This window comes from Pleurodeles waltl, chromosome 4_1 (assembly GCF_031143425.1).
Source record: "Pleurodeles waltl isolate 20211129_DDA chromosome 4_1, aPleWal1.hap1.20221129, whole genome shotgun sequence".
In the NCBI taxonomy this organism is placed as follows: domain Eukaryota; kingdom Metazoa; phylum Chordata; class Amphibia; order Caudata; family Salamandridae; genus Pleurodeles; species Pleurodeles waltl.
In genome coordinates this window covers 57,846,491-58,423,206 of record NC_090442.1, presented here as the reverse complement: position 1 = coordinate 58,423,206, position 576,716 = coordinate 57,846,491, and the positions used below count along the sequence as shown (strand labels likewise).

The following is a 576,716-nucleotide window of genomic DNA, read 5'->3' as shown; positions in this document are numbered from 1 at the left end:
CCAGCCATGCTCTGCACACTCCCAGTGTAACCTGCACACCTCCAGCTGCGCTCTGCACACTCCCAGTGTAACCTGCACACCTTCAGCCGTGCTCTGCACACTCCCAGATGTGCTGTGCACAACTTCACACTCCCAGATGTAATCTGCACACCTCCAGCCGTGCTCTGCACACTCCCAGTGTAAGCTACACACCTCCAGCCGCGCTCTGCACACTCCCAGTGTAACCTGCACACCTCCAGCCGTGCTCTGCACACTCCCAGTGTAATGTGCACACCTCCAGCGGTGCTCCGCACACTCCCAGTGTAAGTCGCACACTCCCAGTGTAAGCCGCACACCTCCAGCCACGCTCTGCACACTCCCAGTGTAAGCTGCACACCTCCAGCCGCGCTCAGCACACTCCCAGTGTAACCTGCACACCTCCAGCCGCGCTCTGCACACTCCCAGTGTAACCTGCACACCTCCAGCCGTGCTCTGCACACTCCCAGTGTAACGTGCACACCTCCAGCTGCGCTCTGCACACTCCCAGTGTAACGTGGACACCTCCAGCCACGCTCTGCACACTCCCAGTGTAATGTGCACACCTCCAGCCATGCTCTGCACACTCCCAGATGTGATGTGCACACCTTCACACTCCCAGATGTAATCTGCACACCTCCAGCCATGCTCTGCACACTCCCAGTGTAACCTGCACACCTCCAGCTGCGCTCTGCACACTCCCAGTGTAACCTGCACACCTTCAGCCGTGCTCTGCACACTCCCAGATGTGCTGTGCACAACTTCACACTCCCAGATGTAATCTGCACACCTCCAGCCGTGCTCTGCACACTCCCAGTGTAAGCTACACACCTCCAGCCGCGCTCTGCACACTCCCAGTGTAACCTGCACACCTTCAGCCACGCTCTGCACACTTCCAGTGTAACGTGCACACCTCCAGACGTGCTCTGCACCCTCCCAGTGTAACGTGGACACCTCCAGCTGCGCTCTGCACACTCCCAGTGTAATGTGCACACCTCCAGCCATGCTCTGCACACTCCCAGATGTGATGTGCACACCTTCACACTCCCAGTGTAACCTGCACACCTTCCGACGCACTCTACACACTCTCCTTGCAACCTGCCCACCTTCAGCCGCGCTCTGCACACTCCCAGTGTAACATACACACCTCCAGCCGCGCTCTGAACACTCCCAGTGTAAACTGCACACTTCCAGCCGCGCTCTGCGCACTCCCGGTTGAACCTGCACACCTCCAGCCGCGCTCTGCGTACTCCCTGTGTAACCTGCACACCTTCAGCCGCGCTCTGCACACTCCCGGTGTAACCTGCACACCTTCAGTCGCGCTCTGCACACTCCTGGTGTAACCTGCACACCTCCAGCCGTGCTCTGTACACTCCCAGTCTAACCTGCACACCTCCAGCCACGCTATGCACACTCCCAGTGTAACCTGCACACCTTCAGCCGCGCTCTGCACACTCCCAGTGTAACCTGCACACCTCCAGCTGCGCTCTGCACACTCCCAGTGTAACCTGCACACCTTCAGCCGCGCTCTTCACACTCCCAGTGTAACAAGCATACCTCCAGCCGCACTCTGCACACTCCCAGTGTAACCTGCACACCTCCAGCCATGCTCTGCACACTCCCAGTGTAACCTACACACCTCCAGCCGTGCTCTGCACACACTCAGCCGTGATCTGCACACTTCCAGTGTAACGTGCACACCTCCAGTCGTGCTCTGCACACTCCCAGTGTAACGTGCACACCTCCAGCCGTGCTCTGCACACTCCCAGATGTAACTTGCACACCTTCAGCCTTGCTCTGCACACTCCCAGATGCAACCTGCACACCTTCAGCCTTGCTCTGCACACTCCCATTGTAACGTGCACATCTCCAGCCACGCTCTGCACACTCCCAGTGTAATGTGCACACCTCCAGCTGTGCTCTGCACACTCCCAGTGTAACCTGCACACTTCCAGCCCCGCTCTGCACACTCCCAGTGTAACCTGCACACCTCCAGCCGTGCTCTGCACACTCCCAGTGTAATGTGCACACCTCCAGCGGTGCTCCGCACACTCCCAGTGTAAGTCGCACACTCCCAGTGTAAGCCGCACACCTCCAGCCACGCTCTGCACACTCCCAGTGTAAGCTGCACACCTCCAGCCGCGCTCAGCACACTCCCAGTGTAACCTGCACACCTCCAGCCGCGCTCTGCACACTCCCAGTGTAACCTGCACACCTCCAGCCGTGCTCTGCACACTCCCAGTGTAACGTGAACACCTCCAGCTGCGCTCTGCACACTCCCAGTGTAACGTGGACACCTCCAGCCACGCTCTGCACACTCCCAGTGTAATGTGCACACCTCCAGCCATGCTCTGCACACTCCCAGATGTGATGTGCACACCTTCACACTCCCAGATGTAATCTGCACACCTCCAGCCATGCTCTGCACACTCCCAGTGTAACCTGCACACCTCCAGCTGCGCTCTGCACACTCCCAGTGTAACCTGCACACCTTCAGCCGTGCTCTGCACACTCCCAGATGTGATGTGCACAACTTCACACTCCCAGATGTAATCTGCACACCTCCAGCCGTGCTCTGCACACTCCCAGTGTAAGCTACACACCTCCAGCCGCGCTCTGCACACTCCCAGTGTAACCTGCACACCTTCAGCCACGCTCTGCACACTTCCAGTGTAACGTGCACACCTCCAGACGTGCTCTGCACCCTCCCAGTGTAACGTGGACACCTCCAGCTGCGCTCTGCACACTCCCAGTGTAATGTGCACACCTCCAGCCATGCTCTGCACACTCCCAGATGTGATGTGCACACCTTCACACTCCCAGTGTAACCTGCACACCTTCCGACGCACTCTGCACACTCTCCTTGCAACCTGCCCACCTTCAGCCGTGCTCTGCACACTCCCAGTGTAACATACACACCTCCAGCCGCGCTCTGAACACTCCCAGTGTAAACTGCACACTTCCAGCCGCGCTCTGCGCACTCCCGGTTGAACCTGCACACCTCCAGCCGCGCTCTGCGTACTCCCTGTGTAACCTGCACACCTTCAGCCGCGCTCTGCACACTCCCGGTGTAACCTGCACACCTTCAGTCGCGCTCTGCACACTCCTGGTGTAACCTGCACACCTCCAGCCGTGCTCTGTACACTCCCGGTGTAACCTGCACACCTCTAGCTGCGCTCTGCACACTCCCAGTACAACCTACACACCCCCAGCCGCGCTCTGCACACTCCCAGTGCAACCTACACACCCGCAGCCGCGCTCTGCACACTCCCAGTGCAACCTGCACACCCCCAGCCGGTGCTCTGCCCACTCCCGGTGTAACCTGCACACCTCCAGCCGTGCTCTGCACGCTCCTGGTGCAACCTACACACCCCCAGCCGCGCTCTGCACACTCCCAGTGTAACTTGCACACCTCCAGCTGCGCTCTGCACCCTCCCAGTGTAACCTGCACACCTCCAGCCGCGCTCTGCACGCTCCCAGTGTAACCTGCACACCTTCAGCCGTGCTCTGCACACTCCCAGATGTGATGTGCACAACTTCACACTCCCAGATGTAATCTGCACACCTCCAGCCGTGCTCTGCACACTCCCAGTGTAAGCTACACACCTCCAGCCGCGCTCTGCACACTCCCAGTGTAACCTGCACACCTTCAGCCACGCTCTGCACACTTCCAGTGTAACGTGCACACCTTCAGACGTGCTCTGCACCCTCCCAGTGTAACCTGCACACCTCCAGCTGCGCTCTGCACACTCCCAGTGCAACCTACACACCCCCAGCCACGCTCTGCACACTCCCAGTGCAACCTGCACACCCCCAGCCGGTGCTCTGCCCACTCCCGGTGTAACCTGCACACCTCCAGCCGTGCTCTGCACGCTCCCGGTGTAGCCTGCACACCTCCAGCCGCGCTCTGCACACTCCCGGTGTAACCTGCACACCTCCAGCCGTGCTCTGCACACTCCCAGATGTAATCTGCACACCTTCACACTCCCAGATGTAACCTGCACACCTCCAGCCGTGCTCTGCTCACTCCCAGTGTAATCTGCACACCTCCAGCCGTGCTCTGCCACACCTCCAGCCGCGCTCTGCACACTCCCAGTGTAACCTGCACACCTCCAGCAGGGCTCTGCACACTCCCAGTGTAACCTGCACACCTCCAGCAGCGCTCTGCACAATCCCAGTGTAACCTGCACACCTCCAGCCGCACTCTGTACACTCCCAGTGTAATCTGCACACCTTCAGCCACGCTCTGCACTTTCCCAGTGTAACATGCACGCCTCCAGCCGCGTTCTGCACACTCCCAGTGTAACGTGCACACCTCCAGCCGCGTTCTGCACGCTCCCAGTGTAACCTGCACACCTTCAGCGGCGCTCTGCACATTGTAACCTGCACACCTCCAGCCGCGCTCTGCACTCTCCCAGTGTAACGTGCACACCTCCAGCCGCGCTCTGTACATTCCCAGTGTAACCTGCACACCTTCATCTGCGCTCCGCACAGTGTATCCTGCACACCTCCAGCCGCGCTCTGCACTCTGCCAGTGTAACGTGCACACCTCCAGCCGTGCTCTGCACGCTCCCAGTGTAACCTGCACACCTCCAGCCGTGCTCTGCACACTCCCAGATGTAACCTGCACACCTCCAGCCGCGCTCTGCACAGTGTAACCTGCACACCTCCAGCCGCGCTCTGCACTCTCCCAGTGTAACGTGCACACCTAAAGCCGCGATCTGCACACTCCCAGTGTAACGTGCACACCTCCAGCCGCGCTCTGTACACTCCCAGTGTAACCTGTACACCTTCAGCCACATTTTCTGCACAGTGTATCCTGCATACCTCCAGCCGCGCTCTGCATTCTTCCAGTGTAGCGTGCACACTTCCAGCCGCGCTCTGCACACTCCCAGATGTAACCTGCACACCTACAGCCGCGCTCTGCACCCTCCCAGTGTAGCCTGCACACCTCCAGCCGCGCTCTGCACGCTCCCAGTGTAACCTGCACACCTCCAGCTGCGCTCTGCACACTCCCAGTGTAACGTGGACACCTCCAGCCACGCTCTGCACACTCCCAGTGTAATGTGCACACCTCCAGCCACGCTCTGCACACTCCCAGATGTGATGTGCACACCTTCACACTCCCAGATGTAATCTGCACACCTCCAGCCACGCTCTGCACTCTCCCAGTGTAACGTGCGCACCTCCAGCCGCGCTCTGCACTCTCCCAGTGTAACGTGCACACCTCCAGCCGCGCTCTGCACACTCCCAGTGTAACGTGCACACCTTCAGCCGCGCTCTGTACACTCCCAGTGTAACCTGTACACCTTCAGCCACGCTCTGCACAGTGTATCCTGCATACCTCCAGCCGCGCTCTGCATTCTCCCAGTGTAGCGTGCACACTTCCAGCCGCGCTCTGCACACTCCCAGATGTAACCTGCACACCTACAGCCGCGCTCTGCACCCTCCCAGTGTAACCTGCACACCTACAGCCGCGCTCTGCACGCTCCCAGTGTAACCTGCACACCTCCAGCTGGGCTCTGCACACTCCCAGTGTAACGTGGACACCTCCAGCCACGCTCTGCACACTCCCAGTGTAATGTGCACACCTCCAGCCTTGCTCTGCACACTCCCAGATGTGATGTGCACACCTTCACACTCCCAGATGTAATCTGCACACCTCCAGCCATGCTCTGCACACTCCCATTGTAACCTGCACACCTCCAGCCGCGCTCTGCACACTCCCAGTGTAACCTGCACACCTTCAGCCGTGCTCTGCACACTCCCAGATGTGATGTGCACACCTTCACACTCCCAGATGTAATCTGCACACCTCCAGCCGTGCTCTGCACACTCCCAGTGTAAGCTGCACACCTCCAGCCGCGCTCTGCACACTCCCAGTGTAACCTGCACACCTCCAGCCACGCTCTGCACACTCCCAGTGGAACGTGGACACCTCCAGCCACGCTCTGCACTCTCCCAGTGTAATGTGCACACCTCCAGCCGTGCTCTGCACATTCCCAGATGTGATGTGCACACCTTCACACTCCCAGATGTAATCTGCACACCTCCAGCCGTGCTCTGCACACTCCCAGTGTAACCTGCACACCTCCAGCCGCGCTCTGCACACTCCCAGTGTAACCTGCACACCTTCAGCCGCGCTCTGCACACTCCCCTTGCAACCTGCCCACCTTCAGCCGCACTCTGCACACTCCCAGTGTAACGTGCACACCTCCAGCCGCGCTCTGTACATTCCCAGTGTAACCTGCACACCTTCATCCGCGCTCTGCACACTCCCCTTGCAACCTGCACACCTCCAGCCGCGCTCTAAACACTCCCAGTGTAGCCTGCACACCTCCAGCCGCGCTCTGCACACTCCCAGTGTAACCTGCACACCTCCAGCTGTGCTCTGCACACTCCCAGATGTAATCTGCACACCTTCACACTCCCAGATGTAACCTGCACACCTCCAGCCGTGCTCTGCTCACTCCCAGTGTAACCTGCACACCTCCAGCCGTGCTCTGCTCACTCCCGGATGTAATCTGCACACCTTCACACTCCCAGATGTAACCTGCACACCTCCAGCCACGCTCTGCACACTCCCAGTGTAACCTGCACACCTCCAGCCGCGCTCTGCACACTCCCAGTGTAACCTGCACACCTCCAGCCGCGCTCTGTACACTCCCAGTGTAATCTGCACACCTTCAACCGCGCTCTGCACTTTCCCAGTGTAACGTGCACACCTCCAGCCGCGCTCTGCACCCTCCCAGTGTAACGTGCACACCTCCAGCCGCGTTCTGCACACTCCCAGTGTAACCTGTACACCTCCAGCCGCGCTCTGCACGCTCCCAGTGTAACCTACACACCTTCAGCCGCGCTCTGCACAGTGTAACGTGCACACCTCCAGCCGCGCTCTGCACTCTCCCAGTGTAACGTGCACACCTCCAGCCACGCTCTGCACACTCCCAGTGTAACGTGCACACCTCCAGCCGCGCTCTGTACTCTCCCAGTGTAACCTGCACACCTTCATCTGCGCTCTGCACAGTGTATCCTGCACACCTCCAGCCGCGCTCTGCACACTCCCAGAGTAACCTGCACACCTCCAGCCGCGCTCTGCACACTCCCAGTGTAACGTGCACACCTCCAGCCACGCTCTGTACACTCCCAGTGTAACCTGCACACCTTCAGCTGCGCTCTGCACAGTGTATCCTGCACACCTCCAGCCGTGCTCTGCACACTCCCAGAGTAACGTGCACACCTCCAGCCGCGCTCTGTACACTCCCAGTGTAACCTGCACACGTTCAGCCATGCTCTGCACAGTGTATCTGCATACCTCCAGCCGCGCTCTGCACTCTCCCAGTGTAACGTGCACACCTCCAGCCGCGCTCTGCACACTCCCAGTGTAACCTGCATACCTCCAGCTGTGCTCTGCACACTCCCAGTATAACGTGCACACCTCCAGCCGTGGTCTGCACTCTCCCAGTGTAACGTGCACACCTCCAGCCGTGCTCTGCACACTCCCAGATGTAACCTGCACACCTCCAGCCGTGCTCTGCACACTCCCAGATGTGTGTAACGTGCACACCTCCAGCCGTGCTCTGCACACTCCCAGATGTAACCTGCACACCTCCAGCCGTGCTCTGCACACTCCCAGTGTAACGTGCACACCTCCAGCCGTGCTCTGCACTCTCCCAGTGTAACGTGCACACCTCCAGCCGTGCTCTGCACACTCCCAGATGTAACCTGCACACCTTCACACTCCTAGTGTAACGTGCACGTGAATTGAAATAGTGCAGGTACTCAGTACCAGAGAGTACCCGCCCATTTAAAGCACCGGCCATGATGGAGATATCTGAGTTTGTGAGACTTCTGCAGGAGCTAATGTTGGGATGTGGCAGACTCAGACGAGACCAATGATCTCCTCTTCTCCAAAGTGAAAATGACGTTACGTTTTTCGGCACCAGTGCAGTGCATGAGGGGTGCACAAGGCGACTGACTTGTTCAGTACCCACCAGAAACACCTAGGGTCATATTTACGAGGCCCTTGTGCAGCCATTGCATCACTTTTTGCAATAAACAAGACTAAAGTCCCTGAATTCAAAGAAAAAACCCAGACTGGAGCAGCACATCTGGATGGACCTGAGAAACATCTGGGGTGCTGAATTGTACCCTACCAGTACTTGCCAGTGTTCATGGAAGAGGCAGTTTGTACTCCAGGCAATGCACTAAACCCCCTTGCTAGTGGCTGGGTAAGTACGGGCCCGGTACTTACTCCCAACTAGGAGTGCTGGAATAATAGGGGAACCAGGCAGGTCCCCGACTCAGCAGCTGTTACTCAGCCAGATATGGGATCCGTCTGGCCCCAGTGAAATATGCTGAATTAGTCCTAGTGTGATTTGTCAGCACCAGGACACAATTCAGCAGTCTGCTCGGAGCTGCGACCTGCAGGTGGTGAGAGGGCTTTTTATTCTCTCTTCCAGCTTAGACCCAAAACAAAGGGCAATTTACAGGGCCATCGGCCCTCCTCTTGTTGGAGCAGAATCCTGGCTGGGAGCTGTCTAGAGCCTAACACCTAGATGCCCATGCGATAGTGAAACAAAGGCACACACCTTGTTATCACTTCGCAGGTACTTAAGAGGAATTTAAGTATTTAAGAAATTTGGATTCTGGTTTCTAACTTTGTGCAACCTCTATATATAATAGATATGCATGTCAGATGTATCAGTATGTTTGAGTATTTACACGATTAGCAACTTAAATAGCACTTGCTATTTTATTTTTATTTAATTCCTTTCATAGCACTACTCATTCTACTGTAGAGTGTCAGAGCGCTTTACATCACATGCACACATGATATATTGACAATAAGTCATTCATCTGTGTAGTGTAAATCAATGTAGAATGTTGCATAAGACATACTGGGTTTAGCAGCCTTATGATAACAGATTGAGAAAAATCAGTGAGGTTTTTAACCCATGTCTTGCTCACTGTGCTCTATTAGACGTAGGCCTGGGCGGAGTTCGTGGAGTTCTGCAGAACTCCACGAAGTGCTGAAAAAACTCTGGCACGCTGCTCGGAGTTTCGGGCGCGGCGGAGTTAGGGTAAGTCGTGCTGTTTGCACTGATTTTCAGTGCAGGAGCATTTCCCGCACTGTAAAATCAGTGCGAATAGCATCACCTGGAGCGCCAGAGGGCACTAACTTCTTTCTGCCACTTGAGTAGATTTTCTACTCGAGTGGCAGCTTCCTCAACACGAGCAGCAGCTTTCTCAACGCGAGTGGTCGTGGCCTACCATGGCCGCTTGCGTTCAGAAATCTCACTCGTGCTAGCCAGCTTAGCGATTTCTCTTGCTCGCCAACTTAGCGTTGGCGAGCACGAGCGAGAGACAAAACTCTGCTCCGCATCACTTTGGGGTGGGGAAAACTCTGCGAACTCTGCTGACGGAGCAGAATTCTTCGCCCACTCCTAAATAGAAGGATTGCAATTTATGAACTGCAGTTAATAAAAGGATCTTTATGTCAAAGGCAGTGACTGATTTACCTATCTACATGACATAATAATCTGTCATCTGCTTGTTACATGATGTGCTTTGCAGGACACACATTAATCCTCTGTGCAAGTTTATGAGTCTAAACTATGACTAAACAAAACAAAGATCTCTCCAGCAAGTGCTTTATTCACCAGAGTTATCTTACCCTTATTGTTCCCTGAGGTTCGCCGGGCAGACAAAGCTCTCTATTAAGCCCCAACAGATTTGATGTCACGTTTCTCCTTGGTACCAATTTCGCTCTGACAGAGTTTTTTTTTTTTTTTAAATAAACGTATAAGTTGACTGTCAGACTGCTTTTTATGATTCTGCTCCTTGTAACTCCACCCCTTTTTTGTTGCCCACCTTGACCACCCACAATTCATGGGTTCCCCGAGAAAAGTATTCGCAATTCCAGCACGGTCAACAAGGCTTTAGAAAACATTAGGCGCTGCCCATCTCACTCTCCGTGCCGTCCTGTGCCTGGGCAATTGCTTATATTACTTTGGACACTTCCCTTTTCTAATTTTTTGAGCACAATCTTGACTTAAAAACTAGAAAGCCAGGATAATAGGATTGTAACCAAAGAGTCACAAATGAGCAAATGGACCCAAGTAGATCTCTGTGCTGCTCCATTACATAAAGCCAAAGAAAAGAATGTCTAGTGCATATCACCCTAGACCAGTGGTCTCCAAACTTTTTAATGCTGCGCCCCCCCAGTTGAAAAATATAAATCATTGGGCCCCCTCTCACAAGTTAAGACAGTAATGTTTAAATATGTCTAGGCCTATTTAAACACTGCAGTTAAGTGCTGTTGCCTTTTTAAAAATGCATTGACATGTTTCTGCTTAAAACAAAACACTGTTATCTGAGTAATGCTTCTTTTGGCCAGAGCCTGGTGCCCCCCGGGGATCACTTGAGGCCCCCCAGTTTGAAGACCCCTGCCCTAGACTCTCCAACACCAATTCCTGACCCTGAGGGACCATGAGTATCCCTCTGCCCACTACACCAGGTACCAAGAATGAGGAACATCAAGCAGGAAAGCAAGAGAAAGTCCCACTAGACCCTTTGCAAACAGCCCAGTCCATTGTACTAATAAAAGGTGAATATGCTTCTACTGCAGGCTGCAGGGAGGGAGCCAAGACCATCTTCAAAACTTCAGGTGGCTTCACAGTGCAGTACCAATCATCTTGCATTTTTGGTGAGCTCTTCATAATGTGAAATTGCTGGATACTCACTGTTGGCCTTGTTGTTACTTGCAATACAGAATGATGAAAGCTAACTCAGCACACTTAACTTAACGTTTGCTGCCTTGCCTGCAGCACAAATCTCTTCCTCACTCAAAAGTGACATCTACCCTCCATCCAAACCTGCGCGTCAAGTCATCATTCTGTGTGAAGCAACAGAGAATGGTGGAGTGCGTTCTACTGTATCCGTTGCTAGGGCTGGGCCTTTGCCTGCCTGCCACCGACATAAACAGAGAGGTTTATGAATGTGTTGGTGACACATTTCTCACAAACACCACACTTGTAGTTGTTGGCGTTTATCACATTCAAACCTTAATGGAAAAGCTTATGGAAGGTGCAAGACATACAGCATCACACCTTATTTTGATAGCAGATGAAGTTCCTGTAGTATCCATCACTGATTTATGATTATAAGAAACTAAACTGGTTTCATATTGAAATTGAAATATCCTGATGATGATCCATAACATTTATCATCCTTAAGGATCGAAACGTTGATGAGTCTTTGGACTGTAAAGGACAAAAAATCCCCTATTTGTCTTTTCTGAGTCCCTATTTTTGGATGTTGTTTATTTATAGCTCATATTACATTGTCAACCATTAAATAACACATATCCTCTTTATCTTACATTTGTAAACAGTGAATAAATTGCATTTGTCTATGTTAAGGTGTCAGGATAGCTCAGCAATCATTATTAGGTAGACTACACTGAACCTTGGATACAAGCTTTTGTTTATGCCTGTCCACAAATGCCAGGCTGCTGCCAACTGGGCACACAGCAGGCATTGAATGGCAGGGTGGCTTCCCAGGGAGTAGGATGCATCTCCTCACCATCGTAGTCAGTGGCTGCCAGTCACTCCCAGCAACATGGTGGCATGCTCAGGACCCAGCCTCTCTGCACCACAAGCATTCAGCAGTCGAGACACCATTTGGTGCCCCTGTCATCAGGTAGAACGCTTGCCAGTTGGGCGCTACGATGCTCTTTAGCGTGGTGCCCACCTAGCCCCGGGGATTCAACGGTCACAAACAGCAGCAGCCTTACCCAGTTTACAACATCTGGTGCCCATGTAGTTTGTAGGGGCCAGATGTAGGATTTTCCGATTTAGCGAATCAGAAATTGCGAGTCGGTGTGACTCGCAATTTCTGATTCGCAAAACCGAATACAGAACTGTGTCTCAGACACAGTCTGCGAGTCGCTATGGGGTCGCAAAGACCCACCTCATTAATATTAATGAGGTGGGTCTTTGCGACCCCATAGCGAGTCCCTGCACTCACAGGGATGGTGGCCTGCTGAAGACAGCAGACCTACATGTCTGTGACTGCTTTTTAAATAAAGCAGTTTTTTTTTATTTTGTAGCCCATTCTCCTTAAAGGAAAACGAGTTGCAAAATAAAAAAAATAACGAAACCATTTGGTTTCGGTTTTTCAGAGTAGGCAGTGGTCCATTGGACCACTGCCTGCCCCTGAAAACCCCTTTTTGGCAACATTCACAAAGTATGGGACCCCCTTCCCACCAGTGTGACACTGGTGGTAACTGCTAATTGCTTTACGACCGCATTCGCGGTCACAAAGCAATTTAGCATAGCGATGGGAGTCGCAAATAGGAAGGGGACACCCCTTCCTATTTGCGAGTCGCATTCACAATTTGCGAGTTAGTACCGACTCGCAAATTGTGAATGAGCATCGCAAACGGCATTTTGCATGGCGCAAACTGAGATTTTTGCAGTTTGCTCCATGCAAAATGCTTGCTACATCTGGCCCTAAGTTCCTTGCCTTTTCTCCTGCAACCTGGGCATTATCATCAAAGTGGATAGCCTGTGTCTCCGCAGTCAGGACAAGTGAACAGGGCTGCCAGAGGCTGCACACAGGCCAGGACACAACAACTAGAGGAGGAGGAATAACACAGGTACAGGAGAGCTACAGGATGAAAGAAGAGTTAGCCTTTCAAACCATCCTACTGACGTGAAGGGAAAAAGGTCCCATCCTCCTCTGTGATTTTCATTCCTTTCTTGTGAGTTCATTATAACTGACAGCTCCCATCGAAGGGTAGACTTCATGTCACTGGTGGCCGCACTATGTAGCTGCCCACAACTGGCTTCCATGCCACCATCTCGGGGAGCAGGGATACTGAGGAAAAGGATCACTGCCTCTGTAAATACATGCTAGTTTTAGTTTGTTCACCAAAGTAACATGTTATAGGACAATTTAAATATCCACAAAATGCCATAAGCTGATAGGAAAATGTGATGGGCAATCAATCAGGCCAATGCCGGAATGAGTCGGACTAAAACAAGCTAATGGCTAAGAGTGCTGACGCAAAGTCACTCTCTTGTATGTAGGTTATCCTGTTTTAGGTTTAAAACCTATAATAACTGATAAAATCCCACTGAAAGGGAATCAGAGTAAATATAGATATACTGTGAGGCCACGAACTAAAATGCCATGCAAAGGAAGGAAAAGTGAGAGAGAATAGGCCATTTGTATTACTTCCTGAAGGGGCAACACAATGTAACTTTGTTATACAAGGTCACAGCAAGAAAGACTAGTCCAACAGTAGTCTGTTTGAGTTTTGTTGTTTCAGGATGTCACTAAAACATTGTTTCTTCTTTCTTTTGTTTCCTCAGTTTTGTGTGCTTGGATTTAAGGTTCAGGGATTAGAAGAATGTTTTATGTCTAATCTAATTACTCCATACACAGTAGAAAATCTGGGATTAAAATCATATTTGATCTTTTAGTAGTGTTTAATTCTTTCACTGAAATGGCTCACTTATAACAATCTTGTACGATGACATTTACCCAAAGACACAGAATGGGTAAAACCCTTTTATGAGTCAGTCCCCTTTTCTAACGAGTCAGTATTGATAGCAGGTGAACTGCAAAACAGCCAGGCTGTAAATATCCAGTGCGAGGTGTAGTGACAGGTGCCTGTGAAAGGAGCACTGTCACCACACACACGGGACAGTGGTGAAAACACCAAACAAGACTTCCCACATGCCAAGAAACTTCATGGCTACAAGGTGTCCCTTTGTTATTTCTGATACCTTCAACTAGCCCTGGCTTTTTACCCACGAGCACTTTACTGCTGGAGTTTTTCAGGCCACAGTTACAATGTTAACGGCAACATTTCAAGTCCCAAAATACAATGTGATGTCTGTGAAATGGTTGGGGCTGGCAGAAAGTGAGACATTTGCCATGGGGACACTTGGCAGCTATGAATGTCCACACAACAGGCGCACCATCTTAATGTAGTTAGGTAAAGATTGCAGAGAGGGGTGGTGAGCATGCTTAAAGCATCATGTTTTAGGTGCCTTAAAATGCAGGATTACAAATTAATCTGGTGTCGTTCAATATCTTAAAAGTTCCACAAGGTATTATACTGTTGGCAGGATTGACTGTCTCTACAATGTCATGATATTCAGTAATGATTAGGTGAATGACTCAACTGTGTCCAGTAGTCTGCTTATTAAAACATTTCACTATAGTACTCTTAATTTTTTAATTAATTAATAGTCCTGGCAGAGTATGAGAGATAATAAAATGAGAGAGTGAAATTGCAATACACATACTTTCTGTGCTAAAACAGTCTAATGTAAGTCCATTGGACACACTGCCAATGGAAAGACACTACATCCTCTGCATTTCTTCCCCTCTCAATTAAATATGTGCTTTAGAACAATGACTACAAAAAACAATATGCTCTGTAAACACTTTAAAAACACAGCTTTTGTCTAATTCGGGGTTAGGTAGCTGAGTAAACACAGATAAGCACGGATTTCAAAAGGTTTGAAAAAAACTGAGAAACCACAAGAGAAATCCCCAAACTGTACACACTGAAACCAGGACAGCTTAGTTGATTGCTATATGTTTTGTGGTTGTGAGTTCTAACGTAAAGCTGTGTGTAGCCCGACTTAAAAAATACAATACAGAATGAACAATGCACACACAAAAGAAGGAATATTGAGAGCCTTGCAAACACATGTGAGCATGAGAACAGACACCATTCAATGCATACATGCACACGGATAACCGTGGAGTGTGTGTTCGTTCTTTGAATGGTGCATGTGGGTTATAGTTAACACACCTACAGACAACATGCTCCAGCCCAGCCACAGACTTGCACGACAGCATCCATCTGCACTTTCTTTAACTACAGAAAAGCACGAGTGGAAAGCGAGCGGATCATGAGTATTGTGAAATCAGAGGCTTCTTTTGGGTCATACCAAGCAGGCTCTGATATCACAAGTATCAGAATAGTCTGACATCAGTACTGATAATTCTCACCTCGGTGCCTAATCTATTTAATGGGCCCCACTCTGTAACTCTGGGCAATAGCTTGCTTAATCTCCACAACGGCCCTCACAGCGCTTGGATGCCTGGCTTCACCCTGGGGGTGCCCAGGAGTGGGCGCCTCACAGGGAAAAGCCAGGAGGGGTTCCACAGCGGTATGCATACAGCGCCTTGAGACCCTAACGGGTGAGTAGTGCGCTATACAAGTGCAAAGTTTACAGTTTTACTGTGCTGATGTCAGTTTGAATCTACAGCGCAGTCGAGGTGTTTAATCATTCTCCCTGGTATTGTACGAGATGCAGGACTTCCTGGTATACATTATATCAAGTCAGGATGTTGCAAGTTACTGAAGAGTTCCTTTATAGGGTCACAGAACTCCAAGGTGACTTACAATATCTTGTTAATGCACGGCAGAGGGTATTTTATTCCTTATAATACATGGTCACACATCACGTGTCCCATACACTGGTTAAACGTGTGTTGCTGTGCTCTTTCATGAGAAGGACAACATGGTTGCATACTTGAAGAATAAAAGTGAAACATGCAGTATTCAAATAAATGTAACAAAAAACAGTTACTAACTTGTTGCAAAATAAATGATCTGTCAAATTAAAACTTGCTGTAGCTCAGAATGTGCAGAAACATGCAGAAAGATTCTGTTTTTGTTTAAATGCTCCATTACATTGCGGTTCTTTTAGAACACCAATCAGTAGGAAAAGCTTGTTCTCTTTTGTGATATTTAAACTGCAGCTGTAATTAAGCACTGTGACCTAACTTTCACGTTGGCTGCTGGCTCTGGCACCTGGAATTGTGAGGTAACTCAACTATAGTAACTTATTACAGTTGAGCTGCTATTACATGTTCTTATTACTGGTGCCTATATACATCATAACTCAACTGTGAAAGGAAAATCAGAAAGGGGCTTTTAAACAGGGATTGCAGTCTCCCTATACTCCATCAATATTTTATGGTATTTATTTTTTAACATTTCTGTTTGTATTTATTCACATTTATTTTTGGCCATCTTATTGGTATTTATGCATATTTATTTTATGTTTTGTGAATAAATGAAGTTGTAGCATATTTCTATATGTATTTAACTGATAAACATGAACTCATACTTTGATGGCTGTCAGGTTTTAGCAGATTAAGCAGCCAAATATAACATAAGAATACACACAGGGGTATATTTTGGCATTATGTTGACATATGCTATTATTTAAGGAACTTTCAACCTGTTTTTAAACTCCCCCTTCTGTCTACCTTCTCAGCTGTTGGCCTGAAAATCATGAGAGACTGCACAGAGAGTCACTTAAAAGATGCCCAATTTCCTGGATTTTTCCTTTTCAAAAGATAAATGCAGACAGAAAACTCATTGTTTTCTTTCTGTATTTATCTGTAAAAATCTGTAACAACAGAAAACTGGGAGCCTTAGTTGTAAATCACATTATCTGACAGACAGGCATACAACTAGAGGCGTCAGGTGGCAATGAGGGAGCCCATCAAGGGTAAACTCACTGTTTACGAGTGAGCACATTAAAAGGGGTTTCTAAGACTTACAGGAGTCTGGAAGGGGGAGCTGTAGGAGAGCCTTGAATAAGGCTTTCTACTCACATATGCAGTGGTCCAGGTCGGTCCCTGCGAGATCCAACAGGGCTTTCATCTGATCTAGAATAATTCATCCAGGTCAGCCACCCTGGGATCCAGAGAGAGTTCACAGGTTGGCGTGTGCTCTCTTTAGCAGAGATGTCCAGCGAGTGACACCGTCCAGTGTTTCTGTGGGGAATCTGTGGTGGGTCACAGTCCTCAGTTGGATACTGCAGCGCTTATCCGTGTAATTCCTCCGGGGTGAAGGGAAGAACACAGGAAATCCTGGGGATGCTTGGGACATTGCAACATGTCTCTGTAGGTCTATGAGCCCCGAGGCTGAACCTAACAAAGTGGGTCACCAGCCATGGCCTGTTCTAGATCTCATCAAGCTGGGGGGCTCCATGAGTCTTAGAGGAGGGTCTCTGGGGACCTTTGATGATGGGCTCAAAGGCCACCAAGAACCTTGACAGGTAATTTTTAGATGTGATAGTATGCAGACCTCCAGGAAGGGCTTATGGGCATGAGCTTCTGTGGGAACACATGCAGATGGTCTGTGAGGGTCTAATGGGTGTCCCCAGGAAAGGGCTTTCCAGGATCTCAGACAGGGTGTCTGAGGAAGGGCCTCTGGATCTCAGGCAGCAGCGTCTCAGGGTTGGACCTTTGATGATCTCGGACAGGTGTGTCCCACAGATGGGCCTTTGGGTCTCCGGCAGCAGTGTCTCCAGGTATAGGCCTTCGAGGGTCTCAGAATGGTGCGTCTTATGGATAATCCTCTGGGTCTCAGGCAGAGGTGTCTCAGGGATGGATCTCTGTGGATCAGCCAAGTGAATCCTATGAAAGGGTCCCTGAGGGTCTCACACAGGTGTCTCCCAGGGCTGGACCTCTGAGGTTTCAATCAGGTGTTTTCCAGGGGTAGATCTCTGAGGTTTCAGCCATGTGTGTCCCAAAGATAAGTCTATTAAAATCTCAGAAAGTGACGTGAGAACCAAGAGATATATCTAAGGGTCTCAGGCAGGAATGCCCCAGGGATGGGCCTTGGAACGAGGTGAGACATCCCAGGGATGGGTGCCTGAGGATCTCAGACAAAGGTTTCCCCAGGAATGATCTTTGTAGATCTCAGAAAGGGGTGTCCTAAGGATCTGTCTCTTAGGGTCTTGGGAAGAGATGTGGCATTCCAGGGATTGGTATCCAAGGGCCTCAGACAGGGATGAGTCTCTGAACATCTCACACAGGTGTGTCCAAGGGATCAACTTCTGAGGTTTCAGCCATGTATGTCCCAGGGATGGACCTCTGAGGTCTCACACAGGTGTACCCCAGGGATGGAGCCCTAAGGCTCTCACACAGGTGTACCCCAGGGATGGACCCTTGAGGGTCTCACACCGGTGTGTCCCAGGAATGAACCCCTGAGGTCTCACAAAGGTGTGTCCCAGGAATGGAGTCCTGAGAGTCTCATACAGGTGTGTCCCAGGGATGGACCTCTGAGGTTTCAGCCATGTGTATCCCAGGGGTTAAGTCTCTTAGAGTCTTAGGATTGTGAGAACACTAGGGGTAGGTTTCTGAGGGTCTCAACCAGGGGTGTCACAGACATGGGCTTTGGACGGTCCCACAAGGGTCTTCCAGGGAAGGGTTTCTCTGGGTATCAGAAAGGGCTGACTGCTTCTCAGACAGTGCCTCTGGAGTTTAATCTAAATAAGTCTCACACAAAGGGCTCCTGGTTTTGTGTTGTGGATCTTAGCGAGGTGTTTTCTGGGCCCTTGTGTTGCTGTGGATTTCAGGCAAAGGGCTGCTGGTTTCGAGTCATCTGTATGTTTCGAGAAGGTGGTTGGTCAGTCCCTAAGCCTCTGTGGGTGTCAGGTAGGTCTTTGACCACTTCCTGTGTCTCCTTTGAAGTCACTGAGCTCATGTTTCAGTGGGTCTCAAGCAATGAGTCTAAGGTAGGTGGTTCTTCTGCTCCTGTGTCTTTGTAGGCCTTAGCAAGGTAGTTGCTGTGTTCTTGGATTTCTCTGGGCTTCGGGCAGACTATTGCTCGTCTCCTGGATCTCAGTGGATTCAAGGCAGGTAGTTGTTGGGCTCCTCTCCTCGTGCTTCTCCATGGCTATCAGGCAGGTGGCTGTTCATCTCTGGGTTCTGTGCTGATTTAAGGCAGTTGTTCGTCAGCTCCTGATCTTCATGTTGTCTAAGGCTGTCAGTCAGGTGGTTGGTCATCTCCTGGTTATTAGTGAATTTAAGGCAGGTAGTTGTTCAAATACTGGTCTTCAGGGTCTCTGTGGCTATTAAGAGGGTGTGTGATCACCTGCTGGTTCCCTTTGGATTTAAGGCAGGTGTTTGCTCAGCTCCTGGTGTCCGGGTTTACAGCAGATGTTTGCTCATCTCCTGGTTGTCTGCAGATTTAAGGGAGACATTTGCTCAGTTCCGGATCGTCAGGGTGTCTGTGGCTATTAGACAGGTGGTTGCTTATCTCCTTGTTCTCTGTGGATTTAAGGTAGGCGTTTGCTCATCTCCTGGTCTTCTGGATGGCCATGGCTATCAGGCAGGTGGTTGCTCATCTCTTGGTGCTCTGTGGATTTAACCAGGTAGTTGTTAATCTCCTGGTTCTCTGTGGTTTGTTCATCTGCTGGTTCTCTGTGGAATTAAGGTAGACAGTTGCTCAGCTCCTGGTCTTCTGATGTCAATGGCTATCAGGCAGGTGGTTGCACATCTTTTCGCTCTCTGTGGATTCAGGCTGGTGGATGTTCATCTCCTGGTTCTCTGCGGCCTGTTCATCTCCTGGTTCTCTGTGGATTTGGGGCAGGGGGCTGTCCAGCTCCTGTTTTCTTGGTTCTCTGTGGGTTTACGGCAGGTGGTTGCTCAGTTGCTGGTTTTCAGGAGGGGATTGCTCTGCGGGTCACAGGAAGGTGCCTGCTGTGCTCCTGGGTCTCTGTGGGCCTCAGTCAATCTGTTCCTGGTCTCCTGGCCTTTGTGGGTCTCAGGGAAGTTTTTGCTGAGTTTCTGGTCGTCTGACCAGAGGCAGGCAGCTGGTATCGAATGATGGTTTTTGTTCTTCGTTTCGTATTGGGGGGTGTCTGACCGATGTGAAACAGACACGTGAATACTGCCGATGCAGGGAAGGCACTGGGTGCTGTCCGGGGGTGGGCACCACACACACTCACAGTCGGTGGGTGCTCTGCGGACCTTACACACAGGCTGGGGGTGGCTCCCGGGGTTGGCACAGGGGCAGAGAGGCGGTGGGTCCTGCCCACACACACACACAGAGGGGCCTGCTACGCGGCGAACTGGGCACACACACACAGGGATTGTGGTGCCCACACAATGGTGTGTTTCACCCCAGCTGCAGCTCCACATGTGTTTGAAGTGTCTCTTTCTTGTCACCAACTGGTGCCTGTCGCCGAGGGGGGCTGCGGGCAGCATTAAAGAGGACAGATGGGCGGGGGGGGGGGGGGAGCGGGTGGTGGTCCATGGCTAGTTTTATCAAGAGAAAGATTTGCAGAGGGCACAGAAACTGGCCCCTTCAACTAAAAGCTTTGTAGAAATGCCATGAGATTAACTCATGCAGAGGGCACGGGAACTGCCCAAGCTGCACAGAGGGCAAGGGGCACCCCTTCCAGACCCTAACGTACTTCACAAGTAACCCCAACTTTAAGAGGACAAGGCGGGTCACCCTCACCCCCGCTTTAGAGGGAGCAAAGGACCCCTCCCAGGGTGAAAGAGATGAGGCGATTAACCCCTTCGGTCCTCGAATGTATAGAGAGCTCCGGACTGACACCCCAGCCTTTACTTTTATGGATGTGTGTGTTAATTTATTAAGGGTTGTTGAAACGGTGATTGGACGCTCTTCAGTCGCCTGCTCTATGGGGGCACAAGGACATTAACCCATTCAGCCTCCTTGAGAGTACACTGGATTACCCCCTCACCCCACTTTTGTAGTGCACTCTGCAGGGTTAACCCCTTCAATCCCGCTCTTATAGTGTAAACTGGGGGGTTAACCCCTTCCGTCCCGCTCTTATAGTGTAAACTGGGGGGTTAACCCCTTCAGTCCGGCTCTTATAGTATGAATTGGGGGGGTTAACCCCTTCAGTCCGGCTCTTATAGTATGAACTGGGGGGGTTAACCCCTTCAGTCCGGCTCTTATAGTGTAAACTGGGGGGTCAACCCTTCAGCCCAGTTTTATAGTGTACTCTGCATGATTAACCCCTTCATTCCCATTCACATAGTGTAGTTTGCAGGATTAACCTATTCAACCACCATCTTCGGAAACACAGTAGGGGAATGCATCACTAGAACCCCTTTGTTTAAACAAGCTCCAAAATGATGGAACTTCTTTCGGCAAAGACAAAAGACATTGACAAACGGAATTCAGAAAAGTGACACAGCCCTGGCTGCTACCAAACAGATGCTGGAGGACTGCACAGCCCAATATATCACCCACGCGAGGAGCCTTAATTACAACAGTCAAAATGGGGAGCACCCTGTCTTCCATTCCAGCATTTGTGACCCCAAGGCATCATGGTAAATGCAGTCATTAGCACGAATTTGAACAGCATTTTGAAAGTTTTTCACCATAAGTTGGTGCGGCGAGTGCCGTATCTTTGGACACGTGTTTCTGGCTATTTGGCCGTCATCAGCGAAGAGCAACGTGTAGCTGGCCGGATTGCTTGAAATGCCGTCTTGAAAGTATTCACAGGTTTAAGTACCACTCAAGAAGGCGCACAGGTGCTTCACCCGAGCTCGTCAGCTCAGAGGCTCACGGGAGCCTTAATTACAACAGTCAAAATGGGGAGCACCCTGTCTTCCATTCCAGCATTTGTGACCCCAAGGCATCATGGTAAATGCAGTCATTAGCACGAATTTGAACAGCATTTTGAAAGTTTTGCACCATAAGTTGGTGCGGCGAGTGCCGTATCTTCGGACACGTGTTTCTGGCTATTTGGCCGTCTTCAGCGAAGAGCAACGTGTAGCTGGCGGGGTTGCTTGAAATGCCGCCTTGAAAGTATTCACAGGTTTAAGTACCACTCAAGAAGGCGCACAGGTGCTTCACCCGAGCTCGTCAGCTCAGAGGCTCACGGGAGCCTTAATTACAACAGTCAAAATGGGGAGCACCCTGTCTTCCATTCCAGCATTTGTGACCCCAAGGCATCATGGTAAATGCAGTCATTAGCACGAATTTGAACAGCATTTTGAAAGTTTTTCACCATAAGTTGGTGCGGCGAGTGCCGTATCTTTGGACACGTGTTTCTGGCTATTTGGCCGTCATCAGCGAAGAGCAACGTGTAGCTGGCCGGGTTGCTTGAAATGCCGCCTTGAAAGTATTCACAGGTTTAAGTACCACTCAAGAAGGCGCACAGGTGCTTCACCCGAGCTCGTCAGCTCAGAGGCTCACGGGAGCCTTAATTACAACAGTCAAAATGGGGAGCACCCTGTCTTCCATTCCAGCATTTGTGACCCCAAGGCATCATGGTAAATGCAGTCATTAGCACGAATTTGAACAGCATTTTGAAAGTTTTGCACCATAAGTTGGTGCGGCGAGTGCCGTATCTTCGGACACGTGTTTCTGGCTATTTGGCCGTCTTCAGCGAAGAGCAACGTGTAGCTGGCGGGGTTGCTTGAAATGCCGCCTTGAAAGTATTCACAGGTTTAAGTACCACTCAAGAAGGCGCACAGGTGCTTCACCCGAGCTCGTCAGCTCAGAGGCTCACGGGAGCCTTAATTACAACAGTCAAAATGGGGAGCACCCTGTCTTCCATTCCAGCATTTGTGACCCCAAGGCATCATGGTAAATGCAGTCATTAGCACGAATTTGAACAGCATTTTGAAAGTTTTTCACCATAAGTTGGTGCGGCGAGTGCCGTATCTTTGGACACGTGTTTCTGGCTATTTGGCCGTCATCAGCGAAGAGCAACGTGTAGCTGGCCGGGTTGCTTGAAATGCCGCCTTGAAAGTATTCACAGGTTTAAGTACCACTCAAGAAGGCGCACAGGTGCTTCACCCGAGCTCGTCAGCTCAGAGGCTCACGGGAGCCTTAATTACAACAGTCAAAATGGGGAGCACCCTGTCTTCCATTCCAGCATTTGTGACCCCAAGGCATCATGGTAAATGCAGTCATTAGCACGAATTTGAACAGCATTTTGAAAGTTTTGCACCATAAGTTGGTGCGGCGAGTGCCGTATCTTCGGACACGTGTTTCTGGCTATTTGGCCGTCTTCAGCGAAGAGCAACGTGTAGCTGGCGGGGTTGCTTGAAATGCCGCCTTGAAAGTATTCACAGGTTTAAGTACCACTCAAGAAGGCGCACAGGTGCTTCACCCGAGCTCGTCAGCTCAGAGGCTCACGGGAGCCTTAATTACAACAGTCAAAATGGGGAGCACCCTGTCTTCCATTCCAGCATTTGTGACCCCAAGGCATCATGGTAAATGCAGTCATTAGCACGAATTTGAACAGCATTTTGAAAGTTTTTCACCATAAGTTGGTGCGGCGAGTGCCGTATCTTTGGACACGTGTTTCTGGCTATTTGGCCGTCATCAGCGAAGAGCAACGTGTAGCTGGCCGGGTTGCTTGAAATGCCGCCTTGAAAGTATTCACAGGTTTAAGTACCACTCAAGAAGGCGCACAGGTGCTTCACCCGAGCTCGTCAGCTCAGAGGCTCACGGGAGCCTTAATTACAACAGTCAAAATGGGGAGCACCCTGTCTTCCATTCCAGCATTTGTGACCCCAAGGCATCATGGTAAATGCAGTCATTAGCACGAATTTGAACAGCATTTTGAAAGTTTTGCACCATAAGTTGGTGCGGCGAGTGCCGTATCTTCGGACACGTGTTTCTGGCTATTTGGCCGTCTTCAGCGAAGAGCAACGTGTAGCTGGCGGGGTTGCTTGAAATGCCGCCTTGAAAGTATTCACAGGTTTAAGTACCACTCAAGAAGGCGCACAGGTGCTTCACCCGAGCTCGTCAGCTCAGAGGCTCACGGGAGCCTTAATTACAACAGTCAAAATGGGGAGCACCCTGTCTTCCATTCCAGCATTTGTGACCCCAAGGCATCATGGTAAATGCAGTCATTAGCACGAATTTGAACAGCATTTTGAAAGTTTTTCACCATAAGTTGGTGCGGCGAGTGCCGTATCTTTGGACACGTGTTTCTGGCTATTTGGCCGTCATCAGCGAAGAGCAACGTGTAGCTGGCCGGGTTGCTTGAAATGCCGCCTTGAAAGTATTCACAGGTTTAAGTACCACTCAAGAAGGCGCACAGGTGCTTCACCCGAGCTCGTCAGCTCAGAGGCTCACGGGAGCCTTAATTACAACAGTCAAAATGGGGAGCACCCTGTCTTCCATTCCAGCATTTGTGACCCCAAGGCATCATGGTAAATGCAGTCATTAGCACGAATTTGAACAGCATTTTGAAAGTTTTGCACCATAAGTTGGTGCGGCGAGTGCCGTATCTTCGGACACGTGTTTCTGGCTATTTGGCCGTCTTCAGCGAAGAGCAACGTGTAGCTGGCGGGGTTGCTTGAAATGCCGCCTTGAAAGTATTCACAGGTTTAAGTACCACTCAAGAAGGCGCACAGGTGCTTCACCCGAGCTCGTCAGCTCAGAGGCTCACGGGAGCCTTAATTACAACAGTCAAAATGGGGAGCACCCTGTCTTCCATTCCAGCATTTGTGACCCCAAGGCATCATGGTAAATGCAGTCATTAGCACGAATTTGAACAGCATTTTGAAAGTTTTTCACCATAAGTTGGTGCGGCGAGTGCCGTATCTTTGGACACGTGTTTCTGGCTATTTGGCCGTCATCAGCGAAGAGCAACGTGTAGCTGGCCGGGTTGCTTGAAATGCCGCCTTGAAAGTATTCACAGGTTTAAGTACCACTCAAGAAGGCGCACAGGTGCTTCACCCGAGCTCGTCAGCTCAGAGGCTCACGGGAGCCTTAATTACAACAGTCAAAATGGGGAGCACCCTGTCTTCCATTCCAGCATTTGTGACCCCAAGGCATCATGGTAAATGCAGTCATTAGCACGAATTTGAACAGCATTTTGAAAGTTTTGCACCATAAGTTGGTGCGGCGAGTGCCGTATCTTCGGACACGTGTTTCTGGCTATTTGGCCGTCTTCAGCGAAGAGCAACGTGTAGCTGGCGGGGTTGCTTGAAATGCCGCCTTGAAAGTATTCACAGGTTTAAGTACCACTCAAGAAGGCGCACAGGTGCTTCACCCGAGCTCGTCAGCTCAGAGGCTCACGGGAGCCTTAATTACAACAGTCAAAATGGGGAGCACCCTGTCTTCCATTCCAGCATTTGTGACCCCAAGGCATCATGGTAAATGCAGTCATTAGCACGAATTTGAACAGCATTTTGAAAGTTTTGCACCATAAGTTGGTGCGGCGAGTGCCGTATCTTCGGACACGTGTTTCTGGCTATTTGGCCGTCTTCAGCGAAGAGCAACATGTAGCTGGCGGGGTTGCTTGAAATGCCGCCTTGAAAGTATTCACAGGTTTAAGTACCACTCAAGAAGGCGCACAGGTGCTTCACCCGAGCTCGTCAGCTCAGAGGCTCACGGGAGCCTTAATTACAACAGTCAAAATGGGGAGCACCCTGTCTTCCATTCCAGCATTTGTGACCCCAAGGCATCATGGTAAATGCAGTCATTAGCACGAATTTGAACAGCATTTTGAAAGTTTTTCACCATAAGTTGGTGCGGCGAGTGCCGTATCTTTGGACACGTGTTTCTGGCTATTTGGCCGTCATCAGCGAAGAGCAACGTGTAGCTGGCCGGGTTGCTTGAAATGCCGCCTTGAAAGTATTCACAGGTTTAAGTACCACTCAAGAAGGCGCACAGGTGCTTCACCCGAGCTCGTCAGCTCAGAGGCTCACGGGAGCCTTAATTACAACAGTCAAAATGGGGAGCACCCTGTCTTCCATTCCAGCATTTGTGACCCCAAGGCATCATGGTAAATGCAGTCATTAGCACGAATTTGAACAGCATTTTGAAAGTTTTGCACCATAAGTTGGTGCGGCGAGTGCCGTATCTTCGGACACGTGTTTCTGGCTATTTGGCCGTCTTCAGCGAAGAGCAACGTGTAGCTGGCGGGGTTGCTTGAAATGCCGCCTTGAAAGTATTCACAGGTTTAAGTACCACTCAAGAAGGCGCACAGGTGCTTCACCCGAGCTCGTCAGCTCAGAGGCTCACGGGAGCCTTAATTACAACAGTCAAAATGGGGAGCACCCTGTCTTCCATTCCAGCATTTGTGACCCCAAGGCATCATGGTAAATGCAGTCATTAGCACGAATTTGAACAGCATTTTGAAAGTTTTTCACCATAAGTTGGTGCGGCGAGTGCCGTATCTTTGGACACGTGTTTCTGGCTATTTGGCCGTCATCAGCGAAGAGCAACGTGTAGCTGGCCGGGTTGCTTGAAATGCCGCCTTGAAAGTATTCACAGGTTTAAGTACCACTCAAGAAGGCGCACAGGTGCTTCACCCGAGCTCGTCAGCTCAGAGGCTCACGGGAGCCTTAATTACAACAGTCAAAATGGGGAGCACCCTGTCTTCCATTCCAGCATTTGTGACCCCAAGGCATCATGGTAAATGCAGTCATTAGCACGAATTTGAACAGCATTTTGAAAGTTTTGCACCATAAGTTGGTGCGGCGAGTGCCGTATCTTCGGACACGTGTTTCTGGCTATTTGGCCGTCTTCAGCGAAGAGCAACGTGTAGCTGGCGGGGTTGCTTGAAATGCCGCCTTGAAAGTATTCACAGGTTTAAGTACCACTCAAGAAGGCGCACAGGTGCTTCACCCGAGCTCGTCAGCTCAGAGGCTCACGGGAGCCTTAATTACAACAGTCAAAATGGGGAGCACCCTGTCTTCCATTCCAGCATTTGTGACCCCAAGGCATCATGGTAAATGCAGTCATTAGCACGAATTTGAACAGCATTTTGAAAGTTTTTCACCATAAGTTGGTGCGGCGAGTGCCGTATCTTTGGACACGTGTTTCTGGCTATTTGGCCGTCACCAGCGAAGAGCAACGTGTAGCTGGCCGGGTTGCTTGAAATGCCGCCTTGAAAGTATTCACAGGTTTAAGTACCACTCAAGAAGGCGCACAGGTGCTTCACCCGAGCTCGTCAGCTCAGAGGCTCACGGGAGCCTTAATTACAACAGTCAAAATGGGGAGCACCCTGTCTTCCATTCCAGCATTTGTGACCCCAAGGCATCATGGTAAATGCAGTCATTAGCACGAATTTGAACAGCATTTTGAAAGTTTTGCACCATAAGTTGGTGCGGCGAGTGCCGTATCTTCGGACACGTGTTTCTGGCTATTTGGCCGTCTTCAGCGAAGAGCAACGTGTAGCTGGCGGGGTTGCTTGAAATGCCGCCTTGAAAGTATTCACAGGTTTAAGTACCACTCAAGAAGGCGCACAGGTGCTTCACCCGAGCTCGTCAGCTCAGAGGCTCACGGGAGCCTTAATTACAACAGTCAAAATGGGGAGCACCCTGTCTTCCATTCCAGCATTTGTGACCCCAAGGCATCATGGTAAATGCAGTCATTAGCACGAATTTGAACAGCATTTTGAAAGTTTTTCACCATAAGTTGGTGCGGCGAGTGCCGTATCTTTGGACACGTGTTTCTGGCTATTTGGCCGTCATCAGCGAAGAGCAACGTGTAGCTGGCCGGGTTGCTTGAAATGCCGCCTTGAAAGTATTCACAGGTTTAAGTACCACTCAAGAAGGCGCACATGTGCTTCACCCGAGCTCGTCAGCTCAGAGGCTCACGGGAGCCTTAATTACAACAGTCAAAATGGGGAGCACCCTGTCTTCCATTCCAGCATTTGTGACCCCAAGGCATCATGGTAAATGCAGTCATTAGCACGAATTTGAACAGCATTTTGAAAGTTTTGCACCATAAGTTGGTGCGGCGAGTGCCGTATCTTCGGACACGTGTTTCTGGCTATTTGGCCGTCTTCAGCGAAGAGCAACGTGTAGCTGGCGGGGTTGCTTGAAATGCCGCCTTGAAAGTATTCACAGGTTTAAGTACCACTCAAGAAGGCGCACAGGTGCTTCACCCGAGCTCGTCAGCTCAGAGGCTCACGGAGCCTTAATTACAACAGTCAAAATGGGGAGCACCCTGTCTTCCATTCCAGCATTTGTGACCCCAAGGCATCATGGTAAATGCAGTCATTAGCACGAATTTGAACAGCATTTTGAAAGTTTTTCACCATAAGTTGGTGCGGCGAGTGCCGTATCTTTGGACACGTGTTTCTGGCTATTTGGCCGTCATCAGCGAAGAGCAACGTGTAGCTGGCCGGGTTGCTTGAAATGCCGCCTTGAAAGTATTCACAGGTTTAAGTACCACTCAAGAAGGCGCACAGGTGCTTCACCCGAGCTCGTCAGCTCAGAGGCTCACGGGAGCCTTAATTACAACAGTCAAAATGGGGAGCACCCTGTCTTCCATTCCAGCATTTGTGACCCCAAGGCATCATGGTAAATGCAGTCATTAGCACGAATTTGAACAGCATTTTGAAAGTTTTGCACCATAAGTTGGTGCGGCGAGTGCCGTATCTTCGGACACGTGTTTCTGGCTATTTGGCCGTCTTCAGCGAAGAGCAACGTGTAGCTGGCGGGGTTGCTTGAAATGCCGCCTTGAAAGTATTCACAGGTTTAAGTACCACTCAAGAAGGCGCACAGGTGCTTCACCCGAGCTCGTCAGCTCAGAGGCTCACGGGAGCCTTAATTACAACAGTCAAAATGGGGAGCACCCTGTCTTCCATTCCAGCATTTGTGACCCCAAGGCATCATGGTAAATGCAGTCATTAGCACGAATTTGAACAGCATTTTGAAAGTTTTTCACCATAAGTTGGTGCGGCGAGTGCCGTATCTTTGGACACGTGTTTCTGGCTATTTGGCCGTCATCAGCGAAGAGCAACGTGTAGCTGGCCGGGTTGCTTGAAATGCCGCCTTGAAAGTATTCACAGGTTTAAGTACCACTCAAGAAGGCGCACAGGTGCTTCACCCGAGCTCGTCAGCTCAGAGGCTCACGGGAGCCTTAATTACAACAGTCAAAATGGGGAGCACCCTGTCTTCCATTCCAGCATTTGTGACCCCAAGGCATCATGGTAAATGCAGTCATTAGCACGAATTTGAACAGCATTTTGAAAGTTTTGCACCATAAGTTGGTGCGGCGAGTGCCGTATCTTCGGACACGTGTTTCTGGCTATTTGGCCGTCTTCAGCGAAGAGCAACGTGTAGCTGGCGGGGTTGCTTGAAATGCCGCCTTGAAAGTATTCACAGGTTTAAGTACCACTCAAGAAGGCGCACAGGTGCTTCACCCGAGCTCGTCAGCTCAGAGGCTCACGGGAGCCTTAATTACAACAGTCAAAATGGGGAGCACCCTGTCTTCCATTCCAGCATTTGTGACCCCAAGGCATCATGGTAAATGCAGTCATTAGCACGAATTTGAACAGCATTTTGAAAGTTTTTCACCATAAGTTGGTGCGGCGAGTGCCGTATCTTTGGACACGTGTTTCTGGCTATTTGGCCGTCATCAGCGAAGAGCAACGTGTAGCTGGCCGGGTTGCTTGAAATGCCGCCTTGAAAGTATTCACAGGTTTAAGTACCACTCAAGAAGGCGCACAGGTGCTTCACCCGAGCTCGTCAGCTCAGAGGCTCACGGGAGCCTTAATTACAACAGTCAAAATGGGGAGCACCCTGTCTTCCATTCCAGCATTTGTGACCCCAAGGCATCATGGTAAATGCAGTCATTAGCACGAATTTGAACAGCATTTTGAAAGTTAATAGCCTAATAGCCAGAAACACGTGTCCGAAGATACGGCACTCGCCGCACCAACTTATGGTGCAAAACTTTCAAAATGCTGTTCAAATTCGTGCTAATGACTGCATTTACCATGATGCCTTGGGGTCACAAATGCTGGAATGGAAGACAGGGTGCTCCCCATTTTGACCCACGCGAGGAAACCGTGGGCATCGGATGGCATGGGACCATACCCAGCCAAGAACCTGAGCCTCTACCCTCAAGGATGGCAGAAGCGAGCACGGTGCAGCGGTCTTCCGTTCTAACTCATCGACTGCGAGCATGAGCACAGCTGCCACCAATCAATCACGTTTGTAAAGCGCTCGGCTGCTTCAGCCGAAGCTTCTCGGCGCTCAAAAGCAGAGACTTAGATTGCAGCGGGGCTAACACGTCTAATTTTGGTCAAAAAGGCAGGATTTTAATTCTTTCCTGAAGCAGTGCTTCGACTCGGCCGTGCAAAGTTTGATTGGCAAGGAATTGCAAAGCTTTGCTGTCAGAACCAGCGAGATGGTGTCTGCGACATGAGAAGTGCATTCTACTACTTCAATCAATCAATCAATCGTACATTTATAAAGCACGGCAAATCACCCCTGAGGGCCTCGAGGTGCTGCGGGTGTTGACTGCTGCATTGTGGGCTGCTCAGTCGAAGAGTCAGGTCTTTAGTTCCCTCCTGAACCGCTGTAGCGTCAGCGCCGTCTGAGGAGTATGGGGAGGTTGTTCCACGCCTTGGCTGCCTGGTGCGAGAAGGACCGTCCTCGCTGTTGGTACGGCGGATCCGTGGGGTGTATGCGAGGTAGAGGGAGGTGGATCGAAGGAGTCTGGGTGGTTGGTGGAAGGTCAGGCGTTTATGGATGTAGGCTGGTCATTCATTGTGCAGGGCCTTGTAAGCGTGGGTCAGCATCTTGAACTAGCATCTCTTCTGACCTATGACCCTGGCGTCAAACCTCATCTCACACCCTCCCAGCCAGATACAATAGATCACTACGATGGTTACATGGTCTTTCCCTCGAGCATCTTTGCTCCTCTTCTCTCTTTCGTGCAGCAAGAGGTGTCAGGATAAGAGCAGGCCTGGTTATTAAGCACAACACCAAACCAGTTCCAGCAAAGGCCATCCTCAACTTCAGCATCACTCCAACCAAGCACATCATGCAGTGCCGCGAGTCAGCCATGCTCTAACGTGCTTTGGTGCCACCGCAAGCGCATGAAGCGCTATAGCAATATCAGTACAAAACAACTGATCCCTCCTAGTCCCAGACCGGTTTGTGTGTGGGAATCAGTACACCTCACACCATAGGTTCACCATTGGGTTCAAGGTCCAAAGTACATCAGAATGAATCAGCGCAGGAGATCACCTGACGAAGCGAAAGGCTAACCTCACCTCGAGCGCAGAATGTGCCCTCTGGGCGCATCCCCCACAGTGAACTAGCAGAGGCATCTAACTCATGGAGGTGCAAAGCGCTTACTCACTGGGATCTACTTTAGAAAAATGTTCCTGAGTACGTCAACATTCAGAGCTAGTGGCTTACACGGCAGCTGAGACCTAATCAGAGGAGCTTTGGACTCCTGCACACAAACAAATAGTGCAAATACATTTGCAACTTCCTGGTTGTGTGTGCAGCACTGAATGCAGCTAATACTCTAGAAGATGATGAGCGGTAGGAGTTGACTATAGTTTCATGGATGTAACAGAGCTGTGCACAACACTGAGACTAAACATACAGGATATACTCCTGTGGGTGATGATGCCTCTGATGGGTTGAGAGTCACCGTTTACGCTCACAACCAGTATGGCTTTGGAGTTGTTCACGACTTCGGGTAGTTCACAGAGAGGGTTCCTGACCTCCTCCGGTTCCCCCATCCAGAATAGCCTGTGTATTATGAACCTGTTAACAACACTTCAGTTGTCAAGAGAAAGAGCAGTCGAGGAATGTGCTGCCCATAGGACTAGTGATGGTTTAGTTACAGCAGACAATGGGTATGCCAACAAGATCACCTGATACTGCACTCTTAAGACCAGCACATTTCACTTGGATGCACCATGCAGTGCGGAAAATGTGACAGTCTGGAGTATGTTGTTAAACACCGTGCAGCCCTTCAGTGAGCTAAGAGAATCACAGCATGAGGCTCCTGAAAATGATAAAGCAAAATGGGAGAAAGCAGGATGTGTGAAGGAATCCAGTGACATTTGGGTATTAGACGAGCGAAGGCCAATTCTTCCATATTCCACGTTGCCGGCTATGGTTTGAGATATGTATAACTCGCCCCTTTGTTGGTCGATATGGGACGGTGCAGGCCTTGAAGCATTATTGGCACAACCCTCATTTCTGCATTACGGCTGAAAACTTGTGTCAAAGGTGCATTGTGTGCCAGTAGATTAACGCAGGGAGGAAAGTTGTTGCAACCATGAGTTACATAGAAAAATCTGATGGTCCCTTTAATAGACAGCCGACTGACTTCTTGGAGATGTCGCGATGTAACCACCTGACGTATATTTTACTTACTGTGTGCTTGTTTTCAGATGGGTTGAGGCATTCCCCACTAGGACATGTGACAGTCTAACAGTGGCCAACTACTTTTGCAGGAGTTAATCCCCATGTCTGGCATGTCACTTTATCTCGAATCAGACCACGGGAGTCACTTCAAGAAAGGGGTGATGCAGCCACTGTGTACACCCTTAGGCATTGACCATAGATATCACTGCAGTTATAGACCTGATGCATCAGGAGTGGGAGAGGGTAAACTGAACTTATAAAGCAAAGTCAGCAAACGCATGTCCCTCCACATCTCTGAAATGGCGAGAAGCACTCCCGCTGGTATGCAGGAGCATTCAAAGCACTACATGCGGGAGACCAGACTCTTCCTTCTCAAAGCACTGATGGTAGGAGCCATGTGAATTCCTTCCATTCCTGCAGCTGCACTTGTGAATATTACAGATGACATGGTGCTTGATTATTGTAAAGGACAAGCTGATGAGGCCCGTTCTCTCTCTCACCAGGTCAACTTGGCAACACCAGCTATGAGATCTGCCTCGTTTCACGAACTGAACCCTTGAGACTGAGTTCATGTGAAAAAACACATCTGCTAGGCATGTATGCAGAAGCATTGAAAAGGACTGTTCCCAAGTCATCCTTGTAGCCAACATTGCAGTGAAATGTGCAGGCTTGCCAAACTGGATCCAAGCTTCGCACACAAAAAGAATGAGAAGAGCATCGGAAGAGGTGGAGCTAACATCCACTAGTTCTCTGAGTCCAGCTTGATTTAATTGATTCCAAAGCATCGGAAGAAGAAGGTGAGGTCTGATCCGAGAGTCCACAGCAGCACTCATCTGAGCACCTAAAACATGACGAGTGGAGTTACAGAGTCCCAGGCACAAGATGCAACACGAGAGCTGAGATTGAGACCTCGTGTCTATTGAGATTCCAGAGGCACATGGAGAACAGAGGCATAATAAGTAGGTACAAGTGCTCAGCTGCTCAAACACAATGTAAGAGAAGCTCTGAGCCAGAGAGAGCCCGTGTCTCATGAGATGGAAGTGACCCGTACCTTCTAATAAAAGGTGCACCAAGAAGACAAATGGCCGAGAACTGACAGCAAGAGAAGAATATTGAATAAGTCAAGGAGGCCAGAGACTATTAGAGAGGACAGAGAGTTAGAGGAGCAAAACGACCAAGAACAAGGAAACTAAGTGACAGTGACCTGGATCAACCTGAAACAAAGAAATCAAAGAGATTGAGAAAACCAAACCAAAAGAATTCAGGTCCTAACTGGACTTACTTCTTGAACAGTGACTGTTAGACCTGGCATCCTTGGCGTGGTCTCCCAGGCTGTTTTGCCTCTGCTTCCCATGTTTTGACTGTGCGCTGGACTCTGTTTTTGCTGTTTTTGGTACTCTGGACACTTTACCACTGCTGACCAGTACTAAACTGCAAGTACTCCTGTGTAAATTGTATGTGTAATTGGCTTTTCCATGACTGGCATATTTGATTTACTAGTAAGTCCCTAGTAAAGTGCACTAGAGGTGCCCAGGGCCTGTAAATCAAATGCTACTACTGGGCCTGCAACACTGGTTGTGACACCCACATGAGTGGCCCTATAAACATGGATCAGACCTGCCACTTGGAGTGTCTGTGTGCGCAGTTTTAAACTGCCAATTCAACATGGCAAGTGTACCCACATGCCAGGCCCAAACCTTCCCTTTTTATACATGTAATGCACACCTATGGTACACCCTGGGTAGCCCCATGGGCAGGGTGCAGTGCATGTTAAAGGTAGGACATGTACTGATGTGATTTACATGTCCTAACAGGGAAATACTGCCAAATTCGGTTTTCACTATTGCAAGGCCTATCTCTCTCATAGGCTAATGTGGGGGCTGCATTTAAATATCTTTTAAGTTCAGTTTCCCTTTGAGAGGTGCTAGAAATTTGGAGTTTGGTGTCTCTGGACTCACAATTTAAAAATGCATCTTTTGGTAAAGTTGTTTTTGAAATTGTCAGTTTGAAAATACCACTTTTAGAAAGTGAGCATAGTATTGCTTAAACCATTCTGTGACTCTGCCTGCTGGTGTATTCCCTGTCTGGGTCAGACTGACAGATGGGCTGTTTTTGAACCTCCGCTAGACAGTGACACAAAGGGAGCTGGGGTGTAGCCTGCATACCCTGATGGGCCATCTGGGCTAGAGTGGTGGGAGGAGTGGTCACTTAAACCTGAATGGGCTGTGCCTGCCCTCACACAATGCAGTCTCCAACCCCCTGGTGTGATTATGGAGCCATGTCTGGGCAAGGCAGGATCTCGTGAACAACAGAGACTTTCCTTTGAAGTTTGCCTACTTCAAAGGCAAAAGGAGGTATAAATAGTAGATCCAAAACCCTACTTCTGGAACCAAGAGGAACGTCTGCCAAGGAGAAGAGCGGAAGAGCTGTAGGAGGAGTACTGCCCCTTTGCCTGTGACTGTGCTTTGCTGGGTGGGCCTGCAGTTGCTGCTTTTGCCTGAAAGAGGACAAAGACTGAACTTTGTGGTATATTCCTGCTTGTCAAGAATCTCCAAGGGCTTGGACTGAGCTTGCCTTCTGTTTTGAAGTCTCAGGGCCATCAAAGACTTCCACTGCCAGCACTTGGACTCTCTGCTGAGACTCCAGCCCTGCCAAGTGGTGCCCTATCCAGTCCCTGGGCTTTTGAAAGGTTAAGTTGGTAGAACAAGAACTGAAATCCACACACAGGAAGCCGTGCGGGGAAAATTGCGATGCACCACCTGCAACGCGGCTGTAAAAACGATACTCCACCTGCCTCGCGGCTGGGAAATCGAGGCATCACCTACATCGCGGCTGGAGAAAGGGCACAAACACCTGTTTGTTGCTGAAAAAACCACACAAACCCCAGGTAGCGCGGTTTTCCATCACCATGTCAAATTCATTGTGAAACTGTGCGGATCCGGGGTGCCTGTCGGGAAATCGACACATCGCTCTCTTGAGGGAGAGAAAAACGACGCATCGCCTACCCGACTGGAGAAGAAATGACGCACGGCCTCACTTGCGAGTAAGGAATTGACGCATCGCTGACTTTTCCCATGCACGCTTGCCCATGCGGCTTTACTTTTTACGCAAACCAGGTACTTTGTGTAACAACAACATTTCCATTGTTTTCTATGGAATAAGACTCTCATTAGTTTAAAAATGTATACCTTGACTTGTGTATGTTGGATTTTTGACGTTTTGGTCTTGTTTGATTTAGATAAATATTGCCTGTCTTTCTGAACTGGTGTGGTGTCCATTTTGTAGTGTTTTCACTGTATATGTTGGTACAAATACTATACACATTGCCTTTAGGATGAGCCTGACTGCTTGTGCCAAGCTACCAAGGGGCTGGGAAGTGGTTACCTAATTGGGTATCTCTAGTGTCCTGAGTGAAGTGAGGGTCCCTGCTTGGACAGAGTGCAAACTGACTGCCAGAGACCCCATTTCTAAGAGTGAGGCTGACTCAAGTGATTGCCAGACTGACGTGGGCGAGCCTCCATGAAAGAGGAGACAACAGTTTAGGAGACAAAAGACACCAGAATCTAACAGAACATTGCTGTAGAAAGACTGAGACAACTTACCCTAGGCCGATGGTTAAAACACCACAGAGCCCATAGGCATCCAGTTGACGTAGTCGCCTGCCACTCTAGATTTTAAGATAGGGTAATGATAGTAGGATAAGAAGAAGAGAACTAACAAGAACTAAACTGAAGCAAATATTGAAATTCTTTCCTGCCTCGGGCGGGAACAATATTATCGAGGTGTTAAAGGGCTGCAAAATTGCAATTGCCCTAGTGGTTGTGGCTGTTGCCATTGTAGTCCTCAAGTTTTTTGCTGTTGGATTTCCATTTGCTGGAGGGAGATGTCTCGTCCAATCAGAGTAAAGCAAGTCGAAGAGTAGTGATCAAGCTAAAAAGTCAGTAGGGGGAATTTCACGTGGCTTGAATTCTGAGAATATCTTTGAACAAAATGTATACCACCAGATGCGCGCTGAATACGTTAAGTTGATGCATGTACAGAACGGTTTCAGATGCTCTTATACTTCTGCAGCTGAAGGCCTAACTTATTTCCGTCTTCCTTATCTTACGCGTTTTCCTGTAAGGTAGTCCTGGATCTGTTTTATCACGAAGATGCGTTCAGGTTTCTGATTTTTCTGATTAGGAGCCATCTTTAGAAAATGCGTGTGGAAGCAGTGCCTTGAAGATCTGCGTATAGATAACGCAGCATGCTTCCCTATTTTCGAATCATCATAAATGGTACAGCACATGGTGACATTTTTCTTGCCTCTTGCACGTTCTAACTTAACTAACCCGGATGCACGTCAACCTCCATGCAAGATTAACCAAGCTGAGAGCATCTTTATAGATGAGCTTTAAGAAAGGATGGGAAAGCAAAAGGAAAAGGCAGGAGAAGTCAAGGAATGCTGAAAAGGAGGGAACAAGAAAGGTGAGAAAAAGGATTTACATTCTTAGCTGAATTTGGACTTGGCAAAGAAAGGGAAACTATGCATTGCCCGAGAACCAGAAGGAAAAAAAGACAGTAGAAATTGAAGTGTCACCAAAAAATATTTAGTAAAGGACAACATATTGGCAGGACATGGAGAAAGCTTAGGGGGAAGATATTATTTATGTAGCAAATCCTACGATTTCCAGTTGCTGCACAATTGGGTTGGAATTTGTTATGCAGCCTTAGGCTTTCCAAAGATATATCAAACTAAGAGCTTAGGAGCCAGGAATAACACATAACTGAGAAGAATCAAATGCAGTTTTGTGCAAATTTTGGGTGATATATTTGGTGCATTGATACCATCAGCAGCAGTGGCCTTAAATGACGTGAAAATCAGAAAATTGAAAACTTTGGTGGATAGATTAACCGCAAACTCCGTAGGCACTTCAAGATTGAGGAACAAGGAATTTTTTGCAACGAGGGAAATGATAAATCAAAATCACCTTGCTTTAGATTTGCTTCTTGCGAAGGAAGTCAGAGTTTGCAAAGTAATACACGCTAGAGCATGTTGTGTCTATGGGCCAGATGTACAAAGCAGTTTGCACATCGCAAACAACGAATTTCGCTGTTTGCAACGTGCACAAAGCACTTTGCAATGCACAAACCTCGTTCTGCGATTCGGTAACCTGGTTACCGAATCGCAAAACGGGTTTGCGAGTTGCAATTAGGAACGGGTGTTCCCTTCCTAATTGCGAGTCGCAGTGCAATGCAGGATTGGTTTGTGACCACGAATGCGGTCGCAAACCAATCGCAGTTGGCACCCTTTTGTAACGGGTGGTAACCCATTCGCAAAAGGGAAGGGGTCCCCGTTGTGAATGGCACTGCTAAAAAAAATTCAGAGCAGGCAGTGGTCTTATGGACCACTGCCTTCTCTGAAAAAATGAAACGAAAACGTTTCATTTTTCGTTTTTGTAATGCATCTTGTTTTCCTTTAAGGAAAACGGGCTGCGTTACAAAAAAAAAAAAAATACTGCTTCATTAAAAAGCAGTCACAGACATGGTGGTCTACTGTCCGCAGGAGGCCACCATCCCTGTGAATGCCGCCACTCGCAAGGGGGTCGCAAATTGCAACCCACCTCATGATTCATCAACAACTGCGCCGACACCCTCGCCCCTCTCAAGACCTCCACAACCAACCACACCAACAAGAAAGCCGCCTGGTTCACCGAAGACCTCCGGATCTCCAAGCGCACCTGTCGGAAACTGGAGAAGAAATGGCTCCACGACCGAACACCAGACAGCCACACAGCCCACAAGAGCGCCACCCGCAGACACCACCAACTCATCAGGACCGCCAAGAGGACTGCCTTCAAGGACTGTTTAGACAACAACGCACACAACACCAAAGAGCTCTTCAGCATTGTGAAAGAACTCTCCAACCCCAGCTCCAACACCAACGACATCCCACCATCACAAGACCTGTGCGACTCCCTGGCCACCTTCTTTCACCGCAAGATCACCGACATCCACGACAGCTTCAACTCCGACAACCCCGCACCCACCACCGAGACCACCACCCCTGCGACCACCACCCGCACCAGCCGCCTGACCGCCTGGTCCTACGTCAGCAACGAAGACACCATCAAAACCATGAACTCCATCCACTCCGGATCCCCATCCGACCCCTGCCCTCACCACGTCTTCAACAAAGCCAGCACAACCATCGTGCCCCACCTCCGGAAAACAATCAACAGTTCCTTCGAGACAGCAACCTTCCCGGAAAGCTGGAAGCACGCCGAGGTCAACGCCCTTCTGAAGAAGCCCAAGGCGGACCCCAAAGACCTCAAGAACTTCCGGCCCATCTCCCTGCTCCCGTTCCCGGCAAAAGTGACAGAGAAGATTGTCAACAAACAGCTAACCCGCTACCTAGAAGACAACAACATCCTGGACCCTTCTCAATCCGGCTTTCGCAGCAACCACAGCACCGAGACCGCCCTCATCGCCGCAACTGACGATATCAGGATCCTGATGGACAAAGGAGAAACAGCCGCCCTCATCCTCCTGGACCTATCAGCAGCCTTTGACACAGTCTGCCACCGCACCCTATCAGCACGCATCCATGACTCCGGAATTCAAGAGAAGGCCCTGGTCTGGACCACATCCTTCCTCTCCGGCAGAACCCAGAGAGTCTGCCTCCCACCCTTCCGCTCAAAAACCACCAAGATCATCTGCGGCGTCCCACAGGGATCCTCCCTGAGCCCGATGCTGTTCAATATCTACATGGCACCACTCGCCCACGTCGCACGACAACATAACCTCAACATCATCTCTTACGCAGACGACACCCAACTGATTATATCCCTCACCGAAGACCCCCACACCACCAAAGCCAACCTCCACAGAGGAATGAAGGCCGTAGCTGACTGGATGAAGGACAGCAGACTGAAGCTGAACTCAGACAAAACAGAGGTCCTCATTCTCGGACCCACCCCATCAGCCTGAGACGACTCTTGGTGGCCCACATCGCTAGGCACAGCCCCGGAACCCACAGACCATGCTCGCAACCTGGGGGTCATCCTCGACTCCACCCTCTCCATGACCAGGCAAGTCAACGCCGCCTCCGTGTCCTGCTTCAACACCCTGCGGATGCTCCGCAGGATCTTCAAATGGATTCCCCCTGACACGAGGAAAACCGTCACCCAGGCCCTCATCACCAGCAGACTCGACTACGGGAACGCCCTCTACTCAGGAACAACAACCAAGCTCCTGAGACGACTACAACAAATCCAGAACGCCTCGGCACGACTAATCCTCGACGTCCCCCGACGCAGCCACATCACACCCCACCTAAGAGGCCTGCACTGGCTCCCCGTCGACAAGAGGATCACCTTCAAACTCCTCACCCACGCACACAAAGCACTACACAACACCGGACCTACATACCTCAACAACCGACTCAGCTTCCACACCCCCACCCGAAGCCTCCGCTCAGCCAACCTCGCCACAATTCCCCATATCCGGAAAACCACCACCGGCGGCAGATCCTTCTCCTACCTCGCCGCCAAGACCTGGAACACTCTCCCTACCATCCTACGACAGACTCAGGACCTGCTGGCCTTCAGAAGATTTCTCAAGACCTGGCTCTTCGATCAGTAGCGCCCCCCCAGTGCCTTGAGGCCCTCACAGGTATGTAGCTCGCTTTAGAAATGCAGTGATTGATTGACTGATGATTATTCATGAGGTGGGCCTTTGCGACCCCCTTGCGAGTCGCAGGTGGTGTCAGGGACACCATCCAACATTCCGAATTGTGACTCGCAAATTGCGAGTCGCTCTGACTCACAATTTGCGGGTCGCAATTCGGAATGTTCCTACATCTGGCCCTAAATCCCTAGAATAGATATCCAGATTATCACACAGGCGCTAACAGAGCCGGAGGAAACTGGTGCTTGGGAAGGACTGTCTTCTGTGTTCAATTCTACTGGGAGAGGGTTTCCCAGATTAGGTGAGTGGCTTGGAAGCATAAGCAGGAGAATCCTTAAATTGCTATTGATCCCTATCCTAATCACATTAATCGGAGCAGCATGAATTTTCCATGTCTTCAGAGTCTGCAGAATAATTTCATCAAAGGGTGTAATATATTTTGGGGAAAGAAGCTGTCAGCAAAGAGCGGGAAAAGACAGAAATAGCTGATGTGTAATTAGAGGAATTACAAAGCCACCTGTATACTGAATTTAAGGACTTGGAGGAAACCATATGGAAAAGCCCAAAGCTGTTGATGACAGTCCCATGAAGCCTGCAGATATCATGATTCCGACTGTTCAACGGGATCATCAGAGGGGGCTTGATACAGATGTTTTGTTGGAACCTACGCTTTGCATAATACAAGAACTCATATCCGAGCTAACTAAAGCCAAACTAGGCCTTAGACGCCATGCTCACTGTGGCGTTTCGCTAAACCATGGGAATCAAGCTGTACTTTAATTTCAAACTAGAAACAAAGTGAAATGTGTCCCACAGACTTTCACAGGCTGTTCTGAATAAAGTGTACTCATTCAAGGTTAAAGCTAGGTGCCCCAGGGAAAGCACTACTAGGTAACTCTTCCGGGTCCATGTGTAGATGATTGTTCGTAGTAGAATTATGAGAAACCTCTTGAATGTGTTTACTTGTCAATGTCCCTTTTGTCTTATTTCTGATGGAACCAGAACAAGTGAACCAGGTGCTGTTGTAGTGAATGTATGAAACCCTTTGTTTAAAGCCTCATACATGCGCGTGTGATTTCTTGATGTGGCAGAGAGGCCCTTTTTCCTTATTTTCAAAGGTGCATTTATGTTGGATTGCCATCTCATTCTACGCTCCATATTTAATGATTTGAACTTTATTAAGTTCTTGGTTGATTCTGTACTTTAATTGAGCTTTGCAGCTTGATTTAGGGATTAATTGACTTTGACCATATTGCATTAGCTCCTGTATGCCTAATTTTCTTAAAATAAAACCTTTAGGGTTAAGACTTTATTGTCTTTCACCAAATGTGTTCCACATCCCTGTTATCTGAAATGGCCAACTTTGACTTCTCATGCTGAGACAAGTCTAGCGCCTAGAGGCTACACCACTCACGATCCATCAAGACACGGGTTGGAGAAAGAACAAATGGGGTTTACGCCCCTCACTCTTGATGCTGCAGTGATCTGCCAGAGGATGTAGATTTTTCAGTCAAACCAAAGTTCTGGACTTTCACTGAGTGCCCTAGGATCAGGCCATGAGCTTGGCATCAGTTAAAAGAGTGTCTGATGTGATGCCACAACAGTGCTTTTTTGCACAAAGGGTGATTTTGCACACAAAAGTGATTTTGAACCCAAAAGTGAAAATACAAACATTTAACTTTAGATTCTTCAACGTGTGTTCACTTTTGTTGATGTTGCAGCAACAGTAATGTTGATTTCAAAGTCTGAAATCTCATACTGATGCACATGATTTACACCTATTGTGATATCTTATCACATCTTCTCTTTGTACTGAATTTATACCTCAATGGGACACCACGCTCTTGTTGACTTTGCGCAACGGTTATACTGTGTTTGTGCACCTTATTGTGATTTTTGCTCCTGCATGTGACTTTGCAACTGAAAGTGTTGCCACAAATCAGCTGACGTTGCAGGGAGGTTAATTTTGCACATAATGTTGATTCTGAAACTAAATTGGTTTTTGCATCTCGGTGTTCTTGTGTCTAAAAGTATTTCCACACTCCTGTTGATGTTTCACAATGAGTGATTTTGCATATAAAAATGTTTTTGCTCCTAAATGTGTTTTGTGCTCTTAAAAGTGTTTTCACACCACATTGGTGTTGCACCAAGGGGCATTTTACTCATAAATGCAATACCACAATGCTGATTGCTTTCCACCATTGGTGATTTTGCACTTGTAATGGTCTTTTGTAATTGACCTCAACTCAAAATCCCTCACACAAAAACCTTTACTGCCTCAGTTTACCACAGCAAGGAATGTGAGGCACACATTATAGTGGATGGAAAGTCCTGATCTGTTCCTTGGATAGCCAGTTTCATATCTTCATCACATTGCATCGTACCCTGATGTCCATAAGTGATTCTACCATGTCTCTGGACACTAATACTGATACCATGCTAACATCTCTACTGGCTACAATGGGACAAGCTCACCTCCCTCCAGTAAACCCTTCTCCGTACTGTCACTCATACACCGCTTTGGTATGGATGTAGGCAGTGTCATGGCAACACAAGTTAAAGTAGTTGGGACTGTCACTTGGGACCCTTCTGCCCCTATGCTGAGATGGTTTAAAAAACTATGAAGGACCAAGCCCAGACCCCTTGTGGTAGCCACCGCCACCCTGCAACGCAGCCTCCCTCAGTCATCATTCGTTCCGGTGTTGTCCATCGCACAAACTGAGTAACCACAGAAGGACCCAACCACCTGAAGGCACTATTCACAAGAGAGGTGCAGTTACATGCCTCAAACTTCATAAAAGCCACAACTACTGCCCAGAGAACAAATATGTTGTCCACTTCCTGAAACAAACTGCTCAAACCCAAACTAAATCCGGATCAGATGCACAAAGGAATGGGCTCATCTCACCCTCTCAGCCCGTATCCTACACATCACCTCCTAGCTCCTGAAGGTCTGCCGCCTCTATCCTAATCCCATCCTACACTCTTCTCAGTCGCGGAACTGGTTCTGCTCATTCTCCGCAACATCCTCAACAACAACTGGCTTGAGGATGACTTTAGCGATAAGCAGCATCTTACATGCAAATTGATGAACTCATTCCAATGCCTCAATGTGGAGATTACAAGAAGGACAGCTGAACCCCATCTTATACCAAATACCAGGCAGCAGAGAAAGCTGCACCAATGTTTCCCTTGAATATTTCACTGACCATCTCACCTCCTCTTGTGGTCTGATTCTCTGTGGAGATGTCAACCTCCCCTGGGAACAAGATGAAAACGCTCAAACATCCCTGCCAAAATCCCACACAAACAACTACAACTTTGCACTATCTCCACCCACAAAAAAAGTTTTTACCTTGAACATTGTATTCATGAAGGATCTCCACATACACGTGTCTTACCCATTCACATTGGATGGACCACTTTCTCATTCCTTTCAAACCTTTGACCTTAAAGCTGCCTCATCGTCCTAAAGATAACATAGAAATGGAAAAATACAGATACATCAGAGTGGCAACAAGCACTGGAAATGCCAGGAAGTGCCACGAATGCATCACACAGGCATGCACAAAAGTGCACCTACGATTTGTGCCACGTCTCTGTGTATCTGTCTCTTACTGTGCCATGTATATATGTACCCTGTTTCCTAAACCCTCAGTGTGGATTGTTGTAACATCTATCACTGTAATGTTGCTTTAAATGAAACTGCAGCCTTTTCATCCACACTGCAAGGTGTGAGAAGCTGGGATTCAGGTGATAGCTCTAGCCAACGAGTTTCAGCCAAGCCCTGCGTATAAACTCTTGGCCAAGATTCACAGGTGGACACATAAATGCACTTTATGGTCAAGGTTATTGCACGCGAAGCACATTCCTTGTGCAGCAGTGAGGACAAATGTCACAGAGGAAGTGCGAGATGTAAATTAGAATTGATTTCTGAGCTATCACAAACACAAGCCACCACAGAAGGAAGGGATGTGAAAAAGTCCACAGGCCCAGCCATTCTGTCTGGTCTATAAATAGATATTAAATGGGCTCCAGCCAGTGCTTAATTTGTAAACAAAAAGGTGCATGTGCCCAAAGCCCTCCTCTTAAGTATGCGGCTGCTGCATTTTAATGTGTGAACACAGAATACTGAGGCAGCGTAATCCTGAAGCCATCTCGGGCCTCTTCAATCCATTTACAGCCACTCCCTGCCCCTTCAGCTCCCTCTTGCAGCTTTCTGCTTCCTCCATTTGTGATGCTTTTTCGTTTTTCCCTTCTTCTGACGTTCTCATATGTTTCGTTTGCTCGCAGCAAATGCTTAACGCAGAAGAATAAGACCCGGCCCTCAAAAATAAGTGCTGGTGCTCAGCACCGGAAACAACAAGCACAAATTAAGCACTGGCTCCAGCTTTTACCTGGCTTCCTCAATACTGCTGCTTTTCAGTGTTTATCATAATCAAGGACAAAGTAACCTCTGCTATAAATTATAAGGATATTGCAAGTAACTGAGGAGTTTCATAACTACATAGATGAACGAGGCTGAAGGCTGAGTTCCTTTATAAGGTTATGGAACTTTGAGGTGACTTGCAACATCCTTATTCAGGGGGTACTTCATCAAATATAATTCTTAGTTACACCATCACCTTTCCCACAAACCACTTAAAACCTTGTTGCGTAGCTCTTTCATATGAAAGAGAGAGCATGTTTGCAAACACAAAGAATACAAATTAAACATCTAGTGCAAAATTAAACACATCAAAAACCTGTTAGATATTTGTTGCAAAAAGATATTGGAAACAGTTCAATGCAAGACAGTTAAAAACATTTTTTTTAAGCTGTAGTAGCTTGGAATGTGTAGAAACATCCAGAAAACAGCAGGCACTGTGACGTCTCAACTGGACTGCATTAACTTATAATAGTCAAGTTCTGTCATCTCTTCTTTATAATCTGCAACTTGGTGCGTCACATGAAATTAGTGGCTGATGTTTATATAGGGATTTCAGATTCCCATGTATTATAACTGATTAATACGCTTGTCTTTGCAACATTCACTGCCTCTCCCATTAATGCATTTATTTAACATCACTCCTGGGTATGCATTAAGGGACAAGTTGAAGAGCCAGAACTCTTATCGTTTTGTAAAGCGTGGCTACTCACCTGTGTGGGCCTCCAGGCGCTGGGGGAGGAGGAGGATTGAGGGGGGGGGGTGAGGCTGGAGCCTCATCTGAAGAGCCACATCTTGAGGTTCTTCCTGAAGATGGTAAGCGATTGGCTGTGTCGGAGGTATAGGGGCAGGTTGTTCCAGCCCTTTGCTGCGATGTAGGTGAGGGATCGTCCTCCGGCGATGGTTTATCGAATGTGAGGGATAGTGGCCAGAGCCAGTTAAGCGGAGGGATCTGGCGGGGTGTGGAAGGAGACGCAGTGGTTCAATTAGGCTGGTCCAACTTTGTGTATGATTTTGTATGTGTTGGTGAGTAGCTTGAAGGTGATTTGTTTTTCTATCGGGTGCCAGTGGAGGGTCCTCAGGTGCTGGGAGATATGTTCTTGGCCTGGGAGGTTAAGGACAAGTCTGGAGGCGGCGTTCTAGATGAGTTGCAGCTTCTTGATGTTTCTCTTCATAGTGCCGGCGTGGAGAGCGTTGCCGTAGTCAAGTTGGTTGTGACTAAGGCATGGTTGACTGTCCTGCGGCAGTCTGCTGGGATCCATTTGAACATTTTCCGGAGTTTGCAGAGGGTGTGCCAGCAGGAGGAGGTGACTGAGTTTACCTGTCGAGTCATAGATAGGGAGGAGTTGAGGATGATGCCTAGGTTGCGGGCATGCTCAGTCGGTGAAGGCGGGGGTTGAGAGATGTGGACCACCAAGAGTCGTCCCATGGTGAGTTGGTGTTTCCAAAAATGATGAGCTCTGTCTTGTCAGAGTTGAGCTTGAGGCAGCTGTCTCTTATCAAGGTGGCGACAGCTTCCATTCCTGAGTGGATGTTCCTTTTGGCTGTGTCCAGGTCTTAGGCGAGGGAATGATGAGTTGTGTGTCATCGGCATATGACACGATGTTTATTCTGTGGCTATTGACGATGGTTGCGAGTGGGGTCATGTATATGTTGAAAAGAGTTGGACTCAGAGAGGATCGGTGTGCAGTGTGGGCAGCATGTCCTTGTGGCACTGAAAGGGGCAGGTAGTACAGGCAGTCTGCTGAGATGACACAGCCATAAAGAGTGTGGAGCTGGCATCAGTGGGCACTAAGAGGAACAGGGTCTTGTCGCACTGTGATGTGTTGATGTTGCCACGCAGTGTGAGGAGACGGCTGTTGTGGGCACTGTGAGGAGCAGGCAGTGGCAGGCAGCCGGCGGATGTGGCAAAGGTAAGCACTTCATGGAGGGTGTAAGTGTGAGGAGATGGCACTTGTGGGCACTGCAAGAAGCTGGAATTGGCATGTAATCTCCTTAGGAGATACTATGGGACCGTATCAATGGGGCTGGGCAGTGTAGAGAACTGCCACCCACCGGTGGGCACTGCAAGGACCTGACACTCGCAGGCAATGTGTGGATGTGGCTCAGGTGAGCATTATGAGAAGTGGTGCTGATGGGAGTGTAAGGTAGTGTTTCTGGAGCAAAGTGTGAGGATCTATCAAAGACAGAAGTGTGAGGAGCTGGCACTGCCAGGCACTGGTAGACTGTGTAAGGAGCTGGTACTTGTAAACAGTGTACAAAACAGGCACTGCATGACCCTCCGAAATTGCCAGTGTTAGAAGTACAATGGGATGAGGACTTTGCCTTGGTACATACTGTGAGAAGCTGGGAGTTACCTACCAGGTAATCATCATGTGTGGTGCCCACCACCCCTCACCATCAATCCTCACAATACACCCAACCCTATAACACACAAACACACTGCATTCTCACAACACATAGACCCATTGTAATAAACATCCCACTAACCTTCATGCTCCCACAAACTACCAAGCATACACTTCAAGTCATGCTGATTAACACACGCTGTGCAGTACTCCATGCTCGAGACATCACAGACCTCATCTTCTGTCACAGTCCTGACTCACTATCACAGAAACATGGGTCACCCCTACATACTCACACATCTGAGATGTCCTTGTTCCCACAGGCTTCAGCATCCAGTGTGTGGACCACATACATTAGAAGGGAGGCAGCCAGACCCATCCATAAATGCTTCCTAGGCTCGTACGCAACACTGAAATTAAGTTCATCACATAATACTTCCCACTTTTTGCAACTCATTAAGCCACTGTGTACTTCATCTACAGGCCTCTCAGACAACAAAGGCTTCACATACATATGGAGCATATTTTTAAATGGTTGCGTCACGTTTGCACCACACAATGTAGTACATGCATGACGCTAACCTCTGAGTCAGATTTTTTTGAGCTACGCAAATCCAATTTGTGTGACTTTGAGTGGCTCCAAAAATCTAGAGGAAGGCAACTCAGCGCAAATCTCTGCCTTGTCTTACTCTGACCTGGGAAGGCATTCCATGGGTGATGCGTGGGTGTCCCCATGCAACGCCCATGGTTTTTGACACATTCCCAGATTTATCAGAACTGGTAAACCTGGGAATGATAGACCTCCCCAGGAGAGGCTTAACAAGGAGAAATACCTTTATTTCGCCTCGTTACTTCCTCTTTCTGTGTGCTGCGTTCTGCAGCACACATAGATAGAGGAATATGTCTCCCCTTCATGCACGAAAACAACCCTGCATACACCATGGTGCAAGGGTGCCTGCGTTGGCACTGGGCAGCTCATTGTACGCCATCACAGGGGGGAAATTCATTTAAGTGCCTTAAATGCGGCCCATTCCTGCGCTTTCCCAGTGACACAGTGCGGCGCAGTCAAGTGACCTACTGCACTGCACTACGCCACTATCTCTAAAATATGCCCCTAATTATCTGATGTCTTTACCACCTCATTCACCCAACACACTAACATGAAATGAAGCACCTCAGATACTTCAACCTGAGACAACTTCCTCAATCTCTGCAACTTACTCAAGCAAGTCACCCGAAAAACACCCTCTAAAATCCAAATCTTCAATCTCATCTTCTCAACATTACTAAGCAATCAATACAAATTCCCCATATCTGTGGGCTGGACCAATCACCTGGCGATCTATCACCCAGCTCAGCAACCCACTAACACAGAGAGGTCACCTCAAAAGAGAGCTGCAAACTTACAGATGCTTCAAGGACTTCTCCATTGACACCCTAAACCTCAGACTCATTTCTCACTCTGCCATGTCCTCGTCAAACGCCAACACCCTTCTAAACAACCTCAGTGCATTTCAGGAAAACCATTCCAACATCTATACTCTAAAGAAAACACACACATGTAAAGTGAACCCTTCAACATTGTGAGACACCAAAATCTCACCAATAACAAATGTTCTATCCACAGACCTCCTGGGAGTCCACAGTTGGGCTGGCCCACTGGGCAATCTTTCAGTGCCAGAAGGACATGCCTGACAGGTGAGTGTGGGGTGTTTTTTTTGCTGTTTGTGGGCCTGTTTTTAGTCTGCTGGGCCGGTTTGCACTGTTAATTTCCCCGATATTGTCACAGACATTGCCTGCAGCAAGCAAAAATCCTTCACCTTTCCATACCCTGCATGTATTTAGAAGTACAAAACTGCCCCTATATGCAAACATGGCCCAATTTTTGAGGTATCTAATTCACTAATGGGGGCCGCTTTTATTTTGGTGCCTACAGGAACAGCTCCTCTGCTACGGTGGACGAGTGTTTCCCCCCCCCCCCTCTGCCAGCAGCCTCAAAAATAAAAAAATAAAAAAAGGTTTATTATCGTTTTATTTTTCAAGTTGGGCTCGGCCGAGTCTTGAGGGTGGGGCCATTGCGATGAGGGGGTGGAGGGTGAGTGGTGTGTACTGCTATCCATACACATCTGGGTTTGGCCGGCTGTTTCAGGACAACCAAACCAACATGCGCACTGAGCTGTCTCCAACCCGAGCTGCGTTGCCGGGTTAGAGACAGCAGGCACAGGCTCCCATTCCGTTTGGGAATGCAAATCGAGGGTGCTCAGGCCAATCCTGACGCAGCTCTCATGCTGCCAACAGCATGAGAGCAGCGTTAGGATTGGCCGCGGGGCAGTCTGGGAGGCTGTGCCTGCATTGGAGAGGAGCAGAAGAGTGTCAATGCGGCGGGCGGCAGGTAAGTTCTTTTATGTTTTTTTTTTCCTCTGTTTCTTGTGTTTTTCTGCTTGTGTCGCCATGCGTTCCGCCACTCTGACCTGACACCAGCCACTGCTGGTGCCTGGGCCTTTTTTCTGCCCAGTGCAACCCTGTAGAACATGACTCACTGAGGAGAATCAAAAGTTACCAATATGCCAATGACACACAATTCATCTCAAACAGCACCTTTGTCTTATTCAGACCTGGATGTCCAGCACCGGCCTGAAGCTCAACGCACGAAAGCCAGAATATCTGCTATTCACCATGAAAACAGAATCCCTGCTATTCACCGAGAACATCAAGCAAAAAAAGTCCAAACCTGGCTCAAAGACATGAGGCTGGTTGAATTCCAACCCAAACTTTCAACCAATTCAAAGTTACTTAGATTAATTGTGAACAATTACCTCACCCTCAAGGAACACAATATAGAAACCCAAGAGGGCCTGGTGCCAGCTCTACTGAAGAGTGGGAAAGCATCCCTCCAGAAGGCACTTCATTCACTGCCATTCAAGCACCTGCACCCTTGCCTCCAGGCGCTGGCTGGTTGGGAATGTCCCTGGCTGGCTACCAGCTTGTAACCCGGCCTGAGTGGCCTCTTGACTGTTGTTGGCCCAGCTGGCACACTAATCTAGGATGTGCCCCGAGGCCTTGTCAGACCACGTAAAACCAAGGTCCAGAGCCTGTTCTGACTCAGAGGGATGCACCAAACGTGTCCTCTTGTACCACCTCGGACTCCTGTCCATTTCCTGGCTTGTTGACATGATGCAACAGGGGCAGGGTACTGATTTTTAGGGTCGAGCGCGCAAAGCGCTCTGTCCCTGTTGTTAACTCTTTACGGGCTTGTAACCACGCCCATCAGTTTGGTTGGTTTGTGGGCTTGCCTTTTAAAATTCACTTGATTTCATTAGTGGAAGGCATGCATATGTCATGCCTTTTCCGGTGCTTATCCTTCCTCGAGTGCACCGACCAACTACTGAAAACATACGAGGCTCCATGTTTTCCGTATGGTTTCTGGACTACTTTTATTTTGTAGGCAGCGCGATCTCGCTGGGCCTTAGTCAAGCGCTTTGAATGACATCTACCCTGTTACATGGATAATTGCACTTTCGCGGTTACATGGATAATTTTGCACTTTTGCCGATAAATTTCACTGCGAGCGAACTTCTGTTTCCTTTTGTGTGTTTGCTTCGCGGCTGTGTGCTCGCTTATTTGAAACTGTTTTACTTTTAATTTTCAGTCTATGTGGCAAGAAAAGTCCGGTTAGGAGTTTACAACGCTAATAGCTCTAACTCGAGCAAACGCGAAGCCCATTGCATTGCAAATGCTTGTTTATTATTGGTTCTGAAAAGTCCTTTTTTATGTTCTCTGAGGGAGTGTGACTTGGTGGTGACACGCATGTAAAAGTTCCACTTCGGTGTGACACCCAGGCCGTAGTGCTGAAATGTGTTGTGTGTGTAGTAGCATGCGTGTTCACATTGCCATAGTGTGGCACATACATGACAGGCTCTGTGGTTTGTAAGTATGTTTGCTGAAACCTATGAGATCAGTTGTGGACGGTCTCTGGTTGTGTCCTGTCTCTCCCTCACCTGTGTCTGCTGTCAGGGTCACACCTCAACTGTCTCTCCTCGCTGTATGACACGTCCGCAGATGTCTCAACATCACCTGTCCCTGGTGTCAGACATGTCTTTCCTCATCGGTGGCTGCACTCCGTCTCACGCTGACATGTCTCTGCTCTGAGTCTGTCACCTGTCTCAGACACCTCTCTTGGTTGTCAGCCTGAGATCCTCGCCTGTCCCAGATCTCAGTCCCTCCTCACCAGTGCCTGTCCTGTCTCACCCTCACCTGTACGTGCTGTCACGCTCACACCTCACCTGTCTCTCATGGCTGTCGCCCATCTCCCGAGCAGCTCCGTAGCCTGGCCTTCTGGTCGCTCGCTGTCTCTCACCTGTGTGACATAGCAGGTCTCGTGTTGTCTCAATGCTATGATGTTGTGGCGGTCTCCAGGTCCCTGAGAGCTCTCTCGCCTCTCTTGGCGCTCTCAGGCTCCCTGAGCGGTCTCTCGCCCTCTCTTGGGGCTCTCTAGCTCCCCGAGAGCTCTCTCGTCTCTCTTGGCGCTGCAGTCTTTTCTCTGCGCTCTCCTGTCGCCTCTCAGTGCTTTCCTTGAGTGTCTCTCCTGAGCCCGTGCCTGTTTCCGTGTTTATCTTGGCCCAGGGAGCAGCAGGTGCGTTTCCTCCTCCTCCTCTTCCTCCTCCTCCCTCTCACCTGGCAGGTTCTCCCTCCTCTCCATTGGCTGCCGAGAGACATCTGACTGCCGCAGGTACTCTCTCCCCGCAGGTCCGGAGAGACCCAGGGGGAAAGTTGGGCAGTCTCGCTTGAGACCTCCAGATGCCATAATTAGGGGGCGGTGTGTATGAACACGTGGCCCCTCTCTTCTCGTGACATCCGAGGTCCTGAGAGACCCCAGGCTGCGGCCCCCTGAGGCACAGAGAGTGTCACCGGGGTGGGGGACAGGGCTGTCTTTCTGGGGCAGATATCATCCTAAACGAACTGCTCTCTATACAGACTATGAGCAGCGCCTGGAGGCCGTTGCATTCACACGGAGCGCTAGAGAAGTGTTCACATTAATCACTCAATCTCTGTACAATGACACTCTCTCTCGCCACAGGCTGTCCCACTTGCTGCCACAGTGGCCGCGCCCGTCCCTCTGCTCTCTGTGGCTTCTTGGCACATAGTTTGAGAGGAGAGTGAGACCTGGGCCCAGGTGTGTAACTCTGCCCGCCCCGACATCAGGGGTCCCGAGGGACTCCAGGCAGCGGGCCCCGGGGGCACAGAGAGTGTCTCCAGGGAGGGGGCAGGGCTCGCTGGCTGGGACAGAGGCGTCCTAAAACCAAGCCAGTTCGTCAAGTAGGGCCACCCCTTCCTTAAAATCTCAGCAGCGCCCCAAAGCTGTTCTTATAGCACGGAGCGCTAGCCTAGAAAGTTTACAATAATCACTCTGTATTGTGCAGATACTTCCTATCTCGCCCCTGTCCCTCCCCTTCTCACTCCCTCTCCCCCCTCTATGTATCGCCCCCCCTCTCTCTCTCTTGCTCTCCTCCCTCCCCCTCTGTCTGTCTCTTTCACTCGCTCTCTCTCCCCCTCTCCTTCTCCCCCTCTATCTCTCTCCCTCTCCTTCCCCGCTCTCTGTCTCTTTCTCTCTCCCTCTATTTCTCTCTCACACTCTCCCTCTCTCTCTTTCTCACTCTCATAGTCCCCCGTCTCTCTCTCCCTCACCCTCTCTTTCTCTCTCCCCCTCCCTCTCTCTTTTTATCTTTCTCCCTCACTTTCTTTCTCCCCTCTCTCTCTCTCCCTCTCTCTCTCCCTCTCTCTCTTTCTCACTCCCCTTCTCACTCCCTCTCAACCTCTCTCTGTTTCTCTTTCTCTCTCACCCTCTCTTTTTATCTCTCTGTGTCTCTTTCTCTCTCGCTCTCGACTTCTCTCTTTCCCTTTCTCTCTCTCTCTCTTTCTCTCTCGCTCTCTCTTTCTCCCACCCTCCTCTCTCCCATCCTCTCCTCCTCCCCCTTCTCCCCCCTCTCTCCTTCCTCCCTCCCTCTCCCCCTCTCTCTCTCTCCTCCATTTCTCTCTTTCTCCCTCTGTCTCTCTCTCCCCTCCTCCTCGCTGTCTCTCCCTCTTTCTCTCTCCCCCTCTCTCTCACTCTCATAGTCCCCCCTCTCTCTCTCCCTCACCCTTTCTTTCTCTCTCTCTTCCTCCCTCTCTCTTTTTATCTTTCTCCCTCACTTTCTTTCTTTCTCACCTCTCCCTCCTCTCTCTCTTTCCCCCTCCCCTTCTCACTCCCTCTCAACCTCCCCTCTCTCTCTGTTTCTCTTTCTCTCTCTCTCTCTCTCTCTCTCTCTCTCTCTCTCTCTCTCTCTCTCTCCTTCTCTTTCTCGTTCTCTCTCCTCCCCTCTCTCTCGCCCCTTCTCCCTCTTTCTCTCTCTCTCCCCTTCTCGCTCTCCCTCTCTCTCTCTCTCTCTTTCTCCCGCGCTCTCCTCCCCTCTCTCCCCTTCTTCCTCTCTCTCCTCCTCTCTCCTCCCCTCTCTCCCCTTCTTTCTCTCTCTCCTCCCCTCTCTCTCTCTCCTCCTCTGCCTCCCTCTCTCTCTCTCCTCCCCCTCGCTCTCTCTCTCACCACGTCTCCGCGTGGGCGAGGCACACATTACTTCCTTTTGTTGTTCCTGGTTGTACGTTCCCCCGATGCTCTGGTGTAAAGCCGCTGAGCCCGCGGTGATGTCACTGACAGGGTAAAACGTATAATAATGGCCTCGTTCTGCAGTGGAGGGGCGCTACAAAGATACGTATCACGTTGGTACAGGTGACTGGTTCAGAGAGTGTAAGGACTGTCCTAGCCTGAGAGGAAGTGTACAGCTGGAAACACAAACTTTAAAACTTAATCCGTGCTTACGTCACAGACACTGCTCTCAAAGAAGCTATTTCAGGAAGGCTCCCAGATGTAGGAGGAACCCCAAACATGCTCTATTTCATTGCTTTCTGAGGTCCATGGAGTGGGGTCCAGGGGTCCTTCTCTCCAGACACATTATAAGGTACACCTTGCCGTACATTATAAAGATATTGCACACCACAGAGGAGTTTCATTACCATCTACCGCAACAGGCCAAATACCGAGTTCCTTCATAAAGTTATGGAACTCTGGGGTGACTTGCAACATCCTTATCATGTACGGCAGGGGGTACTTTATCCCATATAATACATGGCCACACCATCACCTATCCCATAAACCACTTAAAACCTTGGTGCATAGCTCTTTCATATGAAAGATAAAGCATGTTTGCAAACATGAAGCATACAAATAGAACCTCTAGTGCAAAATCAAACACATAAAAACCCTGCCATATAGTTGTGCCAAAAAGATATTAGAAAAAGTTCAATACAAATCAGATTTTTTATTTTTTTTAAACTGAAGTAGCTCGGAATGTGTAGGAAACAGGCAGGACGATACTAACTTTCTCATAATTATTTAAGGAACTCAAAAAATAAACATGTTCTTTCTGCTTGTCACTCTAAGGTATTAAAATAGGGCAGAAGAAAGAAAAGCAGCGTTTTTGTTGCTTTAAACATCTGCTCCCTGACCTGTCCTGCCTTTCACCTTGGCTGCTGGCTCTGGCAGCAGGCATTGTGATGTTAGAACTCCACTGTAATAACTTATTATAGTTGAGTTCTGACGTCAAAGTCGCCGATTCTAAAGAAATTGCAGATGAGCATTTCTACGGGGATTGCAGAATCCCGTGTAACCTATAACCTACTCTAGAAGTAGATGGAGATCTATTGAAAGGAGTGCCTTTTACCAATACTTAGGCCCAAATTTAAGGATGGCCTTGGCCCATCTAAAGCCACATCAGCATCATTCTTCTAGTGCTAATGGGGCGTTAGAACGTCAAAAAAGCCACACAATATCTACAAAGTGGCAGAATGCATTCATAGCGCCACTTTGCGACCCTGTGAGCCATATTATGCATCAGCCATGCATAATGTGTGTAAAGGGCGGAGTTCTGGCGCTAGGAGGCCCGCAAGCATGACGCAATGAAACCTACAAGATTTCATTGCACCATTTTTGGCGTCATTTTTAACTCCTGCTGGAAGCAGGCATTAAAAGGAGGGGCCAATTGGAATCAATGGGTCTCCTTGCACTATTGCTATTCTTGCGTCAGACTTTTCAACGCTAGTGGAGCAAAGCGCCACAATAGTGTCAAAAATTTGGACACTATTGTTCCTAATACCGCCATGGTGGACGGTGCACACATGGTGGCGTTAGGGAGGTGCAGGGGGAAGCACCTTCATACACTCATTCAACTTAACCTCCCAGATGGTCTTAATTATTAACATAATTTGATTGAAAAAAAGAGTCTTTGTGTGCTCCACTATATTTTGTTTCAAGAGTAACAATATACTCTTTGGTGTCCCCTCAATATTTGCTGTCCTGATGATGACTCTGCACTGATTCAGCTGTTATTGGGGGCGAAACGTCGACAGAACTCATAAACTGGAATTTAATGTTTATTGTGGATAGGGATATCCGATGTACAGATATCCCATACATGTCACACCATCTCTTTCAGTCACATGTATAGGTTGTGTATATGTAGCACCAGGGCACTTGTTCACCCTGTCACTCTACACTGCGCCATCACTGTATATGAGCACCTCTGATATTATGATATTCTGGGTTTGAAATTGTTTTTGGAATACAAAAATAAAATTGCATTTAATGTCTGAGGAATTTCCTTGTTAAAGGGGTTCTAAAATAAAATAGCGGCCGTGGAAGTCAAGGGGTACACTTCCCCCTTGGGGACCATTTGAGTCTGATTCTGTCAGAGAGAGAGGTCTCAGCAGAGAGGCCAGTCCCTTCACAGACCCTATTATGCACGCCTGCTAGCCAGGAGAGGGATGTCAGTGAAGAGGCCAGTTCCTCCCCACACCCTACTATGCACACTCGTCATCCAACGAGACAGCACACATGAAAGGCATTCCCTCTCGACACCCTACTATGCACTCGAGAAAGATGTCAGCAGAAAGGCCAGGCTCTCTCCACACCCTACTATGTACATTCATTATCTAAGAGAATGGTCTCAGTGGAGAGGCCTTTCCCTCCCCCCACCCTACTACTCACACCTGTCATCCTAGAGAGAGGTCTCACCGGACAGGCCGGTACCTTCCAAAACACTCCCATGTACACCATCCATCCAAGAGAGGGGTCTCTGTGGAGACGCTAGTCCCTCTACACCCTACTACACACACCCGTTGTCTGAGAGAGAGGTCTCAGCAGAGAGGTCAGTCCGTCCCCTCGTCCTACTGTGCCTACCTGTTAGTGAAAACAGGGGTCTCAGCAGAGAGAACAGTCTCTCCACACTCCTTACTATGCACACCTGTTATCCAGGCGAGGGGTGTCACTGGAGAGGCCAGTCCCTCCCCACAACCTACTTTGCACACCTGTCACCCAACAGTGAGAGCACACATGAAAGGCCACTCCCTCTGTTCCCCCTACTATGCGCACCAGTAACCTTGGGGAGAGGTCTTAGCGGAGAGGTCACTCTCTCCCCACACCTTACTACACACAGTATGGTATTCAATGAGTTTGCAACTCTGTTGTGATCCCACAAGATTAATTTGCAAGCTTCAAGGAGTGAACCTTGCCACAAGAGGCTCATGCAAACCCATGGGCGGCTCGCACGACCAGCATGGAAAATTACTGAGCCTGCCACGAGGTGTTTTATGATCCTGTGAGAGTCTTGCAAGATTGTATTGGGAGAAGCAAAAATAAAGACTAGGTTATATTAAGGTCAACCAATAGTTAACATTGTCACTTCATGGTTGAAAAAATGATGTGACGTGATTGGCTGCACAACCACAGATAGCTGAGATTGTGCTTGGTGATTTGGAGGCGAAGGAAGTCTCAGACTTGTGCTCAGTAGAGGGGATTTTATTTGGAAGTAAAAGGAACTAGTGTCTTCAGCTGCATTTAGGAAACAGCTCCAAGTGCAGGCAATTAAAATATGGTTTATGAACTTTGTTGAGAAGTGTTAGTAGGTACCCTACTGTTTATAAACTTATTGTAAGCATGTTTACTGAGTGAAAAGCTGTTTGTAGAGATGTAGGATTCTCAGTATAACTTTTTTAGAAGTAGACATTAGAATGTAGAGATGTCGGCAGGGATTGCATGTTGTGTACAAATATGAAGTGTTTACAGCTGTCAGTAAAGGAGGAAGTGTTTTTCAAATTATAAAGCAAATAATCTGGAGTGTTAATTCAAGGCATAGTGTTTTCCTAAACGCCAGTACACATATCTTTTACCCTTATCAGAGGTTTCAATGGATAGATTGCTGTTTCTACAGTAAAACTCCCTCCTCACTGTTAGCAAAGGTATGTCAAGAGGAATGTGTTACTGTATAAACTTTTATGGAACCACCTGTTACCTTGTATAGAGATGTTAATAGTTAAAGTGTATGTTAAGTATTGTAGGTGCATTCACTTGCTTTGATACTTTGAACTGTGTATAGTATGTTTTAGATGATCTTGATGAGTTTCTCAGGCCAGCTAATTTAAACATTGCAGGTATGAATTATAAAACTCCTGCTAAATGTGTTATATTGTTTTTGCAAATGTTTGTAGGTAGCTTAACCACAGATTTGAAGCCATGCTTCAATTTATCTGTAAAAAAGGAATGATGCACTGGGTGAGGCTGTGTTATCTTTCTGAACAAATGAATAACAACTTAGTGGTACACTAGATATAAATATGTTATAGTGGGAGAAAATGTAGAAATGTTTAGACAATATAGTGATGAATCACTGTTATCATTTATTGAGCGGTATGCAACTTAGGCTTTTTGGTTATTTTCTCTTTTTGTAGGAGGAAAATGGTAAACAGAGATTGTTGAAAAGAGAACTACCACGTGACAAAATATATGGAGCTGAAAAACAAACTTTTTTCACTTTTGAAGAAGCACGAAACAGTAAATCTGTAGAAAATCAGGGGAAAAACTATTGCTTGGAGGAGTATTTATGTTCCTGCGAGACTTCTCACAGAAGGCGTAGTTGTTTCACAAGAACAAATACTTTGCTTACAAAAGGAGTAAAATAAAGTTGGATTCATAGCAGCCTGACTGGATAGTACTTGTTGTCTATTTCAGAAGAGTGAGGCACCGGAGTACTGCAAATATCTGTGGATGTGTAGATCTTAAATGGGTCTGTATAGCAGATGGTGGTGTTCTGTTTCTTGGTCAGTCTGCTGAATTCTTTAATTCAAAGTTTGCAAGTTACAAACTTGGCAGATATGAGTTTTAAACAGGGCTTAAAATTGCTTGTGTCTGCTGATCATACTTAGAAGTAGATATTCTAAATGACTGAAGTTGGTTTTATTGTTTGTTTTAGGGTTGTTACTATAGTTTGTTGATGTTGTTGTTGATTTGTTATGTTGTTAAGTTATTTTATTGTAATCATTTTTTTTAAGTTACAAGTGATTTTTTATGTACTAGTTATTTTCGTTTTTAATATTATTATACTGTTGGAATGTTGACTGAAACTTGCAGTTCCTTCTCCGGGGTTTGCGCAAGTGCTTCTACATGTATGTGTATCTATACAATACTATGCTCATCTTACATGCCAGATAGAGCGGTCAATGGAGAAGCCAATTATTTGTGCACCCTACTATACTCATTCACTGTGCAAGTGTAAGGCCTCAGTTGAGAGGCCACTCGTTGTCCACACAGTAGTATGGAAGGCTCTCATAAGAGGGAGGTCTTGGCAGAGAAGTAGTCCATCCCAAAACTCTACAATTCCCTCCTGTCATCCAAGAGAGGGTTAGGTTTTTCAGAGGTCAATCTCTCCACATACCCTAGTATGTATGGACGTTAATCTGGTAAGAGGACTCAGCTGGGAGACCATTCCCTCTGCACACCATACTATGTACGCTCTTTATCTTGAGGAGAGGTGTTAAAGAACAGGTCAGTGTGTTCTCACATTGTCCTACTTTTGGATGTGAGCTTGGGAAGAGATGTGAGCATAGATGCAATAGTTTGACACAATGTACTACACATGCACATCACCCTGTAGAGACGACAACCTCTCCTTACACTTTATTACACACATCTCTTACGCTGGAGAGAGGGCAGTTTCTGTCTATACCTTATGATATATAACTGTCCCTCTGAGGAAAGCTATGTACTATGTATATCTCTTACCATGAGAGGAGGTGTGATCAGAGAGGGTACTGTCTTTTTACATCCTGCTGTGCACACCTGTTATCTTGGGGAAAAAAGTCTGAGTAGAAAAGTCTCATTTCCAATGCCCTAATGTGGATACTCCCTCAAACCCTCTGTGCACACTCATCACTTTGAGGAGAGATCTTCTTGTAGAAATAACTCCCTCTCCACATGGTACTATGCACACTGGTATCCACGAGGAGGGATCTCACTTAGAGGTCAGTCTTTCCCCATATTCAAGTATGCAAATCCATTATCCAAGATGGACTTCTCAGCATAGAGGCCATTTTCTCTCCACACCCTACTTGTACATTTGTCATACTGGTGAGAGCTGTGAGCAAAGTGGTGAGGCCCTCCACACACTCTGATTTGGAAAGGCAGTACCTTCTCACACCCGTCATGAAATAGAGAGGTCTCAGGTGTGAGGCAAGCCCACTCCACAAACTACTATACTCCCTCTGGGGAGAAGTGCTAGTGGAGAGCTAGTCTCTCTTTACACCCCACTATGTTCACTGGTCACCTTGGAGAGGTCAGTCCCTCCCCATACCCTACTATACACTGTTGTTGCCCTGGTGAGATGTGTCAGTGAAGAGTGCAGTGTCTCCTCACACCCTACTATGCACTATTGTCATGCTGTGGAAAAGTCTCTTTGGAGAGTCCACTTTCTCCCCATATTCTACTAGTGGGAATTATAACTCATAAGTACTGTAATGAGGGATATTGAGAATTCTTTCCCCCAAAAATCTTGCGATCCCCCAAGACTATCGGAGATCAGAAAAAAGTATGGAGGGGTAGAGAAAATCTGTCTCAAAAGGTAGGACTCAGTACTTTTTGTTTGCATACTGTACTACCCACACCCAAAGATGCACAGCTGTCATTCATAAGATATGGGTTAAATGTCTAAACTTGGAGAGTCAGACAAATATATGAGTGGAGGCGGGTGTTGGGTGCCGCCACTCTCGTGTGTGTCATTATCTGAAGAAAAGGGAGTTATAACATGAAAGAATCACATAACGTAGAAGAAGGGTGGCTCTGGAAAGAGCCTTTGTGTGTATAGTGCTTAGTGAGACATAGAATTTGAGGCATTTCTTGATGTTATTAAGGAAGATCCTGTTTCTTTCTGCAGTGAAGTGCACTCCATCTCTCTGTAGACATCTGGCATATCAAACCAGATTTTGTTATGATATATAGAGCCCATGTGATGGTCAGGAAGAAATTCAGAAACTGTTTTATGAACAAGCGTCTAGGATTACTAAGTGTTAGGACAAAAAGTCTGTTGAGCATTGCCATTTTTGCCTTTGACATATGTTAGTATATACAAAGACTGTGTGAAGGAAGAGAGACATCAGTTGTGCAAAGACTTCTTCATTTGGATTTCAAGCGCAACCCCTGTTATTGGGCCTAGGTCATTGCCACCACAGTGCATTGTCGTCAGGTCTGAGTGCTCACAATGCAAAGTGCTTTCAACCATTGGTAACAATTCATGGCACTTCATTCCTCTATGGTCAATCCAAGTAATGTCCAAGATTGGAAATCCATGATTTTTGTCAATACCACAACTAATGGCATATTGTCTAGCCCAGTGGATGTAGCCGTGTCCCAAAATCCAGATGTGAACCATTGGGCAATATGGAGATGTCAGTTACAAGAGGAATGCCCAGCAGAATAAGTAAGCTTCAAGAGCAATATGGGGGTTACATGAGAAGAGAAAAAATGGGAGTGTGGCAAAACTATACATGTATTTGGTAAATGTTAGACAGTTAGAAAAGTATGTTAGGTTGTGAGCAACTTCTGTTTGCACCTTGCACGGTTACTGATTAAAGATTATGAGCTTTACTATTAGATGAATTTGAAAATCTGATGTGATCCTACAAGAGTCTCGCAAGAGTAATTGACACACTTCTGCAGGTACAAATTGCTGTGGGGCCTCATACGATTCCGCGAGACTCTCATCAGACTTCCATGGAAACGTACTGAATAACACTGCCTTGAGCTCTTTTGCCATCTCGCTAGAGTCTGGCAAGCTCGATTGTACAGTGAGAGAAAAAACTATATACTAGCATGCTACAAGTGTCATTATCTGATTAAATTAACCATGAAGCAAAAAAATAAATAAATAAACCACAGATTGTCAATGTTAATAAGATTAAAAAAACTTAGAAAGACCATTAAATGGGATTGTGGTAGTTGCAGTAAATGTAGTGTGGAAGAGATACATGTATTGTGTGAAGAATGCAACACTGAGGTTATATTAGGGTAAACCAATAGTTGACATTCCCTCTACTAATGTTTTAAAAAAGCTGCAATGTGATTAGCTACGAGGCTTCAAGGGGTTCAGGTACCTATATCTGTTGCATACCATTAAACACCTGAGATTGCCCTTGATGGTTTGGAGGTGAATGAAGTGTAATCTCTTTGACTTGTGCTCTGCAGAAGTCATTTGAGTTTTGAGTAAAGGAGATTGGTGTATTCAGCTACCTTCAACATACAGCTTGATTTGCATGAAATTAAAAATATAGTGTAATTAAATTATGATGTCTGAGACTAAGTATTTAAATAGTATAACATATTTACAAATTCGTTTTAATGTGTCTGCTCATTATGAGACTACTAATATTTTGTATAGTTGAAATGTGGTTGCAAAAATCTTTGCGATTGAAACGTTTTGAACACATAAGAAATGAATATTGTAAATGGTATAGTATTATTGTTGTCCTGGTAGTAAATGCACTTTTAAATTTGTTGTTTGTGTTTTTTGACTGTATTAGTTGCTGTTGAAATGTTAGAATGTTTATAAACTTGCCTGTGCTATAAAGTAAGAGGGCTTCCTGTTGAGCCTTTCATGATTCTATCTTTGATATAATGTTGAGTTGATAGGTAGCTATTGAGATATGTTTGTAGTCTGGTCTAGGTATCTCTTAGGAGTATCTGATGTATATTCCAAGTATTGTACTGACTATATATACTTTTGGGACAGTACATGCCCTAAACACAGTGATAAAGCATGTTGAGTAATATAAAAGGAGTTTGAAGGGGAGAGACTTTCTCAATAAACCTTTTGGAGGTTAGGTATCACTCAGTAGACAAATGTTAGCTAAGAAAATATGTTGTCATAAAAATGAAGTATTAGGCCTGTATAGAGTTCTACAATAAGAAGCTAATGTATGAAAATGTACTGTAAACATTATATACTCTATTGTGACGAGAAAAGCAGGGTACAGTGCTTCTGTTATACCCTCTACATAGAGTCTTTACTTTGTGGTGGGATGCTACTGTAGAGGCTCTTTTTCCAAATCTTATTATTAACCCTGTTTACTGAAATAAAAGTATCTGCAGATAACTTAGTTCCTCACTAAAGTTTTTTACACCAGTTCTTTCATTGGTACAAAGCTATTAGTAGAGATGGATTGTTTTATAAAATTCTGCCAGACAGAATATATAGCATGTTGGAATCTATTACACAGGGCCAAGTGTTTGTGTTAGTCCTTCTACACAGACTGTCTAGTCCGTTCCGAGGAATCGCAAGAGAGGGCGGTCTTACTATACTGAACCAAAGTCTAAAGCAGGTTATGTAAGCACTTGCCTAGAGGCTGTCTAGGAGTTTGTTCCACAACGGTGGTGCGAGATCCTAGAAAGATTTAACCCCGGATCATGTTTTTCTAGAGTTTGGGATACATAGGAGTTAGCAGAAGCTGATCTCAGATTCCTCTGAGGCCTATAGGGTCTAAATGATTGTTGTATCAGCACAGGTCCTAACTTATTCAGAGCTTTATAAACCACACACGTTGATTTGAAGATTATACGCTTTTTTACTGGAGGCCAATGAAGTTCTCTCAAAGCACTTCCGGAAGAATCATATCTCGATTTATTTAGTGCAAGGTTGGCTGCCAACCCTGTACAGTCTTTTAATCAAGTAGTCAGGTACACCTCACTGAATAGGAGTACATTGCAATAGTCAATCCTGCTACTCTGAACCGCTAGATTTCTTGCTGGCTGAGGTAGCAAAGGTAGGTCCCGGAGTAGCCCAAAGCAGGTACCTGCGATTTCATTAATATGACTCTCCATGGATATCTTATCATCTACCTGCACTCTTAGATTCCTTACTACCTGTACCATTTTAAGATTCTCATTGTCGGTCCAAGGCCATAAATTACTTGGAAGTGAGTAAGGCTCCTTGGACGGGGGAAGCAGAATAATAACTCAGTTTTTTCTTTCATTAACATTTAATTAGTTCACTTTCATCCAATTTACCATCTCTTTCAGACAGGTATGGAAACACTCAGGTGGGATAAAAATGTTTTTGTTCAGGGATAAAATCTACTGTGTATCATCTGCGCAGTTCACAAAAGAGATCCCATATGATCTGATTAAGGTCAATACTGGGTGTAGATAAATATTGAAGAGGATGGGGCTTAAGGCCGTTCCCCGTGGAACCCCATTGGCTATTTTCTTGAAGTCTGAGCAGAAAGGATGGAGTGAGATAGCTTGGGTTCTATCTTTTAGATAGGATTCGATCCATTCCAGTAATCTGCCTTCCATGCCTATTTCCCTCAATCTGTATAGAGTTATAAATAAAAAGGAGCCACTCTTTCATCAAACCACAGCATACAGAATGTGCACTCTCTTGAAATGTGATACAACAAGGCTTAGTGTTTACATGGACCCTTCTCCACAGATCCCTTATCCTTTTCAGAGGTATCAGTAGAGAGATCACTATTTGTAAACCGAGTCGAACACCCTGTTTACTGTGAGAAAAAAATATGTAAAGAGAGATTGGTTCATAACTATAGCCCTTCACACACACCTTTTAATGTGCAGAGAGGTGTCAGCAGAAATGGTGTGTTGTTATAAAACGCAACCATTCACTCTGTATGGACTTGGATCAGAGAGAGTTACTCTTTCATAAAGCTCTACACACACAATCTCTATCAATGTGGTAGCAGAGGGCCTAGTGTTCCTCTAAAACCTTGTACACTAACCCTTTACTCTCTTCAGAGGTACCAGTAGGGACCTTGCTGTCTGTGAACCTATTCATAACATGTTCCCTCAGAGAAAACATCTTTGTAGGGCTGAACTACTCAATGAAGCGTTTTACTCCCAGTCTTTAGTCTGTACGGCTCTAATAGTAGAGATAGGATGTTGTGACAGGAGTGAGCCGTTCACTCTGTATAGAATTGTATAAGAAAGCTTTACATTTGCATCCAACTCTACTATACTCAATCTGCACTCTGACAAATTGTAGTCGTACAGGGGCTAGTGTTTGTCCGAGGCCTTCTACACAGACCCTTTACTATGTTCAGAGAGTAGGCAGCTTGCTGTTTATAAAGCCAAATAACACAGGAGGTACTCATTCCCTGAGGTCTCATACACAAAGCATCATCTCTTTGTTGAACTGTCACTTAGAGAGACTGCTGTTATAGGGTAGTATGAGATAGGACCACTGTTTGACCAAGCTCTACCATGCAGAACATATAGAATGCTAAAATATAATAGCACAGAACCTTCCTATTCTCTCAGTCCTTCTACAGAGACTGTCTATTCTGCTCAGAGGAATCATTGCAGAGGGCAGGAATTACTGTAATGAAATAAACAACCCTATTCATTAAACTATCTTTAGAGGAGAAGGAGTGGGGCGCTCACATATGGTTACATTTTCAGTATGCTGACATGGCACAAAATATGAGACAGGTGGCAGATGTGGAGTATGGCAATATATTAAAAGGCATGATAATAGGAATTATTAGCAACCAGGTAAAATACGTTCTTGCTTCTTGCATGGTTAGGTCTCTATTCCCACACAATAACTCACTAGCTTCTATAATGCAAGGTGTTACGAACATTCATAAACAGGTTGTATGCCTCATGCAAACATTGGACAAATGTGCACAATTTACCTTAAAAATGCTTCGTTTGAAAAAAACAAGAGATTGTGAGACTACTAGCAAAGAGAAAATGGAACATTAAGGTTAAACTTACCACTATGTCAATCAGTGGTAAAGAAACTTGAATCACTAGGGAGAACAGTTTCACATACTGCTAGTCTAGAAAAGACTTTAAACCGGTATAAAAATTGCAGAATCATTTTGCAATGAAATCTGAATTAGTGAATGGTGCTATTGGAAATATGATAGACTTCATTACATAGCATTATAGAACAGAGTACAAATACATTTTAATTAAATTTGATTATATTGAAGAGAGTAAAAATATTGGAAGGTGCACTGCTAGATTTCTGTTGTGCTTGATGTGAAAAGGCAACAGTTTCCTCTATGTTTGGCCTATGCTATCGCCACTCACAAATCTCAAGAATTACATTTGAATGCAGCAATAATAAATGTAGGTCACACAGTGTTCAAAGAAGGTATGTCTTGTGTTGCTTTATCACAGGTTAGGTCATTGCCAGAATTGTACCTTCTTCTCATTGATGAGAGCAATGTTAATGCTGACTCATCATGTGTGATAGAATGCAATCGCTTGAGAGGGCTGGATGTTCCTCATCTAAGCTTATATCCCATTGTTGACAAACATACAGCTATAGGAAGTGAAAAAGGGTTGAGATTGTAGATTTTTCAAAAGTTTCAAAACTAAGTGAAGAATCTACAAAGAGTTCCAACCAGCTAAATAACTAATGAAGTCAATAATGTAATAGATTGACCCTTTTCTAATACTTCAGGTGTTTTATGTTGCTCTATCGTGGTAGTTAATGTGCTATTCCACCTGCAACTGGTGACTGAAAGCGTTCTACAAAAGAAAGAGAAACTTAAGTCAAGCTTTCGCAACTCTCTTCAGTTTAGTACACACTGAAAAAATGTGTGTAATTCAACTGCATCTATACATAATATTGTTGATCACTGTGATGATGGCACCCAGTTCACTCTGAATGTGCAACAGGATGCACAGGAGATTTTAATGAAAGTACTAAATGTCCTTGCAAATGAGGGAATTGCAATTAATGATGTATTTAAAGCAAACCATTCATGGAACCATGGGTGTGTCAATTGTTCCTATTCTGGCAGAACAGACATTCAGTCGGAGTAATGTGTGTACTTTACAGTACCAGATTGCAAGTCAGTAGCTTTTTAAAAACGTTTGTAAAAGCTGTGCAGAATCACTGCTGTCCAGACTGCACATCAGAAGTACTGACTACATTAGTTGTAAGTGTAGGAAAGTGCCCTCTTTTTGGCACGGTTACCCCCACTTTTTGCTTAATGTCAGTATGTTTTGACTGTTCACGGGGGTCCTGCTAACCAGGACCCCAATGACTGTGCTCTCTCCCTCTAAATTTGGTTGCTGGGACTTCACACACCCCACATTTGGTATACTGGTGCCCCCATATAAGTCCCTATTATATGGTACCCAGGTACCCTGGGGATTGGGGCACCAGGTATTCCTCATGGGCTGCATGTATTATGCCACGCAGGGGAGCCCATGTAAAATGTGTTTGCAAGTCTGCCATTGGAACCTGCGTGAAACAGTGCATGCACCCTTTCACTTCAGGTCACTGCAAGTCACCCCTATGGTAGGCCCTCCTAGCCCAGAGGACAGGATGAAGGTACCTTTTGTGAGGCCACCACTGCATGAGCAGAGGTGCCACCACGAACTGCTATCAAACATGTTGGAATCATATCCCAAAACTGTTGCCAATATTGGTTGTAAGATTCCATTCAATCTGGGGGCTCCTTTGAGGACCCCGAGCATTGCTCCTACCAGCTTCCTGGGGTTTTCCGAGCAACCCACGCTGCTGCCACCCCTCAGACGGGTTTCTGCCCTCCTGCTGCTTGCCCAGCTCAACCCAGGAAAGCAGAACAAAGGATTTCCTTTAGGAGAGGTGGGTAACATCCTCTCCCTTTGGAAACAGGTGTGACATGGCTTAGGAGGGGTGCCCTCGTTGCATAGACCAGTCTGCACCAGTTCAGGGACCTCCAGTCCCTGCTCTGGCACAAAACTGGACAATGGAAAGGGGCGTAACCACGCCCCTGTCCATCACCACCCAAGGGGTGGTGACCAGAGCTCCTCCAGATGGCCACTTGATTCTGCCATCTTGAATCCAAGGTGGGCAGAGGCCTCTGGGAGCATCTGAGTGGCCAGGTCAGGCAGGTGACATCACAGCCCCCTCCAAATAGATGGTCACCTTGCTCGGTGACCAATCCCCCTTCCAGGGCTATTTAGGGTCTCCCTCTTGGGTGGGTCCTCAGATTCAACATGCAAAACTCCATCAGGACTCCTCTGTAATGTTTACTTCGGCCTCTGGCCACTGGAACTGCAACTAGACTTCACAGGAACCTGCAATCTGCAGCTACAGCGACAACTCTGCTCTGCAACATTGTTTGTCTGGCTCCTTCCAGCAACTGCAACATTTCCCCAGCTGTGCATTATCTGAAGGCGGCAAGTATGCAGCCTGCACAGAGAAGCAAAAAGGAATCTCCCTTGGAGTGAAGGAGTCACTACCCCTGCATCTGCAGGCACCAACTGCAACAACTGGCTGCGTGGATCTCCTCTCTTCCTGAGCTGCATGGATCCTGCTTCACAGGTGGTGGTCTGGAGTGGACCCCTTGGTCCTCTCTGCTAGCCTTCCAACTTTGGAGACGGTTAGTTGTTGCCTTTCCACGCAGGACAGTACCCCTGTGTACTGCATCTCTTGCAGCTACCAAGGCTTGTTGGCATTTCTTCCAAGGGATCTTTAGGCTTCATGTAGCCCCAGCCCCCAGCACTTTTTCCTGCAAAGCACATCCCTCAGCATACTTCTCCTGCGACTTGGGACTGATTTCCAAATGTGCTGCATAGGCCTCACCGGACTCCTCTGCTTGCTGCCTGTTGGTCATCGGTGGGGCCTGCCTCCTCTTCTTCTGAGTCTCCTGATTGCTGAGGATCACCCAGGACTCCTTTCCATGGGTTGAGCCCCCCTGGACCTTGCTGGTCACCGGCAGCTCCACTTTTCTGTATTTGCAGCATTTGCCTCTGCCAAGGCTTGTTAGTGGTTTAAGACTCCACAGACGGACTGCAATTTTTCATCCAGTGTGGGACATCAACTGCATCACTCAGGAACTCTTCAGCTGCTCCAGGGCTGCATTGCTGACTGTCTTCGTCTCACCATCGACCAGATCCTGTATCCACAGACGGGTGGGTAGTGGCTCCTGCCACCACTGGACACTCCAACATGAATTGGACTTGGTCCCCTTCTTTTCCAGGTCTTCCTCTTCCAGGATCCACCTTTGGTTTCTTGCAGTCTTGTCTGGGTCTTTCAATCTCCTTATCTGAAGTCCTTCTGGTGGGTTTGGGGAGAACCAGTTACTTGCCTCTTTTCTCCTGGTCGCAAGGGGGCACTCTGGTACTTACCTTGTGGGTTTCCTAGTTCCTCCAGCTCCCCTCGACCGATTCCACTTCCTTAGGTGGGGGTGTGACTTTCGCATTCCACTTTCTTAGTATATGGTTTTGTCCCCTCCGAGGCCTTAAGGATTGACTATTGCTTTTCACTGTTTTCTATTGCTTTTTATGCCAATTTCTGATTGCTACTATACATATACTAGTGTGTTAGTTTGTGGAGTATTGCCTATCTTGTATTGTAGTATTTGTGTCACTAAAATAAAGTACCTTTATTTTTGTAACACTGTGTGGTTCTTTCATGTGTAAGTGCTGTGTGACTACAGTGGTACTGCATGAGCTTTGCATGTCTCCTGGATAAGCCTTGGCTGCTCATCCACAGCTACCTCTAGAGAGCCTGGCTTCTAGACACTGACTACACCTCACTAATAGGGGACACCTGGACCTGGTATAAGGTGATAATACCATAGGTACTCACCACACACCAGGCCAGCTTCCTACAGCAAGACACAGTTCAAAATATCTTATCCTCATGCTGGGAAGGCGTAGAGCTGATGGTAGTAAACTCAATACTGATATCACTAACTTTAAAACTGGCCAGATATCAATCCATAGACACACATACACTGATGTTGCCATTATTTTTAATCATGGGCAGTCAATCAATTCTGAACATTACACAGTCTACCTTGAATATTCATGCTGCTGGACTGAATGTGATGACGCATGTCCACAGTGAAGCACAGGCAACCCTGAAAACTTCTAAATTCCTATCTCATATTTCTAGAACCAAAGTCGAGAGCGTAACAACGTTTACAAAAGTCTATGTTCATAGCAACTGGCAAAAAATATTATAGTTCATGTTAGTTGTCGCTATGTGGCCGATTAAGGATAATGATTGAACTTTTTTTAGTATTGAAAAAGATCTCACAAAATAAAATAATCAGTATCAATGTGAATTTTAGAAACATCTTATATCGCTTTAGTAGTGATATTCTGTTGTACACAAAAAATTCAAATTACACTTTGTGGCTGTGTTGGCAAAACATTTTTTAACATGCATTATTAATTTATGTTTTACTGTTACTCTTAATACTACTGTATCATACAATTATTCAAGCCTGAGGAAAGATTTGAGAAGAGAAATTACTCCCTCTAGAATCACTGGTACGGACACTCATCACCTTGAGAGAAGGTGTAATTGACAAACAATGTCTGTGTACATCCTTCCAAAAATGTGCAATATACTGGGGAGATTTCTTATAAGAAACACTGACTTGAAGTTGAATGACCGAAACATGTTGACAAAATAACAGATGATAGGGGTGAATGGGTGATAATTCCCTAATATCACCACCATGACATAAGTTTTTAATCCTTTCCAGGGGATCCCTGAATAAAATTAGTTTAATATACCCATGAGATAGTTTTAACTTGTATATGTGTCTGCAGAGTAGATCCCTAGGTTTATGTTTTGTATCGTCAAAACTTCCCTCCCTTTTTGCTCCATCTCTGACATTGGTTATCGCGGGGATGTCGAAGCAAAAGCCCGATGATGAAGCATGCCAGGACTAATGGGTGAGGGCATTTTTAAGAACCCAGCGTTGTTTCCCATGAAGACGCAACTTTGACAATTTCGAGGAACATCTGCCTTCTATCCTTGTCCTATTTTGTGTGTGTTGGTTTAGGTATTTAGGGAGGACAGATAAGAAGTTGTACCTCTCGCCCCTCTTTGGTGCTTTTTTCCCTCTGCAGGTACTCAGAGTCTGACAGGATCTGCCCATTTAAAGCACTGATGAGAGGGAGGAAGGTGGCGGACGTCAATTCAACAGAAACTCTGCGGTCTCTGGCATCCAGCCCCATCAATGTGTGGAGATAATCCCTCCAGAATGGTGGTAGTTCAACCTCCCAGTGTGGAGTGACTCATCCGCCACCATGTCCTAAGTTAGGCAGACTTTTACAGGATGGTAATTGTAATGTCTTTAACATGCAGGCAACATCCCTCACCTGGCTACGGAAACGCAATATGTGGCCACAGACAGTGCGATTCCACCTGAGCCCCACACTCTCAAAGCTTCTAGTTTCTGGCAGAATCTTGGCCAGCAGCAACTGACACTGGTGCATTTTCTGGCCAGTTGTTTTCCACCAAAGTGTATTATTCCATAGTGAATCCAAGTAATTTGGTGGATACATATCTGAAGCATTGGCACAAGCGAAATCATCTGCAATGCCAGACTAAACTCATTGGTGTATTCACTCTTGTGCCTGTGTGCAGAACACAGTGGTGTATTCACTCTTGTCCCTGGCTGGAGAACACCGTGGTGCATTCTGCTGAGTAGCTGTGTGGAGAACACAATGTTATATTCACTTGTGCATGTGTGGAGAACGCAATGTTGTATTCACTCTTGTGCCTGTGTGGAGAACACAATGGTGTATGCACTCTTGTGCCTGTGTGGAAAATACAATGGTGTACGAACTATTGTGCCTGCGTGGAGAACACAATGGTGTATTCACTCTTGTGCATATGTGGAGAACACAATGGTGTATGCACTCTTGTGCCTGTGTGGAAAATACAATGGTGTACGAACTATTGTGCCTGCGTGGAGAACACAATGGTGTATTCACTCTTGTGCATATGTGGAGAACACAATGTTTTATTCAATCTTGTGCCTGTGTGGTTAACACAATGTTGTATGCACTCTTGCGCATATGTGGAGAACACAATGTTGTATTCACTTTTGTGCCTGTGTGTCGAACAAAATGGTGTATTCAGTCTTGTGCATATGTGGAGAACACAAAGTTGTATTCACTCGTGTCCCTGTGTGGAGAACAGAATGGTGTATTCACTCTTGTGCCTGTGTGGAGGACACATTGATATATTCACTCGTGAGGCAGTGTGGAGGACACATTGCTGTATTTACTTGTGTGCCAGTGTAGAGAAGGCAGTGGTGTATTCACTCGTGTGCCTGTGTAGAGAAGGCAGTGGTGTATTCACTCATTTGCCTGTGTGGAGGACACATTGATATATTCACTCGTGAGCCAGTGTACAGAAGGCAGTGGTGTATTCACTCGTGTGCCAGTGTAGAGAAGGCAGTGGAGTATTCACTCGTGTGCATGTGTAGAGAAGGCAGTGGTGTATTCACTCATTTGCCTGTGTGGAGGACACATTGATATATTTACTCGTGAGCCAGTGTACAGAAGGCAGTGGTGTATTCACTCGTGTGCCAGTGTAGAGAAGGCAGTGGAGTATTCACTCGTGTGCATGTGTAGAGAAGGCAGTGGTGTATTCACTCATTTGCCTGTGTGGAGGACACATTGATATATTCACTCGTGAGCCAGTGCAGAGAAGGCAGTGGAGTATTCACTGGTGTGCATGTGTAGAGAAGGCAGTGGTGTATTCACTCATTTGCCTGTGTGGAGGACACATTGATATATTCACTCGTGAGGCAGTATGGAGGACATATTGATGTATTCACTTGTGTTCCAGTGTGGAGGACACATTGATATATTCACCCATGAGCCAGTGTAGAGAAGGCAGTGGTGTATTCACTCGTGTGCCTGTGTGGAGGACACATTGATATATTCACTCGTGAGCCAGTGTGGAGAAGGCAGTGGTGTATTCACGTGTGTGCCTGTGTGGAGGACACATTGATATATTCACTCGTGAGCCAGTGTGGAGGACACATTGATATATTCACTCGTGAGCCAGTGTGGAGGACACATTGATGTATCACTCGTGTGCCAGTGTGGAGGACACATTGATATATTCACCCATGAGCCAGTGTAGAGAAGGCAGTGGTGTATTCACTTGTGTGCCTGTGTAGAGAAGGCAGTGGTGAATTCACTCATTTGCCTGTGTGGAGGACACATTGATATATTCACTCGTGAGCCAGTGTACAGAAGGCAGTGGTGTATTCACTTGTGTGCCAGTGTAGAGAAGGCAGTGGTGTATTCACTTGTGTGCATGTGTGCCTGTGTGCAGGACACACTGGTGTATTCACTTGTGTGCCTGTGTGGAAGACACATTGATATATTCACTTGTGTGCTAGTTTATAGAAGGCAGTGGTGTATTCACTTGTGTGCCTGTGTGCAGAACACATTGATGTATTCACTTGTGAGCCAGTGTATAGAAGGCAGTGGTGTATTCACTTGAGTGCCAGTGTGGAGGACACATTGATGTATTCACTTGAGTGCCAGTGTGGAGGACACATTGATGTATTCACTTGAGTGCCAGTGTGGAGAACACATTGATGTATTCACTTGAGTGCCAGTGTGGAGGACACATTGATGTATTCACTTGAGTGCCAGTGTGGAGAACACATTGCCTGTGCTCTAGTCAAACAGCCAGGTCTTGAAGCCCTCCCTGAAGTCAGGTGGGATGGGAGGTTGTTCCAGGCTTTGGCTGCGATGAAGTAAAAAGCGCAACCAATGCAGGAGCTGCGATGGATGCAGAGGGTGTGAGCGAGTGAGAGGGCTGCTGAGAGAAGGTGTCTGGAGGGTTGGTGGAAGTTCAGTTGGTTGATGAGGTAGGTGGGTCCTAGGTTGTCCAGGGCCTTATACGCGTAGGTCAGGATTTTGAATTGGCAGCGCTTGTGTATAGGCAGCCAGTAGATTTTCTTTGGATGGGGGGAGATGCAGGTCCTTCTAGTGAGGTCCAGGATGAGTCTGGCAGCTGAGTTCTGGAAGACTTGGAGTTGTTTTGTGAGGTGAGCTGAGATTCTTGTCTACAAAGCATTGCTATAGTCAAGGCTGCTGGTGATGAGTGCCTGCGTGACTGTCCTCGAGGTGACTGGGAGCCACCTGAAGATTTTCTGAAGCATTCGGAGGGAGAGAAAGCAGATAGCAGAGACTGCGTCGATCTGCTTGTCCATGCTTAGTTTGTTGTTGATGATGATCCCTGGGTTCCTGGTGGAGTTTGAGCGCTTGCGGGGTGGTCCTAGCTCGGCGGGCCACCAGGAGTCATCCCCAGGTGAGGGGGAGTTTCTGAAAAGGAGGACTTCTGTTTTGTCAGTGTTGAGTTTGAGGCAGTTGTCCATCCATCTGGCGATGGAGTTCATGCAGAGGTGGAAGTTGGTCTTTGTCGTGGACGGGTCTTTGGATATCGAAAAGATGAGTTGGGTTTTGTCTGCGTAGAATATTTTTAGACCATGGTTCCTGTTGATGCTGGCTAAAGGGGTCGTGTAGATGTTGAAGAGGGTGGGGCTGAGGGAAGAGCTCTAGGGTACACCTCATATGAGGTCCTTAAGTTGTGAGGTGAAGCAGGGGAGAAAGACTCTCTGAGCTCTCCCAGAGAGGAAGGAGGAGATCCACTACAACGAGTTGCCTTTGATGCCTATCTGGTGGAGTCTTTTGATCAGAGTGTGATGGTTGACAGTGTTGAATGCTGCTGAGAGGTCGAGGAGAATGAGAGTGGCTGTTTATCCTTGGTCAAGTAGGGTTCCAATGTTGTCTGTGGCATTGAATAGTGTAGATTTGTTGCCGTGGTTGGCCCTGAATCTGGATTGGGAGGTGTCCAAAAGTTTGTGGTCTTCTAGGTAGGTGGTGAGCTGCCAGTTTATGGCCTTCTTGAATACGTTAGCAGGGAAGCAGAGAGGTTGGACTGTAGTTTTTTAGATCGTTTGGTGACTCCAGCCTGTTTCCAATCATCAGGGTATTTGGTTGTTGTGATGGAGATGTTGAAGATGTCTGTGACTTTGAAGTTGATGGTGTTGTTGCTTTGGTTGAACATGTGGTGTGGACATTGGTCCATGGGGGAGCCTGAGTGGATGGATCTCATGATGTTGCTGGTGGTCTGCATGGTGAGTAGTCTCCAATTATGGAGAGTAGCGTTAGTCGGGGGTCACTGGAGTTGAATAGGCTGAGAGTGTCTGTGGCAGCTGGTGGAGTGCGAGTTTCTGTATGGGGGAAATTTTGTCATGGAAGTAGTCGGCGAGGCAAGAACTTTGTGGGATGTAATCAGGTATATATGTGTAGAAGCACATTGTGCAAACTCCAACCTCGCTGGATGTCTTATTGCTGGGATAGCAAGGTGTTACAGGTCAGAACAGAAGTGCACTGTGAGAGCTATATGGATGTCTCATGACAGAGGGCCAGGCACTCTGAGAGCTCTACAGATGTCTCAGGACTGGGAAAGCAGTGCATAACAGTGTATAATGGGAGCACTGTGGAAGTATCAGTACTAGGCTAGCTGTTCACGACGGACCAGGAGAGAGGTGCCCCATGAGAGCTCTGTGGATGTCTCAGAGACAGTACCAGATCTTGACTTAAATCAGAACTGATGGGCATTGTGAGAAGTCGTAGTGACGTGGCATAAAGAACATTCTTCCTACTTTCCACGTACACGTGTACAAATGCTTGTTCAGCGGCTGTAAAGCAGGTCTTGTGCACTGTAGTGCTTTGCACCACAGAAAGCCTTTGCACCTTCCCCCTGTGCATGGGATGCACAGGCCTCTGTTCACCACTGAAGCATGATGACAGCAGTGCTTCTCTGGGACATTGATGCATTTCACATGTATGGTTTGTAGCGCACAGGCAGTAGCATGGTGCACCCACCTTTGCCTTGTCTGAAGTTTAATGTCTGACTGCCCCCCTAACTGCTATCCGTGCTTGCTGCTAGGAGTTCTGCCTCAGATTCTTGTGAAAGTCATCCTACATCCTCACAGCTCACACAGAGTGAGTGAGTGACTGACTTATAAAGCAGGCAAATGACCAAAGGCATCTAGTGTCAGCAACCAAATTGATAACAAGATCTAATGTGAGAGGGTGCAAGCAAAAAGCCAGGTCTTTAATCATTTCCTGAAGTGTAGCAGATCTGATTGGGCTCTAAGTTTAATGTGCAGGGAATTCCATAGCTTACAAGTATAGACAGAGAAACTTCTGCCACCCCAACCGGCTTTATTAGACCCCCACAACACCCACAACAGGCCACTTCCGGTGCAGTTGGCAGCTGGTGACCTCAGTGCTTTCCCTCACCTGCTGTACTGGGGACATGATGGAAGAGAAGTGGGGACACAATGGAAGAGAAGTAGGGATGATGGAAGAGAAGTAGGGATGAGAAAAAGGAATGAGGGATGAGAAGTAGGGATGATGGAAGAGCAATAAGGATGATGGATGAGAAGTAGGGATGCAGTACGATGGATGAGAAGTAGGGATGATGTACGATGGATGAGAAGTAGGGATGATGGATGAGAAGTAGGGATGATGTATGATGGATGAGAAGTAGGGATGATAGAAGAGAAGCAGGGATGATGGATGAGAAGTAGGGATGATGTATAACGGATGAGAAGTAGGGATGATGGATGAGAAGCAGGGATGATATGTAGTGATGGGAAGTAGGAATGAGGAGTGAGGAATAAGGATGCCCTGTCTGGTATTCTTTCATGTCCAGTGCAGTGAGAGGTACAGTGTTTCTGACAGTCTTCCAAATCCTGCATAGTGAAGCATATTAGTCTGGTAGTGTTACATGTCTAATCTAGTGGGATGCATAGTGTAATCCACATTCTGCAGAGTGAAGCGCATCTAGGGGAGTCTGGCAGTCTTTCAAGTCCTGTGTAGTGGTAAGCCTGACATCTTCCAAATCCTGCATAATGAAGCATATTTAGGGGAGCCTGATAGTCTTTCATGTCTAACCTAGTGAGATGTATGGTATGTCTGACAGGGGTATTAGTTAGATTTCCGTGTATTGTATAGTGAAGTGTATCTAGTGGTTCTGCTCTGTACAGCTATCTATGGGAGTCTGTTCGTCCTTCATGTCCTGCCTAGTTGGCAGCTTTTATGGGAGTCTGACAGTGTTCCAGATTCTGCACAGTGAGGCATATGTAGGGATACCTGTCAGTCTTCCATCTCCTACATAGTGAATGGCGACTCTATAGGTGTCTTACCAAATCCTGCTGTATGCAGCCCTCCTCTCAGGTCAGACATTCCTGTTTACATGACCGTCAGGCTTAATGTCCCTTCTGCTCTGATGGAAATGGAAGAAAACTTCTCAGGGAACCCATACATTGGGAGTTAAGGTAATAGCACCTGAAAGGGGAGAAGTCACGAAAAGCAGAGTCTGACAGTCATCTTATGCATTTTTTAAAACTCTCTGCAGCAAAGAAATACACAACAAGGACAAATGTGACTATACATCTGCTATGTCTTACCTAATTGGTCACAAAGAGGCAGTATTTCCAAAACTATTTCAGCGTTAAAGCGCCTGCAGTAGAGCTCTTTTGTGCCCATCATTTTTCAGGGCATAATGATAACAGTAAGATAACTCTAGTGGTTAATGCACGTACTGGCGAGATCTGTGTTTGTCTAGTCACATTTATGGATCATAGAGCACAGAGAGCTAATATTCCTGCTGCAGAGCACATCCTGTAACACGCATTTCGCAGATTTGTATTTTATGTGGGTAACTCAATGGGTTCCTACTTTTGTTAGCTGAAGTTCAGAAGTTGCAATCCTTCTAATATAGTACAGTGAGTTATAAACCAACACCAAGGAGCTCCTTGCAAAACAGCAAGGGTTTGAAGCTTCCCTTTTCTCACTTTTTCATTATTCTGAGAATGCTAAAAAAGGGTTCTTTTGGGTAGTAATAAAGCCTTATATGTGTTTCTCCAGACTTTGAACTCTTCTTAACATCATATAGGCCCTCATTACGATTTCAGCTGTCTTTTCGAAAGACCGCCGAAACCACGGGTGCTGAAAGACCTTCAGTGCTGGTGGTTTTAAGACTGCCCTATTATGACTGATTTCGGAATTCCGCCCAAAATTGGGTGGAATTCCGACACCAGTCGTGTTGGCGGTCGGCGGTGAAGAGGCGGTTCCACCGCCAGCACCGCCACGCCAAAAGGACTCTGGGCGCCCTATTACGACCCATAATATGGCGTGGCGGTGTCCTGATGGCGGGGAGCTGCCGGCGGTGGAACCGCCTCTTCACCGCCGACCGCCAGCACGACTGGTGTCGGAATTCCTCGATGGACGAGGTAAGTGGATCGTCCTACAGGGGAGGGTGTGTGTGTGTGTGCGTGTGAGTGCGTGTGTGAATGTCGTGAATGCGGGGGGAGGTGGGTTGTTTGTGGGTGCATGTCTGCATGTGTGAGTGATCGTTGTGGACGGGGTGAGGGGTGTGTGTGAGTGTTTGTGGATGGGGTGATGGGGGGGTGTGAGTGTGGATGGGGAGGGGTAGGGGGGCGCGTGAGTGCGCACTGGGGGGGGCATGCGTGTGTGTAAGTGGATTGGGGCAAGGATGTGAGTGTTTGTGGATGGGGAGGGGGATGAGTGCGTGAGTGTATGTGTGCGGGTGTGAGTGATTGCGTGCGTGAGTGCGACTGAGCAGATGGAAGGGGTGAGTGCATGTATGCATGTGCATGTGTATGTAAGTGGACGGGGAGGGAGGTGCGTGTGTATCAGTGGACGGGGAGAGCTGGTGCATGTGTGTCAGTGGACGGTAAGAGCGGGTGAGTGTGTGTATGCAGTGCAGGGGGGTGTGAATGTATGTATGCGCTGGAGGGGGAGTGAATGCGTGCTTGAGTGCGGTGTTTGTGTATGTATGTTAATGTGAATGGGGGTGTATGATGAGACAGCGTGGATGAGTGGGGGGTGTGTGTGGGAGTATGTGGGTGCATGTGTGCGAGTATGTGGATGTGTGTGCGGGAGTATCCCAGTGGCTGGAATGCAGATTCCTGTTGCTGGGATACAAGACTGCCAGCTTTTTCTGACAGTGCGACTGCCAGAAAATGCTGGCTGTCTTCCGCATCGTAATATTGCTAGTGGTATTACGGTGCTCACCTCTAGCCCGGCGGACTGCGGAAAATCAGTGGGACGGGTGGATTATCGACGGTTTGGCTTAGGCCAAACCGCCAAACTGGTAATTTGGCGGTCTTCACCGCCAGCCCATCAGCGGTGAGACCGCCACCGTGGGTCTGGCGGTCTTAAGACCGCCAGACTTGTAATGAGGGCCATAATGCCTACCAGTAAGGACCATATGCAACTCCTATACATTGTCTTAAGTAAAATGTCCTTTATATTGTTACACACTCGCATGATTTTTGTCTCTCAGTAATGTGCTTCTGTGAGGTAAAGCGCTCCGACACTCTACACTATGGTGAGCAGCTCTGTAAAGGAAATGAAATACAAAATAAATTAGTAAATAAATAAGAGCTATTTAAATAGTTAGTGTAATTACTCATAAAGACTGATACATCTGACATTCTTACAGTACATGCATATCTCTTACATACAGGGGCTCAACAAGGTCAAACCATGCCTGCAGGTAGGTTCGCCTAAGTGCTTGGAAAGTTGTAACAGGCTGTGTGCCTCTGTTTCCCTCCATGACAATGACATCATTGTGTTAGGCTCCAGACAGATCCCAGCCAGGATGATACTCCCTGTGTCGGCAAATTACTCCAGGATACACTGAGCATATTTCACTGGGTCTAACTTGAATCACGGATCCTGTTCAGTAATATCTTCTGGATCTGGGATCCAGCTGGATCCCCCTCATTTCCTGCACTGCCCTTGGGGCGTTCCTGTTTTCTTCACTTCAGATGTTGTTTGGTAAAACAGGAGCTGGGCTCTCGCTCTCTCAGCGAACCTGGACCATGGGGTAACTTTTACAGGAGGGAATAAATGCCTTCACCTGAGTTTAAACTAAGGGGCATCTTTACAAGCCCCTAGTGCCACCAAAACATGACTTTTTTTACTCTTCGGTGGCACAGAATGCCGGCCCATATTTACAAGTTCACGTAAAGCCACCCTTTGTGGCTTTTCATGGCCCTGTAAATATGCCCCCTTTCACGCATTACTCTGCGTGAAAGGGGCGCTCCATGGGTGTTGTTGTGAGTGTTCCCACGCAACACCCATGGAATCTGACGCTCTCCCAGATTTGCAAGGCTGGGAATGTGTAAGATTCCTACGCCACCCAAGGGGTGGCGTAAAGGTGGCACAAAGAGAAGAAATATCCTTATTTCTTGTTTTTCCTCTATGTGTGCTGCATTCTACAGCACACATAGAAGGAGGAAAATGCCAATAATGATTATTAAAGTGCATGAAGGTGTTCCTTCCTGCACATATACAATCACCCCTGCAACGCAGGCACCCTTGCACCATGCTACAAGGGTGCCTGCGTTGGCGCTAGGCTGCTGAGGAAAGTACAGGGATGTGTCATATATTGATGTAAATACGACGCATCTCTACACTTTACTAATGGTGCAGCTCGACGCTGCAAGATGGTTTGCGGCACCAGGCTGCGTCATTATTTTGTAAACATGCCCCTTAGTTTAAATCGTGGTACCTCCACTTTGTCAAAATAGTAGCTGCTTGTAAAATACAACATTAATGCCACAGCTACAGCAGTTACCTCCGAAAATAAAAACACGCCTGCTTTTGGCACAAAACATTGCGTTCTTTTATTCAGTCATAAAATACTAAAAACATGAGAGGGATCAGGTCAGAGTTTCTCTTGGCCGTTAATGTATATTTAGATTGATATATGTGAACTAATGGAAAAACAAAAACTGAGAAACACATTGGAGGACATCAAATCATGGAAAACTATTTTTATTGAAAAAAAATTTAAGGAAATACAAATAAATTGAAAATTAAAGGAACATTTTTAAAAGGAAGATGAGTTTAAGTAAACATCCTAAATCAGACCCTTGGGTGAAGATTAGGGGTATTGAGCCATTTTTGGGTTCAGAAATGAGTGATGCTTAGGAGCGATGAAGGGGTTTTAGGCTTTTTAGGGCTCAGGGATGGGGGGATTTTAAGAGTGGTGAGGGTGTCTTTTAGGAATCAGACATGGGTGGAGCTTAAGGTGATGAGGGTTTTTTCAGGGTTGATGGATGAGTGGAGTTAAGATGTGGTGAGGAGTTTCTAGTGTTCGGGCAGGTGGAGTTTAGGGAGGTGAGGGTTTTTTAAGGATCAGGTATGGGTGGAGCTTAGGGAGGTGAGGGTTTTTTAAGGATCAGGCATGGGTGGAGTTTAGGGGTGGTGCAGGATTTTAAGTATTTAGGGATGGTTGAGGTTTAGGCGTAGAAAAGGGGTTTTTAGGATCCAGGAACGAATGGGGTTTAGCAGTACTGTAGGGCTTTTAGGTTAAGCGATGGAAAGAGTTTAGAAGTAGAAAGGGCCTTAAAGGTTCAGGGACAGATGGCGTTTAGGGGTCAAAGATGGATGTATGAAGAGCCATTTTTAGGGAGCAGAGATAAATGGTGTTTAGGGGTGGTCCAAATTAATTGATTGACAATATAAAAGATATAAATCTGAAATAATTACCCCTGACTTAAAGGATTGGAATAAATACCTTCAACAAAAATGTTTCTTAAAGTAAGACCTGCAACCATTTCATTTACACATTAAAAATAAGATACAAAAGCCAATTTAGAAAAAAAAGACTTTCTATGAATGGTTTCTATGAAATGGTAAATGCCATTCATCCTGAAAATTTTGATTAAACAGTTTAGATGAAATTGTTTCGTAGTAACGGTATTCTATTAAATTGTTTTTCTATATCACATAAGACCCATTTTGATGCATACAAAAATGTAAAACTTTATTGAATTTTATTCAAGCATAAATCAGTTTCATATCCTGCCTTCTTTAAGAAACACATACATCACTGTGCGTGGACATACATGAGATCAGGTCACCTAAGGACATATTTAATGCATGCTTAATGCATTACTAATTATTATTCATATAAACCATTGAAACCTATTGTGAATCAACCTCAATGTAAATATTTATTCCTCAGTTTCCATTAGAGCTCAAGTGAACCACCCCTGTGACCCCAGCAAACACATCCATGAGCGTCAGCCTTTTACCTGAGGAAGCGGTACCTTCTTGCTACCTTTTTGGTGGTTAATATTAAGTACTTTGCTGCTCGGCCTCACAACGCCATCTGCTCCCATTATTCGTACTCACTTTCAGTTCTATTCGTACATCTCCAGAGAGAACAGGAACTCTAGGTCTCAATGTGGCTAAAACATGGAATCCTGATGGTTCACTTGGGTAGTATTTACATGAGGGCCCACCTCTCAAGCACCACCGTTGTCCTGAGGCTGGGAGTTTGACTCAAGAACACATTCTCTTTCATTTGGGCGTAGGATCAGTGGGGAACAGGGGATCTATCCTCACCAAAGACTGCACATCACTTAGGTCTCCTTGAAGTGATGTCACTTGTGGAGCAAACTCTGTGGTGTCCCAGTGACCTCTTTGTTTGGACACTGAGAAGCCTTTCCTGAAATGGGTCTGTTGGAAAAGCCAGGAGTTCCACCAGAGTAAGGGAAGGCAGGATATGCTGTTGTATGTTAATGTTACTTCTGGCTAAACTGACTTGAGAAAAATAACAATTTTAGGAGAGGCTTAACAGCCCAATGTCCACAATTAAGCAGCAAAAACAAAGGGGTCTTGGCGTTTCCAAAGAGTTTACTCCTTACGTGAGTGCCCTCCAAGAAGATGCTTAAGAACTGCAGCATGGTTTCAGTCCACTGTTTGTGAGCTTCAGTGTCTGCGAGAACATGCACCCAGTGGCTCTGCCATTGAAAGCTTACGCGACACGCCAATGGAGAAGGGACTATGGACATAAGACCACGCGCTTTATTTAGAGTGGGAAATCACTCTGTCAATTACTGAAGGAAAAACTGGAGAGGAAAAAAAAAGAAAAATGAATCCCACAGCCTGGTAAAAAGCTTCTGAGGTATAAGGGAGCATTAGTTTTCCCTTTAAAAAAAAAAAACTTCTGCTTTGGGAGTTTGTTTTTGGAAGGTAAAGGCGTTAGGTGCATGGCTGCTTCAAGGATGTTGGCCATGCACCAACCTTGCAGTGCCGACCTTGCAGTGCCAACCTTGCAGTGCCAACCTTGCAATTCCTTAGTAGGAAGCACCTATGGCTGTTCCTCTAAAGGCACAGATATCACTGCTGGGGGGGGGAGTGATCTCTAAATATGGTCGGTGATAATCCATCAGGTTGGCGGACGTAATAATCTGTCCCACCCTGATGGACAGGTGGGCCATCCGCCAAATTCTGAATCAGCCACAAAGTATAATAAAATTTTCATGGCGTTTGTTGTCTGATTTACATCAACCTCTGGTTCGGCTCCACCCAAGGATGTCCGTGTCCCCCCCACCCCCCAGAAACGTAGTGTTCCTACACCTTTGCTTGAGTTCTGACGTCGTCCGATAGAGTTATTTCTACGCAAGCACCTGGATTGTAAATCTCATGGGGGTTACACCTAGGGGCATTTAATCGTCTTCCATACCATATCCTACTCAGCACATAATATTGAAGGGTGTCTGATGACCTTCCTTGTCCTGCGTGGTGAGGTATACACCAGGGTGCTTTGTAGTCTTCCATATTCTGTAAAGGGATGGACATACCAAGGGCTCTCAGATGGTCTTTGTGATCCAGACTGGTGTATCTAGAGATGTCTGATAGTCTTGCATAGTGATCCATGTTTAAGGGGTGTCTGATTATCTTTCTTGTACTGCAGAGTGAGGCACTTCCTGAGTGTTTATTGCTCTTCCATATGCTCCAGAGTAAGAGTGAGGTGCATCTAGGGGTGTCTGGTAGCCTTCCATATCCTGCACAATGAAGTGTATCGAGGGATGTCTGACAGTCGTGCATATCCTGCATAGACAGATGGTCTGATGAATCCTACATAGTGAGCTGTATCTAGGGGAGTCTGTCAGTCTTTCATATCATGTATAATGATGTGTATCTAGAGGTGTCTGATGGTCTTCCATGGTGAGCCATGTCTAGTGGTGTCTGATAATCTTTCTTGTACTGCATAGGAAGGTGCTCGAGTGTCTGCTGTTCTTCCCTATGCTGCAGAGTGGGGCTGTCTTGGGGTGTCTGGTACTGTTCCATATCCTGCACACTGAAGTGTATCTAGGGATGTCTGACAGGCGTGCATATCCTGCATAGATGGGGGCTGTAGGGGTGTCTGATAGTCTAATGTACCCCCACATACTGAGGTGCATCTAGGGGTGTCAGATAGTCTAAAGCCAAGGTCTTCATACTGGGGGGGGGGGGGGGGGGGTTTAAGTGATCCCAAGGGGAGGGGGGCAGGCTCTGGTCAAAAGAAGAATTATGCTGATTACAGTACCTTGTTTTAAGTGGAGAATGAGCAGCAGTAACTCACTCTGTGTTGGGCCAGCACTAACATCTTTTGTCCTTTATATCCTAGCTGGGAGTAGATGTCAAAGGGGAATGGACTCCAAATATTCCTCGAACCTCCTGCCCTCATTTATGATAAACACACAGCAGATAATTTGACATGTTAGTAAGGCCTGCGTCATCAGAATAGTATGTTTGGCAAGCATGTGTTTGATTGCATTTCTAAGAGGGATAATAGAACTTAACTGCAATATTTACATAAGTTTAGACATTTAAACATTACCAATTTAATAGAATAATTGTGAAAAACTCTGGAGCGGGGTGATGATTTTTTTATACACTTGGGTGGCGCAGCATTAAAAAATATAAAGACCAGTGGTGAAAGTATCCCACATAGTGAGGTGTACTTATGTGCATTTGATATTCTGGTACGAACAAGTTCCTTGTAAGTTGTATTTGGAAACAATCATTTCCTGCTTCTCTGGGTGTATTTTTTTAGGTCGAGCCAAGGCAGCGCATGCCCTGCACCTCGACATGCTGTATTCAGAGCCTGCCCCCTGCTGTGGATTGGCTTTAGTCAGTGTCATTAAAAAATCCTAGCCTCTAATTGGCTAATGGTTGTTGTATGTCCCATGGAGTATCAACACAGGACTTGTACGCTGCCACTTTTGTTTATAAATTTTGTGTGCGTGGCACATTATTTTGTCTAGAAGGAGCACTTCTTCCAATGCTTGTGTTTTGTTGTTTCGCTGTTAGGGTTGGGTCTGTTTCACGTGTGCTGTGCTTTCTCTTTCTGAAAACTTTGTGTTGGCTTCTCTGCATTCTGGCTCTCTAAAACACAAAGGAGCGTGAGGCTGAAAGTGGCATTCGGGGAGGTTGCTCCAAAGTGCCCTGGCGCATCAGGAGATAGTTTTGTTCAGTTTGGCAGCCGCAAGTCCCGCTCGCCGCTGCCCTTGTGAAGTATTTCGGGAAACCCTGCTCGGAGTCATGTCCATGAGGAGGAGGAGGAGGAGGCGGGGGGACCTGCACTTGCCATCTCTGTGTGGGATAAAAGCACTTTCTTGTTTTGTTAATGAGCAACCGCAAAGCTCAGCGTTGTAATTGGCAACCGCTGACTGGCTTCCAGGACAAGCGTGAGGCACCGTTCGCAGCCTGCCTAAGGCTCCGCTCTACCTTGGAAATGCCACAGTGAAGAGACCGGCAGCTTGACAAACAGTATTATGGGCCTGATTACGACTTAGGCGGAGGGTGTTAATCCATCCCAGATGTGACGGCTATCCCGCCCGCCGTATTACAAGTTCCATAGGATATAATGGATCCCCTCCGCGAAAGTCGTAATCAGGCCCTATGTTTAGGGTGACCAGGTGTCCCGGATTTCCCCGGACAGTCCCGGTTTTTAGAGGACTGTCCCGGTGCCAGACGCTTCTCGTAATTTTAAGTAAATGTCCCGGTTTTTGAGATAAAGGTCAGATCATCTAGGGAAGCATAAGTTAAAGACACCTACAAAGTATGAAACAACTCATGTATCTGTTACTGTCAGGCAACACAGCCCCTTGTCTGCCTCCAGCAGGGAGATGGAGTGGGGAGCAGAGAGAGGTGGGTGGGGGTGGGTTGGGGGTGCAGGGTGGGAGGTCAAGCCATAGCTAATTTTATATATGTGGTCTTGTACATGTGTGTGTGCGTGTATATATATAAATATATATATATATTGTGTGTGTGTATATATATATATATTGTGTGTGTGTGTGTGTATATATATATACTGTATATATATATATTTACACACACACACACACAAAGCTACGCAAAAAAAGGGGACAGGCCAGATATAAAAGTGACAGTAAAGTCTTTAGTCCTTCTTTTATGTCTGGCCTGTCCCGGTTTTTGCTCCTCAAAATCTCGTCACCCTACCCATGTTTCTTTAAAAAGTGTTTGGGAGAACTTTGAGATGAAATGCGCTGCTTAAGACAGAGCAGAGGGTAAAACGCTTTGCATGCCTGAATCAGTAAACAAATGGGTACATGCTGCAGACCCCAGCGGCCTCTCTGGGAGGATGAAGGCCCACACACATAGTTAGGGCACTGGGCAGTACTCGATGATGAAAGAAGCATTCAATCATCTCTCAGATACCTGCGGCCCCTTCGTAACCACCACAGCCACACATTATCGGGCCTTAAAACAAATCCAGCAACGCCAAGGCCACGAACTCTTTGCGTACATCCAGCTGAAACCCCTCCACGGATACACAGCATTGTATAATACCCAGCAGCTCCTCGAGGCCACACGCCCTAGTGTCGGCCAGCCCTGCTCTGATAGAAGCCAGTGTGAAATGTACAACCGCCTGATCCGTGGTTTCATAAAATGACGAATCTAACCTAGCTTGGAGGATCTCGAGCCTGTAGGGTCAATCCACAAAAACATGGGTAGGAAAGTTACATAGTACTTATGTAATACTACTTCAAGTACTCAAATGCCTTTGTGAATTGGCCCCATCATTTTTTCGATGGCCCTAAAAAAATGTTTTTCAGTTTTGGTGCATGCTATTTATTTTATAGCAACAACGTTTTTATTTTTTTGGAGCATTTGTTAAACACTTCGAGTTACCATGCGGGTACCTCAGTGCGCTGAGTAGTTGGAATGGGCACCGGGGCCTATCAGAGAGCAAAGGTCCCAGTCTGATCTTCGTCGCTGGCACCTATGACGCAAGTCATACGCAACAATTCAAAGTTAGGAGCTGGTTAATGCATCTGTCTGCCCTTCCTGGCCGTGCAGATAACCAAAACGGCATTAATGATGAAGGGCTCAATGAAACAAAAACACTTGCCTCTCTCAAGAGTGCCTAGAAGCAAATTCGTTATGCATTGTGTGCTGTGCAAACAAATCAACACGTGCCTTTATGTCTCGCTTCGCCTCCCCCTGCTCATCACTCACTGGCCCGGGATCCATGGAGAGTGAAAGGTGTGGGCGCTAGAGGGCTAGACTCGAACAGGGGGGGTACGGTGCGCAGAACCCTGCTTTGTCTCATGACTCATGACACTGAGGCCCATATTTATACTTTTTTAGCGCCGCATTTGCATCGTTTTGTGACGCAAAATCGGTGCAAACGTACAAAATACAATTGTATTTTGAAAGCTTGCGCTGCTTTTGCGTCAAAAAATGACGCCAATGCGGCGCTAAAAAAGTATAAATATGGGCCTGAGTCCTTAGACTGCACTTTGGTGTGTTGGGGAGTAGAGTTTACGTTGGGAGCGCCTAGAAGCTGAACTCACACTTCCGTGCAGCCGACTCAACATTGGGTCCCACTGCTGATAACATAGAAATGGGTCCAAGAGTCAGGCCACGGTTTCCCGCCTTCCCCAGGCCACTCCTCGACATTTCCTGCTTCTTGTCTGTTATTTGTTTGATATTGCAGTGTGCAGCTGTGTGCGTCCCTCATTAAATAAATGACTTAGGCCCATATTTATACTTTTTTCAGTGCCGCATTTGCGTCATTTTTTGACGCGAAAGCGGCGCAAACTTACAAGTTACAATTATGGCCCATATTTATACTTTTTTAGCGCCGCATTTTGACGCAAAAAACGGCGCAAACTTACAAAATACAATTCCATTTTGCAAGTTTGCGCTGCTTTTCTGTCAAAAAATGACACAAATGCGGTGCTAATTAAGTATAAATATGGGCCTGTGTTGCTTGCTGAGCCACAAAATAGGATGTGCAGGTCAATTGCAGTGGAGGGGGCACAGAGAAAGCTCCTGTCTGAGGTAGGACCCCCAGCTGCTGTGGGGCTGTCCAGCTCTCTGCATCTTCGCTGTGGTCGCGCCTGCTCACGGGAGCTGGCCTGGCTGCGGACCAGTCCTGGGCGTGCTGTCCAGCTCCAGAACCACAGGCCACTAGGCAAGAGCCACAGGCCACTGGGCATGCTGTGCAGCTCCACAGCCACAGACCCCTGGGCAAGAGCCACGGGCCACTGGGCATGCTGTGCAGCTCCACAGACCCCTGGGCAAGAGCCACAGGCCACTGGGCATGCTGTGCAGCTCCACAGCCACAGACCCCTGGCCAAGAGCCACAGGCCACTGGGCATGCTGTGCAGCTCCAGAGCCACAGACCCCTGGGCCAGAGCCACAGACCCCTGGGCCAGAGCCACAGGCCACTGGGCATGCTGTCCAGCTCCACAGCCACAGACCCCTGGGCCAGAGCCACAGGCCACTGCGCATGCTGTCCAGCTCCAGAGCCACAGGCCACTGGGCAAGAGCCACAGGCCACTGGGCATGCTGTGCAGCTCCACAGCCACAGACCCCTGGCCAAGAGCCACAGGCCACTAGGCATGCTGTGCAGCTTCACAGCCACAGACCCCTGGGCAAGAGCCACAGGCCACTGGGCATGCTGTCCAGCTCCAGAGCCACAGACCCCTGGGCCAGAGCCACAGGCCACTGGGCAAGAGCCACAGGCCACTGGGCATGCTGTCCAGCTCCACAGCCACAGACCCCTGGGCCAGAGCCACAGGCCACTGGGCATGCTGTCCAGCTCCAGAGCCACAGGCCACTGGGCAAGAGCCACAGGCCACTGGGCATGCTGTCCAGATCCACAGACCCCTGGGCCAGAGCCACAGGCCACTGGGCATGCTGTCCAGCTCCAGAGCCACAGACCAGGCCACGGCACTTGACGCGAATGTCAGGGAATCATACATTGCCTGTTTTGTTTGGATTCTGTTGGCCCTCGGTCGCCCATATAATTTGTGGTGGCTAGTTGTGCTTGTTTGGCATTATCTCGGAGCCGGAGTTGCCAGATTTGAGGCTGGTTGGAAGCACACGAGGGACCCAGAGTAAGCCCAAAATACTAGTCAATTACTGCCAACCTAATCTCTGCGAAAGATTTATTAAGAATGTTTCTAGTTTGTGAAAGAACAACGCCCTAAATCCCCCACAGAATTATTGATTCTAAGCAGTGCTTGTCCAAGACACTGCCAAGGACACAAAACCTTTAAATTGGTATTTAGGCCTAGACACCTTTCCTTGATGCGCGAATGTTTTACAACTTTCAGCTGCTGGAGCAGGGGGTGAACCACCAGTCTCCCCACGAAAGGAGTTGAAACTGGGAGCCACTGATCTGAAAGGCAAGATTCCGCTTTGGCAATGCAGCGCTCCCCTCCTCATGGTGTAAAGATGCCCGGCCCTGCAGTCTACTTACCTGGCACAATGTAGGCATTTAAAATGCAGCACAAGTCACAAAATAACGCTAGGGTAGTGGGCAACAATAATTCTACACGCAAATAACAACCCATTATGTGTAAACAAGCATCACAAATTCATGGGCAACAAATAACAAACGTTCCTGCAGCCTCCACAGTTTTAGAAAACCCAGCACCTTCACTGACGTGTATCAGCGGAGACTGGGAATTGGATGAATGGATTAATTTCCTGTTGGTACATACTAGTAATGCCACAAAGTCTGAAAAAAATTCAAAATGTTGCCCCTTGAATTGAATTCAAGTTTTCTACTGTACTTTTATGTGCCAAATGTACCTAGTGAAACGCTTAGGAGAGAAGGCATTTCCACACGAGTCCCATCCCTGCTCAGCTTTGCAGAGGCATCAGAATGCCACCACTGCCAAAGGACTTTAGGGCCTGGTAGTAATAGGCCCAGTATACCATGGATGATTTACGACAAGCTGTAATGTCTTTAAAGCCTAATTAAAGGTAATGGATAACGTGGCAGTAACTTGCACGTCAAGCAGGCTTTGCTGTTCCACTAGCACAGCCCCACCCCTTCCACTCTTTCCAACACAATTCCACTCCACATAATTCCAGTACACTCAAAACCACATAATTACTAGCCACATAATTCCACTGCACACCATGCCACATAATTGCACTAAACAAATACACCACGCGCCACACAATTCCACCCCACACATTTCCCCAACTAACAATTCCAATCCAAACCACATAATTCCACTCCACACCACATACACCCACTACACTGCAAACCAAAACACCTGGGTAAAAGACATGGTCATTTACAACGCCCATAGCTCTAACTCTCACAAATGCGAGACCTACTGGCACTGCAAACGCTCGTTCTGTCTAGCTGAAGCTGTCTCTCCCTCCACATGTCTCCCCTCTCCCTCCTTTCTTTACTCTAACCCCAGCCGCCCTGCTCCCCCTCTCCCTTGCATCCGGGTCTTTGGTATTATCGGCCTGTCCTCACCTCTCTGTCCCTCCCCCCGCCTGCCTGCTTCTGGCACTGACAATAGGCACTGAGAGCCGCGGCCTCCCGCTGGCACCGCCCCCCCCCCCCCCCCAGCACGTGCCAAAGCCCCCCGGCTCTGCCGTCCGGGGATGTCTCCTGCCCGTCTCTTCCCTCATCTCCCCCGAAGCCCGCCCTGCTCAGCCCCCGAGTCACGAGGGAGCCCGGCGGAGCTCACAGGGTTAATGCAAAGAGCATCGCGAGGCGCTGCGGCCAGAGGCGCACTTCTAAGCGCTCCCTATCGCAAAATACTGGAAACATCCGCAGACAGCGCCGGCCCTAACACGGCGCTCTCACAGGATGTCCCACGCATTCAGGGCCTTGCACAGGCGGCTGTAAAAGCGCTTTACAGAGGCACGTGCACGGAGACGTCTTAAGGCACGTGCATAGTGGGCTCTGGCCCAGGGCCCAGCCTTCCAGGGGACCCTGATACAGCCGGCTCTGCTGTGAGGTGTCTTGATCTGATTACCTTGAATATTTCTTAAACAGATCCTTTAACTTATTTTTAATGTGGGTGGTGTGTGAGAGTTTATTACAGACATTTTGCAGCGAAATATGGTTTATTTTTCATGCAACAGCCATAAAAAAGTGTCTTTGATATCAAAACAGGACCTCCCATATTAGAAATGGGAGGTTGTCACAGACATTATTTGCAGTAATATTAGTGAACTGCTGCTGCGGCATCGTTTTTTTTTGTTACGCAGCGGCAGCGCTAGCAGTGCACTGCTCCATATTTACAAACGGACGCCTTTGGCCCAATGCCTCAGTTTTTAAAGCCCTGCTTCACATTATACCTGCACCATGTAAACCGTATGCAAGGTAGGCATTCCCACGGAAGAAGTCATGTAGAACCGACACAGTGAAATTTAGAACTTTTCACTTCACCACTCCGACGACTTCACTACGTAAAAAGTTTACCACCTGTTCAGAGCAGGCATAAAATTGGCACAGGTTTTTTTTCCAATGGGGCTCTCCACGCATTGCCAGAGTTGCGTCAATTTAACAACGTTACTCCAGCAATGTGTCACTTTAGCCCCAACAGATGCGTCAGAATTTCTGACGCTTCTTTGTCAACATGCGCAATGGTGCTCTGTATTGTAAATACAGCGCATCATGGCATCGTTAGGGGATGTGCGGCAGGTGCAAGAAATCTGAGGCATCGATGATGTTACATCAGATCCCTATAAATGAGGCCCTTAAGATGTCCTGCACATGCACTGCCTTTTGTTTAAACTGTTACTCCAAGCACTTTACAGATAAATGTATTGTCTTTGATGTCAACTGATACCTGAAAATAAATTACTAACACAGACTTCCTTCATACAAAGGCAGTGCTTTAAATGGGCAGGAACTCTCCGGTACTGAGTACCAGCACTTCTGTAATTTGAAGGGGAGAGTACCGGCACTTCTCAGCACTCCTGTAATACATTACAATGGATGAGTACCGGCACTTCTCAGGAGCAAACAGTTACTCTAAATAGAGAGTACCTGCACTTCTATATTTCCATTTAAAGCACTGCACAAAGGTTTACAATTTATTTTACAAACACAGGCTCCTGCAGTGCCCCCTTCATTTAAACTGTGGCTTCAAGTGCTTTAGAAAGACACACGTGCGACACGTTATGCAAAAGGCAGGGTGGAGCACTTTACACCACGCAGTGCCTAGAACTGTACCAAGGGCCACTTCATGAACACGTAATTCAGTGACATTTATAGAAGCTACCCTCGGAGCACTTTAGAACCACACTGTACAGTGTTACATTTTTACAAACCGCACCATAAAACACTTTACAAACATAATGTAGTGCCTCTTTCACACTCTGCACGATAGAGCACTTTACAGGCACATTATGCAGTGCATTTCAAACAACCTGCAGCATGGAGCGCTTTAAAATACACTATGCAGTGCCTTTAATACAAACTGCACCACGGCGCACTTTAAAACAAATTTTCCAATGCGTTTTATTTAAACTGCACCATGGAGCACTTTTAAATACATTATGCGGTGCCCTTTACACAAACTGCACCATGGAGCGCTTGAAAATACACTATATAGTGCCTTTCGTAGAAACCACCATGAAATACTTTAAATCAAATTATGAAGTGCAATTTAACCAGACTACACAATGGAGCACTTTAAAACGATTATGCAGTGCCTTTTATACAAACTGCAGCATGGAGCGCTTGAAAATACACTTTGCAGTGCCTTCTATACCGACCGCACCATGGAGCACTTTAAAAAGGCTATGCAGAGCCTTGTATACAGAATGCACCATGGAGCGCTTTAAAAAAGCTATGCAGAGCCTTGTATACAGAATGCACCATGGAGCGCTTTAAAACGACTATGCAGTGCCTTTTATGCACAATTCATCATGGAGCACTTTACAAACAAAGCGTACGATCAGACATGTGTCACACATGACCTTTGCTAACACATATCTGTAGAGCGCTGCGTGCAGCCTGTAACATAAAACTACTTCAAACATTCAACGCGGAGCAGACACAATATGCTATAAAGGAGCTTTGGGAGGGAATCACACAGTGCCTTTTATACCAAGCGTATCGTAAAGCGCTTTACACACACAGACAGATAAAATTCCCTTTAAACTCACTGTGCCATGAAGCGCTTTACAGACACAGATGCCTGCAGTGCCTTTCATACGAACGGTGCAGGAAAGCACTTTACAGACACATATGGTGTATTGCCTTTCCTACAGCTGTACCATAAAGCGCTTTACAAACACACATGATGAAATGCCTTTCATTCAAACTGTACCAGAAAGTGCTTTACAGGCACAGGTGCCTGCAGTGCCTTTCATACAAATGTACCACAAAGCGCTTTATAAACGCAGATGCACCCATTGACTTTCATAAAGACCGTACCATAAAGCGCTTTACAAACGCAGAGACTGTACCATAAAGCGCTTTACAAACGCAGATGCATGCAGGGCCTTTCATACAAACTGTACCAACAAGCATTGGCAAAGCTGATAGGTGTAACCGAGAGGACAGCTATTGGATTCTCGATTTCTTTTAGCCACGTTGTACAGGAGCGCGGTTGCTGTGCAGCATCCCTGAAAGTTAGAAAAACAAGAGCTCTGATGTGGCAGGCGCATCTTGCTGTTTTTAAGTTAAAAAAAAACGTTGAATTATCTTATGTCTGAGCTGAAGTTCGCCATTATGGCCTCACTTGAAGCTAGCACTTGATTCCAGTGACTTGATTGGATGTTATGGTATGGAACAGCCTGTCATTGCACTGTATGGCGTGGTGTGGTATGTCATTTTATAGAATGGTATGGGCTGTTATTGTGTGGTATAGCTTTTTATTATATGGTATGTCGTGGTAGCATGTGGTTTGTTATTGTAAAACATGGTATGTAATAGTCTTTTACTGGACAGTATAGTTTGGAATGTCGTGGCCTGTTATTCTATAGTATATTCTGCTGTGAGTATGATTGATGTGTACAACCCTTGAACTGCTAACAGCACACACGTGCTCCTAGGCAAGCACTAATGTCACCAGTCAGTGTCTCTCCTCCTTCTTTAAACGGTGTAGGTTTATGGTGCACTGCTCTTTTTGTTTATATTCATTCTCTCTCTCGGCTCTTTTAACTCGGTTTCCTATAACGTCGCCTGTCTCCCTTCTTTTGTACACTGCCGACACCTGGCCGGTAGGTGGCTCCCTTCCCTCACGCTTCGCATACGAGTGAAGGCAGCTGGTCTCATGTGTGAGTCGTTGCTGCCTCCTGCAGGCCAACTTCCGTAACAAGATTTTAAAGCGTCGCTTTACAGGACCAGTATAATATCTTTGCATTATTATTGGCTTAGTGGAGCAGCGCTTAAAAGTAATGCAGGCTTTATTCATTGATTTATGCGATTTTATATAGCGCGGACCTTACCCAAAGTTGTCGGAGCGCTTTACAATAGAACAAAGAACGTTACAAGAGAAACTGAAAGCAGCGCGCTAGTGGGAAACAAAATGTATCGCTACTACGGTTACTCATGGTGAGTTACGAGGTTACACAGACGAATACTACATACTCACATAATTAAATACAGGATAACGTAAAATAGGACATGTATATAACGGAGTTATAGCACTCTAGATAGTTAAGCAGCCGCTCGGGATAAGCCAATAAAGGGGGTGAAGGCCTGGTATGGATCCTGACCAGTGGTGCTTAGTGTGAAAAATATCTTCGGAAGAGAAGGGTTTTGAGGTCCTTGAAGGTTCTGACGGAGGCGGTGGTGCGGAGGTTTATAGGCCGCGAGTTCCGGAGTCTAGTCGCACTACCTGAGAACCGCTACGCCATGAATCTTTCCCTTTTGAAAGTTGGAGGCTCGAGGAGCAGATTTTCAGCATCTCGTGAGGGTCTAGAGCCACCAGATTACTTGAGTTTGTTTGCTAGGTAAGGAGGGGTGGAGGTGTGAATGGCTTTCTGTGCGATGCAAGCAGTCTCATGGCCCTGACTTCAACAGGAAGTCTGCTAAGAGTTATCAAGATCGATGTGAAATGGCCATTTCTTTCGGCCCTATACATGAAACACGCAGTCGAGTGGAGGGTGGGCTTTAGAGGAGATGGTGAGTCTTGGAGAGGCCAGCAAGGCGAGAGTTACGGTATTTAAGTTTGGAGAGTACCAAGAATTGAACAAGAGTTTTCATGTTCTGCTCAGGAATAAAACGCCGGATCCCCCAGAGAAGTCGCAGTTGAAATCTTGCATTCTCAGCTCTGGTGTTGACTTGATATTGGAGGTGGAGTCTTTCTCCAGTATTACACCAAGGGAGTTGGCCCCGTCAACGATGGTAGGTTTGCTGTTAAGAATGTTTAAATTATCCATCCATGTTTGAATAGGAGGTGGGGAGTTTGAGGTAGAGATGAGAAAGAATTCAGAGTTAGAGGGATTCAGATTAAGGTGATGCGACGTCATCCATTCTTGGACGCAGTTAAGTGTGGTGGCGAGAAGTGAAATGCTGTGTGCAGAGACCTTGGGCTAGACTTCAAGTCATCAGCGTAGAGGTGATAGAAGATCCCGACTTCTTTTAAGAGGGCTCCTAGCGCTACAATATAAAGACTAAACAGGGCCGGAGCTCAGGTAGAGCCCTTGGGGGCACCCTGATCCAGACCTTGTAGTTGAGAGACAATTTTAACAATTGGAGATCTCCCCAGCAGTAAAGATTCAAATCACTTACGTACTACGCGTTCAATGCCAAGTCTTTGTTTTAGTGTGTTGATTAGTGGGTGATGGTGGACGGTGTCGAACGCTGCAGAGAGGTCCAGAAGGACCAGGAGAGGAGCTGCCAGAGTCTAGGACTCGAAGGGCATCATCGATAATCTGTAGCAGCGCTTCTTAAGTGCTGCAGCCTCATCAATGTAAAGCGCTGCTTAGAGGGCTGTCTTTTCTCATCACCGTCAGGGTCTTTTACCAGGAGCGGAGCTATACAGGTGAAGCAGGTGCAGTGAAACCAGGTGTTGGAGTGTGAGGGACCCATTGTGCCACAATCATAGCTGTCTTTTTCTACCCTCCTTTCTACACCTGTGGCAGGAGCAGGGACAACAGGATACCACATCCTAGAAACACAAGAAGCTTCCCGTCGCCATGGCCACTGCCTATCAGATCTCAAAAGAGCCCTGTACCCTTACGAGTCTAGAAGATCAGCCTCAAAGAAACAACCAGCAGTTCTTTCAAATGAACTAAAAGATTTGGTGGTAGAAGCTTACACTTCAACAATGAGCTCTCTGGCACTCCTTACCCACCTCCTCAAGACTTGAGGTCTTCCCAAGAGTCAGATAATTACTGAAAATCCATGTTTTCTTTCAGACTTTGATGAATCAATTTAGCACGACTCCAACTCCATTGTCTTGCTTCTTCGATCTGTTGCCTAAAATTTATAATGTGCTTTTGGACTCAGTTAGCCTTTCCCATGTCTTCACCGGTCGTGGGTAGCGGACATTGCATGGTTCTGTTGATATCCAATGGACATAGAGCGTAGACCTCCACGCGTGGCTTGTAGTCTTCCTCACGGTGGAGCTCACGGAGGCATTTTACAGTCTAAGGTGTCTGAGAAAATCCAGAGCAAAGTCATTCCCCGTTTTCGTTTGTCTGGCTTCCATTTATTACGTCTGGCCATTGAGACAGCTTCAGCTGTCCAACTGAGCTATTGTTTTTCAAAAATGATGCATAATATACATATGTAGAGGGGCTTTTGGTCCGCTGGCTTAGTCCATTGGTCTGTTAAATTGTCATTCACATTTTGCTTCCACCTACCACACCAATCAGCTTGGGCCAATGGGTCATCCCACTTTACCTTTGGCTCCCTTCACTTTGATTGACTGCACAAAGCCTGAGTACATTGTTCTCATGCACCTAAACACAGTTTGTTTCTCTACAACGAAAAAGCTTTTTGTATATTAACTTTAAATACTGGTTATTTATTCTGCCTCCACTTGGATGCACAGTTAAGATAGTGACTCATTTTCTATCTATATTACAGGCAGAGCCTAGCAGACACCGGTTGAAGTGGGAAGTCTGACTTGGAGGCATTAAGTCATAATCCAACAGATGGTCAAAACAGATGTCAAGTGAGCTTTGACCCTTCTGCTCTAAAGAGGGTCTCCGCCCCCTCTAAGATAGCCTGTGTTATCGTTTGACAAGACCAACTCCAGAGCAGGCTGTGCTCTGTGGGGCCAGGCGCTTGAAGCTAGAAGTGAGATCCCTACCGTGTTCACCCCGTGCCTCAAAGGATAAATGAAAGAATGATAATAGTACCATTATCAGCCCCAGGACCTCCCTCGTCTCTTCATATCTGATGTTTCTTCATAAGAATTGACAAAAGTCAAGCTCAATAGGATCTTCTTTCCACCTTGATGCTGCCAAGCCTGTTCCGTTAGCCGTGACTTCTATAGATAGTAGGTCGGGACAGTGGGACTCTCGTTCATCCATTCATGCGCGTCATTAATGAGATGATGAGGCATTGGCCTTGGAACACCACATGGTGGCTCATTTTTGGCCATTATTGCTGTCCATCAGTGAAACATCTGGCATGCTCCTACCAACAGAATGATTGCTCTCGATTGCCACTACAGATCAAGTTGATGTTCCAAAACTTGAGTCAGATATCAGGGCCCATATTTACAATGATTTTGCATTGGGACCGCATAACATTTTTTGGCTCAGCCACGCAAAGCCACTTTGCATGGGTTAGTAAATACAAGGTAATGCAAAATGCGCATAGCACTGCCTTGCGTTACTTTGCATTGGGTAGGCATTACATGGATGGAGAATAGGCATTCCCATGCATCCACCCATCTATTTTTCAGATTTTTAAAGTCTTGCAAGCCTGGGCATGTACCAAAACTGGGTGTCTACCCGACAGAAGCATAATGCGGATAAATATCTTTATTTGTCCTTGTTAATTCCTCTTTACATGTATGCTGCGTACTGCAGCACACATAGAAACAGAAATACACCTCTAAGGATTGTCTTTGTGCAGGAAGGTGTTCCTTCTGCACAAAACCAATCCTGCTCATAACGCAGACACTGTTGCTTTAAAGTGCAAGGCTGCCTGCATCAGCGCTAGGCAGTAAAACGTGTGCCTGCAGATGGAGTGAACAGAAATGCTCCATATCTTAGTAATATGTGGAGCATCTCCCCTCTCCCTTCCATGCATTGCAGTGCACTAAGTTACCTTACTACGCTGTGTTGCATGAAATATCAGTAAATCTGCCCCTTCATACGTTAAGCACACCCTCCAGTATGTCTCCAGCAATTTAACATTGCGTAATACGCAACAACTCTTGTGGATTTTGTATTACTGATTGTCCTGTGCAGAGTAAACTTCAATTAGCATTTCAACATTGTCAAGGACATTTGTTTTGAAATAATTCTAAATATGCACTTATACACTTTAATAAACAGAACCAATTTGGATTTTTTAAAAGCTAATAGCAATATTCCAACACTTATTCTAGCAAGCAGCAATGTTTAGTATTTTCAGAGTGAAATAAGAGGTTTCTAGTATCATTACCAATCCTACTTTAATATTCACAGCTATATTTCTACTCCAGACATTATGTATTCTTAACAAATCCTAAAATCACACTTTACTCTTCTTATAATGTCTTAATCTTCACACGTAAAAAATTTGAATAACCTTCCGCGATATAGTATTCAGGACACATTGACTGAATGTTGCTAGTCAGTTAATTGTCCATGAAAGCTTGGCACACTTTCAAAGTGTCTATCGTTGTAGTAAGGCAGACATTCTTCTTGAATGAGAATGATATTTGAGGCTTACATCATTACTTTGTGGCTACATTCCCTACAAATGTGATAGCAGACAGTGAGCAAGAGACTTCATTTCCTGGCTTAGCTTTCATATGCCTGTTTGAGGGAATTCTGTGAATGTTTATTTTGGATTGATACATTCATCACTATGGCTCTGCCCCATTTGGTGAACACTACATCCAGATTTCTTAGCTCGCCTAGGGTGTTCTTTAAATGAGACTCTATTCTTGCGCCCTTTGTGTTAGGATATGTTTGTGTTTCATGTGTGATCATCTCCCAAACATCTCTGCTGTGCCTGCAGGTATGAATAATCAGTCTCTCCCACTGAATATTATCTATTTTGCATTCAAGACATTTGCTCTCAGGAGAAGCAGTCCTCTGACCGCAACTGCTCATGACCACCTGCATTAGAAAATGGTGCTCGCAGAGGCCAAATCTTGCTCACATTTCTGGAGCCTCTCTGGAAAAAAATTCCACCAAGCGGAGATTGGCAGAATTCGGCCACAACTCCACGTTAGGAGAGTAACGAGGAGTTGGCAAAGTCCGATAATTCCACCAGAGGAATGAAACATTCCGCACCCCCCCCCCCCCCCCAATGTCAACATCAAATAAATAACTCATCTTCCTGAATGCAGTTTCTAGAGGATGATCCATCCAACTGCAGATTTCTCACCTTAAGAACCTACCCATGTGCCACACTGAATCCAGGGCAAGGGCTCCTGTGCACCAACATTGGAACCATAGACTTCCACTGCAACTGTCCCACCTCTGCACACGAAGACATAGCGCCAAATAAAAGCACCACCCTGAAAGCTACATTAGTTTAATAATTAGACTATTGTGAGCCCAAGTACTTGGAACATAGCTCACAGAATTGACCATTCACTGACAAAAGTCCACTCCACAGAAAGTCAAGGTTGGGGGGGGAGGGGGGGGGAGTGAAGAATCTGCTGTCAGAGTACCCCCATGAAAGATCATTAACAAAGGTTAGTAACTTGCTCTACCGATAGGTACCTCTAACCACGGATTGCTCAGCTTGTGCATTGATAACAAAGCAGGAGATGGGCCTGGGAAGCAGACTGTACACCAGGACCAAGCGAGCAGAATTAACCTCTCTGTGTACATGTGAATCAATGCAGTAGTGCCTGGTGAGAGTATGGACAGATGGTCACGTGGTTGTCTGTAAGACATCCAATGCAGAACGCCCAAGCTGTAGCAATGGTAGTAGTCTTTGCTCTGGTGGAATGAGCCAAAGGCAGTCTTGAGTTTCCTTTTTGGACCATTTCTAGATGTCCTATCCTTTCTTGGAACTAGTGAAGCCAACATACAGCTGATCTTCCACCTTGTACTACTAATTCCCATCAATGAAGAAACTTGGGACACACTATGATTGAACTGCTGAAGCCCCTCCTCCTGTTTATGTGACTGTGGTAGAGAAAAGAACATTGTAAGACTGATGGACTGCCCAACATGAAAAGATGACACTACATTCAGGAGAAAGAAAACACTAAGTACTGACAACCTGACAAGGCCTGCAGCTCATTGATGCAACACACAGAAGTGATGGTACTGCGAAACACAGTCGTCAGAGTTCAGAGTCACGGAATACAACTGAGAAGCGGCTCTAAATGAGCGCACACAGCACACATAATGAATGTAAGAACCAAATGGAGATCCTACTGCGGCATAATGAAGCAGGAAGGGGTGAGGGAGAAATCCCTTTTAGGAAAAGCATCACAATGGATGAATTGAATAATGAGGGATGATCAGGCAAAGAAAGGAAGGCCAAAGGGGCCGATAGGTAATCCTTAGCAGTGGCCACAGCAAATCCTTGATGGATCAAAGATAACACAAACAAAAGCACATCAGATGACCTTGTCTCTAGAAGGTCAAACTGCTTCGCTTTGCACCAGGTGACAAGCTTAGATGAGAGATCTTAATAAACTGATTTGGTTGACGAGCTGAGAGAAGCTAAAGTGACATCAACCACCACAGACAGTAGATCAGAGGCCCTCAGATGCTTCCGTTCAATCTCCAAGCACAACGGTGTAGTTAAGGATGTTGAGTTTCAGCACTATGTCTTGCTTTTGTGACAGTAACTTGTACAAAAGAAGTCAACGTGGTGGGAATATGCTCATAGTCAGTCAGCATTTTGGAATACCAGACACTGCTGGTTCAGTTGGGGCCATCAGAATTAGCTGTGCTCAATCCCACCTGACTTTCCATAGGACCCATGAAAGCAGCAGCAGAGGCGGAACAAACTGTGGGAGGCCAGAGTCCCACTGAAGCAGGAATGTATCACCTAGACGTCCTTGAAGAGAGGACTCCAGAGCGCAAGGGACTGGGCGTTTTCAGATGTACCATTTAGGTCTAACAAAGGTATGACACACTGGGAGAATACACTCCATACTTCCTCCAGGTGCTAACACCACTAGTGATCTGCAAGATGGTGCCTGCAGAGTTAATCTGCCCTGATGGCATGGATCCCGCTACATGACCAACATGGAAATACAGTGAAGTGTGATTCATTGCCAAAGCCATAGGGCCTTCAGAGAGACGGCACACAACCCCTTCTGACCTGCTTGTTGCAAAACCACCTGCTGGGCATGATGTCAGGTAGATACAGGATCCACCTACCCTTGATGGAAGGAAGAAAAGCTTTCAGGGCCAGCTGGACGGCTCACACCTCCAGAAGGTGTATGTGGTGGTGTGCTCCATCTGAGACCAGATACCTCTGATATCCACTACATGCAGGTAACCTCCCCAGCCCAGAAATGATACACCCCTCAAACTGTAAGCTCTGGGGGAGCAAGGAAAGCAGCTTCGCACACATCAGATTCCATTTTAAGGACTACGGTTTGAACACTGATGTTTTTTTAACTTTGAAGCGTGCTTTGATATTCAGTCGTTCTCTGTATTTTCACTCGCTATTACAGTTTGAAACTCGGCCTTTCTTCCGAGCTGACATACAATTACGTTTGAATATAATAAATAAATATCCATCAATTGAGAGTAAGCCTATTGACTAACGAGAGCTACCAAAAAATTAGAAAGTAACTTTATGTTAAGAGTGACAAGTGGATAACTGTAACACTAATACATTTGTCATTATTGCATGTGTAATTCCTAACCCAGGTCATGTACGTGTAAACTATCTTTAATATCTGTATACCATAAAACAATAGGTCTGTGCTACTATACTACCATTGGAGTTTAAGATCAGGTAGAGTTCATAATCCTTTGAAGAACTCTTATTTAACAAGTAAATGCTTAAGGATTTGTAATTCCTATGGGCAGCTCTTTGTGAAACAAACAGGTGCTATATAGTTCGTAGTCACTATGGATGGCTCCTTGTGAAACAAAGAAGTACAGCTCTGTGTAGGAACTTCTCTCATTCCCATAAATCTTTGTTGACCACATGGAGGAACAGACAAGTAAGAATTCCAAATGGTCCCAGGGGCAGCAACTATGTTTCACAATTGCCTAGCAAGGTCGTTAGAGACCACAAGCAACTTCAAGATGGCTGCCACCATCTACAAGTCTTGTGAGTCCTGCAGACCCAAGGGACACACAGTCCTCCTAGTCTTTTCTCAGGTGTCTCACAAAATGCTTTCTTCTAAGACACAAAGTTTCTGTCCAAAGCGTCTTTCCATCCTCCACCGCTCCTGAAAACATGCAACTGGAGTGGCGCATCATCAGAACCAGCACTCACATGTGCTATGCTACGTCCTAACAGAATGTCCTCGACTCCTTGCAGAGGCATGAAGCCTTTCAGGGCAACTGTGTCCGGAATGTCCATGATAAAGGAAATCCTCTGCACCTGTCGAACACGGGATTTGGATTGGGTGATGGTAAACCCCAGGGTGGGCAGTAAGAATAGTGTTGTCTGTAGGTAGTCCAAGAATTCCAGCAGTAAACCCGCATTCAGCAGCCAGTCAACATGGCTTGGGAAATGTCTGTGTCCCTAACCTGCAATGATTGCTTCAGCCACCAAAATGACCTTCATGAACCCACAAGAGCATGATGTAAGACTGAAGGCCAGTACGGTAAACTGAAAGTGGCATGAGTCCACCACGAGACAGAGATACTTCCTGTGGGACCGCAGGACTGACCCATGAATGTAAGTGTCCTACAGGTACAGGGACCCCATCCAGGGCTCAGGATCCAAGGTTTGCAGATTCTGAGCAAGCACCATCATAATTTTTAACTTCTCCTTTGTGAGGAAGGTGTTCAAGGTCTATGATCAATCAAAGGGCCTGATTTAGACTTTGGTGGAGGGGTTACTCTGTCACGAACTTGACAGATATCCCGTCCGCTGTATTACGATTCCCATAGGATATAATTGGATCGTAATATGGTGGACGGGATATTCATCACATTTGTGATGGAGTAAAACCATCCGCCAAACTCTAAATTAAGCCCTGAGGGCCAGATGTACGTAGCTTTAGGTTTGCGATTTTCTAATAGCAAATTTTTGTGATTCTCTGATAGGAAACTGCAAACTGCCATGCACTACAGTGTGTTTAACACTGTTTGCGGTTCCCAAATGGGTCACAAGGGACCTGACTCATCTATATTCATGAGCCAAACAGTAATTTGCGACCCATTTGGGAAAGACAACACTCACGGGGATGGTGGCCTGCTGGGTTCAGCAGACCACCATTTCTGTGACTGCTTTTAAATAAAGTATTTTTTTTTGTAATGCAGCCTGTTTTCCTTGAAGGAAAACAGGCTGCATTACAAAAAGAAAAATGAAAAGTTTTCTTTTCTTTTTTTTTAAGAGTAGGCAGTGGTCCCTGGGACCACTGACTGCTCTTAAAAAAAGTTTGCACCTACATTCACAAAGGTGAAGGGGTCAATGATTACCACCAATCTGCTAATGTTTTGCGACCGCATTCCCGGTCGCAAAACATTCCTACATACCGGCGTGACTGGCTACTAGGAAGGGACCCCCTTTTCACACCCCTTCCTAATATTGAGTTGCAAACCCTACTTTGCGAGTCGGTAATAGGTTACCAACTCGCTACATGGTACAAGGCCATTTAGCAGTCACAAACGGCAAATTTCGCCATTGTGACCGCTAAATAGCTTTGCAGATCTGGCCCCATGTCTCTTGTTCTAATCAGAGATCCGAAAGTACTGGGCGTAACAACCCCGTCCTCTCTCCACTTCCAGTACCAGTTTGAATGCATCTTTGATGAGCAACACCATCACTTCACTTGTCAAAATCATTCTGTGATCCTCCAGTGGCTGAGTATTAATTGGGGGATGTGAGAAGGTGCTCTCCTCAATCAGAAGACTATGCAAGTTTTTTTACCCACCCTTTTGCCCCCCTGTTTTGATTTTAAGTTACCAACCACTCATTCTTTTTTATTTATAAAATCCTCTTTTATAGATATTTTTTGCTCGACTAACAAATCCCAGTCCTGATGATGACCCCGTAGTAACCCACGTTTGAAACACCATCAACAACAGACAGCATTTAGGCTCTGTTGCACCCTGCTGCTGTAAATAACCCTCGCAGTCAAGTCATGCTTCATCCTTCTGCATATGCACTTCTCACTTTTTCACTCACTTTGCACTGTGTCAGCCCCATCTGAGCACCTGATGTTTGGACTTATTTGCTTGTTACAGTAAACTGTATCAAGTACAGGTTGCTCTGGTTGTTTTTTCAGCTTTTGATTGCATGTACATTGATATGTAAAACATTTTCTTACAGTGCAACATTGTTTTTGTGGTGCATCCTTCTTGCTCCTTCCTATTCTAGCAGACTAGGTTTACCCTTGTGTAGGAAAATGGCTCCTTGGTGCAGTTACCCTCCACGTTTTGCCTGATATTGATGCTGACTTGACTGAGAAGTGTGCTGGGATCCTGCTAACCAGGCCCCAGCACCAGTGTTCTTTCACTTAAAAATGTACCATCATTCCACAATTGGCACATCCCTGTCACACAGCTAAGTCCCTTGTAAAAGGTACCAGTGGTACCAAGGGCCCTGTGTCCAGGGAAGGTCTCTAAGGGCTGCAGCATGTGTTGTGCCACCCTGAGGGACCCCTCACCTAACACATGCACACTGCCATTGCAGATTGTGTGTGTTGGTGGGGAGAAAAAGGCAAAGTCGACATGGCATTCCCCTCAGGATGCCATGCCCACAAAATACTGCCTCTGGCATAGGTAAGTCACCCCTCTAGCAGGCCTTAAAGCCCTAAGGCAGGGTGCACTATACCACAGGTGATGGGACAGCTGCATGAGCATGAGTCTATTCTTAAACATTGTAAGTACAGTGTGGCCACATTAAATATATGGTCTGGGAGTTTGTCAAAATGAACTCCACAGTTCCATAATGGCTACACTGAACACTGGGAAGTTTGGTATCAAACATCTCAGAATAATAAACCCACACTGTTGCCAGTGTCGGATTTATTAAAAAATGCACACAGAGGGCATCCTAGAGATGCCCCCTGTATTTTACCCAATCCTTCAGTGCAGGACTGACTGGTCTGTGCCAGCCTGCCACCGAGATGGGTTTCTGACCCCATGGGGTGAGAGCCTTTGTGCTCTCTGAGGCCAGAAACAAAGCCTGCTCTGGGTGGAGGTGCTTCACACCTCCCCCTTGCAGGAAATGTAATACCTAGCAGTGAGCCTCAAAGGCTCAGACTTCTTGTTACAATGCCCCAGGGCACTCCAGCTAGTGGAGATGCCCATCCCCTGAACACAGCCCCCACTTTTGGAGGCAAGTCCAGGGGAGATAATGAGAAAAACAAGGAGGCGTCACCTACCAGTCAGGACAGCCCCTAAGGTGCCCAGAGCTGAGGTGACCCCTGCCTTTAGAAATCCTCCATCTAGGAATAGGGATGTGCCCCCCTCCCATCAGGGAGGAGGCACAAAGAGCGTGTAGCCACCGTCAAGGACAGTAGCCATTGGCTACTACCCCCCCAGACCTAAACACACCCCTAAATTCAGTATTTAGGGGCGACCCTGAACCCAGGAAATCAGATTCCTGCAACCTACAACAAGAAGCAGGACTGCTGACCTGAAAGCCCCGCAGAGACGATGGAGACGACAACTGACTTGGCCCCAGCCCTACCGGCCTGTCTCCAGACTCAAAGAACCTGCACAGCGACGCATCCAGCGGGACAGCAACCTCTGAGGACTCAGAGGACTGACCTGCACCTAAAGGACTAAGAACCTCCAGAGGACAGCGGCTCTGTACAGAAACAGAAACAAAATTGCAACGAAGAAGCAACTTTAAAGAGACTCTCACTTCCAGTCAGAAGTGTGAGTTTTCACACTCTGCACCGGACGCCCCCGGCTCGAGTTCAGGACAACCAACACTGCAGAGAGGACTCCCAGGCGACTCCAACGACGTGGACACCCTGAGTCGACCCCTCTGCAACCCTACAGCGACGCCTGCAGAGGGGATCCAGAGGCTTCCCCTGACCGCGACTGCCTCGTAACAAAGGAACCCGACGCCTGGACCAAGCACTGCACCCGCAGCCCCCAGGACCAAGAGAAACCACCTACCAGTGCAGGAGTGACCAGCAGGAAGCCCTCATCCTAGCCCAGTCGGTGGCTGGCCTGAGAAGCTCCCCCTGTGCCCTGCCTGCATCACCAGAGTGACCCCCGGGTCCCTGCATTGTTTTCTACGGCAAGCCCGACACCTACTTTGTACACTGCACCCAGCCGCCCCTGTGGCGCTGAGGGTGTGTTTTGTGTGCTTGTGTGTGTGTGTCCCAGTGCTCTACAAAACCCCCCTGGTCTGCTCCCCAAGGACGCAGGTACTTACCTGCTAACAGACTGGAACCAGAGCACCCCTGTTCTCCATAGGCACCTATGTGTTTCGGGCCCTACTTTGACCTCTGCACCTGACCGGCCCTGTGTTGCTGGTGCTGTGGCTTTGGGGTTGCCTTGAACCCCCAGCGGTGGGCTGCCTAAACCCAGGAGACTGACTGTTTAAGTGCTTTACTTACCTGAAAAACTAACCAATATTTACCTCCCCCAGGAACTGTTGATTTTTGCAATGTCCACTTTTAAAATAGCTATTTGCCATTTTAATCAAAACTGTGTGTACTACTGTTTTAAATCAAAGTTCTATACTTACCTGTGTGAAGTACCTTTCATTTTATGTACTTACCTCAAATTTTAATCTTGTGGTTCTAAAAATAAATTAAGAAAATATATTTTTCTATATAAAAACCTGTTGGCCTGGAGTTAAGTCTTTGAGTGTGTGTTCCTCATTTATTGCCTGTGTGTGTACAACAAATGCTTAACACTACCCTCCGAAAAGCCTACTGCTCGACCACACTACCACAAAATATAGCATTAGCATTATCTAATTTTGCCACTATCAACCTCTAAGGGGAACCCTTGGACTCTGTGCACACTATCTCTCACTTTGAGATAGTATATACAGAGCCAACTTCCTACACCTTGTTTTCATTTTTGCACAGAAAAAGAAGACTTGGCAGCAGAACCCAGAAAAGTGTAGGACAAGGAGTGTTGCTATTGTTGGCCTCGTCCTTTGGGGCCTCCTCAACCTCTGTTACAACGAACAGTCAGCATGGGTTGTGCAAGCGGAGAGGGTTTTCATTGGCAATTAATCAAGAACTCTTTAGGATCCTCTAAAATTTGCACACTGCTGATGGAAGAGGTCAGCAGGAGAAAGTAACTCCAGTGTCTGGGCCCTAGCTCTATCTGTGAATGTCCATTAGAGAAGCCTGGACATCCCTAAATAATCCAGCGGAAGGCATTGAGGCATGCAGTCAAATAATGACAATGGTGCTCACAGCACAAGCAACAGTAGCATCAGGTCCAGTCCAAAAATGAGAACATACTTTGGAGAGTCCACCAGGATCATCATGTACTGTGTGAGTAAAGGGCGCATGTCCTCTGGCAAAGCCAGCACCACCTCACTTGCAGGGTTCCAAAAAGTGTGTTTGTGTAACAGCCCAGGAGACAAACTGCTTACAGGGAGAGTCATGCCAAACTGGCAGAAGAAAGGGCTTTTTCCCAAGCACTGATTCATTTTGACTCTCTGTCCACTGAGGAGTAAGAAAGTATTTAGGTTTACCTTACCCGTGGGAGCATGTATCACAAACTTTTCCAAGGTTGGATGTTATTAAAATATTTTGGATCAAGTGGTGCTAGCCTATGACATCTCTGAATAGGACAGACACAGCTGAAGTAGAAATGCTTCTGACTAAGAAGCCAGGACCAAGTCCATCAGGATTGCATTGAAAGGCAGCAAAGGCTCAGGGATCAACGGATAAGGCTGCACAGTTTCTATGAGCAGGCTGGCCTAAGTCTCTTCTGTGGGGAATGGGAACTTCAGGACTGTGAATCACTACTGCGAAGGATGCATTTCCTGTGTAGTGAATCCAGGCACACCTCAGACTGGTATCCAGGACAACAGCGTTTTGCAAATCGAGCAAAGGCGAGCATCAAACTACTGAGGAGGAAACATATGTGGTTAATCATCTTCATCTTCAGCATGTGGGACATGTTGAAGGCCTCGATGAGTTCTGAATCTGATCCAAAATTGTCCCCCCACCTCTGGAAGTACTATTGCCGAGACAGAGGGATTGGAGGGTAACCCTTATCAGCCCCAGCATTTGCTTTGGTAGTCTTGTACCTCGGCAATGGGTGTGCTCTAGCTGAAGATGGTTCCAGATCCAAGGATGGAGCCGATGGTAGTTCCGTAGGTGGCAGTGCCAAAATCATCGCTGGTGCTGACAGAGGACTAAGAGGCGGGGCTTGCGGCCCAGGAGTGAAGACAGTGTCCAGCACCATCGGGGGAATGGACTGACATTTTCTGAGGTTAGTCTTGCCAGGGAAGAGCCTGTGGGTGGGTCATGGAGCCTATAATACATAAAGGTAGATGCAATGGACTTCAGAATCTGCAGCATATACTCGTAGGAGGATGTTACCTGCTGCGGAATCAACAATGGGGAACTCAAGAGCATTGGCTCCAAGTTTGCACCGGATCCTTGGACTTATGTTTCAACTTGAACTTAGACCCCTAGACCTTCATGACGGAGGTGGCCTTGACTGAGACAGGCTTTCTTCTTGTGTTCCATGACATAGATCTTGGCCTCTCTTTCCCTGATGACCTTTGGGTGCACAACTTGAAGTCATGCTTGGTCCAAGGCACCACAAGAAGCTGCTGTGTGGGCCTGTCACCAAGATCTGCTTCCCACGTTCTTGGCACAGCTTGAAACCTGTCTTCTTCAAGGGCAACAAACCTGCACACTGGCAAAGTAAGAATTTGAGAATTAGGTTAAAAGAACTGGTAGGAGCAGAGCTCTTGATGCGCATCTATGGTCATGGAAAAAGAGGAACTGTTGTCGGCATGTGTGGAGGAGAAGTATATTTATTTGGCTCTGTGTCATGTACAGAGAAGGGAACAAGTACCAATGGAGCCACATGGCAACATCTGCCACTGCACAGGAGCTACTGCAAGAGTCTCCAGGTCCAGCCTGGCATCTGAGACAGATTTACAAATTGAGGAATCTGCGGTAAGTATCCATCAGAAAAATCCTTAACATTTCTCCGAGACTGGGCAAAGTTTAGTATCAAACCTAATTGTCAAACGTGATCAGTAGAGTTTCATTACTAGGCATACTTGTGAACCATTACATTGCAAATGTATGATGCACATTAATTTCAATCTGTTGATCACTGCTGCCTCCATCTCTGCACACTACAATTATCACCTTGCATGCGTATGGTGCATTTAAATTGAGGCAATGATAAAGTATACGCATTACTGATCACTGTTGTGGCCCCTTTTACACCCATACACCAGCTGATTGTCAAACATGATCAATAGGTTTTCCATATTCCATTTTTGTGAAGTATCACACTGTGAACAGGTGCACTTCAATTGTAGTCACTAATAAAGTGCAAGCTATTGATCATTGCTGTGCCACCTTATAACTATGCAAAAAGTCATCCTCGAACATAGTGTCAAACTTGATTCATATACTTTGCGTACTACACACTAGTGTGAAACATCACAATGAAAACATATAGGACCTGATTACAACTTTGGCGGAGAGGGTTAATCCGTCCCAAATGTATTACGAGTCCATTATATCTTATGGAACTCGTAATACGGTGCGTAGGATATCCGTCACATTTGGGACGGATTAACCCCCTCCGCCAAAGTTGTAATCAGGCCCATAGTGCCTTATTTAGACTTTGGTGGATGGGATAGTCTGCCAACACATGCCAGCTATACCGTCCGCCGTATTACAAGTGCCACAGGCTATAATGCACTTGTGTGGATGGGAAATTCGCCACATTTCCCAGCTCCTCTCACTCTACCTGTCCCCCCCCCCTCCCTCGCGCTTTCCCGCCGCGACCTCCTGCACGCCCCCGCCCCCCCAGCTCCCATTCGCCCCCAGCTGACCCCTCCCCCCCCCTCCTACCTCTTATGGCGGCCGCTGCGCGACTGCGCAGCGGGCACGCCGCTGGCGCGCCGCTGGCGCGCCGAAGGCGCGCCAGAGGCAAGCCCGTCTGCGCCCGTCCGCGCCTGGCCCGCGCCCAGCGCCACGACCCCTGGTCCCCAGCTCCCCCAAGCCCCGCTGATCCGCTACGACCCCACCACCCTCCACGCCCTCAACCCAGGGCGCTCCAAAACCTGCTTCCTAGCTCACCCCAAACGCACCCATGGACCCTTCGCCTGCAACTCCTGCAAACGCATCTTCCACCACGCAACTACCACGACCACAAGCCCACGCGCCATCAACCACCTCAAGTGCATCCTGGTCAACGCTCGTTCCGTCCACAAGCACGCCGTTGAACTTTGGGACCTCCTGGACTCCACAGCCCCGGACGTCGCCTTCATCACGGAGACATGGATGAACGCCTCCTCTGCTCCAGACATCGCTACCGCCATCCCCGAAGGCTACAAGATCTCCAGAAAAGACCGCACCAACCAAGTAGGAGGAGGTGTCGCCATCATCTTCAAAGACTCCATCAGCGTCACCACCTCCACCGAAGACCCCCCCCCTCGCCGCTGAACACCTGCATTTTCAGATTCGCACCGACCCAAGGACCACCCTCAGAGGATCCCTCGTCTACCGTCCTCCCGGACCTCGCGCCTCTTTCAGCGACGCCATCGCCGACTTCATTTTCCCGCACGCCCTCGCCTCACCGGACTACATCCTCCTAGGCGACCTCAACTTCCATCTGGAACAAAACAACGACCCCAACACCACCACCCTGCTCGACAACCTCGCCAACCTCGGCCTCAAACAACTGGTGAACACCGCCACCCACATCGCCGGACACACGCTCGACCCTATCTTCTCCGCCAGCAAACACGTCTTCTTCAGCCACACCTCTGCCCTACACTGGACCGACCACAGCTGCGTCCACTTCACATTCCGACGCGAGACCTCCCACCTCCGCACTCAACCCATCCCTCGTTGACAGTGGAACAAGATCCCTGAAGAGCAACTCTTCTCCGCTCTCGCCGCCAACCAACCCACCCTCACCACCGACCCCAACGACGCAGCTCTCAACCTCACAAACTGGATCTCCAACTGCGCTGACAACCTTGCTCCCCTCAAACGCACGCATCGACAGACCAACACCAAAAAACCTCTCTGGTTCTCTGACACCCTCAAAGAATCAAAGAAAACTTGTCGTGCCCTTGAGAAGGCCTGGCGCAAGGACCACACCGCTGACAACATGACCGCCCTCAAGAACGCTACACGCGAACACCACCACCTGATCCGCACTGCCAAAAGGAACTTTTTCACCGACAGACTAGACAAAAACAGCCACAACAGCAGAGAACTCTTCAGCATCGTCAAAGAGTTCTCCAACCCCAGCGCCAGCGCCAACGCCGTCACGCCCTCACAGGATTTGTGCGAATCCCTCGCCACTTTCTTCCATCGCAAGATCAGCGACCTCCACGACAGCTTCGGACACCAGACCCAACCATACACCACTGAACCCGCTTCCCCGGACATCACCCTCAACAACTGGACCCACATCAACACGGAAGAAACCAAATCCATCATGAACTCTATCCACTCCGGCGCCCCTTCGGACCCCTGCCCGCACTTCATCTTTAACAAAGCCGACGACATCATCGCCCCGCACCTCCAGACCGTCATCAACTCTTCTTTTTCTTCTGCTACCTTCCCCGAATGCTGGAAGCACGCTGAAGTCAACGCCCTACTAAAGAAACCTACGGCTGACCCAAGCGACCTGAAAAACTTCCGCCCCATCTCTCTTCTACCTTTCCCAGCCAAGGTAATAGAAAAGACCGTCAACAAACAGCTGACCACCTTCCTGGAAGACAACAACCTGCTCGACCCTTCACAAACCGGATTCCGAACCAACCACAGCACGGAAACCGCCCTCATCTCAGTCACAGACGACATCAGAACCCTGATGGACAACGGTGAAACAGTCGCCCTCATTCTCCTCAACCTCTCGGCTGCCTTTGACACCGTCTGTCACCGCACCCTAATCACCCGCCTACACTCCACCGGGATCCAAGGCCAGGCCCTGGACTGGATCGCCTCCTTCCTCGCTAACCGCTCCCAAAGAGTTTACCTCCCTCCGTTTCGCTCAGAACCCACCAAGATCATCTGCGGCGTACCTCAAGGCTCATCGCTCAGCCCGACACTCTTCAATGTCTACATGAGCCCCCTCGCCGACATCGTACGCAAGCACGACATCATCATCACCTCCTACGCCGACGACACCCAACTTGTACTCTCCCTCACCAAGGACCCCGCCAGCGCCAAGACCAACCTACAAGAGGGTATGAAGGACGTCGCAGATTGGATGAGGCTCAGCCGCCTAAAGCTGAACTCTGAAAAAACGGAAGTCCTCATCCTCGGCAACACCCCGTCCGCCTGGGACGACTCCTGGTGGCCCACGGCCCTCGGCACCGCACCGACCCCCGCAGACCACGCCCGCAACCTCGGCTTCATCTTGGACCCTCTTCTCACCATGACCAAGCAAGTCAACGCTGTGTCCTCCGCCTGCTTCCTCACTCTCCGCATGCTCCGCAAGATCTTCCGCTGGATCCCCGCCGACACCAGAAAAACCGTGACCCACGCCCTTGTCACGAGTCGCCTGGACTACGGCAACACCCTCTACGCCGGGACCACCGCCAAACTCCAAAACCGCCTGCAACGCATCCAAAACGCCTCGGCCCGCCTCATCCTCGACGTACCCCGCAACAGCCACATCTCCGCACACCTGAGACACCTGCATTGGCTCCCAGTCAGCAAAAGGATCACCTTCCGTCTTCTCACCCACGCACACAAAGCCCTCCACAACAAGGGACCGGAATACCTCAACAGACGCCTCAGCTTCTACGTCCCCACCCGCCCCCTCCGCTCCGCTGGCCTCGCACTTGCTGCCGTCCCTCGCACCCGCCGCTCCACGGCGGGTGGGAGATCTTTCTCCTTCCTGGCGGCCAAGACCTGGAACTCCCTCCCCACCAGCCTCAGGACCACCCCGCTTTCCGGAGACTCCTAAAGACTTGGCTGTTCGAGCAGGGATAACCCCCCCTTTCCCCCCTAGCGCCTTGAGACCCGCACGGGTGAGTAGCGCGCTTTATAAATGTTAATGATTTGATTTGATTTGAAGGAGTCCCATCCTGCAAACTCTAATAAAGGCCTACATTGGGCTTTAACCAACGCACACTATACATTTTCAGTGCAAGGGTTCACAGTGATGCATACACCTTTTGCCTGGTATTTCTCTCCTTTATACCTACAGTTCACAGGTGAGGAAGATGCATCCGTGAGGTTGAGACTCAGTAGTCACACACGGTGCAGCTGCAAGACTAAACAAACATTATCTTAGTTGGTCTACAAAGGACAGTGCCAGTTAGAACCATTTTGTAAAACTTTAAATGGGTAATAAATACAGAAAACACTATTTCCATGCCCATACCACAGTTCTCTCTGGGATTAATGGACAACAAGTGCTTAGATTCTAGGTGGAGAACAGCACAAAGACAGCCATGGCACAAAAAGCAGAAACAAGATATGAGGCAAGCATTGTTCTTGGAAAGGTGGCTTTCCGAAGAAAACTAAGACAAGACTGTTTGATCTAAATATGTATGTATATGCAGTATACCCCTTGTCAAGTTGTATTCTGGCAAATATTGTAGAGCATTCAAAAAGACGTTTACATCATTCTTTAAGTACGCATGTGCTGATCATGTAGAATATGTCGCATTTAGTGGGGAAGTCTGCTTTTCCAGGTGACAACTGCATTCACCAGAAAGTATCTGGCAGCATCTGATACTACAGAAAACAACGCACATCAAGTACTGAAATAGAAGCACTCACTCTGGGGTTGAATATTACAAGTAATGGCAAATAGTGTGACAGTGAGTGAATGTTGTTGACACTTCTTAAATGCACTGTCTGAAAGGGGCAGACCAGAAGCAGCCAATTGATGAAGGAGGCTGACCGAGAGCAGCCAATGGATGAAGGGAGCTGACTCACAGCCTGATCTCTGCGTATTATTTATACGATGTAGTAGACAGCTAAAGCTGTCAATCAAAACCTAAAACTGAGCTTCTATCAAAAAAATAATGTAGAAGCTAAAGATAAAATAAATAGGAAACAGCAAAAGGAACAAAAGAGCAGAAAAAGAAATAGGGCAATAACGCAGAACCTTAGTTATCTAGAGTTGTCTTTGGCCATTTAGGAAGTAAACCTGATGGTCTGAACTGCTGCATGCAAGGCCAGGGTGTGAAGGGTTGTGGTCTTAAAGGAACAGTACCCAATTCACTATGGAAGCCCAACATAAATTATGTTTGGCTTTAAAAATATATGTTTTCTCAGTTCCTTTCAAATTTTAAAATATATTTAAATTGTGAATGTTTTTTTCTGGGACCCTGCTTGGCCATGAGAACATCCCTATGGGTACATTTTAAGGTGAAGATCCCATGATGGAGTCCTTCTGGATGGCCACAAGAGGTCATCATGAGTAAACTAAGGGGAGTAGCTCCTATCCATGAGTGCATTTACAGATGGTTTCAGGAGAGGTCTGCACACTCATATCGCACATGCATAACAGCGCTAGAGTTGTTTAACAAGCTTCATGGTACCTCCCAAAAATACAAAGACTGCCACACACAATGAGGGACAATCACGGTGAACACAGACAGCCCCCCCGCCCACTGCACCCTCACCACGCAACAGAACTCCAACCCGATTGATAGCTTCTCCATCTAACAACACGCCCTCTAGGCAATATCATCATTGTTAAGGAAGCAAAGACATTCTTACACAAAGAGCAGGAGCAACAAGCAGGATGTACACAGACCCAGCACCGGACTCGCTTCACAGTTGTCGAAGTGAAGGCCCAGGTCTGTTGGGAAAACTGGCCCGTAGACTGTAGACAGTGCTACCAGCTCATACTAGGGCAGACATATGCTATATAACTCTCATAATACAACATAACAATTGAGTTCTCTAGCTTAGGGCGGCCATGTAAAGCATGCATTGCTAACCACAAGATAAACAAGGCCCCTTCATACCACCTCCCAAAGGTGTCTGCCTTGCGTCTAATTTCCTGTTCTTTTAAGGGGAAGGTACAGAATGGAGCGAGACAGACTGCAGACTCCAAACGTATTGAAAATAGTATGTGCTGTGCTTTTATTTATTTTACAGTTTTTTGACAATCTCCTCTTTGGAGATGACAGCAGGTCTAGTTCTAGGAACCTAGGTCGGTTGACCAGGATGTTGGGGTCAGGACCTGTAAATCCCCGTCAGTGGATGCCCTCCATGGGTCTTCCTCTCCAGTGGATCTGCCCCATGTAACCAAGAGTTCAGGCCACCAGTGCAGGAAGTTTGCCCCCAGAGGGCGGCCGGACCCCTGGCATCTGCTCTTGAATTAGAATCTGATCTCGAAGGCGCTTGATTTCCAGTTTCTGCATTTCGATGATTCGCTGCGTCTCCTCCTCCATGTTCAGACGCATCACCTTGGGGGTCTGGAGGCCGTCTGTGGGGGGAGCTTTGGAAGGGAGAAGGGACAGGAGTCAGGCGGCATCGATGAAGTGATGGGGATGGGTTCAAAGGGGGTTAAGAGTAAGACAAGGACACAGGAGATGACAGATATAGGTACAAGTGCAAATAAGAGTAAGAGAGGGCATACAAGAAGTGGAGGATGAAGTAACTCAGCTTGAGTCATTCATAAGGTACACATCTCCGCTCCTTGAACCTGGCTTCGAAGTTGAACGTATTCGGCTGTCGGAGATTATCGCACAGAGCTCATACACTGCTTCTAGACCCCTGGGCATTGAAAGAGTAACACACAGTGGCATGATTCCTTCTCAGAAGTGCCACTAGACTTTGGAAATGTGCGCCTTGGGCTATGAACCATGACCTTCCTGGTTACACTGAAGATTGAACTGAAAGTCTTCTCTTTCAGAGACTTTTAAAGAAGATAGAGTCAGCCATCCCCCACTGAAGTCTGCCTCTTCTTGGACCTCTTCTTTATTGTGTCCAGAACTCCTCCTAGGGTTCTCCCCCAACCTCTATCTGCCCTCTTTCTCATTTGCCCTCCAGCTGATCATTCACTGATTTCCCTATTCCGCCCTGCCTTGCCTCCGCTGCTCTGTTATTATCAGTCTCACAAAACCATGACCTAGCCACGCTCTCAGATCAAGGATTACTGCTCTTGTTCCCTTACCTGGGACTACTCAGGGATTCTCTTTGTTATATTTTATCTCAATCAATCAATCGAATACTTGTAGAGCGCGGCTTATCTGGCTAATGTGTTGCCAGATGTAATGTTATTTGCCCTACCTTCCTCCAGTGGTTCCTAACCTGTGCTCCGTGGACCCCTGGGGGTCCGTGACCCCTACTCAGGGGGTTCACTACTGCTTAGAAAATGAAATAATATTAGCTGATTAAAAAAGTAGAAATAAAATGCTGTTTGTTAATTCAATAAAATATTATGTCATGTGTGTTTTTTGTTGTGTAGGTGTTTCTTTATTCTTATGTATTGTTTTGAGGTTCAAATCATAGAAATTGTTTAGGCTGGGGTCCCCGCCTTCCAGTAATAACTCAATGGGATCCCCAGGTTCCAGTAATGATTCAGTGGTGTCCACAGAAGCCAATAGGTTAACAACCACTGCCTTACACCTTGTTCCCGCAAATATTTTCTATTCCCCACTTGTTTATACAATTCTCACTGTTATCATCGTGTTTGGCTCTCTTTCCCCATTCTTCTCATCTCCTCTGTAAAGTGCTGCAATGGTTTCAGGCAACATTCACGCTGTATAGAACTGCGTTAATACGTAAAGAAGCGAGATGTGACGGACACAGTTTCAAAGGGGGCTATAGCAAGAGACGGCACAGAGGCCACGCAGGAAGTGAAAGAGACAGTCGCAAGAGAGGGCGCGCAGGAAGTGAAAGAGACAGTCACAAGAGAGGGTGCGCAGGAAGTGAAAGAGACAGTCGCAAGAGAGGGCACACAGGAAGTGAAAGAGATAGTCGCAAGAGAGGGCACGCAGGAAGTGAAAGAGACAGTCGCAAGAGAGGACACGCAGGAAGGGAAAGAGGCAGTCGCAAGAGAGGGCATGCAGGAAGTGAAAGAGAAAGTCGCAGGAGAGGGCACGCAGGAAGTGAGAGAGACAGTCGCAGGAGAGGGCATTCAGGAAGTGACAGACATAGTTACAAAGGGGGCTGAGAGCAAGAGAGGGCACACAGGATGTGATGGAGGCAGTTCCAAAGGGGGCTGAGAGCAAGAGAGGGCACGCAGGAAGTGAAAGAGGCAGGAGAGGGCATGCAGGAAGTGACAGACATAGGCCCTCATTCTGACCTTGGCGGTCTTTTCGCAAGACCGCCGAGTTACCGCCACGGTGAAGACCGCCGACCGCGGCGGTATGCCGCTGTGCGCATTCTGACCGCTGGGAGCGTACCGCCGGAAAACCGCCAGCAGCCACACTGGCGGTCGGCGGGAAAGTGGAGACTGGTCAACCTCCACCGCCACGCCAGCAGAACACCGCCCACAGAATTACGACCCACATTTCTGTGTGGCGGTCTTCTGTTGGCGGTCTTCTGTTGGCGGTCACCTCCCCATGGCTCCTGTCACCTCCCGGAGGACCAACGCACAAGGTAAGTTGATCGTCCGTGAGGGGAGGGGGTGGGGGGGTGTTGTGTGATGTGTGCGTGCATGGGGGTGTGCGTGGGAGTGTGTAGAGGGGGTGTGTGAGTGCGTGCATGCGGGCGGGGAGTGCTGCTGTGCCTATGGGCAATGTGTGTAGTTCGGCGGGTGCGCATGTCGGCATGTATGTGTGCGGGTATGTGTCCCCGTTGTGTATGTGTGTGTGTAGGGGGTGTGTATATGTGCATGTAGGGGGTGTGTGCATGTCGGGGTGCGTGTATGTGCATGTCGGGGTGGGGGTGGGGAGGGGGTTCGTACCACCTCTGGGGGGTGGCAGGGGGGTGGAGGGTGTGGGGGGAGGACTCGGGGGGGCAGTGGGGGGTGGGGGAGACCCCTATCAGTGCCAGGGAAGGAATTCCCTGGCCCCGATAGTGCCTACCGCCATGGTTCGCATGGCGGTTCCCGACTGCCAGAAACCGCGGCGGTAAGCAGGGTCATGATACCGTTGGCGGTCTTGGGTCGACCGCCGGACCGGAGTGCGCAGACTCCAGCCCGTCGGTCATGACCGCCGTGGCTGTCGGAGTGGGGAAGTGGCGGTCGGTCGCGGCGGGGACCGCCGCGGTCAGAATGCCATTTTTAATACCGCCGGTCTGTTCGCGGTCCGACCGCCGTCTCTCCGCCGACCGCCAAGGTCAGAATGAGGGCCATAGTTACAAAGGGGGGTGAGAGTAAGAGAGGTCACACAGGAAGTGATGGAGACAGTTCCAAAGGGGGCTGAGAGCAAGAGAGGTCACACAGGAAGTGATGGAGACAGTTCCAAAGGGGGCTGAGAGCAAGCGAGGTCACACAGGAAGTGATGGAGGCAATTCCAAAGGGGGCTGAGAGCAAGAGAGGTCACACAGGAAGTGATGACAAAGGTGCAAAGGTGGATAGGAGTGACACGGAGCTTAGAGGGAGTGACGGAAATAGGCTCCAAAATGGATAGGAGTGGAGCGTGTACACAGGAAATGACAAAGGTAAGTTAAAATGTGGATAAAAGTGAGAGGAGGTTCCATCTTGTAAAATCGTTTTCCAAAACAACTTTAAAATAATATTGTTTTTCCATTTAGTCTATTATTTTGATTAAATCATCCTTTTTATCAATTTGACCTCCCTTAACATCTTTTTACTTAATTTAGATTTTTATATTATGTGATTTTTATCCATTTATCTCTCGACACATGCACATACACACAATTGTATGTATAACAAACAAAGGTTAAAGTGATGTTATAGTCAGGTGTTGACATAACACAAAAAACTTGTGTTTAAAAAAACAACCATCAAAATTAACCAGTTATAGTTTACTAGCTAATTATAACGTGTACCCCTACAATGCACTGCTTATCACCTCACATATTAATGGCTTGTGGTCCCAAACACGTAGAGGGACAGGGAGAATTATACCGGTCCAGTGTATATAAACTAATAGAGTACACTGTTCCGAGGTATTGTCTCTCAACCTATTGTGAGACTACTCAAGTCACCTAAAGCAATTGCTTAGTAGCAGCAAAAGCCCTCACCCACGAAGTTGGTGGCATGCTTCATCATCGGGCGTTGCCCCTTGTCAGGCTGGCGCTGCGATGTCCGACGGGTCCCTCAAAAGGGGCTCTTTGTTGGAGATCTCTTTATGTGAAGATGTCATTATGCCTATGTCTGTATTGTGGATGAGGCGTAAGGGAAGTGTGAAGGATTAAAAAGTGAGTAAAAGTTAGCTGTAGGGACCTACACTATCACTTTACTAAAGGTTCTTGGGACCTATGCCAAGATTTTTTTTAAAAGAGGGACTAAAAACTGGAATCTATGATCTGTGAGTCCCTATAAAAATGTCTGTGTGTATGCTCCTAATGTTATCAGGCAACAATCGGTTTCACGCCTCTATCAGTCCTTGCGGATCTGTTGGCGTTCTATCAGGATCAAGACAATAAGAACCTAATCCGTACTTAAACACCTACAGTACCTCGGAACAGTGCACTCTATTAGTTTACCCACGAAAATTAAGCCATTAAAACGGGGCAGTGGTCACATATTATAGAGGGCTCCGGGGAAGTGCAACAGAGACAATGAATCAGTATAAATCATAGCGGCAAAGAGAGGGTTTGGAGAGAGCAGGAGTGAGAAATACCATCCCAGTGGCACCAAAGAAAGGGCTGGGTCATGGAGGGGAGTAGACATCAGGAGTGACAGAGCACCCAGGATCGAGGAGGGTGGAGAGAGGGGCTGGGCAGGCACACACAAATATAGGAGATGGGGATGAGGCAAGGTGGGTGCCATCTGAGTAAGAGGGTACAAATGTGCTGGGCTCGAGTATACACAGGAGATGGAACCAAGGGACGGTGGAGGTGTTAGAGGACACAGAAGTGACGGAGGAGGCACACACACATGGAGGTGATAAAGCTAGGAGGTACAGTCTTAAGAGCGACAAAGGGCAGAGAAGTGGACACATACAGAAGACAGAGTCGAAAGGAGGTGGAAGGCATGAGATTGAGAGAGGATACTGGAGCACTTGAGTAGGCACAGATGTACAGTACATGGAGTCAAATGGAGGAGAAGGTGATGCGAGTAAGAGGGCACAGAAGTATTGGGGCACAATACATGTAAGAAATGGAGTCCTATCCAGGAGCGCTGAAGTATGATGGATATAGAGATGGTTCGGAGGGGAGTGGGGGCATGCGATTGAAAGGCTGCTCCAGAGTACTGGAGAATGATGCGTATAGTAGATGGTTCTCAGGGAGGTAGGGGGCATGTTGCTGACAGAGGGCACAGGAATTCTGGTGTAGGCTCATACATACAGGCCTCTTACCATGGATGTCGCTGACACTGTGCTTCCGGTTCTTCTTGTTGAGCCCAAGGGTAGCCTCCAGGTCGTGCACCTGCGCGCGGCACACCTTCAGCTCTCGTCTCAGGTCGTTGATCTCCTTTATAAGTGAGACGTTTTCCTAGGAAAAAAGAGAGATGATCTCTATCATATTTGAACGTTTTCAGACAGAAATGACAGATGTCCTTCCATAGAATACACAAATGTATGAGAGGAAGTAAATGTGCCACTACCATGCACCATCTACCAAGAGAGGAAAAAGGAGTGCATTAAGAGACAGAGGATTGATGAGAGACCCACCTCTTGCAGAGATACGGGCGTTAAATCTCCAGAAAAACTCATGGAAAAGAGCTAATTCATAGTAGAGTCACAGTGGGTTCCCCACCAAAGCAGTATGGCATTAATCACTGCATACTGCTACACCACATAAAGATTGGGAAAGACTTAAGTGACGGATAACAGTGAGGTGATGCGTAGAAAGCCTTTGACAGGGTGGAGTGGGCCATGAAGCCAAGGTGAGATGTGAAAATAAACAGGGGTTGTCAGTATTCCAGGAGTCGATGTTTTTGTAGGCCAATATTTGGACCTCGATATTCTATATATTGCTGCACATCGCGCCATGGCCTCTATATAATACTGCTATAGGACCTAATGCACTTTAAATCTTAATGTCTATATGATACCTTGAGCTTGTATTCATGACACCAACACAGGACTAGACGTCTCTGTTCAGGGTACTCATTGCGTATATCTGTTCCTGAAGATTATAGGATACTATACACACTTCTGCTCTTGCTATTTATAGGTTATTAAGCGTCTATTCATGTTGCCTATCAGGCACTACATGATTCACCCACGGTATTGTCCTTCTCGATACATGGTGACTATAAGATCCTATACACTTTTATTCTTATTTACTATATGATACTTCTTTTTGCGGTGCCTATGGCGCACTGCACGACTGTTCATGGTTCTGCAAAGCACTATCTATTTCACAGCACCTCTTATAGAATTCTGTATATTTGTGTCCTGGTTGTCTATAGAATACAATGTGCTTTCAGTTAAGGTGCTATCACATACTGCACATTTCTATCTCCTCTGCTGTAGGAGCTGGGTTCACACCTCCACTGGTGCACGCTCCCCTCTTGAGGGAGCCTGCAGCATCCCCTTGATACCTGCATGACGCGGACATTGTCCGACCGGTGGATCTCTGTGTCCTTCACCAGCTTCTTCTGTAGTGTGGCCAGGCTGTGCTCCAGGTGCTCGCGCTGCCTGGAATACTCCCGATGGATGTCAGCGTCTACGCCCACGATCTCCATCTGTGGAACAAGCAAGGACAAGACTGAGAATGATCGGGGCATCACAGTGTAAAGTAAATTGGGGCGAACAGGAGAACCAGCAGTTCAGATGATTTCAATGTCCTCTCACAGAGTTCACAATACAAAGTCAGGGAAAGCAATGTATATGAATATGTGATTTAAATAACATAAACCTAGCTATAAAGCAATACAGCACCTTAGAACAAAAAGAATAGGATTGGAGGTGGAGTTGAAGGGGCTGATGGGTTGGCCACTGGGTAAACAGGAGATGAGAGGTGGGGTAACAGATGTATGTCACATAACTACAGAGGTTAGTAAAGAGGGACTAATGTGGAAGTTGGAGTGCCAAACAAGGTTGGAGGGGATGGGCAGGATTAATCTGAGACCATCAGGTGATGAAGAGCAAGCAGTAGTATGGAGATGGGATATAGTCGAAGAGCATAGTTTGCTGGAACAGCTGGCAGCAGTGGGTGATGTATAGAGTTTCTTTCGGGGTTTACAGTCAGAAGGAGTTTACACTGTGGAGCAGGGGCACCTCCAGCACCTCAATCGCTGTATAGAGGACATGGGCATACTCTGTGGGTAGAGGGGTCTTTTGATTTCATCCAGCTGCATTTCAGACCTTAATCCTCAAAACATCTACATGCATTATAGATCCAGGCCTGCCTTTGGTATTATTGCTTTTTTTGGTTCTTTAAACAATTCTGCACCACCAGGATGGGACACTGGAAACTTCTTTCAAGAGCAGCAGACAGGGCCCAGGCAGCTATGTGGACATCACACAACTCAACCAAAAGTGATGACATATGGCACTGCTTCACCTGCATCCCAGGGCCACCAGATTCTGGCCACCATAAAGTGATCAGAAACATGATCTGTTAACACAAGGGAGGTAGGTGGGCTACAAATATGTGGCAGAAATATGAGATCCATCAGAACTAATGTGACCGAGGGTTGTAACTTATTGTACCAGTGAATACTATTTGTGGGGCACGGTTTTCCCTCTCAAAAAACTAAATACCTACCATTTGATGGGCTTCTTTAGATATTATACACAAAAAAAATCTGTAAGATATGTTGAAGATCAACATGTCAAACAATACTTCCACCCAAACACTGTGCCGAGACTACGTTTTTGAGAAAGTATGCAATGAAGGTCAAGCAACCACTTAACAAATGTGCTAAACCTGTCCTGTTAACTGGTGCTGTTTCAACCACAGGCCACTTCTAGAAGGTGTTTCCAGAATTACCTTTCCTTGCCAGTGAATCCACCTAAGCACCCGGTGAAAGCACCGTAGGACTGCTCTGGTCATATCTGGAAGTGAGCTGGGAATAGGACTCCCATAAAAAAGACGTAGGAGTTTGTCCCTGCTGATACCTACTCAAGTTTAAACACGGGTCTTCTGCCCTGCCACGCTAATTTATTTAATAGGATTTGAGATAACCAATAATACAGGCGCATGTCAGCCATTCTCATGCCCCTGCCGAACTGTGATTGCAAGCATTTGTCAAAGACAGTATGAGGAGATTGTCTCGCTCAAAAAAAAAGTACGCCTCAGATCATCAATGAATGTCTTGGAATTTTCAGTGAAACATTTTGCAACATATACAATAGCCTAGGTAATGTCAGCATCTTGTAAAGGCAAAATATCAGTTGGGAGGTTTAACCACCTGTTCATGTCCTTACGTAATCCATTCATCAAAAGGAATTGTATTGCAATTTTAGGTGACTTTGGGGTTGAGTACAATATGCATGCCTAGGTACTTGAAACTTTGAACTTGGATCTTCAGCCTAGCCTGCTAGTTGGTGGCCTTAACTCCCCCCACCTCACAGGAGTCAATCTGTACTTCTCTCAGTTTACCCTTAGACTGGAGGCTTCCCCATAGTGGTTAAACCTTTGGAACAGCCTGGGCCATTCTCCCGGGGGTCACCAACAAAGAGAAGGACATTATCTATGTAAAGTAAAATGCGGTCTTCCCGACCGCCTCCCGTGCAAAGTCCCTCACATGAGCATTGCACCATATCCAAGCGGACAGTGGCTTGATTGCCAAAGCGAAAAGGAGGGGTGAGAGTGGGCAATTCTGTATCGTGTCCCACCGGATCAGGTAGGGGGCCGAAAGAACGCCAATCACCCTGACCTGTGCCAGGGGTTTAGCATATAGGATTTTGATGTATTATAGAAAACAGGACCAGAATCCCATGCAGCTCAGTACCCCAAGAAGAAAAGACAAGTTGTGGGTATAAAATGCCTTTTCGAAGTCCACCAGCATAAAGGTTCCAGGTTTTCAAAGCTTATTTGCCTCTGCAAAAGGCAAGCTTCACTCTACAGAGACCATGTCCCGCACCTCGATTGGGCATGAATCTGCACTGGTCAGGGTGCATCACCAAGGGGAGTCTGAAAGTTAGTATTTTTATGAACATTTTGGTCTCTGTGGTAATCCGAGAAATTGCTCTGTCCCTTACCCAAAATAATAAGAGTAGTCCCCAGGCTTAGTTCAGGCAGAATCAAGCCCACTTTTATCACCTCATGTACAACCACAACAGGTGAGGGACAGGAGCCAGCAAAATGTTTTATGATATTTAGTGGAAAGCTGTTGCTCCAAGGAGTTTTGCACAGATGCATACCCATATTGGCCTAGTGACCTCCTCTTCAGTGTTAAGGTTGCCAAACAATCCTTGCTTGTGATCACTCACGACAAGGGATCTAAGTGATGTCAGTGATAAACTGTGTAGCTTGTTCACAGGCTGATAATTTCCACTTGAAATGTCTATTGGCAATATCTGCTGCTTTGGCTGCTATCTGAAAATAGCAACTGGAGGATGTTTGGTTGACTACATCTCTGACAGTCAACCAGTACAATAACTTTCCAGGCTTATCTCCCATCTCATACAGCACTGTTGTGATGCCATCCAGACGTATCTGGATTTGTCTAGGTGTAACTGCCACAGAGTTGCTCTGTCTACACCCAATTGATGCTGCAGAACCCCTATATCCTGGTTAAGGCACTGACGCTCCACTACTCGCATTCTAGGTCAGCCTCTTTTTGTTTTTTCCTGGGCTTCAGGATGGCACAGACTTTCGCATGGAGTACTGCCTTCCCAGCATGCCTATGAACCTAGTGAGTCCACCGAGTGTAACTGCACTTCAGATTGCATAAATCGAGCACACCCACCGTCCATGAGCCACTAGACATTAAGCCACCTCATAGGGAGCTCATCCTCCGGCAACCCACCTATACTTAACTCTAGCGGTGAGCAGTCCGATTTACCTTGTGGGAGAATGCAAGCACCTTCCGCCAAGGTGATATCCTGAGCCAGGAGTGAAAAACAGTCTATCCAAGATACAGACTTACGAGATGCAGAGACATGGGTGTAAGTCCCATTGCATGTGGGGTCCAGATTTGCAAATGCCACACAGTCCCAGAAACATAGCCTAATCGGGAAGCCTACCTTCTCTGTGAGGTACCGCAGCACGTTACCATGAAGCATACATACCAATCTATGTCCATAACCACATTAAAATCTCCCATGGGATTGTCAGTAGGGAGATCTGTGATATGTATCTGCGATACATAAATTGAGGTCATTTCGAATTTTCCTAGTCATGTGCAGGCGGCATACCCACTGAGAAAACTGCAGTGTCTCCCCTGCAACCTGCCTATCACTTAAACATACCAACCCATGGGGTGTGATGTTACTTGTGAGATTGACAAGGAAACCAAACTATGCACCAATATGGCCACCCCTAGAGTCTCTGGTGTGAGCAGCAGGGAACACTCCAATGTATTCAAACCACCCCAGGAAGGGGCATTGAGGGGATTTCCTGCAGAAGCAAGATAGATGGCGAGTGCCGGTTGGTGAGCTGAAAAACGACCCTCCTCTTAATCCCATCATTGAGCTTGTTAACATTCCAGGCCATTACTCAAAAAGAGCCCATGTAAAATGGTCGGACAACGGTGTGGGCAGCCTCTGGGCCCTCAGTAGTAAAGCGTGGTAATGAAGTGGATCTCACTCATTTGAACACTGTCGGAATGGGCCATTCGCAAGTGATTCTGTATAGTAGGACAAGGTGCTTTGCCTGAAAATGTCATCTATACATTTGAACCGGGAGTGCCAACCATTTCAACACCCCCAACTCCTTCCTCCCTATACTACTGTCCCTGACGCATCTGTTACCAGAGCAGACCACCATTCAAAATGCACCGTTGGAAAGGATCTCAGCCAGTCATCATGCAACCTTAGGAAAGTTTTATATGTACACAGACGCTACACCAACAACACACTGAGCTCGATGACTTGTCATCCCATGACCTGCAGCTTGTCCTCCACTTCGGGTGCTCCATCTCCTAATAGGTAACAAACAGGTGGTGCCTCACTCACGGGATCATTAACTTTCACCCCAGATCGCTCTCCTCACTACCCTGCACGCCCATGGTGCCTTATGCTGATGCTGTTGAGTCAAAAAGAATAACTCCAGAGTTTGATATGACCTTAATCTTGACTGGGAAGATAAGCATACATTTAATGTTCCTTGACCCCATCTTCTGCTTCACTGCATCAAAGGACTTCCTCTCCCATTCAACCAGATGGGTGAAGTCTGGTAAGATTGGAACACTAATCTCACCAGCCCCCTAATCATTCTAAGGATTTTGTCACAGTCTTTGAAGTTCAAGATTTTGGCTATGAAAACACAAGGATGGTCTCCACCTGACTGCAAAGTCTCCCTATAGCAAAGAGAAAAGTAAAAAAGTTTCTTAAACTTGGAAAAGTTAGTAAAAATATTTTTAGGTTAAATATTATTGTAAAATAATTTTATATTTATTTTAAATGTAGAACAAAAGAAAAATTGGTACAACATGATTAACTTAATTTTGAATGAAACCTTTAATTTAAATATTTTAAACTACAATTATTTTTCTGAACTTTAAATTAAAAAATAAATTTCTATCTACAATGAAATAATTTTTTATGCATTATTAATTATCAAAATGGTGTATATATTTAAAAACAATCTAGTTATATTGTATTAAAATGTAATCTTACATTACTTTTTAAATTAAAAAAGGTTGTTACAAAATTCTAATTATTTTTTCAAAGATTTTTAACACCAAATTATATTAATGTTTGTAACTATTTTACATAATTTAATTTAACATTATTTACTATGTGGTTTAATTTAAATCCCTACGTCTGTAATTTTTTTTTTACAACAAGGTGTTGCAGTACTAGTTGCTGGCCATGTGTGATGCAGGACTTATAACTGTTTGTTTTTGGCAGAAGTAACTTAAGCTAGTAAACATGGATACACCCCTTTCGACAGGAGGTGCGCACATGTAAAGATAGTCTTTTGGGTAACTTTACACTCCGATATTGTGCATAGATCAAAGTAGTAAAAAGTTACTCAAAAGTGTATGAGTAAAGTTTCATGTATAACTCAGAAGTGTATTACCTTCATGAATAGCCCTGTCAGTCTCAACCTAGGTCTTGGTGTGTATAAAGACATTGAACACGTTGGAGTTGACTTCAACATCTTAGGAGGGAAGGCCAACCTTGGTGAGTGGAATGTCGATGTTGAGTGGACTGGTTAGATCAACAGCATGGGTGATGCTGAGAAAGGCGTGAATGGTCTTCTCAACGCTGATGGATGTTTTTTCCCGTCGATGAAGGTGGAGTCAGCGAAGTGCTTAGTTTGTTGAGAAGGAAGTGCCAGGACCTTATCAGGAGAGCGTTGCACTTTGCACTGGCCACTGCTCCTAAGCGCTTCCAATGATAGTGCTTCCACTACTAGCCATCACACTCATAAAAGTGTGACAAATCAGACTTTAAATGTATATTAAAATAATACATGCTGCCCAGCTATTCTTATAACTTTGGGTGGTAGGTATTTTTTTGATTTTAATGCACATTTAATTATTAAACAACAGCTGCTGTTCGCCTCAAAAATAAGGCAAACAGCGCCATGATGTGGCAGACTGTCATAAGAGCCAGCACTGGAAACCACTGGCTGAAATTAAGCACTGAGTCAGCGGCAATAACTTACGCTTTCACACCAAATTGGAGAGTGAAAGAGCTGCTATCAATCTATGGTCTTTTGAACTCATGGAAAACTATTATACTCTAGAATGTCTCAACATCCATGACCTGTGAAGATGCCTCTCCAGCGATAATCCCTCTTTCAATGGTGAGCATGTCAGGACTGATGTCCTTGGAGCCAAGATCTTTGGCGTCAATCGGAAGCAACATCAAGAATGAAGTTGATGATGGTGTTTTCACTCAGCTTTCTTCCTCCTTTTCTCAGATGTTCCTCTCAGGAAGTCTTTCTGAGGTGAAGACATCTTGGGGTGGGCTCATTGAGTGACTTCTCAACCCTCTTCATTCTCTATTCCTCTTTTGCCAGCAAGCCTTCTCTGTCTTTTAATGTCATGTTGGACATTTGTTTTTGCAGAACTGACATTAGTTGGTGGAAGTGGGATGATGGTAAACACACCACACAAACTTGGGATGGGGCTAAGGCTGCATTTTTTCTGTCACAAGTAGGGCACTTCACAAACAGTGAAAGTAGATGGAGAACTGCAGAAAATCAGGTTCACTCAGTAGATGGTAGCTGGAGAAATCTCTAAAAATAGAGGAGTGAAAACAGTGAGGTCTTCTGGGATCCCTCTTTCACAAGCAGGAAAAAAGAATTGATTCAGGGAGGCAACTGCCAGCCTGGGTAGCCTAAGCTCTTGGAGCCTTAGTGGGACAGCAATCTAATGTCACAGTTATGGAACGCAAGACTATCAGACTGTCTTTTGGCCCCATACATTTCAGTTGCTGCACACATCCGTCTACATTTTTGGAAAATCTTGCCTTGGATAGGCTTCTGAAGGGTGTTGATCACTGTATATACCTACAGACAATGGCACCTTGTGTACATAATTCTAAGGATAGATATTGAGTATGACGCACTCCGTTGTCCACACACACAGCGGGGAAATACTCCAACGTTTCTGACTTATCAATGAAGATTCTATGAAGCAGAACATTGAAAATATCTTGGCAGAGAAAGAGGAAATACCGTTATGGCTGTTACAGGTTACAAGACGGGGTCAAAATCTTGCATGTTGCAGCACTAAAGGAACCTTGACCTTTTAGGAGCATAGAAATGTCAAATCATCAAATGCCTGGCCTGCACTACTTTAGGCGTAACCTTCCCTGTTAGCCATGGCCCCAAAATGTCAAACCGCAACATTTTGTCACTCTGTGGAGGGAAATCTCAGAATCTCCTCTGACCTCCCCTGCAGAGGAACCAGAAGTTCAGCAAACCAAACATCTTGTGCCCCCCCCCCCATGCTATCTTGGTCACAGACATTTTTCATGTTCTCAACACCCCCAAACTATTTCATTGAAAGGAATGAGACTGGACACAAAGGCTAGCCTGAATGTCCACCTCCTATAACTTCTTTCCTGGACAATTCACTGGAAAGCAAATGGTGCATGGAAAGCGAACATAGATAGTAATTGGTGCTGGACTATCCTTGCTTAGAAGAAACTTTCGATTTAGGTGCCAGACTGAGAATTTCATTTAAAACCTCAGCCTCTTCACCTGTGAAATCTGCTGGTTGCCAGGGGCGTTTAGATGGGCAAAGCATCAACATGGACTGACCATGCCACACCAGGCCTGTGCTTCAGAGCTGTAAGGGAATCTAGGTGGCATATAATTGGAATGAATAAGGGGTGATGGGAAAGGGAATGCATTAATCACTGATGGACCTACTCAGCATTATTCCAAGGTAGATGCTGAGCATCAGCCAGTTATCAGTCTGTCACTCATATTTTTGGGATAGTAGATCAGGTCCCCCAAACCTGGAGGCTGTGGGTCATGTGGGAGCAGTAGAGAGGCACAGGGAACACAATATGAAGAGACCTTTTGAGAACTGGCATCTAAGGTGAAGTACCAGAATATAAAATCCAGATTGTAAGTATGAAAATAATGAGGTGGCAGCAAGACAAAAGAGTAATTTCAAAAGGTCATGAATCCAAAAGGACACGAAGATTTGAGGCTAGTGGAAGAAAGCCAAAGGTAAGGCAGAGGTCTCAAGGAATTTCAAAAAGTATGGATGGTGAAATGGGTAGGTTAATGAATAGAGAGGAGACTTGCCACATTAGAGGAATTGTGTCAGAGCCTTAAAGAGAGACACATTATTAAGGATGTGACAGTAATGATAGGACGACAGGAATCTGAGTCAGGGGAATAGGTCCCTCTCACAGCCTCCAGGGTAAACACATACTTGCAGGACTGCTCAGTAGTGGAGGCAGACAGTCAGGGGCCAGGTACACCAGGTCAAGGTCTGCATATGTTTGTGCTATAATGCTCAGAAATAGGGAAATGGCAAGAGACCAGGCTTACCGCATCAGAGGTGTGAACATACTTGCTGTACAGCTCAACAATAGTGTCCTTCAGCTTCTTAGGTTCTTGAATGTAGCCCACACAGTTGTGAAGATCCGTCTTAAATCTTTTGACAACAGCTTCAACATCACGCACCTGTGATTAGGGGGAGACAAGGCAAAGCATGTTGATGTTGCATTAGACCTCAAAAGTCCCACATACATGCAGTTTTCAATCCAAAGAGCTTTCGCTAGATGGTATTCACTCCAGCCTGTGGTGAATGAGAGATGGGCGACTCGTGTAGGAGGCTGCACACTGAGTAAATATCAAAGATGGCGAAAGCCATAAACCTAATTAGACTAGGCAGCAGTATGCAAAATCTGGTACAAAATCTCTAAACAAAGCAGGTCATCATGGATGAAACAGCGAAGATGTGTGCTCTCAAAATGACTGATGTGATAGGCAGGTCCAAAATAACCAGTTTTTGTACCTGATTTTGCACCCTGCACATTTGGAAGTTAGTATTTGTCAGTCAGGAGCCAAAGACCATAAGTGAATGGTGACACTTACTTTGTAAGCAAGAAACACCCAGGACATTTTAGATATGTGTAAATCTATGGTCTGTGGCCACTCAAAGATGTACATTCTAGGAATAGTGATGGCTCTAGCGTGTGGCCACGTGGATATGTACATTCTAGGAATACTGATGGCCATTCAGAGATAGGTTTTCTAGGAACATGAACAATGACTGCTCTAGCCTGTGGCCACTCAGAGAAAGGCTTTCTGGGAATAGTGGTCGCTCTAGTCTGGGCAAGGAAAGAGAAACACTCTACTATGCCCCAGGAGACAGAGACCTCTGCTGTGGACCCCATGACATAGATCCTTTCTACTTCTGCCACAGGGATAGTGATCCTCTACTATGGCCCCATGGACCATGAAGAGAGTTACTTTCAATGGTGTTAAGCAGGGATAGACATCATATCTTCTAATGGAGACCCATCTTCCCTCTACCGTGGCCTCAAGGATATAGATCTTTGACTGTAACTCCCAGTGTACAGATCCACTCAATTCTGTGCTCCAGTTATAGTGCCAGGAATAGTGATCATATCACCTGTAGCCATAACTGATAGGAAACCTTTCTACAGTGGCCCCAGCAATATAGGCACTCTACTGATCCCTGGGGATAGCTGTCCTCTATATGGTGAGCATGAGAGATAGTGGTCATCTCTACCGTGACCCTGGGGGGTTGGGGGGGGGGGGGAGTCCTTTCTATTTGTAAACCCAGGTTAGATTCCTCCTGAGTTGACCGAAGTCATAAGGGACCCCTCTTGTGCTAGAGACTCTCTCTTCTGTGACATCACTCTTAGATGGTCTTCTCAATAGTGGTTGTCTCTAGTGTGCTTCAGAAGGATAAAGGTTCTGTCTTCTGTGGTGTGCAGGGATAGAGGTACTCTCTTCTGTGGTTCCCGGATATCAACCTGAGTGATAGAGGTGCTCCACAGAGGCACCCAGGAATAGAGGGTCCTCCACTGTGGTCCTGTGCAATAGGGTCCCTTCTCCTCTCTAATAGCGCCCGGGGTACACATCCCCTCTACTGTGTGATCCACTCCTAGTGCCAGCGATAGGGATCATGTCAGTTATACCCAAACCCTGTTTACTGTCACCCCACTAACATCGGTCCTCTACTGTTCCCCAAGGACAGTGGTCTGCTCTTCTGCTACCCCAAGAATGAAGGTCCTCTGTAATGTTACCACATGGATGGAGGCCCTCAATACTCTTGCCCGTATGGTTAGGTGCCTCATGTGTGGACCGGTGGCCCTCTTGCCTGTGGCTCCAGGAACAGTGGCCTTCTCTAAAGTGGACTGCAGGGACAGAGGTCCTCTACAGTGGCCCTCAGTAATAAATTACCTCTCCTCTCTAAATGGCCCCAATTATAGGGCCTGATTTAGAGCTCAGCGGACGGGTTACTCCGTCACAACGATGGCAGATATCCCGTCCGCCAAAATCTAAATCCCATATAGTATGGTGGGATTTAGATTTTGGCAGACGGGATATCCGTCACTGTCTCTACTGTTACCACAGGGATGGTGGACCTCTACTGTGACACCCAATGATATAGGTCCTTAACCATGGCAACTGGGAATGTAGGTCCTCTCCAAGGATAAACCACCTTCTCATCTGTGGTCCCTGGAGATAAAGAGCCTCACCTAAATGGTTTATCTGATAAAGGTTTTCTCTTTTGTCCTCTGAGGACTCCAGGGATAGAGGGACCAGCCTCTCTTCAATGGTTTCCCGTGATAAACATCCTCTCTTAGATGGATTCCCAGATAAAGGTCTTTTCTTCCCCAATTACAAAGTTTACTGGTCCTCTGTATTGTGGCCTCCCAGGAACAGATGTTCTCTCTTCTGTCGAACCCAGCCTTTCTCCTACAGTCCTAGGAATAAAGGTCCTCTCTTAGATGGTTTTCCCAATTCAGACTTTCTCTTCCTTCTGTGTTCTGTACTGTGGCACTCCAAGGACAGAGGATCTCTCGCTTCTGGACTTTTCTACTGTGGACACCAAGGAATCTAAGATCTTCTACCATGACTTCACCTGGATAGCATTATTTCCCCCAGAAATAGAGATTGTATGTACAACTGAAACATTCCAATGTTTTTTAAAAAACTTACGTTTCTTTGTTTTTCTACGCACATACAACATTGCAGGATGCAAATATGCATCCCAAAACACTGCAATGTTGAGCACTTCATTGGATAAAATAGAGTGGCTCTGGATCAATAGTAGATGGTACAAGCTTTGTGCTTACTTTCAATGCTTGTCCTAATTTTTTTACCCATTTCTTTTTAATTTAGAACATTCTACCTTCAGTGGGTGGAATGTTCGAACAACCTTACAGACCTACCGCCCAGGGCTTTACCAGTTGTTAAAAACCTGCTGCCTCACTCTAGGCCCTTGTCTGCGGCTTGGGCTTGTAACTCGGGTTCAGAGCCTTTAATAACCAGTAACTTGCATGCTATACTAACCCTCATGGTTAGATGTCCTCTGTTAGATGGTTTCCAGGGATACAAGTCTTCCACAGTGGCCATCGCACACAGAGACCATTTCTACTGTGTTGACCCTCAACACACCTTCTCAGCTGTACCAACCCTCACCAGAGATAGAGGCATTCTCTTCTGTGGCTCCAGAGATAGTGGTCTTCTTTTATATGGGTTCCATGATTTGGGGTCTCATCTTGTGTGACCTCCCCCTCCTTAATAGGGTTCCTCTGACAATGATCTCCAGAGACAGAGATCCAATCTACTGTTATTGTCTCTAAGATGGTATACCTGATAAAGTTCTTCCATATTGTGGCCCCCAAAGACAGAGATCCTATCTACGGCTATTCACTCTTAGATGTCCTCTCTTAGAAGATCGATCTGATACTTTTTTCTTAACTGTGGCTCCTAAGAACAGAGGTCCTTCCGACATTGCCACACCTCCAACCCCCCATTGATAGAAGTCCTACTGGGAACAGTAGCCACCAAAGCTCAGAGGCAATAATTCTGCTGTTGTCCGAAGAATGACATTCTACTTTGAAGGTCTCCTGACATGGGAGATCAAATCAACATTGCTCTTACCTTCTGCATCTCCTTACGCATCTCATGATCAGTGGCCTTCAGCTTCTGCTTTAGCTCTGTGATGTTCAGCTCAAGCTTTGTGTTCTGCCCATGGAAACGCTCCAATTCTGCCTCCATCTGCCAAGGGGGGGAGGACGGGAGTGAAGGAGGTTTTAGTAAACAAGATGATGTGGAATAATGAAGTTAAGAGGTCGGAATCGAGCGAGGAAAAGTGACTAGGTAAAAAAATATATCAAAGAAGGACGACTTAGCTGCTGTGTCTTCTCGCATCATTGCAAAGTTCAACCAAGATTAGGGCACCTTGCACTCTCCACTGGCATCTTGTATTTCAGACAAGTTGTTTCCATCCTTTCGGATAAAGTCAGCCACATTCCTGACTAAGTATATTTTACTACTACTGGCGAGGGCCACTACCTCAAAAAGATGAGTTTTAAGTGGACATTACTAGCACTGCAACCCCACTACATTGATCCCAAGTCTGCATTTAGCCCTAATAGAATTCAAATTAAATACATTAATTACCCATAATGAAAACGTGATTGCAACATTAGCCCTAAACCAACTTAAATTACATTATGTGAAATTACTGACCTCAGTCTAAACCCAATGATAACCTTAACTCAATGCTTTGATTACTTTTATGAGGGACCTTAGTGAAAACCTGAGGTGCTGAGCTTATGCCAAGCGGAAGGATCTTTATCTGATAAAGCTTCACTCCTCCAGAAAATGCAGGTAGTTCCTGTATCTCTGCAAGCGCTATACGAGTGTCATCAATCACAGACCACTATAATTTTACAGCTAAACAGTCACATGTAAATATTAGGTGAATACTGACATATCAGATGTTGCCCTTCTCAACACCAGTGTCTAAGACTTCATGAATATATAAATCCAGACAAAGGAGTTTATTCAGAATTTGGCAGTCCACCAAAAATATACACATTCTGAATGAAGAGAGTGGCAGAGGATCTTTGGGCATACCATGCATTCTCAAGAGCAGGAAGCGGGACCCGAAACAGGCTATACATTCTCTAGTGCAGGTGGCACAAGGTTCCTGGGCAGACCATGCATTCTCTGATGTGGTCAACATAGGATCCCAGGGTATACTATGTATTCTCTAATGTGGGTGGCGCAGGATCTCTTGGCAGATCATGCATAGGAATGGGAGCCAGGGGCAGCCTACGCACTCTCCAGTGGAGTGGCGCAGGACCCCTGAACAGGTTATACGTTCTCTTGTGTGGGTGGTGCAGGATACCTGGGCAGACCTTCATTATTTGCTGCAGGTAGCGCAGGATCCCTGGGCAGACTATGTATTATCTCGAATGGGGTCACAAGATCACTTGGCAGATTTTACATTCTCTTGTATGAGTGGCATGAAGCCTATGGGCAGGTGATGCTTTCTGTACAACCAGGACACAAGGTCCCCAAGCAGGTCATGTATTCTCTAGTATGGATGACACTGTGCAGACAATGCATTTTTCAGTGCGCGTGGAATAGGATCCCTGAACAGGTCATACATTCTCTAGTGTGGGGGCACAGGATCCCTAAACAGGTAGTACATTCTCTAGTGTGGGTGACACAGGATTCCTGTGCAGACTAGACCAAAAGTCTGAATTTACTACTTTTCAGTATTCACAAAGGTAAAGTTAGACCGAATGTCTAACTTTCCTACTAGTAAAGTTAGACTTTTTGGTCTAAGTTAGACATTTGGTCTCAGTTAGATTTTTGGTCTCAGTTAGATTTTTGGTCTAACTTTACCTTTGTGAATATAGAAAAATAGTAAAGTTAAACTTTTGGTCTAACTTTACCTTTGTGAATCACAAAGAGGAAAAAGGGAGGCGGAGAAAGGTGGCAAAACCATCAAAAATAGAGAAAGGAGGGTCTTCTAAGAGTGAATTAAAGAGGCAGAGAGTGTCTGACAGTAGATTGAAGAGGCCAGAGGTGGATTGAGGACTGTACACCCTTGGTATTCGGAACAGGTGTGGGCTTCTGAGCAGAGCTTTGGGCACTGGCACCCTTTATTTCACAAATCAAGCACTGGGTACTGGGATTTAGACATATAAGATGCCCGTGGGTGGAGGAGGTACGAGGCACTGGCTTTGCACAGAGATGTTGTGTTGATAACATGGAGGTGCGTATTAGGCTCACGTACCTCATGGATCTGCTCCTTCATCACCTTGATCTCATTCTCTCGAGGTTCGATCTGCTTCTTCAGCTCTTTGATTTTATAATCCAGAACAAACTTGAACTTCTCCAGTTCCTGGTTCTTCTTCTTCAGGTCATAGATTCTCTTCTCCTGGGGTGGAAAGAAAGAAGATGGCAGTGACTTCTACTCCTTGTGGCTGCAGGTTTCACTTTGTCCATCTGTCCCCAATAAACATATAGGGGCACAACTTGTTTGCAGCATTACATTTAAAGACCAGTTCCTTCTTGACTGTTCATGAAAACGTTATAAAGAGTAACACATATGTCTGGGGCAAAGAAAATGAAAGACTGTAGGAAATTCATTCTTATCAAGTTAAGAAAATTAAATATTGGAAGACATGAATAGGGTGCTACACTGGAAGAACTGCAGCTTTGTAAGGATGGACCACACTGACCAGGATGCACTGGGAGGGCTACAGATTAATTTCCACCAGAGGCCCATAGCAGAAGGCTACTGGTGAGTGTTAGTGCTGTTTTGAGTGCTGCTACACTGTTTTTTCTCTTTATATACTCTGATATATATCTGCATTTCTGGGCGCAGTGTTTTGGCATCTCTTTGGCGGATTTACAATGTCTATTTTTCGTAGTTGTGCTCATCTTAATTGATCCATTTTTTGTAGACTGTTTTTCTGCATGCTGGGGCACTGCTGACCATTCCACAGTGTGTGTGCTTTGACCCAAAAACCATGGTAATACCCAACTGCATGTCTAACTTTTCAGTAAGGCCACAGTATATGGTTCATAAAATACATCCATGTCATGGAAGTTAAATGTCACATGTGGTCTTCAGCAAATAGTGTGCCATCCACTAGGCTGGCAAGGAAAACACGGCTTCCAGCTTACATGTAGTCTAACGGATGCAGCTTTGAAACCTGAAGGCAGATCTGTCAAAATTACCCATTTCAACAGGGGAGAAACCTCCTTTTAACTATTAAGAAAGTGTAGGAAATCTGCCTTTTCTGTGTGGTCACGCCAGATTTTTCACCTTTTGCTGGTCTATAGAATTTTGCTGGAGGCAGAACTCTGTGCATTTGACCCCTGATAGCCAGTGATAAAATGTTTGTGCTCCTCTCTCCAACATGGTAAATTGGGATATTCTTAATTGGCATATACTACATTCCAATAAGTCCTTAGTATATGGTACCAAAATGTATCCAGGGCCTGTATGTTAAATGCCACAAGAGGACTGCAGCACCCACTGTGCCATCCCCTACAGTGACTGTGTAAACATGTCTGCAGGCCTGACATCTGAAGCGTGACTGTAAGTATTTAAACTGCCAATTTGACCTTTCAAAGTAACCCAGGGTTACAAGTTTAAACATTCCTTTTAAATAGTTATAAGGCATCCCTAAGTAGGCCTTATTACCTATAAGGCAAAATGCACTGTATTTACAAGTAGGATATGTAAAACTTTAATGCTACACATGTCTTTGCAGTCAAAAATACCCAAAAGCTATTTTCAGTGAAGCAATGCTGGCTGTTTCATAGAAAAATACTGGGACGCAATATTGAACACTAATACTATATCTCGTAAATGGGACTTGCTAGAAAAATAATTAAACAACTATTTTTAATAGTTGTTAAAAATTCCAATTCAAAGGTGGTTGATTTTTTTCTGAATATTAAGGAAAAGTCTTTTTAAGAAACTTACCTTTTCCCTTGCCAGAAGTTCCTGAGGGCTAATCTGAATTTTTCTTTCCCACTCCTGCCAGCCAATAATTAGCATTTGAATTGGTATCAATGGGTATGAAATGCCTCCCACGAGCAAATAATAGGCTGACCTGAATGGGAAGAGACGACCTCTCTGAACCTGATCCAATATGCAGAATAGGGCTACGAGCATCATTTTTGACACAAAAGTGTCAAATCTTACTTGAATGTCAGATCTGGGGGTAGGTGAAAAATTCCGCTACCTGGGGGAGTTTGCAAAGTTTTCAACACTCTTCCGCTTGGAGCGCGAAGTTCTGGCAAAACTCTGCTATCTGCTGCGTGACAGAATTGTTTCTAGCATGTGGCTCCACAACGTTAAGTTGGCGAGTGCGAGCGAGAATTTGCATCCCCTAACATGATATTCAGGGGCTAGAATGCCTCCCACTGAGATTTTTCAATGCAGTTGGTTGCGGCATGTCATGACCGCTTGTGTTCAAAAGGCTGCAGCTCGAGTAGAAAATCTACTTGAGTGGCAGAAAGAAGCAGCACCCTCTGGAGCGCTGTGTGGTGCAATTCACGCTGATTAGATAGGTAGAGCGGATCAAGCTGTCGGTGCTAAAAATCAGCATGAGCAGAGCAACATCCCCTAATTCCACCCGCTCGCGGAGCTCTGCAGAATCTTGCAGAGTTTTTATGTGACCCCACAAATTCTGCGGAGTGAACTCTGCGAGTTTCACCCATCCTTGATCAAATCCTGCTTGACAGGTCTGTAGGGCTTTTTCCTACGACACTTGGGGCGTCCTTCAAAGAAGCCTCCCCTGTCATGGACAAATGTTAGCAGACACTTGGGCAGGACCCTTCCTTTATTCCCCTAGCCAAGCAGGCTCCGATTACAGTGTGCCTCTTTTTGACATTTCAGTGTCAAAGCCTTTTGACTGGTTTGCTTGTTTTGCATTTAACACTTGGGGTGCACTTCAAAGGAAGGAAACAAAATGCCATAACATTTCTTGTGTATCTACTGTCAATTTGCTGAAAACCATGTATTTTGTTCTACCAGACGTCTGTCTCTGGGTTTTTTGGGAGTAGTGTGGCTGCTTTAAACTGGATTTTAGTGTTGCATGTGGGAGGATGCTAGAATTTCCATAGTACACTCCCCCACACACACCCAGCCCTCAGAGCCCAAGTTTAGTGCGTTTCAAGTCTTTTGTCATCTTGAAAGTGCCTAAAGTGGGTAGAGTTAGCTCTGGGAGCTTTTACCTGGGTGTCCCCAGGGATTATTCCAACCCACTAACTAATGGCAGGCATTATTATGGCATCTCCAGACACCAACTTTAGGACACTCTTGGATGTGTGGAAGATCAGACTGAACCTGCTGTCTGAGTCCTGAGAAGAGCCTAGAGGACCTGTTCTCCCGCTTGTGCCCAGGAAAAATAATTAGATTTCAAGGGTCGTGAGGCTGTCCTCCTGTTTAAGCTACTGGGATACAACAAGCTACAAGAGGCCTTTTCCTGCAACTGCCCATCTGATCAGTAAAAGAACAGATGATGGACGGAATGCTGAACAATGCAAACATTCACCCCCCGTCACAGAGATCTGGGTTTTATCCATCATTTTTTTGACCACCACACCACCCTGGTTTTGACCCAGCCATATGCAAATCAGTCTTGACCCGGTTCCCCATGGGAATAGTCAAGCCTGAACTGCCAGACCACGTCCTCCCTGGACCAGACATAGGCATCCTGAGACCAGTTTCAGGGTATCACCCCTCATCAGCCAGGCTAGCTTGAATCGAGGGTCAAGACTGATGTGTATATGGCTAGGGCCGGACTGGGGTGGCGTGGTGGGCAACAAAAATTATGGATTAAACCCAGAACTTTGTGAGAGGGGTGAATGTTTGCATTGTTCAGCCTTCCGTCCATCATCTTCATTCAGCTTTTTAAGATAAAAATGTTTTCACTTAATATCTATCCTATTACATTTTTCTTGATATTTACAAATGGGTTGTAGGATATTTATTGTGTTGTGTTTTTACTTTTTGATTGCCTTGGTACTGCTAAATACTTTATACATTTCTGTAAGTTCAGTCTGGCTGCTCTGCGCCATAGCAACCAGGGAGTTGAGCCCAGGTTTTTTTTATTTATGAACTTTGTTAGATCTAAAGGACTCATATCCGGCCCAACTAATAACAAATTTTCTTACAAATAATCATCTGGCAAGACAATGAATTTGATGTGCCCATCTAAGCAGTACTATTGTCATGCGTTGTCTTTCTGCTTGGAAGAAGAGTTGTTCTCGAGCTTTGACTGAGTTTTCATAAGCTCCTGCCACCAGCTGCAGGACATTTGTTCCATTTCCTGCATTGCTTTGAACATTCTGTTGGCCATCCAGCTGTGCATCCTGTGAAGTGAGACAAAGGCCCCTGCCTTGCTTAATCATTTATCAATGCGCATATTCGCATAGTGAAGTATAATCGCCTTACCTATGATTACATAATTTGTGTATTCCTTTGAACGCTTACTAACATTCTGGGGGAAACCATCAGGTGCTGTCTGGCCCCTTTAAAGTCCCATTGACTTGTTAAAGAACCTAGTTATGTTTCCACAGTGTGCCTGCCCTAATGCAAGAGCAGGGAGCAATTTATCAGCTTTGCACACAAAAGACTGTCCGGCATTTTGATGTATTCTTTGATTTCTGCTGTGCACTCTGCACACTGATGTCTTCAAAGACTTCATTTTAAGTCAATGTTAGGGCAGAATATACATATAACAAAATAATTACAAAAATCAATATTAGTGCATTGAAGCCAAAAGCACAGAACATAAATATTATGAAAGCAGACAACATGTTATAAAGTGCATTTATAAGCAGAGGCAGCTGCTGGCAGGAAGGGCTGGTGGGGCAGCGCACATAGCCGGAGGGGTGGGGGAGTGAAGGAAGTAGGGGGCAATAATACAAATAACACTTACCTGCCGCTTCTGTCTTGCTCCCCCTCCCCACCCAATCAGATGCATCTTTCATGCTGTTACATGATGTGGATGTGGAGAGTTCTAAGTGCGCATGCCTGTTTGGCCGGCCTCTGGTGGCCAGCCAAACGTGACATGCGCACTTAGAGTGTACCTAGCACTTCCCCCCCCCACACATAGGATGCTTGCCCGCCCTACCTAAGCAGAAAAATAAACTGATAATAAAATGCTTTTATAATCATTTTATTTTTCTGCTTCCTTGCAGCAGGGGGCGACGCTCCTCTGCCACAGCAGAGGGGCCGCCCCTGTTTGTAAGGATCCCTTGAAATTGTAAACACAGATGAGTATCTGAGAATCATCTATTTTTCCAGTTCAATATCTGTCTGCAAGATGAGTGAGAATATATGTCTCCGCAGAAGGACTGTTTATGAGATGATGACTTTGGGGTGGCTTTGCTTTTATCCACGGAGATATGCTATCTGCTAATGTATTCAAAAGTTCCAATCACTGTCACCGAGAGGGCTGTGAACAGCTAATTTAAACCTAATTTAAACCTATCAAAGTTTGATCAAAATAAATCTTGTGATCAGGATGTCAGATGGGAGAAATAAAGGTATAATTCTCTTACACACATGCACTTAAATGGTTAAAGCCTAACGCTGTTATGCTATTTCATAATTAACAGCTATTCAAAAGTATAATTGGCTATATGACCTAAAATATACAATCAAAACACATGATAAAAGTAATCAACACTGTTGCATAATAATGAAAATAAATTCATCAGCTATTGCAAATGAGGAACAACTAGTATGGCCTAGGGCCTTAATGAGCAACTAAGTAAAAGCATCATACAGGGGGCCCCAACCAAACATAGAAAGAAGAACATATAACAACGACAGATAAACTAGTTGCTTATCGTCAGGTAGGATCTTTCTGATGGATAGTCTATGTGTGGAGATTCTCCAGCTCTATAACATTAACAGGTGCCAGATTGGATCTGGCAAATTTTCACCAATGTTCCCATGCACTGTTAAGTGGTGCCACGTGGCTCTGCGATGGCTCCACACAACCAGTGGAGATGCATATATCTCCTGTGCACAGTTTCTTTACTCTCTCTCCTTCTGCACTCTCATACATGGATCATTTTACAAATTGTTCATGACAGCGAGTTGATTCCTAAGTTGGGAACTTATTATGATGTTTATTATGATGTTCAATAGTCCACTACATAAAACAGAGAGACGAGTGGGGTTGGGGGAGGGCAGTGACGAATTTGTGAGAGTATCCACCAGCAACAGAGTTTTTGGAGGTAATTACCTTGTTCTTCTGATGGATTCTTGGAACTGCGTGTAAGGAAATGCCTCCTTGGCATGGTTACCCCCTGACTTTTTGCCTTTGCTGATGCTATGTTTTGAATTGAAAGTGTGCTGAGGCCTGCTAACCAGGCCCCAGCACCAGTGTTCTTTCCCTAACCTGTACTTTTGATTCCACAATTGGCACACCCTGGCATCCAGATAAGTCCCTTGTAACTGGTACCTCTGGTACCAAGGGCCCTGATGCCAGGGAAGGTCTCTAAGGGCTGCAGCATGTATTATGCCACCCTAAGAGACCCCTCACTCAGCACAGACACACTGCTTACCAGCTTGTGTGTGCTAGTGAGAACAAAATGAGTAAGTCGACATGGCACTCCCCTCAGGGTGCCATGCCAGCCTCTCACTGCCTATGCAGTATAGGTAAGACACCCCTCTAGCAGGCCTTACAGCCCTAAGGCAGGGTGCACTATACCATAGGTGAGGGTACCAGTGCATGAGCACTGTGCCCCTACAGTGTCTAAGCAAAACCTTAGACATTGTAAGTGCAGGGTAGCCATAAGAGTATATGGTCTGGGAGTCTGTTTTACACGAACTCCACAGCACCATAATGGCTACACTGAAAACTGGGAAGTTTGGTATCAAACTTCTCAGCACAATAAATGCACACTGATGCCAGTGTACATTTTATTGTAAAATACACCACAGAGGGCACCTTAGAGGTGCCCCCTGAAACTTAACCGACTATCTGTGTAGGCTGACTGGTTCCAGCAGCCTGCCACACTAGAGATATGTTGCTGGCCCCATGGGGAGAGTGCCTTTGTCACTCTAAGGCCAGTAACAAAGCCTGCACTGGGTGGAGATGCTAACACCTCCCCCAGGCAGGAGCTGTAACACCTGGCGGTGAGCCTCAAAGGCTCACCCCTTTGTCACAGCACCGCAGGACACTCCAGCTAGTGGAGTTGCCCGCCCCCTCCGGCCCCACCCCCACTTTTGGCGGCAAGGCCGGAGAAAATAATGAGAATAACAAGGAGGAGTCACTGGCCAGTCAGGACAGCCCCTAAGGTGTCCTGAGCTGAGGTGACTCTAACTTTTAGAAATCCTCCATCTTGCAGATGGAGGATTCCCCCAATAGGATTAGGGATGTGACCCCCTACCCTTGGGAGGAGGCACAAAGAGGGTGTACTCACCCTCAGGGCTAGTAGCCATTGGCTACTAACCCCCCAGACCTAAACACGCCCTTAAATTTAGTATTTAAGGGCTCTCCCTGAACCTAGAAACTAGATTCCTGCAACAACAAGAAGAAGGACTGCCTAGCTGAAAACCCCTGCAGAGGAAGACCAGAAGACAACAACTGCCTTGGCTCCAGAAACTCACCGGCCTGTCTCCTGCCTTCCAAAGAACTCTGCTCCAGCGACGCCTTCCAAAGGGACCAGCGACCTCTGCATCCTCTGAGGACTGCCCTGCTTCGACGACGACAAGAAACTCCCGAGGACAGCGGACCTGCTCCAAAAAGACTGCAACTTTATCCAAAGGAGCAGCTTTAAAGAACCCTGCAATCTCCCCGCAAGAAGCGTGAGACTTGCAACACTGCACCCGGCGACCCCGACTCGGCTGGTGGAGAACCAACACCTCAGGGAGGACCCCCGGACTACTCTACGACTGTGAGTACCAAAACCTGTCCCCCCTGAGCCCCCACAGCGCCGCCTGCAGAGGGAATCCCGAGGCTTCCCCTGACCGCGACTCCCTGAAACCTAAGTCCCGACGCCTGGAAAAGACCCTGCCCCAGCAGCCCCCAGGACCTGAAGGACCGGACTTTCACTGCAGAAGTGACCCCCAGGAGTCCCTCTCCCTTGCCCAAGTGGAGGTTTCCCCGAGGAAGCCCCCCCTTGCCTGCCTGCAGCGCTGAAGAGATCCCTTGATCTCTCATTGACTTCCATTGCGAACCCGACGCTTGTTCTAACACTGCACCCGGCCGCCCCCGCGCCGCTGAGGGTGAAATTTCTGTGTGGGCTTGTGTCCCCCCCGGTGCCCTACAAAACCCCCCTGGTCTGCCCTCCGAAGACGCAGGTACTTACCTGCTGGCAGACTGGAATCGGGGCACCCCCTTCTCTCCATTGAAGCCTATGCGTTTTGGGCACCACTTTGAACTCTGCACCTGACCGGCCCTGAGCTGCTGGTGTGGTAACTTTGGGGTTGCTCTGAACCCCCAACGGTGGGCTACCTTGGACCAAGAACTGAACCCTGTAAGTGTCTTACTTACCTGGTAAAACTAACAAAAACTTACCTCCCCCAGGAACTGTGAAAATTGCACTAAGTGTCCACTTTTAAAGTAGCTATTTGTGAATAACTTGAAAAGTATACATGCAATTGAAATGATTCAAAGTTCCTAATGTACTTACCTGCAATACCTTTCAAACAAGATATTACATGTTAAATTTGAACCTGTGGTTCTTAAAATAAACTAAGAAAAGATATTTTTCTATACAAAACCTATTGGCTGGATTTGTCTCTGAGTGTGTGTACCTCATTTATTGTCTATGTGTATGTACAACAAATGCTTAACACTACTCCTTGGATAAGCCTACTGCTCGACCACACTACCACAAAATAGAGCATTAGTATTATCTCTTTTTACCACTATTTTACCTCTAAGGGGAACCCTTGGACTCTGTGCATGCTATTCCTTACTTTGAAATAGCACATACAGAGCCAACTTCCTACATTGGTGGATCAGCGGTGGGGTACAAGACTTTGCATTTGCTGGACTACTCAGCCAATACCTGATCACACGACAAATTCCAAAATTGTCATTAGAAATTGATTTTTGCAATTTGAAAAGTTTTCTAAATTCTTTAAAGTCCTGCTAGGGCCTTGTGTTAGTCCCTGTTAGCATTTCTTTTAGAGTTTAAAAGTTTGTAAAAGTTTGAATTAGATTCTAGAACCAGTTTTAGTTTCTTAAAAAGTATTCCAACTTTTAGAAGCATAATGTCTAGCACAGATGTGAATGTGGTGGAACTCGACACCACACCTTACCTCCATCTCCAGATGAGAGAGCTAAGGTCACTCTGTAACATAAGAAAAATAACAATGGGCTCCAGACCTACCAAAGTACAGCTCCAGGAGCTGTTGGCAGAGTATGATAGAGCCAACCCCTCTGTGGATAACACAGAGGAAGATGATAGTGAATTGGAGGAAGATTCCCCCCTACCAGTCCTATCTAGGGAGGACAGGGCCTCTCAAGCCCTGACTCCAAAAATACTAGTCAGAGATGCTGGCTCCCTCACAGGAGGGACCAGCACCTCTCAAATCACTGAGGATAACTCCAGTGAAGAGGACATCCAGTTAGCCAGGATGGCCAAAAGATTGGCTTTGGAAAGACAGATCCTAGCCATAGAAAGGGAAAGACAAGAGATGGGCCTAGGACCCATCAATGGTGGCAGCAACATAACTAGGGTCAGAGATTCTCCTGACATGTTGAAAATCCCCAAAGGGATTGTAACTAAATATGAAGATGGTGATGACATCACCAAATGGTTCACAGCTTTTGAGAGGACTTGTGAAACCAGCAAAGTGAACAAATCTCACTGGGGTGCTCTCCTTTGGGAAATGTTCACAGGAAAGTGTAGGGATAGACTCCTCACACTCTTTAAAAAAGATGCAGAATCTTATGACCTCATGAAGGGTACCCTGATTGAGGGCTTTGGATTCTCCACTGAGGAGTATAGGATTAGATTCAGGGGGGCTCAAAAATCCTCGAGCCAGACCTGGGTTGACTTTGTAGACTACTCAGTAAAAACACTAGATGGTTGGATTCAAGGAAATGGTGTAAATGATTATGATGGGCTGTACAATTTATTTGTGAAAGAACACCTATTAAGTAATTGTTTCAATGATAAACTGCATCAGCATCTGGTGGACCTAGGACCAATTTCTCCCCAAGAATTGGGAAAGAAGGCGGACCATTGGGTCAAGACTAGGGTGTCCAAAACTTCCACAGGGGGTGACCAAAAGAAAGGGGTCACAAAACCTCCCCAGGGGAAAGGTGGTGAGACAGCCAAAAATAAAAATAGTAAAGAGTCTTCTACAGGCCCCCAAAAACCTGCACAGGAGGGTGGGCCCAGAGCCTCTTCACAAAACAATCCTGGGTACAAGGGTAAAAACTTTGATCCCAAAAAGGCCTGGTGTCGAAACTGTAGTCAGTCTGGACACCAAACTGGAGACAAGGCCTGTCCCAAGAAAGATACCACTTCTAACTCCCATCCAGCTAAAACTGGAATGGCCAGTCTCCAAGTGGGATCAACAGTGTGCCCAGAGCAAATCAGGTGTCACACTGAAGCTACATTAGTCTCTGAGGGTGGGGTGGATTTAGCCACACTGGCTGCCTGGCCCCCTAACATGCAAAAATACAGGCAGCAGCTCTTAATTAATGGGACAAGTGTAGAGGGCCTGAGGGATACAGGTGCCAGTGTCACCATGGTGACAGAGAAACTGGTTTCCCCTGGCCAATACCTGACTGGACAAACTTATCCAGTCACCAACGCTGACAATCAGACTAAAGTACATCCCATGGCTATGGTAACTTTAGAGTGGGGAGGGGTCAATGGCCTGAAACAGGTGGTGGTCTCCTCAAATATCCCAGTAGACTGTTTGCTTGGAAATGACCTGGAGTCCTCAGCATGGGCTGAGGTAGAACTGAAAACCCATGCAGCCATGCTGGGTATCCCTGAACTGGTGTGTGTCAAGACTAGGGCACAGTGCAAGGCACAGGGTGAAAAAGTAGAGCTGGAGTCTGGAAAAATGGCCCAGCCTACCAAGAGACAAGGAAAGTCAGCTGGGAAACCAGCTGCAACACAACGCCAAAAAGAGAACCTCTCTTCTCAGGAAGAAGTTCTGCCCTCTGAGGGAACTGAGCCTATGGAGCTGGAACCTTATCAGGTTGAGCTCTTGGGCCCAGGGGGACCCTCAAGGGAAGAGTTGTGTAAGGGACAAGAAACCTGCCCCTCTCTTGAAGGCCTTAGGCAGCAAGCTGCTGAAGAGTCCAAAGGCAAGAAAAATGGAACACACAGGGTCTATTGGGAAGATGGACTCCTGTACACTGAGGCAAGAGATCCCAAACCTGGTGCCACTAGGAGAGTGGTAGTGCCTCAGGGTTTCAGAGAGTTTATTCTGACCTTAGCCCATGATATTCCCCTTGCTGGGCATTTGGGACAAACCAAGACGTGGGAGAGGTTAGTCAACCACTTCTACTGGCCCAATATGTCCCAGAAGGTTAAGGAGTTTTGCCTCTCCTGCCCCACCTGTCAAGCCAGTGGTAAGACAGGTGGGCATCCAAAGGCCCCCCTCATTCCACTTCCAGTGGTGGGGGTCCCCTTTGAAAGAGTGGGTGTGGACATAGTTGGTCCACTAGAACCTCCCACAGCCTCAGGAAATATGTACATCCTAGTAGTAGTGGATCATGCTACTAGGTATCCTGAAGCTATTCCCCTTAGGTCGACTACTGCCTCTGCAGTAGCCAAGGCCCTCATTGGTATCTTTACCAGAGTGGGTTTCCCTAAGGAGGTGGTGTCTGACAGAGGTACCAACTTCATGTCAGCATACCTAAAACACATGTGGAATGAGTGTGGAGTGACTTACAAATTCACTATCCCATATCATCCACAAACTAATGGCCTTGTTGAGAGATTCAACAAGACATTAAAGGGCATGATCATGGGGCTCCCAGAAAAACTCAAAAGGAGATGGGATGTCCTCCTGCCATGTCTGCTTTTCGCTTACAGAGAGGTGCCTCAGAAGGGAGTAGGATTCTCACCCTTTGAACTTCTGTTTGGCCACCCTGTAAGGGGACCACTTGCTCTTGTTAAAGAAGGCTGGGAGAGACCTCTTCATGAGCCTAAACAAGACATAGTGGACTATGTACTTGGCCTTCGCTCAAGGATGGCAGAGTACATGGAAAAGGCAAGTAAAAACCTTGAGGCCAGCCAACAACTCCAGAAGTTGTGGTATGACCAAAAGGCTGCACTGGTTGAATTTCAACCAGGGCAGAACGTCTGGGTTCTGGAGCCTGTGGCTCCCAGGGCACTTCAGGACAAATGGAGTGGCCCTTACCCAGTACTAGAAAGGAAGAGTCAGGTCACCTACCTGGTGGACCTGGGCACAAGCAGGAGCCCCAAGAGGGTGATCCATGTGAACCGCCTTAAGCTCTTCCATGACAGGGCTGATGTAAATCTGTTGATGGTAACAGATGAGGACCAGGAAGCTGAGTGAACCTCTCCCTGATCTCCTCTCATCAGACCCTAAAGATGGCTCAGTAGATGGAGTGATCTACTCAGACACCCTCTCTAGCCAGCAGCAGTCTGACTGCAGGAAGGTCGTGCAGCAGTTTGCTGAACTCTTTTCCCTAACCCCTGGTCAGACACACCTGTGTACCCATGATGTGGACACAGGAGACAGCATGCCTGTCAAAAACAAAATATTTAGACAGTCTGACCAAGTTAAGGAAAGCATCAAGGTGGAAGTCCACAAGATGCTGGAATTGGGAGTAATTGAGTACTCTGACAGCCCCTGGGCTAGCCCAGTGGTCTTAGTCCCCAAACCTCACACCAAAGAAGGAAAGAGAGAGATGAGGTTTTGTGTGGACTACAGAGGTCTCAACTCTGTCACCAAGACAGATGCCCATCCCATTCCTAGAGCTGATGAGCTAATAGACAAATTAGGGGCTGCCAAATTCTTAAGTACCTTTGACTTAACAGCAGGGTACTGGCAAATCAAAATGGCCCCTGGAGCAAAAGAAAAGACAGCATTCTCCACACCGGATGGGCATTATCAGTTCACTGTTTTGCCCTTTGGTTTAAAGAATGCCCCTGCCACCTTCCAAAGGTTGGTGAATCAAGTCCTTGCTGGGCTGGAATCCTTTAGTGCAGCTTATCTTGATGATATTGCTGTCTTCAGCTCCACCTGGCAGGATCACCTGATCCACCTGAAGAAGGTTTTGAAGGCTCTGCAATCTGCAGGCCTCTCTATCAAGGCATCCAAATGCCAGATAGGGCAGGGAACTGTGGTTTACTTGGGACACCTTGTAGGTGGAGGCCAAGTTCAGCCACTCCAGCCTAAGATCCAGACTATTCTGGACTGGGCAGCTCCAAAAACCCAGACTCAAGTCAGGGCATTCCTTGGCTTGACTGGGTACTACAGGAGGTTTGTGAAGGGATATGGATCCATTGTGACAGCCCTCACAGAACTCACCTCCAAGAAAATGCCCAAGAAAGTAAACTGGACTGTAGAATGCCAACAGGCCTTTGACACCCTGAAACAAGCTATGTGCACAGCACCAGTTCTAAAAGCTCCAGATTACTCCAAGCAGTTCATTGTGCAAACAGATGCCTCTGAACATGGGATAGGGGCAGTTTTGTCCCAAACAAATGATGATGGCCTTGACCAGCCTGTTGCTTTCATTAGCAGGAGGTTACTCCCCAGGGAGCAGCGTTGGAGTGCCATTGAGAGGGAGGCCTTTGCTGTGGTTTGGTCCCTGAAGAAGCTGAGACCATACCTCTTTGGTACTCACTTCCTAGTTCAGACTGACCACAGACCTCTCAGATGGCTGATGCAAATGAAAGGTGAAAATCCAAAACTGTTGAGGTGGTCCATCTCCCTACAGGGAATGGACTTTATAGTGGAACACAGACCTGGGACTGCCCATGCCAATGCAGATGGCCTTTCCAGGTTCTTCCACTTAGAAAATGAAGACTCTCTTGGGAAAGGTTAGTCTCATCCTCTTTCGTTTGGGGGGGGGGGTTGTGTAAGGAAATGCCTCCTTGGCATGGTTACCCCCTGACTTTTTGCCTTTGCTGATGCTATGTTTTGAATTGAAAGTGTGCTGAGGCCTGCTAACCAGGCCCCCGCACCAGTGTTCTTTCCCTAACCTGTACTTTTGATTCCACAATTGGCACACCCTGGCATCCAGATAAGTCCCTTGTAACTGGTACCTCTGGTACCAAGGGCCCTGATGCCAGGGAAGGTCTCTAAGGGCTGCAGCATGTATTATGCCACCCTAAGAGACCCCTCACTCAGCACAGACACACTGCTTACCAGCTTGTGTGTGCTAGTGAGAACAAAATGAGTAAGTCGACATGGCACTCCCCTCAGGGTGCTATGCCAGCCTCTCACTGCCTATGCAGTATAGGTAAGACACCCCTCTAGCAGGCCTTACAGCCCTAAGGCAGGGTGCACTATACCATAGGTGAGGGTACCAGTGCATGAGCACTGTGCCCCTACAGTGTCTAAGCAAAACCTTAGACATTGTAAGTGCAGGGTAGCCATAAGAGTATATGGTCTGGGAGTCTGTTTTACACGAACTCCACAGCACCATAATGGCTACACTGAAAACTGGGAAGTTTGGTATCAAACTTCTCAGCACAATAAATGCACACTGATGCCAGTGTACATTTTATTGTAAAATACACCACAGAGGGCACCTTAGAGGTGCCCCCTGAAACTTAACCGACTATCTGTGTAGGCTGACTGGTTCCAGCAGCCTGCCACACTAGAGACATGTTGCTGGCCCCATGGGGAGAGTGCCTTTGTCACTCTAAGGCCAGTAACAAAGCCTGCACTGGGTGGAGATGCTAACACCTCCCCCAGGCAGGAGCTGTAACACCTGGCGGTGAGCCTCAAAGGCTCACCCCTTTGTCACAGCACCGCAGGACACTCCAGCTAGTGGAGTTGCCCGCCCCCTCCGGCCCCGGCCCCCACTTTTGGCGGCAAGGCCGGAGAAAATAATGAGAATAACAAGGAGGAGTCACTGGCCAGTCAGGACAGCCCCTAAGGTGTCCTGAGCTGAGGTGACTCTAACTTTTAGAAATCCTCCATCTTGCAGATGGAGGATTCCCCCAATAGGATTAGGGATGTGACCCCCTACCCTTGGGAGGAGGCACAAAGAGGGTGTACTCACCCTCAGGGCTAGTAGCCATTGGCTACTAACCCCCCAGACCTAAACACGCCCTTAAATTTAGTATTTAAGGGCTCTCCCTGAACCTAGAAACTAGATTCCTGCAACAACAAGAAGAAGGACTGCCTAGCTGAAAACCCCTGCAGAGGAAGACCAGAAGACAACAACTGCCTTGGCTCCAGAAACTCACCGGCCTGTCTCCTGCCTTCCAAAGAACTCTGCTCCAGCGACGCCTTCCAAAGGGACCAGCGACCTCTGCATCCTCTGAGGACTGCCCTGCTTCGACGACGACAAGAAACTCCTGAGGACAGCGGACCTGCTCCAAAAAGACTGCAACTTTATCCAAAGGAGCAGCTTTAAAGAACCCTGCAATCTCCCCGCAAGAAGCGTGAGACTTGCAACACTGCACCCGGCGACCCCGACTCGGCTGGTGGAGAACCAACACCTCAGGGAGGACCCCCGGACTACTCTACGACTATGAGTACCAAAACCTGTCCCCCCTGAGCCCCCACAGCGCCACCTGCAGAGGGAATCCCGAGGCTTCCCCTGACCGCGACTCCCTGAAACCTAAGTCCCGACACCTGGAAAAGACCCTGCCCCAGCAGCCCCCAGGACCTGAAGGACCGGACTTTCACTGCAGAAGTGACCCCCAGGAGTCCCTCTCCCTTGCCCAAGTGGAGGTTTTCCCGAGGAAGCCCCCCCTTGCCTGCCTGCAGCGCTGAAGAGATCCCTTGATCTCTCATTGACTTCCATTGTGAACCCGACGCTTGTTCTAACACTGCACCCGGCCGCCCCCGCGCCGCTGAGGGTGAAATTTCTGTGTGGGCTTGTGTCCCCCCCGGTGCCCTACAAAACCCCCCTGGTCTGCCCTCCGAAGACGCGGGTACTTACCTGCTGGCAGACTGGAACCGGGGCACCCCCTTCTCTCCATTGAAGCCTATGCGTTTTGGGCACCACTTTGAACTCTGCACCTGACCGGCCCTGAGCTGCTGGTGTGGTAACTTTGGGGTTGCTCTGAACCCCCAACGGTGGGCTACCTTGGACCAAGAACTGAACCCTGTAAGTGTCTTACTTACCTGGTAAAACTAACAAAAACTTACCTCCCCCAGGAACTGTGAAAATTGCACTGTGTCCACTTGTAAAGTAGCTATTTGTGAATAACTTGAAAAGTATACATGCAATTGAAATGATTCAAAGTTCCTAATGTACTTACCTGCAATACCTTTCAAACAAGATATTACATGTTAAATTTGAACCTGTGGTTCTTAAAATAAACTAAGAAAAGATATTTTTCTATACAAAACCTATTGGCTGGATTTGTCTCTGAGTGTGTGTACCTCATTTATTGTCTATGTGTATGTACAACAAATGCTTAACACTACTCCTTGGATAAGCCTACTGCTCGACCACACTACCACAAAATAGAGCATTAGTATTATCTCTTTTTACCACTATTTTACCTCTAAGGGGAACCCTTGGACTCTGTGCATGCTATTCCTTACTTTGAAATAGCACATACAGAGCCAACTTCCTACACTGCGGATTAATCACCTTTAGACTAGATACAATAGGAGTGCCTCCCAAAAAGGTTAGTACCAAAGGAGTAAACTCAGACCAAAAATGCTTGCAGAACTGACTGAGTGAGAGAAGTGACCATCACACTGGACCTGACCATGAAGGCACTAGTGCTTCATGAAGGTATGATCTGACACCCATGTGCTGCCTGGCAGATGTCCAAACCAGTACACCTCACCACCGAGACACTGGCGAGCTTGGACCTGATGGAATGGGGTTGCAACCCTCAGCAGTCTGTTTATTGTCCAGTGCATAACAGATTTTGATGCAGAGGACTATCCACCTTAACAAGGTCCTCTTCTTAAACCCCGCCCTTTCTTTGCATCAAAAACCCTCCAAAGAGCTGTTTGTCTATACGGTGTTCCTTTGTGTAGTCAATGTAGAAGCTCAGTGCCCTTACAGGGGTGAGCGAGGAGTGAAAAAAGTTGACGGAGTAACTGACTGGCCATGTTTGGTAAGAGGGCCACGCAGGTCCTTAGCAACATTTTGTCTGAGAAATAGGTGGTGTAGGGCGGATATGCCATAAGCGCCTGAAGTTCACTCACATGGCGTGCCGACGTGACAGCAATGAGGGCAGCAGTCGTGATTGTCAGAAGTCACAACAGGCAAGCGTGCAGTAGCTCAAAGGGTGTGCACATGAGAAATGTCAGAACTAAATTCAAGTTAAATTGCAGCATGACAAATGGCTTCACAGGAGTCCAGCGAGTCAAACCTTTTATGAAACACAGGACTAGAGGAAACTAGACAAGGTTGGTCAGCTAAATACAAAAAGGCCAAAAAGGCCAACAAATACCCCTTTCATGGTGCCCAGCACAAGGCAGTGCTGGGCTAACAAAAGAACAAATAACAAAAGCTCAGTACGTTTAGATTTCAACAGGTCAGTGTGCCAGTAGCTGCACCAGGCAACACATTTCTTCCAGCACAGATGTACTTCGTGGAACGGCATCTGGCTGCAAAGATGCCATCAATAACTTTGATCAGTAAGTCAAAAGCATAGCATTGCCACCCCTCAATCTCCATTCATGGAAGTGTAGGTTGTAAAGGTCGGGGTTCAGGACCTTGGCCTGTTACTGAGGCAAGGGGTGAGGAAGTCAGTGTCTCAGTGAATGAGTGTCAGTTACGAGCGGCACAGTCACGCTCTTCCGGGAAGTGCTGCCGCCATCTTCGGAAAGGATTGCAGGGGTCGCGGGCAGGCTCGGACCAGCAGCTGTTCGAGCCCTGGAGCCGGCTCCCCCGGGAATCCCCAGACACGGGAGGAAGAGAGCGGGCCTGCGGCGGAAGGGCACGACCTGCGGACCTGCGGTGGCCGCATCAGACCCGCACGGCGAAGGAGGCGGCCACCTCTCCTGGGGGGAGACACTGAATCCGGCAGGCGCGGTGCCGTGGGAGCGCCGTGAGCGGGACGGTACAGAGCCCGCCAGCGCAGCGGTAGCTGAATTACTGTTTGGACCGGAGCAACGCGATCCTCCAACGCGGGACTGACAAAAACAAAGCCTTGCCCGAAAGCACTGTGAGGGGACCGCTCTTCAGAGCGACGCGACCCTCCAGTGTATAGGGGGGGCCCTCCTAGTTGAATTACTGTTTGGACCGGAGCAACGCGACCCTCCAACGCGGGACTGACAAAAACAAAGCCTTGCCCGAAAGAGCACTGTGAGGGGACCGCTCCAGAGTTCCAGAGCGACGCGACCCTGCAGTGTTTAGGGGGGGCCCTCCTGTGCATCAGCAGCCCTTCCCCTCTTGGCCCGGAAACCAACCAAAGAGTGCACTTCGATTTGCGGTGAGCTCCGGACGCCGGTGCGCACGGAGCCAGAAAGGAGAACTCCCCCCACCTCAGGACCAGCACCTTACCTGTTCCGGGCCGCGAGGGAAAACGGACGCGGCCCGGTTTGACAAACAGCGCCAGCAGCAGACGCTCCGCTCAGCCCAGGGAGCCGGGATCACGTAGGCAGGCGAGAGCGCCCTGAGCGCCCTGAGGCAGAGAGACAGCCTCACAGCTCCTGGTAAGCCGCGCCGCACAGCTCGCCCCTGAAAGCGTTGCACGCGGTCACATTCGGTGGCCTCTTGCAATAAACATTTGCTCAATTTAAGCAGGCATCTTTGGGAAACACGCCGGGCTACATTCCGCCCGCTTCCACACGCGGCAATACCCAGTCATTGCAAATAAGCGCCCCACCCACCCTGCGCATTTAATAGGATTAATCGCCTAAGTAAAAGTGACTGGGAAAGCGCCTTAGTCTCTGATTCAAGTGGCATTTTTCTTAACGCCAGCTTAGTTTGCCCCTTTTTAGCGAGCTCAAAAAAAAAAAAAAAAAAACTGACCACCGATCCCGGGCGGTGAACCGGAGAACGATCTCAACAGAAAGAGACTCGGGTGGTGGTACTCTTGTTAGACTAGTTGACTACTTTAAGAGATCGATAAACTGAAACTGAGGCAAAGCAAATAGACCTTGAGAGTTAAAGCAGAAGAGCGGACATGAGACTTGAGAAAATGAGAGACTGAGCAAGGACTGATTCGGGGCTTAGAGAGCATAACAGACTTAATAACACTTTTGGTTATCTAAAACCCCAAGTGTCCTTTCACGCCTCTCCTTTTTGTAAACAACGGAACTAGAAACGTCTTGGTTGGTCACATACGTCACGAGGCCAAAGTCAGAGATTACAGTGAATTTACCTACGCCCGCATCGTGCTGCATACCTGTGTGCCCCTGTGGTTCTCGGGGCTGCTGTTCCTTCTGCTGACCTCCACGTCTCCTCCCCGCCGTCGCCTGACATCGCGACTGCTGTGTGGGGGGAGCGTTTGACGGGACAGGACGAGACTACATTACCTAGGTTCCCTTGCACCCCGGAAGCGGAGCCAACGCATTTCACGCGCCCAAAGGCGCTATTAAATTCATCCTGTCCCTGGCTCAGCGGGTCCACGCCGGGCTAAGCCCGGGCAAAAGGCGGGCCGTTGTGTGGCCATTGTGTGGCCGTTAGGGGGCCGGAAGGGGTCGGGTTGGGCCAATTCACTAAGCTGTTAATTGCTTCTATTTAATCTATTTAATCTGATAACGCTTTAGTAAGCTGTATACTTGGGCCCCATTTAATTGAGTTATTGTGCCTTCTGGGTCATATACACTTGTTGTTCTGTGTTATTGCTGATATATGTAGGTGCCCTATACTTTGTTACGATATAAAAGCTCTGTGTAGGGCAGGGCTATAAATACTAGACAGTCCATCGAGTATTTTATCAATACTAGTAGTGGTTGTTATATACGTGAGGGTGGTGTAGAATGGCTAAAAATATTTCCACCCTGGATAATTACTTGGTTAAAATGGTGAGCAAGATAAACATTGATAGAAGGAAATCCTTAGGGAAGGAGTCCACCTCAGAAATGTTTCCTTCTGTAGACGATGGTAGCGGTTCTATTGTGGTGGATCCCCCTAATATTGAAGCTTTCCCTTTGGTAAGCCCAGCCATTTTACCCTTAGTTTTAGAACCACCAAATCAAGACCCTTTGGAGGCCCCGAGTGAGTCTGCATTGTCTCACTCTCCTCCTAAGAGAGCTGTTAGAAAATGCAGAAAAACGCAAATTAAGCGGGGGAACATACATCTTGAACCAACGATAGAAAATGGTCATAGAAGTAATGTAGCTAATAACGAGATTATAATTAATAAGGACGATGTGAATTGTGATCTCTTGGGTCACATCGCTAAGCTACTTGAGGAAAAACTAGACCATATGACTAAACCTCTTATGGAAAAAATTGAATTGTTATCTACGGAGGTATCTAGGTTGGGTGGTCTTTTAGATAAGATGTGTAAGGAACAGACTATGAAACAGTCTGAGCTACCCGTCCAATCCGGTAACTCTGCACAATTGGTTGTAGCACAGAGGTCATGTTTACCAGAATCTAGGGAGCCACCATGTATGGTGGATAGTACCTCTCACATGAAAGCAGCTGCATTTAATACCGTGAGGTACACTACTCCCGTGAACAGACCAAATCATATCAATCTACCACCTGATTGTGAACCATATGTCATAGTCCTTTCGAATGTTCCTCCCTTAGACCCAACAGCAATGAATTTCCGTGAGGAATCACATGATTCTCTCAAACGGAAATCAGTTGCTTGGTTAAACAAAAATTGTGGTTTCCCCCCACACCTATCCGATCATATACTGTCTACTAGACGGGTACCATGGATCGGAAACGCGAGGAAAAAATGTAAGGGGGATTGTGTAATTGTTAATTTTAGGCACCCTCAACATGTTGCGACTGTCCTTCTTAGAGCAGCTTCTTTGGATGTAGAGGAGTCTGACGTGGGTGTGCATCCTCTGGGTTATTTTTATAGACATCTAGCCAGTACATCAGAACTTTCTAAAAAACACAGACTCTTGACTAATAGAAGAAACACAAATTTTTATACTCCAATTGAGAATAGATTTTCGGTACTGAGTACTCTGGATGAAAACGATTGACTCCCACGAGCAGGGGAATTTATCACAGAAATGTTAGTATATACCCAGGCGTGGGAACAAAAACAGAGTATAGAATATTTAGAACCGAAACTTATAGTACCTTCGAGCCCCAGAAATTCATGGACAGTTAAATTGGTAAACAGCGTTAAATCCCCTTATTCTACTTTGAGTGAGGTAATCAGTTTGAGCGTACCTGATAAGTGCCTCACAATGACCATGGAGGTTAATGACGTTAGTAAAGACTATAATCAAGACAAAGAGTTAAATCCTTTAGTTGAACTAGAGGATGTTACAGAAAAAGACAACTTACCTATAGTATTAGATTCACCCTGTGTAAAAGGGAAAACAAATATTAGACTGATATCCTGGAATATAGCTGGCTTAGCCAGGAACCTTGAGGATGTGGTATGGTGCTCCTACATTGAGAATTACGATATCATATTCCTACAGGAAACTTGGATGGTAGAAACCCCCCATAGGTTGGGGTATAAAACATACTGTTCTTATGCTATTCCATCAACTAGAGGTAGAGCCTCAGGGGGGCTGGTTATCTGGGTTAAAGTGACTCTAGAAATAGATGTCACCCAGTTATCCATCCCCTCTCCAGACCTACTAGGCCTTAAAATTGATACAAGAGGGAAAGAAACCATACATTTAATAAATATATATAATAGACCGTCCCCACCTAACAAGGAATCAGAGGTGGTAGAACTCTTGGATTCCTTTCTAGATTCATTAGGAGATAATGTAAAGGTGCTAGTTGGTGGGGATTTTAACTGTAAATATGAGCCTGTCTTGGGGTTGGAAAAATTACTTGATGAACAAGACGCTGCTAATGATATCTTGCCCTTAGAATCTGCAAGTTCAGCTAAAAGCACAAAAGCCGCTTTACAGATCTTACAGTTGACTGTGGTACATGACCTAAGGGCTTGTAATGGTCGATTCCGATCAGACAGACCAGCAGCTCCAACCTATTTTAAGGGAAATTCCAGGTCACATATAGATTTTGTAATGGCTACCCGGAATATATGGGACCAAATAACTGATTTCAAGATAGACCATAGGACGGAGAGTGATCATTTCCCCCTCCAACTATGGCTAGACTCCCAATCATTTATTATTAGATCCGAAGAAGAGACCCTATTAAATACCACGGTCGCGGAGCTAGAGGTAACCAATAACAGGCGTGCTCTAAGATGGCCATATATCTTGGGAACAGAAAAGATGCTGATAAATATTCACAATGTATTTACTGAAACGGTAGGAGACTTACAGTCAGCATTAGTGGGAACACAAGGTGTTCTTGATTTACATCTTAAGCTGGTAGATGCACTAACTCCACTATTGAGTAAAATTTATAAACAAGATGGTAATAGGATAAGGAACCATCTTGAGACAGCGAACCCATGGTATAATAAAGATTGTCGAACAGCAAAATCAAGACTGATCCAGGCAGTAAAATCCGGGAACTGTTTGGATATAAAAAGCGGTAGACTAGCCTACAAAAACACTATGGCCCAAGCTAAAAAAGCATGGGATGAAAGTTTTTGGGAGGATCTCTTGAATGCAGCTAAGTTACGGGATCAGAGCATGTTCTGGAATTTAATCGCTAAGGGAAATAAGCAGGGTAGATCAACAAAGGATATTTTCCTAGATGAAAATACTTGGTGTGATCACTTCACTAAGCTCTATGCTAACAAAAAGGAGAGTTTGCCCTTTGGGGACTACGAGACAAACTTAGAAATGAGTATTGCTCCATTAACCTTTAGCTTAGAAGAAACTAATAAGGCTTTATTAGCTGTGAAAATGGGCAAAGCCCCAGGCCCTGATAAAATTCCCGGCGATCTACTAAAATATGATGTGGATGTATGGGGGCCTTATATAAATTACCTGAGTAATTCCATTGTGGCAGGCACACCGATCCCCGATTCATGGAAAGGGGCAGAAATCATAACAATTTTTAAAAAAGGTGATCGCTATGATCCAAGTAATTACCGCCCAATAAGTTTAATAGACATTTTTCAAAAGATATATGCCAGACACATTTTAAAATAGGCTTTTAGATTGGATTGAAGAGACTAAAATATTAACCAAATATCAGGCTGGTTTTAGAATAAAAATCAGTACGGTTGACCAGGTGTTTAGGTTTATGTGCATCTGTTGGAAGTATATAAACATAAGGAAGGGTAGTCTCTATGTGGCATTTGTGGATCTAAGGGCCGCCTTTGATCTTGTTCCGCGTAATTTGTTGTGAATTACATTAAGGAACATGGCGGTCCCTGGGGAACTACTTAAAGAACTTATCAAGCTTCACACAGGGAACTATGCAAAAATTAGATGGGGAAAAGAAGGTGAAACCTCAAGGGCCATACCTGTAGACCGTGGTGTGCGCCAAGGTTGCGTGTTAGCACCTACACTCTTCTCATTATATGTTAATGATATTCCGAGCTATTTAAGGAATTGTGTACATGACTCCCCGAAGCTAGGTGGTGAGCCGGTTACGGCATTATTATTTGCCGATGATACCATCTTTATTTCCCAAACTCCGAGAGGTTTGCAAAATTTGGTGGATTCTTTCAAGAAGTATTGTGTGGGGAAGGGGCTAGAAATAAATCCTACCAAAACTAAGTATATGTCCATAAACCCCAAGAAATCCCTCAGGATCAATCTGTCCTTGGAGAATCAAAAACTGGAACAGGTAGGGAGTTTTAATTATTTGGGGTTAATGCTGGATAGTAACCTGTCCTGGAAAGGACAGATGGATAAAAGCATCTTATCCCTTAAACAAAACTCAATGCCTATTTTAAAAGTACACGGAGCTAGTTATTCTAAAGCAATCTCACCGGCACTTGAAGTATATAAAGCGAAGGCCCAATCGGCCGCCCTTTATGGTGCTGAACTCTGGGGCTACTATTGTAACAATAATTTTGGAAAAACGGAAAACCACTTTGTACGAAGGCTACTTAAAATACCGAAAAGAACTCCTCTAGTCCCTGTTTTCCTTGATATTAACCTTAAAAGAGCAGACTATCAAGCATTATTAAGACCACTGCTGTATTGGGTCAGGTTATGGGTAACCCCGGAGTTGAGTGATTACAAGAGTGGATTGACTGAATTAACTCAGATAGATGGTCATATGAATACCCCTTGGTTAAAATATGTATCTAAGTGGTATGAGAGATTAGGTTTATCACACCTATGGGAAGTTCCTCAGAACATGACAACATGTACAAGGAAATATGTAAAGGACACCTTTTGGTCTTATGTCAACGGAGAGCTATTGCATAGCTCATTGATTGGTATTCTGACTTTGAATTTTTTGAACATAAAAGATACACCTAAATTCGAACAATTTTTGGATGAGATCGGTGCTCCACTGGCAAAAACACTATATCTACAGTTTAGGTATGGGGTCTTACAGATTAATGCTTACACATGCAATTGGGGAGGGGTAAAAGGTTGTGAATTGTGCACTCTCTGTACTCTAGGGGCTAAAGAAGATGTTGTTCATCTACTCTTCTTTTGCCCAGTATACAAGAAACCAAGGGATTGTTGGATCAAACCCGTTTGTAAATATGTGGGGGTTAGATCCTACAAAGAAGCAGAGCGCATATTTCAGTCTAATACTTCACAATTAGTGGTGTTTGGCACGAGTAGATTTTTATTTAATGTGTACCTTATCAGAAAACGACTTGGTCACAAGCTGTAATATTTTGTTAGGTGGCCCGCTCTTTCCCTTCCTTGTAAAGGTATATGATGCACTGTTTCTTCGATCCAAGTTAATTAATTTTTCAGTTCTCGCTTTTAATTAATTTATAAACTGTTATTTATATTTTTATATGCGGTACTGCTTAATCATGGAGACACCCATATATTTCTTGCCAATTGTATGTATTGTATCTTATATTTAATTGTGAAATGTATATATGTATGTTGTATTTATCTCTTGTCTTGACTTTTATGGCAATATTTGCCGAAATAAAGTTTAACGTACGTATGTACTGAGGCAAGCGGTCCTCCTGAAGTGGTAGCCGGATAGGAAGGCAAACACCCAGGTTGAGAAGATCCAGGTATCATCCTCTGCTTGCTCAGACCAGGGGTTACAAGGGGACCTGAGCATGATCCATCCTTACTTTCCTTAGAACCCAAGGTAAGAGTGGTAGATGTTGGAATGTGTACAGAAACCGTTCCAAGCTGAACTGTCTCTCCTAGCGAGTGCTTTGGTAGGAACTCCAAAGTGCAAAAGTTTCACCAATGTACATTTGCAACAGCTACGAATAGCTTTAGCTGAGGCATAGACTCATTGGTCAAAAACACTCTGTTCGACTTCAAGATGAAGAAGCCACTTGTGGTTCACCAAACGATGACTGCTTAGCTTATCCGCTCTAGTATTGAGACGCCGCCAGAGGATTGGTTACCAGAAATAAGTTCTGCCGGTCCAGTCACCTATGATGCAGGGCCTCCTGACATAGGGTCCAAATTCCCCACCACTTTATCCAAACTGAAGGTCTGCCCGTAAATGAGACTGGGCGGGCGGCCCAATCTTATGGCATGGAGGGACCTCCATCAGCACCACAGCAGAGTTCCCTTCCCGCCAACATATAAATCGGGCCTAAGTCCTTGCATCAAGGGTTAGAAATCCGACCCCTATGGGGTGAGGGAGTGTCCCCCAGATCGTATCAGGCTGGGAGGGCTGGCATTGTATGTTAGTCAGCCCCCTGGAATGGCTTCTGAATTTTCAGTACTGTTGGTGAAACTGCATGGCAGGAGACAATAGACCCAAAGATTCAGTTGTAGTGTGGCTATCCTTACACCGTTCTAGGGCCTAAATAGCCTTTTGACGAAAATCCAGGACCCATCAAATCGCATAATACTTGAATGTCTCCTAAAAACCCGGCTGATCTCATTCAAGTGTAGCTTATGAGTATGAAACTGGTTCCAATAAACCTTCCTATGCAGCCTAATGTATCCAGGCTGGCACGCACAGCCTATTAGACCATGTCCTGAAAATCTTGTATTACTTAGGCAACAAGGCCCTGAGATCATCCGGACAGCCAGCAAGATCTCACCCGTCATGTTCCACAATAGAAGGGTGTACCTGCCCAAAAGGCATATTGCTTTGAGAAATTCGAGTGCCAAGCTGGCTGAGGAAAACATATTTTTCCAAAGCCATCAATCTGTTTTGACTCTCTATCCGGAAGATTGGTCACATAAGAATTTAGAATGGCCTTACTAGCTGAAGCATGGACTACAAGGGTTTCAGATGTAGTATGTCTAAATCGAGATCACCGGGGGCCTGTCTGTACCACCTAGCCACAGGTCGACTAACTGGAGGGTATGATACTCAAAGTATCAATAAGAGCTTCATTGAATCGGACGAGTGGTTCAGATCAAGTTGGACAAGGCTGAAGAATTTCAGTCAATAGTAGACAAATGCAAGTCTAAGATTCTGCTACTCTTTGTCCCACCACTGTGAAAGAGGCACTTTTTTCAATTGGTTTCCCGGGTGGTGCGTCTCGGTCCATCTCGTGGAACATGTCTAGCTCACACAGGCCCAAATATAAGCCATAATCAGCGCAATGAAGTTCAAGGAAATTACCCACCTCTTCCTCATACTCAGTATCATGCGGTACAATAGTTATTTTCTGAACTTGATCAGAATTGGGAAATAAGAGTCTCAAGACTCTGATAATATTGGTGTCAAGCAGAGGCTGAGGATTAGAGTCTGGCAGAATAATAACTGGTTCAGCTTTTGTAATCTTGTAGCATGACATAGGCCTTCAGTTGGCCAAAACTGATTCAGGTTCTTAGACAGGCGCTGACTTAGTAGTCAGTGTCAGCATCGAAGAAGATAGCACAGACATAGGAGCTGGTGTGGAGGTCTGAACCAGTGCTGGTACAGGCCCAGTAATAGGCCTCAAGGGGTGTGTCAGTTCAGACGAGAGCCATTGGGCAGAAGTAAAACTGGTGGCCCTATCAGCTCCCTGGGGCCCAAAGCAGAACTAGAGACAAGTTGAAGCTTTTGAAAATATCTGAAGCATGACTCCCATTAAGGCTGATATGTGCTGCAAGGTCGACGATGCCCTGGGTAATTTGGGCATGCTGGGACCAATTGTGGGACAGGTTTGATTCGGTAGTTCGGTAGACACTAAAGAGGAGAGATCTTTAGCTTGAAGCCCTCGTGCCTTCTCCCCGAACTTCAAGTGGATGATTTTGAGTATGGCTTATCTTTTTTGAACTCATGGCATATTTCTAACTTGGACTTACCTGAAGACTTTGAATGGGAAGTCGACATATCACAGGAATGCCTGTGACTTGCCCTTTGACTTGAAGCAGAACTTGTGCTTCGCCCATGATTTCCTCTTTTGTTTGCCAATGTAGAGCTTTGACTTTTGTTCTTGAGTCACATATGGATGCATTGCGGCAGACTTGTTGCATGTCTTTGAGACATGACCAGAGACCAAGTACCATAGGCATTCGTCCTGTGGGTCAGTGACTGACATCTGCTTCCTGCAGAACCAGCAAAGCTTGAATCCTGTCATTTCTGGAGGACGCACACTACTGGAGGAGCATTTGAGGTTACTGGAATACCATCAAAGTTGGGAGTGGGGCTCTGGACCGCATTGAAGGGCACAGAAAGAAAGAAGCCGGCATCAGCGTGGAGGGGTGATGCTTATATGTAGCTCCACTCCATCGCTTCAGGGGCAATATGGAGTCACCATGGAGCCACATGACACTATCTACCTGTGTGGAGGTGTATTGCCGGAAAAATATATCCAGATTCATTCCGGTGCCTAGGAGTATTCTAAAGATGAGGAATTATGCATTAGAATATTTGTGCCAGCCGTGAGCTCACCTAATCAAAGCTAAGGAGGCAATCACAAGATACTGCAGTTGAAGGCACTGCCATCTGTACCCCTATCTATGCCACCTATTCTGAGTTGTAGAGGAACACGTCTCTGGGGCCATTGTTTCAGGCAAAGGCCTTCATCTTGCACCACTGATCAAACAATGGATCATGAAATCACAAGAAAATGAGCTTGGCACAGAATAGAGGCCTAGGACAGAGCACCTTGAAAACTACCTCCATAACTTCTGTAGTAGCAACAGAGCTAGTAGGAGACACATCTGTTGGTGGCAATAACCCTGGACAAGGTCACTCAGACAACCAATGACAAAGCCCTCAAAATGGCCAATGTGTGTATGTATGTGGTATTGCACTACTGCCATTTAAATGGAGCCATATAGCTGCATCAGCCTAGACTTCTGTGTATCCCCAGAGGTCAAGCACTCAGAAGTTGATGGGAAGAATGCTAGAAAACAGTCTAAACCATTGCAATCCCTCTGGGGAGCATTCCCACCTGTCCTTTGTTGCCAACTGTGACACTCCGGACAGAGAGCCAGCATTTGCGAATCAGTACTGACCCTACGCCACATTGGAACAGTCCATCCTTACTCCAGGCAAGGCCCAACCAGGAGAGAACACAAGCACCCACAAACCAGTTTCAGCTGTGTTAGGCCTCGTTAGTGGGCTATAGCTTAGATCTCATGGCACAGCGAGCAAGGGGTCGCTGTCTGGGCATATCCGTAGCCACTTAGGGAGAACCCAAATACTGAAAGGGTGATGGGAGGAATTATTGCAAGCAGTCTAAACTGCTCGGGGTAGTATTCGAGCCCAGTGTTTTTCACCCACTGTGCCACTCTAAACAGAGACCTTCCACCACCTTCTACTCTGATCCCACCCTCCCCGCGCCAGAGAAGGCCAACACCTTATAGTGCTAGTGGACAAACACTTCAAGCTTAACAACGTTGAATTCCCACAAAACCTCAGGACTGGGTTTGGCATAGCTGCATCACAGCCAACAACCTCCGGCTAACAGTGAAGTGGAGTGCTTCATATACACTCTCCGGAAGGTGCAGTGGCTAACACAGACTGGTGTTAGCACACTGAGCTGACCATCTATCAGTCCCTTAGGGAGTGATGGAATGCACCGTACTCGACCATCAGGATAGCTTCTGCACCCTCCTGGAATTCGGGGTAATCAGATTCCAATACGTACTGCCCCTAATGCACGACTGCCACGCTGGGGTCAAATCCTGCATCCCCTTGAGCCTCAACTCTGACAAACGTAGTGGAGAAGGGCACAATGGCCATGGCCTGCAAGCCAGGAGAAGGTTTTTTTTAACTCCAACACATGGATCTGCAGGAGTGAATGTAAGGTTTCAATATTTAGAATGTCTCAAATGCACTGGTAGTCCTGGTGATTCCGTACGATTCCATAAACGTACATGGTGAAACATGCAAAACTGTTTTCCAGAGGTAATTTAATGTTGATTATATGTATTAGAGTGCAGACACACCAATATTAAAAGCTGTGGGTGGATATGTCTGACACAGCATTTTTTAATTTGTGGGACTATTTTTCTCAGTTAGGGATCCCTAGTCTCACCTCACTTAGTGAAAGGATGAGCACCCACCCGCACTCAGCACTGGTCAGGGAGGGCAGTGCTAGGTGGCAGTAGCAAGGCCAGGAGCAGCAAACATCAGGGTAGACAGGATTTTAATAACTTTGGGTGTTTGCAACTGCAATAAAAACGCTTTTTTAATGTTCAAAAGATAAACTGATATTCAGTAACTTGTTACCCAATCTCAATTTGCATTTGCGATTTGTTATTCAGTAGGGATGTGTTTAGGGCGTCCCTTCCAAATACCGATTCGCGGTAATATGCACCAATGTTCTGCATCTGAATTAGGGTAGCAAAATATTAATAGTTTACGACCAAACCAAGTGGTGATAACCCTTTCGCAGATGGGAAGGGGTCCCAGTTAGACCTCTTCCCCTTTGAGAATGTTAATAAAAAACACATTAAGAGAAGCCAGTGGTCCCAGGGACCACTGACTACTCCTAAAAAATGAGACTTAAACTTTCATTTCCTTTTTTAAGGAAAACAGCAGCATTTTGTAAAAAAGACTGCTTTATTTAAAACCAATCACAGGCATGGTGGTCTGCTGACCCCATCAGGCCACTATCCCTGTAATAGTAGCGATTCCTAATGAGATCGCACGTTGTGACATAACTCATTAATATTCATGAGATAGGTTGATTTGTGACCCACTAGGAATGGCTAATCAAAAAACAAGTTCTGTACCTTAGCAATAGCGATTTCCTAATTGCGATTTGGAGATTATTGCAATTAGGAAATCTCTGTTCATAATGTTAGCAGATCTGGCTCAAAGTCATTTCCTGCCTTCGCATGTGTTTACTGTGCTCAACTCCGATGGTAAGCTATGTGGGTAGTCAGGCTGATTAACTGACATCAACCCTCTTTGTGTTGTTCCCATGAGGTGTCTATAGCTTTAAAGTTTTTCTGTATGGTGCTTTTTCTGCCTTCTCTGTGTCACTTTTCCACCTTTTTCCTTGTGAAAAATCCTATATGAGAAACAGATTTGTAAAGAGATGTACCTGATAGGTGGGACACTTGGTATTCCTGATAGATCAGAAACCATTCATTGGGTGTCTGTATGGGATTTAGATTGATATAATTTTTGTGCAAGTAACCCACACCTATGCAAAAAAAAAAAAAAACTCTAACTCATGTTTTGTGGTATTACTTACCTTTGAGCCTGGCCAAGACCCCATGCAGATGACAGTTTCAGAGCAGGAGATATAGAGAAGTGGTTCTTTGGATCATTTTTCAAAAATAGCCAAAAATGTGCCTGTTTCCGCTCAGCATGTGCAGCAAACCAAGAAAGGAGCCCCAGGTGCAAAGCTGATGGGTGCTCGCCACGGAATTAAGACAGGCAAGCTCTTCAGTAGACAATGAAGAACCGAGCTCTTGTACATAAGGTCCTAGACCAGCAGCGCCTGCACCAGATGCAACATAATCCAGCACCATCTCCTGGGCGTTGACACTTGCATTGTCCTGCCCCAAGCCCAGTGGATTGCTGACATGACCCATCGGCCTGTCTGGCTCTGTTGGGTGGAGAGATGCTGTGTCAAGGCGCATACACCCAGCGCTCCGTAGAAGATGCCTGGGATAATAAAGCAGAGGATCACGGGCAGAGATGGGCAGTCAAGATCTGCCTACAAGGTTGTCTCACTCGTTTTGTGCCTCTGTTGCACAGACAAGCAGAGGCCACTAGCCCTGCTGCAACCACCCACACAATAATCTCCATGCACCCACTGTCTGACTTTTACTAAGAAAGTAGCAATCACTGATTGGAGTCATTTCATACATGGATATATTCCAACTGAGTGGGCTTTGTAGCAAAAAAGCCAACAGATTACACTAGATGATTATGATGACGACAATAATAATAATAACCATAATAAAGCACTCTTAAGGACAAAGAACAGCTCTGGTTTCCTGACTGCTATGAACGGGGCGTGAGCAAAGCAGGGAAGGGATGAACAACGAAATAGATACAGTCATTGCAAGACTTGATCCACTCTATGGACAACATTGACAGTTTCGAACCCACTCTAAATCGCAGTGGGCACCAGTTGGCATAGCGTAAAGATGGCAGACTTCAGAACTCGTCCAAGTAGCTTTATCCCAGAGGATACACGGATGCTTTAATCATTTTCACACCAGTGCCAATATAGGTCAATTTAGAGTAGTTCAGTCGGGATGGGAGAAAGTGAACTAGACCAAGTGTAACACTCTGAACCCATGTTCAGATAGTAATGGTACAGGCTTACCAGTGCATCACCAGAGCTTTAAGATTATGGCTCCCAGTTCCAGTCCTTCTCAGCTATTCCAGGCTTGGTCCAGGGATGCCTGTCGAAGTGAACGCAGTGGGTTGCTAGCCAGCACAGAACCTAAGTCTTGGCTGGTTAGCCCTCATCCACTCACAGATGTGAAGCACAGTGCCAGGTCAATGGTACCCTTCCTCTAATGGTTTCAACACAGAACACCAACGGGAGTCAGCGCTGTAGAAGGGGTGGCAAGTCGTTGCTGTCTGATAAAAGTAAACTGATAGGAATCTAGCACCTCACATTGGAAATCAGAGGGATTGGGATTGGAGATCATCTAGCTGGACTTGTTTGTAGCACTTCCTAAAATTATACATAATGTCCTGTGGCCTCACGTTACCCCCAACGACACATGGTCATTGTGCCCACAATAATCTTGCACTACCCAGCAGCTGTGTGCCCACAGTTCGGTACCTTAAGATGATCTTGTCATCCCCTATGTCGTTACAGATGCTGCTTCCATGTAATGCTCAATGCCTTGTTCTGGATAGCTTTATTCTACCCTCGCAGCCCGTCCCCAGTAACCCAACCCTTATCTCATCCTCTCTGTCCCGCGTCTTGTACTTCAAGGTTCCATCCTCACCTTATTTTGCCCAGTGCCCCATCACACTGTCTTACCTTGTACCCTGTCACTGATTACCTTGCCCAGTCCCCTACTCCACTCACCAAGAACTTCCCCCGTCTTGCTCCAGACCATTTTGCAGATGTTGCCCTTCTTATCCAGCTTCCTCATTCTGAGCACTGCTCAGCTCAGTTCTTGGAATAAGATGGTCTTGTCCAAACCCCTATCTGGTTCCTCCACATTCCTCTCCACCACAGTGCTATCAATAGTGTCTTTGATCATCTTGTCCTAATCCCTGTACCAATGCCCTAGCACAATCCATTCCCCTTCCTGTTCCATGCCCTATGACAATCCTATCCGACTCCGTACCGTGTTCTGGTTGGTCTTGTCCCAACCTCTTTGCCGCCTTCTATGCCATACCACACCTTACCCTGGTTAGTCCTATACCATTCCTTACCCCACCCCTGTGCCACTCTACACTCATCCTCCTAGCACTGCCTCCCTTTCTCCCATTTTGCTCCCTTGTCCCACTCAATATCATTCCCTGACTGGTCTCAACCCCTCCCCTATACCATTCATATCCCACTCTATACCTTTTCCTGGATAGCCTTGTCTCACCCCCAGTGCCATCATCTATCCCACTCCATAATTTGTTATAGATGGTCCTGTCCCATCTCAAATGGCACCCACATCTCACGCTGTGCCTTGTCTTCAGTAGTAGTGTCCAATTCCTTATGCCACCCTCTTCGCTCTCATATTTGTCCCTACCACACTCCATACTTAGTTCTACTTGGTGTTCCCCATCCTCTAAACCATCCCTACCCCCACGCCTATATATCTCGCTATCCCAACTCCATACCTTGTCCTGGATGGTCTCGTCCCGCTCCTGGATCTCCTTCTTCAGACCCTGAATGTCCTTCTCCAGAGACTTGATGACCGCCTGAAGCTTCAGCTGCTCCATTCTCAACCGTTCAATGTCAATGGTCCGTTCTTCAATCTCTTTCTGTAGACTACTGAACTGGAGAGGCACAAAGCATTGAACTCAGAGAGGCCGATAGGAGAAGCTGAGGGTGTGAAAGTGAGAGTAAAAATAATAGAGAAAAACTGAAGGAACCACATAGAAACAGATCAAAACGAGAAAGACTAAGGAAAAAAGGGAGGAAGATGATAAGGAGAAAAGAAAGAATAACTGAAAAAAAGAAGACAAAGGAAACAAAGCTAAATCTGGATCTAGACTCCGGTGTGGAACCAGAGGATCCCTGCAAAATGCAGTACATGGCTGCATGCAAATCACTGTTGCTATAATCTGCACTCCACAGTACAGCTCTCCCAATGCCTGGCCCTGCCACCCTATCCCCAACAGGTACCTCTCCCATTCACCATTGGTATGACATGGACGTATCTGACCCTTCCATCCCACGTATCACTGGTCCTTTGCACATTCCCTACCAGGATCACCCCACCCCCTTTTGGCCTTACCACTGAATCCCAACTGGTATTGTGATCTATAGGTCTAACTCGCAACATGTGACACTGCCACCTCGTTTACCACAGGTCCCTTCACGGGTGTGATCAAGTCTGAGGCACATTATATGTGAGCGGCACCTCTCTTCCCCAACCTGTATGACCTACCCCACAGCGAGCCTTGCCCCCCTGCTCCGGAGTACTGCTGAAACCAAGCGTGGCTCTGTAGCTTCTTGTCTATAACCCATCCCTATGGCGCACATATATAAAGCCCTGCTGCCCTGGTGACTAGGTATACTCAATTCATCATCAGTAAGGAGACCCAATGCCTGGTCCTCTCGCCCACTCCTGACTTGTGCCTCTCCTATCCTGCATCAGTAGCCTCAACTCCAACACATGTACCATGCTCCTGACTCTTCTCTCTCACACTGCTCATCAGTATGACTAAGCCAGCAATGGGGGCTGTTGCCCAGTCCAAACTGTATCTCGACTATCTTGTATCATTTTCCCACCACATCCCTAGTCCAGCTATTCTATTCATAAATGTAGTATCTTCTTCACCTAGTATTACAGACACACGCCGGGCCTGATACTATCAACCCACTCCAAACTGACCACTCCCCTCCATCATCACAATGGCCCACACCATGCCTGGCTCTCCCGTCCCACTTCTCACTGGTAGGCATTCCACATCCCAAGACAGGCTATGTTCCTTCCCTTCTGATTGATATCTATATCACATTCTACTCTAGGCTATGGTACCTGAATCTTGAATAATACTCCTTCTTCCTCAGTCTCATTCACCTTCTGTGTAGGAAGCAGGCTCTTTCTATAGATTACCAAAAAGAGGTATGCTGTGGAAAGAGTCCAGGTATCCCTTTTAAGTGGATAGGGACATGCTCTAGCAATCTCAATGTGCTCTATCTGGGGTAGTGTGGTTGAGCAGTCTTTGGCTCATCAGAGAGGAGTGTAAGACATTTGTTGCATACACACAGCCAGGAAATGATACACACACACCCAATAAGGAGATCCACACCCTTGTCCCTTGTTTCTCGTGATGCCAGGTCCTCCCCTCAATTACAGGTTGGACTCTCACCCCTCCCACAGTATATCAGCATTCTATGATTAGATGCCCTGTTCTTATGGGCACCTTATTCATCATCATGTCCGTCTCCCCACAGTTAGGTGTTCAATCTGTAGCGCGGTAAACCACATTTAATACCACTTTTTCCTCATGACGCCTGTCCCCCTCCTCAGCCACGGGTTGTACTCACAACTGTTCCACAGTGTAACTCATCTCATGTCCCTTGTCCCTCCCACAATGGATCCCACCGAATGCCCCTGTTCTGAGAGGTACCTTTATCCTCAAGATACCAGTTTTTTCTGCTGCTTGATGGCCTCCCATCCCTCCCACAGTATACCTCCATTCTATGATTCTAAGCCACTGTTCTGACCGGCACATCCTTCTCATAATCCCAGCCTCCTCCACAGGCTACAGGTCGAAGTCCCATCTGTATTGCAGTATTCCACATTTAATGCTTCTTGTTCCTCAGGACACCAGCCCCACTCCTCAGCCACAGATTGTACTTGCATTGTACCACAGTGTAGCTCATCTCAGGCCTCTTGGCCCTTCCACAGTTTACCCCATCCCAGGCCCCTGTTCTGACTGGTACCTCTGACCTCATGACACCAGTTCTTTCTGACGCAGGCTGGACTCCCATCCCTCCTGCAGTAGTTAAACAAAGCAGACACACTAGATTCCTAACTAACAATTGAGAGAACTGCTACCCTGATATTAAAAAAAACAATCAGAACAGATAAAAAATCTCAATCTGTATCATCCATCCAAGAAATTACAACTTCAGAACTTGAAGACCAGTTAAAAACTAGCAGCTGGTCATCTGCCCATCAGACTCCTGCTCTCCACAAATTCCCTCAATCATCTTCAGTTATCCCTGTCAGAAATATTATCAGTAACACCTTAAACCAGGAACTTCCCAGAGATATTGAAGAAAGCAATCGTTCACCCTCTATTTAGGAAGAACAACTTGGGCACTCCACACCCCAACAGCTACAGACCAATTGCCTAAGCAAACCTTTGGCCACTCTCATAATTCATGGAAGCAAATCACCCATTCTCAGACCAGCAAATCAGATTCCGGCGAGGAAGAGGGATTGAATCAGCCCTAATCATAATTTGGGGTGACTCAAAAAATCACAATCGACAAAAGTGGTGTAGCTGCATTACAACTCCTGAACCTTTCAGCAATGATAAATTAGTCCTTAGACTGAATGAAGTCGGTATAGACGGCATTCATCTCACTTGGATTTCCTCTTACCTTAACAGGTCCTACCTGACTCACACAGCCCTGTTCTCATCAAATCATCACTGCACTAAAACAGAAATTTCACAAGGATCTATCATTTTGCCTCTTCTTTTCAACAGATACATGAAATCACTACTAAAATGTATCAACAGTTTGAGTTGTGTGCTACAACTACAGACAACACACGGATCATTTTTAAACTGGAAGACCCTTAGTTTGAATCATCTTTGACTCTACACTTTCTAGGAATACTCAAGTGGCTAGGATGCCTCAATCAACCTATAATCAATGAAAGCACCTAAACACACTGTTCCACATCTTCAAAAGGTACAAGCAGCATCACCAGTCATCCTCTCCAAACTTGAGTATGCAACAGACTATACCACTACGCTATACTCTTGAATATGAGAAGGTTGGAAAGAATCCAAAACTCAGATGCAAGACTACGTCTAAATGGAAATACTTAACCCCACGTCTTTCCAGTCTTGGGGGCTCTACACCGGATTCCACATCTCAGGTTAGAATATCATCTGGCTCATAGTGCTTGGCATTTCATGCCCCTTGCTCCTCATGATGTCAGTCTCCCCATCAACACCCCCTTGCCCCTACAATATCCTCCATCCCATGTGTCTCTGTTCTGTTGGGTGCCTTCTTCCTCATGATGCTAGTCTAGCCCTTCAGCTGCTTGTTGGACTTCCCAACCCTCACAACATATCGTATTAGGCGCCACCATGCTATCAGGTATCCTTTTCGCCAAGATGCCCGTCACAGTTTTCACCCACAGGTTGGACTCACACCCCTCCCTCAGTACACAACATTCAATGCCCCCGTTCTATAGGGTACCTTCTTCCTCATTATGCCAGTCTCGCCCTTCAGCCGCAGGTTGGTCTCCTTCTCATCTCTCAGCCGCCGTTCATACTTTATCTTCATGTCCTGAATCTCTCGATCTCCATCCTCTTCGATTTGCTTTTTCGTCTCTTCATACTCTCGAAGCTGCTGCCTAGCATCATCATTGGCCTACATAGTGAGCAGGACAACAGACTGTAAAAAGGGTGCATATCGTTCCAGGAAAGAGGGTCTTAGGGACTGCAGGTCGAAGAAGTACCCATCAAAGCAAAAGGCATGTGGAGCAACAGGGGAGCCTTCATCATATCTGCAGATACTGAATTAGTTATGGTCGGATTATGCTCAGGTGGTAATGAGGAGGGTACTGGAGGTAACAAATCTAGAGGGCACCGGTCAAATCTGGCAGGCTGCTTTAAGGTGGGTGGAAAACAAGCTGGACAGAGCACCCGCCAACCCTGGGAGGGTGCTTTAAGGGAGGGCTGGAAAAGGGTTGGGATAACACCGATGAAACCTAGAAGCATGCCTTAAATAAGTGTGGGCAAAGAGTAGGGAGCCCATCCATCAAACCAAGGACAGATGTGTAAGACAGAGTGGGGAGAAAAACTGACATGTGCAGGTAGGAGGAGTTAGAATGCATTCGTACCCCCAGTGGTTGAAGAGGAGTACACATTCCACAGGGGTTGTGGTGGAGTAAGACAAGCAGCACAAAATTCAAATGTGGAGGGGACATATTAGAATGGGCACTCATTACACCTTGGGTGGAGTGAGGGAGAGCTAGGGGAGAAACCATCTTCCCACCAATATGGAAAGTTAGAAGGATGTTCATTAGACCTAGGAAAGGTGGGTGAGTTAGGGAAAAACTCACTAAACCTGGGGAATCCGAAGTAAATATTCAGAAATGATCTGGAGTTTATCTGAACAACGGGGACAGTGGCCGTCTTGAGTATATACAACGATGGAGAAGACAGGTGAGTGCCCAGTGCTGCACTGAGGGAGGCAGAGGGGTCGCAATCTTTATACTAGGGAAGAAATCAGAGTTACACCCGGAGAGGGAGGTACAGAAGCAGCCTGGGTGTTGAGCGGTGGAAAGGCTGTAATCTCTGGGAGCAAATGGGAAACTGCTACTATTTATAGAGATCAATGCATATTGATTACCAATCAAACATCACCCATTTAGTAATTACTTTCACATAAATTAAGAACCATCCAATAAATCTGCAGATAATGCAAGGAGATCATCAAAACACCTGCATGACCAAAGAAGGTGAGGTCCCAAGGGACTTGAGACAGGACACCTTTTACATCCTCCACAAAATACACAGAGAACACTATTCAGGGAACATGCCAGCTTCTCTCCCTACAGCTGCAAACATCTCAAACTGGGTAGGACACTTTATAAAGCCCCTCATGAAGAAAACAGCCAGGTACCCACAGGATCTCACAAACCTGAACACCAAACTGCAGACTTTTGGACCCTCTCCAAATAGAAAAATAGATAGCATATATGGACGTAAGATGTTCAATACGAATGTGTCCTATAAGGACGGTGGCACAGTGAGAGACAGAATTACTGGAATGGCAAGATGGCTCAACACAGACGGTAATTCAACTTGCACAAGTTACAACATACAATGTGCATTGCTTGAAATAGGTATCTACTTCAAAAAATGCACACAACATTGAGTAAATTGCACCACCCTATGCAAATTGTTTTCCACACAACTTGGCCTGTGGTGATGGGGTATGCAGAAATGGATGAACTGGTGCAGTGGGCATCCAACAACAGGGTTACCACAGAAGTTAGAGGAGGTAAAGCAAGCTGTTAGGACTAGCATGCATCGCAATGAGCGTGAAGTGCCATTGATATTAAGAAACTGCAGAAGGCAACAAGAGGAATTCCGAACACATCTGACAGAGTGCCACAAACCTCCAGAAATATGTTTAACAAAACACCACATATGAGAGGTACTGTAGCCTCACTGTAGTGCTTCATAGATATGCAGCAGATTTCTCCTGAGCAGCTGCCATTTTGGAATGGTTTACTGTAGGAATGTAGCATGCATGGCCACCCATCTTTCTTGAGTGAGTGTTAGATGTTTTGTTACTCTTGGTTCTGGCCATCCTGTGGGTGCAGACATGGCTACAGTTCTCTTTGTGAAAGGTTTATCTCAGGTGAGTCTCTCCTGCTTTCAGTGGGCTTGAGACTTTGGTATCCTGGGTAGGATGGCATTGCCATCTTAGCAAGAAGGCACAGGATTGTGTTCAGTGGTACCATGATGGGACAGGAGTAGAAGATGGCCATCTACATGCCCTGGCTGAGTTGTACATACAGGGTCAAAACATGAATCAGAAGGGTCGAATTGTATGCAGGCCCTAGCTGAGAAGCAGGAGCCCTGGGCCAATGATCAGCAGGTGGAAGAAAGCTGGTTGCGAGCCCCACATGGGCACCATGGAAGAAACCCATGTGAGAACCACTAGAAAAACATACAAAGACTCTCCAAGTCACAGAGTAAACACATTTCACTCAGAATATTGGAGTTTGTATTGGCAGAGAACAAATGAGTGACAACAGAGGTAACTACCTTTACCTCCCTGACATGAAAACATCTTATCAGTAGGTAGAAGATAAGAAAAACAACACAAAGGGAATTACAAAAACAAAAAAAAAAAAAAACTTTAATATACACTTCTTTGAGAAAAATGCATGAATGGGCAGAACTTTTGGGCACGAACCATACTGACAAAGTAAACAAAACCAAAAAGAAACTGTGGGATGAGGTGTCACTGATCTGCATTCTAGGAAGCTGGAGAGCCTTTGACACTTTAAAAGAGTGCAATTTTCCTCTATACAACATTATATATGCATAAGAAAACAATTTCTTCTCATTTGTTTCTTTAAAAGGGAACAAATAAAAATAGTTTGTGCAGGCATTCTGCTCTACTTAATTGAAAACCCATTTTTACTTTCTTGCAATTCTTTTTGTGTGTATTTTATTGTATCAAAAGATTAAAAAATGTTTCCTTTACACTCACATTCTTTTTAAAATGTTTTTATTTTTCTCTATCAAACAGAGTCATGGTTTTGAATGTCACTGAAGATAACAGGGTGGAGAACATTTCCTAACACTCTGAACAATATACAGTGAGATTTCATTGGCCAAGAACTTCATTGGCAACAAATGTACTCAATATCAGCCACCCTGATCAAAGTCAGCCCCGCACTACACAATACAACCAACTGCTAACAAATGATTCCACCTACCTGGTCGTTGCCAGGCCTCAACATGCAATCAACCACTAATCCCCTTCCCCCCAGAAAGCACCACACACTAGATCATCCATGGATCTATAAAGAATTGAAGATGATCCTGCTCAAGCAATTACAGCCAAGACTCAACACAAGATCAACCACCCTATTCCAAAAACAAGATCATCCATGGATCCATGAAGAACTCAAGATGACCCTGCCCAGGCAGTTACAGCCAGGGCTCAATATGGATTGAGACAAGTAATGTCCTTTCCCCACCTGATAACCAAACACACTATCACCTGCAGGTTAATAAAGAACTCAAGATAATGCTGCCCAGGCAGTAGGGCTGCCACCTTTCCAAGAGAAAAATACCACTCATTTCTTATTGTTTTAAGAGAGTGCAAAGGCCCTAGGTGAATTACAAAATAGGACATTAAAGAAAATTGCATGTATTCATTTGTAGCATCACTTTTCTGCCTTTCTTTAATTCTTATTCAGGGATTGTGAACACATCTCCAGAAAATATTTTAAAGCACTTTTTATTTATATTTGCTGTTGGTCCAGATAAGGGCTAAAAATAACAGCTTTAGGTGATTTTGCTTATTTTTGTTCTTGTCGGGACATTAAAATACTGGTGGTGCTGGTAGAGAACCGGCCAGGTGGCAACCCTGCCAAGCAGGCAGATTGAGTTCTTAGCATGCAATTACCTGGCCAAAGACCTTGCCCTGAACCACAGCCAAACACAGGGACACAAAGTCTCATTAAACACAGGACAGTCTCGTTTCTAGCAACCAATGCCTAAAAATTAACCTTGTGAAAACACAATGTTTAGAGGGACATGAATAACATGGTAGCGGGATGATGCAGTCTCTAGAAGAACATGTTCTTACTACAGGGGCACTTTGCCTGCACCACAACCCAAGGGTGGAGAGCATGGGAAGACCTAGACCAGGGAAGGTCCTGATTACCTGCTCTAGCTGCATGATCTTGTCCTGCAGTTTGGCTTCGTAGTACTCTGTCATCTCCTCCAGGGCCAGGGTCTTGCTGGTCTCCATCTCATGGAGCTGCTTCTCATAATCCTCCTGCATTCGCTGTGATTTCACCTGCAGCTCCTGGTATTTCTCATATTCCAGCATCAACTTCTGGTTATTAGATGATTCTGGAGGAAATAAAGAGGACGACTGTTAGAAATGGGGGCTTTGGTTGGTAGTCAGGTTGCCCACTGTCCAAGCAAGGACCCTCTCTCTAGTCAGGGTAAGTCACACACAATCCAAATTATCCTGTGCCCACCCTCTGTTAGCTTGGCACTGAGGAGTCAGGCTTAACTTAGAAGGCAATGTGTAAAGTATTTGTGCAATAACTCAAACAATAAGACAGTATAGTACCACGAAAATACACCACACAGTGTTTAGAAAAATATAGAATATTTATCTGGATAAACGTAGGTCAAAAAGTATACATTGAGATATCACTATAAAAATGATATAAAGTGTCTTTAGTCTTTAAAAAGCAACAAGTGTCTCTTGCAAGCACACAGTACCTGGTTTGCGTTCAAATTCTCCGCAAGGGACCGCAGAGAAGGAGATGAGTGGAAAACAGGGAGGTGTGCGTCGATTTTTCCGTCGCACACAGACGATGCGTTGGCGAGTTTTCACGCAGGGCAGGCTCTGCGTCGATTTCCTGGTGCATAGACTGGGATCCTCTTCGGGCTGCGGGGTTTTCGGACGCCCCAGGGACGATGTGTTGAAAGCCTGGGTGTGCAAGAAGAAGTCACAGGGGCTGCGTCGATCCAGTGGGCGATGCGTGTAAATTTCTGCTGCACGGCTGGTGTTGCGTCGATTCCTCTCAGGAAGTCGGGCTGCGTCATTCCGGATTGGCTTTGCATCGATCCAGTGGGCCGTGCATCAAAGTTCCGGTTGCAACGCTGGTGCTACGTCAATCTTATCTTCCAAAGTCGGGCTGCGTCAATCTGGTTCAGCGTGCAGTAATATTCTCACTGCGATGCAGGCTGTGCGTCGAATTTTCACCGCACAAGGAGTTATTTTGCAGGATGAAGTCTTTTTGGTCCTGAGACTTCAAGGAACAGGAGGCAAGCTTTATCCAAGCCCTTGGAGAGCACTTCTCAGTAGAGCCAGAGGGCAGCAAGGCAGCAGGGCAGCAGTCATTTGCAGAAAAGCAGTCAGGTGAGTCCTTTGAGCAGCCAGGCAGTTGCTCTTTGCAGGTTGCAGATTCTGGTTCAGGGATTCTTCTCCAGTGGTATTTTGTCCAGAAGTGTCTGAGTTGGTAGGGTTAGAGGCCCTGTTTAAATACCCAAATGTGTCTTTGAAGTGGGGGAGACTTCAAAGAGTGGCTTGGAAGTGCACAAGGTCCCTTTTCAGTTCCATACTGTCTGCCATGGTCCCAGTAGGGGGTTTGACAGTCCATTGTGTAAGGGCAGGCCATTGTCCTTTCAAATTTAAGTGTCAGGCCCTCCACCCTCCCAGCCCAGGAATACCCATTCAGTATGCAGATGTGTGCAGGTGTGACTGAGCATCCTGTGTTTGGGGTTGTCTGAGTGAAATGCACAAGGGAGCTGTCAAGTAACCCAGCCAAATGTGGATTGGAGACAGGCTGTAAGGCACAGAAGGATTTGAGTGTAGTGAAATGCTCGCTTTCTGGAATAGCAATATTAAATCCAACTTCCCCAGTCAGCAGGATTTTGTATTACCATTCTGGCCATACTAAATATGACCTGGTTACTCCTTTCAGATCAGAATCTACCACTCAAACAGTATATGAGGGTAGCCCTAATGCTATCCTATGAAAGGAGCAGGCCTCACAGCAGTGTAAAAACAAATTTAGGAGTTTTACACTACCAGGGCACATAGAACACACAGGTTCATGTCCTGCCTTTTACCTATATAGCACCCTGCCCTATGGGCTACCTAGGGCCTACCTTAGGGGTGACTTATATGTAGAAAAAGGGGAGTTTAAGTCTTGGCAATTACTTTTAAATGCCAAGTCGAAGTGGCAGTGAAACTGCACACACAGGCCCTTCAGTGGCAGGCCTGAGACATGGTTAGGGAGCTACTTATGTGGGTGGCACAACCAGTGCTGCCGCCCACTAGTAGCATTTAATTTACAAGCCCTGGGCACATGTAGTGCACTTGACTAGGCACTTACAAGTAAATTAACTAAGCCAATTGGGTATGAGCCAATTTCACCATGTTTTAAGGAGAGAGCATATAATTTTAGCACTGATTAGCAGTGGTAACGTGTGCAGAGACCTAAAGCCAGCAAAAATTAGGTCAGAAAAAGAGAAGAAGGAAGGCAAAACGTTTGGGGGTGACCCTGATGAAAGGCCATTTCTACCAACGACAGATTATTTTGAAGAAAGTCAACAGGAGGCAACAACTGAGGCCCATGAAACCCTGTATGAAGCCACCTTGTTAGCCAAGGAAATATGGACTCTGCAAGTTAGGATCTGGAATTATGGGCGTTTGCCTCCCCAAATATATATCTCAAACCCTTACACCAAAGTCTCACAACACTATTTAGGACCATCTATTTCACAGTAACCCCTGGGGTATGTTGTGGTTTCCCACTGCCTTCTTTCTTCCTGGCTGTTATAAGTAGTTTATACGTCCAGCAGCCAGAGACAGATCTAGTCTGTAAAGTGTGCTTTTCACACACACTGCTGTAAACTTTTGGTTCTGTCTCATTCCAGAGCAGAAGGGTTGCGTCCTGGAACATGCTGGGTATGGGTGATGATGTGAAGAAAGGTTGTGGGTTTCAGAACAGAATGCATGTGGAAGTAGACAGCAGTGGGTGTTTCAATGGAACAATGCAACAAGACAACTGGCAAAGAACCATGAGTCGCCTGAGAACACTGGGAATAGAGGCAGCGCAACAGGAAGTGAGGGCTATACAGTCCTGTCACACTTCAAACTGCAGATGGACTACACAGCAAGGTTTCTGCATGAGACTTCAGCTTCCTGTATGAGTGTAAACTTTCAAACCAGTTCTGAATATTGTACTTTGAAAATATCACAGATAGGAAATCGACTATAAAAATATTGTGAAGGTAAATATAGATTTACGATTCTTAACTTCACATCTGCACACCTGAAAAAGCTAATAAATACACATTCAGCCAAGTGAGGTGGTGATCCCCTGGGCTGGGGTGGGGTGGGGGGGGGGGGAGGGGAGAATTTAGGATGGGGGGGGACTCTGAGTACCATCCGCCACCCCCCCTTGTTACAAATACACAATGACCCCCAGTCTTGGCCCACTCAGTGGCTTCAAAAAGACGAATTGGGTGAACCCGTACTTTTTTTCTCCCCCACAGATCCACCCAGATTTGCGCCCCAAAAAAAAAAAAATGTTTTTTTGGCCTGGTGGGGGAGGGGGGCGTCTGACCCCCCACCCACCAGAGCTAAGGGGAAACAGTGTCTGTACCCTGGCCCCTTTAAACTTTGTTTTTTTACATTTGAGAACAATTCTCTCTCTCTCTCTCTCTCTCTCTCTCTCTCTCTCTCTCTCTCTCTCTCTCTCTCTCTCTCTCTCTCTCTCTATATATATATATATATATATATATATATATATATAGATTTAGCTATATATAATATATCTTCAAAATATGTAGATGTGGAGTTAAGAAAGTTAAGAAATGTAAATCTATATTTATAGGTTTATGGTTTAGGCATTACTTTAGAATTTCTAATGTTTGTGTAGTTTCGTTTTGTTTTTATCCTTGGAATAAATAAAGCTTTCTGGACTATAACTACAGTTTAACCTTTGTTTTTTACATTTGAGAAAAATGATCTACCTCTCTCTCTCTATATATATATATCTATATATACACACATATATATGTAGAGAGAAAGAGAGAGAGGGGATGAAATAGATAAGATAGATTTAGCTATATATAATATCTCTTCAAGATATGTAGATGTGAAAATTAGAGCTGATCTAACAGACCCAGCAAATATTAGATTCAATCAGGTTTTCAGACATCCAAAATGAATATGTATAAGATAAATATACATAGAATTCATTTTAGTGAAGGCTATTTTCATATTTATGATCGTTATGAAAAGCCAACTCTATGTTAGAGCCTGGTGAGCGAAACCCCTGTTTTCACAGGAGGGAAGGAAGTGTAGGAAAGTACCATCTTGCCTGGCATGTTACCCCCATATTTCACTGGATATATGTTGTTTTAGTCTATGTGTCACTGGGACTCTGCCAGGCAGGGCCCCAGTGCTCATAAGTATGTGCCCTGTATGTGTTCCCTGTGTGATGCCTACAGGCATAAGTATGTGCCCTGTATGTGTTCCCTGTGTGATGCCTAACTGTCTCACTGAGGCTCTGCTAACCAGAACCTCAGTGGTTATGCTCTCTCTGCTTTCCAAATTTGTCACTAACAGACTAGTGACTAAATGTACCAATTCTCATTGGCATACTGGTACACCCATATAATTCCCTTGTATATGGTACTGAGGTACCCAGGGTATTGGGGTTCCAGGAGATCCCTATGGGCTGCAGCATTTCTTTTGCCACCCATAGGGAGCTCTGACAATTCTTACACAGGCCTGCCACTGCAGCCTGAGTGAAATAACGTACACGTTATTTCACAGCCATTTTTCACTGCACATAAGTAACTTATAAGTCACCTATATGTCCAACCCTCACCTGGTGAAGGTTAGGTGCCAAGTTACTTAGTGTGTGGGCACCCTGGCACTAGCCAAGGTGCCCCCACATTGTTCAGGGCAAATTCCCCGGACTTTGTGAGTGCGGGGACACCATTACACGTGTGCACTATACACAGGTCACCACCTATGTATAGCGTCACAATGGTAACTCCAAACATGGCCATGTAACATGTCTAAGATCATGGAATTGTCACCCCAATACCATTCTGGTATTGAGGGGACAATTCCATAATCCCCCGGGTCTCTAGCACAGAACCCAGGTGCTGCCAAACTTGCCTTTTCAGGGTTTGCACTGCAGCTGCTGCTGCTGTCAACCCCTCAGACAGGTTTCTGCCCTCCTGGGGTCCAGCTAGCCCTGGCCCAGGAAGGCAGAACAAAGGATTTCCTCTGAGAGAGGGTGTTTCACCCTCTCCCTTTGGAAATAGGTGTGAAGGGCTTGGGAGGAGTAGCCTCCCCCAGCCTCTGGAAATGCTTTGATGGGCACAGATGGTGCCCATCTCTGTGTAAGCCAGTCTACACCGGTTCAGGGATCCCCCAGTCCTGCTCTGGCGCGAAACTGGACAAAGGAAAGGGGAGTGACCACTCCCCTGACCAGTACCTCCCAGGGGAGGTGCCCAGAGTTCCTCCAGTGTGTCCCAGACCTCTGTCATCTTGGAAACAGAGGTGTTGGGGCACACTGGACTGCTCTGAGTGGCCAGTGCCAGCAGGTGACGTCAGAGGCTCCTTCTGATAGGCTCTTACCTCTCTTGGTAGCCAATCCTCCTAACTTGGTAGCCAAACCTCCTTTTCTGGCTATTTAGCTTTGGGGAATTCTTCAGATAACGAATGCAAGAGCTCACCAGAGTTCCTCTGCATCTCCCTCTTCGACTTCTACCAAGGATCGACCGCTGACTGCTCCAGGACGCCTGCAAAACCGCAACAAAGTAGCAAGATGACTACCAGCAACATTGTAGCGCCTCATCCTGCCGGCTTTCTCGACTGTTTCCTGGTGGTGCATGCTCTGGGGGTCGCCTGCCTTCACCCTGCACCAGAAGCTCAGAAGAAATCTCCTGTCGGTCGACGGAATCTTCCACCTGCTAACGCTGGCACCAAAAGACTGCATCACCAGTCCTCTGGGTCCCCTCTCATCCTGACGAGCGTGGTCCCTGGAACACAGCAACTCTGTCCAAGTGACTCCCACAGTCCAGTGACTCTTCACTCCAAGTTTGGTGGAGTTAAGTCCTTGCCTCTCCACGCCAGACTGCTAAGCTGTGTACTGCGTGATTTGCAGCTGCTCCGGCTCCTGTGCACTCTTCCAGGATTTCCTTCGTGCACAGCCTAGCCTGGGTCCCCAGCACTCCGTCCTGCAGTGCACAACCTTCTGAGTTGTCCTCCGACGTCGTGGGACCCCCTTTTGTAACTTTGCGTGGACTCCGGTTTACTCTTCTTCTAAGTGCCTGTTGGGGTACTTCTGCAAGTGCTGCCTGCTTCAGTGAGGGCTCTCCGAGTTGCTGAGCGCCCCCTCTGTCTCCTCCTCCAAGTGGCGACATCCTGGTCCTTCCTGGTCCTTAGCAGCACCCAAAAACCTCTACCGCGACCCTTTCAGCTAGCAAGGCTTGTTTGCGGTATTTCTGTGTGGGAACACCTCTGCAAGCTTCATCGCGACGTGAGACATCTATCTTCCAAAGGAGAAGTTCCTAGTCCTCTGCTTTCTTGCAGAACTCCAAGCTTCTTCCAACTGGAGGCAGCTTCCTTACACCTGCATCCGGGGTTTCCTGGGCTCCTGCCCCCCCTGGACACTGTCGCGACTATTGGACTTGGTCCCCTTGTCTTACAGGTACTCAGGTCCGGAAATCCGTTGTCAGTGCACTGCTGGTGTTTGTTCTTCCTGCAGAATCCCCCTATCACGACTTCTGTGCTCTCTGGGGGTAGTAGGTGTACTTTACTCCTACTTTTCATCGTCTTGGGGTGAGGTATTTTTTTAACCCTCACTGTTTTCCTACAGTCCCAGCGACCCTCTACAAGCTCACATAGGTCTGGGGTCCATTCGTGGTTCGCATTCCACTTTTGGAGTATATGGTTTGTGTTGCCCATATACCTATGCTTGCCTATTGCATACTATTGTAATTCTACACTGTTTGCATTACTTTTCTTGCTCTTATTTACCTAATTTTGGTTTGTGTACATATAACTTGTGTGTATTACTTACCTTCTTTACTGAGGGTACTCACTGAGATACTTTTGGCATATTGTCATAAAAATAAAGTACCTTTATTTTTAGTAACTCTGTGTATTGTGTTTTCTTATGATATTGTGCATATGACACCAGTGGTATAGTAGGAGCTTCACTCGTCTCCTAGTTCAGCCTAAGCTGCTCTGCTACAGCTACCTCTATCAGTCTAAGCTGCTAGAAACACCTCTTCTACACTAATAAGGGATAACTGGACCTGGCACAAGGTGTAAGTACCTCTGGTACCCACTACAAGCCAGGCCAGCCTCCTACAGGAAGGACCAACAATAATGGCACAAACTATCCCTTCCACAGGCCAGCCTGGCTCCCCTTCTGCCCTTGTGAACTTCCCCTTCTCATCACTGTAAGCTTACCGAGGTCCTGCACTTCCACCGCATGCTTCTCCATGAGCTCCGCCACGTTGTCCTGGTGACTGAGTTCCATCTTCTCTTTCTCTGTTTTTAAAACCTGAAAACATACAAGGGCTTGAGAAAAGGCCAAAACTTAGATAACAGTGCAGTAGCAAATGTCCTACATGTACCTTCCTGAGACACCTGCCTTTGTGCAGCCATCTCATTCATTTCTGTCAGTCCCTTCCAAAGAGGTCTGTGCAGCTGAGGTATCAGTAATGAGCAGCTAAGAGTATCAGCCGGTACCACTGAGACTCACTATGGATCTAAGGTGTTCATGAGATAGGTCACTGTGAGTTTGGCCTCTGTATTCCTGTATCTATATCTGGGCATCATGGGACCCCATGCAGTATTTCCCACCGACTACAGCAGTAGCATGCTGATGTGTTTACCACACAGGGTTTGCAGATGCCTTCACCAGTTTGCAGTCATGTGATTCTCCTCCCCTTCCCTGTGTTGGTTGTTGTTGTCAGAACTGCAATTAGAAAGCAACTCTGTTCCTGCCTCAAAAGCCCCCAGGCTGAGAGTAGAAAGCAATTCGAAATAAAAACACCCTCAACAACTTTTCTCTATGTACAGCGACTGAAACAAAATTAGGTGTGAAAATGAAAGGCAAAAGATTGCTAACAGCAATACACTAGAAGAACAGGTAGCCCCAACTCCGTCCCTCTCTCACACATTCACAGAGAAGTAGGAATTATACAAATTCTTCAGGTTAGGGTGGAAGTTGCCAGACTGCATGAGAACCATTCCTGGCTCACTGCTCCACAGGGGCCTCGGGGGGATGGGCCATCCTCCATTTTCTTCTTTGGTACACTTTTTGATGTCATACCGCTCAGTCTGTTAGAGATTTTAGGGAGATCCATTGATACGAAATGCTGTGTTGGTTCACACTTTTCATTAATGAGACCTAGTGGAAATAGTTATCTGGTGACCACACAAGAAGGGTGGTCAAGATTTGGAAAGGAAATGTTTATTGTGCCAGCTCGGCCACCCAAATGGAGGATCATTGGAGAGTTTGGGAAGAGATGGCAATGGTTACAGGACTGGCAGGAAGTGGGTGAACTCCATCCTGAGCTACTACAAGCCTATTTCAATCAAGCGAGGGCATGAGTCTAAAGCGAGGAAACCCAAGAAACTGGCAGAGATGTTCCTAAAGAACACAAAGGTAACCGTTTGAAAGCACACAGAGAGCAGCACTGAGCCCCAATTCTAGGTCCTCACCCTCAGAAGAGGTGCTGGTTGATGCCACTTCCTGTATGTGCTCCCTTAGAACCCTTTCCTGGTATAGAGGGAGCTGCCACAACAATACCTGATTTTTGGTCTTTAAAGACTCCATCTCCTGAATAAATTTCTCAGTGAGTTCTTTGATCTTCTCATTGTAGTTCATGTCCTTCAACCGGAGCTGGTACTCATTCTCCATCTTCAGCTCCTCCACACGGGTCTTAAGCTCTAACATGACCTGGTTCTATAAAGGATGAGAGGTATCACCAGATAATCCACAAAACACTTCCTTCATCTATTGATTCACGACCCATTACTCCATCCATCCATCCATTTATTCATTCTGTCATTGTTCTATTCAAGCAACTGTTTACTCATACATACATACATTCAGTCTCTAGCCACCGGCTTCCAACCATCCTTCATTGGCATATATTGATCACCCAAGGCACCTTTTGCCTCCCCCAATATTATATCTCTCACATTCTACCATCCTTCTCCAAGTAGTGCACTCTTACTCCCCATCCCAACTCTTGTGTCCTCCTGCCATACATTCCTCCTGCCAGCGTTCCTGTGCTATATGTCCCCACACCCTCCATTAGTCCATTTGAGAAACTTGTATATATCCATCCCTCGCTCTCTCTCTCTTCTCTTTCTTCCACTCCCAAGCCATATGGGTACGGTCACGTTGGACTCCTGCTCCTGAGGTGTCACCTCCTGCCCTGGTTGCAGTGGGCTTTGAAGCAATGGTTTCCCAATCCCCGTCTTCCCTTCTGCATTCATGACCTTGGTATTCCTCTCTAAAATACGGTACCTCTTTACTCACTATCCTCTTCATTTTCACACTCTCACTACTGTTGCATTGCTCACATTTACTCTCTCATTTTCAGCTCTAAGATTACCATTTCCTTTTCTTCTGTTGCCTCCTCCCTTTCGCAGCACAAACCGCGTTAAGCCTACATCTTTCCCGTTCCATGGTGGAAGGTGCTCTTGCCCAAACTCTTCTTTCCTTGATGTTGCCTCCCTCTGTACTTTATTAGTCGCCGCCCTCTAAAATCTACCGACGCTACTGCCTCCTGTCCTTGTATCTCTTTGGGATTCGCCCACCCCAAGCTGTCTTCCATATGTGACTACAACTGCATTATCCACTGTATGAATGATCAAAGGCATCACTCAACCAACTTGGTGACCCAATGACTGACTCGCTCACTTGCTAATGTTCAATCAACACCCCCTTTCTTCCCTAGTTAATCCATTATCGAAGCAATATTCTTTGTCCTCCATCCCGGCTCCCCCTCTTATCTTCCACACTTCAGACTTTCTCTCATCTCTACAGCTTCTCTCTTCTTAGATGTCACTGATCTGCCATTCTGAACACTATATACCACCTCACATTCTATCCCCACCCCTAGCCCTGATCACGATCTATTCCCACCTCACATTTTCCCCCAGAACTTCCCACTCTCACCACTTGCCCCTAAAGGATCATTTTTCAATGCTTTCTCAATTATCTGTTTGCTGTTTCCATGGTCTCATTTGCATTGCTTCTCTCGTCATGCACATCACATGAGCATGTGCTGACGTCTAAAGCTGGTCTCACATATCCCTGAAGCTTCTGACAACATCTGATGTGCCATATCCTTCACTCTCCAGAGGAGTTTCACTCCCTTTCTTATTGCAGCTTCTCATTCCATCCACAGTAATTTGATTCCTCACTTTAGCTTCTAGCATTCACTTGTAGGTGCTGCACCTTCCGCTCTGCAGCTTCTTTCATGCTTACACTCTCTCACTTTCGTCTTCGAGTCCCACTATCGCACCGACTGAACTTCTTCCACCCTACCTTTTCATCAATGTCGGTTTTGGTGATTAGCACCTCTTCTGCATACCCTACTTCCTTCTCCCGCTTCAAACCTCGCCCTTCCTTGTCGGATATCTTCCAGACAAGCATGGAGCTGTCCTCCGAGACAGTCAAGAGGTACTGGTCATCAAAGGTAACGGCCATCTGTGGGAAGACGAGCAGAAAGGACGACCGACTTCAGGTATCACAGGCTAAGGGAACCCATGCAGTGTAACACACAAATAACTACAAATGCATTTGTCAAATATGAAGCAACTGAACCAAACAATATTCATCACTTTCATGTGAGGACTTTTTATACCAGTTAACTGGTGAAAGGATGTGTGTTGGTATTGTCTTATGTCCACTACCTGATAAATCTACCTATATCCCATTCCAAGCAGGCAGAACTTTGAGTTCTTCTTCAGTAGGTCAGGGAGCTTTCTATGCAGAACATTTTGGGTATGTCATTATTTATGTCTGTTAAATATAGGTTAAAAGTATGAAATGTTTGATTTGACGTACATTTAGGTTAAAATAAACAGGGCAAAACATTTAGCTCAAAATATTACAGAATTGGTCGTTTCCTTGTAGTTGAGGACCATGCACGATACTTACAGATCTCGGCAAGGTCAGGGGTGATTATTTTGCCAAAGGTGCTTGCACTGGTGTGGTGGAAGCACTTTAAGCAAAATCCCCCTTAAGGGAGCCTTGGCCAAGGTCGTAGCACAACAGTACCCTCGGAATGCACACTGTCTGTATTGCAGATGGTGCGCATTCCGGGGGTGCTGGCAGGGGGGCCCCCGCACTGCCCATTCCATGGCCATGGCCAGTGCAGCGGCCCCACGGTGGCCTCCAGCACTGGCTTCGGTTAGCCTTTTCAAGGCGGGGACTCTGCCATGAAAAGGCTGGTGGAAAGAGGACTCCTGATTAGCATGGCGGCGATGAAGCAGCCGTGGCTGATCACAACTTTGACCGCCGCCATCCCGCTGGTATCCATGATCCTGGTGGTGGCGGCGGTCCCCCGGTGGTACGGCCACCGGGGTAGTAATTTGGCAGTTGGACCACCTCACTGCCACCGCAGCTTTAGTGGCCCTTTGACCACCAAACTGGTTATAGGGCCCCAGGTCTGGTTCAGTTCTAAGGGGAGGTAGCATTAGGTCTGGCTACTTCCGCTCTTTCCTTGTAGATGGGGCAGTGAATCTAGCTCACTTCTAAATTTGCCTTTCCTTGTAGAGGTGGCAGTAAGGCTGTATGAGTTCTAGATTTGTCCTTCCCTTGTACATGTCAATGGATCTGGGTCAGTTCTAGGTCTGTTCTTTCCTTGTAGACGTGGCACTTAGCCCGGCTCAGTTCTTGATATATTCTTCACTTGTAGGTCTAGCAGTGGGACATTTTCGATTATAAATCTATGCTTTCTGTGGTGATGGTGCAGCATCCAAAGTTTACTCGTAGGCCTTTCTTTCACTTTTAAATGGGGTATTGTGTCTTATTTAGTTCGTGTCTGTTTTTTAATTGGATACAGGGTAGTGTGCTTAGCTCAGTTCCACATTTTCATTCCGGTTTAGAGTTAGAAGCCCCTCTGATCCAGTTGTAAGTCATTTCATCCCTTATACAATCCAGAGCTGGTCTGGGCCAGTCCTGATTCTGTATTTGCGTTGCAGATGAAGTGGGGCTATGTACCTGTATTCCTCGTTTAACATCAAGTATTTCCTTTTTTAGGTGGTGGATTGAGATTAAAATGTATATATTTGTGATTCTATTTTATAAAACAAAATGTACTGTTTTCTAGGAAATATAGGGCTTGATTTAGAGTTTGGTGGATGGAGGTTCCAAGGGACCTCTGTCCCCTAAATTTAGGGTTGTCCATCAGACCTGCAGACAACTCTCTACATTGACAGGAACAGCAATGATGGTGGTTGATGGGCAGGATCATCAACCTTGATGGCAATCCAGCAAACTTCTCAAGTTTTTGTTTTTTCAAAATCAAACCTCGAAAGCGGAAGTTTGTTTTTGAAACACAAAGAACTAATGGTGTTAACACCCTGGAACTTTAAAAGTCCTTCCTTCAAAGGCCTCTACTCCATTGATCCATCGGAGGATTACTGTCAATGAGTCCGCGGAGGCACTGTTGACAGAACACTTACAGTCTCTCTGTCCCTGAATGAGGCGGACAGGCCAAAGGTTTGGTGGACAGGGATAGGGTACTCCATCGTACTTATGACAGAGTACCCTGTCTGACAAACTATAAATCAGGCCCATAGTGTTGAAAATTCCCGGAGACATATGAAGTCATTCAGACACATTGCCAACTGCACAACAGCCAATCTAAAACTGTACTAGCATCAAAGGAATTGTGAATTCCATTCACAATAGCAAGGAGGGACTATGTGTGCGAGACTCGCTTGAAGAGGAGAATACAACAACAATATTGATTAAATGTTGCTTAACACAGTACTACATTTTCGAAAATGGCTGATTAAGTTTAAAAACTAGTTTAGATTAATAACTAGGCCAACTTCAAGCTGTATAGCAAATTCTTCCTGTAAAAAAAAAAAAAAGAAGAATAAAGGGACGTATAGCTATACAGGAAGAAGTCTCACTAATGAGGAATTGGGACAGTCGCTTTAAGTCAGCAGGCTGCTCGAGCATCTCACAGTTCAACACAGTCTCAGCTTATTTTGGCAAAGTTCTACAAACAGAGGATTGTAGTGACTAACTCCTAATCACTTCTGGTTTTACCATAAAGGTGGGAGGTTTGTTCAGTAAAATAATAAAAATATCCTTAATTATTAAGCAATATAATTACAACTAAGTAACCTTTCCTTCGAAATCGTTGGATTCTCGTACACATAGAATAGAACGGCTAACTCGTGCCTTTCCAGGGGGAACGCTTGGGGAGTGAAAGGAATGAGCAACTGAAAAAATGACACAAAGCCATCAGCTTAGTTAAGTTCAATCTAAAATTCATATTTCCTCGCACATTCAATTAAAAACCCAGACAGTTGTGTCTGGGAAAGTGTGAACTGATCTACAAATGATCACTCTGCAGATATCATCAGTGTGGCTGTGTCAAGGGGTGCAGGTGGAGATGCTGTCCTCCCGTGTGATGGGCTCTAGGCCGGCCCATAAGAGGGCTGTTTGCCTCCGGTGGTAGGTGGTGGTGCAACACCTGTCTGAACTGCCCCATATTTAGCAAAGTGCTTTTTAGTCTTTCCAATCTCTTTGGTTTTGTTAAGTTAGTACCAAAGGTTTTCTTTTCAGACCTATGGTGTGAAGGAGAGAATTGGTTAGGGAACATTATTGAAGGAAAACGTTTTGATTATGTGACTGTTGTAAAAAAGAGGGCTAAATTGTCAGGACAATTTGGTTGTTAGGACCATAGTTTAAAAATCTAAGGGCCTATATTTTGCTCCCCCTTTCTGTCAATATGATGGCCAGTATGAAAGGAACCTTCCTAGACAGATGCTCAGAATCAGCTGTCTGTATAGCTTCAGAAGGAGGGAACATCAGTTTATAAGTATTTAATTTAGTTCCCATGAGACACATGAACTTCTAAAAAAGTGACAGATCATCAAAAGAATTTCTAAAAAGACCTTCCTTAATTTCATGGATAGTGGAAATGACTGTCACAGATGGATATTTTCTGTTCACAATAAGCAAACTTTCACTCAAGAAAATTGTAAACTAGATTTAACTAAGTGAACGAGATAGCCACTCCTGGTCTGTTTTTGAATCAATATTCTTACCTTTATTTTAACAGTTTTTATTGGGGTTCAAAAAAGAACAAGAGCACATAGATACAGCTATATGACACCCACGAAGAGGGGGCAATTAGATTACAGCGTAACAACATGCAGATCATTAGGTAACGTTACATCAGGAAATACACAATTCCAAAACAATTTGCAGAGTGTCCTAGGTGATAATCTCCAGTGTACGGTGTAAGTGTTTATGTAGAATTACTGCAGACAGGTAAGGAATATCACAGTGCTAATGTGTTTTCTTCTAAAGTAGGAGGGAGGGGAGTAAAACAGGGCCAGGTGTGGGGGGGAGGGAAGGAGGCCAGAGTGGGAAATGACAAAGACCAATCACTGCAGGAGGGAGTCTGTCCAGAACGGAAAGCGAATGTGGGTCCGCAGGGGAAGGGGACGGCACAGGGTTGGGTTGACAGCAGCTGCACTGCGGGGGGAGCTGGGTATGGATGGGGACGTGAGGCCACGTGCAGGCAGGGGCCGGGGCAGGCTCATTCAGTAGTAGAATAAACCCACGTCATGTCTGACGGGATGAACTAGTTGGCTGTGTAAGTTGACTGCACTGATTGAGGAGGGTGCCCCATGCCATGGAGAGTGGGTGTTTGCAGAGGCGTTGGGCCTCCTCCCACCTAAGGGCCTCTCCCTCAGCCTTCCCCACCTTGGTATACTGCTTCATGCCAGGCCGCCGCTAGTGGTGCCAAAGCCGCTCTTTAGTGCATGGCCAGGGTTCCCTTTGTCAGCAAGAGGGACAGGTCACTAAAGCGTGATCTCGCCTTACAACGTTTCTTCTGTTTGTAAAGAGCCAGGGTGCAGGCCCCCCCCAAGTCTACATATGAAGCAGCTCCGCAACCTCCCTAAGCACTGTGTGTACTGAGAGCCAATTTGTGATATGACCAGAGCATATGTTGCAGATTGGCTGTTGGCAAGTGACAATGGGGCTATCACAGGTGTGCATCCGGAAAGTAGTGATTAAGCTGTGTAGGGGTTAAACAGGCACAGGGTAGAATGGAAAATTGAAGGTTCTTAATACTGGTATTACAGGAAACCCATTTTGGGAATTCCAGGGCCTGTTCCCACCCCTTATCATGAAGCACCCTCCTGATGTCAGCCGCCCACTGGTCTCGCAGCGCTGTTAGTGGTTAGTGTGGTCCCTGATGGCTTTGTAGATGGGTGTGATCAGGTGGTGCCCATCCCCCATGTGGAGCAACACTTTCTAAATAGTATGGGTTTGAGGCTCATAATCTTGCGTAGACCTGAGGGTCTGACAGGAGCTGCATAATTGTCTGTATGTAAGAAATTGACCTGGCAGCATACCATCATAAGGGATGAATTGATCATAGGGCAGTTGATGTCTCTCAGTAAAAAGGTCACTATTTGGAGGCCAGCTGCCTCAAGCTCAACTAAAAAAAGACAGAGATCCTCATGATTGGCTTCACTCCTTCTGCCTGGAATGACTACTGGTGGCCCACAGCTCTCAGTAACGCCCCCGTCCCCACAGACCATGCGCATAACCTGGGCATCATCTTAGACTCCTCTCTATCAATGACCCGCCAAGTCAATGCGTCTCTTCTTCATGCTTTCACACCCTCCGACTCCTTCGGAAGATTTTCAAGTGGATTCCCCCAACACAAGGAAGACAGTCACCCACACACTCATCACTAGCAAACTATGGCAACGCACTCTATGCTGGCATCGCCAAGAAACTTAAATCAAGACTACAAAGAGTTCCGAATGCAGCAGCCAGACTCATCCTGGACATCCCCTGACACAGCCGCATCTCCTCCCACCTCAGAGACCTACGCTGGCTCCCAGTCAACAAGCGCATCACATACAAACTCCTAAGCCACACCTACAAGGCACTGCACAACATAGGACCGGCATACCTCAACCACCGCCTCGCCTTCCACGTACCACACAGATGTCTCCATTCCTTCTAGCTTGCCCTTCCAAGATCCGGAAAAGTACAGCAGGAGGAAGATCCTTCTCCTTCCTAACAGCCTGAACATGGAACGCGCTACCTCTCAAGCTCAGGCAGACTGCATCACTGAAGCAGTTCAGGAAGGACCCCAAGACCTGGCTCTTCAACTAAGCAGCACGTCCACACACAGTGTCTTGAGACCCTATGTGTGATTAGCCGCGCTCTACAAATCCTTGATTGATTGATTGATCATGTCCAATGCCCGCTCATTCCAGCACCTGAGGTCCGTGGCAGAATTGAAGCCAAGGGGTTGCGGAAGGCCCAACAATGGGAGCGCTAGGCATTAGGGGGCATATGAAGTGAGAGGAAGTGGACTCTAGCCAAGTGGACTCTAACTAAGTAGACTCTAGCCATGCACTTCTGTGCAACTGTTATCTGTAAGTACCATGGGGAAGCAGGCATGATCTTGGGGAATAAGAAGCCCCAGTATGGCCCAGGATGCCTCGAAAGAGGGGGTGCCAGGGCCGCCTTACCCACTGGTAACTGCAGCTTCCTCAACGCTATACCTTGATGTTTATCACCCCAGATGAGTTCTGAATCAATGTTCTTCCCTGCACCTTAAGAGAGAAATAATATCCATTTCAACAAATGAACAAATCATGAAGCAATCATCTCCCAAATGTTCACACAGTGTAGAGCAAGGTTTTAGGGTGATACTGGAGGTATGCAGGAGCAAGGGGTTTTCCTGTTTTTGACCCACTTGGCTCCTTAAGCAGGGATCTGCTTAATAAATCAGCCTTCATGTGTTGCACACCTGGAAGATGGACTGCTGAGATGTCTACGTTCCGTCTCAGAAGCCAATGCCAGATCATTTGAGCTTATTCCAGGAGGGTCCTGCACTCATTTTCCTTATGAGGTAGTACATGGCCATCCGCTCTCTGTTTCCATTCTTACCGCTTTTGATGTGGCCTAGTTCTAGCAAACAGATGAAGTATGGCATATATTTCTGAAAGTAGGTAACATGAACTGTCTGATTATGCATGTGAGCCACCCACCCCAACATGGAAGAGCTTGTCAGGATCATCAAGATAGAAGGTTATTTTTTTAGACTACCCTCCTTCTTATGCCACGCACGGAAAGAATGAAGCACTGCAGCTGTTAGTGTGAATTCATCTACCCTCCTCAAGGACATCTGACACCACTCATTAGGGCATTCCAGTAGAGGACTCGTGTGCAGCTCCACATGCAGAACAATAGAAATGAAGGACATCACAGATCCTAGAAAAGGGTAGCTCTGTCTAAAAGTGTTTGAGGATATTTCTGAAGTGAAAGGCAGTGTCGACATACAAATGAAATCCAGATGAAGGGAACACCTTTACAATCTTTGTGTGCAAGACAGACACAATCAGAAAAAATGTACTCAAGAATGGCATGATAAACACACAGTAATGAAGTTTAGAAGCTGAACACAGCAGCATGTCTGTAGGAAGTTGGCTCTGTATGTACTATTTCAAAGTAAGGAATAGTATGCACAGAGTCCAAGGGTTCCCCTTAGAGGTAAGATAGTGGCAAAAAGAGATAATACTAATGCTCTATTTTGTGGTAGTGTGGTCGAGCAGTAGGCTTATCAAAGGAGTAGTATTAAGCATTTGTTGTACATACACACAGGCAATAAATGAGGAACACACACTCAGAGACAAATCCAGGCCAATAGGTTTTGTTATAGAAAAATATATTTTCTTAGTTTATTTTAAGAACCACAGGTTCAAATTCTACATGTAATATCTCATTTGAAAGGTATTGCAGGTAAGTACTTTAGGAACTTTGCAGAATTACAGTAGCATATATACTTTTTACATAAAACACATTTAGCTGTTTTAAAAGTGGACAGTGCAATTTTCACAGTTCCTGGGGGAGGTAAAGTATTGTTAGGTTTTGCAGGTAAGTAAACCACCTACGGGTTAAGATTGGGGTCCAAGGTAGCCCACCGTTGGGGGTTCAGAGCAACCCCAAAGTCACCACACCAGCAGCTCAGGGCCGGTCAGGTGCAGAGTTCAAAGTGGTGCCCAAAACGCATAGGCTTCAATGGAGAGAAGGGGGTGCCCCGGTTCCAGTCTGCCAGCAGGTAAGTACGGGTGCAGGGTCTTTTCCAGCCGTCGGGATTTTAGAGTCAGGCAGTCGCAGTCAGGGGGAGCCTGGGGATTCCCTCTACAGGCGTCGCTGTGGGGGCACAGGGGGGACAACTTTGATTACTCACAGTCTCGGAGTCGCCGGAGGGTCCTCCCTGAGGTGTTAGTTCTCCACCAGTCGAGTCGGGGTCGCCGGGTGCAGTGTTGCAAGTCTCACGCTTCTTGCGGGGATTGCAGGGGTCTTTAAATCTGCTCCTCTGTAACAAAGTTGCAGTCTTTTTGGAGCAGGTCCGCTGTCCTCGGGAGTTTCTTGTTCCTCTTGAAGCAGGGCAGTCCTCTGAGGATTCAGAGGTCGCTGGTCCTTGAGAAAGCGTCGCTGGAGCAGGTTTCTTTAGAAGGCAGGAGACAGGCCGGTAGGACTGGGGCCAAAGCAGTTGGTGTCTTCTTTCTTCTTCTGCAGGGGTTTTCAGCTCAGCAGTCTTCTTCTTCGGTAAGTTGCAGGAATCTAAATTCTTAGGTTCAGGGAAGCCCTTAAATACTAAATTTAAGGGCGTGTTTAGGTCTGGGGGGTTAGTAGCCAATGGCTACTAGCCCTGAGGGTGGGTACACCCTCTTTGTGCCTCCTCCCAAGGGGAGGGGGTCACATTCCTATCCCTATTGGGGGAATCCTCCATCTGCAAGATGGAGGATTTCTAAAAGTTAGAGTCACTTCAGCTCAGGACACCTTAGGGGCTGTCCTGACTGGCCAGTGACTCCTCCTTGTTATTCTCATTATCTCCTCCGGCCTTGCCGCCAAAAGTGGGGCCGTGGCCGGAGGGGGCGGACAACTCCAATAGCTGGAGTGCCCTGTGGTGCTGTAACAAAGGGGCTAAGCCTTTGAGGCTCACCGCCAGGTGTTACAGCTCCTGCCTGGGGGAGGTGATAGCATCTCCACCCAGTGCAGGCTTTGTTACAGGCCACAGAGTGACAAAGGCACTCTCCCCATGTGGCCAGCAACATGTCTCGAGTGTGGCAGGCTGCTAGAACCAGTCAGCCTACACGGGTAGTTGGTTTAAGTTTCAGGGGGCACCTCTAAGGTGCCCTCTGGGGTGTATTTTACAATAAAATGTACACTGGCATCAGTGTGCATTTATTGTGCTGAGAAGTTTGATACCAAACTTCCCAGTTTTCAGTGTAGCCATTATGGTGCTGTGGAGTTCGTGTTTGACAGACTCCCAGACCATATACTCTTATGGCTACCCTGCACTTACAATGTCTAAGGTTTTGCTTAGACACTGTAGGGGCACAGTGCTCATGCACTGGTGCCCTCACCTATGGTATAGTGCACCCTGCCTTAGGGCTGTAAGGCCTGCTAGAGGGGTGACTTATCTATACTGCATAGGCAGTGTGAGGTTGGCATGGCACCCTGAGGGGAGTGCCATGTCGACTTACTCGTTTTGTTCTCACCAGCACACACAAGCTTACCTGGATGCCAGGGTGTGCCAATTGTGTAAAACAAAAGTACAGGTTAGGGAAAGAACACTGGTGCTGGGGCCTGGTTAGCAGGCCTCAGCACACTTTCAAATCAAAACATAGCATCAGCAAAGGCAAAAAGTCAGGGGGTAACCATGCCAAGGAGGCATTTCCTTACAATGTCCAACATCAGACATCAAATCAATAGTTATGCTATTTGAAAGAATTTTAAAGTGGCAATATAGATATAGTACACGCCTACTCTTGAGGAACCCAGAGACGTTTTTTCCGACTGTGTCTTGGTATATAGCGATCTGCAAAGTCGGGTGTCAGAAATATGTCTACAGTGACCTCCAGCACTAAAATGACAAGACATCTCAATGGAGAGAGAGGTGCTAGGGCCATAAATATGAAGGAAATCTGCTCTTATGTGACCTTTACTTTTCTGTGTTTTCTACATACTCTGTTCCAGAGCTTTTGGATTTATCAGCTCTATTCCGCCTGCCACCTAGGTTCTCCTAAGGGAGTTCTCCACCTGTGTGATGTAGAGTCTTCAATGTTCTCTTGATCTTCTCTCAGAATGGCTTCTGTAGTCTCCTAGAGCAAGAACATCACCTGAGGCTAGGAGGGTAGCAGAGTACTGAAGAGGAACACTAGAAATAAAAAAACCTGAGCTCTCATTGGCTTCTTTGTTCATTGAAGCATCTTATCTTGGCTCCTCGATGTCAGCTCTTTGAAGGCGGTGCCATCAACAATAAACATGTTTTATCAAGCAAGAACTTGACATCTCTGGTGACAGATGCTTCAAACCCCCTAAACACCAAGTGAGACTTAGTGGTGAAAGTCAGCTTAAAATTGATCAAATCACTATCTAGGTTTCTAATAATGACCAGGAGCAGTAATGGTAGTGACCATTCCTAAGCGCTCAAAGGCCCACAGAAGTAGCAAAGTGTGCTCCACGATGGTCCGAGAAGAAGGCAGAACCTCACTTGGAGCATTACAGGGGTTAGTACCTTGATTCAACAGACAAGAGGCCACTGATGTGCCTTTTATATACACTATGTTTACTCTGTGGGCCAGTAGATTCCCTGTGTTTTAGCATGCTGTACATCACTGCTGAGAAAGATCACACTGGTCAACACACTGTCTGTTAGGAAGAAACCGGGCACATACTTCCTTCTACTACTTTTTTCCAACCTTAGGAGGGACATTTGTCAAAGTTTCCTCCCATGATGGCTTGCAGCCCTTCAACGTTAGTACTGCAGTGTGAAAAACACAAACAATTGCACCTTACCTCCAAAACTAAGGTTTGAAAGGATGACAGAAACCTGACGACAAGTGAAGCAAAACAAGTCTAAACTGAAAAGGGTAAAGCCATGATCCATAGTAAGGACAAATATATTAAAACACTGCACTTTATTATGGGACTTTGGAACGGCCTGATGGCATAAAATGACTACAAATGTCCTCTAAGTGAGCTTGGCTCATCTAACACAATTTAATTTGTTGTTCCTCTATAAATGAAGAATTAACAAGAGTTAAGCTAGCCAATACTTTATCCAAACAATAAATTAACCTGTCCAGATGCTAGAGCATTCTGTCCATTGCTAAAGACAATTAGGGCCTGATTACAACTTTGGAGGAGGTGTTAATCCGTCCCAAAAGTGACGGTAAAGTGACGGATATACCACCAGCCGTATTACGAGTCCATTATATCCTATGGAACTCGAAATACGGTTGGTGGTATATCCGTCACTTTACCGTCACTTTTGGGACGGATTAACACCTCCTCCAAAGTTGTAATCAGGCCCTTAGTCTTATTTGGCCTTGGTGGGTGTCCAGCTGTCCTGCCAGGGGGTGGCAGGTGACCCTTCAGCCCCTGGCAGAGGGCTGCCCACTGTATTCAGACACACCGGTCTGCCTTTCAAGGATCTCTCAGCTGTGAAAGAAGCCACTGCCTGGGCAGCTTCCTTCACAGTAGTAAAGCCACCAACCAGGCGCTATATTGAAAGTAGCCGCTCAGCAACCTCTTTTTTTCACATCATAACAGCTCACAGACTCATGTCTCGCACTGTGGACACAGGCAGAGAAAATGAGGAACTCTTGTCCTGCACTCAATAGGAAGGCGGCCCCGCTGCTGTGACCCAGCAGTCCTGGGCGGATGGACTGCTGGGTCAGCGGGTACATTCAGTGGAGACAACAAAGGCTCTGCTCATGGTAACACCACAGTTTCCCCAACTCAAAAAAATAAAAGTGTGGAATTACAGTTCTGGCCGACAGGAAGTACTAGCAATTTACAGTGTTCCTCCTACTCTCTCAACCCATCAATAAGGCCAAATCTCTTCCCTTTCATCTAAAAGATTTCCGCCAGAATGCCCCTCTCCTCATTTGACCCTCTCTAACACTACTCCATCGCATTGCAGAATCAGTGCTGGCAAATCGTACGTCTCACTACCGTTCTTTGTTCTTACGATAATATACAATAACAAAGTTAACTCACTCTCGTTGCCAGCCAACTAGCACCAACCATTACAGGTGTTAATTAAAACACTTTCCTGTCCTGTAACACAGTTATACTCTCTCACGGTTAGTTACCTAGTTACCATACATTTCTGGCTCTTGCACAGCATTTGTAGCCCCTTGTTAATGAAGCAGTGTGGTATGTTCAGTCCTAAGGCTTTGCTTACCTTTGTAATCGGACCTGCATGCGCCTGGTACTCGTTAAACTCCTTGTGTATGGGCAGCGGGTACTTCATGGAGCGGATGGTCCCAATGGATGTGCCGGTGAAAACCATGCGCCCAGAGTGTGACACAGCTACACATGTGTAGACAACATCATAGGAAGGCAGCTCACGCAGGATCTAAAAACAAAGCAAACTTTACTCAATAAAGTTTTTATTATTTATACATATACCCTTGGACCACTTACTTATTCTTGCGGCACATGCTTCTAACACATACTACTGAAGGGCAATAACCGGGACTAAGTGTAGAGCATGGACTCTTTTTAAAGGGATGTATTTTCGGGGTGAAAAAGACACTAAATGCAGACAGAAATGAAAGGGGCACACTAATATTGGCGTCTCGTATTTTGGATGAACAATTATTTCACCTTTGATAATGATTCATCTGGTAGATACGATTACTCCGGCATAATACTCTCTTGAACCCTCTTGCAAGGTGCCATTGAGCTTACCATCACCCACGTCACTAGATTCAACTGGCATCGCCATTAGCATCTCACAACCCCACTGGAAACTACGTGGCAGTTGACATATCAGGTGCCAAATATGGGAGTGCCATCAGGTACAGATGTGAAGAAAAAAAAAGACAGAACAAAAACAAAACCACACCAAACACCTCCTAGGAGAGGGTGGAATGGAGCGAGGTTGTAAATAATCTGCATGAGTGATCGTATGCATACAAAAGAGCAATACCAATGGTGAGAAATGTGAAAGGTTGAGGGATGAGTACAAATCAAAGTTAGAGCAAAAGGACTGCAAAACTGCCCTACTTAGATGTGAATAACAGCTTCTGGCCTACTTCAGGCAACATAGTTCCAAGCAAGTTTGAAGAGAAGTCTAGCTCAAAGCATTTCAAATGGAGTGAATCAAATCCCCTGAGCAGAGACACAGTTGAGGTTGTTGCGTAGGCTATTATTATTCTAATGAGACTACTGGATTTTGAGCAGCAGAATCGTCCGCAGTGTGGGAGACTGAGTCTAACCCACTGCGGGTGACGCCTGTCGCTCTAATCCGGGTTTTGCTCCAGCTAACTAGCAGTGCCTCATCTCTACCAAAGGATAGGGATGATTGGGCAGCCGAGCGCATGACATACTAGGCTTCTCAGGGAAGTCGTGGTCTCTCAGATTGCATCCGGTTCTCTCATTTACAATTCAATCTCATATATAAACGACAAACAGAGGCAGTATATGTTTCAATAATGAGTTTAATAAAACGACGGCATCTTAGATAGCAAAGCGTGGGCTGCAATAAACAGGACGACACAACATGACAGTATTAAAATTGTGACGAGAGGAGTGAAACATAAGAACAATGCTATCATATTGTCACTATGATCGATGGACTATTTCTTATCTAAGTTATAATTTGAGCACAGCATGTTAAGCTCTAGATCTGCTTTTCAGGTTCCCTTGGGAAGACATCAACCCCCAGGCCTGAGCAAAGGCCTGTGGTCTGCGTTAGCATCTGTAGCGAAGCATTCAGCAATCAGCATACAGTTGTGGTTCCCTGGCTGGAATCTCCCTCTAACGTGTAAGGGACAAGGAAGTGTTTATATAATAACACAGCTGATGTTCTGAGAAAATGTCCCTAAGTAAGGATGTGTATTTTCTACGAATGATGGAGACTAAACTTCTACCACGTTCACCGGCAATGTACCGAACAGTAGCTTTGAATGAAGCACAGAGTGATAAAAAATGTCCTGTTTGAGAACAGAGTGCTGGCCTAGGCAAAACAGTTAGATAGATGAAAATAAAACAAGACCGTAAAAATGGTTATTGTAATAATAATAATGCGAAGCAGAATAAAACATATCTAGGTTAAAGTGCACAGCGGCCTAGTGTGTTAAAATAATGTGCATGGAGCTATAACTAAAATGGCTACACAACAAGGTCACATCATGGGCCCTCAACCCAACGCGTGGAATGACTCCTGGTGGCCACCGACCCTCGGAATCCCGCCCACCCCCACCAGCCAAGGTTGCAACCTCGGAATCATCCTGAATCCAACTTTAGCATGAACCATCAAATCAACTCAGTCACCTCCACCTGCTTCCGCACCCTCCGCCTTCTACGCAAGTCCTTCAAGAGGATCCTCCTCGAACGTAGAAAGACCGTCACACACGCCGTCATCACCAACAGACTGGACTATGGCAATGCACTCTACGCCGGAATCAACAAGAAACTCACCCACACAAAACATCCAGAACGCTGCCGCCAGATTGATCCTCAACCTACCTCGACACTGCCACATCTCGCAATACCTGCGTACACTGCACTGGCTTCCCATAGAGAAAAGAATCACCTTCGTGATCCTCAACCACGCAGACAAAGCCCTCCACAACACTGGACCAGCCTACCTGAACCAGCGGCTCAACCGCCACGTACCCCTCTGTAAGGAAATGCCTCCTTGGCATGGTTGCCCCCTGACTTTTTGCCTTTGCTGATGCTATGTTTACAATTGAAAGTGTGCTGAGGCCTGCTAACCAGGCCCCAGCACCAGTGTTCTTTCCCTAACCTGTACTTTTGTATCCACAATTGGCAGACCCTGGCATCCAGATAAGTCCCTTGTAACTGGTACTTCTAGTACCAAGGGCCCTGATGCCAAGGAAGGTCTCTAAGGGCTGCAGCATGTCTTATGCCACCCTGGAGACCTCTCACTCAGCACAGACACACTGCTTGCCAGCTTGTGTGTGCTAGTGAGGACAAAACGAGTAAGTCGACATGGCACTCCCCTCAGGGTGCCATGCCAGCCTCTCACTGCCTATGCAGTATAGGTAAGACACCCCTCTAGCAGGCCTTACAGCCCTAAGGCAGGGTGCACTATACCATAGGTGAGGGTACCAGTGCATGAGCATGGTACCCCTACAGTGTCTAAACAAAACCTTAGACATTGTAAGTGCAGGGTAGCCATAAGAGTATATGGTCTGGGAGTCTGTCAAACACGAACTCCACAGCACCATAATGGCTACACTGAAAACTGGGAAGTTTGGTATCAAACTTCTCAGCACAATAAATGCACACTGATGCCAGTGTACATTTTATTGCAAAATACACCCCAGAGGGCACCTTAGAGGTGCCCCCTGAAACTTAACCGACTGTCTGTGTAGGCTGACTAGTTCCAGCAGCCTGCCACACTAGAGACATGTTGCTGGCCCCATGGGGAGAGTGCCTTTGTCACTCTGAGGCCAGTAACAAAGCCTGCACTGGGTGGAGATGCTAACACCTCCCCCAGGCAGGAGCTGTGACACCTGGCGGTGAGCCTCAAAGGCTCACCCCTTTGTCACAACCCAGCAGGGCACTCCAGCTTAGTGGAGTTGCCCGCCCCCTCCGGCCACGGCCCCCACTTTTGGCGGCAAGGCTGGAGGGAACAAAGAAAGCAACAAGGAGGAGTCACTGGCCAGTCAGGACAGCCCCTAAGGTGTCCTGAGCGGAGGTGACTCTAACTTTTAGAAATCCTCCATCTTGCAGATGGAGGATTCCCCCAATAGGGTTAGGATTGTGTCCCCCTCCCCTTGGGAGGAGGCACAAAGAGGGTGTACCCACCCTCAGGGCTAGTAGCCATTGGCTACTAACCCCCCAGACCTAAACACGCCCTTAAATTTAGTATTTAAGGGCTACCCTGAACCCTAGAAAATTAGATTCCTGCAACAACCAGAAGAAGGACTGCCTAGCTGAAAACCCCTGCAGAGGAAGACCAGAAGACAACAACTGCCTTGGCTCCAGAAACTCACCGGCCTGTCTCCTGCCTTCCAAAGAACTCTGCTCCAGCGACGCCTTCCAAAGGGACCAGCGACCTCTGAATCCTCTGAGGACTGCCCTGCTTCGACGACGACAAGAAACTCCCGAGGACAGCGGACCTGCTCCAAAAAGACTGCAACTTTGTTTCAAGAAGCAGCTTTAAAGAACCCTGCAACTCCCCGCAAGAAGCGTGAGACTTGCAACACTGCACCCGGCGACCCCGACTCGGCTGGTGGAGAACCAACACCTCAGGGAGGACCCCCGGACTACTCTCCGACTGTGAGTACCAAAACCTGTCCCCCCTGAGCCCCCACAGCGCCGCCTGCAGAGGGAATCCCGAGGCTTCCCCTGACTGCGACTCTCTGAAACCTAAGTCCCGACGCCTGGAAAAGACCCTGCACCCGCAGCCCCCAGGACCTGAAGGACCGGACTTTCACTGGAGAAGTGACCCCCAGGAGTCCCTCTCCCTTGCCCAAGTGGAGGTTTCCCCGAGGAAGCCCCCCCTTGCCTGCCTGCAGCGCTGAAGTGATCCCTTGATCTCGCATTGACTAACATTGCGAACCCGACGCTTGTTCTAACACTGCACCCGGCCGCCCCCGCGCCACTGAGGGTGAAATTTCTGTGTGGGCTTGTGTCCCCCCTGGTCTGCCCTCCGAAGACGCGGGTACTTACCTGCAAGCAGACCGGAACCGGGGCACCCCCCTTCTCTCCATTGCAGCCTATGCGTTTTGGGCACCACTTTGAACTCTGCACCTGACCGGCCCTGAGCTGCTGGTGTGGTGACTTTGGGGTTGCTCTGAACCCCCAACGGTGGGCTACCTTGGACCAAGAACTGAACCCTGTAAGTGTCTTACTTACCTGGTAAAACTAACAAAAACTTACCTCCCCCAGGAACTGTGAAAATTGCACTGTGTCCACTTTTAAAATAGCTATTTGTCAATAACTTGAAAAGTATACATGCAATTGAAATGATTCAAAGTTCCTAATGTACTTACCTGCAATACCTTTCAAACAAGATATTACATGTTAAATTTGAACCTGTGGTTCTTAAAATAAACTAAGAAAAGATATTTTTCTATAACAAAACCTATTGGCTGGATTTGTCTCTGAGTGTGTGTACTTCATTTATTGTCTATGTGTATGTACAACAAATGCTTAACACTACTCCTTGGATAAGCCTACTGCTCGACCACACTACCACAAAATAGAGCATTAGTATTATCTATTTTTACCACTATTTTACCTCTAAGGGGAACCCTTGGACTCTGTGCATGCTATTCCTTACTTTGAAATAGCACATACAGAGCCAACTTCCTACATTGGTGGATCAGCGGTGGGGTACAAGACTTTGCATTTGCTGGACTACTCAGCCAATACCTGATCACACGACAAATTCCAAAATTGTCATTAGAAATTGATTTTTTGCAATTTGAAAAGTTTTCTAAATTCTTTAAAGACCTGCTAGGGCCTTGTGTTAGATCCTGTTTAGCATTTCTTTTAGAGTTTAAAAGTTTGTAAAAGTTTGAATTAGAACCTAGAACTAGTTGTAGATTCTTAAAAAGTATTCCAACTTTTAGAAGCAAAATGTCTAGCACAGATGTGACTGTGGTGGAACTCGACACCACACCTTACCTCCATCTACAGATGAGAGAGCTAAGGTCACTCTGTAAATTAAAGAAAATAACAATAGGCCCCAAACCTACCAAAATACAGCTCCAGGAGCTTTTGGCAGAGTTTGAAAAGGCCAACCCCTCTGAGGGTGGCAACTCAGTGGATGAAGATATTGACTTGGATGGAAATTCCCCCCCTCCAGTCCTACTTAGGGAGAGCAGGGCTACTCAAGCCCTGACTCCACAAATAATAGTCAGAGATGCTGGTTCCCTCACAGGAGGGACCAACAACTCTGAAATCACTGAGGATAACCCCAGTGAAGAGGACATCCAGTTAGCCAGGATGGCCAAAAGATTGGCTTTGGAAAGACAGATCCTAGCCATAGAGAGGGAAAGACAAGAGATGGGCCTAGGACCCATCAATGGTGGCAGCAACATAAATAGGGTCAGAGATTCTCCTGACATGTTGAAAATCCCCAAAGGGATTGTAACTAAATATGAAGATGGTGATGACATCACCAAATGGTTCACAGCTTTTGAGAGGGCTTGTGTAACCAGAAAAGTGAACAGATCTCACTGGGGTGCTCTCCTTTGGGAAATGTTCACAGGAAAGTGTAGGGATAGACTCCTCACACTCTCTGGAAAAGATGCAGAATCTTATGACCTCATGAAGGGTACCCTGATTGAGGGCTTTGGATTCTCCACTGAGGAGTATAGGATTAGATTCAGGGGGGCTCAAAAATCCTCGAGCCAGACCTGGGTTGACTTTGTAGACTACTCAGTAAAAACACTAGATGGTTGGATTCAAGGCAGTGGTGTAAGTAATTATGATGGGCTGTACAATTTATTTGTGAAAGAACACCTGTTAAGTAATTGTTTCAATGATAAACTGCATCAGCATCTGGTAGACCTAGGACCAATTTCTCCCCAAGAATTGGGTCAAGACTAGGGTGTCCAAAACTTCCACAGGGGGTGACCAAAAGAAAGGGGTCACAAAACCTCCCCAGGGGAAAGGTGGTGAGACAGCCAAAAATAAAAATAGTAAAGAGTCTTCTACAGGCCCCCAAAAACCTGCACAGGAGGGTGGGCCCAGAGCCTCTTCACAAAACAATCCTGGGTACAAGGGTAAAAACTTTGATCCCAAAAAGGCCTGGTGTCGAAACTGTAGTCAGTCTGGACACCAAACTGGAGACAAGGCCTGTCCCAAGAAAAATTCCACTCCAAACTCCAATCCAGGTAACACTGGAATGGCTAGTCTCCAAGTGGGATCAACAGTGTGCCCAGAGCAAATCAGGGTCCACACTGAAGCTACTCTAGTCTCTGAGGGTGGGGTGGATTTAGCCACACTAGCTGCCTGGCCCCCTAACATGCAAAAATACAGGCAACAGCTCTTTATTAATGGGACAAGTGTAGAGGGCCTGAGGGATACAGGTGCCAGTGTCACCATGGTGACAGAGAAACTGGTTTCCCCTGGCCAATACCTGACTGGAAAAACTTATACAGTCACCAATGCTGACAATCAAACTAAAGCACATCCCATGGCAATGGTAACTTTAGAATGGGGAGGGGTCAATGGCCTGAAACAGGTGGTGGTCTCCTCAAACATCCCAGTAGACTGTCTGCTTGGAAATGACCTGGAGTCCTCAGCATGGGCTGAGGTAGAACTGAAAACCCATGCAGCCATGCTGGGTATCCCTGAACTGGTGTGTGTAAAAACAAGAGCACAATGCAAGGCACAGGGTGAAAAAGTAGAGCTGGAGTCTGGAAAAATGGCCCAGCCTACCAAGAGAAAAGGAAAGTCAGTTGGGAAACCAACTGCAACACAGTCAGAAAAAGGGAACCTCTCTTCTCAGGAAGAAGTTCTGCCCTCTGAGGGAACTGAGCCTTTGGAACTTGAACCTTATCAGGTTGAGCTCTTAGGCCCAGGGGGACCCTCAAGGGAGGAGCTGTGTAAGGGACAAGAAACCTGTCCCTCTCTTGAAGGCCTTAGGCAGCAAGCTGCTGAAGAGTCCAAGGGCAAGAAAAATGGAACACATAGGGTCTATTGGGAAGATGGACTCCTGTACACTGAGGCCAGAGACCCCAAACCTGGTGCCACTAGGAGAGTGGTAGTGCCTCAGTCGTTCAGAGAGTTTATTCTGACCTTGGCCCATGCTATTCCCCTTGCTGGGCATTTGGGACAAACCAAGACGTGGGAGAGGTTAGTCAACCACTTCTACTGGCCCAATATGTCCCAGAAGGTTAAGGAGTTTTGCCTCTCCTGCCCCACCTGTCAATCCAGTGGTAAGACAGGTGGGCACCCAAAGGCCCCCCTCATTCCACTTCCAGTGGTGGGGGTCCCCTTTGAAAGAATGGGTGTGGACATAGTTGGTCCACTGGAACCTCCCACAGCCTCAGGAAATATGTACATCCTAGTAGTAGTGGATCATGCTACTAGGTATCCTGAAGCTATTCCCCTTAGGTCGACTACTGCCCCTGCAGTAGCCAAGGCCCTCATTGGTATCTTTACCAGAGTGGGTTTCCCTAAGGAGGTGGTGTCTGACAGAGGTACCAACTTCATGTCAGCATACCTAAAACACATGTGGAATGAGTGTGGAGTGACTTACAAATTCACTATCCCATATCATCCACAAACTAATGGCCTTGTTGAGAGATTCAACAAGACATTAAAAGGCATGATCATGGGGCTCCCAGAAAAACTCAAAAGGAGATGGGATGTTCTCTTGCCATGTCTGCTTTTTGCTTACAGGGAGGTGCCACAGAAGGGAGTAGGATTCTCACCCTTTGAACTTCTGTTTGGCCACCCTGTAAGGGGACCACTTGCTCTTGTTAAAGAAGGCTGGGAGAGACCTCTTCATGAGCCTAAACAAGACATAGTGGACTATGTACTTGGCCTTCGCTCTAGAATGGCAGAGTACATGGAAAAGGCAACCAAAAACCTTGAGGCCAGCCAACAGCTCCAGAAGTTTTGGTATGACCAAAAGGCTGCACTGGTTGAGTTCCAACCAGGGCAGAAAGTCTGGGTTCTGGAGCCTGTGGCTCCCAGGGCACTCCAGGACAAATGGAGTGGCCCTTACCCAGTGCTAGAAAGGAAGAGTCAGGTCACCTACCTGGTGGACCTGGGCACAAGCAGGAGCCCCAAGAGGGTGATCCATGTGAACCGCCTTAAGCTCTTCCACAACAGGGCTGATGTAAATCTGTTGATGGTAAAAGATGAGGATCAGGAGGCAGAGAGTGAACCTCTCCCTGATCTTCTATCATCAGACCCAAAAGATGGCTCAGTAGATGGAGTGATCTACTCAGACACCCTCTCTGGCCAACAGCAAGCTGATTGTAGGAGAGTCCTACAACAGTTTCCTGAACTCTTCTCCTTAACCCCTGGTCAGACACACCTGTGTACCCATGATGTGGACACAGGAGACAGCATGCCTGTCAAAAACAAAATCTTTAGACAGTCTGACCATGTTAAGGAAAGCATCAAGGTGGAAGTCCACAAGATGCTGGAATTGGGAGTAATTGAACGCTCTGACAGCCCCTGGGCTAGCCCAGTGGTCTTAGTTCCCAAACCTCACACCAAAGATGGAAAGAAAGAGATGAGGTTTTGTGTGGACTACAGAGGGCTCAATTCTGTCACCAAGACAGATGCTCATCCAATTCCTAGAGCTGATGAGCTCATAGATAAATTAGGTGCTGCCAAATTCTTAAGTACCTTTGACTTGACAGCAGGGTACTGGCAAATAAAAATGGCACCTGGAGCAAAAGAGAAAACAGCATTCTCCACACCTGATGGGCATTATCAGTTTACTGTTATGCCCTTTGGTTTAAAGAATGCCCCTGCCACCTTCCAAAGGTTGGTGAATCAAGTCCTTGCTGGCTTGGAGTCCTTTAGCACAGCTTATCTTGATGATATTGCTGTCTTTAGCTCCACCTGGCAGGATCACCTGGTCCACCTGAAGAAGGTTTTGAAGGCTCTGCAATCTGCAGGCCTCTCTATCAAGGCATCCAAATGCCAGATAGGGCAGGGAACTGTGGTTTACTTGGGACACCTTGTAGGTGGAGGCCAAGTTCAGCCACTCCAACCCAAGATCCAGACTATTCTGGACTGGGTAGCTCCAAAAACCCAGACTCAAGTCAGGGCATTCCTTGGCTTGACTGGGTATTACAGGAGGTTTGTGAAGGGATATGGATCCATTGTGACAGCCCTCACTGAACTCACCTCCAAGAAAATGCCCAAGAAAGTGAACTGGACTGTGGAATGCCAACAGGCCTTTGACACCCTGAAACAAGCAATGTGCTCAGCACCAGTTCTAAAAGCTCCAGATTATTCTAAGCAGTTCATTGTGCAGACAGATGCCTCTGAACATGGGATAGGGGCAGTTTTGTCCCAAACAAATGATGATGGCCTTGACCAGCCTGTTGCTTTCATTAGCAGGAGGTTACTCCCCAGGGAGCAGCGTTGGAGTGCCATTGAGAGGGAGGCCTTTGCTGTGGTTTGGTCCCTGAAGAAGCTGAGACCATACCTCTTTGGGACTCACTTCCTAGTTCAAACTGACCACAGACCTCTCAAATGGCTGATGCAAATGAAAGGTGAAAATCCTAAACTGTTGAGGTGGTCCATCTCCCTACAGGGAATGGACTTTATAGTGGAACACAGACCTGGGACTGCCCATGCCAATGCAGATGGCCTTTCCAGGTTCTTCCACTTAGAAAATGAAGACTCTCTTGGGAAAGGTTAGTCTCATCCTCTTTCGTTTGGGGGGGGGGGGTTGTGTAAGGAAATGCCTCCTTGGCATGGTTGCCCCCTGACTTTTTGCCTTTGCTGATGCTATGTTTACAATTGAAAGTGTGCTGAGGCCTGCTAACCAGGCCCCAGCACCAGTGTTCTTTCCCTAACCTGTACTTTTGTATCCACAATTGGCAGACCCTGGCATCCAGATAAGTCCCTTGTAACTGGTACTTCTAGTACCAAGGGCCCTGATGCCAAGGAAGGTCTCTAAGGGCTGCAGCATGTCTTATGCCACCCTGGAGACCTCTCACTCAGCACAGACACACTGCTTGCCAGCTTGTGTGTGCTAGTGAGGACAAAACGAGTAAGTCGACATGGCACTCCCCTCAGGGTGCCATGCCAGCCTCTCACTGCCTATGCAGTATAGGTAAGACACCCCTCTAGCAGGCCTTACAGCCCTAAGGCAGGGTGCACTATACCATAGGTGAGGGTACCAGTGCATGAGCATGGTACCCCTACAGTGTCTAAACAAAACCTTAGACATTGTAAGTGCAGGGTAGCCATAAGAGTATATGGTCTGGGAGTCTGTCAAACACGAACTCCACAGCACCATAATGGCTACACTGAAAACTGGGAAGTTTGGTATCAAACTTCTCAGCACAATAAATGCACACTGATGCCAGTGTACATTTTATTGCAAAATACACCCCAGAGGGCACCTTAGAGGTGCCCCCTGAAACTTAACCGACTGTCTGTGTAGGCTGACTAGTTCCAGCAGCCTGCCACACTAGAGACATGTTGCTGGCCCCATGGGGAGAGTGCCTTTGTCACTCTGAGGCCAGTAACAAAGCCTGCACTGGGTGGAGATGCTAACACCTCCCCCAGGCAGGAGCTGTGACACCTGGCGGTGAGCCTCACCCCTTTGTCACAACCCAGCAGGGCACTCCAGCTTAGTGGAGTTGCCCGCCCCCTCCGGCCACGGCCCCCACTTTTGGCGGCAAGGCTGGAGGGAACAAAGAAAGCAACAAGGAGGAGTCACTGGCCAGTCAGGACAGCCCCTAAGGTGTCCTGAGCGGAGGTGACTAACTTTTAGAAATCCTCCATCTTGCAGATGGAGGATTCCCCCAATAGGGTTAGGATTGTGTCCCCCTCCCCTTGGGAGGAGGCACAAAGAGGGTGTACCCACCCTCAGGGCTAGTAGCCATTGGCTACTAACCCCCCAGACCTAAACACGCCCTTAAATTTAGTATTTAAGGGCTACCCTGAACCCTAGAAAATTAGATTCCTGCAACAACCAGAAGAAGGACTGCCTAGCTGAAAACCCCTGCAGAGGAAGACCAGAAGACAACAACTGCCTTGGCTCCAGAAACTCACCGGCCTGTCTCCTGCCTTCCAAAGAACTCTGCTCCAGCGACGCCTTCCAAAGGGACCAGCGACCTCTGAATCCTCTGAGGACTGCCCTGCTTCGACGACGACAAGAAACTCCCGAGGACAGCGGACCTGCTCCAAAAAGACTGCAACTTTGTTTCAAGAAGCAGCTTTAAAGAACCCTGCAACTCCCCGCAAGAAGCGTGAGACTTGCAACACTGCACCCGGCGACCCCGACTCGGCTGGTGGAGAACCAACACCTCAGGGAGGACCCCCGGACTACTCTCCGACTGTGAGTACCAAAACCTGTCCCCCCTGAGCCCCCACAGCGCCGCCTGCAGAGGGAATCCCGAGGCTTCCCCTGACCGCGACTCTCTGAAACCTAAGTCCCGACGCCTGGAAAAGACCCTGCACCCGCAGCCCCCAGGACCTGAAGGACCGGACTTTCACTGGAGAAGTGACCCCCAGGAGTCCCTCTCCCTTGCCCAAGTGGAGGTTTCCCCGAGGAAGCCCCCCCTTGCCTGCCTGCAGCACTGAAGAGATCCCTTGATCTCGCATTGACTAACATTGCGAACCCGACGCTTGTTCTAACACTGCACCCGGCCGCCCCCGCGCCGCTGAGGGTGAAATTTCTGTGTGGGCTTGTGTCCCCCCCGGTGCCCTCCAAAACCCCCCTGGTCTGCCCTCCGAAGACGCGGGTACTTACCTGCAAGCAGACCGGAACCAGGGCACCCCCCTTCTCTCCATTGCAGCCTATGCGTTTTGGGCACCACTTTGAACTCTGCACCTGACCGGCCCTGAGCTGCTGGTGTGGTGACTCTGGGGTTGCTCTGAACCCCCAACGGTGGGCTACCTTGGACCAAGAACTGAACCATGTAAGTGTCTTACTTACCTGGTAAAACTAACAAAAACTTACCTCCCCCAGGAACTGTGAAAATTGCACTGTGTCCACTTTTAAAATAGCTATTTGTCAATAACTTGAAAAGTATACATGCAATTGAAATGATTCAAAGTTCCTAATGTACTTACCTGCAATACCTTTCAAACAAGATATTACATGTTAAATTTGAACCTGTGGTTCTTAAAATAAACTAAGAAAATATATTTTTCTATAACAAAACCTATTGGCTGGATTTGTCTCTGAGTGTGTGTACCTCATTTATTGTCTATGTGTATGTACAACAAATGCTTAACACTACTCCTTGGATAAGCCTACTGCTCGACCACACTACCACAAAATAGAGCATTAGTATTATCTATTTTTACCACTATTTTACCTCTAAGGGGAACCCTTGGACTCTGTGCATGCTATTCCTTACTTTGAAATAGCACATACAGAGCCAACTTCCTACACCCTCAGAACCCTACGCTCAGCCCAGCTCTCTCTCGCAGAAGTACCCCGCATCAGGAAAACCAGAACAGGAGGACGCTCCTTTTCCTACCTCACAGCCACCCCCTGGAACGCCTTCCTCTCCACATCAGACAAACCACCTCCCTTCCCAGCTTCACAATGGAACTGAAGACATGGCTTTTTTAAGAACCAACTCACGGGTGAACACTACACTTCCCCTCCCCCAGCGCCTTGAGACCATAACGGGTGAGTAGTTGCGCTATACAAGCACTGATTGCTTGATTGATCTTTAATGTAATGAGCCTCAAAACTCGTAGGAGAAGATTACATGGCTACCTCGTAGCAATTCATTCACAGCTAACGAAATCTAGAACAAGATAGTCCGATTTCTATCCACAGCATCCTTCATGTGTCCTTGAAAAGAGACATACAGGTTATCATCTTTTTGGAACGCCGAAGAATACTGGACATAGAAACTCAAAGTTCTGTTAAGGTCAAATCTGCGCAACCTCTCCTCATGCACCGAAGTATTCAGAGGAGGAAAGAAAGCAGGCAAAGGAACAGACCCAAACATGTGAAATTCAGACACAACTTTACACAAAAAGGAGGGCTTGACCTGCTGCACTATCTTCTCGTTCTGAAAAAGAAGTTAGGGTGAAGAAGCATACACACCCTGCATTTCATTAACCCTCAAAATCGAAGTAACTGGCCCTAACCAGGCTACCTTCCAAGGATGGCATTTAAGACCTCAGGGGAAGCCATAAGACACATCAACACTAAATTTAAATTTGGTGCCAGAACAATGAAAGGCTTTGGGGCAATTTGTTCTATAACCCCTTAATAAATCGAACCACCAGAGGATGCTTAAACAATGAGCCCTGCTTCAGGGAAAACAAACAAGAAAATGAAGTAGCTAAAGAACCCTTAATCATACTTACACTAAGCTCCTTCACAACTAAATGAAGGAAATGTAGGGTAAACTGGGGAAAATGAACAACTTGAATGTGGAGGTAACATACTGAAAATTCTTTACACCTAGCAGCAAACACCAACCATATTCTGTAATAGGCAGCTCAGTGTCGACACTCTGTGTGTCACTAGCAACCAATCCAAACCAAGCTGATAAAGTTATTAACCAGATAAAACTTCTCTTTGAAGTGCCAAGCACAAAGACAAAGAGTTCTGATAGCGGGGTGAAGCAAACTTCCCCACTGCTGGGACATGAAATCATGCCATCCAATACTAGATCCGAGTTTCTTGAACATGTTTATTCAGAAAGAGAAATTCTAAAACTAACCTTGCATCAGGTGCTCCTGGCACTGCAGGAACAGTGCTGGTTAGTGTCTCAGAACACCGTATTTCATATTCTGATGGGTCAGCCCCATAAGCGGTACTTGGAATTTTCCATTTCTTGCAGATGTGACTGGGATATGAAGTAACGTTTTGCTATTACATCTGGAAACTCATGTAGCATAGAGCATACACTCATATGGGTAAGTCCTTCCAAAATATATTCCTGTTAGGTCCTTAGCATTTGACTTGCGAGTGTCACATTGTCTGTTCTTTGTTCTTTGGATCCCCAAGTCCACACTTTTCCATGTTCCTCATCTACAGCTTGGTTCTATTGAGTGAGTGACCAGATTTTGAGCATGTGCTTGAACTTTTAAACACTTGTCTTTGAATCCTACTCTGGTGTCCCTTCATTTGTCCCAGTCCCACCAAACCTGATCGTGAACTCTTCACGTTCTACTTCTTGTCTTACTCGAATCCTGCATGCACCAATTTTTTGCAAGTCACATCAGTGCCCATGCCTCACAGTTTTCCTGCTGGTGTCCCTGTCCCAGGGTCTCTGTCAGTACACTTAAGTCCACATGGCACATTCCGTGCTGGCATCCCAGTATCATCCCTAAAGTAGCAATGGGCCCGTATCAGCATCACAGTGTCCTTGTTTTGGCTGCAATCTTTGAATCCTAGACAGATGTAGAGTTAGCAGAGCTGGTGCACAATGGATAGCTAAATAGATGTATTGGGCTGGAGCCAATTGCATCCACAGAATTATTGGATGTGGCACCTTGGGTAGCCGTAAGGTCATAAGAGGGGGTTACCATCAGCTCAAAGTTGGGGACATAAAACAGCTTGAGGAAGGTCATGCCATGGATAAAGAGGACGTGGGCCTGGTACTAAGGATCGTTCAAAGGTTTTGAGAGGTAGCACAATCGACAGTTGCGGTGTAACCATGGAAAGCTGTAGCTCTTGTGTGTGGCATCTAGAATTAGTTAGGTATTTGGAGGTGCAGTTATGAATGGTTAATGGATTAACAGAGGTGGTAATCTTGATAGCTGTTGAGTTAGTGGGGGATGGAACAATGAACGGCTGAAGGACAAGCGAGGGGTGGCATGGATATCTGTAGACTTACTGGAGGTGTGATGATGGACAGCTGTAGAGTCTGCAGAGGGGGTACAATGAATAGCTGTGGGTGTAATGGAACTTTAGCAAACAGAGATGATACCTTAGATAGCTGTAGGGATAGCAATGAAGGCGGTACCGTGGATGGCTGTGGTGGAAGCTTGCATTGTCAATGATTATTGAAGTTAGTGGAGGTGCAGCTACGAATAGGACAGATTATCAGGGTGTCAGCTTGGGTGGTTCACAGCATTAGTACATGCAATACTACCATGGATAACTCTTTGGTTTGTTCAGTCAGACCACAAATAACCACCCAGTTAGCACAGATGCTCCAATATATAACAGTAGTAGAGTTCAGTGAATACCTCCCATGTCTTTAGCACTCACCTGGGAATCGGAGATCTCCTTCAGTGTCTGGTCTGAACCTACTGCGAAGATGGTCTTGGCATCAGCAGTTATTGTTACACTGGTGTAGCTGCAGGTCTTCAATACACACTCAGTCTCTCGTTTTCCTGTTAAGGTGTTCCACTCATAAACAGCGCCGTCCATGCCGCAGGACACCAGCTTACTATCATCAGCACTCCATGCAATGGAACGCACCTGTGGAGTGAACAGGGTGCAAGGTTAGATTGCTTTATGAACTTCTGACACCCACAGTAGCTAGTACCACCAGGAAATCTGCATTCCCAACATCCAACTATCATCCCAACAAGTCCCTCCAAGACATTATGGCCCTCATTACAACATTGGTGGTATTGACCGCCTACCGGCACGACGGTGGCAGCCAACATACCGCCACCGTGGCTACCAGCCGCCCACCCGCATTATGACCATCGACGGAATTCCGCCAGAAGGCTGGTGGAATACCGTCGACGGTCATGGCGGCGGGCGGCGGTAAGGTGGCACTGCTGTTAGCAGCAGCACCACGCCAGCAAAACACTGCCACCAGTATCATGAGCAATGATACAGCCTGGCGGTGTTTTTCTGGCAGACGCAGCTGCTGCCAGCAGTGCTGCGTCCCGTCTCCTACAGGAGGACCTCCTGCAAGCAAGTAAGTCGGGTTCCCTGACAGGAGAGGGGGGCAGGGGGTGGTGTGTGCGTGTGTGGGGGTGTGTGTGTAGGGGGTGTGTGTCTGTTTTTGTATGCGTGCATGCGGGTGTGGGTCACGTAGAATGAGTGCGTATGTGTATGTTGTGTGTTGTGAATGCATGTGTGCGACAATGTATGTTGGTGTATGGGTATGTATGTGTGCTTGCATGGGTGGATGTGGGTATGCGTGTGTGTATGAGTGTGTATGTGTGCGCGTGTGGGTGTGTAAATGTGCGGGGGCAGGAGAGGGAGGGGAAGGGTGGTGGAGGACTCTGGGGAGGGGGCGGGGGAGACCCCTATCAGTGCCAGGGAAGGAATTCTCTGGCACTGATAGTGCCTACCACCATGGTTTTCATGGCGGTACGCTTGCCACTAAAACCATGGCGGTAGGCGGGGTCATAATCCCGAGGGTGTGATTGTGACGGCCGCCGGGCTGGAGACCTTAGTCTCCAGCCCAGCGCCTGTTACCACCCTGGCGGACGGAGTGGTACATTGTCATAATTTGGGAAAAGGTACCCCAGCCTGTTGGCAGTACCTTTCTCCAAATTACCGCCGACCGCCAGGGTTGTAATGAGGGCCATTATATCTACAAACACTAACATTTACCCCAACCTGCATCACCATGAGCTCTGTATTCCCAAATGCCAATGTTTATCCCAGATCAAAATTTCCAACAAATCTTTATTCCTAACCACCACCCCGTATCCGAAAAAGCATCTCTGAGGTGCTATAAGATTATCAACTGTAAGGTGTATTAATAAATATTAACAACCACGTCAAAAATATTTCAAATAGATTAGCACTTCAAACGCTAACATTTATCTCTACAGTCTCCTCACGTTTCCAGATCGAAACAGTTATCCAATCAGGCACCTCATAAACAACAGAATTCACAACCACCAGTACTTAGCCTAGTGAGCATCTCAATTACATTAGTGTTTCTGAATGCCAGCACTTGTCCTAACCAGCAGCTTGACAAGGTCTGTGTTCCCAAATACTAAAGCATATCACAACCATCAACCCAGGTACCAAGCCGCCCCATAGGCCTCTAATGGAATTTAGGCATTTCCGGTGTGCGGTGTGTTCACAAACATAAAGACTTACCTCAAAGAGATCAGTAATTGGCACATCAAAGAAATACGTATTCCCAAAACTGAATGTTCATCCTGAACACAACCTTAAAGCGATCTCTAGCCCAAAGGCCACCAAATAGCTCAAGTGATGCCTCAATGAGATCAGCAGTCACAAACACCAATGCTTAACCAATCACCACATCAAAGAGATCAATACTGACAAATACTAACACTTATCTCAACTTGCACCTAAAACACATGAATATTCCTAAACATCATCCCTTGTCTCAGCAGCAGCTCTGACTCATCTGCAGTTCAACCTACATAATTCAGTAATCTAGGTGACAGTGATTCTCCAATGCACAAACTGTGAACCACCTCAGCATCCTTTCAATCACTCAGACTAAAGACCACACAAAGGCACCTGGAAGCCCCTATGGTTTATCTTCACCCATTGATATTTCTGCTAATACCCGATGACACATATCAACAAACTTTCAGAAGATCAGGCTAAAGTCCTTCAAGACACCCTGACAACTGTACTTCTGCATCAGAGACCTTTAGAGAAGTGGCTTCATACTGCTAGCACTACCAAGAAGGAAATCAGAGAAAAAGTAGTAATTGTACTATGTATCGAAGCCCTACCACCTTTGATTCAACAACGGGTGCAGCAATATTCCAATCTGAGACTTGCCGGAAGGGTGGATCTATTTTCTGGCAACCAGAGAGCAGCGACCAGCAATTCACACCAATCCAACCCTTTACACTGCCTGCCTGTGGTAGATCCTAATCTTCTGACATGATCCTGACCCGGACAAGGGATCCCACCATGCCTTTGATCACATAATCTAGACATAAACAAAGAGCAGTCAAAAGGAAGTGCAATCATTCCTGCCACAGGTGCTTAATGCTTTGACTGCAGTGAATGGAGGCACATCTCATATATATGTGTCCTCAAGGGAGCAGGCTATGATCTATGGATGTCAGGTTGGTGGACAATAACATCCATGATAACCAGCCCTCAACTTATCCTTTCACCCATAAGGTACACTTCAACGATCATCCAACAAGTGGATAAGCAGAGAGTGTTGTCTCCAGACCATTATAAGCCCTGGCTTCAGCCTTACTGCACATAGGTAAGGGTGGGTGCCATCACATGTAGCCATGAGAATAGTGAAACATCCCACTCTACCACTATACTAATAAGCACAGATGACTGTACAATTCCCTTATTAGTTGGGGTTTTACACATCTCCCTGTACCAGTTGTGTTAATGGACATTCCTCATTTTGTAAACCCTCCCCAAAAGAAGAATGGTTATATGAATTCCTTAAAAACAAAAGAAAATAGAAAAATACCACAATGATCCACTGAACAGAGTACATTCATTAATACCCCCCCCCACCCCAACCACTTTGACTGGAACAACTGCCCTCCTTCAGAAGGGAAGGAAATGAAGACCCCACCCTTCACAATAGGAGACCCATGTAAGGAAAATCAAATGTAACCCCCCTCCAAATTGCCGATATTTTCATAGATATAAAGGACTGGTTTATAGCATGCTAACACATTTCACAGGTGCATCTGAGAAACAATTATTGGCACCTACTGCATTATGATGTGATGAATTTCAGCTAGCTGACCGCCATCTGGCAGAATTATGACAAAAACACGAAAAAAAAACAACTCATCTTGCAACATTTCTTTTGGCCCAGGGTATTTGCGGAAAACACTAAATACTACAAAAAGTGTCCATACTGCCAAATGTCTTGTACACTACACATGGACAGATCTAATTTAACGTACTTCCCTTTGGTTTACCCCGACACAATCCAACACTTCATGAGTAGGGCTCTACAACAATTTAGCCTCTAGTCCTGATGGGAAATCCCATCTTACACATCTTGAGGATATCCGGAGGTCTCTGAAGACTGCAGGTCGTACTGCCAATCAAGCACTGTACACAGGTTGTGAAACAAGTCACATATTTAGAGTATACTTTAGTAAAGGGATGTTTCCTCCTCGGGTTGAGAAATTAGAAGCTCTTGATAATATGTACACTGGCAGAGCTCTCCACTTCTTTCCTGAAAGACACTGTACCGAATCAAGTTCCTTAGAGTGGGAAACAAGAAAATGCTTTCATATCCTTGCGGGGTGCCCTCGGATTGGATCTCATCCTTCCGCATCCCGATGTCTCAAAACCCTTCCATCTACTGATTGACACCTAGAGTAGGGTTTGGGAATGTTTATTCATGGACTCACAACAAAGGCCAATATCCAGTTCTCTTTATCAGCAGAGAGCTTTTGTCAGACAAATGATCTTATTCTGCATCACAGATGGAATGTCTGGCCATTAAATGCTGCTACTTAGCCTGCGCGTTAGTACCTGTTAGAATGCCATTTTTTTTAAATCACAGATCATGACTTTTGACATGCTTGTCTCGTAATATGGACATCCGACAGCATCAACTGCATACTTTGATGGTTATTGGCCTTGCAGTCATTTTCATTTTCTATCCTGCTCTGTCCTGGTACGCTTCAAGGCAGTGTTGATTTTCTGATCAGGGTTTCTACCTCATCCCTGACCCATCACCAGGACTTGAGTGGGTAAATATGTATCAGCCGCCTTCTTGTGGGATAGTTAAGACAGGAGCGATGCCTTGGACAAAAAGGAGCTTTTGATAGGAGTGTAACAACATCCTTCATCAGACACACTAGTACATTCCATGTCGGCTCTCGTGGATGGAGTCACAGGTCTTTTAGGTGTGGTAAGGAACTGATAGCCAATACTCCCTTCTGGGACATCAGTAAAATGATGATCAAAAACCACGCATTCAGGAATCGCGCACAGCCTTACCTGTGTTTCATAGGCAGCGCTATCCAGGTGGCTTCCCAGAGATTCTGTGTGATGGTCTTTTTTCTGTTATGGAGGATGTAGGAAGAAAGGTAATGAGAGACCCTGCGGGTCACCAGAAGAACTACTGGTCCCCATGTCAGTAAGCTCGAGAATAAAGGAGGCCGTGCCGCATTTTAAAGAAGTTAGGGATTGGGAAGAGGCAGATCCCTCTTCTCCCTGTCATGAATCAGTAGGACAGGGCTAATCTCCACTATTCTATAATATTCAAATTTATAATGCTCACGGCTACCCCAACGGGGCTTCCCAGTAATTCCCTATCAGAGTACCTATCAGATATCAAAACAGAGAAGCAGAGAAGGGAGGAGGAGCTGTGCTACATCTCTAGTATGTAAGGAGGCCGGAACAGATCCAACCCTGAGCAGGGAGGTCAGAACAGATCCAACCCTGAGCAAGGAGGTCAAAACAGATCCAACACTGAGCAAGGAGGCCGGAACAGATCCAACACTGAGCAAGGAGGTCAAAACAGATCCAACCCTGAGCAGGGAGGTCAGAACAGATCTAACCTTAAGCAAGGAGGTCAAAACAGATCCAACACTGAGCAGGGAGGCCGGAACAGATCCAACCTTGAGCAAGGAGGTCAAAACAGATCCAACCCTGAGCAGGGAAGTCAGAACAGATCTAACCTTGAGCAAGGAGGTCAAAACAGATCCAACCCTGAGCAGGGAAGTCAGAACAGATCTAACCTTGAGCAAGGAGGTCAAAACAGATCCAACCCTGAGCAGGGAGGCCAGAACAGATACAACCTTGAGCAAGGAGGTCAAAACAGATCCAACCCTAAGCACAGAAGTCAGAACAGATCTAACCTTGAGCAAGGAGGTCAAAACAGATCCAACCCTGAGCAGGGAGGCCAGAACAGATCCAACCTTGAGCAAGGAGGTCAAAACAGATCCAGCCCTGAGCAGGGAGGTCAGAACAGATCTAACCTTGAGCAAGGAGGCCAAAACAGATCCAACCCTGAGCAAGGAGATAAGAACAGATCCAACCTTGAGCAAGGCACAATAATCGCATTGATCCCTGATGACTGCTCTTTCTTGTAGCAGAAAGGAGGGAGATGGGCGGTGGCAGGCCTGTAGCAGGACTAGAGTAGAGCTGCGAAGGGCTGGAGAGATGCAAGCATCTAAATGGCTATCTGACATCTTTCAGAACTGGAAAAGGATTAACTGGCAGTATATTTCCCTCATGCTCACTTACTGCCAGTCCTGAGATTAAAACCCATGAGGAAAAAGAAGAGAAATTCCCTTAGGAACTAAAGGGAAGAGATTCTTTTGACTAACATAGGAGAGAATGAAGAAATACTCACTGTGATTGTAGAGTCTGTGTTTAGTCCAATAAATTGTGGCTAAAAGCTACTTTTCTCTATGTGCTGATTGATGTCATTTCACACATTGTCCAGCGTCCTCACACTGTGCTGCACTCACACTTTATGCAGTTCTGCGTCGAAAGTGTCTAGTCTGCCTCTGCACAATCACCTCCTCAGGCTGCACTACCTGCCAGCAGGCAACCTTCACTGCCCCTGGCTCCTGTGTTCCCAAACAGCAGACTTAAATGCATGACTCTCTGGGTGCAAGGATTCCCGCTGCTTGGAGTACCTTTCTCAGCGATGCCACAAGTCAGCATATTTCTCCACAATGTTCTCTTTGCAGCAAGCCTGACAGTGGCAAAGCATGTGCCATTTGGATTTTTCCTCTCTCTTTCATGCTATCTTGGATTATGAAAGCTGGCATGGCACTTAACTACTTCCTAGCCTGAAATGAAATCACCATTCTAGTATTTGCTGAAGCCCAATCCACTGCACCCCCTTTTATTTCTAGGTCACTTTAGGCACCTGCACGTTTAAAGGCAGCCTAAAGATGCGTCTCAAGACTCCTACATAGTGCATGCTCCTGACCGGCTCTTTGCCACTGTGGGGCTTATTTTGTAAGAGCTCTTTAGTTTCCTAGATCAATGCACTAATCACTCACACAGTCCAGAGTTTTTCAGTGCATTCTAATACTTGAAGCCCTCTTTATTTCATAATAGATTCGGGGCTAGATGTACAAGAGTGGGTGAGCTACTCACGCAGGGACCTGGAAAACTTGAGAGCTGTTATTGACTCATGTTTTCTGCTTCTGTTGCTTTAGCTCATCTGGACACACGCAGGAGCCTACAACTTTCTTCTTTTTTAATACTTTATTAGCTGTTGTCAGAACTAAGTACAAAACATTGCAATAGCAATACATAAACAACAATCACAGTGGATAATCATCACATATGCTCTAGTGTAGCACACCTGATAATAGTTGAAACAATGTCAGCATATTGTCCCAACACAGAGTGGCTCAAGTATCACCGATTAGTCCGCAGCCACCGTCGACAGGGGGTATGTTCTGAACGGTGCCCACATATTGTGAGGTTGCAATGCCATAGGCAGTTCTTATGCATATAAGTCTAACTGCTCAACTATTGATCAAATTTGGAAGCCACTTTTTCCCCAGTGTAAAGACACGCTCCTCTTTGTTAATAATGGAGTTATCGCCACCAATTTAGGATTAGCTAGTTGCAAGCCCTTGACAAGACCTAAAAGACAAATGTGTGGCGTGCAGTCTGCTTGTTCCATTACCATATCAGATAGGGCCTGGGTCACCCGCATCCAAAAACCATATTGATCTCTTTGAGGTGATCATTAGCTAATCACTGTGGGACTGCTGAGCAGTCAAGACGTATCTAGAAGGCATGCGAAGCACTTGCAATACCACAGTAGTCACACAGTAACTTATCACACATGAAAGGAACCACACAATGTTGCAAAAATAAAGGTACCTCTCTGCACCCGGCCGCTCGGGATCTGCTCGAGACCTTTTGGGGTGCCACTTTCCCCCAATGCTTGTCTAACTACTCCATACACTCTAGTGGGGGGACACTAATTTGCATCCCATTTTTTTAGAATGGGGTTCGTCCCCCCTATAGGGCCCTCGGTAAGTTATGCTTTTCCTGAGTACTTTTCGGTGTATATCTGGTGTGTTCATACTTCCAAAGGGAGGTATACCAATGGAAGTCTAGTTTAGTCTGCCTATAATAAAGTACCTTTATTTTTCCAACACTGTATGGTTCATTTCATGGGCTATCTGTGTAGCACCTACAGTGAAAGGGTGCATGCGTCATTTCATGCAGGCTACAAATCGCAGGCCTGCAGATACAGTTTGCATGGGCTCCCCTGGGTGGTATAATACATGCTGCAGGCCATGGGACACCCCTGGTGTACCAGTGCCCTGGGTACCTAAGTACCTAAGTACACCAGTATGCAATTGAGGGGTGTATGAAGTACCAAAACAATCGCTGGGGTCCTGATTAGCAGGATCCCAGTTAAAAAAGTCTAAGCAGACTAACATCAGGCAAAAAGTGGAGGTAACTATGCGAGAAAGAGGGGACTTTCCAACATGATCTTCTCTCAATCTGCAGAATCAGAAGGCTGAAATAAACAGCCTTGTACCAACTCGACATCCTCAACGATATTTAATCAAACTTCAGAGGTGGACTTTCACCATGTGGTGCAATCTGTGATATGCCCACTCATCGATGGAGGGAACATCCTTCTTGCAGGCCTCACTAAGAGACATCAACGCCTGTCAAAGGAGTCTTTCATGCTGCATCAAGTCTAGTATGTTGAGTTAAGAGGTGTGACAATATGCCCATCCTTACGGTCTAATGTTGGTTACTGCTGATAGCCCAGATATATTCAATATCCTGTGCATCATCATTAAAGCACTGCACTTTCACCAGCAAGCTTACTTACACAAGAAGCTCATCATAAGTCGGTGAATCGCACAACAAGAAACAAATCGAGCCGATAATGCAGTCTTAGATGCAACAACAAAAACTATCACCCAGGCCTTCTATACCTAAGACTTGTCCCTTCACTTGTGACATTTCACAAGGACAGGAAGATCAACAATTTTAAAGTACATCTGTAAGCACAGTGACCCACCTATGAAGATAACCATTCAGCTGCTATGAACTGTTGTTCTTCGTAAAGGCAGAAAACAAAAATGGGTAAGAATGGAAAAGTGGAAAAAGAGAGTGATGAAAGAGGGAAAAAACAAAATAAGAGAAAGAACGAGTGAGAGACATTTCGGAGAAATAGAGCAATAGAGAATGAGAAAGAAATAGTAAACAGGAGACAGAGGGGCAAAGAAACAGACACTAAGCTGGGGCAGCCTCTGGTCAACCATACTGCTCTTACCTTCCCATTGTGTCCTTTCAGGCTGATCACATTCTCAAAGGTGCTGTTGGAGTAGATGTGAATGACATTCCCGTTCACAGCGGCAAAGAGATGTCCCCCACTGCTGAAGGAGCACTGCAGAGAGAGAGAGACGGAGAGAGAACTGTGACTGGATATGTTATGCGAGGAGAGAGTCAAGGTTAGAGAGGCACCTGTGGCTGATGAATACTGAAGGACGAGGAGCTGCTGTGAATCGCAGAATACTACAACTCAAACGGCACCTACTCGCGATAGGAAAAAGAGAGAGAGAGAGAATGGCAGCAAGAGAAACAGGTGGAGAGAGGAGGAGAGAAACATAGCGAGACAGAGAAACAGACACAGATCTGTGTGTCTAACAATTTTGAAGAAAGAGAGGCAAAAAAGAGATACCGTTGATTGAAAACATAGTTCAGGGAGAGACAGGCATCCTCTGACTGAGATAGCTGTAGGGAGAGAGATATCCAAGTCGCAGAATATTTTGGGAAGAGAGGCAGGGTATTTTTAGAAACAGAAAGCTATCTAAGAGTAGATTCTGCTACGGCAACTGAAGGGAACCTGCTTCAGGTAAAGAAGGACTACAGTCATAATCAAGATGACAGAGACAGAGGTGCGAGAGAGAGAGGCTGAGGGAAATGTTCAGTATCTGAGACAGGGCATATTGCAGACACCCTTTTACTGTGAGGGTACAATGAGAAGGTAAGCAGAAAGACAAGGACTCTCTTCAGAGACAGAAGAAATGTAGTGACATTGAAAAAGATATGGAGAGCTGTTCAGACTGAAACTGTAAGACCTGTGTTGGAGGGGGGGTGATGCAGTTAGAGAGTCTCTGTGCTGTAGCGTGAACTGAGGAAGAGCAGCATTGCAAGAGGGGCATCTGTCACCTGCCCGGTTGCAGGAAATTCATCCTGTGAGTCCACATTCAAGGGTTCCTGCACTGATAAGATCTAACTTTAACCAGCTGTGCAATAGAAGTGACTGACATCTCTGATTTTGAGAAATGGGCATTTGTCTGCCCTATCCTGAATGTGTGTATGTATCAGTGCTGGGCGGGTTGTGATACAATGAGTGATAAGATCAGACAGAATGGGGTGATGACTGAAATGTTGAGTGTGAGGAGCGACGAGAGGACTGTTGCTTATTAAAGTTAGTGAAGGATGCAGACTAGAGAGGACGTAGTGTATTCCTTGGTCTGTTAACACCGAGCCAGAGGGTGCCAGAAACGGAACAACAAATTATGGAGTCAGTGGAGTGGGAAAGTGGGACATGGGCCCTATGTTAACTTAAATTATCCCAAACAGAAGGGGTTGTACAAGTGGCCTCCCTAGTGACCCATTGCAGAATAACCTTGAGAGAAGGAGGACAGAATTCTGCAACATCATCTGAAAGCTAGGGACCTCAAACACTTGGGGCCTTTTTAGAAGTACCAGAGCGCATGGGTACAGGGTGTTAATTCTACATTTCCTGCAGTCAACAACACCAAGGACACCATTAACTCTGGAGGTATGGAGTTAACTAGAATTATTGGTTGAATCCATAGAATACATGAGATTCCACTGGCAATTATTCATTTTCCCCACACAGTTTCTCGCAGATATTTCCTGAGTTTTCAGAAGCAAAACCTCCAGGTGAAACACGAGAGGACTGGGGTAAATCTGCAAATCTCATTATTCCCAAAGGCCAGTAACAGGTTTGCTGGCCCATCATGTAATAAGGGCCTTAGAGATAAATTGGCTGATGGTGTGACACCTTCTGTAGCTAATCGTCCAGAATGATCCTTGTCTCTCTTATAGATAACACCACCTAGAGACATTTAGCACCCACCCATACAAAACCATCAGCTGTCCAGAATGTTCTATTAATAAGAACACTTTTGTGTTCTTGTCTGGCCCATGAATAATTGACGGCTGGCCAGAATGTTTCAGTAGCAAGAAAGTCACAGGAAACTGGACCCTCCCACTGACAAATGTTCATGATAATTCTCTGTAGAGTCGGGTCACCACATCCCGGTTGAGAAACGTTTTACCCACCTGATACGACAAAGGCTTGATACACTAGTCCCTCTCATGTCTTGGGGTTGCACACAGCTATAAGGGTAATTACAACATTTTTACCCCAATTGAGTATCATTTTTCCCACTGATACTGAACATTCAATTTCCTACTTTCCCACTCTGACTTTGGTGGCCTCTCCCAGTGGTTGTGAGAGTGCTACATTAATGTATTCTTTCAACAGATCTGCGACATTAAGCTATTTGAGAAGGAAGTCAGTAGCTCATTAACCTGCTGCCCAAAACAAGGCTCCGAGATCCTCAATTACAGGTAGGTAACCTGAGCTTCCCCTTAACCATTCCTTCTCTGCAAGTTACTTCAGTTTAAATGTTTGCCAAAAAAGTGCAGTGACTGTAAGAGGGGAAGCTAGGACCTTTAAGAGGAAGATGATATTCCAAGCTTGTCCTCGAGCCATCAGGCATCAAGCCAAGGGTTCACTCTTCAACTTCACAAGTTACTCCCTCATTACTCTTGGTATTAATGACTCTTTCCACTCAAGGATATTGGGGCCAGCCTCCTTCACCCAATAGTTGACCAGGATACATCTAAATTTCAAAATTAATTAGACTAATCACAACATGATAGAGTGCCTCTCTCACCTAGGGGTATTCATGAACACAATACACTGATCATGGATGCCATAGTGTCCATCAAACACACGAAAGGTGATGGGGGATCTTGCAAGAAGTCTAACCACTGGCAATCACTCGGGGAATCCATTCCAACCCTTTGTTCTTTTCCCCACCATGCCACCTCAGTTTACACCCAAACATATGCAAATTAGTCTTGACCCTGCTCCAGTAAGAACAGTCCGTCAGTCTCAGTAGGTTGTGTGGGGGATGAAACTAGATTTCTAATTCCTACTGATACATTGACTAAGTCCTTGTGCCAGAGGGTAAAAATCTGACCCCTGCGATTCTGGGGTCGGAATGTTAACCCCCAGAGAATATGTCACAGCTACTTAAAAATTTATCAGTTTCTACAGGCACAGCTTCTAGGCCCAGGGAGGGTTGGGAGCAAGGAAAGGGTCATGCTACAATTCTGAAAAAGCACATCTAGAACATGGGCTGTTCAATCAGTGGGCCTTCTCCGTTTGACTGCCATGAAAAATCTGTCTGGTCAGAACAGGAAACAATACAATTGACCACCAGGCACTGGGAGAAAACTACCAACAAGTCAGGTTCAGTTGTATTTTTTTCATTTTCAGAAACAAAACCCTGCTTCAGTGATTTATGAAAAACTGAAAGGTCAAACAAGCAGGGTCACCTGGCATACTTCTCTGCATTCTGTGTAATCGCCGCACAAGCAGATGAACAGAAGTCAGTGAGATCCCTACTTAGCACAATCTCATAATATGGTGGGTGCTCCTCTGCCAGGGCAAAAGGGCAAGGTATCCAATTAATAGCACAGGCTAGCAGGCAGTCCACCTAACAGGAAATTAGACCCTAAAAATGTTTCAGAAAAATCCGCCATACACGTCTGGACGAGAGAGAGATAGGATCAAAAGCACAAACTTGGGCAAAGCTGGAAGGGTATGGAAAAAGACCTAAAATTAAATGTAGGGCACCCAATGACAATGTTTTGCTCACATTTTCAAACGTCAATGTCTATATACAGAACTGATACGCCTCCAAAAGGCGTGGCAGTTTTCCACTATGACCCACTTCCAAAAATTTGGCATACTTTCTTTAATTTGGTATTTTTTTGTGTTTCACAGCAAAAGATGCTTCGGGAAATTTTCATGTCAAATGAAGAAGACTTGTTTTGTTACCTGCCCTTATGAAATTTCCACCCCCTTCCCCAACCCAATCACCACCAAATTTGGCATGATGAAAGTCTGATTTTTGTGCTGTGTTCGTTTAAGGTTTGTTATTCTTTGGTAAAGAAAGGTAAAGTTACTAACAATGCAAAATAGCTTTTCTATGGAATATTGTGTGATTGTTCATTACAGAGGTGGAAATGCTGCCTCCGTAACACACATTTATACACCAAGCGATTTCGATTTTGCGGATGGTCATAAGTGAGGGGTGATAAGACTGGACGCTGTTTGTGAGGATTTCATATTCTGCTTTCATCAGTTTGCTCTTCAAACATATGTTGCACATCAGGGACTGCAAGTGGGAGAGACCTGTTGAAAGTGGTAGAGATCACAGACCCACAATAAGGAAATTGCTCACAGTCAGTGTATTGGTGAATGTGGATTCCATGGCCGATATGGAGACAAACCTCCTTGAGGTGCATGCAAAGAATGCCAATCGCTGGTGTGAAGATGGAGACCTAGGAGACACACTGATGGCTGATAAGAGTGTGGGCCAAGAGGGCCTGCTACAACAAGCTGATCGTACTCATCTGGGAATGAGAGGAACCACTGTAAAAAGTTGTCTGCCTATGTTGGAGAAGGAGTACATGTTCAGCAGGGCTTGACGGTCAACAATAATGAGTGCTGCAGAGAGACCTGGAAGGATGAGAACACATGGCTTACCATTATGGATGACTGACAACCTCGGAAAATGTGCAGCAGACTGACCTCAGGGCTTGTCATCTGGTGAGATTGGGTTAGCATAAAAATCCTTTCTTTTCTTTTTCCAGTTTGCCTAAAGTTGCTAGTTTGCCATTGTCACAGGACTCAGGGATTCCCAGCTCACACCAATGCAAAATAACAGGTGTAATGGAGCCCATAAATGCATGCTGTTTCCTCTGGCAACCAGGAAGGATATCACTAGCAGTTCCTGCCCTCTTTTAAGGAGCCTACAACTATTCCTGAGTTAGGTGTGTCATTTCAAAGTTCCAAGATGCCTGAAGAAACCCACTGCCTTCCACTCATACTTGAATGCCCCACCTCCAAACATCAGCAGTGGTGGTGCGTGGCGACAGCTGCTTCCCACATGGTAAACAGGAGAACGCCTAGGAGATTGCAACCCAACTTACCTGCATTTCAGGCAGCCCCTGGGCTCACCTTTGGTTTTAGAGGGTTATCAGATCTGTGCAGTGACAAATGTACAGCAGGGATGGTGCTCACATGTATCTCTAGTAGCATCATCTGGGCTAAATACAATGTGAGGGAGAAGAGCGGGTGGAGAAACAAGCTGCTGTGGGGCATGGAGGGAGGAGAGCCAATACGTGGAGTGGGATGGAGGTGGAGGTGGTGGATGGAGGAAGGGGACCAATATGAAGTGGATTCAAAGGAGGGTGCTGCAGGAATGGAGAAGCAAACCTCAATATACACCAGCAGCACTCTAATGCTGCATGAGCTACAGTGCAGGGGGCATGAGGAAGGAGAGCGGGTTTCAGAGTATGCAGGCTGTTAAAGAGGAAAAGGCAAGTGAACAGCACTTTCACATAAACTATCAATGAGAGCTGTGAGGGCTGAAGAAAGAGGCGAGCGTGCACTTTAGGTAGTAGAGCGAGGCCTGAGGAATCAACATCAACACCCTAAGTCACAACAAGCACGCTGAAGGATTGGTAAAGCTGAGCGGACAATCCCAGTTGCAGGTACAGCACCATGTGGGGCCAGGGTGTCCGATCAGCAACTAAAAAATATCAACATTTGCAGGATGAAGTGGACTCATAGCAAACTGTGAGTGATCGCTGTTAGACCGGACATGCCTTAGGGTGGTCACCCCTAACTTTTTGCCTGCCTCCCTCCACTTTTTGGATACTGTTTTTGCTGGCTTTTAGACTCTGCGCACTTTACCTCTGCTAACCAGTGCTAAAGTGCATATGCTAAAGAGAGATCAGCATTTTCCACCCCTGATGGCCATTACCAATTCCGGGTGATGCCATTTGCGTTGAAAAATGCCCCGCTACCTTCCAACGGTTGGTTAACGGGGTCCTAGCTGGTAAAGATGCCTACTGTGCAGCTTACCTGGACGACATAGCTGTCTACAGTTCCAGCTGGGAGGAACACCTGCTCCACCTCAAGGAGGTGCTTCAGGCTCTGCAACAGGCAGGCCTGACCATCAAGGCTAGTAAGTGCCAGATTGGGCAGGGTTCTGTGGTGTACTTGGGACACCTAGTACGTGGTGGCAAGGTGCAGCCACTCCAGGCCAAGATTGAAACTATCAAGGCCTGGCAACCACCTAGAACACAGACTGAAGTGAGAGCCTTTTTAGGTCTCACTGGATACTACCGCAGATTCGTGAAGGGCTATGGTACCATTGTGTCACCCTTGACAGAACATACTTCCAAGAAACAACCTAAGTTGGTGAATTGGACAGAGGCTTGTCAGAAAGCCTTTGATTCTCTGAAAGAAGCCATGTGCACGTCCCCCGTGCTCAAGGCCCCTGACTACTCCCAGGAATTTATTATGCAGACAGACGCTTCAGAGCATGGCATAGGGGCTGTTCTAGCACAGCTAAATGAGGAGGGCTCAGACCAACCAGTAGTCTTTATTAGCAGAAGACTATTACCACGGGAACAGAGGTGGAGTGCTATTGAGAGAGAAGCATTTGCTGTGGTCTGGGCACTGAAGAAGCTAAGACCCTACCTGTTTGGGACTCACTTCCAAGTTCAGACAGACCACAGGCCGCTCAGATGGCTCATGCAGATGAGGGGTGAGAATCCAAAACTCTTGAGGTGGTCCATTTCCCTACAGGGAATGGACTTTACGTGGAGCGTCGCCCAGGGGTTGACCACGCCAATGCTGATGGTCTCTCCAGATACTTCCGCCTTAGCGATGAGAGCTCCCAGGAGGTCGGGTAGCTCTCCCCACTTTCAGCTGGGGGGGGACACATGTTAGACCTGACATGCCTTAGGGTGGTCACCCCTAACTTTTTGCCTGCCTCCCTCCACTTTTTGGACACTGTTTTTTTCTGGCTTTTAGACTGCGCACTTTACCTCTGCTAACCAGTGCTAAAGTGCATATGCTCTCTCCCTTTAAACATGGTAACTTTGGATCATACCCAATTGGACTATTTAATCTACTTATAAGTCCCTAGTAATGTGCACTATATGTGCCTAGGGCCTGTAGATTAAATGCTACTAGTGGGCCTGCAGCACTGGTTGTGCCACCCACTTACGTAGCCCCTTTACCTTGTCTCAGGCCTGCCATTGCAAGGCCTGGGTGTGCAGTTTCACTGTCACCTCGACTTGGCATTTAAAAGTACTTGCCAAGCCTAAACCTCCCCTTTCTCTACATATAAGTCACCCCTAATGTGTGCCCTAGGTAACCCCTAGAGCAGGGTGCTGTGTGGGTAAAAGGCAGGACATGTACCTGTGTAGTTTACATGTCCTGGTAGTGTAAAACTCCTAAATTCGTTTTTACACTACTGTGAGGCCTGCTCCCTTCATAGGATAACATTGGGGCTGCCCTCATACATTATTGAAGTGGTAGCTGCTGATCGGAAAGGAGTAGGAAGGTCATATTAAGTATGGTCAGAATGGTAATACAAAATCCTGCTGACTGGTGAAGTTGGATTTAATATTACTATTCTAGAAATGCCACTTTTAGAAAGTGAGCATTTCTTTGCACTTAAATCTTTCTGTGCCTTACAATCCATGTCTGGTTAGGTTTAGTTGACAGCTCCTTGTGCATTCACTCAGACACACCCCAAACACAGGGTATTCAGCCTCACTTGCATACATCTGCATTTTGAATGGGTCTTCCTGGGCTGGGAGGGTGGAGGTCCTGCTCTCACACAAAGGACTGCCACACCCCCTACTGGGACCCTGGCAGACAGGATTGAACTGAAAGGGGACCTGGTGCACTTCTTAGCCACTCTTTGAAGTCTCCCCCACTGCAAAGGAACGTTTGGGTATAAAACAGGGCCTCTGCCCTACCACCTCAGACACTTGCTGGAGAAGAAACCTGAACCAGAACCTGCATCCTGCCAAGAAGAACTGCCTGGCTGCTCAAAGGACTCACCTGACTGCTTTCTACAAAGGACTGCTGCCTTGCTGTTGGCCTGCTGCCTTGCTGAACTCTTGCCTTGCTGCAGAAGTGCTCTCCAAGGGCTTGGATAGAGCTTGCCTCCTGTTCCCTGAAGTCTCAGGACCAAAAAGACTTCCATCTTTCAACTGGACTCCTTGTTCGCCGAAAAATTTGCCGCACAGCTTGCTCCGCGGTGAAAAATTCACTGCATGCCGATCTTGAAAGACGCCGCTCGACCCCGCAAGGAAAAGATCGACGCAACGCCTGCGGTGCGACCGGAACTTTGACGCACGGCCTGCCTGGACAACGCCACCCGACTTCCAGAGAGGAAATCGACGCGACGCCTGCCGTGAGGGAGAAAATTCCACACACAGCCCACCGGAACAACGCGCAGCCGGACAACAAGCCCAGGATTCCACAGACCCCGGGACATCTGGGAATCGTGCGATCCACAGAGGAGACCGGTCCGCGCACCGGAAAACGACGCACGTCTTCCCTGCGTGAAAAAAAACCGACGCAAGTCCGTGTGTGAAGGGGCGAAACCGACGCAAGCACCATTTTTCACGGAAAACTACGCACGTCTTCCCCGCGTGGAAAATAACGACGCAAGTCTGTGTGTGAAGGGGCGAAACCGACGCACACACCATTTTTCCACGCATCTCCTCCTCTGCGGAGATTTTCCACTCCAAACCAGGGACTTTGTGCTTGAAAGAGACTTTGTTTGCTTTTTAAAGACTTAAGACACTTCATATCATTTTCAGTGATATCTCTACAATTTCATATTGCATCTTTTATTGTTTTGACCTGCAAATACCCAGATAAATATTATATATTTTTCTAAACACTGGTTGGTGTATTTTTGTGGTGCTATATTGTGTTATTGTATGATTTATTGCACAAATACTTTACACATTGCCTTCTAAGTTAAGCCTGAGTGCTCAGTGCCAAGCTACCAGAGGGTGGGCACAGGATAATTTGGATTGTGTGTGACTTACCCTGACTAGAGTGAGGGTCCTTGCTTGGACAGGGGGTAACCTGACTGCCAACCAAAGACCCCATTTCTAACAATCGCCAATTCAGTCAATGTGCGAAAGGGGCTCTGCCAAACAAGCCAAATCTTGGGGCAGCTTATGTAAAGCTCCTTTTTGTATGTTCTATACTGTATGTTGTATGAGTGGTGTGGTAAAAGCCTAAAGCAGTCTGTAGGATGACACAAAAACCATAACCGAGACAGGGTATTTCATTCGCACCGTGATGAAGCCCTGAGTCCTTCTCCCCCACAGATTCTGTGCAGTCTCCTCACCTCTCGACATCCTCGGACAGTAAACTCTTTAATGACTCGGATGTCATCAATCAGCAGACTCATCAATCGTAGTTTATCAGAAAACCCAACCAGGATGAAGAGTCCAGATGGATGGAGAGCGACTGCATATGCCTCCTCCTGGTACTCCTTGTACAAGTCCAGAACACTGCAAAGTAAAAAGTACCAAACAATACAATGCAATAAAAACTATAAACAACCCAAACATAAGTACACAAGGGAAAAAGTTTCAAAACTAAAGAAGCGGCACTTAGCTTACTCTATATTTATTCTCAAGCGGTACCCGTGTGCACCCATATTAACAGCATCATGGGAAGCATGCAAAGTAAATTGAATATGTCTGCAAGTGCCTAGAGGAGGACAGGTGCAGTAGCTTTGGATGAAGGTGAAGTACAGAGCCCTTATTGGCCTAGAAGAAGAGGCGTGCTAAGGTTTACAAGGCTTGGAAGAGTGTGACACGGAGCAGTGGAAGTTACTTGCTGCGGAGAAGAGGCAATGGCCTTTGCTGAAGGCAGTGAGTAAGCTTTGAGCTTTACGGGTCTGGAGTAGAGATGAGTAGAAGCCCTGAACTTACCTGAACTGCAGGAAGCAGTCACTGTCTGCTTTACATGGTTGAATGGAAAAGGTTAAGGCAAGGGAAACAATTGACTCCACTGGAACTTGAGGTGGGAGGAAAGGTTTTGAAGAGGAGGGAGAGCAAGAGATGAACTCTCTGATCTTACATGGACTGAAGGAAAAAGGGAGAGACACTCAAATGTACTTGGTCTCAGGACAGAGTTGCTGGCTCCTTGCGCTTGTGAGGAAGTAGGTGATTCGGTGAGAGAGATGGGTACATTTGTGATGTCTGGAGAAAAGGTAAGAAAGTGATGTTGAGTCTTACTTAGTCTCAAAGTTCCAAATGCGCACAGAACGATCCAATGAACAGGTGGCAAGCAGTGGCTTCCGGATACAAATGCCCAGCCCAGTGATAGGAGCAGAGTGCAATGAATATGTGAGATGTTCAAAAGTCCCGTCTTCCCCCTAAAGGATGGAGAAAGGTGTCAAAATGGGAAAGACAAGGAACACAGAAAACACATATTAGAGGAGCTGATGAGTGCATAAAGTTAAAAGAGGATGAGAGAAGATGGAATTTAAAGAACCCAGAACAGTGAGGGGTAGGAGAAGACAGCTAGAAAATGACACATGATGAACTTTCAAGAGCAGAATATGAGAGCAGAAAACATTAGAGAAAACAACGTAAAGAGACAAGAAAGAAGCAAAAAAAAACACCTGAGGAATCCAAGAAACAGCAACCAGGAACAGATGCAATCAAGAAATGAGCCATAAAACAGTGGGAAATACAAAAAAACTGCAATCATCAAGAGCAGAAGCAAGCAAGAAGAGAGACGTGAAATACACAGAAAAAAAGTGAAGGCCCATGTTTCCAGGACAACATACCTCTACCTCTACAGAGCTCTTTCTGGTGAACGCTACAAAGGCTTTTCAGGCATGCCAACCAAATATCAAGAAAAAGAACTAAAAAGGTACATTCACACTCGGAAAATCGAGCATTATATAATTTTGGAAAAAATCATGCGTTCAAAGTTTTATTATATTGGGCCATCAGGCTATTAGCAACTGACAACATTCCCCACGGAAGCTCACCACGAATGTCAGCACCAAAAGCTCCAAAAACAACCAACGTCTGAGAAGCTACTGGGTACCACCTTCTCTTGGTTGCACAAAGATTACTTGCCAACAGGGATATATTTTGCTTTTCTCTAGAGCCTTTCTCTTTGTTCTGAGTCAAAGAGCACTATGGAGTGAGAGAAGCAGCTCAATCCAGCAAGGGCAACCTTCATTGCGAATTCCTTGGGATCTCTCCCAGGCAAACAGATAGCTGCACTCACTAAAAAGAGACAGTGCCCGCCCTTCCCAGGATGCTTGGGGTGCATCATGATGCTGGCTAAGTAGCTTTTGGTCACTTTGGGCCAAATGTACATAGCCTTTTGCACGTCGCAAACAGCGAATCGGGCTGTTTGCGACATGCAAAATGCACATTCCCATGTACCAACCCATTTTTGCGATTCAGTAAACTATTTACCAAATTGCAAAAAGGGATTGCAACTTGCAATTAGGAAGGGGTGTTTACTTCCTAATTGCGACTCGCAGTCCCATGGATGATAGTTTTGTGACCGCGAATACGGTCGCAAAACAATCGCAGTTAGCACCAGTGTCACATGAGACCCCTTCCCCTTTGTGAATGTCAGTGAAAACATTTTTGCAGAGCAGGCAGTGGTCCCAGGGACCACTGCCTGCTCTGAAAAAATGAAACAAAAACGTTTCATTTTTTTATTTTGAAATGCATCTCGTTTTCCTTTAAGGAAAACGGGCTGCATTTCATTAAAAAAAAAAAAAATGCTTTATTTAAAAGCAGTCACAGACATGGTGGTCTGCTGTCTTCAGCAGGCCACCATCCCTGTGAGGGCCGGCATTCCCAAGGGGGTCGCAAATTGCGACCTACCTCATGAATAATCATGAGGTGGGCATTTGCGACCCCCTTGCGAATCGCTAATAGTGTAATTGACACTTTACAACATTCGGTTTTGTGACTCGCAAATTGCGAGTCGCTCTCTGGGTCGCAAAGCCAAACGTTGGTACATGTGGCCCTTTGTTCTCTTTGAAACACAGAGAGTATGATCGACTGGATCAAACGACGGAGACCCTCTAGGAGGTGGAGAGGTACCACGTTCTGTGGTACAAGGCACATTTCAGCGTGTGAAGTAAGGGGAGAAGGAGAAAGAAGAGCGCTTTAGAGTTGCAGGGTCAGACAACAGGGCACATAACACAAATGCATACAGAAAATCAGCTCTTGGTTGGAATCGATCCAGCAATCAGAGGGAGAGTTGTCTCATATGATGCTGAAATACGTACTTCAGTAGGTCAGTCAGACACCTGGTACTTTTCAAAATCAAGTCTTTAACTGGCTCTGAGTAAAGAGATTTTTATTTATTTTTTACAGAACGTGTGACAGAGAGAGATTGCCTAAAAGCAGATGCTACAAAAGAGTCAAATTAGTGATCATGAGGGCAAGCAGGTACAATTAGATGTGGACCCCATGTATAGGCAGGAGGAGGCCCAAAGCACCCGTTTCAACCCAAGTGACAGTAGTCAAGTTGCTGACCAGTGTATGGCAAAAGAAGCCCAGCACAGTTGTCTACTCTTCTACCAGAGAATGGGAGACAAAGCCAAAAGGTGCACACTAGAGCCAGGCTATTGGCCTAGTATGGGAGTAAAGGTCCCTTTGTTAGAAGCAGAAGTGGGGTACCAAACAGAGGATGTGCCAGTGTTCAATGCTCTCATTTCACCTGGAAAGATTTTTTATTCTGGCTCCCTTTGTACAATGTTCTTTCTTGTTTGTTAATCAGCAATTTCTGTAACAAAGTAATCTTACGCTCCCTAGCACTCCTGCTAACTGGATGGACAGTAATTGAGGCTGGACACAAAAGTCCCAGAGAACAAGACATGAGCTCTGAAAGACGTTGTCTGAGCCTTCAAAGTTTCCATTTTTTTGCTACTTCTACGCTGCTTGTTCGCACCTGTGTTTCTGGAATCCCACTAAAGCGTGATGGTGGGAAGTCTGCCTGAGATCAATGGTTGAGGAGCAGGTGAGACCAGTGTGCTAGGAAGAGGAAGTGTCCTCTGAGGTCAGTGTATAATAGGAATGCACATCCTCTGAGGTCATAGGTTAATGGGTAGCAAATGTCCACAGAGGTCACTGATGACCTATCCTGTCAGGTGTGTGAAAGGACCTTCTGAAGTCTTTGGTATGGGCAAGGTGTATCCCTTGATGTCTATGTTCACTCATTATGAGGCCTTTCTGTTCTCAGAGTATGTAACAGAGATAAGGGGAACCCTAAGGTCAGCAAATTATTGGCAAGAAGTACTGCCTGAGGTCCTACTCCACCGCACTAGCTCAAGTCTTTGAATTAAATCAACTTAGGTGCATCCTCCCGGAGGTGCAACTACCATAGAACATCCAACACAAATTTCCCAAACACAGGAGAGAATCCCTCCAAACATATAGTCACCAGTCACTACATCCAGCATCTATAACTACAATTTAATTTGTCTAGCGGTAATGGCCACAAAGTAATCCAAGTTCAGTCCATCAATAAATTCAAGAAAACCATTGAATGGGGAAAGATTAATCCGTTTAGTCTTCATTCTTCTTTATGACAATACTGCACAAATTGTCAGCTACCCTATAGCATGGGCAGAAATATGTATTAGCCATGCTATAGACAATCTCATGCATACGTGCTGAAAAGCTGAAAACTGCTATTTTTCACTACCACTGCACAATCACAGCTAATTGTCAACAATTGTGGGCTGCAATATTCAGGAGAAAACTCCCTAATGTCAGTGTAGACCACCCGATGCCACCACAGGACTCACCTTGCCCATGTCTGCTGAGGACAGTGCGAAGCTGTACAGTTGACTTTTGCTGGTACTGATTACAAGGGTCTCTTCTGAGGGGCTCAGGCACATCGACAGCACATCTTGCAGGTCCGACTGGCTGGGGTCTACGCAGTGAGGATCCTGGGGGATCTGCGAACCGCAATGGGATGAGGGTTAGTACACAATTCACACAGCCTAAACCACACTACAGCACACCTGCTACTCAACACAAAAATCCAGGAAATTCTCTGGAAAGACAAGGAGGCGGTATTAAATTCACAGCCCACACTCCACAACACACCAGTGGTGGTTGGTCCATCGGGTGGGTAGGCTTTAATTAACTAGCTGTCACTGAGTAAGCAAACAGATTCTCTGGCAATTTATTTAGTCTCTCTCTTTCTCTCTTTCTCTCTCTTGCTCACAAACACACACTTTCTTACTTTCAGTCTCTCAGTTTTGTACTGGTACATATGAATCCAACCACAAATAGTCAAGTGCTTGATGCATTGGGTTTTCTTGCACACACACCAGCGAAGGACCCAGAAGAGTTTTCATGTCCTTGACCCTTCCCTATGCTAAGCCTGGCAGACTATCTCAACCAATGTAGGTGGTGATGCAAAGTAAAATGAGATATGTAAAGTAAAATGAGATAAACAGGAAAACTGCTATAGACACAGAGCTCATACATATTCCTGGCCATGCTATTCTGCTCAATGCCATTCAATTGCCATTGTGTCCCTTTCTTCCACCTGTTGCCCATCTGTCCCAATGTATGCCAGGTGTGCTCGGTGTTGTGCCTCATTAGCTCAGAAATCAGAATAGTGGTGTTCAGTTCAGTTCAAATATTTAATGATGATTAATTACAATAGAGATAAAGCATCCTTCAAATGTAATGGACCCTAAATGAACAGAGAAGCTAAAACAAAGATAATTATCTGTTACATTATTACAATTTACAGTCAGAGAGATTGAATTGCAATTCCCATACATTTGATACATGCAGTCATCATGAGATCGACCTCCCTCAGAGCAGAATTAATAGCTCCCAAAAGTTAGAAACAAACTCTGTGCATCAGGCATGTGGTAGAGGTGTGCATCAGGCATGTGGTAGAAGTGTCCGTAAGACACGTGGTAGAGGTGTCCGTCAGACATGTGGTAGAGGTGTGCATCAGGCATGTGCATCAGGCACGTGGTAGAGGCGTGCATCAGGCACGTGGTAGAGGCGTCCATCAGGCACGTGGTAGAGGCGTGCATCAGGCACGTGGTAGAGGCGTGCATCAGGCACGTGGTAGAGGCGTGCATCAGGCACGTGGTAGAGGCGTGCATCAGGCACGTGGTAGAGGCGTGCATCAGGCACGTGGTAGAGGCGTGCATCAGGCACGTGGTAGAGGCGTGCATCAGGCACGTGCTAAAGGCATCCATCAGGCACGTGGTAGAGGCGTCCATCAGACACGCGGTAGAGGTGTCCATCAGACACGCGGTAGAGGTGTCCGTCAGACACGTGGTAGAGGTGTCCGTCAGACACGTGGTAGAGGTGTCCGTCAGACACGTGGTAGAGGTGTCCGTCAGGCATGTGGTAGAGGTGTACATCAGACATGTGGTAGAGGTGTCCGTCAGACATGTGGTAGAGGTGTCCGTCAGACATGTGGTAGAGGTGTCCATCAGACATGTGTCCATCAGACATGTGGTAGAGGTGTCCATCAGACATGTGGTACATCAGGCATGTGGTAGAGGTGTACATCAGACATGTGGTAGAGGTGTCCGTCAGACATGTGGTAGAGGTGTCCGTCAGACATGTGGTAGAGGTGTCCGTCAGACATGTGGTAGAGGTGTCCGTCAGACATGTGGTAGAGGTGTGCATCAGACATGTGGTAGAGGTGTGCATCAGACATGTGGTAGAGGTGTGCATCAGGCATGTGGTAGAGGTGTACATCAAGCATGTGGTAGAGGTGTAGAGGTGTACATCAGACGTGGTAGAGGTGGAGGTGTACATCAGACATGTGGTAGAGGTGTACATCAGACACGCGGTAGAGGTGTAGATGTGTACATCACACATGTGGTAGAGGTGTACATCAGGCATGTGGTAGAAAGATGGTGCCTGCCCTGCACTAGGCTATGACCCAGACTGGATACCATGACTGCCATCCTTTAGGGCCGCTCCTGGACAATGGAGCAGGGCAGTGGCACATAGGAACGGAGAAGAGATTTCCCTCATCTTCCTTCCTGTCTCATTTACCAGATCTCAAACCCCTCTCTCTGGCAGTCCAGTCCCACCTCAGCTATGATTGCAGCAGTTAAAAGGTTAATGGTTAATGGTGAGCATTTAACAGAGCTACCTGCTATTCTATTCTTCAAAGATCGAATGAATGAAGACGTGAGGCATGTGATATATATTTTGGGCTGCCTGGTGCTCTGTTATTATAAGACAGTGTCACACTGTCACTTGCTGCGTCTTACGATACTAAGAAAGGACTGTTCCAATGAATGTGGTCTTCTGAGCCTAACCCTGTTCTACAGAGTCATGGGAGAGCTCTGCAGAGGAATTCATGTGCATTGTGTCAGCTATAGGGCCTTTGGTGATAAACTCTTCTGCTGTATGAAGATGCAGCTGAGGTAGAAAGGAAACTTCATGACACAGGGGATGCTTTAAGTCCTGTGCTATTCGCACCAGGAATGACGTTTCATTGAGCCATACATATAGGATTTAGTGTTAATTTGAAAGTGAGTACATGAAATTCTAATTATTGATGGGACCTTGTTTATTTGAAAGTATTATGGGACTGTGCTCCTTCCAATGTTCTTCCAATGTTCACTGTTCTGGTGTCTTTTCAATCTTGTTGAAAAGAACAGGCATATTAAAGAAGTCACCGTAGTTTGTACAAGTAATTTTGTCCAGTGTCGGCCCTTGTTTTAACACCACGGGTTCCAAGCTTCATTTCTTCATGAAGGCAATGGGAATGAACATAGAACTTGATGACCTGGGGTTGTGTCATGAACATGGTCTTCTTCAGTCTGGAGGAGCAGTACACGTTTTCAGCAAATTGTGGTGTCTGCAGCACAAATTTGGAAATACAGCGCTATACTAGTCTCTTAATGATTGTGAGCTGCGCCGTCTGTGGCTCATACACTAACTCATAGATCTTCTGTGTTAACGTATGCGCTATAGACAGCTCACTTTTAGCAAAACTAGAGCATAGGCCTCTTCTGGGAGTTGAATCATGCTCCCACATAGGGGTTGCAGTAGGCACCAGGGACATTGTGGATGGCAGAAAGGACCTATTAAGTGGCGTACCATGGCCTGAGTGGATGGATAATGGGAGCATTCATCAGAGAAAACTGCTTAGAGGCAGAGGATGCACTTATAGTCTTGAATTCAGAGGGCACTAAAGCAGTAACAGTGCAGCAAAATATGCTGTTTTTTCAGTTTCTATTGAAAAGGAAATGCATATCATCATTTTTAACCGGAAACCCCGCTCATGATGTTCGCTGACATATAATTGTGGGTCCTGGCAGTAAAGTTAGTCACATATGATGGTGGTTCCTGGCAAATGAACACAATCCCAGGTATGTGATAAACCAGACTCCCACAACATGGTGATATGCAGAACATTGGGAGAATAAAACTGTATTTTCAGAACACAGCAAACTAATATTGTACAATAAAACAAGTAACTTCAGATATTTACTGTATATTTTGAGTTACAATTGGTGCTAATTTGGGGACACTTGGCGCTGGTGTTTAGGAAAAATTTATTTGAAACTTCCTTACTCCAATGGCAGCTGTTTCATGGTGCATACATTTTATTAGATATATATATATATATATATATATATATATATATATATATATATATATATATATATATATAGCATTTTGTGACATAATTGTCATTGTTTACACCATGGCAGTGAGGATAAATGCGGCCCAATTGTTCATGCTATTTGAAGCAAGTGTACTGACAAATGAACATTCCCACATTTATTAATATAGGAAAAAAGTCAAATTTGAGTTTATTATCACTGAACAGGGAAATTATAAGTCATCAAAAATACTATTAGTGTCTCACAGATTGCATCTAACAATTACTTTACACATGGAAGCAGCTCTCCTAATAAACATGAGGCCACTTCAATGTGATTTTATCTACCTGTAAAAATGTAATCCTTTACAACATGGTTCGGTTAAATACCTTTTGTTAAAACAAATACACATAAACATTGCATGAGATGAAACACATATGCAGATGCACAGAGTATAATATACTATTTATTGGCATTGTTTGGGGGGGAGGGAGGGGGGAGGAGTCATGTCTAGCTCCAGGCTTCGCCTTTCCTGAGTTAAGGCCCCTCCCCATACTTAACAATGGTAATAAATAACAAATAGCATATTTGACTATGTAGATCCAGATGCTACATGACACCCTTCCGCATGAAGTCTGAGCCTATAATGAGTGTACGTGATGGCTGGACTTGTACAAGCACTGTAGCCTGAACATTAGCATTGTGGTCTGAGCCTGGGCCTTCTCTTTAAGCAGAGGATAACAACAGAGATTGGGGCATGTGTGTAATGTTTCATTTGTATGTTGTGCCCCTTCTAAGCAGATTCTGAATTCATAATTAGGGTTTTCTGTGTTTAGTTTAAACAAAGAAAAAAAGACAGTGAAACTCCACCAAAATAGATATAGCCCTTATCAATTAATGGACAAACAATGATAAATGCATATTTGTCTGTACTTCTATGTTGCTCAATACTTCTCCTGCGAATTAAGGCAGCAGTCTTATTTAGAGATAGTTTAGAAATGAAGTGCCAAGTGACAGAATGTATAGTTTTTGATTTTATACTGAAGGATTCAACACCAGGGTGGTCATTATGAACGCGGCGGGATTCACCGCCGTGTTCATGCTGGTGGTCTAAACATACACTGCCAGCCCCCTTGAGACCCTGCCGGCCGTATAAACAACATTATACCGGCCCGGCGTGTGGAAACAGTGTTCCTGCCAGCCGGCCCAGTAGAATGCTGGGCCAGGACATTGCCGACGGCTCCACACCGAGCCGTCGTCAATGCTGCAGTGCGGCAGGTGCAGCAGCACCCATCGTGCAGATCACTGCCTGTCGGCGGAAGCCTGGTGGTGGCGGAGTGTCACCTGTGGCGGTCTTCCCTTGTTGTTTATATGGCAGTCCAGACCGCTTAGCCGGTAATTTCCACCACCGCCGGCATGGCGGTCTGGACCGCCATGTTCACAATGAGTGACTACGTGTCTTGTTAAAGAAAGCTACAGCAGCAGGGCAAGAATACCAGTCCAGAACAAGCCCACTATTTTCTTTTCTTTTTGTTTCCGCCATCACTGTTAGCATGGTGCACAGTGGCGCATGGCTTAAAATCATAATCTCATATTTGATCTGACCATTTATTTCAGGATGAAGAGAATTTGGGACCAATTAAAGTCATATCTGATCTTTTGGCAGTGTATTGAATACGTCAGTAAGTGTCATTCACAAGAATCCACGTTTACAATACATGTGCAACACTCACATGTTAATCGTTCAATGTCTGGTGGAGGGAGAGGTAGTTGAAGTAAGCATGTTGGCACCTTATGTGATGAAGTGAGAAGAGAAAATAATTACAACATATTGAGTACAAAATGTTGATATTCATCTCTGCCAAATGGGGTAATATTGTGTGACACCTTCAACCTGTTCTGGCTTTTTAGCCAACAGTACTTTGCATGTTGAGGGTTTGCAAACCCTTTTCACAATGTCAAATGTTAACTACAAGTCTCTGAATGCAATATGAAGTTGGTGAAACGTCAATACTGGCTGAAAGTGTCACACATGGCAGCTATGAATAACCACACAGTTGCAAACTCACTTCAGTGATGGCTTGTGAAAAACACAGAAAAGACCCGGAATCAGGACATATGTGTGTAAGAAAGCAGAGGCATAAGTTAATCTGATGCAACTCAGAAGTTTAAAAGTCATACAACGAACCATCCTGTGGGCAACGGTAAGTGTAAGTGTAAATCTAGTACTTAGGGGCGCCCCTGAAACTTGCTCTTCAGATTCCTGGTGACCTCAAGAAAGAAGGAAGAAGGACTGAAGAGCTGACCCCAGCAGTGAAGACTCCAGACAACAACTGACATGGCCCAGCTCTACCGGCCTGTCTGCAGCTTCAAGACTCCTGCTGAAAAAGGAGACACATCCTCTAGGACTAGCTACCTCCACAAGCCCCCAATGGACTGCCTGTCCAGCAGAGGTCCAAGAACTCCCAAGCACAGTGGCCTTGTCTAGAAGAAACCCTCCAGAAGGACTCCAGAACCGCCCTGAATCCGTGAGCCCTGTCCACTCTGCACCAGACACCCATGGCCCATGTCCAGGTGGACCATCGGCCCAGAGAATGTCCCATGGCGATTTCGACCTCGAGTCCACCCTGGGTTGACCCCTCCTGGCCAACACGACAATACCTGCAGTCTAAATCCGGAGGACCCTTGTGAACGCGACCGGATCCAACAAATATTCCCGACACCCAAAGATACCTCTGCACCTGCAGCCCCTTGGCCTTGGGGAATCCGACCGACAGTCCAGCCACGTCCAGCAGGCGCCTCTGACCAGCCTTTAGTTTTCAGGAATTAACCCCCTGGGCCCAACCTGCAGCATCTTTGTGACCCCCCTCCGGGATCACCCCATTGAAAAGCATTGGGTGAACGATGCTGTGTCTGCACCCTGCACCTGGCCGTCCCGGTGACGCTGAGGGTGTGTGTTTGGTGCTGACCTGTGACGCACCCTCCCCCCTCTGGTGCTGAACTAAATCCCCCAGGCTTGTGTCCTGAAACTGCGGATATTTACCTGCAATCTGTTTTCTTCTGAGTGCCCCCAGTCCTCATAGAATTCCATTGAAAACACAATGCCAACTTTGACCTCAGCACCTCTGTGTTGCTGGTGGTGCACTTTTGGGGTCAACTTGAATTTGACCTGGGGACATCCTAACCCCCAAAGACTGCGATCGTAAGTCGAGTACTTACCTGTTGAATGTGCTAACACTTTTCCTCCCCATGGACTGCATTGATTCCTATGAGAAATTGCACTGTGTCAACTTTTGAAATTGAAAAGTGTTACTTACTTGTAAACTGTGTTATCTGCAAAACCCAAACAAAGTACATTTGATACATATGCTTGATACCTACTTACAACAGTACTTACCTGCAACAAAGACCTTTTGGTTCTAGAAATAAAGCAACAAAATATATGTTTGCTATATAAAAACATTGGCCTGGAGTTAGTCATTGAGTGTGTGCCTCATTGCTCGACTGTGTGTGTACAACAAATGCTTTGCACTAGCCTAACTGCTCGACCACACTATCACAAAAGAGAGCATTAGAATTATCTACTTTAGCCTTTGTTAAGCCTCTGGGTAACCCCTGGGCTCTATACCTTCCTTTGGTATCGTATATACAGAGCCAGCTTCCTACACTGGGCACTTCAGCTACTTGTCAAGCATACAGCACACACCGAATGTCTTCGTTCTGCACTAACTTCACTACAAAAGCCCACTCTGTCCTCTTTTCTCATCTCAGTTTCTTGCCCCTACATATTGTCGGTTCTTTCCACCCACTGACCTGCTATGTAACTTTCCCCACGCATTTCTTACCTTCCCTCCAATCTTCCATGTGCCACTCCTCCCTTTCAGTTCCTGCTACCAGGATCTTTTCTCTTGTCTTTTCCCAATCCACCTCCTTCATAGCTTCATGCTCTTCCAAGTGTCTCTCCTCCTTTATGTCTCTCTACATCTTCCTCTTCCTAACTTGTTACTTTTTGCCTTCTCAGTACCTTTCTCTGTTTACCTGAATTTCGCCTCAAGTGTTGCCTGCCCCTTTCTGCTTCTGTTTCAATCGCTCCCTTCTCATTTTCGTCTTCTACCTTGTTTCATCTAATCTCAATATTCCCTTAAGGACCTACCTTGATTTCTCGACATTTCCTGTAAACATCCTTCTCTTCAGATTTTTCAAACATGAAGACAGTTCCAGGCCCAGCAGAGCAAATAAAGCCCTTGGAACAGGCCACAATGGCATAGACCTGTGCCTGAGTGGTGAGAGACTCTTGCATGGATATCGCTACGCTGGACCTGGAAAAAGAGCAGAGTAAGATATGGTGAGATCGCAAGGGGCCGCAAAGGGTCAAAGAAAGAACATACCAGGTCACGGAGAGGCTACAGGGTGCCAGAATGGGTAAGAAAAAGCAGATCAAGTCATGGTGAGGCTGCACATAGCCACAATGAGTCTGAAAATGAGCGAAGCGTGCTACTCTGAAATCACAGGGAGCCACAATGCTTTAATGGAACGTGTAGAGCAAGACATTGTAAGATCGCAAGGAGAGACAATGGACAAAGCATATTACGCAGCCAAGTCATGGTGAGAACCCAAAAAGCATAACAAGGTTGAAGAACTTTTTTACTTCATTTCTAAATTTGTAAAATGAGAAAAATTACGTTTTTATGCAATTGTTTATGAAACGCATTTTCCCACATTAGAAGACCGTATTTTAAGAATTATTTTTATGTTGATGTATGATGAAATTGTGTACATTTATATTGGTATAGTAGTGTTTCCCTGGTTGCACTACTGATTTTAATAAATAAAATAAAATACACAGCAGGGACCTTGAAAGAAGCAGAGTGAGCCCCAATGGCAAGGAACCGTGATGTGCATAGAAAGGGCAGAGCATGCCACTGCAGTGGCTGATCACGCAATTAATGTAAGACCCCATAGCCCTCGTAAAATGTGCTCACTAAGGCCTGGGATTCCAGTATCCAACAAATAAACATATGAAAAGAGGGCCTTGATGCACTGCAGTAGCTTACATTATGCACCTGAGCCACTGCTATACACAAGATGTCTCAATGAGTTTGAAAGGAGCCGCAGATGACCTCCTAAAAACTGACTGAGATACCTTTAACAAATGAGGCAACAATGGATTCAGGTAAAAACAGAAAAAGCTACAACGAGACCCCCGGGATAAATGTGAGCATGAGAAAGAACAGACCACGCCATGCAAGGATTCTAAGGAGACAAAATGGATCTAAAAAGAAACAGAGAAAGCCACAGCGAGATCCGATGAAGCCACAATGGATTTAAGAAAGACCAGAGCAAGCGACAGTATCTACCCAGTGAAAAGCAATGAACCAGAGAAGGGGATCCTAAGTCCCACAATGGATCTAGGAAAAAAAAGAGTAAACTACAATGACATGACGATACAAGGAGGCTAGCTGGCACACGCACAGTCAGGAGGAGAAAAGTGCGGGAGCGTCTGGGGGCAAAGACTTCCTTTGGGATTATTCAGCTGGCTCAGCTTTGGGGCCCACAGACTCAGGCAGCAAACCGGAGAGTGTGATGGATGGGGACGCTCTGGAGGGTGTCTCACTAGGTGCGATTTATCAGAGCTTTATGGCACACAGGATGAAACCAGAATTGAAGGCAGAAAGACCCAAGCTCCTTGTCGCAAAATGCAACTAGCTTTTCAGCGGGTGGCCAAATCTTGCTCTGAATTTGCTGAGTGGACTGGAGAGGAAGAAACACGCATTTCCAACATAGAAGATGCTCTAACAACCCAGAAGGAAGTCTCTAATTTATTAAGAGCGCAAGAAGAAGATACACAGTTTGAGAACAGACTGAGATGCAACAATCTTCGGGTGTTAGTTGTCATGGAAGGGGCTGAGGGGTTGGATATTCAGTGGTTTGTGGTGGAGCTGCTTAAGGAGTCCTTCCCCAAGCTCTCCCAATGGTCCTGGGAGAATGAAGTTCAAAGAGCACATAGATTCCTGTCGTACAGAGGTCTAGATCGGGTCATGGAAGCAATAAACCTAGAGCTATACTTATTCTACCTGGGTAGCTTTTTGCTGCAACAATCCTTGTATGACCTGGCCCGACTGGACTGAAAGAGATCTGCTAAGTGGCAGGAGTTCTTTGTCAGACCTGACTATTGTCAAATAATGGTGGGCAAGAGGTGGTATCTGCATCAGCTTATCTCAGCCTTTCAGGAGAAGGGCGCTCAAGTGTTTTTGCTGAATCCAGCCAACCTCAAAGTCATAGCAAAAGACTGTTCTTACTTTTTCACCTCTGAGAATAATTCTTGAGGAGTCTAAAGACGGACTGAGTGTGTGATGGAAATTTGTCAATAGGCTGTAGATTGGGGCTGGGGGTGGGGAATCCATCTAGATTTTGGAGAGGGGTTGATTGTCTTAGTGAAGAAATGAAAGTACTGTACTAGAGAGCTATCACAGACTTGGGTCGGGGGGCCCGCATTCCACTGTGAATGGATCCTTGAGTTCCATATGCCTTCAGGGTTGGGTTAGGTGGTAAGGGTGGTGGGGGCTTAGGGTTTGGGGTTTGGTGGGGGAGGGGTGGGACACTTGGGTGGAGCAGTCACACAGGGGTAATGGGGGGGGGGGGCAAAAAAGTTGGTTCAGAAACCTATTTAGACAGGCCAGTCTCTCCCAGAATTTTAGGGATGCACAAAACAAAAGAGGGAAAAAAGGTGGTAGTCAGAGGCTGATGTTTCATTTTGATAAGTATATGACAATGAATCTACACAACAAGATATATAACGATGAGGGATGAGCTTTGCGTCTGCTCTATTAATATTTGCGGGCTCAATGATAGGGAGAAGAGGCAGCGTACCAGACTAGGGCTTAAAGCTATGCGCCCAGACATTGTATGTATTCAAGAAACTCATATTTCTTGGGAGAGGTGCCAGGTACTTAAGGATTTGGGCTTTTCACTATTAGCTTGCTCTGAGCAGGGGACTACCTGTAGAGGGGTGGGAACCCTTGCCAAAAGATCCCTCTGTGTACCTGGGCGCTCATTAGCAGATAAGCTAGGTCGATGGGCTATTGTGGAATGCAGAATGGGGTCTGCTCGGTTCACTCTTTGTACAGTCTACAGGTCTAATACTGATGAGCCTGCAGTTTTGGATACACTCAATGGTTTGTTGTCCCATTGGCCCTTACATTTGATTGTGTGTGGGGACATTAACATTCACTTGGGAGTCAATGGTGAGTCACTTGGAGATCAGGTCTAAGTGGGGTGAAAGCAATGCTTAATGTGTGCTTGTTGTTTTCCGGTGCTGAGCACCAGCACTTATTTTTGAGGGCCGGGCCTAATTCTTCTGCCTCAAGCATTTGCTGCGAGCAAAATACACATATGGGAAAGACGGAGGAAGGGAAAAACGAAAAAGCGTCACAAAGGGAGAAAGTAGAAAGCTACAAGAGTGAGCTGAAGTGACAGGGCGTGGCTTTGTATGGATAGTAGAGGCCCAAGATGGCTTCTTGTTTATGCTGCCTCAGCATTCCATGTTACCACATTTAATTGCAGCAGCCACGTATTTAAGAGGAGGCCTTTGGGTACCGGGATGTTTTCATTTACAAATTAAGCACTGGGTGAAAGCCAGGAACATTCGGAGCCCTGGACTGACTGGTGGCTGACCACAGGGCTGGTGGATATTTGGGCTAGACAAAAGGCCACGGACCTGGGATTCACTTTATATTCTGCACCACACAACAAGCTGGTTCGGCTTGACTAACCCTTTAGTACTTGAAATCCCAGTAGCTGGACTTTGCAGGCCCCAGTAAGTGTTTACGTTTGATAGGAAACTGATGGAAGAGTCGTATGTTGAATGTATACGCTCATGGTTGAGGGAGTTTTTGGTGATTAATAGAGGTAAGCCCACTTTGGAAGTCATGTGGAATGCTCTGAAGGCGGGGACAAGGGGAAATACTAAATCTGCGCCTGCACACCCAAAAGAAGAAGCAAAGAGAGTTGCGGAGTCTTTATAGGGAATTGGCCATGGCAGAGGAAGAACCAGCTAGGGAGCTGTTAGAAGGGTATTTCACTGGTGAAACTCAGTCACAAATAGCTAAATGTAAGGCTAAAATAAATCAAGGCTCTAAAATAGAAACCGCAAAGAAGTACCAGGTATACACGGTGCAATGTTATGAATACGGGGAATCCACTGATAGGTTACTTGCAATGAGGATTAGGCAACAAGTAGTGAGGGGGTTGATAAAAGCAATTAAAGACCCTAAGGGCAATGTCATAGAAGAATCGTCAGGGATTGTTAGGACCTTCCGAGATTACTATCAAGGTCTCTACTCAAAGCGATAGATTCCGCACCTACTGCCTTAACGGAGTATCTTCAGGGGGCAGACAAGGGCAGGTTGAGCGAGGAACATTGTGACCGGTTGGACTCCCCTATCACATCTTATGAAATTTTGGCACTGGGGAAAGCAGCAGGTCTCGATACAGTGCAGTTGGAATTTTATTAAAATAAATAATTCTGGAATTGCCCCAACTATTCTGCAAGACACAACAGGGTGCCGCCCAGCCTCCTGGGGCACTGCAAATATAGTAATTTTTAGAAAGAAGAACAAATCGCTCCTGCTGCCTGGGTCTTACAGGCCTATAGCCCTACTGAATGCTGATGGGAAGATTTAGGCAAACGTTCTTGCATCTAGATTGGGTAGTGTTATTTCCCCACTAGTTTCAGATAGACAACATGGATATATTCCAGGTAGAGGGACAGTTGTTCATATCAGAAGGGTGATCACATTATTTGATATGGCGGCTGCTCATGAAACCCCCCTGGGCTTTATTCTACTGGACGTAAAGAAAGTGTTTGACCGGGTTACAAGGTGGCTCATTTGGTCAGTGATGAAACACACTAGGACACTATATAAGAATCCGATGGCCAGGCTGGGATGGAGTTAGCAGAGATACTTATTGCAAGAGGAATGAGACAGGTATGTCCTTGTTCACCCTTATTTTTTGCCCTTTACATTGACTCCTTTATCGCCAACTTAGAACAGACCTTCAGCATTAAACCTGTAACTCAGAATTCTATACAAGATAAGGTATTTGCATACGCTGATAATGTGGCAGTAGTCTCCACTCACCATTTGGTGGTCATAATGGAAACTGAATGACTCACTGAGAAGTTTGGGGAATATTCAGGGTATAAAGTAAATGCTGCTAAGAGACAGATCATTTGTACGGCCTCCGTGGGTCCACGAGATCAGCAGGTCATACCCAAAGCAGTTTACTTGGGGATAAGAATCACAGCCAGAATTGATCACCTGGTAAAAATGAACCTGCTCCCTATACTGTGTAAAGTGAGATGGGAATTGGGGAGAATACATCATGTGCATCTCTCTCTCGTGGGCAGGAGTAATGTGATTAAGATGGTCTTGTTGCCAAAGGTACTTTACCTATTTCAGCCTATCCCCTTCGAGATCGGGGAGGGGCGGCTTAGGAAGCTGGAGTCACTATGCCTTAGCTTTGTGTGGGGCATTAAAAAACCAAGGCGGGCTGGGAAGTATATGATGCTGCCCAAGAGGCGAGGGGGTTGGGCAGTCCCGACCTTTACTCTGTACTATTGGGCTTGTATGCTGCAGCCTATGGCTATAGTGTTAACCGGGGATACTGTTTGGTTAAGCATGAAAAAGGCCCCAACTATATATAAAATGAGGTAGGGGAGGAGTCGGGAGCAAGCTTTTTGAAGATGTTGGAACTTAGCTACAACAAAAAAACACGTTTAGAGGTTCTGAAGGCTGCTTGTAAATTATGGAGCCAGGTTAAGCAGAGGCTAGCTCTCTGGAAGGTCAATTATTGCACACCCACCTCTTCACTGAATCTACTACTTGGGATTTTTCAAGGCTCTGTAATGAATAAGTGGAGACAGGAAGCGGTCCATTGATATTTATCTCAATGGAGGTCACACACCAGCGTATTGCTACTGATTGGCTACATCCCGAGCCCCCAACTTTTCATGTATAGGTCTAGATTCCTGCAATACACAACATGGAGTCAAGCCTATATAGACCTTAGGGCCCTAGAAGCCGCCGCTGGGGCGAATTGATCTGGGAACCAGTCGCCAGGTGGTTAGCAGAAGAATAGCGGTCAGGTGGGGGCTCTCGGATCGTTTTTTAAATGCTTTTCGGAAAGGCCTGTGCTAGGCAAGGCCACGCATAAGGTCTCTAAACTGTTGTCACTTCATCAATGAATTTTTGATTCAGTTTCCCCTGGAATCTCTTATGCTCTTCTCTAGCTTCTGGCTATGAATATGTTCTGAAATATTGAAGCTGTTTATTCGGTTTTGATCCTGCCATGATCTAAATCTCTGTTTTCTTTTTATTCTTTTTTTTGATTTGCTGTGATTTTTTTGTGATCAATTTAGTTGTATTTATGAACTGGCGAAAATTAATAATAATATATATATATATATATATATATATATATATATTTTTTTTTTTTTTTTTTTTTTTTTTTTTTTAAAGGAGCCTCGGTCACAGTTGGAGATGCTTTAATAGAAGCAAAATAAACCCTTTGCTCCTGTTACAATAGACACAGGTTTGTAGAAACTCAGTTGTGTGTGGAAGGGTCAGAAGCATCACCTTTAGTCAAAGTTTTACTCGGTGGTAAGATGGAATCGCTTTGCTGACCCTTACGGTAACGATCACTCTGACATACATCAACCGGACTCGTTTCACTTGTCGTGTCTTAATTGTGCTGATCACCGTTTAACACACTGCTATGTTTAGACATTTTTTAGGTCTGTGTAGAGAAGTGCTAAGCATTGTGTACTCTGCCTCTAAGGAATCTATTCAGATACAGAACTATTTATTTACTTATAATGACATCTTTAGACCTGTTTTTCCAAAAAGCTTAACAAAAACAAATGTGGAACAAAATACCTGCATACAAGAAAAACAGCAAGAGAGTTTAGAGATGTATGCTGAGGAGGTGGTCAAAACAGAAAACTAACTGACGAAGTACAGACAGTCCAGAAAGAGAAGGGCAAGAAAGCGCAAAATCTTAGAACAAGAAGCAGTAATCAAGACAATTAAGCACTAGAGTAGAGACGAGCAGCTTAGCGGTCTGCAAAGGGCATATATTAAAAATAAAATGCAGCTGGAAAGCCAGGCGCCAGGAAGGGGTAAAGATGAGGTGTGAAAAACTATAGGGCTGGAAATAATACCAAGGTTGTAAGCTTAAGTGAATGAAGGGAGGGATGCTAGGGAAACGGATAGACAGTGGGGTGAGCATGCATTAGGAGAAGAAGGGAAAACAAATTTCAGTACTAGAAGGGTTAGGATTAAGAGAACAAGACGATGTGCAGGTATATACTGAGCCAAGGTAGTCAGAGATAGCGCTGCAAAGAGGAGTCATAGTACTGAAGGCGACAAAGAATTGTCAGAACAAGAGTGACAGAATAGGAGAAAAGAGGAAATGGCAGCCAGAGCGGTAGTATAAACAACAATGATGAAGGCAAAGTACAGAGCCTTGAGAGACTAGGAAAGAAAATAGGAAACCATTTAGAGTCGTCATTAGCCCAAGATCAGCCTTAGACAGATTCAGAGACGGCAGAGACTTTTCAAAATTTCAAGGAGGATGCACCACTAGCGATGACAGAAGAAGCAAAAGCAGGAGAAAGAAGAGAATGGTCTGTATAGTGTACAAACATGGCATGCACTGTGCAGAGAATTTGAACAACCCCACCTTGGTATCCAGAGGTAAAAATAGATCACCTAATGCTCTATTTTTGTGGTAGCTTGGTCGAGCATTTAGGCCAATCCAGGAGATGTGCCAAGCATTTATTGTACTCATAGTATCAACAAATGTAGACACACACTCAAAAGAATAACTCAAGACCACTTTACAAAAATAATCCTGATTTGTATAAAATGTTCAAGACCAACATCATCAAAATAAGGTAACTACTTTTTAAGTTATGGTTTTCATAGTTTAGAAAATGTTCGGTTTCTGTGTGTAATTACGCACCATAGGAATCAATTGGAGAAAACTTTAAAACTGGATATAAAATCGGGCAATGCTCTCACAAGTGTCACCTTTTGTTTCTAGGTCGAGGTCATTGACATGTCCTGTGGGCCAGCCGGATAAGTTTGGGCGACTCCCGGTTCTGGCAGAAGCAGTGGCTGAAAGTCCTGGAGCTGGTGCACCAAAGGAAGGAGGACCCCTTAGAAACACACTGCACAGGGGGACTTAGAGGTAAGTCTGGTGGGTCCCCTTGGAGCATCGAGATCGCAAGGGGTTAGTGACCCCCTAGAGCACAGCTGGTTCTCCAATGGAGGGGACAGGGAGGTAGGGAGCAGAGCAGATAGGTGAGCCAAGAGTCTTGCATTAAGGAGCCAGGTGTAGGTCACTTTGAAGGTGGATTGCAGGTCAGTAGGGCCACTCTTGGCGGGTGGTTCTTGGGTGTCCTGAAGTCCCTCGTCAGGGTGGTGTAGCTTTTGCAGGAGCACCTCTAAGGTGGCCTGTCTGGTTACATTTCGTAATAAATCCAACATTGGTACCGGTGAGGATTTATTATTCAAAATTGTTTGATACCAAATAACCCAGGGCTCAGAGTAGCCATCATGTAGCTGGGAAACTCCTAATGATCAGTGTCCAGAACATGTTTTTGCTATGGCTCCTCTGTACACTTACTATGCCTTAAGGTTTTGTAAAGACACAGTAGGGGCATATTTGCTCATGCAAACATATGTCCTCACATACATTATAGTGCACCCTGCCTTAGGGCTGTAATGCCTGCCAGAGGGGTGACTTACCTATAGTGCCTGCAGTGTTAGTAGACAGGGCACTCTTGGTGAGTACCATGTTGTGTTTGTAACTTTTAAATATACCAGGTCATGTACTTACAATGGCAGTCTGCATGAGGCTGGTGTGGGGGTCTCTCTGAGTGGCACAATTGGTGCTGCAGCTCTGGAGGACCCTCTTTAGTACCCATGCCCTAGGTACCAGTGGTACCATTTACTAGAGACTTACAAAGGTGGCTGAAGTGCCAAACATAGTAATGTTTTGGGGAAAGCGATCTGGCCCTGGGTACCTGTATAGCAGGGCCCCAAGGCACTTACAGGTCAAAACCACATCAGGTCTAAAGAAAAGTGTGGGAGGAGGGGGTATTACAACCAAAACCTAGCTTCCCACATGGTCAAACAACTCAAAGCTAATGAATCGATTCAGAAGAATCAAGGGAGGTGATAATGTGGGGTGATTACAATAGCCCATAGCCCTAGGCGAGGCTTAGTCTATTTACTACAGGAATGAACTCTGACTCTTGCTTGCCTTCTGTGGCCTTCTCTTGGCACCCTTTGAATGTCCACTGGATGGAAAATTCACAGGTGCAAAAGATATAAATGTCTTGTGTGTACTACTTTACTTCCATGTTTTCTATATCTGATGACAGAGAGAGGACAGCACGTATACAGAGATGTGGCAGATGTGGTCTATTTTCTTTCAGCCCGAGTACTGCCAGACCTCTGCCTGAGTTGAGACAAAGACAGGTGGTAAACAAAGAGGTGGAATGTGCAGATTTACTCCTTTCCTCCAAAGTGTTGTTAGACCTCTGCCTGAGGTGAGAAAAAGGACAGAAAGTATACAGAGGTGGAAAGTGCGGTTTTTATTCTTTTCTCCATAGCAGTGCGAGGCCTCTGACCGAGGTGAGAGAAAGACAGAAGGTATACAAAATGGCGGAAGGTGCAGTGCACCTCCTTTCCTCCAGAGCAGTGTTAGACCTCTGCCGGAGGTGAGAGAAGAATAGATGGGATACAAAGAGGTGGAAAGTGCAGTTTTCCTCCTTTCCTCCAGAGCAGTGTTGAACCTCTGCCTGAGGCGAGGGAAGGACCTATAATATACAGGGAGGTGGAAGGAGCAGTGCAGTTCCTTTCCTCCAGAGCAGTGCTAGACTTCTTCCCGAGGTGGGAGAAGGACAGAAGGAATACAAGAAGGTGGAAGGTGTGGTTTACCTCCTCTCTTCCAGAGCAGTGTTAGACCTCTGCCTGAGGTGGGAGAAGGACAGAAGGAATACAAGAAGGTGGAAGGTGTGGTTTCCCTCCTCTCTTCCAGAGCAGTGTTAGACCTCTGCCTGAGGTGGGAGAAGGACAGAAGGAATACAAGAAGGTGGAAGGTGTGGTTTCCCTCCTCTCTTCCAGAGCAGTGTTAGACCTCTGCCTGAGGTGAGGGAAGGACAGAAGGAATACATGAAGGTGGAAGGTGTGGTTTACCTCCTCTCTTCCAGAGCAGTGTTAGACCTCTGCCCGAGGTGGGAGAAGGACAGAAGGAATGCAAGAAGGTGGAAGGTGTGGTTTACCTCCTCTCTTCCAGAGCAGTGTTAGACCTCTGCCTGAGGTGAGAGAAGAATAGTTGGTATACAGAAAGGTGGAAGGTCCAGAGCAGTGGAAGACCTCTTCTTGAGGAGACAGAAGGTAGACACAAAGAGCAGCTTACCTCCGATCCTCGAGGGCGGTGCTGGACTTCAGCCTCGCCCTGGTTTCAGGGATGGTGTACTCCCACTGTGCTTCTCCAGAATGAAAAAGGACCAGCTTGCCGGTGTCAGTCCCAACGATAATTTTGTCGTCAGACAGCCACGCGTGACTCATGTAGTTCTGAGGGTCCACTTTCTGGAAGTTTGTCTGTTTCAAGTTGCCATCAATGTAGCGGAAGGTCTTGAAAAAGCCATTTCCTGTGGCACAGATGAGGGTGTTATCCTGGGGGCTGAAGGTCACCTAGATGAAAGACATACCTGAGAGATTAATAAATAGCACATGGCAAAACATCACTTCTAAACAAGTAAACAAACAAGAGATATCTGTGGTTAGACAAGGTTCAAATGATCCCCAGTGGGTGAGACAATATCCTCCATAATCAATAACTGAACAAGCTGTAACAAGAGGCTAACAAGACAGCGGTGAGGAATGGAAGGGGTGTAGCCCCATTATTATATTCCAAGAGGCAAATAAAGAAAAGTGCGCCAATCCACCTCTGTAAACATTAACATTTGCTGATAATATTTCATGAGGGAATTTGTTTACGCAGCATCAAAGCATCAACAAATAAAAATTGGAAGGAGAAAGCCACAATATGGTGCAGTGGCAAATTAACACCAGCAGTGAGTCAACAGTATGGGACAGTAGAGTTAGAATTGCTGTTCAAAAGATGAAAACCATCACATCAAAATAAAATGTATGCTGAAGCGGGACATAAGTGTTTCACAGTAGAAGGAGAAAGATAAAAATGAGGAAATTAGTCAGCTGGGAATGAACTTTCAAGAGTGTTCCTTCTATGTCAATAATTTCATCGGAAGGCAAACATTTATAGGTTCAAGGCTTTACAATTGGAATTCCACATCTTCCATTACATATCTTAGCTAATACTTGGTAGCCCACGCTGTTTGCGCCTCCTTCATCGTACCACAGGGCTTCGATCCTGTCCTTCAAGAGTAGACTCATGTGGGCACAATGTCGAACATGGATGGCACTCTGCTAGTTTATAATACATTTCTCCACAAACAGAGAATAATTGCCTTTCCTACTACTCCACCCACAGCACCCTCCTATTCCCCAGCATCTTCCTCCCTGACATAATCACTCACCGCCAGTTAACTACACATTGATTTTGGGGTCATCCATCACTCAGACCACCACCACTGCCTACTATTAGTGTCTCGGCATAAAGAAAATCTGTCAACATCACCCATTTTAAGCTGCCAAATGCCTAATTATTACATTATTATTCAGCAAGTTTGCCTACTGCTATTCGCTTATACTCTCCTACGACAAAATGATTGTTTTCACACACACCCTGTATGTTTGTAGGAGGCCGGCCTGGTTTGTAGTGGGTACCTATTGTGCTTACACCTCATACCAGGTCTAGTTATCCCTTATTAGTGAAATGTAGGCAGTGTCTAGAAGCCAGGCTCTCTAGGGGTAGTGTGGATGAATAGGAGACATGCAAAGTTCATGCAACACCACTGTAGTCACAAAGTACTCACACACATGAAAGGAAATACTCAGTGTTACAAAAATCAAGGTACTTTATTTTGGTGACAAAAATGCCAAAAATACCTTAGAGACTATACTCCCTTAGGAGGTAGCAATATACACAGTATATACACTAGAATGCAGAAATAGCTGTAAAAACAGTTAGAAAACAGTGCAAACAGTGAAACTCACAACAGATAGCAATGGGCCCCTGGGGGAACAACGCATATACTAAAATAGTGAATGGGAAAGTCGGTTTCCCACCTAGACAAGTGTAGTGTGTGGAGGGGCACTGGAAGTGCAGGAAAACACCAAAGGTACGTAATAGAACCGATCCCAGAGCCGAGGAAAGCAGGAGTAAAGCACAGTAAGTTTCCTAGAACACACAAGAACATGAGATAGAAGATTTTGCAAGAACCAGAAGAGATTGCAAGACACCAACAATGGATTCCTGAACCTGAAGACCTGTGGAAGAAGGGGACCAAGTCCAAGAAGCACAGAAGAGTCCAGGGAGAACAGGAGCCCCTGCTAACCCAGATGAAGGTGCAAAAAGAAGAACCACCGGTCAAGAAGAACAGTCAGTACTGCACCCAAGAAGACGGATGTGGGTTCCTGGTTGGTGCAGATGGTGTCCCACGCCGGATCAATGACTACAGTCTGGTTTGGGTCACTGGATTCCGCCAACAAGCCTTGGCACATGCAAAGCTCGCGGTTAGCAGAAAATGGCACTACCCAGGACCAGGAGGGACCTGGTGGCCTCTACTCAGGAGGGGGAGCCAGAGGGGGCTCTCAGAAACTCAGAGCCTCAGAAGACCAGGCAGCAGGCACAGGAATCCCACAGCACGGGGACAAAGAAGGTGCAAAAGGAGGCCCACACAGCACTACACAAAGGGGTCTCATGCGCCGGAGAAACACTCAGGAAACTGTGCGTCGCAGGATAGAGTGCTGGGGGCCGGAGCTGCATGGTGCACGAAGAACTTTGTGGAAGGATGCCAACAGGCCTTTGCATGTGGTCCTTGGGGGTACTGTTTTGCGTGAGGAGGCAAGCTCTTACCTCCACCAAAGTTGGACAGCTGGACTTCAGGACCGTCGGGACCACTTCAGTCCACCACCCGTGTTGCTGGATCCACGCACTTCTACAGGAGAGGGGACCCAAGCCACTGCAGAGGGATGCCTGCTGAAGCAGGGAAGTGACTCCTTCACTTCAAAGGACATTCCTTTGTTCTTCTGCTGCAGGCTGAAGACAGGCAGTCCTCGGGGGATGCACGACCTGGAAACAGTTGCAGTTGCTGGCAGAAGCTGAAGATACAATGTTGTAGAAGTCGTCTTTGCTTCTTTGTTGCAGTTTGTAGAGTTCCTAGGGGGGTCCAGATGCAGTTTTGTTGGTAGAAGGTAAAGTAAAGGATGGTGAGGATTCCTGCTGGAGTCTTGCAATCCAAATCCGAGGAAACACCCAGAGGGGAGACCCTAAATAGCCCTAAAAGGGGGATTGGTCAGCCACACAGGTAAGCACCTATCAGGGGAGGGCTCTGATATCACCTGCTGGCACTGGCCACTCAGATGCTCTGCCAACTTGGAATCCAAGATGGCAAAACCCAGGGACACTCTGGAGGAGCTCTGGGCACCATCCTTGGGGTGGTGATGGACAGGGGAGTGGTCACTCCCCTTTCCTTTGTCCAGTTTCGCGCCAGAGGAGGGACTGGGTATCCCTCAACCGGTGTAGACCAGATTAAGCAAGAAGGGCACCATATGTGCCTTTCAAAGCATTTCCAGAGACTCTGGGAGGCTACCCCTCCCATGCCTGTAACACCTATTTCCAAAGGGAGAGAGAGTGTAACACCCCTCTCCCAAAGGAAATTCTTCGTTCTGCCTTCCTGGGCTCGGGCTGATTGAGCAACAGGACGGCAGAAACCTGTCTGTGAGGTGGCAGCAGCTCAGGCTGCCTAGAAAACCTCAGAAGGCTGGTATGGCAGTACTGGGGGTTCACTGTGGAGCCCCCAGTGTGTATGGAATTATAAAACCAATGCTAGAATCAACATTGGGGTATAATTCCAAGATGTTAGACACTTTATATGGCCATATTCGGAGTTACCATTGTAAAGCTGGACATAGGTATTGACCAATGTCCAGTGCACGCTTAAAATGGCGTCACCGCAATCACAAAGTCCAGGAAAATGGTCCTGGACGACGTGGGGGCACCTCTGCTAGTGCCCTCACACCCAGGTACTCTGCACCCACCCCTCAGGGTTGGAAGGCCTGGTATATGGGCGACTTATAAGTGACCTGGTGCAGTGTAAATGGCTGTAAAATGGTGCATACACCATTTCACATCTGCTCTATCTGATGAATAACAACTCTGTAAGAGTTCGGGACCTCTTAGGAGGCTGGGGGAATTGAAAATCCTTAACTTTCTTAGGAATCTCCAAATAGAGAGTGGCCCACCAACTGAGGTTTCTCTAAGGTATTATCCCTATGGAAGAGGAAATTCAGCCTGTGAATGTTACTCCAAATTTAGAGGTTGCTTCAGAAACTGGAGCGTTAAAAATTGGCCCTATCTGCAGGGTTTCCCCTGTCTTTTTGGCTTCTGACCTCCTGTATTTTTTGATCCTGTGCTGAATTTCATTTTTGTTGGCTTTAGGACTCTGGGTACTTTACCACTGCTGACCAGTACTAAAGTGCAAGTGCTCTCTGTCTAAATTGTATTGGTGATTGGTTTCTGCATGATTGACAAATTTGATTTACTAGTCCCTAATAAAGTGCATTATGTGTGCCCAGGGCCAGTACACCAAATGCCACGAGTGGGCCTGCAGCACTAACTGTGCCACTCACGAGTAGTCCTGTAAAAATGTCTCAAACCTGTCACTGCAGTGTCTGTGTGTGCAGTTTTGTACTGCCAGTTTGACCTGGCAAGTGTACACACACTTGCCAGGCCCAAACCTTCCCTTTTATTACCCCTAAGCTTGGCCAAGGCAGCCTCCTGGGCAGGGTGCAGAGTATTTAAAAGGGTAGGGCATATATCAGTGTGTTTTACATGTCCTGATAGTGAAATACTATTAAATTCAGTTTTCACTATTGCAAGGCCTATCTCTCCGACAGGGTAACATGGGCATTGCCTTGAAATGTCTTTTAAGTTCAGTTTCCCATTGGGAGCAGATAGAGATTTGAGTTTGGGGTCTCTGAACTCACAATTTAAAAATACATCTTTAGGTGAAGTTAGTTTTTAGATTGTAAGTTTGAAAATATCACTTTTAGAAAGTGGGCATTTTCTTACTTTACTATTCTGTGCCTCTGCCTGGCTGCTGACTACACACGTCTGGTCAGACTGACAGTTGGGATGTTTGTGAATTCACTCTAGACAATCACACAATGGGAGCTGAGTTGTGTTCTGAATATCCTAATGGGTCTTCCTGGGCTACAGTGGTGGGAGGAGCGGACGCCTGCACTTGAATAGGGCTACGACATGCACCTGGATTTTCCACGCATCACCCCTGGGTGTTATTTTCCTCATCAACGCTGCACAGCAGTAAGAAATCGATGCATCGCCAACCCGGCGGAAAAAGAATCCCTGCACCGCCTGTCAAGAAAATAATCAACGCATTCATTGCTTTTTCAATGCACCACCTCCTTTGCAGCCCGCATCATTTTTGTTTTTGATGCATACAAGGTAATGTGTGTTATTAGGATACAGCCATTGATTCTTCAGGATTAAGACTCTTTCAAATATTTAAAAAGTGATAGCTCTACTTGTGTTTGTTGGATTTTTGTTGTTTTGGTCTTGTTTAACTTAGATAGATATTGGCTATTTTCCCAAACTGGTGTGGAGTCCTTTTGTGGTGTTTTCACTCTGTTAGAGTGTGTGTGAGTGTGTGTGAGTGTGTGTGAGTGTGTGTGTGAGTGTGTGTGAGTGTGAGTGTGAGTGTGTGTGTGTGAGTGTGTGTGTGAGTGTGTGTGTGTGTGTGTGTGCTTGCTTAGCTACCAAGGTGCTGTGCAGGGGTTATCTTAGGTGTGTGACTTCCTTACCCTGACTAGAGTGAGGAACCGTACTTGGAAAGGGTGTAAACTGACTGCCATTTAGAGACCCCATTTCTAACATGGAGGATTTTCAGAACCCTAAAAATTCTAAAGGAGGCCCCTAAGTTTAAGAAAACCAAAGTCCTAATTGGAGGTGGCATCCACTACTTGGCCTACCAGCTGGTAGCTTTGAAAATTGGGGCCTTTTTCCTCAGCCGTTCCTTCAGTCCGCACCAAGGCTTTTTTTTAAACCAATCTGTTTTTAAATATTTTCTTAGATACTTGATGGACAACATTCACAATATCATGTGTTAAAGAATGTTCACTGCCACCGGCATCTCATAACCTGAAAAGACAAAACCAGAAGAAAAACCCAAGCCCTCCTTGTAGGAGGCTGGCTTGGCTTAAAGTGGGTACCTGATGGTACTTACACCTTGTGCCAGGTCCAGTTATCCCTTATTAGTAGATCAGTAGTGTTCTAGCAGATTAGGCTGATAGAGGTAGCTATAGCAGAGCAGTGTAGGCTGAACTAGGAGACATGCAAAGCTCCTACTATACCAATTATATCATATAGCACTATATCATAAGAATCACAATACTCAGAGTTACTCAAAATAAAGGTACTTTATTTTAGTGACAATGTGCCAAAAATATCACAGAGGATATACTCCTTTAGGAGGTAAGTAAAATACACAAAATATACACACAAACCAAAATCAGGTAAGTAAACAGTTAGAAAAGTAGTGCAAACACTGTAGTATACAATAGGATGCAATAGGCCTAGGGGCAACACAAACCATATACTCTAAAAGTGGAATGCGAACCACGAATGGATGCCAGGCCTAGTGTAGTGTGTAGAGGGTCGCTGGGAGTGTAAGAAAAAACTAAGGGTGTCCAAGATACCCCACCCCAAGACCCTGAAAAGTAGAAGTAAAGTTACCCTACATCCCCAGGAGATTCTGCAAAGACAACAACTGACTGCAAAGCACTGAAGACGGATTCCTGGACTGAGGACCTGTAAAGGAAGGGGACCAAGTCCAAGAGTCACACAAGTGTCCGGGGGGGGGCAGGAGCCCACTAAACCCGGATGAAGGTGCAAAATGGCTGCCTCCGGGTGGAAGAAGCTGAAGATTCTGCAACAACAGAGGGTGCCAGGAACTTCTCCTTTGCATAGAAGATGCCCCACGGCGTGCTGGAGGATGCAGAGTTGTTTTCACGCAGAAAGACTGCAAACAAGCCTTGCTAGCTGCAAAGGCCGCGGTTGTAGAAAATGGGTGCTGCCCGGGCCCAGGAAGGACCAGGAGGTCGCCCCTTGGAGGAGGAGACAGAGGGGGTGCTCAGCAGGACAGAGAGCCCACGCAGAAGCAGGCAGCACCCACAGAAGCACTTGAACAGGCGTTCATGAAATCTGAGCACGGCGGTCGTCTCAACACTACAAAGGAGGGTCCCATGAAGCCGGTGGTCACCTCAGCAAGTTGAGCAATGCAGGACGGAGTGCTGGGGACCTGGGCTATGCTGTGCACAAGGATTCCTTGCAAAAGTGCACAGAAGCCCTAGCAGCTGCAGATCACGCAGTACACAGGATTACTGTCTGGCGTGGGGAGGCAAGGACTTACCTCCACCAAATTTGGAAAGAAGGACCACTGGACTGTCGGGGTCCCTTGGATCAAGCTCCTGTGTTCCAGGGACCACGCTCGTAAAGATGAGAGGGGACCCAGAGGACCGGTGATGCAGAAGTTAGGTGCTTGCGTTAGCAGGGGGAAGATTCCGTTGACCCACAGGAGTTTTCTTCCTGGCTTCCAGTGCATGGTGAAGGCAGACAGCCCTCAGAGCATGCTCTACCAAGAAACAGTCGAGAAAGCCGGCAGGATTAGGCGCTACAATGTTGCTGGTAGTCGTCTTGCTACTTTGTTGCGGTTTTGCAGGCGTACTGGAGCAGTCAGTCAATCCTTGGCAGAAGTTGAAGAGAGAGATGCAGAGGAACTCTGGTGAGCTCTTGTATTCGTTATCTGATGAGAAACCCACAGGCGAGACCCTAAATAGCCCTCAGAGGAGGATTGGCCACCTAACCAGGTAAGCACCTATCAGGAGGGGTCTCTGACGTCACCTGCTGGCACTGGCCACTCAGAGGCCTCCATTGTGCCCTCACACCTCTGCATTCAAGATGGCAGAGGTCTGGGACACACTGGAGGAGCTCTGGGCACCACCACTTGGGTGGTGATGGACAGGGGAGTGGTCACTCCCCTTTCCTTTGTCCAGTTTCGTGCTAGAGCAGGGGCTGGGGGGGTCCCTGAACCGGTGTAGACTGGCTTATGCAAGGAGGGCACCATCTGTGCCCTTCAAAACATTTCCAGAGGCTGGGGGAGGCTACTCCTCCCCAGCCCTTAACACCTATTTCCAAAGGGAGAGGGTGTAACACCCTCTCTCAGAGGAAATCCTTTGTTCTGCCTTCCTGGGACTGGGCTGCCCAGACCCCAGGAGGGCCGAAGCCTGTCTGTGGGTTGGCAGCAGCAGTAGCTGCAGAGAAAACCCCAGAGAGCTAGTTTGGCAGTACCAGGGGTCCATGCTGGAGCCCCGGGGATGCATGGGATTGGCACCCCAATACCAGATTTGGTGTGGGGGGACAATTCCATGATCTTAGACATGTTACATGGCCATATTCGGAGTTACCATTATGAAGCTACATATTGACCTATATGTAGTGCACACGTGTAATGGTGTCCCCGCACTCACAAAGTCCGGGGAAATTGCCCTGAACAATGTGGGGGCACCTTGGCTAGTGCTAGGGTGCTCTCAGACTTAGTAACTTTGCACCTAACCTTCAGCAAGTGAGGGTTAGACATATGGGTGACTTATAAGTTACTTAAGTGCAGTGTAAAATGGCTGTGAAATAACGTGGACGTTATTTCACTCAGGCTGTAGTGGCAGTCCTGTGTAAGAATTGCCTGAACTCCCTATGGGTGGCAAAAGAAATGCTGCAGCCCATAGGGATCTCCTGGAACCCCAATATCCTGGGTACGTAGGTACCATATACTAGGAAATTATAAGGGTGTTTGAGTGTGCCAATCAGAATTGGTAAAAATAGTCACTAGCCTGCAGTGAAAATTTTAGAAGCAGAGAGAGCATAAGCACTGAGATTCTGGTTAGCAGAGTCTCAGTGACACAGTTAGCCACCACACAGGGAACACATTTAGGCCACAAACTATGAGTACCGGGGCCCTGGCTAGCAGGATCCCAGTGAGACAGGCAAAAACAAACTGACACACAAGTAAAAATGGGGGTAACATGCCAGGCAAGATGGTACTTTCCTACACTCCTCTTCTGCGTGAAAACCAAAAATAATGTTTTTTTTTTTTTTTTAAATTAGCTAGTTGAACCTTACAAAGTAGTCATTATCAATTCAACTGTGATTCACATTATATAGCAATGATCAGTAGATATATCCCCACTTGTCCTCATCTCTCTGTTGCTATCTCAATAACAGAATGCACTCACTGCTTTAAGTTTAGGGAAGGGACAGAATGCGAATGTCAGACCAGTTGAAAGGAATGCTAGTCCTGATTTTTTTCCAAACTTGGTGCGCCTTTTATGCCGTTGATGCCTCTGTATCATAGGCGGCTGCTCCCAAATGGAGGCTATTATTGGTTTAGCAGCACCTAGGTGGATCCATTTGATTGTTTTTGTTTGAGAAATGAAGAGTGAAGGTTCAGTAGCACGAACCCTCTATCACTTGGTAGAAGGATAGGGTTTTCTTTACTGCTAGAATTTCCGCCCAATAGGTTTTAAGTCAGGCATTGACACCAAATGTGCCTAAAGTCTCACAGGAGACCACATCTCCTCCAGCACACTGGGTCACTTATTGGATTAAATCAGTATGACTTAGTCAGATCCATATAACAATCAAAACTCACTTTATACTGGGCTTCCCTTCCGTGTACACTAGTGGATTTTAGCTAAATCTTGCCAGGGAAAACCACATGTAGTTTCAGTGTTATCTGTCCTACTTTGCATGACCATTGTTCTGTATAGGGACATCCATTTTTATGAAGTATCTCAGTCAAAATGCCATAGGTACTTGACATTGTATTTTTTGAGCCTGTAGCAGAATCGCCAACTCTCAAATGCACCTGGTTTAAATGCCAGATAGAAGGCTGTAATTGCAGGGTAGGAGCATACTGGAAGGGAAAGATAGGGAGACCATGTTGTTTTGTTGTATGTCTTAGATTTTTAGTACTGTGCTTGTAGGAGTGCTAAGATATATATTTAGGGAATAGTCTGCCCTAGGTTTCAAAGGTGGACCTACAGTGTACCTTCCAATAACAATCGTTCCATAAGGAGCCAACCATTGTTAGTTTCCTGGAGAGACTAGCCTACCATTATCCTCACATGAGCTTCTTTCTAGCAGGTGTGGCCTCTTGGGAACTATATACACCATTCGTGGGAGCATGTCCAGATAAATCAAGTGGGTGAGAAGATCCTTGTGTTCTATGACTAGTTTTGATTCAATGGCCTCTGGAATGGCTGAAATAAATAGAGTAGTCTTGGTAAAACATTAATTTTGATGACACTGATTTGTCTAAGCTGGGGCATTACCTCAGGTCACTATGCAGTATTTTCAAGAGCTTCGGGTAGTATGTTCCAAACCAGTCACTTTCAGAGTGACATGAATACCTAGGTAGATTGAGTAGTTTCCCCAACAGAAGGGTGTCAGCTTTTCCAGCTTGTCCACCACTGACTGACTTAGGGATACGTTGAGAATGGTCTTGTTAAAGTTAACTTTAACACCTGCCACTTTTCAATGCTCTACAATAGTGACATTAGAATTGTAAGTGATATTTCAGGTGGGGAAAGACTTCACAGGACAACATCCGCAAACAGTTTGATTTTATGGATAGCCCAACCAAAACAAATTCCCTTAATGTTGGGCACCTTTCAAATTCAAGTTGCAAGTAGCTCTATGCTGAGGCCAAATAAGAAGAGTGAAAAAGGACATTCCTACCACGTCCCCCTGGAATGATGGAAGGGTTGAGATTCATGTCCGTTCAAGTCTATCCCAGGAGTAGAGCTGTAGTAGTTAGCAAAGTACGTGGAGATGAACCTTGTGAATTACCTTAGTGAGAAAATACCAAGAAACCCATCAAAGGCTTTTACATCTCCTAAAGAGACAAAAATCATAAGGATCAACTTCTACTTCTAGATCTTTTCATTCAGGTGAAGAAGATAGTTTCCAATCTTTGTGGCAGGTATATGGTAAACAGTCTAGAATCGGTGTTCATGAGTGCTATTGGTCCAAACAATGAGCACAGATTGGGATCGTTCCCAGTTTTAGGTATAGGGGTATACCTGCCTCCCCCATTAAAGGGATAACCCTTCCCAGTACAGAAAGGCTATTAAGCAAGGATAAAGGTTTACGAGCAAGGGTTGACTATCTTCTCAGCGACCTTTGCGGGGAAGGGGAGACGAGAGATAGGACGGTTGTTCGTGATGTCTTCGGGGTCTGCTTTGGGTTTTTTGATGAGTGCGTTGACTTCGACGGCTGGGAAGGTTGCGGTGTCGAATGAGCAGTTGATGACGGCGCGGAGCTGGGGAGCAATGATTTGGCTGGCCTTGTTGAAAATGTGGTGGGGGCAGGGGTCTGTGGGGGAGCCTGAGTGGATGGAGTTCATGTTTTTTTCAGATTCTTCGTCGTTGGTGGGAAGAGACAAATGCAAAGTTACAGAGGTTCTTGAATAGTATTTTCAGAGGCAATGATAAGGTTCCTAGCGGCAGAAGATGTGAATTCGGAGGCCTGAGCCAGTCTAGAGACGCTCTCCATTGTTATTCTTTTTTTTTGGGTGTTGGAGATGGGGAAGATGTAGAGAACCCTGGAGTGTGAGCCTCACCAGGTGGCGTGAATGGAGAGACTTTGGTGAGGCAATTGAAAAAGGAGAAGACAGAGAGCCAGATATCATCATGGATATTGACAGGATGGTGACATATTCATTCGGGCCTTGCTTGACAAGGATGCAAGGGGTGATCTTGTTCGACATGGTTTCTTCACTATCGAAAGCCGAAGTCAAGATTGTCAAGATTTCCTAAATGGAGGATGGTGTTTCCTCTTAGAGGCAAGTGATGATGATGGCTTTGTCAATGTTGATTGTTGAGTCTTCTATGGTGACAGTGATCTTGTTGACATCCCCTTGGCGATCTGCTGATGGTGCCACATCTTTGGAGGATTGAGGCTCTCAGTCTTTACAGCAGTGGTGAGTCGATGGTGCTGAACCCAACTTAGACAGTGAGCAAAGCAGGCAACAAAGTCTTCGACTTCAACGTCTTAAGTCTCAACAGTGATCTTGAGCAAAGTCAGGAATGATGACGTCAATACATTTTTTCACCTTGTCCTTTGTTCCTAGGTCTCTACGTTGGGGGGGAATTCTTTTTGAGAATTGCCTTGTTTTCAGAGAGAGCATGAGAAGAGGTTTCCTTCATCCTTTTCTTCTTTTTCTCTACTGCTTCAGAGTCCCTGGGGGAATCTTTGAGATTTTCTGGTATATATCACAACCCTTCACATGCATTACAAGTAGATCCTTGTGCAGGCTGTGCCCCTACAACCGCAATTTATCCTGCCCGGATCCATTCACAAATTTTGCCTCCAGTTCTTTGTGCAGTGAGAAGACTTGATAAGTGACCTTGGAATTGTCCGGTGATCAGATTAGGTGCAATGCAACAGGCATTTATTTTACATTTGGGGGGATCGGTCTTTGCTTCAAGAGGGCTCAGAGAAGTATGAGTTGTGAATAAAGCATTTTATTATATGGCTTATTTCTAGCAAGTGCACACTGGAGACTACATTCCTGCAGGTAAAAATGCTGTTTTCTTGCAAATCAGTTACTTCACTCTAGGTGGGCTGACAGTGCAGACTTTGTGGAGCATTGCAGCATATGTGCACATCTCATGAAGAGTGCACTGCACTCAAGCAGTCAGCCAGATTCAGACATTCTCTGGGTATGTGAAGTGGGAGTGGAGGCTTCTTTTCACTTGTGTCTGGTAACAGCAGCAGCAAGTTGCAAGAAAAGGTGGTAATTGTTGTTCTGAGACCTTCTGCAGCATATGTCTCAATCACTCACATTCCAATTCAACACAGAATGCAACTAGAGAGGTTTGCATAAGAGGAAGATTTTTCTCAAAAGGAGTCCCTACCTCATTCATGGAATGTGCCCCGATGCTCTGATAGGCTAACACTGATTCTAGGGTTTACGTTGTGCTCACTGAATACATGTAGGTTGCTCCTATGTCATTCTGCACATACATTTGCCATATGCTGCCTCTATCCAGGGCATGCATGTGGCTGGCTCCTCTGTCACTCCAAGGTGGACTCTAGAAGGCCTGTGCCATTTCAATATCAGCAGTGGGTGTCCGTATCCAATGCAGGCCAGAAGGTTGCTCCAATACCACACTGGGCAAACTCTAAAGGGCATTTATCATATGCTGGTTCCAGGCAGTGGATCACTGTGGGTTGATCATCTCTTGTGGGGGTATAGAACATGGTTGTAAATAGCTACTACTAAAGGTGGCTTCTCTGCATCTCCTGAGCAAGCCCCCATACCATAGAATACAGCTGTCACAATGCTCATTCTTATGGGTAGTTTCACTGCAGCTCCTTTGAGCACACACAATGGTTGGTTGCATATAACCCTTCACATGGGATGCTCATCTGCTGCTCCTGATCCCCACTGAATGGACTTCAGCTGGATGAACATGGTCCTTTCCTAGGGCTTCTCCTCTCTTCCTACGATGAGGAGTCCACCAAAAATGTTTTAAAGTCTATAGAAACAGGTACCTCCCAATGTCAGCACCATAGACCTTTGGGCTTCTCCTACAACTCAGGCAAGAGGTCAAACTACATCAGACAGACCACTTCAAAGACAGGAATCTGGATGCGTCTATTCTTGCACTGTTCCTTTAACACAGGCATGGGTGCTGCTTAAAACTGCCATTGAAGGCTATGCAGCATTCTTACTCACTATCCATCCACACTCTGGTCTTCAGTGCTTAAGCATCCAATTTTCACTTCAATTCCATGTCAGGTGCAGGGAAAAACAGATTAAAACACAACTCTGGTTAGCACTCATGCCATTGAAACATTACTCACAGAGACCACATGACAGACACATTTCAAATCCATACCCCATGGAACAGGGTGCAACCAATCTGCAAAAGCATTTTAGCACCTTTTCATGTGCACAAGGCACTACATTACTGCCAATACAGTACAATACACATGCAGTGGACATATGCAAGCTATCAAAGTGAAGAGAATACCTACACTGGAGGCTCTACTGAACCAGTCCATCCTGGTATCCGATGGCTTGCAGTTCTGCCCAGCCCACCAGATCTTCCTCCCCATTTGCTAAGGCATTATTGCCAGTACCAGTCTTGAGTTTCCCCTTCCTCACTCATACACTCCTACGTGCCTGTTCTGGCACTCTCTCTTACCCACAACACAGTCTGCCCTAGGCAATTCCATCAATCCACTCTCAACTCAAGGAAGTGTCCATGACTGCCCAATGGCTTCTACAGCTCCCTCTCGTGAACATTCACAGGCCTCTTCTCCCCAGCCACCTGTGTGTGTTTTCCACACCCAGCATTAAATCTTATCACTCCTGCAAACCACTCATGAAGTTTGTATCCACCCCTACCTCCTCTAGGGAGCACTGATTAGAAAGCAGCTGCATGGAGTCAGCAATGTGATAGAAAGGGAAGGCAGCCAGCAAAAGGTAAGCATGAAAAAGTCTTCATTGGGGGGAAGGGTGTGTGTCTGTCTGAGGTTCTATGAGAGTGTAATAGGAGCGTGTAGATATTGTGTCCACTCTGCTAAAATGCAGGCCCTTATATATTCTTGAACTTCTTGGTAACTTGTGGACATTTATGGGCTGATGCTCATTGCCTATCTCTAGTAACATGCTGTGCTTGGCATAATAGTAGTAGTTCTTGTCCACCTGTGGGCATCACCAACTTGTCCTTATGGCTTTAACGTAGACTCTGGTCAGTAGAAAGGCAGTGTAGGGCTGGCAAAGTAAGAGAAATATGGTCAAGGAGGGGTAGCCCAGAGAGAATAACAATAGCTATATATCGCAATAGGATTTGGCCATTTTAGGATATACTTTATTATACAACAACTTCTCCAGTTCATCCGTTTTAGTTTCTAGCACTGTAATTTTCAGCACAATGCAACAATCTATCATGCCACCTTCTGCTTTTGTTCCCAATCCATCATCACCTGATTCGGACTGGGAACAGTGGAAGGAAGCATTTGAAGTGTATTGGATGCACTAGAAGGAGACAATTTCACACGCAAAAGGAAATTTGCAATATTAAGACATTGTTTGGGTACAGAGGGACGGAAAATACTTAAACATACACCCAAAGAATCGTTATTAGTAATAGAATGTGAAGGAGATGGAATTGAAGATGAATATGAGACAGCAATAAAATCTTTAGATATCAGATTTAAAAAATTTAAAAAATTCACTTTAGAAAGATATAAATTCCATAGAAAGGTGCAAGTAAATGGTGAATCTGCATCACGTTATGTAGGTGCACTAAGAATGTTAGCCGTTTCCTGTGAGTACAAGATTTTGAAGAAGAAATGATAGGAGACCAATTAGTAGAGAAGACCAGTAATAAGAACGTGCAAGAAGCTTTATTATCTACACGCAATTTAAACCTACAAAAGGCATTAGAAGTGGCCACAAAGATTGAAAGTACTACATCTTACATGGAACAAATGGCAAATCACAACCTCAACCACAGGGTGTACTAGCTGTTAAGAATTAAAATAAGAAGTTTATAAAGAAAGAAGGCCAACAAAGTCAGAATATGAGTGGTAAATTAGAAAGATTATATTTAAGCAGACCGATGGTGTGTTACAGATGTGGTAGTATTTCACATTTAGGTAATGCTAAAATACGTCCTGTCATTGATAAAACATGTGCTAAATGTTATTTTTTTAAGGGATACTTTGCTAGGGTGTGTAAGTCATCTGGCAAACCAAATTCGAACAAAGTGAATGGTATGGATCTGAACGAACCGCCATCTAGTGAGGAAGATGAAATATGTGTCATTAGCAAAGCTGAGTCACCAATATATGAGATGACAGCACAAGGATCAAAAAGACCATTTGCCAAGTAGTAATAAATGGGATAAAAGTGAGAGTTATAGCATATTCAGGATCTCCATTCACTCTATTGAGTGAGACAAAATGGAACGAGTTATTTAAAAACCAAGGATCTGCATTAAGACATTCCAAAATACAACCAGTGGGATATGGAGGAAAGCCTATTGGGGTTTTAGGTGAATTTGATGCTGAATTGATGTTCAAAAGTAATGTGACACGAGGAACTGTATATGTAGCCAAGGATGAGGCATGTCTTCTAGGATAGTATGACCAAGGGAACCTAGGAGTATTGTTAGATCCAAACAATCCAGAACAGGTCATACTGAAACAGGAGTACAAGTGTCAACCATTAAACCTGATAAATGGGAAGAGCAATATCCAGAAATATTTAATAATAAATTGGGTTTGTTCAAGGGATTTGTACACAAAATAAAAGTAAGAGAGAATGCTGAACCGAAGGTACATAAAGTACGAAAGTAATACTTTTAGGGAAGCTCTTAAAGAAGAATTGGGCAAGCTGTGCAAAAATGATGTCATTGAGCCTATTGAATTGTAAGACTGGATCGCACCAGTTGTGTTAGCTCGGAAAGCCAATGGATCCATAAGGATGTGTGTGGACTTGCGAGACCTGAATGAGCAGATATGGTTAGATCAATATCCTTTACCCAACATAACTGTTGTCTTCTATCAAAGGTGGCAAAATATTTACTTTATTAGATATGACGTCAGTATATCATCAGATTAATCTTCGCCCCAGGCCATGGCCTTACATGGCATTCAATACTCCTGAAGGGTTATTCCAGTATAAGCACATGCCCTTCGGGTCGGCATTGGCTTAATCGGTTTACCAAAGAACATTTGAAAGCGCGTTTAAAGGTATGCAGGGTGCGAGAACTTTTCAGGATGATATTTTAATATATGGTAAAGATACCAGTGAGCATGAAGAGAGATTGGGTCCTGTACTGGTCCTATTGAAGGAAAAAGGTATATCTCCCAGTCCAAAAAAATGCAGTATAGGTGAGACATCTATAAATTATTTAGGATTCGAACTATCTGAAGTGGGTATTAAACATAAAATCGGTCTAGTGAGGGCCATAGAAGACTTTGTTGTCCTGAAAGTAAAGATCAGGTAAGGCCCTTTATGGGTTTAATCGAGTTTTGCTCGAGATTTGTACTTAATTTTTCAGAGAAAACTCTCAATATGAGGAATCTATTAAAGAAAAATTCCAGATTTGTGTGGGATGAGAGCTGTAATAAGGAATTTAAAAGTATTAAGAAGGAAATAGCTCATGCTGTTTTATTGAAACCTTTTGATACCAAGGATCACACCATAATTATGGCTTATGCTAGTCAGAAAGGGGTAGGTCTGGTGTTGATGCAGGAAAGAGAAGGGAAAGAGGAGGTAGTGGTGTTTGCTTCAAGGCGTTTGAGGGGGGCAGAGGCTACTTATTCTGTAATGAATGGGAACCGTTAGCCTGTTGGTGGGGCATAACACATTTCAAACAATATGTATGGGGCACACGATTTACTGTGAGGACGGATCATAAACCTTTAGTATAACTGTTCGGAACAAGCGGTGCTGAAAAAGCTACACCTAGAATTGCCATGAGGCAATATAAGCATTGTGAACATAACTTTAAAGTTGAATATATTCCAGGGAAGAAAAATGTTAGCATATTGCTTATCTAGACTGACAAGTGATGATTCTAGTGAAGGTAAGGGGAATAACAGAGAAGATGGTGACAGTGATGATGGTGATGTTGCTGTATGTTCTAAAGGGGATCATTTAGAAGAGACCATATCAGAACAAGAATGGAGAGATAAGTGTGAAGCTGATCAAGATCCTAAAATAGTTATGCAAGGTGTATCGCTTGGGTGGTCCAAATGGAATTTTGGAGAGGAATATGGAAGTAAGTACAAGCATGTTTTTGATGAGTTGTCTACAGTGAACAATTTGCTGTACTGTTCTAAATCCTTAGTGGTACCTTAAGGTATGAGAAGTAAGGTGTTGAACTTGGCCCATGAAGGTCACATTGGCATGCGTGTCATGAACAGAAGGATTAGGGAAAATTTCTGGTGGCCTGGTGTACATAAAAGTGTAGAGTACTATGTTAGAGAGTGCATGAATTGCGCCATTAGGGACAAATCTCTGGTAACCATTCTGAGTACTGTAGAAGCTGTCAAGGTTCCTGAGAAGGCAGGGGGTAAACTAGCAATTGATATCATAGGACCTCTGAATATTGCGGGTGATACTCGAGAATATGGGATAGTTCTTATAGATTATTACAGTCGTTGGCCTAAAGTAAAGTTTCTGAAGATGCCAAATACTAGCAATATAATAAAATGGTTGGAACATGTTTTTGCGAGAGAGGGTATTCCTGATGAGATTCTGACAGACAATACCAGTCAATTTACCTCTGAACAATTTGAGAAATTTTAAATTTTCTTGGGCATAAAACATACCAAGACTTCTTTGTACCATCCTAGAAGTAATCGTCTTAGGGAGAAGTCGGATAGAGTCATAAAAGAAAATGTACAATTGTCCAAAGTAAGTGGTTTAAATTGTAGATCAGAGATTCAAAAACTGTTATGCACTGTGCGTACAACAAACAATGCTGGCACACAGGTATCACCTTTTATATAACTGCGTGGTCAAATTCCCACTTCCAAGTTAACAAGAGAATGGGTGGGTGAGTTTGAGAAGAAGACTAAAGATGTAATGAGGAAGAGGGAGTGTGCACAAAAGAAATATGTTCCAGCTCATCACATGATGGGAAACCGGAGATTCAAATTAAAGGTAGGGGATGAGGTGAGAGTGAAATGTCCGAGATTTATTCCAAAGGGACAGTTGAAATTTTCAGAAAGGAAGAAAATTGTGAAGGTGAAAGACAGTGTCATAAAACTGGAAGATGGAAAATGGTGGAATAAAGAAAAAATGTCTATATCCAGAACTGAGGGTTCTGGGAGAGACAAAAATACAACGGTGGGAGGGAACAACCTAGTTAAATGCAAATTGTCCACTAGAGTCATCAGATTGCCGGGAAAGTTTAAAGATTACATTATGAAGTAATGTTTAATAAATGTTGATCGGACATGTAGAATGTAGAAGTGTCATAACTGTGTTGCTAAGTTAAGTTATATAAATTCCAAATTTCTTTGGTATTTTTGTTGTGTTCAAATATACGGGGGAAGATGTGTTGGATTGTGTAATATTTATGTGCAGTAGACAGCTCGTGCATTAAGGATTATGATGCATGTTGGAATGTAGGAGGGGGAGGATTCTGAGGAAGGCGGTTACAAGGGCTGGAAAGACTGAGCGAGATGGGAGCGGTCATGGCCTGCTGTCACAAAGAATAAACTTAAAGTTACAACTTACCAAGGCTTGACTTCTTAACATGCACACAACAAGAATCTCTTCTCCTTACACCACAACATGGAGCACCAGGAACACAAACAAGGAATCAAGTTACATTAGTAGTACCTGGTATGCAGAGTTGTTTTGATAATCTACTTTTACAACAGCCATCACTTTCTGCTTCTCCCACATCCAGTAAATGATGTTCCAGTCGGGTTCTCCGCACTGTACTGCCAAGTACTTGGTGTCTGGAGAGAAAGCCATGCTGACAAAGTCATGAACTGGGAAGTCAGACATAGTAAGCTGTTTGCGTCTCTTGCTGGGCACCGAAGCCAGCTCATAAATCGTGATGGTGGGCTTATCCAGGACCCTTTCAGAGATGGCCAGGTACCGACGATTCGGGCTGATGGCCAGAGCCTGCATCCCCTGGCTTTTCTCGGACCCTGTAACGGGAGATAAGAACCTATATAAGCAACGATGTTTAAACACCAAAGCAAATGTATGAGGCCCCATACCCGACAGTATGGGTGAGTGTACACCACCAACCATCACAAATTGAGTGATAGAGAACACGTTAGTACCCTGTAAGACTAGATCTCCAGTCTTGCTGTCTGGTACAGATTGACTTGCTTCAAAATATTATCTCTCATCAAGTTAAGGACTTTGGACCAGAAAATGACGACAACAATAGCCACTTGTCACATGTAGAACTCCATTTAAGAACTCACTCATGTCAGTACAATGTCCCCAGATACTGCCTGTCACATTCAGCTGGGTTCAAAAGAAGGATGTTACTTATATCTGATGCTGTACGTATCTCTAGGGTAATGATCCCTAGATCTCACTGTCACGTGGTACTGGGATCAGCAGAAGGATATGACCTTTGTATGATTGACATATTCCTGTGCTACTGATTCCTAGACTTTGCCTGCCACATTCAACCGGAGCCAAAGAAGGACGTTACCCACATATGATGCTGTAGTTATCCCTGTGGTGCTGATCCACAGGCTCTGTGTGTTGCATGGTACTGGGATCAGGAGACAGGTGTTACCTATATAAGATGCACAAATCTCTCCCTGTGCTACTGGTCAACAGACTCTCCCTATCACAGTACCAGGGGCAGGAGGGGAATGTTACTGCAAGAAGAATGCTACTGATATGTGCATGATGCTGTATAGATCACTGTGCTACTGACCCTAGACCCCGCCTGTCACGTGGTACTGGGGTCAGGAGAAGGATGTTACTGATACATATATGATGCTGTACATACCACTGTGCTACTGACCCCCTGACCCTGCTCGTCATGTGGAACTGGGGTCAGGAGGAGGATGTTACTGATATATGTATGATGTTGTATGCATCACTGTGCTACTGACCCCCAGCCCCTGCCTGTAATTCGGTACTGGCATCAGAAGAAGGATGTTACTGATATATGTATGATGCTGTACATACTACTGTGCTACTGACCCCCAGCCCCTGCCTGTCACGTCGTACTGGGGTCAGGAGAAGGATGTTACTGATATATGTATGCTGCTGTATGCATCACTGGGCTACTGACCCCCAGACCCTGCTCGTCACGTGGACCTGGGGTCAGGAGAAGGATGTTACTGATATATCTATGATGCTGTACATACCACTGTGCTACTGACCCCCAGACCCTGTCTGTCACGTGGTACTGGGGTCAGGGGAAGGATGTTACTGATACATGTATCATGCTGCACTTACGCCTGTGGTACTTGACCCGATCTTTTGACGGTACCTGTCAGAGTATTGAGGTCAGGAGGGGGAGGAGGTTGTTTGTACACAATGCTGTAACTGGCTCTGGGTCACATATCCACACACCTTGCCTGTCACGTGGTGGTAGGTTCAGTAGGCAAACTTTAGCAGTGTTTTTACAATGCTGTCCCTATCCTTGGGTTACTGACCTTCACTCAGTCAGTCAAAGGTCATGAGGGCCAGGAGAGGTAGGTTACCCATGCTATGACTGCCAAAGGGCATTGAGGCCGGGAGTAGGAAGTTACCCGTACCGCACTGAGCTGGACAAGGCGCCCTGAGGCCAGAGGAGGAATGAAACCCATGCATAGTGTTGGCTTATAGATCTTGTCTCTGCCTGGCACACGGTCCTGCAGCCCGGAGAGCCTTGTCCGTGTCGATGCTGCGACTGTCTGGTTTACTGACCTCACTCCTCCTGTAGCAGGGGATAGTGCTGCAGTCAGGACAGTGACATTACTCTTGTATGTTGATGGCTTACTGACCCTCACTCCTCCTGTAGCAGGGGACAGTACTGCAGTCAGGACAGTGACATTACTCTTGTATGTTGATGGCTTACTTTCCCTCACTCCTCCTGTAACAGGGGATAGTGCTGCAGTCAGGACAGTGACATTACTCTTGTATGTTGATGGCTTACTGACCCATTACACTACCAATGGGGCCTGTATGATGCTGCCTCATCCATGCTGTGCCTCTCTGAGTTACTGAACCCAGAGTGTGCCCGTCCTAGGGCAATCGGGCCAGAAGGCGAATGTTACCTAGATATAATAATGACTATTACATGGGTAAGTGATGGTCACTCTCTGTCATTACTTATTGAGGCCAGGGCAGAATGTGTACATAGGTACTGGTGGCACACAGATGTCATGGGACGTTATCCATATCAATGCTGTACCTATCAGGTTTGCCGATCCTCGCTCTGCCCATTACATGGCACATGCATGAGAACTTACCTGTAATGAATCTCTGCCATTTCTGATCAATGTTGTATTTGATGCAGTTGTTTCCAGAAGGAAAGACGATTGTTTGCTCATCAAAGAAGCAGATGTTGTTCAGCACTCGTGGCCGTATTCCAAAGATGAAGTTGGCCTGAGCCACAATCACCGACATGGCTTCACCGGAGGAACAAGACCCCTGTGTGGAAAAGAGGACTCGTCAGAGAGAGGGTAAACCAGAAACAGAGCCTAGCAGACAGGAAGTGAAGAGAGGAGGCTCAGCAGAGAGAGGGTAAACCAGAAGGAGGGCCTAGCAGACAGGAAGTGAAGGGTAGAGGCTCAGCAGAGAGAGGGCAGAAACAGAGCCTAGCAGACAGAAAGTGAAGAGTAGAGGCTCAGCCGAGGGAGGGCAGAAACAGAGCCTAGCAGACAGGAAGTGAAGGGAAGAGGCTCAGCAGAGAGAGGGCAGAAACAGAGCCTAGCAGACAGGAAGTGATGAGAGGAGGCTCAGAAGAGAGAGGGTAAACCGGAAACAGAGCCTAGCAGACAAGAAGTGAAGGGAAGAGGCTCAGCAGAGAGAGGGCAGAAACAGAGCCTAGCAGACAGAAAGTGAAGGGTAGAGGCACAGCAGAGAGAGGGTAAACCTGAAACAGAGCCTAGCAGACAGGAAGTGAAGGGAAAAGGCTCAGCAGAAAGAGGGCAGAAACAGAGCCTAGCAGACAGAACGTGGAGGGTAGAGGCTCAGCAGAGGGAGGGCAGCAACAGAGCCTAGCAGACAAAAAGTGAAGGGTAGAGGCTCAGCAGAGAGAGGGTAAACCTGAAACAGAGCCTAGCAGACAGGAAGTGAAGGGAAGAGGCTCAGCAGAGAGAGGGCAAACCAGAAACAGAGCCTAGCAGACAGGAAGTGAAGAGAGGAGGCTCAGCAGAGAGAGAGAGGAAACCAGAAACAGAGCCTAGCAGACAGGAAGTGAAGAGAGGAGGCACAGAAGAAAGAGGGCAAACCAGAAACAGAGCCTAGCAGACAGGAAGTGAAGAGAGGAGGCTCAGCAGAGAGAGGGTAAACCAGAAGGAGGGCCTAGCAGACAGGAAGTGAAGGGTAGAGGCTCAGCAGAGAGAGGGCAGAAACAGAGCCTAGCAGACAGAAAGTGAAGGGTAGAGGCTCAGCAGAGAGAGGGCAGAAACAGAGCCTAGCAGACAGAAAGTGAAGGGTAGAGGCTCAGCCGAGGGAGGGCAGAAACAGAGCCTAGCAGACAGAAAGTGAAGGGTAGAGGCTCAGCAGAGAGAGGGTAAACCTGAAGCAGAGCCTAGCAGACAGGAAGTGATGAGAGGAGGCTCAGCAGAGAGAGGGTAAACCGGAAACAGAGCCTAGCAGACAGGAAGTGAAGGGAAGAGGCTCAGCAGAGAGAGGGTAAACCAGAAACAGAGCCTAGCAGACAGGAAGTGAAGGGAAGAGGCTCAGCAGAGAGAGGGCAGAAACAGAGCCTAGCAGACAGAAAGTGAAGGGTAGAGGCTCAGCAGAGAGAGGGTAAACCTGAAATAGAGCCTAGCAGACAGGAAGTGAAGGGAAGAGGCTCAGCAGAGAGAGGGCAGAAACAGAGCCTAGCAGACAGAACGTGGAGGGTAGAGGCTCAGCAGAGGGAGGGCAGCAACAGAGCCTAGCAGACAGAAAGTGAAGGGTAGAGGCTCAGCAGAGAGAGGGTAAACCTGAAACAGAGCCTAGCAGACAGGAAGTGAAGGGAAGAGGCTCAGCAGAGAGATGGCAAACCAGAAACAGAGCCTAGCAGACAGGAAGTGAAGAGAGGAGGCTCAGCAGAGAGAGAGAGGAAACCAGAAACAGAGCCTAGCAGACAGGAAGTGAAGAGAGGAGGCACAGCAGAGAGAGGACAAACCAGAAACAGAGCCTAGCAGACAGGAAGTGAAGAGAGGAGGCACAGCAGAGAGAGGACAAACCAGAAACAGAGCCTAGCAGACAGAAAGTGAAGAGAAGAGGCTCAGCAGAGAGAGGGCAGAAACAGAGCCTAGCAGACAGAAAGTGAAGGGTAGAGGCTCAGCAGAGAGAGGGTAAACCTGAAACAGAGCCTAGCAGACAGAAAGTGAAGGACAGAGGCTCAGCAGAGAGAGGGCAAACCAGAAACAGAGCCTAGCAGACAGGAAGTGAAGAGAGGAGGCTCAGCAGAGAGAGTAAACCTGAAACAGAGCCTAGCAGACAGAAAGTGAAGGGTAGAGGCTCAGAAGAGAGAGGGCAAACCAGAAACAGAGCCTAGCAGACAGGAAGTGACGGAAAGAGGCTCAGCAGAGAGAGGGCAGAAACAGAGCCTAGCAGGCAGGAAGTGAAGAGAGGAGGCTCAGCAGTGAGATGGCAAAGCAGATCCTAGCAGACAGGAAGTGAAGGGAAGAGGCTCAGCAGAGAGAGGGCAGAAACAGAGCCTAGCAGACAGAAAGTGAAGAGAGGAGGCTCAGCAGAGAGAGGGAAAACCTGAAATAGAGCCTAGCAGACAGAAAGTGAAGAGAAAAGGATCAGCAGAGAGAGGGCAGAAACAGAGCCTAGCAGACAGAAAGTGAAGGGTAGAGGCTCAGCAGAGAGAGAGTAAACCTGAAACAGAGCCTAGCAGACAGGAAGTGAAGGGAAGAGGCTCAGCAGAGAGAGGGCAGAAACAGAGCTTAGCAGACAGAACGTGGAGGGTAGATCGGGACAAAGAGAGGGGGAGTGAAGAGGCACATCAGAGAAAAGGCTATTTAGAGAAAGAGGGTCTTCCAAGAAAGGTTTGAAATAGAGAGAGAGGGAGAGGGGACGGAGGGAGCGAGGGGAGGGAGGGAGAGAGGGAGAGGGGAGAGAAAGGGATAGGGAGAGATGGGGAGAGGGAGAGAAGGAGAGAGGGGGAGAAGGAGAGAGGCTGAGAGGAAGAGAGAGGAAGACAGAGAGAGAGCGAGAGAGATGTATCTGAGGGACAGTGTAAATCAAACAAAAAGAGGGCAAATCAGAAACAGAGCTTATCAGACAGGAAGTGAAGGTGGAAAGTGAAGGGTAGAGACTCATCAGAGAAAAGGATATTTAAAGAAAGAGGGACTTGGAAATAGAGGGAGAGAGAGAGACACATCTGAGGGAAAGGTAAATCAAAAGTAGGGCTCATCAGAGGGAATTAAATCAGAAAGAGATAGTTCATTAAATAGCATTAAATAGAGAAAGTATCATTAGAGTTGGGGTTATAGTTAGCACAGCATTTGACCCTCAGTTTAGACACACAGACTACCATCCTTATGTAACAATCATTCTTGTAGGTATTATTTTTCATCTGCAAGTATTTTACCATGCACACTATTCTAAGCCATACATACTGAGGGAGTCCTCCTACGCCAGTAAGAACTGTTGACACCAAAGAACATACAATGGCTTCAAACTGTCCGCATGAAGGGGCGTGGGCACCAATAGAGTACCAGGACACAGGAGTCTGAAGGGCCCTGTGGGCTCCAAGTATGACTGTCCTTTACTGCCAATCATTTGAATTCCTTGCAGAGGGCCCTGGCACCCTTGCTCTGTCACCGTTTGTAGCCTGAGTTCATTACATCCTTTCTGCCAGTGAAGGTGCCAGGAAAAGAAAAAGAGTATTCATCAGAAAGAGAGCAATGCACTCTTCATCTTGGGAAATATTCTCTGATTAACACATACACAGCTTGGATGGATGAAACCTGTGTATTTCATGCAAGAAGAATGTGGCACAGGGAATGTGCAGAGCCAGGAGTCCTCCCAACAAACAGGGACGGCCACAAAGCTGCAACATATATAACCTAGTGAGTGCACAAGTCAAGAAAGTAACTGTGGCTGCTCTTTCTGCAGTAGGATGAACAATGAATCTGTCAGAATGGATCTTACTCAGGCAGGAAAGGTGATAAGCTCATCAGAGCTGCCCGTACTCCGGTGTAAGGTAGGATGAGTACATTTGTCAGAGCTGCCCTTAATCTGGTAGGATCACAGTAATCTCATCAGAGCTGTTCTTACTCCGGTAGGATGAGTACACTTGTCAGAGCTCCCCTTACTCTGGTAGGATGAGTACACTTGTCAGAGCTGTTCTTACTCTGGTAGGATATGTACACTTGTCAAAACTTCCCATACTCTGGTAGGATGAGTACACTTGTCAGAGCTCCACTTACCCTGGTAGGATGAGTACGCTTGTCAGAGCCTCCCTTACTCTGGTAGGATGAGTAAACTTGTCGGATCTGCCCTCACTCTGAAAGGATAACTACACTGTCAGAGCTGCCCTTACTCTGGTCGGATGAGTATGCTTTTCAGAACTGCACTTACTCTGGTAGGATAACTACATTGCCAGAGCTGTTCTTACTCCAGTAAGATGAATACACTCGTCAGAGCTGCCCTCACTCCGGTAGGATCAGTACACTGTCAGAGCTGTTCTTATTCTGGTAGGATGAGTACGCTCGTCAGAGTTGCCCCTTATCTAGTAGGATGAGTACGCTTGTCAGATCTGCCCTTACTCTGGTAGGATGAGTACGCTTGACAGAGCTGCCCGTACTCTGGTAGGATCAGTAATCTCATCAGAGCTGCCCTTACTCTGGAAGGATCAGTAATCTCATCAGAGCTGCCCTTACTCTGGTAGGATCAGTAATCTCATCAGAGTTGATAACTACCTGTCATAGCTGTTCTTACTCCAGTAAGATAAATAAACTTGTCAGAGCTGCCCTTACTCCAGTAGGATGAGTATGTTTTTCAGAGCTGCTCTCACTCTGGTAGGATAACTACACTGCCAGAGCTGTTATTACTCTAGTAAGATGAATACACTCGTCAGAGCTGCCCTCACTCCAGTAGGATCAGTACACTGTGAGAGCTGTTCTTATTCTGGTAGGATGAGTACGCTCGTCAGAGCTGCCCCTACTCTAGTAGGATGAGTACGCTTGTCAGATCTGCACTTACTCTGGTAGGATAAGTACGCTTGTCAGAGCTGCCCTTACTCTGGTAGGATCAGTAATCTCATCAGAGCTCCCCTTACTCTGGTAGGATCAGTAATCTCATCAGAGCTGCCCTTACTCTGGTAGGATCAGTAATCTCATCACAGTTGTTCTTACTCCAGTAGGATAAGTACACTTGTCAGAGCTCTCCTTACTCTGAAAGGATGAGTACGCCTGTCAGAGCTGCCCTTATTCTGGTAGGATGAGTACGCTCATCAGAGCTGCCCCTACTCTGGTAAGATGAGTACACTTCTCAGAGCTCCCCTTACTCTGGTAGAATGAGTACACTTGTCAGAGCTCCCCTTACTCTGGTAGGATGAGTACACTTGTCAGAGCTCCCCTTGCTCTGATAGGATGAGTACACTTGTAAGAGCTGCCCTTAGTCTGGTAGGATCACAGTAATGTCATCAGGGCTGTTCTTACGCCGGTAGGATAAGTACACTTGTCAGAGCTTCCCCTACTCTGGTAGGATGAGTACACTTGTGAGAGCTCCCCTTACTCTGGTAGGAAAAGTAACCTTGCCAGAGCTCCAGTAAGATAAGTACACTTGTCAGAGCTGCCCTTGCTCTGATAGGATGAGTATGCTTCTCAGAGCTGCCTTTACTCTGGTAGGATAACTACACTGCCAGAGCTGTTCTTACCCCAGTAAGATAAATACACTCGTCGGAGCTGCCCTTCCTCCGGTAGGATGAGTACACTGAAAGAGATGTTCTTATTCTGGTAGGATGAGTACGCTCCTCAGAGCTGCCCTTGCTCTGAGGATGCAGGATTAGTACGCTTGTCAGAGCTGCCCTTACTTTGGTAGGATGAGTACGCTTGTCAGATCTGCACTTACTCTGGTAGGATAAGTACGCTTGTCAGAGCTGCCCTTACTCTGGTAGGATCAGTAATCTCATCAGAGCTCCCCTTACTCTGGTAGGATCAGTAATCTCATCAGAGCTGCCCTTACTCTGGTAGGATCAGTAATCTCATCACAGTTGTTCTTACTCCAGTAGGATAAGTACACTTGTCAGAGCTCTCCTTACTCTGAAAGGATGAGTACGCCTGTCAGAGCTGCCCTTATTCTGGTAGGATGAGTACGCTCATCAGAGCTGCCCCTACTCTGGTAAAATGAGTACACTTCTCAGAGCTCCCCTTACTCTGGTAGAATGAGTACACTTGTCAGAGCTCCCCTTACTCTGGTAGGATGAGTACACTTGTCAGAGCTCCCCTTGCTCTGATAGGATGAGTACACTTGTAAGAGCTGCCCTTAGTCTGGTAGGATCACAGTAATGTCATCAGGGCTGTTCTTACGCCGGTAGGATAAGTACACTTGTCAGAGCTTCCCCTACTCTGGTAGGATGAGTACACTTGTGAGAGCTCCCCTTACTCTGGTAGGAAAAGTAACCTTGCCAGAGCTCCAGTAAGATAAGTACACTTGTCAGAGCTGCCCTTGCTCTGATAGGATGAGTATGCTTCTCAGAGCTGCCTTTACTCTGGTAGGATAACTACACTGCCAGAGCTGTTCTTACCCCAGTAAGATAAATACACTCGTCGGAGCTGCCCTTCCTCCGGTAGGATGAGTACACTGAAAGAGATGTTCTTATTCTGGTAGGATGAGTACGCTCATCAGAGCTGCCCTTGCTCTGAGGATGCAGGATTAGTACGCTTGTCAGAGCTGCCCTTACTTTGGTAGGATGAGTACGCTTGTCAGAGCTGCCCTTACTCTGGTAGGATTAGTACGCTTGTCAGAGCTGCCCTTACTCTGGTAGGATTAGTACGCTTGTCAGAGCTACCCTTACTTAGGTAGGATAAGTACACTTGTCAGAGCTCTCCTTACTCTGGTAGGATGAGTACACTTGTCAGAGCTGACCTTTCTCCGGTAGGATGAGTACACTGTCAGACCTGTTCTTATTCTGGGAGGATGAGTACGCTCATCAGAGCTGCCCTTACTCTGGTAGGATGAGTACGCTTGTCAGAGCTGCCAATACTCTGGTAGGATAACTACACTGTAAGAGCTGTTCTTACTCTAGTAAGATAAGTACACTTGTCAGAGCTCCCTTTACTCTGGTAGGATGAGTACCCTTGTCAGATCTGCCCTTACTCCTGTAGGATGAGTACACTTGTCAGAGCTGCCCTTACTCTGAAAGGATGAGTACGCCTGTCAGAGCTGCCCTTATTCTGGTAGGATGAGTACGCTTATCAGATCTGCCCCTACTCTGGTAGGATGAGTACACTTCTCAGAGCTCCCCTTACTCTGGTAGGATGAGTACACTTGTCAGAGCTCCCCTTACTCTGGTAGGATAAGTACCCTTGTCAGAGCTCCCTTTACTCTGGTAGGATAAGTACCCTTGTCAGAGCTCCCTTTACTCTGGTAGGATGAGTACACTTGTCAGAGCTCCCTTTACTCTGGTAGGATAAGTACCCTTGTCAGAGCTCCCTTTACTCTGGTAGGATGAGTACACTTGTCAGAGCTGCCCTTAGTCTGGTAGGAAATGTACCCTTATCAGAGCTCCAGTAAGATAAGTACACTTGTCAGAGCTCCCCTTACTCTGGTAGGATAAGTATGCTTCTCAGAGCTGCCCTTACTCTGGTATGATAACTACCTGTCATAGCTGTTCTTACTCCAGTAAGATAAATAAACTTGTCAGAGCTGCCCTTACTCCAGTAGGATGAGTATGTTTTTCAGAGCTGCTCTCACTCTGGTAGGATAACTACACTGCCAGAGCTGTTCTTACTCTAGTAAGATGAATACACTCGTCAGAGCTGCCCTCACTCCAGTAGGATCAGTACACTGTCAGAGCTGTTCTTATTCTGGTAGGATGAGTACGCTCGTCAGAGCTGCCCCTACTCTAGTAGGATGAGTACGCTTGTCAGATCTGCCCTTACTCTGGTAGGATAAGTACGCTTGTCAGAGCTGCCCTTACTCTGGTAGGATCAGTTATCTCATCAGAGCTCCCCTTACTCTGGTAGGATCAGTAATCTCATCAGAGCTGCCCTTACTCTGGTAGGATCAGTAATCTCATCAGAGTTGTTCTTACTCCAGTAGGATAAGTACCCTTGTCAGAGCTCCCTTTACTCTGGTAGGATGAGTACACTTGTCAGAGCTCCCTTTACTCTGGTAGGATAAGTACCCTTGTCAGAGCTCCCTTTACTCTGGTAGGATGAGTACACTTGTCAGAGCTGCCCTTAGTCTGGTAGGAAATGTACCCTTATCAGAGCTCCAGTAAGATAAGTACACTTGTCAGAGCTCCCCTTACTCTGGTAGGATAAGTATGCTTCTCAGAGCTGCCCTTACTCTGGTATGATAACTACCTGTCATAGCTGTTCTTACTCCAGTAAGATAAATAAACTTGTCAGAGCTGCCCTTACTCCAGTAGGATGAGTATGTTTTTCAGAGCTGCTCTCACTCTGGTAGGATAACTACACTGCCAGAGCTGTTCTTACTCTAGTAAGATGAATACACTCGTCAGAGCTGCCCTCACTCCAGTAGGATCAGTACACTGTCAGAGCTGTTCTTATTCTGGTAGGATGAGTACGCTCGTCAGAGCTGCCCCTACTCTAGTAGGATGAGTACGCTTGTCAGATCTGCCCTTACTCTGGTAGGATAAGTACGCTTGTCAGAGCTGCCCTTACTCTGGTAGGATCAGTTATCTCATCAGAGCTCCCCTTACTCTGGTAGGATCAGTAATCTCATCAGAGCTGCCCTTACTCTGGTAGGATCAGTAATCTCATCAGAGTTGTTCTTACTCCAGTAGGATAAGTACACTTGTCAGAGCTCTCCTTACTCTGAAAGGATGAGTACGCCTGTCAGAGCTGCCCTTATTCTGGTAGGATGAGTACGCTTATCAGATCTGCCCCTACTCTGGTAGGATGAGTACACTTGTCAGAGCTCCCCTTACTCTGGTAGGAGGAGTACACTTGTCAGAACTCCCCTTACTCTGGTAGGATGAGTACACTTGTCAGAGCTCCCTTTACTCAGGTAGGATAAGTACCCTTGTCAGAGCTCCCTTTACTCTGGTAGGATGAGTACACTTGTCAGAGCTGCCCTTAGTCTGGTAGGATCACAGTAATCTCATCAGGGCTGTTCTTACTCCGGTAGGATAAGTACACTTGTCAGAGCTTCCCCTACTCTGGTAGGATGAGTACACTTGTGAGAGCTCCCCTTACTCTGGTAGGAAAAGTACCCTTGTCAGAGCTCCAGTAAGATAAGTACACTTGTCAGAGCTCCCCTTACTCTGGTAGGATGAGTATGCTTCTCAGAGCTGGTTTTACTCCAGTAAGATAAATAAACTTGTCAGAGCTGCCCTTACTCCGGTAGGATGAGTATGTTTTTCAGAGCTGCTCTGACTCTGGTAGGATAACTACATTGCCAGAGCTGTTCTTACTCCAGTAAGATGAATACACTCGTCGGAGCTGCCCTCACTCCGGTAGGATAACTACACTGCCAGACCTAATCTTACTCCAGTAAGATGAATACACTCGTCAGAGCTGCCCTCACTCTGGTAGGATGAGTACACTTGTCAGAGCTGCCCTTACACTGGTAGTATCAGTAATCTCATCAGAGCTGCCCTTACTCTGGTAGGATCAGTAATCTCATCAGAGTTTCCCTTACTCTGGTAGGATCAGTAATCTCATCAGAGTTGTTCTTACTCCAGTAGGATAAGTACACTTGTCAGAGCTCTCCTTACTCTGAAAGGATGAGTACGCCTGTCAGAGCTGCCCTTATTCTGGTAGGATGAGTACGCTTATCAGAGCTGCCCCTACTCTGGTAGGATGAGTACACTTCTCAGAGCTCCCCTTACTCTGGTAGGATGAGTACACTTGTCAGAGCTCTCCTTACTCTGAAAGGATGAGTACGCCTGTCAGAGCTGCCCTTACTCTGGTAGGATGAGTACACTTGTCAGAGCTGCTCTTACACTGGTAGGATCAGTAATCTCATCAGAGCTGCCCTTACTCTGGTAGGATCAGAAATCTCATCAGAGTTGTTCTTACTCCAGTAGGATAAGTACACTTGTCAGAGCTCTCCTTACTCTGGTAGGATGAGTACGCTTGTCAGAGCTGCATTCACTCTGAAAGGATGAGTACGCTTGTCAGAGCTGCCCTTACTCTGAAAGGATGAGTACGCCTGTCAGACCTGCCCTTATTCTGGTAGGATGAGTTCGCCTGTCAGACCTCCCCTTACTCTGGTAGGATGAGTACACTTGCCAGATCTGCCCTAACTCTAGTAGGATGAGTACGCTTGTCAGAGCTGTCCTTACTCTGGTAGGATGAGTACACTTGTCAGAGCTGTCCTTACTCTAAAAGGAAGAGTACGCCTGTCAGAGCTGCCCTTGTTCTGGTAGGATGAGTACACTTGCCAGATCTGCCCTTACTCTAGTAGGATGAGTACGCTTGTCAGAGCTGTCCTTACTCTGTTAGGATGAGTACGCTTGTCAGAGTTGCCCTTACTCTGATAGGATAAGTATGCTTTTCAGAGCTGCCCTTACTCCAGTATGATGGGTACGCTTGTCAGAGCTGCCCTTAGTCTGGTATGACCACTAATAAGTCTGCATCATTGGCATCTCTTGTTAAAGGTTCCTGAACTACAAGGTTAACTAGAAAGGAACCCAGGAGTAGTTCACAGGAGGGGGCACACCTTGAAAGAGCCTTTATGTCGAAGTTATGTGACGATGACTAGACCGAATAACAACTGGTTACCCATGAAACCCTAGGTTTTTATACATGTAATAATGGTAATATGTGTCCAGAGATTAATTGGGGTTACTGCAGGATGTCTCCCTTGTGGGGTTTTTTATAGGGTTATTGGATTCACTGTATCTGTCTGTGTTTAAGGCATGGGTGTAATTTGTATGAGCCCCTATAGAGGATAACTGACAATTTGAGGATATCAGGAAAACAGGGGGCTTGTTTGCCCATTAAAACTTGGAATGGATGATGGGATTGACTGTTTTTTAATTGTTTCTTTGTTAGATACGGGGCCTTTATGTCTGATAGATTTGGGAAAGGATGACAGGTTTGTTTTTGTTTGCGTGCCCCTTAAGGAGAAGTGTGGTATGTTTATAAATCAGAGTGCAAGGATCCTATAACTGTGAAAAATGTTTAGCAGTATTTGGTGCACAGCACTCTCAACAGATTAACACGATCATGTGGCGGGATTGGTGATAGTGAATATCAAGAATGAATTTCCTGGAGAATATGATCCCCATGTGATAAAGCAGTATTTTTTTTACATCATTCACACACTAATTGTTATATGACATTTGTATCTGGGATTCTGATGTATGGGCTCTTTACAATGCCTGTCTTGCTTGTTGATTGTGTAGGATGAATTGGAAATGCAGACTGTGGGTGTTCTATCTACTCCCCTGTAGAGTGAAATTTGTCTTATGGGAATGTGAAGTTTTTATGAATCATTATTGCTCCTGTCCCGGGATTTCTAAACATGCGGGGTATATGAAGTATGCATGTGTTCCCCTTCATGGATAATCTAATGCGTTGACCGATTCTGGCATAAGGCATAAGGGTTATATGTAGATGGGACAACTTCTAAGATGTCTGCCATGTTATACACCAAACTTGTTTCCCTTTAGCGGGGCCACCATTTAATTCATGTTGAGGACCTTTCATGGGCATTACCACACAGGTGGGGTCCATGGGTAGTGATCACTGGTTGGATTTAAAAGTGCCAGAAACCCATACGACATGTTTGTTACACACTGGCTATGTGAGAGGAGACGCGCACACACGGATTCAGGGGAGTCAGGGACACATTTTGAAGGCTAACGGGGTGGAAGGTTGTGCGAGGTAACAGGATACCTGAAGGATATGTACACATGTATATGGAGAGTATGCGTATGCTGGTTATGGGACGCATTCTAATTGTGATAATATTTGGAAGATTAGGATCAGGGGCATTTTATTCCTGGTACACATGACATCTGGTACACATAGTATAGAAGAATCCTCGTATGGGGGGAGTACGTGCATGGGATGGAATGACAGTACTTGGGATACACACACTGGATACATGTTTTGAGAATATGGATTGATTTTTGTTTTATTGAAGGATTGATGAGATCGTCAATAGTGGGGTCATGATTGTACCCACTGGGATGCACGGACCACGGCAGCGCAGACGCGGCTGGAGCTCAGTCAGGCCCTGCGCTTCTTAGATATTATATAAGGAATGAGGGTGATGATATACTTACCACGTCTGTAACTCTTTTTCTTTGTGGTATATGTCTGGTATGAAAAATGGTGTGTGGAGGTTGCAGCGACGGGTGTGTGGTGATTATGAGGGGAACAGTTAAGATACCGAAGTATGCTTTACTGTGTTACTGCCTCTGCTGTGATATATGTTGTGATTGCCCCTGGATTGAGCTATGGGGTTCTTTTTTGTTCAAAATTTAATCAAATTTGGAGAGTAACAATGTCATTGTATAATGACCTACAAAGATAATGTACGAGTACTCAAAATTCAAGTTCGATACTCCAAGGTGTCAGCTGTGGGGAACACTGTCACCCCATTGCAACCGTGTTGCAGTATTCAAATGCACATATTGAACAGAGGAATCATTTTGGAATTTGATTTTGGGAATACTTATAACTATAAGGTATGTTGGATTTTTTTATAAATGAGATATCTTGAACGAATTAGTAATCTCAATGAGTTTGGAGCCTTGCTTGCTCATTAAATATAGACTCCCTTCTACTCCTTTTTGTTACATGTGTTCACAACTAAGGACTTGCTGGTGTACATGTTTAGCCCAAGGCCATGTGTTTGGATTAGGACGGTGGGTGATGTAGCTAGGCAGAACCTTTTTGGTTAGGGGTGTCTTGCATACACTTGTCATCATGGGTCTTTGTATATTAATGGATTAAAAAGTCCTTATGGAAGGATTTTTAATTATGTGTTTTATTTTAATTGAATGTAGGTTATATTTAGTTTGTCTATGTTGGTTGATATGCCCTTTATGTATTTTTTTACAGTCCCCAGGAAGTTCAAAGTTCTTGAACGAAACGTGTTGGCTGTTGTTTTGGACACTTTTATGGATCAATTTTGAAATACTATAAAGAACAATTTGAAATTATATGGAATTGTGGATTGCCCATTTTTGGGTGCACCATTTCATTGATGATCTTCATTTGTTTCTGCACAGCAGCAGTATAACTTAAACTGTTGACACTGAGAATTATGTGCACCAAACTGTGATTAATAAGGAACTATTTGGGAGGTCAAAGCTGTTCTCTCTCTAGAAGGGCAAGCAATAGAGCTGACAGAAGTGTTGCTTACCATAAAATATTTAGTCTGACAACACACTACTTTCACCTACAGCCCCTTTACGACCCAGTCACCCTCTCAGTTCAGTACACATTGTAGTAACAGACTCTGTGGTTAGTAAAAACTGTAGCAACACTAAAACTCGGATCAGTACATACTGTAGTAACACTCACACTCTGGGTTCAGTACATACTGTAGTAACACTCACACTCTGGGGTCAGTACATACTGTAGTTACACTGACATCAGTACATACTGTAGTAACACTCACCCTCCGGGGTTAGTAAATACTGTAGTAACACTCACCCTCCGGGGTTAGTAAATACTGTAGTAACACTCACCCTCTGGGGTTAGTAAATACTGTAGCAACACTAAAACTCTGGTCAGTACATACTGTAGTAACACACACACTCTGGGGTCAGTACATACTGTAGTTACACTGACATCAGTGCATACTGTAATAACACCCACCCTCCGGTGGTTAGTAAATACTGTAGCAACACTAAAACTCGGGTCAGTACATACTGCAGTAACACTCACACTCTGGGGTCAGTACATACTGTAGTTACACTGACATCAGTACATACTGTAGTAATGCTTATCCTGTGAGATTGGTACGTACTTAGTAATACCAACTACAGGGTCAATACATAAACTCACAGTCTGGGGTCAGTACATAATGTAGTAACACTCAGACTGTGGGGTCATTACACACTGCAGTAACACTCACACTCTGAGGGTCAATGCACACTATAGTAACACTCATCCTCTGGAGTCAGTGAGCACTGTGCGAACACTCACTCTCTAGGGTCAGTACATACTTCAGTAACACTCAGGGGCCCTTATATACTGTAGTAACACTCAACATCCAGGGTAAGTGCATACTGTAGTAATGCTCACACCCTGGGTCATTACATACTGTATTAACACTCACACTCAGGGGTCCGTATATACTGTAGTAACACTAAACCGCTAGGGTCAGTAGATACTGCAGTAACACTCACCCACTGGAGTCAGAATACCCTGCAGTAACACTCACCCACTGGAGTCAGTATACCCTGCAGTAACACTCACACTCTGAGGATTAGTACATATTGAGGTAACACACCCCTTCTGGGTTCAGTACGTACTGTAGTTACGCTTACTCTCTGGGCTTAGTACATACTATATGACACTCTGGGATCAGTACATAATGTAGTAACTCTTACACTCTTGAGTAAGTACATACTGTTGTAAAACTCACCCTCTGATGTCAGTACATACTATAGTAACACTCAGCCTCTGGGGCAGTACATACTATTGTAACATTTGCACTCTGGAGTTAAGTACATACCGTAGTAACACTCATCCTCTGGGGCTCAGTTTACCTGTAGTAACACTCACCCTCAGGGGTCAGTTTAACTGTAGTAACACTCACATTCTGGGGTAAGTACATCCTGCAGTAACACTCACACTTTAGGGTTAGTACATACTGTAGTAGCACTCAACCTCTGGGGTCCTTAAATACTGTAGTAACACTCACCCTCTGAGTTCGGTACACAGTGTAGTAACACTCACACTCTGGGGTCAGTACATACTGTAGTAACACTCACCCTCTGGGTCGGTACCGGGTCTCTCGGTACCTCTGGTTGTTCTTGCCCCGCTCTCGGTTGTGTACCGTTGCCATGGAGACCTGGACGCTTAGACATGAAAGACGGACTAACGCTCTCTATGAAGAATGCTCCGCCGCCATGATGGCTTGGGAGGTTACCTCCCCGTTGTACGGTAAGGGCGGGAACAAAGCCTTCCTGGTCGCCATCTTGGGTAAGGAAACGGGCCGTTTAGTATTCCAGCTCAGCGAACAGATCAGAGCATGTTAACAGTATTAGTTCCAAGCCAATTCATTTCAATATTTACCTTCTTGATGCAACGCAGGACGGGACTGGTCGTCGCGTCACGTAAGGAGGCGGCTGTAGCTCCTTTGCAGTGATCTATGAATATTGGGGCTAAAGGTGGTCGCCATGTTGGGTCGGAAAAAGTAGTCTTTGCCGGGGCGCGCCTCGTCGCCAAGTTATATGTATTTATCGCTACGCATAGAGAGGACATCGCCGTCGCCCCTCTGGCTCTAGCACGCGATGCTTCCTAGGGGAATGAACGCGAGGTTTCCTGTCTGCCCGTCCGAGCAGCTGCGGGATTGTCCTCCCTGAAGATGGCAGCACCGAGCTCGGCATGTTCACGCCGGAAGTGCTACCTGTGACCCGCTCTACCGAAGAACTTCCGGGGCATTCGGTGTGCTGTGGAGCAGCGTGTGCAGAAGTTTGGGAAGAGGTGAGGTCCCGCACGGGGTTGTGTGAGTACCTGGCGCGGGTGTCGGTCGTGGCCTCCGGTCCCCACCACGGCACACTTGCTGCTCCTGGGCACTTGATCGTTTCGAGCCATAGTTACATGTCCACAGAGGCATCAAATACATTTAAGTCAGCCGGTTGCTGTGCTGGGTATTTGCGTAGCGCAGAGATCGCCTCTTACTTGGCCTCTGGGAGCTGTGTGCGGACCGCAGCCAGAGCAGGCTTTCTAGGCAGGTTCTATTACTCTAACACAGTGGCGTGGGTGGATTAGAGCAGTGTTTCCCAACCTGTGGCCCGGGAACCCTTGGGGGTCTGCCACTACTTGGAAAATGAACTAATATTAACAGTTTAATAAAGTGTACATAAGTAAAGTGGCTAACTGTACAATTGACCATTTTAAAACCTACTGTAAATGTCAAGGAATTTGAAATAAGATGTTGTGTGGTAATTGCTTTGGCAGGGAGCAAAAAAGCAGAGATGAAAGTTTGTGGGGGAAGATTACCGAGCAGCAGATGCAGATGGGGTGTGACCTGCTATGCGCACCTCAACAGAGCTATGCCTACAATATCTTTCAGCTATGTGGCATTTACAACAGGCCACTCCATCAGTGGATGCAACAGTAGTCATGGTGTCCTTAAGTGTGCATTGGACCTACGCTGACCACTTCTATTAAAAAAAAAAAAAAAGCTCCTTGTGACCACAGACATGCCCTGATTGCTGAGGCCAAACTCTGTCTGATTTTTGGGAGCAACTCTCATCCTCCACAGGAGCATCACTATCTCATCAGCACCCGGAGAATGTATTTCTCCCATTGACTTTTCTTTTGTGTTGCTTTCAAACTTGTACTGTACCCAAGAGACCAGTCTCAGAATTCACACTGCTGCTACATAAGTAGCATAGACCTGGAGGTGCCGGTCTCTATTGCCACACTTTCATGTCTGTAAAAGTCAGAGTGCATGCTGCACCTAGTTTGTAGTGCAAGGACAGAGAGAAAGGAGAACATGCATGTTTTGGACTAAAAAACAACTACTCACCAGGGCTTGGAAGCACACATTCCTGGCTGGAGAGGACAAAATAACACATTTGGTTTCCTCAGCCTCGCGTGGGGAAGGGAATCGGACGACTGTGCAGGGAACAGAGACCTGACCATTCACTGTAAGGCTTAAAAATAAAGCCATAAAGCGATTGGCCATGTTCTGACTGCCTTCTGGGGACGGGCCAGTGGAGACAGAACTGCTCTGAAAACAACCAATCTGTGCGTTGATCTTGGTCTGTTTTTAGTAGTAGAACGAATGAGAGCAATGCAAGGATTGGTAGGAGCGGGTGAACCCAGCGCCCCAAAGGAGACTGCGGGAGCTGGGATGTGTTTCTCCCTGCCCCCTTAGCAGTGTGGGTTTTAGAAGCCTATAGTGCACATGTGAGGTTGGGCACAGTAAGACACCTGCCCGTCTCGACATGCGCACTTGGCTTAATAGCTGCTGACTGCCAATCAGCAGGATTGGCCATGCCCTGCCCTTCTAGAAACATGAACAACATAATGCTGCACTGGCAATGTTAATGAGTAAGTGGGCTTGCCACAGGGGTGGGAGAGCAACACCCCCACACCTCAATGAAGAAACCGCTCCTGCGTGTTTATCAGATTGCCCCAGTGTGGAGGTTCACATTTGGGTTTTGGTTTTGAAGCCCTTACCTTACCTGTCCCGGCCATGACACCGTATATATATATATATAAATATATAACTTTTATTTTACTGGCTTTTCAGTTAAAGATCATATTCTGTACAATACATAATATATGTATATACGGTGCATTTATGTTGCACAGGACAAGTGTAGTTACAGCGTCGTATGCCAGTACCTTTGAATCGCTGAAATTGTCACCCCTTTACATGTATAGCTACTGTATGGAAATGTTCAGTGGTTTTCCGGCCATGACACCGTTATGTAGGTTCACTGCATCTTGTGCCTCCTAAAGGAACTAAGTGGTAGCCGGTCAGTCTTTCTTTTACACTATTTTTATGTTCCTCTTCTTGGGATTATTGTCCTGGTCTAACTTTCACTCTGTGAGAACGTGTTCTCTTCCGTCTGTAAACATCTGGTTGTGAGTCGTTTAGGTGTTGCACCCTGCAGGTTATCTTGGTGATACTGGGCAAGATCATTGCTTATTCTTTGATTAGATGTGTTTTGATGTTAGCGCCTGGGCCAGTGTATGAAATCTCTCCTAAAGAGAGCTGCAAAGAGTTGTGGCTTGAAGCATTGTTTGAACCAAAAGATGAACATCATGGGTGGTATGATGGTGGACAGATGGGCATGTTAGGTAAGGGGGCGATATTAAGTGGCAAGTGTATGCTGGCACAATGTGCAATGTATGTTGCAATCAAAAGTCCACCCATCTTAGCCTGGATTCATCACTGTGACCTACATATCACTGTTGATCCCAAGGCATGGTATCAGGCCCTAATAGCGGAAGACACTGAGCTAAGGAGAATTTTAGATATTACAGGACTATATTTTAGAGCGAAGGTAGTCCTGTTTAGAGGACATGTGAACAAGCTGGAAATGAAATGAGTTACAATGCCCGATGGCACAAGATGCAAAGATGCATGGTATTGGTTAGGGGTAGGCTATTAAATACATAGTTAGAAGAGGTGGTTCACAAGGTTAATATCAAGCCTGTGCAGTCTCAGATTGACTTTCACCAATGGTTATAACATGAAAGGGTGATGATATGTTAAGATTTTGTGTAACCCCGTTGCCTGAAACAGAGCTTTAAATTGGACAGTTTCCTCTTCCTAACATTGAAGGAATAATGTTGCTCTTGAAGAATGCACAATACCTTTCTTTTAAAAACTGAATTGCAAACATGTGCATCTCCAAATTAAAGCGCTTGCGAACACCAAGGCTTTGGATGCCCTTTATCATTAGGATGGAGGTTGTGTGTCGGTTCACAAGATTGCTCTTTGGTCTAGCCTCAGCTGTTGGAGTGTTTCAGTGGATGATGTACAATCGAAGGGCCCAGCAGAGGGATTTTTATTTTTTTATTTTTACAAGATCTACTCTTGTTTGGGAAGCCAGTGGAGGAGTACAACAATGCTCCACCACCGTCCAGCTTAAGTAGCAAGATGCAGTAATGCCACCACATTGTGGCAAGTGCAGGTTTCTTGAAAGACATCTTTTATTTATTTAGCTATTGCTTTGTATCGGGTGCTCCATTATGTTGACTTACTGCATTTTACAGCAAAATGAAGGATGAGATAATGTATTAAAAGTTGTCACCAGTATATGCATAGCTAGGTGAAAGCCCAGGCAAATTGGAAAGTCTGCTTTGAAGTGTACTAGTACACCAGTACATATTCAAAGGCCGGGCACTAGGTTAATCAATAGTTATGATGTGGTTGAATCTGTAATTAAAATAAGTGTCACAACCGATACTTAAATGCTGTAAAGTCCAGAGAGAGTATACATGTATGGGTGATAGGAATACTTGGATAGTTCCTCCATTAGAAGACATGATTTACCTAAGGTACCCAATGTTTTCTATTGGGGAAAAAGCAATAAAATTACCAGCATGCCTCGAAATAATAACAGCTTAAATTATTTGTGTGCCTAATTGAATATTATGTAAAATTGGAGAAAACTGAAGCACATAGTGTACTTCAATGTAAAGAGAAGACTTTTATTTAGGACAATGACATTGAATTACAACACATTTTTTTAAATGGAGAACAAAATGTTAATGTTGCCATTTTGACACCGTTTAAAATTGAGAGAAAAAACCTTGATGTAAATACCAGTGATGATGTGGTTGTTACGGTTTTGCCTCAAGTGTAGAAAGGATGGAGAAACTAATTGTCTTGGCTTCTGCATCACCGGCGCATACTGTAGCGGAGAGAAAGAAAGAGTTTCCCTGGAAGTGGAATATTTTCAAACATATGTTTGGGGTGCAAATTTTGCCCCATGTATTGACAACAACAATCTGAAGGTATTGCAGCCTGAAGGAACCACTGGGTCGGTTAGCTCCAGGTGCCAAGCATTTCTCTACGCTGTTGAACATGTAGCTCAATGGAAGAACAAACAGGCTGCTTCCCTTTGAAGACTTAATCTAAAGTGGGAAGATGCGTAAGAAAGGTTTGTCTGGGGATTATTTACAGTGTGTAGAAGCTAGAGTGTAAGATGACTTGGGGGTGGGAGTATTGAGGCTGTGAAGGAGGGTGGAGGTTATGTAATGAACGAGTGCTGGAGGAAGTCCGCAATTTACTGAAAGGCAGGAGTAGGAGATAGTGGTAAGAGTGTGACTGGGACACCCCTTGTAGGACGCTGGCCTGGCTTGTAGTGGGTACCAGAGGTACTTACACTCTGTACCAGGTCCAGTTATCCCTTATTAGTGTAGAAGAGGTGTTTCTAGCAGCTTAGGCTGATAGAAGGTAGCTATGGCAAAGCAGCTTAGGCTGAACTAGGAGACATGTAAAGCTCCTACTATACCACTGGTGTCATATGCACAATATCATAAGAAAACACAATACACAGATATGCTAAAAATAAAGGTACTTTATTTTTATGACAATATGCTAAAAGTATCTCAGTGAGTACCCTCAGTATGAGGATGACAAATCTACACAAGATATATGTACACAATACCAAAAATATGCAGTAATAGCAAAAGGAAGTAATGCAAGCAGTGTAAAGTTACAATAGATTGCAATAGGAGCACATAGGTATAGGGGCAACACAAACCATATTCTCCAAAAAGTGGAATGCGAACCACGAATGGACCCCAAACCTATGTGAGCTTGTAGAGGGTCGCTGGGACTGTAAGAAAACAGTGAGGGTTAGAAAAATAGCCCACCCCAAGACCCTGTAAGGTAGGTGTAAAGTGCACCTACAACCCCCAGAGATCACAGAAGTCGTGATAGGGAGATTCTGCAAAGAAAACCAACACCAGCAATGCAACAACAGTGGATTTCCGGACCTGAGTACCTGTAAGACAAGGTGACCAAGTCCAAGAGTCGCGACAGTGTCGAGAGTGGGCAGGAGCCCAGGAAATGCCAGCTGAGGGTGCAAGGAAGCTGCCACCGGATGGAAGAAGCTTGGTGTTTTGCAAGAAGGAAGAGGACTAGGAACTTCCCCTTTGGAGGATGGATGTCCCACGTCGTGAAGAAGCTTGCAGAGGTGTTCCCACGCAGAAAGACCGCAAACAAGCCTTGCTAGCTGCAAGGGTCGCGGTTAGGGTTCTTGGATGCTGCTGTGGCCCAGAAGGGACCAGTATGTCGCCACTTGGATGAGGAGACAGAGGGGGTGCCCAGCAAGTCAGGGAGCCCTCACAGAAGCAGGCAGCACCCGCAGAAGTACAGGAACAGGCACTTAGAAGAGGAGTGAACCGGAGTCCACCCGAAGTCAGAAAAGGGAGTCCCACGACGCCGGAGGACAACTCAGAAGGTTGTGCACTGCAGGTTAGAGTGTCGGGGACCCAGGCTTGGCTGTGCACAAAGGAAATCCTAGAAGAGTGCACAGGAGCCGGAGCAGCTGCAAATCACGCGGTGCCCAGCAATGCAGTCTAGCGTGGGGAGGCAAGGACTTACCTCCACCAAACTTGGACTGAAGAGTCACTGGACTGTGAGAGTCACTTGGACAGAGTTGCTGAGTTCCAGGGACTACGCTCGTCGTGCTGAGAGGGGACCCAGAGGACTGGTGATGCAGTCTTTTGTTGCCTGCGGTTGCAGGGGGAAGATTCCGTCGACCCACAGGAGATTTCTTCAGAGCTCCTGGTGCAAGAAGGAGGCAGGCTACCCCCAGAGCATGCACCACCAGGAAACAGTCGAGAAAGCCGGCAGGATGAAGCGATACAAGGTTGCAGTAGTCGTCTTTGCTACTTTGTTGCGGTTTTGCAGGCATCCTGAGCAGTCAGCGGTCGATCCTTTGGCAGAAGGTGAAGAGGGAGATGCAGAGGAACTCTGGTGAGCTCTTGGATTCGGTATCTGAAGAATTCCCCAAAGCAGAGACCCTAAATAGCCAGAAAAGGAGGTTTGGCTACCTAGGAAGGAGGATTGGCTACTAAGAGAGGTAAGACCCTATCAGAAGGAGTCTCTGACGTCACCTGCTGGCACTGGCCACTCAGAGCAGTCCAGTGTGCCAGCACACCTCTGAATCCAAGATGGCAGAGGTCTGGGACACACTGGAGGAGCTCTGGGCACTTCCCCTGGGAGGTGCAGTTCAGGGGAGTGGTCACTCCCCTTTCCTTTGTCCAGTTTCGCGCCAGAGCAGGGCTGGGGGATCCCTGAACCGGTGTAGACTGGCTTATGCAGAGATGTGCACCATCTGTGCCCATCAAAGCATTTCCAGAGGCTGGGGGAGGCTACTCCTCCCCAGCCCTGACACCTATTTCCAAAGGGAGAGGGTATAACACCCTCTCTCAGAGGAAGTCCTTTGTTCTGCCTTCCTGGGCCAGGCCTGACTGGACCCCAGGAGGGCAGAAACCTGTCTGAGGGGTTGGCAGCAGCATAAGCTGCAGTGGAAACCCCGGAAAGGCAGTTTGGCAGTACCCGGGTTCTGTGCTAGAGACCCGGGGGATCATGGAATTGTCCCCCCAATGCCAGGATGGCATTGGGGGGACAATTCCATGATCCTAGACATATTACATGGCCATGTTCGGAGTTACCATTGTGACGCTGTACATAGGTAGAGACCTATGTACAGTGCACGCGTGTAATGGTGTCCCCGCACTCACAAAGACCGGGGAATTTGCCCTGAACGATGTGGGGGCACCTTGGCTAGTGCCAGGGTGCCTTCACACTAAGTAACTTTGCACCCAACCATCACCAGGTGAAGGTTAGACATATAGGTGACTTATAAGTTACTTAAGTGCAGTGGTAAATGGCTGTGAAATAACGTGGACGTTATTTCACTCAGGCTGCACTGGCAGGCCTGTGTAAGAATTGTCAGATCTCCCTATGGGTGGCAAAAGAAATGCTGCAGCCCATAGGGATCTCCTGGAACCCCGATACCCTGGGTACCTCAGTACCATATACTAGGGAATTATATGTGTTTACCAGTATGCCAATGTGAATTGGTGAAATTGGTCACTAGGCTGTTAGTGACAATTTTGTAAAGCATAGAGAGCCTAACCACTGAGGTTCTGGTTAGCAGAGCCTCAGTGAGACAGTTAGGCATCACACAGGGAACACATAGATATAGGCCACAAACTTATGAGCACTGGGGTCCTGGCTAGCAGGGTCTCAGTGACACATAACAGAGGCTACTTTCTCACACCCCTGTGAAGGCCATAAGTGTCGGTTGGGGCTATTACTGTTATTGTTGATGGGAAAAAGATATGTGGTCCCTGCTGTGGTTCAGAGTGAATTAATATGGTTTACCTTGGACAATCTGTTGTAACGAGGAGGCTTAAGGAGACATTTTAATGGCCTTTGATGGATGATGATGTTTCTAGGTGGTTCGGAGAGATGTGCTCATTGCAAGGAAAGCGAAGAGAGGTTGCGGGTGAGTGGAGGAACCATATAGCATTTAGGTGACAGGTTCTCTATGGAGGAAAAATTAGATGGACGTTGTAGGTCAATTAAAGGAGTTAGCAGAGATGGTTAACCATAATGCTGTTATGTTGGATGTGCATTCTGGATGGCTGGAGGTGCTGTTCGTAAGAGAAATTACCACAGCATGCACAAAGTTTGAAGAGTATATTCATTTAATCTAGTGTGATGGATACTGAAATGCAGTTGTTTTTGCAGGAAAATAGAGTACTTTGAAAGAAGTGAGAAGTCAAGCATTGTATGACATCTTTAAACAGCCCACAGATGTATAGTGAAGAAAAGTGTAAATAGATTGGTTAAGGAGGATGATTCAGGTGGCTTTGTAAGGTAGCATGCATGGTTTGGCCATATCACATAATGATGAATGTAGCAAAATAGATCACTCAAGTGAGAGGAATGCAAGCGTGCAGCAAGTTGTTTCCTTTATAGTTAGGAATGCAGGGAACGGACCAAAAGGAAGGAGGTACAGATGTCAGTGTGCAATGTGTTGGTAACGCACTATTGGTTTCCTTTGTTCCACATCAACCTCAGCAACAACTGCATCTTTTGCAAAACCATCATTTCTAGCTCCTCTGCAGACAGACTTGCATTCACTCTGATCCTTTTACTTAGCAGGGCACATCCACGGTGTTTCAGTGATTGTCAGCTTGCAGGGCAGGGCAGGGGTGACTTCATAAGTCTGATGCTGTTTGTGAGTTTGATGTACTTTGCTGTATTTTCCATCTTTCTCGTTCAGTTCAGTTTTCAAACCATTTTTTCGTGTTTCAGGTCTTAGGTTGCAGTTATGATGGCTGATTCTGCAGAGGAGTCTATGTCCGACTCCGGGTCGGAAATGGATCCTAGTGAGATGACTGACAAAGAGGTGAGAGACATTTTTTAAAGGGACATATCTTGGGACTTCAGCTTTGCGGTCTCTTTGCCATGAAGTGTGGCATTTTAGTTTATGGATCTACAAAAATTGCTTGGGCATACAACATCTGTATAAAACCAAAGGCTGGTGCTGCAGGGACCAGAGACCTGTGTTGGAAGCTATTCCCGACTCTCATCAGCCTTCCAGTAAGAGACCTAGAGCTGCTGATCAAACTTACAGTAAAGCTGTGACTCATTCAGAATTGTCTGCCTTATTTATAGGTGTTTACAAAAATCCTTCTAATGGGCTGTAAAAGAGACTCCTCTCTGCTTGTTTTGCATTCTGGTACCATGCAGTGGTAAATTTACTTGACATTCCCAGGCGGCATAGGGCACAATCTGCTTTGTAGTGTATAATGCAGGGATTGCCTTTGCACTTCTAAGAATAGCCAGCCAGGTTGTAGGTCCTTCGTTCGTAGTGATACATGGTCCTGCCCTCGCTCCAGAGCATAAAATATCTAAACTGGTCTGACAGTGAAGTCTGGGCTCAGATGCTTGTAATACCTGGACAAAAAAGGGGACAGAATCTTTTCTAGGATTGCAGTAGCTTATCAACGTTTAAATGTTGTAAACCCTCTTGTTTCCTCTGATGACCCACCTTGACTATCCAGGTCAGGGATGGTCATAGACATTCTACCACTCAACGACTACTTGGTTCATTCTGTGTTATACTGAGACTAACTAGGCCTACATATCAGTTCATTAGAGAAGATACCAGGCCATGGGTAGAATTTCTGCTCGATTGTTATGGTCACCTCAGACAGGTCTGAGCCTAGGAAGCTTTGCTGATTTGATCTGGGGAGAGAAGGGGACCATACCTTCCAGCAGAGGAGCTAGATAGTGCTTGGAAGAATGAGCCATCTTGATTCTCAGCAAGACCCCCGCAAAGCCTGACTGGATAACATCCCTGGGCACATCTTGATAGACAAAATGTCCAAGTACCAAAAGGTTGTCACAGCCCAGCTGCCCCACAGGTAACATATGCACCATCTAAACAATGGAACCACTTAAACATCTGTAATTGCTAGGGTGAGACTGCACTGTTCCCAACCTATCCATAACTCAGAAGGAGCTGGACTCAGTTGCACTTCAATGTCTACACCTGGGGTGTAATACCGAAAGGGCTTTTGTATTTGTTGTCTGTCGGCTTCTAACATAACAGGACCAGGTCCATTCTAGCTCCAGTCAGTTCTGGCTTACTAAGCTGCTTTTTCCTTCCAAAATTAGGTCTACTGGTTTTATCCGGAGCTGGTAGTTGGATTTTATTAACTTAAGACATTATGACCAGGTCACTAGGGCATGACTGCCAGGAAAACGAGAAGGCACCAGGTGGAGATGTGGGCTAGTGGGTAGACCTGTCGCCTTTGGAACCTGGGAACTCAGGCTCCAATCCTGGGCTTAGCGCTGGACTCATTGATTGATTCTGGGCGAATCACTTCATTTCCTTGTGCCTGAAATTAGAACTGTAATGTGGATAACATGCATTTGTGTAATCCCCTCTTGATGTATTTGTTTAGTCCCCACTTGATGTATTTGTTTCATCCCCACTTGATGTACACAATCTTGTAGATCGCCTTCCAGCTGCAGCATATAATGTGCAGCCCACCATTGCTGTTGAACCAGGTTTGCAGTGTATAATTATCAGTACATACATACCAGAAACTTGCTCACGGGTACCATGGTTGTTGGTAGACATATTATATGTTTGTGGGTTTTCGTGTATATATCTGGGGCGTTCCGGTTATGTGATTTTCCACCAACATATTCCAGGATGCAGAGCTGTTTGTCATGCTCATTGTAGGCGGAATATGGTTAGCATCCGTGTCTTCGATTACTTTATTACTCAATGATCCTGTCCCGATGAGGATGCTCAACTTTGAGCGTTCGAAGTAGGCTAAATAGAATGTTGCTTCACAGTTCTTATTCATATTATGCAAAGGAAATTGATTTTGTTTTTTGCTGTGTAGCTGCAAGGCATTGTCCTTCAGAATTGAAACTGGGCAAGTCATGCTGGTATTAATCACATGCACAAGTAATGAGAGCGCTTGGAAGCCTGCTAGCAGCCAATGCATAGAAACATAGCCTCGGAAAGAAAGTTTCGCCAAGACAGAGTATAAAACGTGCTGTGACTGGTTGCAGGCAATTTAATAAATCCAGAAATGCCAGTGATGTTATTGTTTGTCTTGGATGCAAGCAGTGCCTTTGGATCAGTACCTTTGGCTGTGGGTTTGTGGTTTTCATGTCTGTGGGTTCCAAGGTATTCTAGGGGAGTTGGGTCACCTATGTTTGTTTCCCCCCTCAGCTGCAGGATGCCTTTGCACAAGGAAAGCTTAAGCCAGGTCTGAATGTGGTGCTTGAAGCTAAGAAGAAGCCAGTGAACAGTCGGGTGAGTGTGAAAGAACAAATTCATTCTCTTCTGCAAGTACAAGGACATATTCTAGTATTTGTTTTTTTGGATGGGGAGGTATGCATGTGCACAATTCTAAATAACAGGTGTCCGTTTCCTAATAAACATGTCTTTTATAATGGTCACTATGGCTCTGAGCTTTCATGGCCGATGCCAGAAACCCTGTTCCGGGATCTTCTTAGGTTATTTTTTAATGGGCTAGGAATCTGCTTCCCAAGCATCCTCTGTTGGCCATTAACATAGCTCCCCACTTTTAACTGCTCTATGTCCTGTCCATCAGCATAACTTCCTCCTTTTCTCTAGCATGCCATCTGAGTCAAGGCTCCTACGGAGAGTTTCTTCACTGGAAAACGTAAACTGCACATAAATGACTACTTCTGACTGCGTAATCGCCAGTCTGGATTCAGGGTAAAGCATCCCGCTACAACGAATATACTGAAAATAGTAAACAGTTCCCTGCTAGTCATAAATAAGAGAGATGTGCTAATTTGTTTAACTTGTTCACATCCTTTGGCCATTATATTTTGCAAATTCTTAGAGAAACTATCTGGTGTCACAGGAACAGTTTGTCATGTGATTCAAATCTTGCCTCAGCAAAGGCTAAATCCTATCCCCACCATTTTGTGTACAGCAGAGTTCATTACTAACATACATCCTATTGAGTCTACCTGGAAGAAAATGAAATGAAACCTAAGACAAACTGAATTCTTCCACATCTTCCCAGATTCCAAAACCATTTAACATACAAATGGCTTGAGTGCTCACAAATTTGGGCCTTACTTACAGAATTGTCACCAGTGCCCAATTGCTTGGAGCCGGTCTTGACGACAAACTGAAAAGAGATACCCACATGAAATCAATGATTAAAACGCTCTTTTCAGCGACACACACCCAGACCAGCCAACCTGGCCTTACAAAAGTTGATCATGTCTATATCATTGAAACTAACTTCATACAGGAGCTCCAGCAAGACTTCGATCCCACTAAAATCTATACTAATGCTGTCACTCAGCTGCTTCGATCGCATTCAAGAGCTTGAAACTTAACACATTGTGATTCAAAAAAATGTAACTCCTCTGATTATTTTTTGACTAGGTCACAAGAAAGAAACATTTGGTGTTGGATACTCACCATCTCATCGTTTGGGCTGCTGTTCCTGCACAAAAGCAGGCTTCAGTTTGGTCAGTACAGTGCTCTGAAGTATCGCTGGAGGAGCACGTAGCGCTATATAAAATGTCCAAATAAACACATTCATTGAATCGGGGCAGACTGCTCGTTTCAAGGCGGGTTCAAAACTATCCCGCTCATTCTCGGGCAATGCACCAAAGTTATGAAATGACCGACTGAAATCAGACTGGCTATGTCCTTCTGCATCTTTAAATGCAAGCTTAAAATACCTGCTAACATAGAAAACTGTTACCCCATGTTTTACTTCGTTATGTGCATATTTGCAGGTGCAATATGGCACCTACATCTTTATATACACTGCTTGAAATCTATATGTAATCGCTCCTCTACACAAATACTGTGAAATAGTAGGAATGTAGTGTGCATGTGTGCTGTCCGGTCATTTCCATATGCTCTGTCCAGAAAAACTTGAGTCTAGTACTTTCCCATGTATGTTGTATGCACTTTCTTCTATACATGTGTTTTCATTGCATCTCTGTATACTGTGTGAAGCGATCAGATGTCCTACAGGATTGAGGTGTCATGGTAGAAAACTGTCTAAACAAAATTTATCTTCCTAAAGAGACTGCCACTGTGAACTCAGCGAGAGGACATAGCAAACCTTTTCTCTGACCCCCTGGAAGAGCCAACACTACGAGTTCATGCCGTCTATCCATGCGCAAAAGGCCAGTTTCTCCTTTTCTCCCCTCCTCCTGCAACCCCTGACAGTCCATGATCCCCACACAATTATGTTGCCTTAGTTGGACTAATACATGTCACCTCCTTAGTCAGAAAACAGGCTGCAGTTTGTTTTTTGTGCTGCTGATCATGGTCTCAGTGATCAGAAGTGCTGTGAGGCGCAGAGCTGTTTGGACCCTCACAATGCAAGTCTTTATATTTCCATTCATACCTGCAGCCTTTGTTGTTTCCTGACTGTACAACCTCTGCACCTGGGATTATTTTTCAGAAGGTTTCTTATAACAATGTCTCTTGGATGTCCCATTGCATGTTCTATGTTTGTCTGCTGCCGGAGGCTTCTTTGTTAAATGGTTTTCTAGCCAACTTGGGGTTTGGGAGATGATTCCACAAACGTTTTAAAGAAATCAGAGCAATTACCGGAGCCTTCTCCTAGTTGTAGCCTAGAGCAGCCGATGCTTTTTGCTGCACAAATCCGACTGAAACAATAAGCGCGGATTTGACTGCAGCCTAGAAAGAATGTTACCAGCAGGCACCTCATGGGGTTTCCTCCTCTGTAGAAAACTAAGAGCCTGATTTAGATTATTCCGAACAGGTTACTCCATCACAGCGGTGCCGGACAGCCCGTCCGCCGAAACCTAAATCCCATAGGATATAATGAACGAGAAGGTTGTATGTAGGGTTGTGGAGTTGGCTAGAGCAGGCCGTGCAGCGAATGCGGATCTTGAGCTGAAATCAGAGGACTGGATGGGTGTGGCTGTGCCAGGAATGCACTATGACCAGGCCATCGATGTTCATTGTGCGGGGAGATGAAAGGCGGCAAGCACAAGATGACTTTCAAGCCGAAGGAGTACAACAGAATGATGAGCCAGAGTCCAAGGTCCGCAGCACAGAGAATTGTAATCTAGATCAGACTAAGAACCATAGAATAGTAAACAGGTTTTGAAGTGAGATGTAAGGTTTTCACGTTCATGACATGAGAAGCTTGGTTATGGTGGATTTTACGCGCTTGGTGTTGGGCCACTGAGAGAACCACAACTCATGATGACACTGATCATTATTTCACCAGCCCCACATTGTATGGTACACTTTGTTAGTCATTTTTTTGTCATCTGGTTTAGGAAGACAGATATTACTTAAAGACCTTTCTACAAGGTGATTTGCGGACCTCAGTCACTAGAAGGAATACTCTGTGAATAGTCTGAAACTGCAAAACTATTAATACCTATAAATAACTTTATCCAGATGTGAGATTAAAGGTCATATGAGTGCTAAAAAATCCAGAGTATCAAATCCCAGCATTTCCACTCACCCTTTAGAATGCCAGTAACATGAGTATCCCTGAATGGAGTAAAAAGAAGTATGTTATGTTAATAGTGCCAAAAGAGACTCTTTGCGAAAGAGCTTCCGCTCGACAAATACCTGTTTTATATTAAGTGTTACGTGTGTTCAGGAAAATGGAATCAACTGTCTTCATTCCTATTAAATGAAAAAAAAAAGAATGTGGAATTTCTATTGCCCGATGCCTGGGACATATTGTTTGGGGTTAGGGGGAACACGTTTTCATGTTTAATTTGTCCTTTGGACAAGTAGGCCAACCCCCTGCATCACAAACCCTTTGACTGCCAGTTTACAGAGAAGGGAACTGTCTGCATTTGAGGTAATATGTGCCCATATGTTAATGCTGTTTGAACTTGTATTTATTGTTCATTAATGAAAAGCGTTTATTATTAGGGTGAGCACTGTAAATATACATTTTAAGGGGTCACACTGCACTACTGACAGTGGTCCTAGTTAAAAATAAATAAATAAATGTGCACACATTTGAAAAATTTAACAATATGAGGCTAAGTATAATGCTCCCAGAATGCTCTCTGATTAGATGCAAATGTTTGCAGAAGCTTGTAAGAAAGCAATTATTCTTTGCTTTCAAAATACTATGTTCAGTGAAAAAAATGCAAGTAGGAAAAAAAACGTAAGCATCATTTAGTAAATTGTGGTGATGCATGCCCGAATTTCCCAAAAATATTCCTAGTGGAAAATCAGTGTCACTTTTTTTCAACAAGATTATGGGAAGCATGAAAAACAATCACTGGCAAAGCTAACTGATCCGACATTTTTTTTGTGAGTCTTTTGGTTTCGTCAGTGCGTGTCTTGTCTTGACATGGCTTTTGTAGATCTTTATTGTTGTGAGGTCTGCCAGGCCCTCACCATTGTAACAAACACTATCAAAAAGGAAAAAAAGGTTTTGGTCTCAAAAACTACACATTGCCACCCGTGACGTAACAAAGGCCCCTCACCCCCCCCCTTCCAGGGGGCCCCCTCAGCACAGCACCTGCCCTGAGTGAGTCTGGAGGGGGGCCTCCATGTTCTTTGCAAAGGGGCCCCCTCCAGTTTTGTTACGCCACTGATTGCCACAGTAGTTCCTGGCAGTGAACAAAACTACTTTGAGTGCCAATATGCTCCTTGTGGAAGAGCAGAATGCGATCACTCTCAGTAAAGCCAGCCAATAGATAGATAGAGAGAGAAATAGAAGTTTAATAAAAACAAAATGTCTTTGTTAACGCCAGACCTAATTAGGGACCCAATTCTTAAAGAAAGTCACAAAAGTGCACCCATGGTATTTGTCTTTGAATTAGTGACTTTCATGGATTCATAAGAACTTACAGAAGTAGACCAGGAAATCGTACTCCTAGAAAATATTTGTGAACTGTATTTTAGCACGAGGAAGTATGCATGTGTAGATTTGCTCTTGTGAAAATCTGATGAGCGTTTACAAGTTCACTTTCCCTCCAACCACTTTTTTCCAACCCTGGAAGAACTTCTACTTCTGTCATTGTCAGGAGTATATTTCCAACCTTTCTCATTATGGGAAAAAATGTATGGAAGAGCTGCTGAAAATCCTTAAAACATGCCAGTTAGTAGGTTTGCAGACTCAAAGGCATTCCAGCCCTGGAACTATTGCTTACCTGCTTCCTACAGCTCAGTATGTAGATCTGCAGAAAGGTGGCAAAATAAGGAAATTCCTCTAGTAGGGATTGGAATTGCAAGTATTCAAGCCCTACTATAGTAGTAGCCCTGGCATAATCAGAGAGGGTATTATCAGAGCTCTTACATAATGAGATTGCTGCCATAATTTGTCGCCGCACTACATGGCACAAAAGGGCCAAGTAGATTTTAGAATCATCCTGTCCTATGGACAAGTAGATATTTTATTAAATTCCACATCCCTGGAAAAAGAATGTGAAGCAAGTATGGGTTAGTGTGGAGGGCTGGGGTCTTGTCTGTCACTGAAAAAAGTCGTTTAGGCAAATGTTGTATTTCACAAACTATTTGCATTGAACCCTGGGTGATGGGAGAATGGCAAATGAATCTGTCTTCTGTCAAGTGGTAAATTTTTCTTTACACTTCAGTTACTTTTATATTTCCTCCCTTTTTAGTGTCTTCCTAGTCCCACTTTTTGATGATCACTTTGGTAGTGCTTCCTTCTTTGCCTGGTCATTCTTTGTCCCTATGTTTTTTTTCTTGATTAAGGTTTGTCTGAAGAATGTCACATGAGATAATTTTGAAGGTTCTTCATTGCAGGATGGCTTAAAGCAATGTCTTGCTGACTTCCGGAAGGACCTGGCTTGGGTTGAGCGTCTTGACATCATAACTGGTTTGGCACCAGATGTGGCTGGCCTGACAACAGACAAATCCAATATTGACCCAGACGACGACTTCCAGCGAGAAATGAGCTTGTGAGTACAAGGTTGACAGAGAAATGGATAAAGTGGTGCTTATATGTGGGTAAATTGGTGGCATGGAATGTGTCTATTCAGCAAGTGTATGCTCAACCCCAGAAAATGCGGCCCAGGCATGGCTTGGTGAAGAGCACTTAATTCAGTATTTTTTTGTCAAGTCGCCCCTAGGCTGATATTTACCCACCTCTGGAAGTAAGACTCCTGTCCCTCTTTGGCGAGGACAGTCTGTAATGTAGGATTTGTGTGAATTCAAACTTAAGCTGGTTTCATAAATTTCAGCTGCGATTGAATCCTATTCTTTTCTCCTCTGCTGTGTAAGAAAAGGTGTGCCTTTCCCCTGACAGGTGGGTATTATCTCTGCCATCATAGGATCCCTTCTGGATTATTCGAATGTGCTCTTCTTGGGTCTCCCCAAAGACCTGATTCATTTTGCTCAAGCCACCTGAATCCAGTTGCCAGACTTGTGATGAGTTAGCCTGTATCTAGCCATGCTAGATAACATACTAGCATCCTTCTGATTATGAATAGAATTACCTTTCAGCTCTTTCATGGCAGCTCTCATGTGCCTTTTGGAGATATTCCAATCTTATATCTTCGTGAGATCTCTCAGGATGTCTTCGTCTTCGCCTTCTTCGCCTGAGCACCCCTAAATAGAAAAGGATACGTCATGTAAAACTCTTTTCTTTTGAGCCTTTGTCATGTTACTGGTCTTTTTTACTTTTGCTAATCTTTGGAAATCTTGCTCTTTGAAGCTTCTGTCTAAAATCATTTACGAGTATCTGCTTAGTTCCACTCCATTACCACAAAAACTTTACAGTTGATTGTTCGAAATAAATGCCAGCTTGAGATTGCATCACGTAAGGTGAGTTGTGCCCCCCTTAGAGGGTACTGTGTGTATTTAAAAATTGGACGCGCTTAGTTGTGGAGATTGTGCAAGGCGGGTGGGCGGTCTGAAGTCTGTGCAAGGCGGGTGGGCGGTCGGAAGCCTGTGCAAGGCGGGTGGGCGGTCTGAAGCCTGTGCAAGGCGGGTGGGCGGTCTGAAGCCTGTGCAAGGCGGGTGGGCGGTCTGAAGCCTGTGCAAGGCGGGTGGGCGGTCTGAAGCCTGTGCAAGGCGGGTGGGCGGTCGGAAGCCTGTGCAAGGCGGGTGGGCGGTCGGAAGCCTGTGCAAGGCGGGTGGGCGGTCTGAAGCCTGTGCAAGGCGGGTGGGCGGTCTGAAGACTGTGCAAGGCAGGTGGGCGGTCTGAAGACTGCAAGGCGGGTGGGCAGTCTGAAGTGAAGAGGGTGGGCATGGGACGTGTAAGGCTACGTGTATGAGGAAAGGTGCACAACTCAAAGTGCAGTGTCAGGGGATCCCTAGTGGGTTATCTAGGAGGGTGTACAGTATGGATGCCAGAGAGGTGTGAGTGAAGGATGAACAGATGGGTGGTCAGGGCGATGTACATTTTGAAGTGTCCATATGGGATTATGCGGGGTCAAAAGGCATTAGTAGGTGTTTTGTGTAAAGGCTACAGCTGCGAGTGGGTTTTTGTCACAATTGCTCTCCTTCATCTGGGCTAAGGGGTGTCTCATCCCTCACTTTAAATCCACTCCTGAAGCATCCCTTGGCACATACCCTCTAGTGCACATTTCACTCTTCTACAGTAGTATGTTACTTTATAGTTAGGTTCACACTGTACAACTCACTTGCATAGTAAGGTGAACAGGTGAATGTGATCACAAGGGTTCCATGGTGGTTGTGTAGTTTGCATGGTGACATTTATTTGTGTTGTTTTTAGTCTAACGTGCCCACACGTGTATTCCTGAGATTCGCAAATGTTGCACAGTTTGAATTATGGCACAGCTAGGTGTCTCATGTGAATTATGCACAGGTTGCTGTACATCTTCCAAGTATGACCACTTTTTTTCTGCAGTTATCGACAGGCCCAGGCTGCTGTTCTAGAGGCTCTACCTCGTTTGAAACAGTCAGGAATCCCAACTCGCCGGCCAGCTGATTACTTTGCTGAGATGGCAAAAACTGACCAGCACATGCAGAAGGTGAGTGCGGGCAGTTTAATGAAAAGTGTTTGTAGCACTTTAAGTTAAGGGAAGAGCCACATATGGCTGGTGGCATATGGACAATCCTTTTCCCTCAAAGGTGTTTTAGGTGCCCTCCCTGATTCAAGATTTCTATGCTCATGAGCTACTGATGAGTACTTGTGACTTTTTGTTCCAGATAACTTTCTCTGTGGCTCTTCACTCATGGGTGCAGCTGCTCATTTCCATGTCTGATATGGTTTGCATTGTTTACAGATTAGGAAAAAGCTTCAAGAGAAGCAGGCCTCTATGGAGAGAGGTGAAAAAGCCAAGCAGCTGCGAGCACTCAGAAAATATGGCAAGAAGGTAAGACCTGCTTTTCTGGACATTGTTGTTAACTGTTAGAGTGGGGTAAATGATCATACCAGTGGGGGTGCATATAAAGACTTTGTTGTGATGGGTGATGAAACTAAAACTAGTTCATCCGGAGACCCATTCCCCCCCTCCCAATGCACACCCCTCCCCGAAAATAAATCCCACCTCCAGGATGAAGGAGAACTTTTTTTTTGTCAGATAGCGGATTGCTGCTGTCTCTGTATAATATTGTGGATAGCCGTGTAATGTGGTCCTATCTTGCTGTCTGTGCTCCTTTGATGTAATAAATCATAAGACTGAAGGCAATATAGGGCCATGTTACGCATGCTATTCTTAAACTATTGTTCAATTCCATGGTAATTTTGAAACATTTAGCGTGAAACTTTTTTTGGGGAAAAATGCTTATTGAAATATGTGAAAGACTGAACTATATTGTTTGCTGATTTGTCGAAAAAAGATGAGAAGAATAAATATTTGGCTAAGAATGTAGAATTTTAAAGAAATACACAATTTGTGTTAAAACGCATTCTGTTTGGAGAGCGCAGAGAACATTAAAGCTGTTCTTTGCAATGCGCAGCAGCACTGATCGGAATTAAAGTATTTAGGTTTTCTTTACCTTTCACGAATGTAAAGTTGAGTAAATGGTGGGTAATTGTATGTGGAGTGGCTTGTAGCTGTTATGATGATGAATCTATATTGCACAGGAACCTATGAAATATTTTTCATATTTCATAGTTATGTGCAAAATAGGGATTATACCACTGCATTTTATGCAATAAAACACCAAAGCATGTTAAATAGTGTGAATACATAATGAGTATCCATGTAATATGGTCTAATATTGATACAGAGGCGTTCAAGTGACAAAGCACAAGTGGTTTGTCTATGTCCCCAGTACCCCAAGATGGCAATATATGGCCCTGCTGGACATTGTTCATATTGGACTTTTATTTTGGGGGTGTTCAGCTTATATACTTTTCTAAACAGTGAAATGTTTATTGAAGAACATAAGTGAAAAGGAGAAATCACTTTGCGCTGTTAATAAACATTTTCTTGTGTAGACGACGGCTGTTGTGAAGTGCTGTTCTTCTAGGAGGAGTTACGTGGGGGCACTGATAGGATTAGAATGTTTAGGTTTTGTTTTCTTTTCTTGAACAGATTGTTGATTATAAAAGTGGTCAATGCCCGTATGATTGTGAAGATCTGACTTCAGTGTTCACCGCTCAGTGGTGGATTTACTGCACTTAACACAAAATTTGCTGCTCATTTGCACATATCAAGAAAATCCTTGTTTTATCTCAAATGCGTTCAAATAATATTCACACATAATTTGCTGCATAATGTTCCATAATTTGCTTGCCACATAATTTATATACCTCTGCTGCACAATTTGTTTTTCTACTGGATCCTAATCCTACTGGCCAGGACAGTGGTGAAACTTTGGAGAGTAGGTTGGAAACTGTTGCTATAATCACGAAACCCATATTTCACTGGGGCTGAGAAATAGTTTTCATAGTTCATAGGTCTCTGGTAAATATTGTTTTTTATGTCACTGTATTTTGTTCCATAAAAGCACCAAAACATTTATTGTATACAGGTTTATGCCATGCGAGTTAAAATAAATGTTGCACAGTAACATTTTATTCAGAACAGATGTACTAAATAACATTCATACGTTTATTCCTACACATTTGTATAGTATTACTCAACCTTGATAGTCAAATCCAGTGTTATTGCACAGTACAGCATAACTGACACCTGAAAAGACTGCTCACTCTCTCACAGGTTGCAGGCCTCGAAAAATCATAAATGTTACTAGACCTGCAGGTCGAGTAACTTGAACAATCTACTCGATCATAACTTTAATGTACTTGACCGGTGAACGGGTCTCATGTTGTGTTATCCTAGGCAAATATTATAGTTTACTGAGTCACCTTTTTCTTCATTCTCACATTTGAGTGCACCTTCAAATATGTGAGTTCAGCATTTCTGCTGTACAACAAAAACTTCTATGTTTCATTAACTAGACTAAACGTTTGCTCCATGTATAAAAAGAATCTAGACCACTTATCGGGGACACATGATCCATTACTTGCCTTTCAGTTTACTAATAGCATTGCTACCAGGACAGAAGGGTTTATGTTTAAAAACTCGCTTTTAATTAATATATTCATAAAGCACGATGTGGTAGCGCACTGTCATTTACAGACAGAACTTTCCAAGAAAGTCTACTGATAAGATCATATAATGTATTCCCAAATCTGTGAAAGTCTGGTTTTAGAAAACATACTTATTCTTTGCAGTTCACCAAGTAAAGTGTTCTGATGTGTTTTCACCCTATTAAATATATTTTTCCATCACACAGAGGTACAAACAATGGACTATTACAACTACTGAAATATATTTTGAAATGTTTGTACAGATAACTTAGCTATTTAAATGTGTGTTAGGAAAAACCTGACAAAATCTTGGAACTCTACAGTGAGAAGGAAAATTAATTGTAAGTGTAAGGAAATGCCTCCTTGGCATGGTTGCCCCCTGACTTTTTGCCTTTGCTGATGCTATGTTTACAATTGAAAGTGTGCTGAGGCCTGCTAACCAGGCCCCAGCACCAGTGTTCTTTCCCTAACCTGTACTTTTGTATCCACAATTGGCAGACCCTGGCATCCAGATAAGTCCCTTGTAACTGGTACTTCTAGTACCAAGGGCCCTGATGCCAAGGAAGGTCTCTAAGGGCTGCAGCATGTCTTATGCCACCCTGGAGACCTCTCACTCAGCACAGACACACTGCTTGCCAGCTTGTGTGTGCTAGTGAGGACAAAACGAGTAAGTCGACATGGCACTCCCCTCAGGGTGCCATGCCAGCCTCTCACTGCCTATGCAGTATAGGTAAGACACCCCTCTAGCAGGCCTTACAGCCCTAAGGCAGGGTGCACTATACCATAGGTGAGGGTACCAGTGCATGAGCATGGTACCCCTACAGTGTCTAAACAAAACCTTAGACATTGTAAGTACAGGGTAGCCATAAGAGTATATGGTCTGGGAGTCTGTCAAACACGAACTCCACAGCACCATAATGGCTACACTGAAAACTGGGAAGTTTGGTATCAAACTTCTCAGCACAATAAATGCACACTGATGCCAGTGTACATTTTATTGTAAAATACACCACAGAGGGCACCTTAGAGGTGCCCCCTGAAACTTAACCGACTATCTGTGTAGGCTGACTAGTTTTAGCAGCCTGCCACAAACCGAGACATGTTGCTGGCCCCATGGGGAGAGTGCCTTTGTCACTCTGAGGCCAGTAACAAAGCCTGCACTGGGTGGAGATGCTAACACCTCCCCCAGGCAGGAATTGTCACACCTGGCGGTGAGCCTCAAAGGCTCACCTCCTTTGTGCCAACCCAGCAGGACACTCCAGCTAGTGGAGTTGCCCGCCCCCTCCGGCCAGGCCCCACTTTTGGCGGCAAGGCCGGAGAAAATAATGAGAAAAACAAGGAGGAGTCACTGGCCAGTCAGGACAGCCCCTAAGGTGTCCTGAGCTGAGGTGACTCTAACTTTTAGAAATCCTCCATCTTGCAGATGGAGGATTCCCCCAATAGGGTTAGGATTGTGACCCCCTCCCCTTGGGAGGAGGCACAAAGAGGGTGTACCCACCCTCAGGGCTAGTAGCCATTGGCTACTAACCCCCCAGACCTAAACACGCCCTTAAATTTAGTATTTAAGGGCTACCCTGAACCCTAGAAAATTAGATTCCTGCAACAAGAAGAAGGACTGCCCAGCTGAAAACCCCTGCAGCGGAAGACCAGAAGACGACAACTGCCTTGGCTCCAGAAACTCACCGGCCTGTCTCCTGCCTTCCAAAGATCCTGCTCCAGCGACTCCTTCCGAAGGGACCAGCGACCTCGACATCCTCTGAGGACTGCCCCTGCTTCGAAAAGACAAGAAACTCCCGAGGACAGCGGACCTGCTCCAAGAAAAGCTGCAACTTTGTTTCCAGCAGCTTTAAAGAACCCTGCAAGCTCCCCGCAAGAAGCGTGAGACTTGCAACACTGCACCCGGCGACCCCGACTCGGCTGGTGGCGATCCAACACCTCAGGAGGGACCCCAGGACTACTCTGATACTGTGAGTACCAAAACCTGTCCCCCCTGAGCCCCCACAGCGCCGCCTGCAGAGGGAATCCCGAGGCTTCCCCTGACCGCGACTCTTTGAACCTAAAGTCCCGACACCTGGGAGAGACCCTGCACCCGCAGCCCCCAGGACCTGAAGGACCGGACTTTCACTGGAGAAGTGACCCCCAGGAGTCCCTCTCCCTTGCCCAAGTGGAGGTTTCCCCGAGGAATCCCCCCCTTGCCTGCCTGCAGCGCTGAAGAGATCCCGAGATCTCTCATAGACTAACATTGCGAACCCGACGCTTGTTTCTACACTGCACCCGGCCGCCCCCGCGCCGCTGAGGGTGAAATTTCTGTGTGGACTGGTGTCCCCCCCGGTGCCCTACAAAACCCCCCTGGTCTGCCCTCCGAAGACGCGGGTACTTACCTGCAAGCAGACCGGAACCGGGGCACCCCCTTCTCTCCATTCTAGCCTATGTGTTTTGGGCACCACTTTGAACTCTGCACCTGACCGGCCCTGAGCTGCTGGTGTGGTGACTTTGGGGTTGCTCTGAACCCCCAACGGTGGGCTACCTTGGACCAAGAACTAAGCCCTGTAAGTGTCTTACTTACCTGGTTAACCTAACAAATACTTACCTCCCCTAGGAACTGTGAAAATTGCACTAAGTGTCCACTTTTAAAACAGCTATTTGTGAATAACTTGAAAAGTATACATGCAATTTTGATGATTTGAAGTTCCTAAAGTACTTACCTGCAATACCTTTCGAATGAGATATTACATGTAGAATTTGAACCTGTGGTTCTTAAAATAAACTAAGAAAAGATATTTTTCTATAACAAAACCTATTGGCTGGATTTGTCTCTGAGTGTGTGTACCTCATTTATTGTCTATGTGTATGTACAACAAGTGCTTAACACTACTCCTTGGATAAGCCTATTGCTCGACCACACTACCACAAAATAGAGCATTAGTATTATCTATTTTTACCACTATTTTACCTCTAAGGGGAACCCTTGGACTCTGTGCATGCTATTCCTTACTTTGAAATAGCACATACAGAGCCAACTTCCTACAGTAAGACAAAGTGACTTTTGACCTCTGTCTCTGAACTCAGAGCAAATATGACAATAACAAGATTTAAAGACCTCCTTCATTGTCTGACTGAACAGAACACCTGTTCTATGTCAGCTCTCCAGAAGGGACAAGTAAGTCCTAAAAATTGCTCGACCTGGTAAAATATGACTCGCCATAGCGAGTGGGCGAGTAGAATTTTCGAGGCCTGATTTGTCAGAGGGAAACAACTTTCCTAGTAGTCATGAGACCTCAGCATGTGTTATTTTGAAAGCATATCTTTAAACCTTGAATTCTGGGCCCTGTTAAATACCTTTGTTTGCAATTACAAAACACAACAAACAATAGTATAAATCATACATGCCGATACACAGAATGTAATATGCTGTTTATTACCGTTGTTGACGGAGCTGAGAAGTATCATGATCCACTTAAGACTTTGCCTCTTGCAAGCCGTTGCCCTCACACTGAAGAATGTTGATAAATCGCATATTGTACTCTGTGCAGCTGCACATTGTATGTCGTTAAAACGATCTAGGTTGCACTGTGTATGTGGTTGACACGTGTAACATTACTAGTAGCCGCTCTTGCTTGTTCTGTATTGACTGCTTTTTGTATATTATTCCTCAGTAGAAAAACAAAGGCGCTTGTCTTTGTTTTTTGGCTTTTGAAGTGGAACTCCCCTGCCCCCCACTTTACTTCGATTTACTCCCTTTTTTCATGCCCTTCCCCTCCTTCCCACTTTACTCCAATTATTCACAAACCCCTTGATATTGTTATTTTAACTTTTTTCTATAAAATAGTATCACCAGGCTGACTTTCTTCATCTTAGAAATATGTGACAATGATTGTGTCCTCGTATTACGGGTAGCAGAAGCCTCTTTAAGGGACATGTAGCATGACTGTTATAATTCTCTGTATGTTACACATCGGTTGGGGTAATGTGCTCTATATTACACACTTCTAAAGATATCCATTGGATGGACTCTAGGTAAATAGTCTTTTGTGATCCACAGGTGCAGACTGAGGTTCTCCAGAAGCGACAGAAGGAGAAGTCTACGATGATGAACTCAATTAAAAAATACCAGAAAGGTATTGTTGAGGAATCATATTACAAGAAAATATGTAAATACGCTTGAAGTGGAGACTGCGGTTGTGAGTTTAGCATTAATTCCAGGTGCTGGGCCATGTGTGTTTTGTAACTGTGGCTGAGGTCGATAGAGTGTGTGACTTGCTGCTATGTAACTGTAATATTTGCCAAATGCTGTCTGTTCGGTGTGCTACTGTGAGTGCAGTGCTGGTTCAACTCGATGGGTGATCTCTTATGTGCTGATGGGCGTGTACGGTTAGTGTCACTTGGTGAGCGATTCTCTGATTTGCTGCTTTATAGTTGTAATGTCTGCCAGGTGCTCCGCGACCTCTGATGTACTCTGTGAATATAATGTCTGCCAAGTGCTGAGAGTTCTTGGGTGTACTGGCTGGTTAAAGTGATGGGTGACCTCTCGTGTGCTGCTGCGTTACTGTTGCATGCTGAGAGACTCTGTGATTTGCTGCTGGTGCGCCTGGTGCTTGGCGATGTCTGATGTACTCTGTGAATGTAGTGTCTGCCTATTGCTGAGAGTTCTTGGGTGTACTGGCTGGTTAAAGTGATGGGTGACCTCTTATGTGCTGCTGCGTTAGTGTCACACTCTATGAGATTATGTGATTTGCTGCTGGTGCGCCAGGTGCTTGGCGACTGTGAATGTAATGTCTGCCAAGTGCTGAGAGTTCTTGGGTGTACTGGCTGGTTAAGGTGATGGGCGACCTCTTATGTGCTGCTGGGTTAGTGTTGCATGCTGAGAGACTCTGTGATTTGCTGCCCTGTGGTTGTGGTTTTGGATCTGCTGCTGTCCTCTAGTAGTGCGCCAGGTTCTGAGCTTCCTTTCTTCTTCCCTTCAGGTCTCACGGACAGGCTGGATTTCCTTGAAGGAGATAAAATGCAGCCGCCGAAGGGGAAGCCAGACGGAGCTGCTGCGCAGCGGATGAAGAAGGGGTGAGCCTCCCTAGTCCCTAGTGGGACGGAAGATGATGCAAGGGGCTGTACTGCTTCCTGGAAACGTTCAAAATACATATTGTGAAGAGCCCCCCTATCTGAAGTTTCAATGGTCGGCTGTGACGGAAAGAGATTTTTGGTTTATTCATGTGTTTTATTGGTGTCAGTGCTGCCAATGGGCTTTTCACTAGCAGTTTCTCTCCTGCATGCCTTCCTGGCAGTGACACTGTCCACCCTTCTCAGTCTTAGACCGACTGAGCCCCTGTTGTCCTACACCACCGACAGCTAGTCCTTTTATTTTGCCTTGTTACAGCACAGGTGTCAGCCGGCCCGGGGTCACTCGCCCACCCCCCAGAAGAGTGGGCCTTTCTGCATCCGCGCGTGTTTTTCTAGTCCAGGCTCACTCATGCCACTGCTCCAGGTCCTTTTCTGATATGCCAACTGGTTCTGCTAATCTTATTTTTTGATGCTCACTTTGATTACTCTTTTTTAAGTATGTGTATCACTGATAAGAGAGCACTGAAGATGTTCTCACAAACACCCACTGCGCTGATGTGTAGGGTTGGTTTTAGGGAAAGTTTCTTAGATTAGAAAAAAAAGCAATAACTCACTGTTCAGTTGGAAGTCATGCTGAATGTATACGTTTAGGGGGCACTGTTTTGTAGGATGTTTACCCAAGGTCCATGGTGACTCAGGTTCCCTTGTTTTTTAAACCTCCCTTTCATTTGAAGTGCAGGGTTACCAACTAAAGGTATCAACATAAATTGACTTTTTTGAAACTGTGAAAGCAAGTAAAGCACAGGTGAGGGTAACAGTGCTCCACAGTTGGCTGCATAGTTCCCCCTTTAACAGGGGCAAGATATTCAGTACGATAACCTTAGCTTTGTGAAGCTCAATTCTGTTAAAATTTGCAAGGGACACCTCATTGCCCACACCTTGCACTTTTGTGCTACATTGAGCAAGTACAAACCTTCTTGTCTGTGTTGCGCAGTGATTGCAGATGATCTTCGGATCCTGGTGCCTTGGGCTGTCATGGCAGCTTATGGTCTTCAGAGCTCTTTGGCTGTAGTTCGACGATGACTGGTTGGTCACTGTATGCCAACTGTAGTTGTTACCTCTGATTGCTCATCTGGCTGTGATTTGACATGTTGGTCTTTGGATCTCGATCTTCTCCTGCAGGTGCTAAAACCTAATTCTGGGTGCCGTGGGCACCAGCGGGTCTGTTGATCAGGTGATGTGCGTACCTTGGTGGAGATGTTGTTTACCTTTGCTCATTCTGCTGTGGCTTTAGCTGATGGGCTGCTGATCTCTACCACACGCTGCAGTTGTATTCATGTGTAGATGTATCTCTGGCTCTATTTGTAGCTGATGGCATTTGATCTCTGTACCTTTGTCTTTGGTTTGACACTGCTTTTTTTTTCCTACTTTTAGACCTAATGCAAAGAGACGCTTCAAGGATCAGAAGTTTGGCTTCGGTGGCAGAAAGAAAGGCTCCAAGAGGAACACGAAGGAAAGCTTCAACGATGTGTCCGGTTTCCGCGCCAGTGTGGCGCACAGCAAGGGCCCCGTCAGACCTGGGAAGAAAAGCTCAAAAATGCGGGGCAGCAATGTAAGTTGGTGTGCTATGCCAGGGAATGCTGGTGTGCTGAGGGGTGACAAGATATGTGTGGCGCTTCACTGACTCTGCTTGATGTATGACCGAAGAAGATGTAAGCCCGGAGCCTTGCACAGTCCTTTTTGACATTTCCACTGAACTCTGTGCTCCTATCACCGAGGTACCCAAGTTACACTAATTCCTCTATGGAATTGGTGTTGTGTATCAAGCTTGTGCATAATGCTGCACAATCAGCCATTCTCTTGGTGTTTGGCACTGCACATATAGCATCCTAGATGTTGATGGCAGATAAATAGCACTGCAGCCATGCAGTCTCCTACAACAGCAGTGACTGTACTTAGTCTCCAGCTCCACTTCTCCTCTCTGTATTAGGGAGTGATAGTGGTCAAGGTCCCACCCTAATCTGCAAGAATAATAGAAGGGCCTGAAAATGGAAATGCTGCAGAGTTGTCAGACGGTGTTGGGTTTCAAGCACCAAAGTCTGTGTCTGTTCACAGGACGTGGGGGAGGGGTCAGGCACCCAGAAACACAAACCGTTTGAAATCTTCAGCACCAAGAATTTAGAAAGACTTGATAAAGGGTTAAAATGTGTTGCGCCCTTTGATTAATTTGGGTCAGTTGCCATAATGCTGTTATAAAAGACAGTACACCCACTCGTGCACAGTTATTTTAGTAGGATTATGTTGGAAATTGTAGTTTTGTTTTGTGAGAAGATTTGGGATTAACTGTTGTATCTATAAGGTGATAGAGTGCTTTTTGCTGCATAGTGGTTTCCTTTTTTAGCATTTACTCTCACACAGAATCAGTTTGTAGTGAAGAAACTGCAGCGTAGTGTGAAGTTTTCAGATGTCGAGCATGTAACCTTGACCATGATCCTTAAGTACTCCTGCTGCACTAGGCAGCCTCACCTCCACAGCATTATCCGTATGGTCAGGCCAATCCCAAAAGAAGAAATGCAAGGCCACAAGCCAGATTCCAGTGTATGCAACCAACGCCAGTGACTTGAACCTCTGAATGGTTTGAACCGCTGCCCTCCTCCTGCCTCCCAGGTGACCCCTCCTCCCCCCCTTCCCCTCTTATGGCGGCCGCGCAGCTGGCGCGCCAAAGTCAAGCCCGTCTGCACCTGGACCACGCCCAATGCCAGACGCCCTGGCACCCACCGCACCCAAATCCCCCATCTCAGATACAATGCCGCCTCCCTCAACGCACTCAACCCCCGGGCAAACCGCCAACTGCTACCAAGCCAGCTCCAAACGCACTCATGGACCCTTCGTCTGTCAAGCCTGCAAGTATACCTTCCACCAAGCCTGCAGTCCTTCCACCAGCCCGCACACCAACAACCACCTCAAGTGCATCCTCCTCAACACACGCTCCATCCACAAGCACGCTATCGAACTATGGGACCTCCTGGACACAACAGCTCCTGACGTCGCCTTCGTCACAGAAGCCTGGATGAACGGCTCCTCAGCTCCTGACATCGCCGTAGCCATCCCCAACGGCTACAAGATCGCCCGGAAAGACCGCACCAACCAAATCGGGGGAGGAATCGCCATCATCTACAAGAACTCCATCAACATCACGACCACCACCGAAGACACCCCCCTCGCCGCTGAACACATGCACTTCCAGATCCACACCGACCCCAGGACCACCCTCAGAGGTACTCTCGTCTACAGGCCCCCTGGCCCACGCGCCCTATTCAGCGAATCCATCACTGACTTCATCACCCGCACGCCCTAGTCTCGCCAGACTACATCCTCCTCGGGGGCCTGAACTTCCACCTGGAGAAGAACGACAACACCAACACCGCCACCCTGCTCGACAACCTCGCCAACATCGGACTCAAGCAACTGGTGAACACCCCCACCCACACCGCTGGCCACACTCTCGACTCCATCTTTTCCGCCAGCAACCACATAGCCTTCAGCCACTCTGGACCGACCACAGATGCGTCCACTTCACCTTCAAACGTGAGACCCACCACCTTCGCACACAACAAATCCCCCGCAGACCCTGGAACAAAATCTTCACAGAACAGCTACTCGCAACTCTAAACCATAACCAACCTGCCATCACCACCTACGCCAACAACGCCGCCCTCAGCCTTATACAGTGGATCACCAACTGTGCCGACGACCTCGCCCCGCTCAGAAGCCACCCAAGAGAGACCAACATCAGGAAACCCCCGTGGTTCACGGAAGCCTCCAAAGAACCCTCGAAAAAACCTGGCGTAAAGAACATACAGCAGAAAACATGTCAGCCCTCAAGATCGCCACCCGTGAACACCACCAGCTGATCCGCTCCACCAAAAGGGCATCTTTCAAAGAGAGACTTGATAACAACACCCACAACAGCAAGGAACTCTTCAACATTGTCAAAGAGCTCTCCAACCCCAACGCCAGCTCCAACACCATCACGCCCTCACAAGAACTCTGCAACTCCCTCGTTACTTTTTTTCCATCGAAAGATCACCGACCTACACAACAGCTTCGGACCCCAAACCCCGCCACCCACCACTGAACCAAACAGCCCCACCCACTACCCTCAACGCCTGGACCCCAGTCAGCATCGAAGAGACCAGAACCACCATGAACACCATCCACTCCGGCTCCCCATCGGACCCATGCCCCCATCACATCTTCAACAAAGCCGACGCCATCATCGCCCCTTATCTCCAGAGCATCATCAACAGCTCGTTCGCATCTGCCACCTTCCCCGAGAGCTGGAAACACGCGGAAGTCAACGCTCTCCTGAAAAAACCCACGGCTGACCCCAACGACCTGAAGAACTTCCGCCCCATCTCTCTTCTCCCCTTCCCGGCCAAGGTCATCGAGAAGGCCGTCAACAAGCAACTGACCAACTTCTTTGAAGACAACGACCTGCTCGACCCTTCCCAATCAGGTTTTCATAACAACCACAGCACGGAAACCGCCCTCATCGCAGTCACCGACGACATCAGAACCCTGATGGACAATGGAGAAACTACCGCCCTCATCCTCCTGGACCTTTCGGCTGCCTTCGACAGCGTGTGCCACCGCACCCTAATAACCCGCCTCCACTCCACTGGAATCCAAGGACAGGCCCTGGACTGGATCATCTTGTTCCTCTCTGACCGAACCCAAAGAGTCTACCTCCCGCCCTTCCGCTCAGAAACCACCGAGATCACCTGCGGCGTTCCACAAGGCTCTTTGCTCAGCCCTACCCTCTTCAATATCTACATGAGCCCCCTCGCCAACATCGCACGCAAACACAACATCAAAATCATCTCCTACACCAACGACACCCAGCTGATACTCTCCCTCACCAAAGACCCAGCCACCGCCAAAGCCAACCTGCATGATGGAATGAAAGACGTCGCAGAATGGATGAAGCTCAGCCGCCTGAAGCTAAACTCCGACAAGATGGAGGTCCTCATCCTCAGGCACTCCCCGTCCGCCTGGAACGACTCTTGGTGGCCCACGGCCCTGGGCACCGCACCAACCCCCTCAGACCACGCACTCAACCTTGGATTCATCCTGGATCCCCTCCTCACCATGACCAAGCAAGTCAACGCTGTCTCGCCCGCCTGCTTCCACACCCTTCGCATGCTCCGAAAGATCTTCCGCTGGATCCCTACCGATAATAGAAAAACTGTTACCCACGCCCTCGTCACAAGCCGCTTGGACTTCGGAAACACCCTATACGCAGGAACCACCACAAAGCTACAGAATTGTCTCCGGCGAATACAGAACGCCTCCGCACGCCTCATCCTAGACATACCACGCCACAGCCACATATCTGCCCACCTGAAGCACCTGCACTGGCTCCCCGTCAACAAAAGGATCACCTGCAGGCTCCTCACCCACGCCCACAAAGCCCTCCACAAAAAGGGCCCGAATACCTCAACAGACGCCTCTCGTTCTACACGCCCACCCGCAAGCTCCGCTCAGCCAGCCTCGCCACCGTCCCTCGCATCCGCAGATCCACCGCTGGAGGTAAATCCTTCTCCTACCTGGCAGCCAAGACATGGAACTCCCTTCCCGTTCACCCAAGAACTACCCAGGACCACCTCGCCTTCAGGAGACGCCTCAAGACTTGGCTCTTTGAGCTGCAGTAACACCCCCCGCGCCTTGAGACCCTCACGGGTGAGTAGCGCGCTCTATAAATGCCTTGATTGATTGATTGATTGATTGATTTGTCTCAACGTTTACCCAGTTTTTGTGTGCCCTGGCAGAGGGAGGGGGCTTACCCAAGTGAGGCATCACTCAAGCGAGACACCAGAGACCAGAACCTGATCCCATCTCCACAGCTGAATTAGCGAATAACTGAAGTAATGATACTTCCAGATCCCATCAAACCCAGTGCATAGAAATACTGTCCTATGACGAAGAGTGCATACCACAGCACCAAGAAATAAGTGCCACATGATCCTCCTGCACTCAGGCCCTCCCTTCAGCACGCCCACTCATCCACACTCGCTCGCCATTGTTTTACTGTTAGGGTTGAATGGCTGCACATTCCCAACTCTCTTGATAACAAAGGAGTGTGTTTTGTTCTTGTGTACCTTTGTCTTGTTAGTAGAAGAAGCTGGTTGCTTCTTCACTAACCAGCTCTGGTGCGGAGTGATTTTTATTTTGGCTATTGTGCCTACAAAAACATAAAGGTAGTTCAGACATCTGTAAGTTTTTTTTGTATTTTTCTTCAGAAGGTGTTGTTTCCTCTAATATTCTACAGAAATTTTAAAAAGACGAACCACCAAAGTTTCAGAAGTGCTAATGTCCATGATCTTTCTGGCCCTACTGCCTCCCCTCTTCCTCAGAACGATGAGAACACTGCATTTAGATTAATATGGGGCACAACCCGTAGTGTAGCCGACCACGACACAGCTCAGAACTTCTGTGCATGTTGGTACTCCATGAGGGGCTTTTGCAGAATACTCCATAACTAGAAGTCCTCACTGAAGTTTTTGTTGCAGAAGGAGTCTAAATTGCAGATGTTCCATTTAAGAGCTGCCCAGCACACTGCAGGACCATCCCAAGTGGGATCAACTTTCCAGCAGTTACTGAAAAGACAACCTCCCCATCACCCATTATCTGTCCTCACAACAAGCATACTTTCTAATAATTTATAGAAGAGTTTACACTATTTAGACCCCATGAGATCACACAGTGTTGACTGTAGCTTATCTTAGTTATCCTTAGACAAGGTGTTATCTCCAAGGACAGGTCTTACCAATTTGAGGTGCATGGTGGACTGATGTCTATAATGTGTGCAGTTGTGCTGCAGGCTTCATGTCCAGTTTGAGGTAGATTAAAAGAGTGGAGTGTTCATGCCCTTTCGGTCTTTACGTGTTTCTTGAGAAATCCCTATACTGGGCAAGTTAAAAAAATAAAAAAATAATCCCTAGTCAGGCCCTGTCTTCAGAGGAGAGCTCTATTGCTTCCCACTAGGTTTCTGCTTTCAAGTACCTATTTCTACCAGTCATTGGTAGAGGCACGTCATTGACTCTACAGTACAATGTCTGATCATATGACATCCATGGCCAAAGACCAACAGATGTCCATACACTCTGAACAGGTGTAAATGCATGCCTGCAGACCAGCAGTTGTGCGGGTGCCCATGCCTGCAGACCAGTGGTTGTTCAGGGTGCCCATACCCACTGGCCAGCAGTTGTATGGTTGTCCATGCCTGCCGACCAGCGGTTGTGTAGGGACTTCTGTCCGCCAACCAGCGTTTGTGCGCATGCCCATGCCTGCCGACCGGGAGTTGTGCAGGCACCCATGCCTGCCGACCGGGAGTTGTGCAGGCACCCATGCCTGCCGACCGGGAGTTGTGCAGGCACCCATGCCTGCCGACCGGGAGTTGTGCAGGCACCCATGCCTGCCGACCGGGAGTTGTGCAGGCACCCATGCCTGCCGACCGGGAGTTGTGCAGGCACCCATGCCTGCCGACCGGGAGTTGTGCAGGCACCCATGCCTGCCGACCGGGAGTTGTGCAGGCACCCATGCCTGCCGACCGGGAGTTGTGCAGGCGCCTAATCCCGCAGACCAGCGGTTGTGCAGGCGCCTAATCCCGCAGACCAGCGGTTGTGCAGGTGCCTGGGCCCGTGCCCACAGACCAGTGGTTGTGCAGGGGCCCGTGCCCACAGACTGGGCATTGTGCAGGCCCGATACCCCAAGCAGCCCCACAAATGCACAGGCATTTATGCACTTATGGCAAACATACATGCATACAACTGGAACACTTAAAAAGGCAATCATGCACACAGTCTAACAGAGATGCAGGTCACAAAAAGCATAGTCACAGGCTATAGATACCTGCAGGGTATGACTGACATCCACCTGGTGCTGTGGATCGTATTATATTGTAGTATTAGTGGTGAAATGCAGACTGAGTCGTCAACAGCTCTGCAAGGATATCTCTTTTGATGTGGAGGAAGGAGTGGGGTGTGAAGTTCCATTCAGTCCTTGGCCTCTCGTTAGCAAAATCATTTCTACGGGCTGGAGGAAGCTGGCCCTAAAGAGTGGACCAAAAAGAGGTACACTGTGCAAAGAGTCCAGGCAACCCCCAAAGGACTTACAGAGGCACAAATGACACCCCAAAAGCTCTCTCTTGTGGTAGTGTGGGTGAGCGGTTAGGCATATCATGTAATGCACACACATAGGCAGTAAGTGAGACACACAATAAAGAAATCCAACACCAATTTATAAAAATAACACATCCCTTCATTTAAATTTAGATACCAAGATCACCGGAATCAGGTGAGTACTTTTCTAGTTATGAATTTTTATAATTCACAAAAGTTGGCACTGCATTTTTTGTAGCTGCAATGTTACTCTATGAGAGAGACAACGTATACCGCAAACAGGTACTCTACAGCAACTTACAGGACCAATCTTCCAGACTTAAGGTGAGTATGGAGCAGGGTCCTAACCTACACCAACAGCTCATCTCGGGTGGCACTGGGGCGGCTGGTGCAGTCCAGCGTCAGGTTCCCCGTTGAGGTCAATGGGGATCGGTCCACTTAGAAAGATGCCTCGGGTGGATTGGGGGACCAGTCTGGGTGAACCACAAAGGAGGTTCAGTTCTTGCGATGCTCGTGGAGGTAGGGGCACCTGAGGTCCTTTTCTGCTTGGCCAGAGCAGCCGGGTGCAAAGGTGTCTTGGACCGATGACGGTAGAGGGGGTCTATAGACAGAGGCTGCAGGCCTGGATTGGGGGTTTAGTCCGACCGAACTAGCAAGTGGTCATAGACCCCTCATGCAATGTTGTCAAAGCGTTTCGACCTCAAAAAACCATGGGCCCAATTATTTGTATAAGGTCATCATCAGGGCGACACATCATTTATCTTGTCTGAACACTGAAAGCAGATATTTTGCTTAAAGCAGTCCTGTGTACACACCTCAACAATGTATATATGAGAGATTACTTCCGATTACCATAAATTTCCTGTTTGGAGTTTGTCACCCGGTGCGCAGGTTTCTGAGGACACCTCAGTTATTTAGAAACCGATACCCCCAAACGCATTTAGAGCTGCATACCTCCTCTATTGGAAACACATTAGATCAGGGCATCCTAACAGAACACTGCATAGGATATATGGTCCAATCCTACTGTAGTCCGCTGTTCCTGGGGAGTGCACTGCTGTGGGATTTCATGTTGCGCACAGGACTTTGTAGCTACAGTGGACTATGCATAGATGTTACAAATGTGTCTGATGCTATAATAGTTGTTTTCACTTGTTTTGTGTATGAAGTACGCCTAGACCATCCCCTCTGGAGGTAAACCCTCTCTCAGGAGTTAAGTCTGGCCGTTTCCAAATGTTGATGAAGTGTAGCAAAACATTTTAACAAGATTACTTAAGAAGAGATTTTACCATGACATTCACAGCTGTCCAAAGTCATTTAAAATATAAAGCAAGTGTTTTTCTTGGTGCTTTTTTTTTTTTAATAGCATGACTGACTTTTTTTGGACTGGAACATTTTGTGAGTCAATTTTGCAGCCTGAGAGCCAATTTAACTTAATGATGTTCTCAGCCTGATAACGATGACATGTCCCATACTCATCAGTCTGAAGTAGTCAACAAATTGGATGTCTGTGGAGAGATGGCAACAAGTTCGACTGAGGTTGCCGTTAAGAACGAGGGCTGCTATCAAGAGCTTGTGTAGATTATCTTTAGTTCAAAACTGGATGTCCACAGCAAGTATGAAATATCCAATCCCGCCTTGTCTGAGTCTGTAATGAATCTGTTCCGTACAGAGTGCTCTCCCTTCCTCTGAAATCACCCTCTTATTACACTGCTGCCACAAGCTATTTTGTACAAAGTAGGGGCCCTTATCATGAATCAGTGGCAGTCTGAAAGGAGCTGCAGAAGTTATAGGAAGACCACAGGTTTGGGGGTAGGGAGCTTCATCTGCTGCTTCACTTATCGGCGTTGTTTCGTTTTTTAGAAGCAACTGAATGTGAAAAATACTTCTTTCGCCTGTTGTACGGACCACAGGGTGGGCTCCCTCTCCCACCTGTGCAGGGGCTCTCAACTTACATGAAGGGGGACTCTCCCTGGGTATAGTGTCTCCTTGCCAGTTTGGCTGTGCCCCAGCTACATGTTCTGAATCACAGCTTGTAGGAAGCTGGCTCTCTATATAGTGCACTAGTGCACTAAAATGTGCAGAGAGTCTAGTGGTTCCCCAAAGGCTTCCAGAGGCAGAAATAGATGAGTTTAATGTTCTATTAGGTAAGCACAAAGTTCAAACCTGTGCACTTTAATGCACAATGCAGTCCTACGGAAGGAAAAATCAATTATGCATACAGGTCAAATGTAGGGGTTCTGCATTTAGTGATGTAGGAGCCCATGGTCCAAAGTACAACCAGCAGTTCGGGAGCTTCCCGAATTCCACCGGGAGCAGGGTGCTGATATAGTTGTAGCTGGGTGTGTTACGAAGAAGGGGGCCCACCAAAAAGTTGGCTGCACAGGGGGACTTGAGGACAAGTCCGAGAACTCCCAAATAGGGGCCTAGTTCCCAAGGGGACTTGGAGGAAGGGGCACAGCTGGTTCTTACAGTTCCGGGTGGCTCGGATGCAGCGTCTTTAAGGCGGCTGGGCTCTGTGCGCAAAGGCTTTCCTTGCGGTCAGGGACAAACAGCTGGCAGGGCCAAAATCAGGACAGCTGGGCCATTCACAAAGTGGCCCTTACTGATGCAGACATCCCTTGACAGCTGCATGGTCCTGGTGCAGTGGGAATCCCAGCTGGACTCCCGCAGTTGATGCTTGGTGCAGGTTGTTTGGGGAATGGGTGTTGGGTATTTATGATGCACGGCACTGGTGGTTCCTGCTGTCGTCACACTTGGTTGGGGGGGGGACAGTCTTGGTCCTCCAGAGGACAGGTACCTCCGCCTGGCAATCTGCGGCATCAGCCGGGTCTGGGGGCTGCAAGGCAGTGGATCGGACTCTGCTTGTTAGTGCCTGCGGGTTGCAGGGAAGTAGCTCCTCCACTCCAAGGGAGACTGATGGTGAGGTTGTGGTTTTGAAGTTGTAAAGAAATGGCTTCCTGTTGCAGTTACCCCCCACTTTTTGCTTGATACTGATGCTGACTTGACTGAGAAGTGTGCTGGGACCCTGCTAACCAGGCCCCAGCACCAGTGTTCTTTCACCTAAAATGTACCATTGTTTCCACAATTGGCACAACCCTGGCACCTAGGTAAGTCCCTTGTAACTGGTACCCCTGGTACCAAGGGCCCTGATGCCAGGGAAGGTCTCTAAGGGCTGCAGCATGTCTTATGCCACCCTAGGGGCCCCTCACTCAGCACAGACGCACTGCTTACCAGCTTGTGTGTGCTGGTGGGGAGAAAATGACTAAGTCAACATGGCACTCCCCTCAGGGTGCCATGCCAACCTCACACTGCCTATGGCATAGGTAAGTCACCCCTCTAACAGGCAACAGGCCTTACAGCCCTAAGGCAGGGTGCACTATACCACAGGTGAGGGCATAGGTGCATGAGCACTATGCCCCTACAGTGTCTAAGCAAAACCGTAGACATTGTAAGTGCAGGGTAGCCATAAGAGTATATGGGCTGGGAGTCTGTCAAAAACGAACTCCACAGCTCCATAATGGCTACACTGAATACTGGGAAGTTTGGTATCAAACTTCTCAGAATAATAAACCCACACTGATGCCAGTGTTGGATTTATTAAAAAATGCACACAGAGGGCACCTTAGAGATGCCCCCTGTATTTTACCCAATTGTTCAGTGCAGGACTGACTGGTCTGTGCCAGCCTGCTGCTGAGAGACGAGTGTCTGACCCCATGCGGTGAGAGCCTTTGTGCTCTCTGAGGACAGAAACAAAAGCCTGCTCTGGGTGAGGTGCTTCACACCTCCCCCCTGCAGGAACTGTAACACCTAGCAGTGAGCTTCAAAGGCTCAAGCTTCGTGTTACAATGCCCCAGGGCACTCCAGCTAGTGGAGATGCCCGCCCCCTGGACCCAGCCCCCACTTTTGGCGGCAAGTCCAGGAGAGATAATGAGAAAAACAAGGAGTCGTCACTGGCCAGTCAGGACAGCCCCTAAGGTGTCCTGAGCTGAGGTGACTCTGACTTTTAGAAATCCTCCATCTTGCAGATGGAGGATTCCCCCAATAGGGATAGGAATGTGACCCCCTCCCCTTGGGAGGAGGCACAAAGAGGGTGTACCCACCCTCCGGGCTAGTAGCCATTGGCTACTAACCCACCAGACCTAAACACGCCCTTAAATTTAGTATTTAAGTGCTCCCCTGAACCTAAGAATTTAGATTCCTGCAACTACAAGAGGAGGAGGACTGGTGAGCTGAAAGACCCCTGCAGAAGAAGAAAGAAGACACCAACTGCTTTGGCCCCAGTCCTACTGGCCTGTCTCCTGCCTTCTAAAGAAACCTGCTCCAGCGATGCTTTCCCCAGGACCAGCGACCTCTGAATCCTCAGAGGACTGCCCTGCTTCAAGAGGAACAAGAAACTCCAGAGGACAGCGGCCCTGTTCCAAAAAGACTGCAACTTTGTTTCAGAGGAGCAGATTTAAAGACCCCTGCAATCCCCGCAAGAAGCGTGAGACTTGCAACACTGCACCCGGCGACCCCGACTCGACTGGTGGAGAAACAACGCTACAGGGAGGACCCTCCGGCGACTCCAAGACTGTGAGTAACCAAAGTTGTCCCCCCTGAACCCCCACAGCGACACCTGCAGAGGGAATCCCGAGGCTCCCCCTGACCGCGACTGCCTGACTCTGAAATCCCGACGCCTGGAAAAGACCCTGCACCCGCAGCCCCCAGGACCTGAAGGATCGGAACTCCAGTGCAGGAGTGACCCCCAGGAGGCCCTCTCCCTTGCCCAGGTGGTGGCTACCCCGAGGAGCCCCCCCCCTTGCCTGCCTGCATCGCTGAAGAGACCCCTTGGTCTCTCATTGAAAACCATTGGAAACCCGACTCGTGTTTGCACACTGCATCCGGCCGCCCCCGGGCTGCTGAGGGTGTACTTTTTGTGCTGACCTGTGTTCCCCCCCGGTGCCCTACAAAACCCCCCTGGTCTGCCCTCCGAAGACGCGGGTACTTACCTGTTGGCAGACTGGAACCGGGGCACCCCCTTCTCTCCATTGAAGCCTATGTGTTTTGGGCACCTCTTTGACCTCTGCACCTGACCGGCCCTGTGCTGCTGGTGTGGTGACTTTGGGGTTGCTCTGAACCCCCAACGGTGGGCTACCTTGGACCCCAATTTGAACCCCGTAGGTGGTTTACTTACCTGCAAGAACTAACATTACTTTACCTCCCCAGGAACTGTGAAAATTGCACTGTGTCCACTTTTAAAACAGCTAAATGTGTTTTATGTAAAAAGTATATATGCTATTGTGATTATTCAAAGTTCCTAAAGTACTTACCTGCAATACCTTTCAAATGAGATATTACATGTAGAATTTGAACCTGTGGTTCTTAAAATAAACTAAGAAAATATATTTTTCTATACAAAAACCTATTGGCTTGGAATTGTCTCTGAGTGTGTGTTCCTCATTTATTGCATGTGGGTATGTACAACAAATGCTTAACACTACTCCTTTGATAAGCCTACTGCTCGACCACACTACCACAAAATAGAGCATTAGTATTATCTCTTTTTGCCACTATCTTACCTCTAAGGGGAACCCTTGGACTCTGTGCATACTATTCCTTTCTTTGAAATAGTGCATACAGAGCCAACTTCCTACAGAAGTGCTGGTAGGCTACCTGAGGCTTGCATAGTTCTCCAGCCCGCAGGACGAGGCACTCTGTCGTGATTGTTGAGAGAGATGCGGATGCTCAGGGTTTCGCACCAAAAATGTCCACAGCTGTTTTTGCCAGGCAGTGACTCTTCTTTGTCCTTCTTCTCTGGGTCTGTCGAGTCGGAGTTCTTGGGTTCAGAAGTGCCACCTAAATAGTGCCAGGTAGCAGCCAGTGTGTTGGTGACCTTTAGGGTTATGACACCCCCATGTGACCACCTCTATTGGGAAGTGGACATAACCCTGACCCTAGAATAACATTTCCATCTAAAAAACAAGATGGAGGAATTTAAAAAGTGGTGTCCACATCAGCTGGTCCCACTTAGGGGTGGGACTGGCGTGATGTGGGCACACCTCCTCATGTTACTAATTTTCCTGTCTGTCTTGCTGCCGAAAGGTGGGGGTCGGAGGTCGGTGGTCGTATCCGCCATCTGGAGAGACCTGGATTGCATTACAAAGACGGCCATGTCTTTGAATCTCCCGGCCCTGTAGTGTCCATCCTGCCTGGAAGAGGTGATAATAACACCTCAGCCCAGAGCAGGCTTTGTGTTCTGCCTCAGAGCGCTGGCTTTCACCTCAGGAGGCCAGACATCTGTCTAGGGTGGCTGTATTGGTTTAAACCAGCCAGTTATAACACTAGCAGTTGGGTAGGCTTTCAGTGGAGCCATCATGTAGCTGGAAAACTTGCTTAACCGGTGTCCAGCACATGTACTCAAAATGGCTTCCCTGTTTACTTACTATGTCTAAGAATCGACAGGCTTACTAGGGGCATATCTGTTCACGCAGATATGTCCTCACATATGATGTAATGCACCCGGCCTTAGGGCCGTAAGGCCTTCTGTAGAGGTGACTTACAAATATCACTTGCAGTGGTACAGGATCTGGCATATGGGGACGTGTCACATGTCGAGTTTTCACTTTTGTCTGCATTAAGACTCGCAGCCTGCAATGGCAGAACTGTGTGCGTTTGGTGAGAGGTCCTTGAGTGGGGCACAGGTCGTGCTGCAGCCCTTAGGGACCTTCTTTACACCCCAGGCACTAGGTACCAGGGTTACAATTTACTGAAGTCTCTCCCATCCCTCCTTCACAAGTCAGAGTGGTTCCCCATATGATGCCTAAACAGAAGTTCATAGTGGGAAAAGCCTACCCCCATCTGAGGCACTTCCTTGTAAGCAAAAAGCAGGCATGGAAGTAAGACACGCCATCTCCTTCCGTGTTTTTCAGGGAGTCCACCAATCATACCTTTCAATGACATGTAGAATCTCTCGACAAGGCCATTGCTTTGTGGGTGGTATGGGGTAGTGGACCTGTAAGTCACACCACATTCAGCACAGATATTTTTCATGTATCCAGACATGAAGTTTGTACTTCTGTCTGACACCACCTCCTTTCGAAAGCTCTAGGAAGGTGGCCTTTTATGTGGTATGTGAATACCGTGTAAAGGTCCAGGGGCTCCCCAGTGAGTGGACAGGGCTTGCTGTGCAATCCCAAAGTGCTCTATTTAGGGGTAGTGTGGTCGAGCAGCCTTAGGCTTAACACAGAGGAGTGGAAGACATCTACAAATACATACAATAGTCAATAAATGAGCCACGACTCAAGAAGGAGATCCACACCAATGAATAAAAATAGCAAGTATCTTTCTATATGTTTAGCCATCAGGGAAAAATCGTTCAGGCAAGTATGTTTTTACGTAAGAATTATTTTCACTTTCTTGAGTTTTGCAATGTTATGCTATGAGAGGAAAAACAAGTTTTGCATTCTTCGGGGACTGTATGACTTACGGGACCAATCTCAGAGACTTAAGCGGAGTATGGGGCAAGGGTCAGTCTGGGCAGCACTGGGGCGGCGGGTGCAGAGGTGTAGTATGGCGTTGGGTTCTCAATGTATTTCAATGGAGATTGGTCTCCGTGGAAAAAGGCTACAGACTCTGGCAAGGAAGCCAGTTGAGGTCAACCAACAGGTGGGTTAAAAACATGGGGTGCTCGGGAACGTGGGTGCACTTGGTCCTCTTCGCCACGGGCCTGGAGCATTGGTTGCAGAGGTGCCCTTTGGTGTCAAGTTACTGTGTCCGGGAGCACTTGCAGGTGAGGGGTCCTGTGGTCTGAGGCTGCAGGCGTCATCAGGGCGTCCAGGAGGGTTGAACCCACAGTGGACTCGAGCTCAGGAGAGCTGGGGAACTTCGTAGACACCAACAGCTCGGGCTGTATGCGACGGGTGCAGTGGTTGTTTTAGGTGTCTGGTTTCTCTCATCACAGAGGCCGGAGGAGAGGGGGCCTGCATGCAGAGGCTGCATGTGACTTCGGGGAGTCCAGGAGGGGTGAAACCACGATGGACATTGACTCTGGGGAGCTGGGGAATCTTGTTGGCACCAGTGGTCCACTTCAACTCTGGTCAGAGACGGCGTTGCAGCGGTGTCTTCAAGTGTTGGGACTTTGCGGTTCCGGAGGTGGCTCTTCGGCCTCCTTGGGCTTCTTAGGTCGTCAGGATCTGCTTCTCTGGTGCCAGGGGCTCCCCTAAATAATTAATTTAGGGGCATTAGAGGTGTGTAGGGTAGTAGCCAATGGGCTACTGACCCATGGGGTCACTACGCCCCCTATATGACCACTTCCTGAGGGAAGTGTGCATAACTCTGTCCCAGAATTCCTAGGTATCCTATTGCAAAGATGGCTACCTCTGAAGAATCGTGCCCATCTTAGGAGTGATACTAACCTGGAGGTGGCACGCCTACCTGACTAAGTTTTCCACCTGTCCAGGTGCCAAATGGGCTCAGGACAGGGGGTGGCTTCTTCTTCTGTAAGGGGAGCCAGATTCGCATTCCAAAGGCAGCAGCTTTTTTGAAGCTCGCCGTCCCAGGAAGGCTAATCATCAGGTCATCCTGTGAGAGAGGGCGTTACACCCTCTTCCTGGGCAGGCTTTTATTCCGGCCCTCCTGAGAGCAAAGGGTTCTCACACTAGGAGGCCACACTCTTGACTGGTGGTAGCAGGCTGGCTCGAATTGGTCAGCAGGCGCATCAGAGGCTGGTAGGTTTTTAGGGGGCACCTCTGGGTGCATGTATTGATAAATCTATCACTGGCATCAAGTGTGGGTTTATCAATACGAGTTGTTTGATACCAAACATCCCTATCTTCAGGGAAGCCATCATGAAGCTGGGGAACTCGTATGGACCAGTGTCCAGTGCATGTATTTAAAATGGCTTCCCTGGTCACTTACTGTGCCTGAGAATTGCAAGGACTCAGTAGGGGCATATCTGCTCGTGCAGATATGCCTTCACATGTAATATAATTCACCCTGCATTTAGGGCTGAAAGGCCTGCTAGAGGGGTAACTTACATGTATTGCATGCAGTGTAAAGGGGACAGGGCACGAAGGCTGTGTACCATGTTGTGTTTTCATTGGAATGGGAATGGAACGTGTGTGGATCATGTCATGCTTACTCAAGAAAGAGTGAGTAGCCAGTTTACTTGACATCGCACCAAGGGGGTCATTCTGACCCTGGCGGCCGGTGGCCGCCAGGGCCACCGACCACGGGAGCACCGCCAACAGGCTGGCGGTGCTCCCACGAGCATTCTGACCGCGGCGGTTCAGCCGCGGTCAGAAGCGGCAAGTCGGCGGGCTCCCGCCGACTTACCGCTGCTCGGGGGAATCCTTCATGGCGGCGGAGCGCGCTCCGCCGCCATGAGGATTCTGACCCCCCCTACCGCCATCCTGTTCATGGCGGGAAAGCCGCCATGAACAGGATGGCGGTAGGGGGGGTCGCGGGGCCCCTGGGGGCCTCTGCCGTGCCCATGCCAATGGCATGGGCACGGCAGGTGCCCCCGTAAGAGGGCCCCGCAAAGTATTTCAGTGTCTGCCTTGCAGACACTGAAATACGCGACGGGTGCCACTGCACCCGTCGCACCTCCCCACTCCGCCGGCTCGATTACGAGCCGGCATCCTCGTGGGAAGGGAGTTTTTCCCTGGGCTGGCGGGCGGTCTTTTGGAGACCGCCCGCCAGCCCAGGGAAAAACTCATAATACCCTCTGCGGTCTTCTGACCGCGGAGCGGTATAATGGGGGGCGGAATTCTGGCGGGCGGCCTCCGCCGCCCGCCAGAATTAGAATCACCCCCCAAGTGTCTCTGTTTCAGAAAATAAGCTGATCTTATAGATTTACTCAAAGTTCCCATTTTGACTTGCAGAGGCCTGTACACCATAGGCAAGAACCTTCAGGCTGGCAGTATAGGCATAAGTGAGGGGGTGGCTGAAGAGAAGCTTGCATCAGTGGCAGAGAAGTCTTAAATATTTCAATTTGATTGCTTTTTAAACATTAATCAGTGCTAAAAAAAAACAAATAAAAAAATATTGAAACTGCTGTTTGCACTGATTCAAGAGTTCCCTGTAAATTTACACTATCAAAAAAGATTTCTGCTGATTTTCACAAGGTTTTACAAAGTCTTGGAACATTCATCCTGTGTGCAGCGACTCACAGCCCACCATAATATTTGGTGTTACATAGTGTTTAATAAAGCAGATTACAGTTTTCAAGTGGTATAAATAACAATTGTAACTGATCCACAGTGTAAAGGTAAACAGTGCATCAACCTTGGAAGGATGAACTTTGAGCTTGCGTCGCTGATATTCAGTCTAGTGAATGAGGATCACCCTTGATGTCAACAGGGAACACTTCATTCACTGAGCATCTTATTGGGTTGATGTGAGGCCTGCCTGGTAATCCGTCGAACCTTCAAATCTTCCTAATGAGGGCTAAGATCAGAGCTGGAATACCGAGAAGAGCCAGAGCGACTGGCTTTGGTAGCTCCGTTGATGTGAGAGAAGGTTCACATTTCTGAAGGTTTGTATGACCATTCCTTGGTCTTGGAATTACCAACCTCCATTTGTAAGAGTATAGGCCCTTCTGCTGCATCTGCAGGTGAAATGGCTACACCTTTGGCTTGATCAAAAGCTAGGGGGAACTTCTCATAGCTTTGTTATGCTTCCAGAAGATGCCTGCTACATACTAGTTATCGAGATAAAATGCATTGGAATCTGTTTTGAAGTGTTTGGTTAGTCTTTGACACAGAGGCTGCTGTCTCCATATTCTAGTGTCATTGGTTACACTGGTGGGCAACTTTGATCTTGCAGTGTATGATAGGATTAAATTTCTTCTCCGCTTATAGATGGATATCTTTCCTTAAGATGGTCTCACCACATGGCGTGCTTCTTTCTCCGCTCTCTTGCAGAGAGACGTTGATAGGTTTTCCATACCTCATTGAAAACACCTAGTTCAAGAGCTCCATCATCTGAGCTGGCGGCTTCACCTTCCACCTGCCTGTACTTTTCTGTGATGCACGTGACACCGAGCCATGAAGTGACTATGAAGTCTGGTTGCCTTTAGATGCATCTTAAGACGCAGTAATTGTTAGTGTAGTTAGGTTGTAATTATTTTGGCATCTGTTTCTGGCCTTCACCTCACCCCCAAGAGGGAAACAATAGTTAGAAGGTGGCTGCATATGACTTGTCACTCACAAACTCCCTGCTGCACTGTGTGAAAATTGGTTAGATCAAATGAGATAGAGGGCTTGTTAGAAGGATTATCAGTTGTCAGATTACCATATTTATTACAGACTTAGGTAAATTGACTGCAAGCCAGGCCTCAGCACTGCCTCCGAGTTAGTAAGCTCACATGCCTTCTAACTCATCTTTGTAAGATATTCCTGACAGATGAGCACCCCACAAGCACCTTCAAACCGTGAAAAAACATGAATGTCTATATATCAAACGTACCCCAGTTCAAGCACAGAGTCTGGTAGGCATAGCTGAATCATTGATCACTCGTAGTGTGTACGTTGTCCTTTACGTCCAGTTTGTTCCATTGTTGGTCCTTGTTGTGACTTGTTGGACACAGAAATGATTCAGCGGTTTCTGCTGGTCTGTATATTACATATGCAGTATGTTTTTGTGATGGTCTCACTGCTTGGCCCAACCAGTGACCATAGTTGTGTTTTCAGGCTGGATATTCATGCTAATATTACATCAGTTTAATGTTACTCCAATCCTAGGATTCTGCCTAGCATTCTTTTGGATTGTCACATCAATCCATCCTGCTGCACGTCTCCCCAAATTTGTGTATTTCCCGGTCCGTCCATACCCGCAGTCAAAAAAGCTGTCGGGTAACACAGCAAATCAAATGAAGACTTTGGGAAACAAGACTACTTTTAATGGCTGGAGATTCATCTGCTACAGGAAATGCTTTGATTGATACATAACATTGAGTTTCCACTATTGATATTTTCCATAGACCCACATCCTGTCTGCTGTGGCTTATCTACCCTTCTTGAGCATGCTTCACCCCCAATTTCCTGTTCTAAAAAGGCACTATAAGACGGCAACTGTTGCGCTCAGGTTTTTAAAATCTTGAAAGGCTAGTTAAAAGTTTTGTCAGGTAATTTGAAGAAGATAATTACAATTTGTACCCTTAATTTTTATGTTTATACACCTAGTCAACATTTCAGTCAGGCATGTGAGTCTGTTGGAGATATCAGTCTCAAAAAAACATTTTTATAAGACATATTTTCCTTGCATTTCCAGAAGAAGTAACTTGCTTGCTGGTTTAGGTATGAAATGCATGAACTGGCGTTCATGTATTGAACGACTCTAATATATGTTCCTATCTCTCTACTTGTGAATAAATGATAAACCAAGGATTGGGCAGGTCCTCATGCTTATTCATGTTGTTTTCATACAGAAAAGACCTGGCAAGACGGTGAGACAGAAGCAGAAGAATCGCGCCCGATGAGGATTTCACTGGGGAAGACTTTTTTACGTGTGCTTCTGAAAGCGGCCTTAACAATACCTGGTTGCTCTTCCTAGTGCCTAGTCCTTTGCTGATGCTCACAGACTATAAGTGGAAACGATCCGTACAATCTGGGAATATTATGACGCTGACTTTTTTAATGATTGAGACACTTTTGTCCTGGGGAGACTCAAGACCTATTTTACCTCTTGAGCTGGGTTTGATGTCTTTTGTCAGCGTCATCTCACCTTGGAAACATTGTCCCAGTTACGAGTGTTCATTATTTTCAAGTGAGGAGTTCCTGTCTGAAGAAACGGGGAATATTTTTGTAAGGCTCAAGTGATCTGGTGAAATCTAGGCCCTTCCACCCAACAATGAACTGATAAAAGAAGTTCAGGCCAAAGGCCCTGTGAATCTGTTCTTTTATCAGCTCTCATTTTCTTATTTTTGAGATATGTCCACTAACAGTTGTATCCTAATAAAGAGTTTATGGCCTGACTCTTCTAGGAATCATGATGTGCAGTGACTGATACAAAGTGATCTGATGCAGTACTTGTATATAGCACTACTTGTCATTCAAGGCAGCTTCATTGCACTTATGACATGATATCATGAAGAATGAGAACATCTGTACACATTGTCTGAAAAGGATAGTTGCTGGAGGATTGACCTTGCAGGTTATGAGACCTTTTGTTTTTGATGTGTAATGAGTGGATGTTGGCATTTGGACCAGCTGTTGTATTTTTGCTCCTGGCTGGTAATAGTAGAGTTTGACTACCCAGTAGCCTGTTTCCTGTGGATGTCATACACAGTCCACAGGGGTTTGTATGCAGCCTTTTGGTCCAGAGACAGTCTCGATCAGGTGCCTCCAACCAGTTACCTGTAGCCCCCTGACACTTTCAGAGTAGCTCAAAGCCTTGAGGTCAGTTTTCATTAAGCACAAGGTCATACTTTCCTTTTAAAGTTTAGGGAAGGCTGCGTTTATTTTACATTAATATCATCAGGCTGCAGATAGCGGGACCTGATAATGAGCAGTGCTCAGTCAGATTTATGAACCAGGCTGGGGCATAGAGGTGATCAACTGAAGTATTTAACTCTTAAACAACAATCCTGGTCAACTCAATATTGGAGCTGTGAACAAAATGTTTTTACTGAATGCTTTTAAATGGGTGAAAACTAAAATGAAAAGTTACCTTCAATGATTAAGTTAACTCATTATTTTAATTTTCTTCCATTTCAAACAGTAAGCCTCTTGCTCTCTATGGCCAGTAGACACTGTGCGATATTTATAACTTAAAATTACAGTATTTTTTTCAATGAGAGAAAGGTAAAGTGCACAAAAATATTTCATATTATGAACATTTTTGCAGAACGTTTTTCTGCACTTTACATTTCTCCCATTTAAAGAAAACATTTATGTGTGTGTGGTATACATGCAACGGCTCCACACATGGCAAAAGGTATGTCCTGTGCTGCAAGTACATATGAGACGGACTCTCTCACCCATACACATATATTCCATTCATATGCACACATGTTCTTCCATCCCCAAAGATCACTCTCACTGGCACTCATTCCAGCCCTGTCATAGTGCCCCTGTTCAAAGTATTTTGTTCAAACTGTTGTATGGCTCTATGGTCACTAGGCTTAAAGTAATTGAAGCTGGGCATGGGGTGCCTGGTAACAGTGTGCATGAGTTGATTGGCCTTCAGTAGCTCACAATGGTTTTCTGATCAGAAGTAGCTCTCCCTACAGAAAAAGTTGACAACCCCTGGTCATGGTTACACAGGCATAAGTAGGCGTCCCTGTTCATAGTAAGCCTGAGTTCAATATTGATGCAAGCTTTGGAAGTTATCTGGCATGTGGCTGACCAATGTCTACTCAACTAATAAATAGATTAGTTTGACTTTTGGGAGGGATAAAAGTGAGCTGCTGCAGTTGGTAACAATGAAAGGTCACTCTATTTATGCATTGATTCATTTGAAAAATCAGAGTTAACGTGGAATGAATCAAAGTGCTGCTATTATTTCTAGTGTGGAGGAGCATGGGGAACAGAGCATCACATTGCCTAGTTAGGAGCCTGTTTGGTATTATCAAAGTTTGAAGTCATGATTATGTTTGGTTAAACATTTTTGTGGGGGTGTGAAACATGCTACTGGCCACAGTGTTGAAAAGAGCTAAGTCTATCTATCAGCTGAAACCACTCTTGGGCCCTCATTACAACCCTGGTGGTCGGTGTTAAAGCGGCGGTAATACCGCAAACAGGCCGGCGCAAAAAAATAAAAATGGGATTACGACTGTGGCGGAAACCGCCAACATAGACAGCCACTTTAACACTCCGACTGCCACGGCGGTAGAAACAAACAGCACGGCGGCCACCGCCAACAGACCGGTGGAAAACAAAGTACCGCCCACTGTATTACAAGAGGCCTATCCGCCACCTTTTCCAGGGAGGAACCAATGCTATCAAAAGCACGGCGGAAACAGTACACAGAAGGGAAAACACTCACCTCTCGACTCCCAACGAGGAACCAGTACGCCATGCAGCCCGAACTTCAGGTGTTACCCATGTTGGTTTACCTCCTCTTCTACCAGGAGTACGGACGGCGGTGGTGGCGACCACGGTGAGTACTGCGCCTACAACACAGGGGAGGGGGGAGGAAAGAGAGTGACACACACACATGCAACACCCCCACCCACAACAACATACACACACATACATGCTGCAACATTACATATACACCCCCACACCCCCTGGAAGAACGCAGGGACAAAAGGAAATGATTGTAACAATTGTAATCATGAAAAATCCATTAGTCAAAACTCCAAATTCAGTATATACAAATATGTACACCAACTACACAAGTCCGGATAGTGTACTAAGCATTGTCCGTGGACCACTGGGCCCAAAATGCATGGGCGAAGCCCACACATGATACCTGACTCGAAACGCAGAGAACACAGCTGGGGCATCAGATCGAAAATACACATGCACCTCAGGGGGAGGGGGGCACCTCAGCCTGGTGAATGCACAACGCCACTGCTGCACAAGGGGGTTCCATGCCCACTGCTGTATCCTGGGGAGTGCAAAGTCACAGTCTCCAGTCTTTCCAGTGGGTGGTTTGCCCACTGTTTAATCCTGGGGAGTGCAAAGCAACAGTCTCTCAAGTCTCTCCAGTGGGTGGTTTGCCCACTGCTTTATCCTGGGAAATGCAAAGCCACAGTCTCTCAAGTCTTCCCAGTGGGTGGGTTGCCCACTGCTTTATCCTGGGGAGTGCAAGGCCACAGTCTCTCAAGTGGATAACAGTCTCCACTGGTTCTGGAGGGGGCCTGGTGCCCAGAGTGCTTCATCCTGCCAAGGACTGAGGTAGTGGATGTATCTCTCCACTGGTTCTAGAGGGGGCCTGGTGCCCAGAGTGCTTCATCCTTCCAAGGACTGAGGTAATGGATGTATCTCTCCACTGGTTCTGGAGGGGGCATGGTGCCCAGAGTGCTCCAGGTGCAGTGTGGCCGGTACAATTCCCTCATCTGGGTGTGCATGCCACGAGATTGGCGAGGTTCAGGTAGCATGATACGCCATGGAGGCAGCGACATACCCCACACTGCTGTGGCTGCGCCTTCCACCTGCAGGTGCAAAAAGTGATGGATGGCATGCCTCATGGAAGCTGCCCAGGGTCCAGGCACTCTCCTCCAGCCTCAGACGACTGACCAATGGGGATGGTAGCCATGTCAGCGGTGGTGCCTGTGTCCGAGGATGCTGCGAGGCCGGTGGTGGTGCTTGCGGCGGTGTCTGGGGCAACGGGGCTTGCGGCAGTGTCTGTGGCAGCGGTGCACGGGTCAGCACCTGCTGTGGGACACAGCAGGACATCTCCTGCAGCCTCGGACGGCTGCCCACTGGGGAAGAGGCTGGGGACTGTAGTTGAGGCTGTAGACATGCCGGGGGCGGCACAGGTGGCGGGGCAGGTAGCAGTGTTCGCTGCCGTACAGGTTGGGATGGTCTTGGACAGAAAGTGTGACACTGGTCCCTCAGTCGGTGCCCCTATGCCCTCTCCTGACCTGCTCTTCTGCTTTTGGGCCTTCCCCAGCTTTGATGGTGCCGCAGTTGTCTTGCCACTATCCCCTTTGGTTTTTGCTGAGCCCTTGGTGGCTGGTAGTTTTGGCTTCACCTTGGCAGGTGGCGGAACGTCCTTGCCCTCGCTAAGTGGCGCACTGGCAGCCCTGATGGGTGGTGCACTAGATGACCCCGCAGTTGCTGGCACCACTGTGCCTGGGGATGTGGTGGCTGAGGTGCTGGGCTGGGACCTGGAAAGCCTGGCCGTAGGGGAAGGACGGGGGAGGTGTAGAGAAGAGGTCAATGTTAGCCAGGAAGAGTTTTTTTAGAAACACTGGGACGTGAAGATGGAGGGGGTTTGGGAGTGGAGGTAGAGGTGGTTGTAGGAGGTGTACGTCTGCTGAATTTGGGTGAAGGTGCCTGGGCCGGAGGCTGTTGTGAGGTGGATGGCTTTTGGGTGGGTTTGTGCCTGCGTTTGTGTACTTTAGGAGGAGGGCTCACTGACACACTGGGAGAGGACACTGGGGATGTGTGAATGGTAGTGGGGGTGGTGAGTGCACATGAGCAGTGTGTGGTGATGGGCGTGCTGGTGATGGAGGTTGTGGCTGAGGATATAGTGCACGCAGGTGTGAGTGAAGACGAGACAGAGAGGGAGGCGGAGGACGTGGAGGAGGGGGACACAGTGGAGGCAGTGGATGTTGGTGTGTCTGCATGGGTCTGGTGCTTGTGTGAGTGCCTGTGGGATGTGTGGTGCTTATGTTTGCCATGTCCACTCTTGTGTGTTGAGTGTGCATGCTGGTCTGATTGTGTGCTTGGGATAGGCTGAGGTACAGGGGATTGGATCTGGGTGGAGGAAGTTGGAGGGGGGAGGATGGACACAGGGACAATGGCTGCCATCAGTGCTGAGGCCAGAGCCTGAAATGCTCTCTGTTGGGCTGCCTTCCCAGAATGAATGCCCTCCAGGTATGCATTTGTTTGTTGCAAATGCTTCTCGACACCCTGGATGGCATTCACAATGGTAGATTGCCCAACAGTGAGGGATCTCAGGAGGTCAATAGCCTCCTCACTGAGGGCAGCAGGGCTGACTGGGGCAGGGCCTGAGGTGCCTGGGTTGAAGGAGATGCCCACCCTCCTGGGTGAGCGGGCACGGGACCCACGCTGAGGGGCTGCTGGGAGGGCGGTGGTGGTTAGGGGGGTGGCAGCAAGGGAGCTCCAATCAGAGTAGGAGTCACTGTCACTGCTGTCTCCTCCTGTCCCCGCCGTGGAGGTCCCCTCGCCCTCCGTCCCACGGGTGGCTTCAGACTCTGTTGCTTCGCCCTCCACGGCCAAGTGGGTTGCAGCTCCCTCCTGCTCCGGTGCCAATGCTCCTCTGCCTGATGATGCTATTGCACACAAGAACAGGGAGACCACAGAAAAGGGGGAAAGACAGAAGAAAGACATGTTCAGTGCATGCAACAACACTACCGTTGGCGGACACAACACACAAGGAGCGGCCCTCCGCACTACACCATGCACTGACCGTTCCTAGAAATTTCAGCTGACCATTGCTGCACACCTGGAAGTCACAGGAGCCTGACTAGGTGTAGATGGCTCTTACCACTGGTGGGTTTGGGATGCCACATGGCCTGCCTCACAAGGGACCTTGCCTACCAAGTTCGCCTTGGCCTAGGGGAACCCACTGCCCACCTCCCCCACCCAGACACCTTGTAATGCGCGCTGAGTCTGAGTCTGCTGAATGAGAGTGTACTCACCACCCTGTGGCTGCTGCAATTCCCTCAAGCGCCCATCCAACTCCGGATAGGCCAGTGCCAGAATCCGGAACATCAGGGGGGTCATGGTGCGACAGGCACCCCTCCCACATTGGGAGTCCTCCATCCCCAGCTGGGCCTCCGCCGTCTTCTTGCTCCAGCGGCGCAGGTCCTCCCATCTTTTACGGCAGTGGGTGCTCCATCTGTGGTAGACCCCCAGGGTCTGGACGTCCTTGGCGATGGCACGCCAAATACTGTTCTTCTGGTGGGCGCTGACCTAGAGGAATGGTACAGGGGGAAAGGAAATTACTTACCCATCCGGACTGTCATACTCCTTGACCCCCAGTTCCCACCCATGCCCTGACGCACATACACTCCCCATCCGCACATGTAGGCCTCAGTCCCCCCCGCCCCCCATGGATCTTCCATCCACACCACTCAAAACAGGCATTGCCCATGCAGCATGCTCACAGTGTACTCACCTATTTGTCTGGAGGACCGTACAGTTGCGTGAACTGGGGGGGACCCCATCCACTAGTTTCTCCAACTCCTCCGAAGTGAAGGCAGGGGCCCTTTCCCCAGACACATGAGCCATTGCGCTTCCAGACACACGTCACAGCAGCACTTGCAGTGTAGGCCCTCTCCTGTTGAAGGTCAGGTATCAAGTGAGTGAACAGACAGAAAATGTCGGTCACGTCCGTGGCGGTGCGTACCGTCACCGCCGGCGTACATCGTCATTGGCTCCTGGGACCCATAGGGCCCAATGTTAACCAATGCAGAATTGCCCAGCGGTCTTCGACCGCCCACTGCGACGGTGTACAACGCCAGCGTAGTTACCTCATATCCCCTTGTCCCACCTTACAGGTCAGGCAGCCGCCATTTCACGAGGCCACATGGGATGGATGTTAACTGCGTCACACCTATCTTGGCCGGGAATATAGACAGATACCAGCACATTGAGGATTAATAACGTTTCTGCAAATAACACATTGTGATACCTCAGTGTTGGCTGACTCTCTGCTCGCTGTTCTCCATAGGGCACGTCCGCTGGGGCAGGTAATGAGATGGCGGCTTCTTCCGGTGTACGGACCCCTGGTGGACCTGTCGACAATGGAAGAGAGACACATCCTAGTCACATACAGACTTGATCGTGCAACAATCCAGGAACTGTGTGCCCAGTTGGACCCAGACCTGATTTCATCTATCCGCCATCCCACAGGAATCCCCCCTCTAGTGCAGGTCCTGTCTGTACTCCATTTCCTGGCCAAGTGGGTCTTTTCAAACAACAGTGGCCATGGCATCAGGGATGTCCCAGTCAATGTTCTCTAATGTGTTGTCCAGAGTGTTGTCTGCCCTGCTGAAACACATGCGCAGCTACATCGTGTTCCCTCAGGTGGAGGATTTGCCCACAGTGAAAGGTGACTTCTGTGCCCTGGGACATATCCCCAACATCATTGGTGCCATTGATGGGACACATGTGGCATTTGTACCCCCCCCCCCGCAGGAATGAACAGGTGTATAGAAACTGGAAGAGCTACCATTCTATGAATGTGCAGATGGTGTGTTTGGCAGACCAGTACATCTCCCATGTCAATGCCAAGTATCCTGGCTCTGTGCATGACGTTTACATTTTGAGGAATAGCAGCATCCCTTATGTGATGGGGCAACTCCTGAGGCACAGTGTGTTGCTAATAGGTGAGGGCAAGGTCCCAATACAGTTGACATAGGTGTCTGGGTATGGGTCTGTCCCTAAGGGTTAGTGTGTGTCTAACAGTTGTCCCTCGACATTTGCAGGTAACTCTGGTTACCCCAACCTGTCATGGCTACTGACCCCAGTGAGGAATCCCAGGACAAGGGCAGAGGAACGCTACAATGAGGCACATGGGCGAACTAGGAGGGTGATCGAACGCACCTTCGGCCTCCTGAAGGCCAGATTCCGATGGCTCCATCTGACAGGTGGCTCCCCTATACTACTCACCGAAGAAGGTGTGCCAGATAATCGTGGCCTGCTGTATGTTGCACAACCTGGCTTTGCGACGGCAGGGGCCTTTTCTGCAGGAGGATGGGCCAGATGGTGGTCTTGTGGCAGCTGTGGAGTCTGTGGATAGTGAAGAAGAGGAGGCAGAAGAAGAGGATATCGACAACCGAAACAACATCATCATGCAGTACTTCCAGTGAGACACAGGCTAGAAGATGTCACTGCTTCCCACATCTCATACTATTGTTTGAACTAGCGTAAGTCTGTTGTTTTCATTTAGTGTATGGAACCTGACTTGTCACTCTGACTTTCCATTTCACAGATCTGGGTCCCACTTTGTGCCCTCTGCTATGTTTACTGCTGGACTACAGCTGTGTTACATTGGTATGTCAACAAGTACATTGACATTGCAATTACACATTTGTGAAAGCACAGACTGACTCCAGATTGTTTTGTGATTGAAGTGTGTTTATTCTTGTGCTAATAAGTGGAGGGGGTTGTAAAATGGGCTGGGGTGATGGTGGAGGAATGTCCATGGCAGAGTCCAGTCTATTTCTTTCACAGGTGCATTGTCCAAAGGGTCACAGGAAGTGGAGCAATAGCAGTTTAAGGATGGACAGGGTGATATAGTGGGACAGAAGGGTGACATTCAAGGGGGTCTCATTTCCTGGCGGGGGTCTTGGCAATGTTCTCTGTCTTGCTACTGGATCGCAGGGACCGTTTGTGGGGTGGTTCTCCATCTGCAGGGGGTGGGGTGCTGGTGTCCTGTTGTTCCTGTGGCAGTGTCTCCTGTCCACTAGCGCCAGCGGAGGTGGAGGGCTGTTCATCATCCAGGCAAGTGTCAGGGGCCCCGTGTTGTGCCACTGTGTCCCTCCTGGGGTTGAGAAGGTCTGCCAGCACCCCTGCAATGGTGACTAGGGTGGTGTTAATGGACTTCAAGTCCTCCCTGATCCCAAGGTAGTGTTCCTCCTGCAGCCGCTGGGTCTCCTGAAACTTGTCCAGTACCGTTGCCATCGTCTCCTGGGGATGATGGTAAGCTCCCAAGATGTTGGAGTGGGTTCCCTGGGATTGTCCTCCCCTGTCGCACAGCAGTCCTCCCAGCTTCACTGTTATCCTGTGCCTCTGTCCCCTGAACCGTGTGCCCACTGCCACTGCCCCCAGGTCACTGATTGTCCTCTGTTAGTGGGGTTGCCTGGGTTCCCTGTAGTGGTAGACACACTGCTGATTGACGTGTCCTCGGGACAGAGGGATGGGCCTGCTGGGCGGGTGCTGTGGTGGTGTTACCTGAGGGGTGAGGCTCTGTGGTGGCTTGTGCCAGTGGCAGGGGAACCGACTGTCCCAAGGTCCCAGATGGGCTGGGCTGGGCTGGTCATAGTCATCCAGACGTTCAGAGCTACTGTCATCACTGTAGGCCTCTTCTGTGGGGGGGACTGGATATGTCTGGCAGCTCCTGTCCAGTGACGTTGGGTAGGGGTCCTGTTGGGGTGTAAATGCATAATTATTGGATCTGTGTGTGCCATCGTGTGCAATAGGTGGTTGACCCTCTACTACAGTGCTTGCATTATTGGCTTGGTCCTTGTGTGATTGGTGATTTTGGGGCATGAGTGAGTCTCTGTATGGACATGCTTGGGTGATGGGTGTACATGCATTGGTGTTACATGCAGGGCTTGGTTTTGGGATGTGTGGGTTGTGTTTGTGGGGTATCTGTGGGTTGTTAGGGTGATGGGTGTGAGGGTAAGGGTGGGAGTATGTGATGGTATGCAGGTGGGTTGGGGGGATAAGGTAGTAAAGATGTGCCTTACCAGAGTCCAGTCCTCCTGCTAGGCCCTCCGGATGCAGTATTGCCAAGACTTGCTCCTCCCATGTTGTTAGTTGTGGGGGAGGAGGTGGGGGTCCACCGCCAGTCCTATGTACAGTAATCTGGTTTCTGGAGACGACGGAACACACCTTCCCCTGTAGGTCGTTCCACCTCTTCCTGATGTCATCCCTAGTTCTTGGGTGCTGTCCCGCTGCGTTGACCCAGTCGACGATTCTGCGCCATAGCTCCATCTTCCTTGGAATGGATGTCTGCTGCACCTGTGATCCAAATAGCTGTGGCTCTACCCGGACGATTTCCTCCACCATGACCCTAAGCTCCTCCTCAGAGACCCTGGGGTGTCGTTGAGGTGCCATGATGTGGTGTGGGTGATGTCTGTTGTGATGTTTGAGGGGATGTGTTGGTGTGTGTTTGAGGTGCGTGGATGTTGTGTAAGTGATGGTGTTGTGTGTCTGTGGATGCTGGTGTTGTTTTAGGTAGTTTCTCTCTCTGGCCTGCTTTCAAATTTCTGGTAGCAAGGGTTTGTGGTTAATGTGGGTGTGTGTTTTATTTTGGATTGGGTGTGTGTATGTGTATCAGGTGTGTGTATTTCGATTTGTCCAATGTGGCTGTGTTTTGTAAATGTGTGTGTATTTTGATCGCGGCGGTGTGTACAGCCAATGATTTACTGTGTTTGAAAGACCGCCGTGTTGATTCGTGGGTCGTGATAGTGTGGGCGTTTTCTTGTTGGCGTGACGGTGTGGGTTTTGGTATCTCCAGTTTATCACTGACCTTTGCTGTGGCGGACTTGTGTGGGTGTCTGAATTGTGGCGGATTCCGGGCTGTGGGTCGTAATACCTGTAGCGGAATTCAGCGGCCGCAGCGGTATGTTGGCGGTCTTCTGCACGGCGGTAAGCTGGATTTACCGCCAGGGTTGTAATGAGGGCCTTGGTTTCCATTCCAACATCTCTGCCAGCGCAGAAAGGCAGTCTGACAGACCAGAACACAGGGGCCAATTGCGATTGGTCATAGGGCGGACAATATCCTTATCTGAAATTGCAATCGTTTTCAGCCAATTAGGTTGGAGACCATGTGATCAGCCAGATTGGCCGCTGCATGCAGGGTTATCCGATGGACCCTTTGATGCCTACAGTTCAGACTGGGAAGTTTACTTTATAAGCTCCTTATTGAATTGACTAATATTTTCATGTGAGCATTGACTGGTAATGGCTCTGTGATGAACTGGTTGACACTTCAAAGTGGATCTATTTATGGGAGGGAAGGAATCATTGAGTTTGACCTATTACATTCGTCCAGAAAGGGAAAGGGGCATTAAGGCCACTCCCCCAGTGCTGTATTTTTATATTTGCCACTCCATCAAAGTATCATTGATGATACCAAATGTGATGAAGATATTCAAGATATTTGGCCAGTCACCTTGGTTTATGTTACTTTTCTCTGTAAAGATCATGTTTGTCGGTTCAGGTTCATTGCACTGTATACAATTACTGACCAAGCATCCAGGTGCTGGTGGGCAGCATTAGGCAGGGAAATGCATCCTTTGAGGAGCTTTCTAGACACCCAAACAGCTTAGGTGCTGCGTCCTTCAATGCAGTGACTACTACAGAGTATCGTCTGCAGCTTGTTCATCTCTTCTGAAGTCCTGCGGGCGGGTCAGCAGAGCTGAAGATCACAGTGTGTTAGTTTCTGATGCAGGGACCACCCAGTCCGTAGAAAGTTTACTCCACAATGCAAAGCAAGTTGATGAACTGGCATCTGGCTCACAGATCAGAGTGCTGATGATAAATTCCCCCCATTTGACCAACTGTGGAAGCAGCCATGCCTGGAACCACCCTAGGTTGCTACTGATGGGATGTCCAGCACAGCCAGTGTAAATGCTCCTGGCATTATCGATTCTTGACAACCAGGTCCAGAAGTGACTACATTGGAAACCCGGCAGTGGAAGAATGTGTACCCATAGCTTCAGTGAGAAGCAACAGCTGCTCTTAGGACTGTAGTTGTTTTAGGTGTTGGACAGAGGGATGCATCAATCAATGCCTTCCTCCCCCCGGTTCTTGTTCATTCGCAGACAGAGGGTAGGCATATATCGATAGCTCATTTTCAGTTCTGCACCTGGTATTTTTCTGGTGGATGCCTATCGACATGTTGTGCTGGATGCAATAAAGATTTGTGCTGACTGATTTAATCTTAATTGTAATCTTAATAAGAATGAGACAAAGATAAATAGTGGGGACTATGCTGATCTACATAGGAGATGTTGTGGACTGAAGATCGGTTTGTGTGGGTTGAGATCACCTGTTCATAGAAGGCGATTCAGTGCTGTTCCTCGATCTGTTAGACTGTCATTCAAGGATGAGGGATCAACTGTTCCTGCTATAGCAGAAAGATTCAAAAGGATTAGTTGTTCGACACATCCCTCCTTTATCCCGTTCTAAAATGATGTAGAACAAAGCTGCTGTTGATTCTGAGCTTTACCTTAGTTGGAAGAGGGATTCATGAGATCTAGCTATGATATTCAGTGAATGTTTGCAGCTTTTATTATTGATATTTCCATTGGCCCTGATCTTTAATTAATAAATACAAATAGTATTTTGCCAATGGGTCTGTGTCTTATTTGTATAGCATAGACCCAACCAAGCGGCATTGGCGTGCTTAGTCAGAACAGAAACACAGTGATGGAAGAGTAGTTATAACACCACCAGAAGGCAAGTAACTATATGAGTGATGGGGCAATGCTCAATTATTTTGGTGTAATTCCATAATTGTTGGTTGTAGCTAGAGTATCCTTAGTTGGCAGTTTGTGTTTGCCCACCAAGAGAAAGTGCATGAGTAGCCTGAATTTATAGCAAATAATACCTAAATCATATAGGCAGCAGCCCGCTCGCTGCCTGCCAGCATTCCCACCATTGGTGCATCTTTGGCGAGCACTCCGCCTCTCAACAATCTTCACTTCCCGTGCATTCTGGCAGCATCCACCCGGACATTATTGGTGAGGGCCTAGAGTTAACCAAAAAACACAATAGATTAAAGATTCAATATAAGCTGCACGTTCAGTCACAGCCCAAAAAAGTTCAGGGCCCACGCTCGGAAGCCAAAAGTTTCTTTGCCCAAATGATGATAACTCTTCCTGAAACCACTCTGAGTTGGCAAGCTCCTCAGACCTCAAGAGAAGGAGGGACTACTAGTCGTACAGGCACCACGTAAACGGTAGTGAGCTGGCAATCCATTGTCTCATACTCTAATACTTCTTCAGTCTTTAATGCCACAAATTACATGATTTACAATCAAACAGATCAATTAGTTCTGGCTTGTATTGTACACTTCAAGTTTTTTAAAATGTTATAGTGCAGCTGGGCAGGCATGCAGAACGCAACCTGTCGGGCTGTTCAAAGGAGCTTAAGTTGCCACAAAATGCCACTGCCTCTCAAATGCCAGCTCCTGTATGAGGGTGGCAAGATGCCAGTTCCCTGAGCTGTTGGATGAGCACAGAGCAAGAGCTGCAAGGACCTATACTACAAAGGGTTCTAGGGGGCAATGGCCACCTCCACAGTGAGAGGGAGGGCCATGCCTAGACCAACACTCCTGGCAGGTCAAGCTTTGGAGTAGCTTCACCATGACTCAAAGTGATCCTAACATTTGTTGTTATTGCAGTGTTTCATGAAGGACCTTTTCTCCTGTTCTGGAGAATTCTCTGGGTCTGATGAGGGCCATATCCTAGAGAGAGGAGTTTATCAATAGATTCTGTGTCACTAGACCAATTCTGAAGTCTTGCATGACATTTATCATCGATCTGGAGAGCATGAGCAGAATAAGGTAATGAACAGAGAAGTGAACTGGAGATGGTCTTCAGGCTTTTAACACGCTAGGATTTAGGATTGCACCTTTCGCATGAGCAGGGCCTGCACATAACTGTAGAAGTTCATTACTGTGAAGAAAGGAGCACCCAAGTGCAAACCAAGGCCCCCCAGAATTTGAATTCAACAAATTAGCGTAGTAAGGTGTTCAGATAATCGCTTTTGGTGCTTTTTGAGTTGTGTTTCTGAAAGTGATGGCCATGCTCTTCTGCCTATTTTTCCTCCTTTGTATAACAAGAGTATGGAGGAGTCTGAGAGAACCGGGAAATGAATCACAGCCTTAAAGGACTCATCCAGCCTGTGTCTCAGACTGGAAGAGACGGTCCACCAATTACCTCAAAGGTGGCAGCCGAGATGTGCAGCTCTACTTTTAGAAAAGTTATGTCTGCAAATAGCTTGATGGTGGGAAGTAGACAACCGGTGGCAAAATCTAGGCAGTAGAACAAATAACAAATACTAGGGGCGTTTTAATGAAGGCTAGAAACCCTAGTGACGTGGGGCAGCCTCATTAGACTCCCTTTGCCACCCTGTTACAGCCTGCTTGTACATTATTAACATTAATAAGAACATTCCAAGCCTTATAGAGGCAAACTAATTGCCCCTCCAGCTGGGAAAGAAGCCTAAAAGCCTGACACACTGAAAAAAGAAAACAAATATGGGAAATCCCAGCTCATGAGTTGGAAGTCTTTTGCTGCATCAAGTAACAATGGTGCTGGAATTTTTAATGCATGAAAGGATCTGTTGTTAAATAGTTCAATCATAATGGGGGGGTCACAGGGAAGGGGGGTGCAGACAAACCTTATTACCATTTTTAGAAGGGAGGGTTTTGGGAAGGACACTTGACAGTGGATCACTGTTTCTCTCCATGGGACCTTGTTCGGAAGTCAGTTGAGCTAAATTAAAGATTGGGCTGCTCCTTTGTTGACTTCCAAAAAGGATTTGTTTCTGTTGGTTTTCGACGTCCTCTGTGGTTAATTTGTAAAACTATAAGTGCCAAGGCCCTAGAGTACCAACACAACTATTAACCATCACACTCCTAAAAATGTGACAATTCAGACTATTCAAGGCCCCCAAAGCTTTAAGAATGGCTTGGGTAGCATGTATTAGTGATTGCTAATGTATATTAAATTAATAAACAGCCCTTGTGCTCATTCCCAAAGTTGGCAGACAGCACCACCACGTGGCAGACTATCACATGTGCTAGTGCTCAGAAGTAACTGCCAGTGCTGAGCACCCGAAACCACCTGCTCAAATTAAGCACTGGACTGCCTTGGAGAAGTTAGGTGGCTTGAAGACTCTGGCAGCTTTATTATGTTATTCACTCTGTCCTTACTTTTAACTGGACACATGTAGAAATAGACCTTTCTGGGCGTTTTCCAAGAATTTTAAAACACAGTAGTCTCCAATAGGGATGTGCACTTGCCCCAGCTGTTCGAGGGTAAAACCTGTCTGACTTACCATCAGCCCTAAAACAAGGTCCTTCTCCATCAAAATGTGGGAATGGGTTCCACATACCATGTATACTGTGTATGAGTGACCTGATATTGCTAGATTATAATGCTATGTAATTACATAGGAAACTTGATGCCCTTGTTAGGTCTGGCCTTTGAGACCCTTTAGCTGTTTTACCAGACTGTTGTTTTCCAAACGCGGTAATAGATAATGTACATAAAGAGAAGGGCTCTTGTTAACAGGCTTCATCCATTGGTTGGTTAAATTGGCATTCACATTTTGTTCTGGCCACCACTGCATAGTGTAGGGCAGCCTGTCAGCTCACTTTACCCATGTGATCCTTTCACTTTGAGTGACAGCACACAGCTTGGTCCCATTGTTTACAGCCGCCAAACAGTGCCCTTTCTCTTCAATTACAAGGCTGATTTTTTCTATTTTATTTCTAAACCTCGACGTATGGACAGCTTTAGCATGGGCGTTGGGTCAGCCTCTTGCTCAGGACTGGACTTTCCTTAACTGCATTTTACATCTTAAAACTACTTCTCCAGAGGTGTAATGGCTCTGATTGAAAGAACCCAGTGGTTAAATGGATTGACCCAGCGCCTACTAGTCCCATATGCGCTTTCAAAGTACACAATGGCGAGTCAGTTTTGCCTGACGATTCCCTGGCACCATTGTCCGCGGGCAGTGTGTCTCTCTTCTTTCCAGCCCACCACAGCCAGGCTCATGAACCAGAAAACAATGGCAGGGAGCAAACCAAGCCCCGCCACCCAGGGAGAGCAATAAACAATGGGTATGAGGAAGTTACCACTTATCACTTCCCCATTTCACCCTTCTTGAAATGAGCATGATGCTGTGGCACACTTGTGCCCTCAAACAGGTCTTTTAAAACAAAAACGTCTTCTGATTCCCACATATTCATCATTAAACAAGATCTCCGCCCTATGTGGTAAATTTGTGCCATTAGAAAACCTGGAGTGGAGTTGATCTTGGTGTCTCTGCTCTGTATGGTACATCTGGGTCACCTAACCCTGGAGTGGAGTTGATCTTGGTGTGTCTACTCTGTATGGTACATATGTGTCACCTAAACCTGGAGTGGAGTTGATCTTGGTGTGTCTACTCTGTATGGTACATCTGTGTCACCTAAACCTGGGGTGGAGTTGATCTTGGTATCTCTGCTCTGTATGGTACATCTGTGTCACCTAAACCTGGGGTGGAGTTGATCTTGATATCTCCGCCCTGTATGGTACATTTGTGTCACCTAAACCTGGGGTGGAGTTGATCTTGGTATCTGATCTGTATGGTACATTTGTGTCACCTAAACCTGGGGTGCAGTTGATCTTGGTATCTCTGCTCTGTATGGTACATTTGTGTCACTTAAATCTGGAATGGAGTTGATCTTGGTATCTCTGCTCTGTGTGCAAAATCTGTGTCACTTAAACCTAGAGTGGAGTAGTTGGCTCTTGGGATCTCTGCCTGGTATGGGAAATCTGTGCTGTTAGAAAACTCTGTCAGGGCTCCCAGGCCGCTGGTATTGCTAATTATTTAACTGGGATCATGAAGTGCTGAAGCTCTCCTAAGATCTACCTTTTTTCTCAGTACAGCTGAGCAGGCAGTAGTATTAATAAGCATTGACAGAGCCAATATGTTTTGCCTCTGTGAGCTCTATTAGGTTTGTAATTTTTTTTAGCCATGTTGCACAGCAAGCTGAAACAAAAAAAATATAAACACAATGATGTGATCAAAGCTCGCTGCGTCATAGGGCTGTTTTGTCTTTAATTTCAGCCAGATTGCACAGCATTCCGCAGCAGCAAAATAGGAGGAACAGGGCAGGAGGGACCGTGGCAGCACCAAGCAACAATGCAAGGGTGGGGAGGGGGCATTGTACGAGCAGTGATCATGGGATTGCGATAAGAAGGACAAAAAACACTTTATTCTGAGCACTAGCAGCGCAAGGACACTCGAAAAGCAATTAATCAGTGCTTGGGCCATGCTCCATCGAAGGAGCAAACACACAAACAAGCATTTGCAATGCAGTGGGTCTCGTGTTTGCTCGAGTTAGAGCTATTAGCGTTGTAAATTCCTAACAGGACTTTTCTTGCCACATAAATTGAAAATGAAAGGTAAAACGGTTGACATAAGCAAGTCACTTCAAAGCGTCACAGCCGCCATGACCGCAAGAGTTATTGGCTTACTACGTGAATGTCCAGAAAGGATTGCGGCTGGGATGAAAGGCAAACCGAAACCAGGCGGGCCATCACACGCTGTAACAGGAGGAAGCGTGACGGAGTGTGATGGCCAACAAAAATGTTCACTTGGTGAAATCGCCTGGGAGGGAACTCAGCACACAAAAGAGGGACATTTCACAAAATGCACCAATAAAAATTAAGCATTTAAGATCAGCACAACAAAGAATGAATAGCAGTAGTGGGTGTGGTTAAAAGCCCACAGAGAGATTAGAACAGGCCGGACCTCTTGTGCTTGACCCTTAAAATGAAGAAAGTGAAACCAACACGCACAGAGCAGTGAAAAGCAAGGAAATGAGAGTGATGATGAAGGCAACCAATGGTAAGTAATGGGCGGGCTCTAAGCCCTATTACATATTAATATTTTTGTTGACAAAAGGTCTTTCAAGCGACAATGTATGCGATATGCTGCTTCAGGCGAGGTCTAAAAATATCCAGTGGTGTAATAAACTTGAGGGCCCCCCTTTCCGGACTGAGGCAGGAGCTCCAAGGCCAGAGTACTGTGCTGAGGGGGCACCGTGGAGCTTTCCCCCCACCCTACCCTGGCAGGGGCTTGGGGGGTGGGAGGGGGGGCTTTGTTACGTCACTGAACATATCACCTCCTGCCTTCTCTTACCCTGCTGGCTAGCCAGCTTGATTTTAGGAGAGGAACACCTCAGTGACTGCAATGAAATAATTAGCAAAACAAAGAAGCCGTAGAGATAGCTCCTTCCGTGTTACATCGCTTCAAACAAACTTAGGTGCTGTGCTGCGTGGCTTTAGAGAGTCGTGTTCTGTGTGTCACTGTTTAATTTCCAGTTTCCTCATTAAAATCTGCGCCTCATCCCCAAATCTAGGGGAGATATGTTCCCTGGTTCCACAGGGTGCAGGGCACAGCTGGAAGCAACAGCAAGCATGCCGCAAAAAAAAAAAACTGTACGCTTAAATTCCCACAGTAAAGACTAAAGTGTATAAGAACCCATAAAAAAAGCACAAAGAATACAAAAATACATAGGAAAAAGGAAAACAGCAGAAGAAAGATCGAAGTTCATAAAATGCAAATTCTGTGAGAATGTTTTACACAATATTATTTACAAAATATTACTGGTTACACCCCCACCCCACTGGATTTAGTTTTAGGTGCTATAAATATCTATTACATGTTATTACCCAACTCCTTAGTGCTCTTATCGTCAGCTTTGATAGGGTATAGTGTTGAATAATTCCTAATGCTCTAACCTGCTAATATAAGTTACTGAGACTGGCTGCTTTGTCATCAATTTACACGCTGGTTTCTGTTGCGGAGTAGCCTTACTGGGAAAGGAACATGTGTGATGCTGGGAGATCTCGGCAGCCAGCGCCCTAACCCTCTCTGGTATTTTTTTGCAATGGATTTGTAATAGGTTACACAGAGCTTTCTGCAGCCAGGTAATGGATGGCATACTTAATTTTTATTTTGAACGTGCCTTACATATGTATGAATATATCTATATATATGTATATTATGTTGGCGATGTGTGTATATATAGAACATATATGTTTGATGGCATGTGTAGCTGTAGATACACATGCTTTGCTGAAGTCCACCATCTAGTGTTGGGCTCAGAGTGTTACAAGTTGTTTTTCTTCAAAGAAGGTTTTCGAGTAACGGGATCAAGTGACTGCTCCTCTCGGTAATACTGCGCATGGATATCAAGTCCTTTGTTAATTGTTTTCTTTCCACTGTCGGGTTTGGACGTGTTTACTATTGCTGTAGGACATCTCGATTCAGTATCTTCTGAACTTTTCTTCTTTCTATAAACATTGGTATAGTTTAGATCGCATTTTACCACTCTTATAGCCAATCCGATTGCAATCGTCGGGGTTGATTTCACACCCTTAGGGACGACTTCACCCTTTTGGGGCCTACTTTGACACATTGTAGTCGAACAATGGTAGGCTGATGGAATGTACTCCGTTTCGGTTCTATCCTCGGTGTCACGCAAAATTTCCCTACACCGATCAGCATTTGGTGTGCAATCTGTGCCTGTCTCTGAAACACAGAGAAGAGACCTGCGACGCTTGTAGATTTTTTTCGATCCAAAAAGTCTTCAAGGCCAACTTTTCCAGTCCAAGTCGAGCGTTCCATATTCAAACCTTCGGAATTAAAAACTGCCAGTAGTAAACATTCTCCAGCTACTGAGCAGTCATCTGAGATACAACCTGTTTAGGAGGTTATGGACACTGAACAGCAAAAAATTAATATACACAAGGAAACAGGAAGGATCATAGCCTCTCTTCCTCCAACAACTAAAAGAAAGTTGACCTTTCAAGAGACTTTTTATGCTGGGCCTCAACCTATCAAAGTCCTTAAACACAAGGAGAAACAAAAAGCAATGCAACAACCTCAGCCTTCACCACCAGATTCTGCTTCCTTTCCTTCTACCCCACCACCCCCACCACCTACGCACTCAACAGAGTTCTCTCCACAGGCCTTATCTGTGTCACCACATAGGGATGATTTAATTGATCCCCAAGAAGACGTAGATCCATGGGATATATGACACTGATCCCATTCTCCACAATGACCCGGCTTTATACCCAGTGAGGCTGTCCCCCCTGGAGATACTGCTGCTTATAATCGGGTTATAGCCAGGGCAGCTGCGTATCATAACATACAGCTACATAAAGATCCTTTTGTTTAATACTTTAACATCTACTCACAAAGAGTGCCAGTGTCTCCCTGTGCTTCCAGGCATGCTTAGACATGCTGAATACATTTTTAAAGAGCCTGTAAAAGCAAGAATCAGCACCCCCAGGGTTGATAAGAAATACAAAGGTGCACCCTCTGATCCAGTTTTTATTAGGGCGCAATTACCACCCGATTCTATAATGGTAAGTGGAGCAAGAAAACGAGCCAATAGCCAGTCTACAGGAGATGCTCCTCCTCCAGACAAAGTTGAAAATTTGATGCAGCAGGTAAAAGAGTTGCTACTCAAGTTGCCAACCACTGCAGGATTGCAAATTCCCAAGCACTCCTAGCAAGGTATGATAGGGCTCATTGGGATCAGATGGAAGATTTGTTACAATATCTTCCACTGGAACATCAAAAAAGGGGGCAGCAAATAGTAACAGAAGGACTGGCTATTTCTAACAACACACTTTGATGTGCTACTGATGCAGCTGATACACCAGCAAGGGGAGTCAACACCAGTATAATCATCAGAAGACATGCATGGCTAAAAGCTTTAGGATTTAGGCCAGAGATACAGCAAGAGGTGGTAAAAATCCCCTTCGATAAACAACATTTATTTGGGCCAGAAGTAGATACCTCAATAGATAAACTTAAAAAGGACTCAGAAACAGCTAAAGCTATGGGTGCATTATACACCACACCCAGTAGAGGTGCTTCTCGTAGGCCACAATTTAGGGGTGGTTTCAAACCATCCACCTCACAACAAAAACAAGGGCCACACTTCTTTTACAGAGTTTCATTCAGAGGCTCTTATAGAGGACCTAGTTATAGCGGAAGAGGTAAATCAGCCTCTCCCAGAGGTTCCTCTTCCTCAACAAAACAGTGACTTCTTACAAATCCCCACAGATCAATGGGTTCTATCAATTATCCAACATGGCTATTGTCTAGAACTCATTTCTACTCCACCAAACGTTCCCCCTCGTTCACACAGACTTACTCAGGAACATTCCCCTCTTAATAAAACAAGAGGTACAATCGGTACTACTCAAAGGAGCCATAGAGTGCCTATATCACGACAGGAATCCGGAGTATATTCACTATACTTCCTCATACAAAAGAAAGATGGTACTCTAAGACCAATTTTAGATCTCAGACCCCTCAATCGATACTTCCTTTCAGAACACTTTCATATGGTCACTCTACAAGACATCATTCCCCTACTACAAAAATAAGTTTACATTACAGTATTAGACCTCAAGGATGCTTTTTTCCACATTACCTTATATCCAGCACATCGAGAATACCTAAGGTTTGTCATAGCAGGAAAGCACTACCAATTCAAAATGCTGCCATTCAGGGTAACAACAGCACCAAGGGTGTTCACCAAATGCTTAGCAGTTGTTACAGCATTCCTCAGGAGACAACATATGCATGTTTTCCCATACTTAGACGACTGGCTCGTAAAAGCCACTACAATTCAAACTGGTCAACAACATACTCAATATACCATAGACATCCTACACAATCTAGGATTCACAATCAATTACCACAAATCTCACCTGCAACCAACACAGATACAACCATATCTGGGAACAATTCTAAACACTCAATCAGGATTAGCATATCCAAACCCAGTAAGGACCCAAACATTTCACAATCTCATATCTCAACTACAATACAACCACACTTATACAGTAAAGCTAGCGATGAAACTATTAGGAATGATGGCTTCATGCACAGCCGATGCAAGTCTGCACATGTGACCACTACAGCAGTGTCTTTCTCAACAATGGTCTCGGGCACAGGGTCAAATTCAGGATCTATTGTTGTTGGACCACCAGACTCACCCCCCTCTGCAATGGTGGAATTACACCAACCTATCAAAGGTGTGGCCATTTCAGGACCCTGTGCCTCAGACCACAATCACAGCAGATGCATCACTAATAGGTTGGGAGCTCATCTCAACAACCTCACTATACAGGGGGAAGGAAACTCAATTCAGCAGACTTTTTACATAACATATTTGGAATTACTAGCAGGGTTCCTAGCACTCAAAGCTTTTCAGACACAAATCACACACAAGGTAGTGTTAATACAGACAGACAATATGACCACAATGTATTATCTGCAAAACCGTGGGAGAGGGGGACTCATCTCCATTGTCCATTTTTGCACAGACAATTTGGAATTGGGCAATTCACAATCACATTCAATTACTAGCAAAGTATCTTCCAGGGATACACAATCAACTAGCGGACCTCTTAAGCATGATGCAGCAACAAGTCCACAAATGGGAATTTCGCCCACAAGTAATTCATCAATACTTCCAAATGTGGGGGACCCGAGACATAGACCTTTTCGCCACAAAAGAAAATGCAAAATGCCTGAGCTTCGCATCCAGGTACCCACATCCTCAATCCAAGGGATGAACTGGTCAGGGATATTTGTTTACACTTTTCCACCTCTCCCACTAATTCCATCTCCGAAAAAAAAAATATGAAACAAACTTCACTCACTATGATACTCATAGCTCCCACATGGGCACGTCAACATTGGTACACAACACTATTGGACCTGTCTGCAGTACCACATCACAAGATGCCAAACAGACCAGATTTGTTGACTCAAAGAAAAGGCCAAATTAGACATCCAAATCCCAGCACACTCAACCCGGCGATTTGGCTCCTGAAGTCATACAGTTTGGCTATTTACAACTTCCATCTGAGTGTATGGATATTCTAAAAGAAGCACGCAAACCCACAGCTAGACAATGTTATGCAGCTAAATGGAAACATTTTGGGGGTCATTCTAACCCTGGCGGTAAAAACCGCCAGGGCGAATGACCGCGGTAGCACCGCCAACAGGCTGGCGGTGCACCGCTGGGCATTCTGACCGCGGCGGTTCAGCCGCGGCCAGAAACGGAAAGTCGGCGGTGTACCGCCGACTTTCCGCTGCCCTTGAGAATCCTCCATGGCGGCGGAGCACGTGGGGATTCTGACACCCCCTACCGCCATCCTGTTCCTGGCGGGTCTCCCGCCAGGAACAGGATGGAGGTAGGGGGTGCCGCGGGGCCCCTGGTGGCCCCTGCAGTGCCCATGCCAATGGCATGGGCACTGCAAGGGTCCCCGTAAGAGGGCCCCAAAAAGAATTTCAGTGTCTGCCTAGCAGACGCTGAAATTCGCGACGGGTGCTACTCCATTCGGAGCCGGCTTCATCGTTGCTGGGTCTTTCCCGCTGTGCTGGCGGGCGGCCTTTTGGCGGTCGCCCGCCAGCACAGCGGGAAAGCCAGAATGGCCGCCGCGGTCATTTGGCGGTAACCGCATGGCGGTCAACCCAAAAATATTTATCAACTTGAAGCTTCAGTACAGGATATTATTTGCTATTTGCTACACTTCTAAAAGGTAAATCTGGCATATTCATCTGTTAGGATTCATTTAACACCTATAGCTGCTTACCGTCAAAACAGACAACAGATTTCACTGTTTAGGATTCCTGTTATAAAGGTCTTTACGAAAGGTCTTAAAAGGGTTATTCCACCCAGAGTCCTCCATTCTATGTGGAATCTTAATATTGTACGCAGAAGACTGATGGGGCCACCTTTTGAACCCATGCCTTCTTGTAATCTGCAGTTTCTGTCATGGAAAGTTGCTTTCTTGGTAGCAATCACTTCTTTAAGAAGAGTTAGCAAAATTCAAGCGTTCACTTTAGAAGAACCTTTCTTTCAAATCCATAAAGACAAATTAGTTCTTAGAACAAATCAAAAATTCCTACCAAAGGTGGTTTCACCTTTTTATATCAGTCAGTGGAATTGCCAGTCTTCTTTCCACAGCCAGATTCAGTTGGTGAAAGAGCTCTTCACTCCCTTGATGTTAAAAGAGCTGTCATGTACTATACAGACAGAATAAAAGATTTCAGAAAATCAAAACAACTCTTTGTGGCATTTGCAGAACCTCACAAAGGTAATTCTATTTCAAAACAGCAAGGATTAGGTGGATGGATAGTGAAGTGTATTCAAACTTGATATCTTAAAGCTAAAATACAGTAACCAAAAACTCGTAAAGCACATTCCATTAGGAAAAAGGGAGCTTCAATGGCATATTTAGGCAATATGCCAATGGTTGACATATGTAAAGCTGCCACATGGTCTGCACGACACAAATTTACTGAACGCTACTGTGTGGATGTGTTATCTTGCCAACAAGCAAACGTTGGACAAGCAGTACTTAGAACACTATTTCAAACGACTCCAACTCCTACAGACTAACCACCGCTTATTTTAGGAGGGGACTGCTTTACAGTCTATGCAAAGCATGTGTATCTACTGCTACACATGCCATTGAACGGAAAATGTTACTTACCCAGTAGGCATCTGTTCGTGGCATGTAGTGCTGTAGGTTCACATGCACCTTCCCTCCTCCTTGGGAGTCTGTGGCCGTTGTAGTGCATTATATTGTAAATATGTATATACATTGCATGGACATCTCCTTTCTTTACAATATATCTACATATACATTTATACACTCTTTACTTCACCCTTCTGCGGGAAAACAATCTAACAAAAGACTCGATGCCCATGCGCAGTATTACTGAGAGGAGGAGTCGCTTGGTCCCGTGACTCGAAAACCTTCTTCGAAGAAAAACAACTTGTAACACTCCAAGCTCAACACTAGATGGTGGACTTATGCAAATCATGTGAATCTGCAGCACTACATGCCACAAACAGATGTCTATTGGGTAAGTAACATTTTCCGTGTGTGTGTACGTGTGTATATATATATATATATATATATATATATATATATATATATATATATATACATACATATATATATATATATATATATATACATACATATATATATATATTTATTTTTTAATTAACCTTCAAACCAGCCTGCCGAGGCATGAACTACTGGTTTTGACGATGTTTGTTAACTGTTGCAAGGGAACTTGGTTATGAATGCAGATAAAACCAAAATAATGTTTTTGGGTAAAAAAAAAAGCACTTTATATGGTCTTTAAGAGGTAAAGAGCAAGAGGTAAATCCATGTAAGTATCTTAGTTTGCATTTTATGAGGAAGCTGGAATGTTGTGAAGATTTTCACTTACCTAAATTTATTGCCTCACTTTCTTGAGGAGCAGTTATGAAATGGGGGCACATTATCCCCTCCCTCTACTCAAAGCCTATGTGAGTAAATTACCCCATTTGGAGACCCGAGGGAGTAGCTGGGTGAAATGCATTTTAAATATACCTTTTAGAATCAATGATTCAGGCAAAAAAAATTGAATTACATTTTACGTCCTGGCCAGAGATAGTGGGTGTTTGTATGGTACATTTCCTTACTACATCATTTCAAGTCAAAACACAAATCCTAATAAAAGCCCATGTCTGGGTGAGAAGGAGGCCCAAAGCAGTAAAAGGAATCGGGCAAAAAACTGTCAAGTCACATAAGTAAATATTAGAACAGTCATATGCTACTCGGTAACATTGCTACTTGGGAACCTTTGCCAGCGACAGCAGCTCTCAATAGTTTGGCATTATCTACATCCGTCAGATACAAGGAATATTTACTAAAGAAACTATCAAGTGCTTCACTTTAACATTCTCAGAAAATTTCACCCATGGGCTATAAGATTATTAATTATGAAATGTTAACCCTTTGTCTGGGATGTAATGAAATATTTCCTGTACCAGGTTTTTGTTCCAAGTTGTAGGCAATAGAAGGGATCTCTCTGTACATAAATATCAAATGTTCAATTACCTATGTGCTAATTGCTTGTGATTTAGTCTTAGTTATTTATGGGGGGTGTCCAAATGATAGAGCTCATTAAAATGATCAGCACATATCTGAACTTTCCTCTGGCTATTTGACTCCAGCCCGCTCCTATAGTACCTACTTCTATCAAGTTACGAGCAGGATTTTCCAGAGCCATTTGGGCCAGAAATATACCTACTTGTTCACCTTCTTGATGAATGCTGGTCCGTAGAGTCATACCAATTTTTTTACAGCTTTTGCAAGATCAATTTGAAGCTTAGTTCTTTGTTGCTGATTCAATGCTCATATAAATGTGGGAAGAGCTCATATCTGCCCGCATGTCTTAGTTTTAAAAGCCTGCTAGATAAGACTGATCTACAGAACCCACGTTTTCATGAAAGAATAGCATAATGAAATCTTCCATGCGGCTCATAAACTCAGGAATAATCAAGAGCTGCTTATTAAACTTTCAGTGAGGTCCCCTCAGCTGGGTGCCTCCCTTCTGGAGCATGATCTGAAAGACTTGGAGGAAGATATCTTTTTTTTAATGCTTTTGAAACAATAGTTGAGAGGTCGATCCTTGTTAACCCGAGTGACAAGTGTTATAAATACCCATAGGATTACAATGACGCCACATAGCCGATACACCCCAGACTTCACACAATGAGTAGACGTCTTTCGCTGTTCGAGGTTTATTCTGGGCTCTTTTCTTATTAGACGAAATAAGGAACAGCATGAGAAGAAATTTGAAATTACCTCCAATAAGAATTTTTTTCTAGGGCTGATGGACAGATGTTAAAGTAGTTCAAAAAGTGATGATGGGTTATCTGTGATGCGGCCATAGTAATTACACAAAGAGAAAAAAAAGATTTCTACGAGCAGCATAGTACCACGTAGCAACATCCCTCAGCAATATATTTGACTTGCTGAATGTTCCTGGGATTTGATTGTTAAAAAAAAGAATAACAATTCTGTGATGGGAAGCTGTTTCAGATTAATAAAATTGATTTTGAAGCCAATTATGCTTCAACACGCAACTGACATTCGCTCACGTTCCACTCTACGGTGACATCACAGAGTGACAGCTTGCCCTAGAACTTTCTGCAAACAAAAGCATCCACTCACCCATACTTCCATTCTAAGAAGGTAAATCCCTGAGTGGTGAATCAAAAATCCTTAGACTAAGTAAAACCAGATCAGCACTGTCCAGTGTACTGATTTCACCACTGCCAAGTAGTTATCCTAGGCCAACACCCAAAACTTATGATGGTTACGCCTCACAGACCAACCATCAGGTGAAGGGGCCTGAGAAGATCACAGGAGAGCCATCCTCGAAGAAATGACCGTCCATGCAGAAAACGTCAGCCTATTTAAGGACCATCAGACAGTCATTTTGAGACAGTCGCTGGAACGGCCTTGGATGGGTGGAAACCTCATCTCATGTATTTTCACCCAGCTGAGCTCTACTAACTACAAGGCAAGACCAGTGTCCAGTCAGCCAGAGTGCACCCTCAGCCTCATTCCAGAGCAGGTAATATTTGCTCTTTACTATCCAAAAAAGAATGCTGTTCCAGGAAGTTGATGCAGAGACAGTTTTCAATATTTACTTGGTACGTGACCACAAGCCTGAGCACTTCTTATGGGGTTTCCTTGTGCACAGCCATCTTGCTTCCATATGTAAGGAAAACTAACTATACATATAGTACATTAATCTGGGGGTTGACACTGTCAAAGAGATGGGGGTTTGTCAGTTCCAAGTTTTTGGAAGAATAATCTTTCCATGTCTTGTTACCTTTTTTTGCGGCCAGTTACACAAATTTCACACTGAATCAACCACAAATAAGATTGCAACAATGTATTATATCTTACAATTTACACATTTAACCCTCTCCTTCCATTACACCCACCCCCCACCCTTGTCTCCTGCCCATGGGCATAACCCTTTCCAAGGGCTAATGTACGTTCCATGAGAATCTACTGCAGATTCACGGTCTGCTCCTTCTGACACCAAGCAGCCTCCATGTACTTTGTGATTTCAGTTTTAAAGCGATGGAAGTTCAGCCGGCGGTCATTCACATCTCTGTTTATCTAAAAATGAATGGCAACAGAAAGGATCAGGATGATTCTGGCTGCTGGATTGGAATTTGCTTTGTTCATGTAAAAGCAGAGGGCCTTACCCATCTACTGGGGAGCAGACTGCAAGGATGCATGACAGAGTTTGGAGACAGCAGATGAGAAAGAAAGCCTGATTTTATGGGCATCACAAGATGGGTAATGAACCACAAGTAACAGAGGACAAGAATCTGCCTGAGACCAGAGAACTATTGTAGGATAAAGGCAAATGAAGAACGTCAAAGAGCAACAGGTGAGGGGTTGGCAAGAGACTTCAGAGCTAACAGCAAAATGGCCTATAGATGATGTCAAAGAGCAACAAGAGACAAGGGATGAGGGGGTTTGGGAATCATGAGAAGAAAATGGAAAATAAAGAATCTCAAAGAGTACTGGAAGAGAAATTATGTGTATGAGACTTCAGAGATCTGCGAGAGGAAAAAAGGCAACTAAATAGCATTGTGGTGAAAGACTGACAAGACATGAATAGGTCCAATACAGATTTTCAAACATCAGGAGAGACAAAGAATAACCAAGATTTTGGCAAGGTTGGTGATGGATCACCGGGAGGAGCTAGTGGAGGCAGGAGAGGTGCTAAGCGCTATACTGTGCTGGAGATGATAGGACACCTGGTACGGATCACAAGGACACCTCGTATGGATCATGGGGACTGGTGGGTATAGGTTGGGGTTAGGGGCTACAGACAAGGCAATGCCAGAGATGGGATACAGGTCTCAGACAGCTGCTGGAGGCAGGAGTAGGGCTATGGATCACAGGGTGCTGGATGTGGCAGGATATGGGATGAAGAATACCAAGCTGGTGGGGTCTGGATTTAGAGCTGGAGGTGACTAGATACAGAATAAGGACCTCAAGGAGATCGGAGAGGCATGAGATCAGTTGGAGATCACAAGCTAGTTAGAGACTGGATGTGGGTCACAGGTAGCAGGTTGATGCAGGAGACGGATCTGAAGGTCACAGGTAGCTGGAGATTGCTGGATAGGGGTCGCAGGGCGTAGACAGAGGCAGGAGATGTGCTAGAGGTTACGTAGAGTTAGAAGTTGGAGGTAGGATACGGTTGCTGTTGGACACTGGTTATACAGAGCTAAAAGAGGCAGGTGACAAGCCAGGGACTCCAGAGCCCCTAGGAGGAAGGAGATAAGTCATGGGTGCAGCTACAGGTTACAGACAGAGACAGACAACCAATCCAGAGTTTCAGGCAGCCAGGGCAAGCAGAAGATGGACAAAGAATTTTAGAGAGAATGACAGGATGAAAGAATCAGTTGAGATATTTAAGAGAGTCGGAGAAGACAAGGGACAAACATTAGATATCAAAGGCAAAAGACAGAGCTCAAAGTTCAGAGATAAGGCAGGTGGGAGAAAGGCCTAGGAAGATGGAGCCATGAAAAGCAGAGAGGTGGCTAGAGGAAAAAAAAGGCACAAATAAACCAAGCTTAAGATGCAGAATATGAAGAAGAAAATTAAACCTTTGAAAACCGGAGATGGTTCCGAAATGTACGACAGCTGCAGGAGATATAAGATGGGAGAAGGAAGGAATTCTAGTAGAGTAGTCAATAAAGGAGTGATGTCTCTGCACACATCAATAATCCCCTGAAAGGGAGCATCCCAACCATTCCCTGCCTGCAGAGGTCAGCACAGCACTCACCAGGGGAGCAGAGTACCAGCCAATCTCCTGACTGGTGGTCTGCGGTTCTGTGTACTTCTTGGTGGGTTCCAGCGCAGCTTGGTGGATTGCGGTCAGGAAGCTTTCTGTGGGTGAGAACACGTCAAGTTACACACAGCAGTCAGACGGGCTGCAACCGTCCAAAGGAACTGTGGGAGGCTACTATGGCTGATGGTTCTGAAGCAAAATGGACCGGGAGGAGAAGCGAGAGGACCCAGGCAATCTGCAGCACCACATCCTTGAAGGAGACAGCCGCAGGCCACCATCACCTAACTTAGCTATGGTAAGTAGAGGGTGGGAGCAGGGCACAGTCAGATTACTGATTGACTTGTAATGATTCTTTTCCAGATAGTTTAATCTTTTCTTTTAGAACAGATTAAACATCACGTCCGTGTCGCGCCTTCATAAACATCTTTCTCGCCCCCGCTACAGTGATATCCTTCCACCAGAATCAGAGGTTGACAAAATGTCTTCTAATGTGTTTGACCCCCTAGTTGACCTCCCTCACAGGAAGTGTCATCACATTACATTTGACTCTGATAATGGGCCAAAATAAACACATGTATAAACAATTCTTTATTGAAAGCATGAGACCGCAGGAGGTTAATAATTAGAAAATGATAAGTAGAAATAACCAGATATAAGAACCATAAAGAGATGGAGGCGGACTTAATATGGAAAGAGAAAATGGTTGAAATTACAGGGGTGCAAGCAGATGGATGCCCTCTGACTGCCTCTAGCCGCTTCCTTTTCACTCTAAGTGCAGTTGCATGAACAAAGGTGCACGATAAACAGGCACTTCTTGCTAACGCATCATGATCAGTGCTTAATTTGAAGTGTGGCTGCAGGTGGGGCACCGGTACTCATGTTAGGAACCAGCACTTATTTTTCCTCACCAGACTGACCAAGAGCAAGAGAGGGCAAACACACCAAGGGTGGAAGTAGGAGGAACAGAAAGATGGAAAAACAATGCCAAAGAGAGAAAACGAACCTGCAGGAGTGAGATAGAGGGGGAAAGGTTGCCTGGTGGTGAACGAGAAGACCATGAGGTGGACTCAAGAGCTTGCGGTCTTGGTGTTTAGCACTGTGACCACGGATAGCACCGGCTGTGGGCTTCTGAGCAAACCTCTGGGCCCAGCACCTCTTCTTTCACAAATGAAGCAATAGTCATGATATGGACAGGGCTGGGGCACTTCATAGCAGTCTTCATACCCGGAGTTTACTGGAGTATGGACATGTTTTGTTCCTTGGATTCTACAGCCGAAGGCTTCCACCATGTGACTCAGTTACCAGATGGGGAAAGGATGGGATCACCTGCTGAAGATTCGCCAGTTGAAAGACCTGCCTCCTGGCCATTGCAGATCTGGCCTGAGTGCTGGTGTCAGACTTCACTCAACGGAGGGTGGTGGTTGCGTGCACAGAACTAGGGAATCATAACTAATCATAATCATAATTTCTGAGATCAAGTGCTCCAGATGTGGATACAAGAGGAGCTCCTTCCTGTCTGCAAGAAAGATTGCTTTGATTGTTACCAACTGTGTAATATAAAGGACCATCCGTGGGGCCATATATTCAATTTTCACTGTTTTTGCCTTGCACTGCCCCCACACAAAAGACTAGAAAGGGGTTTTATGGTGGCAGGAGTGTGCAAAGCTCTGCTGTCAGCCAACTCGTGGAACACTCCTCGAAAACTGATGTGCGGCAAGTATGAAAAAGTCACAGGTAAGTCAAGTAATCTTGATCAATGTAGTAATGCCATCTTTATCAACATGGATGGTAGTAAGTAGAGGCTCTATGGACAACACCTGGAAGAGGCTATCTCTCCCGGCTGAAGCAAGGAAAGAGCAGGCTTGGAAGAGGCGAGGACCCTCAAAGGGCGCATAGAGGCTTCTGGAACCCTCGCATTCAAGATCCTCATGTTTTATAAGCTGAGGATGGATGAAATAGTGAGTCCTTGTTTAGTTCTGGCCCATAGATCAAGAGATGCAGACTGTCTAAACCAACTTAATAAGGCAGTGGTTATTTTGCTGCGTAAACTTTAAACTGCATGAAAACAGAAAGGCTACAATTGTGCTGAAAATATAGTTTAGTTAAAAATATAATATATAGCAAAACACAATTCAAAACAATTAGGGAAAAAGTATAAAAAATACGAAGAAGATATAACAAACAGAAGCAGCAAACACCCATTTATTCATAAACATTAGCACAGTTCGCCACCAATTCTGGACAGTCGCAAAGTCAAGGGAAGCAGAGGTTCTTACCATCTACGACTTCCTCCAAGTTATCATGCCAAGACATGGGCTTTCCAGCCACCACCTCAACTGTGTGAAAAGAAAAGAGAATGGGTCAGGTCCAAAGAAGAAAGGATCAAAGAGTCAAAAAAATCCAAGGGTACATCTGACGTCAGTTTCTGAGAATTGAATGAGGAAACATACTTCCGGGTCAGACTTCATGCCAATCACGGAGAGAAAGAGAGCAAAGACTCTAGCACACTGCATTGCACATCAACCACAGAGACTTAACTCAAGCACACACTGGAAGAAGGTGGAGACAGACTTCCAGCATACACTGCATGCTAATTACTCAATGAAGGAATCAAAGCTCACTTCATACCAATCACTGAGAGATGGCGAAGACAAACAGCCATAGAACACTGCACATCACTCACTGAGAAGAGACAGATCTCACTACACATCAATTACAGCGAGATGGAGACAAACAACCAGCATATACTGCAAATCAATAAATTAGGGAAAGGGACAGAACTCGAGCACACACTATACCCCAGTCACGGAGATGGAACTCAGCCACACCTCGCACATCAAACACTGAGAAATTAAGGTGCAGACAGACTTCCAGCAAACACTGCCTGCCAATCAATCAGAAAAGGAGACAGAACTCACCACATCAAACACAGAGAGAAGAATGTGGAGACAAGCAACCAGTGCACACTGCATGCCAATCACTTACAGAAGGAAGCTGGGCTCCAGCACACACTACACCTCAATCACAGACACAGAACTCAAGCACACACTGAACATCACACAGAGAGAAGAATGTGGAGACAAGCAACCAGTGCTCACTGCATGCCAATCCCTTACAGAAGGAAAAAGGCATCCAGCACACACTACACCTCAATCACAGAGGCAGAACTCAAGCACACACTAAACATCAAACACAAAGAGAAGAATGTGGAGACACGCAACCAGTGCACACTGCATGCCAATCACTTACAGAAGGATACAGGGCTCCAGCACACACTACACCTCAATCACAGAGACAGAACTCAAGCACACACTGAACATCAAACAGAGAGAAGAATGTGGAGACAAGCAACCATTGCACACTGCATGCCAATCACTTACAGAAGGATACAGGGCTCCAGCACACACTACACCTCAATCACAGAGACAGAACTCAAGCACACACTGAACATCAAACACAGAGAGAAGAATGTGGAGACAAACAACCATTGCACACTGCATGCCAATCACTTACAGAAGGATACAGGGCTCCAGCACACACTACACCTCAATCACAGAGACAGAACTCAAGCACACACTGAACATCAAACACAGAGAGAAGAATGTGGAGACAAGCAACCATTGCACACTGCATGCCAATCACTTACAGAAGGAAACAGGGCTCCAGCACACACTACACCTCAATCACAGAGACAGAACTCAAGCACACACTGAACATCAAACACAGAGAGAAGAATGTGGAGACAAGCAACCATTGCACACTGCATGCCAATCACTTACAGAAGGAAACAGGCCTCCAGCACACACTACCCCTCAATCACAGAGACAGAACTCAAGCACACACTGAACATCAAACACAGAGAGAAGAATGTGGAGACAAGCAACCATTGCACACTGCATGCCAATCACTTACAGAAGGAAGCTGGGCTCCAGCACACACTACACCTCAATCACAGAGACAGAACTCAAGCACACACTGAACATCAAACAGAGAGAAGAATGTGGAGACAAACAGCCAGATTACACTGCATGCCAATCACTTACAGAAGGAAACAGACATCTCTGCACATTAATCACTGAGAAATGGAGACGGAATTCCAGTGCACAGCTTGCCTATCACTGAGACACAGACACAACTTTAGCTTGCACTGCATATCAGTCACTGAAACAGAGACACAAGTCCAATACGCACAGCACGTCAGTCACTGAGAAACAGAACCAGAACCCCAGCACAATAGCACATACTGCACATCAGCCACGGAGAACCAGAAACAGCTACAGTACACAGAGCTCATACATCACTGAGTAACAAAGACGACACATTACTCGCACCACACATCATTCACTGGGAAATAACTCCAGCAACACCACATCGCAATCACTGAGACAGAGACAACGGACCACCAACCAGCTACCTCTCCTATCACGCATTGGTTTATGCTGGTCTGTGAGTCTGACCAGCTCTCTCCTGCCTTTTGGCAAAACTTGCCCTACAGAAATAGCAGGAGTGTGAGTAGGAAGGGAGGGGTAAAGCGGGGGCATGTGAGTGTATACCTCACTGTCTGTGTGTATGTGCGTGGCACTCTAAGAGGGGCATTGTCAAGGCTGTCAGAGAGAGGCCGCTTTGTTGATTTTAAGAAGGCATCTGTGGGGGAGGTTGGGGTTGGCACTGTGGCACATGTGTGGGCATCGTGGCAGTGAGTAGCTGCGGAAGTCCCAGGTAGTGAGGCCGGCACAGAGGTGTATGGCGTGGGGGTGGCTCCGGGTACAGCTGGAGGTTTGGGTAAGTCTGAGGCTGCAGATGTGGGGGTGGGTGCAGGTCACAAGGGGTCAGCGCGCATGCTCGTGCACGGCGGCGGCTGGTGTGCTCAGTCGGGAGAGTGGGTTGTGCGTGGATGGAGGGCCCCAATGTTGGAGGATTTCAACCGTGTACAGTGGTTTGTGGAGAGTGACGGAGGGCTGGGAGTGGGGTGTGTAGCATCGCTGGGGTAAGGCTGTGCGGGTGCCAGAGTATGGAGGGGTGACTCTTGAGTGGCAAAATGAAAAAGGGGTTGGACTCTGTTTTCTGCAGGTAACATTGTGTCAGTGTGGAGTTAGTCCTCCACCTTCCCGCCTCTTTCTCTTGTGAAATACATTGATGTCATACCCTCTTGTGATACAGATGTACCTTCTTGTGATGGTGATTATGTTATACCCTCGGTGAAAGGGACTGACGCCATAACGCCTTGTGATACTGATTCATGTTACACCCTCTTACGACACAGCGAGTATTTCACCCCAGGTACCCTCTAATCCTTGTGAACTGATGTTACAATCTCTTCTCACAGAGTTGATTGTGTACCCTTTCTGATAGAGAAGCCAACCCCTTGAACCCTTTTACCCTTGTCATATACACGAGATGTTATTAGATCTATACCCTCAGGTGACACAGATGCTTTACTCTCTTACCTTTATGAAGTGGATTGATGTTATAACATGTCGTACAGACGATGTTATACCTTGTGTACCCCCTTGTGATGTGAAAGCCTTTGTACCCTCTTCTGAAACAGAACATTTGATACCCTTGATACCCGTTTGTTATTAGGATAATTGTCTCTCTTCGACCTCCTGTACTACAGATGATTTACCCCATAACTCTTGTAAAAGGGTTTGCTGCTATAACCTCTTGTCACAGAGATATTATACCCTTTGTACTCTCTTGTGATAGATGATGTTATACCCTTTATACTCTATTGTGATAGATGACGTTATACCCTTTGTACCCTCTTATGATAGAGATGGTGCTATACCCTCTATGCCCGCTGGTGCTGTAGATGCAGTACCCTCTTTCCCTTGTAAAAGGGTTTGCTGCTATAACCTCTTGTCATAGAAATGATGTTACACCCTTTGTACCCTCTTGTGATAGATGATGTTATAGTTGTTGTACCCTCTTGTCATACACTTGAAGTTGTACCCTTTGCACCTTCTTGTGATATTAATTCCTCTGTGACCTCTTGTGATAGTTATACCCCTGACTCTTGTGAAATGGGTTGATGGTAAAACTTCTTGTCACAGAGATGATGCCATACCCTCTATGCCCGCTTGTGATGTAAATGCAGTACCCTCTTACTCTTGTGAAATGGGTTGATGGTAAAACTTGTCAAAGGGATGATGTTGTACCCTTTGTACCCTCTTGTCACAGAGATGATGCCATACCCTCTATGCCCGCTTGTGATGTAAATGCAGTAACCTGTTACCCTTGTGAAATGGATTGATGTAATCTACCTTCTTGTCACAGAGCTGATGATATACCCTTTGTACCCTCCTATGTTAGAGATGGTGCTATACCCTCTAAGCCCACTTGTGATATAGCTGCAGTACCCTCTTACCCTTGTGAAATGGGTTGATGTTGAACTCTGTGTACAGCTTCTGGCTCCTTTTCTCCTTCTTGACGGTCTCGCTCTGGATGGCGTTCAGCACCACCTGGTTGAGGGGGGCCTTCTCCCGGCCCCCAGGGGCCCCGGCGCCGTGCCCTGCCATTTTGCCCTCAGACCCGTGCTAGTTACAACAGGTTATTGTGACCTCCTGGACTGGCCTTGCCGTGGTGGCTAGGTCTCTTGCCCCTGTCCTCTCGCTCTGCTTATGGGGGCGCCTTGTGCTCTCTAGACCAGACCCCCAGGGTCTGCCCCCGTTCTAGGGCTGGTAACCTCACCTATGCGCCTTCTCTGGTACCAAATGGGCCTGGTTCTTCTTCTCTTCCCCTGTCCTCCACTGGTCCTCTGCCCTCCCTCTGCCTTCTCTTTCTCTTCACCTCTCCTTCTGTGTCTTCTTTTCCTCCACTCTCTCCTCCTCTGCCCCTCTCCTTCCTCTGCCCTCTACTCTTCTGTTCACCCCTGCAATTCGTCTTTTTCTCCCTTTGCTCCTTCAGGTGTCCGCCTCCTTCTCCCCTCTTCTGTTATCCTTTCTCTGCTGCCTTCTCTACCTTCCTTGGGCCCTCCTCACCTGTGCCCTCTGCCCTCCTCCACTGCCCTCCTCCACTGCCCTCCAAGGCTCTCTCGCTACAGTGTTTACCGTCTCCTGGCAACAGGGATGGACACGCCCCTCGCCGCGCGTACCGAGACAGGGGCGTGGCGAGCCATAGTCAGAGCCCCGCCTCCTTCACAACTAATCTTCTGCCCGTAGACACAAAAGACAGACTGCGAGGGACACGCTGTGTTTGAGACAGGGGCGGGGAGCGGCGCTGCCCTTGTAATGCCCACACCGTCTCCAGTGCAAGCGTCACTCAGGGCAACCCGCACCGGAGATTACAAGTGCATTCTTCTGGCTTACCCGCCCGTAATGAGGGCAGTGCCGGAATTGGTAAAAAAAAAACATACTGGGAACCCTAAATTGGGGGGTCGCGGTGTGACAGAGGAAAGCGGTAGAGAGGGTTTGTGAGAAAGTAGCCTCTTTCTAGCCTTGTTACCCCCACTTTAGGCCTGTTTGTGAGTGTATGTCAGGGTGTTTTCACTGTCTCACTGGGATCCTGCTAGCCAGGGCCCAGTGCTCATAGTGAAAACCCTATGTTTTCAGTATGTTTGTTATGTGTCACTGGGACCCTGCTAGTCAGGACCCCAGTCCTCATAAGTTTGTGGCCTATATGTATGTGTTACCTGTGTAGTGACTAACTGTCTCACTGAGGCTCTGCTAATCAGAACCTCAGTGGTTATGCTCTCTCATTTCTTTCAAATTGTCACTAACAGGCTAGTGACCAATTTTACCAATTCACATTGGCTTACTGGAACACCCTTATAATTCCCTAGTATATGGTACTGAGGTACCCAGGGTATTGGGGTTCCAGGAGATCCCTATGGGCTGCAGCATTTCTTTTGCCACCCATAGGGAGCTCTGACAATTCTTACACAGGCCTGCCACTGCAGCCTGAGTGAAATAACGTCCACGTTATTTCACAGCCATTTTACACTGCACTTAAGTAACTTATAAGTCACCTATATGTCTAACCTTTACCTGGTAAAGGTTAGGTGCAAAGTTACTTAGTGTGAGGGCACCCTGGCACTAGCCAAGGTGCCCCCACATTGTTCAGGGCCAATTCCCCGGACTTTGTGAGTGCGGGGACACCATTACACGCGTGCACTACATATAGGTCACTACCTATATGTAGCTTCACAATGGTAACTCCGAATATGGCCATGTAACATGTCTATGATCATGGAATTGCCCCCTCTATGCCATCCTGGCATTGTTGGCACAATCCCATGATCCCACGGGTCTCTAGCACAGACCCTGGTACTGCCAAACTGCCTTTCCTGGGGTTTCACTGCAGCTGCTGCTGCTGCCAACCCCTCAGACAGGTTTCTGCCCTCCTGGGGTCAAGCCAGGCTTGTCCCAGGATGGCAGAACAAAGGACGTCCTCTGAGAGAGGGTGTTACACCCTCTCCCTTTGGAAAATGGTGTGAAGGCAGGGGAGGAGTAGCCTCCCCCAGCCTCTGGAAATGCTTTCATGGGCACATTTGGTGCCCATTTCTGCATAAGCCAGTCTACACCGGTTCAGGGACCCCTTAGCCCTGCTCTGGCGCGAAACTGGACAAAGGAAAGGGGAGTGACCACTCCCCTGACCTGCACCTCCCCTGGGAGGTGTCCAGAGCTCCTCCAGTGTGCTCCAGACCTCTGCCATCTTGGAAACAGAGGTGCTGCTGGCACACTGGACTGCCAGTGCCACCCGGTGACGTCAGAGACTCCTTCTGATAGGCTCCTTCAGGTGTTGCTAGCCTATCCTCTCTCCTAGGTAGCCAAACCCTCTTTTCTGGCTATTTAGGGTCTCTGTCTCTGGGGAAACTTTAGATAACGAATGCAAGAGCTCATCCGAGTTCCTCTGCATCTCTCTCTTCACCTTCTGCCAAGGAATCGACTGCTGACCGCGCTGGAAGCCTGCAAACCTGCAACATAGTAGCAAAGACGACTACTGCAACTCTATAACGCTGATCCTGCCGCCTTCTCGACTGTTTTCCTGGTGGTGCATGCTGTGGGGGTAGTCTGCCTCCTCTCTGCACTAGAAGCTCCAAAGAAATCTCCCGTGGGTCGACGGAATCTTCCCCCTGCAACCGCAGGCACCAAAAAGCTGCATTACCGGTCCCTTGGGTCTCATCTCAGCACGACGAGCGAGGTCCCTCGAATCCAGCAACTCTGTCCAAGTGACCCCCACAGTCCAGTGACTCTTCAGTCCAAGTTTGGTGGAGGTAAGTCCTTGCCTCACCTCGCTAGACTGCATTGCTGGGAACTGCGACTTTTGCAGCTACTCCGGCCCCTGTGCACTTCCGGCGGAAATCCTTTGTGCACAGCCAAGCCTGGGTCCACGGCACTCTAACCTGCATTGCACAACTTTCTAAGTTGGTCTCCGGCGACGTGGGACTCCTTTGTGTAACTTCGGGTGAGCACCGTTTCACGCATCCTCGTAGTGCCTGTTTCTGGCACTTCTCCGGGTGCTACCTGCTGCTGAGAGGGCTCCTTGTCTTGCTCGACGTCCCCTCTACCTCCTGGCGCAATTTGCGACATCCTGGTCCTTCCTGGGCCACAGCAGCGTCCAAAAACGCTAACCGCACGATTTGCAGCTAGCAAGGCTTGTTGGCGTTCTTTCGGCGGGAAAACACTTCTGCACGACTCTCCACAGCGAGAGGGATCCGTCCACCAAAGGGGAAGTCTCTAGCCCTTTTCGTTCCTGCAGAAACCTCAGCTCCTTCTGTCCAGTAGAAGCTTCTTTGCACCCACAGCTGGCATTTCCTGGGCATCTGCCCATCTCCGACTTGCTTGTGACTTTTGGACTTGGTCCCCTTGTTCCACAGGTACCCTCGACTGGAAATCCATTGTTGTTGCATTGTTGGTTTGTGTCTTTCCTGCCTTATTCCCCTATCACGACTTCTTTGTCCTTTGGGGAACTTTAGTGCACTTTGCACTCACTTTTCAGGGTCTTGGGGTGGGCTATTTTTCTAACCCTCACTATTTTCTAATAGTCCCAGGGACCCTCTACAAGGTCACATAGGTTTGGGGTCCATTCGTGGTTCGCATTCCACTTTTGGAGTATATGGTTTGTGTTGCCCCTATCCCTATGTGTCCCCATTGCATCCTATTGTAACTATACATTGTTTGCACTGTTTTCTAAGACTATACTGCATATTTTTGGTATTGTGTACATATATCTTGTGTATATTTCCTATCCTCTCACTGAGGGTACACTCTAAGATACTTTGGCATATTGTCATAAAAATAAAGTACCTTTATTTTTAGTATAACTGTGTATTGTGTTTTCTTATGATATTGTGCATATGACACTAAGTGGTACTGTAGTAGCTTCACACGTCTCCTAGTTCAGCCTAAGCTGCTCTGCTAAGCTACCATTATCTATCAGCCTAAGCTGCTAGACACCCTATACACTAATAAGGGATAACTGGGCCTGGTGCAAGGTGCAAGTACCCCTTGGTACTCATTACAAGCAAGTCCAGCCTCCTACATTGGTTGTGCAGCGGTGGGATAAGTGCTTTGAGACTACTTACCACTCTTGTCATTGTACTTTTCATAAGAGAAAAATATACAAAACAAGTTCAGTGTATATACACATAACCAAAAAGTTTTGCATTTCCTCTTTTCACTCTTTTCTAAGTGCTGAAAAGTACTTCTAAACTTTCTAAAAAGTTCTAAAAAGTTTAAAACGTTTTTTTTCTGTCTTTCTAAAAAGTTCTGAAAACTTATTTCTTTTTTTTCTATCACTTTAACTCTCTCTAAAAATGTCTGGCACAGGCCAAAATGTTGATCTGTCCAAACTTGCATATGACCACCTTAGCTGGAAAGGAGCAAGGAGTCTCTGTGTAGAGAGAGGTTTGAGTGTAGGGAAGAATCCTTCCTTGGAATTGTTACTTAACATGCTTAGAGAACAAGATAAGGCTAAAAGTGCCCCATCTGTTGAAAAAGTAGCTAATGGTTCCCAATCTGATCCAGGGACTCCCCCAGGAAAAGATTCAGGAAAGAAACGTCTTAGCCTGCCCATTACTAGACAGTCTAGCATAGTTGGTACTGAGGTGGAGTCACATCATACAGATGATGTGCTCTCACATTACACTGTCAGCCAAGCTGTTAGGGTGCCCTCTGTAAGGGACAGGTCTCCTTCTGTTCATTCCCATAATACCTCTGTATCTAGAAATGTCCCTCCCACCAACCCTGATGACAGATTGTTAGAAAGGGAACTCAATAAGTTGAGAGTGGAACACACCAGACTGAAGCTTAAAAAGCAACAGCTGGATTTGGATAGACAGTCTTTAGAATTAGAGAAGGAAAGACAGAAGTTGGGTTTAGAAACCCATGGTGGCAGCAGCAGTATTCCCTATAGTCATCCTGCAAAAGAGCATGATTCCAGGAATCTGCATAAGATAGTTCCCCCTTATAAGGAGGGGGATGACATTAACAAGTGGTTTGCTGCACTTGAGAGGGCCTGTGTTGTACTGGATGTCCCTCAAAGGCAGTGGGCTGCTATCCTATGGCTATCATTTAGTGGAAAAGGTAGGGATAGGCTCCTTACTGTGAAAGAAAGTGATGCCAATAATTTTACAGTTCTTAAGAATGCACTCCTGGATGGTTATGGCTTAACCACTGAACAATACAGGATAAAGTTCAGAGAGACCAAAAAGGAGTCTTCACAAGACTGGGTTGATTTCATTGACCATTCAGTGAAGGCCTTGGAGGGGTGGTTGCATGGCAGTAAAGTTACTGATTATGACAGCCTGTATAACTTGATCCTGAGAGAGCATATTCTTAATAATTGTGTGTCTGATTTGTTGCACCAGTACTTGGTGGACTCTGATCTGACCTCTCCCCAAGAATTGGGAAAGAAGGCAGACAAATGGATCAGAACAAGGGTGAACAGAAAAGTTCATACAGGGGGTGACAAAGAGAACAATAAGAAGAAAGATGGTGAAAAATCTCAAGATAAGCATGGGGATAAGGGTAAAACCAAAGATCCCACTTCAAATCTTAAACACTCTTCAGGGGGTGGGGATAAAACAAATTCTTCCTCTTCTTCTCAACCTGCACACATTAAAAAGCCTTGGTGCTTTGTGTGTAAAAACAGAGGCCATAGGCCAGGGGATAAGTCCTGTCCAGGTAAACCCCCTGAGCCTACCACCACTAATACATCAAGCTCTAGTGCCCCTAGCAGTAGTGGTACTAGTGGTGGGACTGCTGGCAACAGTCAAGTTAAGGGTGTAGTTGGGTTCACTTATGGGTCCATAGTAGAAACTGGGGTAGTCAGTCCCAAGACAGTTTCTGTCACACCTAGTGGCATTGGCCTTGCCACACTGGCTGCTTGTCCCCTTACAATGGATAAGTACAGGCAGACAGTTTCAATAAATGGTGTTGAGGCCTTGGCCTACAGGGACACAGGTGCCAGTATCACTTTAGTGACTGAAAACCTAGTGGCTCCTGAACAACACATCATTGGACAACAATATACAATTATTGATGTCCATAACTCCACTAAGTTTCTTCCCTTAGCTATAATTCAGTTTAGTTGGGGTGGAGTTACTGGCCCTAAGCAGGTGGTGGTATCACCTAGCTTACCTGTAGACTGTCTCTTAGGTAATGACCTAGAGGCCTCAGGTTGGGCTGATGTAGAGTTTTATGCCCATGCAGCCATGCTGGGCATCCCTGAGGAATTGTTGCCTCTCATTTCTACTGAAATGAAAAAGCAAAGGAGAGAAGGCCTGAAAACTCAGGATCCCTCTCCATCAACAGGTAAAAAGGGTATCACAGTATCCCCTAACCACCCTACCATTCAGGATACCATTCCTGTGGTGGGAGAAACCTCTCCTGGGGTGGCACCTGTTCCAAGGGAATCATCAGCTGGCAAAGCTAGACTCCCTGAGGTAGAAGTACCTCTCTGTGGGATAAATAACATTGGTGACAAAAAGAGCACCATTTTAGTTAACATGGAGCATTCCTCCAACCCTCCCAGAGAAACCTTAGTGCAGAAACTCTGCACTGCCTCACAACACTTAGGACAGCATCCCTGCCCTAGTGTGGAGCTCATAGGACAGCATCCCTGCCCTGCTCCAACTCAAGAGAAACAGCATCCCTGTTCTCTCTTCCAGCCATATGGACAAAGTTTTTGCCCAGCTATGGCTTTTCTGAGACAGCATCCCTGTCTGGCATTTCCATCACTACAAATAGGTTCAGTGGACAATTCCCACTGCTCTAAACTAAAACTTACTGATAGAAACTCTGAAAATACATCTTCACATTGTTGCTTAGCTAAAAAACTTCAAACAGGGTGGTTTACATCCCCACAGGGAAGTAACCATATAGTGGATGATAAAGGGAGTAACCAGTCTATTGCAGAGCTACTCTCTACTTATCACCACTTAGACAATAAAGTCTCAACTGGCCAAGGTTAGCCTTATTGTCCTTCGTTTGGGGGGGGGGGTTGTGTGAGAAAGTAGCCTCTTTCTAACCTTGTTACCCCCACTTTTGGCCTGTTTGTGAGTATATGTCAGGGTGTTTTCACTGTCTCACTGGTATCCTGCTAGCCAGGGCCCAGTGCTCATAGTGAAAACCCTATGTTTTCAGTATGTTTGTTATGTGTCACTGGGACCCTGCTAGTCAGGACCCCACTGCTCATAAGTTTGTGGCCTATATGTATGTGTTACCTGTGTAGTGACTAACTGTCTCACTGAGGCTCTGCTAATCAGAACCTCAGTGGTTATGCTCTCTCATTTCTTTCAAATTGTCACTAACAGGCTAGTGACCAATTTTACCAATTCACATTGGCTTACTGGAACACCCTTATAATTCCCTAGTATATGGTACTGAGGTACCCAGGGTATTGGGGTTCCAGGAGATCCCTATGGGCTGCAGCATTTCTTTTGCCACCTATAGGGAGCTCTGACAATTCTTACACAGGCCTGCCACTGCAGCCTGAGTGAAATAACGTCCACGTTATTTCACAGCCATTTTACACTGCACTTAAGTAACTTATAAGTCACCTATATGTCTAACCTTTACCTGGTAAAGGTTAGGTGCAAAGTTACTTAGTGTGAGGGCACCCTGGCACTAGCCAAGGTGCCCCCACATTGTTCAGGGCCAATTCCCCGGACTTTGTGAGTGCGGGGACACCATTACACGCGTGCACTACATATAGGTCACTACCTATATGTAGCTTCACAATGGTAACTCCGAATATGGCCATGTAACATGTCTATGATCATGGAATTGCCCCCTCTATGCCATCCTGGCATAGTTGGCACAATCCCATGATCCCAGTGGTCTGTAGCACAGACCCTGGTACTGCCAAACTGCCTTTCCTGGGGTTTCACTGCAGCTGCTGCTGCTGCCAACCCCTCAGACAGGTTTCTGCCCTCCTGGGGTCAAGCCAGGCTTGTCCCAGGATGGCAGAACAAAGGACTTCCTCTGAGAGAGGGTGTTACACCCTCTCCCTTTGGAAAATGGTGTGAAGGCAGGGGAGGAGTAGTCTCCCCTAGCCTCTGGAAATGCTTTCATGGGCACATTTGGTGCCCATTTCTGCATAAGCCAGTCTACACCGGTTCAGGGACCCCTTAGCCCTGCTCTGGCGCGAAACTGGACAAAGGAAAGGGGAGTGACCACTCCCCTGACCTGCACCTCCCCTGGGAGGTGTCCAGAGCTCCTCCAGTGTGCTCCAGACCTCTGCCATCTTGGAAACAGAGGTGCTGCTGGCACACTGGACTGCTCTGAGTAGCCAGTGCCACCCGGTGACGTCAGAGACTCCTTCTGATAGGCTCCTTCAGGTGTTGCTAGCCTATCCTCTCTCCTAGGTAGCCAAACCCTCTTTTCTGGCTATTTAGGGTCTCTGTCTCTGGGGAAACTTTAGATAACGAATGCAAGAGCTCATCTGAATTCCTCTGCATCTCTCTCTTCACCTTCTGCCAAGGAATCGACTGCTGACCGCGCTGGAAGCCTGCAAACCTGCAACATAGTAGCAAAGACGACTACTGCAACTCTGTAACGCTGATCCTGCCGCCTTCTCGACTGTTTTCCTGGTGGTGCATGCTGTGGGGGTAGTCTGCCTCCTCTCTGCACTAGAAGCTCCGAAGAAATCTCCCGTAGGTCGACGGAATCTTCCCCCTGCAACCGCAGGCACCAAAAAGCTGCATTACCGGTCCCTTGGGTCTCATCTCAGCACGACGAGCGAGGTCCCTCGAATCCAGCAACTCTGTCCAAGTGACCCCCACAGTCCAGTGACTCTTCAGTCCAAGTTTGGTGGAGGTAAGTCCTTGCCTCACCTCGCTAGACTGCATTGCTGGGAACCGCGACTTTTGCAGTTACTCCGGCCCCTGTGCACTTCCGGCGGAAATCCTTTGTGCACAGCCAAGCCTGGGTCCACGGCACTCTAACCTGCATTGCACGACTTTCTAAGTTGGTCTCCGGCGATGTGGGACTCCTTTGTGTAACTTCGGGTGAGCACAGTTTCACGCATCCTCGTAGTGCCTGTTTCTGGCACTTCTCCGGGTGCTACCTGCTGCTGAGAGGGCTCCTTGTCTTGCTCGACGTCCCCTCTACCTCCTGACGCAATTTGCGACATCCTGGTCCTTCCTGGGCCACAGCAGCGTCCAAAAACGCTAACCGCACGATTTGCAGCTAGCAAGGCTTGTTGGCGTTCTTTCGGCGGGAAAACACTTCTGCACGACTCTCCACGGCGAGAGGGATCCGTCCACTAAAGGGGAAGTCTCTAGCCCTTTTCGTTCCTGCAGAAACCTCAGCTCCTTCTGTCCAGTAGAAGCTTCTTTGCACCCACAGCTGGCATTTCCTGGGCATCTGCCCATCTCCGACTTGCTTGTGAATTTTGGACTTGGTCCCCTTGTTCCACAGGTACCCTCGACTGGAAATCCATTGTTGTTGCATTGTTGGTTTGTGTCTTTTCTGCCTTATTCCCCTATCACGACTTCTTTGTTCTTTGGGGAACTTTAGTGCACTTTGCACTCACTTTTCAGGGTCTTGGGGTGGGCTATTTTTCTAACCCTCACTATTTTCTAATAGTCCCAGCGACCCTCTACAAGGTCACATAGGTTTGGGGTCCATTCGTGGTTCGCATTCCACTTTTGGAGTATATGGTTTGTGTTGCCCCTATCCCTATGTGTCCCCATTGCATCCTATTGTAACTATACATTGTTTGCACTGTTTTCTAAGACTATACTGCATATTTTTCGTATTGTGTACATATATCTTGTGTATATTTCCTATCCTCTCACTGAGGGTACACTCTAAGATACTTTGGCATATTGTCATAAAAATAAAGTACCTTTATTTTTAGTATAACTGTGTATTGTGTTTTCTTATGATATTGTGCATATGACACTAAGTGGTACTGTAGTAGCTTCACACGTCTCCTAGTTCAGCCTAAGCTGCTCTGCTAAGCTACCATTATCTATCAGCCTAAGCTGCTAGACACCCTATACACTAATAAGGGATAACTGGGCCTGGTGCAAGGTGCAAGTACCCCTTGGTACTCACTACAAGCCAGTCCAGCCTCCTACATTGGTTGTGCAGCGGTGGGATAAGTGCTTTGAGACTACTTACCACTCTTGTCATTGTACTTTTCATAAGAGAAAAATATACAAAACAAGTTCAGTGTATATACACATAACCAAAAAGTTTTGCATTTCCTCTTTTCACTCTTTTCTAAGTGCTGAAAAGTACTTCTAAACTTTCTAAAAAGTTCTAAAAAGTTTAAAAAGTTTTTTTTCTGTCTTTCTAAAAAGTTCTGAAAACTTCTTTCTTTTTTTTCTATCACTTTAACTCTCTCTAAAAATGTCTGGCACAGGCCAAAATGTTGATCTGTCCAAACTTGCATATGACCACCTTAGCTGGAAAGGAGCAAGGAGTCTCTGTGTAGAGAGAGGTTTGAGTGTAGGGAAGAATCCTTCCTTGGAATTGTTACTTAACATGCTTAGAGAACAAGATAAGGCTAAAAGTGCCCCATCTGTTGAAAAAGTAGCTAATGGTTCCCAATCTGATCCAGGGACTCCCCCAGGAAAAGATTCAGGAAAGAAACTTCTTAGCCTGCCCATTACTAGACAGTCTAGCATAGTTGGTACTGAGGTGGAGTCACATCATACAGATGATGTGCTCTCACATTACACTGTCAGCCAAGCTGTTAGGGTGCCCTCTGTAAGGGACAGGTCTCCTTCTGTTCATTCCCATCATACCTCTGTATCTAGAAATGTCCCTCCCACCAACCCTGATGACAGATTGTTAGAAAGGGAACTCAATAAGTTGAGAGTGGAACACACCAGACTGAAGCTTAAAAAGCAACAGCTGGATTTGGATAGACAGTCTTTAGAATTAGAGAAGGAAAGACAGAAGTTGGGTTTAGAAACCCATGGTGGCAGCAGCAGTATTCCCCATAGTCATCCTGCAAAAGAGCATGATTCCAGGAATCTGCATAAGATAGTTCCCCCTCATAAGGAGGGGGATGACATTAACAAGTGGTTTGCTGCACTTGAGAGGGCCTGTGTTGTACTGGATGTCCCTCAAAGGCAGTGGGCTGCTATCCTATGGCTATCATTTAGTGGAAAAGGTAGGGATAGGCTCCTTACTGTGAAAGAAAGTGATGCCAATAATTTTACAGTTCTTAAGAATGCACTCCTGGATGGTTATGGCTTAACCACTGAACAATACAGGATAAAGTTCAGAGAGACCAAAAAGGAGTCTTCACAAGACTGGGTTGATTTCATTGACCATTCAGTGAAGGCCTTGGAGGGGTGGTTACATGGCAGTAAAGTTACTGATTATGACAGCCTGTATAACGTGATCCTGAGAGAGCATATTCTTAATAATTGTGTGTCTGATTTGTTGCACCAGTACTTGGTGGACTCTGATCTGACCTCTCCCCAAGAATTGGGAAAGAAGGCAGACAAATGGATCAGAACAAGAGTGAACAGAAAAGTTCATACAGGGGGTGACAAAGAGAACAATAAGAAGAAAGATGGTGAAAAATCTCAAGATAAGCATGGGGATAAGGGTAAAACCAAAGATCCCACTTCAAATCTTAAACACTCTTCAGGGGGTGGGGATAAAACAAATTCTTAAACTTCTTCTCAACCTGCACACATTAAAAAGCCTTGGTGCTTTGTGTGTAAAAACAGAGGCCATAGGCCAGGGGATAAGTCCTGTCCAGGTAAACCCCCTGAGCCTACCACCACTAATACATCTAGCTCTAGTGCCCCTAGCAGTAGTGGTACTAGTGGTGGGACTGCTGGCAACAGTCAAGTTAAGGGTGTAGTTGGGTTCACTTATGGGTCCATAGTAGAAACTGGGGTAGTCAGTCCCAAGACAGTTTCTGTCACACCTAGTGGCAGTGGCCTTGCCACACTGGCTGCTTGTCCCCTTACAATGGATAAGTACAGGCAGACAGTTTCAATAAATGGTGTTGAGGCCTTGGCCTACAGGGACACAGGTGCCAGTATCACTTTAGTGACTGAAAACCTAGTGGCTCCTGAACAACACATCATTGGACAACAATATAAAATTATTGATGTCCATAACTCCACTAAGTTTCTTGCCTTAGCTATAATTCAGTTTAGTTGGGGTGGAGTTACTGGCCCTATGCAGGTGGTGGTATCACCTAGCTTACCTGTAGACTGTCTCTTAGGTAATGACCTAGAGGCCTCAGGTTGGGCTGATGTAGAGTTTTATGCCCATGCAGCCATGCTGGGCATCCCTGAGGAATTGTTGCCTCTCATTTCTACTGAAATGAAAAAGCAAAGGAGAGAAGGCCTGAAAACTCAGGATCCCTCTCCATCAACAGGTAAAAAGGGTATCACAGTATCCCCTAACCACCCTACCATTCAGGATACCATTCCTGTGGTGGGAGAAACCTCTCCTGGGGTGGCATCTGTTCCAAGGGAATCATCAGCTGGCAAAGCTAGACTCCCTGAGGTAGAAGTACCTCTCTGTGGGATAAATAACATTGGTGACAAAAAGAGCACCATTTTAGTTAACATGGAGCATTCCTCCAACCCTCCCAGAGAAACCTTAGTGCAGAAACTCTGCACTGCCTCACAACACTTAGGACAGCATCCCTGCCCTAGTGTGGAGCTCATAGGACAGCATCCCTGCCCTGCTCCAACTCAAGAGAAACAGCATCCCTGTTCTCTCTTCCAGCCATATGGACAAAGTTTTTGCCCAGCTATGGCTTTTCTGAGACAACATCCCTGTCTGGCATTTCCATCACTACAAATACGTTCAGTGGACAATTCCCACTGCTCTAAACTAAAACTTACTGATAGAAACTCTGAAAATACATCTTCACATTGTTGCTTAGCTAAAAAACTTCAAACAGGGTGGTTTACATCCCCACAGGTAAGTAACCATATAGTGGATGATAAAGGGAGTAACCAGTCTATTGCAGAGCTACTCTCTACTTATCACCACTTAGACAATAAAGTCTCAACTGGCCAAGGTTAGCCTTATTGTCCTTCGTTTGGGGGGGGGGGGTTGTGTGAGAAAGTAGCCTCTTTCTAACCTTGTTACCCCCACTTTTGGCCTGTTTGTGAGTATATGTCAGGGTGTTTTCACTGTCTCACTGGTATCCTGCTAGCCAGGGCCCAGTGCTCATAGTGAAAACCCTATGTTTTCAGTATGTTTGTTATGTGTCACTGGGACCCTGCTAGTCAGGACCCCACTGCTCATAAGTTTGTGGCCTATATGTATGTGTTACCTGTGTAGTGTCTACCTGTCTCACTGAGGCTCTGCTAATCAGAACCTCAGTGGTTATGCTCTCTCATTTCTTTCAAATTGTCACTAACAGGCTAGTGACCAATTTTACCAATTCACATTGGCTTACTGGAACACCCTTATAATTCCCTAGTATATGGTACTGAGGTACCCAGGGTATTGGGGTTCCAGGAGATCCCTATGGGCTGCAGCATTTATTTTGCCACCCATAGGGAGCTCTGACAATTCTTACACAGGCCTGCCACTGCAGCCTGAGTGAAATAACGTCCACGTTATTTCACAGCCATTTTACACTGCACTTAAGTAACTTATAAGTCACCTATATGTCTAACCTTTACCTGGTAAAGGTTAGGTGCAAAGTTACTTAGTGTGAGGGCACCCTGGCACTAGCCAAGTTGCCCCCACATTGTTCAGGGCCAATTCCCCGGACTTTGTGAGTGCGGGGACACCATTACACGCGTGCACTACATATAGGTCACTACCTATATGTAGCTTCACAATGGTAACTCCGAATATGGCCATGTAACATGTCTATGATCATGGAATTGCCCCCTCTATGCCATCCTGGCATAGTTGGCACAATCCCATGATCCCAGTGGTCTGTAGCACAGACCCTGGTACTGCCAAACTGCCTTTCCTGGGGTTTCACTGCAGCTGCTGCTGCTGCCAACCCCTCAGACAGGTTTCTGCCCTCCTGGGGTCAAGCCAGGCTTGTCCCAGGATGGCAGAACAAAGGACTTCCTCTGAGAGAGGGTGTTACACCCTCTCCCTTTGAAAAATGGTGTGAAGGCAGGGGAGGAGTAGCCTCCCCCAGCCTCATGGAAATGCTTACATGGGCACATTTGGTGCCCATTTCTGCATAAGCCAGTCTACACCGGTTCAGGGACCCCTTAGCCCTGCTCTGGCGCGAAACTGGACAAAGGAAAGGGGAGTGACCACTCCCCTGACCTGCACCTCCCCTGGGAGGTGTCCAGAGCTCCTCCAGTGTGCTCCAGACCTCTGCCATCTTGGAAACAGAGGTGCTGCTGGCACACTGGACTGCTCTGAGTGGCCAGTGCCACCCAGTGACGTCAGAGACTCCTTCTGATAGGCTCCTTCAGGTGTTGCTAGCCTATCCTCTCTCCTAGGTAGCCAAACCCTCTTTTCTGGCTATTTAGGGTCTCTGTCTCTGGGGAAACTTTAGATAACGAATGCAAGAGCTCATCCGAATTCCTCTGCATCTCTCTCTTCACCTTCTGCCAAGGAATCAACATAGTAGCAAAGACGACTACTGCAACTCTGTAACGCTGATCCTGCCGCCTTCTCGACTGTTTTCCTGGTGGTGCATGCTGTGGGGGTAGTCTGCCTCCTCCCTGCACTAGAAGCTCCGAAGAAATCTCCCGTAGGTCGACGGAATCTTCCCCCTGCAACCGCAGGCACCAAAAAGCTGCATTACCGGTCCCTTGGGTCTCATCTCAGCACGACGAGCGAGGTCCCTCGAATCCAGCAACTCTGTCCAAGTGACCCCCACAGTCCAGTGACTCTTCAGTCCAAGTTTGGTGGAGGTAAGTCCTTGCCTCACCTCGCTAGACTGCATTGCTTGAACCGCGACTTTTGCAGCTACTCCGGCCCCTGTGCACTTCCGGCGGAAATCCTTTGTGCACAGCCAAGCCTGGGTCCACGGCACTCTAACCTGCATTGCACGACTTTCTAAGTTGGTCTCCGGCGACGTGGGACTCCTTTGTGTAACTTCGGGTGAGCACAGTTTCACGCATCCTCGTAGTGCCTGTTTCTGGCACTTCTCCGGGTGCTACCTGCTGCTGAGAGGGCTCCTTGTCTTGCTCGACGTCCCCTCTACCTCCTGGCACAATTTGCGACATCCTGGTCCTTCCTGGGCCACAGCAGCGTCCAAAAACGCTAACCGCACGATTTGCAGCTAGCAAGGCTTGTTGGCGTTCTTTCGGCGGGAAAACACTTCTGCACGACTCTCCACGGCGAGAGGGATCCGTCCACTAAAGGGGAAGTCTCTAGCCCTTTTCATTCCTGCAGAAACCTCAGCTCCTTCTGTCCAGTAGAAGCTTCTTTGCACCCACAGCTGGCATTTCCTGGGCATCTGCCCATCTCCGACTTGCTTGTGAATTTTGGACTTGGTCCCCTTGTTCCACAGGTACCCTCGACTGGAAATCCATTGTTGTTTCATTGTTGGTTTGTGTCTTTCCTGCCTTATTCCCCTATCACGACTTCTTTGTTCTTTGGTGAACTTTAGTGCACTTTGCACTCACTTTTCAGGGTCTTGGGGTGGGCTATTTTTCTAACCCTCACTATTTTCTAATAGTCCCAGCGACCCTCTACAAGGTCACATAGGTTTGGGGTCCATTCGTGGTTCGCATTCCACTTTTGGAGTATATGGTTTGTGTTGCCCCTATCCCTATGTGTCCCCATTGCATCCTATTGTAACTATACATTGTTTGCACTGTTTTCTAAGACTATACTGCATATTTTTGGTATTGTGTACATATATCTTGTGTATATTTCCTATCCTCTCACTGAGGGTACACTCTAAGATACTTTGGCATATTGTCATAAAAATAAAGTACCTTTATTTTTAGTATAACTGTGTATTGTGTTTTCTTATGATATTGTGCATATGACACTAAGTGGTACTGTAGTAGCTTCACACGTCTCCTAGTTCAGCCTAAGCTGCTCTGCTAAGCTACCATTATCTATCAGCCTAAGCTGCTAGACACCCTATACACTAATAAGGGATAACTGGGCCTGGTGCAAGGTGCAAGTACCCCTTGGTACTCACTACAAGCCAGTCCAGCCTCCTACATTGGTTGTGCAGCGGTGGGATAAGTGCTTTGAGACTACTTACCACTCTTGTCATTGTACTTTTCATAAGAGAAAAATATACAAAACAAGTTCAGTGTATATACACATAACCAAAAAGTTTTGCATTTCCTCTTTTCACTCTTTTCTAAGTGCTGAAAAGTACTTCTAAACTTTCTAAAAAGTTCTAAAAAGTTTTAAAAGTTTTTTTTCTGTCTTTCTAAAAAGTTCTGAAAACTTCTTTCTTTTTTTTCTATCACTTTAACTCTCTCTAAAAATGTCTGGCACAGGCCAAAATGTTGATCTGTCCAAACTTGCATATGACCACCTTAGCTGGAAAGGAGCAAGGAGTCTCTGTGTAGAGAGAGGTTTGAGTGTAGGGAAGAATCCTTCCTTGGAATTGTTACTTAACATACTTAGAGAACAAGATAAGGCTAAAAGTGCCCCATCTGTTGAAAAAGTAGCTAATGGTTCCCAATCTGATCCAGGGACTCCCCCAGGAAAAGATTCAGGAAAGAAACTTCTTAGCCTGCCCATTACTAGACAGTCTAGCATAGTTGGTACTGAGGTGGAGTCACATCATACAGATGATGTGCTCTCACATTACACTGTCAGCCAAGCTGTTAGGGTGCCCTCTGTAAGGGACAGGTCTCCTTCTGTTCATTCCCATCATACCTCTGTATCTAGAAATGTCCCTCCCACCAACCCTGATGACAGATTGTTAGAAAGGGAACTCAATAAGTTGAGAGTGGAACACACCAGACTGAAGCTTAAAAAGCAACAGCTGGATTTGGATAGACAGTCTTTAGAATTAGAGAAGGAAAGACAGAAGTTGGGTTTAGAAACCCATGGTGGCAGCAGCAGTATTCCCCATAGTCATCCTGCAAAAGAGCATGATTCCAGGAATCTGCATAAGATAGTTCCCCCTTATAAGGAGGGGGATGACATTAACAAGTGGTTTGCTGCACTTGAGAGGGCCTGTGTTGTACCGGATGTCCCTCAAAGGCAGTGGGCTGCTATCCTATGGCTATCATTTAGTGGAAAAGGTAGGGATAGGCTCCTTACTGTGAAAGAAAGTGATGCCAATAATTTTACAGTTCTTAAGAATGCACTCCTGGATGGTTATGGCTTAACCACTGAACAATACAGGATAAAGTTCTGAGAGACCAAAAAGGAGTCTTCACAAGACTGGGTTGATTTCATTGACCATTCAGTGAAGGCCTTGGAGGGGTGGTTACATGGCAGTAAAGTTACTGATTATGACAGCCTGTATAACGTGATCCTGAGAGAGCATATTCTTAATAATTGTGTGTCTGATTTGTTGCACCAGTACTTGGTGGACTCTGATCTGACCTCTCCCCAAGAATTGGGAAAGAAGGCAGACAAATGGATCAGAACAAGGGTGAACAGAAAAGTTCATACAGGGGGTGACAAAGAGAACAATAAGAAAGATGGTGAAAAATCTCAAGATAAGCATGGGGATAAGGGTAAAACCAAAGATCCCACTTCAAATCTTAAACACTCTTCAGGGGGTGGGGATAAAACAAATTCTTAATCTTCTTCTCAACCTGCACACATTAAAAAGCCTTGGTGCTTTGTGTGTAAAAACAGAGGCCATAGGCCAGGGGATAAGTCCTGTCCAGGTAAACCCCCTGAGCCTACCACCACTAATACATCAAGCTCTAGTGCCCCTAGCAGTAGTGGTACTAGTGGTGGGACTGCTGGCAACAGTCAAGTTAAGGGTGTAGTTGGGTTCACTTATGGGTCCATAGTAGAAACTGAGGTAGTCAGTCCCAAGACAGTTTCTGTCACACCTAGTGGCATTGGCCTTGCCACACTGGCTGCTTGTCCCCTTACAATGGATAAGTACAGGCAGCCAGTTTCAATAAATGGTGTTGAGGCCTTGGCCTACAGGGACACAGGTGCCAGTATCACTTTAGTGACTGAAAACCTAGTGGCTCCTGAACAACACATCATTGGACAACAATATAAAATTATTGATGTCCATAACTCCACTAAGTTTCTTCCCTTAGCTATAATTCAGTTTAGTTGGGGTGGAGTTACTGGCCCTATGCAGGTGGTGGTATCACCTAGCTTACCTGTAGACTGTCTCTTAGGTAATGACCTAGAGGCCTCAGGTTGGGCTGATGTAGAGTTTTATGCCCATGCAGCCATGCTGGGCATCCCTGAGGAATTGTTGCCTCTCATTTCTACTGAAATGAAAAAGCAAAGGAGAGAAGGCCTGAAAACTCAGGATCCCTCTCTATCAACAGGTAAAAAGGGTATCACAGTATCCCCTAACCACCCTACCATTCAAGATACCATTCCTGTGGTGGGAGAAACCTCTCCTGGGGTGGCATCTGTTCCAAGGGAATCATCAGCTGGCAAAGCTAGACTCCCTGAGGTAGAAGTACCTCTCTGTGGGATAAATAACATTGGTGACAAAAAGAGCACCATTTTAGTTAACATGGAGCATTCCTCCAACCCTCCCAGAGAAACCTTAGTGCAGAAACTCTGCACTGCCTCACAACACTTAGGACAGCATCCCTGCCCTAGTGTGGAGCTCATAGGACAGCATCCCTGCCCTGCTCCAACTCAAGAGAAACAGCATCCCTGTTCTCTCTTCCAGCCATATGGACAAAGTTTTTGCCCAGCTATGGCTTTTCTGAGACAGCATCCCTGTCTGGCATTTCCATCACTACAAATAGGTTCAGTGGACAATTCCCACTGCTCTAAACTAAAACTTACTGATAGAAACTCTGAAAATACATCTTCACATTGTTGCTTAGCTAAAAAACTTCAAACAGGGTGGTTTACATCCCCACAGGGAAGTAACCATATAGTGGATGATAAAGGGAGTAACCAGTCTATTGCAGAGCTACTCTCTACTTATCACCACTTAGACAATAAAGTCTCAACTGGCCAAGGTTAGCCTTATTGTCCTTCGTTTGGGGGGGTTGTGTGAGAAAGTAGCCTCTTTCTAACCTTGTTACCCCCACTTTTGGCCTGTTTGTGAGTATATGTCAGGGTGTTTTCACTGTCTCACTGGTATCCTGCTAGCCAGGGCCCAGTGCTCATAGTGAAAACCCTATGTTTTCAGTATGTTTGTTATGTGTCACTGGGACCCTGCTAGTCAGGACCCCAGTGCTCATAAGTTTGTGGCCTATATGTATGTGTTACCTGTGTAGTGACTAACTGTCTCACTGAGGCTCTGCTAATCAGACCCTCAGTGGTTATGCTCTCTCATTTCTTTCAAATTGTCACTAACAGGCTAGTGACCAATTTTACCAATTCACATTGGCTTACTGGAACACCCTTATAATTCCCTAGTATATGGTACTGAGGTACCCAGGGTATTGGGGTTCCAGGAGATCCCTATGGGCTGCAGCATTTCTTTTGCCATCCATAGGGAGCTCTGACAATTCTTACACAGGCCTGCCACTGCAGCCTGAGTGAAATAACGTCCACGTTATTTCACAGCCATTTTACACTGCACTTAAGTAACTTATAAGTCACCTATATGTCTAACCTTTACCTGGTAAAGGTTAGGTGCAAAGTTACTTAGTGTGAAGGCACCCTGGCACTAGCCAACCTGCCCCCACATTGTTCAGGGCCAATTCCCCGGACTTTGTGAGTGCGGGGACACCATTACACCATTATCACAATGGTAACTCCGAATATGGCCATGTAACATGTCTATGATCATGGAATTGCCCCCTCTATGCCATCCTGGCATAGTTGGCACAATCCCATGATCCCAGTGGTCTGTAGCACAGACCCTGGTACTGCCAAACTGCCTTTCCTGGGGTTTCACTGCAGCTGCTGCTGCTGCCAACCCCTCAGACAGGTTTCTGCCCTCCTGGGGTCAAGCCAGGCTTGTCCCAGGATGGCAGAACAAAGGACTTCCTCTGAGAGAGGGTGTTACACCCTCTCCCTTTGGAAAATGGTGTGAAGGCAGGGGAGGAGTAGCCTCCCCCAGCCTCTGGAAATGCTTTCATGGGCACATTTGGTGCCCATTTCTGCATAAGCCAGTCTACACCGGTTCAGGGACCCCTTAGCCCTGCTCTGGCGCGAAACTGGACAAAGGAAAGGGGAGTGACCACTCCCCTGACCTGCACCTCCCCTGGGAGGTGTCCAGAGCTCCTCCAGTGTGCTCCAGACCTCTGCCATCTTGGAAACAGAGGTGCTGCTGGCACACTGGACTACTCTGAGTGGCCAGTGCCACCAGGTGACATCAGAGACTCCTTCTGATAGGCTCCTTCAGGTGTTGCTAGCCTATCCTCTCTCCTAGGTAGCCAAACCCTCTTTTCTGGCTATTTAGGGTCTCTGTCTCTGGGGAAACTTTAGATAACGAATGCAAGAGCTCATCCGAGTTCTTCTGCATCTCTCTCTTCACCTTCTGCCAAGGAATCGACTGCTGACCGCGCTGGAAGCCTGCAAACCTGCAACATAGTAGCAAAGACGACTACTGCAACTCTGTAACGCTGATCCTGCCGCCTTCTCAACTGTTTTCCTGGTGGTGCATGCTGTGGGGGTAGTCTGCCTCATCTCTGCACTAGAAGCTCCGAAGAAATCTCCCGTGGGTCGACGGAATCTTCCCCCTGCAACCGCAGGCACCAAAAAGCTGCATTACCAGTCCCTTGGGTCTCCTCTCAGCACGACGAGCGAGGTCCCTCGAATCCAGCAACTCTGTCCAAGTGACCCCCACAGTCCAGTGACTCTTCAGTCCAAGTTTGGTGGAGGTAAGTCCTTGCCTCACCTCGCTAGACTGCATTGCTGGGAACCGCGACTTTTGCAGCTACTCCGGCCCCTGTGCACTTCCGGCGTAAATCCTTTGTGCACAGCCAAGCCTGGGTCCACGGCACTCTAACCTGCATTGCACGACTTTCTAAGTTGGTCTCCGGCGACGTGGGACTCCTTTGTGTAACTTCGGGTGAGCACCGTTTCACGCATCCTTGTAGTGCCTGTTTCTGGCACTTCTCTGGGTGCTACCTGCTGCTGATAGGGCTCCTTGTCTTGCTCGACGTCCCCTCTACCTCCTGGCGCAATTTGCGACATCCTGGTCCTTCCTGGGCCACAGCAGCGTCCAAAAACGCTAACCGCACGATTTGCAGCTAGCAAGGCTTGTTGGCGTTCTTTTGGCGGGAAAACACTTCTGCACGACTCTCGACGGCGAGAGGGATCCGTCCACCAAAGGGGAAGTCTCTAGCCCTTTTTGTTCCTGCAGAAACCTCAGCTTCTTCTGTCCAGTAGAAGCTTCTTTGCACCCACAGCTGGCATTTCATGAGCATCTGCCCATCTCCGACTTGCTTGTGACTTTTGGACTTGGTCCCCTTGTTCCACAGGTACCCTCGACTGGAAATCCATTGTTGTTGCATTGTTGGTTTGTGTCTTTCCTGCCTTATTCCCCTATCACGATTTCTTTGTCCTTTGGGGAACTTTAGTGCACTTTGCACTCACTTTTCAGGGTCTTGGGGTGGGCTATTTTTCTAACCCTCACTATTTTCTAATAGTCCCAGCGACCCTCTACAAGGTCACATAGGTTTGGGGTCCATTCGTGGTTCGCATTCCACTTTTGGAGTATATGGTTTGTGTTGCCCCTATCCCTATGTGTCCCCATTGCATCCTATTGTAACTATACATTGTTTGCACTGTTTTCTAAGACTATACTGCATATTTTTGGTATTGTGTACATATATCTTGTGTATATTTCCTATCCTCTCACTGAGGGTACACTCTAAGATACTTTGGCATATTGTCATAAAAATAAAGTACCTTTATATTTAGTATAACTGTGTATTGTGTTTTCTTATGATATTGTGCATATGACACTAAGTGGTACTGTAGTAGCTTCACACGTCTCCTAGTTCAGCCTAAGCTGCTCTGCTAAGCTACCATTATCTATCAGCCTAAGCTGCTAGACACCCTATACACTAATAAGGGATAACTGGGCCTGGTGCAAGGTGCAAGTACCCCTTGGTACTCACTACAAGCCAGTCCAGCCTCCTACATTGGTTGTGCAGCGGTGGGATAAGTGCTTTGAGACTACTTACCACTCTTGTCATTGTACTTTTCATAAGAGAAAAATATACAAAACAAGTTCAGTGTATATACACATAACCAAAAAGTTTTGCATTTCCTCTTTTCACTCTTTTCTAAGTGCTGAAAAGTACTTCTAAACTTTCTAAAAAGTTCTAAAAAGTTTTAAAAGTTTTTTTTCTGTCTTTCTAAAAAGTTCTGAAAACTTCTTTCTTTTTTTTCTATCACTTTAACTCTCTCTAAAAATGTCTGGCACAGGCCAAAATGTTGATCTGTCCAAACTTGCATATGACCACCTTAGCTGGAAAGGAGCAAGGAGTCTCTGTGTAGAGAGAGGTTTGAGTGTAGGGAAGAATCCTTCCTTGGAATTGTTACTTAACATGCTTAGAGAACAAGATAAGGCTAAAAGTGCCCCATCTGTTGAAAAAGTAGCTAATGGTTCCCAATCTGATCCAGGGACTCCCCCAGGAAAAGATTCAGGAAAGAAACTTCTTAGCCTGCCCATTACTAGACGGTCTAGCATAGTTGGTACTGAGGTGGAGTCACATCATACAGATGATGTGCTCTCACATTACACTGTCAGCCAAGCTGTTAGGGTGCCCTCTGTAAGGGACAGGTCTCCTTCTGTTCATTCCCATCATACCTCTGTATCTAGAAATGTCCCTCCCACCAACCCTGATGACAGATTGTTAGAAAGGGAACTCAATAAGTTGAGAGTGGAACAAACCAGACTGAAGCTTAAAAAGCAACAGCTGGATTTGGATAGACAGTCTTTAGAATTAGAGAAGGAAAGACAGAAGTTGGGTTTAGAAACCCATGGTGGCAGCAGCAGTATTCCCCATAGTCGTCCTGCAAAAGAGCATGATTCCAGGAATCTGCATAAGATAGTTCCCCCTTATAAGGAGGGGGATGACATTAACAAGTGGTTTGCTGCACTTGAGAGGGCCTGTGTTGTACAGGATGTCCCTCAAAGGCAGTGGGCTGCTATCCTATGGCTATCATTTAGTGGAAAAGGTAGGGATAGGCTCCTTACTGTGAAAGAAAGTGATGCCAATAATTTTACAGTTCTTAAGAATGCACTCCTGGATGGTTATGGCTTAACCACTGAACAATACAGGATAAAGTTCAGAGAGACCAAAAAGGAGTCTTCACAAGACTGGGTTGATTTCATTGACCATTCAGTGAAGGCCTTGGAGGGGTGGTTACATGGCAGTAAAGTTACTGATTATGACAGCCTGTATAACTTGATCCTGAGAGAGCATATTCTTAATAATTGTGTGTCTGATTTGTTGCACCAGTACTTGGTGGACTCTGATCTGACCTCTCCCCAAGAATTGGGAAAGAAGGCAGACAAATGGGTCAGAACAAGGGTGAACAGAAAAGTTCATACAGGGGGTGACAAAGAGAACAATAAGAAGAAAGATGGTGAAAAATCTCAAGATAAGCATGGGGATAAGGGTACAACCAAAGATCCCACTTCAAATCTTAAACACTCTTCAGGGGGTGGGGATAAAACAAATTCTTCCTCTTCTTCTCAACCTGCACACATTAAAAAGCCTTGGTGCTTTGTGTGTAAAAACAGAGGCCATAGGCCAGGGGATAAGTCCTGTCCAGGTAAACCCCCTGAGCCTACCACCACTAATACATCAAGCTCTAGTGCCCCTAGTAGTAGTGGTACATGCTCGGACATTTAAAGGCAGCAGCTGCGTGTTTAAAGGGAGGGCTTTGGGCACCAGCACATTTTTATTTACAATTTAACCACTGGCACAAAGAAGCTGCCTTTTAAAATATCTTTCTGGGTTAAGACACCTGCTGCAGAGATCATTGTTTGCTCATCAATTTTCAGAGGATATTAATAGTGGTAAGGTAGCTCCGGTGGTGAACACAGTTCTGGGAGAGTTCTGTGTTTTGTCCATTCACAGTTTTGACTAATAAAATTGCATAGAGGGTTAATGTGCCTGACACACAGCACATTGTCTAACATGCAGATCACAGATTTGTACTTCATTTTTTATAGGTAAATGGGCTACTGCTTCTGATACTGCTTTTGACATTTTGTTACTCCCAGTTTACATTTTGCAGTCCTTCTAACATCGCACAGTGATCTATTTACTACCACCAAGTAGCTGCGCGCAAACTGTAAGTCATGGGTTTAGATCCTTGTTTTTTAGGGTCGAGCCTGCGTTGCATGCGCTCGCGCATGCGTATCGCAGCGAGACGCTTTAGTTATTAGAAAAGGGCTCGGAGCCCTGTCCGCATCACGTCAGTGTTTTTCATTGGTTTGTGGGCTTGCCTATTAAAATCCACTTGCTTTCATTAGTCGAAGGCATGCACACGTCATGCCTTTTCCGGTGGCTAGCCCTCCTCGAGCGCATCGACCAAGTACAGAAAACATGCGAGGCTCGCTGTTTTCTGTCCGGCTCATGGACTACTTTTTCTCTATTTTATTAGCGCGATTTCGCTTGGCAGAAGTTGAGCGCTTTACACAGTTAATTGCACTTTTTCGCGTTACGTACATAAATACACTTTTGCCGATAGGTGAAAAGTCGGGTTAGGAGTTTACAACACTATCAGCTCTAACATGAGCAAACGCGAGAGCCGTTGCATTGCAAATGCTTGTTTAATCTGTTGTTATTCTTAATAGGTGACATTTAAATCATTCTTTGTGCAATTACTCATACACACAGATACACCTGGCATTGTTGGAGTGTAAAATTTAGTAATGTTTTTAGTGACCCAGACATCAGCAGAAGGTTTGATAGTTAACAGCTTAACGTAGAGAAAAGCTCCACTGACCCATATTATAAGAGTGCTCATGTTTCCATTTGTGATGATCACCATTGTGCCTACCAGATTTAACAATGTGCTAACAAGATTTAAATAATGTCAAAGTATATTTTAGACACTAAATTAATTGCTAATATGAAAAAAAAATGTTCTTCAATGATTAATGTGTGATTTATGAGTTTAAATAGGCATACACTTAAAAATCAATGCATTAATAAATGATTATTTAACAAGTTTCAATTTTAATGAAATTTTTTACTTATTCTGATGATACTATTGTTGCATTTACAAGTTTGCATATTATGTGTATTTTATTAACAAATATATTAATGCATTATATTTCTTGTGTTAGTATATCTAGACCCGCAGACCTTGTATTTGCAGTCATGTAAAAGTGATGAATCATTCTTTTTTTCTAACATTAATTTTTCCATTATGTTATTCATATGAATAGTAAAGAATTCCTTGTTTAACTTTACAAGACTTGTTTCTAAATGACCTTGGTTCAGAATTGTTTCTAAATGACCTTGGTTCGGGAACATTTAGGTCTGTTGACTAGTTGTGAAATAAATTGTTTCTATCAACATGTGCTTTCTCATGGGAAGAAGACGAGTCCATTGTATACCCTGGGAAGAATTCATAGTGTTGCAAACTGATACAAGTTTGTAATTGACTGATGGATTCAGACGAAAGAAGGAGACGACTTTAGAGCAAACCTGAGAAAACTTTGCAGTGTTTCAACTCTGATTTGTGTTTAGACTCTGATTGGATATTACCCCTTTTGCGTGATGTGAAACCACTGGACTGTCGACTCAGAGACGTTCGTGTAAGGGGGGGGATGTTCCTGTATTTGTATGGGGGGGACGTTTGTGTATGTGTATGGGGATGGACTTCGTAAGTTTTAGTTAAATTGTCCTCTTGTTGTCCCCAAGAATTGTTCTCTATGCAGCTCGTGTTCTGCATTTCCCTGATGGTGCTTCTAATGGACTTTGCTGATGATCTACATGCTTTGCTGTTGAAGATCTCTTGAACGCTGACCCTGGGTGAAGTATATCTCCCTTTTAATGTCATTTTCCTTGACATGTCCTTTTTCTAATGAAAGCTAGCATGCTGACACCTACATATTTTATTTTTTTAGTTAGTTTCTCTGAAGCCGGAGACAGATTGTTTTCCAAATTAGTTTTGCTCCTTTTCTCTTTTGTCTGCATGTGTTAGTCCGTTCCCACATATTGCATGCCCTAATTCGATTAGTTGTAGGGACAACTCATGTACAATCCTGATTCTTAATCTCTGTTTAATTTGATCTGTCAAATGCCAACACAGTCTGATTTCAGATATGTTTCTATTGCTCAGATTATAACTTTAATGATATGTATTCTTCTTCTTAAATGCTTAATGGTGTTAATGCTAAGTAGATTAACCTTGTTTTCCCATTCTAGACAACCAATGGTGTTGATTTATCTTTACAATTTGATTTTTCCCAGAGTTTGCGTGACTTTAACTTTGTGGATGTAAAATAAAGCCTTGAAATTTTTACTGATTGGAGTTTCCCTTTGGTGGCCACATTGGTCATGGTGTTTAAAAGTGTTGGAGTGGGTTTGAAATGATTGTGTATGGTTAACCACACTCCTAACTGGGTCAAAAGGTCTGTTGACCTAGGTGAAGCATTTTGATTCATGTGAAGGATGAAAATATGCGTTAACAGCATTCTTACAGTGCATGCACATCTCTTCTTACATAGGGGATTGAACAAAGTGAGAAACCGACCTCAAAGTAATAGTTTCTCTAATGTTCTTGTGAAGTGATAAACTGTGCGCCTTTTTTTCTTCCGTTGCATTGGCATCTAAATAATAGGCTCCAAATAGCCCCCAGCTAAGGTGATACTTGAACAAAAGAATGGCTGATGGCCTTTTAAATCAGGCCTTTGTTTTGGACCCAGCTGGAAGTGAAAATAATAAAGCCCCCTCGCTGTCTCCAGGTTGCTTAATGCAGACACCGGGCATCCACTGCTGAATTATGTCCCAGTGTTGGAGAATGACACCAGGACAAATTCAGCATGTTTCCCTGAGTTGGCCGGATCCAGCCCTCGCCTAGAAATAGCTACTGGAACCAGGATCCAGCAGGATCCCCCTATTTTATAGCACTGCATGGGAGACTGAACTGTCAAATCCCCATGCCAGGTGGAATGCACTCTTGTGTTTGTGGTTCTTCATTTATAACAGAGGAGACAAAACTCACAGTCCTTAAGTTTCCTAGGTCAATGCTTGAGAGGCCGATCAAGCGAAAAACAGGACTACAAATTCCATAATACAAAGCAAAAAGACTCGGTTGGGTACATTACTTACAAGTTAAATCTGGGAAACTTGAAATTCTTTAGTTAGCGGGTTCAATATTACCAAAAAATAAAAATAATAATAATATGTTTATCGTGAATATCAAATATCAAAAGCAGCTATTCAAGAAGATGTGATTTCTGAGTACACACAGCATTGTATGAAATTTGGGGACAAAAAAATAGCATAATTTCTGGGCACGCTGTTGGACAAAACATCACATGACTTCTGGGTACACAAAGCATCATTACTCCTCTATAAACAGTGACACCACATCACATGATTATGCAATACAGAGATTCTTACATGATACTATGGACATATTGTGGGACACAACACCATATGACTTAGAGCCTGACTGTGGCCTCATGGCCACTGCATACACTGTGAGGCATACCGTCACGACCTCTGGTACTCACAGCATCACATGACCTCTGGACACATGGGAGCACAGTGTCACATAACATTTACATGAACCTAGTGCTGCACGGCCTCTGCATACACTTTTTGACACAGCATTAACAACTTCTCAGAATGTAGTGTCACATGACCTCTGGACACATGGGAGCACACAACATCTACATGCGCCTAGTGTTGCACGGCCTCTGCATACACTGTGTGACACAGCATTAACAACTTCTCAGTATGCAGTGCCACATGACCTCTGTACACACTCTGTTACACAGCACCACTTGACCTCACAAACACACCACATGACAAGTGGAGAAGTTCTGCATCTTCTCAGGTGATGATGTGGGCAACCTTAATAACACTTTCTTGGTAATAAAACATTTGGTATCAAGGCTTCCCTTGATCTCTGTGTGTGTAATGTCCAAATGTTGTTCATGGATTATTTAAGTCTTTATTTCCAAATAAAGCTCTAACAAACTTCCTTTCCCAGTGGCTTCCTGGCATTTCATCAGTCTATGTCTGTCACACTAGGTTTGTTCATTGAGGTAGAATTATCCCTTAGGCTGCATATCCTATTGTTTTTGAAGTTTGCTCAATATGGAACAGCCATTTTAGTTTTTTTAGGGACCAACCTTCTCATGACATCAAGGAGTGATTTTAAATTAACATTTACTGCAGGATTTGTCCACAGTCTAGACCAGCAGAGAACAGGTTTTAGGGCGGATTGTGGACTCAATGCTGTGTAACCCCACCTCAGACTGTAAGGTGCCCATCATGGTGCTTAGGCCGTGATGCAGCTTAGTTCTAAGGAAGTGTTTTTCAGGTTTCCACATCTTCTTTGTTTTTTAAAACCCCATAAATCGGCCCGTGCTTGGTCGAGGCGACTGGCTTCATTTTACAGACTTCTGACATTGGCTTTACCGAGGTTCCGCCAACGTTGCACTTGCATCGCAGTACGGATCCCACATTATTCTGGGTTATGACAAGTACCTTGTTTCAGTTTGCTTGACCCACAACAATTTATAGTCAAAGTGTATGCCTAGTTATTCAAAGGTATCCACCTGCTCCAGAGCGGATCCACTAACTTGGAATGTTCTCAAGAGGTTAGTTTTTAGTTTATGGTCATGAACTTTGTTTATTAACACAGAAGGTAACTTTTTTGGAGTTGTATTAATATTCAGGGTCACTCAACAGGTGGTGCATTGCCATCACTGTTAATGCTAAAAACACTGCATCCTCTGTGAAGACAAGTATTGGTGGTTTTTGCCTCCTATTTTGGTGTGTCAAGGTTCAGATCAAGCAGGAGCCTTCCTACGTCATTTAAGTACAATTTAAACATAATAGGTGCTAATACGCAACTCTGACGGGCGTCTACTTGGATTGTGAGTCGATGTTTGCTCCTCCATCGTTCCATATCTGACCCTGGCTGTGGTCCTGCAGTGAGGCTGTTGTAGGGGTGTCAGCCTATTTTCAGATTTCCATACCTCAAGGTGGACCAGAGAAGAGTTCTATTAACCCAGTCGAATCTTGTCTTTAGTGCTATAAATGTCAAAAACAAGGTGGAGTTCTTTATCGTCACATATTTTATACTTGTGAAGTAGAGCCTCATTGGCTGGTTGAAAGTGCCCCATCAGATTCTAAAGTCCATCTGGAGACCGATCAGGATGTGGTTGCTTTTGACCCAATCGTGGACGCGTTTGAAAAGTCGCTTCTGTAAATTGTTCCAGGCCCATCCAACAGGGAAATTGGCAATAGTTTCCAGGGTCTGATCTGGAACCTCTTCTTTGAAAATAGGAACGGTATTCACTGTTCTCCATGTGCAAGGGGAGATCTCTAAATTTCCAATGGCGCAGCAAAGGCTGCGCTCAGGAGAGCACCCCGTAAGGATGTCTTCGATTGAAAGGCATCTGATGGTATTTTTTCCGAGCCTGGACCTTCATTGGTCTTTTTCTGAAGATCACTGTGCTCAGCTCTTCACTGAGGCCTAATGAATGAAGCGTGTCTGGCCATTCTTCGGGTACTATTTCCATATTATTGGCATTCCTATATAGTGCAGACGCATGTCGAGAACATTCACCAGGTCCAGTCCACATGTCCAATTTTGTGGTAAATCCACTGGAGTAAACAACACAAAAGAGCCAGGGAGTGTTTCAATCCACTGCAGCCCCATTTTGCTAATTCTCAATATTTAGCTGAGTGATATTTACTTAATGCATTTTTCACCAGATCCCAATCTTTAAATTCCAGTTGTCTCTCTTAGAATTTATTTAATTTTATTCCATTCGATTAGTTTTGAAAACTTTTCTTCTGCCTGCTTTCGACTGTCTCTGTTTTAGGGCTTCCATCAGTGTCTGTTTTTACTTAGCATTCCTACCATTCAAGGTTATTCACAGTTGTTGTACGTTTTGGGTTCTAAGGTTCTTCTGATGATGCTGGAGGGAAAAGTTTTCATATATCTACAGCTTTTAGTTGCATCTTTATGGGGGGCTTCCTTTTGCTTGGTGATTTCTTCGCATTTAGTGCTGAACGTTTTTACTGTTGTATAGTTTTGTGTGTCGAGTGCCACCTAACAGTCCTCCAGCTGGACTTTAGAGCCAAACTGGCAGATGCCAATGTATGCTCCGTGTTAGGAAGAGGCTTGGAGACTTGTAGTGAAAGATTTGCAGTTAATGGGCCTGATTGCTTTCAATTCTCATTTGAAATGTAATTTCATTGATGAGGTGCCAGGATTCGATGGAGATTAATATATAGTCGATTAGAATCGTTTTATTATTGACACTAAAAGTTTGTTTGCAGGCAAATGTATTATTGCGCGCCCATTAAGACCACCAGTCACAGTCATAGCAGCAAATAAACCCCTCTCTTGTGCCCTTGTAACCATACATTACAATCTTCTGTAGGCTGCATACACTCTTCTTGATAGCAAAGTCAGGCTCAGTCATATATGTTTGTATTAAAGTCTCTGTACATTGAGATAACATTGGTTTTAGTTTGCCTTCCAAGCTCTTATGAGATCGCATGAGTCTCGATTGTTGCAGATTCTAGTTCCTTGAGTGTTTTTCCACCTGGTATTATTTTTTCCAGGGGTAGATAGATTTTGAAGGCACCATTTACCATGCTGTAGCATCTCAGAGTGATGCATTGTAGGTTATCTGTAGCAAGCCCAGCTTGTACACTTATTGAGGCATTAATGGAGATCCATATGGTTAATCCGCCTTTTGGTCTGCTCACCATGCAGATCTTAGCTGGCACGTGTTATGATGTATATTCATCGATTATGGCTTCGTATATTGCACATGTTTCCTGGAAGAAACATATATATCGAAAGGTTTTACGAAGGCATCAGTCCTCCCCAGTTTTCTATTTAAGCCTGGCAATATTCCAGCAAAGTATAGAGCTAAGCTTTACAGAATCCTTCGGGATATGGAAATATTGCTTCTTAGAGGAGATTTCATGCAGGAGTCAGGTAGGGTTTATTACCTATGGTTGCACTTTCTGCAAGTTTGCTGCAGCTGCCGCTAGCCAGCCATATGTGCATCTCATTTACAACTTATCTTGTATGTAAAGGTGACCACATTTTAATTAAGGGTGTGTGAAATTTGTGTAATTTGCTTTCACGTAATTTACAAAATATCAGCATAATTGTGCCAAATGACTGGTGAAATACGAATCCGTCATTTAGTGGTATATTTTAGCCTTAAATATATCTGTGTGTTATTTTTTGATGTCAGTACGCATTTTGTTCTAAAAAAAGTGCAAAAAACAAAAGCATAGTGAACAGCACCCGCTCGCATTATGTCATTCCGGCGCGTTCAAAGGAAATTTTTACAGTCGATGGCGCATAATTATGCAACATAGTGTAATGGTGTAATTTCGGGAATTTTCTTTAACAAATGTAACATAAAGTTCCTGAAAGTATGTGCAATACCCCAATGTACCTTAAATTTCACTCATTTCTAGTTTTGAAACTGGCACAGAAAAGCAGAGAGAAAGTCATAACGTGATGCTGACTGACTCTTTATATCCCACTGTTTTCATGGAGACGAAATATTCAATAACCCCTAAATTGCAGGTTTCTTTTGCGAGGCGACAGTTTTAGTTTTTAATGATCAATTTCATTCTAACGTGGCCGTAGAGATAGGCAGCATAAATGTATAGGTAGATGTTTCAGCAATATCTGTAGTCCTCCCTAAGTAGAATTGGCTTATGAGTGGATTTTTCTAAATGCCCAATATGATGTCTAAGGACAGCAAAGCCTGTACAACAATTTCCATCTTACAAAACAAGAGGTATACCCTGTATAAGCAAAGATGGTTGTGGACTTATGAAGTGAGACGTGTTAACCATATATTGGCTTCTAAAGTGAGATATTTTAATTGTATATGGCTACCGGTAAGAATATAATGATAAAAAAATCAATTAATTATATTTCGATAGACATTGTTTTAAGAAAAAAATTCCTTTTATTTGAACGTGTTTTATGATGAACCATAAAAAAATAAAACATACAGAACTACAGAAGATTTTGATATAACAACATATGTAAAAACCTTTTAAGGACCGTAGGATGCCCCACTATATGAATATCAAATAAACAATGCATTAATAAATAATATCTGTAAAGTAAAAAAAGAATAACAGTATAAATATATGATTAAAGGAGGGTCTGATGATTTTTAACTGACCCATTGTGATATCACATTATATGTAGAGTTTTGATTTATTTAAAGCCGTATAATATAGAAACAATCAGCATGGAACCCCAACCTATGTGTGCTTTACATGCTTTGGCACTTAATAGATAGGCAGAAGTGTCATATGTGCTTGGCTTCAAGCAATCATAAGGGATTCCAGTGCAAAGGAAACCCCCTAGGAAGCCAGGCCCTTCTCATCCGGCTTAAGAAAGTGCTGAGCCAGGATCAAGGCCTTCAGACATCAGGACCATCTTTCCTTGCTTAAGACAATCTAGGGGCTGTCTTAAGACAAGTAAAACTTTACAGTCACAGCCTGTTAGTCTTTTCTTGCTTTTGCTTGGGGTAGCTCTAACTCAGAATACTGCATTTTGATTTCTACAACCAAAAACTGCAACTATGATCTCTGTGCCCAAATAGCAGTCGTCTGCATCCTTCTCCAACCCTGCAGGTTGTTGCTGTGTCTAATCCTCTGCAGTGTCCGCCAGCCCCCTCTGATTTACTGCCATTGTTTGCCTGGGATTTGCTGCAGCAGTGTTCAGTACTGAGGTTGCGTTAACTGTGTTGGGTGAGCTCTTTGTATTCTCTGCAGGTTCCCCTGCCCTCACGTTTGAGCTTATTAATTTTGTTTAGAGTTTTTTCAAACTATAAATCTATTCTAAATGGATGTGATCGAATGAGTTTGATTAACCATAGGGTAAGTTCTCATTTAAATAAATATAAAATGTAAATTTACATACAGTTGCACCACATATTAAATTAGAGGCAAGGCCACTATGCACGTGATTCTTATACTCAAAAGAAAGATAAAATCATAGGAAACACATAAAATCCCCTTTTACTGAATAAGCTTGTAGGGACAACTTGAAGCCAGTGTAGGTTTGACACCAGTCTTTCTCGGCTTTGAGCTCAAGGAGCCACTGAATAGTAAAAACCAACCAGTTTTTCCAGAATGACATCAACATTCCAGTAATCTTCATTGAAATGTAATATTTGTAGATGTGTCTCATGCATATTCATTGCGAATATCCTGAAAACCTGGCAGATTGTTCCTATTTAATTGTTTGCTGAGCCCATCCGCTGCCTTCCCAGATCGACCGATTTAGATATTGAACAATGTTGACCTATAATTCTGAGAAAAGTTTACCGTGATCCAAATAAAACAAGTGATAAAATGCAAAACTACGCAGAAGAATTGATTCTTCTTCGCTTTCATCAAGAGAGCTAGCTTTCCCTCTTGAGAAGCAACTTGACTTTTCAGCTGCACCGCTGCACAGGAGGTTCAAGACTGCAAACAATCGGACAAGCACAACCACTCTGCTTTTTGCCCCTGTTGTTGGTGAGGCCCCAGGGGTTTCCTTCACCCTCATATCTCAACCCTTGGGCTGGTTATTCACCATGGGAAGGTCCCATTGAGAAATCAAAATTCTGCCTCAGAACCTTTCTAATTTCCTCCAGCCCCTGGGATCCTGCGTCTGTGACACCTGTCGCCCTGCAGCACCCGGGGTTCCTCCTGTAGGGTCACAGCTCCCCTACGCTCTTGTGCGCAGACATTTTATGCCTTTGTTCAGTCTCAGACATCTGCTAGAGGGTCTCTCTTGCTTTTATCCTTCATCAGCTGGGGGAGCACCATTCTTCACTCCTTTACTAGGGCTGGCTGCCTTGTGTGTACTTATATAGGGATGTACATAGAATTTCTATAGTGTGAACCTAGGGGAAACATCCTGAAAAACTAAGTCTAAACCACTACTTGCCTGAACCACTACTGCTAAACAACTAAAAAGTCTCTACAACCAAGTACTGAACAACTACTGTCTAAACAACAATTGTGCCGGAATAACAATTGCCTGAACAACTAATTTTCAGGTAAGGTTTACTTTTTGTTTTTTATGGTTTATTAGTTGTTTAGAATATATATATATATATATATATATATATATATATATATATATATATATTAGTTGTTCAGGCACAATTGTTGTTTAGACAGTAGTTGTTCAGTACTTAGTTGTAGAGACTTTTTAGTTGTTTAGCAGTAGTGGCTTAGGCTATATTTGTTTAGGACCTAGTTGTTCTGTCACATATTCTGAACCTAGCCAAAAGGCAGCGGAGTGCTGCACTGGGTGAAACACAAGCATAAAGTCAATGGATGATAGGAGAGGTAGCTGGTTTGCGGACGGTTAATGCATTGTGATGCAGTATTGCTTAAAGAGGTAAGTCTTCAACGCTTTCCTAAACTGGAGCAGCGTTTGGGCAGCCCTGATGGTTTTGGGATGTTATTCCAGATCCTGCGGGCATAGATGGAAAAGGCCTTCTATCTTGTTTTCTCTTTGTACACTTATCCGTCTGCAGTCTGATGGTGAACGTACTGCGGGTGCGCTGAGAGCCGTCAGAGATGTCGGTTCTCCTTTACCATGCCCCACCAGCACAACCCTCTCACCTCTTGCTACCTTCCATGGACTCCGTGGTGAAGACCCAGCCTCAGATATTATACCTCGTGGACACTTCTTATCTAGAGCAGCTCTACCTCTCATCACCAACGCGCACAAGCATTTGTGGGAGGGAGTGCACACCTCGTGAGGCAATCAGGTCTTAGGAACTGTGGTACGTGCACATACACATATATGTTACCGCACTCTCCCTATCTTTGCCTCCCCGCAGCCTTAGCCATTTGGTTTGTCCTACGTGCCTTCTTCTGCTGGTTTCTTCCCCAGGTGTGTACAGTTTCACATTCCTTCCAGGTTTCTGCTGATTCATTTGGCTCCCGCTAGGCCGTCTCACTATAAGACTGATATCTGTGGTAATGAGGTACGCAGCATCAGGGTGGTGGACCCACACAAACTTCATTGGAGGTACTGTTCGTGGTGTTCCCTTTTCCCTGATTCAAGGATCCAAACACTGGCCCAAGCTTCTACTAAGAGGTTTGTGTCGAGAATGCTCCTGTTGCACCCTCAGTGCACACCAAATGGCAACCCTCTGCCTTATTAAGAATTTTGTTATAGATTGTCTTACTTTCCTCCTTTGAACTGGTCACTAAAAGACAATTGCTCTTTTATCTCAATTATTTTTTTTTTGATGAAATGGCTAAAGGTATTTTTATTCTGATTTCCATCACATTCCACCATTTATCATTTTTACACATGATGACTTTGTGATAATTATGTAACTTTGCTATTTTTATCAACCTTTGTTTGCACCCCTTAAGTTCTTAATAGCTTGTCTACGTTGCATTGCGGTTGCTGACGCCTGCACCCCAAACTTCCCCACATCCCTGGGAGAGTTAAGCTTTTGAGTTTGGTTCTGCTGCCTAAGGGCAGATACTTCAAGGGGGCTATAGGTCTCCCTTTGTGAGCACTTGGGTAGTTGTACAGATACACACATAAAACACACACACACATACATAAACACACACACAAATTGAAATGGCTTGGAGGTAATGAAGGGAGGAGAGGACACGAGAGATTGTCAGACCCATTCGGGGGTTACTGGCCCTCCATGTGGGGGCTCGGTCATTCTCTGATGTCCTGGGGTCTGTTCTACTATGGCCAAGTATAACCCCTTGAGCACTTGGCGCTCAGTGGTAGTAGTGATGAGTTCTAAGGTACTGTGAAAGAGCTCAAACATCACCTTGCAGTGCAGTAACTGATTGTCCAACCCAGTGCTTATGTTAACAAAAGAAAGTATTTTAATCTACATACTTACAAGTTTATGGACTACAGAACATGTACACATACCACATGGATGCTAGTGCTGCTGTGCCTTGCAATCTGCCCCAGCTCACACCTTCTCCTGGTAGCCCCCCCCTTTGGTAATACTAGGGAGGTCTCCTCCTGGGGTGTGGAATTTATCTTGGGCATGTGAGGTGTAGGTTAGCCATTAGGTCAGTACTCAGCACTCAGTTAAACAAGGGGTCCTCTTTCACAGGTGTCAGTCCTTCCCTGCTGCCGCGAGGACCTACAACACACGTCACTCCCCTTTTGAGAGACGTAAGCTGGAGATCCAGCTCTCGATCTAGAGGAGGGCTGCCACAGAGCAACAGAGACGGCCATCATTTGATGTACTCATAAACAGGGGCGGTCTCTGGACAACCAGAGGTCTGCAGCGGCTGGTGTACCCGCTCCCTTCAGGAACATCAGACCTGCGCTTTCACTGTTTGCGAAAACAACCTCATGTATATCCTGTGGACAGGAGCAGGCCAGGGGCTTCCAAAGTGGTACTCACAGGCCTCCATTACTCTGGCTCATGCGCACACACAATGCGTGTACCACCCAGGCCACATATTCAAACACATACAATTTATACTTGGGTATTAGCGCTAGGATCTGGGTTCAGTGCTTAAAAGTGGAACTTTTCCACCGACAGCAAGTAGGCCTCACTCCAGTGATACAGGTACAAAGGTCTGATTAAAACTATGGATTTACAAAACATGGTATGCTGCCCCCACCGCTCTATGGCACTCCACCGCCAGTAAAGGGAGCTCATGCTTGGTGTGCCCTGAAGTCACAGGACATGCCTAGGACCTTCCTTGTGTCAAGTGACAGGTCCAGGCCTCTGTGCACAAGCTATATTATTGTGGAGCTGGGGTAAAAATAAAAAACCAGGATAGGGATACCCACAGTGGGAAACTCAGAGCAGGGGCCCACACGTGTGCTCCAGGGAGGTGACCTTCTCATCCCACCAGAGGTGGTTAAGGGCTGTGGGATGGCCACAGAGTGATGAGGCAGGAGGGGAGAGAGAGACAGCGGGGGCCCAGGGATGAAGAAAAGGATTAAAAGAGAAGATGGAGGGAGGAATGGAGAGATGTGAAACTGAGTGATTAAGAGATGCAGAGAGCGGTGCCAGGCCGGATGGAATCCGTGCAGATGGAGCCACTCATGGAGAGGCGTTGAGAGCTCTCTCCCGCCTATGCCAGGGCGCGATGACATCCTGTCTCCTCGTTACCAGGCTTCCTCTGCCTTCGGCCTCTTTCTCTTCTCTCAGATCTCCGAGAGGGAAAGCTGTCATTCCAAATAAGCGAGGTGGGCGCTGGAAATGGCATAATCTGGGTAATTTATACAAAATGACTCCTCCAAGGCCCTGTCTCTGCAGTTTGTAGCCAAATTGAAAACCAAGTTAAAATCAGCAGGGGAACATTGAGTGAATTTTTAAATAAACCACACTTGAATGCATTAGAAATGTCTCCGTGCTAGATTTATTTTGTAGATTTTGTCCTTTTAAATATTATGATATCTGCTAAATATCTTGAGAATTACACAAAATTAGACATCTGTTTATCCTAACAGAGGACAAACTACTTTTTTCGGAGACTTCACGGGCTCTGGTTGAAATGCATTCCCATGTCTCAATTTTTAGTATTTAACTGCGTGAATACTGGGGACTTTACGTCAGAGGTCATGTTCTCAAGATTAAATATTCTGATATCAGGGAATTTAGATCAGAAGTTATTACTCAGACGTTCAGTCTTGGGAAGGAGGTCATGTTCTCAGGGCTCTAGCTTGATACTAGAAGTTCTGGGTCAGAGGTCACGTGCTCAAGGTTTCATTCTTACGTGAGAGGTCTTCCAGAAAGTGACTTCAAAACTGCTGTTCAAACCCTCCTGCTCTGACATCTGGATGGTGGTGGTGCCCTACTCCATGGCTTCCCAGACACCACAGTGGCTCCCCTTCGGGGCACATTGGATGCTGCAGTATGTCTCTTCCCAGACCTGAAGAAATACGATCACATCACTCCCATCCTGATGGGACTCCATTGGCTTCGCTTGCCACCCTATACTGTCTTCAGAACACGTGGCATCATTTATAAAGCCATCACAACCAGCACCCCTGCTTATCTAGCAAACAAGCACACCATCTGTGGTGGTACATGGCACACCCACTGCCAGGCACCATCAGACTGCACACACAGCTGTGTAAAAAAGAAAAAAACAAGTTAGCAGGCCTTTTCTATCCGTGCACTCAGGATCTGGAACTGGGCCCATCAGGACTGTCCCAACGCTGCTCCAACGCCACATCACGATCCATTAACCATTCAATAACCTGCTACCTCTCCTATCACCCACTGACTTTATGCTTGTCTGTTCATCTCTCCACTGCCTACTATGTTCATGCTACACAACTACCACAAACATACATACATACATGCATACATACATCAGACTATCATCCCTTTGTCCATTCAACATACATGGTGCCCCACTGGAGCACCTGGTCGCATTTTGTTTGCTTCCAAGAAAACGAGTCTGCGGGGTTCTCGGCCCCTGCACTGTGCGGAGGAAGAAACTTGCAGTTAAATCCTTCCCTGACACTAGCTTCATGGGTTCGGGCATGATGGTGCTTACTGCCTACTTCCATTCCATGCCAACGCTGACTCTCAGCCATTTAACCTCAGAAGGCCCCTTAAGGGCAGCCGGTGAGGCTTTTCATACTGGCATCCAGCCAGGGCCAGCTCCATAGCCGAGCACACTCAGGCGTTTGTCTGATGGGGCAGGAGAGATGGATCACTTGGACAGCACAAAAGGTGGAATGCTTGTATTAACATCAGCCACTGGCACAAAAAAGTGGACTGCTTGAATTAATGTCAGTCACTGGCACAAGAAGGTGGAATGCTTGAATTAATGTCAGTCACTGCCACAAGAAGGTGGAATGCTTACAGTAATGTCCGTCACTGGCACAAGAAGGTGGAATGCTTACATTAATGTCAGTCACTGGCACAAGAAGGTGGAATGCTTACATTAATGTCAGTCACTGGCACAAAACAATGGAATGCTTGAATTAATGTCAGTCACTGGCACAAGAAGGTGGAATGCTTAGATTAATGTCAGTCACTGGCACAAGAAGGTGGAATGCTTGAATTAATGTCAGTCACTGGCACAAAGCGATGGAATGCTTGAATTAATGTCAGTCACTGGCACAAAGCGATGGGATGCTTGAATTAATGCCAGTCGCTGGCCCAGAAAGGTGGAATTCTTTGTTAATTATTCCGGGTCACATTCCAATTGATTGTTTTAGCCGCCTGCCAGGACAGACTGCAACCAGCCCAGAGACGGTCTGGACTGAAAAGGGCCAGCGGCCTCACATGTGTAGCTATCAATGGTGTAGCAGGTGCAGTGGCACTAGGACCTATAGGCCCAAGGAACTCACTGTATCCTGTTTATTGTACTTTCCTAGCCGCCCAGAAGTAAGGGGGGGGCGGTTTACTTTGCTTACATCAGACCCATTGGCACTTGCCACCTCACATTTCAGGCTGGGCTGTTGTTACTGCGGTAGGACCTGGACTGTTTCACTGAAGTGCATGTCATTGTTTTTTCTACTAATGGTCTTTTTTAGCATATAGCTGCCTTGTATTTTTTTTGGTCTTTTTTTCAAACACATTTTCATCTAAGAGAGTTAGCACTGCAGCCTTTTCACATGATACCACCCTCTGTCTGCAGATCTCATTAAAATGTAGGGGCAGATCGAGGTGAAGCGGGTGTGGGTGCAAGGACAAATGAAGGAGAATCTTCAGGCTGCAGGTGGGGCCTCAGCTATGGGGCATGCTGCCCCACACCAGCTGGTACCCCAGAATATGTTGTACATGCAGTGGGCAGAGTGGTCACTCCTGGAGGTTGTGCAGGTCCCTGCTGCTGACAGAGGTGCAGACTCTTGTATGTTGTGCACCAGCACGACTCTCAGGGGCGTAACGCAGGACCATACGGTGTGGGTGTGAGGGCAAACCTTTAGGGGCTACCACTCCTTCAAGCAGACTCCTTTCAGCCCAAGGCCAATGAATATCTGTGAGACATGGGAGACCAAGGACCTCTCAGCACATTCGGCCCCCATCATTTTGCGTTACCTCACCGGTGACTTTACAAATCTCGTTGGTCTCACCAATGGAGGTGATGTGTCTACCAGTGAGGGTCTGTGAGGGGTCGGTGATGACTGTGTCTGGAGGTCTCGGATGCACCGGGGATCTTGGTGCCCTCAGGTGGGTGGCTGTGATAGACACAGGCACATGTATGAACTTGATTCCATAGTAACAATTCTTAGTTTCTTTGTCTACAGCGACACTAAAGCTACCAAGCATTCATGTGAATATGAGTTTGGTGGAGCGTCTTTTTTTGAACAACATAATGCTGTTCAGCAGTGGCCCTGTTCTGTGTCAAGTTCAAGTTTATTTTTAATGCATAGTTAATAAAAACCAATACATCACATCATTCTATTTAAAACAAAATATTTACAGTTCGGGAATGACTACTATAAATTCTTAATGTGCACAAGGATAATATAATTTAAGATTTTTTCTATTAAGTACCTCCTATTCCAAGGTGAGTACAAATTACCCGTACCATTGTGGATAAAACTCTAAAATACTATTTGGAATAATAAATAAAAGTAATTCTGTAAATTCAGTACATCGACTTATTATATTTATACTAATTATGAACTTGTATTAAAAAAATTCTGTTCTGTGTCACAAAGGTAGGCATTAAGTTCTGTGTCATAGAGGTGCCATCACTCCTGCCTGCTCTCCTGCCAGAGCTGGTGCTACTTTAAGACCGCTGCAGGCACCAGATTGCAATAAATGGCATGTTAAAATGTACTGTGCCTGGAGCCGGAACAACAAAAGATAATTTTGTCCACAGGTCTGAAAATCCTGGCAGCAGGTTTGACCTCGGTAGCAGTGAATCTAGGTGTGAAATCATTGACTCTGGTGCTGAGTGCCATTCTTCACTATCACTCTAATATATTTCTGGATGATGGCTGTGTGAAAGGAGGACATATTGGGCTTCATTTAAACCCTATTGATTGGCTGGTACCCTTGAGACATTGTCACATACATTGGCATTAGAGAAGGGATGAAAAGGCTCCCTCTATGGGTCTCCTTGACTGTAATAGTCAGCAAGTCATAGCAGCCAAATGAAGCACGGATCTGTGTCGACATGAGGGTGTCCAACAAAGCCTCAAGTCTGAGAGCACCCCACCCCGATGGATGAAATACTAGCTGACTTCACCTGGCTCTGGGTATCACTAGCTGGAATGACAACCCAGTTCTAAATGTATCATACTTTTGACTCCTGTGATATTTTGCAGATGCAAGAGCTTGAACTTTGGCACTTTTTCAGCAGCTTAAAGGATGTTGAGGGTGCCCTAAAACAGAGCAGAAGCAGCACAACAACACTACTGTTGTCTTTCAAAAGCAGGTAGAGCGGGCTGATCCTATGTGAGGAAACATCCAATTATCTCAGGTAGTCCCTTTGACATACTTCCTGCAAAAGAAGAGTGCCTACAGATCTGGCAGAGGTCAAAGACCTCAAAACTCGCAATATCTATGTTCAATATTTCTGAGAAGCGCAACATCTTAGGCATGGTAAATATCTGTGGGTGCTTCTAGTCAGGTTTAGCCCCCAGTCTTCACCGGAGCAATCTTCTGCTGTCCGAGCCCTGGCAGACTGAGGGCCTTTTATGAACTAACTACTGGTTCTGAGGCTGTGGCAGGGCAGCGTGAGTGGGCATTGTGTAGCATTTCACTCAGACACAAGAGAGGTGTGGGGTCAGAGGTCATGTTATCCTTTTCAAATTAAAGAAGGTCAGGTACTCCGTATTTGATAGTACCTACTCGTATAAAGCACTGGTGATCACTCAGTCTAGTTACTGTTCCCCCGCACCCACTCCTCTCTGTATCTCCTTACTGTCTGTGCCTTACCATGTGCCACTGTGGTCACCCAACCTACGACTTCTGCTGTTGTTAGATAGAGAGAGAGAGACAGACAGAAGAAGAAGGGGTGAGGGAGAAGTAAAAAGAGACAGAAAAGAAAGAGTGAGAGACAAAAAAGGGGAGAGAGGAAGAAAGAAAAAAATGGAAAGAGAGAGAAGGAGGGTGGGACGGAGAAAAGAAAAAGAGGGGGAAAGAAAAAAGGGAGCAAAAAGAAAGGGAAAGACAGAAAAGAGATAGAGAGGCAAGAAGAGAGAGTGAAGAAAAAGATTGGGACAGAGAAAGAAAGAAAAAAATGAGAGGGAGGAAGAAAAAGGGGTGCAAGAGAAAGAGGGTTGGCAGAAAAAAGAGAAGAGAAAGAGGGTTAGAAAAATAAAGAAAAAGAGAGAGAAGGAGAAGAAAAAGTGGGGGGAGACTAATAGAGAAAACAGGAGCCGCTTCCTGTTCTGGGCAAGCTCCTGCCTTAGACAGTCACTGCTTGCCCATAAGACTCTGAGGAAGGTTCTCTGTACTGGAGAAAAGCTTCAAGAGTATTGTAGGCACCCTGCCACTGACTGCCAGCAGAGAAGATAATCAGTATTTGACTCTCACATGAGGGCATTTTGACCATGGAGGATGTGACGCTGCACCCCCACTTCCCTGGCTGCAGTGTTGACTGACTCAACACCAGCATCACCCAGGTAACCACGATGTAATGATATTTAAACATCTTCATCTGTTGCCTTCCATTGACTTGCACACAGTGGCCTGATGCAGCATTTCAGATGGTTGACAGCTTGAATGTAGCTCCCTGTTATTACTGTGGCGCTGTAATGGCAATGGAGCTGCGCATTGCCTCCACACTCTTCGTGCTCTTTCTGCCTAACCCGCTCAGCCCCTGGAGTGTCCCCTTCCAGCCCAGAACCGGATGTGCGTCACTTTGAGGACCGGAAGGGATCAGGGCTGAAAACACTACAGCCCCCCACAGCTCACATTAACATTCCATATTAGTCCATTAGAGTCATGGAGAGTTCTGGGGCGCAGATCCTTGACAGGAAGGAGAAGAAGGTAAATTGAGAGCGGGAGAGAGAGAGGCACCTGGACCAGCAGGTAAAGAGATAGAGGGAGGGGCAGAAGCAGGGTTAGAATCCAGACAGGGTGACGTGGCTGGTGAGTGACAGACTATCTGGTCATCAGAAGCAATAGAGGTTCTCCACGAAAAGTTCTAACATACGAAGAGCTATGAGTGATGGCATGTCCACCTCGACAGGCGGTAATCAGAGTCCAGTAATGTCAGTGATCACAATGGGCACAGGGTCCAGGGTCTTTGTGATGGTTTGAGACTTCACAAGCACCAAGCCACCTGGTAAGAGATTTGAGGAATGGGCTCTCCGCCTGTAGTCAGCATATGTCTTAATGTTTTATTTGGACTTTGCATCTCAAAGGCATGCATCTTGTCAGTGGCGTAGCAAAACTTGAGGGGGCCCGGCTGCAAAGTACATGGAGGCCCTCCCATCCGGACTCATTGAGGAGCTCTCAGTCCAGGGTACTGGGCTGAAGGGACAACACCGCAGGGACTACAGGGGCCTATATTACGTCACTGCGTCTTGCGTCACACCAGAGACTTGGGGCCTGATTTAGAGTTTGGCAGAGGAGTTACCCCGTCACAACAGTGACGGAAATCTCATCCACCGAAATCGAAATCCCATTATTTCCTATGGGATTTAGATTTCGGCAGGTGGGATAGCTGTCACAGTTGTGATGGAGTAACTCCTCCGTCAAACTCTAAATCAGGCCTAGATTCTTCCACCAGAAGTGGATTGGTTGTTTGAATCTTCCTCCCAAACATTATTTCCACTGGAGGCACACCTTTCTGGTTATGAGAGGGTCCCTGTTAACTCTGAGCGCCAGACATAACATTTCTGGGATGGCAACATTGGTGTTTTTTGCGATTTAGAGTGCCTTGACTGGACAGCCAGTCTTTCGCCTGCATCAGACAAAACGAAGGAATCTCCGTTGAAGTGAAGGAGTCACTTCCCTTCTTCAGCAGGCACCCCTCTGCAGCGACGACCGGTGGTGTGGGTTCCCTCTCCTGACGAAGTGCGTGGATGTAGCAACACGGGTGGTGGACTGAAGTGGTCCCATTGGTCCTAAGGTCCAACTGTCCAACTTTGGTAAGAACTTGACTTCCGCCGTGTAGGAGGCTGGACTGGCTTGTAGTGAGTACCAAGGGGTACTTACACCTTGCACCAGGCCCAGGTATCCCTTATTAGTGTATAGGGTGTCTAGCAGCTTAGGCTGATAGATAATGGTAGCTTAGCAGAGCAGCTTAGGCTGAACTAGGAGACGAGTGAAGCTCCTACAGTACCACTAGTGTCATATGCACAATATCATAAGAAAACACAATACACAGATATACTAAAAATAAAGGTACTTTATTTTTATGACAATATGCCAAAAGTATCTCAGTGAGTACCCTCAGTATGAGGATAGCAAATATACACAAGATATATGTACACAATACCAAAAATATGCAGTATAGTATTAGAAAACAGTGCAAACAATGTATAGTTACAATAGGATGCAATGGGGACACATAGGGATAGGGGCAACCCAAACCATATACTCCAAAAGTGGAATGCGAACCACGAATGGACCCCAAACCTATGTGACCTTGTAGAGGGTCGCTGGGACTGTAAGAAAACAGTTAGGGTTAGAAAAATAGCCCACCCCAAGACCCTGAAAAGTGAGTGCAAAGTGCACTAAAGTTCCCCAAAGAGCACAGAAGTCGTGATAGGGGAATTCTGCAGGAAAGACACAAATCAGCAATGCAACAACAATGGATTTCCAAACGAGGGTACCTGTGGAACAAGGGGACCAAGTCCAAAAGTCACAAGCAAGTCGGAGATGGGCAGATGCCCAGGAAATACCAGCTGTGGGTGCAAAGAAGCTGCTACTGGACAGTAGAAGCTGAAGATTCTGCGGGAACGACAAGGGCTAGAGACTTCCCCTTTGGAGGATGGATGCCCCACGCCGTGGATAGTCGTGCAGAAGTGTTTTCCTGAAGAAAGACCGCAAACAAGCCTTGCGAGCTGCAAGTCGTGCGGTTAGGGTTTTCGGATGCTGCTGTGGCCCAGGAGGGACCAGGATGTCGCCAATTGCGTCAGGGGACAGAGGGGGCGCCCAGCAAGACAAGGAGCCCTCTCAGAAGCAGGCAGCACCCGCAGAAGTGCCGGAACAGGCACTACGAAGAGGAGTGAAACGGTGCTCACCCAAAGTCGCACAAAGGAGTCCCACGTCGCCGGAGGACAACTTAGAAAGTCGTGCAATGCAGTTTAGAGTGCCGTGGACCCAGGCTTGGCTGTGCACAAAGGATTTCCGCCGGAAGTGCACAGAGGCCGGAGTAGCTGCAAAAGTCGCGGTTCCCAGCAATGCAGTCTGGCGTGGGGAGGCAAGGACTACCTCCACCAAACTTGGACTGAAGAGTCACTGGACTGTGGGAGTCACTTGGACAGAGTTGCTGGATTCAAGGGACCTCGCTCGTCGTGCTGAGAGGAGACCCAGGGTACCAGTGATGCAGTTCTTTGGTGCCTGCGGTTGCAGGGGGACGATTCCGTCGGCCCACGGGAGATTTCTTCGGAGCTTCTAGTGCAGAGAGGAGGCAGACTACCCCCACAGCATGCACCACCAGGAAAGCAGTCGAGAAGGCGGCAGGATCAGCGTTACAGAATTGCAGTAGTTGTCTTCGCTACTTTGTTGCAGTTTTGCAGGCTTCCAGCGCGGTCAGCAATCGATTCCTTGGCAGAAGGTGAAGAGAGAGATGCAGAGGAACTCTGATGAGCTCTTGCATTCGTTATCTAAGGAATTCCCCAAAGCAGAGACCCTAAATAGCCAGAAAAGAGGGTTTGGCTACTTAGGAGAGAAGATAGGCTAGCAACACCTGAAGGAGCCTATCAGAAGGAGTCTCTGACGTCACCTGCTGGCACTGGCCACTCAGAGCAGTCCAGTGTGCCAGCAGCACCTCTGTTTCCAAGATGGCAGAGGTCTGGAGCGCACTGGAGGAGCTCTGGGCACCTCCCAGGGGAGGTGCAGGTCAGGGGAGTGGTCACTCTCCTTTCCTTTGTCCAGTTTCGCGCCAGAGCAGGGCTGAGGGGTTCCTGAACCGGTGTAGACTGGCTTATGCAGAAATGGGCACCATGTGTGCCCATGAAAGCATTTCCAGAGGCTGGGGGAGGCTACTCCTCCCCTGCCTTCACACCATTTTCCAAAGGGAGAGGGTGTAACACCCTCTCTCTGAGAAAGTCCTTTGTTCTGCCTTCCTGGGCCAAGCCTGGCTGGACCCCAGGAGGGCAGAAACCTGTCTGAGGGGTTGGCAGCAGCAGCAGCTGCAGTGAAACCCCGGGAAAGGCAGTTTGGCAGTACCAGGGTCTGTGCTAGAGACCCGTGGGATCATGGGATTGTGCCAACTATGCCAGGATGGCATAGAGGGGGCAATTCCATGATCATAGACATGTTACATGGCCATATTCGGAGTTACCATTGTGAAGCCACATATAGGTAGTGACCTATATGTATTGCACGCGTGTAATGGTGTCCCCGCACTCACAAAGTCCGGGGAATTGGCCCTGAACAATGTGGGGGCACCTTGGCTAGTGCCAGGGTGCCCTCACACTAAGTAACTTAGAACCCAACCTTTACCAGGTAAAGCTTAGACATATAGGTGACTTATAAGGTACAAAAGTGCAGTGTAAAATGGCTGTGAAATAATGTGGACGTTATTTCACTCAGGCTGCCGTGGCAGGCCTGTGTAAGAATTGTCAGAGCTCCCTATGGGTGGCAAAAGAAATGCTGCAGCCCATAGGGATCTCCTGGAACCCCAATACCCTGGGTACTTCAGTACCATCTACTAGGGAATTATAAGGGTGTTCCAGTATGCCAATGTAAATTGGTAAAATTGGTCACTAGCCTGTTAGTGACAATTTGAAAGAAATGAGAGAGCATAACCACTGAGGTTCTGATTAGCAGAACCTCAGTGAGACAGTTAGGCATCACACAGGGAACACATACATATAGGTCACAAACTTATGAGCACTGGGGTCCTGACTAGCAGGGTCCCAGTGACACATAACAAACATACTGAAAACATAGGGTTTTCACTATGAGCACTGGGCCCTGGCTAGCAGGATCCCAGTGAGACAGTGAAAACACCCTGACATACACTCACAAACAGGCCAAAAGTGGGGGTAACAAGGCTAGAAAGAGGCTACTTTCTCACACAACCCCCCCCCCCCCCCCCCAAACGAAGGATAATAAGGCTAACCTTGGCCAGTTGAGACTTTATTGTCTAAGTGGTGATAAGTAGAGAGTAGCTCTGCAATAGACTGGTTACTCCCTTTATCCTCCACTAAATGGTTACTTCCCTGTGGGGATGTAAACTACCCTGTTTGAAGTTTTTTAGGTAAGCAACAATGTGAAGATGTATTTTCAGAGTTTCTATCAGTAAGTTTTAGTTTAGAGCAGTGGGAATTGTCCACTGAACCTATTTGTAGTGATGGAAATGCCAGACAGGGATGCTGTCTCAGAAAAGCCATAGCTGGGCAAAAACTTTGTCCATATGGCTGGAAGAGAGAACAGGGATGCTGTTTCTCTTGAGTTGGAGCAGGGCAGGGATGCTGTCCTATGAGCTCCACACTAGGGCAGGGATGCTGTCCTAAGTGTTGTGAGGCAGTGCAGGGTTTCTGCACTAAAGTTTCTCTGGGAGGGTTGGAGGGGTGCTCCTTGTTAACCAAAATGGTGCTCTTTTTGTCACCAATGTTAGTTATCCCACAGAGAGGTACTTCTACCTCAGGGAGTACAGCTTTGCCAGCTGATGATTCCCTTGGAACAGGTGCCACCCCAGGAGAGGTTTCTCCTACCACAGGAATTATATCCTGATTGGCAGGGTGGTTAGGGGATACTGTGATACCCTTTTTACCTGTTGATGGAGAGGGATCCTGAGTTTTCAGGCCTTCTCTCCTTTCCTTTTTCATTTCAGTAGAAATGAGAGGGAACAATTCCTCTGGGATGCCCAGCATGGCTGCATGGGCATAAAACTCTACATCAGCCCAACCTGAGGCTTCTAGGTCATTACCTAAGAGACAGTCTACAGGTAAGCTAGGTGATACCACCACCTGCTTAGGGCCAGTAACTCCACCCCAACTAAACTGAATTATAGCTAAGGGAAGAAACTTAGTGGAGTTATGGACATCAATAATCTTATACTGTTGTCCAATGATGTGTTGATCAGGGTGCACTAGGTTTTCAGTCACCAAAGTGATACTGGCACCTGTGTCCCTGTAGGCCAAGGCCTCAACACCATTTAGTGAAACTGTCTGCCTGTACTTATCCATTGTAAGGGGACAAGCAGCCAGTGTGTCAAGGCCAATGCCACTAGGTGTGACAGAAACTGTCTTAGGACTGACTACCCCAGTTTCTATGATGGACCCATAAGTGAACCCAACTACACCCTTTGCTTGACTGTTGCCAGCAGTCCCACCACTAGTACCACTACTGCTAGGGGCACTAGAGCTTGATGTATTAGTGGTGGTAGGCTCAGGGGGTTTACCTGGACAGGACTTATCCCCTGGCCTATGGCCTCTGTTTTTACACACAAAGCACCAAGGCTTTTTAATGTGTGCAGGTTGAGAAGAAGAGGAAGAATTTGTTTTATCCCCACCCTCTGAGGAGTGTTTAAGATTTGAAGTGGGATCTTTGGTTTTACCCTTATCCCCATGCTTATCTTGAGATTTTTCACCATCTTTCTTCTTGCCATCCTTGTTACCACCTGTATGAACTTTTCTGTTCACTCTTGTTCTGACCCATTTGTCTGCCTTCTTTCCCAATTCTTAGGGAGAGGTCAGATCAGAGTCCACCAGGTACTGGTGCAACAAATCAGACACACAATTATTAAGTATATGCTCTCTCAGGATTATGTTATATAGGCTTTCATAGTCAGTCACTTTACTGCCATGTAACCACCCCTCCAAGGCCTTCACTGAATGGTCAACAAAGTCTACCCAGTCTTGTGAAGACTCCTTTTTGGTTTCTCTGAACTTCATCCTGTACTGTTCAGTGGTTAAGCCATAACCATCTAGGAGTGCATTCTTAAGAACTGCAAAATTATTGGCATCACTTTCTTTCACAGTAAGGAGCCTATCCCTACCCTTTCCACTAAATGATAGCCATAGGATAGCAGCCCACTGCCTTTGAGGGACATCCTGTACAACACAGGCCCTCTCAAGTGCAGCAAACCACTTGTTAATGTCATCCCCCTCCTTATAAGGGGGAACTATCTTATGCAGATTCCTAGAATCATGCTCTTTTGCAGGATGACTATGGGGAATACTGCTGCTGCCACCATGGGTTTCTAAACCCAATTTCTGTCTTTCCCTTTCCACCTCTAAGGACTGCCTATCCAAATCTAGCTGTTGCTTCTTGAGCTTCAGTCTGGTTTGTTCCACTCTCAATCTATTGAGCTCCCTTTCTAACACTCTGTCATCAGGGTGGGTGGGTGAGGCATGTCTAGAGACAGAAGTATGCTGAGATAGAACAGAAGGAGACCTGGCCCTAACAGAAGGCACCCTAATAGCTTGACTAACAGAAACAACACTTCTACTATGATGAGAAGGGATACTCTTACTGTGATGTGAGACAACACTATCAGTATGGTGTGACTCTACACCAGTACCAGCTATGCTAGGTGGTTTGCTAGGGGGCAGGCTTGGAAGTTTCCCTCCCACATCTTTTGCTAGGGGTGCCCCAGAATCAGAGTGGGAACCATCAGCTAACTTTTCCACAGGAGTGCCAGCTCTGGCCTTATCCTGTTCAACAAGCATATTTACCAACAGTTCTCTAGAGGGATTCTTCCTTACACTTAAACCTCTTTCTATGCAGAGACTCCTTGCATCTTTCCAGCTAAGGTTATCATAAGCAAGTTTGGACAGATCAACAGTTTGGCCTGTGCCAGACATTTTAGAAGTGTTTAAGTGATAGAAAAAGGAAGAAAAAGTTTTTCAGAACTTTTAGAAAGACAGAAAAAAACTTTTTTAACTTTTTAAGAACTTTTTAGAAAGTTAGAGGTACTTTTCAGCACTTTAGAAAAGAAGTGAGAAAATAAATGCAAAACTTTTTGGTTAGGTGTACATACACTGAACTTGTTTTGTATATTTTTCTCTTATGAAAAGTACAATGACAAAAGTGGTAAGTAGTTACAAAGCACTTATCCCACCACTGCACAACCAATGTAGGAGGCTGGACCGGCTTGTAGTGAGTACCAAGGGGTACTTACACCTTGCACCAGGCCCAGGTATCCCTTATTAGTGTATAGGGTGTCTAGCAGCTTAGGCTGATAGATAATGGTAGCTTAGCAGAGCAGCTTAGGCTGAACTAGGAGACGAGTGAAGCTACTACAGTACCACTAGTGTCATATGCACAATATCATAAGAAAACACAATACACAGATATACTAAAAATAAAGGTACTTTATTTTTATGACAATATGCCAAAAGTATCTCAGTGAGTACCCTCAGTATGAGGATAGCAAATATACACAAGATATATGTACACAATACCAAAAATATGCAGTATAGTATTAGAAAACAGTGCAAACAATGTATAGTTACAATAGGATGCAATGGGGACACATAGGGATAGGGGCAACCCAAACCATATACTCCAAAAGTGGAATGCGAACCACGAATGGACCCCAAACCTATGTGACCTTGTAGAGGGTCGCTGGGACTGTAAGAAAACAGTTAGGGTTAGAAAAATAGCCAACCCCAAGACCCTGAAAAGTGAGTGCAAAGTGCACTAAAGTTCCCCAAAGAGCACAGAAGTCGTGATAGGGGAATTCTGCAGGAAAGACACAAATCAGCAATGCAACAACGATGGATTTCCAAACGAGGGTACCTGTGGAACAAGGGGACCAAGTCCAAAAGTCACAAGCAAGTCGGAGATGGGCAGATGCCCAGGAAATACCAGCTGTGGGTGCAAAGAAGCTGCTACTGGACAGTAGAAGCTGAAGATTCTGTGGGAACGACAAGGGCTAGAGACTTCCCCTTTGGAGGATACATGCCCCATGCCGTGGAGAGTTGTGCAGAAGTGTTTTCCTGAAGAAAGACCACAAACAAGCCTTGCTAGCTGCAAGTCGTGCGGTTAGGGTTTTCGGATGCTGCTGTGGCCCAGGAGGGACCAGGATGTCGCCAATTGCGTCAGGGGACAGAGGGGGCGCCCAGCAAGACAAGGAGCCCTCTCAGAAGCAGGCAGCATCCGCAGAAGTGCCGGAACAGGCACTACGAAGAGGAGTAAAACGGTGCTCACCCGAAGTCGCACAAAGGAGTCCCACGTCGCCGGAGGACAACTTAGAAAGTCGTGCAATGCAGGTTAGAGTGCCATGGACCCAGGCTTGGCTGAGCACAAAGGATTTCCGCCGGAAGTGCACAGAGGCCGGAGTAGCTGCAAAAGTCGCAGTTCCCAGCAATGCAGTCTGGCGTGGGGAGGCAAGGACTTACCTCCACCAAACTTGGACTGAAGAGTCACTGGACTGTGGGAGTCACTTGGACAGAGTTGCTGGATTCAAGGGACCTCGCTCGTCGTGCTGAGAGGAGACCCAGGGTACCGGTGATGCAGTTCTTTGGTGCCTGCGGTTGCAGGGGGACGATTCCGTCGGCCCACGGGAGATTTCTTCGGAGCTTCTAGTGCAGAGAGGAGGCAGACTACCCCCACAGCATGCACCACCAGGAAAGCAGTCGAGAAGGCGGCAGGATCAGCGTTACAGAGTTGCAGTAGTCATCTTCGCTACTTTGTTGCAGTTTTGCAGGCTTCCAGTGCGGTCAGCAGTTGATTCCTTGGCAGAAGGTGAAGAGAGAGATGCAGATGAACTCTGATGAGCTCTTGCATTCGTTATCTAAGGAATTCCCCAAAGCAGAGACCCTAAATAGCCAGAAAAGAGGGTTTGGCTACTTAGGAGAGAATATAGGCTAGCAACACCTGAAGGAGCCTATCAGAAGGAGTCTTTGACGTCACCTGCTGGCACTGGCCACTCAGAGCAGTCCAGTGTGCCAGCAGCACCTCTGTTTCCAAGATGGCAGAGGTCTGGAGCACACTGGAGGAGCGCTGGGCACCTCCCAGGGGAGGTGCAGGTCAGGGGAGTGGTCACTCCCCTTTCCTTTGTCCAGTTTCGCGCCAGAGCAGGGCTGAGGGGTCCCTGAACCGGTGTAGACTGGCTTATGCAGAAATGGGCACCATGTGTGCCCATGAAAGCATTTCCAGAGGCTGGGGGAGGCTACTCCTCCCCTGCCTTCACACCATTTTCCAAAGGGAAAGGGCGTAACACCCTCTCTCTGAGAAAGTCCTTTGTTCTGCCTTCCTGGGCCAAGCCTGGCTGGACCCCATGAGGGCAGAAACCTGTCTGAGGGGTTGGCAGCAGCAGCAGCTGCAGTGAAACCTCGGGAAAGGCAGTTTGGCAGTACCAGGGTCTGTGCTAGAGACCCGTGGGATCATGGGATTGTGGCAACTATGCCAGGATGGCATAGAGGGGGCAATTCCATGATCATAGACATGTTACATGGCCATATTCGGAGTTACCATTGTGAAGCTACATATAGGTACTGACCTATATGTAGTGCATGCGTGTAATGGTGTCCCCGCACTCACAAAGTCCGGGGAATTGGCCCTGAACAATGTGGGGGCACCTTGGCTAGTGCCAGGGTGCCCTCACACTAAGTAACTTAGCACCCAACCTTTACCAGGTAAAGGTTAGACATATAGGTGACTTATAAGTTACTTAAGTGCAGTGTAAAATGGCTGTGAAATAACGTGGACGTTATTTCACTCAGGCTGCAGTGGCAGGCCTGTGTAAGAATTGTCAGAGCTCCCTATGGGTGGCAAAAGAAATGCTGCAGCCCATAGGGATCTCCTGGAACCCCAATACCCTGGGTATTTCAGTACCATATACTAGGGAATTATAAGGGTGTTCCAGTATGCCAATGTAAATTGGTAAAATTGGTCACTAGCCTGTTAGTGACAATTTGAAAGAAATGAGAGAGCATAACCACTGAGGTTCTGATTAGCAGAACCTCAGTGAGACAGTTAGGCATCACACAGGGAACACATACATATAGGTCACAAACTTATGAGCACTGGGGTCCTGACTAGCAGGGTCCCAGTGACACATAACAAACATACTGAAAACATAGGGTTTTCACTATGAGCACTGGGCCCTGGCTAGCAGGATCCCAGTGAGACAGTGAAAACACCCTGACATACACTCACAAACAGGCCAAAAGTGGGGGTAACAAGGCTAGAAAGGGGCTACTTTCTCACACCCCGCAAGACAGTATCCCTGTGCACCGCGTGTTGTGCAGTTTGCCAAGGCTTGTGTGCGACCTTCCATGAAGTTCTTCGTGCACAGCACAGCTCTGGCCCCCAGCACTCCTTCCTGCGATGCTCAGCTTCCTGAGTGGCTCTCCGGTGCGTGGGATCCCTCTGTGTAGTGCCGCATGGGCCTCCATTTGCATCTTCTTTGTCCCTGTGCTGTGGGACTCCTGTGTGCGCTGCCTGGTCTTCTGAGGGCTCTTTGAGTTGCTGAGGGCCCCTGCTGTCTCCCACTCCTGGGTAGAGGCCACCAGGTCCCTCCTGGCCCCGGGAAGCGCCATTTTCCACTAACTGCATGCTTTGCCTGTGCCAAGGCTTGTTGGCAGAATCCAGCAACGCAAACCAGACTACAATCATCCATCCGGTGTGGGACATCATCAGCACTAACCAGGAACCCGCATCCGTCTTCTTGGGTGTAGTACTGACTGTTCTTCTTCACCGGTGGTTCTTCTTTTGCAACTTCATCCAGGTTAGCAGGGGCTCCTGTTCTGCGAGGACTCTTCAGTGCTTCTTGGACTTAGTCCCCTTCTTCCACAGGTCTTCAGGTCCAGGAATCCATTGTTGGTGTCTTGCAGTCTTTTCTGGTTCTTTCATAATCTTCTTTCACGTGTTCTTGTGTGTTCTAGGAAACTTACTGTGATTTACTCCTGCTTTCCTGGGCTCTGGAGTTGGTTCTATTACTTACCTTTGGTGTTTTCTTACACTCCCAGCACCCCTCTACACACAACACTTGCCTAGGTGGGAAACCGACTTTTGCATTCGACTATTTTAGTATATGGTTTGTGTTCCCCCAGGCCTATTGCTATCTATTGTGATTATCACTATTTGCACTGTTTTCTAACTGTTTTTACAGCTGTTTCTGCATTCTAGTGTATATACTGTGTATATTACGTACCTCCTAAGGGAGTATAGTCTCTAATGTATTTTTGGCATGTGTCACCAAAATAAAGTACCTTGATTTTTTTAACTCTGAGTATTTTCTTTTATGTGTGTAAGTACTGTGTGACTACAGTGGTATTGCATGAGCTTTGCATGTCTCCTAGATAAGCCTGTGCTGCTCAGCCAAATCTACCCCTAGACAGCCTGGCTTCTAGACACTGGCTACATTTAACTAATAAGGGATAACGGGACCTGGTATAAGGTGTAAGTACCTTTGGTACCCACTACAAACCAGGCCAGCCTCCTACATGTTTTAATTTGTGAATAATGTATTCTGATACAGAAATGACACCAGTAGGATGTTCAGGATGAAATGGAGTTTATGTAGAGTTTGTTCAAAAACATGGAGCGGGGCCAGCGCAGAACATTAGAGGGTGAAACCTGGACTACAACTGAGCGATTTAAGAGACTTTTATGACTTGTACTAAGTGCAGGGCAGTAGATGTCCTCTAGAGGTAAGCATCCAAAACTTTTGAGTCAGCATTGGAAGACAAAACACAACAGGTTAGGAGTAACGTGCACCATGATGGCCAGCAGTGTTTGAGTGATGATTCTGCTCCAGGCTTTGATGCTATCACATGTGTTGGCAGCAGTCTTCCTGTAACTTTCATAGCACAGAAGATGTTTATTAAAGGTGCAATTGCTAGGCTTGAAATGTAGGAGCCTTTTGGAGAGCTTGGGTGCATTACGGTGGATTGGATTGGATTGGAGTGGGATGGACTGGAGTGTGGTGGATTTGGATGGATTAGATTGTAGTGGATTGGATTGGAGGAGGTGGATTGGATTGTAATGGGGAGGGTTGAATTTGAATGGGATGGGTTGGATTGTAATGGGGTGGGTTGCATTGGACTGGGTGAAATGGATTAGGCTGGGTTGGATTGGGTTGGAATGAATTGGTGTGGAGTAGATTGGATTGGTGTAGGGTGGATTGGATTGGAACGCAGTGGATTGTGTTGAGGATTGGAGTTTATTGGGGTGGAGTGGGGTGATTGGATGGGATTGAGTGAGGTGGATTGGACTGGGGTGTGTTGGAGTGTGGTGAATTGAACTGATGTGGGGAGGGTTGGGTTGGGGTGAATTGGATTGAGTGGGATGAATTGGATTGGAGTAGGTTGGATTGGACTGGAGTGGAGTGGGTTGGTGTGGGGTGAGATGTGTTGGATTGGGGTAGATTGGAGTTGGCCGATTGGATTGGGGGGTTGGATTGTGGCCGATTGGAGTGGGGATGATTGGATTGGGGTGGATTGGTGTGAGTTGGATTAGATTGGGGTGGGTTGGTAGGATTGGGATGTGGTGATTTGAGTGGATTGGATTGAGGTGAGTGATTTAGATTGGAGTTGGGTGAAGTGGATTGGAGTGAGGCTGATTGTGTGGTGGATTGGAGTGGGGTGGATTGGGGTGGGGTGGATTGGATTGGTGTGGAGTGGATTGGATTGGAGCGAGGTGGATTGTGGTGGATTGGATTGGAGTGGGGTGGAATGGATTGGACTGAGTGGGGTTGATTGGACTGAATTGGAGTGTGGTGGATTGGAGTGTGGTGAATTGTTTTGGATTGGAGTGTGGTCGATTGAATTGGTGTGGGGTCAATTGGATTGGAGTGAATTGGATTGAGCGGGGTGAATTGGATTGGACTGGGGTGGAGTGTTGGGGGTGAGATGGATTGGATTGGGGTTGATTAGAGTGGGCGGATTGAATTGTGGCTGATTGGAGTGGGGATGATTGGATCGGGGTGGATTGTTGTGGGGTAGATTAGATTGAGATGGGGTTGGTTGGTAGGATTGGGGTGTGGTGATTACATTGTATTAGATTGAGGTGAGTGGTTTGGATCGGAGTGGAGTGGATTGGAGTGGGGCTGATTGTGGGGTGGTTTGGAGTGGGGTGGACTAGAGTGGGGTGTAATGGATTGATGTGGGATGGAATGGGGTGATTGGATTGAGTGCGGTGGATTGCAGTAGGGTGGATTGATATGGGTTGAGGTGGGGTGGATTTAAGTGGGGTGGATTGGATTGGAGTGGGGTGGATTGAGGTATACCTCACAATTATGTGTTAAAGCATAATATAGGACAATACTTAGGAGAAAGAAACAATGTTGCTTTGTAATACTTAGAACAAGATAATCATCTTTTGAGAAAAGCTAGTGCCCACGAGCAAGAACAAAGCAAAACAAAACACGAGTGCAAAGTCAGAAAAGAAGACTTGGCAAAATAAAAGAAAAGTGTTAACTGCAGAAAAAAAACTTAGCAATTTTATTCATCCTGCTGGGTACGTTTTTGCCAGTCACACACCCTCTGTCTGCAGGGCTCTAGAAGTTAAAAAGAAGTACTTCAATCACCTCAGGAGCAGCTGACGGGCACTGATTAAGTTGGATCAATAAGTGTTTGGTCCCTGCTTCACAGAAAGGAACGAAAATAATGCTAGGCCTGCAGTGAACAAATACAAGGCTGTAAAGAAGAATGCCAGGCAAGCCAACAAATGATAAGTAATGGCGAGGTCCAAGCCCTTTTTGTTAACAACAATGTTTTGCAAGCGTGACGCATACACTAGGAAATGCTATCACAGGCTCGACTCTAAAAATATATTGGATTTTTATGTATTTTCAGACACCAAGATAAGCAAAATCGTCCTGAGGATTCTGGACATATAGGTTTTAAAGTAGAACGTGAATATCATCTTTTTAGTCCAAAGTGCAAACAAGCATTAGTAATAGTACATTTTAAAAACTTTTCAAAAGATTGAAAGAATTCTGTTTGATAACTCCTGCCTGAGTAGGGTGGCCAAATCCAGCAGGGAGAAGGTCAGGAGGGCACTGAGCAGTAGTTGGACAGTTACCTAGTCACCAAAGCAGTCTCAAGTCCAGTTCGACGTGTAGCATCAAAACCGCCTTAGACTTTAATGGAGTGGTCTGGATTCTAGGGGTGCAGGATGCTGAGGCTGCTTTGGGTACTGTGCGGTCAAAGGGGGTGTCATTGTAGTTATTCCTTGGTCCACTGATGACGAGGGGCAACTTTGGTCACAGAGGTTGGGGTCCCTCAATGTCCTCTTTTAGCCATTAAAAGTCCAACTGCTGCTGTGCTACTGGTCTCTATACACAGCAGGTCAGGCTGTATCTTTTGGTAAATGCTTATGTCCCTTATGGGTGACCAATCCAGACTCAGATGACATTCCTGTGTCCAGTGACCTCAGATGCAACTTTTGGCCATTTACGATCGGTCTCTGAGAGTGCCCAGCGGAGGTTGGTGACGATTCCATGAATGTGGCTACCAACTTCTTGGATGGGGATTGTTCAGCTTTGATGTCTTAATGACCTTTATAGTCTATTCTTCAGTTTGAGGCTCAGGAGTATCTCGTCCTCAAGCCAGGAGCCACAGACACAGTCCTCTCGTCGCTAGCACAAAGGATGGTGCGGTCTCTAGCCAATGGCTTACTGGGATCCCTCAGACCCTGTGACGATTTCTGGCTATGTGTGCCATCTAGCAATCAGGGTGTGCAATTCTGCCCTCTTCCAACATGCCTCAACCCTTCCTTGGATGTTAGGAGCTTAGTAGTTCACTCCAGAAGTGTGGCTACCTGTGGGCTGCATGCCCATGGGAAAACTTGTTTGGGCACTGGTCTCCCCTCTCTGTTCCCGCCGCCAGCCTGTCTACCTAAACAAAGAGGCAACCCTTTAGGAGTATTATTGCCATTTGACCACCAAAGACAGCTTTGCCTTTGAAGCTTGCCTTTTGGGACAACATCCTGAGTGGCTTCCTGCAAGGGGGAGGTAACACCTTACTCTGTAGCTGGCTACCATTGTTCCTAAGCCTAGGAGTTGTTCACACTACTCCCCAACAGAGCAGAAAGTGTGGTGGTCAGTGACCGTGTAGGGCTACTGGACTGATTATTTGATACTTTGAATTACCCTTTTTAGTAGCCCCATTCAGAAGTTAGCCAGGCTGAGGGGTCAGTCTGTAGTTCTGTGTTAGCCAATGGGACTACTGACATTTCCAAGCAAAACAACAATATGGAAGTGTGGCTGTCAGAACAGATCAAAAGTGTATGTCCTACTTAATAATGTATAGCTCCCTGTCTCAGGGCTCCATAGGCCTTACTATATATTGTTAAGGGAAGTGGGGGCTTTGGCCTTGGTTTAAATGGAAAAGCTGAAATAGGAGTTTAAACCTGCTCTTCCAGGCTGCAGTGGAAACCTGGGTGCCGTTTTCTACTTTGTCCCATGTAGGGTGGCACAACCAGTGGTCCAGCCCTGGGGGGACACTGTCTTACAGGCCCTGGTAGCCTGGGTACAATATACTAGGGACTTATAAGTAAGTCAGATTATACCAAATGGGGGGAGCCAATTCAACGTACACTTTGTAAGGTATTCGAACACCGCACTGAGGTCTGGTTACCGGGCTCCAGTGTACTCTCAGTCAGATAGCCAGCTGCAACAGTCCTAAACTTTGGGGGTGATTGTGAAAAGAGAGGTACTTCCTTACAGAGGGATAATGCTCTTTGCACCCCTGAGCCTAAGGTAGTTACTCAGGTGTAAAAGATGCAGCTACTGGAGTTTCGCAGAGTGCTCTAGTTAAATATTTTTGTGTATCCCTGCTTGCCGTTAATGCAAATAAATACTCATGTTAATTCCTTGAAATGCACAGAAATTATAACATACACATGTAGAGTATTGTAGGACTGCCAGTTTTCCACGTGTTGGGCTGCGTAGATGGTATTCATGTGCCTGTCTGCCCTGCATCTGATATTGAGTATTTATTTTACAACCGTACAATACTCACTCCCTAAACATACAAGTGGTGTGTGGTGCCTAAGATATGTTGACCAGTATTGTATAATGATTTCCAGAGAGCACCCATGAATATTAAATTTTTGGACATAGTGGCATTTACGCACAGCTTGATAGAAGAGATTTTGAGGATGGATATCATTGGGTAATTTTTGTTGAAATAATTGTACCTATTTCTTAGATATTATTTTAGTACTTTTTGTTAATATGTTGTGTGCTGTTGTAGTTGAAAGTGCCTATGCCCTACACTCCTGGATAGTAAATCCTCACCTGTCCCTTTCTAAGTGAAGTGATCGTAGTTACAATGTTGACCACAGAAGGACAAGAGGTGTAATTGAAGGTACCTTTGGACTTCTAAAAATAGATTCCGATATCTGCATAGGAGAGAGAGTGCCCTACAATTCTGCATAATATAGCGACTAGAAAAGGGTTAGAATGAAGGATGTCAGAGTCTGATGAGGAGGACGAAGGGCTGTCAGCACAACAACCACATGCTGAGACAAGAGCAGCAGAATATCAAGTGAGGCGTGCCAATGGAACAAATCATTCTTTTTCTGGCTACGTTTTTAAATTAAATATTTAAAATAAAAAAAAATGCTTTGCAGTTTCTGAACTATAATATTCCTTTATTTTCAGGTATGGCAAGTTATGTAAGGAAAGCAATAATTCACATTTCTTAATGTTTCAAATGTAAAACAAAAGGTGTATCATTTCTGTTGTTAAAGGAAAGGAAACAATTTCCGGCTGTAACAAAACTGTTCAATGCTTGCGTTTACCACGAGCAGATTCTGTAGCGCCTACATTCTCCCAACTCCACTGCAACTGCTACTAAGGCCCTTGATACCTGTTGCAGATAGCCTGCTGACACTGGACTGACCCTCAGTCTATCCGGCTCCTTCTGAGCGCCACTTGTGACATTCGCAATGTTTCTACAGCTTCAGTGGTTTGAGGAGGCCTCCAGGCACCTCCGGGTGGGTGTGCAGAGCGTGTGTTTGACCTACCTAAGCCCATCGATACGTGCTGAGTAATGTTCCGTATGTCTTTGACTCATGTCATCCTGATATAATTCTATGCATAAACTTTTCATTATATCAGTCAAACTATCAAGTTTGGCATTCGTGGAAATCTGGTTTTTAGTAATAGTATTTGCAACGGTTTGTAAACCAGATGTGGTGCTTTTCTCCATGGCAAACACTTTCTGAGTGACAACTTTTATTTGTTTTTGTTGCAGGTGCTGAACCTTCAGCACTGATACCACGAGCCCACCAAAGAAATTGCACATTTTCTGCACTAATCACATATTATTGTTTATTGACAAATGGGGAGTGTGGGTTCCAAATCTTTCCCACAGTTGTCTTGGCCTCACTACAGATTCCCAGGTAACGCTCTGTGCGCCCCTTTCAACGCCTTCTTCAAACAACTGTGTCCATTGTATAACTTGGGGACTCGCAGCCGCAGCATGGGGTGTGGTGTCCCGGCTGCAACCATCACTAGGATCAATCAATCAATCAATCAGTAATTTGTTAAGCACGCTACTCACCCAGTAGGGTCTCAAGGCGCCGGAGGGGGTGCTAATGCTCGAAAAGCCATGTCTTGAGGCGCTTCCTGAGGGTTCGGAGGTCCTGGGTCAGACGTAGGTTGACGGGGAGGGAGTTCCAGGTTTTTGCGGCAAGGTGGGAGAAGGATCTGCCACCGGCTGTGGTACCGTGGACGCGGGGGACGGTGGCGAGGTTGACAGAGCTGGCGTGTCGGGGTGTGGAAGATCATCCAGGTGCGTTTGAGATCTAGCAAGGCCCTTCCATGAGCAGGGATATCTGTTTGAAAATAGAGGCCCTTCCATGAGCAGGGATATCTGTTTGAAAATAGAGGCCCTTCCATGAGCAGGGATATCTGTTTGAAAATAGACTAACAGTTACTTTTTGTATATGGTTGACTGTTTTTTCAAATGCTTTCCATTTTTTGGCACAGCTATTTTTTTCTACTTGACCTAATGCTCATTTTCCTTTTGTGTCTCTCCTTTGTGCTCATGGCGCTTTCAATCGGCTCGCTTATGTCAACTGTTTTACTTTACATTTTCAATTTAAGTGCTAAGGAAAGTCCAGTTAGTAATTTACAACTCTAATAGCTGTAACTCAAGCAAATGCGGGACCCATTGCATTGCAACTGCTTGTTGTGCTTTACAGCTCTAAAATTTCAGTTTGTTTGCCTCTAAGTTCTTAGTTCAGAACAATGCGAGCAGCTTTTCTTGTCTCAGTAGTACTTAGAAATCAACATGCCGGGCCTGGAAGGCAATTACTGGCATTTTGCTACCAAACATATTTCACAGAGAGTTCAGCCCTGTTGCTGTAGAGCAGTGGTTCCAAACCTGTGGGCCGGGGACGCTTGGGGGTCCTCGAAGCCCCTTCAGGGGGTCCGTGACTGCTTAGAAAATTAAATAACATTAACAGATTATTAAAGTTTATATAAATAAAGTGGATAAATGTGCAACTGAAATTTTTAACACATACTTTAAATGTCAAAAAAAATTAAATTGGAGGCTAAAAGTTAAATTAGTGTCCCCAGATTGATTTGTAGGAGCAGAGCAGGTGCCTCAAACCGAAAATATTATGGACCATGTGTGGCCTCAATTGAATTTGAAAAAAACTCCAACCTTCCTATTAAAATTACATGTTTTATTATATTTGTGGTAAATTAAATAAAATGTGTTATCATTTGTGTATGTGCTTGATGAATGCTTGTTCCTGTATTTTTGTGTATTGTTTTACAATGTTTAAGCCAGGTCCCCTGGCTTCCAGTAATGACTCAGTGGGGGATCCCTGGATTCCAATAATATTTCATTGGGGGTCCCTGGGATCCAGTGATGATAAGTAGGGGTACACGTAAGTCAAAAGGTTGGGAAATACTGCCATAGAGGGCAGAAACACCTAATATTTTCACCATTGAGGCAGGTATCAAAGCTCAACTATAAACAATGTAAAAACGGCCTAAGATCACACTGCACATCTGTGCGTCAGCAGTCTAAGAGGATCGCTGATATCTCTTAGCTGTACCCAGCTAAGGGATTATTATAAAATGCGGTGAAGGGAAAGTGACCACCCAGCACCAAGGGCCCAGTACTCTGCCAGAGGGTTTGCTCTCTTCTTGGTATTAGACTGCCACATACTGCAGAATTCATTCATACATTTGTACATTCATACAGTTCTTTGCTGTTATGTCTTACCTAATGCTGTAAATCAGGCTTCTCCAACGAGTAGCTCACTGGCTACTGGTAGCTCTCCAGCTACCTCTAAGTAGCTCACATCGGTGCAGCCCGGGTTATGAAATTAAAAGCTTTTGCTTGCTTCTTAATAAACATATACCAAAATTGAGATTTTGTATTTGAGTTAAAAATGTGTTTATTTTCAGAATGCATAAGCTGACATTTGAAACAAAATGGCTGAATTTTCAAAATATATGCAATGTTGATATCGGAAGGGATAAATCATGTGGCATTGAGGAGAATTTTTACAAATGCTATTATTACCTTGGTACCAGATGCATTGCAGTTATGGCTGTTAAATATTACCCACGTAGAGGCATTCCATATGGACAAAGCATTTATTACATTACAGTTGCAACCATGCTTGATGCACTGAAATGATCGCTGGTAGTAACCTTGCATATAGTGGCCACTAATGTAATCTTCTCTAAAGTGGACACTGTTACAACACTGATAATATTAGTTGCTCTCAGTGGGCTTCATTGAACATAAGTAGCTCTCGGTACGGAAAAGGTTGGAGACCCCTGCTGTAAACAGATACACGAGGCACTCCAAAAGCATCTGCAGTGTATCTGTTCAGAGCTTGCTGCATGTGACCCGACGTCTGACGTCACTCACGTCAGGTCACATGCTGACAGGCTGGCCCTCCCACTTCCACAGACAGCCTCCTCTGTAACCCCATCCTTTCCCAATCCATCACAGGGTGGGTGAGTTCAGTGATGCTTGCTGACCGTACCCCACCCGGTGATGACTTGGGAAGGGGTGGAGTGATGAGAAATCTTGCATTGGGAGCCTGCAATGACTGAAAAGCAGACTCTGGAAGTACAGGGCTGGTGCCTTATACACTCAGAGCTGCTTTAAAATGTGATGCTGCCGGGTGTCATTAGTGGGTGGTCTCTGAGGACCTGTGAATATTCAAAACTAGAGCTGGCTAAAAGTCAGCCCTTAAACTGCTTTAGATTTGTTTTTAAAACCACAGAGATAGCAGCATATGCACACTAGCGCAAGTGTCCCTGAATACTGCCTGGCTGTATAACGTGTTATCGTTCCGACAGTCTGGCAAGCCCTAATATTTTTTTCCTTTAAATGTGGCGGTAATTGGTATTTGCACTTACCATCCACATGACTCAAAAAATTGGAAGGGCAGAACCCCCAGGCCCTACATCAGCAGCCACCACTGTGTTCCACCCATCAGTTGTTAGTGCACGTAGCCACTAGACCATGGTGGTATATACAGCACCATGAGGGTGTTAGTCTCGTGCACACTTGTGGTAGCCTTTGCTACACCAGGGAGTTGATGTGAATGTGACACTCAGAACTTAAGAGAACTTTGAAAAAGAATCAATAAATTAATGGTCAGACACTGCTTTTGCTTATAAAAAAACCTACTTGACTTGTGCATAATCATCAGAGGTAGACTTCGATTGGTACATTGATCTCTCAATTAATAACTACTGTGGCTTGGGAGACAACCCAGACGTCTCCTCTAAGATGGGAATCAGTGGTAGTTCAGTGCAAATCAGACCAAGTCCTTCTTCTGGAGGACTTTGTGGGTGGTGTTCTTGGTGGGTTGATGGGGGATGAAGGATAAAGAATGAGGGAAGAGGAGTTCTCCTGGTGGTCCAGATGACTGCTTCCCCAGAGTTGTGGAATTCTTAGCCTCCAAAGTGAAGGTTGCCCTCCCTCTGTGTCGCACATCCACAGTCCCTCGTGTCCTCTCGGCAGCGGGTGTGGGGAAGGCTAAGCCTGAGGTTGCTGGTAGGTGAAGGGACCAGCACCACCATTTATGGTGCGCCTCCTCTCGTGGCTCACGGAGTGAGGATTGCCTTAACTCTGCCCACCCTGAGCTGTGCTCTCCACCTCTGCGTGGAGTGTGCGTGCACCCGCCCGGTCAGGTGAGCGTAGGCAGCGCCAGTACCAACCGTGGTCAAGTCATGTTCAGACTGCGCTGCTCACAGTTCAGTGGTTCTCTTCTTCATAGGGGCCTGAGAGAGACAGACAGATAGAGAGACAGACAGAGAGAGAGAGAGAGTGAGAGAGAGATGGGCTGTACCAACCTGACATCTAATCGGACCACGAGGACCCTCTGGAGAGAGGCATATGGCGGTAGCTGTCATGTTTATCCCTCACTCCAGATCCTGAAATGACAAAATATTGTAAACAGAAATATTGTCTAACATAAATATTGTGTCCTAAACATCATTTACAAAAATATTGTCCCATTGGGCGATTATTAATTCCAAAGAGGTGATTTGTCCAAAGGAGACTTAGGAACCAATATTATTTCAGACTATGTTCTGATTGTGATATTCTGGTATCAGACCCCTGGGTTGGGGGCGTGGGGGTGATGAAGGATGCTAATCATATGCATAAAGCTCTGGGGGTGCTGGCGTAATGTATGCACTGTCACTCCCCCCACCAGTAGGCGAACTGGGAGCTGTTTGAGCTCTCAATGCTGAGTCATGGTGGCAAGCACAATCTTATTAGTCCGCATTCCTCCTGTTGGCCTCAGGGGATGCTAATTAGGCAGATGCAACAAATTAAGGCCTCTTCAGATGAGACCCGCTTCATTTCCGGCCTAGCAAGCAAGAACTGTCTGTTACTGCTAATTAAGCTCAAATTATCATGCATTGTGCTTGTTTCCCAACACCAGAGGTTTTCGGACTTCGCCACTTCCGCTGATAAAGAACACAACTCTTGCCTGACCCTGCCTGACCTTCCCTGCCAGCAGCTGTGCTCCGGACATAGCCTCTGCCAGGCAGAAGAACTCTGTGGGACCATGGTAATGTCAACAGATATTTATCTTTGGCAAATTGTTCTTGAAACATTGTTATGCTCTAATTGCTAATCTGTCAGTGGTGTGCATTTTTTTTACTAGAGTATCAATACTTAGCTCATAAATATTTACAGTTATTCATATTTTATAATAATATGTTAATATGCATTCTCTTCTGAAGTAACTAGCCAGCACCCCGTCATCACGTGGGACAAAAAGTCAAGGTTCAAGGCTCTCAAAGGTTGGGCCTGGATGCAATTTAAATTAATAAGGAATCTTCTATTTTTTGAACTTTGTATTATGCTTGTTATGCTACATTCCTGAAATTTCACTATTATGCCTAGACGCATCATGCCAAATTATAGGTCACGAACACAGGAATATGCCAACAACCAGAGCATAAGTGGCAGTTGTTTATTGCATCCTTGCATCAAAAATGGATGCAAGGACGTGTTTCAGCACATATTTGCATTTTGTGTAATTGCGTATGTATTTATGTAATTTTCTCAAAATTTTGTCTAATTACGTGAGAGCAAATCATGCAAATTGCGCACATCTCTATCAAAGAACTTCAAATGCCCGATCGCATCTGGAGATATTGTACATGCACTTAGGATTCTGAGCAGGTAGGGCCTGATTTAGATGTTGGTGGTAACATCCCGCCGTCGATTTTCCAACTGCAAACCCATCTGCCACCATGACGGTCCACCGGCCGAATTTAGGTGTTGGCTGTCCCGTAGAGGATAACTCGGCCGAGTCCCACTGAAGAATCCTATTCGCTGTGACGGCGTCGTAGAAAAGAGTGGCTGATGGCAGGACTCCAGCCACACTTACCGCCGAGCAGATTTGGATGTGCTTTATTGCAAAGCAAAACGTGGCAGTCCAACCTCCACTTCTGACTTGGCGGATTGTAGGCAAAAAGAGGTGAAAACTCACCTTTTCTCCTGACTCAACTTCCGTTTCTGGCTGGACACGACTTGACAGGACCCTCTGTTGCCATGAGACCAGAGAGAAAACATGAACCCCCCCCTCCCATCGCTGGACCTAAATTTAGGCAACCTGCATTGGCTGTATACCTTGGGGTGTCACTGCACGTGGGCTCAGGCCACTGCAGATATACTGTATGCATGTCACAGTAATTATTTTTAAATTACCAGGACATGGATATGTCAGGGGCAGGGCTGGGTCAGACACGGACGGGGACACACTGATACACAACACATAATGCACACATAAACAACTGTTGTTATGGTACCAGTGTTCATTGCCAAATTAATTCTGGCACCACAATGACGATACATTCACACTTGTCAACTGTGCCGATGTATGCACATTGCAATGGGACATATACCTGTTGTTAGTCCTGACAGCCTTAGGGTGGTCACCCCTAACTTTTTGCCTGCCTCCCTCCACTTTTTGGACACTGTTTTTTCTGACTTTTAGACTCTGCACAGTTTACCACTGCTAACCAGTGCTAAAGTGCATATGCTTTCTCCCTTTAAACATGGTTATCTTGGATCATACCTGATTGGACTATTTAATTTACTTATAAGTCCCTAGTAATGTGCACTAAATGTGCCTAGGGCCGGTAGATAAAATGCTACTAGTGGGCCTGCAGCACTGGTTGTGCCACCCACTTAAGTAGCCCCTTTTCCTTGTCTCAGGCCTGCCATTGCATGGCCTGTGTGTGCAGTTTCACTGACACCTCGACCTGGCATTTAAAAGTACTTGCCAAGCCTAAACCTCCCCTTTCTCCACATATAAGTCACCTCTAATGTGTGCCCCGGGTAACCCCTAGAGCAGGGTGCTGTGTGGGGGAAAGGTAGGACATGTACCTGTGTAGTTTACATGTCCTGGTAGTGTAAAACTCCTAAATTCGTTTTGCACTACTGTGAGGCCTGCTCCCTTCATAGGCTAACATTGGGGCTGCCCTCATACAGTATTGAAGTGGTAGCTGCTGATCTGAAAGGATAGGAAGGTCATATTTAGTATGGCCAGAATAGTAATACCAAATCCTGATGACTGGTGAAGTTGGATTTAATATTACTATTGTAGAAATGCCACTTTTAGAAAGTGAGCATTTCTTTGCACTTAAATCTATCTGTGCCTTACAATCCACGTCTGGCTGGGCTTGGTTGACAGCTCCTTGTGCATTCACTCAGACACACCCCAAACACAGGGTACTCAGCCTCACTTGCATACATCTGCATTTTGAATGGGTCTTCCTGGGCTGGGAGGGTGGAGGGCCTGCTCTCACACAAAGGACTGCCACACCCCCTACTGGGACCCTGGCAGACAGGATTGGACTGAAAGGGGACCTGGTGCACTTCTTAGCCACTCTTTGAAGTCTCCCCCACTTCAAAGGCACAGTTGGGTATAAAACAGGGACTCTGCCCTACCTCATCAGACACTTGCTGGAGAAGAAACCTGAACCAGAACCTGCATCCTGCCAAGAAGAATTGCCTGGCTGCCTAAAGGACTCACCTGACTGCTTTCTACAAAGGACTGCTGCCTTGCTGTTGCCCTGCTGCCTTGCTGAACTCTTGTCTGGCTGTGAAAGTGCTCTCCAAGGGCTTGGATAGAGCTTGCCTCCTGTTCCCTGAAGTCTCAGGACCAAAAAGACTTCTCTTTTTCACTTGGACGCTTGGTGCGCCGAAATTTTCGATGCACAGCTTGTTCCGTGGCGAGAAAAACGCCACACACCGACGCTGATCGACGCAAAGCACGGCTTGGCAATGACAATGCCGCCCGACCTCCAGAGGAGAAATCGACGCGACGCCTGCCGTGAGAGCGAAACTTCGACGCGCAGCCCCGCAGAACGACGCGCAGCCGGAAAACAAGCAGGAGAATCCACGCACAGACCCGGGACATCTGGTAACCCCTGCGATCCACAGAAAGAGACTGTCCGCGCGCCGGAAAATGACGCACGACTTCCCCGCGTGAAAAATAACGACGCAAGTCCGTGTGTGCTGGGGAGAAATCGACGCACACACCATTTTTCCACGTATCTCTTCTTCTGTGGCCCTCTGAGGAGATTTTCCACTCCAAACCAGGTACTTTGTGCTTGAAAGAGACTTTGTTCGCTTTTTAAAGACTTAAGACACTTTAGATCACTTTTCAGTGATATCTCTACAAATTCACATTGCAACGTTATCCGTTTTGACCTACAATTATCCTGATAAATATTATATATTTTTCTAAACACTGTGTGGTGTATTTTCGTGATGCTATATGGTGGTATTGTATGATTTATTGCACAAATACTTTACACATTGCCTTCTAAGTTAAGCCTGACTGCTCGTGCCAAGCTACCAGAGGGTGGGCACAGGATAATCTTGGATTGTGTGTGACTCACCCTGACTAGAGTGAGGGTTTTTGCTTGGACAGAGGGTAACCTGACTGCCAACCAAAAACCCCATTTCTAACACCTGTCATGTTGTGCTTTAAGTTGTGTGTGTGAGTCAGTATGTGTATATGTGTTTGTGGGATGCAATTGACTGGGTGAGGAGGAGGGAGGTGTAATGAGTAATGTGGTTGTGCCAGTATGTGTGCCACTTGCATGTGGCATGGATGTTGTTGTGTATGTTGTGTTGCTGCGTGCAGAATTCGGGTGAGTGTTTTTGTGTGGTGGTTGCTGCTGTGATGTGTGTAGTTGTGCATGTGTGTGCATGTGTTTGTGTAGATGAGTTGTGTTGGTTGTGTCATGTGTGATGCAGGGGGATGCATATGTGAAGGGTAGAGTGTGTGTGTGTTACTTACCTCTGTTCCATTACCACTGCCATTGTCTGATCTCCATTGGGTTCAGCGATGTCCTCCCTATGTCAGAAAATCACCGGCAGGACACGCCTGTCCAACTGTAACATCTAAATACGGGCGGCGTGAACCTGCCTGGCTAATGGCTAGGAAGAGCACTCCGTCGTGACGGTCTGCGTCTCAGTCACAGTACATCTAAACACAGCAGGTAGAACACGGCCGACTTGACAGTCTTCCTAGGCCCGCCACCCACGGGGCATGGTGGTAACACTGCCAAGATCTAAATCAGGCCCTTAATCTCCCCATACCGACCAAAAATTAATGTTACCTTGTGTTATGTAACTGGTGCTCATGTAAAGCTCTGCAATACCGTTGAGTGACGTTGGCACTGCATAAATACTGCAAAAAAAATAGTGTAAACTCTACTTAACTCTACATATGTATTATTATCACTCTCCCAGTTATGGTATTGACTGAATTACACTTTTTCTCACTATTTTATGCCAAGCCATATTTTAGCCCCATAAACCTCCAAGAAGCCTCTCTGATTTGCAGTGGGATGTCAGCTCTTCGGCATCCTCCCCAAGCAACCAGTCTGTGTGCTTCTGCCAAATTATTAGATCTCTTTACACCTTTCTCTCCAATGATTCTATATTGGGCCGGGGAGCTCACTGTGCTGAGGGTTGTATTTGCATCACTGCATGAACATTGCCTCGTTTAGAGACATATTCGAAAGGGAATCAGTTGCATCAAAAACATCCCTCCTTCCACAATAGCTTTGTGTTTGGTCGGACCACCTTCCAATGTTGCTGATTGCAGGTAACTTTCTAAACATCAGAATGGAAGCTTCCCTCTCTGTCACATTTCTGCTATTTTTGTTAGCATGACTATATTTAGCTTGTTTGTAGAACAATATGGTGATCTTGTGCACCCTATTATTAAAATTCCTAGGTCCTGAGCTTTTCACATACAGTATACACGCTAAAGGATTAGTTTAGTCACATTTAGTGTACAAAAAGGCAAGATTTGAATGAAGCATGCACGTCATCATAAATCACAAACAATCAATCAATCAGGGATTTGTAAAGCGCGGCTACTCACCCGTGAGGGTCTCAAGGCGCTGGGGTAGGTCGGGGGTGCTGCGGATCAGTCAAAGAGCCAGGTCTTGAGGTCCTTCCTGAACTGTGACAGGGTGGGGAATTGCCTGAGGTGGATGGAGAGAGTGTTCCAGGTCCTGGCGGCGATGTGGGAGAAGGATCTTCCTCTGGCTGTGGTTTTCCGGATGTAGGGTAAGTTTGCGTGGGCCTGGTTGGAGGAGCGGAGTTGTCTGGCAGGAGTGTAGACGGAGAGTCTGTGGTTGAGGTAGGCTGGACCGGCGTCGTGTAGGGCCTTGTAGGTGTGGGTTAGGGGCTTGAAGGTGATTCTCTTGTCGATAGGCAGCCAGTGTAGGTCTCTTAGAAGGGCGGAGGTGTGACTGTGTCTTGGGGCATTCTTTATGAGACGGGCGAAGGCGTTCTGGATGCATTGTAGTCTTTTCCGTGTCTTGGTGGTGGTTTCAGCGTAGAGTGCATTGCCGTAGTCGAGGCGGCTGCTGACAAAGGCCTGGATGACTGTCCTTTTGGCTTCGGTGGGGATCCACTTGTAGATTTTTCAAAGCATGCGCAGGGTGTGGAAGCAACCCGATGAGACTGCGCTCATCTGTCGGTCCATTGAGAAATGCGGGCATGGTCAGTGGGGGCGTTTCCGAGGGTGTGGAACCGAGGACTTCTGTTTTGTTTCATCCAGGCGGTGACTGCTTTCATTCCTTCGTGGAAATTGTTCTCCTTTAATTAATTTTTTATGTGGGTGATGTGTGAGAGTCTACTACAGACATTTCGCAGACAAATATTTTGTTTATGTTGCATGCAACATCTGTCAAAAAAACTTTTTTTTACATCAAAACTGGACCACACATATGAGAAATGAGAGGGTGTCATAGAGCTTATTTGCAGTAATATTAGTGAGCTGCTGCTGTGTTGAAATATTGAAAACACAACACACATTATTATCCCTGAATATTAGATGCAAACATCTAGAATTTGAACCACTGTGCTTGTGCACTGTCGGTGACTTGGCCAAAGATCACCTGAAAGAGCTAAAATTGGATCATAAATTCAAAGCAATTCCGCACAGGGGCCCCCAAAATACGTTTGGCCATGGTCCCCGGAATCCTTAAGATGTCCCTATGACACCCCTAAAGACTGTGAGACTGAGGCTTCCTTTGGGGGTCATAACAGCATTGCCAACCTGCTTATCCCAAGGAAGGGGAGAAGTGCAGGAGCATCTGAAGAAAGGTCTGGGCCGAAAGAAGGCCAAAGAGGGAGGCAGGCGGGCCCGGATCATGAAGATGTGAGAGAACCTAGGGCCTGATTTAGAGTTTGGCGGATGGGGTTACTCTGTCACAAACGTGACGGATATCCCATCCCCCGTAATACGATCCCATTATATCCTATGGGAATTGTAATACACCAGACGGGATATCCATCATGTATGTGACAGGGTAACCCGTACGCCCAACTCTAAATCACCCCTACGTTGGAAGAAACCTCAGAGACACAAAGCCAGCGAGATAAGAGCCACGAGTGCTGAAGTCCTTTGAGTCCTTTGTCTTCCCTCAGGTAGAGCTAACACCAACACATCGAGGCAAGACAATGGAGAAAAGAATGAAGAATGCAAGACAAGGCAACACATGCAACAAGCATAGGAGCAGCTGAGGAACAAGGTGTGGTGCTTGCACCGCCGGGAGGGAGTGTCCCTGGTTTTCCCTAGCAGTCCCGTGTCCCAGATCAGACATTGGCACGCACACCCATAAACCCTTGAGACAAGTGATGCGGCATGTGTGACAGCTGGGACTGCACCAGAGAGGACCCAGATGGATAGGATGCTGCACGCCTAAAGAAGTACAGGGGATCTAAATACACACCTTTAGAGGGAGGAGCTGTATGGTAGGATCAGAGATTGCAAGAACAGACTGGAGTAATCAGGACATGTGAATGTGATAGCAGAATCCATATGGTGGATGACAGACCTCTGGAAAGGGACACAGGACAACCAAGGGGCTGCATGGCAATAGTGGACGAGGAGATTGAGGAAGAGGAGTTGGAATTGTCAGAGACTTCACACATAGAGGCCATCATGGAGGTACAAAAGGATTGGTACTTGTCAATCCAGTCAAGAAATAGGACGAACGTAGTGTTATATTCAGCATCCGTGAGGCCAGATGTCTGATTTGCTATCATAATGGGTGAAATTATTGGGCAGCATCAGGTCCTGCAGCTGGCCCTGGAGGAAGCAGCGATGGATGGACAATAGCGGAACTTGTAGGACTGCTACACCCTGGGCAAGGCAGTGACCTCTAAGGTAGTGGTACCACAGAGGCAGGATGTGGAGCGCAGGAGAGGGCCTCAGGAGCAACAGTGGGTCAAGTTTGAGAGTAGGATGGTTTGCTATAGACAGGAGACAGGCACAGTGGCACTGCGAGAGGCCGTGGTTGGGACGGTGGGAAGAGGAGGGGAGCCGGAGAACACAGACTAAAGTGGTCAGGGGATCCAGAAACACAAGGCAGCAGTTCTGACCATGAGTATGAAGGGGAATGGGGGGGAGGTTCCTGGGGGAAAGGAGGCAAACGATGACAGAGAGAGCTTGGAGCAGGTGGGGGAAAGAATGAACAGAGAAAAATAAGTGGGTTTATCTTTGAGCAGTTTCTGACAGTGAGATGGAATTCACGGAACACTTGATTAGAGAAGACAAGACAAGCAAAAGAAGGCAAATCCCGCTTTGGGATTTTCACGAAAATAAAACTGAAATAAGTTTGAAAAAAGCTGAGAGTATTAACTCTTTCCATTGTAGAATAAAAAAAATTCTAGCGTGCGTTAAGAATTTCAGATTCTATTAAGGACACGGAGTAAAGCGCTCTGACACCCTGTACTGGTGGAAGCAGCGCTATAAAACAAGTGTAATATTTGTGACAGAGATGAGCAGTACTGTACAGTGCTTGTGATGGAAGCTGTGGAGAACGAGGTCATGGGGTACCAAAAAAGATTGTTGCGGGGGGGGGGGCATCTGTTGGTCCTCACAGAGTGAATAAGTCATGTCTGTCACTGTGCTGCTTGTGACTGATAGTTTTGTCCAGGTGGGAAGATGATATTCTCGATCTTGACCGTATGTATGTATGAACCTTAATAGTACATTGCTTATTTTAGAGTGCAAGCGACAATCTGTGACTGTATTTCTTTATTTAACTGCTTGTGTGTTTGCATATGTGCGCAAAACGTTAATTAAGTACTGACTCTGAAAGACGTGTTTATTGTTTAATATCACTGATGCACAATTGTATTGTACGTTCAGCAAGGGCACTGAGTTAGTGTTTGCATTGCAGGTGTTTTGCAGCAGTTTCAAGATCTTACAGTTTCTTGTTGCTCATATGGGTGTCATTTCAGATAGTTATCTGTTTCCATGGACTTCATTGCTTGATATTCCTCACCAGAAAGTGTCCCTCTGAGTGCCACACAATTCGTTAGTGATTGTTATTCATAAGTGACCTGAAACCATGAAAATGTCACACATATGCAGTCTGAAAACGTGGCAGTGATGTAGAATAATGACTGGGCTAAGTCTTTTTGAAATATTGGTGCTTTGCGACAGTTTTAAGATCTTAAGAGTTTCTTGTTGCTCAAATGGGTGTAATTTCTGATATTTATACATTTCCCTCATCTCCATTACTTGATTTTGCTCGCGAGAAAGTGTCACTCATAGTTGATGAAATATCACTCATACTGTAATTACACTGAAATTATGAAAATGACACACATACCAATATGAAACCTTGGCAACTGTGCACTATTAGTGAATAATATTAAATTATTCACTATTAATGTAATTAATACAAATGGAGTGCAGTTAACTGGAATGTGACCTTCCCTGGCAGCTGAGATAAGTAAAAAAAACTGCTTTTAAATATAAGATGTGTGTGTGCTTGTGGGTGAGTGTGTTTACGTGAGTAAGTGTAAATGTGTGAATGTGTGTGTATGTGTAAGAATATGTATGTGAGTGAAAATCAAATTCATAGGGTGTGCGATGTCACTTCCGCTCCCCCAGGCGTTTGGGTAAATTGACGTTCGTGTTACTAGTAGTTTGGTATTTTATGTAATAAATAAAAGAAGTTGTTATTATTATCTGCTGTCCAGTTAATAAGATGTTAATTATAAGATGTTCAATGCCTGCATGCTGTACTAAATTTGCGCTGGTTGCTTCCGGTGCGGGCTACAGCACTTATTTATGAGGGCCGTCATTTATTTTTCTGCCTCAAGCATTTACTGCGAGCAAAAGACACACATGAAAAAGACGAAGGAAAAGAAAACCGAAAAAGCGTCACAAAGGGAGAAATCAGAAAGCTGCAAAAGTGAGCTGAAGGGCAGGGAGTGACTGTAAGTGGATTAAAGTGGCTTGAGATGGCTTGAGGATTACGCTGCCTCAGTATTCAGTGCTCGCCCATTTAAATGCAGCAGCCGCGAGTTTCAAAGGAGAGCATTGGCCAGCAGCATGTTTTTATTTAGAATATAAAGCACTGCCCGCATGTTTTTGTTTTGTAGCCATTTTAGTTATAGCTTCATACACTTTATTTTAGAAAACTAGGCCTGCCGCTGTGCCCTTTAACCTAGACATATTTTATTCAGCTTCGTTTTTATTATTTTAACAATAGCCACATTTGTGGTCTTGTTTCATTTTCTCTATCTAGATGTTCTTTGCCTAGGTCAGCACTGTGTCCTTAAACAAGGCATTTCTTTCACTCTGTGCTTTTCTCAAGGCTGCAGTAAGATAGATTACCGGCAAAAGTGGTATATTTTCCTTTCTTGGAACATCAGATGTTTTATTATAAAACACTACTTTGACCCATGTACGTTAGAGGGAAATTCCAGCCAGATGACCACAACTGTATGCTGATTGCTGAGTGCTTCGCTGCAGCTGCTTATGTAGACTACAGGCCTCTTGCTCAGGTATGAGGGATGATGTCTTCCCAGAGGGAACCTGAAGGGCAGAATTAGAGCTTAGCATGCTGTGCTCTAACTTAGCCTAAGCAGGAACTATGCTTAACGATTTCAGTGACAATGTGGTAGCGTTATTTTTATGTTCTACTCTCCTTGTCACAATTTTAATTCTGTCATGCTTCATCATCCTAGTTATTGCAATACATGCCTTAATATCTAAGATGCAGTTACTTTAATAAAACCTTATTGAACTATACTCTGCCTCTGATTGTCCTTGCATATGTGTGACTAATGTAACTGAGAGAAACGGATGAGATCTGAGTGACCACGATTTCCCTGAGGAGTCAATTGTGTCATGCGTTCGGTTGCCCAATCATCCCTGCTCTAAGGTGGAGATGAGGTACTGCTAGTTAGCCGGAACAAAACCCGATTAGACTGACAGGTGTCAGTCACCTGTAGTGGGTTCAGACTCAGTCCCCCACAGCACAAGTTATTCTGCCACCCGAATTCTGTAGTCTCATTAGGATAATGAGAGCCTACGTGACATTTTTGTGGTGGTAATTCCCGTTCACCAATTGTAGATGCATTCTGCTGGATCAGTGACTGCACAGTCCCTTTACATCAGCAGACAAATATGGGGAATTCTGCTGGCAAACAAGGCAAACAAGGCTCACTGAAACCAATAGACAGCATGGGACACCCACTACTGGTCCTGTGAAGTCCCATATCCAATCCTATAAAAAAAACACATGCTACTAAGTAAACCTATGTGTGATGTTCAGACTGGAATTGTCACGAGGGTCACATGACACAACTCCACCAATCATGGCCCAAGTTATAACCCCATCCCGCCTTCGCTAAAAGCACTTCGAAGCTGCCACGTGGTACCTCATGATGAAAAAGAAACCCAATAAGCATAACATTAGCTATTTTGGTAATTGGCCAGCAGTAGTCTTGGTTATGGTTCAGCAAGTACAGCACCAGCAAAAAGCATTGGCAAAAGCAGGAGATCGGTAACGCCATTTTGTGAGATATATTCACTTTGCCAATGCTTGTTTCGCCTATGGTTTTAGGCAACGTAAAGGTGAGTTATGTTTCTTTTCATTCCATTTTCAGCTACTGTTTGTTTAGGTACCTATTTTGCTGAAGTCATTTTTAGGTTTGATGGAGGAAAAGGTCCAGTTTTTCGGCATTTAGTTCTATATTTTTGTTTGAACTCGGCCAGTTACTTCTGACAGTTTTATTATAGGGAACAGTCTGAGAGAGATATGTATTCATTTTTTACAGAAGTAAAAATAAATACTTTCTCAGACTCTGGTAGGAAAATAGAGTAGCCGTTTATTTACACAGCCTGAAGCTCCAATGGTGGGTTTTTATCATTTTTTCATAGCGTGATTAAAAAATAATAATGTTAGTGAGTAAAATTGATCGTTAAAAAGCAGTTAAGACCTTGATGAAGTCAAAGCATGCCCTAAACAAGCATTTTAAAATTCAATAAGTCTGGTGTTGGCGGCCATCCTTCTGCTTTTGCCAATAATATATTTTTTAAGTTTTTGTAAAACTTAATAGCAAAAACATTTTAAAATGGTAGCCTGTGCTTTCATTGCATAAATGTGCGTGTGTACAGGCAGGTGGCTGTTGTTTTAATGTTTTTTTTGTGGTAAAGTTGTACAAACACATCAAACGGTGGCTGCCTGTGCGTACACATGCATTTGCACACACAGGTCAACTTCTTAAAATAATTTTGTAAATGAAGTTTACCAAAACATCCAAAGATGGCTGCCCTTACATACATGCACCGGTGGCCGTTTTGGGTAGGTTGAAAGGTCATTCAAAGATGGTTGCGCTTGTATGCGCACGTGGTCACCCAAGGGTGGCCATTTTGGAATATGTATAAAGCCCAGTTTAAAACATGGCCTTCACAAACAGTACATGCGGTTAGCAGTATCTAGAGGGCCGATGAGCCTTCAAATTACTAAAATAAGTGAAAAGGAAATGTTTGTTTTTTCAAAGCCCACAATGGCCCACATGTCATTGGCACTGTAAGGGACTTCTTTCTAGGGGGATGATTACACTGTGATTGGTCGGAATGCCAATACTCACAGAGAAAGAGGCCGATGACTGAAGCAGACTGACCTACTAGCACTGGCCAAGTTGTAAACTGTGATGAACGGAAGAAAAATTTGAATGATAGTTGAATAATCCACTGGATGAAGAAGGCTGGCTGAAAGCCCCTCTTCATAAATCAGTTTTTCATTAAACATTACCTAAACCTAAAAGTCTTGGCTAATGCCAGACCAAAGAACGTGCTGAGAGAGAAAAAATGTAATGAGAAAATATGTGTATGTGGAAGAGAGAGAGACAAGGAATGGGAGAGAGAGAAAGTAAGCATGAGAGAGGGAGAAACGAACTGAGGGAAAGAAGAATGAGAGTAGTAATATGTGAAAGAGTACAAGAGAAGGAAGGAGAAAGCAAGGGAGCCAGAGAGATGGAGGAAGAAGGATTAAAGAGTGAGCTTGGAGAGACAGACTTGTCCTTACCTGGTTCTGCTTCTGTATTCCAGCCTAGATGGAGGTCACTGTCAAGTTGCTGCATGCGCTGGATCGCACAGTACCACTGGGTTGGGGAAGAACAAGTTACTTGCGTTTCCATGGTGCCGGGTGCATGCTGACAGGGAGTCACATCATTCTCTGTGTTTGTGTACGTGGCTTGTGTGTCAGGCAATGTGACCTTGTGTGTCCGCCATCTTGGAAGCCTGTTCATCTCCAGAGCCAGAGCACCGCTGGAGCTGACGCACTGTGTTTTGTGATCAGAACTGGTGCACTGGATAATCTGTGGGAGCGTGCTGCTTCCAGTCCAATAGACACGATTCAGGCGGGAGACTCACAATGTTTAAAGCCAAAACAAGTCTTTATTTTAGTTGTTTCGTGCTTGACATTACCTCTGCATCAATAGAAGTCAATGGGGGGAATACAGTCTCCTGATTATTTTTTTTAAATCTCTCACTTTTGTCTTCTAAAATGTTGGCATGTATGGTGCTGTCACACTGGATAAGTTAAACTGCTGGGAAGGAAAGGGACTACCACTTGTTGGATTAGCAATACAGGTGGGATCAAGTCTTGTAAGCTGTGCTGATATTTGCTGATTGAACATTTTGTCGGTGTTTGCTGGCAGTGCTTTACGTATTTGGGGTTACAGCGGAATTAGTATTCCTTATACTTTCTAATTCCTTTGCCCCAGAGTTCAAATGTGGTCATTGCTGTGCTTTTGGTGATGAAGACTGGGCAGTGAACTAGCCCAAGTATATGCTGAAGTGTGGACTCTGGACCATATCACTTTTGCACAAGCATGGGTTCTCAGAATTTCACTATTATTCCTCCTCAGGCTTGCCTACTGCTGGTGAACTATACGTGAGATGGATAGAATGGAAGGGATATTTTGTCAACTACATCTCTGATGAGCAACATGTCATGTCAGCTGCCCAGAAAAAAAGGAACTTATTACACTCTTCAGTTTCGCAAGGCCTCGAAATTTCAAGTCGAATCACTAAAACTACTGTTGCTGGAGATACTACTGTTTTAATGCTGCACTTGCAGATTTGCATAATAATTTTGCTCCTAAGGTGGGCATAAGCATAACTTGCCACAAATCCTTCCAAAGGAAACAAGGAACGGATGAAGCTAAAAAAGATTCAGGAGTGGTGCTCCAAAGTACTGCATCATGGTTCATGACACAGCTGTGCTAGTAGAAGCGCTTTCAGTCCTCCTTGTTGTAAAGGGACAGCCATTGCGCAGAAAAAGTAGCAACAGCGAAATGCCACCTATTATAGCCAAAGTTATCACAAATCCCCCCAAAATACTGGAAAATATTGAGTGTATGGCTGAAGGTATTAAGCCAAATATAGATGAAAAGGTGTGAAAGAAACCAGAAACAACAGCCTTAAAGAAATGTGCGGTACCAGTAGTACTGGATGCGTTAAATATTTGTTTCACTAGCACACCAAAGTGTCTCGGAAAGTCAGTACTTAAAAGGGACTGTATCTCTGTGGATGATCTCACAACGTGAAGCGCATATGTCTTGCGTGCAGATGGAAGCACCACATGTTTTTGAAACCATGAAGGCTTAAGTCTGCTCAACTTGCCAAAATTCACGTTTGAAGTAGCGTAATGGGGCCAAATCTCTGCTACTTCCCTTGTTGTGTAGGAGGAAAAAGTACATTCCCACAACATGTAACAATTTGGGAAACCAAAACGACATAAACTATTCCGGCTTGCATCCAGCTCTCACTATTAAGGAGCACATAGCTGCCATTCAAGAGCCCCTGGAATGCAGGTCTAATCAAGGGGACTGGGACTCCCTTCAGATAACAAGCCAGGTTTGCTGCCGAAGGGTTGCACGCCCCGTGCAAGGACAGCTGTTTACAAACCATTGAATGGCTGACAGAAGTCTCGCATTCACTACCGCTAAGAAAGACCTCTCTCATGCTACTGAGACATTTGTATGAGAAGGGTAGCTCCCACACCTCGTGTATGTAACTATCTCCCAGCCTTTCACATCTGCCCACTGGAATGTGTTTGAAGCAGGATGTGAATTGAAGTGTTGAAATAGGCAGATTGATGACCCCATGTATTAACCACTCAGCAGATTGTATTTGAGCCACATTAAAAGGCAACTTTTCAAATTTTTCTATATTTAACATGACATAAGACGCTTCCTTCTTAGCTATTAGTTGTTGTTGTCGCGTTAAATTAAATGTAGAAAATATGTCCCTCGCGCTGACGTGCTGCCAGGGAACGTGACCTGCTTTCAGTGTTTGTGGTGTCCAACCTAACTGCATAATGGATCTTAGTTGGCTCTGTCCATGGTGTAAAGAGGCCATTTCGCTCTGTACTATGTCTATTGCAGAGGAATCAATGCTATTCAAGGTGTACATTTGGTCGGACAGCGTATTAATCCCATTATCTACAACAGCTAATGCCTTCTCTAAATTTTTCTGATCTATTTGCCTTAACCGGGCAGCAGCTTCTTGTTGAGAAAGCTTCAAAATTTCATTATACTGCATATAAGAAGCGCTTTCTGCATTTTCTTCTGGGGCCTAACAGGACATCCTGTAGGTCAGTATTATTAGACAGGAGACCGAGGTTTTCTTTAACAGCATCTAGTGAGGAACTCTTCAACCATTGCTGGCATAGTTTCCCTACACTGTATGTTGTCACTATACCTGCGTGTTCAGATGACATATAGCGAGGGTCAGGCCTGCTTGTTCTAAAATCCTCTGAGGAGTTTACAAAACATTTATGACATTCATTGGTATCTATTGGCCATAATAACCACCCACGAGGACGTGGAAGTAAAGCATTAAATGTGCCTTTTTTGACCCATTCATCGAGCTGAACTTCAGTTGCATTTATATACTTTTGCCATTTGTAAAATTTTGCAGGGGCAGGAATACAGGGCACATTCAAATCCTTAATTTTCACTAAGCCTAAACAACTTGTCTGTTGTACAGTTTCATTTAAAAATGTCATTTGAACAGGTATCAGGCAATCTCTAAATAAAGCTTCCTTTCCCCTTATTTGCCAATTTTGTGTTCCCCACACACTTTAAGTCAGTCAGTCGACTTCAACCAATATTCATAGCTTTCTGTAGCCAACCGGGAAACAAAGAAATCCGAATAAATACATTTTGTATCAGTCAGTAACATATGTACATTTTCCAACAATGGCAATTTGAAATAATATATCTCAGCATTTTTAACATTGTGCCCAGAAAAATATGCACATTTTTCAAAATATGTTTTAGAACTTCCTTGTGGTGGAGTTGGACAATGTTCCCATTGTGCGTAATTAAAAATAGTCTTTGGGGTACTTGCTCTATGAATGAAATGGTGTCCATAATAATTATAACAGAACATGTCTCCATAATTTTCTTTGGACTGATAAACATCCTCCCTTTCAAATACAGTAAAATACTGCAACTCAGTCATCATAGAATCAATTGTTTTCACATCCCAGTAATCAGAAACAACTCTGGGTATTATTACATCATTCATAGAAAGTTTAAATACACATGGAATTTGAATGACCTAAGTCAGGCCATATATATCAAATATGACTTTATCCCAAATAATCCCATCAGGAATTGGTATAGCCGAAATGTTCACGAAAAACAAGTCTCTGCGGACTTTGTGAGAAGAAAAATGGGGTTTTAGGACCTCATCCACCAGTTCAACTGTTGATCGTTCAGGAAGGTATTGACCATGTATCAATAGAAAGAAAGTAATAACAAAGCCAATCTAAAGGAGGAAAGCAAATATAGTCAAGGGAAAGCACAGCTAGTTCTATGGGAGAATAAAGTAACTTGTTTTGAGACAAATTATCAGCTTACGTGTTTTTGACAGTTCAGATGCAGAAGAGGCAGATGAGTCTGAAAAAGTGTCAGTGATGTCGGCAAAGTATCCAGTCTCCTGCGGTGGTTTGTAATAGACAATGCCATTCATTTGTGTAGAATTTGAGAATAATCAGTCAACATTTTCTGTGTTGCTTGTTGTAAAAGATGCAAGTGGAACTGATGAAAGATCATTTTCCACCCTCCCCAAGCTCGGTCAGTATTGCTGCTTAAAACTTGTAGAGGGACATCTTGACCATTAGTGAGAGGGATTCATGTACTACTGGTTGTTCCTCTTGGTCTGCTGTGCAGGATCGGCCACATGATGTAACTTGACATTGTCAATAGAGACAAAGTGATTCTCTTTAGAAGCAGGCAGCGGTGGTACAATAACAGTTCTGGCACCATGTATCCCCAGGACTAGAACCGGTGCACGATAGGAAGGACCAAACTCCTTTTTCACAGCAACCTTTTTGCGTACTAGATCCCCAACCTTTGGAATCCAGACTGTAGATGTTACTGGTACATCCTTAATTCCTAAGGAGGCAGCACTGATAGAAGTGTTGTCGTCACAGAACTGTTGTAATTCCTGCAAGACAGTGGCATGTTCATTTATGTCAAAAGGTGTTTCTGCCGCCATCACACTAGGACCATCAAAATCTGAAAAATACATTTGAGTTGCAAACGGGCACTTGTATGAAGTATGATCCCACCCAGGGTCCTTCTAGGCAGATTATTAAGTGCTCTCTGGACTCCATACAGGTGATTAAACCAACTACGACCCGTACCTAGTACTCTGGCTGTTAAGGATTGCTTTAAATCTCAGTTTCGTCGCTCCACAACACTATTTTCCTCAGGATGAAATGGAGACGAGTAATGGAGTTGGACTGCTAACGAGGCCATGGGGTCCCTGAATGCCCTTGAGGCTAAAGCAGGGCCCTGGTCTGAGTGGAAAGTCGCTACTGCATATGTGCCAATAAAGACTCGCAAATCTTTAATAACAGTCCGAGCGTTGTGGCCACACCCATAGAAATCTGGAGCAGGAGTCAACAGTGACTAAGATGTATTTGTAAGCACTGTCTGGTGTCAGGGGACTGCAATGGTCCAAGTACACACATTATAATGGTTTGTTTGAAATTAGGAGGAGTTTCTGCAGTGGGCGTTTGACAGTGGACCCCTTAATTTGTTGGCAGATATCCCAACAAAGGACATACTGCTTGGTTTGCTTGTAAAGACTTGGCCACCAATAATGAGCTTGCAATAATGATATTGTAGCCGCTACACCAGCATGGGCAGAAGCAACTCCCTCATGTGCTGCTTTGATCAACTCTGGTCTTAGGTCTTTATTGGGAATCACTTGAATTCCCATGCCTGGTATTTTTACTTCTGCATCAAGCATACCTCCCATCCGGTAGGAATATTTAGTGGGATATCCTTTAGGTAAAGGTGAGCTGTCAACCGAGGCTTTCACGGCAGCCAGTATTTCATCGTACAGTTGCGTCCTAGAATGAGTTGCTGCAGCAACAGAAGCCATAGCTACTGCTGATTTGGCTGCTTCATCAGCCAGTGTATTCCCAGAGACGTATATTCCAAAGCACTGGTGTCCAAGTGTATGTACAACATGGACATTTGGTAGCTTTTCCTTCAGATCCGCTACTTTCCCCCACAGAAGTCTGTGTTTGATGGTGTTACCTTCGGAATCTCTGAACCCATTCTGGTGCCAGCAATACAGATATTTACTGAAGGACTGGACACAATAGTACGAATCACAGACAATCAGCGTTAGCTGGTCAGGATCCGTATGTTCAGGTACCATCACCAGAGCCTTTAGCTCTGCTAGTTGTGCAGTGCAATCCCCTAGGGTTTGTGTAAAGGTACAGTATGTTGTGGATAGAATTTACTACCCTCCATGTAGCCGCTTACGACTGCGCAAGCAGTGGAGTATTGATGGATGCTTTGTGCCTATAGCAGGTTCTGCTGAGCCATCGGTATACATGACTCTTTGATATTGATCAATAGGCAATGTATTTGCCGGAACTGGGTATTCTAGTTCATATTGCAAAAATTCTTGAGTTTATAACTTTGGATCAAAAATATAGTCTACATCAGTGGCTGTCAGAGATGTTGCCCATTGGATTCACGTGGATGTAATGCTTTAGCGTTTGGAACGCTGGCTTTGGTAACAGCCTCAAGGGCCGGAATTGGATATTTGACAACAATGCGATTCCCCTGGGCTAGTGACCTCTCTTTAATTACCACCATCTGAACAGCAGTGAGAATTTACTCAGTGGGAGAAAAGCATTGTTCTGCTGTTGAGTACAGATGTGATTTGTATACAGTCGGGACTGTCTCACACTCATTGAATGTTACATAGGTGAAACCAATGGCACCAGCAAATACTCTGATGACCAAATGTTTTTTATTGTCCCTTGTGTCGTGTGCCATGCTGCAAGCGTGTCTTGTTGCAATGCTCTAAGAATGCATGTGTGTTCGACTGTCCTGAATTCACGCGAAAAGTGGGGACATATCAGGCCATATAAGGGTTTGATGCGTGTTGCATAATCTGGAATGTAAGTTCTGCCAAAACTTTGACAACCCAATAGTGACTGGAGTTTTTTATTGGTATTTGGAGGTTTTAATTGTGCGCATTTTTCTAAAAATTGTCGCGCTAGGCTCCTTCCGTCACTTGATAATTGATATCCCAGAAACAGGACACTAAGGAAGGCTGTTTTTGATTTTTTTTAAGTTGAATTTATAGCCGAATTGGGCAAATTCTACAGCAATGTGTGTAACCAGTCTTAGATGTTACAGAAATTCATTGTCCGTAAGGTAGATGTCATCTACATAGGAGAATGCTTCAGGGTCAATGTCGTGCAATATTGAAGTTACACGAGTCACGAACATTCGTGGACTGTTCTTGTACCCCTGTGATAATCGACAGAAGTTTCTGGGAGCCTAGTGCGATGAAACTTGTTAAGTCTCTACTCTCAGGGCTATATTTTGGCAGAAGAAACCATTGGAAATATCCAACGTTGTTTAGTATTTTTTGCGCACTATGTTGTTCATAAGTGCTGTGCTATGAGAATTGTGTATAGCATATGTGTGTATGACTGTTTAAGTGTCTGTAGTATAAGACTATCTGTATGAATGGTCTGGTTTAGCTACAGGGAATAAAGGATTATTCATTGGTGAGACACAGGGTTCGATTGCGCCCTGGTACTCTAGTTGTGTGAGGATTTCCCTCACAGGTGCTTTAGCATCATGTTTTATTGGGTATTGGGGTTGAGGTTGGGGTTGATTTTTAATTGGAATTACATGATAGGGGTAATCTTTATCCTACCCTACGTGGTTGCGGTATAACACAGGTGCCTGCACCAAAGCACAATCAATGGCATAGGATTATGCAAACTTATCGGGAACAAGGGCCGAGAAAGAAGGTTTGATAACCTCTTCACCATATGGGTAAGTACAGACAAATTCAGGTGGCCAATTCCTTTCGGACAGTAAAATATAAATGTTGATGACGCGGTCACAAAAGATTGCATTTATTGTGCATTCAATGCCTCCTTCTAACTGTATCATTACTTTGTACACCCTGTCAGGCATGGAGACACACATGTCCGCAGTTTCAATTTGTAGGAAGTAATCAGTTGCTGTCACCCCCAGATGCTCTTGAAGATTCCTGTGAACTATTGTGATCTCTGCTGAGCTGCCCAACCGAGCTAGTGCCGAAGTCTTGTTCTTCAACAGAGCCCTCTTCCTGAGTGGCATGACGAATCGCAACTGCTGCCACTTTTTTCTTTTTAAATTGGGGTTTTTGTTGGGGAAGTTTCTCTTCTTTTTTAACAGAAGCTTCTGTAGAACATTGTGATTCCTGTCTCAGTTTCACATACTCAGTTCTCCGCTCTGACCGCCCACCTCTCTTACTGCGTTTTTCCTGCGAGTCCTGAAAGAAACGAGATTGGCATGTTTAAGTATATTGATATCTGTCAGGCATTTTAATAATATCTCTAGAGATTATATCTATTCCGAGGGGCCTCCGAATGCGGAGATTCTCCCCTTTCTTTTTTAGGTGTTTTTTTGTTTTTTATCCCAGCGTTTTTTATTAGACTCAGCCTGAAATTGTAGTTTTATGGGTCTGGCCCCCAGACTATCTTGACCAATACTAGAATAGGTCTCTGCGATAATCTTTGGCAGCTCACGTTCCTGATCCTGTTCAGGAATGTCCCAGAGCCACATACGCACTGCTAGTGCAACTGCTTTGCCTTTAAGGTTACTTAATATAATGGAAGCTACAGTGGCGAAATTGCCCATAAGTTGCATCCCCAAGTCTAGGGCTGGGGCAGCCCCATATTCATCTCGAATTTATTTTAACAGTTCCGGAAGATTGGCAAGTGTAGGTGTACCGTGTGCGGTTGTATAGAGCGTGGCTAATACCATGCCCCAAGTATTGCAGTTATCTACTGTGGGAACCATCTTAAATGGCAAGCACATAGTTACTATTCTATGCTTATCCTGAGGTCCTGTATGGGGAAATACTGCTTCCAGTGCATTCATTTTTTGAGCTAACCATAACGGAATCTCTTCCCGTTTGGCGGGTACCTTACCCATGATCGAATGTACAGTCGCAGGATTAATGCCTGGCGTTGCTGCATGTGGTTGCACTGGAGCAGAGAGTGCTGGGTTTGCATTTAATGTTTGCAATCAAACTGTACTAATAGTCTGTATATTGCCGTAAGCTCAGTACATAAGTGGTGAACCTCAGCTACCGCCACGGTTGCTGCATCAGGGTGCGCTGTATGTGTGGCCAATAAAGGCCAGGTAGGACCACCATTACTTAGAGGGCCTAACCTCACGTTTAGGATTTTATGTGGTATGGCGCCATCAAGCCAATTATTATGGTCTTGATAAGATAGAGGTATTTCTAAATATGCATAAGCTCTATATTGTGCAGATATGTTTGCAGGTGTATAGTGGTGAAATGTGCTTGTGTTCCCATCAGCTACTGGAAATGTGACCAGAGAATAGAAGCTTTCTGTTCTGTATGCTGCATGAGCTTCAACAACAAATGTAACTGGACCCCCCTGGGTCATTAGGCCATGTGCCACTAAATGTGCAGTAAGGGCGTGGGGGGTCGCATACTGACTGCAATTGCTCCCCGTTGCGGGTTCACAATGGTAAATGGTAAATTTTGTTCAGAGATAAGCACACCAAATGGGGATTATGCTTTTAGGGTTCAAGCTTGAACAACCTACAGTGTTAGTTAGGTGCTCCCTACTTAGCTGCGGAGGAAACATCCTCAGTACCACGGACATCTCTGTGTTTAATACCAAGGTGTCTTTCGCATGTAGTGAGAAAGAGATACTCAGGAGGACCCGAAAATTAGTGCCTGACCAAACGTTGGCGGCGCCATGTCACGTAGGTCTTCATTATCCTAATCAGACTACTGGATTTGGGCGGCAGAATCAGCCACACTGCCGGGGACTGAGTCTGATCCCGCACCAAGTGATGCTTGTCGGCCTAATCAGGGTTCCTTCCGGCTAACTAACAGTGCCTCATCTCCACCCAAGAGTAGGGATGATTGGGGCAACCGGACGCATGACATACATGACTCCTCAGGGGAATTGTGGTCACTCAGATCTCATCTGTTTCTCTCGGTTACATTAGTCTCACATATGCAAGGACGATCAGAGGCAGAGTATAGTTCAATAAGGTTTTTTTGAAGTAACTGCATCTTAGATAATAAGGCATGTATTGCAATAACTAAGACGATGAAGCACAATAAGATTAAAATTGTGACAAGGAGAGTAAAACACAAATATAATGATACCATACTGTCACTCAGATTTGTAGAGATAGTTCCTACCTAAGCTATGTTAGAGCACTGCATGTTAAGCTCTAATTCTTCCTTTCAGGGTCCCCTGGGAAGACATCATCCCTCATACCTGAGCAGGAGGCCTGCAGTCTAGATAGACACTGTTCACATATGGGCCAGGAAGTAGGTAGTCTACACAAGCAGCTGCAACAAAGCAATCAGCATACAGTTGTGGTCATCTGGCTGGAATCTCCCTCTAACGTACATGGGTCAAAGTAGTGTTTTTATAATAAAACACCTGATGTTGCAAGAAAGGACCCCCACTGGAGAGGTTGTATATTTCTGTGAACATTGGAGACAAAGCGTACCACTTTTGCCGGCAACCTATCTTACTGCAGCCTTGAGAAAGCACAGAGTGAGAGAAATGTCTTGTTGAAGAACACAGTGCTGACCTAGGCAAAAAACAGCTAGATAGAGAATATAAAACAAGATCTCAAATGTGGCTAATGTTAAAATAATAAAACAAAGCTGAATAAAATATATCTAGGTGAAAGTGCACAGCAGCAGGTCCAGTTTGCTAAAATAATGTGTCCAAAACTATAGATAAAATGGCTACACAACACTGGCTTATGGGGAATTTTGCAAGTGTGTTTAGAAAAACGAAGGATAGCAGTGTTAAGTGCGCGGGTGTTGAATGTAACAATTTACAAAATCCTGGCCATAAAATTTGTGAACAGGATGAGTGTGTAATGATTACCAGGGTAAACTTAGTATTGAGTATTGGTGTGCGTGGGCTGTGTTGAAAACAAAATTGGAGTCTGCGATGACCATAGGTGGTTTTTCACTAACCATTTCTGCAGATTCAGGTTCCCCTTTTACAATTTGTCAATAAAAATATCTGGCGGAAAAAATTTGTGGGTAAAATTGGTGACACATTTTTTAAAAGGATATTCATGCTAAGGGTTATAGTAGGTAAAATATCTATAGGGTTGGTTGTAGGAGTTTAGTGTTTAGATTTAAGAATCAATACACCAACAACAAATTGTATGTAGCTAGGAAAGGGTCATTGGTGCTGGGACGGCCAGATAAAAAAAACCTGCGTAAACTTTTTTTGAGAAGTTGGTGGCATCTGACATCATTAAGCCTATTGAGTCATCTTACTGGATTTCACCTTTGGTGATAGTGTGAAATAATAATGCAAAATTAGGGTTGAGTGATAACAACTTAATGATAACATTATTGGGGATGGCTAATTGCCCACATTTTGGCCATGGTCAGAGGAACTAATTGGTTTTCTTCAGTAGATCTATCATCTGCTTATTACCAGATCCAACTTGACCCACAACTTTAGTACCTCTTTGGGTGTTTTCAAATCAAGCAAATGCCTTTTGTCCAGCATCAGTCACTGCCATTTTCCATAGGTTGATGCTCCAACACTTGGGAAAGGAAAAAGGGATCAAAGGTTTCTATGATGACATTGTTATTATTAGGAATAATAAACTGGAACCTCATTTAAGACTAGAGAAGGTTTAAAACATCTTGGAACAGAAGGGCTTTACTGTTGAATTTCCCTGGTGTAGGTTTGCAGATGGTAGCCTCACTTATCTGGGGCATGTGATTAGCGAAGAGCAAACTTTGTTTAGTGGATGCATACAAAATAGCTGCATAATGGCATAGAAACAGAGACTATTAAGTGTACCGTACTGCATACAAGAAAAAAGTGGGTATGTCAGAGGCCTAGTGTTTGATGTAGATAATGTGACTGCAGACTTCATTTCCACCCAAACATTTAGAGGAATGTTAAGAGGATTTGTGGAATGAGTACCATGTTGCTTTAGTGTCACTGGTTTGCTTGCCATTAGTAAAGAAAACGGTGTGAGGAGTGATTCGACTTTACAGTGTGCCTAAAGGTTTATGGAAATTGGGTAGACCACAGAAGGACTTTTTAGATGTGAATTTGAGGCCCTTTTGTGAAGTCCAGTCTGAATTGACTAATGAAAATGGGATGGTCATGGGAGAAGACAGAATTGTTCCACGGGAAGCCTTGGTCTTCTCCTTAGGACATGAAGGACATTTTGGTATTTTAGAAACCTAACAATCAGTTAAAGAAATATTGGTGGCCCGGTGTGGATTTGGCTATTGAGCAAGGTGTAAGAGAATGTCCCTGCTGTTCTATGGTGGATAAGAGATTAAGGACCTTGAGAGGGAAAACACCCTCAACAACGAGGTGTGAATAACGACCTGCCTGAACAACGACTCCTAAACCACTAGTAAGTCCATATAGGATGAGAATGGACTTTCAAAATGTTTTGACAAATTATACTCGTGAGCAAGGAGCCTTTGCTCCGAAACGCGTCGAGTTTTCATCTGCCATTTGTTACAATAAATGAAACATGCTGGATTATTTGGCCGTGGTACGAGGTTTCACTTTTCTATTAAGTAAGATTAGTGGGCATCGGTGTGTGTTGGAATATTTGGGGCTCGCCACCCCTCCACGGACCGACCGCGTTTAAGAGTGATACAGCGATCATTTGTTGGGAATTTATATATATATATATATATATATATATATATATATATAAAACACCAACGTTGCCAGACATCCGAGGCTGCTAATTCAGTAGCGGTCCAGGCGTGGACCTAGCCATCCACAAAATATTGCCAACAATCCTCCTGTTACATGCAGAGAGTTCCCGGACACCAAATGGAGGTCCCAAAAACTTTTATTCACCAATGCTTCCTCCCAGAACAACGCGTTTCAGCCGTAGCCTTGATCACGTAACAAGGCTACGGCTGAAACGCGTTGTTCTGGGAGGAAGCATTGGTGAATAAAAGTTTTTTGGACCTCCATTTGGTGTCCGGGAATTTTTTTGGTTTGTGGCAGCAGTATTATTACTAGGAGATTATTGTTGGGGGGCGTATATATTTTTCTTATTCTTTAAAATGTATAGGATTATTTTTAAATGGATCTGAATAAATAGTGGGGTATATGAAATGCATGGGTTATGTGTGGGGATCTCTATTAATACTCAAGTATTATTTTATAAGCTGCGTAGCTTTTTTGTATTTTTTTTTTACATACATGCACCTCATTAAGGTGCAGGATATATGGGATGATGATTTTATGGGTGGGGAAGTGTATTAATAATTAGGTATTAATTTTAATGGGTGAGTATTTTTTGTATTTTTTTATAACAATTTATGCATTTTATTTGCGAAGAATATATATATATTTTTGTGAGAGCAATATTAATATTAGTGTTTTTTGGGGGGGATGGATGGTTTAGCATTTTTTTACGTTTTGAAATTTATATATATTTTTTACAATATAGCGGAATAAGGGGCGGGATATATGGGATACAGGGGTTATGGGTGGGGAAGTGTATTAATATGTATCGGTATAAGGGATAAATGTATGGGATGCAGGGGTTATGGGTGGGAAAGTGTATTAATGCTCAGGTATTATTTTAAACATTTGAGAGGTTTTTTTTAAAATGCTGCGATATAAGGGGCGGGATATATGGGTTGCAGTGGTTATGGGTGGGGAAGTGTATTAATACTCAGGTATTAATTTAAACATTTTAGTAATATTTTTTTAATATGCTGCGGTATAAGGGGCGGGAGATACGAGATGTAGGGGTTATTGGTGGGGAAGTGAATTGATAGTCAGGTATTAATTTAAACACTTGAGTATTTTTTTATTTTTTTTGTAAAAAACATGTAGTGGAACAAGGGGTGGGATATATGGGATTCAGGGTTTATGGATGGGGAAGTGTATTAATGCTCAGGTATTAATTTAAAGACGAGTATTTTTTTGTTGTTCTTTTTTTAATAAAACATCTAGTGGAATAAGGGGCGGGATATATGGTATACAGGGGTTATGGGTGGGGAAGTGTATTAATATGCATTGGGTTAAGGAGCGGGATGTATGGGATGCAGAGGTTATGGGTGGGGAAGTGTATTAATACCTAGGTATTAATTTGAAACATTTGAGTAATTTTTTTCTTTTTTTTAAACATGCTGCGGAATAACGGGCGGGATATATGGGATGCAGGGGTTATGGGTGGGGAAATGTATTAATGCTCAGGTATTAATTTAAACAATTGTGTGATTAAAAAAAAAATTAAACATGCAGTAAATTAAGGGGCGGCATATATGGGATGCAGGGGTTTGGGGTGGGGAAGTTTATTAATGCTCAAGTATTAATTTTAATACCTGTGACCTATATTTTTTCCTTAATATTTATTTTGCTTTTCTCCATTAAGTTTTTTTGCTATGTTTTTTTAATCTAAAATAGTTATGTATTAATATAGTATTGATATATTAATTATAATGGTTAATATGTAAAATGTTTATTATTTTCAAAATATTTTTCTTTTTTTATTCTAATTTCTACATTTTTTTCTTAATTTTTATTGGTTGTAAAAAATGTTTTTTATTATTCTAAATACTTATTAATTTTTGTTTTAATTTATTATGGAAATTATAAAATTTTTTTGGTAATATAACTATTTATATGTATGTACTATGTGTTTTATAATTATTTTCTTTAGATGCATAATTAAAAAAATATATTTTTTAAAAATATTAACGTCTTTTTTCAACTGTATTTTCTTTTTTTTTAAATGACAGAAGTTATAGTTTGCTTTTTTACTTTAATTCTATTACAGTTTAGAATTTATTTTGCACCAAGAATAACAAATTTTCTCATGCAAACATATTTAAAAAAAATTGAAAAATAAATTTTTCTGTTTTTGTGAAAATTTCTTTTGTTTTTTAAATAGTTTAAAAAATACGAAAAAATATTTTACTCCGTAACTTTATATTTACATATTTTTACAGATTTTTAAAAAATGTAAATACATTTTTTAAGCCTTTTCGTGGTATTTCTCTCTCTTTTCTATTGTTTCCCATAAGAGAAATAGTCCATTTTCTATTTTTACTGTTTTTCTGTGTTTACGTTGTTTGACGTCTCTTTCTTCATTCAGTGGAGCGTCGTGGTCAAGACTGGATGGAAGCAGACACCTCGGTTGGGTAAGTTAAATTGAAATCTTTTTACAGTATGTTTGAGGTTATTTTTATTGCAGAGATAGATATCGGAGGTACTTTTCAGTTAGGGAGTAGCTTTTTGAATTTCGAAATGTTTATAATTTTTAAGTTTTCTTCTCGTACAGGTTAGCAATCGATACTGGTATCTGTTTTTAAAAAGAAAATGTCTAGCAGTTTTTCTGTCCTTTCAGAGTTGTACTGCTTTTTTAATAAAAATGTAATGCTGTTTTTTTTCCTGTAATGTTTATTTTTTTTGTGGTCGACGGAGTAGGCAATTATACGGTTTAAAAAAATATTATTTATCGTATCCTAATAGCCTTCTTATTTGTTTACCTTTATAATAATACTCTCTTTTGTTTTGTTTACTTCTCTTTTTGCTATTTTCTTTTTTCTTTTTCAATGTTGTAGCTTTGCCAGTATGTGAGTCACGTTTTTTGCTTTCTTAGGGAGAAAACATTATCTTTTTGCCCTATATGATATTGGGTATTTCACATATTTCGTAGTTTGGTAAAATGTTATTTTTAATTATTTTTTGGTAAAGTTGTTATGATGTATATATTTTTTTTCATCATCCATTTTGTATGACCAATTTTAATTCTTTTCAGGATGATTAATTAATTTATTTATAATTTTGCAGTCTAAAATGCTTCTTCTATATCAATCAAGAGTAAGATTTCTATAGTGGGAGAAGCAGAGATGGTATGATTATTGCATTAAGACAAGAAAACTGCCAAAGGTAGGAACTTTTGTTGTTGGAATAATTTAGTTTAAAAATAATTTCAAAAATGTTCAATTTAATTGATGGTCTTTTTAAAACTGGCAAGTAATGGTGATTAGGTTAGTGCTTGTTAGAAATTTAGTATATATGCTAGACTGTCAAGGTAGTCTGCCACCATTAAAGGAAATTCTTGTATTTTAGCCAAAGAAAATTCAGACATTTCTTTGCTTTTTTGGGTTGTGCGTGGGTTCAGGCTACCTGACAGTGACTGAGCAAGCCTCATTTCTTGGAAACTTTGCTCCTTCTTCAAAATTTCCATGAAATGATATAGGTTTGGATGGGGTTTTCCAATTGCTTTGGTGAAGGAGTTGTGCCATCTTTCAATGGCATTATTAGTCTTTGCACCACCTTCTAAACAGGTCATGTAGCAGTTCCACCACTCTATTGGAAATCTTGGTTTTCTTCTGCAACATGATCTGCTTAGGTGTCCAAGCCACGTTTCTTCAAAATAATTTAGTAATGGTGCCAATTTGGATTCATTTGTCGTATAATAGAATCTGTGATACTTGTGTCATATTCATCTACATTATCATGTGGTACAAAGCAATAATGCAGTTAGTTTCCTTAATTCAAATAAATTGATGTATGCAGTCTGAGAAATATTCTCTACTTAAGGATGACTTTTGAATTCTACGCCAAAATGCCTGTGAAAAGTGGAAAAAACATCCTTGTATTTGTGTTTCTGGATATATTTTTATTATTGTGTTTATCATCGACAGTTCAAAATCAATTATTACTTTTCTAGATCTTTTATTCATTGTTTTGGTTCTGATTGCTGGTAAAAACTCAGTGTAAGTAAAGGAATGTTTGTCAGGTAATAATGCATACACTAGGGGGACTGTAGTGTTATTTTTTGTTGCATGTGTAGTGAAAATTTGGGTGAATGGATGGGGTGTAGATTTAAATGTTCCATCCATCATCCAAATTTCACCATTTTCTAGGATTAGTAAATGGCGGGTTGTGCTAAATAATACAATTCTCTTTTGAGGGTTTTCATTGTCATGCATGAGGAATGCTTCATTCAAGAAGGTAAGTTTTAGTTCTGGGGGAATGTTAATATCTGCATAGGATTGTGGTGTTACATGTTGGGGGCTACTTGCCAGTTTTTTCTGTTGAAACAATTATCAAAGATTTGGTATTGAAGGCATGCTACCTGCAACCTGTACAGGAATACTTTGCGCTACGTCCCTTAGTACCTGTCCACAGGAACCATTGGAGGTGTGTGCAAAATGTTGTATTTTCTGTACATTTTCTTTTACCTCTATTTCCATTGCTGAGGCAGGGTGGTTATGCTCTGTTGTCCTACCCACTGTATCTTCCAGAGTAACAGCTCTGCCTCTGCAATGTGAAGAGAAGTATTGTACACACCTCCAATGACTCCTGAGTTGATCAACTTTATCTCCTCAATAAAGATACCCTTCAAATTTCAGAAGTTGGTGTCCTGTGCTTGAGGTGACGTAACTTGCTTCACCCTGTGACGCCAGTCTTTCAAAATCTGTAAATAATAAAAAAAGACAAAATTTAAAACCATGTTGACTTTTAATTGTAATTATCTGGTGAATTTGGCACTTAGTCAATGTGGTGCATATGCCCTGTGTAAGTGTTCGATGGATTTGGATTACTAAATTTGTTTTCATGATCTGTGGAGAATCTTTTTTTATGTAAGTGTTTGGTGGGCTTGAAATTGTAATTTTGCTCCTATACACTCTTTATTTCCTGCCCTGAGGTAAGTATCTGCTGGAGTTGAAATTGTAATTTTGTCTTTAATCACTGTCTTCCACCTGCATTAATGTAAGTTCCTGGTTGAGTTATTTTAGTAATTTTCCTCTAGATACTGTCCATCACCTGCCCTGAGGTAAGTATTTCATGCAGTTGTAAGAGTAAATTTCCTCTATATTCACTGTTCAGCACCTGCCCTCACGTAAATATTTGGTGGAGTTGGTATAGTAAATTTGACATTTACTGACAATCTCTCACCTGCCCTGAGGTAGGTACTCAGTGGAGTTAGTTTACTAAATTTTTCCCTATTCAATGTCCAGCACCTGCTGTAAGGTAAGTACTTGGTGGAGTTGTAAGATTACATTTCCTCTATACTCACTGTCCAGCACATGCTGTCATTTAAGTTTTTGGTACAGTTGGAATAGTACATTTGATATTTACTGATTGTCTCTCACCTGTCTTGAGGTAAGTACTTGGTGGAGTTGGAATAGTAGATTTATTCTATACTCATTGTCTTCAACCTGCCGTGATGTAAGTACTGGGTGCAGTTTTGATAGTATTTTTGCTTTTAGTCATTGTCCATCACTGCTCTGAGGTAAGTACTTAGTGCAATTTGAATAGTAAATTTATTTTTAATCACTGTCCAGCATCTACTATAAGGTAAGCACTTTCTGGAGTTGGAATAGTAATTTGTAATTTTATCACTTTCCAGCACCTACTGTGACATAGGTAGTCAGTGGAGTTGGAATAGTACATTTGCACTTTAGTCACTGTCCAGCACCTACTCTGAGGTAAGTAGTATGTTGTGTTCTAATAGTAAATTTGCCCTTGTATGTATTGTCCACACCTTCCCTGTGGTAAATTGTTCAGCTATGTATACATTATAGTTACCATTTAAATGTTGTTTCTTTAATATTATACTTACTTTATTTGTTTGGTCAGCTCCTTTATTTTCAAGATATTGTTTATCAAGTTTTTGACATCCTCCTGTGGTTATATTCTTATTCGGAATCTAAAAAAAATAATAAAGATTCTAGTATGTAGTATTTTATTTTATACTAATAGTTTGGTTGCGTTCCAAGATTTCTGATCAGGTAAGTACCCAGTGGAGATAGACTACTGTATTTTTGTCCCATAGTCACTGTTTGCATCTGTTCTTAAGTAAGTATTCAGCTGAGTTACATGTGTTAATCTAGCGCATGCTTGTTATTCTGCATTTGACCTGAGGTAACTACTCAGTGAAGTAGAAATATTAATATTAAGGTAGAATTGTAATTTGTCCTCTGGGTATTGTGCAGCATGTATTCGGTCAAAAGTAGTTAGTGGTCCTAGAATAATAAATTTTTTCCATGTTTCTTCTCCAGCACCTGCTCTTTCATAACTACCTAATGGAGTTACAATATTTATCCTGCCATTGTACTACTGTTCAGCACTTGCTCTCACATATGTAGTAGAGTTAGAATACCATTTTTTTCTCGAGTTCCTGTTCTGCTTGTTAGAAAAATAATTTTATCACACTATCACTGTCCAGTTCTTGCCTTTAGCTATTTGTTCATTAGAAAGTGCACTAAAAAAAAATATTTTTGGAGATTATACTTACTTTTCTCTCTTTTGGGTGGATGGTCCTTAATTGATTTTTGCAAGATGTTTTTGAAACTCTTGATGCCCTTCTCTGTTTTTTTTGTTTTTTGGAATCAATATAAATAAACAGAAAACAGTGTAGTAATTTTCATATACTATGCTTTTTCAGGTATGTACCCAGAATAATTTTGAAACAATTTTTTTGTAAGTTTTCTCTCTTGCAGTCAATTTTGAGGTAAGTAGTATGTAGCCCTTGTATTTTATTTGGTAGGTGAAGTCAGTTTTATTTTAATTTCTCTACAGCTGAATTTAATTGAATAGTTACTTTTATACTAAAGTATATATAACCACTTCTTAACAATTTTTTTATTGTACTATTCATTTTTTTTTTAAAACAGAAGCAATTTACCTTTTTTTTGTAAAGATGTCCTTGTTTTTCTTGTTAATTGCTTACAAATATATCTCTGTAATTTTAAAGAGATAAACTGTAATTTATTTCTTTGTTTTTTTTTTACTGTTCTTTTGTAATTTAAATATGTTTATATATTTTTAATATATATTTTACCTCTTAAAGTCAATAGATGACGCTCTTATACTTGATTTCAATCCCTCTGTTTCCGTACTACTCCACACGTCTTCTCTGTAAGGTGTTCTTGTAATACTGAACATAAAATGGTGGACGGCTGTATATATATATATATATATATATATATATATATATGTTTCAAGTGTAATTTCATAAATAAAGATAAAATGTGTTTTCAACATTTTTTGGGGGGGTAAATATATTTCTGACTGAACTTATATTTATTTTTTGAGTTTACTACTTGTGCAATTTTGATATTTTTTCCGTTCTTGTCGGCGTTTCATAAGGAGAAGAAATACTTCCTGGGTGCTGTAGACAGTGTTGTAGGACTACGTTTTTATGGAGTGTCGTTTTTTTAGGCAAAGTACCGTTCTTTTAATTTTTACCATCTTTTTAGTTCAGTATTGTAGTGGTTTCAGTATACGTTGTATTTGATGTCGTTGTTTAGGTATATTGTTCTTTAATAGTATTTTTTCGTTGTTTAGACGTCGTTGTTAAAAAAGTCGTGGTTTAAGCTTCTTTGTGGTTCAGCATCGATGGTTTAGCATGTTGTTGTTTAGGTGATAGTTGTTCCGTCATATATTCCCTTGAGAATGCTTATGCGTGAACAGATTTTGCTTAAGGATCCATGGAAATGTATCAGGATTTATATTTTGAGGCCTATTGAGCTATCTCAGAAGTTTATCATTAATTGTATTGATATTTTATTGCATTGACCTGTGTTGAAGCTAGCGGAGAAGGCAGATACTGCCTAGGAGTTTTTGGGCCACATGTTTCCAGAGGAAGGCATTCCTGCCACAGGTTTGGGTGATACAGGTGTACAGTTTCTGTCTAAATGGCACCTTCTTTGCTTGAAAAGTTATAGGTGAGACACATGACTACGTCCTTACATTATCCCAGTGGAAATGGGATGATCATGAGATTTAACCAGGAGGGGACTGAAGTTATAACCTAGGGCCACCATAAAGCTTGCTGTCAAAAGCAATCTGGAGTGAGATATAGTTGGGTAAAACTGGGTGGTGAACAGAATGACTAACACGATGCAACAGGTTGTTCAGTGTTTGTCATTATGAGAGGGCAATCAAAGAACCAAATGCAATCCTGAATGGTTGTCAAAATCAGGGGCTGTGTAGTGGTCTGTTGAAGCTGTAAGGAATAAGATTAAAGATACCTGTTACAAATCCAATTCATATTTTGACTCTAAGCATGATGTCCAACCCGTGAATATTCATGTAGGGTAATAGGTGAAAGTGTGTAAGGAGGAAAGTATGGTCTATGAGCTGAAAGAGGTGACTTAAATTTTGCAAAATTCTGTTTGATTGAGTAATGGGAAAGTATGGAAACTCAATCATATTGCATGGGGGAAGGAGGAGTATGGTTGAGTAATGGGAAGGTATGGAAACTCAATCGTATTGCATGGGGTAAGGATAGGGATGGTTGAGTGATGGGAAGTTATGGAATCTCAATCATGCTGTACTGGGGAAGTATGCCTGTTGGAGAACTTATGGTAGTGAGTAGCAGGAGTCGCAGTTAAATCCTTGGGATTGTGAGGGTGTAGTTCATAGAACAGAGAGCAGTTGATTGGTGGATGAAGTTAACTATGACGGAGCAGTGGATTGGTGGATGAAGTTAACTATGACAGAGTCAGTGGTGCCCATTAGTCGGTACCTGGTTTATTTAAGTTACCAAGTTCCCTGGATAAATACAAGTGTGGATGTTACTGCAGATGGGGTTGTGCTACCTGGGACATCTGTAGTTCAACCAGTGTCCTCTAATGACAAGGCTTTTGTATGTTCTCTTATGCATCATAAGATGAAGGCGTCTTGAGGAGAACGCAGGACGGTGAGCATACAGCTAAAGAGCAGCCACATGAAAGATGCAGCAAACCACCAATGACATTAGTCTAGAGGGCTACGTGTGTGAAGGTGCAAACCTTTTCAGCACGTAATGTTTTAGTGTAGACATGTTTGCTTTATCCTCTTTCACTATGGTGATGTATTCCAATATATGGGTTATTCTTAGTAGGCTTCTTTTGTTTTTTTTATTCTTGATTGTGTATGAAAGGGAAGGGTGTGTCGTGGGCTTGATTGGGTGTGTGGATCATGCAGCATTATCAGTTCTGGGTTGCAGAAGATCCTAGGGTGGCAGAGGGTGCAGAGTGTGAGAGGGTTAGCGAGCTGCTAGTCCTGTCTGTTGATGCTCCTCAGGCTGGAAGAATATCTCAGGCCTTGGAAGTCTACATATTGGAAGACTTAATGCAACTATCCCAGTGGATTCTTCTGTCTTTAGTGGATGGATTCAGACAGCTCTTTGCTTTCTGTGCAGTGAGTACTCACCTAGTATGGGTGAGGATTGAAGATTGGTTTTAAGTAAGATACCTCCTAACCTGGCAGGGTAGTGGTTCAACTGCTGGGTGCAGAGGAAGGAGTACTCTTTTGGTGAAGTAACAATGAAGAGCATCACTCTCCTTCTCCTTTGGTCCAAGATTCAGAGGCTTCACGGAGTCCATTGTGGGCCTTGTGGAATGTCCAACCTTACTATCGTTTATCTCCCAAAACATCTAATAACTCAATACATTTCAATGAACAGCATAGAGCTGACCTGTATCTTCATGCCAAAGGACATCCCTGCAAATTTGATGGCCTCGAAGCATATGGTGGAGCCTTTTCTATTGTGTGCCCTCTAGTGGTCTCTCTAGGCACTTCAGTGTTGACACTCTAGGGCAAACGTCCCAGAACACTACTATGGTTTAGAAATAAATTCCCATTTTCAATTTCCCCAGGAATTGAGGTGAATTCCTATACCCTGGACAGCTGAACTTTGACAGCCATATTCATCTAAAATTTGTAGGAGGTGTGCATATTTCTGTTCCTGGCAGATCTTCGTTCACACCCAACTAGCGTTACACTTGGGGTGCCCAAGAAAGATTCTATCTATCGAAGTATCCGCCAAATAAATAATATTGCACAATTTGTTGTTTTAAAACTAGATTTATTGTATTATTTTTGTTTCACAATACATAAATGGGAAGCTTAAATAATCACATCATATTGGTATAAACAAAAATATCCTTATTGAAAACAGTAGACTTTGTGTCCATTTTTAATTGATCAGCTCAAGTATTTTCCAGTTGGTGAGAGAGGTTTGATTGTGGAAACAGCATTGCGTAGCAGACTGCTGTAATGTTTAACAATGCATTATTACAGTAAGATCAATACTTATAATAAATAAACCAATTAAATTCTTTGCTGTGAAGACCATGTACCAGCCTCTTTCTGTGGTGGTCGGCGCTTGAGACCTTCACTAAACGCAAGTACGACACTCTATGACTGTCCTCTCTGAGACCACCACACGGATATTGCATCTCTAATTTTTTGTGCGTGTTGAACAGTGCATTGGTGAGGGGAATGGCTGGCTCTCTGCACAAAAGGTAAAATTCCAATATAATAAAGTCCATAAAATGAAGTTCCTGAAGCACCATCAAATTAAGCCCAGATGAGGCTGATTTCATCTTCTTTGCAGAAAAAAACACAAATGAAAATTGAATATTAACTGGTTGGAGGCACTAAAAATTGAAGCCTTTATCCGAGCTTAGTCTAAGAAGTCAGTTCTCTTGGTATTTAGATTGACTCAAACCTCTATCCATGAAAACACTCATCAAGTGCAAAGTGGACTCAGTTGGAGAAGCTCTTGTTGTCCCAAAAATACTCAAATATTTGAGAAAACAAACAGATCATGGGACTGACATTCAAGCATCAGAACATCCTAATTTGATTGTGTAATTGCCTTTTTTATCAGAGTACCCAAAAACCCACAGAACTTCTGACATACATTGGCCAGACTTGTCTCTGGATCCCGAAGGGTAATTATAAAAATCATATTAAGAGACCTTACTTGGCTACTATTGGAGGCAAGAATGAAAATCAGCCTCTTTTGCCTCATCTTCAAAGCCCTCAGACATCAACAACCAACATCTCTTCCCTTGCTCTAGACACATCTACAGGTACCACATCCCCCAGATGCGAAGAGGTTCTTCAACTTGAATCAAAAAACTCAAATCACAAAATTTGGAGGTCACAGTGGAGATGAAATGCAAGGAAAACATTGTCCTTTTACTAGAAAACACCCCAAAAAGATGAATATTTCATGCTCACTTTATTGTGGAATTCCACTTTCATCCTCCTCCCCAACAGCTGTAGGACTATCTCCATATATTACCTTTGAAACTTCATCTTCCTTCTGCGCCTTTCTCTTTTCCCCAAATCGTGTACCGAATAATATACACTTCGCTTGAATTTCACTATCTATCCTGCACTTTTCTATGTTTTAAATGTGTTTCCGAGACCCCAGTCTCTTGCTGTTTCTTAAATGTAGAAAGCACTAAAACCTTCTGGGGTAAACGTAGCCCTATAAAAAAATTATAAGCAAAAGAAAGAATAAAATCAATATTCTACTGAATCGTCCAAGACAGTGGTTCCAAACCTTTTGACTTCTGTGGACCCCCACTTTATCATTACTGGAATCCAGGGACCCCCACTGATTCATTTTTGGAATATGGGGACCCCCCACTGAATCATTACCGAAAGCTGGGGACCTAATCTGTTAATATTATTTCATTTTCTAAGCAGTTCGGAACCCCCTGAGGAGGCTTCGCGGACCCCCAAGGTCCCAGGACCACAGGTTGGGAACCACTGGTCCAAGATACTCCTGATCTGCCTCCTTCGCTCCATTTCTCTGTAGACCAGTTATAGTTTTCCCTGCTCCGGCACGCCCAGGGATGCTCCCTCTTCACAAACACTCCTGAGAAGTGCCAGGGCCCTCTTCAGGAGGCCACTTCCGCATGCACTGCCCACTACAGTAACCAGACAAGTTCTCACCAACACACTCCTGCAAGTGTGACAATTCTGACTATTCCAGTCCCTGAAGCTATAAGAATGGATTTGGAGGCAGGCGTTAGTCATTTTAATGTATATTTGAAGTAATAAACAGCAGTGGTTATGCTAGTCTCAAAATGAGACAAACTGCGCCACCATGTGGCGGACTGTCATGAGTGTCAGTGTTGAAAATTAAGTGTCAGTTCCGAGCACTAGAAACCACCGTCTCAAATTAAGCACTGCAAGCACTCCTGGGTTAGCCCCTTTAGTTTTTTCCCTAGTAGGACTGTTCATTACACTGTGTAGTAGTCATATTATCCTATTGAGGCAAACATGGGTTATTAGTGGGAAAAGTGCCTTGAAACACTACATACCAAGAAGTGGAAGGGGCAGCTTTTCAAAACTAGATTTCTGATTCCACGACTGACTTTACGCCCTTGTCAGAAGCACAACTGACTTTACAGCCATTTCAGAAGTACAACTGACTTTACAGCAGTATCATAGATATTACTGACTTTACAGTCATGTCATAAGCACAACTGACTTTACACCCTTGTCAGAAGCACAACTGACTTTACAGTCATGTAAGAAGCACTTGACTTTACACCCACGTCAGAAGCAAAACTGACTTTATGCCCATGTCAAAACAACACTGACTTTACACCATCCATGTCAGAAACAACACTGACTTTACAGCCATGTCAGAGAGCACAACTGACTTTACAGCCATGTCATCAGCACACTGAAACACTTACACATCTACAAAAGTGCTAACAAGCTTCATTTCCAGACAAGAGCCTTCAGCATGAACAGCAGCATCAGTATCCCAGTGGTCACCCAGGGCCTGCATCTTGAAATGTTTATATTGTGCTCTTTCCATTTGATATTGGGCCATCAACCCACTGCAGTCCTAAGCCTTCTCTCCTGGAAGGTGTTGCTGGACTCCGCTGTGCCAGGCTTTGAGTTGACCTTTGTCTTGAAATCTCCAAGGATTCCTTCTCTTCCTTAGCACATATACTCAGATGCTTTTCTCTGAGCAGCATGAGTTTGGGGTGCTGAAGGAGTAGGTAACTATCTCAAAGGGTTCCTCATCCCTCCGCTGTCTGGTGAAGTTTGGTCTCCTTGGAGGTGGTACTACATGTGGGTTGTCTTGCAGGATGGTGCACAGGATAGCCGTGGTCTGTTGAGGGGTTGCAGAGCAGCTTTTCTCAAACTCTGCAGGGTTTTCCAGTGGGAAGCGGAATGGGTGGCAATTGGCCCCCTGGTCCTCTGGCTCCCAGGCCTGGGGTTTGGTGAAGTCTGTAAAAGACTTAGTCCTTGCATGGTCTTGAGCAGCACTCTTGTTACTCTCCTCTTGAATACGCAAAGATGCGTAGCTGGTGGTGAGGCTGTTGGCAAAGGATGGGGGGCTGTGCTGGCTGCTGGCCCAGCCCACCCTGTGGGTGCGGCCCTCCTTGGTCATGCCCAGCGTGCGCTTGATTCGCTCACATCCCTTGACGAGGAGGTTCTTTCTGCAGAGTATATACACCCATGGGTCAAGGATAGGGTTGAATGATGCAAATCGTATTGCGAGAAGGTCTTTCCGAATATCTGGTGGTTCCCCGGTCCAGATTTGGACCGTCTCATGAAGCTGATTCACAAAAATTTGCACCTGGAAGAAAGATAAACATTGTGTCATTTACCAACACCAGATAGAGTTTGGTATAAACAGACAGGTAGGCCAAGAGAGACAGGAGGAAACAATCAAATCAAGCACTGAACAAGGCAGTCAGTATGAGAGTAGGACACTGATCACAGGCAGAGTCAGGGAGGGCATAGGATGTCTGAGGGCACCTGAGCACAACAGGAGTAGCCTACTGAATCTTGGAGCTGTGGTGTGGGAGAGGAGACCCCCTCCCAGCCTGTGCTTCAGTTAAGAGGGAGGAATAAGTAAGCTATTGTGACCTTTTTTTAAGTCCAGCAAAAGCCAGAAAAATGTCTAGAAATATGAACCAGGAAGTCAAAGACTTCCATAGATTGCAATGGGTTTATCAGACTACCTGCTGTGTAGAAGTATTTCGAACTGGTTGTATGACAGTTTCATTTCCCTTTGATGTCTCCTTCTGTCCATCCTTTTGTTCGGCTGAGAGTGAGTCTTTGGCTGCCACGCCTTCTGGCTTTCTCTCAGAATTGAAACCATAGGGCAGAAGAACCACGATTGTCACCCTACCCAATTATTCATTAGTGATGTTCAAAATCGAGTAAATTTATGTAAACGTTCATGAGTTTCACAAATGCTTTGGTGAAACAGTGCTTTCTGAACGAAGTTTGGTTTACCAATCTATCAGGTAGTCGTACATTGCATACCAAGGCCACAGGAGATACCAGAATGGTTTGCTCTGAAAATGTCTCTCTCTACAAAACTTTACGCATGGGAGCAGCCAGTCTACGGAGGGTAAATAGTGTGCAAAGTTCAGGAATTTCAGAAACTTCACTGGCATTTTTAAGTTCACCCAGGCCAACTTATCACACCTGTTACATTTGATACTTTTGTTATGGAAGCCATTTACTGCTAAAGGTTCAAGCATATAAGTAATTACACTTCCAAAACAATTGAATAACTTCTAAAATTCTAGGTATCAAGTTTTATGACTTTCACTCCCAAAATGTAATGGAAGCTCTGCTCCAAGAAAACAGGAATAGGTGAGTTTGAAAAAGAGATAGTCAAGGATCCAGAACTCCTTACGTCCCAACAAGAGATAGTCAAGGATCCAGAACTCCGAGGGTCCCAACAAGACAGTCAAGGATCCAGAACTCGGCAGGCGTGGACAAGAGATAGTCAAGGATCGTGTACAAGAGATAGTCAAGGATCCAGAACTTGGCAGGAGTGGACAAGAGATAGTCAAGGATCCAGAACTCGGCAGGCGTGGACAAGAGATAGTCAAGGATCAGGAACGCAGCAGCCATGAACAAGAGATAGTCAAGGATACAGAACTCAGCAGGTATGGACAAGAGACAGTCAAGGATCCAGAACTCGGCAGGCATGGACAAGAGACAGTCAAGGATACAGAACTCAGCAGGTATGGACAAGAGATAGTCAAGGATCCAGAACTCGGCAGGCATGGACAAGAGATAGTCAAGGATCAGGAACTCAGCAGCCATGAACAAGAGATAGTCAAGGATCCAGAACTCGGCAGGAGAGACGACAAGAGATAGTCAAGGATCCAGAACTCGGCAGGCGTGGACAAGAGATAGTCAAGGATCAGGAACTCAGCAGCCATGAACAAGAGATAGTCAAGTATCCAGAACTCGGCAGGCATGGACAAGAGACAGTCAAGGATACAGAACTCAGCAGGTATGGACAAGAGATAGTCAAGGATCCAGCACTCAGCAGGTGTGGAAAAGAGATAGTCAAGGATCGAGTACAAGAGATAGTCAAGGATCCAGAACTCGGCAGGCATGGACAAGAGATAGTCAAGGAAACAGAACTCGGCAGGCATAGACAAGTGATAGTCAAGGATCCAGAACTCGGCAGGCGTAGACAGAAGATAGACAAGGATCCAGAACTCGGCAGGGTGGACAAGAGTTAGTCAAGGATCCAGAACTCGGCAGGCATTGACAGAAGATAGTCAAGGATCCAGAACTCAACAGGGTGGACAAGAGTTAGTCAAGGATCAGGTACTCAGCAGCCATGAACAAGAGATAGTCAAGGATCCAGAACTCGGCAGGCGTTGACAGAAGATAGTCAAGGATCCAGAACTCAGCAGGCATGGACAAGAGATAGTCACGGATCCAGAACTCGGCAGGCGTGGACAAGAGATAGTCACGGATCCAGAACTCTGTAGGGTGGACAAGAGTTAGTCAACGATTCAGAGTTCAGTAGGCTTGGAAAAGAGATGGTCAAGTTTGGAATGTAAGGAGTAGTGCTAGTGAAATTAACCATTTATGTCCTCCTCTCCACTGAGTGGGTCCTTGGAGCTATTGTCTATAAAACATTTATTCACAAACGTATGTACTGAATGCAAAGAGTTTTGAGTATTTTTAAATATGGTATTTGCCCACATGCAGATCAGCCTGAACCCCTTCATTGGTACCCTGCACCCCCTCGCCTTCTCCATGGTCTGTATCCACGGAGCAAAATTAGCTCAACCAGAACCGAGATATCAGAACTCAAAACTTTAATTAAAAATGTGCTGGGTGTTTTCTGATCTCAAGCCTCCCAAAATAAATATAGGATAAAAACATCATATCTCTGCTTCCAGAGGGATTATGTCAGGGTTCATCCAGGGCTGTCAGTCATACTCTTCATCAGTCCCAAGTGCCACCTGTTTTCAATCAAAGGTCTTTACAGCTGTGCACTGCAGCCTGTCTGTCTGTTCTCATCATTTCTAGAATTGTTTGTTCTCAACAAAAAAGCAATCTTCCATGTTTCCTTACCGCCTTTGTCTAGGATGCAACACTTGTTGTTCGGTTAAAACAATCCCACGTGCCCTGCACATTGCAATAGCAACTGACAGCTGCTTATCTGCTCGGACATCACACAATTTAAATTTAATTTAAATGTAATTATTTAGTTGCCTTGCTCCTGCTGCCTTTTCATTTAAGATCAGTGGTTTCATCTTGTTTCATGTCAGTGAACTGTAGCTCACCCAGGAGTGTTTTTAGGTCTGGCTTAGCAGACCTGCTGTTGTCAGACCTTGTGTGATCAACAGAAAGGTGCATTATGAAGGCCTGCGGCGGTCTTTGGCTCCTCCCACGTGTTGCTCGACCTCAGCACAGGATTTGATTAGGCAGAAGATGTGAGCTCCTGGTGTAAAAAGAGTGCCTGTATTTGCACAGATTAGCCCTCAGTTGGATATGGTGACAAGCACTTGATTGAGGGTGTCGGCCTGACCGATTCTTTGTTAAACGTTATGTCGGGTGCTGTAGGTCTGATCTGCATATTATGAAAAGTTATGAGAAAGGCAATAGGCCTGGTTTATGTATTGTTAATATCATATATCATTTCTTAAAGCCCATAGACCTTCATGGGTGTTTACTTTGAGCGGGACTTGTTTTCCATCATCAGACTTTGATTCTTAATAAGCGAGAGAGAGGCAATAAAGGGGGAAAGGAGCGGGAAGAAAACGACTAGAAAAGAGTGGCACAGAAATCAGGGATGAAAAAGAATCTGACAGCATAAGATAAAGGTGACGGGAGGGCAGAATGGTAATGAAAGGGGCGTGAGGGGGACCCAAGATTAGACGCAGCTGGTACTCAGCAGTGCTGCTTCCAACACCACTGACAGTGGGTGTACAAGAAAAAAATTGGGCACATCACAAATTAAGCACTGCCTGCAAACAAGCGTTTTTCAAAATGGCTTCCAATAGGTTACTGTTTTAGGTGAGGGTTTTACTACCGCCCCACCTCCCAACACACAAACCCGGAAATCCTTTTGAATTTAATTTGTAATTAGGTCTGGCTTGACGGCACAGTTGTCTGCCACGGCTGGTGCGATTCCCAGATAAACAGCAGCAGGACACGGTACTAAGAGAGGGACGGGGGCTCACCCACATGTTGATCTTCTTCTCTACGAGCACTTCACTGAAAAATAGTTGTGTTAATACGCCTAAGAAGTAGTTCCATTTCTTTTAACTGATAAGTACATTGTTTACACAGACCTCAAGTGTAAAAGAGCAGGAAGGGACTTTGCATGGTGTAACGTGAACCTTGTGACTAATGCAGCATCGTGAGCCTGTTAACAACTATTATAAGAAGGTGTTTTACGTTCAACTACTAACCAAAAACCATACGCAGTGGCTTTACATTGGGAACTCTGACAGAGCCTCAAGACCCTCACGGGTGAGTAGTGCGCTTTACAAATCCCTGATTGATTGATTGATTGACAGGTGCAAGAGGAATGGGTTTTACATTGTGAACTCCTTGGCAAACACCATAGGCTTTACCTTGTGATTCCCGCGGTTTAAGGGGTAGGACGTAGTTTCACATTGTGACCTCAGTGAAATGCAATAAAAAGGGGTTTTACATTGTGAAAAAGAAAGGGTTTTACATTGTCAACTTGCTCACAAATGCAATAGGAAGGGCTTTTGTGCGTAAGTCTCTTTTTTAGGTCCAGCCAGAGTAAATGCTTGTTATCACAAGAGGAGAGTTAATATTCAATGTATAAGTTTGCCCCGTCTCAGTTGTTTGATGGGTCTCTTTGGGCAGAGGTGACAACGGTCATCTTTATGTTCAAGTTAAGCCATCAGTCCTACTTTATTGATAATTAAATTTAGTGACAAAGGCAGTATGCCTCCCATTTTACATTGCGACTGATTTACTAAAGAATGTAGTCTTTATGGTTTTGATTATAAAAAGCGTCATATTTTCTAATAGGCACACACAGGACCAAAGCCAAAGGTTTTTAAGATGAGAGCCTGGTGGTGCACACATTGTCACAAGGCATCTCACGGACAATGAAAGCAGACTCCATTTATTTGCCGCCTGTGATACTTCCTTAGGGTGGTTAACCAGCCAGGCCTCTATAGGAGAGGATCCAAAGTAATTCCACCTGCAATCATGTAAATATTTGTAATTTCTATTATAGTGTTTAATTGCATGTGCATTGATGAAAACAAATTGTGTGAACAATGATATATTGTTTGTTAATATTGTGTTCTGGCTTTCTAGCCCACAGCCCCAACTGAGTCAGCTTTGGACCGCCCTGCCTTAAAGTCAAAGGGAGCCTTTGTCTCCAGGATCTGAGGTACAGAGCCCCCAAAGCACCAGAGGTGAAAGACCCCCAGAGACCAACTAGGGTGAGTAATGTCAGGCTGCCCTGGGGCTCCATGAACCTGATTTCTCAAATGCTGCATGAAGGGGTTTTGCATTGTGAAGTCTCTGATAAAAGCAACATCAAGATGTTTTGTATTGTGAACCGTCAGTCAAATGCTGATTTACACTGGGAACTACACGACATACACCGTAGGAAGAGACTTTGGGCCATATGTACGAACACATTTTCCCATTGACACAGAATGGGAAAAACCCTTTGCTATATCTGGCCCTTTGTATTTTGAAGTAAGTGGCAAATACAATTAGGAAGGGGTTACACTGCCCAATCTCAGGCAAATTCATTAGGAAGAGGTTCAGTGCATATGTCTTTTTTTAGGTCTGGCTGTGGCCTCAGTAACTGTGTGATGTTTCTAAAGGGAGACTTCTTGTAAATGTTTACTTTCGGTCTTCCCAAACCATGTGTGACGGGTCCCTCAAGGCAGAGATCACACGGTTACGCTTATGTTACAATCAATTGACTCTGCAGGCAGAGACTATGTGGTCATTTTTATTTATTTTCGTTTTGAAGCCCACAGGCTTGCCTTATTATGAAATATGGTGACAAAGGAAGTAGGCCTCTCATTTGACATTGTGGATGACTTGACAAAAGCTGTACACTTAACCATTTTTATTATGAAAAAACCGATGCTTTCTAAAAGGCCAATATATAAGCACTGCTAGTTTTGGGCATTAGAGCCTGGTGGGGCACAACCTGTCACATGCTACCGCACACATAACAGAAGCAGATAATTGTCAGTACATTAAAGCAGTGGTTCCCAACCTTTTGATTTCTGTGGACACCCACTTTCTCATTCATGTAACCCAGGTACCCCCACTGAATCATCATTGGAATATGGGGAGCCCCCACTGAGTCATTACTAGAAGCATGAGACCTCATTTGTGAATATTTGTTAATATCTTTTAATTTTCTAAGCAGTAGTGGACCCCCTGAGAAGGCTTTGCAGACCCCCTTGGGTCCCCGGACCACAGGTTGGGAACCACTGCATTAAAGTACCTTTCCTTCTTAAAGAAAAAAACATTGGTTTTATTTTGAGTGGTGCTTAGTTCTGAGTTTCTAGCCCACAACTCCTCCACAAGCCAATCTGGGACAGCTCTGCATTATTACTCAAAGAGTCAAGCTTTACATTGAGAACTCTCTGACAAATGCACAAGCAGACCTTTTTCCATTAACAATTCCATATTCTTGACAATTAGCACAGGGAGGAGTTTTACATTGTTTAAAACTAAGAGGGCTTCTATCACAGTTCATGTCGCTCTAAAGAGGCCTTGTTTTCATTGTGTAAATTTGTGTTTTTATATTTAGTATTTTTACATGAATTAAAGTACTTTCAAAGTAGAAGCACTGGATATTGACTTATTAAGATTTTTGTGTACTTTGTCAAATTCTTTAACATATATTTAAGTTCTTTAGTTGATTTAATTCATTCCTTTGGCTTTATTCTTGTTAACTATGCTGTTGATACTAAATGAAAGATATGAAACAAATTCCTAAATTCCTGATATAACAGAATGATAAACCTCTGACTTCCCATTATACCTCGGGAATGTCTTGCTTTAATTGCATGTTGAATTAGCAATAACCTTTTGAGGTTGAAAGCAGATGAAGCAGAGGTGTTGGTTCTATGTAGAGATCCTCAGGCAGGGTAGTCACCACCTGCCTCACATACCAGGACCAAATATGCTGATCTTATCTTCTGCAACATGACAACAAAATCACTGGTTCATGACTCCCTTTTGAAGAGCTTTAAGGAAAACTCTTCTTTGCCTCCATGTTGAAGGGAGAGCGTTGGTGGAACGCAGGCACCTATGTAAACCCATTTGTATTACAGAAATGCAGTCATTTTTGGTTACCTTAATATTTTTCACCTTCTGTAGCTGAGATGTTTTTACTTAATTTACCTCAGTGTGTTTCTGGTAAATCTAATTTTGACGTACTCCACAGGTTACTAGTGAATAAACATATTTTCTTTAACCTACTTTGCATGGTGCACAAGTAAATTGCTGACACTTGACATGAGTCCCTCGGATCCTGACTTGAGCCTTACGAGCCATGCTGCTCTGCTCGTGTAATGCACTCTTGGTTGTGTCCATGTTCCACTGCACCGAAGCAGGTGCAGCCTCTTTCTTGATTCTGACTCCTATTCTTAGTACTCCAGAGATAAATGACCCTCCCATGCACATACAGGATGAACAGTAGGGTTGTCAGAGCGCAGCATGCAGCACACTAAAGTCAGACCTATTGGCATTGCCAATGCTTGTTTTATTTTATTATTCTTGTACTCGTAGCCATGCATAATTAGAAACCTTAAATATCATGAATGAAATGTCAAAAATCCCTGAATCTGCCAGTGGGCAAGTTGTGAACTTGTAAGGCTCCTCTTAGCCCTTGACAGCACCAGTCTCTGCACAATGGCTTCATGTCGCCTGTGACACTTTCTGCCAGGTCCCAGTTTAAACAACAGCAGCAGAGCAGTGCAATCTGGGAGCTGCGGTGTTGCTTTTAACATCACAAATATGGATTTGAAAACACACAGGGGTATATTTACAAGGAGCTTGCACCGTCACTGCATAATTGTTTTTTAATGCAGCGGCATCGCTTTCAGTGCTCCATATTTACAAAGTGTCGCATTTGACAAAATGTGTCACTTTTCTCTCTTGCGCATCATTTTTTACCTGCACTACAACCAGCTACGTCAGGCTAAGTTAATCATATGCAAGGTAGGTCTTACCTCTTAAATTCCCATGCAGAACTGCCGCATCCATATTTACAAGTTTTTAGCAAAGTGACATATCGTTGGCAAATGTCCAAAATGCGTCAAAATCCCTATGCCCGCTTAACCCAGGTGTAAAAATGACGCAGTGGCTTTCCAATAGGAATCTGACCAGCTGAAGTCACTTAACACACTGGGATATTTCTGTATTTCACTTTCCCTCTACTAGTAGTGGGTATACACACGTGACAGTCATGTTGTAGGACCCGTTGACGAAGCTGGGACCATGGAACCTATGATTTCATCATCCACTGCAGCAAGGCTATGTGACTATGTGAATTGTTTGCAAGGGACAGGCCAGGGTTGTCACTTATCCATGGAGGAAGGGGTCACCAAGTCCAGGTCTGTGTACTCTGAAAGGACAACAGGTAAGTGCACACATAAGGTAGTTAATACAGGTATTTCCACTTCACATTCCACCATATGCTTGTATTCACTTACATCAAACTGTCACTCACTATTTCACCCTACTCAGGTCTCTACATACACATAAGTACACCATGTCCACTGTAATGTGACACATATACATACTGCATGCATAACCTTTTACATCTAGGACCTATGTAAATGTGTAGAAGATGATATTCCACCATTTTACAGTCTTTGACATTGGCCCTAACACATTAGGCTACTTGCGTCATTTCAAAATGACACAGCACCTCTCAATTTTGACACATTGCTGATGTTGCGTCAGTTCTGAGGCCATCTTCAGCGATGAACTACTTCTGGGGCGGAATCATTATGGTAAAGTTCCACAGATGTGTCAGAATTTCTGAGGCACCTTGGGGCCTTGCGCCATGGTGACCGGTATTGTAAATACAGCGCATTCATGGCGTTGTAAAGGACTCGTGCATTGCATTGCTGCCTCAACATAGCGATGTGTCATTTCTTGTAGATATGGCCCTCAGCATGCAATTTTCTGTTAGTTGGAAAGTCACAAATTGCTGGCAGATATCACGGATAACTTGGGCTACATGGCTGTTGGGTAAACTAGACTTCTGATCTACCATGATGTCAGAGAAGACTGCAGAGAAATGGATATCAGACACTGCAGCAGCCTGACCAGACCAGTGACGTCAGAGAAATCCTCACAGAAGTAGATATAAGGCACTGCGACAGCCTGACTGAGCTAATGACATCAGAGAAGTCCTCCGAGAAGTGGATGAGACACTGCAACAGCCTGACTGAGCCAATTATGTCAGAAAAGACTGACAAGAAGGGGATATGAGACCTTGCCACAGCCTGATTGGTCCAATGACGTCAGAGAAGACCCCGGAGAAGTGGATATGAGACACTGCAACAGCTTGACTGGACTAGTGATGACAGAGAAGACGTCAGAGGAGTGGATAGGAGACACTTAACGTCCTGACTGAGCCAGTGATGTCTGAGAAGACCTCAGAGAAATGGTTATGAGACACTTAACATCCTGAGTGAGCCAGTGACGTCAGAATAGGCCTCAGAGAAATGGATATGCGACACTTAACAGCCTGACTGAACTAGTGACATCTGAGAAGACCTCAGAGAAGTGGATATGAGACACTGAAACTGCATGATTGAACCAGTGACGTCCGAGACGACCGAAGTGGATATGAGACACTACAGCAGTCTGACCGAGGCCCTGAGTGTTTGATGCCATCTGCATTTACCAGATTTTCAATAAATGTTCACAATTATAGAACCTCCAAAATCCTGAAGCCATTGCCGCAGTTGATCACATTTTGCTATGGTGTGTGAAAAGTGTCTGATTACCAACATTTTTCTTTATTTTCTACTTCACTACAGCAAAGTCAGATTTTGCAACTTATCTTGAGCTCCTGGAGTTTTAGACTAATGTTGTCCCTAGTGCTTCCGTTCTTAGATGTTGCCTGTCTGGTTGGAAAAGGCATTTTATGGGCCATAGCGAGAGCACGCAAGGAGGTGAGAGCTCACCCTCTGCTTCCATTGGTTGGATTTGGGACCACTCATGTATTTTCTTCTTTTTCAATGGCTTCTCTGCCTGTGTTTGTCCCTCCCCTGGAGCATAGCCTCTTCACCAACCTCTAGATTAGCTGACTTGTATCCTTCCACTGCTCACATTTAGGGGAAAAAAAATTATTTTTTTTAAGCACTCATAAGAGTTTGTGTTTGCAAGGTCTCTCCTTCGTGTGCTTCTCCCCTGCTAAACATCTGCCAGCCCATTCATCATAGTTCTTGAAAAGGAAGAAAGTCTTCAGAAGAAGTTATTTTGCAAGGTTGTGCCTGGTAAATAGGCTGCCTTCGAGGAATGGACTCCTAAGAGGATAGAGGAAGGGGTAATGAACAGTTTAAGCGTGAGTGGCTTAAAATGTTCGACTTCGAGGCGCTTTCGATGCAGCACATGTTCCTCACCAGGCAGCCCAGGACTTGTGAACTAAGCTGAAGCCACCCTACTGCCACAGACACCTGCTGGGATCTCAGGGTAAGGGGGTTGCTTGTGGTCCAGATGTTACTGGTCACAGGAAGCAAACGGTGGAATGTGCTACCGGCTTACCTGAGGGGGCGAAGAGCATAGACCAGCTCAGCGACAAGCTAAAGCCACGGCCTACATAGTGTGTGTGTCATGGCACGGTGTCTTATCAGGCTGCGTACCCAGATTTGTGGCACTTTACACATCGGCTGAGAATTGGCTTGAGGCAACCGTAAAATAATTCCGGGAGCATTCTAGGGCTTTCCCTTTTAGGAAGAGACCATTTCAAGTGAAACACAGCATCCACCAGGGACATAATATTGAAGCAACACAAATGCACGTGGCCTGTCACTGTCTTTAAGCACAAGGGTCAGTAAAGCACTGTCCGTACCCAGGCCACACAGGACATAAACATGCACTGTCCTTGTGAAGTGTTAAAGCAACATCACCCATTCCAGGCAGGAATGAGAAAACCTAGCTCCTGGCACGTGCTCCCTCTCTCATTCGAAGACACGAGAAGATATAGCTTAACAGTGCTGAATGATGCAAAACAGTAATAACTATGCAAAACAGAAGAGGGCGCTGTGGGAGTCTTAGCAGGAAGCACTGCAAGTGAAAGGCCTGCATCCCCCAGCACCACCACCTTGTTGTGAGGTATCTACAGATGGCTCGCGGACTGCAGTGTTCTGGCAGTTCTGTGACTGCTCAGACATCACCATGGGCAGCACCACACTATTCCATGCCCCTGATGACGCTGGCAGAGCCCGGGCCTTGAGCTGGAAATGTAGTGTTGTGTGGATGCCTCTCACGTACAACACTCTCTGCCGAAAACAAAGACACTCAGAGAGAGGGTCCTAGGACATTATTACAAGGAACACTAGAAACACAGCAGGGGTAAGAAATTGGCATTGGTAGAGTGGTGATCCCTGCCCAGTAATGGGATAGACACAATGATGCATGGGTTCCATCTCATTAATGCAGAGCTGGTCCCAGGCACAGTGGTGGGATGGACATTATGATGCATGGGTTCCATCTCATTAATACAGAGCTTGTCCCAGGCACAGTGTTGGGATGGACAAGAGGATGAATGGGTTCCATCTCATTAATGCAGAGCTGGTCCCAGGCACAGCTGTGTGATAGACACAATGATGCATGAGATCCATCTCATTAATGCAGAGCTGGTCCCAGGTACATTGATGGGATGGACATTATGATTCATGGGTTCTATCTCATTAATACAGAGCTGGTCCTAGGCACAGTGGTGGGATGGACATGATGATGCATTGGTTCCATCTCATTAATACAGAGCTCATCCCAGGCACAGCGGTGTGGCGGACACGATGATGCATGGGTTCCATCTCACTTATACAGAGCTGGTCCCATGCACGCTGTGTGATGGATACGATGATGCATGGGTTCCATCTCATTATTGCAGAGATGGTGCCAGGCACAACTGGTGGGATAGACATGTTGATGCATGGGTTCCACCCCATTAATACAGAGCTGGTCCTAGGCACAGTGGTGGGATGGACAAGATAGTGCATTGGTTCCATCTCGTTAAAACAGAGCTGGTCCCAGGCACAGCTGTGTGACGGACACAATGATACATGAGTTCCATCTCATTATTACAGAGCTGGTCCCATGCACAGCTGTGCGATGGACACAATCATGCATAGGTTTAATCTCATTAATGAAGAGCTGGTTCCAGGCACAGCTTTGTGATGGACACGATGATGCATGAGTTCCATCTCATTAATACAGAGCTGGTCCCAGGCACAGTCGTGGGTTGGCTACATGATGCATGGGTTTCCATCTCATTAATACAGAGCCGGTCCCAGGCACAGTCGTGGGATGGCCACAAGATGCATGAGTTCCATCTCATTAATACAGAGGTGGTTCCAGGCACAGTGGTGGGATGGACATAATGATGCATGGGCTTCCATCTCATTAATACAGAAATGGTTCCTGCCACAGTGGTGGGATGAACACGATGATGCATAGGTTCCATGTCATTAATACAACAGCTTCTTGTCCTTCCTATGATCAACCAAAGGGCCCTTCATCTGCTTCCACCACTGCTTCTGCAACACAGGACTGCCAGCCCACACAGCATCCCACACCGCTCCTGCTCAGAAGGCCACGAACCACCATAAACCGCTCCAGTGTATCCTGCTTAAAGCCCGCTCCCTCTGCAAACATGCCACGGATGTCTGGGACACCATCAGCTCTCTATGGCCTGACGTAGCCTTCATCACCGAAACATGGCTCACCCCTACTTGAACCCCGACATCACCAGCCACAACACCTGATGGCTACAAAATGATCCACTGAGACCGCACCCACAAAAACAGTGGGGACATCACCATCATCTTCAAGCAAACCATCTAATGCACCATCCCCAACGAAGACCCAGTGCCTCTCAAGGAACACCTCAATTTCCAACTACAGACTGATGCCAAGACCACTATAAGAGGCAACCTATTATACAGACTCCTCGGGACCCCAACAGTTTTCTGGGACATCATCTCCAACTTCATCACTCCCCTAGCCATAGACTCCCATCATTACATACTACTCGAAGACCTCAGTTTCCACATCGATGAACCCAACAACGCCAACTCCATCACCCTCCTGGAGAACTTGAAAAACATAAGTCTCACCCAATTGGGCACTAAATGCACGCACAATGGTGGACACACATTTGACCCCATCTTCATCTTCAGTGAGAGAATCAACTTCAGCCACAGCACAGAACTCACCTGGACTGGCCACGCCATCTCTAACATTCAACACACCATAACCAAGCACCAAAGCCCCTCCCACCACTGCTGTGGCGAGATAACTGAGACTAAGTGGACTCAGGCCCTTAGCACCACACAACCTGAAGCTTCATCAGACCTCGACCAGGCCATTCAGAACTTCTCTGCATGGATCACCAAATGCACAGATAGTCACCCCACTGAAACCATCAGAAACCTACAAAACCTCAAAGCAAGCTAGCAGGTTCGCCCCAGAGCTCAAAACCACGAAGTGTAACTGCTATTGACTTGAGAAATGATGGCACGCCACAAGAAACCCCTCTGACAGAGCCACTCACAAAGCAGCCCTCAGCAACTACCACCTGCACATCAAGGAAGCCAAGAAAGCTGCTATCACAGCCTGTATCAAGACTGCGGGCAACCACACAAAGGAACTCTTCAAAATAGTCAAGGAATTCGCCAACCCGACAGCCACAGAAAACACCATCCACCCCTCTCAAGAACTCTGCAACTCCCTCTCAGACTACTTTTACAACAAGAATTCCACCATCTACAACAATTTCAACCTCCAACCCACTACGCTCAACCTCAACAGCATCAATCAACCAGCGCACACCAGCTGAAAAATCACCACCTGTTCTCAGCTCACCACTCAGGCCACCATGGCCATAATGTCTTCCATCCACTCTGGGGCACCCACTGACCCCTGCCACCACCTTCTCTTCAACCTTGGATACCACCCAATCAGCACAGAACTCACCAGCATCATCAACACCTCCATCTCCACAGCAGTCTTCCCGGACAGATGGAAATACCTTGGGGTCAGACCCTTCCTAAAGAAACCCTCTGCCGACCCCAACGTTCTAAAAAATTATCAACCAATCTCCCTGCTACCATACCCACCCAAAGTACTCGAGAATGCCATCAACCAACAGCTCACCGAATACCTTGAACAAAACCATCTACTTGACGCCTCACAATCAGGATTCCGTGCCAGACACAACACTGAGACTGCGCAGATTGCTGCCACAGATGACATCAGAACTCTCCATGACTGTGGAGAAACTATGGCCCTGATCCTCCTCAACCTCTCTACTGCATTCGACACCGTTTCCCACCAAACCCTCATTAACCGACCACAACATCAGCATACAGCAAAATGCCCTCAAATGGATTGCCTCCTTCCTCACAGGATGCACACAGAGCATCCAGCTGCCTCCCTTCACCTCTGAACCCAAGGTCATCGTATGCGGCATACCCCAAGGATCATCCCTCAGCCCCACCTAGTTCAGCACTTACATGACTCTCCTTGCAGACATCGTTAGATCCCACAGCCTCAACATAATCTCCTACGCAGATGACACTCAACTTATCCTCTTGCTCACCCCTTCACCAAAACCAACTTCTGCCACACCATGACACCATGACCCATGTAGCCAACTCGATGAAAGGCAACTGCCATAAGGTCAACTTCGACAAGACAGAAGTACAGTTCTTTGGGAAGAACACCTCAGTTTGGAACCACAGCTGGTGGCCAGCAGATCTCGGACCCACACCAACTCTTACAGACCATGTACACAACCTGGACATCACCCTCCACAGCAAACGGACCATGAAATGACAAATTGAAGCAGTCACCTCCTCCTGCTTCCACATCCTGCGCATTCTCTGCAGACTCTTCAGATGGATCCCCATCAACACTAGAAAAACCATCACCCAGGCCCTCGTCACCAGCCGCCTCGACTACAGCAACGGTCTCTACGCTGGCATCTCCACCAAGCTCCTCAGAAGGCTCCAGACCATACAGAACGCTGGAGCCAGACTCACCCTAGACCTCCCCAAGCAGACCCACATCACCCCACCACCACCTCAGGAACCTCCACTGGCTTCTCATCCAGAAGGGATACCAGTTCAAGATCCTCACACACACACCTACGAAGTCCTACATCAACCATCGACTGAATTTCCATCTACCCTCAAGACACCGGAGCTCTTTCTCACTCACCCGTGCACAGACCCCACGCCGCATTCACCACAGCCGCAGCAGGGGCCGCTCCTCCTCCTACATTGCTGCCAAGACCGGAAATTACCCGCCCCCCACCTCCGAACAACACCCTCCCTGGCGGACTTCAGAAAGAAACTCAAGACCAGGCTCTTTGACGTAGACATAGCGCCTTCAGCGGCCAGACACCCTTAGGGGTGACAGTGCTGCGCCTTACAAATGATTGATTGATTAATACAGAGATGTTTGCTGCCTCTGCGGTGGGATGAACACGATGATGCATGGGTTCTGTTGCATTAATACAGAGATGGCTCCTGCCACAGCGGATGGATCTGCACTAAGAGTAGTGGGGTCCGCTGTTAGTACAGCGACGGTTCCAGCACCACAGTATCGGGGTGAACATGATGCTCTAGGATGTGTTTCAGCCTCTCACTTTTGACCCCTCACCTTTCGTTGGTTATAGCAGCCTAGTCCATATTCCCTGGTGCTGTGGTAAGTGATAAAATATGCTTAACTTGTCAAACAATAACTCTTGGTGCCCAAACTTTTTCTCAGATTTCCGCAGCCGGTGCTGACGAACGTCGGGATTGCCCAATACCAAGGGTGTATGGTTCTGATTCCACATAATTCCTCTTTCATCCACCACCAGACACCTTTATCTCATTCTTGCTAGTCCTTCTATTTATCTTTGCTTTCTCCTTTTGTCACTAGTTTTCTGCCTTTCTCTCCCATACTCGCCACCTTTTGTGTTTTCTCTCTCTTGTTCTGTGTAGAAGTCTGATGAGGGAAAATAAGTGCGTGTCCTCAAAACTGAGTACCGGTGGGCCCACTTGCAAACACTGGCTCAAATTAAGCCCTGATTACCCGTGTGAGTCATTACATCTGCGGAACCCACCTCGCCCCTCTCAGTATCTTCCTTCCACGCCCCCCCAGTGCTGTCTGGGCCGGTCCTGCCCCCGGGCTGGTGACATGCCCAGCTCTGCATCAGCCTCAGAAATCAATAGCCTGACCCAGAGGAGGCGAGGATGTAATGAAACCAACCCCTCATCACATCTGAAACAAACCCATTTTCTAATTAAGGTGAAAGATTGTTCCAATAAAGAATGCTTGTGTCTGATCCTTAAACAAAGAAGCCTCGATAAACTTCTCACGACACAGTTAAAGCAACAGACAGATGTAAGGTGAGTGGTGGAAGGAAGAGAGAGGAAGGAATGTAGCAGAGGTTGGAATGGAGCAAAGAACAGGAAATGTGACCGAGGAGGGATGTATCATGCAGCGAGGAGTGTGCCTTCGAGTAAGGGAAAAATCCAGGGAAGGAAAAATGCCAGCTTTGGATGTAGCAGGAAATGTAACTGAGCAGGAATGTGACGTGGAGCGAGGAATGTGACGTGGAGTGAGGAATGTGATGTGGCGCGAGGGAATGTTTCATGGAGCGAGGAATGTGACGTGGAGCGAGGAATGTGACATGGAGTACGGGAAATAAAAGAGAGCGAGGAATGTAACCGGCAGGGAATGAAGCAAAGAATAGGAAATGTAACTGAGCAGGGACAGAGCTTGGAATGTAAGAGTCAGGATGCAGTAAAGAGGACTCAGAACACTGGAATGCTGAGCGCTCCACTGGAGAGAATGGAATGCTCCGGGATTGGGAGCTCAACATTCCAATGTTTGTCTTTCACAGCAGCAGCATCTACTAATCAGGACATTCTGCCCTGATGGGGGAATGTTCTAATAGCCTCACTGCCCGCCGTAGCTGGGCTATACCGGCCATTAAAGGCCCCCTCCCTTGTTAAGGTTAGAAAGGGCCTTTATTGGCCGGTATAGCCCCTAGGGTGGGCTGTTAGGCTGTAATGTAGTTGAACAGGAATGTATCATGGAGTGAAAAATGGGACATGGAATGACGTCAAAGTAACAGAGGGAAGGGAATATACGAGCGTGGAATGTAACCAGGAATGTAACTGAGCAGGAATGGAGCAAGGAATGTGACGACGTAATGGAAATAATAGGGGAATGTAAAATAGCATGGAATCTAACACAGAGAATGTAACAAAGTACAAGACATGTAACTGGGCAGAAATTTATAATGATGGAGCGAGGAATGTGACATGGACCGGAGGAAGTAACAGAGAGAAGGGAATGTAACAAACCAAGGAATGTCGCAAAGAGCAGGAAATGTAACCAACAGGAATGTATCATTGGAGCAACAGATGTGACGCAGAGTAGAGGAAGAAACAGAAGGGAATGTAACAGAGCATGGAATGTAAAAGAAGGGAATGTAACAAAGAACAGCAAATGCAATTGAAGAAGAACATATCATGGAGAGTGGAATATGACCTGGAGTAGGGGAAGTAATAGAGGGAAGGGAATGTAATCGCATTGAATGTAACAGAGCAAAAAATGTAGCGAAGAACAAGAAATGTAACTGGACCGGAATGTATCATCAAGCAAGAGTTGTGACGCAAGTAGGGAAAGTAATAGAAGGAAAGGAGTGTAACAACATGGAATGTAACAGAGGAGAAAGGTAGCGAAGAGCAAGAAATGTAACTGGGCTGGAATGTATCATCGAGCGAGAACTGTGAGATGGAGACGGGGAAGTAATGAAAGGAATGTAACAACATGGAATGTAGCAAAGTACAGGAATGTAACTGAGCAGGAATGTACCATGGAACGAGGAACGTGCACGCAGCAGAGAAAGCAGGGGTGGCAGGGAATGTTACAGAGCACTGACTGGCTTATGGAGCCGGAGGATGATAGGTATTGACGAAAGTATTGCAGAGAAGGGGTGTCAGAGAGTGGAAATGTATCATGGAGTAAGGAACGTGGCCAGGATCATGGGGTCCAACACCCAGCAGCAAAATAACATGAAACAACAGGAAATGTAGCAAGGAGCAGGGGAAGTAATAAGGAGCAGGAGATGTAACAAGGAGCAGGGGATGTTGCAAGGAGCAGGGGATGTAAAAAGGAGCAGGGGATGTAACAAGGAGCAGGGGATGTTGCAAGCCGCAGGAGGTGTAGCAAGGCGCAGGGGTTGTAACAAGGAGCAGGAGATGTAGCAGGGAGCAGGGATGTAACAAGAAGCAGGGGATGTAACAAGGAGCAGGGGATGTAGCAAGGAGCAGGGGATGTTGCAAGGAGCAGGGGATGTAGCAGGGAGCAGGGGATGTAACAGGGAGCAGGGGATGTAACAAGGAGCAGGGGATGTAGCAGGGAGCAGGGGATGTAACAGGGAGCAGGGGATGTAACAAGGAGCAGGGGATGTAACAAGGAGCAGGGGATGTATCAAGGAGCAGGGGATGTAACAAGGAGCCGGGGATGTAGCAAGGAGCAGGGGATGTAACAAGGAGCAGGGGATGTAGCAAGGAGCAGGGGATGTAACAAGGAGCAGGGGTTGTAACAGGGAGCAGGGGATGTAGCAGGGAGCAGGGGATGTAGCAAGGAGCAGGGGATGTTGCAAGGAGCAGGGGATGTAACAAGGAGCAGCAGATGTAGCAGGGAGCAGGGGATGTAGCAGGGAGCAGGGGATGTAGCAAGGAGCAGGGGATGTTGCAAGGAGCAGGGGATGTAGCAGGGAGCAGGGGATGTAACAGGGAGCAGGGGATGTAGCAAGGAGCAGGGGATGTAGCAAGGAGGAGGGGATGTTGCAAGCCGCAGGAGGTGTAGCAAGGCGCAGGGGTTGTAACAAGGAGCAGGAGATGTAGCAGGGAGCAGGGGATGTAACAAGAAGCAGGGGATGTAACAAGAAGCAGGGGATGTAACAAGGAGCTGGGGATGTAGCAGGGAGCAGGAGATGTTGCAAGGAGCAGGGGATGTAGCAGAGAGCAGGGGATGTAGCAAGGAGCAGGAGATGTAGCAGGGAGCAGGGGATGTTGCAGGGAGCAGGAGATGTTGCAAGGAGCAGGGGATGTAGCAAGGAGCAGGGGATGTTTCAGGGAGCAGGAGATGTAGCAAGGAGCAGGAGATGTAACAAAGAGCAGGGGATGTACCAAGGAGCAGGAGATGTAGCAAGGAGCAGGGAATGTAGCAAGGAGCAGGGGATGTAACAAGGAGCAGGAGATGTAGCAGGGAGCAGGGGATGTAGCAAGGAGCAGGGGATGTAGCAGAGAGCAGGGGATGTAGCAAGGAGCAGGAGATGTAGCAGGGAGCAGGGGATGTAGCAAGGAGCAGGAGATGTAACAAGGAGCAGGGGATGTAGCAAGGAGCAGGAGATGTAACAAGGAGCAGGGGATGTAGCAGGGAGCGGGAGATGTAGCAGGGAGCAGGGGATGTAGCCGGGGCAGGAGATGTAGCAGGGAACAGGGGATGTAGCAGGGAACAGGGGATGTAGCAGGGAACAGGGGATGTAGCAGGGAACAGGGGATGTAGCAGGGAGCAGGGGATGTACCACAGGACTGCGAATGTAGCAGATCTTAAATGCATCCCAGAGATGTGAAGGCGAAGAAAACTGTGGACAAACCAGAGAATGTAACACAGAGAACGGAAAGTAGCAGCCCAGAAGGTATAACAGAAAGGAGGGGATTCATGGACTCAGAAATCTATCATGGAGCAACAAATGAGACAAGAAGCGTGGAATGTAACACTGAGAATGAAAGTTAACTCAATACCGGGAATGTAACAGGTGGGGGCATCATTAAGCGGAACAGATCACAGGGATGTGGAATGTAAGACTTAGCAGGGAATGTATCACAAGGAATGTGCCAAGAAGCGTGGAATGTAGCACTGAGAATGAAGGTTAACTCAAAACTGGAAATGTAGCATAGAACACAGGAAATGTAACGGAGTGGGCGGGATGTATCATTCAGCACTACGGATGGCAAGGGCATGGAATGTAAGATGCTCAGGGAATGTTACACGGAGCGGGGAATGTATCACTTACATGGAACTTGCCAAGAAGCGTGGAATGTATCACTGACCATGGGATGCCACACGTCACAGGCCTTGAAAGACAGAGCAGGGAATGTATCAGAGCAGGGAATGTGTCAGAGCAGGGAATGTATCAGGGAATGTGTCAGAGCAGGGAATGTGTCAGAGCAGGGGATGTATCAAAGCAGGGAATGTATCAGAGCAGGGAATGTATCAGGGAATGTATCAGAGCAGGGAATGTATCAGAGCAGGGAATGAGTCAGAGCAGGGAATGTATCAGAGCAGGGAATGTGTCAGAGTAGGGAATGTATCAGAGCAGGGAATGTATCAGAGCAGGGAATGTATCAGAGCAAGGAATGTGTCAGAGCAGGGAATGAGTCAGAGCAGGGAATGTGTCAGAGCAGGGGATGTATCAAAGCAGGGAATGTATCAGAGCAGGGAATGTATCAGGTAATGTATCAGAGCAGGGAATGTATCAGAGCTGGGAATGTGTCAGAGCAGGGAATGAGTCAGAGCAGGGAATGTATCAGAGCAGGGAATGTGTCAGAGCAGGGAATGTATCATGGGATGTATCAGAGCAGGGAATGTATCAGAGCAGGGAATGTATCAGAGCAGGGAATGATTCAGAGCAGGGAATGTGCCAGAGCAGAGAATGTATCAAGGAATGTACCAGAGCAGGGAATGTGTCAGAGCAGGGAATGTATCAGAGCAGGGAATGTGTCAGAGCAGGGAATGTGTCAGGGAATGTGTCAGAGCAGGGAATGTGTCAGAGCAGGGAATGTGTCAGGGAATGTGTCACAGCAGGGAATGTATCAGAGCAGGGAATGTGTCAGAGCAGGGAATGTGTCAGAGCAGGGAATGTAGCATGGAATATGAGTGGGTCATGAAAGTAGACACCGCCGAGAAGGGAATGTAACAGAGGAAGGGGTGTAAAACACAATAGGAAATATAGCACAGCTATAAAAGGTATCAGAGAGGAGAGAATGTTGCCTAGAACAGGGAATGTAACATGCAGTAGGATATGTAATAAAGTAGAAAAAACTGTGCAATGGGGAGGGAATGTAACACAGGTTAGGTGAAGAGACACAGCAACAAATGTGATGAGTAGAAAGGAATGTACCTCCAGGCAGGAACTGTAGAGAGTGAGCATTGAAACACCAACATGAAAAGTAAGACAGGGCAGGGAATGTGTCATGGACAAGAAATGTGCAAAGACTCATTGTAACATGCAGCTGGAGATGTGATGTGTTGTAGGGAATTTAACTCAGAGGAAGTAGAGGAACTGAATTGATGGGAAACAGGAGTACATGATTCTGAAAACCCCTTCAATCCACATCATGGGAGAGGCAATGCACAACTTCAGGTCCAGGGCAAGAAGGGTCAGTCCAGTAAAAGGCTGTGCTGGGAGGCCACAGGGCTGTGGACACTGGGAAGCAATGGCTGAGGTCTGGTACCTATGAATGGGGGATGAATATGGCTCAATAGTGGGCAGGTAAGCGTGGGGCAGGTTGTGTCTACTAATGTGCACTTATATGCAAGAAACTCAGATGCACGGAGGCGGGTCCATCCTGAACTAAGCAGCAAGCCGCATGAGCCCCACAGATTCGCTGTGCCACACGGCCGGACAAAAGAGTCCTCAATGGAACCAGGAGGGTTCAAAGGAGGGGGTCTGAAATCCAAATAAGTGAGCAAATAGGCTCCACCAATTGACTATTTCTGGATGGTGGGCCAAGGAAGTACCTAATTTTACAGCAAGGGTGGGCCAGGGTTGTCCAAGTAAAAGGAAAGAAGGACCAGGTGACCAATCATTAGCCGGGTTGTGTGCTTGCGTGAAGCTGGGTTATAACATGGCGGGTGAAGATAGCTTCAGCAGACACAAGCAGTGTTGAGGTGGGGCCCGGACAGCGAACGGCGACAGAACCACCTTTATAAACTCCATAAGGACCCTCAAAGCAAAGGGCTACTGATTAGTTCTTCATGAGCACTGCTATTTGGTGGATGGTAGGGGCTCGGGGTGGGACAGCAATTTCTGTTGTTCAAAGTGGGAATGTTTGAAGGCCGGACCTCTTTAGGAAGGTGATGGCGGAAGACCGACACTTCATCATACTCATATTTTGGATACTCCTGCGTGGAGCCCGTCTTCTGGCTGTTAGAGACATCACTTTGGTCAAAGGCTATGTCTGTAGAGCAGCCTGGAAGTGGCACTTGAAAGAGAACTACCCAAAACAGTTTCTGAAGTTTGAGTCAGTGAATTATCTTTCCCATCTGGAAAATGTCTATAAAAGTAGGCTCCAAACCACCCCACTTGGTTCCAGTCCCAGGTTCATCCTCACCACGGAAAGGATGCACTGCAGAGTACTCAAAAAGCTGCTTGGTAACCAGGGCTTGGGTCTTCCTGTCAGTGTCCCAGAGCTGAGGGGGGAAGTCTGCACTTTCTGCTGGAGGAGTTGAGAATCTGTCCAGTGACTAGAAGCCTGCCTAGCTATTGAGCGAGGGAAGGAATGTGTCTGGCCCTGCAGGAGTAGACACTGTCCAGGAGGAGAAGCTCAGCATGAGAAACACTCAGAGAAAGCAGAATGCCCTAAAAAGAAAAGCCAAGATTAACCCGTGTTGTAAGGGGGCCTCCTGGTCTCCCTCTGTGGTTCCAGTGGTAGCCTGCACTAATACTTTATAAGCACAAGTACCCTTGTGGTCACTCGCAGCCACTGTGGACCTATGATTGGTGCTGCCTCTTCTGGTGTTAAAGCAGAGGATCTGTGCCACAGCTGTAGAAACGCTGAATGACGTGGGAAAGCCTCAACTGCCAAAGACACAATATAACTGTTGAATCAGTCCTGAGGCTGCAACGACTGTACCTGGAAGGACCACAACTGAACTTGGCTGGAAGGACCATAACTGCTGAAGACATCAGGGCCATCAACCAGATCCATCCAAGCTGACCTTCTCCAGTGATTCCTGTTCTGAAATGAAGTTGCTGAGGCCCTCACAGAGAGAAACTGCTGCTGCAAATGGTCAGCAACTAGACTGCACCCATCACGCCACATGATCCGCACCTGTGAACATGCAGTGTGCTGAGGCTATAACCATCAGATTACCAGAACGAGGGAGAGAACACTGAAAGGAAGTGGTGGAGCATCCATTGGAGATTGTAACCAGGATTTCAGCTCTGCAGTTGCTATCTTATTTGAACTGTACAGTATTTAGTGTGATTCAAGTACTTTCTTATTACATAAAATATAAGCACTGAGTTGGACATTACGTTATTGTGTCTGTTGGTTGAGTTCTGAGTCCTTGCCCCAACACTACCGCCCTGAGAATCCTGAATGCTAACCCTAGCAACTCTGAGAGTCAAGTGTAGTAAGGGTCGTATTTGGCCCCATTTGCCGATCTTTGGTTGGAAAGAACTTGAAACTGGAAAAACAGGTTGGTCCACAGCTCTTACTTTCATACATGTAGTACATTCAGGAGATATATAGACTCAGTGTGCACTTTCAGACCGAGGGCTCCACGAGGCCGGATACCCTTCCGAGAGAAGCCGCTGAACAGGATTTGCTGCTGTGGAGAAGAACATAGCGGAAGCTACCACGGAGTCAAGCTGACCAGCGATGCACCTTGGGCAGATCGGCAAACAGGTAGGCCCTGACCTCCTGTCGGATCCCAGAGCACTTTTTGGCTGAAAATTTCTTGTGTCCCAAGTTTTAGTTTTCTTCTGTTTGTGCACTGTTAGGACCACTTCCAGGGATCCAGAAGTGGGTGGACACCACTCAGATGGTAGGACTCACTTCAGGCATGGTCCAGGAGCAAATTATAAGTTGCTGGAGCTTTTTGTGTCCGGGTGGCTCAGAACATGAGTCCAACTAACTAGCTCTTGGAGTCACTCTGTTAGTCTTGGATTCAAGAAGAAAGGCGGGCCTCAAGCAGCAGGGCAGTGCTCTGAGTGTACCAGGCAGGGCTCAAGCAGTAGGGCAGTTCTCTGGTAGCAGCGAGTCAGTCCTCTTAGTAACAAAGCAGCCCCCAAGCAAGCAGCAGGACAGTCCTCTGAAGTACAAGATAGTCCTTCTGGGTGTCCTACACAGGTCCAGGAGTGAACTAAAGAGTGGATCTTAGAGTCCTATTTTATACCTTGTGCCAGTCTTGAAGTGGAGGAGACTTCTAGAGTTTCCCAACAGATGGTTGTGAAATGTCCTTATTCCTTGCCCAGGCCCGAGGATGAGGGGGTAGAAAAGGCTGGTGTCAAGTCCTTTGACAAAAGAGTGGTGAGTGTGCTGTAGCAGCTCCTTTGAAGTGTGGGTGGAGCAGGGAACAGTTCCTCCACTCTTATCCTGGGAGGATGGCCTATCCTTTCAACATCTAGTCTCCCTTTATTACACTGTCTGAGAGGAATAGACAAACAGCAACTGACAGCTAATCAGAGTCATTTGACAAAGACACAGGCTGCAGACACCAAATGGTTAGGACAAGAAAATGACAACTTTCTAAAAATAGCATTTTCAGAATTTTGACTTAAAATCTGGCTTTACCTTTAAAAAGGATTTTAAATTACGATGCTTTAGAGACAAAGCATGACATTTCTACCTGTACCCAAACCAAGGTTATCAATTATTAAATGTAATAAGGTAACCCATTGCTATCCTATGTGTGAGGTAGGCCTCACAGTAGTGAAAAATGAATTTAGGAGTTTTTCAGTATCAGGTGTGAGAGGAGGGCTCATTTTGCATGGTTAGCCCCACTTTTTTCCTGATGTTAATGTGTTCTAGAAGTTGGTAGTGCCCAGGGCCCCTGCTAATCAGGTTCCCAGGGCCAGAGCTCTTTCACTAAATATGTTGTGATGTTTGGCACAATTGGATACACTCTTACATATCCCTGTAAGACCCTAGTAAATGGGTAACCAAGTACCCAGGGCATGAGATAGTAGGAGTAGGCCCCTGAGGGCAGCAGCCCTGGTTGTGCCACCCTCTAGGGCCCTGCACCCAGATACCCCCAGCACTGCCAGTGCAGACTGAGTGTAATGGGGCAAACCTAAAAAGGCAAACTCGACATGGACCACCTCCTGCCTGCCCTGTCCACCCTACACTGCATATGATATGGATAGGTCACCCCTCTAGTGGGCTTTACAGCCCTAAGGCAGGGTGCACTATACTATATGTGAGGGCATTATTGCATGAGCAATATGCCCCCACTGTGTCAGGCACGGGCAGAAATGTCATCCCGCTCATGAAATTGGTGAAATTTGGCAAATCCACATTACTCTTGTAACACGGAGTTCTGGCCATATTCCATTAATTACCACGTGGTGAAATGTTTTCTCCTGTGAGGCTACAGAAATGCGAGCTGGCAAGCAAGATTTGGCGACCCCTAGTGCAATTTCCAGTCGTTAGGAGGACTTCTAGTGAGATTTTCTAACACAGACAGTCGCAGTCCGAGGGCTGCTTCTCAAGTAGATTTTCTACTGGAGTGGCAGCAAAATTAACGAATGGCTGTGCACTTTTGCGCACCGCATGATGCCATTTGAGCTGATTTTTCAGAGCTGAACACACTATAGGCACTACATTATGGTGCAAGCACACAATGTGCATATTTCCGCCTGTTAACAGAATCTCGCAGAGTGTTTATTTAACTCAGCAGAATTCCGCGGAGTTACGTCCACCCCTAGTATCATCCACTATATGATTACTTACAATACACTACCTGAATATCAGTTATAAGCATTAGAACTATTGTGTATGTTATAAACAGCTTACCAATCATGATATAAATTAGGGCAAAGGTTAAATAAGTGCCAACCATCTCTATCCTATTAATTTAAAACCTCCCTACCAGCATGAATGTATTAGTGTATCAAAATGGAAGCACCTTATTGTGACATCAAAACTGAAGTCAGAGCTATGTATTTCAGCATCCTCTCCGGCAACCAGTCTGTGTGTCTAATCCCGCTCTTTCACCGGTATCTTATATACCTTGCTTATTCGCAGTGATCTCTGCCCCTACATCATTAACGTATATACCTTTCTTATGCCTGGTATACTAAGAAGAGAGTTGGCGTCAGCTTAAGCTCTGCTCCATGTTTTGTTACACACAATAACGTAAGTACTTCGAGTCAGAATGCAAAAATAGTACAGAAGCTTAATGCTACTTTCACCTTATTCCTTCCAGGCACCACTTTGTAAGGACATCCCAGCATCTACACATCAGCCGCTGTGTCCAGGAAGAGCCTTCCGTGCACCCATGCCACGTGTCAAAGGTGCAGACAACAGCTGCAACAGTTCACTCTTGGCACATGGGCTGCTAGGGGTGGAAGGTAAGAATGGGGCAGCAGATGACTCATGGCACAAGGAGGTGTGAAGAGATCAGAAAACAGCTGCAGCAGTCCACTCCTGGCACAAGGGCTGTGATTGGGTGGAAGATAAGAATGGGGCAGCACATCACTCACGGCACAAGTACATGAATTGTTTCACAGACTGTAGAGGGCAAGAGATCACTCTCGGCTCATGGAAGTGTAAAATAGTGGCACATGGATGTGTACTGTATCACAGGCTGTACGAGGGAAACCATTTTACTCGGCACATGGAGCTGTGGAAGATAAGAGTGGGGCAGGAGGACATACATGGCACATGGAAGTGTAAAAGGGTGCCAGACAACAGAGGGCCAACAGGTCACCTATGGCACATGGAGGTGTGAAGGGGTGCCAGACAATAGAGGGCCAACAGGTCACCTATGGCACATGGAGGTGTGAAGGGGTGCCAGACAATAGAGGGCCAGCAGGTCACCTATGGCACATGGAGGTGTGAAGGGGTGCCAGACAACAGAGGACCAGCAGGTCACCTATGGAATAGGGAGGTGTGAAGGGGTGCCAGACAACGGAGGTGCAGCAGGTCACCTATGGCACATGGAGGCGTGAAGGGGTTAGATAACAGAGGGACAGCAGGTGACCTATGGCACATGAAGGTGTGAAGGGGTTAGACAACAGAAGGACAGCAGGTTACCTATAGAATAGGTAGGTGAGAAGGGATGCCAGACAACAGAGGGGCAGCAGGTCACCTATGGAATAGGGAGGTGTGGAGGGGTTAGACAACAGAGGGGCAGCAGGTCACCTATGGAATAGAGAGGTGTGAAGGGGTTAGAGAACAGAGGGGCAGCAGGTCACCCATAGAATAGAGAGGTGTGAAGGGGTTAGAGAACGGAGGTGCAACAGGTCACCTATGGAATAGGAGGTGTGAAGGGGTGCCAGACAACAGAGGTGCAGCAAGTCACCTATGGAATAGGAGGGTGTAGAGAGGTTAGACAGCAGAGGGGCAGCCGGTCACCTATGGAATAGGGAGGCATGAAGGGGTTAGACAACGGAGGTGTAGCAGCTCGTCTATGGATAGGGAGGTGTGAAGGGGTTAGACAACAGAGGGGCAGCAGGTCACCTATGGCAGATGGAGGTGTGAAGTGATGCCAGACAACGGAGGTGCAGCAAGTCACCTATGGAATAGGGAGGTGTGGAGGGGTTAGACAACGGAGGTGCAGCAGGTCACCTATGGAATAGGGAGGTGTGGAGGGGTTAGACAACAGAGGAGCAGCAGGTCACCTATGGAATAGATAGGTGTGAAGGGGTTAGAGAACGGAGGTGCAACAGGTCACCTATGGAATAGGGAGGTGTGAAGGGGTGCCAGACAACAGAGGTGCAGCAAGTCACCTATGGAATAGGGAGGTGTAGAGAGGTTAGACAGCAGAGGGGCAGCCGGTCACCTATGGCATAGGGAGGCATGAAGGGGTTAGACAACGGAGGTGTAGCAGGTCACCTATGGATAGGGAGGTGTGAAGGGGTTAGACAACAGAGGGGCAGCAGGTCACCTATGGCACATGGAGGTGTGACGGGGTTAGACAACAGAGGGGCAGCAGGTCACCTATGGCACATGGAGGTGTGAAGGGATGCCAGACGACAGAGGGGCAGCAGGTCACCTATGGCACATGGAGGTTTGAAGGTGTTAGACAACAGAGAGGCAGCAGGTCACCTATGGAATAGGGAGGTGTGAAGGGGTTAGACAAAGGAGGTGCAGCAGGTCACATATGGCACATGGAGGTGTGAGGGGTTAGACATCAGAGGGGCAGCAGGTCACCTATGGCACATGGAGGTGTGACAGGGGTTAGACTTCAGAGGGGCAGCAGGTCACCTATGGCACATGGAGGTGTGAAGGTGTTAGACAACAGAAGGACAGCAGGTTACCTATAGAATAGGGAGGTGTGAAGGGGTGCCAGACAACGGAGGTGCAGCAGGTCACCTATGGCACATGGAGGCGTGAAGGGGTGCCAGACAATAGAGGGCCAGCAGGTCACCTATGGCACAATGAGGTGTGAAGGGGTTAGACAACAGAGGGACAGCAGGTGACCTATGGCACATGAAGGTGTGAAGGGGTTAGACAACAGAAGGACAGCAGGTTACCTATAGAATAGGTAGGTGAGAAGGGATACCAGACAACAGAGGGGCAGCAGGTCACCTATGGCACATGAAGGTGTGAAGGGGTTAGACAACAGAAGGACAGCAGGTTACCTATAGAAAAGGTAGGTGTGAAGGGATGCCAGACAACAGAGGGGCAGCAGGTCACCTATGGCACATGAAGGTATGAAGGGGTTAGACAACGGAGGTGCAGCAGGTCACGTATGGCACATGAAGGTGTGAAAGGGTGCCAGACAACAGAGGTGCAGCAGGTCACCTATGGCACATGGAGGTGTGAAGTGATGCCAGACAACGGAGGTGCAGCAGGTCACCTATGGAATAGGGAGATGTGAAGGGGTTAGACAACAGAGGGGCAGCAGGTCACCTATGGAATAGGGAGGCGTGGAGGGGTTAGACAACAGAGGGGCAGCAGGTCACCTATGGCACATGGAGGTGTGAAGGGATGCCAGACGACAGAGGGGCAGCAGGTCACCTATGGCACATGGAGGTTTGAAGGTGTTAGACAACAGAGAGGCAGCAGGTCACCTATGGAATAGGGAGGTGTGGAGGGGTTAGACAAAGGAGGTGCAGCAGGTCACCTATGGCACATGGAGGTGTGAGGGGTTAGACATCAGAGGGGCAGCAGGTCACCTATGGCACATGGAGGTGTGACAGGGGTTAGACTTCAGAGGGGCAGCAGTTCACCTATGGCACATGGAGGTGTGAAGGTGTTAGACAACAGAAGGACAGCAGGTTACCTATGGAATAGGGAGGTGTGAAGGGGTGCCAGACAACGGAGGTGCAGCAGGTCACCTATGGCACATGGAGGCGTGAAGGGGTGCCAGACAATAGAGGGCCAGCAGGTCACCTATGGCACAATGAGGTGTGAAGGGGTTAGACAACAGAGGGACAGCAGGTGACCTATGGCACATGAAGGTGTGAAGGGGTTAGACAACAGAAGGACAGCAGGTTACCTATAGAATAGGTAGGTGAGAAGGGATGCCAGACAACAGAGGGGCAGCAGGTCACCTATGGCACATGAAGGTGTGAAGGGGTTAGACAACAGAAGGACAGCAGGTTACCTATAGAAAAGGTAGGTGTGAAGGGATGCCAGACAACAGAGGGGCAGCAGGTCACCTATGGCACATGAAGGTATGAAGGGGTTAGACAACGGAGGTGCAGCAGGTCACGTATGGCACATGAAGGTGTGAAAGGGTGCCAGACAACAGAGGTGCAGCAGGTCACCTATGGCACATGGAGGTGTGAAGTGATGCCAGACAACGGAGGTGCAGCAGGTCACCTATGGAATAGGGAGATGTGAAGGGGTTAGACAACAGAGGGGCAGCAGGTCACCTATGGAATAGGGAGGCGTGGAGGGGTTAGACAACAGAGGGGCAGCAGGTCACCTATGGAATAGAGAGGTTTGAAGGGGTTAGAGAACAGAGGGGCAGCAGGTCACCTATGGAATAGAGAGGTGTGAAGGGGTTAGAGAACGGAGGTGCAACAGGTCACCTATGGAATAGGGAGGTGTGAAGGGGTGCCAGACAACAGAGGTGCAGCAAGTCACCTATGGAATAGGGAGGTGTAGAGAGGTTAGACAGCAGAGGGGCAGCCGGTCACCTATGGAATAGGGAGGCATGAAGGGGTTAGACAACGGAGGTGTAGCAGCTCGTCTATGGATAGGGAGGTGTGAAGGGGTTAGACAACAGAGGGGCAGCAGGTCACCTATGGCACATGGAGGTGTGAAGTGATGCCAGACAACGGAGGTGCAGCAAGTCACCTATGGAATAGGGAGGTGTGGAGGGGTTAGACAACGGAGGTGCAGCAGGTCACCTATGGAATAGGGAGGTGTGGAGGGGTTAGACAACAGAGGAGCAGCAGGTCACCTATGGAATAGAGAGGTGTGAAGGGGTTAGAGAACGGAGGTGCAACAGGTCACCTATGGAATAGGGAGGTGTGAAGGGGTGCCAGACAACAGAGGTGCAGCAAGTCACCTATGGAATAGGGAGGTGTAGAGAGGTTAGACAGCAGAGGGGCAGCCGGTCACCTATGGAATAGGGAGGCGTGGATGGGTTAGACAACGGAGGTGTAGCAGGTCACCTATGGATAGGGAGGTGTGAAGGGGTTAGACAACAGAGGGGCAGCAGGTCACCTATGGCACATGGAGGTGTGACGGGGTTAGACAACAGAGGGGCAGCAGGTCAGCTATGGCACATGAAGGTGTGAAGGGGTTAGACAACAGAAGGACAGCAGGTTACCTATAGAAAAGGTAGGTGTGAAGGGATGCCAGACAACAGAGGGGCAGCAGGTCACCTATGGCACATGAAGGTATGAAGGGGTTAGACAACGGAGGTGCAGCAGGTCACGTATGGCACATGAAGGTGTGAAAGGGTGCCAGACAACAGAGGTGCAGCAGGTCACCTATGGCACATGGAGGTGTGAAGTGATGCCAGACAACGGAGGTGCAGCAGGTCACCTATGGAATAGGGAGATGTGAAGGGGTTAGACAACAGAGGGGCAGCAGGTCACCTATGGAATAGGGAGGCGTGGAGGGGTTAGACAACAGAGGGGCAGCAGGTCACCTATGGCACATGGAGGTGTGAAGGGATGCCAGACGACAGAGGGGCAGCAGGTCACCTATGGCACATGGAGGTTTGAAGGTGTTAGACAACAGAGAGGCAGCAGGTCACCTATGGAATAGGGAGGTGTGGAGGGGTTAGACAAAGGAGGTGCAGCAGGTCACCTATGGCACATGGAGGTGTGAGGGGTTAGACATCAGAGGGGCAGCAGGTCACCTATGGCACATGGAGGTGTGACAGGGGTTAGACTTCAGAGGGGCAGCAGTTCACCTATGGCACATGGAGGTGTGAAGGTGTTAGACAACAGAAGGACAGCAGGTTACCTATGGAATAGGGAGGTGTGAAGGGGTGCCAGACAACGGAGGTGCAGCAGGTCACCTATGGCACATGGAGGCGTGAAGGGGTGCCAGACAATAGAGGGCCAGCAGGTCACCTATGGCACAATGAGGTGTGAAGGGGTTAGACAACAGAGGGACAGCAGGTGACCTATGGCACATGAAGGTGTGAAGGGGTTAGACAACAGAAGGACAGCAGGTTACCTATAGAATAGGTAGGTGAGAAGGGATGCCAGACAACAGAGGGGCAGCAGGTCACCTATGGCACATGAAGGTGTGAAGGGGTTAGACAACAGAAGGACAGCAGGTTACCTATAGAAAAGGTAGGTGTGAAGGGATGCCAGACAACAGAGGGGCAGCAGGTCACCTATGGCACATGAAGGTATGAAGGGGTTAGACAACGGAGGTGCAGCAGGTCACGTATGGCACATGAAGGTGTGAAAGGGTGCCAGACAACAGAGGTGCAGCAGGTCACCTATGGCACATGGAGGTGTGAAGTGATGCCAGACAACGGAGGTGCAGCAGGTCACCTATGGAATAGGGAGATGTGAAGGGGTTAGACAACAGAGGGGCAGCAGGTCACCTATGGAATAGGGAGGCGTGGAGGGGTTAGACAACAGAGGGGCAGCAGGTCACCTATGGAATAGAGAGGTTTGAAGGGGTTAGAGAACAGAGGGGCAGCAGGTCACCTATGGAATAGAGAGGTGTGAAGGGGTTAGAGAACGGAGGTGCAACAGGTCACCTATGGAATAGGGAGGTGTGAAGGGGTGCCAGACAACAGAGGTGCAGCAAGTCACCTATGGAATAGGGAGGTGTAGAGAGGTTAGACAGCAGAGGGGCAGCCGGTCACCTATGGAATAGGGAGGCATGAAGGGGTTAGACAACGGAGGTGTAGCAGCTCGTCTATGGATAGGGAGGTGTGAAGGGGTTAGACAACAGAGGGGCAGCAGGTCACCTATGGCACATGGAGGTGTGAAGTGATGCCAGACAACGGAGGTGCAGCAAGTCACCTATGGAATAGGGAGGTGTGGAGGGGTTAGACAACGGAGGTGCAGCAGGTCACCTATGGAATAGGGAGGTGTGGAGGGGTTAGACAACAGAGGAGCAGCAGGTCACCTATGGAATAGAGAGGTGTGAAGGGGTTAGAGAACGGAGGTGCAACAGGTCACCTATGGAATAGGGAGGTGTGAAGGGGTGCCAGACAACAGAGGTGCAGCAAGTCACCTATGGAATAGGGAGGTGTAGAGAGGTTAGACAGCAGAGGGGCAGCCGGTCACCTATGGAATAGGGAGGCGTGGATGGGTTAGACAACGGAGGTGTAGCAGGTCACCTATGGATAGGGAGGTGTGAAGGGGTTAGACAACAGAGGGGCAGCAGGTCACCTATGGCACATGGAGGTGTGACGGGGTTAGACAACAGAGGGGCAGCAGGTCACCTATGGCACATGGAGGTGTGAAGGGATGCCAGACGACAGAGGGGCAGCAGATCACCTATGGCACATGGAGGTTTGAAGGTGTTAGACAACAGAGAGGCAGCAGGTCACCTATGGAATAGGGAGGTGTGGAGGGGTTAGACAAAGGAAGTGCAGCAGGTCACCTATGGCACATGGAGGTGTGAGGGGGTTAGACATCAGAGGGGAAGCAGGTCACCTATGGCACATGGAGGTGTGAGGGGTTAGACATCAGAGGGGCAGCAGGTCACCTATGGCACATGGAGGTGTGAAGGGATGCCAGACGACAGAGGGGCAGCAGGTCACCTATGGCACATGGAGGTTTGAAGGTGTTAGACAACAGAGAGGCAGCAGGTCACCTATGGAATAGGAAGGTGTGGAGGGGTTAGACAAAGGGGGTGCAGCAGGTCACCTATGGAATAGGGAGGTGTGGAGGGGTTAGACAAAGGGGGTGCAGCAGGTCACCTATGGCACATGGAGGTGTGAGGGGTTAGACATCAGAGGGGCAGCAGGTCACCTATGGCACATGGAGGTGTGAAGGTGTTAGACAACAGAAGGACAGCAGGTCACCTATGGAATAGGGAGGTGTGAAGAGGTTAGACAACGGAGGTGCAGCAGGTCACCTATGGCACGAGGAGGTGTGAAGGGGGTTAGACATCAGAGGGACCGCAGGTCACTCGTGGCACAGGCTGTAGGGGGCAGCACCACACAAGGACATGTGTTCTTTCACAAACTGCAGAGGAGCAGCAATTCACTCATGCCAAGGTAAGGGTACTGGGTGACAGGTAACAAAGGGGCAGCAGGTCAGTCATGCCCATTGCTTAATTTGTAAATAGAAACGTGCCGGTGCCCAAAGCCCTCCTCTTAAACACGCGGCTGCTACAATTACATGTGCAAGCACGGAACACTGAGACAGCTAATCCTGGAGCCATCTCGGGCCTCTTCAATCCATGTACAGCCACTCCCTGCCCCTTCAGCTCACTCTTAAAGCGTTCTGCTTTCTCCCTTTGTGGCGCTGTTTCGTTTTTATTTTCCTTCGTCTTTCCCATATATGTCTTTTACTCGCAGCAAATGCTTGAGGCAGAAAAATAAGTTCAGGCCCTCAAATATAAGTGCCTGTGCGTCGCACCGGAAACCACCGGCTCAAATTAAGCACCGCTCATATCAAGGGTAACAGGTAACAAAGGGTCAGCACATTACTCACCACCAAAGGGATGGAGCACACCAGGAAGACAATGCTCATCAGGATAAGCAGCCAGAACATCTGGATCTCGGCAGCTGAGGTGGGAGAGGGCAAACGTGGGAAGCGGCGACCAGGCCTGGTGACCCCCGGGCCTGGCACCTCAGCCCGCACGAGCCGTGCCCGCTGGCTCATGCGCACCAGGGAGGCACACACAGCCACATTGCAGATCAGGGTGACGGTGATGAGCGCCAACATCACACCACCGTAAAGGTAGGAGTAGGACGCGGCCATGGCATCAGTGGCCCTCCAGTCCAAGAAGCACCAGGTGCCCGGGTAATGTCTCACGTGCCGCCCCAGCCCGAAGCTGGGCATCATGCAGAGCACCAGGTTGCAGAGGTAGGTGCCCAGCAGAGCCACCCGGGCCAGCGTGCGGTCCACGTAGCGTGAGTAGAAGTAGGCATGGTTGATGGCCATGTAGCGCTCAACGGCCATGGCGCAGAGGATGCTCATGCCAGCTGAGCCAAAGAAGAGCATGGAGAAGGAGAAGAACTGGCAGAGCAGCTCGCCACCCGGCCAGCGGTTAGTCAGGTAGGTGGCGATGACCACGGGGCTGGTGAAACAGGTGCCCAGCAGGTCGGTGATGGCCAGGCCGCAGATAAGGGTGTAAAATGTCGTCTCCTTCTGCTCCCGCTTGGTCGTGCACAGCACCACGATGGCGATCAGGTTGCCCAAGACCCCAATGGAGAACATGGTGGCCGAGGTGGCCACGTGGCTGGACTTGAGGCTCAAGGCGGGAGCTGTGGTGTTGTTGGCCGCAGCGGGCAAGCCCAGGTCCCAGGCGGTGGTGTTTAGGGGCTGGAGGCCAGGGAGCATCCTTGGGCTGGCGAGACGGGCCCCGGCTCAGGTCCAGCTGGGGGGCATTGCAACGGGACCCCGCCTACCGGGCAGCTGGACCATGGGGTGAGGGGCGGCTGTGAACCACATCAAGGCATGAAAGCCCCAACCGAGGTCCTCTCCGACTAGAAGGAAGGTCCAGCAGCCGGGAGATGAGTGAAGGTGGAGGGGGCCCTTCAGAGGGTGGAGAGAGGGCACCGGCAGGTAAGGAAAGACCGGCTCTAGAGTGACCTCATGAGGTGAGGAGGGGGGCACTGCAGGGGGTGCAGGGAGGGCACCACGAGGTAAGGAAAACTTCAGAGTGACATCATGATGTGAGGGGGAGACACTGCAGAGGGTGAGGTTAGGGCACCAGCAGGTAAGGAAAAACCTGCTCTAGAGTGATCTCATGAGGCTAGGAAGAGACACTGCAGGGGGCTGAGAGAGCATCAACAGGTTAAGAGTTACCAGTTGGCAGTGCCCACCTGTAGTGCCAGTCCGTGAAGAGGAGACACCGCAGAGGGTATACAAAGGTCGCTTCAGCAGGTCAGCACTCCTTAGCTCAGTGCACTTTGCAAGGGTAGGGAGAGGGACTGCAAGGGGCTGTGTTGGTGAGGGGGAAGACAGCAGGTCAGCAGTGCCCAGATCTAGTGCCACTTGGTAGGGTTAGGTAGAGGCACTGCAGAGGGTGGGGGGCACCAGCAGGTGTCCAGGAGAAGGGGTACCACTGCAGCGGTTACTGGTGTCAGGAGTAGCCCTGCTGCATGAGGGGAAGGAGAGACGTAACACAGCATGGAGATAAGATAGCTCAGTCGATCAATGCACACACTGCAGAACTCTATGCGTAACACGGAGATCGCAGGCTTTAATTCTGCTGGGGTCATTTAGACTCTCATCCGGGCGATGCCGATAAGATGAACACCACCGAGACGTGTAATAAGAGCTCGCGTTTCCGTGCCACGATACGGATCAGTCCATGTAATCTGTTACACGAGTGGAGTAATTGTTTTTATTGTCAGAGGCCGACCATGCTCAAGCCTAGTTCCGCTGCACGAGGAAGGCAGAGGAGGCGATCCGGAGGGCGAGGGGGCTGGGGACGAGTCACTCATTCTACCTCTGTTGGCATAGCTGGGCGGCAGCCTGAATTCCCCCCAGCTGCGGCAGACGGCGTTCCCTGGGCAGCAGTGCCCCATGTCTCTGTGCCCTGTTAGGGGTACCCCAACCAGCAGCCCCGGACCCCTGTACTGGCACAGCGGTGCGCCCTGGTCAGCGGTTACTGCCCCTCCGGGGGTCCTGTCCTCGGGCAGCGGCGTCCGTGTCTGCCCCTGTCCAGCAGCTCCTGCCCCCCTGATGGGTAGTGCCCCTGTGCAACTGCCCCTGGTGGCTGTGATGGTACAGCTGAGTGCCCTGTACAGCAGCGCCCCGGCTCCTGCCAGGGCCGGGTAAAGTGTGATGGGGCACTTGGGTCTTCGGTCAGCAGTTCTGCTGCCCTCCTGAACGGATAGCTGTGTCTTTTCTCAGCAGTGTTGTGTCTTCTCTCAGTAGTGCTCCTGCCCTCCCGAAGGGGCATTTGTGTCTTCTCTCAGTAGTGCTCCTGCCCTCCCGAAGGGGCAGTTGTGTCTTCTCTCAGTAGTGCTCCTGCCCTCCCGAAGGGGCAGTAGTGTCTTCTCTCAGCAGTGTTCCTGCCCTCCCGAAGGGGCAGTAGTGTCTTCTCTCAGTAGTGCTCCTGCCCTCCCGAATGGGCAGTTGTGTCTTCTCTCAGAAGTTCCACTACCCTCGGGAAGGCGCAGTTGTGTCTTCGGTCAGCCCTCCTGAAGGTGCAGGTGTATCTTCGATCTGTAGGGGCAGTTGTGTCTTCTGCCCGCAGTGCTCCTGCCCTCCTGAAGCTGCAGCCGTGTCCTCCTTAGACAGCCGCCCTTGCTCTCCTGGCACCGCTGCCTGCCCCAGCCCTGCCGCGCCGCCTCTGCCCTGTGTCCCTGCACCCTCTCATCTCAGCGCCTCGGAGGAAGGAAGCGCCTCTTTTTAAATGTCTCTCAAGAGATGGGAGCTCTGACGTCACTTCGTCGGACCCCGCGTCTCCGCTGCAGTGTGACGCCCCGTGCCCCCATTAGCTGCAGTGCCCCTCTATGTGCCCGATTCAAGTGCAGTGTTTCTCCTCTGTGCCCTCATTAGCAGCAGTGTCTCTCTTCGGTGCCCTCCAGTGCTCCGGTGTCAGCCCTCGCTGCCCTCCAGTGCCAGCCTTCGGTACTCCCACCTCCTGCAGTTATACTCTGTGTCCACGGGTGCTGCACTCACACACCTCTCTGTCCCCAGGCGCTGCACTGATACGTTTCTGTCTCCACCTTTGCTACAGCGTCCTTCTGTCTCCCCTCCAGTGCTTCAGGGTCCTCACCCCTGCCCTCTAGTGCTGCAGTGTCCCCGTCTCTGTCCTATTGTGCTGCAGTGTCACTTTCTCTACCCTTCTGTGCTGTAGTGTCACTCTTTCTGCCCTCCCGTACTGCACTGCCCCTCTCTCTGCCCTCTTGAGCTGCAGTGTCCTCCTCTCTGCCCTCCAGTGCTGCAGTGTCCCTCTCTCTGTCCTCCAGTGCTGCAGTGTCCCTCTCTCTGTCCTCCAGTGATGGTGTGTCCCTCTCTCTGCCACCCAGTGTTGCAGTGTCCTTCTCTGTGCCCTCCTTTGTTGCAGTGTCCCTCTCTCGGCTCTCCAGTGTCCCTCTCTGCCCCCCGGTGCTGCAGTGTCCCTCTCTCTGTCACCCAGTGTTACAGTGTCCTACTCTTTGCCCCCCAGTGTCCCTCTCTCTACTCTTCAGTGCCGCAGTTCCTTCTCTCTACCCTCCAGTATTGCAGTGTCCCTCTCTTCCCTCCACTGCTGTAGTGTTCCTTTCTGCCCTCCAGTGCTGCAGTGACACTTCTCTCTGCCAACCAGTGCTGCTGTGTGCCTCTCTCCGCTCTCCAGTGCTGTTATGTCCCTCTCTCTGCCATCCAGTGGTGCAGTGACAGTTCTCCCTCCCCTCTTGTGCTGCAGTGTCACTTCTCTCTCCCCTCTTGTTTGTGCTGCAGTGTACCTCTGTCTGCCCTCCAGTGGTACAGTGACACTTCTTCCTCCCCTCTTGTGCTGCAGTTTCACTTCTCTCTTCCCTCTTGTTTGTGCTGCAGTGTCACTCCTCTCTTTCCTCCTGGTTTGTGCTGTAGAATCAATCTCTCTGCACTCTTGTGCTGCAGTGTCAGTCCCTCTGCCCTCTAATGCTAGTTTCACTCCTCTCTGCCCTCATACTGCAGTGTCACTTATCTCTGCCCTTTTGTGGTAGTGTTACTCTTCTCCGCCCTCCAGTGCTTTAGTGTCGCTCTCTGCCTTTTTGTGCTGTAGAGTCCCTCTCTCTGCCCTCATGTGCTGCAGTGTCACTCCCTCTGCCCTCTTTGCTGTAGTGTCCTTCTCTCTCTTCCCACCTGTCAGCAGTCACTCACCTGTGCTGCAGTGCCCCTCTCTGTGCCCCTGTGCGCGCAGTGTCACTCCTTCCTCTCCGCCCTTCTGGGCTTCAGTGTCATTGTGTGCTCACTCCCCTTTTGTGCTGGGGTGTAACTCTCTCCTATGTGCCCTTCTGGGCTGGTGTCACGCCTCTCTATACCCAGGCACTGTAGTGGCACTCTTCTCTATCCAGTTTTTATACAGTGTCATTCCTAGCTTCCCTCTTTGTGCTGCAGCGTCACTCTCTCTGCCCGCTTGTGCTGATATGTAACTCCCTCCTGCCTGCTTCCTGTGCTGCAGTGTCATTCTGTTCTCACTGTGCTAGCCTTCCTGTGCTGCAGTGTCACTCATCTCTGCTGATGTGGGCTGTAGTCTCGTTCCAGTGCTCCCTTGCCCCTCACCAGTGGTATTCCCGTCTGCAGTGTCACTCCTTTCTGCACTCCTGTACTTCAGTGTCACTCCTCTCTGCCATCCTTTGCTTCAGTGTCACTTCTCTCTGCCATCCTGTGCTTCATTGTCTTTCCTTTCTACTATTGTGTGCTCCAGTGTCACTCCTCTCTGCTCTCCTTTACTTCCGTGTCACATTTTTCTGCCCCCTCGTGCTTCAGTGTCCCTCTCGTCTGACCTGTTGTGCTTCAGGGTCACTCCTCTCTGCCATAGTGTGTACCAGTGGAACTCTGCCCTTTCATGGTGCAGTTACATTACCCTCTGCCCCCTCGTGCTTCAGTGTCTCTCCTCTCTGCCATCATGTGCACCAGTGGAGCGCCTCTCCACTATTGTGTGCACCAGTGAAACTCTGCCCACTAGTGCAACAGAGTCACTCCCCTCTGCCTTTGTGTGGTTCAGCGTCACTCCTCTCTGCCCTCCTGTGGTTTCGTGTCACTCCTTTCTGCTCTTGTGTTGGTCAGTGTCACTCCTCTCTGCCCTCCTGCGGTTCAGTGTCACTCATTTCTGCCCTTGTGTGGTTCAGTGTCACTCCTCTCTGCCCCTGTGTGGTTCAGTGTCACTCCCCTCTTCTCTTGTGTTGGTCAGCGTCACTCCTCTCTACCCTCCTGTGGTTCAGTGTCACTCCTTTCTGCCCTTGTGTTGTTTAGTGTCACTCCTCTCTGCCCCTGTGTGGTTCAGGTTCACTCCTCTCTTACCTTGTGTGGTTCAGTGTCACACCTCTCTACCCTCCTGTGGTTTAGTGTCACTTCTTTCTGCACTGTCATGCTTCAGTGTCACTCCTCTCTGCTCTCCCTTCTTTCAAGTGTCACTCCTCTCACACTAGATGTACTGCAGTGGAACTTCTCTGTGCCCCCGTGATACACTGCCACTCTCCAGAAGTCTTCTCATCTGCAGCATCTTTCCTTGTGCCCTGCTGTGATTCACTGTCACTCATCTCTGCCATTGTGTGCTCCATTGGAACTCTCTGCTCTCACGCTGCAGTCACACTCCCCTCTGCTCTTGTGTGGTTCAGTGTCACTCCTTTCTGCCCTCTTGTGCTTCAGAGTACCTCCCCTCTGCCCTCTTGTGCTTCATTGTCACTCCTCTCTGCCCACCTTCACATCAGTGTCGCTCCTGTCTGGCCTCCTGTACTTCCCTGTCACTCCTTTCTGCCCTCTCCTGCTTCAGTGTCACTCCTTTCATCCCTCATGTGCTTCAGTGTCACTCCTCTCTGCCCACCTGTCCTTCAGTGTCACTCCTTTCAGACTATATGCATTGGAATGGCACTCCTCTGCTCCCCGTGCTGCCTTGCTGCCTCTTCTTGTCTGTAGTGTCCCTTTCCTGTGCCCTGCTGTACTCTATTGTCACTCATCTCTGCCCCCGTGCTGCAGTCACACTCCTCTCTGCCCACCTGTGCGTCAGTGTCACTCCTCTGTGCCCTCTTGTACTTAAGTTTCACTCCTTTCTGCCCTCACATGCTTCAGTGTCACTTCTCTATGCCCTGTCGTACTCCAGTGTCACTCCTGTCTGCTCAGGTGTGCTACCTTGGCCCCCCTGGAGGCCTGTGCTGCAGTATCACTCCTCAGTGCCCTTCCCATCTGCAATGTCAATTCTCTCCACCACAAGTGCTGCAGTGTCACTTCAACCTGTCCTGTCCGGCAGTCTCTCGTCATCCTTTTTTTGTCCTCCTGTGCTACTGTCTAACTTCTCTGAGTACCCCTGAGCTGCAGTCTCTCTCCTATACACTCCTGTGCTGCAGTCTCACCCTTCTGCACTCCTATCCTGCAGTCTCACCCTACAGCATCCCCGTGATGCAGTCTCACCCCTCTACATTACTGTGCTAAAGTCTCACTTCTCTGTGCACCCCTATACTGCAGACTCACTTCTCTGTGCACCCCTATACTGCAGACTCACTTCTCTGTGCACCCCTATACTGCAGTTTCACACCTTGGTACTCCTGTGCTGCAGTTTCACCCCTTTGCACTCCTGTGCTGCAGTCTTACCCCACCACACCCCTGTGCTGCAGCCTCACTCCACTGTACTCTCCTGTGCTGCATTCTCACCCATCACCCTTCTGCATTCCTGTGCCTCGGTCTCACTCCTGTGCCTCCTGTGCTGCTCTCACCCCACAGCACTCCTGTGCTGCAGTCTCACCCTACTGCACCCTGTTGGAAACTACCCTTTCGTCAGGGTCACCCCCAAACTTTTTGCCTTCCTCCTCCACTTTTTCTGATTTCATTTTTGCTGGCATTAGGACTCTGGGCACTTTACCACTTCTGAGCAGTGCTAAAGTGATTGTGCTCTCTGCTTAAAACATGGTAGCATTGGCTTATACGCAATTGGCATATTTAATTTACTTATAAGTCCCTAATAAAATGGTACTACATGTACCCAGGACCTGTAAATTAAATGCTACTAGTGGGCCTGCAGCACTGATTGTGCCACCCACTCACGTAGCCCTCTAACCATGTCTCAGGCCAGCGGTTGCAGAACCCGTGTATGCAGCTTACACTGCCATATTGACCTGGCAAAGTAACCCTTTTGCAAGGCCGAAACCTTCCCTTTTTGATACATAAGTTACCCCTAAGGGAGACCCTGGACAAAGCAGAGGGCAGGGTGCAATGTACCTAAAGGAAGGACATGTACTGTCCTGGTAGTGAGAAACAGCCAAAGTTGTTTTTCACTACTGCAAGGCCTATCTCTCCCATAGGATGAGATTGGTGTTACCTTATTACATTCTATAAGCATAATTTCCAATTAGGAAGAGATGAACCTGTCAAGTCTGGTGTCTCTGGAATCACAATTTATAATACAAACTTATGGTGAATTTCAATTTGAAATCGCAATTCTGAAAATGGCACTTTTAGAAAGTTGATGTTTTCTTACTTTGGCCATGTGGTGCCACTGTTTGTCGCTGATCACATAAAGGGGGAGGAAAGGGTTTCCATGCCCCATCTGAGAAAGAAAGGGGTGGTTCTGGTGGGCGATGGTCTAGGGTGTCCCATTTCCCACCCCGTAGCTTTCAGTGCTCTGAGTTAGGACACAAGCAGGGGGACTTTGTCTTTCCGCAAAAACCACCCACTAGAAGGACCGCTACAGGGTGGCTAATATGGATTTAGGGGGTAAGTAGTCCCCAGGGCCATGTCAACGGCCATGCCTTAGAGACTCAGAAGGTGAGTCGGTGATCCCTGAGGAGGGAGTCATCAATTCAACTAGGTGAAAGTGAATAGGAACCCAGTCACTGCTCTGGGGGACACTGGGCTAGCCAGACCATAAAAGTGGAAAGGCTAATTTCCCCAGAGCAGTGTACCGGCCAGGTGTGTAGAGTGACTCAGGCCAATGGGCAAGACCTTTTCCACCCTATGGCCATGGTATCCTGGTGTGGAGTGGGGAGGTGACCCAGAGGAGGGTCAGAGTTAGTCCCGAGATACCCATAGATTGCATTCTAGAAAGTGAGTTGCCTCCGGTAGCAGGAGAACTGAGATGGGCTGCTGCCCAGGGGACCCTGACAGATCAGTTTACTTGGGGGTACCACTTCTGAGCAGAGGGTAGGGGAACCTATATAGAGAGGCAGGGTGAGGGAGGGCTCACCTCTGCCCCCTGTCCAACCTCTGGATACAGCCCTGGGTCGGGTCGCCGGTGTCAGAATACCATCCTTGAACTGGTGGGAGGCAGAGTGGCAGTAGGGTGCAAATATCTGTGGCTACTGCACCCCACTCTGAGAAACCTCAGAGGTCAGAGAACCCTCCAGAACCCATTGGGAACTCCTGTCCACCCTCAAGACTGGGAGAGAAGCTTACCCAATGTCCCCACTTAAAGCTTCCACTTAGTAGTGGATGGCCTGGACCTGGCTTTTGACACTAACAGCTGTCAGGGGCCTCTGCTGGTTGGTTGTTGGTTGTCATCCCAGAAGCCTGATCCAAGGCGTGGAATGGGCCACATCACTTTGTTGGCCATGGTGGTACTGTCTGCCTAATGGGATGCATCTGTTAGCAAGTTAAGGTTAGGTGCCACACAGTTCCCCTGCAGTAGCTGGCCATTGCCCATGAACTATCGCCTAAGCAGGAAAGTCCATCAATGTATTGATTAGTCTATCCTGGAATTAGGCTGGAGAGGGGTTGTGTTGAAAATGGCCCTTTCTGCAGAGTCACTCCCAAACCTTTTGCCTTCCTCCTCCACTTTTTCTGATTTCGTTTTTGCTGGTATTAGGACTCTGGGCACTTTACCACTGTTGAGTGCTAAAGTGCTTGTGCTCTCTGCTTAAAATATGGTAACAGTAACATATCCCAAATTGGCATATTTAATTTACTGATAAGTCTCTAGTAAAGTGGTACTGCATGTACCTAGGGCCTGTAAATGAAATAGTACTAGTGAGCCTGCAACACTGATTGTGCCACCCACTTAAGTATTCTTCTAAGCCTGTCCCAGGCCTGCCATTGCAGACCCTGTGCATGCAGTTTACACTGTCATTTCGACCTGGCAAAGTAACCCTTTTGCCATGCCCAAACCTTCTCTTTTTGATACATATAAGTCATCCCAAAGGTAGGCCCTGAATAAACCAGAGGGCAGGGTGCAATGTATCTAAAAGGCTGGATATGTACTTTTAAGTTTTAGATGTCCTGGTAATGAAAAACAGCCAAAGTAATTTTTCACTCCTTCAAGGACTGTCTCTCCCATAGGATAAGATTGGGATTACCTTATTACATTTCATAAGCATATTTTCCAATTGGGAAGATATGAACCTGGCAAGTTTGTTGTCTCTGGAATCACAATTTAAAATCCAAACTTATGGTAAAGTCGGATTTAAAAGCACAATTCTGCAAAATGGCACTTTTAGAAAGTTGGCATTTTCTTACTTTAGCCATTTGGTGCTGGCTCCCTGTCTCTGATCACACGTCTGGGGTGGGTGACAGCTGGGCTTTGTGTATTCCTTCTAGACAGTTACACACAATGAATTCTTGTGTGTGACTTGATGGGCCATCTGTGCTTTGATGGGCCATCCTGGACTTGGGTGAGAAGGACTGGGCCAGTATCACTTGAACACAGAGTGACTCCAAGGGCTAGTTGACTGGCCTCCTAATCTGAAGTCTCAGGGTCAAAAAAGACTTCCAACCTCCCGCTCCTGCACCTGGACTCTGCCGTATGTGAGTCTGCCCTGCCAGGTGGTGCCATCCTAGTCCTGGACCCTTGGAAGTGGGGCTAAGGTGCTTCTTCAGCAAAACCGATGCATCCTCTGATGAACGGCGCACCTTTGAGCAGAACCGACGCATCGCTGCTGCTGCATGAATTCGACCTGTCACAAAAGACTTGCATTGCTGCTGCCTCCCGCATCTTGGGACCGATGCTTTGCCTACAGAACTGCCACTGCATTACAATTTTCTCTGCACAAGCTCCTCGCATCTCCCATTGATGGCAGCCTCGACGATGCTGCCAAAACTCCGTATCTCAGCCTCACCATTCATTGGAACTGACGCATCACCTCTACTGCGCAACGTATCCTCGGCACCGCCCTTCGCATCACAAGCCCCTCCAGCAGGATCCTCGATAGCAACGCAACAGGACCTCACACCTCAGTCTCGCTGCATCTCGGAACTGATGCATCAGCTCTGCAGCGCAACGCATCTTCAAAAACAGATCCATGCAATGTTCTGCAACCTGGGATTCAAGGTACCTTGGTTCTGCTGGCCTAACTGGGACCCTGTAGTGGCCCCATGCTCCATCTCAATTGGCCTGAACTTTTACCTTTGTCCCGGTACAGCGTGACCAGATATACACAGTTAACACTTTAAGCTTCTTAGCGCTATTCTACATAAAAACTTTGAAATTCAATAGCTCCAGTTCCTCTTAGTGTGTGTTTGTCATTTTGGTCTTGTTTTATTTATTAAATTCAGATTTCTTTTATTATGGTCTTTTTGAGTGGTATTTTCACTGTTTGAAAAGTTGCACAAATACTTAACACATTGTTTCACAATTAAGCCTCTGTGCCAAACTACTAGAGGGTGAGTACAGGTTAATTTAGGGTTTGACTGTACCTTACTCTGACTAGGGTTGTGGTTGCTGCATGAGCGGGGCTCCCACAACAGTCAACCAAAAACCCAATTTCTAACAACCCCTGCGCTGCAGACTTGCTCCCCTGTGCACGTCTATGCCCATGGCTTGCTCCTCTGTGGAACCCTGGTCAGCAGCCGCACGCGTCAGCACCCCTGTGCTGCAATCTCAATCTTATGTGCACCCCTGTCTGTAGTCTCACTCCTCTGCACTCCTGTGCTGCAGTCTCACCCCTCTGCACCCCTGTGCTGCAATCTCAATCCTATGTGCACCCCTGTCTGTAGTCTCACTCCTCTGCACTCCTGTGCTGCAGTCTCACCCCTCTGCACCCCTGTGCTGCAATCTCAATCCTATGTGCACTCCTGTCTGTAGTCTCACTCCTCTGCACTTGTGTGCTGCAGTCTCACTCCTCTGTCCTCTTTTGATGCAGTCTCACTCCCCGTGCTGCAGTCTCAATCCTGTGTCCTCCTTTGATGCAGTCTCACTCCCTGTGCTGCAATCTCAATCCTATGTGCACCCCGTCTGTAGTCTCACTCCTCTGCACTTGTGTGCTGCAGTCTCACTCCTCTGTCCTCCTTTATGCAGTCTCACTCCCCCGTGCTGCAGTCTCACTCCTCTGCACTTCTGTGCTGCAGTCTGACTCATCTACCCTCCTTTGATGCACTCACTCTCCTGTGCTGCAGTCTCACTCCTTTGCACTTCTGTGCTGCAGTCTCACTCCTCTGTCCTCCTTTATGCAGTCTCCCTCCCCGTGCTGCAGTCTCACTGCTCTGCACTTCTGTGCTGCAGTCTGACTCATCTACCCTCCTTTGATGCACTCACTCTCCCGTGCTGCAGTCTCACTCCTTTGCACTTCTGTGCTGCAGTCTCACTCCTTTACCCTCCTGTGCTGCTGCCTCACACCCCCGTACTCCTGTGCTGAAGTCTCACTCCCGTTTGCACTCCTGTTCTGCTGTCTCACTCCCAAGTGCACTCCTGTGCTGCAGTCTCACTCCCTCTGCACTCAGGTGCTGCAGTCTCACTCCTCCGTGCACTCATGTGCTGCAGTCTGACCCCTCTGCATTTCTGTGCTGCAGTCTCACTCCTCTGCCCTCCTTTGATAAAGTCTCACTTCTCTGTGCTGCAGTCTGTTTCCTCTGGGCACTCCTGTTCTTCTGTCTAACTCCCAAGTGCACTCCTGTGCTGCTGTCTCACTCCTCTGACCTCCTTTGCAGTCTCACTCCTCGGTGCTGCAGTCTCGCCCCTCTGCACTCTTGTGCTGCAGTCTCACTCCTCAGCGCTGCAGTCTCACCCCTCTGCACTCCTGTGCTGCAGTCTCACTCCTCTGACCTCCTTTGATGCAGTCTCACTCCCTGTGCTGCAGTCTCACCCCTCTGCACTCCTGTGCTGCAGTCTCACCCCTCTGCACTCATGTGATGCAGTCTCACTCCTCTGCCCTCCTTTGATGCAGTCTCACTCCTCTGTCCTCCTTTGATGCAGTCTCACTCCCTGTGCTGCAGTCTCACCCCTCTGCATTCCTGTGCTGCAGTCTCACCCCTCTGCACTCATGTGATGCAGTTTCACTCCTCTGATCTCCTTTGATGCAGTCTCACTTCTCAGTGCTGCAGTCTCGCCCCTCTGCACTCTTGTGCTGCAGTCTCACTCCTCAGCGCTGCAGTCTCACCCCTCTGCACTCCTTTGCTGCACTTTCACTCCTCTGACCTCCTTTGATGCAGTCTCACTCTTCAGTGCGGCAGTCTCACTCCTCTGCACTCATGTGATGCAGTCTCACTCCTCAGCGCTGCAGTCTCACCCCTCTGCACTCCTGTGCTGCAGTCTCTCTCCTCTGACCTCCTTTGATGCAGTCTCACTCTTCAGTGCTGCAGTCTCACTCCTCTGCACTCATGTGATGCAGTCTCACTCCTCAGCGCTGCAGTCTCACCCCTCTGCACTCCTGTGCTGCAGTCTCTCTCCTCTGACCTCCTTTGATGTAGTCTCACTCTTCAGTGCTGCAGTCTCACTCCTCTGCACTCCTGTGCTGCAGTCTCTCTCCTCTGACCTCCTTTGATGCAGTCTCACTCTTCAGTGCTGCAGTCTCACCCCTCTGCGCTCCTGTGCTGAAGTGCCACTCCTCCCTCTCTGCCTTCCCGTGTCCTGTCTCTGCCCTGTCTCTGCCCCTCCCCCCCAGCCCTCTCTCTGCCCCCCCCCCCCCCTTGCCCTGTCACTTCACTTGTGCGCTGCGCTGGTTCCCTCTCCACACCACTGGAACTCCTTCATCGTCTCGCCTCAGGTGCCCGACTCTCCCACCCCTCCATCCCACGCCTCCACGCTCTTCCCAAGCCCCCCCGTATTGTTCCATCCTCCTTGAAACTGATTCCAGAGAGCTTTGCCGGCTCTCACTCCTCTTCGTCTCATCCTGCCCTTACCCTGCCCTCCTCGCCCCTCCCTCGGCTCTCATAGCTCTTCCTCACCCTTCATCGCCCTCCTCCTCCTCCTTTTATCTAGTCCCCCCTTGCTCGCTCCCTCCACTTTTCCCTCCATTCTAACTTCATCCACAACTTCTACCCCTCCTACCCTCTGCTTTTCTCTTCCCTCCCAAACCACCCCTGCCCTCACGCCCCTTGTCCCCCTCTGCTCCCCCACCCTCCTTGTTTACTCTCTGTAACTCGCGCGCCCTCTTCCCCGATCCACCCTCCATTGCCCTCGCCATCCAACCGCGTCCTTCCCTCTTCAATACGACCCCCTCTTTCCTTCCCTGTACTTCTCATGCCATCCTCTGTCCCCGCCCCCAAAGGCACCCCTTCCCACTGCCCACCCCACGGTGCACGGCCTGATCAGGCAGGCCGGTAGCAGGAACATAAACAATTATTATCACACATTATTGTTGAATATCACCTCAGCAGACCGACTGAGAGCTACGGGCCATGCAAAGCAGCATCGCCTCAGCAGCACAAGGAATAGTAATCACAGGCACGTACATCGTAGCAGCATCGTCTCAGCAACAAAGGACATAGAAATCACAGACATCTACACCGTAGCAGCATCGTCTCAGCAAGGACATAGAAAGCACAGACATGTACACCACAGCAGCATCGTCTCAGCAACAAAGGGCATGAAGTTACAGACATCTACACCACAGCAGCATCGTCTCAGCAACAAAGGACATAGAAATCACAGACATCTACAACGTAGCAGCATCGTCTCAGCAAGGACATAGAAAGCACAGACATGTACACCACAGCAGCATCGTCTCAGCAACAAAGGGCATAGAAATCACAGACATCTACACCGTAGCAGCATCGTCTCAGCAAGGACATAGAAAGCACAGACATGTACACCACAGCAGCATCGTCTCAGCAACAAAGGGCATGAAGTTACAGACATCTACACCATAGCAGCATCGTCTCAGCAAGGACATAGAAAGCACAGACATGTACACCACAGCAGCATCGTCTCAGCAACAAAGGGCATGAAGTTACAGACATCTACACCATAGCAGCATCGTCTCAGCAAGGACATAGAAAGCACAGACATCTACACCATAGCAGCATCGTCTCAGCAAGGACATAGAAAGCACAGACATGTACACCACAGCAGCATCGTCTCAGCAACAAAGGGCATGAAGTTACAGACATCTACACCATAGCAGCATCGTCTCAGCAAGGACATAGAAATCACAGACATCTACAACGTAGCAGCATCGTCTCAGCAAGGACATAGAAAGCACAGACATGTACACCACAGCAGCATCGTCTCAGCAACAAAGGGCATGAAGTTACAGACATCTACACCATAGCAGCATCGTCGCAGCAACAAAGGACATAGAACTCACTGACATGGACAGGAGCACAGCATCGTCTCAGTAACAAAGGGCATGAAATCACAGACATTTATTCCAGAGCAGCATTGTCACAGAAACAAAGGGCATAGAACTCACTGACATGTAGACCACTTAGTGCAAAAAATGCAAATAGACCAATGATGAATGGAATGCAGAATAAATAAAACATTCATCCCCAAGTCACAGATCTGGGTTTCATCCAGCGTTTTGCTGCTCACCATGCCACCCCAGTTTGGACCCAGCCATATGTAAATCAGTCTTGACCCTGCTCCCGTGGGAACAGTCCACCCCGAACTGCCAGGCCAGGTGCTCCCTGGACCACAACCAAGCATCCTGTGACCGGTTTCGGGGTATCACCCCTCATCAGCCAGGCTAGCTAGAATTCGGTGGCTAGCGAGTGCGGGACCCACGTCTGGGCATACCCTTCCCACTTAGGGCGACAACTGCAAAAAGAACAGATAATCCACGGAATGCTAAATAAACCAAACATTCACCACCCCATCACAGATCTAGGTTTAATCCATCGTTTTCTTGCACACCATGCCACCCTAGTTTGGACTCAGCCATATGCAAATCTTTCTTGACCCTGCCACCCCTAAACACCATAGCAGCAGTAGCACAGCAACAAGGGGCATAGAGCTCACTAACATGTACAGCACAGCAGCACTGTCACAGCAATAAAGGGCATAGAACTCACCAACGTACATCACAGCAGCATTGTCACAGCAACAAAGGTCAGAGAACTCAATGGCATGTACACCACAGCAGCAGCGCCTCAGCAACAAAGCACATACGTGCAGCAGCAACGCATCGTCACAGCAGCAAGGGGCATAGAACTCACAAACAGCTCAGCAGCAAAGGCTCAGTAACAAAGGGCATAGAACTCACAAACGGCACAGCAGCATCATCTCAGCAGCAAAGGGCATACGACTCGCTGGCATGTACAGCAGCATCGTCACAGCAACAAAGGATATAGAACTCACGGACGTACAGCACCATAGGCTCAGCAACAAAGGGCATAGAACTCACTGACGTACGGCAGCATCGTCACAGCAACAAAGGGCATAGGACTCACTGATGTACAGCAGCATAGGCTCAGCAACAAAGGGCATAGAACTCACTGACGTACAGCAGCATAGGCTCAGCAATAAAGGGCATAGGACTCACTGACGTACGGCAGCATCGTCACAGCAACAAAGGGCATAGGACTCACTGACTTACAGCAGCATAGGCTCATCAACAAAGGGCATAGAACTCACTGACGTACGGCAGCATCGTCACAGCAACAAAGGGCATAGGACTCGCTGACTTACAGCAGCATAGGCTCAGCAACAAAGGGCATAGAACTCACTGTCGTACGGCAGCATCGTCACAGCAACAAAGGGCATAGGACTCGCTGACGTACAGCAGCATAGGCTCAGCAACAAAGTGCATAGAACTCATAATCAGCACTGCAGCATAGGCTCAGCAACAAAGGGCATAGAACTCACTGACGTACAGCAGCATTGTCTCAGCAACAAAGGGCATAGGACTCATAATCAGCACTGGAGGATAGGCTCAGCAACAAAGGGCATAGAACTCACTGACGTACAGCAGCATCGTCTCAGCAGCAAGGGGCATATAACTCACTGACATACAGCAGCATTGTCTCTGCAACAAAGTGCATAGAACTCATAATCAGCACTGCAGCATAGGCTCAGCAACAAAGGGCATAGAACTCACTGACGTACAGCAGCATTGTCTCAGCAACAAAGTGCATAGAACTTATAAGCAGCACTGCAGCATAGGCTCAGCAACAAAGGGCATAGAACTCACTGACGTACGGCAGCATCGTCACAGCAACAAAGGGCATAGGACTCGCTGACGTACAGCAACATAGGCTCAGCAACAAAGGGCATGGACCTCATAATCAGCACTGCAGCATAGGCTCAGCAACAAAGGGCATAGAACTCACTGACGTACTGCAGCATTGTCTCAGCAACAAAGTGCATAGAACTCATAATCAGCACTGCAGCATAGGCTCAGCAACAAAGGGCATAGAACTCACTGACATACAGCAGGATTGTCTCAGCAACAAAGTGCATAGAACTCATATTCAGCACTGCAGCATAGGCTCAGCAACAATGGGCATAGAACTCACTGACGTGCGGCAGCATCATCACAGCAACAAAGTCCATAGAACTCATAAGCAGCACTGCAGCATAGGCTCAGCAACAAAGGGCATAGAACTCGCTGACGTACAGCAGCATAGGCTCAGCAACAAAGGGCATAGAACTCGCTGACGTACAGCAGCATAGGCTCAGCAACAAAGGGCATAGAACTCATAATCAGCACTGCAGCATAGGCTCAGCAACAAAGGGCATAGAACTCACTGACGTACAGCAGCATCGTCACAGCAACAAAGGGCATAGGACTCGCTGACGTACAGCAGCATAGGCTTAGCAACAAAGGGCATAGAACTCATAATCAGCACTGCAGCATAGGCTCAGAAACAAAGGGAATAGAACTCACTGACGTACAGCAGCATTGTCACAGAAACAAAGTCCATAGAACTCATAAGCAGCACTGCAGCATAGGCTCAGCAACAAAGGGCATAGAACTCACTGATATACTGCAGCATCGTCACAGCAACAAAGGGCATAGAACTCGCTGACGTACAGCAGCATAGGCTCAGCAACAAAGGGCATAGAACTCACTGACGTACGGCAGCATTGTCACAGCAACACAGGGCATAGGACTCGCTGACATACAGCAGCATAGGCTCAGCAACAAAGTGCATAGAACCCATAATCAGCACTGCAGCATAGGCTCAGCAACAAAGGGCATAGAACTCACTGACGTACGGCAGCATCGTCACAGCAACAAAGGGCATAGGACTCGCTGATGTACAGCAGCATAAGTTCAGCAACAAAGGGCATAGGACTCATAATCAGCACTGCAGCATTGTCTCAGCAACAAAGTGCATAGAACTCATAAGCAGCACTGCAGCATAGGCTCAGCAACAAAGGGCATAGAACTCACTGACGTACGGCAGCATTGTCACAGCAACAAAGGGCATAGAACCCGCTGACGTACAGCAGCATAGGATCAGCAACAAAGGGCATAGAACCCATAATCAGCACTGCAGCACAGGCTCAGCAACAAAGGGCATAGAACTCACTGACGTACGGCAGCATCGTCACAGCAACAAAGGGCATAGGACTCGATGACGTACAGCAGCATAGGCTCAGCAACAAAGGGCACAGAACTCATAATCAGCACTGCAGCATAGGCTCAGCAACAAAGGGCATAGAACTCACTGACGTACTGCAGCATTGTCTCAGCAACAAAGTGCATAGAACTTATAAGCAGCACTGCAGCATAGGCTCAGCAACAAAGGGGCTAGAACTCACTGACGTACGGCAGCATCGTCACAGCAACAAAGGGCATAGGACTCGCTGACGTACAGCAGCATAGGCTCAGCAACAAAGTGCATAGAACTCATAATCAGCACTGCAGCATAGGCTCAGCAACAAAGGGCATAGAACTCATTGACGTACGGCAGCATCGTCACAGCAACAAAGGGCATAGGACTCGCTGACGTACAGCAGCATAAGTTCAGCAACAAAGGGCATAGAACTCATAATCAGCACTGCAGCATAGGCTCAGCAACAAAGGGCATAGAACTCACTGACATACAGCAGGATTGTCTCAGCAACAAAGTGCATAGAACTCATAATCAGCACTGCAGCATAGGCTCAGCAACAAAGGGCATAGAACTCACTGACGTACGGCAGCATCGTCACAGCAACAAAGGGCATAGGACTCGCTGACGTACAGCAGCATAGGCTGAGCAACAAAGGGCATAGAACTCACTGACGTACTGCAGCATCATCACTGCAACAAAGGGCATAGAACTCATAATCAGCACTGCAGCATAGGCTCAGCAACAAAGGGCATAGAACTCACTGACGTACTGCAGCATCATCACTGCAACAAAGGGCATAGGACTCGCTGATGTACAGCAGCATAGGCTGAGCAACAAAGTGCATAGACCTCATAATCAGCAGTGCAGCATAGGCTCAGCAACAAAGGGCATAGAACTCACTGACGTACAGCAGCATCGTCTCAGCAGCAAGGGGCATAGGACTCACAAACGGCACAGCACTATGGTCTGAGAACTGGCTAGCCTAGAACCCATGAGAGGTGCAGCACCAGAGCCCCATCGTGCCAACAGCAGGCATGGAGTCCACGTGTGTGCGGCTCAGCCTCAAGGCCAGCAAGCCTAGAACTCACGGCCGTGTCTGCAGAGCAGCACCTCCTCTGCAACAGTCACTCTAGAACCCACATGGTCTGCCCAGCACAGCAGGCCTGTGGCCTACAGCGCTACATCTATGCCAGGAACTTACCAAAGGCCGCGTGTGCAGCTCTGAGAGGGGAGGGCAGTCCTGGGAGGCAGCATGTCTTGGGTCCCCTTGCTCAGTACACAGAAAGGCACCTCCCCCTTCACCCCATTGCGCGGCCACTGGAAGGGGGTTCCGCGGCTTGCGCTAAGCACTGGCCCTGAAGGGCAGCTGTTGTGGCACGGAAGCTCACCCGTGAAGAAGGTTGCCAAATTTGGGGTGCTTCCACCTGCATGGCTGCATATCTCTGAAGATGAAGCCCTGGCCAGCTTTATGACCCTTCCCATGATGGCGGCTTCTCCAGGGATTGCTCAGCTTCACTGCATTGAGAATCAGGATGAAGCTGTGGTCCTGTTTCTGAAGTGAGAGTTTGGATATTTTCTCACTTTATTTCTTAGCAGACATTGCCAGTCAAGCTTTGATCATAATGTTTTGCTTCAGTTTGCTGCTACTCATCAGATTAATCCTGTAACCTTTTGCTTGCAGTTGTCTTGCACGTGGAGAACTCATCCGGTTTTATATTCTGCACATTTGGTGTCATGGGCCGTACTAAACATAGTGCTCCGAGGGTGCGACATGGGTGTGCCTGCTTTTTGCAACCCCAGGGCACTTGGGTGTTATAGAAGGGGCCTCAGACACTTGTGCGGATCCTCTGTAATGCCGATAGCGCTACCTGGTGCAATATAGGGCCAGCGCTGTCCTGAGGGGGGTTTGCTCATTTGTACGGGGGTGTGGCCTCATGCAATGAGGGAATCATTTTGCTCCATATGCCGCATATGTCAAGGAGGGGGGTGGAGGGACAACGGGGGTAACAACATTTAATAAAAAACACTGTTTCCCTCGCGCTGCCGTATCCTGCCATCCCCTGCCACCTTGTTCCTGGGACACCAGCACAGGCTCCCCAGCAATCCTGGTGCTGCGTTCATGCTAAACATAGCATATAAGCAGCCTCAGGATTGGTCTGAGCGGCTCGCAGTGCTGCTTAGAAACAAGTCTGCTGTTTCTCCAATCCGGCTGTGTATAAAGCCGGATTGGAGAAACCTAAGTGCCTGTGATTGACCAGTCTCAGACGGCCGGCCAAACACACATGCGCACGTAGTGCACTCTCCCCTCGTCCCACCTCCCGCGGCCCAGCCCCTACCCTCCCCTCCCTGTACACTCTGCTGGCTGAGCCAGCAGATGAAAAATTATGAAAAATAAAACCATAGCAAGCTATGGTTTTATTTTTCATCTGCTGGCTCAGCCGGGAGGCGATGCCCCTCCTTCACTGATGCACGCACCCTATTACTGACCTGGGCACAGGGGCAAACATGCCCATAGGATGAGGCACTGACAATGCACCACAAGAAGCTTACGCACTTTCAGTTCTCCCTTTGAGTGCAGCCATCTCTAAGGGTTGAAGGTGGTCCCATGGACATCTTCTGCAGGCAACTGCAGTCATTACTGCACCTGCTTGCAGGGGGGTCTTTAACATGCAGGTGGGCTGCTCCCTCCACAAACAAACACAGAGAAGCTTTGAAGCAGCCGCTCCATATTTCACTGAATGTGCTGCCCAAGAGTAGTGGGAGCTTCCAGCATTCATTGTAATTGGATGCACTGTCCCTGTTTGCACATCACACACCTGCCTAAAAGTGGACAGTGGCACAAACAAGGACAGTGCACCCTATATGTAATACAGGCCCATATGTTCCTACCCCTTTCCCTCAGGTATCTTGTCATCCTCCACCCATTATGGTTTGGTGCTGAGGGTCAACTTCAGCTACTCTTCTTAAACTCATGCACTGCTTTTCTTTTCAAGTTGGGACCCAAGAGCTGAGTCTAAAATCAGTTTTTATTTCCAGGTAATGTGTGAAGAGCGCACTGTCTCGTGCAGCACACAGATATACCATAGTCATGTCAGAGCTGTGCCGAGACAGCTAGCAAGGTCGTGTTGGCATCACCAAAAAAAGTGGCCTTCCTCCGGCCTAGGCCAAAGGGTGGTACCAGACTGTGAATTTGCACATGATGCCACAACAGGGGTACACAACCTGACCAGTGTGAGATGAGTGTGAAGAGGTATGAGGCTTGTTGGTCCTTGACAGGGAGTATTTTGCTTGTTTCTAAACTTAGGGTGTTCATTTATTGGGTCTCAATGTTGATCGATGAAGTGTGACTGTATATTGAATAGCATAGTTAATTTGTACCAAGTCACATTTTTGATGTGCCAATGGAAACCCAGTGGCAATAATTGCTAAATTCCACTAGAAAATTGGTTACAAGTAGGCCTGGGCTGGATTTTTAATTCCCCTGGCGGAATCAAACGAATTTGGTAATTCCATTTTACTCTTGTAACACAGAATTGCTGATGAATTCCGCCACCCTGCTGGCAGAATTAAATTCTTTTTTCTGCAGTGGTTTTTAAACATGTAGCGACTGCTCCCCTTTCCCGCCATTTTTAGAAACCACTGCACACCCCTGGGTGCTCTTACATACTCTGCAGGGATTGCAGAGTACGTAAGAGTGCCCAGAGGCCACGCTATTTTCTTAAGCAGAATGCATCCTCACATCCATATTTGGACACATGGGTGCATTTTGCACTAAGAATATAGCACCAAATGCCCACTCTGCCCGTCATGGAATTCTGCAGAGTTTGGTAGAATGTAAATGTAACTCTCCATGATTCCACAAAATCAGACTCTCCAAATTTCGACCACCCCTGGTTACCAGGGCTGGATGAATGGTGTGGGACAGTACTGTGACCTGATGAAATGCTCAGGGTGTAAGGCAGTAAAAATATCCTTGGAAGTAATAAGCTTTGGCTTTAGGCCTTAAGTCCTAACACAAGCAAGAAGTGTGGTGATTCCTACAATAGTATAGAACAGCTGTAACCATATAAGTACAAATAAGTGTCAGATCCCCGTACCCTCCCGTCGTTGGCATTTACGAAGGATCAGTTATGGACAACATTGGGCGGACCTGACTTAGAAACATCCTCGCCTTGAACAACAGAAATTGCAGTTCCACTCTTCACCCCTACCATCTAGAAACTATTTAGCTCCCCCAACAAAGTTACTGAAATGGCTGACAGCAGGTCTGCGTCCTCCTCGTTCTTTACCTAGGTCTCCACCCTCCAGACACAGGAATGTAAGCAATACACGTCCACCGTCTACAAACCTTTCCTCACCCCCATCTTGTGCCATACCACAAACAGAGGATCGAAAAGGGAGCCCACCTTCTCTTCCGTAATTATTACTCTGAACCAAACTTTAAGGATGACCATCAGAAGGGATGTGCTTTTCTATGGACGAATCATGTACCTCATAGAGTCTCTCATGCTGCTATGATCTTGGGGTGAATTCTGCCTTTAGGCATGGCCTAAACCTCTCAATATTTGGCTAAGTATTCGGCCACCTTTACGATCCTAGCCTTTGTGAGCCGAGCAGCTGTTCTTGCTGAAGCGGTAGTCTAGCAGAAGCCTTTCAGGAGATAGAACAGTTGCCTGATTCTAGTGCTTAGCAACAGTTCACAATATAATACTGTCTCACATGCAAATACCTGTGCTTGCTTTTGCAGTTTTGGCACACGCAGATTGCACACAATCTCAAAAAAAGCCTCCTTCACAGGAAACCTTGACATTGCCCTAAAAAGTCAAATTGTTGCTTGCCCTATTCTTTCAAATGACTCTCTACTTCCTCGCCCTCTCCATGCCTTCTCCCTCTAGGCACAGTTTACGCTAAACCACTTGCATGTTTGCCTTAATCTCTATTATTGTATTTCTGCAAAGTGCCCACATCTCAGATCAAAGATTACAAAAGGCACACCCGTGCACCCCAACAGTAACTGATCACATGTAGTTCATCCATTAAAACTGCCAAACACGTGCAGGAATTGACGTAGCCCCTCCTCCACTAAATATCATGCCTAAGTTCTATTAATTAAATCTGCCACATAGAAACTGGAGTAAATGCATGGAATGGTGTTCTTAGGAACACAAGAGTAACCCTAGTAACCAACAAAAACTACTAGAAAAAAACTAACCTTGGGATCTAGAGCAGTGTGCTGCCTGGTGTAAAGCGCTTTAATGCCCTGTCAAGGGCAGTAAGTGCTCTGTAAATGCAAATACAATACTTTACATAACCCTCCTGGACCACATGAATATTAATATCATAACACTCAGCGGTGGGGCGGATGATTGCAGTTCATATAAAATGTATAATAATTCCTTTACACTGCTTGACATTCTTACACTCGCATAGGACAAATTGCTACGCTCTGTACTGTACCAGTTCACATCACCAACAGAACAGACATGGAATACTGAAGAGATCTGTCACATGCCACTGGCCAATGAAGGACTTTAATTTAGTCCACCGCTGCAGGTCCCGACAAGCTACAAGCTACGACTGCTTCTTGACACCTCACTGTAGGAAAGTACCATCTTGCCTGGCATGTTACCCCCATATTTCACTGTATATATGTTGTTTTAGTGTATGTGTCACTGGGACCCCGCCAGCCAGGGCCCCAGTGCTCATAAGTGTGCCCTTTATGTGTTCCCTGTGTGATGACTAACTGTCTCACTGAGGCTCTGGTAACCAGAACCTCAGTGGTTATGCTCTCTCTGCTTTCTAAATTGTCACTAACAGGCTAGTGACCAATTTCACCAATTCACATTGGCATACTGGAACACCCTTACAATTCCCTAGTATATGGTACTAAGGTACCCAGGGTATTGGGGTTCCAGGAGATCCCTATGGGCTGCAGCATTTCTTTTGCCACCATAGGGAGCTCTGACAATTCTTACACAGGCCTGCCACTGCAGCCTGAGTAAAATAACGTCCATGTTATTTCACAGCCATTTACCACTGCACTTAAGTAACTTATAAGTCACCTATATGTCTAACCTTCACCTGGTGAAGGTTGGGTGCTAAGTTACTTAGTGTGTGGGCACCCTGGCACTAGCCAAGGTGCCCCCACATCGTTCAGGGCAAATTCCCCGGACGTTGTGAATGCGGGGACACCATTACACGCGTGCACTATACATAGGTCACTACCTATGTATAGCGTCACAATGGTAACTCCGAACATGGCCATGTAACATATCTAAGATCATGGAATTGTCACCCCAATGCCATTCTGGCATTGGGGAGACAATTCCATGATCCCCCGAGTCTCTAGCACAGTACTGCCAAACTACCTTTCCCGGGGTTTCACTGCAGCTGCTGCTGCTGCCAACCCCTCAGACAGGTTTCTGCCCTCCTGGGGTCCAGCCAGGCCTGGCCCAGGAAGACAGAACAAAGGACTTCCTCAGAGAGAGGGTGTTACACCCTCTCCCTTTGGAAAAAGGTGTCAGGGCTGGGGAGGAGTAGCCTCCCCCAGCCTCTGGAAATGCTTTGATGGGCACAGATGGTGCCCATCTCTGCATAAGCCAGTCTAGACCGGTCCAGGGATCCCCCAGCCCTGCTCTGGCGCGAAACTGGACAAAGGAAAAGGGAGTGACCACTCCCCTGACCTGCACCTCAAAGGGGAGGTGCCCAGAGCTCCTCCAGTGTGCTCCAGACCTCTGTCATCTTGGAAACAGAGGTGCTGCTGGCACACTGGACTGCTCTGAGTGGCCAGTGCCAGCAGGTGACGTCAGAGACTCCTTCTGATAGGCTCTTACCTGTGTTGCTATCCTATCCTCCTTCCAAGCTAGCCAAACCTCCTTTTCTGGCTATTTAGGGTCTCTGCTTTGGGGAATTCTTTAGATAACGAATGCAAGAGCTCATCAGAGTTCCTCTGCATCTCTCTCTTCACCTTTTGCCAAAGGATCGACCGCTGACTGCTCAGGACGCCTGCAAAACCGCAACAAAGTAGCAAAGACGACTACTGCAACCTTGTATCGCTGATCCTGCCGCTTTCTCGCCTGTTTCCTGGTGGTGCATGCTCTGGGGGTAGCCTGCCTCCTTCCTGCACCAGGATCTCTGAAGAAATCTCCTGTGGGACGACGGAATCTTTCCCCTGCAACCGCAGGCAACAAAAGACTGCATCACTGGTCCTCTGGGTCCCCTCTCAGCATGACGAGCGTGGTCCCTGGAACTCAGCAACTCTGTCCAAGTGACTCCCACAGTCCAGTGACTCTTCAGTCCAAGTTTGGTGGAGGTAAGTCCTTGCCTCCCCACGCTAGACTGCATTGCTGGGTACCGCGTGATTTGCAGCTGCTCCGGCTCCTGTGCACTCTTCCAGGATTTCCTTTGTGCACAGCCAAGCCTGGGTCCCCGACACTCTAACCTGCAGTGCACAACCTCCTGAGTTGTCCTCCGGCATCGTGGGACTCCCTTTTGTGTCTTTGGGTGAGCTCCGGTTCACTCCTCTTCCAAGTGCCTGTTCCGGTACTTCTGCGGGTGCTGACTGCTTCTGTGAGGGCTCCCTGACTTGCTGGGCGCCCCCTCTGTCTCCTCACCCAAGTGGCGACATCCTGGTCCCTCATGGGCCACAGCAGCATCCAAAAACCCTAACCGCGACCCTTGCAGCTAGCAAGGCTTGTTAGCGGTCTTTCTGCATGTGAACACCTCTGCAAGCTTCTTCACGACGTGGGACATCCATCCTCCAAAGGGGAAGTTCCTAGTCCTCTTCGTTCTTGCAGAATCCACAGCTTCTACCATCCGGTGCCAGCTTCTTTTCACCCTCAGCTGGCATTTCCTGGGCATCTGCCCAATCTCGACTTTGTCGCGATCGTTGGACTTGGTCCCCTTGTTCCACAGGTACTCTCGTCCGGAAATCCACTTTGGTTGCATTGCTGGTGTTGGTCTTCCTGGCAGAATTCCCCTATCACGACGTCTGTGCTCTCTGGGGAATATAGGTGCACTTTACACCTACTTTTCAGGGTCTTGGGGTGGGCTATTTTTCTAACCCTCACTGTTTTCTTACAGTCCCAGCGACCCTCTACAAGCTCACATAGGTTTGGGGTCCATTCGTGGTTCGCATTCCACTTTTGGAGTATATGGTTTGTGTTGCCCCTATACCTATGTGCTCCTATTGCAATCTATTGTAACTTTACACTGCTTGCATTACTTCCTTTTGCTATTACTGCATATTTTTGGTATTGTGTACATATATCTTGTGTATATTTGGCATCCTCATACTGAGGGTACTCACTGAGATACTTTTGGCATATTGTCATAAAAATAAAGTACCTTTATTTTTAGTATATCTGTGTATTGTGTTTTCTTATGATATTGTGCATATGACACCAGTGGTATAGTAGGAGCTTTGCATGTCTCCTAGTTCAGCCTAAGCTGCTCTGCTATGGCTACCTTCTATCAGCCTAAGCTGCTAGAAACACCTCTTCTACACTAATAAGGGATAACTGGACCTGGTACAGAGTGTAAGTACCCCTTGGTACCCACTACAAGCCAGGCCAGCCTCCTACACTCACAATTATGCATGAGTGAAATTCAAACTATGCCAGAGTATCTTGTGTAATTCCAGGCATTTTACGTTACTCTTTGTTAGAAATCGGGTCTTTGGTTGGCAGTCAGTTTACCCCCTGTCCAAGCAAGGACCCTCACTCTAGTCAGGGTAAGTCATACACAATCCAAATTACCCTGTGCCCACCCTCTGGTAGCTTCGCACTGAGCAGTCAGGCTTAACTTAGAAGGCAATTTGTAGAGTATTTGTGCAATAAATCATGCAATAACACAGTATAAACACCACAAAAATACACCACACCTGGTGTGCGTCAAAAATGACACGCATGAGGATCGCAGAGGAAGAGGTTGCGTGGAAAAAGAGAGGGTGTGTGTCGGAATTTCCATCGCCCACAGACGATGCATTGTTTCTTTTCCCGCAACATGGGACTTGCGTCGTTTGCTCCGGGTTTCTCACTGCGGTGCGGAGATTTTCATTACACCCAGGGACAATGCAGGGAAATCCGGGATGTGCGGGGCAAAGTCACAGGCTTGCGTTGTTCCAGTAGCGGCGTGTGTTGGCATGCGCTGCGTCAATTCTCCGTCTGAGAAGTTGTGCTGCGTCGTTTCAGCTCAGCTGTGCATCGATCCAGGGGGCTGTGCGGCGTCATTCCGGTTTGGCTGTACGGTGATTTTCTCGTCGCGGTGCAGGCTGTGTGTCATTTTCCGTAGGCTATGCGTTGAATTTTCGGCGCACAGGGATTTCTTTGCAGAAAATGAAGTCTTTTTGACCCTGAGACTTCTGCAACAGGAGGCAAGCTCAATCCAAGCCCTTGGAGAGCACTTCTCAGCAGAGCCATAGACAAGCAAGGCAGCAGGGCAACAGCAAGGTAGCAGTCATTTACAGCAAAGCAGTCCTGGTGAGTCCTTTGGGCAGCCAGGCAGCTTCTCTTGGCAATTTGCAGGTTCCAGTTCACAGTTTCTTTCCCAGGATGTATCTTGACAAGAAGTGTCTGAATTGGTAGGGTCAGAGACCCAGTTTATATACCCAAAAGTGTCTTTGTAGAGGGGGAGACTTCAAAGAATGGTTTTGAAGTGCACAAAGTCCCCTTTCAGTACAACCCTGTCTGCCAGGGTCCCAGTAGGGGGTTTGGCAGTCCATTGGGTGAGGGCAGGTCACTGTCCTTTGAAATGTAAGTACCAGGCCCTCCACCCTTCCAGCCCAGGAAGACCCATTCAGTAAGCAAATGTGTGAAGGTGTGACTGAGCATCCCGTGTTTGTGGTTGTCCGGGTGAAATCCACAAGGGAGCTGTCAACCAGCCCAGCCCAGACGTGGACTGTAAGGCAAAGAAGGATTTAAGTGCAGAGAAATGCTCACTTTCTAAAAGTGGCATTTCTAAAATAGTTAATAAAATCCAACTTTACCAATAAGCATGATTTGGTATTACCATTCTGGCCATATTTAATATGACCTGTCTACCCCTTTCTAATTAGAATCTACCACTCAAACAGTATATGAGGGTAGCCCTAATGTTAGCCTATGAAAGGAGCCGACCTCAGAGCAGTGGTAAACAAATTTAGGAGTTTTCCACTACCAGGACATATAAAACATACAGATATATGTCCTGCCTTTTACCTACGCAGCACCCTGCTCTCTGGGTTACCTAGGGCGTACCTTAGGGCCGACTTTTATGTAGTAAAAGGGAGGCTTGGCAAGTACTTTTAAATGCCATGTCGAAGTGGCAGTGAAACTGCACACACAGACCTTGCAATGGCAGGCGTGACATGGTTAAGGGGTTACTTATGTGAGTGGCACAACCAGTGGTGCAGGCCCACTAACAGTATTTGTAGGAGGCTGGCCTGGTTTATAGTGGGTACCTTGTGGTACTTACACCCTGTGCCAGGTCTAGTTATCCCTTATTAGTGTAGAAGAGGTGTTTCTAGCAGCTTAGGCTGATAGAAGGTAGCTATGGCAAAGCAGCTTAGGCTGAACTAGGAGACATGCAAAACTCCTACTATACCACTAATATCATATAGCACAATATCACAAGAAAACACAATACTCAGAGTTACTCAAAATAAAGGTACTTTATTTTTATGACAATATGCCAAAAGTATCTCAGAGAATACCCTCACTTAGGAGGTAAGTAATATACACAAGTTATATGTACACAAACCCAAAACAGGTAAGTAACAGTAAGAAAAGTAGTGCAAACAATGTAGAATCATAATAGGATGCAATAGGTGAACATAGGTCTCGGGGCAACACAAACCATATACTCCAAAAGTGGAATGCGAATCACAAATGGACCCCAGACCTATGGGAGCTTGTAGAGGGTCGCTGGGACTGTAAGAAAATAGTAAGGGTGTCCAAAATACCCCATCCCAAGACCCTAGAAAGTAGGAGTAAAGTTACCCTACTACCCCAGAAAGACACAATAGTTGTGATAGGGGGATTCTGCAAGAACCACAAGCATCAGCAAAACACTGAAGATGGACTCCTGGACGTGAGGACCTGCAAGGCAAGGGGACCAAGTCCAAGAGTTGCGATAGTGTCCAGGGGGGCAGGAGCCCAGGAAACCCTAGATGAAGGTGCAAAAGGGCTGCCTCTGGGTGGAAGAAGCCAAAGATTCTGCAACAACGAAAAGGGCTAGGAACTTCTCCTTTGGATGGAAGATGTCACACGGTGTGCTGGATGTTGCAGGAGTGTTTCCACGCAGAAATACCGCAAACAAGCCTTGCTAGCTGCAAGGGTCGCGGTGCAGGTTTTTGGGTGCTGCTGGGGACCAAGAAGGACCAGGATGTCGCCCATTGGAGGAGGAGACAGAGGGGGCACTCAGCAACTCAGAGAGCCCCTGCAGAAGCAGGCAGCACCCGCAGAAGTACCAGAGCAGACACTTAGAAGATTTGTGAAACCGGAGTCACAAAAGGAGGGTCCCACGACGTCGGAGTCCAACTCAGAGGGTTGAGCACTGCAGGACGGAGTGCTGGAGACCCAGGCTAGGCTGTGCACAAAGGAATCCTTGGAGAAGTGCACAGAAGCCGGAGCAGCTGCAAATCACACAGTACACAGGTTTGCTGTCTGGTGTGGGGAGGCAAGGACTTACCTCCACCAAACTTGGACTGAAGGATCACTGGACTGTGGGGGTCACTTGGATCTAGCTCCTGTGTTCCAGGGACCACGCTCGTCAGGATGAGAGGGGACCCAGAGGACCGGTGATGCAGTCTTTTGGTGCCTGCGGTAAGATTCCGTCGACCCACGGGAGATTTCTTCTTGGCTTCCAGTGCAGGGTGAAGGCAGACAGCCCTCAGAGCATGCACCACCAGGAAACAGTCGAGAAAGCCAGCAGGATGAAACTCTGCAATGTTGCTGGTAGTCGTCTTGCTACTTTGTTGCGGTTTTGCAGTCGTCCTGGAGCAGTCAGCGGTCGATCCTTGGCAGAAGTCGAAGAGGGAAGTGCAGAGGAACTCTGGTGAGCTCTTGCATTCGTTATCTGAAGAATACCCTAGAGGAGAGACCCTAAATAGCCAGAAAAGGAGGTTTGGCTACCAAGAAAGGAGGTTTGGCTACCAAGAAAGGTAAGAGCCTATCAGAGGGGGTCTCTGACGTCACCTGCTGGCACTGGCCACTCAGAGCAGTCCAGTGTGCCCCCAACACATCTGAATCCAAGATGGCAGAGGTCTGGGACACACTGGAGGAGCTCTGGGCACCTCCCCTGGGAGGTACTGGTCAGGAGAGTGGTCACTCCCCTTTCCTTTGTCCAGTTTTGCGCCAGAGCAGGGCTGGGGGATCCCTGAACCGGAGTAGACTGGCTTATGCAGAGATGGGCACCATCTGTACCCATCAAAGCATTTCCAGAGGCTGGGGGAGGCTACTCCTCCCCAGCCCTTCACACCTATTTCCAAAGGGAGAGGGTGTAACACCCTCTCTCAGAGGAAATCCTTTGTTCTGCCCTCCTGGGCCAGGGCTGCCCAGACCCCAGGAGGGCAGAATCCTGTCTGAGGGGTTGGCAGCAGCAGCAGCTGCAGTGGAAACCCCGGAAAGGCAGTTTGGCAGTACCCAGGTTCTGTGCTAGAGACCCGGGGGATCAAGGAATTGTCCCCCCAATACCAGAATGGTATTGGGGTGATAATTCCATGATCTTAGACAGGTTACATGGCCATGTTCGGAGTTACCATGGTGACGCTACACATAGGTAATGGTGTGCGTGTAATGGTGTCCCCGCACTCACAAAGCTCGGGGAGTATGCCCTGAACGATGTGGGGGCACCTTGGCTAGTGCCAGGGTGCCCACACACTAAGTAACTTGCCACCCAACCATTACCAAGTGAGTGTTAGACATATAGGTGACTTATAAGTTACTTATGTGCAGTGAAAAATGGCTGTGAAATAATGTGGACGTTATTTCACTCTGGCTGCAGTGGCAGGCCAGTGTAAGAATTGCCTGAGCTCCCTATGGGTGGCAAAAGAAATGCTGCAGCCCATAGAGATCTCCTGGAACCCCAATACCCTGGGTACCTAAGTACCATATACAAGGGAATTATATGGGTGTACCAGTGTGCCAATGAGAATTGGTAAAATTAGTCACTAGCCTGCAGTGACAATTTTAGAAAGCAGAGAGAGCATAAACACTGAGGTTCTGGTTAGCAGAGCCTCAGTGATACAGTTAGGCACCACACAGGGAACACATACAGGGCATACACTATGAGCACTGGGGTCCTGCCTAGCAGGATCCCAGTGACATAAGGGCAAAAACAAACATACATACAGTGAAAATGGGGGTAACATGCCATGCAAGATGGTACTTTCCTACAGTATTTAATTTACAGGCCCTGGGCACATGTAGTGCACTTTACTAGGGACTTACAAGTAGATTAAAATATGCCAATTGGGTAGCAGCCAATGTTACCATGTTTTAAGGGCGTGAGCATATGCACTTTAGCACTGGTTAGCAGTGGTAAAGTGTGCAGAGTCCTAAAGCCAGCAAAAACAGTGTCAAAAAGTGGAGGGAGGCAGGCAAAAAGTTGGGGTGACCACCCTAAGGCTGTCACGTCTTACACTCTTGTTTTGCAAAATTCCAGAAATTACAGCATTCCACCACTTTGTGTAATTATGCATCATTAATGGTAGAAATTTACAGTGGTTTGCTTCATTCGAAGTAAGAATTTGCTACAATCGCATGCTAATAATAGAACGGCAGCAGCTGTTTTTCGCAGAGCTTTGTTTAAAAGCGTCTTTGTGTCAAAAATTGATGAGGACACATTTCATGCTAAAATATAGCATGAGATGATAGATTTGTATTTTGCATAATTAAGTGTAATTTTTTAGAAATTTCACGATTACACTAAAGCAAATTAAGCAACTTTCTCAAATACCGACTCAATGACAATTGGATATGGGATGATAATGACGAAGTCTATGCCCTCATTTATCTCTGCCATTTCTCCCTCTAACCTATGACTGCTCAGGACTATAAACGTTAAACAACATATCTCAAAATGGACAACTCTGTGAAGTAACCAACAAGATGGGCTATAAGTATAAAAAATACCAAAAAGGGACCTTTGTAGAGCTGCTAAAAGCTACTGAAACCTGTAAACTGTGTGCCTCTGTCCCACAATTCTTCATTCATCACACTGCTAAGCTCTGCATCCTATAACACGACAACTGCCCCTCCGTGGTCGTCACGCATTGCATGGAAACATTTCTCACATAGTATCAAAGCAAACACAATTCACTTTCAACCACACCCTACATGTATAAACGTGCACCATGTAGACAAGCACTTTAGCTCTCCACATATGAGTAGCTAATGTCATGTAAATGTTGCAACGCAATACCATTATAATGCAACCCAAGAGCAACCAGAACATGAGGTTAAAGAAATCTGTGATTCTAACATTTGTCAAATGCAACAACAATCAGGTGATGGATGGAATGCTTGAATTATTCTCAGCCACTGGCAACCACTCGGGCCGCACCCAAGCCATAGCACCACCATGCCACCTCAGTTTTGAACCAGCCATATGCAAATAAGTGCATAGATGTAAAGGACAGAAGCATCATTTTGCAATAGTCGACCTTGAAACGGCGTACATGATCACATAGAATCACTGTTTCAGCAATACCAATCTTAGAACCCCTGGACATGCACAGCACTGCAGCAACATCTCAGAAATAATAGACCTAGAACTCGCAGACATGGACAGCACCAAAGCATTCTTATCAACAGCAGTCCTACGATGAAGTAGCATGCGTAAGTGAGCCGCCTAGAACACATGCACTGTATGGGGCATTATTGAACAACATCTAATGTACTCTTGAAATCCACCTGAGTAGTCTGGTAGTGACTTGCATCTCTGGCCAAGAAAATGAGTTGTTCACATTGTCACAGTAACATGGGTGTGGAGGGAAGACCTGCAGGGAAGATGCAGTTCTTGATTCAAAGATGGGATAGCCGATTTGGGATAATCCTATGGCCAGCTTTAGAAAGGGAGACACTTGACTTTCGTGAAACAGAGTCACATTCAAATCGTGTTTGTGAAGCATGAACTGTTGGATGGCACTTCTTGAGGCTGTCGGGCCCTTTTGTACAAAGATCTGCACAGATCTACATGTCCTACTTTTAAATACCATGCCCCCTGCATTGTGAGCTATAGGGCCTACATGGGGTGACTTACTAATATTTAAAAGGAAAGTTTTATCTGTTGAAAGGGTTTATTTTGACTATTAGAATTACAGTTTTTCAGACTGCTACATTCAGGCTACACAGGGTAGGCCTCAAGCCATGTTTGCGCTTCCACCCTAATAACATACAGACTCTGGGGACACTTTGTACCATATTTGAGGTCCTTTTGGGTAGGTTAAGCATGCCAGTTAAGGTTACACCAATTCAACGATTGTTTAGAGGGGGAGCATAGGCACTTTACTACTGGTTAACAGGGATACAATGCACAAGGTTCTAAATCTAGCAAAACTACAGTGACCAGTAGAAAACAAAAAATCACGGGTGACAATGCAGAAAAAGCACAGTGGCCAAGATCACCAGTTCTCAATGGTATTTGGATCTTGGTGGTCGGGATATCTGTTACCGTTGCGATGGAGTAACCCCTCCCCGAGATCTAGATCAGACCCCAACTCTCCTTCTGCTCAGGGCCCCATGGCTCTGCAGTCCTCTCCACCCCCGGGCAGCTCTAGCCCTCCTGCTCCTCAGGGCTCCGCGGCTCTCCAGCCTTCCACCCAGAGCATGGTTTCCTCGTTCCCCGGTGTTTCGAGCCTCCTGTCCCTCCATTATTGCCATTTAAAGTAATGATGTCCAGCTTGTTTAAGGCTTAGAGCTTAAACCGCGGCCTTTGCAAGAGAAGCACACACTATGATCTGTCCTCCACCGACCTCTCCGGTCCTTTGTGCAGGGTCTGCCTTGTCCCTGGAGGAAGGGGGGAAAGTGAGAAGATTAAAAGTAAATCTCTGTTCAGGACTTGACATTCAGAGCACATCACAAACACCAGCAGATGAAGCCATGGGGACACCATGAGTCCAGCCACTCCAAACATGCGGGGCATTACTGATGCAGGAGCATGACTGCAGAGCACGGCAGCAGCCAAGGATGTGTTAGAACAACAGATCCCCGCAGCACCCAGAGATGTTCTAGAACAGATCCCTGCAGCACCCAGAGATGTTCTAGAACAGATCCCTGCAGCATCCAGAGATGTTCCTGAGCAACTGCTCACTGCAGCACCCAGAGATGTTCTAATCTAGAGCAACAGATCACTGCAGTACCCAGAGATGTTCTAGAACAACAGATCCCCACCGTACCCAATGATGTTCTAGAACAACAGATCCCAGCAGCACCCATAGATGTTCTACACTAGCAGATCACTGCAGCACCCAGAGATGTTCTACACTAGCAGATCCCAGCAGCACCCATAGATGTTCTACACTAGCAGATCACTGCAGCACCCAGAGATGTTCTAGAACAACAGATCCCTGCAGCACTTAGAGATGTTCCTTGAGAAATTACTCACTGCAGCACGCATAGATGTTCTAATCTAGAGCAACAGATCACTGCAGTACCCAGAGATGTTCTAGAACAGATCCCTGCAGCACCCAGAGATGTTCTACACCAGCAGATCACTGCAGCACTCAGAGATGTTCTAGAACAACAGATCCCCACTGTACCCAATGATGTTCTAGTACAACAGATCCCTGAAGCACACAGAGATGTTCTAGACTAACAGATCCCTGCAGCACCCATAGATGTCCTAGAACACGATCACTGCAGCAGCTAGAGATGTTCTAGAACAACAGATCACTACAGCACCCAGAGGTTTTCTAGAACAGCAGATCTCTGAATGACCAGAGATGTTCTAAAACATCATATCCCTGCAGCACCAAATATGTTCTGAAACAACAGATCCCTGCAGCACCCAGATATATTTTACAACAATAGATCACTGCAGCATCCAGACATATTCTAGAACAACAGATTACAGCAGCACCAGAGATCGTCTAAAACAACAGGTCGTATCAGCACCCAGAGATGTTCTAGAACAGCAGATCCCTGCAACACTCAGAAATGTTCTAGGACAATATGAGTACAGCGACTCTAAATACGTAGGACACAGCCCGAAGAGGGGTGCATAAATGTTGCAGGAAGCATGCGTCCAGAGAGGCATGCAGAGCACTGAAGCACCCAGAGATGTTCTAGAACAACAGATCTCTGCAGCACCCAGAGATGTTCTAATCTAGAGCAACAGATCACTGCAGTACCCAGAGATGTTCTAGAACAACAGGTCCACGCTGTACCCAGAGATGTTCTAGAACCACAGATCCCTGCAGCACCCAGAGTTGTTCTACACCAGCAGATCACTGCAGCACCCAGAAATGTCCTAATCTAGAGCAACAGATTCCTGCAGTACCCAGAGATGTTCTAGAACAGATCCCTGCAGCACCCAGAGATGTTCTAGAACAGATCCCCGCAGTACCCAGAGATGTTCCTGTGCAATTACTCACTGCAGCACCCAGAGATGTTCTAGAACAGATCCCTGCAGTACCCAGAGATGTTCTAGAACAGATCCCTGCAGCACCCAGAGATGTTCCTGTGCAATTACTCACTGCAGCACCCAGAGATGTTCTAATCTAGAGCAACAGATCACTGCAGTACCCAGAGATGTTCTAGAACAACAGACCCCTGCAGCACCCAGAGATGTTTTACACCAGCAGATCACTGCAGCACCCAGAGATGTTCTAGAACAACAGATCCCCACCGTACCCAATGATGTTCTAGAACAACAGATCCCAGCAGCACCCATAGATGTTCTACACTAGCAGATCACTGCAGCACCCAGAGATGTTCTAGAACAACAGATCCCTGCAGCACTTAGAGATGTTCCTTGAGAAATTACTCACTGCAGCACCCATAGATGTTCTAATCTAGAGCAACAGATCACTGCAGTACCCAGAGATGTTCTAGAACAACAGATCCCTGCAGCACCCAGAGATGTTCTACACCAGCAGATCACTGCAGCACCCAGAGATGTTCTAGAACAACAGATCCCCACTGTACCCAGAGATGTTCTAGTACAACAGATCCCTGGAGCACACAGAGATGTTCTACACCAGCAGATCCCTGCAGCACTCAGAGATGTTCTAAACTAACAGATCCCTGCAGCACCCATAGATGTCCTAGAACACGATCACTGCAGCAGCTAGAGATGTTCTAGACAACAGATCACTACAGCACCCAGAGGTGTTCTAGAACAGCAGATCCCTGAATGGCCAGAGATGTTCTAAAACATCATATCCCTGCAGCACCAAATATGTTCTGAAACAACAGATCCCTGCAGCACCCAGATATATTTTACAACAATAGATCACTGCAGCATCCAGACATATTCTAGAACAACAGATTACAGCAGCACCAGAGATCGTCTAAAACAACAGGTCGTATCAGCACCCAGAGATGTTCTAGAACAGCAGATCCCTGCAACACTCAGAAATGTTCTAGGACAATATGAGTACAGCGACTCTAAATACGTAGGACACAGCCCGAAGAGGGGTGCATAAATGTTGCAGGAAGCATGCGTCCAGAGAGGCATGCAGAGCACTGAAGCACCCAGAGATGTTCTAGAACAACAGATCTCTGCAGCACCCAGAGATGTTCTAATCTAGAGCAACAGATCACTGCAGTACCCAGAGATGTTCTAGAACAACAGGTCCACGCTGTACCCAGAGATGTTCTAGAACCACAGATCCCTGCAGCACCCAGAGTTGTTCTACACCAGCAGATCACTGCAGCATCCAGAAATGTCCTAATCTAGAGCAACAGATTCCTGCAGTACCCAGAGATGTTCTAGAACAGATCCCTGCAGCACCCAGAGATGTTCTAGAACAGATCCCCGCAGTACCCAGAGATGTTCCTGTGCAATTACTCACTGCAGCACCCAGAGATGTTCTAGAACAGATCCCTGCAGTACCCAGAGATGTTCTAGAACAGATCCCTGCAGCACCCAGAGATGTTCCTGTGCAATTACTCACTGCAGCACCCAGAGATGTTCTAATCTAGAGCAACAGATCACTGCAGTACCCAGAGATGTTCTAGAACAACAGACCCCTGCAGCACCCAGAGATGTTTTACACCAGCAGATCACTGCAGCACCCAGAGATGTTCTAGAACAACAGATCCCCACCGTACCCAATGATGTTCTAGAACAACAGATCCCAGCAGCACCCATAGATGTTCTACACTAGCAGATCACTGCAGCACCCAGAGATGTTCTAGAACAACAGATCCCTGCAGCACTTAGAGATGTTCCTTGAGAAATTACTCACTGCAGCACCCATAGATGTTCTAATCTAGAGCAACAGATCACTGCAGTACCCAGAGATGTTCTAGAACAACAGATCCCTGCAGCACCCAGAGATGTTCTACACCAGCAGATCACTGCAGCACCCAGAGATGTTCTAGAACAACAGATCCCCACTGTACCCAGAGATGTTCTAGTACAACAGATCCCTGGAGCACACAGAGATGTTCTACACCAGCAGATCCCTGCAGCACTCAGAGATGTTCTAGACTAACAGATCCCTGCAGCACCCATAGATGTCCTAGAACACGATCACTGCAGCAGCTAGAGATGTTCTAGACAACAGATCACTACAGCACCCAGAGGTGTTCTAGAACAGCAGATCCCTGAATGGCCAGAGATGTTCTAAAACATCATATCCCTGCAGCACCAAATATGTTCTGAAACAACAGATCCCTGCAGCACCCAGATATATTTTACAACAATAGATCACTGCAGCATCCAGACATATTCTAGAACAACAGATTACAGCAGCACCAGAGATCGTCTAAAACAACAGGTCGTATCAGCACCCAGAGATGTTCTAGAACAGCAGATCCCTGCAACACTCAGAAATGTTCTAGGACAATATGAGTACAGCGACTCTAAATACGTAGGACACAGCCCGAAGAGGGGTGCATAAATGTTGCAGGAATCATGCGTGCAGAGAGGCATGCAGAGCACTGCAGCACCCAGAGATGTTCTAGAACAACAGATCTCTGCAGCACCCAGAGATGTTCTAATCTAGAGCAACAGATCACTGCAGTACCCAGAGATGTTCTACAACAACAGATCACAGCAGCACCCATAGATGTCCTAGAACACGATCACTGCAGCAGCTAGAGATGTTCTAGAACAACAGATCACTACAGCACCCAGAGATGTTCTAGAACAACAGATCTCTGCAGCACCCAGAGATGTTCTAGAACAACAGATCTCTGCAGCACCCAGAGATGTTCTACAACAACAGATCACAGCAGCACGCAGATATCAGCACCGAAGATGTCCTAAAACAAAATATATCTGCAGCACCCAGACATGTTCTAGAACAACACATGAAGGCAAAAAGCTCACTTCTGCATCGACACATCAAAAACAACACGCGCATCATGTTTCATTCTTAATTATACGCTTTCTAAAGTGGCACGTAAGTCTAAAGGCCCCATGGCACTGTGCTCTAAAATAAAGCAGGAGGAACTTTCAGAGAACAAGCATTGGCAATGGCAGTAGATCTCACCTAAACAAGAACTATTGGCTTTTTCTATGTTTTTTAACCATGTTGTACAGCAGCGTGGCTGCTGTGCATCGTGGATACAAAGGAAAAAAACAAGCATTGCCAAAACCAATAGGTAGTGAACAGGAGATGTCGTAAGATGAAAGATGAAGACACGTGAGTAGGTAGGCTCGGATTATTTAATAGTAAATAAGTACAAGGAGCTGCCACAAACATCCCACCAGTCTGTGCAGCACAGATCCTCCCCAGCACCCGCTTGCCATCTCAGCACCTTTAAACGCCAACTTCCTCCACTCTGTTGTCACTATATTCCAGAGTGGAGAACGCAGTAAAGCAGAACAGAACAATACATTACTTTTCCCTTTACAAAGCAAACAAATAAAATAACCATCACAAAAACTAAAAGAAAATTAATTAAAAATCAAACAAAGAAAAGTTTCAACAGACAGACATCTATTAAGATCAAGTCAAAGTCTTAAAGTAACAATGAACTTGCAGAATAATGTGTAACAAATGGGAACAGTGCATAAAGTCACATGACTACCTATATATCTGTAACTAATGGGCAATCGCTTGGGGCGATCACTTCTGCAAGCCCATCAGGAAACACCTGCATTACTTCCCATTTGACTGGTGCTCATTCTGGTACCAACAGACCTGGTGCCTGACATGAAGGTTGACTCAGAACGTTTATCCCGCCCTGCCACGTCCTTGCACCTCTCCACCCTCTCACTGTTTCACCAATGACCCCCATTGGCATAAACAGCATCACCATTAACCTTGTCAATGACCACCAGATCACCAAACTTCTCCTCCCCTTTCCTGACGAAGGCAAACCACATCGCCCACTCCTGACAGTGTACACAGTAGCATTTGTCATAATCTTCCTTCTGTTTAGCTACTTTGGTCCTCAAACCCACATCCATCTCTCTAAATGACACATCCTACTTAACCTACCCACCCATCCAACCAGGGCAGATCTCCGTTGAAGGAATCCTTCCCCTCAAAAGCTCAAATGGAGACCTCTGGGTTGAGGACCCACCTGCGCCAGACCAAAGACCTCCTTACCTTCAGGAAACTTCGCAAGACCTGGCTGTTCGAGCAGTAGCAGCACCACCCCATCCCAGCTCCCCCTCCCCTCCTCAGCACATTGAGACCCTCACGGGTGAGTAGTGCACTTTACAAATTCCTGATTGATTGATTGATTGAGGAGTGAGGGTTGGTATGATAGAACCACAGCATGCTGCACAAAAGGATTGAGTCACCCCAATATTATGTTTATTTACCTGATTGAAGTATTAACAGTTGAAAAAAGCTCTCTAGATGAATTTTTGACTGACTCAATCTTGGCCGAAAAGCTCACATATTTTTCTTCAAAGATCAAAGCCTTATGTCTGTGGCCTTCTCCATATATAAAAAGGGTCACACTTTTTTCGCCATTTTTGTTCCTGTCTGTGGCAAAGTTGCTTGTGGAGCCTTACTCTATCCAAAAACTAGAGTGCCGGGGGTTAGTTCACTTTGCTCTTGCCATTTTAAAGGGGCCAGAGAGTCTAAGGCCTTGCCAATCCAGCAGTTTAAATTATCTAGTGTAATTGTATGCCAAGCGTGAGATGAATGCCCTTGACCAAAGGACACGGAAGACTGAGGCTTGTTGGAGGTTTTAAGCTAAAAAATTGCTGCTTTACGGTCTGACCAAGATGGAAGTGAGACAGAATCACTGCCAAATGCCAAATCATTAGAAACTTCCATCTGTGTCCTGGCAAATTAGTAGGTCTATTGACCAGGTGTGAGAAACCAACACTCATCATAGTTTAACCAAATTAGCTGTGTCTGTAATGTTAATTGCTTCTAAATGAAAATTAAAATCACCTAAAATTGTGAAGTTTGTAGTGCAGTAGCCTTTTTCATCCTTTGCCGGAATCAAATGCTCACTGAGGCCAATGAACCTTTTGACAGAGCAATAGAGTAAGTTAGAACTCTTAACAAATTTCAATACAATCCAAATATTTAACACCATGACCAAATGGACACAGAAGAAAACTCCAATCATGAATAAAGTTAAAGGGATTTATTATAAACACAAGCTCAAAGTCATGAAGACAATACTCAAACTCAAATTAGAAAGATACATAAGCGTTAAAGGTTGCCCAAGGCAGTGAAACAAGTTTAAACAAACTAACATTAATAAAACTAAGCCTTAAAGAAGAATTAGGCATGTCATCAACAAAATATATGGGTTGCAGTGATAATTCCTTACTCAGAATTAACAATCATCAGTAAATTCAAATTAGCAGAGTCAATATTTTTTTGCTGGGCACAGGTCAACTCTACAACTAACCAAATCAGTGTAATACATGTGTGGAGATAAACCCATGCGGGCAAAAGACAAAAAGCACAAAAGGGACAAAAATAATTTAGAAAAGATAATATTTAACTACAGGTCACTAGGTGAATAGGTAAAAAGGGAAATGAAAAGGGAGCGTCAGCATCTCAGAAGGTCAATCAAGAGTCTTCTGAAGGGAAAAATAAAGAATTTCTAAGTCTAATGGAGCATTTCAAGGGACAATGGCAGACAGGGAAATACCTCTTCAAGGGATACAGCATTCAGAAATTCTTCATCAGCAAAGCATCAGGATCAGCAAGACATCAGCTGGGAACTGACCAAAGATCTGTCAGGGACTGCTCAGGGCTGACCCAAGAATGACCAAAGTTCAAATGTCCATCAATATTTTAGAATTCGTAAAGTGTTATGATTCGTCAAAGACATTAGTTTATGTTACGTTGTAGGGGCATCATCCAATGGCAATCGATCATCAGACACCAAATTGCAACAGTACAGTTCTTTCCCAAGTCTGTCAACATCTTCCATCTGTGTACCTCCATGCACGTTTGAAATATTGTACACAACACCAGTTCATGTTCCACACTGTTCTTCTGTCAATGACACTATGCTACATTCTCTCTATCCATTAAACAATAAGGCCTATTTCTAACTTGCTAAGCTTCTCATGAGAACATAACCTAAAAGAAAGTTAATGTTAGGAAATGAATCAAAATTTTACTACAGTCACAAATGACAAGCTTCAACAGGCCTCACTCATGCTAACACAAGGGGATTTGAATAATGCATTTAATAATACATTTTATTAAACACGTTTTATATGCAAAATCATGAAGTCAGCATTAATAATATGTCATTAATATGAACAATATGAGCAATACATTTCATTTGAAACGAAAAAGCTTTGTTACTGCATTTCATTAAGTACAACAGAGAATTCTCTTATCTTAGCACATTTTTTAAAACTCATTAATCATTAAAAAATCAATATTGTTTCTATAGGACACCTTCCTGCACAAAAACAATTACTGGAGGTGATTTTCTTTTACTATATTCACTGCAGAATGTAGCACACATAGGAAGAGGACAAAAAAAGGAGAATTAAGGATATTCCTCCTCGTTGCGTCTTCATTATGCCTACCCGGGGGAGGCGTAGGCTTTTGACACATTCCCAGGTTTACAAAATTTTGTATATCTGGGCATGTGTTAAATGTCACGGGTGTTACGTAGGAACACCAATTTAAGAAATAGCACATAGGAAGCAAGTCATAGGAAATGGGCGCTCACAGTGAGTCCATAAATCATATTGACAATCCAAATCTGTCACGGTGCTCCTGGCAAGAGGATCTTCCTTAATCCTCCAATGTTTCAAGGGAAACTAACAATGAACTAAAAGGTTGTCAGGGCACTCATGATCGTGCAAATGAAGGTGCGTAATTATTCAAATCTTCAGTGTGGAATAACACCATAGAGAGTTCATATGTTCTTTAATTATAGACATACAGAGTCCACCTTGATACAAGAAAATCGTCCTTAAATTTTGATAATATATACAGCAAACACAGCCAACACGTGTTTCGTCTTATGAGAATGTATTCCCACAGACTTCATCAGGGCTTATAATCAAGTATGTATTATGTGAAATCTACTCATTTCCAAGAACGATGAGATCTGTAGATACTGGGAACGCCGTGGTTATATTCGCACCACGGAGTTCTCCTTTTGATTCCTAGACGATATTAGTTGATAGATAGGGAATACAAGCAGATTCCTGTATGAGATGACTTAATGTAGGACTTTATACACGTAATGAAGATTCTACTAGATAATGCTTGGAAATGAGTAGATTTCACATAATACATACTTGATTATAAGCCCTGATGAAGTCTGTGGGAATACATTCTCATAAGACGAAACACGTGTTGGCTGTGTTTGCTGTATATATTATCCAAATTTAAGGACGATTTTCTTGTATCAAGGTGGACTCTGTATGTCTATAATTAAAGAACATATGAACTCTCTATGGTGTTATTCCACACTGAAGATTTGAATAATTACGCACCTTCATTTGCACGATCATGAGTGCCCTGACAACCTTTTAGTTACGTAGGAACACCCACCGTAACGTTCATGGTACGCCTTCCTATCGCAGTGAGAGGCAACGCAGTGACTTGCAATGTATTGCCTCACTTCATATCTACAAGGCCATGGAAAGTCACGCAGGGTGGCTTTAGGTGGCCTTGTAGAAATGGTTCTGCAGTGTGCACCACAGAAGCGTCAAAAAAGTGATGCCCCAGTGGCTCACGGGGCTTGTAGATAAGCCCCACAGTGTCCTGCTTTAATCCACTTACCACACACTCACTGCATAGAAACACTCGACACACACTGACTGTCAGTGCACAGGTCTGTGGCTCTCATAACAGCAGAACTTTACACAAGAGGAGTCAGTAGAAGACATTCTACACAGACATAGAGAAAAAGGTCTGGTCAAACTAAATATTGACAAATACTTGCTATGCTGCCGCCACAGTTTTTTTGCGACTTCCCCAGGACATGAATAGTAGTCCTGTGTCAGCTTAAGAGGACACGCATGGTGAGCCCCTCCAGGTCTGGACCTTGCATTACTAAGGGCAGGCCCAGGCTTCTGTGCACACTCTTGGTTAACATGACCCTAAGGCCAAAATAAAGTCAGAATACCAGTTTTACATGCAGTCGGCCACTCGGGGGCAGGGGCACACACATGTCTAATGCAGGAGATGTTCCTGTCCCAGCACCAGCTCTCACAGAGTCTTACCTGGTTGGCCTGAGGAACAGTTGTTCACCTGTCAGGCTCTGAAAGGCTTGTTGGATTGAGGAAGAGTCAGTCATATGATAGGTTCACCTCTGAAACATGGTAGGATAAGGGTCGGTCACATGTCAGATGAGACTTTGGGGCATATTAGAGACCCCCAGGCAAACAGCGGTGGGGGAGGCAGAGCCTAATATAATGCAAGAGTACTGTAGGTAAGTCCTTTTAACCATTAGAGGACTATGGTTAAGTTCTTTTGACCCTAAAAGGAATCTGATTAAGTTCTTTTAACCCTAAGAGGACTGTAGTTACATTCTTTTAACCCTAAAAGGACTCTGATTAAGTTCTTTTAACCCTGAGAGGACTGTGGTTAAGTTATTTTAACCCTAAGAGAACTATGGTTACGTTCTCTTAACCCCAAGAGGAATGTGGTTAAGTTCTTTTAAACCCAAGAGGCCTGTGATTACGTTCTTCAGTCATCAGACTCATATTCGGACTGTAAGTCGTTAGACTCAATCAGAACCTGCCTTTAATGCAAAAGAAACCTCTGGAAGCCCGTCTCTTCAGTCAAATTATCAATTATAAGAAGTGTTTTATTTATCACGATGCGTCGCGCTGTCCCTCAGCAGCGTCATGGAAGCCCCCTTCACTGTGACAGTGTACACGGGGTACTGTTGACATGTATAATTACTTAGGAGCCTGTTCTGTCTGCAGCTCTGCAGACAAAAGATCTTAAAACACACAAAGTGGGAAAACACAGAGTAAGAAAACCACACAGAGCAGGAAACACACACAAAGTAATAAAAACACACTGAGTAAGAAAATACACAGTGTAAGAAAACCACACAGAGTTAGAAAAACACACAAAGTAATAAAATCACAAGGAGTAAGAAAAAACACTGAGTGAGAAAAACACATAGAGCGAGAAAACACACTGAGTAAGAAAAACACACAAGAAAACCACAGAGTAAGAAAAACACACTGGTTAAGAAGACAACAGAAAGTAAGGCAAACAAACAAAGTAAGACAAACAGCCAGAGTAAGGGTAAAACATAACAGAGGTGAGGAATGCCAAGCCAACCCCAGTAAAAGAGGCCCAAGAGGTGGGCTGATGAGGGGAAAAGAGTGAAGGTGTGTGAGAGAGAGAGAGAGAGAGACAGAGAGAGAGAGAGAGAGAGAGAGAGAGAGAGAGAGAGAGAGAGGGCGGGAAGTAAGAGTGAAAAGACGTACACATGAAAAGAAAAAGAAACTGTGACAAGAAGGAAATGCTAAAAGCATGAATGGATTGATGCAAGAGCGCTGAACATCATTTGTATGAGTGAGTGAAAGAAATAATAGTTGGAATGATGAAAGCCTAGATGAATGGGTGAATGAATGAATGGAAGACTGGATGTAGGAAAGTACCATCTTGCCTGGCATGTTACCCCCATATTTCACTGTATATATGTTGTTTTAGTCTATGTGTCACTGGGACCCTGCCAGGCAGGGCCCCAGTGCTCATAAGTATGTGCCCTGTATGTGTTCCCTGTGTGATGCCTAACTGTCTCACTGGAGCTCTGCTAACCAGAACCTCAGTGGTTATGCTCTCTCTGCTTTCCAAATTTGTCACTAACAGGCTAGTGACTAAATTTACCAATTCACATTGGCATACTGGTACACCCATATAATTCTCTAGTATATGGTACTGAGGTACCCAGGGTATTGGGGTTCCAGGAGATCACTATGGGCTGCAGCATTTCTTTTGCCACCCATAGGGAGCTCTGACAATTCTTACACAGGCCTGCCAGTGCAGCCTGAGTGAAATAACGTCCACGTTATTTCACAGACATTTACCACTGCACTTAAGTAATTTATAAGTCACCTATATGTCTAACCTTCACCTGGTGAAACTTGGGTGCAAAGTTACTTAGTGTGTGGGCACCCTGGCACTATCCAAGGTCCCCACATATCGTTCAGGGCAAATTCCCCGGACTTTGTGAATGCGGGACACCATTACACGCGTGCACTATACATAGGTCACTACCTATGTATAGCGTCACAATGGTAACTCCGAACATGACCATGTAACATGTCTAAGATCATGGAATTGTCACCCCAATGCCATTCTGGCATTGGGGGTGACAATTCCATGATCCCCCGGGTCTCTAGCATAGTACCCGGGTACTGCCAAACTGCCTTTCCGGGGTCTCCACTGCAGCTGCTGCTGCTACCAACCCCTCAGACAGGTTTCTGCCCTCCTGGGGTCCAGGCAGCCCTGGCCCAGGAAGGCAGAACAAAGGATTTCCCCTCAGAGAGGGTGTAACACCCTCTCCCTTTGGAAATAGGTGTGGGGCTGGGGAGGAGTAGCCTCCCCCAGCCTCTGGAAATGCTTTGATGGGCACAGATGGTGCCCATCTCTGCATAAGCCAGTCTACACTGGTTCGGGGATCCCCCAGCCCTGCTCTGGCGTGAAACTGGACAAAGGAAAGGGGAGTGACCACTCCCCTGACCTGCACCTCCCAGGGGAGGTGCCCAGAGCTCGTCCAGTGTGTCCCAGACCTCAGCCATCTTGGAAATAGAGGTTTTGGGGGCACACTGGACTGAATCCTCCTTCCTTGGTAGCTAAACCTCCTTTTCTGGCTATTTAGGGTCTCTGCTTTGGGGAATTCTTCAGATAACGAATGCAAAAGCTCACCAGAGTTCCTCTGCATCTCCCTCTTCACCTTCTGCCAAAGGATTGACCGCTGACTGCTCAGGATGCCTGCAAAACTGCAACAAAGTAGCAAGACAACTACTTTCAACCTTGTATCGCCTCATCCTGAGGGCTTTCTCGACTGTTTCCAGGTGGTGCATGCTCTGGGGGTAACCTGTCTCCTCCCTGCACCAGGAGCTCTGAAGAAATCTCCCGTGGGTCGATGGAATCTTCCCCCTGCTAACGCAGGCACCAAAAGACTGCATCACTGGTCCTCTGGGTCCCCTCTCATCCTGACGAGCATGGTCCCTGGAACTCAACAACTCTGTCCAAGTGACTGCCACAGTCCATTGACTCTTCAGTCCAAGTTTGGTGGAGGTAAGTCCTTGCCTCCCCATGCTAGACTGCATTGCTGTGTACCGCGTGATTTGCAGCTGCTCTGGCTCCTGTGCACTCTTTCAGGATTTCCTTTGCGCACAGCCAAGCCTGGGTCCCCGGCACTCCTTCCTGCAGTGCACAACCTTCTGAGTTGTCCTCCGGCGTCGTGGGACTCCCTTTTGTGACTTCGCGTGGACTCCGGTTCACTTTTCTTCCAAGTGCCTGTTCAGGTACTTTTGCGGGTGCTGTCTGCTTCTGTGAGGGCTCCCTGAGTTGCTGGGCGTCCCCTCTATCTCCTCCTCCAAGTGGCGACATCCTGGTCCCTCTTGGGCCACAGTAGCACCCAAAAACCTCTACTGTGACCCTTGCAGCTAGCAAGGCTTGCTTGCGGTCTTTCTGCGTGGGAACACCTCTGCAAGCTTCATCGCAACGTGGGACATCCATCCTCCAAAGGAGAAGTTCCTAGTCCTCTTCTTTCTTGCAGAACTCCAAGCTTCTTTCATCTGGTGGCAGCTTCCTTGCACCCTCAGCTGGCATTCCCTGGGCTCCTGCCCCCTCTCGACACTGTCGCGACTATTGGACTTGGTCCCCTTGTCTTACAGGTACTCAGGTCCGGAAATCCACTGTTGTTGCATTGCTGGTGTTTGTTCTTCCTGCAGAATCCCCCTATCACGACTTCTGTGCTCTCTGGGGGTAGTAGGTGCACTTTACACCTACCTTTCAGGGTCTTGGGGTGGGCTATTTTTCTAACCCTCACTGTTTTCTTACAGTCCCAGCGACCCTCTAGAAGCTCACATAGGTTTGGGGTCCATTCGTGGTTCGCATTCCACTTTTGGAGTTTATGGTTTGTGTTGCCCCTATACCTATGTGCTCCTATTGCAATCTAATGTAAATCTTACACTCCTTACAAGGAGGGGGATGACATCAACAAGTGGTTTGCTGCACTTGAGAGGGCCTATATGGTACAGGGGGTCCCTCAAAGGCAGGGGGCTGCTATATTGTGGCTATCTTTCACTGGAAATGGTAGGGATAGGCTCCTTACTGTTAGAGAAAGTGATGCTAACAATTTTGCAGTTTTGAAAGATGCACTCTTGGATGGATTTGGCTTAACCACTGAACAATACAGGATTAAGTTCAGAGACACCAGAAAAGAGTCCTCACAAGACTGGACAGACTTTGTAGACTGTTCAATGAAGGCCTTGGAGGGGTGGTTACATGGCAGTAGAGTTTCTGACTATGAAAGCCTGTATAATCCTATTCTGAGAGAGCATATTCTGAATAACTGCGTGTCTGACTTGTTACACCAATATCTAGTGGACTCAGATCTGACCTCTCCCTAAGAATTGGGAAAGAAGGCAGACAAATGGGTCAGAACAAGAGTGAACAGAAAAGTTCATGCAGGGGGTGAAAAGGATGGCAAGAAGAAGGATGGTAAGTCTTCTGACAAGGGTGGGGACAAAAATAAAACTGAGTCTTCATCAGGCCCACATAAATCCTCTGGTGGGGGTGGTGGGCCCAAATCCTCTTCCAATAATCAACCTAAAAAGCCTTTGGTGTTATTTGTGTAAAGTCAAAGGCCATTGGACAACTGATGCCAGTTGTCCAAAGAAAAACACCAAACCTCCCACTACCACAACCCCTACTGCAAATTCTAGTGCCCCTAGTAATAGCAGTGGTGGTGAGAGCAAACCTACTAATAGCCAATCCAAGGGAGTAGCTGGGCTCACTATTAGTAATTTAGTTGGGGGTTGGTCTTGTTAGGGAGACCACAGAGGCTGTGTTAGTCTCTGAAGGTTCCATTGATTTGGCCACCTTGGTTGCTTGTCCCCTTAATATGGATAAGTACAAGCAACTTCCCCTAATAAATGGTGTTGAGGTTCAGGCCTACAGGGGCACAGGTGCCAGTGTTACCATGGTGATAGAGAAACTGGTGCACCCTTAACAACACCTACTTGGTCAGCAGTACCAAGTGACAGACGCTCATAACAACACTCTTAGCCACCCCACGGCTGTTGTGAATCTCAACTGGGGGGGTTACTGGCCCAAAGAAAGTTGTGGTTGCCTCAAATTTACCTGTAGACTGTCTACTAGGGAAGGGTTTAGAGACATCAGCTTGGGCAGAAGTGGAGTTGGAGGCTCATGCAGCAATACTGGGCATTCATGGGCATATTTTTGCTTTGACAAGGGCTCAGGCCAAAAAGCAAAAAGGACAGGGTAACTTGGATCCTGGAACAAAGGACCAAGTGCTCCCTAAAGCTAGGGGTAGCAAGGGTAAATCCCTACCCACTATCCCTCCCTCTACAGATGATTCTCCTTCTGAGGAAGAAGAATTTCCTCCCTGTGCAGAACCTTCACCAGATGAGCTGGCAGAAGACACTGCTGAGCGTTTGGGTTTAGGGGGGCCTGCCAGGGAAGAGCGGAGTGTGGCACAGCAGCAAACCTGTCCCACATTAGAGGGTCTCAGACAGCAAGCTGTCAAACAGCAAAATGGGGATGTCAGTGACTCACATAGAGTTTACTGGGAGGACAACCTCTTGTACACAGACGCAAGGGACCCAAAACCTGGAGCAGCCAGGAGATTGGTCATTCCCCTGCAGTACAGAGAGTTCCTCCTAACTCTTGCACGTCATTCCTTTGGCTGGGCATTTGGGCCAGATCAAAACATGGGAAAGGCTTGTCCCCCTGTTTCACTGGCCTAGGATGTCAGAGGACACTAAAGATTTTTGCAAGTCTTGTGTGACCTGCCAAGCCAGTGGCAAGACTGGTGGCACACCAAAGGCTCCCCTTATTCCACTACCTGTGGTTGGGGTCCCCTTTGAAAGGGTAGACGTTGACATAGTTGGGCCCCTTGACCCTCCTACTGCTTCAGGCAATAGGTTTATCTTGGTGGTTGTGGACCATGCCACAAGATATCCTGAAACAATTCCTCTAAGGATCACAACAGCTCCTGCAGTGGCAAAGGCCCTCCTGGGAATCTTTTCCAGGGTGGGTTTCCCGACAGAGGTTGTATCAGACAGGGGTAGCAACTTTGTGTCTGCATACTTGAAAGCAATGTGGAAAGAGTGTGGTGTTACCTACAAGTTCACCACTCCTTATCATCCACAGACTAATGGACTGGTAGATAGGTTTAATAAAACTCTCAAAGGTATGATAATGGGACTCCCTGAAAAACTCAGGAGGAGATGGGATGTTCTGTTACCTTGCCTCCTTTTTGCTTACAGGGAGGCACCCCAGAAAGGAGTGGGCTTCAGCCCCTTTGAACTCCTCTTTGGACACCCTGTAAGAGGTCCACTAACACTTGTGAAGGAGGGTTGGGAACAACCTTTAAAAGCTCCCAAACAGGACATAGTGGACTATGTACTTGGCCTATGATCCAGAATGGCTGAGTACATGAAAAAGGCCAGTAAAAACCTTCAGGCCAGCCAAGAGCTCCAGAAGCAATGGTATGACCAGAAGGCTGTTCTGATTCAGTACCAACCAGGACAGAAGGTGTGGGTATTGGAGCCTGTGGCCCCAAGAGCACTCCAAGACAAATGGAGTGGTCCCCATCTAATTGTTGAAAAGAAGGGTGAGGTTACCTATCTGGTAGACCTGTGCACTGCCAGGAGTCCCCTTAGGGTGATTCATGTCAACTGCCTAAAACCCTACTATGACAGGGCTGATCTCACCCTGCTCATGGCAACAGATGAGGGACAGGAAAAAGAGAGTGACCCTCTCCCTGATCTCTTTTCCACCACTGAATCTGATGCTTTAGTGGAGGGAGTCGTTTTGGCAGACTGTCTTACTGCAGAACAAAAAGACAATTGCATAAATCTCTTTGGACAGTTTTCTGACCTCTTTTCAATTGTGCCAAGAACAACTTCCTGGTGTGAAAGCACAATTGATACCGGAGACAGCTTGCCTGTCCAAAGTAAAATCTATAGGCAGCCTGACCATGTTAGGGACTGCATAAAACAAGAGGTGCAGAAAATGCTTGATCTAGGAGTGGTTGAACCTTCTGAAAGCCCATAGGAGGGTCCTGTGGTGCTTGTACCAAAGCCACACTCAAAAGATGGAAAAAGGGAGATGAGGTATTGTGTAGGCTACAGAGGTCTCACTGAGGTAACAAAAACTGTTGCTCACCCTTTACCCAGGGCAGATGAGCTCATAGATACACTGGCATCTGCCAAGTATCTAAGCACCTTTGCTTTGACAGCAGGGTATTGGCAGATCAAATTGGCTGAGGATGCTAAACCTAAAACTGCATTTTCAACTATAGGAGGGCACTACCAATTTACATTGATGCCCTTTGGTTTGTAAAATGCACCTGCCACTTTTTAGAGGTTGGTGAACACAGTCCTGCAAGGGTTGGAGGCTTTTAGTGTAGCACATCTAGATGATATAGCTGTCTTTAGCTCCACCTGGGATGAGCACCTGGTCCACCTTTGGAAGGTTTTGGAGGCCCTGCAAAAGGCAGGCCTCACTATCAAGGCCTCAAAGTGCCAGATAGGGCAGGGAAAGGTGGTTTATCTGGGACGCCTGGTAGGTGGAGAACAGATTGCACCACTTCAGGGGAAAATCCAGACAATCATGGATTGCGTTCCCCCTACAACACAGACCCAGGTGAGAGCCTTCTTAGGCCTCACTGGGTATTACAGGAGATTCATTAAAAACTATGGCTCCATAGCAGCCCCTCTTAATGATCCCACAAGTAAAAAGATGCCTAAAAAGGTATTATGGACAGCTAGCTGTCAGAAAGCTTTTGAGGAGTTCAAACAGGCCATGTGCACTGCACCGGTCCTAACAACTCCAAGAAATTCATTGTTCAAACTGATGCATCTGAATTAGGGGCAGTCTTATCACAACTGAATTCTGAGAGCCAGGATCAACCAGTTGCTTTTATCAGCAGAAGGTTGGCCCCCAGAGAAAAGCGTTGGTCTGCCATAGAGAGGGGGGCCTTTGCTGTGGTCTAGGCACTGAAAAAGTTGAGGCCATACCTGTTTGGCACTCACTTTATTGTTCAGACAGACCACAAACCTCTACTTTTGCTAAAACAAATGAAAGGTGAAAACCCTAAATTGTTGAGGTAGTCCATATCTCTACAAGAAATGGACTATACAGTGGAACATAGACCTGGGAGTACCCACTCCAATACAGATGGACTCTCCAGATATTTCCACTTAGACAATGAAGGCTCATCAGGTCATGGCTAGTCTTATCGTCCTTCGTTTGGGGGGGTTGTGTAGGAAAGTACTATCTTGCCTGGCATGTTACTCCCATATTTCACTGTATATATGTTGTTTTACACTGGACGGATGGGTGAATTGATGAAAGGGGGATGAAATGGCAGATGGAAAAGAAAGGATGTGTGGATGGGGAAGGGATGGATGAATGGCTGGAAGTGTGAGTGGAAGGATGGAGGGACAGATGGAAGAGTATAATGAAAGGGGGACAGACAGGAAGGCGATGGTGGAAGGCTGGATGGATGCAAGCATGAACAGCTGGATAGATGTATGGATGCGTGAAAGGCCTAAAGGGTGGTGAGATAGATGGCAGAAGGTGTGATGAAGGGACCTCGTCTAAGTCACCCTATGGCTTTTGAGGTAAAGTGGGGAGGGGTGTTCTAATGTTCTGGTTCCTCCCTTTCTGTCAGGCACAACAGCCTCCAGCAGGGGAGGAAACATTAAATATTCAAAAACAAAAGTGAAAACAAATTATTGTACTTGTTTGTTCATGATACAGCACGAGATGCTTTACAAAGGATGACGTCATGCCTTATGTGATTACAACATAGCGCTTTGGGGGGAACTGCCAGTTCTGTTTCCTTGTTGCTGTGTTCGAACAGCAAAATATTGGAACTTAGATGATTTTTTTACGATGTAAAGTACATTAAAACCTCCTGAGACCGGTGCGTGTGTGCTGCCCCCACTCTGGAGCTACCACTGAGCGCTTGTGCTACCTTAGAGGCCAGGGGTCGCAAGGGGCAAGGCAGGAGTCGCAGGCGTGACCCCGATGATCCGGAAATGATGTCTCCTCTTAGGAATCCGCCATTTTGAGCAGCTGTGGGATCACGTGCTCCAGTTTAGGAAAGAAGACTTCTGTTCCAGAGGCAGCTCTCTCCTGCTGGCTGGCTTCCTTTTGGGGCTGGGAATCAACCTGGACCCAAGAAACTCAAGAGCAAATGCAGTTGTGTCCATCTTTTGTGAGCAAGAGGGCAATTAAGTGAACATTTTCAGGAGAAGTGTTTGCCTTACAGCCCTGCTGTCCCAAGGATAGCTGTGAGAGCTGCTGTGGGGTTGCACCAGGTATGGAACATGAGGTCCCCTCATCCACCTGCCATTTTCACCTGGGTCCTGGGCAAGTGATGTCGCTGACTGTTGCTTCTCAGGATGAAATAGCTTCATCTCTGACGGTACTCGAAGAAGCATAGGTGCACCTTCCATACGCTCTCACCTCACCGCAACCCCGGGCCTGGGGATTCGGAGATGGTCAGAGCGCACCCTGTGGCTGGGACTGGTGACCACAATGATGATGTATCTCTTCTTTTTTTTTAAAGACTTTCATACTTTTTAGATATGTACAAGGATACTAAATACATCTGCAAGTCTATTCTACATGTATATGAAAACATTTATTTTATGAGATTTTCAGAAGTAGGTGGCTATGTACAAGTATGTAGCTATTGTATGAACAAATGCTGAATACATGTCATAACAACTGAAGTGTTATTGTTGATTGGAAGTGCTTGGTAATTCTGTCCTGCTAGAGCTCATTCTGTCTTTTTTCCATTGGGAACACCAGTAACCCTGGACCAGTTGCGGCTGGGTATTCCCATTGCCCTTTTGGCACCCACTGCAACAAACAACAAAGTGATGGAAGGAATTCTTGAATTAATCTCACCCACTGGTAATTGCTTGAAACACATTCCAGTCCATTATTTTTCATACACCTTGGTTCTTCTTCAATGGGGACAACAGTCCAGCCGAAACTGTCACCCCAAGCCGCAAGCCTTCCTGCATCTTATGTCACCACCACGGATGTGGCAGTCCTCTTACCCCAACCCCACAAACTAGAAATTCCTGCTGCTTGTTCGAGCACTTCCGTATCCCAAGATACAATAAGCCCAAGCGCAATCCTGGAAAACAAAGTAGAGGAGAACTTCCATCAAGAAGCTCCCGTCCTCCCCACTTTGAATCACATGGCACCAACCTTTAGATACTCTGAGCAACTTTAAAAATCAAGCGATGGCCTGAAATCTGTAGTCGTCTTTAGCCGCTGAATCCTAAAGATGCGTCCAGTGGTCTTCTTTCTAAATAAGCACTGGCAAAACCTATTGTGCCAGCTCAAAACTTCATCAGCCTGGAATTCCAAAAACGTGCTCAAGATTCAAAAGTGTGGTTTACTCCGTCAAGCTTGGTAAGTATTTGTATGCAATCCCTCGGATTAGAAGAGCTGATAACAGCAAAATTCATTTTAGTATGGGCAAAGTGGGTTCACAACCAGTCCTGGTCCTGGTAAGGGACTCAGGCCGAAAGATAAATTAGTCCCTTTCTTTGACTCCTCTGAATGTTAGGCTAACTTGGGAGTAATTTCTGATTTCAGCTGCTCAATGTAAGAATGGTGTGATGGACCCAGTCTGTAATAATGTTTACATTAACATTAACATATCATATAAAGAAGCCTTTTTAATGAGTTTTTACATTAAAATTACTAGGAAGGTTTTGGTTATTTTTAATGTGCTATGTTGAAACCCAGTGCGTAACAAAGGCCCCTATGGTGTTGTGGCGATGGTGATGGGGTGGGGTGGCGGGGGTCAGCTCCAGGGGCCCCCCTCAAGGCAGTACTCTGGGCCAAGAGCTCCTACGTGAGCTTGAAGAGGGGGGCCCTCGCTGTACTGTGCAGGGGGGGGGGGGGCATCAAGTTTCCTTACGCCACTGTTGAAACCCCCGCCCGCAGGCTCTCTGTTGTCCAGAGCAGGCTCGCTTCTCCTCGATAGGACTGACTGTGCCAAGTTTGTGTGTGCAATGAGGGGCAACAGACAAAGAAAATGGCCAGGAAGCAGAAAAGAGGCTTGTGAGGAGCTCAAAACTCTAGACATCAGAAAACTGCAGACAGAGAAGTGTGTGAAGGGGAATAAATACTTAATACAGTTATCGTGCCTTCTGAACATTCATAAATACTGAAAATAAATACCTGGTAAATTAAGCCTTGTTCAAGTTAATATCAAATTGACTGTCACTTCACTATATGTTTTTTGGTTTGTTTTCCCGGCAGACATCACCAATTTTCCATAGAAATGTATTAAGGTGTCTGCAGGTTTTATTGCAAGACAGGCGGCTCTATTATGCAGTTGTCTGCAGTCTGTTTTCCTGCTGTTTACTTTAAGGAGCACACTCAAAGCACACTACAGTTCCCACAATCCTGCTTCCCTGGGCAACAACACAGAAGAAACACGTCCGACAGTATAAACAGGGCAGTCCAGAACCAACTTCCTCTTCTCTTGCTGATAAAAGTTAAGTGGTTGGAAAGCCTTGTACTTTAATGCTGTGACTGTGAGCGCTTTGGGGGTTTTGTGTATTATAATTGTGTTGTTTGTGGATGCATGCTGAGGCACCGGTGTGGCGCAGACATTATAGTTTGTTTGTTGGTTGTCTGCGCTCAAGGTTAATTGCGTGGTTCTCTGCCAGGGGCTTCGGTTTAGCGCTGCACTCGCTTTAGTGATTAACATCAGTGTTGCTTTGTGTAACTCCGGCATTGGCAGACAAACAGCTCGTTAATTGTAACCTCGTTTCCTCGAGTGCGCTTTGCTGAAAGGTTTTGTTTCAGTGGTTGCCTCATTGTCACGGGCCTACGCGGACCCATGAAAGAAAAGAGCCAGCGTTCAATTAATGCGGCGAAGCGCACGTGGGCCACTTAAAGTCGCGTGTGGCCCAGTGGTCGAGGTGTTAGCCCCCTCTCTTGAGGATTAAGGGGTTCAGTCCTGGGGCTTTGGTGGCCCTGGGCCCGGCTGTATAACGTGTTCAGATGTAAAGAGTGCCTTCGTACAGTGGGCGTAAAACCTGCTTACTTTCATATACTGTGACAGCTCTGACTAAGAAAGAAAGAGACATTTTATTTATAAAGACTTTGGAACAGTGTGAAAAAAGTGCTGGTACATGTCCAAACAATTGTGGGTGTTTTTTTCAATGTTACAAAAGACTGGTGGGTGCTTTTAGATTCATGGTCTGCGGAAGTTAATTTTTCCTGTCGAGGACTAAAATTAATATTAACATAACTGTAACTCTGATGGAGTGTGTGGAGGGGAGGTAGTGTATGTGGAAATCGGGAGGTGTGGGGAGGCGGTGTGTGTGTGGTGGGGAGGCGGTGTGTGTGTGGTGGGGAGGCGGTGTGTGTGGAGATCAGGCGGTGTGGAGGGGAGGCTGTGTGTGTGTTGAGGGAAAGTGTGTGTGGAGGGAAGCAGTCTACTGTTGAGAGCGGAAGGTGGGGAGAGGAGACCATATGTGTGGGGGGGAGGCAGTGTATGTGGAGATCAGGTAGTGAGGGTAGGAAGGGTGTGTGTTGAGAGCAAGCTGTGTGTAGAGGGTAAGCAGTGTGTGTGGAAGGAAGTGAGTGTATGCGAAGAGAAGATGGTGTGTGTAGAGGGGAGACTGTTTGTGCAGAGGGGAGGCAGTGTATGTGGAGGCTGCGAGGTGTGGAGGGCAAGCAGTGTGTATGGAAGGGAGGCAGTGTATGTGAAGATAATTGGGTGTGGAGAGAATTCTCATAGAGAATTCATGATCTATTCAGCCTCATCTTAAAAGTTCTCCTTGCTCAGCACAATTTCAGGTCACCAGCTACAATTGGTTGTGCTTATGACTGCGGTGCTAAATGAACCATCTCCCAACTCTCCGGTGACGTGTTCCACCTCTTGAACAAGACAACAGGAAAATGCAGTGGGAGGAGCCTCACACATCTCGACAAATTGTATCTATGCTGGGCCCTTGACCATTAACTGCACTAACACGGAGTCTCGAGCAACATGGGCGTAAGTAGTTGTACCTGAGGCTTCACACTTCAGATATTCTTAACCTGTTTGTACAGTGGATTCATACCTGTAGGGAGGTAGCCTCTTTCTAGCCTTGTTTCCCCCACTTTTGGCCTATTAATGAGAATATGTCAGGGCGTTTTTACTGTCTCACTGGGATCCTGCTAGCAGGGCCCAGTGCTCATAGTAAAAACCCTATGTTGTCAGTGTGTTTGTTATGTGTCACTGGGACCCTGCTAGCCAGGACCCCAGTGCTCATAAGTTTGTGGCCTATATGTGTCCCCTGTGTGGTGCCCAACTGTATCACTGAGGCTCTGCTAACTAGAACCTCAGTGTTTATGCTCTCTCTGCTTTTAAAATTGTCACTGCAGGCTAGTGAATAATTTTACCAATTCTGATTGGCACACTGGAACACCCTTATAATTCCCTTGTATATGGTACCTAGGTACCCATGGCATTTGGGGTTCCAGGAGATCCTTATGGGCTGCAGCATTTCTTTTGCCACCCATAGGGAGCTCAGACAATTCTTACACAGGACTGCCACTGCAGCCTGAGTGAAATAACGTCCACATTATTTCACAGTCATTTTACACTGCACTTAAGTAACTTATAAATCACCTATAAGTCTAACCCTCACTTGGTGAAGGTTAGGTGCAAAGTTACTTAGTGTGTGGGCACCCTGGCACTAGCCAAGGTGCCCCCACATTGTTCAGGGCAAATTCCCCGGACTTTGTGAGTGCGGGGACACCATTACACGTGTGCACTACATATAGGTTAATACCTATATGTAGCTTCACCATGGTAACTCCGAACATGGCCAGGTAACATGTCTAGGATCATGGAATTGTCACCCCAATACCATTATGGTATTGGGGGGACATTCCATGCATCCCCGGATCTCCAGCACAGAGCCTGGGTACTGCCAAACTAACCTTCCGGGGTCTCCACTGCAGCTCCTGCTCCTGCTAACCCCTCAGACAGGTTTCTGCCTCCCTGGTGCCTGGGCAGCCTGGTCCCAGGAAGGCAGAACAAAGGATTTCCTCTGAGAGAGGGTGTTACACCCTCTCCCTTTGGAAAAAGGTGTGAAGAGCCTGGGAGGAGTAGCCTCTCCTGGCCTCTGGAAATGCTTTGAAGGGCACAGATGGTGCCCTCTCTGCATAAGCCAGTCTACACCGGTTCAGGGACCCCCCAGCCCTGCTCAGGCGTGAAACTGGACAAAGGAAAAGGGAGTGACCACTCCCCTGACCAGCACCTCCCAGGGGAGGTGCCCAGAGCTCCTCCAGTGTGCCCCAGACCTCTGCCATCTTGGATGCAAAGGTGTGAGGGCACAATGGACAGCTCTGAGTGGCCAGTGCCAGCAGGTGACATCAGAGACCCCTCCTGATAGGTGCTTACCTTTATCAGTAGCCAATCCTCCTCTGTGGGCTATTTAGGGTCTCTCCTGTGGGTATCTCACCAGATAACGAATGCAAGAGCTCACCAGAGTTCCTCTGCACTTCCCTCTTCGACTTCTGCCAAGGATCGACTGCTGACTGCTCCAGGACGCCTGCAAAACCGCAACAAATTAGCAAGATGACTACCAGTAACATTGTAGCACCTCATCCTGCCGGCTTTCTCGACTGTTTCCTGGTGGTGCATGCTCTGAGGGCTGCCTGCCTTCACCCTGCACTGAAAGCCAAGAAGAAATCTCCTGTGGGTCAACGGAATCTTCCCCCTGCTAACGCAGGCACCAAACGTCTGCATCACCAGTCCTTTGGGTCCTCTCTCATCCTGACATGTGTCCCCTGGAACACATGAGCTGGGTCCAAGTGTCTCCCACAGTCCAGTGGCCCTTCTGTCCAAATTTGGTGGAGGTATGTGTTTGCCTCCCCACGCCAGACAGTAATCCTGTGTACTGCGTGATCTGCAGCTGCTCGGGCTTCTGTGCACTTTTCCAAGACTTTCTTTGTGCACAGCCTAGCCTGGGTCCCCAGCACTCCGTCCCGCATAGCCCAACTCGCTGAGTTGGACTCCGACATCGTGGGACCCTCCTTTGTGACTCTTAGTTGACCGCTGTCCTCAGATCTTCTAAGTGCCTGTTCCAGTACTTCTGCGGGTGCTGCCTGCTTCTGTGGGGGCTCTCTGAGTTGCTGAGCGCCCCCTCTGTCTCCTCCTCCAAGGGGCAACATCCTGGTCCTTCCTGGGCACCAGCAGCACCCAAAATCCTCAACCGTGACTCTTGCAGCTAGCAAGGCTTTTTTGCGGTCTTTCTGCCTGGAAACAATTCTGCATCCTCCAGCATGCCGGGGGACATCGTCTGACCAAAGGGGAAGTTCCTGGCACCTTCCGTTGTTGCAGAATCTTTGACTTCTTCCACCCGGAGGCAGCCCTTTTGCACCTTCATCCGGGGTTTAGTGGGCTCCTGCCACCCCTTGGACACTAACATGACTCTTGGACTTGGTCCCCTTCCTTTACCGGTCCTCAGGTCCAGGAATCCGTCTTCAGTGTTTTGCAGTCAGTTGTTGTCCTTGCAGAATCCCCTATCTCGACTTTACTGTCTTTCTGGGGTAGCAGGTGTAGAAGGCTGGACTGGCTTGTAGTGAGTACCTAGGGGTACTTGCACCTTGCACCAGGCCCAGTTATCCCTTATTAGTGTATAGGGTGTCTAGCAGCATAGGCTGATAGATAATGGTAGCTTAGGAGAGCAGCTTAGGCTGAACTAGGAGACGAGTGAAGCTCCTACAGTACCACTTAGTGTCATATGCACAATATCATAAGAAAACACAATACACAGATATACTAAAAATAAAGGTACTTTATTTTTATGACAATATGCCAAAAGTATCTCAGTGAGTACCCTCAGTATGAGGATACCAAATATACACAAGATATATGTACACAATACCAAAATATGCAGTAATAGTATTAGACAACAGTGCAAACAATGTATAGTTACAATAGGATGCAATGGAGACACATAGGGATAGGGGCAACACAAACCATATACTCCAAAAGTGGAATGCGAACCACGAATGGACCCCAAACCTATGTGACCTTGTAGAGGGTCGCTGGGACTATTAGAAAATAGTAAGGGTTAGAAAAATAGCCCACCCCAAGACCCTGAAAAGTGAGTGCAAAGTGCACTAAAGTTCCCCAAAGGACATAGAAGTCGTGATAGGGGAATTCTGCAGGAAAGACACAAACCAACACTGCAACAACGATAGATTTCCAGTCGAAGGTACCTGTGGAACAAGGGGACCAAGTCCAAAAGTCACAAGCAAGTCGGAGATGGGCAGATGCCCAGGAAATGCCACCTGTGGGTGCAAAGATGCTGCTACTGGACAGTAGAAGCATTGGTTTCTGCAAGAACGACAAGGGCTAGAGACTTCTCCTTTGGAGGACGGATCCCCCACGTCGTGGAGAGTCGTGCAGAAGTGTTTTCCCGCCGAAAGACTGCCAACAAGCCTTGCTAGCTGCAAATCGTGCGGTAAGGGTTTTTGGATGCTGCTGTGGCCCAGGAGGGACCAGGATGTCGCCAATTGCGTCAGGGGACAGAGGGGGCGTCGAGCAAGACAAGGAGCCCTCTCAGCAGCAGGCAGCACCCGCAGAAGTGCCAGAAACAGGCACTACGAGGATGCGTGAAACGGTGCTCACCCGAAGTCGCACAAAGGAGTCCCACGTCGCCGGAGAACAACTTAGGAGGTCGTGCAATGCAGGTTAGAGTGCCGTGGACCCAGGCTGGACTGTGCACAAAGGATTTCCGCCGGAAGTGCACGGAGGCCGGAGTAGCTGCAAAAGTCGCGGTTTCCAGCAATGCAGTCTGGCGTGGGGAGGCAAGGACTTACCTCTACCAAACTTGGACTGAAGAGTCACTGGACTGTGGGAGTCACTTGGACAGAGTTGCTGGATTCAAGGGACCTCGCTCGTCGTGCTGAGAGGAGACCCAAGGTACCGGTGATGCAGTTCTTTGGTGCCTGCGGTTGCAGGGGGACGATTCCGTCGACCCACGGGAGATTTCTTCGGAGCTTCTAGTGCAGAGAGGAGGCAGACTACCCTCACAGCATGCACCACCAGGAAAACAGTCGAGAAGGCGGCAGGATCAGCGTTACAGAGTTGCACTAGTCATCTTTGCTACTATGTTGCAGTTTTGCAGGCTTCCAGCGCGGTCAGCAGTCGATTCCTTGGCAGAAGGTGAAGAGAGAGATGCAGAGGAACTCGGATGAGCTCTTGCATTCGTTATCTAAGGAATCCCAAGAGACAGAGACCCTAAATAGCCAGAAAAGAGGGTTTGGCTACCTAGGAGAGAGGATAGGCTAGCAACACCTGAAGGAGTCTCTGACGTCACCTGATGGCACTGGCCACTCAGAGCAGTCCAGTGTGCCAGCAGCACCTCTGTTTCCAAGATGGCAGAGGTCTGGAGCACACTGGAGGAACTCTGGGCACCTCCCAGGGGAGGTACAGGTCAGGGGAGTGGTCACTCCCCTTTCCTTTGTCCAGTTTCGCGCCAGAGCAGGGCTAAGGGGTCCCTGAACCGGTGTAGACTGGCTTATGCAGAAATGGGCACCATGTGTGCCCATGAAAGCATTTCCAGAGGCTGGGGGAGGCTACTCCTCCCCTGCCTTCACACCATTTTCCAAAGGGAGAGGGTGTAACACCCTCTCTCAGAGGAAGTCCTTTGTTCTGCCATCCTGGGCCAGGCCTGGCTGGACCCCAGGAGGGCAGATGCCTGTCTGAGGGGTTGGCAGCAGCAGCAGCTGCAGTGAAACCCCGGGAAAGGCAGTTTGGCAGTACCAGGGTCTTTGCTACAGACCACTGGGATCATGGGATTGTGCCAACTATGCCAGGATGGCATAGAGGGGGCAATTCCATGATCATAGACATATTACATGGCCATATTCGGAGTTACCATTGTGAAGCTACATATAGGTAGTGACCTATATGTAGTGCACGCGTGTAATGGTGTCCCCGCACTCACAAAGTCCGGGGAATTGGCCCTGAACAATGTGGGGGCACCTTGGCTAGTGCCAGGGTGCCCTCACACTAAGTAACTTAGCACCCAACCTTTACCAGGTAAAGGTTAGACATATAGGTGACTTATAAGTTACTTAAGTGCAGTGTAAAATGGCTGTGAAATAACGTGGACGTTATTTCACTCAGGCTGCAGTGGCAGGCCTGTGTAAGAATTGTCAGAGCTCCCTATGGGTGGCAAAAGAAATGCTGCAGCCCATAGGGATCTCCTGGAACCCCAATACCCTGGGTACCTCAGTACCATATACTAGGGAATTATAAGGGTGTTCCAGTAAGCCAATGTAAATTGGTAAAATTGGTCACTAGCCTGTTAGTGACAATTTGAAAGAAATGAGAGAGCATAACCACTGAGGTTCTGATTAGCAGAGCCTCAGTGAGACAGTTAGTCATAACACAGGTAACACATTCAGGCACACTTATGAGCACTGGGGCCCTGGCTGGCAAGGTCCCAGTGACACATACAACTAAAACAACATATATACAGTGAAAAATGGGGGTAACATGCCAGGCAAGATGGTACTTTCCTACACAACCGCCCCCCCCCCTCCCCCCAAACGAAGGACAATAAGACTAGCCATGACCTGATGAGTCTTCATTGTCTAAGTGGAAATATCTGGAGAGTCCATCTGCATTGGAGTGGCTACTCCCAGGTCTATGTTCCACTGTATAGTCCATTCCCTGTAGGGATATGGACCACCTCAATAATTTAGGATTTTCACCTTTCATTTGTTTTAGCCAAAGTAGAGGTTTGTGGTCTGTCTGAAAAATGAAGTGAGTGCCAAACAAGTATGGCCTCAACTTCTTCAGTGCCCAGACCACAGCAAAGGCCTCCCTCTCAATGGCAGACCAACGCTTTTCTCTAGGGGTCAACCTCCTACTAATAAAAGCAACAGGTTGATCCTGGCCCTCAGAATTAAGTTGTGATAGGACTGCCCCTACTCCTAATTCAGATGCATCAGTTTGGACATATAATTTTTTAGAGTAACAAGGGCTTTTCAGGACAGGTGCAGAGCACATGGCCTGCTTCAGCTCCTCAAAAGCTTTCTGACAGCTAGCTGTCCACAATACCTTTTTAGGCATTTTTTTTGGATGTGAGGTCATTAAGAGGGGCTGCAATGGAGCCATAGTTCTTAATGAACCTCCTGTAATACCCAGTGAGGCCTAGGAAGGCTCTCACCTGAGTCTGAGTAGTAGGGGGAACCCAATCTATAATAGTTTGGATTTTCCCCTGTAGTGGTGCAATCTGTTCCCCACCAACAAGGTGTCCCAGATAAACCACCTTCCCCTGCCCTATCTGGCACTTTGAAGGCTTGATAGTGAGGCCTGCCTTTTGCAGGGCCTCTAAAACTTTCCATAGGTGGACCAGGTGATCATCCCAACTGGAGCTAAAGACAGCTATATCGTCCAAATATGCTGCACTAAAAGCTTCCAGCCCTTGCAGGACTGTGTTCACCAACCTTTGAAAAGTGGCGGGTGCATTTTTCAATCCAAAAGGCATTACTGTGAATTGGTAATGTCCTCCAATGGTTGAAAATGCAGTTTTCGGTTTAGCATCTTCTGATAATTAGATCTGCCAATACCCTGCAGTCAAATCAAAAGTGCTTAGATACTTGGCAGATGCCAATGTATCTATGAGCTCATCTGCCCTGGGTATAGGGTGAGCATCAGTTTTGGTTACCTTGTTGAGACCTCTATAATCTACACAAAACCGCATTTCCTTCTTTCCATCCTTGGAATGAGGTTTTGGTACAAGTACCACAGGAGAAGCTCATGGACTTTCAGAGTGCTCAACCACTCCCAGTTCTAACATTTTCTGCACCTCTTGCTTTATGCAGTCCCTGACATGGTCAGGCTGCCTATAGATCTTACTTTTGACAGGCAAGCTGTCTCCAGTATCTATAGTGTGCTCACACCAAGAAGTGGTACCTGGCACAGTAGAGAAGAGTTCAGAAAACTGACCCAGGAGATTTATGCAATGGTCTTTCTGCTCAGCAGTAAGACAATCAGCCAAAACTACACCTTCCACTAGAGCATCTTGTTCTGTGGAAGAGAAGAGATCAGGTAGAGGATCACTGTCTTCTTCCTGTCCCTCATCAGTTGCCATGAGCAGGGTGAGATCAGCCCTGTCATAGTAGGGTTTCAGGCGATTGACATGGAACACCCTAAGGGGACTCCTGGCAGTGCCTAAGTCAACTAAGTAGGTGACTTCACCCTTTTTTTCAACAATTATGTGGGGTCCACTCCATTTATCTTGGAGTGTTCTTGGGGCCACAGGCTCCAAGACCCACACTTTCTGCCCTGGTTGGTACTGAACCAAAACAGCCTTCTGATCATGCCATTGCTTCTGGAGCTCTTGGCTGGCCTGAAGGTTTTTACTGGCCTTTTTCATATACTCAGCCATCCTTGATCTGAGGCCAAGTACATAATCCACAATATCTTGTTTTGGAGCTTTTAAAGGTTGTTCCCAACCCTCCTTGACAAGTGTTAGTGGACCCCTAACAGGGTGTCCAAAGAGGAGTTCAAAGGGGCTGAAGCCCACTCCTTTCTGGGGTACCTCCCTGTAGGCAAAAAGGAGGCATGGTAAAAGGATATCCCATCTCCTGCGGAGTTTTTCTGGGAGTCCCATAATCATGCCTTTGAGAGTTTTGTTAAATCTCTCCACCAGTCCATTAGTTTGTGGATGATAGGGTGTAGTGAACTTGTAAGTCACACCACACTCCTTCCACATGGCCTTTAAGTAAGCAGACATGAAATTGCTTCCCCTGTCTGATACTACTTCCTTTGGGAAGCCCACCCTGGAAAATATTCCCAGGAGGGCCTTTGCCACTGCAGGTGCTGTAGTGGTCCTTAAAGGAATTGCTTCAGGATATCTGGTGGCATGGTCCACTACCACCAAGATAAACCTATTGCCTGAAGCAGTAGGAGGGTCAAGGGGGCCAACTATGTCAACCCCTACCCTTTCAAAGGGAACCCCAACCACAGGCAGTATAAAGGGGTGCCTTTGGTGTGCCACCTGTCTTGCCACTGGC

At 46.5% G+C, this 576,716-nt stretch overlaps 5 protein-coding genes across 7 annotated transcripts in view; 1 reads left to right on the top strand and 4 right to left on the bottom strand.

The window, feature by feature from the left end:
• Positions 1-50,989, bottom strand: part of TMEM125 (transmembrane protein 125) — an 86,321-nt gene extending 35,332 nt beyond the window's left edge. The window contains exon 1 of one of the 2 annotated variants that reach the window (XM_069227788.1): positions 50,649-50,989. The gene's annotated coding sequence lies outside the window, so the exon portion shown is untranslated. The remainder of the gene's footprint in view (positions 1-50,648) is intronic. The other variant, XM_069227789.1, reaches the window with a different exon arrangement.
• A 63,107-nt stretch (positions 50,990-114,096) lies between these two features.
• CFAP57 (cilia and flagella associated protein 57) lies at positions 114,097-292,116 on the bottom strand. The gene is made up of 24 exons (XM_069227784.1): positions 291,788-292,116; positions 291,484-291,689; positions 276,689-276,869; positions 274,092-274,408; positions 254,912-255,189; positions 244,575-244,740; positions 236,618-236,770; positions 233,061-233,200; positions 232,163-232,328; positions 222,925-223,038; positions 214,014-214,226; positions 198,372-198,545; positions 186,434-186,595; positions 184,682-184,837; positions 183,334-183,427; positions 176,029-176,219; positions 171,808-171,981; positions 168,033-168,191; positions 134,891-135,034; positions 132,739-132,855; positions 129,142-129,276; positions 120,608-120,751; positions 119,418-119,553; positions 114,097-114,478 (listed from the first exon to the last, which is right to left on the bottom strand). Exons 2-24 carry the CDS (start codon positions 291,577-291,579, stop codon positions 114,294-114,296), a joined length of 3,795 nt encoding a protein of 1,264 aa, XP_069083885.1. The 5' UTR covers positions 291,580-291,689; positions 291,788-292,116; the 3' UTR covers positions 114,097-114,293.
• Positions 292,117-292,143: 27 nt separating this feature from the next.
• Positions 292,144-339,418, top strand: EBNA1BP2 (EBNA1 binding protein 2). Of its 2 annotated transcripts, none has more exons than XM_069227787.1 (10): positions 292,144-292,198; positions 300,525-300,618; positions 302,968-303,051; positions 308,521-308,675; positions 310,589-310,712; positions 310,968-311,057; positions 317,268-317,343; positions 318,190-318,283; positions 319,715-319,892; positions 338,873-339,418. In XM_069227787.1, the coding sequence occupies exons 2-10, from the start codon at positions 300,541-300,543 to the stop codon at positions 338,921-338,923; spliced, it is 930 nt and encodes a 309-aa protein (XP_069083888.1). In that variant the 5' UTR covers positions 292,144-292,198; positions 300,525-300,540; the 3' UTR covers positions 338,924-339,418. The 2 variants fall into 2 exon arrangements, with proteins under 2 accessions (XP_069083888.1, XP_069083887.1); XM_069227786.1 differs by having other exon boundaries at positions 292,170-292,220; positions 338,873-339,066.
• A 26,896-nt stretch (positions 339,419-366,314) lies between these two features.
• On the bottom strand, positions 366,315-375,303 carry CFAP144 (cilia and flagella associated protein 144). Its single transcript, XM_069227783.1, has 4 exons — positions 374,620-375,303; positions 370,529-370,588; positions 368,247-368,350; positions 366,315-366,562 (listed from the first exon to the last, which is right to left on the bottom strand). The coding sequence occupies exons 1-4, from the start codon at positions 374,768-374,770 to the stop codon at positions 366,449-366,451; spliced, it is 429 nt and encodes a 142-aa protein (XP_069083884.1). The 5' UTR covers positions 374,771-375,303; the 3' UTR covers positions 366,315-366,448.
• Positions 375,304-474,558: 99,255 nt separating this feature from the next.
• Positions 474,559-514,894, bottom strand: LOC138287390 (prostaglandin E2 receptor EP4 subtype-like). Its single transcript, XM_069227782.1, has 2 exons — positions 512,066-514,894; positions 474,559-478,102 (listed from the first exon to the last, which is right to left on the bottom strand). The coding sequence occupies exons 1-2, from the start codon at positions 512,915-512,917 to the stop codon at positions 477,470-477,472; spliced, it is 1,485 nt and encodes a 494-aa protein (XP_069083883.1). The 5' UTR covers positions 512,918-514,894; the 3' UTR covers positions 474,559-477,469.
• Positions 514,895-576,716: the final 61,822 nt, after the last annotated feature.

Excerpts from the sequence above, each read along its gene's own strand:
- CFAP57 (XM_069227784.1), bottom strand. The coding sequence starts at position 291,579 with ATGTCTAAGCGTCCAGGTCTCCATGGCAACGGTACACAACCGAGAGCG. Across the intron at positions 184,838-186,433 it reads AAACCGACATTGATGAAAAG|AACCAGGTCATGTTAGAGCT; the intron begins GTAGGGTGGAAG and ends CATCCTTTATAG. Across the intron at positions 114,479-119,417 it reads CAGTGTCAGCGACATCCATG|CTCCCCCCACAGACGGCCTC; the intron begins GTAAGAGGCCTG and ends TCCCTTCCAAAG.
- EBNA1BP2 (XM_069227787.1), top strand. The coding sequence starts at position 300,541 with ATGATGGCTGATTCTGCAGAGGAGTCTATGTCCGACTCCGGGTCGGAA. Across the intron at positions 318,284-319,714 it reads GCGCAGCGGATGAAGAAGGG|ACCTAATGCAAAGAGACGCT; the intron begins GTGAGCCTCCCT and ends TCCTACTTTTAG. Across the intron at positions 319,893-338,872 it reads CAAAAATGCGGGGCAGCAAT|AAAAGACCTGGCAAGACGGT; the intron begins GTAAGTTGGTGT and ends GTTTTCATACAG.
- CFAP144 (XM_069227783.1), bottom strand. The coding sequence starts at position 374,770 with ATGGCAGGGCACGGCGCCGGGGCCCCTGGGGGCCGGGAGAAGGCCCCC. Across the intron at positions 368,351-370,528 it reads CTTGGAGGAAGTCGTAGATG|AAAGCTTCCTGACCGCAATC; the intron begins GTAAGAACCTCT and ends TCTCACCCACAG. Across the intron at positions 366,563-368,246 it reads GCTGGTACTCTGCTCCCCTG|ATAAACAGAGATGTGAATGA; the intron begins GTGAGTGCTGTG and ends ATTCATTTTTAG.
- LOC138287390 (XM_069227782.1), bottom strand. The coding sequence starts at position 512,917 with ATGCTCCCTGGCCTCCAGCCCCTAAACACCACCGCCTGGGACCTGGGC. Across the intron at positions 478,103-512,065 it reads TGTGCTCCATCCCTTTGGTG|GTGCAAATTTTTGTGAATCA; the intron begins GTGAGTAATGTG and ends TCTTTCTTCCAG.